At 37.4% G+C, this 576,716-nt stretch overlaps 2 protein-coding genes and 2 pseudogenes across 10 annotated transcripts; 3 read left to right on the top strand and 1 right to left on the bottom strand.

Moving 5' to 3' along the window:
* The first annotated feature begins 3,513 nt into the window (after positions 1 to 3,513).
* Positions 3,514 to 343,430, top strand: LOC101711466 (cAMP and cAMP-inhibited cGMP 3',5'-cyclic phosphodiesterase 10A). Of its 6 annotated transcripts, none has more exons than XM_013076717.3 (23): positions 7,512 to 7,649; positions 94,593 to 94,720; positions 145,436 to 145,564; positions 202,839 to 202,867; positions 227,942 to 228,062; positions 229,281 to 229,330; positions 244,890 to 245,030; positions 246,896 to 247,051; positions 248,372 to 248,422; positions 249,487 to 249,545; positions 251,580 to 251,631; positions 258,751 to 258,893; positions 261,416 to 261,508; positions 263,788 to 263,974; positions 277,684 to 277,826; positions 279,582 to 279,665; positions 281,245 to 281,395; positions 291,980 to 292,135; positions 310,522 to 310,694; positions 329,435 to 329,546; positions 332,377 to 332,457; positions 334,806 to 334,894; positions 337,520 to 343,430. In XM_013076717.3, exons 2-23 carry the CDS (start codon positions 94,684 to 94,686, stop codon positions 337,650 to 337,652), a joined length of 2,370 nt encoding a protein of 789 aa, XP_012932171.1. In that variant the 5' UTR covers positions 7,512 to 7,649; positions 94,593 to 94,683; the 3' UTR covers positions 337,653 to 343,430. The 6 variants fall into 6 exon arrangements, with proteins under 6 accessions (XP_087049714.1, XP_087049713.1, XP_004856991.2 ...); XM_087193589.1 differs by lacking the exon at positions 7,512 to 7,649 and adding an exon at positions 85,945 to 87,105; XM_087193588.1 differs by lacking the exons at positions 7,512 to 7,649; positions 94,593 to 94,720 and adding an exon at positions 3,514 to 4,318.
* Positions 163,406 to 163,888, bottom strand: LOC106010419 (large ribosomal subunit protein eL21 pseudogene; annotated as a pseudogene).
* A 7,406-nt stretch (positions 343,431 to 350,836) lies between the features above and the next one.
* On the top strand, positions 350,837 to 373,414 carry CUNH6orf118 (chromosome unknown C6orf118 homolog). Of its 2 annotated transcripts, XM_021237998.2 has the most exons (10): positions 350,837 to 350,961; positions 356,760 to 357,466; positions 358,973 to 359,095; positions 359,882 to 359,941; positions 361,303 to 361,427; positions 363,645 to 363,703; positions 365,487 to 365,668; positions 367,350 to 367,403; positions 367,901 to 367,962; positions 373,010 to 373,414. In XM_021237998.2, the coding sequence occupies exons 1-10, from the start codon at positions 350,937 to 350,939 to the stop codon at positions 373,092 to 373,094; spliced, it is 1,482 nt and encodes a 493-aa protein (XP_021093657.1). In that variant the 5' UTR covers positions 350,837 to 350,936; the 3' UTR covers positions 373,095 to 373,414. The 2 variants fall into 2 exon arrangements, with proteins under 2 accessions (XP_021093657.1, XP_021093658.1); XM_021237999.2 differs by lacking the exon at positions 367,350 to 367,403.
* Positions 373,415 to 486,833: 113,419 nt separating this feature from the next.
* Positions 486,834 to 504,444, top strand: LOC147823346 (GPN-loop GTPase 3 pseudogene; annotated as a pseudogene). Of its 2 annotated transcripts, XR_015444059.1 has the most exons (3): positions 486,834 to 487,718; positions 489,288 to 489,435; positions 489,924 to 504,444. The product of XR_015444059.1 is annotated as a GPN-loop GTPase 3 pseudogene, transcript variant X1 (transcript). The 2 variants fall into 2 exon arrangements; XR_015444060.1 differs by having other exon boundaries at positions 489,288 to 504,444.
* Positions 504,445 to 576,716: the final 72,272 nt, after the last annotated feature.

The raw sequence follows: 576,716 nt of genomic DNA on the forward strand, positions 1-576,716 counted from the left end.
TAAAATCAACACTATGGCATGGAAGCAACACCAACTAACACTTGACCTTGGTGCACTCTTCTGTGATGATAAACTTGGCACAGGAATGTCCTTCAACAGAGGTTCTCAGAGCAACTTGGATGAACGTCTTCCAATTAGCAGAAAGTAAAATTAGCTGTTAGGGGTATTTCCAGTCAGGAGAAAACACATTTGACTCTCTAGTATAGTTTTGCAAATAAGAGTTGTGTTACATAAATACTTTTTGGTACCAATAGTAATGATGACAGGTTATCTGTAGAAAGCAAGAGTCCTCATTCAGGATTATTTTAACATATAGGTGTAAAGCAGGGTAATGGGCCAGGAACCCATGACGCGTAGGTGGAGATTTCTGGAAATTTCTAATAAAAATCTCCATCAGAATTGGAATGCTGGAAGGAGAAGGAAAAAAGTATATTTCCAGGTGGCCTATCAGTCATAATGATGGAACTGAAGATGAGAAGTCAGAGAGGAACAGCTATCTGAATGCTGGAGGTGACCCTGGTTCTCATATTGTTCCCTTTGGCTGTACCCTGTTGGATGAAATCAAATCCTTGTCACATTCTTACTGAAATTTGTCCTCCATTGTTGGGAGAAAAGGGCCAGGAAACCCATCTCTGCAGGAGGGCAGAGAAAGCCCCTGATGCTGACCTTGCCTCCTGTAGTGACCACTGATGGTAGGAGTACAAAATAGGAACACAGAGTCATTAAACTCCAATTTTGGAATCAAAGAAGATGAATGTGACCAGAACATTACAAAAGATGTCACTTGCTCTCAAATTCCCCTTTCTTCAACTACTGATGTTGCAAATTTCTTTTGATTCTCAGAACAAATGCTGGAAAAGCAACACTGCACATCCTTCGGCTTCTATGCTATTTTCCCCAAGAGTCCATTTCAAAAGATTTAATATACAAAGCTCTTTTACACCTCACAATAGGCTGCCTTTGCAGATGCCAATGGATGCTCTGTGAGTTGATAGTCCAGGCTATGGCCTTCAATTGTGTAAAATCCAAATCCCTGAAAACATAACCTGGACACTGTTCTAATACAGCATGATGTGCGTCAGTGCTTTAAGCTCCCTGTTTCCTTTTGGGACTTTAATAAGAGAAGCTCAGGGACAGAAAAGCTTTGCGTTCTTCTCTTGAAAACCTGTCATCTTTATAAGTCAAGGTCTGATGTCAGAACCATCCACCCATGTGAATGAACTCTCCCTCTGCCTCATACCCTTGAATGCCCATCTCACTGTGGCCTGGATGGAAACAAAACTTAGAGGGTCCACTTGTGCCCCAGGCCATTACCTTGCTTTGTGTTTGAGACAAACTGAAAGGAATCAATGCTTTGGATCAAATCAATCATTGTGCTCTTTATTTTTGAGATAGAGCTCAAAAAAGCAACACTATTTGTTTTTCTGTAGCTGCCTCCCTTTACATACATCTCAAGGCCCATTGTAGAAATTTGGCTATTAAAATTAGTAAGGTTGGCAAAAAATATTCCCAAGCAGCAGATGAAGGCCTACTTATTTCAAATAACATTGACAACAATACACCATTTGAACATCACATGATAACTTGCAGGTGTTGCAGTGTCAGAATAGAGAGACCCAGGGGTGATTTGGGTATCCTGGCTGCCCCTGTCTGCTCAGTGACACAGAAGGTATTCACAGGGATCAGGACAGACATCTCGGATATCTTTAGTGATTTCAGCCCTTGAAACCCACCACACAGCCAATCCTCCTTACCTGCCTGCCCTTCCACCATCCTTTCCTACCCAGATGCTTAAGCTCTCTCAAAGAAATATTTTCTTTCTTTTAGGGTTATCATTACTACTATTTTTATGAGATATAATTCTTTCATATTGCCTTTCTTTGATTCCTGAAACACTGTTTCAAATGAAATTTATATATCTTACTTATAAACACTTGGTGAAAGTGCTGATTATTTAAACAGAACTAATGATCGCACTCAAATTTATATCTGGTTTTAAAAATTGAAAATGTCAGCATTCTATAAAGGCCAATGGGTTTCTAAAGTGATCTGGAAGTTTTTAATGGTGAATCTTTGGAATTTAGTTTTGTGTTGTAATTCAGCAGTGTTATATAGGAGCATCAGTACTCAAGATGGTTATCACCAGAACTTAGTAGTGATTACCATATAAGCTTAGCGACCCTGACCAACATTGGTATCCTTACTGACAGCCATTATACAGAGATCATTCTCAAGAGGGAATTAAGTGTTTTGCTTTTCACCTTTGGAAATTTCTATTTGGATCTAATTTTAATCAAGAAACACATATGGCCCCTTTCTCAGATGGAATGGACTCTTGAAATTTATTGGAAACATTCAAGTTTCAGCCATCTGCATGTTATAAGAAATATTCTAATTGAAAAATAGACACTATTTTGATGTTTATTAAAAAGAATAATATAACTTAAACTGGTTATTACTTGTTTTATAAAGTGATAAACTTTTAATTTGTTTTATAGTTACTTCATTTGAATTAAAAAAGACATTTAATTCAAATCAAAGATCTAGGAATATGAGTAGTAGTTACAGGAGTTGTTTTATTATCCTTAGTCTGTTGTCAAGGCTTTCTTATTGAAAGTATTAGTATTTCTTTATTGAAGATATTAATATTTTTTTACTAGAATTATAATAGCCTTATTTTTTTTAGCCTCGATTATGACAATACTGTAAAACATACCCTTCTCTTTACTCTAGATGGGTTAGCATCAACAGTAATAGAAATTTGTCACTAGTTAGCATGCATGTGACAGGTAGGAAAACAATTACTGAGTTCCTATCACTTGCCGGTCTTCATTAAATATTATGAATGGTAAGACACTGGATGTCAAGCTGTTTAAAACAAAAGTGTCAACACAAATCACATGTGCATTAGCTGTCTTGGGAAGGAGTGCAGGGTAACATGCTACTTTGAGCAGATAAAATACATAAGTTCCAGGAGGCTTAGATAACAAAGACATAATGGATTGAGGATGAGTGACATTGAAGGAGGCTTCCTGATAAGAAAAACTTTGAACTAGTAGTGAAAGATTTGATGGGTTTTGAGAGGTCATGAATAACTGCCTGGTGGCTGAAGTCCATTTCAACATACTTGATGGTGAATAAATTATCTTTTAGAATGCAGTTTGTGGATATAGCACCTGCATGACATACATGTTGATAATTTACTAGGTATTAAATTGAGAAGTCTGACTTAAGAACAATAGCCACTTGCTTTGAATTGTTTTGCTATGTATTTTAAATAAATTACAAAAATTAATATCAAGTTAAAGAGAGAGTATCTTTTAATGGACTTCATCTGTTTAAGTAGGTAAGTTTAACATATAATTGAGCTTTGTTTTTTCTAATATTAATGAAGGTTATTAACATTTTAAAAGAGAAAGTAGGTTTTTCAAGAATCGGTGATGTGAAATTTATAGTTGTAAAGAGTAATATTTAAGTTATAAAATAAAATCAGTAAAAAAAAAGAACTTTTATCTTTACCAAACAGTTCATAAAATGTTAACCATATTAGCAATGAATGTATCTCTTAGGTTATTAAAAGAGTATGTAGTTAAATTCTTATGAAGAAATGTTACAAGGTTTGAGGATAATTATCTGTTAAAAATTTATTAGGCTCTACTTTGACCCTTCTTTTTAAGAGTATATAATCCAAATTAGGTAATAAGCAGGCAGGTATTATTTCCAGTAAAAATAAAATTTTAGGCATAAAATACTAAAAGTAGTACAGAAATAATATTTCAAAAATTATTATGGAAGACTGGGAAGCTTCAGCCTACTCAGAGTTACATAGGTCTACTCAGGTAAGGCTTTGTTACTTGTATAAAACTCTCTGGATCAGTTTTGGGGGCAAAGATTGTACACGAATGCCTTGTGTTCTTTTAAAATGTTGATGTAGGAATAATGTCATCGTAATTTTGACATCTTTGCTGGTGTTAAGTCTTTCAGTTTTTATTCCCTATAATTTAGGGTGACATTTCCTCATCTTGGAATGAGGGAAATCCTTCACTTTACTGAGAATATTGCAGTCAAGCGGATTTCTCCCATTTTGTGCTCCTGATAACCACAGTTCTGGTATCTGATGTCATTCTGATGGTTAACTGTATTGCCAACTTTATATGCACCGTTTACTCAGTTGTACGGCAGTATGTTTATTCATAAAAGATTTGGAGTAATTAATATTGACAGATTTCTTTTTCTGATACACCATTAGAGAAACTCAAAGGGATGGAAAAGAATTCGAAAGAAACACATTCTACAGGTGCGGGAACGTCTGAGTACCGTGAGTGAAAAGTCTTTCTGTCTGTGTTTGTAATTTAAACCTCAACTACACAATAGATCTGAAGAATGGCAAAGTGCCCGGGAGCCTGTGAGACTTATGTGAACACACGTGTACACAAGTATTCAGTCAAAAGAATGATCAAAATTTAATTGATCATCAGTCAACAACTTCTTTTCCGTTGTCTTGCTTTGTGATTTTTTCATTTCTCCAGGAAATGTGTCCCCTCCAGCAAGCAGTCAGAGAAAAGAAGGATGAAAACTGGAAAGAAATTCTGGGAAGGGGTTGATATGAACTCTATAGAGTTTGTGTTGTCCTGCTTAGCCAATACTCCCACAACAAATATTTGATGTTTTCCTTTCCCTGTACCTGAAAGGTGGCTCGACATTCAAGTGCAAATCTTCTTGTAACTGGAAGATCAATGTGTTGACCCCCAAAACGCAGTTGATAAACGGTAAACGGCAAGAGAACCATTATGAGAGTAAGAGAATAAACGATAAACACCCTGAGGGGAAACTCACCTCCCCTAAATGTGCTAAAGCCCAGTCCTCGCCCACAGCAAACCGCGCTCTCAGAGAAGTAACAAGTGTCGCGCTGCGCGGCCGAAGAAGCTGCTGGCGGGAGACCGTGGCCAGAAACCAGCGGCATTGTCTCTCTGCCTAGTTTTTCATTTGCGGGGCCGAGGATACACAGGCAGCGGCACCCCCCACCCCGCCCCCCGCCCCCGCCCAGCTTCTAAGGTATGAGTCTCTGGAATAATTTTCTTGTTCTGCAAATTCAGGGATTCTGACCTAGTGAAAGCACCGACTGGCGCTTGTTACATGAGACACCCAGTCTTTCCAAGAATCGCTGAGGAATCCGTGGACTTTCGTGAGGAGAAGAGAGGCCCCACCTCCCTGGAGTCCTGGAGTCCCACCTGCTCAGTTTGGTGCAAACGCAAGTCCTCCCTTCTCCACTCTGGGGGTTTTGGATGGGAATCGGGAAAAGCACTAACTAGGGAAGAATCCAGACTGTTTCAAAATAAAAACACGTTGAAACTGGATAGGGAGAAGAAAATGTGGAGAAGGAGAGCGGGCCTGGGGCGCTTGCCTAGAGCCCTACCCGGGTGAGACTTTCATGAACAAAGTGGATTCAGATTTGTTCAGTACAGCCACTGCTCCGCCGCGCGCCGCGCGCTCGGGTGACCGACTGCCTTGCCCTCCGCGAAAGCTGGACTGTGGCGCGAGCGCAGGAAGGGGCCTCAGTTCAAGGAGTCTGAACTTGGGTTACTGCCCCGCGCTGGGAACCTAAGAGCGCAGGGTCGCTGCCGCTGTGCGTGCCTGCGAAAACTCGCCCACAGCACAGCTGTGGGCTCCCGCTCTCCAACTTCTCCAAACTTTTGTTCTGAGCTCCCATTGGGCAGCACAGTTCTCTTCGGTAGCAACTGTCTGGGTTCCTAGCCATGGAAGGGGCCCAAGAGGGCTCCTAGAAAGCCACCAGTGAGGAGGCTGCTAGAGTATTTTAGGGTGATGTTCTCATTGTTTTTCGTGTTGGAGCCATAGTTTACTCTTTCCATTCTCTGTCCCCATTGGGACAAACTGGACGTGTGTACATGAAGTTTGTGTTAACGTGACCATTGGAAAGGAAGTCCCGAGGATGAACAGTCTTTCAAACCTTGGGTTTACTAGACATTCTGTGCTTGCTTTAAACTCCTACCAAATGTTCCAGTTTGAACTCTCCTCCTGGGAGCTCTGACGGAGAACTGTTCGGTTGGGCTGCTGGCTCACCAGCGGGAGGATTCCCTGGCCCAGGCGATCAACAGGCCAACGTGGCTCGCCCAACAGCACATAGGTGGAGCCGCTGCAGGGCTTCGAGTTTAGAATACATAACAGTGGACCCCTATGTGAAGAGTCCTGGAGACCCGCAGCCGCATCTCTCCCGGGTCGCGGGTCCAGGGTGCACACACACACGTGCCCAGAGGGCCGCCGGGGTGTGGGGCCTCGAGCGGTGGGGCCCAGACCCCGCTGGCTCGCTGTGCGGGTGCGGGCGGCGGCGGCGTGGGGAGAGCCTGCTCCGCCAGTGGGCGTCTTCTGCTACCACCGCCTCTTCTGCCGGCAGCGGCACTGCGGCGCTTTTCTCCGCTGCTCCCGAGCAGTCGCCTAGGCTCAGGCGTCGGAGCGCGCACACACCACGCCACGCCTGCAGGCAGCCTCTCCGCAGCCCCTCGCCCGGCCAGGGAGGACGCAGATCGCGTGCGCCAGCTGGTAGCCTGGCGACGGCGCCGAGTCTCGCCCCGAACCCCGGATCGTCCTGCACCTAAAGCGGAGCGCAATGTGAAGGGCTGGGCCGGCCGGGAGGGCCGGAGAAGACGGGAGAGCAGGACCATACACGCCCCGGGGCCGACCGGCCGGCGAGGGCAGGTCCTGCGGGGGCGGGGCCCGCCCAGTCCTTCCCGCGGGCCGCCTGCCCCCGGGGCAGCGGGAGAAGAGGGCCATGGCCAGCCCGGAGGAACCTCGCACTCCCCGCCCCCGAGCTCTGCGGCTAGTGGCCGGGGACGCGCCGGGCTCTGGCCCCGGACAACTCTGCGCGGAACCCGGACGCGGCGCGGCCGGCGAGGGGAGCGCGGCGGGCCCAGGCCTGGCCCCTGAGCTGCCTGGCGGCAGCCGGAACGAACACGCCGCGCCCTCGCGCCCGCCCCCCTCCCCGGCAGGCCGCGCCAGCCCCGCGGGGGGCCCGGGCGCCCTCTCAGTGCTCGGCGCAGGCGGCTGGGTGGCGGCCCGCGTTCCTCGCGCGCTCGCCTTCTCCTCCCCTGTCCCCTCCTCCCCATCTTCCCTCTACTTCTGGCCGCCGCCCCCCCTGCCCCCTCCCCCCTTTCTCCCCTCCGCGCCTGCCTTCCACCTCCCCGCGCGTCTCCCAGGAAGGGAGGGCACAGCGGCGACTCGAGGAGGCGGCGGCGATGCTGGCGGCGGCGGTGGAGGAGGACAAGAAGCAGCTTCCTTGAACGGCCCCCCCGGCAGCAGTCCCCGCGGCGGCGGCGGGAGGCGGCGACTCTTCCTCTCGCTCGCGCTCCAGGGCTTGCTGCTCCCCGTGCGCGCCGGGACCCGCCCGCCGCCGCCGCCCCGGCTCCCCTTCTGCCCAGCCGCGCGCGGCGCGGGCTCCCCTAGCTTTCTGAGCGCCGGCAGGGGCTGTCCTGGCCCCGGCCCCGCAGGAAGCGGCCGAACTCCGCGACGGCCCCGAGGCGCCGGCTGCGCCCTCGCTGCTGCCTCGCCGCTGCTTTTCGGCTCCGACATGGAAGATGGATCTTCTAATAGTACGAGCTGCTTCCGAAGGCTGACCGAGTGTTTCCTGAGCCCCAGTAAGTGGCTTGGCCCCGCGCTGCCGTGGGGGACGGCGGTCAGGGGTCTCGGACCACCGGGAGGGAAGGGAGTTATGGAGGTGGGCGGCGGTCAAGGTGTGTGGGTCGGGGCGGTCAGCGCCCGGCCAGCTTCCCTGGAAGGGCAGGAAGCTGGTGGCACCCCGGTGGCGCGCGGGAGCGTCCGTTAGCGCTGGAACGCCGGGCTTTCCCAGGTTCTGCGCGCGCGGTGGAAGCCTGAATGGGGGCTGTAGGAGCAGGGTGTGTAAATGGGACCTGCACCTCGTCCCGGGCCCTCGGGCTGTTTCTGGCCACGAGGGCCAGGGACGTATTTATACTTGCAACTTTGTCCCCACTTAGGACAGATTCCTGGTTTTCTGCAGCCTTTGACCCCTTGGCTAGAGTAAACATGTTTCCTTCCCTCCTGGTGACCCTCCTGCTAGGTCTCTGTGACCGGGGCGAGGGTAGGCCGGACCCCAGACCAGGAGCTTCCAAATGTGGAGGCTGTCGGCGCCCCTTTCCCACAGTGACCATGTTGTAGAGCTTGGAGTCGGGGTAGAAATATATGCGCCACGGTGGAGAGGACGTGCCCCCACTCAGCGTCCATCTGATGCCCATGACACTGAGGGTTAGCATATTCGAGTCGGTAAAGAAAGAGAAAGGACAATGGGATGTTAGCGTGGAAGAAGAAGGTGCGGCGGGTTCCTACTCGCGGGACGATCGTTGCTTGACTACCCTGCCTTGCCACCCTCGGGTGCCGGGCTTAGAGCGCGCGGGGTAGGGGCGGCAGGAGGCAAGCCACGGGGGAAGGGGGACCAGATCAGGCAAAAAAGTCAGAGCTTCTCTAGAACAAGGAGGTGAGCTGGCTGTGTAGCACGAAGAGGCGCCGGATGCACACAGGAGGGAGTCGCTGCTGCCGTGGATGGCGGGCGAGCTGAGGGAGCGCGGGAGGACAGGGCGGCAGGGGGCGAGGCGAGGCCGGGTGGATCGCGTCATGGTCCGGGAGGCTGCGCCTGTGGGGCACCGGACGACTCGGGCGTCAGCCCTGGCGGGCGCGGCTGCCCTAGGCCCTAAGCGTGGCTTTTGTGCCGCCGTCTGCCGCGTGCGCACCCAAGCCTTTGTTTGCTCCTCGCTCTCGAACCGCGTTTCCAGGGCGCTTTTCTCCCAGCGAAATCTCCTTCAGGTTGCTGTTTAGGCTTCCCACTTCCAATGGCAGTTCACTTCTCAGCCCCTGCTGCTCCAGGACACACGGGGTTGAACCCCTCCTCGTGGCCAGAGCTTTTCAGGGCACTTGGAGTGCCCATTGCCCATTCACCTTTGGGGTGCAGCCACCAGGTATGCCGATGTGTTCCTACAGGAAGGTCTCTTATCTTTTACAATACTGCTTCCCTGGTATGGCTCACAGTGGCCAAGTGGCCCAGTATCCTCTTTTACAGCCCTGTGTGGGCTTTAGCTGCCTGTGGTTCTCTGCTTGGTACCTACCCTTTTGACTTGATTGGCCTTGAGGGCATGGGCCCTTTTGCTCCAGCTTCTCTTGGCCCTATGCCTTCTACCAGGTATTGCCTCTCCACCCTGCCTTGGGTGTCCCTGGAATTCAGGACCCATGGATAATGCATTGAAAAGTGATATGAATCTGGTACCAATGGGGTGAGCTGTGGCCTTGATTACTGCCCTTAGATCTGGCTAGCAGAGACATTTTTTACTGACTCATAGAGACTAGAACTGGAGCCCCACCTAAGGCTTAGGATAGGACTGGAGTTGCTTGGGGTTCCCTTCCTGGTGCATTCCTGAATTCCTTCTTCCCAAAATAAGTGTCTCCTGTCTTCCTTGGCAACTCATGGTGTGTGTGTGTGGGGGGGGGGGGTTATGATGAGAGCTGTACCTTGGGTGATAGATACTTATGGGCAGATGATGGTATAGAGTTGCAGAAGTGCAAGCATATGGAAGCAACACATCCTAGGTAGATGAAGGAGTTTCTGTATGCTGCTCTGACTGCTGCCTGCCTGTTCAGGTGGGGCTGGCATTGTGATGGATGCTTTGGAGAAGGAAGAACAGCTCAGGAGAGAAGCTTAAGTTGTTCCAGGGGCCCTTAGCTGGGTTTTTGCTTTAGGAAGACGGGACACCTGGAGAAGTGGGTCTTGAAAGTATCCACTCTGCACACAGTTTCACCTGGGAGAAGTGGAAGCCTCTGGAAGTGAGGCCAGCCATGGCAAGAGTGGCCCCACTTTGTGCCCCCGACCCCAGAAACAGCCTGGGGTTTGGTTTGGACAGGAGCCAAAGGCTCCCAAGCCTCATTTGGGACTCTACTAAGGTAGTACTTACTAAAGTATTTTAAACATCATCTACTAGTAGACCCTCCTCACACAAGGAGGGGAAGAGAAGATTGATCCTAAGCGGGAGACTGTTCTCTGCTCTGACCTCTGGGTCTTCTTTGGAATCTTTCTGTCTGTTGGTACATACAAAGCCACCTTCCTCTCAACTACTACAATACCTGAAGCTTGGCTGACTTTTCTGATATTTTCATTAAAAATAACCCTTTTTGAAAACAAATTCTAGATTCTATAAAAATATAAAATTTCCCAAATGTATACAGATGTGTCTGAGTATTGAGTGTTTATTCCCTTTTTGTCTTTTAGTTTGATTTCTTTATCTGACAAACAAGTCCTCATATAAAGGCTGCTGTGTCCAATTATAGTTTGTACAAATGCCTATTTCATTTTTGTTATGAAAAATAAAATCATATATTGAAGGTACAGTACCCTAATTCCGTGCCTGTTTATTTTAACTTTGCATTTTGGTGCACACTAATCCACAGTTTCACTCCATCAAGCACTAAATACTTATCAAAAGCTACTGTCATATGCCAAGTCCTGTCCTGGCCAGGCCCCAGAGTCTCAAGCCAAATAGAAGAACCTATCCTGAGTTTGCCAACTGGTAGGGAAGAAGGAACTGCTCCGAAGTGGATATGATTGTAAATGTTCAGTGTTACAAGTTGCCAATGGTCGACATGCCTGATGTACTCACTCTGTCTTTATCAGGCAATTCCTGGCTTTATTTCTTGTCATCTGCTGACCTGTGGACTCTTTGTTGTTCACCCAGCTTCACAGTTCATTCCTGTGGGTGTTGCTGCTCAAAACTGTGGGCCCAGGATTTAGCTCAGTAGCACCGAACCTGCCTTGTAAATACAAGGTACCGAGTTTGATCCTCAGTACCAAAAAAATAAATAAATAAAAATAAAATTGGAGAGATCAGGTGTGCCAGAGCAATCCAGTGAATCCATTTTGCAATGTGAAGTGTATGTACAATGTTGAGCCAAGAAGTTGTGCTGGCCAAGGCCAGTATGGACTGCACTTAGCCTTTTGGATCAGATAACACAGGCTGTCTGCACCGGGTAGTCAGTGTCATTGCCCCAGTGTGTCCTGGCTGGAGGGATGCAGCTGAGGGGAGTTCATGAGGCACACATCTGGAAGAAGAATTTTGAGGATGAGTTCAGAAAACAACCCTAAGGGTGGTTAGAAGCCATAAGTTCCCCCAGATCTCTGTCATGTTTATGTTTTACCAGTAAGCTGTGCTAAATGACACACAGACATCTAGAAAAAGCAGAACAGGTTGGTCAAGAAGGTTACAAAGACAGGAAAATAAGATAGCAAAGATTTGTAAATATGGAGTGCAGATTTCTTCAGACACAATTTACTGTGTATTGCTCAAATATTCAAAACAGAAAATGCATGTTTGCAGGCATTGAGGATGTTAAGTATGTTCACACCCATCACCAGCCACCCTTACTCTGTCTCCTGAGATGTGAGAACTGTGTGGCCAACACTGGAACAGGCTGAGGTAAATATAATTCCTCTTAAGAGCAAATATGCTTAACTCTTACAAGCTACACTAGACTTCACATTTCATATATCTTTTATGGGCTCCATGAAGCTGAGTATGTCGAGGAAAACAAGACCCCCACCACGATACTAGAAATGGATGTAGGTCGGTGGACAGCCAGCTGATAGCTGGTAGGTGAGGACCTACACAGTGTAAGGCCGAGATGGTAACTGTTTCCCCACTGGATATGATGTGCCAACATAGATGCTCTAGCAGATGACCAGCAAAGTAAGACTGAATTCCTGCCACGCTGGGTGTGGGCAGTGTCATCAACTATCCATGGAGGGGTGAGCTGTCTTTTGGCTGGCTAATCAGTCCAAAGAGCAGAGCTATTTAAACTGGGTGGGATTATTTAGGTTTTTAATATTCAATTCTATGAAATTCTACTTTTATTTTGAGAAAAAAAACCTATATGGACAGAGATAGTTCCTAAGAGTTTAAATCAAAAGGAGTCGCATCATTAAAAGATTGTGTCTTCTGCCATCTTCACCTGAGACTGGCCTTAAGTAATTTTTGCACCTAACCAACCCCTTTCCTGTCCCACTAGGGAAGTAATGCATTGCAGTGGATAGTTTGCAGTAGAAGCAAATATTTTGTTTCCTGTAAAGCAGGCTAAACGTGATGTGGCAAATATTTCATCAGTTAATGCATTGTGAATTCTTGTTTGTTTAAAAATGGCCCATGCAGTCTGAGGGGAGAAAAAAAATAATTTTCACGTAAAAGGAATTTTTTCTCTTAGAAGGAAAACTGAGTTGTCATTCAGAACATTTTAATTTCCTTTTAAAACATAAATGAAGCTCCTGCAGTTGATCTTTTCTCTATGTCTGTCTAAAGGAAAACTCCCAGGGACTGAACAACTCAGGATCTTGGAAAAACGATAGCAGGTGCATGCCATTCCTCTTTACCTATAGCACCTGCCACTTCTGGACTTGTCCTGCTCTATTGACATACCTGTTTTCTCATCTTCCCTCTGTAGAGTTCAGGGCAGTGGGAGCCCGAGACTCAAGCTTCTTTGATTATATCTCTGAAAATATGACAGTGCCTGAGATATATGTAGAAGGTATTTATATACAAAGATACTTATGTACGAGAAGAAATGTGAAGATGAAAAGTGACTCAAACAAAATGAAATGTTGTACTTCTCTGGGGCACCTAGAAATTTATGAGCATATGTGGGAAGCTTGCTCTGTGTTCTAGGGGCCCAGGATTCAAAGGTATGTGAGACAAAACCAGTTCTCCCAAGAGGCATGCTGCTTTAGGAGACAGACAAGGGTTCACTCACCTGCTCACCAATAGGGCTGGCGAGGTGGCTTCCGGGCCAGTGAGGACAGACACCCTGTGTGCAGGGACTTCAGCAGGGAGGCCTGGCTAAAGGTTGAGGGTGGGAAGGGGAGGGTTCTCTGGAGACCTTGCAGGCCTGGTAAAGCTACCTCAGGAGCTGCAGGTTGAAGTATGACCGGGGTCCCAGTGGCGAAGGGCTGGGCTTAGCCAAGGACCCTTTACAAAGAACAGTGCTCTGAGGACTGAGCAGGCAAGAAGGCCACCTTCCTGGTACGGCTGGTATTCTTTGTGGCTGATTTCTGGCAGAGTCATCAACAGGAGCCCAGCTCAGACAGGGACCATACTTGGTAAGTCAGGGAGAAGAAGTTAGAAGCAATAGTGGACAGTGATAGTAACATGGCTGTGTGATTGACTGTACACGTGGGAGATGCTGGACTCCTTAGTTTCTGGATTGAAACCACTGGGCAATGGCCAGAGAACAAGGTATCAGAATTGAGCACCTAGAGTGTGTCCTGCACAGTCCTAGGTAGGAGGGATCTCAGCTTATGTGGTAGCTGCTATTTAATAATGTAGACAATGAAACAAACAAGAAAAAAAAATCAAAAGAGCTGGGCAGTGAATAAAAACTGAGAGCGGACTCAGTTTGTCTATGAAGGTGACTCTGGGCAGGAACAGTTAAACAGGGGTCTGAGTGGCACAGAACAGACTGCTCCAGGCAGAGGTTACTCTGGGCTGGAGGCCGAATGAAGGCCTTGTTGCTGGAGCTCAGAGCCAAGCAGAATGCTGGAATGTAACGGAGCCACAGAGGCAGATGGGCCAGAGCAGGGCTTTGTAAGTCAGAGGGAAAACTGTATTTTACTCCCCATACTGAGGGGAGCTCTTGGAAGGTTCAGAGCCTGTTGTGGGCTGTGTTCTTCTCTCCGAAACTCATCCTGTCCTGGAAGTAGGGAGACCACAGAGGCCACTACAGTTGTCAAGACAGGAGATGCAGGTGACTCAGGTTAGGGTGGTTAGGATAACAGTGAAATGTGGGGGCACGGGAGGTGTTCAGAGACAGCAGGTGGTTTGGACATGTGGAGCAAAGGCGGAGAGGACTCAGTGTGCATGCCTGGGTGTCTGCAGGAAAGAATGCTACCTGGTGGCGCTGTTTCCAGGGAGAGGCCTGCAGAAGAGCATGGGCGGCACTAGGATCAGATTTTGGGGCTGGCAGTGAAAAGGCTGGGTTGCCTGCCTACTGCACAGTGCTGGTATAGAAGATGTGAAAAAGTCAGTTAGACATACAAAATTTAGAAACAGAAGACTGACCAGACTGGAGAGTAGAAACTGTAATACCGGCATTTAAAGTCATAGGATTGGATAACCATAGGGAGGCTATGTAGATGCTTCATGTGAACTTTGAACACCCCAGTCGACACACACGTAGAGTTGATGGTTGAACAATATCTTGATGCAATGTAAGGGCTCCACTAAAGCTTGAGGAATGAAAGGACAGCCCTCCAGAATGCTGTGGCATGAATCGGATTACAAATAGATTTGTGACTCCTTAGCACCAAGGTAATAGTGGAGAATGGAAATTGGAAATGAACGGTGGAAGTGAGAAGAGGGCAAGGACAGACGTGATAGAGAAAGGAAGAAGAACTGGGGAATGCCCTGAACAGGAGTGGTCTGAGCAGGAGGAGGTGATATGGAACAGAATTTGCCATGGATCTCAAAAGAGGAACCTCAAGACAGAAGAGGCCAGGTGCCCCAGAGGTCAAGTAAGTTTCAGCAGCCAGTGTGTCTCTAGTGGCCGTGGTCCATAGAAAACCCTTTGAGTTGTTGGGGGGGAATTCATGGTAGGTGAACTTGTCCTGGGCAGTTTTAATCTTTGGTAAAGGAAAGATGGGAGAGAACCTCATAACTGCTGGTGGATGGTGGTGGTTTCTTCACCATAGAGGCCAGCCTTGAGAATGATTATTTGCTGAAGAAGAGGAACTGGAACAAGGGGCCAGGATTCAGGAAATGTGAAGTAGGATGATGATGTGGTGGTGGTGGGGCTCCTGCAGAAAGTGACTGGGAGGCGAGCACCTGGCAGATGAAAGATGGACATCTTCGTTATGGAGGTCATCTTTTTTGTATGAGGGAAGTGGTAGGTGCCAGGAGCACAGGGTTGGTAGATGATGTGATGCACAAATGTGTATTGAGTTTCTGTTATGCACTAGTTACTGCTCAATTGTGGCAATAAATATGTCAGGACCAACCTGTTCCTTGCTTGCAGAGTTGCCATCTGATGTATCCAGATAAGACACAAAGCAGTGAGGGCAAATCTTAATGAATGACTGTTGGAAGAAGGGTCACAAGTGGGATACAGCATGCCTTAGTGGCATTCCGTTGCCTAGAGGGTTCTGTTGAGCTCCTTAGCATGTTCCTGTAGAGCTTGTGCGTTTGCCTTCTGCCTCCTACTCTCTCTGTACATCATGTTGCTTGTAGTTGGTAAACTTCTGTCTGTCCTGGGTCACCCTATCTTCTCTGATGGAACGCTCCCTCCGGTCAGCTGCTTGTCCTGGACTCCCTTCCTCCCCATGTTTTGTTATTTTCCTCTCATCTGCATTTCCACATAACCTGGTGCTCGAGATCGTTCGCGTTTGTGTCCATGTTGCAGTGGCCAGTGTGTTCCTTGTAGGGCACGTTTTATTCATTTTCTTCACCTCAGTGCCTAGATATTGCCAACCACATGATGCCTAATGAGTGAAATAAGTAAGTGAAGGTGTCAAAGTGGGAGAAAATGAGCAAAATGATCTTTATATATTTTAATTTTCCCAAAGGGAAAGAGAAAATGAAATAAAGTGGTTGCAGAGTTTTGCTGGTATAACTTGAAGCTTCATTTGATTGATTGTTTTTTTTTTTTTTCCCATGTAATTCGAATACACTCTTTGGCACCCATGCCCAGGCTTTTGCGTCACAGTGCACACAATAATTCACATGCAGTGAGGTCAACGGGAGCTGCAGCCCAAGTCCAGAGGAAGGAGAGAGATGCCTAGTAGACATTTGTGAAACCTCAGCTTTCTTTCCTGAGGCTGTGATAAAAAGCTTTTAACTTTGACAAACACATTTTCTGCATAGCAAAGGCAAAGTGTTGCATATAAAGTGCTGAAACAATGCCACATGTTTGGATATGATGAATTATTTATAAAAATAGAAGCGTATTTGGACTTTTAAAAGTTGGCAAGTTCTGTGTAAGGAGCAGTTTTGCATGAAGAACAGTTCCCTTTGATGAAAAAGTAAAAAAGGAAGAGAAGGTGATTTGCAGGCCAGGAGAGTGGAGGTCAGTGATGTGAGATCCAATCTGGGCTATTTGTACATAATGTATTCTATGTGTTTCTGCACTATAGTTTTAGCTCCTTCTAAGATAAAGTGTAAAATGGTTTCTGAAAGGACTGGACTACAGTTTTCCCTGGATTTGGTAATTGTGCATGTTCTCAGTTGTACTCAGCGTTACATACATTTTGGGTTTTCCTTTTGTTCCAGGATCAGAAGTTCACTTCGGAAAACATTCACGTGCAGTCTAATCAGTCTTCATATCTTTTAGGATAATACTCTTTGTGTCTCATGATTAAATGTATCATCAAATTTTTAAGGCAGTTGTAAGACTTCAATAATTAGGACACCATGATGCTGACATGTAGGAGGGTAGACAAACCAGCCCAGCAGAATGAAAAGGTTTAAAGACCTAGACACTTGCAGGAATCTAGTGTATTGTGAGTGTCATCGAATATGTAGAAGAAAAGATAGTTGAATAGATGCTTTGGAGAAAAGTACATATTCATCCAGAAAAAATGAAATCATTCCAAATGGAGCATATATTTAAATATAAAAAAGGAAACTATAAAAAGAAAAATCAAACAAGGAAATTTCTCTTTAGCCTTGGTGTGGAGAGAACTGTTTAAAGTCTGACTCAAAGTCTAGATGTAACTGAAGAAAGGATTAACATTAAGAAATAAAACAAAACTAAACTCCTTTGCATGGCCCCCAATACTGTAAAGGAAGTCCTGAGTGTTTCTGTACAGTTCCCTGCAAACAAGCCCCTGCTTTTCTGCCTCTCTCACCTTCTGTGGTGTTCTGAGAATCAGCAGCACCAAACTGCTGATGTGGGCACTAGCGATGACATTTGGGGCTCACTAGGTATATTTTTACCTGTCAGTTTTGCAGTAATTAATAAGCTTTATAACACAGTTAGCAATTTTATGAGGAAGCAGGTACTCATACATTTCTGGTAAGAGTATCAATTGATACAATCTTTGAAGGAGATAATTTGGCAATATTGATTAATATTAAAAATGCATGTGCTCATTAAACCAGTAATTCTACATCTGGGATTTTATCATTCAGTTATAATCACACGTGGGCAAAATGACTTAATAGGAGATCATATATAGTACGGTATTGTTTGAAATAGAACATTGGAAACCACATAAAGATCTACCAGCATGGGCCTGGTTAAATAACACTCGAGGCAGTAAAAATGAATGCACTTACAATAAAAAAATGTATAAACACTTGCACTCACACATGTATATATTTGCACACACATTTTCTGTTAGAAAGGACAATACAAATATATCATTGTGTCTGTAATTGTTCAAAGAAAGTGGAAAGAAGCACAAGAAATTATTAATGACACTGGGCAGTGTGAGGCGCCAAAAGGAGGAGCGGGAATAAGAGTTGAAGGAAGATGTCTCAAAGTATACTGTTTTATCTTTTTAAAAAATGTTTGAATATATGTTACTACCTATTCAGAAATTACATTTAAAAATAAGTGAGAACTTGTTGAAATACCATTTAATTGGCCATGAGTTGCCTATTTTGTTGTTGACAGGATCTTTCTGATGTATTTTTATTGTCTTCTGAGATCCTTGTTTCATTTTTCAGCTCCTAAAGTTTGTTCAGTTGGTTTTTGCCTTCCTCTAGCTTCCCATTTATGTCTCCTACACAAGATCCCCAAATGTCAAGCCATGAATATTAAAAATATTGCATGCATCAATATCCCTCACCACTTTTCTATCAACTCCTTTTCTACATCATGCACAGATTTGAAAATGGAAAAAAATTACTTCTATTTTAATGTAATTTCTGACTCTGGTAGAGTCAATTATTCATATGTAAGATACGAACTATTGTTTAAACTGTTGGTGAGCTGCCCAGCCATCTTCATCTGGTAGAAATCATTACATTTGGCAGGAAACTGAATGTCTTCATTGTGAGGATGTGAGCTTTACATTCTAGTACTTCTCAAGTGAGTGAAAGTGCACCCTTGGATGGTATTGGTACTTAGATATACTAAGTGGGTGTCCTGACTGTTTATTATACAAACAGTCCTAATGTAACAGTGACTTGATTACTAGTTTAGGGCAGGGACAGTGGGGACTTACACTCTCACTGCCCCTCAGCAGGCATTGCAGAGATGGGGTGGAGATGTTCTGTGGGGAGGTGCTGGCATCCAAGTGGATGGCCTGACAGCTCTCTGTCCAAGCCAGGATGAATGGTTTCCCTCTGGCAGCACCTGAATTATTCAGACCCTCATATTTGATTCTGTTTTTGGGTTAAAGTTGATGCAGTTTCGATGAGTTTCTAAGTGGGCTCCTTTCCTTTCCCCTTATGCTTCCCCTTCGTTTGGGTATCAGCCCTACTTATTTATTTTCCTGTATCCTGCTTACAATGTTGACATTCTTCTTTGTCTTATCACTTAATATTATTTCCTTCTAGTCCACCCATTGGTTTTATTTTAGCTGCTGCTTCCTTCCTAGTTACTGGATTTTGTGAGAACGCCTCCTAACCTTAGAGTCAGCCTGATATAACTTGTGGAGGCTTTTTCTGAAGACCTTGCATTGATTTTTTTTGAGGGTTCTGTGGCAGAACCTTGTCAGCTTGTGTACTGTTGGGCTTCTTTCTCTAGGGCACTCTGCTTTCAGCTCACTGTGCTTCTGAAGCCTTGATTCTGGCTGCTCTTTTTTCCCTTGGTGTACAGTATGGGCAGGCGGTGGGGAGAAGGTGGCATCATGGTCCTTTCACCCGGCAGAGTGCTGTGAATCCTTCAGAGGCTCAGCAGGCCACTTTATGTTAGAGATTATTCTTTATGAATAACATTAGTGCCCTAGTTTAATTCATCTCTCATAAGACCTAGCTGTATCTGAGAGTTTTGGCACCTTCTGTGTTTTGTAACTGTTCTGTTCTGTTTTGTCAAATGGGCCATCATTAGGAAAACTGTCAGTTTTTTAAACTAAGTTTTGAATTTTTGTTTTGTTTTGTGTTGGTGCATTTTGAAATGTATCTTGGCCAAGTTTTTGAGATTCAGAGTTGTTATGACCTCTTGCATTAGGGCTACAGTCTGGTCGGAGATGCCATTGATAGTGGACAGAGTAAGATCGTCACTCCCAGGTTTGAAGCTGAATTCATTTCACCCTGAATGCATGTATTAATTACATAGTAGACAGCTTTAGAGAGGGATGTGCGTGTAGAAAGAGACACAATTGATTTTCATTCATTTATTTCCTTCCTGTTGATGCACTGTTGGTCCTTGTCAGTTTACCTTGTGCTTTGTGATTGGCAACTTCTCAGTAAGAGAAGTAGACAGTTGTGTGTTGAGAAATTGCCTGGGTGTGTTCATTGAGTGAGTGTTGAGAGGACAGTGCTGCCTAAGGACTAATTAGAGCAGGGTGTGGAGCCAGCCCAACATGCCCTGGAGTGCTGGCTTTGTCCCAGCCAGCCTGCTGTGAGCAGCAGTGTTCATGGCAGTGCCTTGAGCAGAGGAAGTGGAAAGACACGCTGGCCCTTGTCACTTCTGTGGATTCTGAGCCACACCGGAGTCTCCTGTGAAATGGCGGCATGGTGGGCAGAGGAAGACAAGGCTGCTGGAGCATCCACTTGGCTGGGAAAGGTGTTTCTTTGTAGTTACAGGAAGTAAGGCTTCTGGACACACTGATAGCAGGAAAGGCTGGAGTCGCCCAGCAGTTCCACTTTCTTGGCAAGAAATTAAAGGAAAATGTGTTGAAAATAAAAGGGAAGAATTCTTAGAAGAGAGAAAACAACAACAAAAAAAGTGTTACTAGAATTCTTCCATTTAAGGGAAACTATTTGGAAAGGTCTCCATAGTCATTTTCCCTATTTATGAGCCCCCACACCACCAGAAGGGGTGATCTCTGACCTCCCTGGTCCCTGAACATTGGCTGGCCCCTGACTCAAGGGGAATGTCCCTGTGGTGGCGGCGGTGGTGGTGAGGGCCCAGCTGCACCTTGAGTGGGAAGAAGGTGGCCTGGGGCTCTGGAAGCCCAGGGCATCCAGAGGGTGAGCCTAAGGGGGACACTTATCACTTCCCTCACCTCTGGCTCTCTAGACTAGTGATGGTGAACCTTTTAGAGCTTTAAATAACAGCATAGAGCTGGCTGCACCATGGTTGCTGTAGGTTTGCCACCACTGCTCTAAACCATTAGCCCATGGACACCATCACTTACATTTGATTTGTTGTAAGCTTCCCCTTGTAACTGGTTATTTATTTAATTTAGAACGTTTTTTGATTTTTGGTGTATCTTCTTAATCAACTACACGAGCAGTCTTAGTCCTGTTCATGCATATTAAATTTTTGTCTTGCAATTGAATTCATTCCTACTTGTAGAAAAATAAAGATGTCCCTACAAGCACTTTTCTCCTTCAGGGTAAATTTTGACAAAGCTACATTTTAAGTACCTCTAAAAACATTCTATGTCTAGTTTATGTAATCTGAAACAGAGCTATCAATAAGTTATATTAACTTAAAACTCTACAAATGGAGGAATTGCGCTTTTTATTTGTTACAGTATTTTGAAATTCTTTAAATCTCAGCTCTGCTTAATTTCTTTTTTCTTTTTTTTTGGTACCAGGGATCACACTTGGGACCTTGCGCTTGCGAGGCAGGTGACAGAACCACTGAGCTAAATCCCCGGCCCTTTTCTTAATTTCTTAGAACTATAGTTTCCTGTTCTGTAAAATCGGTGTTCATTAAACAATGTTAGATTCTCTTCAGTGCTTTTTCTTCAGAAGAAAATTGCAGACTTGCTTTAAGTCATAATACTTTGGAGTTTTCTTAATTATAAAAATGTTTCTTTTGTAAAATTTAATAATGTTTAACAATTTAATAATATTTAATAATTTAATACTTGTAATATTTAAATATTAAGTATGAGAGGCTCAGCTAAGTCTTTTAATATAAAAAGAAAAGAAAATGCAGAGCAGTTTTCAGAGTTGCTTAAAATGTTTTTTCTGTTTTTTTTTTTTTAAAAGAAACCATGACTTCATAAAAGGGTCTGTAAATGAATGTCCTTGTGTTCCTGGGGTGGGGACAGGCTGCAGGGAGGCCTTTGCCCTCCTGTCCCTAAGGCTGTGTGGAATTGTCCCCTGCTCCATGCCAGTCTGGCCCATTTTCCTGAGAAGACTCGAGCAAGGTCCTATTTTGGGATGTGACCTGCTGCTGAGCTAGTGGGGCGATTCTGCCTCTTTATACTTGTTTCCTGCCTTACATAAGGATGCTGTTCTCATGGGAGAAAAGATGTGACACTGTCTGCAGCCGTGTTTAGTAGTTGTTTTGGTGACATTAACAGCTGGCTGAAGTAAGTATGCTTTTAAGGAGATCTCAGTCATTTGCCAGCATAGATTTCGCCAGATTTAAGTGTGGCTGTATTTCTGTCAGGCCAGACTCTGACTCCAGTGATTTTCTGAATTACTTAGTTTTCATCAAACAAAGATTTCTCTGGACTGCAGTTTCCTGCTTTGGGTTTCTTGTAATCAGAGCCTGAGAGAGGGCGAGGTCATTTGATTATAGAGGTGATTCCAGCAGACAGAAGTGGGGGAGTGAAACAAGGGTCACGGGCATGAGGGAAAGAAAGCTAGCAGGAAGAGTTACTGAGATGGCCCACGTGGTGTATGAGAGCCTGGTTTCATCAGAGTCCATCCCAGGGATAGGAGCAGTGGCAGCTAGCTCTGCACTCCCAGGTGCTGCTTGCTGGAGTGGGCACACATGGCCCAGCTGGGGATGCTAGACTGAGAGCAGTGAGGGTGGAATGCACCTGAAGCAGGGTGCTGACCTCTTAGGTAAGTCTGACTCAGTCAGGATAGGCCACCACCACTGTGACAGACACCAGAAGTGTCTGAGAGCATGTGGCACCATGCACCGGAGCATCTGCAGCTAACAGAGCCCTCACAGTGGACAACATTTACTTTCTTCATCCCAGTGCTATAATGTGAAGCATATGATTTTTAAAGAGCATTCATTGATCTTTAAATTTTTCTTGAGGCCTGTATAAATCCAAACAATTGTACTTGTTTTGTACCTAATGTGTTTTAAGGTAAAATTATGATTATCCAGAGGCAGAGCATTTCACTATCAAAGATAGATTAATTTATATTCTCATATACTATTTAGTAAGGCAGAAATATGAATACACATATTTTAAAAGGGATTTTAGTAAAAGAATTTGGAAAAAGAAAAAGTTTTCTGATTAACCCTCAGTTAGTGAGAATGTTCAGTAAACTAGAACATTCTGTGCAGAGAACACTCATATTATCAAGAATTTTCACTATTTTGGGGCTTCTAGACTGCAGCTTTTTTTAGTATCTCTTCCAGATAATGTATGAAAACTGTACAGGGAGTGCTACTTTCATTGTGAATTTGGCACAGAGGGGGTTTAGTTTAATAAAACATTACCTTTATTATTGCACTTACCTGGGTCAGAAACTTGTATAAAGTAAATGATTAAATTATTAAAATGGTGACCACACACCATTAATGATACAGACCACTTTAAATACTAAAAGTAGTACATCTATAAAAATGCCTATGTGAAATCTCTGTCTCAGAGTGGGGCAGACTTTTTCTGTTTGAGGCCAGAAAGCAGGTCTTTCAGACTCGGAGAGGCCTCTGGTCTCTGTGGCAGCCACTCCGCTCTGCCATTGTAGCCTTAAAGCACAGATAGGGCACAGGCATCTGAGTTTTTTGTTGTGTTCCAACCAAATTATATTACAAAAACAGTAGTGGGCTCTAGTGTGTGGACTCCTCCCTGCATTAGAAGAATACATTATTTTTGATGAACATAGATTTCTCCCTTCAGTTTCTCCCCTTGGAACTGCATTCCAGTGGAAAGAGGTCCCATTACTATATGGTATTCATGGTCTGGGATGTGGACTGGGGCAACCAGCATGTTTTCCTGGCCCTTTTCTCTGATGGTGCCTTGTTTGGGGCACAACCCTCTGCTCCCAAATTAACTTTTAGATTTTTACCTAGAATTTGTATCACTGATTTTCATGTTTTGTAATATCTTATAGTCCTAAATTGCTCTACAAAGACAGAAATCAAGAGGCATATTATATAAATATGTAACCATTCCTAAGAACTGTGAGAGGTATGATCAACCTATATGATGAACATTGAAATTAAAAATTTATTACAGTAAAAGACACATTGCAATTAATTCACCTCAAAATAGTTCCCTTCACTTCTAACACACTTATCTCAGCATTCTTGCCACTTTCTGAAGCAGTTCTGGAATCCTCTTCCTGAGTGTCTTATGAAGTGTGATTAAAAAAAAATGGTGCTGCTGCCCATTGCCATCCTTCTGAAAGACAGGCTTATAAAAACATTAAAACATTACAGTGTGTCCTCATCTTCCTCATTCACTAGATCTGGCACCATGTGACTTCTGACTCTTCCCCAGAGTCAAAATGACCATGAAAGGTAAATGTTTTGAATTGATTTGGAACAGTGGGGCAGCCATGACAGTGCAGCTTATGATACTCATGAAAGAACTGCTTTAAAAAGTGTCAAGAATGATGGGATAAGTGTGTTTGATGTGAGAGCAAGTATTTTGAGGGGGATTGATGGCACTGAGTCTTTCTGTAATAAGTTTATTAACATATTTAAACATTCACTGTATTTTTTTACTAGCACTGAGTATGAGGTATGTGGATTTCTTTTGGCAAAGTACTTTATTGTAAATATTTTACATATGGTGGAACTGATTTGGAGAGAGGACAGCACTATATCTTTTTTTTGTGGAAAACCACATTAGTACACATACAAGTTGCTCACATAGTATGCAGAATGACCAGTTGAGATCTCTGTTACGTACATCCATGCTCTTTTTTTCTTAATTTATTGCTAAGAATCCTAGTGAAGATTTGGGTAGTGCGGCATTGCTTATTTAAATATATTGGGAAAATTTCAGCAGGCCTATGTAATAAAGGTACAATATACATGCTGCACAATAATGTATTGTCATAATTATAATACATTATTGTGCAGTGATGAATGCAGTAATGAGAGAAAGATGTAATGAGTACCTTACAGGGGAGAAGGCCAAGGGGAAACCCTGGGCCCCCTCCATGTATGAGGTCCAGGGATAAAGTCGCAGGTAGAATTCACTTAGGGCAGCTGAAGGAAGACTCCAAGTCCTATGGATTTTTGAAATGGGAATCCTTTAACAGTTGTCTTCAAACTGACGTGTCCACTGTCAAGAGGGCACACGGACAAAACAATTTTTGTGTCTCCACCCTTCATTGAGACTTTTTAAAAACCAAACTTGTTTGAGGATATCTGCCTAGAACAGGCTTGCCAGTTCTGCATTCTTTTTTCAATTTTATTTTTAATTGACCGATAAGAATTGTGCACAATTATGGTATATGTGTGATTTTTAATATATGCATACATTGTGGGATGATTAAATCAAGCTAAGTAACATATGCATCACCTCACCTACTCCTCAGTTTTTGTAGTGAGAATATTGAAAAATACTCATTTAGCAATTTTGAAATATAAAATATATTTTTTATTAATTATGGCTGCTATGCTATACAGTAGATCTCTAAATGTTTTCCTCCTGCCTAACTGAAGCTTTGTAGCCACTGATCAATATTTTCCCTGTCCCTATCCCCCTAATCTCCAGCCCCTTTCTACTCTGCTTATGTGATTTTAACTTTTTAAGATTTCACGTGTAATTGAGATCATGTGGTATTTATCTTTCTGTGCCTGGCTTATTTTACTTATCTACTTTCCCTTTCACAAATTGACCTTGTCCCATTTCCAAAAGAAGAAAAACATACCTTTTTTTCTATCCAGAATTGTACTATGATTCATTGCCCCAGAGTGTAAAAATCTCTGGGGTCCTGAACAATGGTACATTCTTAGAAGAATCTGAACCTGAGAGAGGGGTTAGGGAGAACAAAACAAGGAGAACTTCAATGATCCTCCTGAGCTTTATTTCACCAGGTCAGCAAACTTGTGGCAAGGCTCATGTTTGTACCCATCCATCCATCCACCTATCCACTCACCTATACCATCGTGAACTCAGTCACCCAGTCCATCCATCTGTCCATGCATCCATCCACCCACCCATTTGTTTTAGAATTATCATTCAGAAGTGAGAAGTTGTCACGGGGACAAAATTTAGAATTTATATTTAAATTATAAAATAACCCTTTGAGACAGAAATTAGATCTGATTCAGCTATTTGGTTAATGCTGATGATTGGCTTTCCACAAAGATTATGTGTAGATGGACTTCATAAACTGAATGAGCTATTCCTTACCTCCAAAGTTTTGATAAGAATACATCTAAGGCCTATTTGTTGTAAAAATATATGGGAACATACATCATTTGCAACTATTTAAATCTATGATAAAATTTTTATATGTCAACTTAAAAATGTGTGATAGGGTACAAATTCTTTTGAAAGTATGCTGCAAAAGAATGAATGCAAAGGGTGCTTTCGATCTGAATTAACAAATTAGATGTAAGTGAATTATCTGGGCTGGATGCCATTTCTCCCACCCAAGAGTATTTTCAAGCCATAAGTTGGTGTAGTAAAGCCAGCCAGTATAAAGATTACAGAAAGAGACTTACTGACGATTTGGCTGACAGGTCTCTTTATTAAGACCAGAAGGGGCTGCGGGAATTGTCTTCCTACTCTTAATCAGCCAGTGCCACTGAAGATCATTTGGGAGGGTGAGATTCTCAGTGCTTTGAGGCTACTACCCCTCAAGTATCTCTGTAATTATATTTTGTTTTAATGTCCACATTATATAGCTGTCTTCCCTAGTAGAATTTAGTTCAATTCAGTGAGTGTGTTTTGAGTTCTTCATGTGTGTTGACATAGCAGTGGACAAGTAAGTGTCCAAGAACTTAGTGAGCCTATGGTTTAGTGGTCAAGGCAGACCTAAACAAAATACTGCATTCAGAGGTGGGAAGAAGTCTCCCCAAGGAAGTGACAAAGGAGGAAGAAGGGACTGAGCTGGGCAGTGTGAACATGGGGTTAGCGGAGGGGAGGTGTTTCTGTCAGAGGGAGCCACACCAGCAGAGATGTGGATGGGGAATTCTTGGCCAAGTGTATAGGCTTGAGTCCAGGTGTAGCAGGTTAGAAGAGCAACGTTATGGTGTGCTGCTTCCGCAGAGTCCAAGCAAAAAGTTACATTCCCCACAAATGAACAGATTACACACACTCTCATATGTCCCCCTGGACCTCAGAGGAAATGGAATCCATGTGAGGGCATGCCACAGCGAGTCTGCTTGGTGTCCTAGGGAATGGAATCTGCCCAGTGCTACTGTCAGAGGTGGCACAGGGTGACAGACACACGTACATATAGATTTTCAGTTTTGAAAATTGTTTTCTATTTGTTATCTTATTTGGTTTTCCCAACAGCCTAACCAGGATGATTCCTAAGCAGAATGAATCTCAGAGCCTGAGACCTTACCTCCTAGCACTGTGAGCAGCACCCTGTGTGTTCCCTCCTGGCTGCAACTCAGGTCTTGCTTGACAGGGTGTGTCATTGCTGAGTGGCCAGCCTCTCCCATGATGGACGATAGCCACCCTGTGGTGCCACTGAGGCTGGCATTTCTGAGGGAGGACATTATTTTTCAGAGTACTGAAGAGTAACTTTTAAATCACCTGTGTTTAATGATTTATAGTATTTTAGATATAAATCTTTTACAAATGTGTGATAACTTTTCTTATTTTCTTAGACGTAATATTGTGAATTTAATTTTTAACTTTATAACAATAATTATTTTTTCATAATAAAGAATTGCCTTTTAAAGGACTGTGGGTTTACACTTCTAATTGCTGCTGTAATTAAGAACCTCAGCTGATGAGGCATTTCTCTCATCTTTCTTCTAACTTTTAAAGTTTTTGTAGGTGTTAGTCGCCCTTGTTGTGTCCATGCCTCTGGAAAAGCATGGCCTCTTCCCTGCTCTGGTCATCAGTGGGTCTGTTGTCTCTGTTCCCATAAGGCACATGGCTGGGCAAGTTGTCAGCCAGCCTTGAACGTGGGAAGAACTAAGGGGCTTGCCACAGATGTCACCACTTCCTGACAGCTCTTCTGCCTGCAGAGACAGTAGTTATTGGAGCAGTGATATCAGATGTGTAGTATATTTTTGTGTGTGAGTATTGTGAATGTTTCCCTGTCCTGCTTGATGAAGACAAAGTAACAGTCAATACAAAGTTATTGTACTCATTGGATGAATTGTGTTAATCTCTGCTGGTTATGTAAATCATATTAATAAGTAATTTTTATAAACAAACTTTTAGACTATCTAAGCCATCTGTGTTTTAAATCCAAATTTTACAGCAATCAACACTTAATTTTACTTACTTGATATTCAGATAGGAATATGGTGCAGTTTCAGCCCTGTTGAACAGGAAAATCAGAAGAAAGGAAGTGGAGGAGCACCACAATTACTAGTAGTAATGTTGTTCAGGTTATTATCTAAGTGCTCTGTTTAATATTTACTCAGTTTTCATATTCTTTACATTTTTCTTAACTATTTTCTTCCCAGTTGAAGTTACATGAGTAAGCCTGTTTAAATTTGTCAGTCTTCTTGATAAAATAGCATGAAATTTTTACTTTAAATGTTTATGCATTGAGAATAGTAATATGCACTTGTTTAATATGTCTCTTTGGTGCGTAAATGTTGTATTGTGGTTGGGGATTTGAAGGTGGTGTAAAAACCTTAATATCTCATATAATAACACAAATAAAAAGGCATGTAATTTTTAGAGGATTTAAAAAAAATTGTTAAATAAAAGCCATTAGAATCTTTATGATTTTAAAGGCTTTTTGCATTTATAAAACATTTTTAGCATCTAGAAATTTCATATTAATTAAGTCTTCATTTTTTTGTATCCTAACAGAAAAGAGTAACATGCATGCAAATTAAAGGACTTTGATCCATTCGATGATACAGAGATTGCTTTTTATGTTGTTCTTCATTTTTTTTTAACCTTTATTAACTGCACTTGAGAAGTACATTAGCTATGGCTTCCTTTTAAAAACAAAACTTAATCTCTGAGTTTTCAGGTACACTAACGTAATGGATGAGAAATCACACAAAAGCAAACTGATAAACTAGACTGTGTACACAGCCAATAAACATCAATGTGCTCAGCAAAGAACTTGAGGTCTGGAGTCAAATGATTGCAGATTGAATATTGAATATAAGCTTCTCTTTCTGCTAGTCCTGGATTCTTGAGGAAATCATGTAATTTCCAAATGCTTTCCTTAATCTATAAATTGGTAGCAATCTTATTATCATACAGGTCCCTCCCTCCTTCCTTCCCTTTCTCTTTGGTCAGGATAAAGATAATGAATATGAAAGTGCTTTATAAACTATAAAATTCAGCACTGATATGATTGAATTGTTACAGTGTTATCGAAGCCAGGGGACAGAGAATATAAAAGTTAATAATCATTATTATATAATGTTTGCATGGCACTTGTGTGTTCTAGGTACTAGAGACTTTGGTCCTGCCTTAGTATAGTAGCTAATTTGCCATTGTTGTTTGAATATTCTATTTTAGATTGTTAGGTAAGCAACTAAATGCATACCTTATTATGCAATGTGGGTGTCCCTTGGGTAACTTAACCTTGGGATGACGAACTCAACTTTTACCAATTTTGACTAGTATATATTTTAATTATGAAGTTTAAGATTTCATAGTATATATTTAAAAAATTTTACATTTCTCTGTGTAATAATTTTAACCATAGCAAATATAAAGATTAAAATGTTCTATTACAAAAACCAATGTGAATTAAATCTCCTGAGCCTAGGGACAAGGATGATGAGTGCCATGCATCCTTTTAGAACTCAACACAATGGAAATGCTTGGTATAAGAAAATTAAATTGTTTTTCTTTTAAAGCTACATTTTCTTTGATATAAAATGACTGGCACCTTCCTCCTCCTTTTTCGCTTTGTTAAAATCTATTGGTGCTTAGTTTTGATTTGCATTTAGTTTGGAGCCCCACTGTGCTTCAAGTAATCAGAGTTATAAAGTGATAGTAAGAGAGGGAGGATATGTTGCATAGTACAATCATTTCCAAGCAGGAAGGGTTAAAATACTTTCTTTTTCTGGACAAAAAATAATAGGCTTTCTACCGAGACATTTCACAAAAGGCATACTCTTAGTATCTGATTAGATTCCATTTTGAGTTGGCCCCTTTCACCTAGCATAAAGAAGAAGTTCTGATCCATTTTTAAAAGAGATGTTACTAATAGCAAGCAAAGGACTAGATGGAGGAAATGAGGAGATGGAGAATGGAATAAAAACCTATGGGAAAATAGAATTGTGGAGAGTAATTGCTAAAAAGCATTTTCTAATTTCAAGAGATACAGACAAGGTAATTTTTAGAAATTATTCTTTGGCTGTGGGGAAATTCAAGTCAGATTTTGCCTTCTGGTCTGGCATCCTGCCTTTATTGTAAATACCATTGTGCAGAGAATTCTGTGATAGCTCTGAAAAGGCTTTATTCCCAATCTGGGAAGGCTCCATGCCTGTTCAGTGAGGCTTGGGCTCTGATGTGCCTCTCTTCATTCTTCATTTCCTGCCCTTTGAGAAAGGGATTTTAGTGCTAACGCAAAGCCCTGTACTGCCAGTAAGAACTATGCTTCTCTGTAAGAGAGATTATATTTGTCTTTGTGATCCTAATATTCTGCCTGATACTCAGTAGTGTGCTGTCAAGAGTATTACTGAGTACTGGCTGAATGTATAAGCTTTCTTTTTACTCCTGCCACATGTGGGTCATTTTCCAAAGTCTTGCGTATATTGCCACCAGCCACCAGTTGTTGGACACAGAACAGGTTGAATAGTCATTTGGTCAGGAGAATCTTTGTATGTTATTAGAGTGTTGATCTGAACATAAATACACACTGTAGTAACCCAGGCTGGGCCTGGGTAGTATGGTCACTTTTGGGAGTGGGCACAGTGTTGAACGACAGCCCCTGAAGGCTGCATCCTGTGTGGGAGATCACTGGAGTGGTCCTGTTATCAAGTAGTTCCTTTTAAAAATGGCTTGCCAATTAGACATATTCCAGGTCCTTTTCACCTTGAACCCAAGGATTGAACAAGACAAGCCAAACTTGGTAACAAGGTTGATTTGAAGAGTGAGGGGTGAAGGAGAAAGTGGCTCTGCAGAGAAAACTTGGGCAGAACAAGACTGGATAAGAGAAAAAGCAAAAACAAAAGTACACCCTGGGTCTGGGAGACTCAGGGTAGGCTACTGTGAAGAGTCACAACAGTGATTTCACCCTGGCATCCCCTCTCTTTTGTGCCATCCACATCTCCTGGGAACCCAAGAGAAGTTCTTGCATAGTGGTCCTGAGGGGAGGTGCTATGCAGATTATGGGATCTTGCCCTGTCGCTCCTCCCAGCCAATATAAGCCATGCCCTATCTCCCATTTTAGTCCCAGTGCTTCTTAGCTTCCTACTAAGCACACTGGTGAAATGTGCTGGCCCAGGTCACAGGAGCCAGCTTCTATCCTGGCCGTGTCCCTCACTATCTATGACAAATTAGGTGTCTCATGTTTTGCCCTCTGTTACCTCACCTATGCCATAGGATAAGAATAATAGTACCTGTTTACAGGGGTGTTGGAAGGATTAAATTAAATCACAGGTGCCAAGGACAGTAATCTTTTTTCATTCATAATTCCCTGGTATGGTCTGGTCCTAGCAGTTCTTATCCCTTTATGTGCCAGCAATGTCAGTTTGAGGAGTTAGGTGACTTGCCTGTTGGAGGGAAAGGGGATTGGGACTGGGGCAGTGTTTGTGAAGCAGGAAATTCATCCAGTAGGGTAAATAATGCCTGATTAAATCAACACACTGCAGGCATCTGAGGGAGGTTCATTTCTATATCTGCAGTTAGGTTTTCACAGATGTGTTCATGCTGGTGTACAAGCAGCTATTCAGTCTTTGCAGAATAATTGCTCCTGTGGCAAATGTCCTTTTTTGGGAGTCAGTGCTATATCTACTGTGGGAAGCAGAGGGGACAGACAGCTGCTGTTCTGGGGACTCCCAGGGCCCTGTAGGAGAGTCTGGAATGCAAGGTTTCCTGCCAGGCTAGTTTTGCCTGCATTCTTCCTTTTGCAAATTTTCCAAAAAGCTGTATATCGCAACCAGATTAGAGGGCTCCTTTTAAAATGATTCGTATTTAATCCTCAAAATTTTGTATCCATGGAAAGACTATGAATTTCATAAACATAACTTGGCAAGTTATATTTCTATATTGTTACCCTTGATTTTGCTCCTCAGAAGAATGGTTAGAACTTTGAGAAGTGTGTGTATGAGAAAATTTCTTTTTCAAGCAGCCAGTGAACTAGCTCGTGTGTTTGCTAAGGGGGACAAACATATGAAAACTATTTTCCAGGGTTTATCCAAAAGCAAGTACAAAAAAATGTGGGATTAGTTTGGTAATATGCATCATATGCTGTAGGTAAACAAGAGATGCTTATTTACCACATGAATGTAAATTTATGTATTTGGAGTCATAGAGAAGTAAAAACAAGAGCTAAGAAATTTCCTAGAGGCCATGGGAATGGAACATGTTACATTAAAATGCTTACATAGTGATAATATTTATCTTGTGATATTTGTGTTTATTTGGAATGTCACTCTGAAACATTGTACACAGGCAGCTCACCTAGTTGAATCATAAGTAATATTTTTCTATTAAGGGAATGAAGTCTTCTGTTTCCATTAAATTAAATTATGATAGTCCTATGAATATTCCATAATTCTGATGATTATTTTTTGTTTACAATTTTTCTCTAAGTGACTATTTAATATACTTTCTTATAAGCACTGAATTATATTTCTTACCAAAAACAAACACAAAGCTGTGATCATTATGGTCTTTAAAATTTTTGATGCATACAGACATTCATTTATTTGGATGTAAGTGAATAAATTTTATAAAGTGTGAAGGTAAAACATGTTTAGATTTGCCATGAATATTCAGAATATGCTAGAAGTACCTATAAAAATACTCTAAAGCATCCACTCATTTTCTTGGATGGCATAATTCCAAATGTGCTGTGTTATTTTCTTTGGATTGATGTTTCCTAAATTAATTGCTTACAAATGTGGACCTCAGAATTTTTCTTAGTTTGCTCACCTGGTAACTGATTTAACAGGCTGTTTTTAATGTCCGTTTGGTAAGAAGCAGTGTATTACTGAAACCTCCCCTCTTTCTCACAACAGAATACACACACACACACACACACACACACACACACACACACACGACTCTCCCTTGACTTGCACCATGAGGACACATCGAATCTCTGACATTATATCTATGCCAAGATTAAATTGGTGCTGACATTCACTCTAATAAGATGAGAAATATCTACCCCAACCCCACAAATGAAATAAGAAGTAATACCCTTTGGGAGTATTAATCTTTTCTGAAATCTTTTATAAATCCAACCTCTAAGCTAGGTAGAAACCCTTACATTATTTTATTTTGGGATCTTACTTGCCTGTTCATCTCTAACTTAGAGTAAGCCCAAACATTTTTGCAAGGAAAATACTGCTCCTGACCCGGAGAAACTGTAGGCTGCCACTCAGCAATGGGAAGTGGCCTCTGCTAAATGTGCAAATTGACCACTTGGCTTTGGTAAAGGAGGATCCTTCCTAGTCCCAGCTCAAGTATCCATCATGTCAGATAGGTCTGTATTTCTCTGATAGCCTGGAAGAACTCCAGTCCAGCCACTTTTCAGAAGCTGTGAGAGACCAGTGGGCCCACCTGGACCCTGGATCACTGAACCTGTCAGTGTGAAGAATGAGTTTGTTTTGGGGAAATTATAATGAGGTTGTATCTACAGGCTAGTTAGGAAAGATCTGCAGTTAAAGACATGCTAATTTTTAAAATAACAGTAGTTTTCTGTTGTCTACAACTTATGGACATTGAGATTTGTAAATGACCAGTTTGTACCAGTTTACCTTGAGTGTCAAGAAGTGTTATGGCTCATATCTAGATGTTCCCCAAAAGCCTCATGTGCGCCCATAGGTGGGGCTTTGGGGAGGTAACTGAATCATGGGTGTGTGGTACTGGATTAGTCCACTGATGGGTTTATAGTGGGGTGTGATGTTGAGAGGTGAAGCCTGGTGGGAAGAGGTGGGTCACTCACTGTGTGTGGGGGTGGCCTAGGGATTATTTACACACACACACATATATAAAATCTCATATATATATATTTATATATATATCTCCCTCCTCCTCCCTTGATGTGTGTTCTGCTTCTTGCCTGCCTTACCATGAACTCATGCCTGCCTTACCATGAACTCATGCCTGTCTGCCATGCTGTCTTGCCTTGGAAACAGCTGATTATGGAGTGAAACCTCTACAAACTGTGAGCCAAAATAAACCTCTCCTCCTTTAAATTGTGGGTGTCTGGTATTGTGTTTCAATGATGAGAAAGTAGCTAAAATGAGAAACTAACACTCAAATTTATGACTTATCCATAGTGTGTGTCACTTTTTGTGGTGCATGTTTTATCTCTATTCCCATCTATTTCTCTGTCTTTTGTTTGCTTGTTTCTTTTTTCATTTCTGTGTTATGTATGTTACCTTTTGTCTCAGCTCACTTTATGAGTATTTGTAAACTTTATTAAATATTCTCTGGATTAAGGCAAGGTGAAAAATCTTCATTTATTTATTTTCTGCTACAATTCTTAGATAGTAGAGTGTATTATCCTTCATGGTCACAAAGCAAATAAGATGATTCTCTAGACTGAGGTTCAGTTTATGTCTTCCTCCTAGAAAGCCCAGGCTTACTTTGACAGCTATTCTAGGTTCTGTGTCAGGAGAGCCATGGTCCTCCACATAGACAAGTGAAGTTCAGTGGGCAGGCTGTAGATACAAACCTAGGGACATCCAGATTTACAAATTGGGCCCAATGCAGTGACTCATAAAGAACATAACCTGAAAAATTCACTAGAAACATAAATTCCTGTCCCCACATGGACCCACTATGACTGGAACTCTGAAGGTGGCCTGGCAGCCTGTGAGTCACCACTAGGTGATTCCACTGTACCCCTAATTTTGATATCCACCCAGCAGATTATAAAATACAAGAGTTTTATCAATAAGATTTTCTTCTATGGCAGAATATTTGAGTCTGTTTACATTTTTACTGTTTATAAGAATTCAGGTTGTATACATCACTTTAGGAAAATAATATGGCAAAAGAGGAATTTTAAAAAATGAAAGTAATCTACACTATTCCTATTTTCTGCTACTCATCCAAACGACCTTTCCCTGTTTCATTTGGAGATGTACATGCTGGGTTTTACAGTGATTGGTTTCATTTTTTCCTTAGCTATTTCTTGTTCTCTCCCTTCTAAGGGGAGTTTGTTTTGTTTTTTAGTTTTTCTAGCATGTAATTTCTGTACCTGTGAAAAAAAGTTTACCTGGCAGGTGTCTTTACTGGAGCTCCTACCGGTGCACATGACCTTTTGCTCAGATAACACTTGGTCGGTACTCTGTGCTGTGTCTCTTTCCCTCCAGCATCTCTCCCAGTGTCACTGCTAATTCTCTTTTGCATAGAGCACACCCAGCTCTTAAGCCCTCACGTGGCCTGTGCTAGCATGCAGTGTGGTACCTCCAATATGGAGAGGCCACAGGGCCCTCACATTTATTTAATGGAATGTGCCAGCCTTTGGCCCTTAATACTGACTCTTCAATGTCTTCTTGATGTTTTGAGCCCCGAGAATGTAAAGTCTGTATAATGGCTTTGTGTTTACAACTTGCAGAAGCACAAACTAAAGGCATTTGGTTTATTCTGCAGTGTTAAATCTGACCTAGATCAAAAGCTCTATTTTCTGCCTAGTGACTTTCTTCCCGGAATTGAGTGTTGTATGTTCCTACAGATGCTAAGAAGTCATCCCTTTCACATATGATTCTCACAGGTACACAGGTGATGTTGGTGGTTTGATCTTCTGCTCTCAGTGGGAAAGATGCCTTGTGCATTATGTGGTCCTGTCCTGGCAAATCTGGTGACAACTGGTTGTAGGCACTAAAAGGCAACTATGTCTCACAGAGACCTGATGATAGTAGTGTCTGTAGCTACTGGTCCTTAAAGCTGATGGTCTCCTTTTATTTTGAATTTATGTTCCCAAAGGGACACCCATTCCCATACTTGTGATGAAAGTCATCTGCCTCAACCATTCTGTTGTGATCTGGTTTCTCCTCACTTCATCCCCGAGTTAATTTGGGCAGAAATTCTCTGACCAAGATTTGGTAACATTAAAGTTAGAGTTCATTGTTCTTCATTTGAAATCAAAGATGACCCTGAAACACAGTGATTGTGATAAGCCTTCTTCTCATAACCTCTAATAAGACTCAGCACTCAGTTCTCTTTTCTTTAGGAGTCCTTTTCCCAAAACAAGGCATTTCATAATGATTCCTGAAAATGTAGAAGTATGCAATGTAAGGATATTTCTAATTGCAGAGAGAAGGTCCCACTGATCTCTGTGTTCAGGGACATTCTGTATAGCTATTATATGGCATATACCATGAGCTTTTCACACCTGAGCTTTGTTATGAGCTTTCACTTAGATTTTTTTTTTGTTAAATTCTTTTATTGGTACATTTTAGGTATACAACACAATTACACTTCTCATTGGGAATTGTACCTTTCCATAATGCATCTTGGTTCTTATTTTTTCCCCATTCCTAGCCCTCCCTTCACCCACTCCACCCTTCTCTATTTACAAAGACTTTATTTCCATTTTTCATCATTTTTCCTTTCCCATTCCTTTACCCTGCCCCTCACATTACCCCTAACCCTTTGGAACTTTTCTTCCTATTTTCCATTATTGATTATTCATTCTAATCATTGGTACATTTTAGATGTACAGTATAATGACATTCATCATTGGAAATTTGCACCTTTACATAGTCTCTCTTGGTTCTTATTTTTCACCCTTGCCCAGCCCTCCCTTCAACCCCTCCATTCCTCTCTATTTACAAAGATTTTGTTCCTATTTTTCCATTTTCTCATATTAATCCCATTCCCTTCTATCCTTTCCCCTAGCCCTCCCACTTCCTTCCCCTTTGCCCCTTTTCTTCCTATTTCACATTACCTATTATACATTTCGTCCTTATTTACACTTTCAGTTTCTCACACCAGAGAAACTATTTGGTATTTACACATGTGTGTCCTATTTATTTCACTTAAGAGTATCGCCTGAATGTGCATCTATTTAGCTATAAATGTCTCTAATCTCTCACTTTTTATGGCTGGGTAGTACTCCATTTTATTAAAAAACCCCGCATTTTCTTTATCCAGTCTCCAGTTGATGGGCATTTGGGCTGTTTCCAAGTTTAAGCTCTCACAAACTGTGCTGCTATGAACATGGGCACACATATATTACTGTAGTATGATTCTTTTAATTCTTTGGGGAAGATCCACAGCAGTGGAATAGCGGGGTCAAATGGGACTTGCAGTCCTAGTTCTTTGAGGTATCTCCATACTGATTTCCACAGTGCTTGCACCAGTCTACACTCCCACCAGCAGTGGAGCAGGGTTCCTCTTTCCCCACAGCCCCACCAGCATTTGTTATTGGTTGATTTCATGATAGCAGCCATTCTTTCTGGAGTGAGTTGGAATCTCAGTGTTCTTTTCATTTGCGTCTCTTGAGCGACTAGTGATGTTGAATATTTTTTCATGTATTTATTTGCTATTTGTACTTCTTTGTCTGAGAAATGTCTGTTCATTTCAGATGCCCATTTTCGGATTGGGTCTTTAAATTTGGGAGGTCTGATCTTTTTAAGTTCTTTATAGATTTGAGATAGTAGACCTTTGTCTGAGGAAGAGCACTATATTAATCCTTCCTCCCCAGGAGCAGGGGATGTCTGTCCATTTCCTGATATCATCTTCAATCTCTCTTTTCAGAGTGCCATAGTTTTCAGAGAAGAGGTCTTTGATTTCTTTTGTTAGGTTGATTCCTAGGTATTTCAGTTTTTTGGATGCTATTGTGAAGGGAATTATTTGCCCTATTTCTCTCTCAGTGAGTCTGTCATTGGTGTAGAGGAAAGCTATTGATTTTTGTGTGTTGACCTTGTAACCAGCTACTTGACTGAATTTGGTTAGTAAGTCTAGAAGACTTTGGGTGGAGTTCTTGGGGTCTTTTGTATAGAGTATCATGTCATCTGCAAATAATGACAATTTGACTTCTTCATTTCCTATCTTTATTCCTTTTATTTCGTTCTCTTGTCTAACTGCCGGGGCTAATGTTTCCAGAACTATATTGAACAAGAATGGTGATAGTGGACATCCTTGTCTTGTTCCTTATTTTAGTGTGAAAGTTTTCAGTTTTTTACCATTAATATGATATTGGCTGTTGGTGTTTCATAGATGGCTTTTATCAGTTTGAGGTAGAGACCATCTATTCCAATTTTTTGTAGGGTTTTTATCATAAATGCATGTTGGATTTTGTCAAATGCTTTTTCTGCGTCTATGGAGATAATCATATGGTTTTTGTCCTTGGCTCTATTGATATAATGTATTACTTTGATTAATTTGCCTATGTTGAACCATCCCTGCATCCCTGGGATGAATCCCACTTGATCTGGATGCATGATCTTCTTGATGATCTTCTGTATTCTATTTGCCAGTATCTTATTAAGGATTTTTGCATCTATATTCATTAATGAGATTGGCCTATAGTTCTCCTTTTCGATTGGGCCTTTCTCTGCTTTGGGGATCAAGGTGATGCTTGCTTCCAGGAATGAATTTGGGAGTATTGCTTCCCTTTGCATTTCATTGAAGAGTTTAAACAGTAGTGGCAGTACTTCCTCTCTAAATGTCTTGTAGAATTCAGCAGTGAAGCCATCAGGGCCTGGGCTTTTCTTAGTCGACAGGTTTTTAATTACATTTTCAATTTCATTGGTTGATATTGGGTTGTTTAGAATTTTTAGGTCTTCTTCGTTCAACTTTGGTAATTCATATGTATCTAGGAATCTGTCCATTTCTTCTGTGTTGTCCATCTTATTGGCATATAGGTTCTGGAAGTAGGTATTGATGATCCTCTGGATTTCTGCTGAGTCTGTTGTAATTTCACCTTTTTCATTCCTAATTGCATGGATTTGGGCCTTTTCTTTCCTTTTTCTGATAAGGTTGGCTAAGGGTTTGTCAATTTTGTTGATTCTTTCGAAGAACCAACTCTTGGCTTCATTGATTTTTTTGTATTGTTCTGTTAGTCTCCATTGCATTGATTTCTCCTCTGATCTTTATAATTTCCTCCCTTGTATGAGCTTTGGAGTTGTCCTCCTCTTCTTTTTCTAGAAGCTTGAAGTTCAGCATCAGGTTGTTTAACTGGGCTTGTTCTGTTTTCCTAATATGCATATTCAGTGCTATGAATTTCCCTCGTAAGACTGCTTTCATTGTGTCCCATAGATTGCGATATGTTGTACTGTCATTGTCATTTAATTGAAGGAACTGTCTGATTTCTTCTTTAATTTCCTCTGTGACCCATTGGTTATTCTGAAGTGTGTTGTTCAATTTCCACGTGTTTACGAAATGTTTTGAGTTTCTTTTGGTATGGATCTCCAATTTCATTGCACTATGGTCTGATAATATACAGGGGATAACTTCAATTCCTTTTCACTTACTTAAACATGTTCTATGTGTGAGTATGTGGCCTATTTTGGAGAATGACCCATGTGCAGCCGAGAAGAATGTGTATTCTGATTTTTTTGGGTGGAAGACTCTGTAAACACCTGTTAAGTTCATTTGTTCAAGAGTTCAATTGAGTTCTAGTATTTCATTACTTATTTTTAGTCTAGTTGATCTATCTATTTGTGACAGTGGGGTGTTGAGGTCCACCACTACAATTGTATTAGTGCATATATGACTTTTCATGTCTGTTAGTATGTGTTTTATATAGTTGGGTGCACTAGTGTTTGATGCATAGATATTTTTGATTGTCATCTCTTCCTCTTGGATTGTTCCCTTTACCAGGATGTAGTGTCCTTCTTCATCTCTCTTAATCAGTGTTGGTTTGAAATCTCCTTGATCTTCCAAGAGGATAGCTACTCCTGCTTTTTTTTCGGGTTGCCGTCTCATGGAGTATTGTTTTCCAACCTTTAATTTTCAGTCTATGAGTTTCCTTTTGAATGAAGTGTGTTTCTTGTATGCAGCATATTGTTGGATTTTGCTTCTTGACCCATTCTGCCAGTCTATTTCTTTTGCTTGGTGAATTGAGACCATTAACGTTGATGGCTATAACCGAAACGTATTGACCTGTCATTGCCATGACCTTTTCTTTTTGTTTAGTTCTCCCCCTTTACATTCAATTTCTTGTTGTGCCAGGTGGGTTCATTGTGCTTTGCTTCCTGGGGTTGTGATCCTCAATGTCTGTTCCTATGATATTGTGTAATAATTTTTGGAGTGCTGGTTTGGTATTCACGAAGTTCGTAAGGTGCTCTTTGTCATGAAAGTATCTTATTTTTCCATCCATTTTGAAAGAGAGTTTTGCAGGGTACATCAATCTGGGTTGGAGGCTGTTTTGTTTTAGGGTCTGGAATATGTCACTCCAAGCTCTTCTTGCCTTGATGGTTTGTGTTGAGAAGTCTGCTGTGATTCTGATGGGCTTTCCTTTATATGTGATTTGTTTCTTTTCTCTAACTGCTTGTAGAACTTTGTTCTTCTGTTGAGTTTCTGAAATCTTAACAATTATATGCCTATGTGTAGATTTTTTTTGATCAAGGCTATTTGGAGTCCTATATGCCTCACTTATCTGTATGTCAAGCTCTTTTCCCCTGCTTGGGAAGTTTTCTGCCATTATTTCTGTGAAGAGTGTTTTTATGTCATCTGCACTCTCTCCTGTTTCTTCATTGATTCCAGGCAGTCTTATGTTACTCTTCTTTGCCTCTTCTAGCAGCTGCTGGATTGATTTCTCATATTCCCTTAGAATTTTGAAGCAATTTTTCTTTTCCTGGTCATTAATTGCAATTTTATCTTCTATATCTGAAATTCTGTCCTCACATTGGCTCATTCTGTTGTGTAGACTTTCAATGGAGTTTTTCATGTCCTGGAAATCTATTTGCATCTGTTTTATGGGTTCCATTTGTTTCCTATGTTGGGATTCCATCATGTTCCTGAGCTCCTCTCTAGATTTATTAATCATGTCTTGCAGTAGGGGCACAATTTCTCCTGTTATCTGAGAAATTATTTCTGATTTCATTTTTTCCAGATCCCCTTTTGTTGCCAGTTCAGTGGGTCCAGGTGTTTGAGTATCAGAGTGTTCCATCTCATTTCCCTTTGGGGTTGCTGTACGTGATATGGGAGTCTGGTTTTGAGACTTATTTACATGTTTTCTCATTTTGACTGGGGTTCAGGGGTGTGCTATTGGACCCTGGGGGTATCACCTCCTCTGAGCTGGAAGAGATGGGACAGGGGCTGGGAGCAGCAGTAGGGATTGTGACCCGGAAGCCCCTTTGTCCTGGCTGGGAACGGTGGAGGAGAAAGCGGCCCAAAAGCCCTTTCCTCTGGGCTGAGGGCAGCAGGAGTGATAGTGGCCGGGAAGCCCCTTCCTCTGAACCAGGAGCAGTGGGATGGTGGCTCAGAAGCCCCTACTTCTGGGCTGGGAGTGGTGGGAAGGATGTCAGCCCAGAAGCCCTTTCCTCTGGGCCCGGAGCAACAGGATGGATGGTGGCCCCCAAGCCCTTTCCTCTGGGCTGGGAGGGGAGGGAGGAATGGTGGCCAGCATGCCCCTTCCTCTGGACCAGGAGCAGTGGAACGGCAGCTCTACCTCTGGGCCTCTACCTCTGAGCTGGGAGTGGCAGGAAGGATGGCGGCCCCTCACTTAGATTTCATATCTGATGAATAAAGACCAAAGTAACATCTGGGGCTCTTGGCTGATGAGGGATGGTATTTATCCTCACTCTTCTATAATATTGCCTTTCATATACTTTAAAAAAAATTCTGTTATGTCACTGCTACCTTGAGTATCAGGTACTGTCTTTTGTGGACCTTGTTTAAATACCATTTCTATGAGTCTCAGGGTATTTCTGCTAAATTGCAGTTTTGTATAAGATACAATATCTGACAGATGTTTGTAAGATACTGTATAGTTTCTATGTAGTTGTTTTCTGTACTCTTTATTTTTGGTAATTACTAGTAGTTGTAATGCGTTTGTATGATATTGTTCATAGTTCTGTACCAATACATTTAATCATGCAATAAAAAGTGTGACTCCATAATAGAGTGCTTTGCAACATATGAAAGGTTCTGAATTCCATCCCTAGCAGCACAAAAGAGCAACATTCCCAAATAGAAAACACATACATAATTCACACATAAGAATAATGACATATTGCAATTAATAAATCTTTAGTGATGTGGATAATGCAGCATTTCAGTTTTGGAAGTAAATAATGGATTGCTATTCACATTTTGTTGAAATTGTCCCACTTAGGAAATACTAAGGTGATCAATATTTCTGTGGCCTCACCTCAACTCCCAGGTAGATGTTAAGGATGATGTGTATAGTTATTTGGAAATAACAACTTTAGTCATATTTCTGAAAAATTAAGTTTATCCTGCAAATTATATATGTAATAATTCTCATTGAAATCAGTTAAAATCATTTCATTTGCAATTTCCATCAATCCTGTTGTTCAGAGATTGTGGATAGAATCATAGAATAAATTGATAATCTCAGCAGCGCATGAAATTGAGATTAGTCTATTGCCTCAGAATTGTTACTAACAGAGATCAACATGAGATGCCAAATAGCTGAGTTGAAATTAGACCTTCATTGTATCAAAAGAAAAGAGTTAGATGTCCTTATACACACTGCACAGGAAAACAGTAATTCTAGTTATTTTGATTCCTGACATACAGTTGAGATTCAATGCACTGGCTGATTTGCAGTGGAGTTAGATAGAGCTAACAAGCAGGGGAGAAGTCCTCCCAGTGAACTCTGGAGGAGCTGTCCTTTCAGTTCCCCTCACCAAGATTTCCTTTATGTCTCCTCTTTTCTGCTCAGGAGGTTCTGAGTAAGGTGAAAAGCCCTCGCCTCTGATCTTTTTCTCAGCAGCCTTCAGGGTACCTTTGAGGTTGCCACATCTTTCCTCTCTTGTGTCCAGTATGCACACCTCTGAAACTCAAAGTGCAAACTCCTCTGCCCAGGCTCTGTATCCTACCCTTGCTGGTCATGGTGGTCAGAATCAGATTGCTCTAAATGTATGATGCAAGTAAGTCTGAGACAAATCTCACCTCTAGTCCAAAGACAAGTTTGTATGATTCCTTTCAAATCCCTATACAGGTTAGGACTCGGATATAGTTTGGACTGGGGACATTTTTGAATTTTGGAATATTCGCATATATATGATAAGAGGTCTTTAAACACGTGTTTCATAGGAGAACACATTGCACATATAGCTTGCAGAGAAATTCACCCATTTACTGCATCTGTTACATGAGGTCGGGTATGGAAACTTCCACTCTGGTGTCATATCGGCCCTCAGAAGTTTAGGGTTTTAGAGCATTTTGGATTTCCAGATTAATGATACTTCGCCTGTGATTTAAATTATATGAAATCACTAAAACCTATTCCAGATAGGAACAATTTTATTTTTTACTTTTTTGTTAATTGTGGTTTGAATGGAACCCTTGACCTCACACATGCTAAGCAAGCACTCTACCACCAAACTGCACTCTGGGTCCATAACATCAGTACATCCAGATCAATGTTGAAATAGCTATGTTGGGTTCTTTGGTTTTATACTAAAGTTGGAAAGCTTTCTTGGAGTTTGAAGTGTTGTTTCAAATGATGAATGTTTCTTAATTGTGGATGAATTTTTTTTTTTTTATTGACAGTGGTGATTAATTGATTCCAAAATGAAGCTGTGCGGTAAAAATGATTTAATATACCAATTTATTCATGTCAGTTTTTAATTGAAAGCAATTGCTACTCCTGAGCAGATTAAAGTTCTCTAGTATGCTTTAATTAAAAAAACAAAAACCTTGTAACTCAAACTAGGCTAATTAAAAGTGGTTTTAAATATTCCTTCATGCTTTACTTGGAGAGTTTATCAGTGAATTTATATCTAATTCAGGAAACAAAAAGTTTCTGGCACTAAGGCAACTTGTTTTCTAGTTGTTTAAGTGCAGTAGAATGATGATTAAAAATTCTAGCTTGGGAGAAACTGTTCTATGGGAGCTTGGAGACATGCTCTTAGTACACAGTTTTCTAGAATTCTTTCTAATTCTCTTTTTACATTGGCATTAAAATGAACATAAAAGACATGTTATGTTTGTAATTTAGTTTTCTCTGAATTTTAGCTGATTTGGTCCTGTGACTTTGAGTGCCCTGTTACTAAACTTATTTTATTCCCTCACACTGCACAGCTTAACTTTTCCAACTCTTAGGAACTCTTCAAAAGTTCTTTTTCAACTCTTAGTCATCATATCCTCCCACACCATCTACCCACTTGCACATCAAAAATACTGCCATAGTGTAAAGTCATTTCTCTCTCCATTAAAACCCCCCCCATAAAATTGTGATGTTAAGGATTCTGACAGCTGTGACAAAAGTCTGGGCTTTTAAAATTCATAGATCTGCTGTCCTTTGTTAATTTAAGGGTCTTTTTGATATCTCAAGTGTTTTACTTAGCACTTTGAATATTCAGAATTTTTGCAATTGTTTTTACTGTGAGCAAAATGCAATAGCATCTTATCTGTAATTCTGGAAGTATAGATGAGTTTAGGGGATTAGTGAATTTCATTTGAAGTACCAAACTTTAAAAACACTTTGGATGGCAATTTTTGTTCTGTTTAAAAGTTATGTGTGCTATTCTGATTTCCAATTTGGAGCAAAGTAATATTAATATCACTTTACCTGTTCTTGGTAAAAATAATGGGTGCTAGGGCATGCTTACTGGTTAGGCACTGTGCCTTTTGCCTGGATTATTTTAAGCCTCAGCACATCTCTGCAAGGCAATAATGACTATTATCTCCATTGAATATTTAAGGAAAATATGTGTCAGCGAGAATCCTTGGGTTGGCCTGTGAGCACACCCTCTCAAAACCAGGAAAGCTGAACTTCCAGTGGCATGCCCTGCTATCTCTTAATTTTTAATGGTTTCAAATAATGATGATTCCATTATAATCTCTTAAATTTTGATGGTTTATGATTATTACAATTTATAGCCATTTGCATTTGTCACGCTGACATACCTTGGTATTGGTTTATACTCCTGGTAAGGAAGGTTTCAGAATTAAATGTACAAAGCAAGAATAAATCTCTTTCAAATACTAGTCTGGGAAGTAGCTTGTTAGTAAATGGCCTTAGCAATATGGATTGAGTGTGGTGGCTGGTGTGAAAGCTTCTCAGACTTCATTGGGATCACTTGTTCAGAGGTTGGTTCTGCCAGACACACTTTGCTGTCACAGAATTCTAGAGATGAGATCCACTAGACATCAGATAGAGACATGCCACTTATTACTGCCTGTATCAGTAGGTCTCTATCTGTAACACTAATACGAAGATCACTACAGTTTGTGAACTGAGACCTCCCAGGTGTAGGTGAACTGTTATGGTCTGTCAGCAGGGGTGAGTGGGTGCAGCAGGATGCCCACAAGTGTTGGCTCCTGTGTCCTGGTTCTTGGCACAGTGATGTGGGATTCCATCTTCGGTAGTGGGTTCTGTGAGAGTGTGCAGTGTTTGGACCTTTCAGCCCAGAGAGCATCATCTTTATTCAGTTTCCATTTGCTTTGTGGGAACTAATCATATGACACAATTATTGAACAGTATGCTTGAAGGAAATTATATGGAAAAATGTCACAAATAGTATATGCATTTTTAAAAGTATCACACTATTATTATTATTACCTTCAACAAATAGTTAAAATTGCATGAGTGTAGGGCCGGCGATTTAGCTCAGTGGTTCTGGCGCCTGCCTCCCAAGCGCAAGGACCCGAGTTCGATCCCTGGTACCAAAAAAAAAAAATGGCATGAGTTTGTTTAAACATACAATAAACAATAAAACATTCTTCTTGCATTCTCTCTAGAGCCTCCCTTAAAGCTTCCTGTGTGCATATAAGGCAACTGCATAGTTTTTTGAACCAGTTGGAAGTTACCTTGGAAGCTCCATTCCTGCCTGTCCAAGAGGACAGAGGTAGAGAAGTGACAGAGGCCATTTGCATGTCATTCTCTACTGCTTCCAAGTTGTTCCTTTTCAGGGCAGTCTGGGTTACTATCAGCAGTGCTGTTACCTTCTGAGGGCCCAGATCTCTAGACTAACTGAAGCCTGTGTCCTAATAAGACTGCTTGTCTAGAAGGACCCTGCAGGGCCAGCGAGCACATCTCACTCCTTAATCCGGGCATTTCTGGAATGACCCCTGTGTGTTAACTGTTCCCACCGGGCCTTAGTAATAACAATGACCAGCACCAAAGAGGGAAGCCATAACATGCCTTATAGTTTCTCTCTTAACCCTTCATGATAAAAATTCTTGTTTTCTAAAAGATTAATGATTTCAACCATAGTATTTTAGATAAACTATGAAAGAATAGAGAAGTGATTTCTGTCAGAAATATTCATCCTCTTTTGAAAAGTTGTATATTCCAAATATTTTTTTCTTTTTTAGGTTACTGGAAGTCTGTTATTTGAATCATTATTTCTTATTACTTAAAAATGTTAACTCAGAACCTTTTCTGTGTAACAATATTTAGCAAGACCTATTTAAAAATTTAATTTTATAGTTAAGATTAATACAGTAAGTCTTCAATTTACAAATATTTGAGTTGTGAACTTTCATAGATGTGGGCGGACCTCACATTAGGAACATTCATAGATGTGAACAAACTAGAACAAAGCTCATGTGTCTGCCGGACATTGTCACAGTTGTGCTGCTGTGTGCTTACTATGTGAAAGTGTACAGTAGAGCAGTGCTCAGTCTGAGCCTAGCATGTCTGGAAGCCAGCGGAAATGCAGTGGTGATGTGGAGGGGACTGCTAGGAAGCACAAAGTAATGTACATTGCAGATTTAGGTCAAAGGTGTGTAAGACACACTTTGTTGAATTTAAGAATTAATCTAACAAACATTCTCCCAGAACGGAACTCGGTAAATAGGGGACTTACTGTAATCTGCATATCTTCTACAATGGAAGTGTAATATTGTAAGCTAAGAGGATAGTTGCATTCAAAGCACAAAAATTTTAACATTTGTCTTAGTTACTTCTCTCATTGCTGGGATGAAATACCTGACAGTCACAAGTGAAAGGACGAAGAATTTATTTTAGCTCACAGTTTGTAGAGGTTTCAGTCCATAGTTGGCTGGCTCCAGAGCAGGGAGGCATGGCATAGAGGAAATGCAGAGGAGAAATAGTCCATGGCAGACCAGGCAGGAGGAAGGAAGCAGCAAGCAGCATCAGTGAACCTCCATGTCCCTTTTTAGGCCTGTAGCTTTATTGGTTGGTATCACTCACATTTAGGGTGGGCCTTCCCATTGTCCACACCCAGAACTGTGCTAAACCAATCAGTGGACTAATTTGGTTATCACACGCCCTTAATCCATACTCACACACCTTCACACACCCTAGATCTAGCCACTCCCAAAAGCCCTACCTGGGAGTACAAGGCTTTGGGGGACATTTTAGATATAACATTTTATGTATTTATTCTAACAAAGAAAGCATCTGCAACAAATGGTTTCATAAAAATCAGTCCAACATTCATTTTAGGCTTTTATGTAGTTTCCTGGCAGTACTACGTTGATCTAAGAACCTTTCAGCTCTGTAATGGGCGGTACTAAGAATAGGTTTTCAGTTAGTAGTACTAGGCAAAGTGGCTTCTCCCTCCTGGGGTCATTGCCCATCTACATCTGGCTCCTTTACTGGCTTCTCTTCATCTCACACTCCAAATGTCTGAAGGCCACAGGGCCCAGCCCTCTGCCCTTTCTTTGCCTGCTCACTCAGTCCTGTAGCTTTTATCTATCAGCTAGTTGATAGCTTGCAGATTTAACTGCAAGGTTTACCATTCTGGCAACTCAGGGATCACATATCAAACTGTTATTCAGTATTTTCTTTGAAAGCCAAGTGTCTAAAACTTGCTCAAAACCAAACTCTTAAGCATCTACCTTCAGATTGCTTCTGTCTTTGCCCCTGAAGAAGACTATCCTGTTTTCTCTGTTACTCAGGACTAGATCTTCAAGGTCATGCTGACTTTTCTCTTAGTCTTACACTCCACCTAGCAGCAAGTCTTAGTTCTCCCGTTTCTACCACATGTGTTGCCCTCACCCTGTTTCTTCACACTGGCCTCCCTTAGTTTGCCCTTGATCCTTGGCAGTCTGTTCCCCCCCTGCCCCAGCAGCAGAAGGGAGGCATGTGTACACTCACAGTCCCATGGCACTGCCCAGGACTTCTCTTCCTTGCTTTGGCGCTCAGCTCCCTCTCCAGTTGACTCTGTCTCCTTTGGCTGAGTACACAGTTCTCTGTGCTCTTTGCATAGACAGACAAGTCTTCCTCCCAGAGACCTGGTATTCACTCCTTCCTTTGTTTAGGGCTGTGCTGGGGCATTTCCCTGTGGAGAATATAGTCCTAGACTGACCCTGGGAGGAGTGGCACCCTCCTCTTGGGTTTCACTATATCTCTTAAGAGTGCTTTGTTTTTCTTCATACAACTTTTGATCATGAGACAGATATTTATTACTTTATTCTTTTTGCCTTACAGTTTGTAATTTTCTCCAGGTCAGGAACTTGGTTGGTTTTGTTCACTATTGTGCCTCTAGTAGTGCTTGCAATAATGCCCAGTCTCAATAAATGTTGTGAATGAATGAATGGTCTATTGCATCCAAAGACTCACTTATACAGGGTTGGGATTTGAAACTCTTAAACGTATAATCAGTCTCAACTCTTCAGAGGCTAGAATTCTGAACTGAATTTAGTTTATATTACAAATTTTTGGGAAGGCTTAGGAAAAAGGAAGAGAAATTGAGAAATTTTGTAAGAAACATGCATGCCAGATCAGAGCTAGTGAAGTTTTTTTTTAAAAAAGCTTTCTTTCTTGGAATTAGTTTTAAGCTCCTAAAGGTTTTTGTAATATTTGATAATTGAATGTTTGAGTCAACTTTGAAAATGAAGTAGAGAATTTACTCAGACAGAAGTGTTTGAATCATAGACAGATCCAGAAACAAGAAGTGTCTTAGGAAGTCTGGAGTCCAGCAGTTGGATGGGGAGGTTGAGGACGGGTGCAGGAGAGTCTCATGGACCTTAGGCATCAGTCTGCTACCAGGAGCCCTGGGCCAGAGGAGGAACAGCTCTTGAGAGAAATGGTGCAAGCAGAGAGTGAATAGGGCTCAAAGACTGTTTTCTTGTACAATCAGGAAGAAGGGAAGTTGAGGGGGAATCAAGATTGCAGCAGACTGGGTGATGGAGCAGAACTTGTGAGGAGGCCGTGGTCCGGGGAGCAATGCTTTCCCTCCTCAAGACCCGCCATAGGATTTGAGTGTAAGGAAGGCAGCAGGCCATCTCGGTGTCTGCCAGGCAGCCCGAGAAGCAAGGAGGCAGCTTGGGGCCACCAGGTTGGAGTTACTGGAATAGATAGGTGTTCTGGAGGATTTAAAGAATAAAAATGTACAGAGAAAAACCTGGGGAAGTACCCACTACTGGAGTTGGAAAGAGTGGCCAAGGGATTTTCTAGGATCACAATTGGAACCCATCTCAGAAATCTGGAAACATCTTCTTCTGTGACTTCATTTTTTCTTTAAGTAAGCTTAAATATATTAATGATTTTATACTACTTTCAGAAGTTCATGTTTTAAATATGCTTTTGTGATAACATTACTGGCATTTTCTTTTGGAGAGTGTTCCAGCTTCACTGATTTTTTTTCCTCCTTCTCTCTTTTTCTCTCTCAGGAATTCCTGTGTCATAGGTTAAAAGGCAGTGAATAAGATAGAGTCCCTTGGCATTTAATCTGATAATAAATAATACTTTCTGTACAAGGTTTCTTCCTGTCATGAACTTTTTAATACAAATGGTTCTATTCTGTGTGTGTGTGTGTGTGTGTGTGTGTGTGTGTTGACTGCAAGACTTTTGTAGGCGGAGAGGAAGTATATTACCAGGGTTTTCAGGGTAGTAGGGGAGAGAGAGAAGGGGGCGGGCTCAGAATTTTCAGGAGCAGGCTCATGTGATTGTGGAGGCTGGCAAGTATGGAATTTGTAAGGCAGGGTGGCAGGGTGGAAATTCAGGTAGGAGTTGGTGTTGCAGCCTGGAGTGGGAATTTTGAAGAGCAGCAGGCTGGATACTCCAACAGGGTTTTTTTCTGTGTTGCAGTCTTGAGAAAAATTCTTTCCTTTGGAAGAGACCTCTGTGTGTACGCCTTAGACCTTCAGCTGAATGGATGAGGCTGTCCCATATTATGGAGGGTAATTGGCTTTACTCAAAGTCAAATGATTCAAATGTCCATCACATTTAAAAATTTTCTTCACAGCAACATTTAGACTGGTCCTCAGTTAAACAAGTGGGCATTGTAGTCTGTTCAAGTTGACACATAAAATTAACCATCCCAAGAAGGAAGGAAACTGTTCAGGATACCAATCTATCAACTGCAAATAATGGCTGTGATCCGAAATGAGGGAAGAAATTGCTCTCTACCGGGAATTTGGTCTTCTGTGTCAGTCTTGTATTTTTCTTTTACTGACAATTTTGATCATATGCAACCTGTCAAAGATCCAATTTTGAAAGAAAAAAAAAAGTTTCCAATTCTAGGAAGACAGAGTTTGAGTTTCTAAATTTCATGTCTTGAACATAAAGGCAACAACAGGGTAAGAAGCTGAGTGACTTTCCAAGCTTAGGTTTGTTGGGTGAAGCTTTATTGAATACCAGTTCCATTTCTTTTGTTCTTTTACAAAAGACTATATTTGAGCATATCTTTTTAAAATGTAGTTTGCTAAAAAAAATTGCAAAAGAAAAAAATAAGGAAAAGTAAATACGTAGTTTGCTTCCTGGACATAAAATCAGTTTAACCCTTCATGGTATGATCTTCATCGGCAACAGATAAATTTGACAAGGATCTTTTAAAATTTTTTCTCAAATACTCATGTTAATAATGTACATAGTGGAGGAATTGTGGCTGAGACCCAAAGTGTGAGCAGTTGTATCCTGAGAGGACATCATTGTATAATCCAAAAATTGAGCCCTGAAGATTTTGTGCCTGTCTACTGTCCCTGCCACCAAGGTGAAGCGACACCCTGGCTTCGGCTGCTTCTGCTTCTGGTCATCTCACATCACACCTGGTCTCCTCTCTCATTCTTTGGCCTTTGATTGCTCTACACAGCACTTAACCATTTTCTGTGCTGTTCCATCATTTCCTGATTGTGGATTCTTACATATGTTTTGTGGTATCAGTAAGGCTGACAGGAAATTGCTTATCTTTGGTGTTTCTTGAGGTAATCTTTTCAATATGTACAGGAAGTATCTTCCTTTCCATCACTACTATTTATCTTCTCTCTGTGCACTCACAGTCTCCTGGTGCAAGGTGTTGAGGGGAGAGGAGACACAAAAGACGACAGAAAACTGCTTTGTCTGATATCATAAGCCTATGAACATGGAGACTGGTCTTGGACATGAAAAATATATCATGGCCCAGAATATCAAGTGGCATGTCAATTTTTTTTTATTAGACACAGGATAGGAAATGATAGGATGATGGGAGTGAAGGGATATGAACAAAAATAAATGTATTCTCAGCTTCTTTGAAACAGATTTTTCATTTTAGAAATTTAGTTTACTAAAGGTTCAGTCCTTGAAAGGGGTAGCTAAGAGCCAGTTGTTGTAAGTTAAGATTAGTTGCTTATTAAATGTATCACCTGATCTAATGTTTACAACTGCCCTGTAACCTAGGGATATATGCTAAAACATTCCCCTAGAGGAACCTACAAGTTATATTTTTGTTACAATAACACAAGTTTAAAAAATTACAAAATACTATGAAATCATATTGGACCAGGTGATATTATTATGCATCAATTTTTACCAATGTATATGTAAACAACATATATGTGCACATTTTTGAGGAATCATTTTTGTTTTCTGAGAGGCAAGGTCACTGTATTCTCTAAATTTTTTACTGGGCTCTAACCATTAACATACATAATTTGCTTTTGGGAAAAGCAGTTTCAATTTCTGTGCGTCTATTTCACTGTTGACAGTTTACTTCACTATTGAGAACTGTTCAAATAAATATGGGTCCTTAAAGTACAGGTCAGTTGGGTTGTCCTGCTCTTAAAACTATTTGCATTTGTAAACTTTCTGGCTGCTCAGTGGCAGTGTTTAGTCACATGTATACCCATGAGGCTGACCAACTGGGACTTTCCATCTTCATACCGTAAATCCCCTGTCCTGGGAAGCCCCTCAGTGGTGGGCAGCCCTGGACTGGTGTTCACCCTAGGAGTGCTCCTTCCAACAACCACACCACCACTGATGAGGTCCCCATGGTGGCGACAGTACCAAAAGGTGATGAGCTGTAAAAGGCTTACTTTAACTTCTTTATGTTGAATTTAAGGCTGTAGTACTGTGGAAGGTACTGCTAATTCCTAGAGTTGTCCTCTTCCTGATTTTCAGGCATTGCTTCCCTGGGTTTGTTGCCTTTGCAGATGTTACTTGCATAATGGGGTCAGGTGATGGGAAGTGACTCTCCCTTCTCTGGAAATGGCTTTATCCTCTTAGGCTTGCTGCACTTATCCTTGTCTCCTGGCATTTCTGATTATAAATGTTCAAGATAACCACACTTGAGAAAGCAGTAGACACTTGAGAAAAGCCCTATTATTTTCTTTTGTCATTGTAAGTAGCTCTAGTGTTAAGATATATTTCCTTGAAGTTATGCCCATAGCATTGATTGTGGGCATCTAATACAGAAATTGTGTTGACTCCTTCTGCATACATTTCATAGAAGTCTGCTCATGTACTTAAAAATGTTTACTTTCAAAACAAGGTTGAAAAAATTACCTGTTCCCAAATTTTTGTGTAGATTTTTAAATGTTCTATGAAAATTCTGATGGTGCACATATCATGTATGCCTTTCTCTTTGTGGCTTAGAAATGAATTCTATTTTTCTTTTATCTCGGTAGGGAATTATAAGTCATTTAAGTTGCTAGACTCGGGAGAAACTGATTGTTCTAAGTTGTCTATTAACAAAATAATTCATTTATGCCAGAGGGAAGTGAGTCTTTGAAATTCAGTGGCTGAATAATAATTTGCTAGTAGGATATTAATTTGGCCTCCAAGCTAAGTACACATAGCCACAATACTGGCTCCCTTATATTTGTATATGTATGACATATATATGTATAAACTTATATATTGTTAAATCTAGTTAACATAGAAAAACCTGAGAAAAAATTTAAAATCTCACACCAGAGAAACTATTTGGAATTTACACGTGTGCCCTATTTATTTCACTTAAGAGTATTGCCTCAGTGTGCAGTAGTTTCTCTAGTGTGAGAAACTGAAAGTGTAAATAAGGATCAAAATGTATAATAGATAATGTGAAATAGGAAGAAAAGATGCCAAGGGGAAGGGCAAGTGGTAGGGGTAGGGGAAAGAAAAGAAGGGAATGGAATTAATATGAGAAAATGGAAACAAAGTCTTTGTAAATAGAGAGTCATGGAGGGGTTGAAGGGAGGGCAGGGGAAGGGGGAAAAATAAGAACCAAGAGAGACTGTGTAAAGGTGCAAATCTCCAAAGCTGAATGTCATTATATCGTATACCTAAAATGTACCAATAAAATTAATTTAAAAAATCTATCCTTTAGGCTGTGCGCCTTGTGAAAATATTTTTCTGATGAAGTGACAGCTATTGGGGGAGAAATGGCCTTTTCTAAAAGGTGTTTCACTGTTGTCTGCTAAGGAAGCACAGCTTGATGCAGTCCCGGGGTGACTGTGGGAGGCGGCTCCCAGGGCCATGTATTGCTTCTTGCTAACTGGGAAATTAGACTGAAACAACTTACCAGGAAGCCAGCATTTCCAAACTCCAACTCAGGCATAAAACTGAAAGGAGAAAATTCACATGTGTTTGAGTAAAAACCAGGGTTTAAAATGATCTAATGTGAATCACTGAAAATGGATTTTGACTTATTTCTCTCCATTTTAGTCTTCAGGGTATGGATTCCCACATTGCCCTGCAATGCTGCAAACCCAACAAGGGAATGAAGTTAGATCACAGGGACCAGAATATGAAAGTGACCACCAACAGGGACATGGTGTAAGCTCCCAGGGATGCTGTATGAAGCACTGAGGAAACTGAGTAAATGTGAAAAGGCACTTGAATGTTAGTGAAATAAACAGAGTAATAACTAAATAAAATTAGCATTACTCTAAACTGACCAAGTAAGTTTTATTGTTATGCATGAAATACTTTCCTAAAAGAATTTTAAAATAAAACTTTTTTCAAATGTTTTGATATCTATCATTAAACAAAAAAACCCCCTTCAGACTCACAAGTGTTTTATCCTTTAAAAAAATACTCTTCCTAACGCCAGATACATTGGCTCACTCTTCTAATCCCAGCATTCTGGGAGGCTGAGGCAGGAGGGTTACAAATTGGAGCCCAGCCTGGGCAAGTTAGTGTTTAGGGAAACTGTCTCAAAATAAAAAAAGAGGGCTGGGGATGTAGCTCAGTGAGAAAGCTCTGGACACCATCCCCAGCAGGACAAAACAAACAAAACTCCAAAACAACAAAGTCATGTTACTTATTTATTTCACCATAAACTGATCGCCTTTGCCTTTTGCTTCTATTTATGTACATGGAAAAATGCCCAGACGTACTTTCATCACTTTGGTATAAGAACTTACTGAGTTTGTTGAAAGAATCTGAGTAAAACATGTTTTTAGAGAACTGACAGATTTAAAATGATAGTTTTCACATAACCGTGACTTAATTACTCCCCTTATCAAATTTGGCTTATTTTAACTAAAAGTAATGAATGGAATTAAACCTTGTGTATGTATTTTTATAAATTATGTTGGATGAATTTAACACTTTGCTTAGATTGTTAGTTTATCACATTCTTTGGAATGAGGAATTCCTATGTTTAGAATTCCTTACTTTTGTTTGGTTAAGAGAGTTACCGAACCTTTCTAGGAATTTCAAGTAATTTAATCAGTAATTCAAATACTGAGGGCCTGTTATGTGTTAAGAACTCCACTAGATAATGGAAATACAACAGGGAGCAAAATTTAAATGGCCCTTGTTTCCAGAAAGAATACAGAAAGAACATTTAATCCAGGCTTGGTGTTTGGAGGAAAAACGTTCCTGGAAGTAGTGATACAGGACAAGTTTTCCAGTCAGAGCTGATGGGGGAGGGCGGGCGGCAGGAGGAGAGAGCAGCATCAAGCCATCCTCAGAGCCAGGCTCTGCTCATTCACAGAGACAAGCAAGGGCAATAGGTTTGGAGTGAAAGAAGGGAGATGAACTGTGGCAGATTTTTGGAGGATTTACATGTCATGCCAGTATTTCTGACTTTATCATCCAGTGATTAGGAATCCATAAGGTTTTTAAGGTTGGGGGATAACATTAAATTAGCATTTTTGTAAGGTTTTAGCCTTTGTGACAGGACAGTAGTTTTGGAGCAAAACTCAAGACAGAGAATACAAAGTAGAATGGTAAAATAATCTAGCAATGTCTAGGAGCTAGATAAAAGAAAAGGGTACAAAAAGGGTACAAATCTATGGCAACTCTGAGGTGTGTAGGGGCATAATTAATACAGCTTGTGGTTGCTGGTGGCAGAAATGGGAGCACAGCCTGGGTCCCATGCAAAGCTCCTCCTTCCGGTGTGCTAGGCAGGAGCAGGACATGACATTCACAGGACGAAGAAGGTAGCAGTAGGGAGCAGTGAGGTGTTGGGTTCAGTTTGGGCTCAATTGTAGGGAAGTACCTACTTCACAGAGACAACTAGTTGGGATTAATATGTAGTGTAACAATATGAAGATATAGGGACAAATAAGGGCTGGAGAATGGTTGTTTTTTTTAAAATGAATTTTATTGGTACATTTTAGGTATACAGTATAATGACATTCCTTATTGGAAATTTGCACCTCTACATAATCTCTCTTAGTTCTTATTTTTTCCCCCTTCCGCTGCCCTCCCTTCAACCCCTCCATGACTTCCTATTTACAAAGACTTGTTTCCATTTTTTCATTTTCTCATATTAATTTCATTTCCTTCTTTCCTTTCCCCTACCCCTCCCACTTCCCCTTCCCCTTTGCCCCTTTTCTTCCTATTTCACATTCTCTGTTATACCTTTTAGTCCTTATTTACACTTTCAGTTTCTCACGCCAGAGAAACTATTTGGTATTTACACATGTGTCTTATTTATTTCACTTAAGAATATCACCTCGATGTGCATCTATTTATCTATGAATGTCTCTAATTTCTCACTTTTTATGGCTGGGTAGTACTCCGTATTATAAAAAAACCACATTTTCTTTATCCAGTCTCCAGTTGATGGGCAAATGGGCTGCTTCCAAGTTTTAGCTATTACAAATTGTGCTGCTATGAACATGGGTACACATATATCACTGTGGAATGATTCTTCTAATTCTTTGGGGCAACATACCCAGCAGAGGAATAGCTGGGTCAAATGGGACTTCCAGTCCTAGTTCTTTGAGGTATCTCCATACTGATTTCCACAGTGCTTGCACCAGTCTACACTCCCACCAGCAGTGGAGCAGGGTTCCTCTTTCCCCACAGCCCCTCCAGCATTTGTTATTAGTGGATTTCATGATAGCAGCCATTCTTTCTGGGGTGAGGTGGAATCTCAGTGTTGTTTTCATTTGCATCTCTCGAGTGACCAGTGATGTTGAATATTTTTTCATGTATTTATTTGCTATTTCTACTTCTTTGTCTGAGAAATGTCTGTTCATTTCAGATGCCCATTTTTGGATTGGGTCTTTAAATTTGAGAGGTCTGATCTTTTTAAGTTCTTTATAGATTCTAGATAGTAGACCTTTGTCTGAGGAAGAGCAGGTGAAGATTTTTTCCCACATTGTGGGTTGTCTCTTCACACTGCTGGTGGTTTCTCTTGCTGTGCAGAAGCCTTTTAATAAGAAGAGATCCCACTTGTTGATTGTTTGTGCTAGTTCATGGGCAACTGAGGTTTTGTTCATAAAATCTTTTCCTACACCGATGTCTTCAAGGGTCCTACCTAACCTTTGTTCCAACTGGTTCAGAGTTTCTATTTTAATATTTAGATCTTTAATCCATTTTGATTTTAGTTTAGCGCATGGTGAGACATACAGGTCTAGTTTTAATCTTTGGCAAGTTGAAGCCCAATTTTTCCAGCACCATTTATTAAAGAGGCTATCTTTCCTCCAGTGAGGGTGTTTGGCTCCTTTGTCGAAGATGAGATGGCTGAGTGTGTCTGGCGTTGTTTCTGCATCTTCTAATCTGTTCCACTGGTCCTCAAGTCTGTTTCTTTGCCAGTGCCATGCTATTTTTATCACAGTAGCTTTGTAGTATAGTTGCAGGTTGGGGATTGTGATACCCCCTGCCATGTCTCTGTTACCTAGAATTGCTTTTGCTATTCTGGGTCTCTTCTTGCTCCAAATGAATTTTTGGATTGTTTTTTCAAGGTCTATGAAGTATGCTGCTGGGATCTCAATTGGAATTGCATTAAATCTATATAGCAGTTTTGGAAGTATGGCCATTTTCACTCTATTAATCCTTCCTACCCAGGAGCAGGGGATGTCTGTCCATTTTCTGATATAATCTGCAATCTCTCTTTTCAGAGTGCCATAGTTTTCAGAGAAGAGGTCTTTCATTTCTTTCGTTAGGCTGATTCCTAGGTATTTCAGGTTTTTGGATGCTATTGTGAAAGGAATTATTTGCCCTATTTCTCTCTCAGTGAGTCTGTCATTGGTGTAGAGGAAAGCTATTGATTTTTGTGTGTTGACCTTGTAACCAGCTACTTGACTGAATTTGGTTAGTAAGTCTAGAAGACTTTTGGTGGAGTTCTTGGGGTCTTCTATATAGAGTATCATGTCATCTGCAAATAATGACAATTTGACTTCTTCATTTCCTATCTTTATTCCTTTTATTTCTTTCTCTTGTCTAATTGCCGTGGCTAATGTTTCCAGGACTATATTGAACAAGAATGGTGATAGTGGACATCCTTGTCTTGTTCTTGATTTTCGTGTGAAGGATTTCAGTTTTTGACCATTTAGTATGATACTGGCTGTTGGTTTTTCATAGATGGCTTCTATCAGTTTGAGGTAGAGACCATCTATTCCAATTTTTTGTAGGGTTTTTATCATGAATACATGTTGGATTTTGTCAAATGCTTTTTCTGCATCTATGGAGGTAATCATATGGTTTTTGTCCTTGGCTCTACTGATATAGTGTATTACATTAATTGATTTGTGTATATTGAACCATCCCTGCATCCATGGGATGAATCCCACTTGATCAGGGTGTATGATCTTCTTGATGATCTTCTGCATTCTGTTTGCCAGTATCTTATTAAGGATTTTTGCATCTATGTTCATTAGTGAGATTGGCCTATAGTTCTCTTTTTCAGTTGGGTCTTTCTCTGCTTTGGGGATCAAGGTGATGCTTGCTTCCAGGAATGAATTTGGGAGTAATGCTTCCCTTTCAATTTCACTGAAGAGTTTAAACAGTAGTGGCAGCAGTTCCTCTCTAAATGTCTTCTAGAATTCAACAGTGAAGCCATCAGGGCCTGGGCTTTTCTTAGTTGATAAGTTTTGAATTACATTTTCAATTTCATTGGTTGATATTGGGATGTTCAGAGTTTTTAGGTCTTCTTCATTCAACTTTGGTAATTCATATGTATCTAGGAATCTGTCCATTTCTTCTGTGTTGTCCATCTTATTGGTGTATAGGTTCTGGAAGTAGGTATTGATGATCCTCTGGATTTCTGCTGGGTCTGTTGTCATTTCACCCTTTTCATTCCTAATTGCATGGATTTGAGCCTTTTCTTTCCTTTTTCTGACAAGGTTGGCTAAAGGTTTGTCAATTTTGTTGATTCTTTTGAACAACCAACTCTTGGCTTCATTGATTTTTTTGTATTGTTCTGTTAGTCTCCATTGCATTGATTTCTCCTCTGATCTTTATAATTTCCTCCCTTGTATGAGCTTTGGGGTTGTCCTGCTCTTCTTTTTCTAGAAGCTTGAGGTTCAGCATCAGGTTGCTTAATTGGGCTTGGTGAATTTTCTTAATATGTGTATTCACTGCTATGAATTTCCCTCATAAGACTGCTTTCATTGTGTCCCATAGATTGTGATATGTTGTATTGTCATTGTCATTTAATTGAAGGAACTGTCTGATTTCTTCTTTAATTTCCTCTGTGACCCATTGGTTATTCAGAAGTATGTTGTTCAATTTCCATGTGTTTATGAAATTTTTTGAGTTTCTTTTGCTATGGATCTCCAATTTCATCGCACTATGATCTGATAATATACAGGGGATAACTTCAATTCCTTTGCACTTACTTAAACATGTTCTATGTGTGAGTATGTGGTCTGTTTTAGAGAATGACCCATGTGCAGCTGAGAAGAATGTGTATTCTGATTTTTTGGGGTGGAGGACTCTGTAAACATCTGTTAAGTTCATTTATTCAAGAGTTCGATTGAGTTCTAGTATTTCATTACTTATTTTTAGTCTAGTTGATCTATCTATTTGTGACAGTGGGGTGTTGAGGTCCCCCACTACAATTGTATTAGTGCATATATGACTTTTCCTGTCCGTTAGTATTTGTTTTATATAGTTGGGTGCACTCGTGTTTGGTGCATAGATATTTATGATTGTCATCTCTTCCTCTTGGATTCTTCCCTTTACAAGGATGTAGTGTCCTTGTTTGTCTCTCTTAATCTGTGTTGGTTTGAAATCTACTTGATCTGCCAAGAGGATAGCTACTCCTGCTTTTTATCGGGTTCCTGTCACATGCAGTATTGTTTTCCACCCTTTAACTTTCAGTCTATGAGTTTGCTTTTGAATTAAGTGTGTTTCTTGTATGCAGCATATTGTTGGATTTTGCTTCTTGACCCATTCTGCCAGTCCATTTCTTTTGCTTGGTGAATTGAGACCATTGATGTTGATGGTTATAACTGAAATGTATTGACTTGTCATTGCCATGACTTTTTCTTTTTGTTGGGTTCTTCCCCTTTATATTTAATTGCTTGTCATTCCAGATGGGTTCATTCTGCTTTGCTTCCTGGGGTTGTGATCCTCAATGTCTGTTTCTGGGATATTGTGTAAAATTCTTTGGATTGCTGGTTTGGTATTCACGAAGTTCCTAAGGTGCTCTTTGTCATGAAAGTATCTTATTTCTCCATCCATTTTGAAAGAGAGTTTTGCAGGGTACATCAATCTGGGTTGGAGGCTGTTTTGTTTTAGGGTCTGGAATATGTCACTCCAAGCTCTTCTTGCCTTGATGGTTTGTGTTGAGAAGTCTGCTGTGATTCTGATGGGCTTTCCTTTGTATGTGATTTGTTTCTTTTCTCTAACTGCTTGGAGAACTTTGTTCTTCTGTTGTGTTTCTGGAATCTTAACAATTATATCCCTATGTGTAGAGTCTTTTTGATCAAGGCTACTTGGAGTCCTATATGCCTCACTTATCTGTATGTCAAGCTCTTTTCCCCTGCTTGGGAAGTTTTCTGCCATTATTTCTGTGAAGATATTTTTTATGTCATCTGCACTCTCTCCTGTTTCTTCATTGAGCCCAATCAGTCTTATGTTATTCTTTTTTGCATCATCTAGCAGCTGCTGGATTGATTTCTCATATTCCCTTAGAATTTTGAAGCAATTTTTCTTTTCCTGGTCACTAATTGCAATCTTATCTTCTATATCTGAAATTCTGTCCTCACATTGGCTCATTCTGCTGTGTAGACTTTCAATGGAGTTTTTCATGTCCTGGAAATCTATTTGCATCTGTTTTTTGGATTCCATTTGTTTCCTATGTTGGGATTCCATCATGTTCCTGAGCTCCTCTCTAGATTTATTAATCATGTCTTGTACTAGGGGCACAATTTCTCCTGTTATCTAAGAAATTATTTCTGATTTCATTTTTTCCAGATCCCCTTTTGTTGCCAGTTCAGTGGGTCCAGGTGGTTGAGTATCAGAGTGTTCCATCTCATTTCCCTTTGGGGTTGCTGTAGGTGATCTGGAAGTTTGGTTTTGAGACTTATTTATGTGTTTTCTCGTTTTGACTGGGGCAGGGGGTTGTTAGCGCCTGCACAGATTACCTCCTCTGAGCTGGGACAGGGGCCGGGAGCAGTGGTAGGGATGGTGACCCAAAAGCCCTTTCCTGTGGGCTGGGAGCAGCCGGAGGGATTGTGGCCAGGAAGCCCCTTCCTCTGGACCAGGAGCAGTGGGATGGTGGCTCAGAAGCCCCTCCCTCTGGGCCGGGAGCGGTGGCAGGGATGGTGGCCTGGAAGCCCCTACCTCTGGGCTGGGAACAGTGAGACTCAGTACCTTGATCTGGTGGTTTGGTGTCCTCTGTGTCTTTGTTGTGTGGAATCATGTGGCTGTCTGTCTGCAACGGGGTAATTCGGTGTCTTCCGTGTGACTCAGGACTTCGGTAGGGCATGCACAGTGGCCTGATTCGGCATGTTCTGTGCAACTCAGGACCTCGGTAGGGCATGGGCAGACCTGCCTATCTGCATCAAGGTGATTCAGTGTCTTCTGTGTGATTCAGGACCTCGGTAGGGCGTGCACAGATCTGCCTGTCTGCAGCAGGCTGATTCGGCATGTTCTGTGCTACTCAGGACCTCAGTAGGGCATGAGCAGACGTGCCTGTCTGCAGTGGGGTGATTAGGCATCTTCTGCGTGACTCAGGACCTTGGTAGGGCATGCACAGACCTGCCTGTCTTCAGTGGGCTTTTGTAGGGTTTTAATCATAAATGCATGTTGGATTTTGTCAAATGCTCTTTCTGCATCTATTGAGATGATGATACGGTTTTTGTCCTTGGCTCTATTGATATAGTGCATTACATTGATTGAGTTGCGTATGTTGAACCATCCCTGCATCCCTGGGATAAATTCCACTTGGTCAGGGTGTATGATTTTGTTGATGATCTTCTGCATTCTATTTGACAGTATTTTATTAAGGATTTTTGCATCTATGTTCATGAGTGAGACTGGCCTATAGTTCTCTTTTTTGGTTGGGTCTTTCTGTGCTTTGGGGATCAAGGTGATGCTTGCTTCCAGGAATGAATTTGGGAGTATTACTTCCAATTTCATTGAAGAGTTTAAAAAGTAGTGGCAGCAGTTCCTCTCTAAATGTCTTGTAGAATTCAGCAGTGAAGCCATCAGGATCTGGGCTTTTCTTAGTTGGTAAAATTTTAAGTACATTTTTAATTTCATTGATATTTGGTTGTTTAGAATTTTTAGGTCTTCTTTGTTCAACTTTGGTAATTCATACATAGCTAGGAATCTATCCATTTCTTCTGTGTTTTCCACCTTATTGGCATATAGGTTCTGGAAGTAGGTATTGATGATTCTCTGGGTTTCTGCTGGGTCTGTTGTCATTTCACCCTTTTCATTCCTAATTGCATGGATTTGGGCCTTTTTTTTCCTTTTTCTGATAAGGTTGGCTAAGGGTTTGTCAATTTTGTTGATTCTTTTGAACAACCAACTCTTAGCTCCATTGATTTTTTGTATCATTCTCTTAGTCTCCATTGCATTGATTTCTGCTCTGATCTTTATAATTTCCTCTCTTGTATGAGCTTTGCGGTTGTCCTGGTCTTCTTTTTCTAGAAGCTGGAGTTTCAGCATCAGGTTGCTTAATTGGGCTTGGTGAATTTTCTTAATATGTGTATTCACTGCTATGAATTTCCCTCATAAGACTGCTTTCATTGTGTCCCATAGATTGCGATATGTTGTATTGTCATTGTCATTTAATTGACAGAACTATCTGATTTCTTCTTTAATTTCCTCTGTGACCCATTGGTTATGTAGAAGTGTGTTGTTCAATTTCCACTTGTTAATGAAATTGTTTCAGTTTCTTTTGCTGTTGATCTCCAATTTCCTTGCAGTATGGTCTGATAATAAACAGGGGATAAATTCAGTTCCTTTTCACTTACTTAAACATGTTCTGTGAGTGAGTATGTGGTTTGTTTTGGAGAATGACCCATGTGCAGCTGAAAAGAATGTGTATTCTGATTGTGTGGGGTGGAACACTGTAAACATCTGTTAAGTTCATTTGTTCAAGAGTTTGACTTCTAGTATTTCATTGCTTATTTTTCATCTAGTTGATCTATTTGTGACAGTGGGGTTTTGAGTCCCCCATTACTATTGTATTAGTGCATATCTGACTTTTCATGTCCTTTAGTATTTGTTTTATATAGTTGGGCACACTGGAGTTTGGTGTATATATATTTTTGATTGTCATTTCTCCCTCTTGGATTGTTCCCTTTACAAGGATGTGGTGTTCTTCATTGTCTATCTTAATCAGTGTTGGTTTGCAATCCACTTTATCTTCAAAGAAGATAGCTACTCCTGCTTTTTTACGGGTTCCTGTTGCCTGGAGTATTGTTTTCCACCCTTTAATTTTCAGTCTATGAGTTTCTTTTTGAGTTAAGTGTGTTTCTTGTATGTGGCATATTGTTGGATCTTGCTTCTTGTCCCATTCTGCCAGTCTGTTTATTTTGATTGGTGAGTTGAGACTATTAACATTGATGGTTATAACTAATACATATTGAATTATCATTGTCATGACTTTTTCTTTTTGTTGGATTCTCCCCTTTTGCATTTAATTTCTTGTCTTGCCCGATGGATTCATTCTACTGGGCTTCCTGGCGTGATCCTCATTGTCTTTTCCTAGCATAGTGTCTAAAATTTTTTGGAGTGCTGGTTTGGTATTTGTGAAGTTCTTAAGGTGCTCTTTGTCCTGAAAGTATCTTATTTCTCCATCAATTTTGAAAGATAGTTTTGCAGGGTACATCAATCTGAGTTAGAGGCTGTTTTCCTTTAGGGCTTGAAATATGTCACTCCAAGCTCTTCATGCCTTGAGGATTTGCATTGAGAAGTTTGCTGTGATTCTGATAGGCTTTCCTTTGTATGTGATTTGTTTCTTTTCTCTAACTGCTTGTAGAATTTTGTCCTTCTGTTAGGTTTCTGGAATCTGAACTATTATATTCCTATGTGTAGATATTTTTTTGATCAAGGCTATTTGGAGTCCTATATGCCTCACTTTTCTGCATATCAAGTTCTTTTCCTCTGCTTGTGAAGTTTTCTGACATCACGTCTGTGAAGAGTTTTTTTTATGTCATCTGCACTGTCTCCTGTTTCTTCATTGACTCTGATCAGTCTTATGTTATTCTTCTTCTTTGCATTGTCTAGCAGCTGCTTGATTGATTTCTCATGGTCCCTTACTATTTTGAAAAAGTTTTACTTTTCCTGGTCACTATTTGCAATCTTATCTTCTATATCTGAAATTCTGTCCTCACATTGGCTCATTCTGCTGTGTAGACTTTCCGTGGAGTTTTTAATCTCCTGGAAATCTGTTTGCATCTGTTTTATGGATTCCATTTGTTTCCTATGTTAGAATTCCATCATGTTCCTCAGCTCCTCTATTTTTTTATCTGTCTTCTCTCTAGATTTATTAATCATGTCTTGCACTATGGGAAGAATTTCTGCTCTTACCTGAGAAATTATTTCTGATTTCATTTTTTCCAGATCCTCTTTTCTTGCCAGTTCAGGGAGTCCAAGTGGTTGTGTATCAGATTGTTCCACCTAGTTTCCCTTTGGGGTTGCTTTAGCCAATCTTGGAATCTGTTTTTGAGATGTGTTTAAGTGTCTTTCTCATTTCAACGGGGTGGGCGGAGTGTGCTGCTGGCACCTGCGAGGCTCACCTCCTGATGCGGGGGGGGGGGGGGCTCTGCTCCTCGCCACTGGAGGGGGCAGTGGTACAGCCTGGAGAATGGTTGTTAATTAAAATATTATTGTTTTTAAGTTTAATTGCTATTCAGGAGAGGAATTCAGTGGTCCATGTTAACCATCACTTAGATAATATCCCACTTAGATCTTAGTATCATTTCTGCATTACAGTATTTTGGCTTCCTCATTGTCTATCCACAGATGGGCAATATCTTGACTCTAATCAAGGACCTATTCAATCCTTTGAGTACTGCATTATGGACTGGGAGTCATTAAAAAATTCAAATATGCACAGAGAATGTATAGTTTTACTGTCTAAAAGGCAGCTTCTGCTGAGAAACTAACCCTGCTCTGTTTCATTCCATAACACAGGACAGACACAAATTCAGAGATTTGCTTTTCAGTTTCAGATATGCTTGTGTGAAAGAGAATTGATAAATACAAAGCTATCTTCTAAATGAAAACATCTTTTAAGTTTGAATTTAAAATATTTTATGTCTTAATTTAGGATGTATTTTAATCTTTAAATACAGTTTCTGATCACAAATATAATGAATAGCTTTGCTAGTCTTTCTCATGTATTTATGTATAACATGTATGAATTTATGCTTAGTTAAAATGGTGATTTTTTAGGTTTTGGTGTCTCAGATGCCCATGTATTAACTAGATTATTCAGAAAATTAAAATAGTGAGGTGAGGAAAGATATTTTGTAGGCAATTTCAATATTGTTTCCTATAGTGTACCTCAATTTGCATTCATCTTGATATGCACCACAAAGTGTATGTTTATTTTAAACATCAATTTCTAATACAAACTATCTGCAAAGCGATGTTAATAGTAGTGTCTCTGTTTGCTTACATGGGCTGTGCTGGGGAGGGGACCCTCTCAAAGGGGAGGTAATCCTTGAGAGTTAGTGTGATAACAACGGCCTCTGGTTAGAAAACTACTTTGTATCCTCCACAATTTAAATCCCATGTGGTCTGTTTATTTTTTTATGATGGGTAATACATGGTGGGTTCTCCTGTAGATATTTGTTACTAATGATTACTGTTCAGCATGCCGTGTTTTTTTAAAACCGCTAACTGAAGTTTGACTTGTCTTTTGCATATAGATTAATGTATGTGGTCTAGAACTAGGGAAAAGAGCGGGTAGGGACTTGCCAGCAAAGCAGGTGAAGACAGTATCTGATTCCGGCAACCAAGTGAAGCAGAGAAAGTGTTGACTTTGAATGAAAGAGATCAAATGACCTGAACAGTATCTGATCTCTGTTGTACTTATGATTGTATGCGACAAACATGACATGTTTCATCCAAGCATTGTGGTAGACTTTCTTATAGAAAATTGTATTAATATCTGTAGAGAATTCTCTTTGTATTGCTTTCAAGGAAATTCAAACATGTAATTACACCAGTGATGCTCAGAGAAGTTAGTTGTAGAGAGAATGCTATGGACGGTAATAATTATTGCTTATTCTCTGCAAAGACAGCTTTCCCATGACCCTTCTGGTGACATACCTGGCCCTCTGCCACATTAGAAGTCATGTGAGCCTGACCCCTCACAGTATCCAGGTCCAGGGATGTGCCCATCTTGAGGCTCAGTGGTGCCTCAAGGATGGCAAGAAGACATTGGAGAAGCAGTCTCTCCTTTCTCTATGACTGTGAAGCAGAGTGGGTCTGCTTTCAGTGTGGAAATAAGCCTGGTATCAGTCAGAACAGGCTAGGTTATCGTGTATTAACAAGTACTGTGGGCCTCTTACTGGCTAAGTAGCAATAACACTTTTTTTCACACATAGCAATTTGCCATGGGTCCAGGTAATAGCTTCATGGGTCAATAAATTTCTTTCTTAGTTGCTGAAAGTAGTATGAATTGGGCTTTTGTGTCTTAAAGCTGAAAGGGTCCTTTGCAAAACAAATGTACTGTATTGGGATTTTCTTCAGTGAAAAGGAACACTATTTTAGGAGAGACAGGAAGGGACAAGGGTTAGGGATAGCACTGGGAATTACTCTAACACTGATTTAGGACCTCTTAAATTAAAACTTACAGTAGTCTATTGGTCTTACTTTTTCTTTTATTAGAGAGGAAAGCTGAAGTAAACTATTTGTAGAACACTTGCTAAAGGTCACATAGGAATTTAAGGACAATAATTTCAACCAGAAAAAGGTCTTTTGGCTCCTGATGTTTCTGATTGCTTTCTGATTTCTCATACAAACAGAGGTAGAAATTATTATGCAGAAAAGTCTTGAGGGCCACTTCTTATAAAGCATCCAGAGGACAGGAGAAGTGTATATGAAGTTAGCCAACACAGTGGGTGCATTACCGCCAAGCTGAGAATCCTATTAAAAGTCTCCGTTTTAATTAGGGTAGCAAGAGGAATACTGAATTAAAAGATTGGTTTATAGACTAACAAGCCAACTCTTGAGAACAGAGGTGTATGGCCTCATCTCCCAATGCATCAAAGTGATGTTGGGAGCAGTTCCCCTTATGGACTGTCAGCTCAGCTGAAAACCGGAAACTGGTGGGGTGGTGTGAATTGAAATTCATGGAGACTTCAGGGCGCCCTTGTGCATCAGATTTGGTGCTTGGATTTTAGCAGGTAAATGTGTGATACAGATTTGTCTGAATTTGAAGCTGTTAAAAATATGCTGCATTGAACTGAGCTACAAAATAAGCTGATGAAAAATGTTATCTAACTCATTTGGAGATATAGTTCAGATACATGAACTCTTTTCATACTGCTCTGGGCCACCTTCAGACTTTTCATTTTTTTGTCTTAATGGGTTACTGAATAATCACTGTTAAAGCTTTGTTACTCCAGTTTAACGAAGGAATCGATGTATAATAGAAACTTGGTGTGATGAAATAAAAAGGGGACAACTGCTGTTGTGGAGACGAACATGTGTATTAACTCCTTCAAGTATTAGGGTCAGTGAATTTCTAAAAATTAAATAACTTCTTTCTCTTCCTTGGTTGGAAAAAATACTTTGAAATTTTTTTTTTGTTTTTCCCAAGTTTTAAAGCATACACACATAGATAAAGCATGAGTGTTATTATGACAAGAAAGCAAAAGAATAAATATATTTCCTATCAGAATAAAAAGAACCCTAAGTTGATGGCAGAACAATCTTGTTGTTACTTAGTGTTAATTCACTTAGACTTATGGATTTGGCTTCAAAGCCTGTGGTCCTAATCCTTACACTTGCTCTGACTTCTTTGCCCACATTAGCCAACAAAAATCCATTCATATCGGCAGTTGTACCCAGTTATGTATGAATTCTAAGGATTAAAATATGAGTTGGGTATAATTCTTATAAAATAAGGCTCCTATACAGAGAGAAATAGAGAAGCAAGTTCAAGGACATATTGATAACATTAATACAGCACAGAGAGTGCCGGGAAGACTTAGCATCCAAACCTATTTCTTCCATTGTATGGTCTTAAATGTCTCTTACCACACCTTCTGACCTTTCCAACTTCCTTTTCTCATTCCTAAAACAGAGGAAATTTCAATTTTTAAGCTACAAGATGGATGGCTGGTTCATCAAAATAGCATTAGCAATGAATGAGACAAGTATTTAAAGCCCTAGGCACTCCACAGCTTACAGGAAATGGTCATTTCTGTTTCGAGTGGTGTTTCAGGAGACAGTCTCCAAAAACATGCAGAAGGGGACAGGGAACTTGATCCAGGGAAAAGGAGCAGAACAGTTGTATGGAGGAGGTGATACTTGACTTGTGTTTTTAAAGTGGAGAGATTTTACTGTGATGGGGGTGGAAAGGGAAGTACATTTCAGGATAAGGGAAATGACGTTTGAACAGTTATGAAGTATTTGGGGAACTACAAGAAATTTATTTCAAGAATGTGGAGCACAGTGGGAGAAGGCAGCGAGCAGCCTTAGCTGACACTGCACAGGCCACACAGAACCTTTACAAGGGCTGCCTCTGGGTCAAGGCTTCCACAAAATGGGTTTGAAAGCATGGGAGAACTGTTGAGGATGGGGAAGACAGAGGGAAGGAAAGGAAGCCAGCTGGGAGACTGCTGCCGAGAGAAACCCTGTGGACTGAGGTCAATGCCCAGAGAATCGAGAGTAGAGAACAGATGTAAGTGAGGCTAGGGAATTAAGCTGAGGAGAGATATTCCCCTATGCAAATTCAGGCAAGAGGGAAAGAGGGGAGCTCAGGAAAGCTCCACAGTTTCTGATTTGGTAACTGAAGAGATGTTTGACATTAAGCTTGAAAGTGCAGAAAGGGTTTTGTTTTTCAACTATCAAGTTTTCTATGTGAGGATTATTTAAAAACTCAATCTGAAACATGTTCAAAGAAAAAGGAGAAATTTCCACTTAATTCCACTTAAATTTCCATTTAAAATATACATATGCATAATTTTAAACAGACATTATGACTTTTATAACTTTTATCATGAATAATAGCCTGAGAAACTTTCCACTTAATTACATGGAAGTAGGTCTACTTTAGTCATTAGTATAAAAGAACCTGTCTCCTATCCCATTAGGATGTTTCTGCTTATTTCTTTATATTTACCTTTACAAGTAATGGTATCATGGACACTTCTGTGTATCTATCTTTGCATGCTGCAGACAGTATGGAAACAGTATTTTTTTTAAAGAATAATAAGTTCAGTTTTATGTATGTAGCTTCTAAGATGAGTAGGTCAACTAGCTAGGTGAACCAATGGGTCTGATGTTTAAGAGAAGGTTGAACTGGAATTAAGTATTTGTAAGGTATCAAAATATGAATGGTACCAGAAAGTATGGGAAGTGATTCACTGAAAATATTTATTGAAGGCCTATTGTTTGGTAGGTAATGAATTATCCTTAGGACATAATGATCCCTCACCTCTCACAGCTTTCCTGTAGAAAGAGGAAGAAGACAAAGGGATAGTCACAGATTTATTGTGAAACATCATAGTAAAGGTTACAAAAGAGAAGAAATGGGGCTGGAAGGAACCTAACATTTAGAATTGATGGTACAGGAATGCCTCCCCATTTCTTTGCTAAACCTAAATGTTTTCTTTATGTACATGTCTTGATTGCTACATTTGCTGTTTATACTAGAAGAAAACATGTTTTGTAAGAACTGGCTTAAACAAGAAGTATTCCTAGTTTAGATGGTAATTTGTGTGGTTTTATTACCTGCTTCAGCTACTTGGGGGTCAGTAGGCCACTGTTTGGTTATATCACCTTTTATTTATGCATTCCTTAGTGGATAAACATTTATATTATTTGCTACTTCAGAAACAACATAGATAACATTGAACCTTCCTTCTCTGTACATTCCCGGTCTTGTTTTGCATCCGGGTGTCAGCACAGTGACTGCAGTGATGTCACTGTACTCAGGAGACAGAACTTGGACTCTCCCAAGCCCTCATATGAACAGTGCGGGAGGGGTGCAGAGTGCATTAGGAAAGAACAACACATCTTAAGGACTCAACTGCTATCTGGAAGACTTTGCTCTGGCTCTCAGAAGCCTTTCACTGTGGCAATTTCCTGTGTTTTCCCTAGAATGTCTCCAGCTACAATGTGGGGTGTTAGAAGTGTCATTTTTGCTACTAAATGTTACTTCTGTCTTTTTATGTTTTAACTGCTTCTTGCTTAATATATGGCAAACAGTTGCCTCGACCTTTACATCACTAAAGTATGGTGCTTACACATGAGAAAGTACCGGTGAGTTTTTAAGGAGCTGCTATGAGCTGTGGCCCCACACATCTTCTGCCAGGTCCCTCAACATGGCTACATAGCAGAATCCTGGGAAGAGCTTCACTGTTCCTGACATAGACTTGCTCATGGTCATTCACTGGATGAATTCACGTTTCATAAAGATGTCCATGGATTGGACTGGGGATTTAGCTCAGTGGTTCCACCACCTGCCTTGCAAGCACAGGGTCCTGAATGTGATCTCCGGTATCAAAAAAAAAAAATCCCCATGGGTTGTCAGAGTTGACTCAAGATATTCTCTGAAAAGAAGGCCTATTGCTGGTAACTATCCTCATATAGTATATCTTAATGTGATTTTTATTATTTTTGATATGAAATTAACTTCCTGTATCTCTTCTGAATTTACTCCAATTTTGTTTTCATGTTGGAGGGCAAATAACTTCTGCTGAAGCAGTCTGTCTGCCTTTTAAGTAAGCCTTGCTCCTATACAAAGTATGATTCAGGAGCACTGGATTTTTAAGTCTTGAACTTTTATCGTATGGGTTTCCTCTGTACGAAAAAGAACACAAGAGGATCCAGTTTTGAAAATTTCACAAAAATGAGGTAATGTGAACTCATTGTTAGAGTCATTCCTAGGATCCTGGGAGGAGCCTGTCTGAGTATGGAGCCCACTACTTAGCTTTATAAATCTGTCTGTTCTCAACCAGACATGGTGGCACACACTTGTAATCAGCACTAGGAGGCTGAGGCAGGAGGATCACCATGACTTCCAGGCCAACCTTGGCTACATAGTGAGTTCAAGTGAGACCTTGTCTCAAAAAACAAACATCTGCCTATTCTCTTTGCCTCAGATACTGTACCCCCAGTTTCCACAGTGACTGAAATTGCACATTTGGAAGAGCACTGTAGTGGTATATTTATTTCTCTAGAACGCTTTGATTAAAATTGAGATATCCCCTGAGAGAGACCAAAACACTTTAGCCACAGAGGCAAATAGGTTTCTTCTCCAGGGTCAACTCCCATGGGTGGTAGCTGCACGCTGGCGTGCTCTGTTGAGAAAGGGGTGTGAGAAAGATTGGTGGTGAGTGGGGTGGCTGGGGTGGGAGTAGGAGTAGGGAGGTAGTGAGGCAGTGTGAGCTCAAGGGGACTTGTTTACGCTCTCTGCTCTTTGTTACCGTTATCTGATATCTTCACATGAATTAATCATTATGATACTAATTTCTTCTGTCACTGTCAAAGCCTGTGGGTGATACTGTGTTGAGGGAGTGAAAAGAGGAATGAACACCAAATGTAGAAGAAAGGGACTGAATGTTTAGATCTCAAAACAAATTTATCACCTTCTTTACTTTGTATATCCCAAACTTAGTGTCTGTTCTTGAAAATACTGATTATGGAAGAAATGGCTTTTCCCCTTTACTTTCTGTCATCTAGCATATGCCAGTAATTACTGAAACAAGGGTAGAAGCAGACTAAATGTTGTAGTGGTACATTGGCCTCTTTAGTTGTGGAATTCTTTATATTTAGAGACTTTGAGATGAGGAAATATGATTATAAATATCAGTAAGTCAGACAAGCATAAAGGATTTTGCTAATTATTTAATGCACTTAAGAGAAAATAAAAGCATCAGAAAACAGGAGGCAACCTGCCTACTTTGTAAATTTTTAGAAGAACTAAAAAGTTGCCTGTTAGCAAGTTTTTAATGTAAGAATGTCAGAAGGCTGCAGCATCTGAGACTAGGAGATCTTGAAAATAATTACCCTTGTGAAATGAATTTTAAGGACAGGGCAAATAGATCTTAAAGTACTGGAGTCTACCGGTCCTTGAAATGATGCATAAACCATTAGCACTGTATACAGCTAATATTGCTTTTAGCAGCCGATATGTTTAAGAATTAAATTCTTATTTGTGAGGCAGGAGTGAGGGTAAATCAAGAATATCAAATTTTGGATGTACTTGATGCAATCATGTCAGAATATTTAAAGGTAGTTTAGTAGTCTTGCAAATCCCACTATGGGCAATACTAAGTGTCCTTGATTAAACATCTTCAGGGCCATTAGAGAGTACACACTGTGCTCATGAAAAAGTCTGAAGAAATATGCAGATATAAGCCAGCCAGGGGGAAGATCAGTAGGACGTAATGAGAAATGAAAGCCAGAGGATGCTCACAGAACACTGTGGGGTATGTGGGGTGAGCAAGAGGAAAGGGGGGGCTCTAATGTCCAAAAATGAACTCTGGGACAAATGTGTACTCACTGTAAATTGAAAGGCACATTAGAATATTCAATATGTCCATATGTGAATAGGTACACACATTCACACACACAAACACACAAAATTTGGTTTCTTGAATAGAAGTAAAGGCCCTCAAGACAACCCACTTTCTCATCGGATTAAGTTTTATGCTGGTCTTCAAACCTCACTTTACAGAGAACTCATTCACTACCATTTTCACAGACAATCACTCTTTAGAACTGCACATTGGCTTGCCACCTTCTCTTTACGGAGTGGTTAGCATCTTGGAAAGGCTGCAGGCTATCTTGGCAATGTATCTCCAGCATGGAGCACTGAAAACCCAATGAGTCCTCTGTGGAATCCCTGGAGGAGTAAAGATGATTGATTATAAGGTGTCAGATTCTCATTTGGTCAGGGAAGTGTTGATCTGACAGACATGAAGGCCTCCAGATGGGGAGGGGTGGGTGAAGTGTGGTGAGGTGAAGATTCCAGGGCCCAGTGTGATGTCAGTGGTTAGCTTTCAGCAGTTGGAATCTGTTGGAGGGCAGTTGGTCAAGCCTTCAGCAATTGGAATCTGTTGAAGAGCAGTTGGTCAGGCCCTGGCCTGACAGAGTTGGGCCATGGAAGACCTTGTTGATATGCTGCTTTTAACTCTATGTAGAAAGAATGTAATCTGAGGATCTGTGCAAGTCTGTGTTTCTGGGACAGTCTGCGTAACTGAGGCCAAATCCAAGAGTGAGGCTGCTGACCAGGCCAGAAGGCTGCCCACAAGCAGTGCTGGTGGCTAGTGAAGCATTCTGGTTTCTCCCCACACCCCTGACAGTTGATGGTAGGCTGTGGGATGGCAGGATTATATGGTAAGAGGATGCTCGCTCAAACGATATCAATAACGAGTGTTTGGTAAGCCTGTAGTGTGTACTGGGTGTTCTGCTGAGCTGACTTAAAGATGCTAAGATTCCCTTAGGAGTTGTTTTAGTTTCCTCCCTCATACAAGCTTTGGGTTTGTCTTGCTCTTCTTTTTCTGGCAGCTTAAGTTTCAGCATTAGGTTGTTTATTTGAGCTCGCTCTGTTTTCCTAGTATGGGCATTCACTGCTATGAATTTTCCTCATAGAACTGCTTTCATTGTGTCCCACAGATTCCTGTATGTTGTATTGGCAATATCATTTGATTGTAGAAGCTGTCTAATTTCCTCTGTGACCCATTGGTTGTTCAGTAGAGTGTTATTCAATTTCCATGTATTTGTGGAGTTCTTGCGGTTTCTTATGCTATTGATCTTCAGTTCAATTGCTCTATGGTCTGATAATATGCAGGGGATGACTTCAGTTCCTTTGCATTTACTTAAACATGTTCTATGAGCTAGCATTTTGTCTCTTTTGATGAATGACCCATGTGCAGCTGAAAAGAATGCATATTCTGATTTTGTGGGTTGGAACACGCTGTAAACATCTATTAAGTCCATTTGTTCAATAGCTTGGTTCAAGTCTAGAATTTTGTTGTTGATATTTTTGTCTAGATGATCTGTCTATTTGTGATAGTGGGATACTGAGGCCCCCCACTACAATTGTATTAGTGCTTATTTGGTTTTTCATGTCCATTAATATTTGTTTTGTATAGTTAGGGGCATTCATATTTGGTGCATATATATTTATTACTGTCATCTCTTCCCCTTGGACTGTTCCCTTCCCAAGGATGTAGTGACCATGTTTGTCTCTCTTAATTAGTTTTGGTTTGAAATCTACTTTGTCTGCAAATAAGATTGCTATCCCTGCTTTTTTTGGGGTTCCTGTGGCATGGAGAACTGTTTTCTATCCTTTCACTTTCCATCTGTGTATTTCTTTTTGAGTTAGGTGTGTTTCTTGTATACAGCATATTGTTGGATTTTGCTTCTTAATCCATTCTGTCTATTTCTTTTGAGTGGTGAATTGAGGACACTGGCATTGATGGTTATAACTGATATGTATTGACTTATCATTGTCATGTTATTTTCCCGTTCTTGGCTCTTTTATTTTTTATTTTCCCCCCTCTCCCTTTAATTTCTTGCCTTGTCTGATAGATTTGCTCTGTTGGGCCTCATGGAGTTGTAACCTTCATCAACTTTTTCTAGGATAATTTTTAGAATTGTTTGGAGTGCTGGTTTGGTATTCATGAAGTTTCTCAGGAGTTCTTTGTCATGGAAGTATCTTATTTTCTCAGCAATTTTGGAAGATAGTTTTGCAGGATACATCAGTCTACATTGGAGGTTGTTTTCTTTTAGGGCTTGAAATACCTCACCCCAGGCTCTCCTTGACTTGAGGGTTTGTGCTGAAAAGTCTGCTGTGATTTTGATGGGCTTTCCTTTGTGTGTGATTTGTTTCTTTTCTCTGTTTGTGATATTTTGTTCCTCTGTTGGGTTTCCTGGATCTTCATTATTATATGTCTAGGTGTAGATTTTTTTTTTGATCATGGCTAGTTGGAGTCCTATATGCCTCACTTATCTGTATGTCAAATTCTTTTGCTCTGTTTGGGAAGTTTTCTGTCATTAATTCTGTGAAGAGATTTTTCATGTTATTTGTACTTTCTCCTGTTTTTTCATGGACCCCTATCAGTCTTATATTATTATTCTTTGCATCATCTAGGAGCTGGTGGATTGATTTCTCATGGTCCCTGACTATTTTTAAGAGATTTCTCTTTTCATGGTCACTGATTGCCATCCTGTTTTCTATATCTGATATTCTGTCTTCACATTGGATCATGCTGTTGCAAATACTTTCAATAGAGTTTTTAATCTCCTGGATATCTGTTTGAATCTGTTTCATGGATTCCATTTCTTTCCTATGCTGGGCATTCATGGCTTCCATCACGGTCCTGAGCTCATCTGTTTTTAAATCTGTTTCTGGCCTAGCATCTCTAATCATGTCTTTCATTCTGCTCACCATCTCTGTAGTTATCTGGGAAATTGTTCCTGTTTTGAATTTTTGTAGAGCCTCATTCATCTCTTTTGTTACTTCCTGTGCTATCAGTTCAGAGTGTCCAGGTAGTTGATTATCAGACTTTTCCACCTCCTTGCCCCCAGAATTCGCCTTTGGTGAGCTGGAAGTCTGGGTTTGCTCCTTGCTTAGTTGTCTTCTCATTTCTAATTTTGTTGTTGGTATTGTTTTTGGTTTAATTCCTGGGTTGATACTTCAATATGGCTTATTATAAGTATCTTTGTTGCTTGTATTTAGAACCCTTATGGAATGATTGCTTCTCAGAGGTGTCTTCCAGATATAGGTGGTCTTTAGGTTTTGAGTCTCTAATGACTCTTAGACAATCTTGTTTTCAGTATATCAGGAAGGACAATTGAGTAGATCAGTCACAACACCTCAGCCCTAGTGATACAATTAGCAGCAACAGTAGCATCAAGCTTAGCTTAGACAATGGAAATTTGTGGTAGTTATTAATCTATCACCTTTAACCGTGTGAATTAAATAAAAATCGAGGACCAGCTCAAAATATGTTTATAGTGAATAAATTCTTCAATATAGCAACTTTACCCTTCAGGATGGGGACTTAGAAGAAGTTGGGGAGGGAGGGACAGATAGGTAGAAGGCTAGGGAGAGGTTAGAAATGAGGCCAAAGTAAACTCTAGAAAACTGTTGAAGACAAGAGGAAAAGACAGAATGAAAGAACAAAGACAAGAACAGAACAACCTAACATCAATAAGAAAGCTAGAAATTGTATTCACTTTCCTTTAAAACTAATGACAATCCAGAGAAGGAAAAAGAGAGAAGAAAAGAAAAAGAAAGAAAAAAGAAATCCAAATTAGGACAGGAACAAGAACAAAAATGGAGAGAGATGAAGAACTAGGTGGGAGAGAGAGAGAGAGTGGGAGAGAGCAAGAGAGAGAGAGAGAAAGAAAGAAAAGAAGAAAGAAAAAGAAAAATTTGAAAAAGAGAAGAAAAAATTTAAAAGTACAAAAAAAATTGAAAATAAAAAATAAAAATGAAGGACCTCCTTCAGGGTATGTCTCTGCTGTCACAATAGACAATGTGGGCAGCAGTGTGCAGATCTAAGTCAATGAGTCTCAGCAAGCCAGCAGCAAGCTGAGATTCAGAGTGATTTCTGGCTCCAATGCCCAAGTTGTGCTCCCTGACCTCCTGCAGGGTTAAACTCTGCAAGGTTCTACTGCAGGTTCCAGCTGCCCTTCCCCTGAAGATAGTCCACGTTCCGATGGGAGGTGGTGATCCCTTCAACTTACCAGCTATGGAGGTCTGGTATGGCCTTATTGCAGAGATTTTCTTCACTTTTCCAGTGGGCTTCAACTTTCATCAAGGAGCTTGAGTGAGGCCCTCTCTCTGTTGTTCACTTCTGTTCTGTCTTCTGGAGCTCAGAACAATCGCCTTTATGACCCCCTGTGCCTCTGCAGTGTGGATCCAGGTACCGGCAAAGCCCAGAGGCCAGAAAGAGGGGAGGGGGCAGGGTGTTGGGGTGGTGCTGCAGGCGCCCACGTGACTCAGCTCCTGGGAGGGGCTGTGCTAATGGCAGCAGGGGCAGCTCGGGTCCTGGGGGCTCTAAGACGTTGTTTTAGGATATCAGGATGTAACTGAGATGCACCTGATATTTTCCTAGTTAAGATATGTTAAGTGATGGAAGCATGTCTTCAAGGGTTCCCCTGACATTTCATTTTTCCAAGAGGTCAGAAGACAGAATGGTGAGAAAACAAAAAGAAAAACTCATTCTAAAGAAACCATTGAAAGAGGGAATAATGAGGAAGAAAATGGGAAAACTGTAGAGGCACTCTGCATCTGTGGAACTGAGAAAGGTCCTTCCCTACTGCAGTGGCTGCAAATAAAGATTTGTTTGGTTTATGAAAGTGAGGGCTTACGTTTTGCCTCTGCTTTTTATTTGTTGTGTTTTTCTTTTTCAGCAGAGCATTTATTACTTATTTGCCAGAAATACTAGCAGTCACATTAGTGAAAGAGTTGGCATCAAGTTCATTATTATGTTTGTGTCCTTTAAAATTCATCAATAGTTGTTGTCCCATAATACAACAGTTCTAAGATTATCAGAGTAAAATACTTTAGAATATGTTAGAATTAATAACATAGTTAATATTAAGGGTAATCTGCAAGTATTTATAGTAGGATTGTTTGCCACCTCTTTTGAATGGTTGGAGATGCACATTTGAGAAAGACTGAAAGTAGGAAGGAGAGTTTTCCATAACTAGACATGTCCTCCAAATACAAAAGCAGATAAAGTGATGCAAGAGTAGTAATAGGTTCTGATCCCATCATTTATATGTTAGGTCTGCAGCTACACTTCTAGTGGATAGCAAAATATAGATACTCTCACGCCTAGTCCACAGTTTAATATTTTCCTAATTTATAAGAAAACTGATAGGAAAAATGGAATTTTTCTTTGAAAATTGATGGTGATTCTACTCACTTTATAGAAAATAGAATATAAGGAACCATTTATTGAGCAATTTTCATGTTCTAACAGTATATTAAGACTTTTACCTGCATTACCTTTGTCTTCATGAGAGTCCTTTAAAGATTGGTGCTACTATTACCAATTTTACATGTCTTAATATTAGGATAAACCCACTGCTCAAGGTCATAAGAATAGGGACCATATTCTTTGTACCCTCAGTATAAATGAAGTTTTCATGCTATGGAATAACTTCAGTTCTACTGTTTTAATTTTGGAATTTTGAAACATAGTTCTGCTGATCATATTTTTCCTGTTTCAAAATAAATTTTGACAAATTGCCAATGCATTACACATAATTCTTAAAAGTTACATTTTTAAAGATCTTTTTGATACTGTTAGTATTTTGATACTTTTTCTCCCAAATATCTGGAAATAAGGAGAACAGACAGTAAATGTGAGTAGTAAGGTTTGCTTTCAAACTTTGAAACAATAAATTCTACTATTCCCAGATGCAATTAAATAATTGCTTAAATCTGTCATGGTATTTTAAGATCTAACCAGCAATCTCCAAACAAATTCAGAATTTTTTCCTTAACCAAAAATAAGTAGGGTAAGAAATTGTTTTTAAACTAGACCTGTGAGTGGTTTTTTGTCTGACTCATGACATAGAGTGGGCCAGGAGACCAGAGACCAAAGTGTTAGTTCTGGTGGGGTTCTTGCTGCCCTAAGTATTTGTCTCATAAGGAAACATCTACTTCACTCCCATATACGGGTCAAACACAGCCAATCTCAGTTTCCTGTTCTCTTCCTTTATAATAGCTTCACAGTCTTTTTTCCTATTAGCTTGTATTTAAATTCCATTATTTATAGATAGAACATAAGCCCTATGAGGGATGCAGCCAAAATTGTAGGTAATCCTAATTGTCATTCAGACTTTGTCTTGTTTACTTGGTTAGATATTACTAAGATTTTGTTCATAGCTATTAAGCTATCTGGAAAAGAGCTAACTGAAATATGGTGTAGGTATTGTGTTTCTAAAGCAAATTTGTTTCTGTCCTATAAAACATATATCTAAGTGTTTATGTGCTACAGTTGGGCTTATTTGAGGAGTTCTTTCTATTAATTGACCACATTTAATGTTATCCACATGTCAACACTAATCAAATTAACCTAAAGGGAGGAAACATATTGTGGCTAAGACCTGAATTCCACACAAGAAAATGCCTGGGTGTAAATACAACCAAAGACTTGTTGGCTTACTTTTCTGCAGAAAAGTTTTTTTGAGACTTGAGCTAACTTTGTGAATAATTCAGCATTAAAACCTTGTTTGACTTTTAGTACTCTATATTAGAAGAAAGTGGCTTAAATGATTTTCCTAATCTATTCTCTGTATGTGTGAGTTTGTCATATATTGATTTATTCAACTGATATTAAGTGCCTGCTATATGCCAAGCATATTTTTTTCTTAGGAATTTAGAATATAACAGTGAGCAGATTTGTTTTTAACATCATTCTCCTCCTGGATACTTAAGTGGGTAGAGGGGTAAAACAAATAAACAAATTGGTGAAATATATAGTATGCCAGGTTTATGCTAAGAGCTATGGAGAAGAGAGCAGCAGAGGGGGCAATGTGGAGTGTGGTCATAACTGATTAATAAAGCTGAACCAAGAAGGTGAAATCTGAACAAAGATTTAGGTCAGATGAGACATGCAGGTAGCTGGTGACAACAGTGGCAAAGAGAGAAAACAAATAGCAAGTACAAAAACTTGATTGCAAGTGTGGCTGGGATATTTAGAGGTATTACGTGGAGGCAATGTAGGTAGGAGAGAAGAGCAAAGATTGCTTAGTGCAAGGCCGAATGACAGATTTTGTTTCTACTCTAAGGATTCCCTGAAGGGTTTTAAGCAGAGAAGTGACCTGATCACTTACTAAGACCACTTTGGTTGCTGTGTTGAGAACAGACTATAGGATAAAGTGGTAGAGATAGGGTTACCAGTTAGGAGGCAGTGACTAACTCAGGCATGGGATAATGGTGTTTTGGGTTGAGTAGAAGTAGTGAACTGGAGGAGAAATGGTGGGATTGTACAGCAAACAAGATTTTCTGATAGACTGGACATGAAAGGAAAGATATCAGTGATGGTATTAAGGTTTTAGTTTAAATAGCTGGAAGAATGTAGATCAGTTATAGGAGGAAAAATCTGGTGTTTTACTTTGAACATTGCCATTGTCTGAATATTTATGCCCTTTCCCCAAATCTGTATGTTGAAACATAATCATGAAGGTCACGGATACCAGAATGTGGGTCTTTGGGAGGTGATTAGGTTGTGAGGCCTCTACCCTTATGGATGGGATAAATACTCCAGTACAAGGCCCGAGACAGATGCCTTCTTTCTGCCATGTGAGGACATGTAAAAGGCACTATCTATGAGGAACAGGCCCTCACTAGACACTGACTCTGCTAATGCCTTTATCTTGGATTTTTCAGTCTGCAGATCTGTGATCAATACCTTTCCTTTGTTTGTAAATTTTTTTTGTTTATAAATCTAAGGTATTTTGTTATAGCAGCCTGAATGGACTAAGACAGACATGTTAATTAGAGATATTGAATAGGTTTTTGGCTCTATTATAATAAATGTCTGGCTGTTAAAAGTTGATTGGGGGCCAGAGATTTAGCTCAATGGCACCAGGCCTGCCTTTCAAGCGCAAGGCCCTGAGTTCGATCCCTGGTACCAAAAAAAAAAAGTTGATTGAAATGAACATTGGTTTTCATGAGAGGTTGATATAGTGGGACATGGACAAACATTTCATGGGTATATCATACAGTTAATTTTATGTAATTTAAATTGACTAGAGCAATAACATCTTAACAGTCTTTCACTTTTGGTTGTTTTATCTTTATTAATTGTGCAGAGGTCTATCTGTATGATAATGACATCATTTTCTTGAATATAAAATAGAGACTTCTAGCCATCTTTTCTGTAATAGTGCTATTGCACAGCTTTGGTGAGGAGGCTAGAAAATGAAAGACTGAGGCCATGGTAGGTAAGCTGTAGGGCTGGCCCCTAAAGGAGCTGGCTAGGGATTAAAGGAATAATCTACAAGTGAATAGACCTAGACTTTAGACCCAGAGATCATTAGGGTTGCCAGGCTCCTGTAATCAAAAGAATCTGAGTTTTAGAATTAGACGGACTTGTTTCAAATTCCAGCTTTGCCACTCAGTAGATAACTTGTTTTTGAGAAAATTTATCTTCTCTGAATTTTGGTTGCTTCACCTGTTAGCTGGGCATAAAACTTCATGAACTGGATGTGGTTTAGCATACCATGCTCATATCCTGCCTCCCTTTAAGTACATTCCTGTTTTGAATGATGCAGGAGAGTATATGGTTCTCTGTGGCTTAGCACAGGTTTTCCCACTGCATCACATAATGCCATTTGTATTTTGGATGATGCTAAATTTGTTCACTAGGTTCAGATGGTGTCTGACAGATGTCACCACTCTAAATGGTGTCTTTTCTCATTTGTAACGAGTAATCAATGGAATGATACTTTGAGATCATGTGAAATCCTGTCTCTCAACACCCTGTCATTCAGTGATTTTAGCATTCACTGATGATCTTTGCCTGAATTATTTTTTAGGGCTTACAAAATGATGATTACATATTGTTTATTGATAACTTCTTTTTAAAGTTTGTGTTAGTGACCCATATTTGTGCCACTTTTGCTTATTTTAGAATATTGATTCATATATCAACTTTCTCAGTTAGAACATTTAAAACTTTACCATATGTATGTAAGGATTTAAATTAAACCTGATTGTTGTATAGGGAATGATTTTTGTATGGTAGTACAGCTTTTGCCTGTTGGTATTTTTAGATAGATATTTGATCTCTTGAGCATATACTTTCAAATAAAGATCACTGATGGATGAATTTTTTGTTTCTTTTGTTAAACAGGATAAAGTCCATTGAAAGCAATGTGAGGTGGATTTGCTTCTTTATTTCAGGATTAAATACAGTATATTCAGTAACTGCTTTAATTTTCTAAAGACTTCTTGGAAGAGTTGTTTAAGCTCTTCATTTCATATGTTCAAATTGCGAGGTGAGCTTGACATTGCCTTGGCCAAGACTGCAGAGCAGGGCAGGACCAGATGAGTAGTGCTTGTGGCAGTTCAAGTCTCTGGTGACCTACTACATACAGCTGTGGCTCTTGTTATTGGGAAACCTGGGCTTTGGATGGGAGACAGCAGCTGGGACTGAGAGATTTACTATAGTAGCAGAGCAGCACAGAGCTAAATAAAACAATAAACAAATACTTTCTATATTGACATCAACTGCAATCACACTGATTTTCTTTCAAGTACAAAATTTAAGCTTCATTCCAGGTTCTGCCTTCAAAGAATAAAAACAAAGACACATTATAAATAGTTGTCAAGGAAAATGTTTGAAATCCATTCAGCTATTTGTTTGGGCTGTGGAAGAAAAGCCCCCTTCATACTGTTCACTAGGAGGGTTGGATCACCATTCCCTTTTAAAACCGTGCTCCTGTGATCTTTTAATTTCCCCCCATTCATACCCCTCTGCTTCTCCTTTTCCCATTAAAATGCTTATCTTGCTTTGCTGCTTTTATGATCTGAATGATTAGTATGATGAGAAGTATCTGGGCAAAGTGATTTTCTAGTTTATTTTTATTTGAACAAATTATCAAGGGGAAATAACTGTACCAGTCTATGGTGTCATGGCGATTGTTTAATTGCATTAAGAGATTAATGAAAAATGTGATTTAATATTATCCTAATAGCATGTGGAGTTCCTGTGTGCTGAGGGAACACAGAAACAGATACATATATATGTGTGTGTGTGTGTGTTATATTTATATATATAGTTGGCAGTATATTAACTTGTGTAAAATATGTTTTAACTTGTATTAAATATATTTAGTTTTGTGGCCATGTCTTGTTTGAAAGGAACTGCTTTCTTAATGATTACATTGGATAATAAGTATTTTAAAACATTTAAAGAGCAATATTTTATAAATATTTAACTTTTTTGAATACGTCTTAGGAATTAGGGACATGCTGGAGCTTTTATGCACATCATCTCCCCATTCAAAAAAATTGTGTTATGTAGGTTGGGAAATCATTCATAGAAAGGTTTTTGTTAACAAATAGCAGAGTTGAAATTCGAGTTTACACATTTATAATCCTAGAACCCATGTTTTCTCTACTACAGTAGTTCATAGATTTGTGGGCTTCATTAACTAATGATATTGTATTTCTAAAATAGGAGAATTACATAGGTATTCCCCCTTTTATTTTGCTGAGCAATGAATATTAGGAATTACTATCATTTCATTTTGAAAAGATGGCTTAGTACCCTGAATATAGTGAAATGCTATTTTAGCGTAAAAGGAGCTCTTTAAATAGAATAAACCTTGTTTTATAAAGACCTCATTACAATGAGACACACACTGCTCCCACTGCAGGGAGCTCCTGCTCTGCTTGCTCTGCCCTGTACTACTTTATCTTCCCGTCAGCCTGGGAAGGGCTTTGTTGAGGTGGGTGGTAAAATGAAGAGCACCACAGATGTAAACTTTAGAACCCAGAAATCAGTTTTATTTTATAACCATAAGACACTGCATTCTTAATTTGGTATGTCTGTCTCAAAATATTATCCCCGCCTATAGGAAAGATGATATATGGGAGATTTTGCTTATTTCAATGTATAGTTTTATAGTATGAGGAATTGTTGAATTTCTCTCTGAACTGTTGAAGTGAATATTAAAGAATATTTTAAAATTTCCATGTTTCATGTATTTTTCATGGAATAGTTGTTGGGAACATGAACATATGGAATTATATTTCTCTTAAAGATGGGGATTGAGAAAAACAGATTTTATTAGATAAGCCAGACTCATTCTATTTATGAAAAGATCATATATATATAATATATACATATATTTTTTTCCCCAGACCCCTTTTTTTAACTGATCAGAAAAAGAAACTTTCATGTAGCTTAAATGTAGTTTAACTTTGGAATATAACTGAAAGACCTGACATGATGACAGGAGACCCAGCAAAATTGTAAAGCTAACTTTATTTCCTTCAGTCCCCAATAGTTAATACCTCCAAAATAATGTTTCTCTAATATTAACCTGTCAGAGTAATTCCTTCACATCAGTTATAAGAATACCAATTTGACCGCCTGCTGTGCAAGCACAAGGACCCGAGTTTGATCCCCGGTACCAAAAAAAAAAAAAAAGAATAGCAATTTGAAAGGTCTAAACATATAGTTAAAATATTATGTTTGATAGAGCACCATCACTTAATTTATAAATTACCTTAAGGACAGAAGATACATTTCTGGGTGATGATAAAAAACAAACTATAAAGGTTCATGCAGTTAAAATAAAATAGACTCAACTAATTTATAGGAGTGCCAACAAAAATAAAATCTAAAGATTTTGTAATGAACTCTGGTTTTGGTGCCACATCTCTGATCCTGTGTGGCACTGATAGTCATTATGTTTCCAGAAGTCATGTTGTTCCAGCAATGTTTTCTGTCTGCAGAGACCTTTCTGAGGTGTTTCAGACCTTTCTGATTGAACCCCTGTAGTTCGTAGCTTCAGTTTTAATAGACCACAAATAAATTGTTCTTATCTAATTTTTTGCTTTTAAAAGTTCTTTCCCAAAGTCATTATACCTTCATTCCATCCCACCAATTAGGTAACTTGGAAAATAAATGGCTTACTTCAATTTAGAGAAGCCTCCAAAATACTTGTTGATGGATTTAAAGTCAGTCTGCCAATGTCATACATGATGATCCAACAAGAAGTACTTTCTGGAGGAAAGGTATAGAATTCTATTAAGGTATATGCTATGAGACTGATTAAATCTTGATCAAGCAGTTTAGTAATTCCTTGATGGTATATAAATTGTGAAGTAATTTGTGTGTATTTGAGTCTTTTCTAACTCTGAAGTGCACTCTGAGATAAGTCCCCTTCTCCCCCACCCTGCTCGGTATGGTCTTTTCCCTTTTAGGCACTCATCGGGAGTTCATTAGAGCTAAGCCTGAACCAGTATGGGTGGGGGTGGGATCTAAGTGTTAAGTTTCTTCCAATTTTTACTTGATGAAATGTGCAGTAATTAAATTTTCTGTCAGTCTTGCTAGTGTTAATAAAACAAAACCACAAAGAAGAATTTCTTGTATGTACTCAGGTAGTGCTAAAAGTTTATAGCAAAAAGTAACTGAGACCTGAAAAACCATGGAAATTATTCATTTTGTTTTCCTTAAATTCTACTAAGGATGAAAAATAAAATTCCTAAATTTGAGAGCTGGGTTTTGGTATATAGTTTTCTCCTTGAATCATTCTAATTTCTTTCTCCCATAAATCTTCAGAGAGTTTGTGTATCTCCTTCTTCCCACACCTCTTGTATGCACTGACTTCTTGTACCCACTCATTTCCCAGATGCCTGACTACTCTGAGCCATGTACAGGTGCTGTGGTGAGAACAAAACAAAACTCCATACCCTCCAGATGATTAGATTTGTAGATTTGATCAGATTCTGTAGGTTTCTTTTCCTCTCTCCTTTCCCATCCTTGGGCCTACTGTTTTAGGATTGATCTACCTCTGTGATACCTTTTTTAATTTCTAGTTTTTTAGTACATGTTTTCAGTACATAATGATGACTTTCCTTGTCAGGATTTGATACATGACTATGACACATCTGAATTCTGCCTTCATCCCCTTCCCTTCTCTCCCTCCCTCCATCACTTGGTTCTCTTTCCTTTTGCAAAAGAGATACTCCCTATTTCCTATTATCTTTTATTTTGCTCTTTATTTATATTTTGGGTTTCTCATATAAGAGAACCATGTAATATTTAAGCTTTTGTGTCTGATTTATTTCACTTAACACAATGGTCTCAAGGTGAATCCATTTCCTACCAATATGTCCATCAGCCGATGAATGGATGAGGAAAATGTGGAATATATACACAATGAAATACTTCTCTGCTCAAAGGATAAACCTGTGATACCCTTTTTGTGTTCTAATTCCCTTTAATGGGAAAACACAAGGTGCTAGGTACTGATTTTAAAGGTGTTGCTGTATGAAATTTTGCTTGTATGCTAATTTTTCAGATAAACACCATATAGATTTTTTAAAGATCAAGTCCTTGTATTAGCTGTTACTGTAAAAAAATTAATTAGCTGACATAGTCAACTTAAAAAGAGGGGATCTTGATTATGGCTCACAGTTTTACAAACTTCATTGCATGGTGGATTGGCCATGTTGCTTTTGGACTTGTAATGAGATAGTGCAGTATGAAGGGAGTGTGTGGTGGAGAAGGCCCAATTAGCTCATGACCAGAAATTGAAAGAGAAGAAGAGACTGGGGTCCGACAACCCCCTTTGAAGGCACACCCCCTCCCATAGCTTAAAACTTTTCACCAAGTAAGGTTCTATCACTTCCCAAAGGCACTAAGCTGAGGACGAAGCCTTTAACATATGGACCTTTGGGGGACACTCCAGATCCAAACCATAGCAGTCCCTGAGATTGATTATCTTGAGTGATTAGCTCAGCATGTATTCTTCAAGTTAACATAAAACATACATAAGAAAGACTGCTGTAGAGCAACGTTAGCTACCACATTGCAGACATTGGCTTTCTGTCAGGATTTTAAATCCAGGAAGTGAATTGGTATTTCAGCTTTTGAAGCCAGCCAACATTCTTATGAAAAGTCAGTTAAAGCATTAAGAATAACATCCTGATAGCTTTCAGAATTTATCAGCAGTTAGATTCCTTATGTATGCTATAACATTACAGTATGACAACTGACACTACTCAAGTTTACATGTAAAACTGACCATCACAGCTCACTCTTTGTCAACTTGGCACCCATACACATCTTAAACTTTATTTACTCTCCAAATAGACAACAAAGCCATACTTCTACATACATGATGCAGCTTCCCGCATTCAACCCAAAATATGCTAATTCGTTCTCCAGAGGAGAATGCAATAGTTCTTGATGTTTCTTTTCCTTAGTATCCTGTAACCTAAATACTGTGATGTGTGACTACTATTAATACATCTTCTGTATGAACAGTAGGGGATAGGAAAAGAAAAGAAAAGAAAGGTATTCTCTTAGAAGTTTATACACACAATTGTAACAAAATAGGAAGTATTCATAACAATTTAGAGCCTTCATTTCTGTAACTGGCCACCTTCTCATAAATGGTATTTATAACTATTTTCTTGTACTACTCATTCCATTTGCTCTTTTCCCTCAGGCAGCACAGCTGGTCATAGTCCTTTGCCTTGGTTTGAGTGACCCAAATCTTCATTTCTGCAGGGCCCACCCATTGACAGGCCTTCCTGAGTTAGTGTCTCCCACTGACTTTAATCACAGAGTATGAGAGTCCAAAGGGATACCGAAAGAGGGATCTCCTGCACTCCAGACACCTCTTCCTTTGTGTAGCTGGCAAGTGAGCAGGTGTCTAGGTGATAGATTAGGGCAAGGACCAAAACAAAAATAACAAACTTTTATTCACTTCCTGGGACCATGCAAGCAAGGGATGCACAGTATTGCTGGCTCCTCATTGTTCCATTTTCCTGTGTAGAACAGGCCTGTGTGAGACTCCTGTGGATCTGGATTGGCTCAGATGGGGGACTTCCTTCACTAATGAGGAATTCCAAGCAAAAGCCTCCTGGGTCTTTCCGGGCCTTTTGGCTACAAGAAGGACAAGGAGTGAAAAAGTATGGAGTCAAAGTGAAGAAAGTACCTCAGCTGATGAGAAGGCCACTGAATGGAAGCAGTTGGACCAGGAATGAAGATAGGTGAATAAACATGGTTGGCCCAGAGGGTGAGGAAGCCAAAATTGCAGTGCACCCGAGTCTGGTATGTGGGTGGCAGCATGTTCCCATGATACTGGCCAAGCAAAGCTTTGTAATGGGCTGTGATTGCAGCTGAAAGATCACACAAAGGATCTGGGCTTGGAGCTGGACTTCTTACCAGTAACCACCTGGCTTCCTCTTGGCAATCAGGATTAGTCATTCCAGCCATACATATCTCCTGTATTTGTGCATTGGTTCAGAGGCAAAAGGAGTTCAGAGTATCTGAGTGGTGGTCCTAACTTCCAGTTCAGTAGAGTCATTGTGTCTTCTGGTGGAAAAAAAATCTTTCCTTTCCAACTGGGATCTCTGGAGTGGGAACAGCACAGCATAAGGTTGTGGGAGCAGAAAGTAAATGTTTGGTAGTGGAGTCACTAGGAAATAGTAATGAGTGATGCCATTATCTCCACCCTTCATTCTTGAATCCATGAGTCTTGGATAGGGAAGAAACGGCACAAATACTGGATGCCATTTTAGGCCATTTATAACCTCCCTGAGGAAACTGCCCCAACCCTGCAAAGTTTCCCACTTCAATGCTACCAAGTCTTCAAATCCTATTTTCCTGTTCTATCAAGATGATGCTTCACGATGAGGGGGATATGATTTGGTGAGTGAATTTTTAGGATCATGGTTCTACTGTCTCATCTCATTTATAGTGAATTGAGTTCTTTGATCAGGAGGAATGCTGTGTAAAATACAGTTGACAATGATCACATCTAGGCCCACTTGGATAATACAGGATAAGTTCCTTTGCTTAAGAGCTTTTAACTTTAATCTCATCTTTTACCAGATAAGGTGACATTCCCAGGTTCCTAGGATTAGATGTGATATCTTTTGGGAGTCCCATTTTTTTTTTGCCTACTATATTATCTGACTTATTTATAAATTATTGAGAAGCAGTAAGATTAAGAGAGAGTAGAGAATAAATGTTAAAGAATATAGAATCTGAAGGCACACTCATTTGATTGGAACATAGCTCTGGTACTCATTTGCTGTGTAAATTTTGACAAGTTATCTAACTTCTTAATCTTACTTCCCCCCTCTTCTGTAAAATAGGGATAACAATTTATCATAGGGTTAGTTTGAAAACTAAATGATTTAGTAAAAGTAAAGTGATTAGAATTGTTCCTGATACCCAGTAAGCACTCCGAACTTATATAAGTAGTTGGCTCAGAAATGCTTTGCATAAATCAAGCAGCTTTGGAGAGTGAGTTTTTGGTGGACGTATTTGTTGAATTTATTTTGTGTTTATTAAAGTCCACTGAGTCATTTGCCACATGAAGAAACACTGGTAAGACACACATGAAAACTTTGTTGTATGTTTGGGCAAGGAAGAAATCTGGTGAGTGAGACTTCTTAATATACATTTTATATTGTTTTAATTTTCAAATGTATGAAAATTGGAGGATAGTTTAACAGACAATTAAAGAGATAAAGTTCATAGAGAGGATCATCCATATTCAAGCTAATAAAATTTCCTGAAGAATAAATTTTAGTTGTTTTGGTCACTATATATATATATATATATATATATATATATAGTGATTTTTTTGTCCTTTGAATTGAGTCCAGTTTTATAGTCAGTGTTCTTTCTCAGCAATATTTCATTTAAATTTCATTGCTCTTTTAAATTGTGCTTTTACTCTACCTTAAAAAATGTACTTAATTGACATATAGGCCTTTAATTAACTTATTAAACTGACATAGAAATGTTTGTAATGATTTAAACTATAAGCTTCTGCCTATACTGTAGTTAGTTTTTCAGTCTTTATATTTTGTAACCCCAATTAGCTATAAATTAACACTTTTGGTGCAGTTCACTCACTGACTTTTTGTTGTACAGTACTGTATTTCTGGATCCCTTAACCTCTGTGGTGATTATTCAGACAGCTCACCGACAGAAATCTGTTTTTATGATAAATATCTGCTTTAAAATATTAGTAATTTACTTCTGATTAGATTTTTATAATTTTGAAAATATTTTCACAATTTAAGTTTCACAAAAACCGTAGGAAGTATGGGTCGTTTAGGCATAGTTAATATTATCTCTCTTCATTTGTTCTTATTGTTTACTTGCATGAATAAAATGGCAGGGACCATATTTCTGTCACCTTTGTATTTCTAGTATCTAGCATATTGCTGGTTTACAGAAATAGAGAATATGTACATAAGTTACAGTTGAATGAATAGATAAGAAAAATCACTATATCACATGTAATGATTTCCTAAGCTTATATGGCAGGTAACTGAAATAACCATAGTCAGAACCCATGACCTTAGCTTTTTAGTCCAATGTTTTTCTTAAATATGAGATCTGTTTAGGGTCATTTAAATTCTTTCTATTGAACAGAGTAAATTAATTCCCAATCCAAGTAGGATTTAGTGCTTTTGTTCATCAGAATAATCAAACCAAGATTCACAAATCTAAACGCCTGAGAAGTACATGATGAAGATTTGTTGTTTATTTAGTTTGTAAGTTTTAAGCAATACATTTATTCCTATCTGTCTTTGTTTGAGATGCTATAACAAATACTACAGACTGATTGATTTAAATAACACACTTCTCACAGTTCTGGAAGCTGAGAAATCCACAATTATGGTACATGCTAATTCATTCTCTGCTTAGGGACCTCTAGCTGGTTTTCAGGTAGCTGCTTTCTTACCTCACATAGTTGAGAAAGAAATTCTCTCTCAGAACTCTTACAAGGGTACTAATCCCATCATGACTTGATTACCTCACCCAAGATTTCACATTCTAAATACCATCACACTGAAATTAGGACTTCAGTATATTAATTATTCAAGCCCACGGACTTTCGGTCCACAGTACTGTCCCTCCAAGTGTGGTGATGGTCCCTATATCATAGTGATGTTTCAATTAGTATTAAATGGTGCAGTTGTTCTTTTCAATTGGAAAGATTTAAATTACCTGAATATTTTTATTTTTATGAGTTCTAGTGTGAAAGGTTAGAACTGAAGCAGTTGATAGGTTTTCTTAACTCAAATTTTTCTCCCTGTCATCATGATGGATCCATTCCTGAATGAAAAGGAATTAAGCATTTACTTTTGCACTTATTTGGGTAACTTGATGGGCTAGTTACATAATTTAACATGTTCAAAATTGAGCTGACAGTTGTCTTTGTCATTAGGAATTATATCATACACATAGCTATGTAAACTTGAAAGCTGGGACTCATCTTTATTCTCATTCACTGCTACCTTACCTCATTCAGTCACCTACTGAGCCCTGCTGGCTATGTCTTAGCTGTTTCTCAGATGCATCTCTACCATCCTATATGGAGATTTTCTCTTAACAGTTGTTTTCAGTAAAGTCAGATGTTTCAAAAACTCACAATATACTTGGTCTTGGAATATAAGGCATTTTATAATCTGACCCCTTGGCTAGTTGACAAGCACTAACTTCATTTCTCCTTTTTATTTTAAGCTCCAGCAATATCAAACTATTTGTAATTCCATGCATTTCCCATGCCTTTTTGTATTTGTGTCTTCTCATATTGTGATTCTGCCTGGAAATTCCAAAATAACTTACTTGCTTGCACAATTTCTTCTCATTAAGACTCATGAAGCTCAGGCACCATTTCCAGAAACCATACCTCTTTATACCACTTTCTTGGCTTCCAGTATTGAGTTCATTCACTCAACCACTCATTGATTTAAATATTAATTAGGGCATTGAAGGTGCAAGTCAGTGGTAGAGTGTGGGCCTAGCATGCACAAGGGCCTAGGTTTAGTTCCCAGCACGCACACACACACACACACACACACACACACACGAAAAAAACTAGCCATTATGGATTTGTGCTACAGCAGTGAACAAAACAAAAGATTGTTATTCTTGTGGTTCATACATTCTAGTAAGAGAGACAGAAAGAAAGCAAGAAAGCAAGCAAGCAAGAAAACACTTAGAGAAGACCATACGAAAAAATGGTCAAGTACAACACAGTGAGATGGCTCAAGAGTTGAGTCAGTGGAAGGTGGTAGACAGCAATATTAAAAACTGAGTTACCCTCATTGGAGTGACATTTTAAATGATGAATTGAAGAGGTGAAGAATTTGTCCATGTAAGTACCTGAAAAAAGAGCATTCATTATTCCAGGCAGAAGCAACCAACTGGGCAACGGTCAGATGACAAGGTGCTATACTGAGACCAGAATGTGCATAAATTCAGGTTAACTAATTAGAAGGCTATTTAAATATCTGGATGAAAAATGATGATAGCTTGAATAACAGTGTTGATTGCTGAAAGGGTGAAATGTCAGATTCTGGATTGTTTTTGAAGTTCAAAGTAACAGTTGCTTGATGGTCTGGATGTGATGTATGAGACAAAGAGAGAAGTTAAGGATGAATCTGAGGTCTTAATCCCATGCATCTAACTTCCCACCCAGTCTTGTTAGTCTGCTACTTAATTATCATTCTTTTATTTGTCGTATCTCAACTGCATTGATGCAGGTGCTTAATGGACATTACTGGCTTCCAGCAATTCTTTATATAGGAGTAAAGATGATTCTGAAAGCTTAACCTGTGTTATGCTGTTTGAATTTAAATTCTCATTGTGTTCCACTTGCTGGCAGATAAAAGTCTAAAGTCTTTAGCCTGGCATGCAGTATCCCTAAACTGCCCTCTGCTTACTGAGAGAGCTTTATCTTCCACATGTCCTTTATCTCCTCTAATTTCTGAACTTCATAAAAGCTTGATCTTTCATGCTTTCTCAGGAGAGTATGTACTGTTTTTTTCTGTTTGGGATGCCCTTCCCATCATGTCTGCTAATGCATTACAGTGCATTTGTGTGGGTATTTGTCTGTGAGAGGCTTCTCTGGCCTGAATATCTCACCTGTTTGGTGCTTTTCTTCCTTTTCTTGTAGACCTGGTACACAATTATTATACCTCTCCATTATTTCATAGCTGTTTCTTGTCTGTCTGTGACACTTCTCCAAGCTCAAAGGCAGGAGCTAGTACTATTTTACTATTATATGGCCCAGTACATACATGGATGACTTAGAGGCAGTTGGACCATTATCAGAAATGGGTGGAAATCATTGGAGATAATGACATTATATTATGCACATAAGAATAAAAGTAGAAGAAAAAATAGTTTGGTTGCAAAAAATAACACATTTGCATGTAAAAAGTTGAAGCAAATGTATTTTTTTGTGAAATTACTAAGGGCAATAAGAGAGGGAAGAGTGAAAAAGTGGAGGAGATGAAGGTTGCTTTGGGCCAGATCATGGAGGTCCTTTTACATCCCAGAAGTTTTTCGCTTTGTTCTGAAATAGTGAATAGTTTATTAAATGCTTTAAAAATCTGAAACAGATTATTCTCCTTTTGGTTAAGAAGCACTTTTCTCCTTCTGTTTCATTGAGTTGTAGCATTTACAAAAGGGAATCTATAAAAGTCAAAAGTACCTCTGGATTCTTGCAGAGAGAGGGGAGAAGTAAGGAAAGAGTCTCCCTTTAAAAATTTATTTAAACAATTTTAACAGTCGGTGGTGGGGGAGAAGAGCTTCTGTTGAACTTCAGTTCAGTTATGCTGAACTAAAAGGGAAGCTGGTTTCCCTTAGCCAGGAGCTGTTGAGAACTTACAAGCCCACAGTGTCAGCTGTGATTGAAAAACATGGTGAATATTTCTTTTTAAAAAAAGATTGCAGTAAAAGACACATTGCCGTGAGCCCATCTCAAAATACTCTCCCTCACTTCAAATATACTTAATACCATGATTCCTTTCACTTCCTGAAGCAGGTGTGGAAGTTCTCTTTTGTGTCTTTTGTTGTGACTGCCTCATTGTTCTGAATTAAATCAAAACATTTATGTTTCATAATCATTTTGACTTTGGGGAAGAGCCAGAAGTCACATAGAGTCAGATCCTGTGAATAAGGTGGATGTGGACACACTGTAATTATCTTACGAGTCTGCCCTGTGGGATGGCCCAAGGGAGCAGCATCTCTATTTTTTGTTGTTTTCTGTTTGTTTTTGAGACACGGTCTCCTGTAAGTCCAGGCTAGTCTCGAACTCACTATGTAGCCCAGGCTAGCCTCAAACTCTCAGCATTCAGCCTACCTCAGCCTCCTCAGTGCTGGGATTACAGGCGTGTACCACCATCCCTGGTATCACAATACATTTTTAATCACATTTCATAAAGACACCCATGAGAGAGGATTCCAGGAGTGCTTCAGAAAGTGACAAGAATGATGAGAAAATGTGTTCGAATTGTAGAGTAGTATTCAGAGGGAGATTAATAGCATTATGTTTTTTACTGTAATAATTTAAAAAAAGTAAACATGCATCAAACATTTTAATCATACTTTGTAAGTTTGTTGGAATTAAATGGGCAGGGCCTTACTGCTAACATTGAGCTGCAGATCCTGGCTTACCTGAAGGGAATCAGCACATTGGCAAAAGCAGGTTCTGTACAATCCAGGTTTTGTAGGCTGCATGTCTTCAGCCAGGTGAGGAGAGGCCAGAAAAGATGTAGCAAGGCTGACCAGGAGCAAGGAGCTATTGCAGGTTGGGAGAGTTTTTCAGATGTTCTTATTCTGTAGGCTTTTGACCTAAGCCCCACATTCAAGGTATCCTTCCTATCCTCCTCAGTGGCAGTGTAGTACCAGCTTCCTCATATGCTGGGGCCCCTGAAGACTTTCCTGAATCACTTCACCATAGAACATGGGTGGAGCACCCTACTCCTCCTGAAGGCATCCCTGATCCTGAAGTTTTAAAGGATAATTGAGGGAGAAGGGTGTGCACTGGTACAAAAGGGCTATATACCTTTTGGCTGCCAGTAGGAGAGACTCAGCTTCAGATTCCTTAAACAGTAAGAAACATTTTATGTCATCAAATAAGCCTTGATCTAGGGATGATTAATTCAGAAATCAGGATTGATTAATTCAGTGACTCACATCCTGGAGGAGTGCTAGTTTATCCTTCCCACTTTGCTAATTTGCTTTGATCTGCTGGTGGCAATACAGGTACTCTGTCTATAGGCTTGATATTTGCATTGGAGAAGAGTGGCTTTTCCGGTTAGGTGTAAACAAATGTCTTGCAGGAGAATGGGAAGTATCACCATGATTGATTTAGCTAATCAGGATTTATTTTAAACTACAGGAAATAGTGACCTTTTCTGAGGGGGAAAATGATGGCTAGCACTGTTCTGGGCAAAGGTAATAACAGTGAACATAAGAAAGGCTAAGTATGCAGAAATACTGTAGAGGTAATATGGACAAAAAGTCAGCAGTTATTTGGATTTAGGAATGGAAAGGGAAAGGGTTGGTTGGAGGATAGTTGGGATAGGTAGCATAGGTAACTAGGAGGAAGATTTCACTGGGGACACAGGAGAGAGTAAAGATTCAAGAAGGTTAAAGTGTAGTGATGCTGAGAGTTATCTGATAGTTACTTGGTTTTTTTGTTTTTGTTTTTGTTTAGAAGCTAATGGTATAGATGTAGAAGTCATCCACAGAGATGTTACAATTGAAGAGATGGGGGTAGAGAAGACTTTGAAGGAAAAGAATGTAGAATGAGGATAGAAGAGAGAAAATCTCAACATTTAACAGGTGAGTAGAGGACACTAAGCCAGCAAAAGAGATTTAGAAGGGATACTCAGATATATAGGGAGCAAACTAGTACTTTATAGTTCTAAGTTTTAATCTGCCAGTTTATTAAAATTGTCAGTTTACTAAAACATCTTTTAGTTAGGCATTGATTTTTTTTTTTGACACCAGTCCCCAGGCAACTCCCCTATATGATCATTGGGAGAGTTATAGTAGACAGGATAGTTTTAACAGCTTTTGTGATTTCTGTGAAGTTCTGTTTGGTTTTCATTTTATTTTTCATAGTGCTGTTGGTCTGCTTAAGATTGTATTTGCTTTAGACAAATTGATTGTTGCCTAATTGACCTGCTTTTCACTATGTCATGTAGGAGAAATTTCAAGAAAGTAAGGGATTGGTTAGCAATATCTGATACTGCTGAGACCTGAAGAAGACAATTGAGACAGTCACTCATAAACCTGAGATAATGATATTTAAGAATTTGGGGGGCCGGGGATTTAGCTCAGTGGTTTCGCCGCCTGCTGCACAAGCGCAAGGACCCCAGTTTGATCCCCGGTACCTAAATAAATAAATAAATAAATAAATAAATAAATAAGAATTTGGGGACATTTGAGTTATAAAAAAAACCAAGTGGTTTCAGTGCAGTGGTGGAGGCTTTAATCATAGTAATGATTACAGAATGAATTACAGTTAAGGGCATTAAACACTGAACTGTTCCTTTGTCTTTGGTGGTAAAGAAAGAAAAATGGAAGATGTGATTGATTCGTGGGTTTGAAAGAAATCATGTTGTGGGGATGGATAATTCTGGATTGGTAGAAAAGTGACCATATTAGAAATCTATGTTAATAGGTGGGAAAGAGAGTTGTAAAGATATGAGGTATGGGTGAGGTAGGGGAATAACTAAGTGAGCAAGGCAGAGAAGGAATGGAACCAAGAGGGAGAGACAGCTGACTTAGAAGAGAAGAGAGAAAGGGGGTAGAGGTTCAGAGAAATGTTAGGGGGAAATGAACAATGTTCCCAGGAAAAAAAGGTCAAGTCATGTGTCAAGGGTAATGATGTGTCTGCATGGTCAGGACTCATGGAACAGTCTTGAGTCAGCTGCTGTGGGCCAAGATGGAAAGTCATGTAAGGGGAATAAAGGAATTGCAGGACTGCATTTCTCTCTAATGAGTTAGAACTGCTAGTGATAAGAATTAATTGGTTGGATTTTACCTTGTGTTGGATTTGAAAAAGGAGAGCGAGGCGGAACTCCCTAAAGTGCCACCATAACACTACACAAACGTTTTTAAATGTAATAGGAAGGTAAAGTTAATTCAAAAGACAGAGAGACAAGATGGAGAAAGATTGAAATGTACAGTTAAAGGCAAAGACCAGGGTCAGTAATAATGAAAACTGACATGTAAGGGCTGGGTGGGTTGTCATGGGGGGGGGGGGTTGTCATAGGTGGGTGAGAGCAATTTTTCTATGTACTCATGGTTTGTGAGAGCTGGCCTCCAGCTTATATAGAAGATTAGCTAGATGCAAATTAATTGTTTATTCTAACTTAACAGGTAAACTTGAAAGAATAATATACATTAGGTTTAATGTAACATCAGAATAATATCAGAAATGTGTAGTTTTATTAGGTGTGTAAGGAGGATAATGTAGTTTGCGAAGTATAGTACTTTGAGATAGTTGTAAATTATGGTATAAATGGTGTCATTTTAATAGAGTTATTTAAGGTACTGTACAGCTTGAGTCAAGATTTGTAAATAAAAATCGTGTTTTTGTTATTTAAAATACAAATGTTGAAAATGTTAATTTTCTTTTGGTACCAGGGATTGAACTCAGGTCCTTGCACTTGTGCAGCAGGTGGCAAAACCACTGAGCTAAATCCCCGCCCCGAAAATGTTAATTTTCATTTAACAAGTGTGAGATTTCTGTAAATATTTAAAATTTGTTTTAAAATATTTAAAAAAGTGAGGATAGGTTTATAAAAATGACTTTAGGGGTGAAGTAGTTTTATGACTGTTTTCCTCTTGAAGAACTTTTCTTTGATGTCCTCAGTCTTGGTTTGGGAAGTGTGACTGAGCCCTGTCTTACCTAATGTGACTCTGTCCCTTTCTTTGTGTTTAGGAGCATGAATATTGCCCAGGGTTTGGAAGCAGTTTTAATCCTATTCCTAACCCTCAAACACCTTTTTTAGTGGAGCTAATATGCTTTACATGTACTTTTCTAACAAATTGGTTTTGCTTTAACTCTTCTAAATGGAAATAATGGAATCACTGTTTTGGAAGTTTAACCACAGCATTATTTTTTTTTATATTATATATATTTTTAAATTCTTTTATTGGTACATTTTAGGTATACAATACATTTACATTTCTCATTGGGAACTTGTACCTTTACATGATGCATCTTGGTTCTTATTTTTTCCCCATTCCTAGCCCTTCACCCCCTCCACCCTTCCCTATTTACACAGCATTATTTATAAGAGAAATTATTAAGAGAAGTGGTTGTTATCTATAGCCCAATCACCTATTAAAAACAAACAAATAAATAAAACCCCTCTTTCTCGTAAGAGTGCGTTTGAGGGCAAAGACTTTCATTCTAACTAATATAATACGTTGGGTAGTTTGTTTTAATAAGTTGCTCAAACCTGCTTACTTCATACTTTAACCTACACCCTCTTAATCACACACACCTTCCTTCCATTAGGTTTCATGCAGTCCTAGTTGAAGTGCCAGACACTATCAACTGATAAGATAAGAAGCACATGGTTCATTGCCATAAACCAGGGGTCCCTACTGGGCCTACTGACGCACACAGTCCTCCCCTGATGTCAAAGGGCTGATAAGTAGCACGTTGGCTTTTTTCCTACATTTTGTGCCAAAGCAGGGGAAAAGACTCTTTGTCTGAAAAAACAGCTCCATTGAGATTACCGCCCCCCCCATAAAAAACTATTGCTTTTCTTGACTGTAGGCCAGATTCCTGTTGAAATGGTTTAGTATTATTTGTGAATTACTTGGCAGAAATAATGTTTGTTAGCAAAAATGTGTTTAATTCATTATACACAATATTTCATGATTTGTTTGTTTTTACTTATAAGGCTTCACATTTGTTATATTTTGGTGAGAATATAAAATTGGCAGATTTGATGAAAGGGGTACTTTAGCAGGTCTCATACAAAGAAACTTGTACTCTATGCATTTACCCCTATCTTAATAAATCTGTTAGGAGAGGGAAAATCTGTTTACATACTAGGATTTTCAGTAGCACTTAACATCTGATAAGCTGTGTACTTCAACATACTTACTGGCATTTATACTGAAAGTCAGAGAAGTATTAGATTCCTGAGACTGAACTGTTCTAAAACTGGTGGTAATCTGCTGGTACATAAGCCAAACATATTCACTCTACTGGTTAATAAAAAACCCCAAAAAACAAAATCAATACATTAGAACATGCTCTGTAGTCAAGTTGTCAATATAGTGATGAGGTCTAAGGAGTGTATAGTCTTGTAAAATGTCTGCTTAACTATTTTAATGGCTCATTATGAAATCCTAAAAATATAGATTACCAAAAACCTGTAATTTTGTGGCTGCCTTGTTAAAAAGGGGAGCACAAAGTGCATATATCAAAGTTAAAGATCTGAAAATTTAAACAACTGCCACATATGTAAAGATTATTAGTAATTATAATGTCAGCCCAGGTTAGTGAAACTTAGCAGGGTTTTTATTATCATCTAAAGTTTAAATTTCAAACTACATATTCATTGAATAAAATTAATAGTGAGAATTGTAGATTATAGTAGCAAACACATATGCACACAATTAGAACTAGCAAGAATGGTGAATGTGTAGTTTGTGAATGAAAAAGCTGAGAGTGTTTAATATTTTTATTTTTGTTATCAAGGAAGCAAAAATAAAGGTCTTTTGGGAACTTCAAAATGCCACTGAATCCTTAAAGTGCCATCTTTGAGTTAAGGTATTTTATGAGGCTGCTTTTATAACAACATAGTATTGTATCTTTTGTTGATGAAGTAAAAAAAAAATTTATTCTTACATGCTAGTAATAACTGGCTCTTGTTGGAAACTATTTGAAGCAATCTGCATTTATATGTTACTTATTGAATTCTTAAAATAATCCTATGAAGTAGAGATATTATCATCCTCATTTTCCAGATAAGTAAATTAGTCACAGACATGTTAAGTAACTTGTTCTGGTAATTCAGTAGGTGGTAGAGAACCCTGGTGGTCTTTCCTTAATAATTAAAATTTTATACTGTAAGTTGCATGATGCTCGAGTGACAAGAAAAATAGTGCTGCTTTTCTTCAGCCATTGTTAATCTACTCTCAGTAAGTGATTAATTATTAGAGAAAGGTATTGGAGTTTTAGAGATAATGAGTGACGTACATGAAACTTTCAAGAAAGCAGACGCACTGTGTTTATATTGAATCTTCCCCGGATGTATAACTAAATGAACATAATTCTTCTGTGCTTTGCTGCTGCTTCTGTGCAGTAAATTCATTTTAGAAGTGTGCCAAATGTAGATGCTTTTATTCCTACGCATAGCATTTCTTGGGCTCTAAGGAGAATTCGGTTCACTAATTGTTAAGAAAGAATTAACCGCTTTTTAGGGTGGAGAGGTGAGATGTTTGACAGCAGTGCAGCAAGTTGGCTGTGAGATAAATGACCTGAAGTGGCTCAGCTGTATTGGGAGCAGATGGAGAGGAACTTGGAGGTATTTACAGCACAGCTTAAAACAGCATAGCATGATTGTTTTATGGAAAAACAGCATAGGCCAATCAACTGGTACCTAAACACGTATGAATGGGAAGAAATAAAATGTAATGCTTCCAAATCATATCACATTCTGTTGAAGTGGCTGAAGTCATGAAGTAGAGAGCAGTCTTTCCAAGAACAAGATGTAAAGAGAACTTACGCTCTTATATTAGCCTTTCTGATCTTAATTTCATTCAGCTAGCATTATCTGTAGAAATAATATTGAGTCTCTTAATCATAAGAATGTTTTTGTCATATGAGTATCTATGATTTAAGGGTATATAATTTGTTACTCCAGACAAGCAACAGGACTTGAGTTCCTAGGTTTTCCAACAGAATTTTATGGCAGGTACTCTTCCAGTGTTTTCATATTTATCAGTAAAGAGCTAGTAAAAAACAATGAAAGTAACTTTTGCTGGGTAGATGTCTTAGTTACTTTTCTCCTTGCTGAGACAAAATACCTGACACCCTAAGTTAAAGGAAGAAAGGTTTATTTAGCTCACAGTTTGTAGAGTTTCCTAAACATAAGCCACAAGAGTAGGCAAGGCAGAAGACAGCAGACTTATTTCCCATAGCCTCAAGTTGCTTGTCTGCTAACAAACAGCTGTAGTTATGATAAACACTATTTTCTGCCTGGTGGATTCAGTATAACGTGAGTGTATCTTAGCTGTGATCAAAATAATCAAAGCACTGGAAGTAATGAAGTACCTCAGTATGATTATGGTTTCATTCAGTTCTGAGACATCAGTTGAAAGTGTAGTGGATCTTCATCTGTAGATTTTGTTTTTGCAAATTTGTCCACTCACTTAACTTTGTTTGTAAACTTAGAATCAATATTTGGCATTATTTTACTGTCATTTATGGAAACATACATGTGCAGAGAAATAGTGTGAACTGTTTCTCTGCTGGGATGCCTGTCTGCCATGGAGCCAGCCAAGTATGGACTGAAACCTCTACAAACTATGAGCTAAACCTCTCCCCCTGTAACTTAGGGTGTTGAGTATTTTGTCTCAGCAATAAGAAAACTAAGACACCTAATAACTGGTTGACAAAAATATTGTCTCTAGAGGTTTGCAGTGTCCTAACCCTGTGTTTCTGCTGTAGGCAGTGGTTTTGTATTTTCTAATTCAGTGTTTGTGTGGATTTTAGAGAATATCACTACTGCTGAAAAGAATTGACTGGAATTACCAGAGCTTGGGGATAAGAAGATGAATACGATGTGGTTTCTGCCTTTAAAGACTATGCTAATGGTAGAGAGAGATCTTCAGTCAGTGTATAAGAAACTGATGCACTGAAAGTCTTGTATAGCATACGTCTTTGAGCAGGCTTTGAAGACTCTTTTGGGTTGAAATGCAGACTTAATAATTTTATTAAAGAAAATTGGAATTATTTTCTTCTCTTAAATGAGAAGGTGATTTTTGAAAACATCATCTTAAAAGAAATATGCTGTTTTCTGGATGGTAACAGTAACATGATGTAAATTGTAAAATTCAAGTTGGTGCTTTCTAAATATATGTGGTAAAACATTACATGCGTTGCATTAATTCATACTCAGGAATTGTCCTATTAATCATGATTGTTTTTCCTGTGGTTGAACTAAATTCGAGCTTTAAGAACACTGTAGTCTTAGAAGGTTTGGATATCAGATCAGATTGACAGTCCTTATTTTTACTTGTTAATTTCTTTAGATAATATTTTCTGTTATAAAAAATTCATCCTATCATGTAAACAATGTTAGAAATAAGGATAGGATTTTCAGAAAGGAAAGTATCAGCTAAATTGCATTTCTTCAAAGTTCATATGTTGAAGTCCTAACACTCAGAACTTCTGCAGGGGATTACATGGAGATTAAGACCTTTAAAGTGTTGATGCTAAAATGAAGTCCATGGTGAGTTTTTAATCCAGTATGACTGTGTAGTAATAACAGCCCTAGAAAACCAATATTCTCCTGTCTGAAAATTAGGTTGACTTCAAATTGCATTTCAGTTTTTATCCTAACTTTTCTTGGCTATCCATTGTTCGAAACGAATCATTTGTGTAGGGCTCAAGTTGGAAAGTCCCGTCTGCTTAATTTTTTCCTCCCAAGAAAACAAAACTTTTGGCACTTTCATTTTTTTCCTTTTCTCAAGCAACAACAACAAAAAAATGAATGTGGGTTTATGCAACTGGATGCAGTTTTGCTTTTCCTTCCTTTTCCAATGTTCATTGATGGTGCCTCCACACGTGAAGATCCCTATATGGAGAAAGGAAACCAGAATGCGAGTATGGAGTTACATTTCCTGTGAAGCATTCTTCCTTGGTTAAAATAATTTTAGGGGCAAGATTTAAGAAGAGGAAATTAGTCTTTACAGGATAAGAAAAACATTTCGTGTAATGTCAAGAGACTTTCATGAAGCAAGCAGTTTGATTGCAGTGAATATTGTCTCTTTCACCACCGTGAAAAGAACTTCACAAGGAAGTAATGAGTCAGGACAAATGAGGGAATGGTGGAATTAAAGAAATAATAGGGAATTTTGCAAGCCAAAAATCAGTTTTGGATTTCAGGATGTTACAGACAGGATGAAGTGAAAGCTGATAGAAATATATATTTGTGGGATAAGAGTGTTGGCCGAACAGTCTAACTTGTCTTAGAAATAGAGTGGTAGCTGTAGTTTAGAATGTACCAGGTTACATCCAAGTAACAAACAGAAGATTCGGCTAAAGGCCCCACCCCATAGGCCAATGGTGGGCTTAGACCTGTGTGGTCTTGAGAGAGGCAAATGTGGAAATATGGTTTAGCTGGAAAAAGAATTATTTTAGGCTTCAAACAACAGATAGACACAGATCTGGGTTAAACATATGTGGTTTTAATGTGTTTCTCAAAAAGCATAAATTTGGAACTTAATATGCAATTTGAGCATTAGGAAGTGGGGCCTAATTGGAGATATTTAAGTCACGAGGGATCCACTGTCTTGTACTGATTAGTGCCAATTATAGAAGGACTTAAGGCTGGCAGTACGAGGTCTTGCTATCATCTTGATCTTCCACCATGGGCAGACACAGCAAAAGGCCCTTGTCAGATGTGTGTTTCCTCAGTTATGGACTTCCCAGCCTCCAGGACTTGGAACCATTATGTTTTGTTCATTGTAAATTATTAAGGCATTGGTGTCCTGTTATAGCAGCACAAAATGGACTAACACAACTTTTGTGAATGTGCATGGAATCAGTGAGCGAATGTTATCTACCCTTTTACATTATTGCTTTTGAGTTTTCTTTTCTATTAAATTCTTTTATTGGTACATTGTAGGTATACAACACAATTACATTTCTTATTGGGAGTTGTACCTTTACATAATGCATCTTGGTTCTTATTTTTTCCCCATTCCTAATCCTCCCTTCACGCCCTCCACCTTTCCCTATTTACAAAGACTTTATTTCCATTTTTTCCATTTCTCATCATTTTTCCTTTCCCTTCTTTCCTTTCCCCTGCCCCTCCCACTACCCCTACCCCTTTGGACTTTTTCTTCCTATTTTACATTTTCGATTATTCATTCTAATCATTGGTACATTTTAGGTATACAATATAATGACATTCATCATTGGAAATTTGCACCTTTACATAATCTCTCTTGGTTCTTATTTTTCACCCTTGCCCAGCCCTCCCTTCAACCCCTCCAGTCCTGCCTATTTACAACGATTTTGTTCCTATTTTTCCATTTTCTCATATTAATTCCATTCCCTTCTAGCCTTTCCCCTAGCCCTCCCACTTCCTTCCCCTTTGCCACTTTTCTTCCTATTTCACATTACCTATTATACATTTAGTCCTTATTTACACTTTCAGTTTCTCACACCAGAGAAACTATTCGGTATTTATTCATGTGTGTCCTATTTATTGCACTTAAGAGTATCTCCTCAATGTGCATCCATTTAGCTATAAATGTCTCTAATTTCTCATTTTTTATGCCTGAGTACTACTCCATTTTATAAAAAAACCCCACATTTTCTTCATCAAGTTTCCAGTTGATGGGCATTTGTGCTGTTTCCAAGTTTTAGCTATCACAAACTGTGCTGCTATGAACATGGGCGCACATAAATCAGTGTGGTATGATTCTTTTAATTCTTTGGGGAAGATCCCCAGCAGTGGAATAGCGGGGTCAAATGGGACTTCCAGTCCTAGTTCTTTGAGGTATCTCCATACTGATTTCCACAGTGCTTGCACCAGTCTACACTCCCACCAGCAGTGGACCAGGGTTCCTCTTTCCCCACAGCCCAGCCAGCATTTGTTGTTGCTTGATTTCATGATAGCAGCCATTCTTTCTGGAGTGAAGTGGAATCTCAGTGTTGTTTTCATTTGCATCTCTTGAATGGCCAGTGATGTTGAACATTTTTTCATGTATTTATTTGCTATTTCTACTTCTTTGTCTGAGAAATGTCTGTTCATTTCAGATGCCCATTTTCAGATTGGGTCTTTAAATTGGGAGGTCTGATCTTTTTAAGTTCTTTATAGATTCGAGATAGTAGACCTTTGTCTGAGGAAGAGCAGGTGAAGATTTTTTCCCACATTGTGGGTTGTCTCTTCACACTGCTGGTGGTTTCTCTTGCTGTGCAGAAGCCTTTTAATAAGAAGAGATCCCACTTGTTGATTGTTTGTGCTAGTTCATGGGCAACTGAGGTTTTGTTCATAAAATCTTTTCCTACACTGATGTCTTCGAGGGTTCTATCTAACTCCTGTTCCAACTGGTTCAGAGTTTCTATTTTAATATTTAGATCTTTAATCCATTTTGATTTTAGTTTAGTGCATGGTGAGAGATACAGGTCTAGTTTTAATCTTTGGCAAATTGAAGCCCAATTTTTCCAGCACCATTTATTAAAGAGGCTATCTTTCCTCCAGTGAGGGTGTTGGCTCCATTATCGAAGATGAGATGGCTGAGTGTGTCTGGTGTGGTTTCTGCATCTTCTAATCTGTTCCACTGGTCCTCAAGTCTGTTTCTTTGCCAGTGCCATGCTGTTTTTATCACAGTAGCTTTGTAGTAGAGTTGCAGGTTGGGGATTGTGATACTCCCTGACATGCCTGTGTTACCTGGAATTGCTTTTACTATTCTGGGTCTCTTCTTGTCTCAAATGAATTTTTGGATTGTTTTGTCAAGGTCCATGACATATGCTGCTGGGATCTCAATTGGAATTGCATTAAATCTATATAGCAGTTTTGGAAGTATGGCCATTTTCACTCTATTAATCCTTCCTACCCAGGAGCAGGAGATGTCTGTCCATTTTCTGATATCATCTTCAATCTCTCTTTTCAGAGTGCCATAGTTTTCAGAGAAGAGGTCTTTCATTTCTTTCGTTAGGTTGATTCCTAGGTATTTCAGTTTTTTGGATGCTATTGTGAAAGGAATTATTTGCCCTATTTCTCTCTCAATGAGTCTGTCATTGGTGTAGAGGAAAGCTATTGATTTTTGTGTGTTGACCTTGTAACCAGCTACTTGACTGAATTTGGTTATTAAGTCTAGAAGACTTTGGGTGGAGTTCTTGGGGTCTTCTATATAGAGTATCATGTCATCTGCAAATAATGACAATTTGACTTCTTCATTTCCTATCTTTATTCCTTTTATTTCTTTCTCTTGTCTAATTGCCATGGCTAATGTTTCCAGAAGTATATTGAACAAGAGTGGTGATAGTGGACATCCTTGTCTTTTTCCTGATTTGAGTGTGAAGGATTTCAGTTTTTGACCATTTAGTATGATATTGGCTGTTGGTTTTTCATAGATGGCTTCTATCAGTTTGAGGTAGAGACCATCTATTCCAATTTTTTGTAGGGTTTTTATCATAAATGCATGTTGGATTTTGTCAAATGCTTTTTCTGCATCTATGGAGATAATCATATGGTTTTTGTCCTTGGCTCTATTGATATAGTGTATTACATTGATTGATTTGTGTATATTGAACCATCCCTGCATCCCTGGGATGAATCCCACTTGATCAGGGTGTATGATCTTCTTGATGATCTTCTGCATTCTGTTTGCCATTATCTTATTAAGGATTTTTGCATCTATGTTCATTAGTGAGATTGGCCTATAGTTCTCTTTTTCAGTTGGGTCTTTCTCTGCTTTGGGGATCAAGGTGATGCTTGCTTCCAGGAATGAATTTGAGAGTATTGCTTCCCTTTCAATTTCATTGAGGAGTTTAACCAGTAGTGGCAGCAGTTCCTCTCTAAATGTCTTGTAGAATTCAGCAGTGAAGCCATCAGGGCCTGGGCTTTTCTGAGTTGATAAGTTTTGAATTACATTTTCAATTTCATTGGTTGATATTGGGTTGTTCAGAATTTTTAGGTCTTCTTCATTCAACTTTGGTAATTCATATGTATCTAGGAATCTGTCCATTTCTTCTGTGTTGTCCATCTTATTGGCATATAGGTTCTGGAAGTAGGTATTGATGATCCTCTGGATTTCTGCTGGGTCTTTGGTAGTTTCACCCTTTTCATTCCTAATTGCATGGATTTGGGCCTTTTCTTTCCTTTTTCTGACAAGGTTGGCTAAGAGTTTGTCAATTTTGTTGATTCTTTTGAACAACCAACTCTTGGCTTCCTTGATTTTTTTGTATTGTTCTCTTAGTCTCCATTGCATTGATTTCTCCTCTGATCTTTATAATTTCCTCCCTTGTATGAGCTTTGGGGTTGTCCTGCTCTTCTTTTTCTAGAAGCTTGAGGTTCCGCATCAGGTTGCTTAATTGGGCTTGGTGAATTTTCTTAATATGTTTATTCACTGCTATGAATTTCCCTCATAAGACTGCTTTCATTGTGTCCCATAGATTGTGTTATGTTGTATTGTCATTGTCATTTAATTGAAGGAACTGTCTGATTTCTTCTTTAATTTCCTCTGTGACCCATTGGTTATTCAGAAGTGTGTTGTTCAATTTCCATGTGTTTATGAAATTTTTTGAGTTTCTTTTGCTATGGCTGCCCAGTTTCATTGCACTATGATCTGATAGTATACAGGGGACAACTTCAATTCCTTTGCACTTACTTAAACATGTTCTATGTGTGAGTATGTGGTCTGTTTTAGAGAATGACCCATGTGCAGCTGAGAAGAATGTGTATTCTGATTTTTTGGGGTGGAAGACTCTGTAAACATCTGTTAAGTTCATGTGTTCAAGAATTTGATTGAGTTCTAGTATTTCATTACTTATTTTTAGTCTAGTTGATCTATCTATTTGTGACAGTGGGGTGTTGAGGTCCCCCACTACAATTGTATTAGTGCATATATGACTTTTCATGTCCGTTAGTATTTGTTTTATATAGTTGGGTGCACTAGTGTTTGGTGCATAGATATTTATGATTGTCATCTCCTCCTCTTGGATTCTTCCCTTTACAAGGGTGTAGTGTCCTTCTTCATCTCTCTTAATCAGTGTTGATTTGAAATCTACTTGATCTGTAAAGAGGTTAGCTACTCCTGCTTTTTTTCAGGTTCCTGTCGCATGGAGTACTGTTTTCCATCCTTTAACTTTCAGCCTATGAGTTTCCTTTTGAATGAAGTGTGTTTCTTGTCTGCAGCATATTGTTGGATTTTGCTTCTTGACCCATTCTGCCAGTCTATTTCTTTTGATTGCTGAATTGAGACCATTAACATTGATGGTTATAACTGAAAGGTATTGACTTGTCATTGCCATGACTTTTTCTTTTTGTTGGGTTCTTCCCCTTTATATTTAATTGCTTGTCATGCCAGATGGGATCATTCTGCTTTGCTTCTTGGGGTTGTGATCCTCAATGTGTGTTCCTAGGGTATTGTGTAAAATTCTTTGGAGTGCTGGTTTGGTATTCACGAAGTTCCTAACATGTTCCTTGTCGTGAAAGTATTTTATTTCTCCATCAATTTTGAAAGATAGTTTTGCAGGGTACATCAATCTGGGTTGGGGGCTGTTTTCTTTTAGGGCTTGGAATATGTCACTCCAAGCTCTTCTTGCCTTGATGGTTTGTGTTGAGAAGTCTGCTGTGATTCTGATGGGCTTTCCTTTGTATGTGATTTGTTTCTTTTCTCTGACTGCTTGTAGAACTTTGTTCTTCTGTTGTGTTTCTGGAATCTTAACAATTATATGCCTGTGTGTAGGGTTTTTTTTGATCAAGGCTATTTGGAGTCCTATATGCCTCACTTATCTGTATGTCAAGCTCTTTTCCCCTGCTTGGGAAGTTTTCTGCCATTATTTCTGTGAAGAGATTTTTTATGTCATCTGCACTCTCTCCTGTTTCTTCATTGACTCCAATCAGTCTTATGTTATTCTTCTTTGCATCATCTAGCAGCTGCTGGATTGATTTCTCATGTTCCCTTATAATTTTGAAGCAATTTTTCTTTTCCTGGTCACTAATTGCAATCTTATCTTCTATATCTGAAATTCTGTCTTCACATTGGCTCATTCTGCTGTGTAGACTTTCAGTGGAGTTTTTCATGTCCTGGAAATCTATTTGCATTTGTTTTATGGATTCCATTTGTTTCCTATGTTGGGATTCCATCATGTTCCTGAGCTCCCCTCTAGATTTATTAATCATGTCTTGCACTAGGGGCACAATTTCTGCTATTATCTGAGAAATTATTTCTGATTTCATTTTTTCCAGATCCCCTTTTGTTGCCAGTTCAGTGGGTCCAGGTAGTTGAGTATCAGAGTGTTCCATCTCATTTCCCTTTGGGATTGCTGTAGGTGATGTGGAAGTCTGGTTTTGAGGCTTATTTATGTGTTTTCTCATTTCGACTGGGGCAGGGGGCTGTTAGTGCCTGCACGGATTACCTCCTCTCAGCTAGGTGAGGTTGGACATTGGCTGGGAGGAGCAGTAGGGATGGTGGCCCAAAAGCCCTTTCCTGTGGGCTGGGAGCAGCAGGAGGGATGGTGGCCAGGAAGCCCTTTCCTCTGGACCAGGAGCAGTGGGATGGTGGCTCAGAAGCCCCTACCTCTGGGCTGGGAGCGGTGGGAGGGATGGTGGCCCGGAAGCCCCTTCCTCTGGGCCAGGAGCAGCGGAACAGAAGGTGGCCCAAAAGCCCTTTCCTGTGGGCTGGGAGCAGCAGGAGGGATGATGACTGGGAAGCCCCTTTCTCTGAACCAGAAGCTGTGGGACGGTGGCTCATAAGCCCCTACCTCTGGGCAGGGAGCAGCAGGACTCAGTACCTTGGTCTGATGGTCTGGTTTCCTCTGTGTCTTTGTAGTGTGGAACCAGGTGGCTGCCTGTCTGCAGCGGGGTGATTCGGCATCTTCAGCATGACTCGGGACCTTGGTAGGGCGTGCACAGTCCTGCCTGTCTGCAGCAGGCTGATTTGGCATGTTCCGCATGACTCGGGACCTCGGTAGGGCGTGGGCAGACCTGCCTGTCTGCTGGGGAGTGATTCAGTGTCTTCTGCTTTTGAGTTTTCATCATGTAAAATGCAGTCCTAAATCAGTGAATGCTCATTTTATTTCCAGAGCTATCCTGCCTCTCAGAACATTCTCCTGATGGCCCTGCTGGTCACTCTGTTCAGCATTAATACTTTAAGGAAACGTGGTCCAAAATATATCTTAAGACAAAGAAAAATCTACTTTAGTATGGAAAGATCACCCACAAATGAGTGGCTCAGCTCCTTTTGAAAAAAATTTCTCTGCTCTGTGATATAAAGGTGTGATTCCAGCTTCTCAGTCTAACTGTAGACTTACAAGTAGTGCCAGCTACAGTTGGAGATGAGGCTTTGATAAGTAAGAAACTACAAGTTTGCCTTGCTATATGGATATGCTTAAAGGGTTCTTTCTAATAATACACTTATATTAGGCATAAGCCATTTGAAGAACAAACATATTTAAAAGAGGTCTGCAAATTGATTTTGTGTTTAGAATAAGCTTAGCATTGAATTCTTTTGTAAAGCATAAAAACCTTTTTTAAAAGAACAAAATTGCTCATCCTTTTAGGCAATTCACATTTTTTTACAGCCTAAATATACTTTGCCTTGGCTTTCTAATGATCATTCAATTTGTTAGCTATTCTTTCAGTGAAGGCAGAAATCTGAAAAAAGTAGGTGAGGTAAAGGGAGTGAAGGTAATGTTTACATAGTGCTAGATGGTTTACTTTGTTGTATTTATGTTTTAATGATCATATTTTCTCTCTAACAGAAGATAAAGCTGAGGCCTAGGGAGATTAACTGATTTATCCAAAGTTACCAAACATGAGAGTCAGTTTTTACTCTGGCTCTGCCTGATTCAAAATCTGTTCTACTTAGTGTCTTCTTTCTCTTTTTGAAAACCATTCCTGGGACCTATAGACTGTAGGACAGACACAGTTATTCTGGAGGCAAAGGTAAGAGTATAGTGTGTTGACCCCCGCCCCCTATATATATCTATGAACCAGACCAGGAAGCCATGAATGTTCCATTATTTGGGAAAAGGTATTTACAGATGTGATAAAATTCAGAGTTTTCAGAGGAGATCATCCCAGATTACATCTGTGGGCTGTAAATCCAGTGACAGTTGTCTTGAAAGAGAGGCAGTGGATTATACAGTTAGAAGAGCAGGCAGCACGTGATCATAGAGGAATGTTTACAAGGATGTGACTACAAGTCAAGAAATGCCAAGAAACAAACTCTAGTGTCTTGTCAAACTGTGAGAGAATGAATTCTGATATTTTAAGCCACTTGCGTTGTGGTAACTTGTTGTGGCAGCCACGGAATAGTAGAGTAATTGCTTATTCTGAATCCCTGGTATGATGTGCCTACAAATCTATCTCGACTGTGCTGTCTTTCAGTGACTCAAAACTGAGGGTTTCCATTATGAAAGTGGATTAGATGCCACCTGCCTCACAAGCACAAGGTCCCAAGTTCGATCCCTGGTACCAAAAAAAAAAAAAAAAAAGAAAGTGGATTAGAATAACAGACCATACCTATCTTTAGGATTTTGTTATAATCACATGAGATAGATAATTTTCTAGGTGAGCTATAAAGCTTTAAATAAATATTATACTAGTATAACTTGCTTTGTATAAGTTGAGAATATTATTTCTCTTACATGTTTTGTTAATGTTTTAGTCCATTTGGGGTGCTGTAACAAAATACCTTAGACTAAGCGGCTTATAAACAATAGACATTTACCTTTCCCAGTTCTTGAGGGTAGAAAATCCAAGACCAAGGTATTGACAGATTGTGTGTCTGGTGAGGACTGCTTGGTTCTGTGATTATGTACCTATGTAATGGAAGTGTAACCACGGGGGTACAACACATCTTTAAAAACTAGGATTGTTTTAAAACTTCTGTGTGTTGATAGCATAAACCACCATTCCCTCTTCTCCTCAGCATAGATACATGGACAGAAAACTGGTGCTCTGACAGAAAACTAGCACATTTGTCTGAAAGAGACATGCAGATTCTGATCCCAGGTCGTGGAGGTCTGCTTTCCACATGAGAGGGAAGAAGCTGAAAATGGCCTTAGAGAATGAAACAGCTCGAAAATTTCCTTGTCTATTGTCTCATTGTATTCCTCCCCTGTGCTTCTTGCAGTAAAAGCTCTTGCACATGTGAATAAAGTGAAGCAAAAATTTGAGGCAAAGACCTCTTTATCTCCAGAAACAGTCTTTTACTCCAAGGCACACGCATAATCACATAAACCTTGTGAGTGATAGAAAGGCATCTTTTGGTCAGGGATTTAGCTCAGTGGTTCAGGAGCCTGCCTCGCAAGTGCAAGGTCCTGAGTTTGATCCCTGGTACCCCCCAAAAAACATTAAAAAATTAGGCTGGGGATTTAGCTCAGTGGTTTCACCACCTGCTGCGCAAGGACCAGAGTTTGATCCCCAGTACCAAAAAAAAAAAAAAAAAGAAAGAAAGGTGTCTTTTTACTTCTCTTTCCCCAGAAAATGTCCATGTTTCTGTGAACATAGGAACCATATAGTATTTGTTGAATAATCTAATAAACACAATTGTATTCTAACAGGGCTTCTTTTTTTTTGTTTGTTTTCAGAGGAAATGACACCTGCTAAATAGCTCTTTTCAAAAACCATTGAACAACTGTTTTGAGCTGGGCACTCTGTTTAGGGCAAGTGTTAGAAAGACAATAAATTAGAGACTCTTGTCTTGCAAAAACTTAAAATTTTGAGGCCAAAACAGATAAATAGATCACTAACAATAAGGTCAAATGAAAGATGGAAACCTAATATAATAAAACTTGGGATTCAGAAAGTCTTGGGTTTGATGCTAGTTTCAGCACTCTTTAGCTGTGTGGCCTTGGATTGTCTGTCTTAGAATCCCTGTCTTTTGGTGTGGAAAGACTGGTGAATGAATGGCATCTCCTAAACACTCAATGTGAAAACTGGTTACTGTGTTGAGGATGTAGGGAGACTGCAAATGGTTTCATAGTAGCAGTGATAAGCAGATAGTTCCACTGAGTTGAACAGGGATGGAAAGGCGCGATTGGCAGTGGAATCAATGTGCTTAAAGGCATAGGGACTGGCTGAATAGTTTTGAATCTATGGCTAATTTTTTAAACAATTAGATAAACCTAGTTTTAATGCCATATCTACCACTTACTAGTTGTAAACAATTTGACCTTACATTGAATCTTAGCTTCCTTGACTGAAGAATGAGGACAATACCCTTCTTGTGGCTCTTTCTACTGCTTCTTGCCCTAATGGTGAGCACTTCTCTGACTTCTTACATTTTTACCAGTGGAGTCATGCAGTATTTACTGATTTGTCTCTGGCTTCTTTTGGTTGACATGTTTATATACTTCAATCACACTCTTGGATGCAGTTGTACTAGTTTGTTCTCATTGCGGAATGGTCTTCCATGTGTGAATACACTAACTTATTGAGTCCGCTATCGATGAGTGTTTGGTACTGTCCAGGGTTTGTCTATGTTATGTTGTACTTCTTTGCATATTCTAGCTCTGTCTATGGCTTTTGATGGACAAAAGCATTTCTAAAGGTGCTTCATAGAGTATCCACATGGTCACCTTCAATAGATGATCCCATAGTTTTCCAGTATGATTTTACTATCTTAGTCTACTAGCAGCAGTGTCTGAGGGTAAGGACGAGGATTTTGACTGCTAAATTTGCCATATTTATGTTGCTAAAGCTGGGTTTGATTATATCACCCCTCTGCCTTAGAAACACCATCACCAGCTGTCTTGTTCCCTTTGGAACCAAGCAATTCATGGCTCATCAGGCCCTATGCTATCTGACCCTGGCTTTTCTCTGCACCTTTATTTCTCCATTCTCTGTGGTGTTGTATCACTCAGCCAAACTGAGCTACTGCCAGTTTTCCTGCCGATGGTTTCTAGCACTCATTTCCAGACTTTTTCACGAACTGAGGTACCACTCTGTGTGTGTGTGTGTATTTCTAACCTAGTATCATAATAAGTAGTTTATAAAGATTTATAGAATTTCTAAGAGTTTCTTATCTGTAAAAAAATATATAAATTACCCCAACTTGTTGTACTATTTCAAATATTAAGTGAGATCACTAAATGAATAGTCCATCCAGTCACAGGATAACCATATGTCCTCTCTAAACAGGATAACCATATGTCCTCTCTAAATGCTTATTGGCCAAGAGCCTTTATTAAACTGAAATGTGGAAAGGCCACTATTTACCTCCTGGTTTAGACTCATGGATTACAATTTCTCTGTGAAACTTTCTGTGGCTATTCACCACAAACTGACTGGGTTTTAACTCTTTAACATTTAGTAATTCTTTGATCCTGAATAAATTTCTCAGACTGCATGTGATGGTTGATTGATTGTGTCAACTTGAGTAAGAGAAGCTCAACTACATTGGCTCAGCAGTCCCACACCCAAGGGAATTGCTAGGGTGTAGAAGACCTACCCTAGGGCATCTTGTTGCCTGGATGGTATAAAGGGAAAATGAAGAGGGATGGATCTGCATCTGTTTCTTTGGAGGAGCTCCATTCTTCACCTTCACCTTGGACATTATCTCCTAGCTTCCAGAGCAGATCCTTCAGCCTTCCAGTATATTGTCTTCAGCTTTCCATTGCTGACCTATTGGCCTCCTGATACAGACTCACAGGGGACACTGCAGTGAGCTCCAGACCTTCGACTAAACCCTTCGGTCTCCAGTGTGCAGATGGATCCTCTGCACTCTTCCACATCTGACTCTGCAGGTGGTCATTGTAAGCCAACCTTGTAAATTCTTATATGTTTGTATTATATCTGTTTCCCTAGTATACACTTACTGATACACTGCACCTCAGTATTCTATCTACAGGAGATGGAAGAGAAGGAGGAAGTCAGAGGAATGAGGATGAGGAGAAAGAGGAGGGAAGAAAGGAGCATTATGGGAAGGAGGAGGATTAAATGTTGTGAATATGAATGTATATAACAACACAGACTAGAACCTGGCACTTTTTAAAAACTATATAAATGTTAACTATTATAATTTATGTTAACACTGAAATGCTTTTGCGCAAAATTTAACAGTCAATGTTTTCTGTTTTATATTCCAGAATTTTAAAAAATATTTATAAGATGATCATATGAGAACAGAAGCCATATTTTAAGTATACTGATTGGTTTTCTGCTATTCTGTTACAGTAGATGAACCTTTCTTTGAAAGAGTGCTGCTGTATTTTGAAGTTACACTACTCTTACCTTTCTTTTTCCTACCCTCTTGTTCAGATCACCCCAGTTATGTTTGTAAAACATGTATAGCACATCAAGACAATCCAGGGTAAAGAAGATTGGGGAAGTAGTTTGATAACAGTAGTGTACGTGAACTTTCAATTCATTGATCAGTTAAATTGTCATTTTTCTTAAGAGCAAAATAAAAGATAGATGATAAGAAGCAGGGAGATAGACATTGTGGGGATGAGAAGGGGTCTGGGGATGGAGGAAGATGGAGAAGAGAGGGGAAAGGAAAGGAAATAAGATAAAAAGATCAAGATTATCTATCTATCTATCTATCTATAGTTTTGGTCAGTGTCTGACTACATATATGACAGTAGGCTCATTAAACTATAATGGAGATAGGAAGAAAAGGGGCAAAGGGGAAGGAAGTGGGAGGGCTAGGGGAAAGGATAGAAGGGAATGGGATTAATATGAGAAAATGGAAAAATAGGAACAAAATCTTTGTAAATAGGGAGGAATGGAGGGGTTGAAGGGAGGGCTGGGCAAGGGTGAAAAATAAGAACCAAGAGAGACTATGTAAAGGTGCAAATTTCCAGTGATGAATGTCATTATATTGTATACCTAAAATGTACCAATGATTAGAATGAATAATCGAAAATGTAAAATAGGAAGAAAAAGTCCAGAGGGGTAGGGGTAGTGGGAGGGGCAGGGGAAAGGAAAGAAGGGAAAGGAAAAAATGATGAGAAATGGAAAAAATGGAAATAAAGTCTTTGTAAATAGGGAAGGGTGGAGGGGCTGAAGGGAGGGCCAGGAATGGGGAAAAAATAAGAACCAAGATGCATTATGTAAAGGTACAATTCCTAATGAGAAATGTAATTGTGTTGTATACCTACAATGTACCAATAAAAGAATTTAATAAAAAAAATTACAATGGAGAAGAAAAATTCCTGTCAGCTAGTCACATTGTAGCTGCTGATTATGCACTTTTGTGTCTATACCAGTGCCGACACTCATAAAAAAAAGTACCTATAGTTGTGTATAACATATAATTCTTCATAATAAACAACCATGTTACTGGCTTTTGTATTTATTATACTATTAACTGTTATTTTACAGTGTACCCATTTTACTTATTAAAAAATGTTTGCTGGCAGCAGCCTCACACATCTTGTGTTTACCTCCCCCGTGGTTGCATCAAGAGGTGGTCACATCTAGTAGTTGACATAGACCGTCTAGGTTTGTGTAGGTACACTCTGTCATGTTCCTACTATGATGAAATTGCCTTAGAATGCATTTTTAGAAAGCAGCCTGCTGTTAAGCAACTTAGGCTGTAAATAATGTCAGTGTTTATTTAGCACTTCTACTTTGCAACTTTATTATAGTCATTATTTTATGACAAAATCAAAATCTTTTTAAATTTTAAGATTTAAATATTATTCTTTCTAAAATATTTCCTGGAAAACGAGTTTATTTTTATAGTGGAAATGATTAGGAAGATAGATTTTATTTATAGTTATTCATTTTATAGGCAACTTTCCTACCACATTCTATAAATTAAGATGCATTCTTCTAAATTGATTTTATTATTTCTGTCTAGTTGTAGTGTCCTTTTGTTTGTTTGTTTCACGGTGGTACTGGGGATTGAACCCAGGACCTTTGTACTACCCTTCATCCCCAGCCCTCTTTATTTTTATTTTGAGACAGAGTCTTGTTAAGTTGCCATGTTGCCCAGGCTGGGTTCAAAGTTGGAATCCTTCTGCCTCAGCCTCCTAGAGTACTAGGACTTTAGATGTGAGTTACTATGCCTGGCTTCTTGTTGGTCTTTACATTTGTTTGTATTTGGATTCATTGAAGTTTTTGTCGTAGGGTGGCAATTCTTCAGTTGTGTCACTAGCATTCTGATTCATCCTAAGCTGATCCATTTATGCAAAACTCCATTTGATTAGTTTGCATGTGGATATTCAGCTTTCCATGCTCCCAAATGTAGTTTATTTATTTATTTTTATTGGTACATGTTTGTAGTACATAATGATTACATTCATTGTGGGGCGTTGGTGCATGACCTTAATTCTTTTTGAAATCCCTTTCCCTCCCCTTATTCCCCCTTCCTACATGTCTATCTTTTATTTTGCACTTTATTTATATTTTGGGTTTCTCATGTAAGAGAAACTATATGTTATTTCAGCTTGGGTGTCTGATTTATTTCATTAACATTATGGTCTTAGGGTACATCCACTTTCCTACAACTAACTCCAGTTTAAACTTTATGGCACTGTAGTAATCCACTGTGTATAAATACCACATTTTCTTTATCCATTCATCTGTTGATGGACATGTAGGCCACCTCCAAGATTTAACTATTGTGAATTGTGCTGCTATAAACATGGGTATGCACATATCACTGTGATATGCTGTCTTTAATTCTTTCAGGAAGATACCTAAAAGGGGTATAGCTTGGTCAAATGGAATTTCTAGTTTTACTCTTTTGAGGAATCTCCATATTGATTTCTATTGTGGCTGTACCAGTTTACACTAGTAGTGAAGATAGACATTCTTTCTGAAGTGAGATGGAATCTCAGTGTTAATTTGCATTTCTCGAATGACCAATGATGTGGAACATTTTTTTCATATATTTATTGGCTATTTTTACTTCTTCATTCAAGAAGTGTCTGTTCATTTAAGATCCCTATCTTTTGATTGGATCTTTTAATTTGGGGGGCCTAATTTTTGGAGTTTATGTATTCTAAATATTAGTCCTTTGTCTGAGAAGTAGCTAGCAAATTTTTTTCCCATTCTGTAGATTGTCTCTTCATTAATGATTTTTTCCTTTGCTGTGAAGAAGCTTTTTAGTTTGAAATAATCTCGTTTGTTGATTTGTGGTATTATTTCTTGTGCAACTGGGGTTCAGTTTAGAAAGTCCTTACCTATGGCTATGTCTTCAAGCATTTTACCTATTTTATCTTCCATCAGATTGTGTTTCTGTTGTAGTATTTAGATCTCTGATCCATTTTGATTTTAGTTCAGTGGATAGTGGAAGATATGGGTCTAGGTTCTCTTCTTGGCATGTGGATAAAGTGCTTTTACTGTGTCATATATTAGGTAACTGATTAAAATGATAAGAAATGGCCAGACCATTTTCCACAGTGCCTATAACGTTTTTGCATTCACTCTAGCAAGGGCTGTGTCTTAGTCACTTTCCTTGTTACTGAGACAAAATACCAGACATGTACAATTTAAATGAGGAGACATATATTTTGGTAGAGGTTTCAGTCTATAGTCTCCTATCTCCAGGGCAGGATAGCATGGCAGACTGGCATAGTAGAGAAGGGTTGCTCACAACGTGGTGGCAGTAAGCAGAGAGAGGATGAAGGGAGGGGCGGGGCTAATCCACTGATGATAATCTTGCCCACAGGATCCATTCACCTCCCAAAAGCCCCACCTGTGAGGAAATGAGGCTTTGGGGGACATCTACATATAAACCATAACTGTCTGCAAGTTCCAATAGTTTCACATCTTTGCCAGCATTTGTAATGTTAGTGACAGTCATAGTGGCATATATTTGTTTTAATTTATATTTTCTTATGAGATAATGATATTGAAAACATTTTCATGTGCTTATTTGCCATCTTTATATCCTCTTTGGTGAAGTGTCTCTTCCAGTGTTGCTTTTTTTTTTTTTTTTTTAATTGAGATGTTTGTTTTCTGTTGACTTTTGAAAGTTCTTTACCTATTCTGGATAAAAGTCTTTTGTTGTATATGTGATTTGCTACTGGGTTCACCTAGTCTATCTTGTCATTTCTGTGTACACTAAGAAAAATGTCTATCCTCTGTTCATGTGTGAAGGATTCTGTGTATGTCTCTTGGGCCTACTGTACTTGGTACATGGTATTTTTCATATCTTCTGTTTTTTTATTGAACTTTTGTCTAGTCATTTTAAAATACATTATTGAAAGTGAAATGTTGACGTCTCTAACTAGAGTTGTAGAATTGTGTATTTCTCCAGTCAGTTATGTCAGTGCTTTCTTCATGTATTTTAGAGCTCTCTTAAGTTTGTAGATGTTTAAAATTGATACATATTCATGATGGATGAACATATATATAATCTTTGCCTAACAATATTAAACTTACAGTAATTTCAAACTTTTTCTGATATCATTTCTGGCATCCTAGCTTTCTTTTTCCTGCATTTTAACTTCTATTTAATATTACAAATATATTTTCATTTTAATACAGAAGTTTATGTATGATAACTGCAATATGTGGTTTTAATTGGTGATTCATCACCTATGTCCTGTTAAAAGCAAACTATTTAAGGAATACAATTTTTAATAAAAATAAATTAGGCAAGTATCTCAAGTAATTTGTGTCATTGTTATTTTAACATTTAGCTCCAAAATTCTTTACAGACAAAACAAAAAAGGAAAACCACTATGTTTTCTAATTCTCATTGTCTAACTTTTAAAATAATAGACCTTATTTTTTTAGAATAGTTTTAGGAAAGTACAGGGACTTCCCACATGTGCCTTGTTTTATATTCTTAGTCTCTCCCATTATCAATTATCTACCACAAGAATGATACATTGATTACAATTGATGAACTTGACATTGATATATTGATGTCCTTTAAATGTGTCTTCAGAAAGTTCATATATGGGAATTTTGGTCTCCAGTGTGGTGGTACTGAGAGGTAGTGGAACCTTTAAGAGGTGAAGTCTAGTGGAAGCAATTATGTCATCAGGAGCATGGCCCTTGAAAGGGATTAATGAAGTTCTTGCTGGACCCTGATTACTTCTTGCAAGAGTAAGTTATTATAAAAAGCCCAAGCCTGGCCCCTAAATCTCTCTTACTTTCTGTCTTGCCATGTTACTGTTCTTTTCCTTTTTCCTCATCTTCCCCCATGGTGCCGTCTTTCACGTTGTGATGTAAGCAAAAGGCCATAGCTAGAAAGCCTTTGCCAGAGGCCATGCTGTTAGAGCCACCTTGTTTGGTATTTCATTCTCCAAAACTGTGAGCTAAGTAAGCCTGTTTCTTTTATAGAGTATCATTTTCAGGCATTCAGTTATAGCAACAGAAAATACTAAGCAATTGCCACTTATAGTCATCATAGTTTACAATAGAATTCACTCTTGGTGTTGTACATTCTGTCAGTTGGAGAAAAGCATAGTATCTTCAATCTACTATTATAGTACCATATAGAACATTTTCACTGCTATAAAATTTTTGTGTGCTCTGCATGTTTATTTTTTCCATCCTGCAACCTAAAATGGTCTTTTTGCTCTTTCCATAGTTTCACCTTTTCCGAAATATCATATCATACAGTATGTGGCCTTTTAGATTGATTTTACTTACTAACATGCAGTTCTGTTTCCTCCATGTCTTTTCATAGCTTGATAGCTTTTTTTTGTTTGATGAATAGTATTCAGTTTTCTGGATGTGTCAACTATAGAAGATATCTCGGTTGCTTCCAAGTTTTGTAAATTATGATTAAATCTTCTGCAGATAGTTTTGTGAAATTTTTTTGTGGTTGTGTTTTCAGCTCTTCTGGATGAATGCCAAAGAGTGTGATTGCTGGATTGTATTGTAAAAGTATGTTTAGTTTTGTAAAAACAAAACAAAACAAAAACAAAAACAAAAAACCCCTGCTGATTCATCTTCTAATGTACCATTTCAAATGCTCAGCAGCAGGTATCGAGGGTTCCTGTGGCTCCACATTCTTGTCAGCATTTGGTGTTATTAGTGTTCTGAATTTTAGACATTGTAACAGCTGTGCAGTGGTATTTTATTGATGCTTTAATTTGCGTTTCCCTGATGACATGTGATGGAACATCTTTTCGTTTGCTCATTTGTCATCTTGTGTGTTTTAGTGTAATGTCTGTCAAGGTCCTGGCCTTTTTTATAATCATGTTGTTCATTCTTTTATTGTTGTTCTTTAAGATTTTTTTGCATATTTTGGGTAACAATCATTTATCTGATATATGCATGCACATATTTTCTTTCAGTTTGTGTCTTTTTGTTCTCTTGGCAGTGCATTTCACAGGGAAGAAAGTATTAATTTTAATCAAGTCCAGCTTATTAATTCTTCATTTAATGAATTATGCCTTGGCCTTGGAAATAAAATGCCAACAACAAACTCAAGGTCCTCTGGAATTTCTCTTGTGATATCTTTTAGGAATTTTATAGTTTTTGTTTTGCTTTTAGGTTTATGGTCTGTTTTATACTAAGTTCTGTGAATTGTGTAAATTATGTGTTCAGCTTCATCTTTCTTCCTTTTCATATGGTTGTCAAACTGTTCCAGTACCATATTTACAAAAGACTATCTGAGCTCTATTGTATTGCCTTTATTCCTTAGTTAAAGATCAGTTGACTATATTTATGTTGGTCTATTGATTTTGTATTCTGTTCCATTATATTTGTTCCTTTCCCAATAACAAGGATGTTGATTATGGTAGCTTTATAATATGTTTTGAAGTTGTGTTGTAGTCTTCCATTTAAATTCTTATCCATGAGTATTGTGTTTGCATTCCAGATGCTTTTACTCTCTATATAACCTTCAAGATCAGTGTGTTAATGTTCGTAAAATAATGTGCTGGGTTTTGATTTGAATTACACTGGAGATACAGATCAAAATGTAAATAACGATATCTTGACACAATATTGAGTTTTCCTATCCATGAGCATGGTATATCCATCTACTTATTTAGTTCTTTGAATTCTTTCATCAGAGTTTTGTAATATAAATCTTATACTTTTTAATATTTATATTTAAGTATTTAATTTCTTTGATTGCTGGTGTAAAGTGTATTTAATTTCAAATTCTATGTGTTTATTTCTGCTATGTAGAAAAAGACTGACTAGTGTTAACCTTGTGTCCTACAAACCTGCTATAATTGCTTTTTAGTTCCAGGAATTTTTTTTGTTGTTGTTGGCTGCTGTAGCTTTTCTATACAGACAGTCATGTCAACTTTGAACAGGTGGTTTTGTTTATTCTTTCTTTCCCATATTGCAACTCTGCAGTGCCTTCTCTAATTTATTCTGTAAACTATTTTGTAAAGTGCTTTTCTAAAGAGCAGTCCTTTGTGGTTCATGAAGTTTCTGTTACTTCAAAATTATTTAGCTAATGCATTAATAAAAATTTCATTGCATGTCTAGAGCCAAAAAGGAAAGGAAAAAAAAGGAAGTAGGGAGGGAGGGAAAGAAGAAAGAAAGAAGAAAAGAAGGAAAGCAGGAAGGAAGAATTAAAGAAAATGAGGTAAAAAAATTCTCCTGGTCTTTACATATGGCTCTGAGCTGGGGCAGTCCATAGAGCTTAGTGCTGGCTCTTTTTTTGTTGTTTTTTAAAAAATTCTACTTTAGCCTTCATTTCTTATTTTCACTGAGCCTGAACATCAGTTAGAGAAAGTGAGATTTAGGGTTTTTCTGGACCTTTCTTGAGCATGTACTCCTCCCTGGGTGTGTACGTGGCTTTTTAAATTCCACAGTTCTCTCAGAGCTCTGACTTCTTGAAAGAATCTCTCTTTCCAGCTTTGCTTCCCAGAGTTTCAGTGTCTTGTGTTAGCTTCACCTGCAATCTTTTGCTGTTGGGAACAGTGGGTTATTCCTATATCTTGTGTGTTTTAAAGAATGCTTTTCTGTTAGCCATTTATTTGCCTAATGTCAGTCCTTCAGGTAGCTCCTAGGCAGGTAAAAAAAGACAGCCATAATTCTTTAAGAGTAAGATCAGCTACCTCCCAAATTTAAAGACCCAATCTGAAAATGGGCATCTGAAATGAACAGACATTTCTCAGACAAAGAAGTAGAAATAGCAAATAAATACATGAAAAAATGTTCAACATCACTGGTCATTTGAGAGATGCAAATGAAAACAACGCTGAGATTCCACTTCACTCCAGAAAGAATGGCTGCTATCATGAAATCAAGCAATAACAAATGCTGGCTGGGCTGTGGGGAAAGAGGAACCCTACTCCACTGCTGGTGGGAGTGTAGACTGGTGCAAGACTGTGGAAATCAGTATGGAGATACCTCAAAGAACTAGGACTGAAAGTCCCACTTGACCCCACTATTCCACTGCTGGGGATCTTCCCCAGAGAATTAAAAGAATCATACCACAGTGATATATGTGCACTCATGTTCATAGCAGCACAGTTTGTGAGAGCTAAAACTTGGAAATAGCCCAAATGCCCATCAACTGGAGACTGGATCAAGAAAATGTGGGTTTTTTTTTTTTTATAAAATGGAGTACTACTCAGCCATAAAAAATCAGAAATTAGAGACATTTATAGCTAAGTGGATGCACAGTGAGGCGATACTCTTAAGTGAAATAAATAGGACACACATGTGTAAATACCAAATAGTTTCTCTGGTGTGAGAAACTGAAAGTGTAAATAAGGACTAAATGTATAATAGGTAATGTGAAATAGGAAGAAAAGGGGCAAAGGGGAAGGAAGTGAGAGGGCTAGGGGAAAGGATAGAAGGGAGTGGGATTAATATGAGAAAATGGAAAAATAGGAACAAAATCTTTGTAAATAGAGAGGAATGGAGGGGTTGAAGGGAGGGCTGGGCAAGAGTGAAAAATAAGAACCAAGAGAGATTATGTAAAGGTGCAAATTTCCAATGATGAATGTCATTATATTGTATACCTAAAATGTACCAATGATTAGAATGAATAATCAAAAATGTAAAATAGAAAGAAAAGGTCCAAAGTGGTAGGGGTAGTGGGAGGGGCAGGGGAAAGGAAAGAAGGGAAAAGAAAAATGCTGAGAAATGGAAAAAATGGAAATAAAGTCTTTGTAAATAGGGAAGGGTGGAGGGGGGCGAAGGGAGGGCTAGGAATGGGGAAAAAATAAGAACCAAGATGCATTATGTAAAGGTACAATTCCCAATGAGAAATGTAATTGTGTTGCATACCTACAATGTATCAATAAAAGAATTTAATAAAGTGCAAAAAAAAAAAAAAAAGAGTAAGATCAGCTCTGCTCCCTCTAAAATCAAGACCTAAGTCTCATATTGGAAATAGGGCTGTCAACTTCAAGATTGCTGCTCAGCCAGAGACTTGGAATGGTCAATGGGAAATAAAAACCTACAGAACTATTTTACGGTATGCAAGCTACCCTTTTTCTTCATTCAGTGTTTGGCTGGTTGCTATAAACATTTGATTGTTTTCCAGAGTTACAAGAAGTTGAATGGGATAGTTTTTGCTGGGCTTTTGGTGTTTCTGTGGAAGGATATGCCCTTTGAATTCCTTGCTTTGCCAGTTTTTCTCCTTTTTTTTTGTCAGCCTAAGTGTTTTTGAAATTTGGCCTGAATTAACTTCTGCTTATTATCTTCGGTTTGAATGTATTGGAATGAGAATCACTATAATTTCCTCCCTAAGCATTTCTTATGTTATCCAAGAGCTGAAAACATTTCATTATTCAAAATAACTTAAGACCTGTTCAAAATATTTCCTTTGTGCAATCTTTTGAACTAAAGAATTTCTACCAACCTAGCAGTATATTACAGTTTCAGGGATGGTACCAAAATAACACTATGGAATCTAGCATGATATTTGAAAGCCATTAATAGGGTTAAGAAAGGCCAAGTGGGATTTTTTTTGAGGGGGAGGGGGGTGAAAAAGCAGAGACTCAGAATTTTTTTAGATAAATAATGTTGGAACATCTGGATTTCTACTACTCTATCACACCTACTTTAGACTCTTTACTTTCTTTTGGTTTCTTCATTTATAAAATTAGGTATTAAGTGATTTCTGTGACTCTAGTTCTAGGACCTTGGCACTATATTAGTTCTTAGTACATACATTCATATGTGTTTTTGAATAGTAAATTATATTCATGTAGTATTCTCAGAATCTCTATACAAGTTGGTTTTTAAAACTTGGAATTTGGATTGATTCAATAAAATGATTCTTGTCATTAGGCCCTATCTGTAAACTTGTAAGACTTTAGTGCATATTTTTGCATGTTTGTTCTTGAATATTTTATTTGCTTTATTTCTTTAAAGAAATTCCTAACTTTTCACTATAGTATCACTATATAAATTCTCTTCTTTGACCCAGTAGTGTTAATACAATACGAATTTTTGAGACAATTTGGGAAAATTGTTATAATAAACCTAGTCTAGATATTGCTAACTATTCCCTTGTTCCACTTCTTTTTCTTTTTGCTCCTAAGTGTTGGTGATTGAACCCAGTGTCTTCTTCCTTGATCTGTTTCTTTCACCAAGAATATTGGGGAGTAATAATCTTGAAGAAGGCTTGCTATTTATCTATTGCAATTTCTATTTTATAAATGGGGAATAAAATGTTTACATTAAGTAAGATATTAGGTGCTAAACAAGTTTCTAGTCATTTAACAGTTGTTGGTAGGGGTATACCAGAAAAGGAAACAGACACTACATGAAACTTAATCTTGAATACATTAACTAATGAGAAATAGTGAGCTAACCAATTAAAAGCATACAGTATACTCAAAAGTGAATGATAGAGCTCTTTTGTTAAGGCAAGGACTCAGTTACTTTGGAGGACCAGATAAGGAGATAATTACACATCTGCAGTAGTTATAACTAGCTCATGGGCCTGGAATATACCAGGGCAGGTGACCATAAGTAATATTTTTAATTACGAATTCTGAATTGGATTGTTGCACAATTAAAAAAAATCTCTGAGTGATCTCTGTTTTTATCAAGAAGATGTTTCAACAGCACTGCATTTTATCTCATCAGGATTGGCAGAAGGGATTCTCTGGTTCTAGTTTTTATGCTTGCATTTGTGCGGGCTTAAGGATGAGAAATAGGCTGAGCCTCCAGTCCTTTGTATAATGAGGTGTAAACATTGCTGTCATGTTTCTGGACTCTATCAATAACTGCTTTGAGAAATAGTCTTGGTTTTCTCAGGAAACCTGTCCTTTACAATTTGCTATTTAACAATCTTGACTCTAAATATCTTATGAGATGTGAATTGGATTTGAGGATTTTTTTTTCAAGGATTTTTAGAGAGAGACATGTAAGCCAAAGATTTCATAGCCAAGAGATTTTTAATAATTTAGTTTGATTCTTTTACTGAAATCACAAAGAATGGTTCCTTCTACTATGAATGTTCAGGGGAGAGAGTGAGAGAGGGTGACTACTAGGGAGAGGTGAGTTTGTATGTTTATGCACCTGTGTCTTCATTTGTATCATTATTATAGCTACCATTTTTTAGTCACATACTACTTTGCACATATTATTTGTAATTTAATAAAAGCCATGAGTTAAATATGTAATTATCATTTCATAGATTAGAAAATAGGTTAGAAAGTCTATACAACTTGCCAGGTACTCTGGCCTGTTAGTGACAATACCAAGATTTGAAATTATTTTATTTCAAAACATATGTTGTGTGTGTGTGTATAATTGGTATACTCTACTGGCACAATCACACAATCGCTTAGTTTTTTGGAATAAGAAAGAATACACCTGGTAAACTAACTTTCATTCTTTGAATATTTCTCTCTGACTGAAATGTCTTATATGTTCTGTTCTTCACATTTAAACTGATATTGAATGATTGGCAGCATTGTATTCCTGTAATGATGGATTTGACTGATTTTCTGCATGGTAGTATGCATTTGTAAGATGACTTGCTAGTTTGAGAATATCTCTTGGTCCTTGGGTTAGATTGAAAACAAACTGACCCAATTGGGGAAAAGACTTTGGTCTTCCTCAGTCTACGGACTTGAGGAATGAGGACTATATAACAATGATATAATGTATTCAGGGTGTTGAGGAACACTAATCTTACTACTTTATAAAATCTTTTAGGACTGGAGATGTAGCTTAATGTATAGCACTTGCCTAGCATATGAGTTCAATCCTCAGCAGCAGCGCCACCACCAAAAAAATCAGAATAGATGTTGACATTCTGATAATTCCTTGTATTTATCTTTTGCCTTTAGTATCCACCCAGAACACAATCTTGTGTTACCTGGGATGCTTGTGTCCCAGTTTGAGGAAATAGCAAACTTTTTAGTTACGAGATGTTAAGCAAAGCAAATTTATCTGTGAAAGTTGGCTCAGTCTCTTAAGTGTAATTGCTGTTTTTTATTATTATTGAAGGAAAATGAAATACAATTCATTTGTAAGTTCTTTTAATTACAATGTGAATATTTATGTATTCAAATATTTGCGCAGCTCTGTGCACGACACACTGTTTTAAGTTTTGTACAAAAGTGAGTTTACTCAAATATCTGCTCTCATGAATCTTATTGTATTCCAGGAGATGAAGAAAAAATAGGTAATCACATAAACAATTTGTAGTTTCCTGTAGTGTAAGTGCTGTATTATACCACCCCTCAACTGGTTCTGTGCAGGGGCAGCCTCTCTAAGGAAAGCATATTTGAGCTGAAACTTGAGAAATGGAAGTGAAGAGACCTTGCTAAATTTAAGGGACAAGCATTCCAGGACAAGAAAACAAAGTGCAAAGGCACTTACCTGGAAATTACCCAGGCAAGAATGTGTTTGGGGTATAGTGAGGGTGGGTTAAAGTTGAAGCAGGAAGGTAGACAGGGGAAATAAGTGAGCATATCAATTTAAAGGTCATATATATACACCAGACTGAGTAAATGCACAATAAAAAGCACCTTCTTTTGTGCTTCTTGGGCTCTTCAGACTTAGAAGGCAACGTTTGATCATAGGTTAAGGTTATACCTAGAACATTACTAGACAATAAGGGTTTGCATGTATATATATATATATATATATATATATATATATATATATATATGGTTGACTGCTATAGAGAACCTGTTTAATAAGGCTTTTTTCCTCTTGTGAGAGTTCTGCATATAGCAAGTACTAAAAATTTAATAAATTATATTATTTTATTTGGGACTAAGAATACCATTTTCCTAAAGAAACCATTGGTTTGAGTTCTCAGCTAACACACACAAGGTCTGTGGCATTATAGCATAATGACTAAGAACTCAACTCTGGAGTCAGGTTCACCCACTTATTAGCTGTGTGGTTTAACTTCTTCCACCTCAGTTTTCTTGCTGTAGAGTAAGGATGAGCAGAAGTGTCTGTGTTTAGAATGATTGCATAACATATAGAGCATATAGAGCACTATGCCTGACACACTGGGGGCCTTCAGTGGTAGCTTGTAACTATGACTCAGTGTACAGTGTGGCTGACACAAATAATTTATTTGGGGACTATGAGTTGTCCTGCTTACTCTTTTCTTTCTTCTGTTGTGCTTCTTTTTCTCTTTGCATTTTGTTTCTTCCTCCTTCATGTCTTTTCAAACTTGATTGCTGATTAAATAAGCTTTGATCAGAGTTAATCAGCTTGGGATTCTGACAATTTATACTTACCCTGTAATTTGTTTTACCTTTTGGGTTTTTTGTGCACTGCACTGTACTTTCTGAATGAGAATGTCCTTTCTCTTGTCTACCCTCACAGTCTTTGCTGTGGCTGGGCGATGGCTCACTCCTTCCTCATTTGATGGTGAGACGACCAGTCAGGTTGTGTGTGGTCAGATTCTGTTCCTTTTGAGTCCTTGCTTCAGTAAGGTGTAGGATTTTCCTGGAGGGCAGCAAGTCAGCCATGTGCTGCTTGATGAGATGCAAGTAGTGGTAGCTGTAGGGTTTGTATTTAGTTTTTTAAACTTTTGTTGATGTGGAATATTGATGCTTTCTTGTGCTTCTTGGTTTTCATATTACTGGAGGTTAGAAATACATTACTTAAATTTATTTGTCTACAATGCCATAGGAAATTAATGTCTAGACCATTTTACTAAATACACATCTATCTTATGAATTAAGCTTTCTTTGCATTTGATTGCTGGGGTATTTGTGCTTTATAATATTTGTAAAATTTGCATTACGTGAGTAGTGACACTTTTTAATCTATTAAAAGTAAGTCCTGGATTTCTGAAATACATCTTAAAGTGCATTTAAAATTGACTGCTTTTCACTTCATATACTGTACAGATATGGAGAGGGGAGGGACAACATTGTACCATTACTGTACCATGAAAGAAAATAGGTCTTTCAAATAACTTTCACTTACTACAGGTATTTATAATGTTAAAGCAAGAAGGAGGAGGAGGAGGAGGAAAAGACGAAAGTCTTTCCTGAAGGTGTCATTTACTGTTTCAAGCTTGATTACTACATTGAACAGAAAATGGTGTCTTTGGTTAAAAAAGTTAATTCAAAGTCACAGCTCAGCCGAGCAGCTAAATATGGCACATAAACTTTTGGACACTACTGAAATGAAAGGATTAGGTTTTAGGCTAGTTGATGGGCTCATAAATCTACTTGAGAATCTCGTGAAATCTTGTTGACACCTCTTGAGAAAAATGTACCTTTGTGAAAGAATACAAAATTCCCTAATTTAACTTATGGCCAGAGTTCCTGGGACCTCTTGAATACAGGCTCCACAACACTAGGTTGAGAAACTTCTAATGGAGAGAAATCTGGGAGCACTTGTCAATCTAGAACCACTTCCTTGTGCTCCTTTTGTTCTTTATTATAAAATTATACATAATACTTTGTTTATGTGAAGAAGAAAAAATTCATAGGAAAGTCTAATTCCAAACTGCAGTTTCAGTTAGGATGTTTTGTATTTCTGTTTCAAATAAATAATCATTAATTCATTACCAGAGCATTAAAGAAAATAGTTGAGAACAAATAAATCCAGATTACACTTCTCATGCCATTCATGTTCACTGTGATAATAAAGTGCTTGGAGGTGTGCATGTTGGCAAAGATATGTCATCCCAAATACTTGGGAGGCTGAGGCTGGGGGATTGCAAATTCAAGGCCAGTTTGGGGAATTTAGTGAGACTATCTCAAAAAAAAAATAAAACAGAAGAAGGGGGTTGGAAGGGGAAGGAGGAGGAAGAAGAATGGGAAGGAAGAGAAAAAAGAGGGAGAAGGAGGAAAATGAAATAAAACCTGAGACCAATGCACTTGTGTGAGGATTGCTTAGACCTTAGAAACCTTCTTTAGAGAACATCTACAGTAGCTTGCTAGGGATGCCAGAACAAAGGACCACACAGATATGGCAACTGAAGGAACAGAAATGGATTATCTCTTGCTTCTGGGGGCCAGATATCCAAGATCAAGGTGTTGACAGGGTTGGTTTCTTTTGAGGGCTGAAGGAAATTCTATTGCATGGCCTCTCCTTAGCTTTTGATGCTTTGCTGGCAGAGAAGAATCATTTCGGTATTGCCTTTTATTGTCACGTGACCTCTCCCTGTATTTATCTCTTCACATGGAGTTCTGGTAAAGACATGGCACTTGTAGAGTATGGACCCTCCAGCTCCAGTATAATCTCATCTCAGGTGTTTGCATCCACAACCACTCTGTTTCTAAACAAGATCACCCTAAGGTATTGGGGGTCAGAACTTCAATATTTGAATTTTGGGGAAACACAATTTAATCCACAATGCCCTGTAAGTGATTTTTAATTGCCATAATTTCATAGGCCTTTTGTTTAAGATGGTTACTGGAAACCCTAAAATACAAAGGCAGTTAGGTCAACATTGTATCAACATCTTGCTGCATTTCTTGTATATTTTTGTAAGGGTAACCAACTGACTCTTAGAATCTGACTGTTTTCTCTTTCCTTTTTTTCTTCTTTCTTAATTATTTGTGTGTCTTTCTATTTATTTTCATTTTTCAAAAACCTCCTTTTTTTTTTTTTTTTTTTGAAACAAGGTCTCACTATGAAGTTCAGGCTCGCCTTCAACTCACTATGTAACCCAGGCTGGCCTCAAACTTGCTGAGATCCTCCTGCCTCAGCCTTTCAAGTGTTGGGATTTATAGACATGTGCCACCACACCCAGCAAAACCTCCATCTGTGAAAGATCTATATAGGATTCTTTTATCAAACAGTTATTGAAACTTCAGGACAATTTATGTTTTCATGGGTAAGCATTGCTGTGAATGGCTTTTCTGTACATTGTAGGATGTTTGACAGCATCCATGCTTCTATCTGAGAGGCCAGTAGCATCTCTCCCTTCTAACAACCCAAACCTATAACATGACTCCAGACATTGCCAAATGTCCCCTGGGGGCATAGTCAGCACAGCTGAGAACTGCTGATTTAAACTTTATTATGTATCAGGCCAACTACTGGAATATCTAAGGATTTGACTCTGACAATTCTCTTGTACATAAATAATTTATCATCTAATAGACAAAAGAATCATGTCATTCTTAAACAGACATGGTGGCACATGCATGTATTCCTTGCACTCTTGGAGGTTGAAGTAGCATAATCAAAGTTCTAGCCCAGCCTGGGCAATTAGCGATTTAACAAGACCTGTCTCAAAGTAAAGAATTAAAAAAAAATGGCTAGGAACGCAGCCATGGGCCAACGTGAAGGCCCTGGGTTCAATCCACAATACAAAAACTAAACCAAACCGAATTGAGCCAAACCAAATGTTTGCTTGCAAGTAAAGAGTTTTAATTCTTCCTTTCCAATTGATATGTATTTTTTCTTAGGTATTTTTCTTGCATTTGTTGTAGCTAGAACATTCAGTCCAACATTGAGCAGACATACTGAAAGCAGACAGCTTTGCCTTGTATCTACCTAGTCTTATGAGGAAAGTGGTCAGTTCTCTTACCATCAAGTATGATATTTGCTATAGATATTTCATAAAATTACTTTTATATGGTTTGGGAAGTTCCTTTTTATTTTTGCATTGCTGAGCATTTTCATGATGAAAGGATATTGTATTTTGCCCCGTAACTTTTCTGTAGCTATTTATATGATCATAAGGTTTTTGTCATTTATTATTTTAACATGTTATATTGTATTTATTTTAGGATGTTAAACGAACCTTGCATTCCTAGGATAAGCCCCTCTTGCTTGTGTTGCGTACTCCTTTTGATATGGTGCTGCATTTTTTTTATTAATATCTGGCTAGGACTTTTAGTCTATGTTCATGGGAGACATTATTCATTAATATCAGAAAAGCTGGTCATGACATGAATTAAGGATATGTTCCCTCTATTTTTGGAAAGATATTATGAGAAATTAGTTTTATTTTCTTCTTAAATAATGATAATAATTGACTAATGAAAGCACATGCTCTTTTTAAAAAGTACTGATTCTCAGTATTATTTCTGACTGTGTAACCTTTCATCTTCCCTGAAAGTATCATCTATGTACCTGCTATATATGCTAATGAGCCTCTGACATTAATCTTTTAATCACTTATTATCACTCAATTAGTTATTTTAATATTTTATCTTTTTAAAGTCAAATCTGTGTTAGCTGCTCATGTTTTGGCATCCATTGCTGGTCTAGAATGTCATTTCCTCATGTACTGTCGTAGTATTGAATAATGTTCTTCATCTCTCTTCAGGGCAGCCTGGGATGGATGCTTGTCGTGTTCTTGGGAATGTTAGAAGAGCTATGATGACCTCCTAGGGCTTTCCTGATTTTGTGGTGTATTTGCTCAGAATCATCCTCATCCTATCTCCAGAGCTCTGGTGGTTGTTATCACTCCATGTTTTGGTGCTAATGTGTGATTGGGAAAGTAGAGTTTATGTTTCCATTAAACAAAATTTTTTTGTTAACTTTGGCGTCTATTCACAGACTTTGTTAAGCTGATTAAGGGTTACATAGTTATGTTCCTTATTATTTAAATGGGATAATAATAAAAGTAATCCAACTTCCAAAGGTTTATCTGTTTTCTGTTGTCCAAAGGACCACAAATTTAGTGACTTGACACCACATTTTGTCTCTCAGTTCAGCAGATCAACAGTCTGGCCCTTTGTGATTGGTTTTGAGACTGAAATCAAGGTGCTGGACATACTGAGATCTTATCTGGAGGCTCTGGTGAAAGCTGTCCTTCTAAATGGATTCTTGTCATTGGTAGAACTCAGGTTGAAAGTTTACTTTCTGGCTGCCAGCTGAGTTCTCTTCCAACTTCCAGAGGTTGACTGCATTTCTTGGCTCATAGCTGTGCATCTTCAAGCCAGTAATGGGTCTTCAAATGCTTTTTATTCTTTGAATTTCAGGCTTCTGCCATCAGCAGTAGAAAACTCTGTTCTTTAAGTTCTTATATGATTAGATCAGGTTCAGTTGGATTATCTTTTTGAGATATATTTGAAGTATAATGTGTCCTATCATGGAAGTAGAATGCATACACATCACAGTCCAGGGGATTATGCAGGGTGTGGACACCAGGGGAAGGTCATGGGAGGAATCTTGGAATTTTTTCTCCACAAAAAGATGTTCTGTGTTACCATGTCTATGTTATTCAATCATGATATTTATGAAGAAGTGGTAGATTTTAAAGGCTTATGGTATAATTCAGTTGAAAAGGCATACTTAAAACCTTTCTAGTGGGACAGTATGTAATATAATTTTCTTTCATGATTAAAAAATAATATAGGACAAAGATGGAAATTGACATTTTTCTCAGTCATATGGGTTGCTATGTAGTATTCCTAGGAAATCCATCCATTTGTAAATCTTCAATTATCATAAACCTGGGTGACTTCTACATATATCCCTTTACACTCAAAATTTTTTTTATTAGTATCTGTTAGCTATATATATATATATATATATATATATATATATATAAAATACTTTTATTTGGGGGAATTGGTCCCTCTGAATTTTTGAAATAATTATTCAAGAATTACTTAGCATATACTCAGAGTTTTGCTTTTTTTTTTTTTGGTAATACTGGGGCTTGAACCTAAGACTTTTGGACTTAGCTACTTCTTAAACCCTATTTTTTCTTTTTATTTTGAGACAGAGTCCCACTAAGTTGCTAAATTTCCCAGGCTAAGCACAAACTTGTGATCCGCCTGGCTCAGCCTCCCAGAGCACTGGATTTATAGGCATGTGCCACCATCCCTGGCTAGATCCTTACATGTGTTATGACTCCATGGGACAATTACTATTATTTGGCCCATCTTTTGTTTATGAAAACAGTGACGCTTAGAGAGTTAAATGGTTTTCTTAAGAAAAATAGCCTGTATTTGAGTATGCATCAGGTGACTCAGAGCCCTGAATCTCCATTAGGTTACTGTCAATTTGGAAGTGCATTTTAGCTGTAAACATGGAACACTGAATACTTTACCTGGCATAACCTGTACTTGAACATCTGTCTCCATTTCAGACTTCTCTGAGGATGTATGTGGTTGTTTGAGTAACAGAAAGGGTAAATTATTGTGGGTTTATGCTTATTAATAACTTTACTGAAAAATCATTGTTTTCAACTTTATCTTACAAGTTTGAGGAGCTTGAATTTACAGATTTCTTTGTCTAAAAAAAGCCAACTTTCATTGATGTCCTCAGCCAAGGGAAAGAGAGAGAAAAATTTTACTTTGGTTTAGAAGTATGGGATTTATCTTCTGATAAATGAAAATTATGAACATTAGAAACAATGTCTATGCTGCAGCCACGACACCCCTCAGGATGCTAATTTACCCAGAATAGATAATCGATTGTGTAGGCCAGATCACTGGCAGTATATTGAACCAAGATTCATTAAATGACCCATTGTAGGTTATAGGCAAATCCTCTTTGATGGAAATGTACTTGAGTAGAAGGAAATTATTTAGGTGATCTATATGAGGCAAGTATAATTATTATAAGGCATTTGTCTTAGCTTTGCTCCCAGATTTTCCTCCTTGGTTGAAAAGAATAGTATCAATGTTGGTTAAGTTTAACAAAACCCAAAGGATCATCTTATCTATTCATTTGTATTATACCATTAGAGCCATTTTAATGATAATGAAACCATTTGTATCTGTCATGTGAAAATCTCTGTTCCCTCTATGTAAAAAGACTTTGCCTTTTTAAAATAAAAAAAAAAAAAGGAAATTAGAGCCCTTGTTTGATGAATGCTTACAAAAAGTGCTCTATAAAGTCTTACAGTTATAAACTTTTATATAATAAAGTATGACATACAACACATGGGGACATATTTGCAGGTATGTTACAGTTATAGATAGATTGAGGGATATCAAAATTAGGAAAGTATATTCAAAATGTAAAAATACTCATGTCCTATTAGACAATAGATATGTAAGCTCTCTGGGGAAAATAACAGGAAAGTAGAGTTGGAACTAAGACAAAGAAAAGAATCTCATCAGGCACATGTAGTGATAGGATTTAAGTTGGAGCAGCAAACTTCTGAGAAGATTCCTTACTCAGGCTCTGGTTAAAACATGGGATTGCGGATGCATACATCTGTGACCTTGTAGAACTGGGTACATTTTTCCAGCCAGCAAATCCATACCATCCCATTCTCAGGCTTCTGTGAAATCACACAAGACAAAGAATTATTGTACTCGTTGATTAATTCACTTAGTGATGATGATCCCCAAGTTGCGAGCGTCTAGAATTATCCCTTGGTGGTCTGCTAGGATGTTTGTGCTCATGGCTAAGATTTATTACAGCAAAAGAATACAACAGCATGATCAGCAGAAGAAGGTATACTGGGAGAAGTCCAGGTAAGCCCTGGTACAGTCTTCCAAGAGTCCTTTCCTATTAGAGTCACAAAGGATGTGACTCAGCTTATGCAGGAATGACTTGTGATGACAGATATAAAGTGTGTCTGCCAGGGAAGCACGTTAAAGACTGAGTACCCAAGCTTTATATAGGGGACTGGTCCTGTGGACACCCTCTGGCTGGCAAGTTCCAAAACTTCAGATAGTTTTGGAAAAGCAGGTGTTGATGGGCCACATTGTTTTCAGTGTGGCCTGGACTTGATACACTTGCAGAGCATGCCTCCCATATGCCAGCCAAGGACCACTTTGCAAGCAGCTTTTGTGAGAACACTCAGGCCTGATAGGTTAATTCTTTTCTACAGAGCCAGGTACTGTGCTATATGTGCTATGGTCAATAATAGATCAGTTACTGACTTTGTGAAATGTATAGTCTCATTGGAGAAGGTGAAGAGTAATAACTGCTTACAAAATAAATAGGAGTTTTCAGCCTGTGATGAGTGCCTTGAAAGATAAAAGCAGGGAATAATGCAAGCATAGTTCAACAGGGCAGTCAGTATAGAGTTTGCAATTAGTGAAAGGTTCTCTGCTTAAGTTGGTTTTAAATTGGTACACAGCTCACTTAGGCAGAGGAGGAGTGGAGAAGACTCAGCAAGGACTGTGAGTAGGGAAAAGAGTTGGCATATTAGAGGGAAATATGAAAGAAGCAAGGGAGGAAGTAGGTCATTTCTGCTGACCCCTCCTTACCATTCTTAAATTGGATTCATTTCCAGGCCTAGCCTTGTCACTCCAGGGGACAGACATTTTGTTGCAAAGATTTCTTTCCACCTTTTTATTAAGGTCTTAGATTTAACAATTAGATTTTTAATTTTATAATTTGAGGTAAAATGTGTAAAGTATAATTTCAAGTTAGAGGCAACACTGATGAATAACAATCCTATAAATTGTAATAATCTGAGACAGGGGAAAGTATGGGAACACAAGACATTTTGCCTTTGTGAGCTCTTGGGGTTCTATCTTTGTTTTTACCCTAAATGTTACCCTGTCTCTAATAGAAAAGTATTGTAATCCAATTACTTAACATCTCTGTGCTTCCTTTTCTTATTTCATTTTTGGGATTATAGTTCATCTTTTCTCAAATACTTACTGAGAATTTACTGAGTACCACATACCAAGGCTTTACTGAGCTACACGTGCGGTGTGTATAGTATAGATTGCATACAGTATATAGAAAGCATCCCAATAAGGGCAACTGTTGTTAAACATTATTATTTGTTAAAAACAAACTCTACTAATTCTTTGTCTTTTTGTTGTGGAAGGAGAGTTTAAATTTGGAGTATAGATGTCAGGAAAGTAAATACTAAACTCAGTAAAGAGAAATGTACAAAATTGGAATTTTTAGAGTATGAAAGCTGGTTTAACTGATTTTAAACATCCCTCTGCTAATTTTTATTTACTTTTGGACAAATAAAAGATAGATTGCAAAGACACATATATGTTTCTAGAAGAATTATATAATATTGAAAAACACACAGACATAAGTTAGCAAGGACATTGCTGTAGTGACTAATCACCCTTGCTTAGTATCACACAAGATACTTTTGATTGACAGATATTGTGTTAAGACACTAAAATAATTCATTTATCCCGCAATACATTCTAAGAAAATTTACTTTTTTCTGGTATATATTTTGGAATTGTTTTGTGAAACTGTTAAGAAAAAGTAAATTTGAATATGCACTCATTGGTTCTTGAAAAAATGAGGATACCTCAGACTGTGAAGAATCTCTCAATTCACTGTATTTTCCTCTTATTGAAAACAAGCTGCTGGAAAACTTGTGTCTGCAGAGGGAACCTGTTACAGCTGCAGAAAATTTGTTTCCTGAAGCATCTGTCTGAAGTTTAGCTGTTAACTGGTTTCGTATATTGTTAATTTTACTTTTGCTCCCTGGATTCTTACATGGAAAAAACAACCCCAAAATATCTTAACCTGATTTTTAAAAATACTACTCATTACTGCATATTAATTATACACATTAATGGGTTTTATTGTGATATCTCCTTACATGTATATAACATAATTTGATCCATCCACTCTCCTGTTACACCCCTTTACCTTCATTTCCCTAACCTCTTCCCTTTCCCTAATAGTTCCCTTCTGCCTTCATGTTGTCTCTCCCCAGCTGCATATTCCTCAAATGAGTGAAAATATTCAACTCATGTATTTCTAAGACTGGCTTAGTTCATTTAACATGATAATCTCTAGTTCCATTTTCCTGCAAATGACATGATTTTGGTTTTTTTTATGATTTAATAATGCTCGGTGTACATATAGATATACTACATTCTCTGTCCATTTATCCACTAACAGGCATCTAGGATGTTATTTGGCTACTGTGAATAATGCTATGATAAATGCAGGTTTGCAGGTATTTTTGAAATTTGCTGACTTTGATTTCTTGGGGTATATACTCAGGAATGGTACAGCTGGGTCATATAGTATTCTATTTTTAGTTTTTTGAGAAACTGCCATACTGTTTTTCATTGAGACTACATGAATTTACATTTCTTCTAATAGTTGCAATGGTTCCCTTTTCCCTACATCCTACCCAGCATTTGTTTTGTTGTTGTTGTTGTTGTTGTTTACTTCATAACAGCCATTCTGACTAGAGTAAGTTGGAATCTGAATGTGGCTTTGATTTGCATTTCCGTAATGGCTAGAGATGTTGATCATTTCTTCATATATTTACTGACTGTTTATTCTTCTTTTAAGAAGTGTCTATTCAGCTCATTTGCCCATTTATTGATTGGGCTACTTCTTTTAGTGTTAGTTTTTGGAGTTCTTTATCTATTCAGGATATTTATCCTCTGAAGAATAGATGACAGACTCCTCCCCCCAGGTTGTCTCTTCATTGTGTTCTTTGTTTCCTTTGTTATGCATAAGCTTTTAAATTTGAGGTCATCTAATTTGTTCATTCTCCCTATTACTTCCTGAGCTAGTAGAGTCCTATTCAGGAAATCATTGCTTATAACAATATATTGAATCATTTCCCCTATATTTTCTATTAGTAATTTCAAAGTTTCAGGTCTTATATTAAGGTCTTTGATCCATTTTGATTTTCTTTTTTTTTCCTTCTTTTTTTGGAGTGATACTAGGATTCTAGGATTGAAGCCAGGTCCTTCACATCGAGCTGCACTCCCACATCCCCAGTCCTTTTTTTTTTAAATTTTGAGACGGGGTCTCACTAAATCAATAAGTTGTCCAAGTTGGGCTTGAAATTACGACCCTCCTGCCTCAGAGCATCCTAGAGTTTTAGGATTACAGGGCTGGGCTACCCTGCCTGGCTTGAGTTGATTTTTATGCAAGGTAAAATATATGATATCCAGTTTCAGCGAGGAGTCTAGTTTTACCAACACCATTTGTTGAAGCAGCTGTCTTTCCTTCAATATACGTTTTTGGTTCTTTTGTCAAGAACCAGATGGTTGTAGATGTGTGGGTTTATTCCTGGATCATCTCATCTATATCACTGGTTTACACGTCCATTTTTATGTCAACACCATGCTGCTTTGTTACAGTTGTTCTATAGTGTATTTTGAATCAGGTTTTGTGTATTGTCCTGCCTCCGGCATTATTCAGTTTTGCTCAGGATTGCTGTGGCTGTTCAGGGTCTTTTGTGCTTTTATATGAATGTTAAGAATCTTATTTTATATAGCACTGTGAAAAATTGTCATTAGTATTTTGATGGGGATTACATTTACTCTAGATCACTTTGCATAGTATGGCCATTTTAACAATAGGCATAAACATTGGAGGTCTTTCCATTTCTTTTTATCTTCTTTAATTTCAGTGTCTTGTTTTGTAACTTTCATTGTAGACATATTTAATTTCATTGGTTTGATTTATTTTTAAGTTTTTGTTTTGTTATACTATTGGGAATGGGTTTTCCTGGTTTCTTTCTCAGGGCTTTCAATATTGGTATATAGGAAAGCTACCCATTTTTGTAGCTGTCCTACCCATATTTGTACCCATATTGAATTTATACCATACCAGTTTTCTGAATTTGTTTATGAGATTGGGTGGATTTTTTGGTGGCCTCTTTGGTATAAAATCCCTGTCATTTGTAAACCGGTATAATTTGACGTCCACTTTTCCTGTTTCTATTCCTTTTACGTTTTTCTCTTGTGTAATTGCTCTGGTAAAGTTTCCAATACTATATTGAGTAAGAGTTGTGAGAGTAGTCAGTATTCCCATGTCCCTGAGTTTTGAGGAAATGCTTTCAGTTTACTCCCCACATAGTATGGTATTGACTGTAGGTTTGTCATACATACCCTTAATTGTGTTGAAGTACTTCTATACCAAATATAGTCAGGGTTTTTTTATTCTGAAGGGATGTTGAATTTTAGCAAAGGCTTTTTTTCATCTTTTGAGATGATTGTGTTATCTTTACCCTTCATTCTGTTTATGTGGTGTATTATTACATTTATTGATTTGCATATATTGACAAAGTAAGAAAAACATAACCTCAAGAGCATAAGAAAAATAAATTTCACTAGAAGAGTAGATAAACAAATTAGAAGGCAAGAGTAAAACACGCTTATTTCAGTAAACCATCAAAGCTCTAAGATGAATAATGGATAAAGAAAACAGTATTCAAAAAGACTAAAAGAACAACAAAATGATATGAACTAGTATACATTTTTCAGTAATAATTTTGACTGTCAATAGTCTGAATTCCCCAATTATACACTAGACAGACTATGTGACTGGATTAAAAAATAAGACCCAACTGGTTTCTGCTTTCTGGCTTACTTCTACAGAGACATATACAGACTGAAAGTGGAAAGATGGAGAATGGTATTACAATCAGATAGACTGTGAAAGCAAGCAGAAGTAGCTATACTCATATCCAGCCAAATAGGCATAAATAAAAAAAAAACTGATCATAAGTAAAGTCAGTACATAATGATAAAGTGAACAATCCATGGAGAAGATAAAATAATTGTAATTGTATTCATGCTGAATTTTGCAGTGCCCAATTTATAAAACAAATATAAAAGATAAAAAGAGAGTTAGTCTCCAATACAGTAGTACTGGTGAAATCAGTATCCCAAACTCATCAACAGATAAATCATACAGTCAACCATGGAACCTCAGATCATATAGATCAAGTAGACGTTTTGGACTCCTGCAGAATACAATTCTTTTCATCAGCACATGAAACTTTATTTAAAATATGACACATTTTAAGCCACAAAGCATATCTTTTTTTATTTTTTCATAAAGCATATCTTAACAAATATGTAAAAATTCAAGTGATTTCTTGTATATTATCAGCCTATAATACAGTGAAACCAGAAATCAGCAACAGGAATTATTGCAGAAACTACAAACTTGTGGAGACTGAGCAATACACTTTTCAAAGAACAGTGGGCATTGCAAAAAGCAAGGGGGAAATTTTAAAATTTCTGAAACCAAGTGAAAATGGAAACACAACCTACCAGAACTTATATGACATGGAGAAAGCTGTTTTAAGAGGAAAGTGTATAGCCCATGAGTGCCTACATTTGGAAAACAGATCTGAAATAACCTACTGATGCCCTTAAAACTTTAAGAAATAAGAAAATTAGTAAAATATCAAGTAACTGCAACATGTCCGCCTTACTTGGGTCCTACTTCAAACTGCCTTTTAAAAATATTTGAGAATTAGAAAGAATCTAAGTTGACCCCTGGATACTTTATGGTGTTAGGATAATTTCTCTATAGATGCAATAATAGCAGTGTATTGAGAGATATATGTTAAAATGTATGAAGATACTAAATTTATATCTGATATTTCTTCAAAATTATAAGAGAAGGGAATGAACAGTGTACAGATGGAAAATACTGGCTATGAATTGATAATTATTGAAGCTAGATGTTTTTCTCTATGCTTTTATAAGTTTTAAATTTAAATACATAAATATGTATACATATAAACCCCATATGAAAAAGAAATATGAATTTGTACCTTGCAGACAGCATAAGCCAAAACTGTAGCATGATAATGTGCTAAATTGTTAGAAGATTATATCGCTTTTATCAAGACAGAAGAAAGTAGCCTCAGTCAATGGTTTTTTATTACACATATGAAAATGTATTGTCATTGATGTTAGTATTTGTTATTGCAAAGGAATTACCATACTTGGAAGCAAAAATAGTGGTAATCTTTTTCACTCTGTGGTTTAGTAATAAAATATTGAAGTAGGAGATATTGATGTGGCTTTTACTTGCCTGTCAATCTGTTTCTTTAAATTATGGGCATTAAAATAAAGCTATTCCTTATCTATCCCTTGGGTTGCTGGCTGAATTGCTAGTTCTGAAAGTGATTACTTTTACTATCATCAACCTTTTATTATTCTTCTTTTATTATTCTTTTATTCTTCTTCTTCATTTTTACACTCATTGTTAAGTTATATGAGCTCCTGTGCTTTCCAGCCTTTAGTTTGCTTAGGGTGTAAGTCCTTCATGCCATTTTCAGTCAGCACTTATCAATTGTGTGTGAAAATGAATAAAATTTATCCAGTTTTTCCTAACTTAGTCTGATCCATCTACCAATACCCTTGTGCTTTCTTTCTCTCACTTACAATTTTAAACCAGCCCCTCCTTGTTAGCATCCCTTCCAGATGCTGAAAATAAAAATGAGTTTAATTAGTCTAATCTGTTTGCTCTGGAAAAATTTTGCATAGATGAAATTATTTATTAGTAAAAGTGAAATATTTTAGGGTGGAGGGGGTTAAGGGAGCACAGAGAATGGAAAAAAAATAAGAACCAAGATACATCATGTAGAGGCGCAAGCACCCAATGATAAATGTAAACATACTGTATACCTAAAATGTACCAATAAAAGAATTTAAGCAAAAAAAAAAAGTAAAATATTTTTAAATATATGGGTTAAAATATGCCTGTTACTTCAGGATAGTTATCTATTAGTCTATCCATATGATACATTATATGGATTATTGGTGACAAGTTTTTAATTACTGGCTGATCTAAGTTCATGTATTTTCTTCATTTCTCCAAGGATCCCTGTTCCTTTTATTTGAGAACAGTACCGGTTAGGCATTCCTAATCTAAAAATCCGAAATCTGAAAATTTCTGAGATCTGACTTGACACTTTAAGTGGAAAATTTCCTACTTGACTTTGTGTAATGGGTTGTATTGAAAATGCAGATACACTAAAATATTGTAAAAAAAAATTGTTTTCAGGCTCTGAATGAGTTATATATGAAACATGGATTTCTTTTTTAGACACGAGTGTCATTCCCAACATGTCTCACTATGTATATGCAAATATTGCAAAATCTGAACCACTTCTGGTTCCAAACATTTTGAATAAGAGATACTCTATCTGAAATAGAAACCATAAACTGCATACTGTATTTGCTCCTTGGTATTTGGATATTCTTTTTTCTGTGTCCTCTCAACTAACAGCAACATAAAATATGTATATTAACTTGAGTATCTATACATATCTACTTATATTCCTATATGTAAACACCTGAGTCTATATTAAACTTAAACATGAGTTCATATTGAGAACTCTAATTCTAATCCATTAATACATGGATCACAACTTCTCTGTTAGCTTATCAGTAACCCCACTCTATCATTGAGAAATCTTGTTACCAACATTTACCATCTGTTTATTTAATTGTCCATTTCCAGTATGTTTTTGTAATAGTGTCAGAATTATAACTCTACTCCTATAGTTTGACAACTTTATCAAATAGAGTACAAAGCTTATATACAGCTTCAGTTCATTTGGTTTTATAGATTTTACTCATTTCCAAAATAATATAGGTAAGCAACTTATCCTTCCTCCCCTTCAGTAAGATTTTTTTCCAAATTTGTAATAGGTTTATTTTATTTATTTTATTTTATTTTATTTTATTTTATTTTTTGAGAACAGGACTTTCAACTCTGACCTTCAAAAGTTTTTTACAAAATTTGAATGTACTACAGTTTACTTTTATGCAGTAAACTTCTGTGGGTTTGGTCAAATGCAGTGTCATTTATTCACCATTACAGTATGATACAAAATAGTTTTGTTACCCCCCCCCCCCATATCTGTTGTGCTTCGCATTCCAACTTTCTCCCTTCTCCTTGGACCCTGGAAAGTACTGAGCTTTCTACTCTTCATTCTTTTGCCCTTTATAGAATGTTGTATAGTTAACATTATATAATAAGTGACCTTTTCAGTCGGCTATTTTTTCTTAATACTACTATGCATCTAAGACACATCCATGTCAGAGCTGGGCATGTGAGTCACTGGTAGAGTGCTTACCTAATATGCGTGAGGCCATGGGTTCTATCTCCAACTGCAAACAAAGCAAAACAAGACAGAAGAACCCAAGCTCATCCATGTCTTTTCGTGGATCATTAGCTCATTTATTTTTATTACTAAATAATATTTAGTATATAGCTATATTACAATTTGTCTATGTAGTGACTTATAGATGGATAGTTTGGATGAGTCTAGATTAGGAGTGAGTATGAATAAAGCTACCCATAAACATTTATCACATGGACATGATGACTCTTCATGTGAATTGGGTAAATACCAAGTGTCACAAAGTATTGTGATTGTTGGGTCACACAGAAAGAATATATTCAATTTTGTAATAAACAACTAAATTGTCTTCCAAAGCAACTGCACTATTTTGCACTTTTTTTTTTTTTTGGTACCAGGGATAGAACTCAGGTCTTTACACTTGTGAGGCAGGCGGCGGAACCACTGAGCTAAATCCCCAGCCCCTCATTTTGCATTTTTACCAGCAACAAATGAGAGTTGTTTTTGCTCTACATTCATTCCAACAATTAATACTGTCTGTTTTTTGGACTTTAGCCATTGTGGTAAGATACTCAGGTCTAACTTCAATTCACTAATGACAAGTATCTTTTCATGTTTATTTTCCATATCTATATTTTCTTTGGTGAGGTGGGTGCTCAAATCTTTGGCCCAGTTTTTGTTTGTTTTCTTATTGTTGAGTTTTAAGTGTTCACTGTATATGGTGAATGAAAGTCCTTTGTATATGTACTGTAATTCGGCTAATAAAACTTGTTTGATAGTCTTGAGGTGAAATGGGCTGACAGGAGGGATGAGTCAGTTATGACTTTATATTTGGAAACCTGAGTTTCTGGGTAATCTCAGAGAAACATAACAGTGAAAGGAAAATTGAGAGTTAAAATCTTTGGGAGGATGACTCCTTTATTTTTGAGTCCCATATCTCATCTTGAGGTGATGTAAGATTTTGCAAGGCCTGGAGATAAAATACACTAAGATTCCAGTTTCAAATGTTGGTGTCCTTGTCAAGGATTGTTGACCAGAAAGCAGAAATCAGGAACAATTAGAAAGTTGGATAAGAACTGTAAGGCAGTGTTTTAATGAGTCAAGTGTGGAATGTGTTCCACTATGTAGAACATAATCACAGAGAATGTGAAATTTATGTTGTCTTAAAGATCAGGCATGCTATTGGCTTACTTCAACATCCTGTGCTTTTTGTACCTGGGCTTTCTCAGGCTAGCTCATTCTTACTTTAATGAGTCTCTTGTCTTTACATTTTGTGGAATTTGTCAGATTGAAGCTTACACCACCAGGGTACTTCTGCCCTGGGTAAATATATATGGGTGCTTTTTTTCTTACCTCATACATAATGTGTATGTTGAAATTGATTAAATACTACTAATTTCATTGAAATAAATCTTCTCATACTGTTCTGAATTTGTCTTCTCATACTGTTCTGTTGTAGAATCCTAACAGATGTGATTTTAGTTTGCAGCAGAATTAATTAGCACATATGAATTCAGTGCTTTGTCTGTTTGGGAAAACATACGGCCTACTGTCTAGAGCCATAAAGTTTTGCTTCCTTTCTTTTTATATGTCTCTAAGTACAATTTCCCATTGCCTTTACCACCTACCCATCCCTACAGATGGTAATTTATTGAAATCATTTACAGAGAAGATGCAGTAGTAAAAAAAATTATCATCACTGAGAAAATTATTTATAGTCCATTTGTGTTAAGTATTTTAAATTTGAAAATATGTAGTTTTATGTTCAATGTGAAATTACTTTGAAAATCTTATGTATATTTAACAGTTACTAGACTGAACGTTATTTAAGTTAAATTGATTATATAAATAGAATAACAATGAACAAATGCCAAGATTATTCTGATCTGAACATTACTTATACTGCTGGGCTTAGTACCTCTGAGAAAAAGGAGTTATTTGTGTTTTGAGGCAGTAAAATATAAGAATTAATTTATTTATTCATTAAACACTTTTTGGTATCTATTGTGGTCCACCGTTATGTTCTGCTTGCTTCTATTGATAGTTTCACTTGCTTTTGTAATGAATCTATGATAACAACTTACCATAAAATAAGTATTTTTAAAGCTTAATGCACAAAATAGAGCACAACATTGGTTCACATATAGCCCCCAAATTTACTGTTAGAAAACAGCTGTGTAGCATGCTGTGAAATATTTACCAGTTAAAATTGCTAAAGTTTTGACTCTAGATACTTTTTATTATTGTGGTAAATGTATATACTATAAAATACTGTTTTTAACTATTTCAAGTATACAGTTCAGTGCCACTAATTATATTCACAATATCTTTTTTTTTCTTGTTTTTGTACCAGAGATCGAACTCAAGACCTTGCATTTGTGAGGCAGGTAGTGGCACCACTGAGCTAAATCCCCAGCCCTATATTCATAATATCTTGCAACCATCCAAACCTTTGCCTTAATACCAGGCAGAAACTGTATACCCATTAAGCAAAACCTTCTCATTCTAGCTCCCTCCAGCAGGGTAGAGATTACTGGACCTTCGTACAATGTGTTGTTATATTGTTTATTTCATTTACATCAACATGTCATATAGGTAAATTTATTGTTTTCAATTCTTTTACAGGTTTGACAGATGAAAAGGTGAAGGCATACCTATCTCTTCATCCCCAGGTGTTAGATGAGTTTGTATCTGAAAGTGTTAGTGCAGAGACTGTAGAGAAATGGCTGAAGAGGAAAAACAACAAACTTGAAGGTAAGATCTCATTCAGATTGATTGTGGATTAATTTTAAACCAACTTTTTCTAGCTCATAACAAAAAAACAACATTTAATGCATTCTAGAAAACAAGTATAAGATAGAATATACTTACATTTTAATTGTTTTATTCTTTTCAGAAGATTAGAAGTGGAAAAATAAATTTTAAAAATGATCTTTGACTTTAGAAAAAAAATTTGGCAAGTAATTCTTGAGAATTCTACCATACAGAAAAAAGCAGAAATCATTATTATTTTTAAATTTTATTTAATGATTATTGTATTTGTCATCTTGAAGTCACTACAATGAAATACTTGGGGCAATTAACTTATAAATAGAAAAGGTTTATTAAAGGTCCATAGTGCCTCCTCAATACCACATCATGGGGACCAAGCCGTTTAACACATGAAAGTTTGCAACACTGCTCATACTCAAATCATACCAACTATTAATAATTATTAGAAAAATATGTATTTTTCAAAGATACATTTATATTATTACAAACCAATTTTATGTTGCGTAGCGAAAGAATGCTTGACTTGGCATTTGACTTTTCATTCATGGTCATAAACTTTAGCAGTACATTTCCCATCATGACACTTTCAAGTAATAATACACGGATATCTTTTTTATCTAAACTCTAGAGAAATGAGAAAAAGAGTGAGGAGGAATGTTTTAAATGCCAGATTCCTGGGATTTCAAGCACATTATACTTTTAATAATATGCAAACTGGCTTTCCACAGGAAGGTTCTTTTTGCACGTTGTACTCTTTAGTTTCTAAAATGCTTTTATTTTTACAATTGATTTTTTGCTTTTGCAATTCTAGGTTCAAACCCAGAGCCTCACACATCCTAAACAAATGCTATAACACTGTCCTATGTGCCTAGCCCTTATAATGCATTCATTTTCGATATCAAACCAGTTATATTTATGAAAAGATGTAGGATAAAAAGGTTTGTGAGGGCAAATAAATTTTCTCTCAAATTGCATAATATTATTATATTTGATTTGAATATTGTAGTATAAGTTCTATTTAGGTTTTAATAGACATATTTGACCAAAATTATCTTCTCATTTTTATGAATATTTTTATAGTGGCAATAATTTCACATGTGATTTTGATTATGTGAGAATTATATGAGAAACTTTCATATTAAAAACACAACAAATAATATTTTAGGAAAAATTTCATTAGTGTAACAAAGATGCTGTAAAGCTCAGACATGATTGCTTGTTTTAAAATCTTGTGGTTCTAGAAGAACAGATAATTTTTTTCACTCAGGAAGTTTTTGTAATTTTCTTACCTAATATTTCTAGGGGAAAGAGGTAAATCTTTTAAAAACAACTTTCACACTGAAATGTATGAATAGTTTTTAAAGTAAGTGGAATAGTTTAAAAGTATATGAATATGTGGATATGTATATGCATGTACAAGTAGATTAAGGAGGGAGAGAAATAGAAATAAATCAGAGGCAGGCATTTTCTTCTCAAAATGATCACAACATGTGATATCAAGAACAAAACTTGACACTGCATATTTCCATTACTGTAAACTTACATTTGATAACAGTTTGAATTAATAGTTTCAAAAGTGTGGTTGAACTTTCCCGAAGGCAAATATTAAATAATGATATAAATTTCAACTTGCTATATAATGAGGGAAAATAATATAGTACAAGAAAGAATATATGCTAGCTGTGGGATATGAAATTTAGTCCAGGTCTTAGAAAATGAAAATTTTTACCTACTGTTTTTGTGTTGCCATGAAAGCTAGCTATTAAGTTTTCATAAATATTTAGATGTCATTCTCTAACTCCTAAATCTCTATTTTCTATTATAATCAAATAATACTTAAACTATCTAATACATATAATGAAGAGTTACATGAATATTAAGAATAGCAACATGTACCTGAAACCTTGTTTTATTTCGTTTTCTCAGTTGTTCTTACTTCCTCCCCTACTAAGACAAAACCAAACCAAATCAGTTTGTCCTTAGAAAAGAGATGTTTTTGACCTGATCCTATGGAGGGCTGGAGACTATTTGAGACTGAATGAAAAGAAGCTGTTGAGATGCAGCTAGGAGTCAGCATCACTTTGTAGTGATGAGGACAGACATAAAAGTGACCACATAGCAGAATGCATTAGTAGCAAACAGGGGCATATGCAGTTTCTAGTAGAAGTGTATATAAGGGAATCTTCAATGGTTAGGTCCCTAATCCTTTGGTTTGGTCTCTGCTACCTCCTCTTCTAGAGAATTTATCCCGAGAGTGTTTCTTGTTGTATTCTACTTCATGTTCAGCAAAGTTCTGCAGCCTAACTCTTAAGGGCCATATAAAAATAAGACTTTTATTCCTTTCTTCTCTGTTTTTCTTTCTTATTATTTAAAAAAAATTCCCTGTTTCCCTCATCTGTTCCTTATTCTCTTTTTCTCCCATCACTGAAAGCTATTTGAGGAAAAAAACAAACAAACAAAAAACAACTTTGTTGAGAGGATTCTCAGGTGTGTTTCTGTTTCCATGAGTGGATACAGGGACAGAAACTGTGGCAGAGAGAAGTTGCTGAATAGTTTACTGAAGATGAGAAAAACATGTCCAGATTACTTCATTTTGTGTCATGTAGAAAAAGAAAATGAAGCAAAGAACACTGTGCTGGAAGTCAGTTTGCACAGTACTATATGCTTTATATTACATTTTATATTAAATTTTTTGGTCACTATGGATGTCAGTCTTCTGTGAAAATGATCAATACTGGAATAGAAAATTATGTAAAGATAAATTCTCCTTAAAGAAAGATCATATAGGGGCTGGGGATTTAGCTCAGTGGTTCTGGTGCCTGCCGTGCAAGCGCAAGGTCCCAAGTTCGATCTCCAGTACCAAAAAAAAAAAAAAAAAAGAAAGATCATATATAGAAATTTGAACTTACTGGTAAATGAAAAGTGTAATTATTTAAAATTTACAAAACTATATTTGCTTTAAAAATGGTCAGCCTTCATACTGTTTGGAGTTGGTTTTCAGTATTCATTCAGTATTTTATGGAGTACTTCCTTACTGTTTATGTCTTATAGAACCACTTAAAATTCAGAGAGCACACGACATATTTCATTTAAACTACAGAGATATTTGTAATGCATCAATATTGTGTGTTCACAGAGAAGTTGTAATTTCCAAGACCTTTGTCATGTATTGATCGTTTACGTTTGTTTATATTAGCAAATGTTAGATATAGTTATGTTCACTTGCAGATGTTGAAACTGTGCCAAAGGACTTGAAAGCAGTGCTAAGTGTCAAGTATGTGTCCGTTCTTGATGGAATTATGATAGAATTTTCAGACAGTAACTGTAATCCCAACTTGATTGCATCAGCTATTTGCATTATGATTATTTTTGCATACCTCCCCTAACAAATACACTTGACAAACACTGGGCAACTTTGTAAACATTTTTGCTGAATGAATGAATGAGCTAGGTAGGGCTATATTCTAAACCTACAAGGGAACTAGCATTATAATTGTCTTTAAACTTAGTAGTCATGCTTTGCTGACACCAGAGCATAAACACTTTATGTTTATCTAATCTCTTCCATACTCATTTCAGATCTTCTTGAGCTGGGTGTGGTTGATCACACCTGAAATCCCAGCACTCTGGGAGGCCCAGGTGGGAGAATTTTTAATGTGAGACAAGCCTGGGAAATTCAGCAGCTTAGTGAGAACCTGTCTCAAACATAAAAAATAAAAAAAGAGCTGGGAATGTAGGTTAGAGGAAAGGCCCTTAGGTTCAGTGCCCAGTACTAGAAAGAACAACAACAACAACAACAACAACAACATCCACACATACCCAAACAAACAAAATCTCCTTGAAAGAAAGAATTATACAATACAAATATTCTTTTTCTGAAACACCTGGGACCCAGAGTGTTTTTAGATTTCAGAATTTTTTGTATTTTGCAATATTTGCATAGACTTTACCAGTTGAACATGCCTAATCCAAAAATCTAAAATAAAAAAGTTTCAGATTTTGGAGCATTTTGAGCTTTGCATTTTTGGATTAGGCATGCTCAACCTGTATATATTTTTAAATCTATCAGTGTACCTTGTGTTTACATTCATCCAGCAAACTGTGTAAAGCCTTGTTTGGATACTAGGGTTATTCAATTTTTAAGGTATTCATAGACTAACAAATATAAGAGTTGTAATTTACTACTTTCTTCTAGGTGGTCTGATTTTGGGGCTAAGCATAGGTCACATTTGTAGTTTCTGAGACAGGGCAGTCTGATTAAAACAAGGAGGAAACTGCTATGAGTCACTGTCTATTTTGTTTTGACAGAGAGGAGGGGTTTTGGGGAAAGTTAGACTGCTACATGTTCTTAAAGGTTTGTATTTCAGTGGTCTTTTCTACTCTTACTGTTTTGGAGCTAAATTTTATTGCTTTCATATTATTTTAATCCAAATGCGTAAAATTTTATCTACAGTTGAGAGGGAAATTGCCTTTTATAATTGACCTCTGAACCTAAATTCCAAACAGCCAGTTTTTAAGCCATGTTTGGAAATTGGAGACTGCAGTTGTTTCTTTTATTATATATTGAACTCCCTCAAGAAAGGGTAAATCTTTCCTCTGAAAGCATGAATGTGGCTTGTACAACCTTAGAACAGAATATGCCTGCTAAGGATAGTTTTTAACAGATTTCATCATACACCTATATATCTATGGGGAAAACAAACTTGGGAAAGTTATGTTTCATATTTCATTTCACTAAACATAATAATATTATGTTAATTTTTATGCAAACTTAGTTGACAGACACCCAGCAGCAAGATTCAGACTGCTAAACTAGTATCTACTCAGCTATATTTATATATAGTATAGATATAGAATTATTAAATTATTAAATAAACATTAGGTCCAATTCTTTGCATTCTAAAAGGGAACATAATTTCACATACCTAATGTAATTTCTGTATTTCATTTATGAGCGGAAAGAATCATAAATTTCCTTGACTACTAGTAATGATTCCTTTTGGATTTAAATGTAAAAACTATTATTATTATTTTAAAAATATTATTTATTGGTACATTTTAGGTATACAATATAATGACATTCATCATTGGAAATTTGCACATTTACATAATCTCACTTGGTTCTTATTTTTCACCCTTGCCCAGCCCTCCCTTCAACCCCTCCATTCCTATTTACAAAGACTTTGTTTCCATTTTTCCATTTTTTCATATTAATTCCATTCCCTTCTTTCCTTTCCCCTACCCCTCCCACTTCCCCTTCCCCTTTGCCCCTTTTCTTCCTATTTCACATTATCTATTATACATTTAGTCCTTATTTACACTTTCAGTTACTCACACAAGAGAAATTATTCAGTATTTACACATGTCCTGTTCATTTCACTTAAGAGTAACACCTCAATGTGCATCCATTTAGCTATAAATGTCTTTAATTTCTCAATTTTTTATGGCTGAGTAGTACTCCCTTTTATTAAAAAAAAACCCTACATTTTCTTTATCCAGTCTTCAGTTGATGGGAATTTGGGCTGCTTCCAAGTTTCAGCTATTACAAATTGTGCAGCTATGAACATGGGTAGACATATATAACTATGATATAATTCTTTTAATCCTTTTGGGAAGATACCCAGCAGGGGAATAGCTGGGTTAAATGGAACTTCCAGTCCTAGTTCTTTGCGGTGTCTCCATACCGATTTCCATAATGGTTGCACCAGGCTACACTCCCACCAGCAGTGGAGCAATGTTCCTCTTTCCCCACAGGCCCGCCAGCATTTGTTATTAGTTGATTTCTTGATAGCAATCATTCTTTCTGGAGTGAGGTGGAATCTCAGCTTTGTTTTCATTTGCATCTTTGGAATGACCATGATGTTGAGCATTGTTTCATATGTTTATTTGCTATTTCTACTTCTTTACCTGAGAAATGTCTGTTCATTTCAGATACTCATTTTCAGATTGGGTCATTAAACTTGGGAGGTCTGATCTTTTTAAGTTCTTTATAGATTCAAGATAGTAGACCTTTGTCTGAGGAACAGCAGGTGAAGATTTTTTCACACATTGTGGTTTGTCTCTTCACACTGTTGGTGGTTTCTCTTGCTGTGCAGAATTTTTGTAATAAGAAGAGATCCCACTTGTTGATTGTTTGTGTTAGTTCATGGGCAAATGAGGTTTTGTTCATAAAATCTTTTCCTACACTGATGTCTTCAAGAGTTCTACCTAACCTCTGTTCCAGCTGGTTCAGCGTTTCTAGTCTAATACTTAGAACTTTAATCCATTTTGATTTTACTTTAGTGCATGGTGAGAGATATAGGTCTAGTTTTAATCTTTGGCAAGTTGAAGCCCAATTTTTCCAGAACCATTTATTAAAGAGGCTATCTTTCTTCCAGTAAGGGTATTTGGGTCCTTTGTTGAAGATGAGGTGGCTGAGTGTGACTGGAGTTGTTTCTGTATCTTCCAATCTGTTCCATTGGTTCTCAGGTCTGTTTCTTTGCCAGTACCATGCTGTTTTTATCACAGTAGCTTTGCAGTATAGTTTCAAGTTGGAGATTGTGATACCCCTTGCCATGTCTCTGTTATCTAGAATTGCTTTTTCTATTCTGGGGCTCTTCTTGTTCAAAATGAATTTTTGGATTGCTTTCTCAAGGTCTATGAAGTAGGCTGCTGGGATTTCAATTGGGATTGCAGTGAATCTATATAGCAGTATTGGAAGTATGGCCATTTTTACCATATTGATCATTCCTACCCAGGAGCAGGGGATTTCTTTGCATTTTCTGACACTGTCTTCAGTCTCTCTTTTCAGAGTGCTATAGTTTTCAGAGAAGAGGTCTTTGATTTCTTTCATTAGGTTGATTTCTAGATATTTCAGTTTTTTGGATGCTGTTGTGAAAGGAATTGTTTGCCCTATTTCTCTCTCAATGAGTCTGTTGTTTGTGTAGAGGAAAGCTATTGATTTTTGTGTTGATCTTGGATCCAGTTACTCTATTGAATTTGGTTAAGTCTAGAAGACTTTTGGTGGCATTCTTGGGGTCTTCTATATAGAGTATCATGTCATCTGCAAATAATGACAATTTGACTTCATTTCCTATCTTTATTCCTTTTATTTCTTTCTCTTTTCTAATTGCCATGGCTAATATTTCCAAAACTAAATTGAACAGAAGTGGTGATAATGGACATCCTCGTCCTATTCCTGATTTTAGTGTGAAGGATTTCAGTTTTTGACCAATTAGTATGATAGTGTCTGTTGGTTTTTCATAGATGACTTTTATCAGGTTGAGGTAGAGACCATCTATTCCAATTTTTTGTAGGGTTTTTATCATAAATGTGTGTTGGATTTTGTCAAATGCTTTTTCTGCATCTATGGAGATAATCATATGATTTTTGTCCTTGGCTCTATTGATATAGTTAGTGTATTACATTGATTGATTTGCGTATATTGAACCATCCCTGCATCCCTGGGATGAATTCCACTTGATCAGGGTGTATGATCTTCTTGATGATCTTTTGCATTCTATTTGCCAGTATCTTATTAAGGAATTTTGCATCTGTGTTCATTAGTGAGATTGACCTGTGGTTTTCCTTTTCGGTTGGGCCTTTCTCTGCTTTGGGGATCAAAGTGATGCTTGTTTCCAGGAATGAACTCAGGAGTATTGCTTCCCTTTCAATTTCATTGAAGAGTTTAAACAGTAGTGGCAGCAGTTCCTCTCTAAATGTCTTGTAGAATTCAGTAGTGAAACCATCAGGACCTGGGCTTTTCTTAGTTGATAAGTTTTTAATTAGATTTTCAATTTCATTGATTGATATTGGGTTGTTTAGAATTTTTTGGTCTTCTTCATTCAACTTTGGCAATTCATACTTGTCTAGGAATCTGTCCATTTCTTCGGTGTTTTCCATCTTATTGCTGCATAGGTTGGAAGTAGGTATTGATGATCCTCTGATTTTCTGCGGGGTTTGTTGTAATTTCACCCTTTTCATTCCTAATTGCATGGATTTGGGCCTTTTCTTTCCTTTTTCTGATAAGGTTAGCTAAAGATTTGTCAATATTGTTGATTCTTTCGAAGAACCAACTTTTGGCTTCATTGATTTTTTTGCATCGTTCTCTTAGTCTCCATTGAATTGATTTCTCCTCTGATCTTCATAATTTCCTCCCTTGTATGAGCTTTGGGTTTGTCCTGCTCTTCTTTTTCTAGAAGCTTGAGGCTCAACATCAGTTTGTTTAATTGGGCTCGCTCTGTTTTCCTAATATGTGTATACACTGCTTTGAATTTCCCTCGTAAGAGTGCTTTCATTGTTTCTCCTAGATTCTGATATGTTGTATTGTCTCTGTCATTTAATTGAAGGAACTGTCTGATTTCTTCTTTAATTTCCTATGTAACCCATTGGTTTTTCAGAAGTGTGTGGTTCAATTTCCATGTGTTTATGAAATTGTTGTGGTTTCTTTTGCTATTGATCTCCAATTTCCTCGCACTATGGTCTGATAATATACAGGGAATAACTTCAGTTCCTTTGCACTTACTTAAACATGTTCTATGAGTGGGTATGTGGTCTATTTTGGAGAACTAACCATGTGCAGCTAAAAAGAATGTGTATTCTGATTTTGTGGAGTAGAACATTCTGTAAACATCTGTTAAGTTCATTTGTTCAAGAGCTTGATGGAGTTCTAGTATTTTGTTGCTGTTTTTTGTCTAGTTGATCTATTGATTTGTGACAGTGGGGTGTTGAGGTCCCCCACTACTACTATATTAGTGCATATATGACTCTTCATGTCTGTTAGTATTTGTTTTATATAGTTGGGCACACTGGTGTTTGGTGCATAGATATATATGATTGCCATGTTTTCCTCTTAGATTGTTCCCTTTTCAAGTATGTAATGTTGTTCTTTGTCTCTCTTAATCAGTGTGGGTTTGAAATTCAATTGTTCTGCGTAGTGGATAGCTACTCCTGCTTTTGTTTGGGTTCCTGTCACCTGGAGTATTGTTTTCAGCCCTTTAACTTTCAGTCTATGAGTTTCATTTTGAATCAAGTATGTTTCTTGTATGCAGCACATTGTTGGATCTTGCTTCTTGACCCATTCTGCCAATCTATTTCTTTTGATTGGTGAATTGAGACCATTAACATCGATGGTTACAACTCATATGTATTTACTTATCATTGTCATGACTTTTTGTTTTTGTTGGGTTCTCCCCCTTTACATTTAGTTTCTTGTCACACCCAATAGATTCATTCTGCTGTGCTTCCTGGGGTTGTGATCCTCATTATCTGTACTTAGAATATTATCTAAAATGTTTTGGAGTGCTGGTTTGGTATTCATGAAGTTTCTAGGTTGCTCTTTGTCATGAAAGTTTTTTATTTCTCCATCAATCTTGAATGATAGTTTTGCATGGTACATCAATGTGGGTTGGAGGCTGTTTTCCTTTAGGGCTTGCAATATGTCGCTCCATGCTCTTCTTGCCTTGATGGTTTGTGTTGAGAAGTCTGCTGTGATTCTGATGGGCTTTCCTTTGTATGTGATTTGTTTCTTTTCTCTAACTGCTTGTAGAACTTTGTTCTTCTGTTAGGTTTCTGGAATCTTAACAATTATATGTCTATGTGTAGATTTTTTTTTGATCAAGGCTGTTTGGAATCCTATATGCCTCACTTATCTGTATGTCAAATTCTTTTCCCCTGCTTGGAAGTTTTTTGCCATCACTTGTGTGAACAATTTTTTTATGTCATCTGCACTCTCTCCTGTTTCTTTTTTGACTCCAGTCAGACTTTTGTTATTCCTCTTTGCATTGTCTAGCTGCTGCTGGATTTTTTTCTCTTGGTCCTTTACAATTTTGAAGCAATTTTTTTTCTTGGTCACAAATTGCAATCTTATCTTCTATAACTGAAATTCTGTCCTCACATTGGCTCATTCTGCTGCATAGACTTTCAATGGAGTTTTTAACCTGGAAATCTGTTTGTATCTGTTTTATGGATTCCATTTGTTTCCTATGTTGGGATTCCATCATGTTCCTCAGGTCTTCTACTTTTTCTTTTTTTTTTTTTTCGGTTTCTCTAACACCATTTATTGAAAAACTGTTATTTCTCCTATCGAATTATCATTTATCTTTATCTTTTCATATTTCCTTTTTATCTTCATTTCTTATCCTTTGAATTATCTTTACTCTTTTTTCAAAGGTAAATTGAACTTGAAAAGAAATTATTTACTTCCTGACTCTAAATTTCTTTTTCTTTTTCTTTTTTTATTTTTTTGTATTAAATTCTTTTATTGGTACATTGTAGGTATACAACACAATCACATTTCTCATTGGGAATTGTACATTTATATAACGCATCTTGGTTCTTATTTTTTCCCCATTCCTAGCCCTCCCTTCACGCCCTCCACCCTTCCCTATTTACAAAGACTTTATTTCCATTTTTTCCATTTCTCATCATTTTTTCCTTTCCCTTCTTTCCTTTCCCCTGTGCCTCCCACTACCCCTACCCCTTTGGACCTTTTATTCCTATTTTACATTATCGATTATTCATTCTAATAATTGGTACATTTTAGGTATACAATATAATGACATTCATCATTGGAAATTTGCACCTTTACATAGGGAAGGCTGGGCAAGGGTGAAAAAACAAGAACCAAGAGAGACTATGTAAAGGTCTTCTACTTTTTATCTGTGTCCTCACAGATAAAATTGTACTATGGCTCCAATCTCTGCTGTTATCTGAGAAATTATTTCTGATTTCATTTTTTCCAGATCCTATTTTGTTGCCAGTTCAGTAAGTCCAGGTGCTTGAGTATCAGAGTATTCCATCTCATTTCCCTTTGGGGTTGCTTTAGGTGATCTGCAAGTCTGGTTTTGAGGCTTGTTTACATGTCTCCTCATTTTGAAGGGGGTGAGGGAGTGCTATTGGCAACTGGGTGGCTCACCTCCTCTGGGCTGGCAGTGGTGGAACGGCGGCCATGAACCCCCTTTCTCCTGTCTGGGAGTGGTGGAAAGGCAACCTGGAAGCCCCTAACTATGGGCTGGGAGTGGTTGAACTGTGGCCCAGAAGCCCCTTCCTCCTAGCTGGGAGCAGTGGAACGGCCCGTAAAAATTATTATTTGACAATATTGTTGGCATTAGAAAAAGTTAATGAAGTAGTAAAAGTCAGCATGACCATATTTGTTATCTATTGATACTAGAATAATATTTAAAATAAATAGATTAAGAAAAAACCCAAAGATATATTGTAATAATGATTTCCTAAAGCGAAGGTATTTGGAACTTTAGAAGTTGATTAAATTCAAATCCTTTATAAATTATAAGTAGAATGTTATATTTTGTGACCACCAATTTTATTTCTGTCTCTAAAATTTTTAACAGCAGATGATATCTCTGTCATTTTGACTATAAACTTCATAAAATTTATAATAGTTCTGTCAGCTACCTTAAATTGTTTTCAACAAGTACACAACTATTTCCTTTTTCACCCAAAAAATGTAGCTATTACATATTTCTCTTTTCTGTAATTCTGGAAATGGTATTTAATTTTCATTCAAATGAAACTTATTAGGTGTTTCATACTTAGAATAAGTGGGAAACCATGCTTCTAAACCTACAGTTTGATAACTTGCAATTCAGATTAAACTGCATTTGTACTGTTTAATATATACCAGGTGCTTTTTCTATGCTAGTGTATATAATGTAGTGTTTTATTAAATTAATGAAGCATGAATTGCTTTGCCAAAACATGCAGTTTTGGAAGGTTTTAATAAGTAGAACACTAGTCAATGATGTATCAATTATTAGTACATATCATATATAAGAAAAATAAAACACATCCTAAATTAATTTATATAGAATTTAATTTTAGATACTTTTCTCTTATTTCCTTGCAATTAAATTGTCTCAAGTTTTGAAATGACATTTTCACATAGAACTTTCATATGTTTATTATTATTATTATCATTACTATTATTTTGGTAGTGGAGAATAGAAAATATGTTGAATGTCTTGGTCTGAATTATAAATAAACATGAATCTACCACCTGGTAACTAGAAGGGAGATAAAATTGATATTAATTTATCTGCAACGATTTACTTGATATATTTCAGTGTTCTGTTAATTTTATTTTTATTATCATAAATGTGTATCTTTAATGTATTCTTTTTAAAAGTATTTGGCCAGGTTAATGAAATGACTTGCTCTGTAGTAATCCAACCAAATTTATTGATATTTTGATAATTTTAAAGATTATGTCAGATCATCACAAATGTTGTTAGAGTTTATGAAACTAATTTCAAATATGCTTATACCTTTGTTAGATGATAGATTGATTTCTGAAGCAGTTTTTATAGTATCTATGACATTTCTCTTAGTGGTAGCTATTATTTATGCATTTTATGTCACACGTAACTAAGTAAAATCTTTTTCATAAGGAATTCTAACTAATGAAAATATGAGTTTTGGAAATACTTATCACTCATATTTATCAAAATTTGTATTTTCTAACTGTACATGTTACAGGAAAACAATGTTTTTTCCAAGTAATTGTATTTATTTAATATTCTTTTTAGTATTTAAAATTTTGTTTCACATAAGGTGGATTTTAAGAAATAATGAAAATCCTGTGTAATATAAGTGACATAACAATTTATCAGATTTTATTTTAAATCTTCCTCTTAAAATCTTCCTAAAGATTTAACAGTGATCTAAATTATTTGACCTACTGTTGAATAATCATTTCTAGAAACATTAATTTAAGTGTCCATTTATACCTTGAATGTGACCAAGTATAACTCATTTGTTTTTCTGGATAGTCATTCATCAGTATGCCAGTTAACGAGCAGTAACATGTAGTGGCTACTATGCATGTATAATTGGAGAACAAGGAATGTCATGTAAACTTACTTCTCTTGGGCAGGTCACTTTCTTATAGGGGAAGTAAGGGAATCACACAATCAAAGAATAAGATTATTTCAGTACTTGTTGACTGTAGATATTTGAAAAATTCTAATGTAATGCCTATCAAATAGACACATTTTCAATAAAATTAAACTTAAATTAAAATTATTTGCTTTTAGCCAGTCAAGCTGGACTTGCACATTAAAAACATGCTGTTTATCTGCCATGTCCAGGGGTCTTTGCATGTCTCAGGAGAAATGTCTCTTGTGCTGCTGCCTTCGAGGGCCTTCTAGTCTTGTGATGGAAGGAAGATACTGAACTATTAAAGAACATTAACTGAAAGCATGTAATAAAGTCAGTCGGTGTGGTAAAGACAAGACTTGTGAGAAGCGAAGTCATTAAGAGCTTTGAAAATTGCAAAGGTATTTGTTGGAGTTCTTGATCCAGGGGATGTATTCTGTAAGTGTGGTTCTCAACTAGCAACATGAGCATCTCTGAGGAACTAGTTAGATATACCATTGTTGAAATCTTACCTCAGACTTGCTGAATCAGAAACTCCCTTGATGGGGCATCCCAATTTATGTTTAGAAATCTGATGCTAGTTAATTTTTCTGTGAGAACCATGGGCCTGGGCATTGGAGGATCTGGAAGAATAAAGGTGGTGCTGCCATGGCCTGGGAACCAGTGGACAAAGGTAGGGAAGCAGGATTTCCAAAACTGACTTTGGGGAAAGCCCCAAGAGGGAGGACTTGGCAGGGACAATTCTAGGTAGGAGCAGTTTGACAGAAACCAGTAGGCTGTGTTACAGCATGTTGGCTAACATGACAGTTCAGCTCAAACAAGAGTTGGGATGAGAAGAATGTGCTTGGTCATTCTTTTTTTATTCCGGTTCCTTTTTTAGTGGTGGTTTTATGGGATTGTGCTGTGAGGTAGTTTTGTTAGTTTCCACATCTTGAAAATATTTTTATTTGAAGACTGGGAGAGTAGTGTTAACATTTTTGTCTTCATACTCACATATTAGCTTTTTACTCATATTCTGATTATACTAGGAAAAGTGGAAACCTAATCAATAAGTATCCAAAATAGGTTTTTTTAATTGATAGCTTTAATGATGTGTCATGATGCAGAACAGTATAAACAACCCTTTTTCACCCAAAAAGAATAGTCAGCACATAAAGGCATAGACAAAGAGCCAATAAAATACTGTATGTTATTGTGATTGTTTTGGATTTATAGAATTTTCAGATTGTTTACGTTCTTCCTATATGTTATCATTTTAATAGAAGAAATAGAAGAAACAGAAAGTATGTGGAGTTTTTCATATAATGGACGGTTTTGCCCCATTTTCTGTGTTTGTGCAAAAGACAATGAACATTTGGTCTGTCTCTACTGATCCTCAATTATTGGCTATCCTTTCCCTCCTCACCACCCCAGTAAGAAGGTTTGATTGGTCATTCTGATTTTTACATAGGAACCTGGGACTTTGAAAAGCACACAACTCAGTTTTTGTCCTAGGTCCTCATTTTAAGTTTTATAAATTAATTCATTTTACGAAAATATCTACTGTGTGCTCTGCATTTGTTAAGTATTAGATATGAATTCAGCTGTAACACAGCTTATGACCTAGAGGGGATAAAAAGTAGTAAACAGACACTTAAACCATAATTATTTTTTTCTTCTTTTAATTTTTAAAATTAGTTCAATTTTTGATTGACACAATACTTGTACATATTTTTGAACTACAGTGTGATGTTTTGATTAATGTAATGGCATAATGATCAAATCAAGGTAATTAAAATATCACCTTAAACTTTTATCATTTCTTTATTGTAAGTATATTAAGAATCATGTCTTCTAGTTGTTCATGTTTCAGTATAAATAAAGACTAAATGTATAATAGGTAATGTGAAATAGGAAGAAAAGGGGCAAAGGGGAAGGAAGTGGGAGGGCTAGGGGAAAGGATAGAAGGGAATGGGATTAATATGAGAAAATGGAAAAACAGGTACAAAATCTTTGTAAATAGGGAGGAATGGAGGGGTTGAAGGGAGGGCTGGGCAAGGGTGAAAAATAAGAACCAAGAGAGACTATGTAAAGGTGCAAATTTCCAATGATGAATGTCATTATATTGTATACCTAAAATGTACCAATGATTAGAATAAATAATCAATAATGTAAAATAGGAAGAAAAAGTCCAAAGGGGTAGGGGTAGTGGGAAGGGCAGGGGAAAGGATAGAAGGGAAAGAAAAAATGATGAGAAATGGAAAAAATGGAAATAAAGTCTTTGTAAATAGGGAAGGGTGGAGGGGGGTGAAGGGAGGGCTAGGAGTGGGGAAAAATAAGAATCAAGATGCATTATGTAAAGGTACAATTCCCAATGAGAAATGTAATTGTGTTGTGTACCTACAATGTACCAATAAAAGAATTTAATAAAAAAATTGCTCATGTTTCAGATATAGAATGTACTGTCATTATAATTATATTTACCTAACTGTGCCATAGAACACGAGAACTTACCCTCTCAACTGCACCATTGTCCTCATTGACCTACCTTTTCCCTTCTTCTCTCCTCCTACTCTCCCCAGTCTTTGGTAACCCCCTTTCTACTCTGAACTTCAGTGAGATCAGCATTTTAGATTTTACTTATAGGTGAGGTTATGCTATGTTTGTCTTTCTGTGCCTAACCTATATCTCTTAACATAATGTCCCCTTAGCCATCCATATTATCAAAAACCACAGAATTTCATTATTTTTATGGCTAAATAGTATTTCATCATGTATATATCCCAAATTTTCTTTATTCATTTGTCCACTGAGGAACATTTAGCTCAGTCCATATGTTGACCATTGTGAATAGTGTAATAAACATGGGAATACAGATGTCTCTTTGACATGCTCATTTAATTTCCTTTGGATATATACCCACTAGTGAGATGGCAGGATTATATGGATTCTACTTTTAGTTTTTACAAAAACTTCCCTATTGTTTTCTGTAATGGTTGTATTAATTTACAGTCTTACCAATAGCATGTAATTGTTCCCTTTTCTTGGCATCTGGACCAGCATTTCATTTTAGTTTATTTGCTTTTGGTCTTTTTGATAATAGCCATTCTAATTGGCATGAGGTGGTAGACCATAATTTTATTTGAATTAGTTACAAGAAATGCTATGAATAAAGGGCAGCATGAGCAAAAAGATATGATCTTGTATGGGAGTTGAAAAAAGATTGCCTAAGACAGTAGAACTGTATCTGAGGCCTCAGGATGACCCTGAGCTTGCTAAGGAGAAAGGAGAGAGTAAAGAAGAAATGTGAAGACTCCAAAGTAGGAAAAAGCTTTGTTGGAGCACTGTGGAGGAGGCTGGAGTAGTGGGCAGGCATATCAATAACACATGGCCTTTTAGGGCATGTTTAATGATTTTAGATTCTAGAGTACAAAGTGAAGTCTTTGAAAGAGTTGAAGGAGATGTGATAATGCAAGTTTTGAATGAATTTTCATTTTGTAATATCTTATTTGGTATGGGAAAACCAATGACATTTCAATCTCCTGATTTATTACTATCTCCCCAGAACTTATCAACACACTTATTTGATAATTTGTTTTGTCAGTAGGAACTGATGTATCTTAATTCAGTGGTTCAACTTGAAACTTCATTTTTAGACAGGGTCTTGCTATGTAATTCAGGCTGGCCTTGAGCTCATTATGTAGCCCAGGCTGGCCTCAACCTCATGGCAATCCTTCTGCCTCAGCCTCTCAAGTGCTGGGACTACCTATGTGAGCCACCATGCCAGCTTTTGAAACGTTTGTATATGTATATTATTATTGTGAAACTTCAAAATGTAACATTGTGTTTGAAACTTTTACAAGACCTGAATAGCTTGAGTATTTGCAAGTAGAGCAATGAATGTTCCTTTTGGTTTTTTTTTTTTTTTTTTATTAGAACCTTGTATTTACCCAAAGCATTTACTACTTGGGAATACAAAAAGATTGTCAAGATGAGCCCAGTATTGGACAGAGCACTAAACACAGATACAAAAACATGGTAAATATAACCTAAGAAGGTAGCAACTGGGTACGTTACACATAGAATATAAACAAAACAGACTTGAGGCATGCTATAGTGAGGATTCTGTTTGAATGACAAAGGCTAAGGCTGTTTATAATTCTCTTATTAGTCCCCTTAAAAAGGGTCTAGGGAACCTAGCCTACGCCTCATTCCAAACCCACTGCTTTTCCCTCTTCTGACCAGGTGAGGATAGTGCATGTACTGTACCTCTGATGGAGAGCAACAAGGCATCATCTCTGAAGCGGGGGACTAGAACTTCACCAGACACCAAATTTGCTAGCACTTTGTTCTAGGATTTCCTAGCCTCCAGAACTGCAAACATTTAAGCTTCGATTGTTGGAGAGATTAAATAAAAGGGGGTGGGTTGTAGTATTGTGTTGCGAACATGCACCAACTTCCCATGAGGACTGTAATCATTATGTATTACAAATACATGTTCTAATAATAAATTAAACAAAATCTCTAGTGTTTACATATTTTCCAAGGGTTTTAAGAAATGGTCAAAGCAATTCAGAGCTAGAACATACGTAAGGGTGCTTTAAACAATTTATTTAACTGAAATGCCATATACTGACTTCCATTTATTTTGATACACCTTGTCCCCAAGGTGATTTAGAGGATGTTCAAGCCAATATAAATATTTCATAAATATTTGGCCATTTGAGTATACATCTGCACAATACCTCACATCTTTCAGCAAGAAAAACACTGAAGAGTAAAGACCTGACACAATTAACTGGGTATAATGAGAACCTGCTCCAAATATTTGTTTCTCTGAGGTAAAGGCACCACACACCTGTTCAACTAAGAAAACCATCCTTACAACACAGGATGAGCTTTTATTTTGAAGTAGGGATTAGGGCATTCAGCCGATAATTAGGTGCTGCGTGGCAGAGCTACATCCCCAGCTTATGCCATGAATCCATAGGGAACAGGTTCCAACAACTCAGGCTCCTTCCCATTGGTTCTCACAAAGTGTGCTTCTCTGGGTGGGGCAGGCTGGTGCTTCAATTGAACCTAGGTACCTTTCTCTTTGACTTCCTTCTTTTTCTGATCGTTTTTCTTGACATGTTTTAGGACAGTATCTCGACTCTTTGAGTGCTTAATATGTTCAATATATACAGTAATCCTCTTGGCAAGTATCTTGCCCTTAACTTGCTTGTTTACAACAATGCCAACAGCATGCTGGGAAACATTGTAGACTCTTTCAGTTTTGCCATGGTAACATTTGTGTGGCATTACTTTTTGAACAGTACCCATTCCCTTGATGTCTACAATATCATCCTTTTTGTAGATTCGCGTGTATGTGGCCAAAGGAACAACCCCATGTTTTCTAAAAGGCCTAGAGAACATATACCGGGTTCCCCTCCTCTTTCCTTTTGTGTTCGTCATTTTGGCAAATTACTGGAAGATGGCGGTTCCGGCCAAAAGGCAAATGTTCCTTTTTGTTTGAGCATAATTTAAGTCCTAAAGATAAATCACTGAATATATTTGGTGAAAAGTACACATTGGGTGACTCAGATTCAGAGAGAGAGAGAGCGACCATCTCTCTAATCCATGTAAATCATGAAATCTGATCAAGAAGGATCAGAGGAGCACAAAACATTGAGCAGAGATATAGCAGAATAGTGACAGTTCTTAAACTTCCAAGGCAGTCAAACATGAAATAATAAAAGTGATTAAGGGAATGTATCCTGAGTTTGTTTTGTTTTGTTTGAGACAAGATCTTGCTTTGTGGTGCAGGCTAACCTCCACTCATACGTCCCACATTCTTCATTTGAAACTTGTGTATGTCGTATGTCATGGGTAGGAAGTGCATATTTTGCAGTTGGTTGTATGTTGATTCCTTACAAAGCTTTTAACATTGTGCACATGCTCACAGCGTAATCTACTTGCTCACAAACTGAGTGCTCCTGATATCTAAGTATTAGACTCATTGTTTTAAAAGAATTACCTGAAGGTCACATGAAATATATATTATTTATTATTGCATTATAAAAATGGGTGTGCCTTGAATAAAAGGACAATAACCTTACATAGGAAGAAATACCAGCAGTTTAGAGTTGATAACTCAGGGACTGAAAGTTGTAGTTATCTGTGATTCTCTCTTGGTCCCAAGATGGTTGTATCAGTGTAAGGAGATCACATGCTGACAATAATAAATAAGAAAAGTAAAAAACAACATGTTAGGTACTCTCACCTACCTAATTTGCAGGCCTGGGTAAGGTGTAACTGAGGTCCTTTCAAAAGTAGTTCTCTAAAAGCTGTCCCCCCTCCTGATGTCCAAGGGCATGTTTAAAAATGAAAATCCCCAAGCTTTTGTACATTAATTTTATCATTAAAAAACTTCTATTGATTACCATGGAACTTTGCAGATAAAGCTCAGAGCCTTTAGTTTACTAACTAAGACTTTAAAACCCAAATGCTCTGTGACCATACACACATACACATACACAGCTTTCATTCAATCCACACAAACTTCTAATACAAGGTATTAGTTCATGCTGTCAACAACAACAAATGTCATAATGTTCTGCAACATATTTTGTACAGGCTTTCTAATCAGACACCTTTAAGTTTGAGATTTTCCCCCTTAATATTTATCTGACTAACTTGATTTCATTGCTTATCCTTTTTGAGTCTCTTTCCTCATGTCTAAAATGGGAATAAAACCTCATTCACAGGACTCATGTAAAGATTAGCACTTGCCAAATGTTAATCACAAGATGACTACTGGATATATTTTTAAAACTGATTATTAAAAACAGTTTACTCTACTGCCAGGGATTTAGCTCAGTGGTTCTGGTGCCTGCCTTGCAAGCACAAGGTCCCGAGTTCAATCCCCAGTACAAAAACAAAAACAGTTGTCTCTACATTTTTCTTGTGTACATTTCTATGAATTTTTGCACATGTAAAGATTCACATAACTACCATCAAACTCAGGAGCAGAATCCATTTTCCTGAAATCCCCTTACAGTTGCATACGCCAACTGTCTATTTAACCCCCAGTAGTAAACCAGCCTGTTCTCAATCACTGCAGTGTTGTCTTTCCAGAATTTCAGTCAATGGAATCATGCAGTATTTAACCTTCCTGAGACTGTTTTGTGTCTTCTAGCATCTTACTTTTGAGGTTAATCTGGGTTGTGGCATTTTTAGTTTGTTTCTTTTTTTTTTTCTGAGTTGTCTTCTGCCATATGGATATTTATATGGTTTATTTGATCTACTAAAGCATATTTGGATTATTTCTAATTTGGGGAAATTAAGAGTAATATTAGTTAATGCTATTTTAAATTATTTCCTGCAATGAGAGACTTGTTCATGGGAAGTTGTGTTGACTGCTGGGTCATAATTGCTTTTACTAATATCTTATTAATATTTTTATATGTTAACTGATCTTTTATCTGTGATGAGATTGGAGAGATACACTAAATGGCATCTCTGACAGAAATCTGAGAGCCCTCTGAGTCCATTTAAGATTTATTGTAAGATGTGTTTATACTCATGAGAAATATCCTCTATTTTATACTTGTCCTACTAACTTTCATTTCATAATGTATTTTTTTTACCAATTTTCAGGTTCTAAGGAATCTTTTGGGGCCATTCATTTATTAAGACTTTAATATCTTAGGCAGTATTTGCATAATGTGATATAGAAATATTCCTTTAACAAAGATTGAATGAGTAAATAAAGAATTCAAAAGCACTGCAGTGTCTCAAGTGAGATTAGTTCTGATTCATGGTAAAATAATGATGTAAGATTGTAATTTTATGCAGACAGTGATAAAAATATAGTTCTATAGATTAGCAGGAATCTGTAGTTTTTAGAGTAATTACATTTTAGTTATTACAGAGACTGCTTTTGGGTGCATTGTCTAAAGGTAGGCGTTATTTTATGCTTTCGAGAATCTTGTTACTGTGAGTAAGGACATAGTAAAGAGAATGATTACATTTGTAAAATGGAGCGTAACATTTATGTTTATTTGTTAAAGTTTTCCCCTAATGAATAATTTGGATAAATGGTAGAGGTGAACAGGTGACCTTTTTTGAAGCCCTGAAAACTCCGATGATGACCTCACTCTTTCACCTGCTAGAAGAAACTACTTTTGGATCCATGACAGCTAAATATAATTTGTCCTTGCATTCCTAACATACGAGGTGGTATGCCACTGTTAAGTGCTTTTATGTTGTCAGCAGAAATATTTCTGTCTACTAAAGCTTTTTGAATACTGTTAATTGAAGATTCTTTGATCTGGATCTGCAAAAGTAGGAGTGAATGATCCTTTTTAGGTGTATGTATGTTTGGGAATACTGCAGCTTAAATGTAAGGAGATGACTTGGAGACGAAGCATACACACAAGTCTTTTAAAGTTTCATTTGATGGAGAGGTGGGAGGGAGTGGTACCTGGAGAGAGAGGTTCTTGTTTTAACATGGGAGAAGTTAAGAGACTCACCGTATGCTGATGGGAGGTGTTTCAGTAGACACAAATTATTGGTGCAAGAGAAAGGAGAGACTTCCAGAATCGGTAGACTTTGACCAAGAGAGAAAAAGAATGTGAAGAAGCTGGCCTTGGACAGGAGAGAACTCATTGGTATATACATTAATACAGTGGTGCTAGGCAGGTGTGGTGGTGGGAGAGAGCAGGCATGTTCCCAGATTGTTTTAAACTTGCAGTTTATATGGTGAGACCATGGAACAGGTATTGGAAATTAGAGGAAAGAGCAGAGATTGGAAACATACCTTATAGTGTGTCAGGGTTGCTGCCCCCTAAAGAGCCAAGGTATTGTACCTTCCATTGGTACCCAGGCAGCCTGACTGGTAGTTGGCTGTGCTCTGCCGAGGGGAAGGCACAGAATTTAAGTTGACCAGGTCTGGAGGAGATCCAAGTAACCAGGAGTGTAGGTGAGAGAAGGGTTACACTCACCAGTGGAGGTTAAGCTGGATGAGTAGAGTGGGAGTGACAGAGGGACAAAAGGGACAGAAGGTGACTGTATCAGTGGAGGATAGACAGGGCCATTATTCAGCTGAGTAACAGTTGTGCCATACTGTAGCAAAATGCTGAAATCTCTTTGAACCCTCAAGCCTATACTACACTCCTTGAGTGCCCCTGCCTCAGCCCCTCCTGGTCCAGGCAGGATTCCTGGACACCCAGCCAGGGCCAGGTTGGTGTGGAAGAGCTTTGTCAGGGAATTCCCAAGGGATCAACCCCTGCTGAAGGAAAAGAAAAAGGGAAGGGAAAGTGGCATTGTTTGGTAGAGGAAGAGGTAACCAGGGAGTGAGTTTTCCTCAGAGCTCAGCCTGCTGCCTATGGGGTTCTCAGAGTGGACAACCTTCAGCATTGCCAGCCCTGGTTTCAGGATGCAGGTCCTCATGCTGCCACTGCAGACAGGGCCTAATGGGCAGTGGAAGTGGGCTGTTCCTGGGTACGTTAAAGCAGTCCTGGGAGGGGACTGATTTTGCCATGCAGCATTCTCAGCCACTAGGGAAACAGGTCCATCTTTCCTGAGGTATCTGGGCCGTGTCTCACAGCATCCATACAGAAAGGGTGGAAAAAAAGTCATTGAAAGGGTTTCACAATCCACATGTCAGCCAGTCTTTAAGAAACTATAAGTTGCTAAATTTTATTATAATGTTACAGAAGAATATATATGCCTTATACGGATATAAGGATAATATTATAGGAAAGGCTTATAAGATACAGTATTCCCCTATTTCCCAACTGCATGTTTTTTAGTCCAGACATTTTAAAAGTATTACAAAAGATTAAATTGAAAATGACTAGGGAATCTACTTTTTAAAGTCAAATTTTTAAAATATTTGAAAAAATATAAAACAATGCTTCTCAGTAGTTTGTTTTGGAAAATAGCATTATAAATAAAAAACTGTATGCTCATATAGTAGGCTTATAATTTTTAATAAATTGATAAATACACATTTTAAATGTCCCAGTTTTAATTTCTATTTTAGTGAATATCAATACTATATTTATGAAACACATGAATTAGTGCTCTTTGAGTCCTTGTTAATTTTTAAGGCTATCAAGGATTATGGGACAAAAAGTTAGAAAACTACTACAGTGTAAGAGTCTTCTAGATCTCCCATGAATAGGTTTTAATGAAAGACTTGAGAAATTATGGTCTAGTCAGAGAATTAGGAATATTCTCTCTATATAAGGTACTTTACTTAGTAGAGTTGTCCATAATGTATGTATTAATTTAATTTCTTCAATTCCATAATATACTAGCATTTTATTATCTTCTGACACTGTTGGGCATATAAACCATGATGTATTTGTTATACTAAAGCCAGGACATTTCTGTTAATTGAAGTCAATTTCAGTAAATTGATGATATTTATTTACTCACACTCTTTTAACATTCCCATCTTAATTGACATATTTGGAATATAAATCTAAAAGAATATGTGAAATAGGTGAAGAGACAGATAATGTTTGGGCAATTACTATTAATAAGCATGTAAGCTTTAGTATTTTTATTTTTAGAAAAGATGAAAACAATCACTGTATAATCAGTATACAATTAGTATCAATCATGTTAAGTATTGACCTACTACTGCCTTTTTATGAAAACAGTCTATAAAATAGTGCCTCTAAAAGTCTTGGTCATATAATTGACCCACTAATCATGGAATCTTTTAGAAAACTAGATTTGTAACAAAACTGCATTTTGCTGCCTAGTCTGATTCCATTCTAATAAATGTCTACAATGAACTAATTAAAAATACAAAAATAGTAATTGCTTTTCCTGTGAGTGAGGTCTTGCTTACAAATAAAGTTTTCATACTGGGACTCAAGAGCTACATCAACATTTCCCCTAACCTCTTCAAGGTAAATCTATAAAATAAATTACCTTTGATTTTTAAAACATGTTTATTTGCAAGTATTAATTGTTCATTTTAATGGGAGTTCAGTGTGATCTTTCTACAGGTTCATACAACATGACTGATCAAATTAAGTCCCCCTTTATTTTAAATAATTTTAAACTGTTTCAAAGGTGTAGCTGTAAGTTTATAAAAATAACAAAGTACTCATTGAAGTTTTTCCATACTGTCTTGAGAACTCAGAATTTTACAAATCAACAAAATTGATGACAAATATAAATAGAAGAAATTATTGGTATAACTAATAAATTTTAGGAATTTTATTAATCAGTTGATATCAAAGTTGTTAGTTTGAAGTCAGAGATGTTGATTTTATATTATAAAAATTAACAAATGCTACAAATTAGTGTTTAATTTCATTTTCATTCTTGGGGAGCTGATTGCCAAGCATTTTACTAACATAACATTCAAATACTCGTGTTATTGGTAATTACAAGCTAGCAATTGTGAGGTCACCAAACAGGAGTTAAAAAGAGATAAAAAGGGCCGGGGATTTAACTCAGTGGTGCCACCACCTGCTTTGCAAGCACAAGGTCCTGAGTTCGATCCCCAGTACCAAAAAAAAAAAAAAAAGAGATAAAAAGAGGTAGACAGCACCATGATACTGTGTAACATTTGCACCATGCAGATACAATAGACATAATCTCAAGAGCTTAGATAATTGGTAAAAGATTATATAATTATTAGAGAATGGTAAGTTTTCAGGATTTGCTACCTTTTAAATATAACCTATGTAGTTTTAAGCTTATGTAATTTAATTTTTAATAATGGTTACACTTAACAACCTGGTCAGGAAATTCCTGAAAACTTAATAATTAGCTCTTGAAAGCTTGTTCAAGTTGGTTCCAACACATCATTACAACATTTATACCACAGAGATTGACAAAATGCTACAGGTCAGAGCATAGTTTCCCCAGAGAGACACTTGTAAAACATTTATCAGCCTGCAATTTCAACTCCACAGTGATTCAGAGCACCTACCAAAATCAACAAAGTACTCAGTGATCTGGATCAGAGCCTCCAAAGTAACAAGCAAATTACTCCACCTTGCACCTTTGACTTACAATGTTAGCGAACCTATGGTGTATGTATTGTTTTTCTTTTAAGAGAAAAGATGTTAGTGTATGAGTTATTTTTTCTAAACTAAAACCACAGTATTCAGGTTTAATTGCAGTGTCGGCACTTTGCAATAAATCAGTGGATTTTGGGTTGCAGTTGGGGCACTCATCTCTAAAAGGGTTGCCACCACTGTAAAGCGAGACCACACCTGGTAGCGTGTTTGGGTGTTGGAACAAGTATATCCACTCCTGAGAACATGCTCTATCCTTTTCGCTAGATAACCCGAAAACTGCTCTTTGATTGGGGTCTAGAACAGAGAAAGTATCTGCCACAGATTCAACTTGCAATGCCAGTGGCTTTAAATCTTGGACAAAAGACACTGCCACACAGAGGAATCGGGAGGAATTTATTTGTACCCTCTTAGGCAATTATGTTATAAATGGGGGGATAAATCCCCCTGTGGACTCCTTAAGAATCGTTCCAAGATAGCTGTGAAATTATACTGTGAAAAGCATGTGATATTAAAGCGCTTAAATACCGATTCTAGAGAGAGAAGTAAAGCATGCCTAGAGATCCCACCATGTCACAGAAAATCACCAGCTTTAGTAGAACCAGGAAAAGCAGGACTAGAACATGGACCTGTGGCCAAGTGCCTTTACTCAGGGTCACGGTTGTGGTAGCTGACCTTGAAAACACTGTAGAAACTTTAGAATACAAAAAAATTCATGAGCTGTCAGAGCATTATATAGCTTCTGAAAAATAAATGTTCACTGTGAGAGAATGTGAAAAAGCCAGGTAATATCTTAGAGGTATTATGAAAATAGTCTTGATCTGTGTCCCCTCTCAAAGGATGTCTGGGAATCTACAGGTCAGTGACCCACACAGTGCTGCTACATAATAAAAATGATGGGTTTACATGAAAGGTTGCACTTGCAGCTGAGGCTTAGAGAAGAAAATAGCAAATTTTCTCCATCAAAAGCATTTATAAAACAGACTGAAATAGATAAAAACAGCCATTTTAGTGCTCTGGAAACCATGCAAAGGCATATAACAATCCAAAAAAACAAAACAAAACAAAAAAACCAACTCTATAGGCACTTGTGGTGCCATACACTGGAACTAGTTTCATTATCCTCTGTCACTGAATGGTGCTGAGATTCTGACAGATTCTCTTCTGCAGCTGAAGAGCCTCACTCACCTTGGAGTGATGAGCAATTCCTCCACCCTTCACCAATGGCATTCTAGAGGGTAGTGGCTGGGGAGCTAGCCATAAGTCCTGCTTTTCTAACCTGAAGTTTCAGTCAAGACTGGGGTAAAGCATTCCTGGCTGAGGATGTACAGGTGTGCACTGGATACTAGAGAAGGCCTTGTGTCTTTGCCGCTCCCACTGGTTGACCCTTGGGAAGGATCCCCACTAGAGCGGAAACCCAAGCAGACCTAAAAATAATCTGAACTTTGGATGTGCTCCATTACTGATGGATGGACACATTAACAGAGATGGAGGATAAGCAACTTTGTGCCCCAAATTAGACGACTTAAAGAAAAGAGACAGATTCCTTGAAAGATGCAAATCACCAAAACTCAACAATGAATAGAAAATCTGAACAGGTGAGTTAGTTATTTCTCTTGTTGCTGAGATAACAATATCTGACACCTACAACTCTAAGGAGGAAAGTTTTATTTTGGCTAACAGTTTGTAGCTCAGACCATATTTTGATAGCTCCAAGGCAGGGTAGCATGGCAAAAGGGAATAGTGGAGGAGAAAGAGCTTGGTAGCAGAGATGGGAGGGCGGAGACAGGGGATAAGGAGGGGGACGAGGAGGAGGGAGACAGAGAAGAGAGAGAGAAGAGAGGGAGGAGAGAGACCAAGAAAAGAATGGAGAAGAGACAGACCCAGAGATAGACCCATCTTTTCCAACTAGACCCCCACCTCCTAACAGTAAGTCAGCTAAACTCCTCCATGATTCAGTCACCTTCCAAAACTTCCACCTATTATCACATGATAGGAGGGGCATCTAGGTATAAACCATAAGAGCAGGCTTTTAGTAATTGAATATATTTGCACAATGACAAGCGTGATCTCAGATCACCATACTGGTGAATTCTGTCAAAATTTTTTAAAAGATTAATATGAATCCATCACAAACTCAGAAAATAAAGGACAGAATTTAGAACTCATTCTATGAGTCTTGTATTATTCTCATATCAAAAAAATAATATGTCACAAGAAAAGAAAATGATAGGTCACCACACCTCATGAATAGAGATGCAGTAATCTTTAAAAAGTAAGCAAACCAGATCTAGTAACATATTTTAAAAAGATGAGGCAGGATGAGTTTCTTTTCCAAAATGCTGGAGACTAGAAGTGTTTCAGATTGTGGATTTTTTAAATGTTGGAATATTTTCATAATGAGCATGCCTAATTTCAAAACTCAAATTTTGAAATTCTTCAAAATCTGCAACTAATGCTCAAAAAATTTTGTACTATTTAAGAGTTCAGATGTTCAGATCAAGGATGCTCAGACTCTATTGGTGCTATACTACTAGTACTACCAAGTAGAATTTGATACTCAAATACAAAATTTGTTTTATATCAGAAGTCAATTAATATAATAAAAGTACACAGAAGAAAGAATACTCCACATGATCATCTCACCCCTACAGAAAAGCATCTGATAGAACCCATACTCATTCATAATCAAAAACTCACAGCAGTATAAAAGAGAAATTGTTAACTTGGGCAAAAAAAGTACTCTAATTTGAATGTGAGAATTAAGACTATCTTATTTTTCATAAATGACATGTTTCTGTTTGAGGAAAACTCCAAATACCACACACACACACACACACACACACACACACACACACACACCCCTCTGTTAAAATCAATGAATGAATTAGCAAACTCAGAATTCATGATCAATTTACAAAACTCAGGTGTATTCCTATATGCAAAAAATGAAGTATGTGAAATAATAAAATGATTTTCAGTCACCGTAACATCAACAACATTTTTAGGAACAAATTTAGATGAGGAAGTACAAAATGTGTACACCAAAAGCTACAAAGCATTACTGAGAGAAATTAAAGAAAATCTAAATGAATAGAGACAGATTTCATGTTTGTGAATGGCGTGATTAAATATTGTCATGATGGCAATTTTCTCAGTGATCCGTATATACAGTGCATTCCTCAAAAGTCCAGCAGATCTTTTTGTAGCCATTGAGTAGCTGATTGCAAAATTTATAAGGAAATGCAAAGAACCTAGGAGAGTGATGGTAATATTTGAAAAAGGACTTGAATTACATGATTCAAAACTATGCTGGCATTTCATTTTAGACCATTTGCTTGTGCCACCAAGTTAGGTATGTAGGTCAGTTTAACAAAATTGAAAATCTAGAAATAAATTCTCACTGTCAGCTTATCAACAAAGATCCCAAAGTGGTTCATTTGAGGAAAGGAGAGAATTGATAAGGAACAATTGGATGCCTCCATGTAGATAAACAGAAACAAAAATGAACAGAAAAAATAATAAGACTATACCCTTTCCTCACATCATCAGCTAAGATCAATTCAATATACGTTAGGTACCTAACTATAAGACCTGAATTCTAAAATTTCTGGGGAAAACATGAAACATCATGATCTTGTGTGGGGCAGATTTCTTAGATATGCCACCTGTCTTAGCCACTTTCCTATCACTGAAAAACGTAATTTACTTAGCTCACAATTTCCACTGGGGTCAGTCCAAATCAGCCTGCTCTAAGGCAGAAACAGCATGGTGAAAGGAAGACTGTTCAACCCACAGAAGCCAGGAAGTAGAGAGAAAAAGCAAGAGCCACAGTTAGGAATATGCCCTTCCAGATCACATCTCCAGTGACCCACGTCCAACCAGGCCCCACCTCCTAATAGCAGTTCAGGTACTATGTACATCAATGGACAAACCACTGACAAATATAATGACCCTATAATCCTGCCACTTTCCAAACACATGAGACTTTGGGGGACAAAACTCTAACACTACCTAGAGCCTGTTCCGTAATTTTTTTTTTAAATGTTAAACTGAACTTTACTATGGACATATATCCAGAATTTATAAGGGAGTCTAAAAATAAAAAAGAAGATACATAGCCCAGTTTTTAAAAAGGCAACATTTTAATATTGTTCTCTTGACAATAAAGGATGTTTTAACCTTGTCAGTTATTAGGAAATGCAATGAGATACCAGAGCTCTACACTTTTAAGTATGATAAAACTGTCAAGTGTAATGAGGATGTGGTTGAATTGTAATGCTTACGTGTGTTTTAGTTTTGTGAAAGCAAAATGATACAGATACTTTGGAAAACAATTTACCAGTTTCTTAAAATATATATTCACTAGGTGACTTGTCATTTCCATTCCTGAGAATCTACCCCAAAGGAAGAGAAACATGTCCAAATCAAGAAATGTATATGAATTTTCATAGCAGCATTCTTCAGTACGGGTAGCTCCAAATTGGAAACAATTCAAATATAAATGAGCTAGTATGTACCCATGTCATAAAAGTGATGTATCCATGTAATAGGAAGCCACTTAGGTACTTCATTAGGTGATACTATACAACATGGATAAACCTCAGTAACATTCTAAGTGAAAGAAACCAAATACCTTTGACTACATATTGTGTGATTCCATTTATATGAAATGTCCAGTAAAACATCTGAAAAGGGGGAAGTTCCTTAGTATGGCTGAACTATGGTGAAAACAGGGATCATGAGTTAATGGGCAGAAGGGAACTTCCCTAGCTGATAATGGAAGTGTTCTAAAATCTGAATAGTGTGATAGTTTCATAACTGCAAACTCACTAACACTGAATTTTACACTTGACGGGGGAGGGGGGCGTCAGTTCTCTGTATGTCAGTTAGATCTCAGGAAACATGTTGATGAGAAAACACAGAAGCCCTAACTATATACCCCAATGGTGGGTAGAAACACACTCACCATACCAGAGGCTTTCCAGGATGTAGAGGACCTTGACCTCTCAGTCATTGCTTAAGGAAATGTGAGGTTATTATAACCACTTTGGAAAAACAATTGGACAGTTTCTGAAAAGTTAAACAGGCCCCTACCATGTGACCTAGCCATTTCTTCCTCACGTATTTAAGGAAGATAAATGAAAGCCTATATAAGTGCAAAATCTTATACAGGAATCAAACTGGAAACTTGTACTAGTCATAAGACTCTTAGTTCATGAGTCACGTGGAAAAGAGACACCACAGGCATTGGTAGTGTCTGTCTTTTACAAGTGGAGAATCGATCAACACATAGTACTATGTCAATATAGTGGAGTACTAGTCATCAATTAAAAGAATAAAAGATTGGGAGGAGAGAAGAATGGCAGAACAGTGAGTGCCAGTGGCACACCTTTTCCAAGACAAAGTGCCCAGAGTCTAGAAATCAACAGCTCAGACAAAAGAAAAATGGTATAGAGGACACACAAGGACCATGAGGGAACTGCTAGAGGAGGAGAAGAAAATAGGATCCATTGCTACAAGAGAAATAGATTACTGCTGTATATCACACAGTTCAGTATATCAGCTGTGTACACACACACACACACACACACACACACACACACACACACACTCGAGGGGAAGGCAGCAAAAACAACTTTCTTGCTCACGGAGAAACAGACCAGACCTGGATCGAGAGAATCTTGTACAGTCAGTGACAGTGGTGACAATGTGAGAAAATATTCCCTGGGGACAGGGACAGTACTTGGTGAGTGAGGTGGAATGGTTCCCATTATTGGCAGCTGGTGGGCAGCGCCATTTTGTTTAGAGAGGCAGGGCTTGCACTCTGACAGGAGAAGAGAAGAATAGTTCCAGGGTTGAGATTCCACCTCATCCCAGAAAGAATGGCTGTTATCAAGAAATCAACAAATAACAAATGCTGGCGGGGTTGTGGGGAGAAAGGAACCCTTCTCCATTGTTGGTGGAGGTGCAACCACTGTGAAAGTCAGTATGGAGATACCTCAAAGAATTAGGACTAGAGATCCCATTTGACCCAGCTATTCCCCTGGTGGGTATCTTCCCCAAAGAATTAAAAGAATCATACCACAGTGATATATGTGCATCCATGTTCATAGCGGCACAGTTTGTAATAGCTAAAGCTTGGAAGCAGCCCAAGTGCCCATCAACTGGAGACTGGATAAAGACAATGTGGGGTTTTTTTATAAAAAGGAGTACTACTCAGCCATAAAGAATGAAAAACTAGAGTCATTTATAGCTAAACGGGTGCATATTGAGGCCATACTTTTAACTGAAATAAATAGGACACACATGTGTAAATACTGAATAGTTTCTCTAGTGTGAGAAACTGATAGTGTAAACAAGAGTTAAAATGATTAAAATGAATAATTGATAATTTGAAATAGGAAAAAAGGCCCAAAGACGAAAGAGTGAAGGGAGGGGAAGGTGAAAGGAAAAACTATGAGAAAAGAAAAAAAATGGAAATGAAATCTATGTAAATAGGGAAGGGTGGAGGGGGGGAAGGATTCACAGGTAATGGGGGAAAAAATAAGAACTAAGATATATCATGTACAGGTACAAACACCCAATGATAAATGTAAACGAATTGTATACTTAAAATGTACCAATAAAATTAAACAAACAAACAAAAAAGAATAGTTCCAGGGTTACATGGCTGCCTTGAGAGAAAGGAAGGGCCATCTAGTCATGGTAGACAGCTGGCAGTTGGCCAGCAGAGTGAGAGAATTTATGTTGAGAAGTATGCACCAGGACCAGCCAAACTCCACTCCCAGGACCACCCAGGACCTCTAAGACTGGCCCTGACTACAAAGGACTGGAGGTATCCTCTCTGCTCTACAACCAGAGGTAAGCGACAGGTAAGCGACCTTGGTTGGTGGCCAGAAGGGGACACATACTCCCTGCACTGAAACCATGGACACAAGCAAATGACCCTAGCCAGTGTCAGGACAGAGGACCCCCACCCCCACCCCAGCCAGAGTGTGAGAGTAATTAAAGTTGGGGAACAGAGCAGCCCATTCAATGTCTGGGAGGGGCCAACTGTGCACAGATTTGGGAATAGTCTTGGGCTGGCCCCAGCAGAGGGTGCCACAGCAGCTAAGAGAGCTATGCTGAGATATCACAGTGGGAAGACTTGGGCAAGAGACATCTGAAAGGCTGCTGACAGGGGAAGGGCTCAGTTCTCACCCCCGGAAGCCAGAAGCACCCCTGTGTCCAGCATTACTGCAGACCTGGCAGGGCTGCACAGTGCATTTAAGGGCGGTGTCTAAGACAACATAGAAGTGTGGACACTAGATAAATTTTAGCATTTTTATTATCTTTCTTTTTCATTTCTTGATTCATTTTTCTTTTTCAGTCTGGTTGGCTTTAGTTTATTTTTTAGAGGTGTTTTTGTTGTTGTTGTTCAAGTTTTATACATTTATTCTTGTTCTGTTTTATTCGTCTTTCTGTTTCTTCAACTATCTCTCTGATTTTATGACATTTTCATGTGAGTGAACAGTGTCTCTTCTCTTTGTGGTTTGTTTCAATATTACTTTTCCTCCTCCTCCATGCTTTCTCTCCTGCTCTCTTCTCCCAAAGCTTGGGTGTTCATCCTTTGCCATCCAGTCTTGCTTCTTTTATATTTCTCTTCAGTTGCCTCTGTTTTGTTCCCTATTCCTCTTAAATTTCTCTCCCATAAGATAAAATCACTCTTCTAAAGGAAAACTTATTGCATTCAAGTTCCTGGTTTATATCAGATTTTGTTATATAATGGTAGAGCTTTCTCATATGATTAAAAGTACCACACTAATAGAGACTACATTTTGTCAATTGCTAGGCTGTGTTAGATGCTAATGATACTGGTAATTGTACTACTTTAGCCAGGATATCATACCTGTTGTAATCTGTTGTTCTTCCTTGTATGACAACACTGTGATTGTCTGGGGTCACAACTGTCACCATAATCCACTACTGAAGAACTGCATGCTGAGCTAAATAGATAGCAATTTCTCATCCTCAGTAGATTGGGAAGGTAGGATCTTGGGATAGACACAAAGACCAAGAACCATCTACACTTAGAAGATATCTCTGAATTATAAGATTTTCCTAGAGAAACTTCAATATTAGTAATTTAACTATCTATCATAAGAAATCTACTAGCAACAACTCAGAAATCAAAATAAAAATTTAAAAAATGACAAGACATAGAAGCAAAATGCAACCCCAGACATCCAGTCCACCCAGGACGAGTCCAGGGGACAATGAGATTGGAAGCCACCTACCTAAACTATTTGAAATGAAAGTAGCAGAAATAAATAAACAGAAGAGGCTATAGAGAAAATAATCTTTTAGATAAAGAAAGAAAAAGACAATCAAAATGAAGGACATGCTTAATGAATCTAGAGTAGCCACAGATAAAAAAAATAGAGGACTTAGGAAAATGATGGAAAATGTGGACACCCAACACAGGAAAGAAATGAAACCTATGAAATATTCAAACACATCCAGGAGATTAAAAACTCCATTGAAAGTATACACAATCATTTAAACCAGGGTGAGGATAAAATTTCAGATATAGAAGACATGATTGCAGTTACCCACCATGAAAAGAAAGATAACTTAAAAATATCAAGAAGCCATGAAAAATCAATCCATCAATTGAAAAATGATGCAAAGAAAAACAATATAAGATTGATTGGAATCATTGAAAGAGCAGGAGACAGTGCAAATGCCACAAAAAACTTGCTCACATATATAATGGCAAAAAACTTCCCAAACATGAAAAAAAGAATTTGACATCCAAATAAGTGAAACAGTAAAAAACACCAAGTACCCATGATCAAAATAAATTAACACCAAGACATATAATAATCAAGATCCCAGAAATCCATCATAAGAACATAATATTAAAAGCTGTTAGAGAAAAGAAACAAATCACCTATAAAGGAAAGCCCCTCAGAATCACAGCAGACTTCTGAACACAAACCATTAAGGCAAGGAGAGCTTGGAGTGAAGTATTTCAAGCCCTAAAAGAAAACAGCCTCTAAACCAGATTGATGTACCCCATAAGACTCTCAAAATCAATGGAGAAATGATGCGTTAATCGCAAAGAACAGCTGAAGAAATTCATGACCAACAAACCAGCTCTAAAAATTTTCTGAAGGATATTTTAAAAAAATAATGAAAACCACAATTCCAAGAACACCAATAGAAAGAAGCCACCAGGCAGGGCAAGCAATTAAACAGAAGAGAAAGACAAGGAACCAACAGCGGGAAAATAATATGACAGGGGTAAGCCAATACATATCAGTTACTACCATCAATGTAAGTGGCCTCAATTCACCAATCAAGAGAAACAACAGATCAAGAGAAACCAATCAAGAGAAATAATGGCACAATGGATCAAAAAACAAGATCCAACAATATGCTGCATACAAGATACACATTTAGCTCAAAAAGAAATTCATAGACTGAAAGTCAAAGGATGGAAAACAATATTCCATGTGACAGGAACCCAGAAAAAAGCAGGGGTAGCTATTCTATTTGCAGACAGTGTGAACTTCAAGCCACAACTGATCAAAAGAGACAAAGGAGGTCACTACATGAGGGAAAAAATAAAAGAAGAGATAACAATTATAAATATATATCCAACTATATAAAACAAATATTAATTAATATTTAATAATATAATAATTAATAAATATAATAAATTAATTGACATGAGAAATCCATTAAGCACATAGCCTAACACAAATGTATGGATGACCTTAATACCCAACAGTGACAAATAGATCATCTAGACAGAAAAACCAATAAAGAAATAATAAAACTGAAACAAACTTGTGAACAAATGCATTTAGTAGATGTCTACAGACTGTTCCACCCCAAAACATCACCAAATGACCAAGTAGGGTTCATCCCAGGGATACAGGGATGGTTCAACATACACAAATCAATAAATGTAATATACCATATCAACATAGCCAAAGACAAAAATCACATGATCATCTCAATAGGTGCAGAAAGAGCATCTGACAAAGTCCAACACCTATTCATAATAAAAATCCTACAGAAGATTGGAATGGATGATCTTTACCTCAGTCTGATAAAAGCCATCTTTGACAAACCAACAACCAACATAATAGTAAATGGTCAAAAACAGAAGGCGCTCACTTTAAAATCAGGAACAAAATGAGGGTGTCCACTATCACCACTCCTAGTCAACATAGTTCTAGAAACATTAAACAAAAAAATTAGACAAGAGAAAGAAATTGAAAAAAATAAAGATAGGAAAAGAAGAAGTTAAATTATCATTATTTGCAAACGACATGATTCTGTACATAGAAGACCCCAAAAACTCCACCAAAAAACTTCTAGATTTAATAAACATTCAGTGATATAGGTGGATTCAAAGTCCACACTGAAAAAGCAATACCATTCCTGTACACGAATCATGAACCTACTGAGAAAGAAATTAGGGAAATAACACCTTTCACAATAGCATCGAAAAAAATGAAATACTTAGCAATCAATCTAACAAAGGAAGTAAAGGACTTTTACATTGAAAGTTGTAGTACTCTGAATAAGGGTATCAAGAGGATTTCAGAAAATGGAACAATATCCCTTGCTTTTGGGTAAGAAGAACCAACATAGTGAAAATGACCATAATCCCAAAATTGTTATACAAATTTAATGCAATCCCAATCAAAATACCATTAACATACCTCACAGAATGAGGGAAAACATTCCTAAAATTCATTTGGAACCAGAAGAAACCTAGAATAGCAAAAATAATTCTGGTAAAGAAATGCAAGGGACATGGGGTAGGGGGGAGCATCACAATCCCTGACTTGACATTATACTACAGAGCTATGGTGATTAAAAACAGCATGGTGTTGGAAAAAAAAAAACAAAACAAAACAGATCCAAGAATCATTGGAACAGACTAGAAGATGCAGAAACACCAAACACACTCAGCCACCTTATCTTTGACAAGGGGGCCAAACGACATTCACTACAAGAAAGCCTCTTTAATAAATGGTGCTAAAAAAACTGGCTTTCTACATGCCAAAGACTAAAATTAGACACGTTTCTCACCATGTACTAAACTAAAATCAAAATGGATCAAAGATCTAAATATTAAAACAGAAACACCAAATCTGCTGAAGGAAAGAATAAGTAGAACTCTTGAGGCAAAGGGTAGGCAAAGACTTTATAAACAGAACCTAGACTGCAGGGGAAATAATACAAAGAATTAACAACTGGGACCTCATCCTATTAAAAATCCTTTGTAGGGCTGGGGATTTAGCTCAGTGGCACCATGCCTGATGCACAAGCTCAAGGTCCTGAGTTCGATCTCTGGTACCAGAAAAAAAAAATCTTTTGCACCACAAAGGAAATTGCCAACAGAGTGAAGAGACAACCCATAGAGGGAAAAAATCTTAGCCAGTAGTCCCCCAGACAAAGGACTTTTTACTAGAACATAAGAAGAATTGAAAAAAATCAGAATCCCTACATTTAAAGACAAATTCCAAAAGTGGGTATCTGAAATCAGTAGACACTTCTCAGATGAAGTACAAATGGCAAATAAATATATAAAAAAATATTCAACACCACTGGTCTTCTGAGAGATGCAAATTAATGCTGAGATTCCTTCTAACCCAAGAAAGAATAACTAATATAAAGAAATCGAGCCCGCTGCAGACAGGCAGGTCTGTGCACACACTACCCAGGTCCTGAGTCCCACCGAAGTTGCTGAATCACCCCGCTGCAGACAGGCAGGTCTGCCCACACCCTGCCGAGGTCCCCAGTCACGCGGAACACACACCGAATCAGCCTGCTGCAGACAGGCAGGTCTGTGCACGCACTACCGAGGTCCTGAGTCATGTGGAAGACACCAAATCACCCCATTGCAGACAGGCAGCCACCTGATTCCACATTATGAAGGCGCAGAGGACACCACACCACCAGAGCGAGGTACTGGGTCCCACTGTTCCCGGCCAAGAGGTAGGGACTTCTGAGCTGTCATCCCACTGCTCCTGGTCCAGAGGAAGGGGCTTCCTGGTCACCATCCTTCCTGCTGCTCCCAGTCCAGAGGAAAGGGCTTTTGGGCCACCTTCTGTCCCACCGCTCCCGGCCCAGAGGGAGGGGCTTCTGAGACACCATCCCACTGCTCCTGGTCCAAAGGAAGGGGTTTATCGGCCACCATCCTTCTGGCTGCTCCCAGCCCACAGGAAAGGGCTTTTGGGTCACCATCCTTACTGCTGCTCCCGGCCCCTGTCCCACCTCACCCACATCAGAGGAGGTAATCCATGCAGGCGCTAACAGCCCCCCACCCCAGTTGAAATGAGAAAACGTAAATAAGTCTCAAAACCAGACTTCCAGATCACCTACAGCAACCCCAAAGGGAAATGAGATGGAACATTCTGATAATCAACCACCTGGACCCACTGAACTGGCAACAAAAGGGGATCTGGAAAAAATGAAATCAGAAATAATTTCTCAGATAACAAGAGAAATTGTGCCCTTACTGCAAGACATGATTAATAAATCTAGAGAGGAGCTGAGGAACATGATGGAATCTCAACATAAGAAACAAATGGAATCCATAAAACAGATGCAAATAGATTTCCAGGACATGAAAAACTCCATTGAAAGTCTACACAGCAGAATGAGCCAATGTGAGGACTGAATTTCAGATAGAGAAGATAAGATAGCAATTAGTGACCAGGAAAAGAAAAATTGCTTCAAAATTATAAGGGAACATGAGAAATCAATCCAGCAGCTGCTAGATGATGCAAAGAAGAATAACATAAGACTGATAGGGCTCAATGAAGAAATAGGAGAGAGTGCAGATGACATAAAAAATCTCTTCACAGAAATAATGGCAGAAAACTTCTCAAGCAGGGGAAAAGAGCTTGACATACAGATGAGTGAGGCATATAGGACTCCAAATAGCCTTGATCAAAAAAAATCTACACATAGGCATATAATTGTTAAGATTCCAGAAACTCAACAGAAGAACAAAGTTCTACAAGCAGTTAGAGAAAAGAAACAAATCACATACAAAGGAAAGCCCATCAGAATCACAGCAGACTTCTCAACACAAACCATCAGGGCAAGAAGAGCTTGGAGTGAAATATTCCAAGCCCTAAAAGAAAACAACCTCCAACCCAGATTGATGTACCCTGCAAAACTCTCTTTCAAAATGGATGGAGAAATAAGATACTTTCATGACAAAGAGCACCTTAGGAACTTTGTGAATACCAAACCAGCACTCCAAAGAATTTTACACAATATCCTAGGAACAGACATTGAGGATCACAACCCCAGGAAGCAAAGCAGAATGAACCCATCTGGCATGACAAGAAATTAAATGTAAAAGGGGAGAACCCAACAAAAAGAAAAAGTCATGGCAGTGACAAGTCAGTACGTTTCAGTTATAACCATCAATGTTAATGGTCTCAATTCAGCAATCAAAAGAAATAGACTGGCAGAATGGGTCAAGAAGCAAAATCCAACAATATGCTGCATACAAGAAACACACTTCATTCAAAAGGAAACTCATAGACTGAAAGTTAAAGGGTGGAAAACAATGCTGCATGTGACAGGAACCCCCAAAAAAGCAGGAGTAGCTATCCTCTTGGCACATCAAGTAGATTTCAAACCAGCACTGATTAAGAGAGACAAAGAAGGACACTACATCCTTGTAAAGGGAAGAATCCAAGAGGAAGAGATGACAGTCATAAATATCTATGCATCAAAAACTAGTGCACCCAACTATATAAAACAAATACTAATGGATATGAAAAGTCATATATGCACTAATACAATTGTAGTGGGGGACCTCAACACCCCACTGTCACAAATAGATAGATCAACTAGACTAAAAATAAGTAATGAAATACTAGAACTCAATCAAACTCTTGAACAAATGAACTTAACAGATATTTAGAGAGTCTTCCACCACACAAAATCAGAATACACATTCTTCTCAGCTGCACATGGGTCATTCTCAAAAATAGACCACATACTCACACATAGAACATGTTTAAGTAAGTGCAAAGGAATTGAAGTTATCCCCTGTATATTATCAGACCATAGTGTGATGAAATTGGAGATCCATAGCAAAAGAAACTTGAAAAATTTCATAAACAAGTGGAAATCGAACAACACACCTCTGAATAACCAATGGGTCACAGAGGAAATTAAAGAAGAAATCAGACAGTTCCTTCAATTAAATGACAATGGCAATACAACATATCGGAATCTATGGGACACAATGAAAGCAGTCTTATGAGGGAAATTCAGAGCAGTGAATACACATGTTAGGAAAACAGAATGAGCCCAATTAAACAACCTGATGCTGCACCTCAAGCTTCTAGAAAAAGAAGAGCAGGACAACCCCAAAGCTCATACAAGGGAGGAAATTATAAAGATCAGAGGAGAAATCAATGCAATGGAGACTAAGAGAATGATACAAAAAAATCAATGAAGCCAAGAGTTGGTTCTTTGAAAGAATCAACAAAATTGACAAACCATTACCCAACCTTGTCAGAAAAAGGAAAGAAAAGGCCCAAATCCATGCAATTAGGAATGAAAAGGGTGAAATGACAACAGACCCAGCAGAAATCCAGAGGATCATCAATACCTACTTCCAGAACCTATACGCCAATAAGATGGACAACACAGAAGAAATGGACAGATTCCTAGATACATATGAATTACCAAAGTTGAACGAAGAAGACCTAAAAATTCTGAACAACCCAATATCAACCAATGAAATTGAAAATATAATTCAAAACTTATCAACTAAGAAAAGCCCAGGCCCTGATGGCTTCACTGCTGAATTCTACAAGACATTTAGAGAGGAACTGCTGCCACTACTGTTTAAACTCTTCAATGAAATTGAAAGGGAAGCAATACTCCCCAATTTATTCCTGGAAGCAAGCATCACCTTGATCCCCAAAGCAGAGAAAGACCCAACTGAAAAAGAGAACTATAGGCCAATCTCACTAATGAACATAGATGCAAAAATCCTTAATAAGATAATGGCAAACAGAATGCAAAAGATCATCAAGAAGATCATACACCCTGATCAAGTGGGATTCATCCCAGGGATGCAGGGATGGTTCAATATACACAAATCAATCAATGTGATACACTATATCAATAGAGCCAAGGACAAAAACCATATGATTATCTCCATAGACACAGAAAAAGCATTTGACAAAACCCAACATGCATTTATGATCAAAACCCTACAAAAAATTGGAATAGATGGTCTCTACCTCAAACTGATAGAAGCCATCTATGAAAAACCAACAGCCAATATCATACTAAATGGTCAAAAACTGAAATCCTTTACACTCAAATCAGGCACAAGACAAGGATGTCCACTATCACCACTTTTGTTCAATATAGTTTTGGAAACATTTGCCACTGTAATTAGACAAGACAAAGAAATAACAGGAATAAAGATAGGAAATGAAGAAGTCAAATTGTCATTATTTGCAGATGACATGATACTCTATATAGAAGACCCCAAGAACTCCACCAAAAGTCTTCTAGACTTAATAACCAAATTCAGTCAAGTAGCTGGTTACAAGGTCAACACACAAAAATCAATAGCTTTCTTCTACACCAATGACAGACTCACTGAGACAGAAATTGGGCAGACAATTTCTTTCACAATAGCATCCAAAAAACTGAAATACCTAGGAATCATCCTAACAAAAGAAATCAAAGACCTCTTCTCTGAAAACTATGGCACTCTGAAAAGAGAGATTGAAGATGGTATCAGAAAATGGACAGACATCCCCTGCTCCTGGGTAGGAAGGATTAATATAGTGAAAATGGCCATACTTCCAAAACTGCTATATAGATTTAATGCAATTCCAATTGAGATCCCACCAGCATACTTCATGGACCTTGGGAAAACAATCCAAAAATTCATTTGAGACAAGAAGAGACCCAGAATAGTAAAAGCAATTCTAGATAACAGAGACATGGCAGGGGGTATCACAATCCCCAACCTGCAACTCTACTACAAAGCTACTGTGATAAAAACAGCATGGTACTGGCAAAGAAACAGACCTGAGGACCAGTGGAACAGATTAGAAGATGCAGAAACAACGCCAGACACACTCAGCCATCTCATCTTCGATAAAGGAGCCAAACACCCTCACTGGAGGAAAGATAGCCTCTTTAATAAATGGTGCTGGAAAAATTGGGCTTCAACTTGCCAAAGATTAAAACTAGACCTCTATCTCTCACCATGCACTAAAGTAAAATCAAAATGGATTAAAGATCTAAATATTAAAATAGAAACTCTGAACCAGTTGGAACAGAGGGTAGGTAGAACCCTTGAAGACATCGGTGTAGGAAAAGATTTTATGAACAAAACCTCAGTTGCCCGTGAACTAGCACAAACAATCAACAAGTGGGATCTCTTCTTATTAAAAGGCTTCTGCACAGCAAGAGAAACCACCAGCAGTGTGAAGAGACAACCCACAATGTGGGAAAAAATCTTCACCTGCTCTTCCTCAGACAAAGGTCCACTATCTGAATCTATAAAGAACTTAAAAAGAGCAGACCTCCCAAATTTAAAGACCCAATCCAAATATGGGCATCTGAAATGAACAGACATTTCTCAGACAAAGAAGTAGAAATAGCAAATAAATACATGAAAAAATGTTCAACATCACTGGCCATTTGAGAGATGCAAATGAAAACAACACTGAGATTCCACTTCACTCCAGAAAGAATGGCTGCTATCATGAAATCAACCAATAACAAATGCTACAGGGGCTGTGGGGAAAGAGGAACCCTGGTCCACTGCTGGTGGGAGTGTAGACTGGTGCAACCACTGTGGAAATCAGTACGGAGATACCTCAAAGAACTAGGACTGGAAGTCCCATTTGACCCCGTTATTCCACTGCTGGAGATCTTCCCCAAAGAATTAAAACAATCATACCACAGTGATATATGTGCACCCATGTTCATAGCAGCACAGTTTGTGAGAGCTAAAACTTGGAAACAGCCCAAGTGCCCATCAACTGGAGACTCGATCATGAAAATGTGGGGTTTTTTAATAAATGGAGTAGTACTCAGCCATAAAAAATGAGAAATGAGAGACATTTATAGCTAAGTGGATGCACATTGAGGCAATACTCTTAAGTGAAATAAATGGGACAAACATAAATAAATACCGAATAGTTTCTCTGGTGTGAGAAACTGAAAGTTTAAATAAGGACTAAATGTATAATAGGTAGTGTGAAATAGGAAGAAAAGTGGCAAAGGGGAAGGAAGTGGGAGGGCTAGGGGAAGGGATCGGAGGGAATGGGATTAATATGAGAAAATGGAAAAATAGGAACAAAATCTTTGTAAATAGGGAGGACTGGAGGAGTTGAAGGGAGGGCTGGGCAAGGTTGAAAAATAAGAACCAAGAGAGACTATGTAAAGGTGCAAATTTCCAATGATGAATGTCATTATATTGCATACCTAAAATGTACCAATGATTAGAATGAATAATCGATAATGAAAAATAGGAAGAAAAGGTCCAAAGGGGTAGGGCTAGTGGGAGGCACAGGGGAAAGGAAAGAAGGGAAAGGAAAAAATGATGAGAAATGGAAAAAATGGAAATAAAGTCTTTGTAAATAAGGAAGGGTGGAGGGCGTGAAGGGAGGGCTAGGAATAGGGAAACAATAAGAACCAAGATGCATTATATAAAGGTACAATTCCCAATGAGAAATGTAATTGTGTTGTATACCTACAATGTACCAATAAAAGAATTTAAATCAAAAAAAAAAAAGAAAAGAAATCAACAACAAATGCTGTTGGGGCTGTGGGGAGAAAGGATCCCTTCTCCACTGTTGGTGGAGGGTGCAGACTGGTGCAACCACTGTGGAGATCAGTATGGAGATATCTCAAAAATCTAGGATTAGAAGTCCCATTTTACCTAGCTATTTCCTTTCTGGCTATCTTTCTGAAAGAATTGAAAACATCATACCACAGCAATATATATGCACCCAGGTTTATAGCAACATGGTTTGTAATAGCTAAATCTTGGAAACAACCCAAATGCCATCAACTGATGAATGGATAAAGAAGATGTGGTTTTTAATACAATGCAGTGCTACTCAGCCATAAAGAAGGATAAACTTGAGACATTTATAGCTAAATGGCTGCACCTTGAGTCTTTACTCTTTGTGAAATAAATCAGACATGTAACTATTGCACTGTCTCTCTGGTGTGAGAAAACTGAAAGGGTAAATAAAGACCAAAATGTGTAATAGATAAAATGAAATAGAAATTGTTCAAAATGAAAGAGAAGGGAGAGTGGGGACATAAGGAAGGGAAAAAATGAGAAAAGAAGGATAAAATGGAAACAAAGCTTTGCAAATGAGAAGGGGTTGAACTGAGGGGAGAGGATTGGAAGAAAAAGAGGAATCAAGATATACCATATATAGATACAAATTCCCTATGATGAATGTAATTTTTATGTATATTTATATTGTACCAATAAAATTAATTTTTAAAAAAGAATAAATTATTACTACTACAGGCAAAAAAGGAGAAAAATCTCAAAATGATTACCCTGTGTAAAAGAGGCCAGGCAGAGAAAGAGCGCTTTTTGGTGTTGTGTTTGTACAAAACTTTAGGCAATATGTATTATTTATAGTGGCAAAAGACAGATCAGTGGTTGCTTGGGAGTGGGAGTCAAAAGGGACTACAGAGGTTTCTGGAAACTTTTTGGTATGATTTATCTGTTATTTTAATTGTGATACGGGCACATGTATGTACTGATATATCAAAACATATCAAGTAGGTCACAATTTATCCTATATCAATTTTGCTTTAATAAAACTTTCTTGAAATAAGTAATTACATCTTAAAATACTAGCTTTCAGTTTGAGATAAATCTCTTTTGGGCTTTACATAGATGAATTCTTTGTAATTAGTCAAGTGCTTTGTTTTTATATGCATACCCTTTATTTGAAGTTAAGGTCTAAAGAAACTATTCATTTGAGATGATATTTGTGCAAAGAATTTGTTGATAAGACAACTTGAAAATCTGTGTAAGATTTTCAAAGCCTTTTTTAAAAGGACCAAAAAACTAAAAATATTTGAATTACCCTAAGAGCCCTCCAAATAATAGAGCTGATTATTAGAATTTGCTAATTTATAGTTAAGTGCTTAATTGGAAAGTAAAATGGAAAAGGCAAAGCAAAAAAGAGCACTGAAAACCAGTCAGATAGAATTTTGCATTTTTTTTTGAACCATGCAATACAAACCTGGCAGGAGATGGTCTGAAGCCCGGGTCTGTGCAGTTTGCCGAAGACACTTGTTAAACCTGGGCTCAGCATGTTTGGACACTGATGCCTGTGGTATCTGTCTCCCTGTGTTTCACAATAATGAGTCTCCTGATTCCTGAACTTAGGGAAAAATTAGCATTAATTTACATCTACTCTTCTGCCTCATTTCTCTTTGAATATTTAAATAAAACAGCCTATACAAACCCCTTGTCCTTTTTTTTTTTTTGTACTGAGGATTGAACACGGGTCCTTAAGCTTGCGCAGCAGGCGGCGAAACCACTGAGCTAAATCCCCGGCCCTTTTTTCTTCTCATATCTTTAGTGTATGTTTTGTCTTTTCTCTGAGGTGTTGCTCAGGGACTCTTTGTTCAGGTGACATTTTTACTTCACACCACCAGGTTGTCTTTATATGTAGACATACGTTTCCCCTCTCTGAACCACTGGACTTTCTAAAATGCGTAGTTGTATAGTTCTGTATTTTGAAATGTTCACTTGAAATGTTTACTAATCTGTAATTAGTTACTATTTTATTAGCTTTTTATGAAAATTTGTTTTTTCCTTTTGATGCTGGAGATTGAATTCCAGGACCTTCTGCATTGTAGACAAACGCTCTACCCCTGAGCCACACACCCAGCTTGAAAATATTTTTAATAAATTAGAAGAATACATAATGACACATAATAGATTAATTCTTTGACCTATATCAGAGATTTAAGTTTTCTGCTCAAAGTAGTTTCAGTTCTGTTATACAAGCAAATTGATTTTATTCTAACTTTTGGTGCTGTGGTGAATATAGTTTTTGATTTAAAGTAATTCAGTTTATCGAGGGAAGGTGTATCATTTGATTTTTTTTCAGAATGAGACCTTAGTGTTCACTCAATGAATATTCATACTCATCATACTAAAAATTACTCTGATTATAGTCATTGATAAAATTATTTGCTGTAGCTTGCAATTAGCTATTGAATATTCAGTCATTCATTCAGCGAATATTTACTGAGCTGTATTTGACACAGTTTCAGGCACTGAAAATAAAAAGCTTGACAAATGAGAAATATTTTTCTCTCCTGAACTTTTATTGTGGAAGGGGGGAGTAGACAGTAAGAAAATAAATTAACACATCATATATTATGTTTGAGGTCATAATAATTATGGAGACTGTAAAAGCCAGTGTAAGTGACACAGAGAAGTGTGTGAAGATGCTATAATTTTTATAGAATATCATGGCATAGAATTTACTTTGTTGACTTTGAGTATCATGAAATTACTTAGGTAGGTATACTTTATGTGATAGGAAATCTTTATGAACTTTATTTAGAACTTAAATAGGAACACATCCATGTATATGCAATAAGAAGAGGTAGCATGATAAAGTTTCAAACTCGAGATATTTGGGGAGTTAAAGATTGTGTGCAAAAATTAACAAAATTTTTTGAATTTTATATTCAATTAAGTCACTCACATGGATCTAGTTCTTAGTAAAAAGCAAAATGTCATAGCAATTGACAAGTTGATTGGGGGGGCAAAATTGCAATTTTTGAGGGACTGCTCTGTTTAACAATTTTATATTCATTAATCTCATTGAATTGTAACATCATCCTAAGTCATTTTACTTTATAAATATGAGGAAGGAGAGTTTGGAAAGATCAAGAAATCTACTTACACTTGGTAAATGAAGCTAAGATTTGAAAAGTGAGCTGTTATGACTCCAAACCTATCTCCTTCATTTCTAAAGTACTCTGCTTTGATAGCAGTGAAGGAATGGACACACAATCTAAGAAAAGATAGATCAATGGCCTTTTGCTCCTGAGACAGTCTCCTGAAGGAACTGGAAATTGAGGCCAGTCTTGATGAATTGACCTTTGTTAAGAAGGTTACCATTTCTGGCAGCAGGCATATGGAGGCTCAGGCTCAGTTCAGGTTGATGCCTCCAGCCCAGGATTTTTCCTTCAATGGGTGCTTTGTTTTGTGCTGTGTTTTGTTTGTTTTGTTTTGTTTAACTCCCTGCTTCCAGAAGGCCTAGGAAATGAGCCTCTTACATACTGCAGCCTGCTCCACCTCCTTCATTGCCTTACCATGCTTTACCCACTCCAGAGTGCTTCCAATTGGCTGTATAATTTAGTTCCTTATCATGTTTAATGATCATCTCCTACTTTTAGAATAAAGTTTGTGAGGACAATATTTTTTGTCTTTTTTCCAAACCTCTGAGGTATTAAAAACAACCCAAATTTTGCCTGGCACCTAATTGCTCGGGAAATGTGATTTGAAGGTGGGAAGGCTCTGAGTTAAGAGTGAGGAAAACAAATTGGGTCTCTTCCGAGGCCAGGCTTATTGGAGTTGGAATAAATCATGTTGTAGGCTCCTTTTGGATAATTAGTGCAGAACCAGTTGGCTAGGGCTTGAATCCTAAGCAAAATAATTTATTTGATAGAAATGAGAAATGTTCAATTTTAAATAACTGTGTGTTAATGTAATGGTGTAAATGTAGTGTCTTAGGAACATTTTTTTTAAGTTCTCATGAGTGTTTTTAGTTTTACCTGGTAAAATTGGCTTGATCAGCAGGCTTCAAGTTTGGGTGATTAATTTGGTTACAAATGTCCCCCATAACTCCCGATCCTGTTTGCCTCTGTCTGTCTGTATCTCTTATCTCTCTGTCCCTATACGTTCCTTCCTTCCTACCCCTCTGTCTTCTGTGTTGGGTGACTATTGATTTCATTTTAAATTGCTGTCTTTATGACGACAGGATCACTGCCAACAGCAAGGGCCAACAGCTTCCTTCTTTGTGATTCCCTAAAAGCCATGAGATTTAAATCTTTCTCTTTAGTCTAATTGGGCCAACTAAGATATTTAATCAGCATTTGGCAAATATAGTAGTTCCCCCTTAGCTGAGGAATAACTTTCCATAGTTTCAGTTACCCAAAGTGTGAAAATGTTAAATTGAAATTCATAAGTAACGATTCATAAGTTCAAAATTTCATACCATTCTGTGTAGCATGAAGCCTGCTGCCATCTTGCTGCATTCCAACCAGGACGTGCCCATCCTTTACACCAACATAAGCATACTGTACATGCTACCTACTCTTAGTAATGTATTAGCCTTTGGGATGATCAGATAAATTCTTATGGTACCAAGGTGCTTATGTTCAAGTAAGCTTTATTTTCCTTAATAATGGCCCTAAATCAAAAGAGTAGATTTTGGCATTTTGTATATGCCAAAGAGAAGCTGTCCTTGTCTTAAAAAGGAAAGAAAAAACATCATGTGCCAAAGATTGTTAATACATATGGAAAGAATGAATCTGTCTGTAACATTGTGAGGAGAAAAAAAATCCATGCCAGTTTTTCTCTCACACCTCAAACTGCAAAAGTTATGGCCATGATATGTGGCAAGTGTTTAGTTAAGATGGAAAAGACAAGTCACGCAGAACACAGGCCGAATCAGCCCGCTGCAGAAAAGACAGGGCCTGAGTCACACAGAACACATTGAATCAGCACGCTGCAGACAGGCAGGTCTGTGCACTCCCTACCGAGGTCCTGAGTGGCGCAGAAGACACCGAATCACCCCACTGCAGAAAGGCAGCCACCTGATTCCACACTAGAAAGACACAGAGGACACCAGACCACCAGACCAAGGTACTGAGTCCCACTCTTCCCGGACCAGAGGTAGGGGCTTCTGAGCCGTTGTCCCACTGCTCCTGGTCCAGAGGAAGGGGCTTCCCAGTCACCATCCCTGCCGCTGCTCCCAGCCCAGAGGAAAGGGCTTTTGGGCCACCTTCTGTTCCGCTGCTCCTGGCCCAGAGGAAGGGGATTCCAGGCCATCGTCCCTCCCACCTTCCCCAGCCCAGAGGGAGGGGCTTCTGAGCCACCAGTCTACTGCTCCTGGTCCAGAGGAAGGGGTTTCCTGGTCATCATCCCTCCGGCTGCTCCCAGCCCACAGCAAAGGGCTTTTGGGTCACCATCCCTAGCGCTGCCCCCAGCCTCTGTCCCACCTCACCCACCTGAGGAGGTAATCCGTGCAGGCGCTAACAGCCCCCCGCCCCAGTCGAAATGAGAAAACATGTAAATAAGTCTCAAAACCAGACTTCCAGATCACATACAGCAGCCCCAAAGGGAAATGAGATGGAACACTCTGATACTCAACCACCTGGACCCACAGAACTGGCAACAAAAGGGGATCTGGAAAAAATGAAATCAGAAATAATTTCTCAGATAACAGGATAACAGGAGAAATGTCTTGCCCCTAGTGCAAGACATGATTACTCTAGAGAGGAGCTCAGGAACATGATGGAATGCCAACATAAGAAACAAATGGAATCCATAAAACAGATGCAAATAGATTTTCAGGACATGAAAAACTCCATTGAAAGTCTACACAGCAGAATGAGCCAATGTGAGGACAGAATTTCAGATATAGGAGATAAGATTGTAATTAGTGACCAGAAAAAGAAAAATTGCTTCAAAATTATAAGGGAGCATGAGAAATCAATCCAGGAGCTGCTAGATGATGCAAAAAAGAATAACATAAGACTGATTGGGCTCAATGAAGAAATAGGAGAGAGTGCAGATGACATAAAAAACCTCTTCACAGAAATAATGATAGAAAACTTCCCAAACAGGGGAAAAGAGCTTGACATACAGATGAGTGATGCATATAGGACTCCAAATAGCCTTGATCAAAAAAAATCTACACATAGGCATATAATTGTTAAGATTCCAGAAACACAACAGAAGAACAAAGTTCTCCAAGCAGTCAGAGAAAAGAAACAAATCACATACAAAGAAAAGCCCATCAGAATCACAGCAGACTTCTCAACACAAACCATCAAGGCAAGAAGAGCTTGGAGTGACATATTCCAAGCCCTAAAAGAAAACAACCTCCAACCCAGACTGATGTACCCTGCAAAACTCTCTTTCAAAATGGATGGAGAAATAAGATACTTTCATGACAAAGAGCACCTTAGGAACTTTGTGAATACCAAACCAGCACTCCAAAGAATTTTACACAATATCCTAGGAACAGACATTGAGGATCACAACCCCAGGAAGCAAAGCAGAATGAACCCATTTGGCATGACAAGAAATTAAATGTAAATGGGGGGAACCCAACAAAAAGAAAAAGTCATGGCAATGACAAGTCAATACATTTCAGTTATAACCATCAATGTTAATGGTCTCAATTCAGCAATCAAAAGAAATAGACTGGCAGAATGGGTCAAGAAGCAAAATCCAACAATATGCTGCATACAAGAAACACACTTCATTCAAAAGGAAACTCATAGACTGAAAGTTAAAGGGTGGAAAACAATACTGCATGCGACAGGAACCCAAAAAAAAAGCAGGAGTAGCTATCCTCTTGGCACATCAAGTAGATTTCAAACCAGCACTGATTAAGAGAGACGAAGAAGGACACTACATCCTTGTAAAGGGAAGAATCCAAGAGGAAGAGATGACAATCATAAATATCTATGCACCAAACACGAGTGCACCCAACTATATAAAACAAATACTAACGGACAGGAAAAGTCATATATGCACTAATACAATTGTAGTGGGGGACCTCAACACCCCACTGTCACAAATAGATAGATCAACTAGACTAAAAATAAGTAATGAAATACTAGAACTCAATCGAACTCTTGAATAAATGAACTTAACAGATGTTTACAGAGTCCTCCACCCCAAAAAATCAGAATACACATTCTTCTCAGCTGCACATGGGTCATTCTCTAAAACAGACCACATACTCACACATAGAACATGTTTAAGTAAGTGCAAAGGAATTGAAGTTATCCCCTGTATATTATCAGATCATAGTGCGATGAAATTGGAGATCCATAGCAAAAGAAACTCAAAAAATTTCATAAACACATGGAAATTGAACAACATACTTCTGAATAACCAATGGGTCACAGAGGAAATTAAAGAAGAAATCAGACAGTTCCTTCAATTAAATGACAATGACATTACAACATATCACAATCTATGGGACACAATGAAAGCAGTCTTATGAGGGAAATTCAGAGCAGTGAATACACATATTAAGAAAATTCACCAAGCCCAATTAAGCAACCTGATGCTGAACCTCAAGCTTCTAGAAAAAGAAGAGCAGGACAACCCCAAAGCTCATACAAGGGAAGAAATTATAAAGATCAGAGGAGAAATCAATGCAATGGAGACTAACAGAACAATACAAAAAAATCAATGAAGCCAAGAGTTGGTTGTTCAAAAGAATCAACAAAATTGACAAACCTTTAGCCAACCTTGTCAGAAAAAGGAAAGAAAAGGCCCAAATCCATGCAATTAGAAATGAAAAGGGTGAAATGACAACAGGCCCAGCAGAAATCCAGATGATTATCAATACCTACTTCCAGAACCTATACGCCAATAAGATAGACAACACAGAAGAAATAGACAGATTCCTAGATACATATGAATTACCAAAGTTGAACGAAGAAGACCTAAAAATTCTGAACAACCCAATATCAATCAATGAAATTGAAAATATAATTCAAAACTTATCAACTAAGAAAAGCCCAGGCCCTGATGGCTTCACTGCTGAATTCTACAAGACATTTAGAGAGGAACTGCTGCCACTACTGTTTAAACTCTTCAATGAAATTGAAAGGGAAACAATACTCCTCAATTCATTCCTGGAAGCAAGCATCACCTTGATCCCCAAAGCAGAGAAAGACCCAACTGAAAAAAAGAACTATAGGCCAATCTCACTAATGAACATAGATGCAAAAATCCTTAATAAGATACTGGCAAATAGAAGGCAGAAGATCATCAAGAATTTCATACACCCTGATCAAGTGGGATTCATCCCAGGGATGCAGGGATGGTTCAATATATGAAAATCAATTAATGTAATACACTATATCAATAGAGCCAGGGACAAAAACCATATGATTATCTCCATAGATGCAGAAAAAGCATTTGACAAAATCCAACATGCATTTATGATAAAAACCCTACAAAAAATTGGAATAGATGGTCTCTACCTCAAACTGATAGAAGCCATCTATGAAAAACCAACAGCCAATATCATACTAAATGGTCAAAAACTGAAATCCTTCACACTCAAATCAGGCACAAGACAAGGATGTCCACTATCACCACTCTTGTTCAATACAGTTCTGGAAACATTAGCCAGAGCAATTAGACAAGAGAAAGAAATAAAAGGAATAAAGATAGGTAATGAAGAAGTCAAATTGTCATTATTTGCAGATGACATGATACTCTATATAGAAGACCCCAAGAACTCCACCCAAAGTCTTCTAGACTTAATAACCAAATTCAGTCAAGTAGCTGGTTACAAGGTCAACACACAAAAATCAATAGCTTTCTTCTACACCAATGACAGACTCACTGAGACAGAAATTGGGCAGACAATTTCTTTCACAATAGCATCCAAAAAACTGAAATACCTAGGAATCATCCTAACGAAAGAAATGAAAGGCCTCTTCTCTGAAAACTATGGCACTCTGAAAAGAGAGATTGAAGATGGTATCAGAAAATGGACAGACATCCCCTGCTCCTGGGTAGGAAGGATTAATATAGTGAAAATGGCCATACTTCCAAAACTGCTATATAGATTTAATGCAATTCCAATTGAGATCCCACCAGCATACTTCATAGACCTCAAGAAAACAATCCAAAAATAATTTGGAGCAGGAATAGACCCAGAATAGCAAAAGCAATTCTAGGTAACAGAGACATGGCAGGGGGTATCACAATCCCCAACCTGCAACTCTACTACAAAGCTACTGTGATAAAAACAGCATGGTACTGGCAAAGAAACAGACTTGAGGACCAGTGGAACAGATTAGAAGATGCAGAAACCACACCAGACACACTCAGCCATCTCATCTTCGATAAAGGAGCCAAACACCCTCACTGGAGGAAAGATAGCCTCTTTAATAAATGGTGCTGGAAAAATTGGGCTTCAACTTGCCAAAGATTAAAACTAGACCTCTATCTCTCACCAGGCATTAAACTAAAATCAAAATGGATTAAAGATCTAAATATTAAAATAGAAACTCTGAAGCAGTTGGAACAGAGGTTAGATAGAACCCTCGAAGACATCAGTGTAGGAAAAGATTTTATGAACAAAACCTCAGTTGCCCATGAACTAGCACAAACAATCAACAAGTGGGATCTCTTCTTATTAAAAGGCTTCTGCACAGCAAGAGAAACCACCAGCAGTGTGAAGAGACAACCCACAATGTGGGAAAAAATCTTCACCTATTCTTACTCAGACAAAGGTCTGCTATCTCGAATCTATAAAGAACTTAAAAAGATCACACCTCCCAAATTTAAAGACCCAATCCGAAAATGGGCATCTGAAATGAACAGACATTTCTCAGACAAAGAAGTAGAAATAGCAAATAAATACATGAAAACATGTTCAACATCACTGGTCATTCGAGAGATGCAAATGAAAACAATTCTGAGATTCCACTTTACTCCAGAAAGAATGGCTGCTATCATGAAATCAACCGATAACAAATGCTGGCGGGGCTGTGGGGAAAGAGGAACCCTGCTCCACTGCTGGTGGGAGTGTAGACTGGTGCAACCACTGTGGAAATCAGTATGGAGATACCTCAAAGAACTAGGACTGGAAGTCCCATTTGACCCCGCTATTCCACTGCTGGAGATCTTTCCCAAAGAATTAAAAGAATCATACCACAATGATATATGTGCACCCATGTTCATAGCAGCACAGTTTGTGAGAGCTAAAACTTGGAAACAGCACAAATGCCCATCAACTGGAGACTGGATCAAGAAAATGTGGGGTTTTTTTAATAAAATGAAGTAGTACTCAGCCATAAAAAATGAGAAATGAGAGACATTTATAGCTAAGTGGATGCACATTGAGGCAATACTCTTAAGTGCAATAAATAGGACACACATGAATAAATACCGAATAGTTTCTCTGGTGTGAGAAACTGAAAGTGTAAATAAGGACTAAATGTATAATAGGTAATGTGAAATAGGAAGAAAAGGGACAAAGGGGAAGGAAGTGGGAGGGCTAGGGGAAAGGAAAGAAGGGAATGGGATTTATATGAGAAAATGGAAAAATAGGAACAAAATCTTTGTAAATAGGGAGGAATGGAGGGGTTGAAGGGAGGGCTGGGCAAGGGTGAAAAATAAGAACCAAGAGAGACTATGTAAAGGTGCAAATTTCCAATGATGAGTGTCATTATATTGTATACCTAAAATGTACCAATGATTAGAATGAATAATCAATAATATAAAATAGGAAGAAAAGGTCCAAAGGGGTAGGGGTAGTGGGAGGGGCGGGGGAAAGGAAAAAAGGAAAAGGAAAAAATGATGAGAAATGGAAAAAATGGAAATAAAGTCTTTGTAAATAGGGAAGGGTGGAGGGCATGAAGGGAGGGCTAGGAATGGGGAAAAAATAAGAACCAAGATGCATTATATAAAGGTACAATTCCCAATGAGAAATGTAATTGTGTTGTATACCTACAATGTACCAATAAAAGAATTTAATACAAAAAAAGAAAAGATGGAAAAGACATTAAATTATAGGATTCAGTACTATCTGTGGCATCTGGCATCTATTGGTTGTCTTGGACTTATCCCCTGTGGATGAGGGGACTATTGTGTTAGATCTTTAATAAGTGTTTGTGCACTAATTGTTAAGATTGCACTATTGTTAGAAGACAGTTGCTGATTTTCCATCCAAGTCTATAAGCCCAATGGCCATGCAAGTTTGCCAGAAATGGCTGGAGAAGTCTGATGGAGTCACAGCAACTCTTAAGAAATGGGAGTTTGTACAAAGATGGTTGGTTTATAATTTTTCAAGGGAAATACTTATTGACTATGCTGAGAAGCAGGTGTATTCCATTTAGGAATATTAGAATACCTGTCAAGTCTTAAAGCCAGAGTGAGGTGGAGAATCTTGAAGAAGAGTGCAGTGTGTTTAAGGATGATAACGTCCTTGGCTTCCATCAATGTGAGACTATGTGAACTTCTCTCATTTTAAGGAAGGAGCACAAAAAACAGAAATGATTCGTTCAAAATTTAGTAAAAATCAACCCTATGTTTAAACCTCAGGGAAATGAACAGTGAAGAACTAGAAATTGTTCAAAGCACTAGAATTTTTCTATTAGGTCAGATGAAAATCATGAGTTACAATTCAGAATGGAAAATGCAGGTTTTCGATCTTAATTTATCAGAAAGGCATTATGTGTTCACCTCCTGCCCTTCTTGTGGATGTCTTCTTAGCTAATCAGATTAGTCCTTATTTTATATACAACATTAACATGATTTTTTTGTAGAATTTAAAGTGCAGGCTTTTTAATATTAGATTTCAACTTTCTTAAGTACAATTTTTTAAAAAGAGCAAGTTTTGAATCCTTTTGTATTCCCTATGGTAATGTATTGAAGTTACTTTGCTTTTTACTTTTTCTATTCATGTATTTTTTTTCTTTTGGCGGTTTTTACTTCTGTTTACAGTTTTTGTTGATCAAATAGTAAGAAAATCTAGTAATTCTTTATTAATTTTAAACTGTATGAGTTTTAGCTCAATCTCCGCACCCCATTCTCAAAACTAAACATAGAATAGAGATGATAACAAATGGCCAAAGAACTTTGACCAAATTGGTGGCTAAACGAACACAGCGATATCGACGAATGTAATTTGAATTCCTTCAAGCTCTTGTTATAAATGTGGATTCACTACTGAAATACCATTTTGTATCAAAGAATATAAAAATTCAAATGCTTTTTTTTATCAGAAAAGTACAAATCTTCAGACATTTACAAAGATTTTCATAATATTAAAACTGAGTACTTACTAAGAAAAGTGCACCACTTTTGAAAGGTATATAATACTTCTATGAGATCCCTTAGGGATTCTTTCACCCCAGGAACTATTCCTTCTTTTAAAAGTTATATAAATGATGTTTGGAATGTTTCCTCCTTTTAAGAAAAAGAAATCAGATTGTTTTTAATAAGTATGGAGGAGCCTTTTCTGAAATGACTGTATTTGTTTCCTTGTTTATTTGCCTCACTAGAACACAAGCTCCTGGAGAACAGGGATGCTGCTTAAAAATTAGTATTCTCTGTGGTGAACCTTTTTGTTGCTAATTGGATGGTCAAGAATGATGGACATTCTAATACCATGGCAGTTTCCTTCATTTCCATGACCCCCAATGCTTTTGTTTCAAAAGTCAGCTTCCCTGGTGGGTGATGTGAAATCTCATTCTATGGTTTAGTCACCAGTGCATGGTGGAAGCCACAGGCCCAGCAGCTTGCTGAGTCATACCTTGTCACTAGAATTCTGCATGATATCCAAGAAATCCTGAATTGCATGTGTGGGAGGTGGTGAGATTTCTTTTTTGTTATTTTGAAAACACTCATTTTGGAAAACACTCTTTTCACTTCAGAACAAGTTGGGCACCATGCCCAAGGTGATAACGCCAGTGCCTGCAGGTCTGTACCTTTCAACCAGCGCTCCTGTTCTGAGCCGCTGTGTAGACTACCTCTCGTGTGTACTCCTACAATGCTACTCTGCTGTAGAAATTAAGGGTTCTCTCTCTAACATGCTTCAAACTTTCTTAAGCAAGATAATTCAATTCAATGAAAATTTCAAATATAAGCAATAGAAAATAGAATTCTTATTGCAAATTTCACTATGTTCACTAATTACCTTGGTTAGCTAATACTACAATCCCTAGATATAATAGACTTGACATTCATTAACTAAAAGTTGTGATCACTTAGTTTGAAGAAGAAAAAATATATATATTTTTAAAATCTGCCTATAATTTGAAAACTCCAGAAATCAGCTACCAGTAAAATTTTTCTTTCAGATGCTTTGTATTGCCCATAGATCCAAAGTTTAGTGATTCAACAAGATCTTGTCACAAAATTTAAAATAAGATGAGCCTGGAAATGTAACTAAGTGTGAAGGTCCAGGTTTGATCCTCAGCAGCCCTGCCCCTGCCCAAAGCTGGTTTTATAAATATATACAAGTGAGGTATCTCATGCACATTCAGGTTTTCTAAGTACAAAGGACAATCACAGCCTTGTCCGAGTTTGTGAGACAGAGATACAGAGCATATTTTTGCCTGTGTCAAGGTAAATCAGGCTGTGCTTTGTGGTGACACGGGATGTGTTCAGTTTCTGTCATAAGCGTATTCTGATGTTGGCAGTCGGACAAGGTTTGATTACTAAAAAAGACAAGACCCAAAATGACAGTGCTTGCCAACCTACAGGACAGTGACACAATATGGCAGCAACATTACATTAAGAACCATCTCCCGGCAAAGGATTGGGAGAGCCAGGCTGAGCTGCAGCAACACTTCCCTGCTAGGGCTACACAAAGGCACTTTTTCTGGGTTGAGAACCAGTGACTGATGCATAGGATGTTCAGAACCAGCAGACCTAAATGGATTCTTTGCCAGTCATTTCTTCCACTTTGTTGTTCATGCAGGCATCATCTTGCCTAGTAGGAAGGCTTTGGGGGATCTCACCTAGAGCCCCAGGTACAAGCTATTAGTCTCCCTTTACCAGGAAACAGTACCTAATCATTGGGCTCATGGATAGAGAGAACCATTGGTAGGCACGCCTTTGCCTGGCTAGGGCACTGTGCAGAGCATTCCATACTTTAGCAGAGCTGCTCAGCAATTCCAGGTCTTCTGGAATTAATCTTCATAATACAAGAATCAGTGGTCTTTTGGGATATTCATGTGGGCATAGCATATCAAATACTGTAAGTGCTGTAACTCTGTTTAGGTATGTAGTTCAATAAGCCACAGTGTGGTCAAATTTGCAAATATTTCTGTTTTAGAATCTTAAAAAATGAACTTGAAAGAGGGTTGTTTTGGTAATACTACATTTCCCCTCTAAAACTGCTGTATACTTCTCTCAATTTGTTATGTTTAACCTTTACTGTTTTCTTAAAATCAAATTTGAAGATTTCCTGAGGCAACACTGTAAAAGTGCCTTGAGTCTGTTGAGAGTGAATGACATAGTCTGTATTTCAGAACCTGCCCAGAGTTTCTAATTGTCTTTTTTCCCCTTCCTTCTCCGTTTCCAGATGACTCGGCTCCTAAGGAAGTCAGCAGGGTAAGTAACGTGACTATAATTTCTACTACTGCCACAGTATAGGAAATAAGAAATTCCTTTGTACATTTTCTCACTACTGTAACATGTTAAATTATTAGAAAAACAATGACAAAACATAAGTGTCTGCTTCAAAGAGTTACTGATTCATATGGAATAAAGTCAGTAGAGAGACATTTTGCCAATTGGAGACTGCAAGACTGAGCATAACTAACAGATGCAATTCTCTTGGCCTGCACATATTTATGGGGTTTTCTGCACCAGTGGCCAACATTTCCAAATGGGAGACTGTGTACAAAGATTGAGTTTCTGTCCTCCACTGAAAAACTGGAATGTAAAGGAGCACCAGCACAGCGCTCCAACACAGCAACGTGGGCTCTGACCGAGCAGAGGAAGCCACAGGTTGTCACAGCCCTCTACTCGGCCAGCTTTACTTACTACTTTACTTGTCTGGTTCCTGGCTTTCAATTCATGCACTTTGCTTTCAGGAGAACAAAAGACAGCTCATGTGGTAGAGGTGTAGCATTGCTCAGCAGTTTCAGAAATGTTAAATGTACTGTTTTCCTGACCTAGAGGATGATTAATGTTAATTTAAAGAGACTAGCAAACTTAAAAGATTGGTGGGATGAGTACTGAAAGCATTATCATACTGTTAAATACAGAATTACCTGTGTAAGTAATTTCATAAGAGAAAATTATCTTGTTCCCTCTGTACAGACCTTAAGTGTGGATTAAATATTGAAAATACTCAGTTTGAATTGTACCTGATACAACCAGATGCAAAAAAATTTGCTATTTTTTAACCTGGAGAACTGTTAATAGAATCACATATGCAGATATATTCTTTTATTTTTGATCATATGTTGAAGAAAATCTCTAAAGATGATGAGGGAGGGCCAAGGGTGCAGAGCAGGTGGCTAGGCAGAATTCCCTCTGTCCATAGCAAGCTAACAGACTCTGGAGGTTTCTGGGAGACTCAGAGTTTTCTCAGATGCCTTCAGTATTTATTTTGCATTTATAGGTCTCATAGAGGGAGAGTTGCCAACTCTGTGTGCCCCAAGATGTGCTAAGAGAGGTAGGGGTCAGCCTAGAAGTTTAGTATCTGCTAGAAACAGCAAAATATTAGGAAGTAATCCTCAGAGGCAAAAGGGAATTCTCACAAATTAACTTGGACAGAGCCATAATATTGGCAAATATTATGGCAGTATATTGGTAAATCTACTGTCTTGATTTTCTGAAGCTTCACTGTGTATTTTATAGATCAGTGTCCAATAGGAAAGTGAACTGCAATTTATTCATCAATAATCCTTTTTTAAAAAAGAAACTCAGATTTTTTGTGTATAAAGAATGACTAACTTTGATTTAAACTTCAAAACCTTGAAGAGATTTTAGACTTTGTTGTTATTTTTAAGGGAGTTAGGAGAAGGAATGCCCAATATAGGTGGTTTCAACCCACCCAAATGTTTTCCTCCCGTCTTACTGTAATGACAAGAATAATTAGAATTGTATGCTGATACCTTGGTTATGTTAGTATATTGACTCTCTTCATCTATTTAATGGAAAACTCTTCCTTAGTCTCCATTGTCCCATAATATAAAGACTCACTGAAGTACCAGGACCGATTTTGCTATTGTATCCTACTCTGTCAAATATAAATCATGTTGTATTTGATGAGAATAACTTTGTAGGCAAGGAATAGACTTTTTCTCTAACACATTTCTATATATTCAGTTATGCAGTATTGCTGCAAGGCATCTTGAATTCAGAAATGCTGTTGTACAGACATTTCTTACCCTATTAGTGCCCTGTTTCCAGGTGGAGACAGAGGACACACCATGTGTTCATACAGTGCCAAGGTAACAGCATGAAACATCTTTAAGGCTCTTAGGAGCAGTGATGAAACTATTCGTAGTGGCTTTTAAACTATTATTTTATAAGATTCTCTTATGCCAAAGTTAAAGAAACCTGCATTTCTAAGAAACAATAAATGTATGAGCTCAGATACTAGAATGATGTCAGATGTCAGGATCTTTAAATTTTTTTTCCTGAATCTTGATCAGTGCTTATTTGACTAATACTTATATTTTGCAATTGAAATAGTACACTGTTTTTTCAAATTTAGATTTAGAAATACCTTGGGCCACCTTGTCATAGATGGTAACTAGCCACAGCTTTTGTATGAATACATCTACTGTTAAAAAGTATCCTTTAGTAGGTAGATTATTTCACTCCTGGATGTGTTTGATCATTGTGAAGTTCTTTATCTCCTAGATTCCACTAATGACCTCCCCTTAATTACCATCCAGTCATGTTAGTTTTGACTTTGTAGTACCTCACAAAGGGCTGTAGATCTATTCCACATGTGACTCATGAGTACAGAGATTTTGTTCTTTATGTGTCAGTAAAACATCTTTTTAAACATTCCCTTGTATGTTTCCTTAGGATCTGGGATGACAGTCCCTCAACAAACTATATATTATATATATATATATATATATATTTGTACCAGGAATCGAACTCAGGTCCTTGTGCTTGCGAGGCAGGTAGTGGAACCACTGAGCTAAATCCCTGGCCTTATTAATATATTTTTAAAATGTGGCAGCTATGGCATAATGCTACAGAGCAATTGTGGCCTGACCCTAATAAGATGAGGTGGGACAGATACCATCTTTGTGTAGAAACTATCCTACAGATAAAATTCTGAGAGATAATTAGCTTTTTTAAAAAGACATAGAGCATTTTTGGTTATTCAGCTTTTAGGAACCTACCAATTTTTTTTTTCACAAAGTCAAGACCAATCTGTAATTTTATATCTCTTCTCTCTCTGTTTCCTGGTTTGCTCTTTCTTCTTCTCTCTCTCTCCATCTACCCTTTTGTCTACCATTCAGCTGGCAAACATTAACATTCATATGCCAAGCATTGTTCTGGGCGGCTGAGAATTTGGTGTTGAGAAAAATAGTATTCTGATTTTCGGTAGAAGGAAATGGTGGGGTTAGTTCAATACACATAGATAGATAGATAGATAGATAGATAGATAGATAGATAGATAGATAGATCGGTGATAAATACCAGGATTAATACATATGATAGTGAATCCGAATAAGAAAATAGTGAGTAGTGATGGTCCATTAGGGATAGCCTCTTATTGTATATATGTAGTGGTCAAGAGAGGTTAATTGGATAAATTGACATTTGGGTAGGATCTAAAGAGAATCGGCCAGCAGGAGGAGGCAGTACCTGTTAAGGCCCATGATCCTGGTCAGGTGGCTAGAGCAGGGTGAATAATGGGAAGAGTAATAGGAGATGAGGTTAGAATAAAACAGGAGTGTTAAAGACCTTATAGTCTGCTCAACATCCTTTAGATTTAATTCTGGGAACACTTAGAAGCCTTTGAGTAAATCAAGTGGAATGCTGGATGTGACTTACATTGGAACTAGTCCCTCTCTAGATGCTGAACTGAGAGTACACAGAAAGAGGTAAGGATGGAAACAGGGAGCCAGACCCCTGGAGTATAGGCAGGAAGGAGGGCATTTTGGATTGGGATTGTGATGATGGAGTGTAAGCTGAGGTTGGTCTATTAGGAAGGAGGATCCTATGGGATCCTCAAGGGCTGTACGTGTTGTGTGAAAAGATAGGAGAACTTCAACTCCCCACAGTTTTGGTCTCATCCTGTTGGCTAAGACCAAGGATGAATGGTATTGAGTGAAGTTAAAAAATCAGTAAGTTGATTTTGAACATGTCAAAACTAAGATTTGATAAGGAATTGGAAATATTTTGAAAGTAAATATATGTGTATAGTAATTCTGAGAGAAGTTCATAGATAGGTCTGGATGGATATTTGGAAGTCTGTAGCATATGGATAATATTTAAAGATGTGAGACTAAATGTTATTAAAGGAATTTGTCTCCAGAGCAAAGATCTGAGCTGTAAACTCTAGACACTGCAGTTGTTGGATGATGGGTAGATGTAGAAAAGATAGGAAAAGAAGTGATGATAGGAAAGCAGTGAAGTAGGAGAAAACTAAAAGCTTCTTTTTCAACATATTTTGTTTTAAAATTTTAAAGGCATAATACCAATTTTGTCTGAAAAGCACACTGTTGTGGGAGTATAATACTGGCATTTATTCTTTAGAATATTTCTATTGATAAGTTTCTAATTTTAATTGTATGAGTTTTATTATGTTAAACAATGAGTACTTAACAGGAAAAATATAAAAAGTAAAGTACTGAAATTTCTAATTATTGAATGTTTACAAAAAGCATCAAAATTTTCAACATCAACTTTTTTTGTGTACAGAGTTTAAAAAGTAACAAATAAATACCTATATGAGCTGTAATTAAAATAGCAATAGAACTCTACAACAAAAATAATCTTTACTCCAATTATCACATGTAAGGCAGTCTTCACACATGACAACAGCACATTCCATACACGTGTATTGCTTACACTGACAGAGCATGTATTTTGCTTTCCTGGCTTTTTGTAGGACATACTTGACATCTCGTTGGTCTTTCTGTTATTAAGAGGTGCTTATTATATTATACAGTGTGCGGTTAACAGGAACATAAAGTACTAAATTCTTAACATGTATTATGTGTTTAGGAATAAACATCAGTATTTTTACACCAGCTGTGTACTTGCTTACAAAACCTAAAATATAATATCAGAAACAAATTCCTATATGAATTATAGTGAAAATACCAATGGAACTCTACAACAAAAAATAATCTTTACTTCAATTGTCACACGCAAGGCAGTCTTCACACATGACAGCTGCCTGTTCCATGCACATATCTCACTTACACTGACAGCACATGTGCTTAGCTTTCCTTTCTTGTGTGGCAGACCATTCCTGTCACCTCTCTTGTCTTTCTGTTTTGTCAGGAGCTTCCTACTATATTGTACAATGTGTACTTAGCAGGAAAATAAGATATTAATAAAATAAAATATCAAATATGTAATGAGTGGGCCGGGGATTTAGCTCAGTGGTTCTGATGCCTGCCTTGCAAGCGCAAGGTCCCAAGTTCGATCCCTGGTACCAAAGGAAAAAAAAAAAGTAATGAGTACTTATAATAGACATTAACCTTTCACATCAGCTGTTTACTTGCTCACAAAACTTAAAAGACAACATCAGAAATAAAAACCTATGTGAACTACAGTGTAAATACAGACAGAGGTCTACAACAGAAATAATCTTTGCTTTAACTGTCACACCCAAGGCAGTCTTCACACATGACAACTGCATGTTCCATGAATAGTATCACTGACACTGACAGCATGTATGTTTTGTTTTCCTGTCCTTTTTTTGTAGGGCACAGTTGATATCTTTTTGGTTTTCCTGTTGTCATAGTAGATTTTTGTGATGTTGCTTTTGCTTGTTCACCTGTCAACTCACCAGTATGTTCCACAATTTTTTTGCATATTTCTCTAGCCAGAAACATTTTGTTCTTCCTCTCCTGAAAATGATCTCTCATGAGTTCCAGGCCTCTTAAGAAAATTTTTCTGTGAAAGCTTTCACTTGTTATTTTCTTTGTGAATTATCAAACTATTTATGCCACAGATGTTTAGGATCAAGTAAAATACAACCATTGCCAGTGCTTTGTGTTTCAAGTGACACCATAGTTGCTGCATAACTCATCAACAACATTTACAACCATCTTTGGTTTTGTTGTAAACAGTTACCATCTCTGGCTTCAGTTTTGTCAAGGTTTTATACAGTTAGAAACAAAAGAGCTCAGTCACTCCCTTCCCTTCCCTTCTTTCAACTAAATGCCACACCACCCTAATATACTACCTTAAGCTACAGTGACCAGGCAGTGCTACAAAATGTTCATCAATAGTTATGTATTCAGATGGTGTGTAAATTGCTTGACCTTTTGAAACAAAACTCTCAAATAATGAGCAGATAGCCAGATTAGCAGTTTTTTTTCCTTTCTTGGTGGATGATTTTGTTAACAAACCTTAGGCAATTTTGAAGGAAACCAAATCTGCTCAGTGTCGATGTTTCTCTTAAAAACCTCAAGCCCATACCCATAAATCTTTTACATTCCTGTGATTGTCATGAGAAGGCCCAGCTAAGTATACCAGACCTATGAATGCTTTCAGTTCAGCTAGTAGAGACATAACCAGGTACTGTTATACTAACATATCAATTTACAGTAGAAATTATGTATGGAATGGGTTTTTGTAACCCAATGTCATGCCCTTCTATAGTACTGATTGTACATTTATTTCAACACCATTTTAAGTTGTTTGGACCCATCCCATCCTATTGAGATGAGTCTCAATTTTACTGTTTTTGTGTAACATATTATCTTTTTCTCTATGTTTGGAAGGCACACATTGTAGTAATTTTTGCAAGTTGTTTTCTTCTGCCCCTTTCCAAAAATTTACCGCAAAGGATAATGCTAAGCATAGAAATATTACCTACGTGAATAATGTGAGACTATCAAATACTTTGTTGAAATCAGTATATTTGACTAGTGAGATGTATTTTCCTAATCAGACATTGATATACTTCAATCAACAAATATTAATTTAGCCCCTACTTTTCTAGGCTCATAGAAAATGTCAAGGAAGAAACTAGACAGACATCCCTGCCCTCAAGATATTTGTTTAATGTAGGGATTCACTAAGGTCAATCATCACAATAAATGAATAACATGTGTGTCTTGATCAGTACGAAGCAGTGGTGTGGCCAGAGGCAATAAGGAAGCATTGAAGGGATGCTGGGCTAAGTGTGTGTGAATGTGGCCAGGGAGGCTCACCAGGTAGACATCTGAGGAAAGGCTTGGGAAGAGAAGGGGAATCCTTGTGGAGAATCAAGGAAATGCATTCCAGGCTATATTATCCGATTTTCACTGCTGCAATACAATACCTGACACCCACAACTTACTGGTGGATGGTACATAAGTGTAGAGGCCCGGAGTCGGGAGCGTGCCTGATGTGTTCATGCCATAGTGAGCAGGCCGTTGTGGCTAGGTCTGACCGAGGGAAGGAGTGAGATTGGGCTACAGAATCTGGGCAGAGGGAGAGTGGATGGGGCTTGGTTAGTCACATCTTTATTTGTAGTTTGTTTTCATCTAATCAACACTCTTCATCCTTTCATTATTACTATTGTTGTGGTTGTTAGCGTTTCCAATTTATGAGTAAAAACATTCCTGAGGAAACATGGAGAAGAAGCATCAAGAAAAGAAGACTGGCTGGACAGAGTTGCTAGAATATGCCACATTGTAGCCAGGACAGGAATTTTTGGCAACAGTCTTTGCCCCTCAAAATGTTGTAGATCTGTCTCATTATACTCTTGTATCTGCAAAACTGTGAAGGAGAAATCTGATCCCATTTTGATTTTTATTCCTTAGTAAATGTTGCATTTTTCATTTCTGAATTTTTATAAAAGTATCATTTGCTCTTGCTCATTCTTTCCACTAGGTTACATGTAAATGTTTTATCTTTTATTACAGTAGCCTGGTATGTGGCAAGCTTTCTCAATTATGTTCAAAGCCTTTTTTTGGTTTAAGATATTATTATCTTTGTTTTTTGTTGTGTCTGGTCTTCCTTTCTGTTTTGTTCTTTTTCAGGTCACTAAATACCTGTTTCCAGTCTTTAAATGTTTGTCCCAGATGCATTCTACAGTCTCTCATATTTATTCTCTACATTCTGGATTTGAACTTCAGCAGTTCCATTCTGTACTGCTTCTCATTCTGCTTGAATTCATAATGGCTTTTTAATTAAAATTACATCTGTATTTTGGGTGCTTTCTTTTCAGTCTCTTGTGATTTCATTGATAATTGCTTATTGTTGATTCTTCTTGAATTACGTTGACAGTACAAAGCACAGACTTTCCTAAAGTTCATTTTGGCATATTTCCTTCCTCACGTGACATCCAAAATTAGCTTTTATCCTGTGCATGCTGTTATAATACTCCTTTTTTTGGATACTTTTTTGTATTCTTTTTTAATAGTTATATGTGGGGGGAGTCATTTATTGATTTCACTTTTTAATGTTTGTTTACCTTTGAATGACTGGTCTGCTGTGGGAGTTAGATTTTTCTCAGCAGTGTTGACTGCTCACGTCAGTGCCTGCTGCATCTGCTGTCAGATGTTGTATGGAAAGGCTGGATAATGAGGGTCATTGTCACCACTTGAGTTTGGAGTGACTGAGAGTTGCCCGAGGGAACTGGTCTTGTGGACGTTCCCACAGACAGAGTGAAACACATTGCTGGACTAGAATTTAGATTTCATTATCTTGTCTTCACTTTAACTTGGCTTGGTAAACAGTACAAATGTATCCATTCCATTTAGTATCTTTATGTACCAAGTTAAGGGAATGCTCAATTTTGTTAGTGAATCTTAAAGATTCTAAGGGTTTCTGCTCAGTGGGTCCCTGTTGCAGACATAGCACGAACTCATATCTAGCTCATGCCATATTAAATTGAGACCCTACGTACATTGTTTTCCCCAAAACATTCCTTGTTTAGTTTATGAAACAGTGTTATTTTTAAAGGAAGGGGGACTTTAAGGAAATTTTTAGTGATCCTTTTCATTTGACAAAATTGTCTTGACATTTTTAGAGTGTGGCAGACATAGTTGTTTAGTTTCATTGCCAATTCAGTTTTCTCCTTTTTTTTTCTTTTCTTTGGTTATGTAGCAAAGTAAAGGGGGAGAAGGCCATAGGATGACACTTTTAAAATAATTGTTTATCCTGGAACAGCCACTTTTTTATATTAATAAAACATCTGTTTTGCATTTGAGCAATTTCTGATTGATTGATTGATTGATTTGAGACACAGTCTCGCTATGTAGTTCATGCTGGCCTTGAGCTCACTATGTAGCCCTAGCTGGCATTGAACTTGTGGAGATTCTCCTGCCTTCATCCTCCTAAGTGTTGGAATTATAGGTGTGCACCACCATGCCTGGCTTGAATTGTCTATGTAATACCTGCCCAAGAGCATACATCCACAGATCAATTCTTCATTGTGTGGTGATCAGTTCTGTTATAGAAAGCAGTGTTAACAGGAGGGAGAAGAGAGAAGTTGGGTGTAAAAGAAAGAAAAACATTGTTCCTTTGAGGGGAATTTGTCTATTGTAGTGAGCTCCCGGGCACAGCAATGAGTTTGCAGCAGGGCGTAAGGAGTGAGAAGGCAGCCGATAGATGAAGTAGCAGTGAATGAGGGTCCATATGTAGCTGGGACACAGGTGGGCTTCAGCCTCTCTGATATGAGATGGACAGAGATAGAAGCACTAGAAGTGGCCTGGAAACGTATGCAAACCTGCCTGTTCTCTTTCGCTGTCTCCATCTCGATGTCAGAAAGTTTTATTTTGTTAAAGTCATACTGCTTTATAATAATGTCAATCAAGAATTTAGGGCATAAATGGATGCCTGAGTACTCATAAATGTTAGGTTGGAGTTAGGATCTCATTTAGCCTAACAAAAAGTTGAGTACAATAGTTTTCTTTTTCCTTCAAAATGTATTTACTACAAGTATGAGCCAGAAAATCAACGTTCACTTTTACACAGAAAGAAAAAACAGTTTCCATGAAGTTAACTTTACTCCTTTGAGGAATATTTTGTGATTTCACTCATGTAATTTTCTCCTTACTATTCAAATTCCTTGAATTTAGTTGTATTATATATATTTTTTCTTTGTAGATATTTAACCCTTCTGCTTAACGATTCTGATGAAGGGGTGGATGGGGGAGCTTCCTTGATAGGTTTCTTGGTCTATTCTTATAGTACAGCCTGAGACCTTTCTGGCTGCAAGGTCTGGGGAGGGATGCTGTGTGGCTGCAGCTCTTTCAAATGCATCATCACTCCAAACACGAGCAACTGTGTCAGATGTCAGACTTCCCCTACACAGGAATATTGACATCAACAGCTACCCATACAACTTCAAATTTAAGCAACATTCAATTAGTCATGATCATAATGATGTATCATGACTAATCAGTCATTGAATATGTAAAATTGAGAATTTCTAGACTTTCTGTACGAATCTGTTTGAGAAACAACATAATATCACTACCTTAAATAAATGAATGACTTCAAAATTAAGAGTACTGTAGCTTTGTGGACGTCATTAAGTCACAGACCAGATAATTATTATGGAGGCATGAGATTTTTCTGTGAATAGAAGTATTTGAAATCAGATTGCAGTAATCTTAAAACATTCCCCATACATGATTCTGAGTGCCACCACTTCTGTGGTGATTTTTGGTATGATTACTTTTTTCTTTGTGTCATTTATGCACTTTGCTGACAAGGATACAGCCTGCTTGTGCTTGGCGGGAAATAGGGCCTTGATGAGATTTCTTTACATAGAAAGTGTTCTAGAGTTTTTTCTCTTTAGTTAGGCATCAATCCTAACCTTCTCACCATCATTCTTAAATTATAGCTCCCTTTACTTTTATGAGAAGAATAAGGCCTCTGCTACGAACCCCTTTTGTTTTGTTTGTCTGTATATCACCATGTGTGTTCACCTCTTATTTCTGTATTTGAGGTTGAGTATCAGTTTAACTTACCTTACAAAGGCTACTTAAAACACCTGTGCTTTGATCCATCCACTTTGTTTAGAATACTTTCATTCAGTTAAATCATTTATACTTTACTTTTTAAAAAAGATCAGAACTGTGTCTCTATGTATTAAAAAGTCAGTGATATCAGTTGGAAATATTTCTTTTCTTCTTCACATGTGTGTAATTAAGTAGTTATATTGCAATGTGTATACTTTGATTTTTTAACTTTATACTATAATATTTTTATCATCTTATGAAGTCTAATATTATCTTTAATGATTAAAATACCTTATTGAGCTTTTACGTAAGAATTTTCTTTTTTGTTCATTCTATTGTTCTATCTTTCAATTGCTTGTAAGTTTTTATAGACTGGTTATCTCTATGTATGTAGAAGTTTTATTCTTGAGAAATATTTAAGGAAAAAGAGAGTCTGATGCTACTAGGTCAGAGGACATAATTAATTTATGTCCTTTAATACACATTGCTGCACAGGTTTCCAGGATTCATTTTAACCCAATTAAAATATCAGTTATACATGTTCTTATATGTAAATGACATGACATTACTCTAATGTTTGTATTTAATGCAAATAAGCATATTTCCATATGTTAGCTATGTTTCCTTTTGTGTGAAAACATTTTTATGTCTTCTATTGTGATACATTTAAAAGAGCTTCCCAGGTATATATAAATTACATTTAGATTTGATTCTTTGTTATTCTTTGTATGGATAACTTTTTGAACAATATTTTTTTTCAAAAAATACAAAAGATATTTTGATTTTTTAAAATTGTAAATTTAAATTTGTTTTAACTTAACATGTTAAAAACAAAAATTATATGTATTTTTAGGGCTCCATTAGATGATTTGATTTGTGTATACATTGTGTAGTGTTTAAATCAAGTTAAACATATCTCCTCAAACGTTTATCATTTATATGATGAAAATATTCACACTTCCTTCTTCTAGCTTTAGGTTTTTTTTTTTTTTTTTTTTTTGGTACCGGGGATCAAACTCAGGTCCTTGTGCTTGAGAGGCAGGTAGTGGAACCACAGAGCTAAATCCCTGGCCCTGCTTTAGCTTTTTAATTGCACAGTACATTATGTATAGTTATACTACTGAGTAGTAGCACACTAGAACTTCCTACTCCTATCTAGGTATAACTAAGTACTCACTGATCAAACTTCCCTCCCTCCTTGCTTCCTCTAGCCTCTGGTAATCATCATTTTACTCTCAATTTCTATGAGATTAACTCTTTTATGTTCCACATATGAATGAGACCGTGCAGTACTTGTCTTTCTGTGTCTGACTCATTTCACTTAACATAATGATCTCTAATTCCATCGTCACAGATGATGAGATTTTATTCTTCTTATGGCTGAATAGTATTCCATTATGTATGTGTACTACATTTTCTTTATTCGTTGTTCAGCTGATGGACACCTAGGTTAATTCCATCTCTTGGCTACTATGAATAAAATTGTAATGAATAGGGAGTATAGATGTCTCCAAGACCTACTAATTTTATTTTCTTTTGATTTAACTAGCAGTGGGATTGCTGGTTAACACACTGTCTTATTTTTAAATTTTTGAAGAGCCTTCATCCTGATTTCCATAATGACAGGATGAATTTACATTCCTACCAGCAGTATACAAGGCATCTCTTTTCTCTTTTGTCTTTTTGATCTCTAATTGTGGTTTTGATTTTCATTTTTCTGGTGATTAGTGACATCGAACCTTTTTTTTATGTACCTGTTGGCCATTTGCTTATTGGTTATTTTTTAATAGGTACTTTTTGGTACTGAGTTTTTTTTAGTTCTTCATAGCTTTTTTGGATATTAACACCTTGTCAGAGGTATAGTTTGCAAATATTTTCTACAATTCTGAAGGCTATCTATGCTAATTTTTTTAAAAGAAACTTTTAAAAACCAAAGGGGTAGATTAATAAAATATGAGAGGAAATTAATGGACCAAAACTTAAAATACAGAGTTGAATAATAATTCAAAAGATATTTACTTAAGTAAATTAATAAAATAGGCTATCTTTAGTAACCTATTGAAGTAAGAAAATGCAAGCATTAGGATTGAAGAGGTTATAAATGTAGACAAAAAGGAGGTCATTCATATTTTAATAGGAAACAGTATGTACTAATATATTGAAAAATTTGGAAGTGGCCAATATTGAGGAAATTACAGATTATCAAAATTGAGTGAAGAGGAGTTAGGAAACCTGAATGCACTGTTACTCAATTTAAAAGATGAAAATTTAATAAAAGATAAGTAAAATAATAAATAAAATAAATAAATAAAAAATGATAGGGAGCTCAGAAGCTTTTGCTGCTGAATAATTTCATCAAACATTAAAAGAGGAAAAAATCCATACATTGCATACTTTCAGAAGCAAAGATCATTTCTGACACTAAAAGTATTATACAAAACAGAAAAAGAATTACACGCATTAAATGTGATTAATCACTCTTATTAATACAAGCATAATTACAGAAATCCTAAGCACCTGAATTCAACCGTGCCTTAAAACAATGCTTTTTCATTGCCAAGGGTGATTGGCAAGTGTGGTGGTTGATTGTCAAATTGAGTGGGAATGCCCAGCTGAATTGAGTCAGCATAGTTCTGGGCATGGAAGACCCACTTTAAGGAGGGTTGTTGTCCTAACAGGATAAAAGGAGAACAAGAGGGAAGGCTTTCAGCTTCCCTTGGATCTTCCTTGGAGGAGCTTTGTTGTGACTGCTTTTCTTTGGAGGAGCTTTGGGTCTTTTTGTTTGAATGAGCATTAGCTGTTTTCTTCTGGGGAGCTTCAATTCTCATCTTCATCTTGGGCATCATCTCCTGGCTTCAAGTGCAGATCCTTCAGCCTTTTGGCACAGACACTTCCTGCACCAGCCCTTGGGCCTTTCTGTTGCAAATCCTTCTGTCTCCCATTGCGAATTCTTCGACCTCCTAATTCAGACTTGCACAGGACATTGCTGTGGGCTCCAAGCCTTCGACTGGATCTTTCAGGTCTCCCATGCACAGATAGATGTTTTGCATTCTTTTTTTTTTTTTTTTTGGTGACAGGGATCAAACTCAGGACCTTGCGCTTGCCAGGGAGGCACGGTGCCACTGAGCTAAATCCCTGGCCTGATTTGCACCCTTCTACATCTGACTTTAGTAAGCATTGACTAATACAGCAAGTGAAGGCTCCTACAGTAAGTCTAATAAGACTCAGAGGTGTGGACCAGGTGAGAAATGCTTGGATTCAGTAGCTATTTAGATTCACTTTCTACTTTGAAGAATTAATCTGATTAATCCAGATGTGTGATTTAAAAAAAATACAGAGGAGAAAGTAATGCTTGAGGGTTTTGTCTGAAACAGTGGAATGATGAGCATGTGTACGAGAGCATGTGTATGTGTGGGGGGTCACTATCAGGTGTTCAGTTTGGGAAGTGCTAAGTTGGTGATGCCTAATGAAGTTTTTCCTTTCTTCCTTGTCTGTCTTTCTTTCTTTCTTTCTTTCTTTCTTTCTTTCTTTCTTTCTTTCTTTCTTTCTTTCTTTCTTTCTTCCTTTTTCTTTCTTCCTTCCTTCCTTCCTTTCTTTCTTCTTCTTTCTTTCTTTCTTTCTTTCTTTCTTTCTTTCTTTCTTTCTTTCTTCCTTTTTCTTTCTTCCTTCCTTCCTTCCTTTCTTTCTTCTTCTTTCTTTCTTCCTTCCTTCCTTTCTTTCTTTCTTCTTTCTTTCTCCTCTCTCTCTTTTTTTCTTTCTTTCTCTCTCTCTCTCTCTCTTTCTTTCTTTCTGACAGTGTTACTGTGTAGGCAAGGCTGGGCTTGAACTTGCTCTGAGCCTCTTGTCTCAGCTTCCCAGCTGCTGGGATTACAGGTGTGCACCATCATGCCTGGCTGCCTAATAAATTTCTAAGTGAGCCACTAACTTTTCCTTAGCATTTAAAGACCTTTTACTACTTCCCATTTATTTTCTTACTAAAGAATTTTAAAATAGATTCTTTTAAGTGGTCAATAGAAGCATAGGTTGTAACCTACTAAATAAAACACAGAAAGAAATAGAAAGCATTTCAATATATATGCTAATTTGTTTTATTTATACCGCTAGGTCCTCTCAGTTCACTGAAAAGTTTTGTGTTATTATCTGTTTCTTTTTTATAAGAGTCTTTTTTGTCTATGACTTATACTCTAGCATTTTGGTCATTGTTTTAAGATTATGATACACAGTGTATTGACTAATGTTATTCTTTAATTTGTTATGAAATTTTGCTTTATTTTTTCATAGAAGCAAGAAGAGTTTTTTAAAATGTTTTTTATTAATATCTACTTATATTACATTGAAATAAAGTTTAAAAAAAAGAAATTAAAAAAATGTTGTAAAAGTCAGTACTTTAGAACATTTGGATATTTACTTTCCATATGTTTCCAAGTGAAACCCAAACCAAAATAAGTTAACTCACTATTCTCTAAGGGAAGGATACCAGTTAGTGTTTTTCAGGGCAAAGATTTTTTAATGAATATTGAATTTCACAGGTATATACATATGAGTTAATGTGGCTGATATTTTAGCAATCTTCAGTCAGTTTCAAAGGCAGAGCATTAAAATGTTGTTCAATATTTAGTAAGTGAAGGTGACCATACAGATGCCTGGACTAGGGAGACACATGTTAGAATTACCTGGAGTAATTTTTCATGTTACATCTGTCCTCCTTCTGGCTGAAAACCATGAGGCTGACATGATAGAATCAAGGGCAGAAATGAAGACATGTAGATCTCAGGATGGAAAGCCTGTCTCTAAACCTCCATTTTATATGTGTGTGTGTGTGTATGCATATATAAAATTTCCAATTACATGTACATATATTCTCCAATAATAAATCAAGTTGTGAATACTCCAGGGTAATACTTATAAACGAGTACCTGGAGGGCAAGCAGGTATCCTGTCATGTTGATTAGCAGATCTGTAAGACTTACAAGCCAAAGGAACAGGTAATAGATGTAATGTTCCAGTCAGATAAAATGAAACTCTGATATTTTGAATTTTGAAAATCAAGGAGCCCAACAGATATTTCTTCCTCAAGTTGAAGGATGTTTTACCTCAATGCAGAAGACCCCACTGGATGCCTGCAACTGAAGCCCATGTTCTCCAACTTGAAATATCTTTTGGTGCTTGAACTTGTGTTTTGTGGAAACCTGAAAGAAAAATTCTCACCATCATTTATGGATTGTTGATTTCAGCCTAAATTTTGTTTGCGAGGCTTTGATGCTAGTCATTGACTACCTCACAGGAACCTCAGAAGCCTTGTGGGGTTATCAGTTCTAAGGACACCAGCTTCCTGAGTGCATTAGGTGGAAAAGACTTCCCAGCAAAACTGAGTGAAGCACTCTGCTATATGGAAACAGTTTGTACTACTTAAATGCTAGAAGATGTTTCTCAAAGACAATGATGCTTATTTGTATAGTACTTAAGACAAAGCCAGTAATCTTAACAATAGATTAAAAACATGGGCCATTTGTCTGTAAAACTTTGTTCCTGTTTCCATGGTAACATATTGATGATGTGGTTTAGAAGATATATCTTATTAATCCCAGTACTAGTAGGCAGGAATCATTTAATCTGAAAAACAGTATCAAATAATTATGATAAAAAGTTTTAAAAATGAAATTAAACATGTTCCTCTTTCACAAGATTTTGAATTACGACCTCTTTTATCACATCATTCTTGGCAGCCAAAAACCTATACCAGAGTTTAGATTTTGAAAATTATAACAGAAGAACTGTATTAAGATCAAGCAGATAGCTAGTCCTAGTCCACTGGATCAAAGGCTATTAAAGATTATTATTTGGGACACATTTTTTTCACTTCGTGAAAAAGGATGTAACAATCTAACACTGTGGCTGTGAGTAAAATCTAATTGCTCCTAGATTTCATTTTATTAATTTAAAATGGCAACAAAGGCAGCTTTATTTTTGTCAGAGATGTTACCATGAGGGAATCTTTTCTTGTTCATCTAATTCCCCCAACAAAGATTTAAACTCTTGTCGGACTAGTACCCTCAATAGTGCTTGATACATTGCTGAGGAAATCTTTGTTATAAATGACTTATCAATGACATTCAGAAATGCATCTTTTGGGTAAAGTATTTAGACTTCATCTTTTGTTTCCTTCACTTTCTCATTATTCATTTGCCCCTGAAAACTTAATCTGTTTTTACTAGTAGTTTAAACTTGGCAAAAATGTTTGCTCTATCCATCAGGGATTTTAAATTACTTAATTTTGTGGGTCCCATTTTGTTAAATGAAATTACTATTCAAAAATCCCTTTTCATCTTGTTGACTTTTTGTATTAAATCAGTTAATATCATAAAAGTCCTATTGAAAACTATTATGTTCTTTAGGAATCTGAATTTTTTTCATTTCTCTTTCCTTGCATTGAGGTGATGTTGTGTTTTCAAAAGTGCCCCACTTGCTTAGAATCTTTGCCTGTTTGTTTTCACCACTTTTCATGTGAATTTTTTGTCTAGGGTCATTCCTGAGCATACGCTGTGACTGTTCTTGTCCACATGTGCTGCCTATTGCTCCTCTACTGTCACATTAGTTATTTCCTCCTCCAGCTTTCTTCATCTTTCCTAGCACTCTTTAAGGTACTTCTCTGGACCTCTGCACTGAGCTTCTCAGAGACATGCCTCTTTTGACAACGTGTAGCATTTCTTCCTGCTCAGTTACATTGCAAGATATGTGAGGGCAGCTGCTTTTCATTTTCCTACCATAATGCTAGGACAGGCTCAGGATGAATATCTACTAATCTTATGTTCTCTGTTTAGGATTTTAAAACTTTTTAAAACAGCATTTTTCAAGGGCCTGATCATTGTACTGCTCCCATACTCTACTGCTTAACCCTCTGAGGTTCACAGATTTCCTTAATTGTTCAGTGTGGTTGCTCATTCTTAAGAGTAGTTAGGATTTTTCAGCCTGTGATGTTTATTGACATAAGTGACTTTCATTTATAACTTAATTTCCTTTAAAATGCCGAAATCATTCTGATAACTTTTTCCTTAAAAATAGAAAGTCTGGAAAAAAAGGTTTCATTTAAACTTTCATTTAAATGTAAACATAATATTTTCATTGTGATCCAGAAATTTCACTATTATATTTGCCTAAGATAAATGAAAACCTATGTTCACAAAAAGATTTCTATAAGTATGTTGGTAGCTTTACTCATAATACCCCTAGACTGGAAATACAAACATGCCGATTGTCCCAACAGTAGCAGGACAGATAAAGTGTGTAGCATATTCATGCAACAGAAGGCTGTGAGCAACGGACAGGAACATACTCCAGAAACACAGAATCTCACTGATTTCCTGTTACCTTATTAGGCAGGTTCAAAAGAATACATTTTGATTCTGTTTACACACAATTACAAAAACAGACAAAACTAATATATGGTGAGGGTTGGGGATGTAGCTCAGTGGTTCTGCCACCTGCCTCCCAAGCAGAAGGGCCCGAGTTCGATCCCCCGGTACCAAAAAAAACTAATATATGGTGAAAAAGTCAAGTAGAATGGCTACTTTGGGATAGAGATTTAGGAAGGACCCCAGAGGGACTTTAGAAGGGATGATTTGTTCTGTGACTTGACAGGATGTATAAGGATTTATCCATTTGTCAAAATATGGTAAGTTGTACATTTCAGGTTTTTACAGTTCAGTTGTGTACATTTCATCTAAATGAAAAATGCTAACATCTGTGTAAAATGTTTGTTACTTGCAGTGGTATAGCTTAGCAATTCTGAAACTCTGTGTTTTTATAAGACTTGAGAAAATACGTAAGTATGTTAAGGATATTGACAGCCAGATTTCTCAACTATTGAGTGAGGTAATTGCAAATATGGAAACGAGGAAATTTGAATGTACTGTGATTTTTTAAAATGTTTTTAATCTTTGTGTATATTTATATAAATAGATATATAAGCATATAATTACATATACATGTTTATACACATCTGTATATGCATTTGTATTGGTATATACATTTATATGAGGTCCCCTCATACATATAGTATGTATATAAATCAGAATCCTAAAAATAAAGGAAGCATTATGCACATATATGTGCAGCTTTTGGATTTTATCTATCATTTACTAAACGGAACTGGGACTTCTTTGAGAATTACAAATCTGGTCATGTATGAGATGAGAAACTGAAGAAGTGTTGGAGGAATTGTGAGTGCATTTCAAAAGGATACAGAAGCTATCATGAAGAAGTTTCTCTGGCTCACATCTGGGACAATTTGAATTATAAAATTAAATAACAATATTAATAGATTATTTCCTGTTGAAGAAAATAAGAATCTATGGGTCCACTTTCATATGAATGAATCACCAGGTGCCACTCTCAGTAGAGTGCCAAATAATAAATATAGAACGATGATGAGATTCTAACTTCATCAATTCATCATTGCATTACTGCCAAAAATGCGGAGCCTCAATCTAATCTTGAGAAAACATCAGAAGAATCCAAATTGGCCTGCAGTCTTCAAAAATATCAAGTTGAAGATACACAAAGGTTGAGAAACTGTTCCACACTGACAATACTAAAGAGAATTAACAGTATATATGATCTGAGGTTTGAGCTTAGCAATTCTGAAACTGTGTTTTTATGAGACTTGAGAAAATATGTAAGTATGTTGAGGAACCTGGGCCAGGGAGTGGGGGCCCAGCTATAAATGACATTATTGGGATAGTGAGTCAAATGTACATGGGAATTTTTAATTGGTTATTATTGTGGAAGCAGTGTTAAATTTTCTGATCATGATAACTATATTGACTATGTAAGAGAAATTTGTTTTAGAAAATACACTTGAAGTGTTCAAGAATAAAGGAACACAACAACATGCTCTTAAATGTTTAGAAAAATTAGTCATACTGTTTTTTGGTGTGTGTCTGTATGTAGATAGATAGATTGATAGAATTACTGAAAATGATAAATAAGGCAAAATGTAAGCCATTGGAGCAAATCTGTGCATCTTAATGATTTCAACTACTATAATGAAAAACCATAGACTGGTGGCTTATAAACAGGAGAAATTTATTTCTTATAGTTCTGATGCTAGAAAGTCCAAGATCAAGGGGCTGGATATTCAGCCTCTGAAGGTCTGCTTCCTTGTGAGCTGACTTCCTGTTCAGTTCTAACATAGTTCAAGAGGTGACATAACTCTCTGGAGTCTTTTGTAGAGAGGCACTAATCCCATTGATGAAGGCTCCATTTTCATGACCTAATCCCCTTTCAAATATCCTACTTCCTAATACCATCACATTGGCAGTTAGGATTTCAACAGGAATTTTGAAGGGAGGGGACAGATAGGACAAGACATTCAGCCATGGGTAAGGTGTATACAGGCATTTCTTATACTGTTCTTACAGTTTTCTGTAAGAGTAAAACCCTGTCAAAATAAAAGTTATGCAAGATCAATTGAAGAAATAAAAAGCCTAAAGAATGATGAGAGTATGATAGTATTCAACTATTAAAATTTAGATTAGAAAAAAATAGAAAAAATTTATACTACAAACTGAAACTTCTTTTTCATCCCCTTAAATATTTATTGAATTTAATATTTATGTGATTAAGTTTTCCTAGTGTATTGCTACTCTTCAGGATTTGTTAGGGCAATTTCATAGAATTATGAGCTCTTGGGGCTGATGGATCATAAGCTTCCATTTGATTCTTGAATTGCTTCTAAACTCTTCTGGATAAATGATCTTTTATATTTAAATATCTAATTCACTTTATCAAGTCTAGGAACACTTATTCTGCTATTCCACCCACTGGTTTCTTTTTGACCCAATTATTAATACCATTATCATTGTATCTCACAAAGTAATATCCCATGTCCTACCCCAAACCAAGAGAGTGGCTATTCCTCTGGTTCCCAAACTGTATCCAAATTCACAGGGATAACTAGGATATATTTAAAATTTCATGGGAAACAGTGATATCTATTGAACAAAACTTGACATCGTTCACAGTTGTAGTATTATCTTGGTATGGTTCAGTTTTTATGTTAGATTCCTATAATTCTTTCATTTGGGTCATATTTTTATTAAGCCATGTTTTTAGTGATTAATAAAAACCATGAAATCCATAGGGAATAGAAAATGAAGGTGTTGGTGTATAATGGGATTCTATGATTGGGGAAACTGTTCATCATCCAACTTGCTTTGCTTGGAATTCTAACTTACCCTGAATAGTGAATGTGATAATGATACCCAGTGTAAGCTTTTATATAGATTCCCTAGAAGAAAGGCAGTGACAGAACTTTGTGAAGTTAAAAACATTAGACAAACACAAGTCTTTAACATCTTGGTTAGTGTGTTACTATAATTTTTTACTCGTCAAGCCATAGAATTGAAAGTTTATTTAGTTGAATTGATTTCCTTAGTAAGCTTTCCTTATCATGCAGTTTGCCTAGGAGCATCTCGGCAGTATGGGATTTGGCATTCATCTTCATTCATTTCCTTGCCTGTTCTTGTATGACAGTGCTGATGAGTAGCAGAATGACCATAAGGCTAATATCAAATAGTAATTATGCTTATTACTTCACATCTGCATGTAATTTAAGTTTTACAATATATTATTATTTGAAAGATTCACTATGTAGATAGATTTTTAATATTTCAGTGTTCATATTTTATCAAATAGAGTAGCAATCTTAGTAAAATATTTCACTGTTTTAAGAATCATGCAGCTGTAGTAAGTACACAAAGGAAACAGGATGTATGAACATTCTATGAAGTTAAAGATTAGAATTTGAAGCTTAATATAAACAAGAAGAAACTAAAAGCTAGGTCATAGATTATCCTAGAAAGTGTCAAAAAAATGTTTTAAAGACAGTGTGATTCATCTTTGTCATACAAATGAGAAAACTTGAAGCCCAGAGACATGGAACAAGAAATCTCACGATAAACTGTCCTCATCCCAGAATGTTTTCTTGTTCTCACTTGTCTGTGACAACCTATTTCCTGTCTGAAACAGAGAGAAAACAGCTGGCTATTGATCTCAACACTGCACACAAACCATTAGTGAAGGGCTTAGGCTCAGCATGTTATTGTCACATATTGAGGAAAGGGCCAGGCTGTTTGTCATTTGTATAAGGATCCTACTACTGAATGACCAAGAAGCCACCTCAGAACCAGCTAGAACTCCCCTCCCCAAGAAGAACAATGAGCCATTCAGAGAATGTATTTGTTCACGTATAACAGATGTCTAGGAATAGAATTTTAGGCATACAGGCTTTTGTGTGGCTGGATCTAGGGGTTCAAGGTTGCTATTATGACTTAGTATCTTTCTCTTGGCTCAGCCTTCCTTTTGGTTGGCTTCATTCTCAGATAAGCTCTTTCCCAGGACTTTACAGGGAAACACAGAACTACTGGTTCTGATGAGCAGTAGGGAAGAAAGGTTATGTTAGAGTAGACTATTTTATCTGGAGTTCTTCAAAACTTAAACTGGCTCCAATAACATTTTGTTTATAAATGATAATGGAAGCAGCATATGCTTTTGTGACCCATAAACTGCTGTATATCTCAGAGGCATCAGTATTTCAAGTGGTCATAACTTTTGTACAAATTCTGTGCAAATCCACAATTACCTATAGAAGTGCAAGATGTGGAAAAAGCCTCAAGCTTGAAAATAATGGGAAAGTTATGGCTAACTCCTAACAAGATAAAATTTTAGCAATAAGAAATCACAAAAGTAGTCCAGGGCCAGTGGTTTACTGGGTTTGAGTACACTGCAAAGCAGATAGAATCTACATGGCTAAGGGAGGAGAAGTCAGAGCTCTCAAATGTTGGGTGGAGCACAGGCATGAAACACAACAGTGTGAGAGCAGAGCACACACTCAAGAGAACATGGTCTGAGCGCCAAAGCCCTCTGTTCGGGAAGTGATGTAAAGAATGGCCACAGTAAGGAAGGGCTGAAAGGTAGCAGTCAGCAAGTTTGGAAGTTCCTGATAAAACATAATAATTATCTGGTCATTTTGTGTTTTGCCGCTTTTAGTCATGTTCATTAATTTATTTCTCTTCTCTCTACTTGGAAATTGCTTCTTTCAGATTTCTCCAAGTCTTACTTGCTTACCACCTTCCTAGATGGGTATTCTTCTGTGTGGGAATTCTGCTGGTGCTGAGTGTATCTATTCCAGATTTGCCTTCCAAGGCTGTACTTGAAAATCACTGGGGCTCAATCCTATTGATCCCCTCAATCTCTTTAAAAACCCCACTGCCTGGTACACCATAATGGTGATCAAGTCTTAAGAATTAGTGTCAGCATACACTGAGTGTCCAGTGCTCCTTCAGTCTGGTAAATAACCCTTCCCACATACACAGTTACCCAGACAAATGGTCCTTGGTTTCACTGAGGAAGATCTGCATTATAAATTTCTGGCTGTGTATCAAGCAGGCATGGCCTCCTATTTCTTGATTCAAAAGGAAAGTTCTGGGTTTATGAATGTACTCAAATCTAGGAACTCATTGAGGTGCTCTGATTTTCTGTTTTATTCAAGTTAATTTTTTGTTCACTTAAGCCAGAACTTTTCTGCTTAGATAGATGAAGAAACCAAAACCACACTAGGCTGCCCTGTTCAGTTCCAGGAATACAGTTTTCTGGCCAAGTTGCCAATGCTAAAAGATTTCTGCTGGTCAGTTCATTCTGATTACAACTTTGGTTGTGTCCATTATTCTAACAACACTCACATTTCTTTAGATAGTAAGTGCTTCCGCTTGGTCCCTGCCACACAGAGATTTCATCTTCTTGATGGGTTCAGGGAACACAACTGATGGCAGCAGATCTTGCATGAACTTCGGGCCTAAAACACAAAGCCAGGACCTTCAGGAGGAGTTTCCATAGGACATACACAAAGGATGGGCACACAGGTCTTACATAGTCAGTTACTTCTAGCATTCCAGTCTTTCAGAGTCTTTGAATTTATACCATGGAACCTCATTTTAGTGTAGACCACTTGTGGAGGTTAGGGTAAAGTGTCAACCTAACTGACTTTGAGACCTTCCTGGGGACTGAGGGAGCACACTTTTGAGTAGGTCATGTTGGCATACTCTGGATACTATATATGGTCCTTGTCCCCTTCCTTTCTGGCACTGTTTCCCTTGTGCTGCTTCCTGTTTGCCATGAACTAAGCATATTTGTTCTGCCATACCCCTCTGCCATGTTTCTGCCTTAGACTCAACTGCCCATAGACTGAATCTCCAGAAACGATGAGCCAAATTAAAATTTTTCTACTTTAAGTCATGAGTGTCAGGTATTGTGTCTGTGATAGAAAGGCTGATACACCAATAGATTTCAGCTCACTGAACTCAGCATCTCTGCCCTTTATCCACTGAAAAATTTGCTTCATTTATGCTTTTGTACTCTTGCAACTAGAATGTAAGCTCTTTTAGGACAGAGATTTGGTTTTGTTGACTCTGTAATGTCTCAGATGTCTGGCATAGTGCCTGCTATAGATTATCAGGATGGTCATTGTGTGATTTTTGAAGACTGTCTGGCTCACTTACTGTATCTGTTCATTCCTTGAATATACTGAGCATGGTGCTAGTAATGGCAAGTAGTAGAGCCATAGAAGGTAAAAGTAAATGAGTTGTCCATAAACAGAGAAGTGGCCAGGATTGACACCTTGAAGACAGAGGGGTAGAGGGGTGAGAGGTGAAACTTTTCAGCTAGATAGTGACCACACTGTGTAGTGTGGTAGACATCATGAGAGAAGCTTGTCTGGTATTGGCAATTGTGAGAAATCCTTGGAGCAATTTAAGCCAGGAGTGACAGCACTTTATTTTATTTCTAAAATTGTTTGGAGAATAGGTTGAGCAAATCAAGCATAGAAGCAAGGAGATTAATTAAAAGGCATATTTTTGGTTCAATGTTAGCTTATCATTGGGCAGGGTGGCACTGGTAGCTCCGTTCATCTGCTATTGTCCTTGGTTCTATGGTAAAGTCTGGTGTTGTAGCCTTACTGTGAGGGTGCAGCTGCCATGGCGACTGCAGCTGCAATACAAACCTCTCACTCCTGTTCCAAAGCCACACAGATGGAGCCCAGTGAATGGGAAGCTGAGTTTCATGAGGGCAGTATGCCTGGGGAGGGCTTTTCTGGCATGCTGTGATGTTTCACTCAGCAAACTTTTGTACTGGTTTTATTAATCAAGTTGCTTTTATATGTAAAAATTTCAGAATTAGAGTTATACTTTGATATGTTAATACAAATAATATAAATGCAATTTATAGATAATTCTAAGTCAGAGCAATTTTAAATTTTCAATTTGTTTTATATAATAGGTTATAATATTTATATCATATAATATGAAATCATAATGCAATTTATAGATAATTCTAAGTCAGAGCAATTTAAAATTTTCAGTCTGTTTTACATAATAGGTTATAATATTTATATCATGTAATATAAAATCATAATGAACTGTAAATGAAGTTATAAATATAATAGCATGTTTTACAAATTATGAAATTATAATTATATTTTATTTGACTTTATTTTTGCTATTTTTATTCAAAGTACCAAGATACAAATATGCAAGGAGTTGTATATGAGCTAAACAGCTACATAGAACAACGATTGGATACAGGAGGAGACAACCATTTGCTCCTCTATGAGTTGAGTAGCATCATTAAAGTAGGTAAGAAACATTTTATATCCTTTTAGGAAAACTGGACCAAAGATTCTTTTCCCACATTACCAAATTTGTCAAAAAAATTGATGTACTATTAAATCATGGATAAAAGTCATTCATTTACTTCTATTCCTAGACCAGGTTTGAAATGTAAATCCTTTATTATGAAAGTACCAGAATGGGTCAAACCTAAAAGTCCCAAAATACTAAACTCAAATAAATATTTCCCTAATGTATAAATAGAACGTACTATGCCTTTAAGACTACTTTTATTTGGGCAGTATAGTTTTATTGAATTAATTCACATCTTGATAAATAAAATCATTATTTTTTAAGGAAAAGGTAAGCATTTTGAATTTATTGGCTAGATGACAATTTTAATACATAAGAAATGACATACTGTGAAAAGAATGAGGAATATATATCTGAAAAGTAATTTTTAGAAAGATGCACTATTTTTAGAACAGATATTTTTTAAGATATTCACTATGAAAATTCAGTGGATATAGTGATGGTGATAACATTTATCATGTACTTAATCATATGCCAGGTACTTTTCCATGGATATTATATGCATTAATTTATTTTCATTATAATCTCATGAAATACTTTCTATTATTATTACCTTTTACTGATGAGAAGCTGCAGAACAGAGAAGCTAAATCTTACCCAAAAACTCCTAGGGGAAAAAGAGTTAAGTAAAATTTAAGCAATCTCTCTAAAACTTATCCTATTCATTGCTGTGGTATTGCCTTATGTGACCCTGAAAGAATTTTAGGGAATTATGTTTACTTCCATGGATATGTAGAAGTTCAGATCATCACTTTTGGTTGATTTGTATTTCAGTGATTCAATATTATGAATACCAGTTCTGATATTCTTAACACTTTAAAATTTAAAGACAATTTGTGAATTCTAAATATATTCTGCAATAGTTCTACATATTCAAAATTTGACAAATATATTATTACATAGTATGTTGCCTGTGATACGCATTTGAGAATGTCACATCATAAAATTTTCAATCACTAATGAAAAATGTATGAAGTTATTCTAATAATGTTGTTGAATAAAGCCATGTCTTATTTTGCTCTGTTTACTGTATAACCAACCACTGGCTACTTTAACAAATTCATTCTAAAGACTCTTTGACACTCACCTTTGAGAATTGGTTCATGTTATGTTCTTTCATTGAAATTAGTTTCTTTTTTATTACTTTGGCAGCCACGAAAGCTGATGGATTTGCACTGTACTTCCTTGGAGAGTGCAATAATGTAAGTATCTATATTTAGATTTTGGTGCTCTAGATAAAAAACACTATAAGCTCTTTAAAAAGCTATTATATTACAAATAAAAGATATATGTACTATAGTTATTAGCACTCTAAACTTATTTGTATTTTGTTTTTATGTGTAATTAATACCAGTCAAGAATAGCATGGCAACTTTTAGACATAAAATCTTAGTGCATATTTATTTATTTACTTATTTGTTTATTTATGTTTTGGTTCATAGTGTCCTGCATCATGAATGGCATTTCTGGAATTTGTGTCTTTTACAAAAATTATTTCAATACTCTGGCCTGGGATACCATAGAGGAGAGCTTGTGCCCATTGCATGCATGATCTGTGTTAGAATAAAATAAGAATAAGTGTTTAGCACTATCTGTGCTATAAGGCTCTGAAGGTCAGCTCTATACAAGTACTAGGACAGAGTTACTGTGTCTGGATCCCTGTGCCATTGCATCTGTGTCTTTGGTCATTGAAGCCCATGCAGAGTCTCAGCTGTTGTTGTTTTGCATTTCTGGGGGACTTTAACAGGGACATAGTCTACTTCCAAATGCAACATTCATGGGGATTTTCAAGAGTATTTCAACATGTTCAGTCACTGATATTTGATTTTTGTAATGACATTAAAAACATGTACATAATATTGTAGCAAGATCTTAGTTAATACTTTTATTTCTAGCTTAAAATTCATTTATAAATTTATTTGACAGACATCTGTATTTCTTATATGTTGAGCAATGCTACCTGAGAATTGAGATGTTTTTGCAATATGACACCTATATTCTTGAGTAAGCAAATTATGAGCTATTGACATTATATAGCATGTCAATAGAAACAGAGAAAAAAGAGTGTTATTTTGAATTCTATTTAATAATACAATGATACAAAGTATAAAAGTAGTTCCAGAAAAATATTGGCTGATTTAATTAACTCATAACGGATCCTCTTTATTTCCGCAGCCACTCTTTTCCTTAGTATTATGTTAGCTTACTTACATTTGTTACCCCCACAAAATTAGAGGCTGCTTTAGGGCCATGACCTTTGGTCACTCATGTTTGTATTTCCCTGGCTCTACTCCGAGATGCTTCATTGAAGTAGCCAGACAGGAAAGTTTAGTAAAGTACTTTGAATTTTACTACCACTTCCACTTCCAAAGACTTTTAGCTATATTTTAGACACCGATAGTATTTTTAAATGGCTAAGCCACTAAAATAACCAAATATTACATTTTTCCTGTTGATTTAAAGAAATTCTATTTTTCCTTCTTCAATTATATAAGGAGGGCTGGAGCGGTTGAAGGAAGGGGCAGGGGAATGGGAAAAAAATAAGAACCAAGGTGTATCATGTACAGGTACAAATTCCCAATGATGAATGTGATTATAATATATATCTAAAATGTACCAATAAACTCAATAAATAAAAAAATTTCTAAAGTATTAGGGGTTTTATTTTTTTACTTCATATTAAATTTATTTTAACTAATACATAAAATTATAGGTGCTAATGAAGTACCATGTGATGTTTCAATACGTGTATACATTGAGTAATATTTAAACATATCTACTTAAATACTTATTACTTCTTTATAGTGAAAATATTTTAAATCCTTCTAGCTTTTGAGATATACAATATTTAGTTGTCATCTTTAGCCATTCTACTGGGCAGTTTCAACCAGAATTACTTACTGTTATCTAACTATAACTTCATATCCATATATCAGCCTTTTCTCATCCGTCCTTCACCTGTTACTTCCCCCAGCAATGGTAACTACCATTCTACTCTCAACTTCTGAGTTCAACTTTTTAGATTCCACATGTCAGTGAGATCTTCCTCCTACACAACTGTGCAATTTTCCATTATTTTTATGACTGACTGATGTGTATGTAGCTCAGTGTTATCATGCCTTCTGTGACCACCTCCATCCAGGCAGCCTGCAGAGCTGGATCTTCAGTCCAGGGTGGACCTGGGTCTAGGTGGAGCTCAGCAGATGTTCTCTGTGTTGAAACTTGGGTCTTCGAGTCAGCAGTCATAGTAGCTGTTCACGTGAACAGAAGAGACAAGCTTCAACAAGGACACTGCCAGGGCACTCTGGCCTCTTATGTTTTGGGCCAAAGAAGGCAGGAGGGTTGCTCTGCAGAGACTCACAGGACCAGCGCAGCTGAAGAGTGGAACATTCCCCAAAACAGTGACTTGGACAAGCTGGATTTAGATTCCAAAACCCATGTTCTTATTGGCAGACTTCTTTACAAATTGACTCCAGTGGAGTAGCTTATTCACATCTGATTTTGAGAAAGCTTTACTGTCTGAAATTTCAAAACTGTAGTTCTGTGTATGCCAAATCTTTCACTTTTACTTATTTTTCACTTTTGTATTTTAAAGGTGGGTATCATATCCTTTCAGATGCAAATAGGGAGCTCCTTACTCCAAACTCTTGGGGCTGCTGAAGGGTGTCTGATGACTCTTTTGAGGTTACTAGTTCCTTCCTCATCCCCTCTTTCCCCATCATAGGGTCTGAATCTAACTGGCTCAACATATTGTCCTTGGAAACAGCAGGCTGCTTGGCAGTATTGTAGTTTCCTCTGACATTTCTAATTCAGATCCCACTGTATTTCTCATGGATCTTAGCTCAGTCTGGAGTTATGCTTTTCAATGATTTATCTGGCTGTATTGCTGGAATATAAACTTCATGAAGACAGAGACTTACCTGCAAGGGTAATTTGGGGGGCATAATACTGTGCTTTTCTCTCTTCATCTTTCTTCTTATGCATTCCACAGAGGTAGAAGGCTCTTCTTTTTTCCTTTATCCAAGATTTCTGTCAAGATTTCTTTCTAGGAAAGAAACACTGTCTTAAGTCTCACATACACACAGGTGTTTCTTAGATGTCTTTAAATAATTGCCACTTGTTTTCTTTTCACTTATTTTTGCATCTTGGTCTTTCCTTGAGGGCCATCCCTCTTCCACCTGAAGTGCATCTTATAGAATTTTCCTCAGGGAGAATGTGCTGATGAGAAACTTTCTCCATTTGTTTTTGTCTGAATATGTCTTTATTTCACCCACGTTTTTCAAAGATATTTCTCTGAAAATGGACTACAGTAAAGTTGCTATTTGTTTCAATGAGTTTTAGTCCTTCATCATAGTGTCTTTTATTTCCTAGATATATTTTCAAAGTTGTCTTCTATTTCTTGAAATTTTATTTCATGAAATGTGTATAACTCTTATATACTGTTTCTGAATAAATTTTTTTTTTAAATTTTTGTTTCATCCACCTCTCACAAATGGTAACTTATTTGCTCATGGGTTTCATGCTTTTTCATTTATTCTTTGTTTTACTGTGAATCATATTTTTCTGTGGGCCTTTAAAATATAATCTCCAGGCTTGTTTTGAAGTTCAATTCCTGCTCCTTTCCTAGGGAGAGACATTCATTTGTTTCTGCTGGTCATCTGAGGTGCTACCAATTCAGAACTATTTTAAGCTGAAGTATCTGGTTGAGATTTTTTTTTCTCAGATTACAAAGTATGGGTTTAAGTCTTGGGCACAATTATAATTTCACAGAGGAGATTTTTATTTTCCCTCTAGTTCCAATTTCAAGATAATATTGCTTTCTTGCATCTTTTTGCAGAGGCAAGTATATTCATCCTTCAGCCTGTGATAAGGAAATAGCCTGCAAGTTGAACTCTCGTCTCCCATTCACCTTGTGAGTTTCTTCTGGGTAGAATCAGTATATCTAGGCTTTGGTTGGTGCTCTCAACAAAGAGCCAGCTTTGAGATTTCCTTACCTTACAGGGTTCTTTTAAGATTTTTCTAGATTCCTTGCATTCTCAGCCCAGAGATGCATTACAAAAGATTTGCAAGGTATTCTTTATCCAGCCTCTAAATAGCCTTTTAAAAAAATTCAAGAATGCCGAATTATCTAATCTGCTGTATTGCTTGGAATAGAAGTCGATACACTTCTAAAATGCAGCAAACCATATTAAATAAAATGGAACATTTCTGCACAATTGAGCTGATACATGTATACCTTCTTTTGTACATAAAAGGTAGCACATAATAGATAATTATAAATATTTTAAAAAATTATTTCCAGAGTGAAATCATCACAAGAAAGTCTTTCTTAAATTCAAATTTCCAAAGCAAAACTATATGCTTTAATAACTAAATTATAATGGTGCAATCCAAAAAGAGATGTAAAGTCTTTAGTGTATCTAAACAAATGCCAAGGATTAAGAACAAGATAGACGGGATTATAAAGTTTTTGCACTTACAAAAGTTTTAATTTCTTATTAATAAGTTAGTAGAAATAAATAGGTCAGAAGTTTCACTAATAGAATTTAAAAGTACACATTTATATTATCAGAGAGAAAAAATTTAAAGAAAACACAGAAATTGTCAGAGGTGGAGGTACATGCCTGTAATTCCAACCAGTCAGGAACTTGAGGCAGGAGGATGGCATGTTTGAGGCTAGCCTGGGCAACTTAGCAGACCCTTTTTCAAAACAAAACTTTTTAAAAGGTCAGGGAGTATAGCTTACTGGTAGAGTACTTGCCTAGCATGTGCCATGCCCTAGGTTCCATTCTGAGCACTACAAAAGAAAACATAGAAAATTTAAGCAGAAGATAGTAAATAAGCCAAATTTTTTAAAGTGCTAAAAATAAAACATAAAATATGACCAAGATTCATGCAGTTACAATAAAATTATAAGTGAGGTAGACTGAGCTACTAAAATAATAAATAAAAATAAACCTCTTACTTAGATCAGGTTAAAATGAAACAAAACTAAACTGTCTTCTATTCCAGCAAAATGCAGAAAAAGAAAAGCAGATGCTTCAGATCAGAAACAAAGTTTAGCTCAAAAAATAAATGCATTAAATTGGAGAAGAAAGTTTTCATTGATGAAGAGTTTAGTCTACAGTGGAGGTAGAGCTATAGTGAAGTTTATGCACTAGATACTTTGTCGTTGAAATTTATAAAGTATAACAAAGCTACCAATGAAAATGAACAGAGTGCAAGAGTATTTTTAGTTATTGACAGATAACAAAAAATTTAGAGGAGGTTAGTAATATCATTACTTAAGTTTATCCAAGTGATACATGTCAAACTCATTATATTAAAGTTTACTGACTTGGATTTCCCTTTCTTTCTCAGTTTGACCCCTAACTTTGCTGCATTCAATCCCGTTCAAGAATTCTTAGAATTCCTATATTAGCAAAAAAAAGAAAAGGAAATTAAATCTTGGAAATTAAACATAATATGCCAAGTAATTTCTTGTATAAAGAAAATGTCAAACATACTTAATTGAATATTTGGACAGTAATGTTCATAAAAATAAATTGTAGTATCACTAAGTCTCTGAACAAAGTTGTCCACAGTGGAAAATATACATTCCTAAGCTGATAAATATTTACTGTGTATGTAAGAAATATTAATAAATAATAACAAAAATAAGTTCATTAATGCGACCCATTTTTATGGTACACTACCATAAGGCAAGCACTGTTCCAGGCACCAGGGATGTACTGTGGGGGATTTACAAACTCTACCTGTGTGTTCTCATACAGTTTGCAGTACTTTACATGCACAGTTAAGTTATTCCTTGCTGTCCCTCACTGAAATGACCTCTAGAAATGTTCTGACTGCCCAATGGCCCACCTCACCTGGGTTGGTCACCAAAGGCAGGGGGTCACACAAAGTACATGTCAAGCAGTTAATTCATTTTTTAAAGTACAACGCTGTTTTTCTGGGTTTAAAATTTTTTTTATGATGCTTTTCAGGTTTTTAAAAATGTGATTTAATTTAATTTTCCTGATTTTGTACCATCAATTAAAAGCAAAAGGAAACAACAACAACAACAAAACTCTACTCTCTTAGTATTTATGAACTTAAACTCTGGAGGTAGAGGAAAGAAAATTGGTATAAACTGAGATCTAAAGACAGTACCAATAAACTATTTGCTAAACTAACCAAGAAAGAAAAAACATAAGTATATATGTTTAGTCATTAAAACAGAAGTGAAACAATAGATATAGTGAAAATGACAAATTATGAGGGGGTATTTGTACAGATCAATATGAAATTTAGATAAAATGGACAGTTTTCAAGGACTATAAATTGCCCCGTCTAGTGCAAATGATAGAAAACTTAATAGTCTAGCACTCAAGGAACAAGTTGAAAATAGTGTTGATATATAACCTCCCCCAAAACCAGCAGGACATTTATTAAACAGACTGGTTTTGAGTACCAGCTGTGGTGAGACACCGTGCCAGACCCAAGGGAGGGATGAAGCGGACTGATGTGCCCCTGGGCTGCTTGTTGCTTACTGCTGGAGCAGCACCTAGGAAGGAACCTACCTGTGCTAACCACACTGTCCCAGAAGTGGCAGGGTGGGGCTCTCCAAGAAGCAGTTTAGCTTTGAAAAAACTTTTGGTTCTGGAGTCGGATCTGTGAATTCTGATTCACCATTTAGTAATTGTGTAACTTTGACAAGATTCTTAAATTTCTAAGCTTCAATTTACCTGCCATTGGTTAAATGTTATAAATGGTTTTCTTTCAAAAAACCATTTTAAAGACCTGTTGAGTACCAAAAAATGTTGAGTGTACAGAGATAAATAAAAAAGTGAGTATTTCTTTCATCAAAGAATGTACAACCAAAAGGAGAGAAAGAAATCAACAGTTACAGCACATGGCCTCTTATGCTAACCAGTGCTTGGGATCATGAATTTGGTGGCACTGAATCATATATAAGGTATTGGATGATGAGCTAATATTTGAGTGCATATTTTAACACCTCCCGTCTTATAGATGATAAATGAAGGATTTCTTTAGGCAGAAGAAATGATTTTGAAACCTCTGGAGCTATTACAGGAAACAATATATTTTGTATCCTGACCTATGCAGTGTCTGACATATGCAAGGTACAGTTGAGATGTTTTATAACAAAAGTATTTTTTCTATAATTAAAGTTTTGCTTAGTTCAATTTTTTTGTGATTTTAATCCTTCTCATTTATTTATACCTAGTCACATATTGTAGCCGATGTATAACATGTTATCCTTATAATTTTTCACGTGTTGTCCATACGTGTAGTTTATAAAAGCTGTAAATTTTATGGAGTCTAATTATGCTTTAAAATTTCAATTCCAAAGTAAGATCACAAATAGCTTTTCATACATTGATTTTTTTATAATAACTTTTCCAAGACATACAGATTTGGTTAAATAGTTGTTTGTTTTTATTTTATTTGAAGACATGAGCAACTAGATGGTTATGAAACCCCTAGATTCATAGAATATTAGCTAAAAGAGACACTTCAAAATTATCTAGTCTTTTCATTTTAGTAATGAGGTAACCAATGTGTCTAATATGGTTAAATGTCTGTTCAGCTTTATGTGGCTAGTGAAAAACCAAAGCCTTTCTTTGAGTTTGATTCCATAGGCTCCCATTCCACTTTTTTTTTTCTGGTCCTGGGGATTGAATTTAAGATCTTGCACTTGCCAGGCAGGCGTAGCTCCACTGAACCACATCCCTGGCCCTTCTGAATCCACTTTTATGCTTTCCTCAAAGATCAGCTGTGCTTTTCCTGCCTTGATAAATTACCTCTTTTAAAGACGTGGAATACCCCACCCCATATTCAGTGATGTTTGTTACCCCCAAACTGGGAAGAATATATTTTAATCAGTTCTGTTGTTTGAGGTGTACAAATTGGAGCAAATAAGAAGAGCGGAATCCAAGTTTTATCTTTAGTACATATACATTAATGTTCCCTGATAATATTTCATTCTTTGTATTTGGAGCTGGTAGTTTGTGTTAATTGTGTGATTTTTTCCAATTGCATAACGGACTCTAGCAGATTTATTTCAAGTTTTAGACCAGTGTGGGTTGCTAGTTGCTCACACTCATCTACAGTGATCTAAATTTGTTTGCTATCCAGTGCCATCTAGTGTCTTGTAAAAAAAATAAAAGCCTATTTTTTTTTTCTTCTAGCAAGTACTTCTAAAATTTAATTGGTTGTGAGTGGAAGTCTTACCATTAAAATGAAGTTTTAAAAATAAAATGATCTTTGAACTGTATATGAGAAAAAGATAAAGCATGTTTTTAGCAAGTGAAATAGTTTTATCTATTATTTGTAACTGGTAGATCTGATTTTTCCATTTCATATTTTTATAAAGTATGTGTCTATTTTCCTGTTCATTTTCCACAAAATTCATTTATATCTCCAAAACTCTTATAATTTGAATGATATTTTGCCTTTTCAGTGAACCCCACCCATTGCATGTCACCTCTACCACCAGTCTTGTAGTTTAAATTACATTTAAAATGTATGTAAAAATTTGCTGTTAACATAAATTTGATTAGTTTATAATGAGTTTCTTTGAAAAAAGTTGGATAATTCTCTTCGTAGCCTTTCTTGGCATTTGGATTGATTTCCAGTCTTTGGGCCATCTCCTGTGTGCTACTTTGGGGGTGAAGGGAGTAGTGGTCACCCCAAGAGCTCTGCAGCACTCAGGAATAGCAGCACCCCTCTGTCATGCTGAAACTTGAGGGCAGCTGATTTCTTCTCTGGAAAGGACAGGTGGTTGAGGTTTAGGACTTCAGATCTTTTCCTTGTTGTTAGGTGTAGTATTTATCTCTAGCCTCTAAAAAATGTTTTGCTAATAAATGTTACATAAATTTACACAGAATTAGAGTGGAAATTAGTTTTTAACACTTGATTTATCAATGGTTCTTATAGATAATACATGTACAGGAGCACTGACACTTTACAAAATACTGTCTGGTGTTGTTTTCATTTATCCTTCTATGAAAATAATGAATATAATATTTTCTGTTATCTTATTGACCTAAATACCCTAGTCAAATCCTTAGTACAATAATTATATTGCTTGCTTCTGAAAAATTAAGTTTCTCTTTCCTTTACATTAATGCATTAATGGAGACTGTCCATCAATGAAAAATGCAAACTGTGTATCTTACAAAATAAATTATAATTATTTTGAAGTATTAAGATCTAAGGCAAGACTGCCTTGCTGCCTGCCTCACAAGCCCAAGGTCCTGAGTTCGATCCCTGGTACCAAAAAAAAAAACAATATAGAAATGCCTGAGATAAATCATTATTGAATTATGGCGACAAATATAACTTGAAGATATAACTAAATTTGGCCTTAAAAGGCTGATGAGTACGTCATCCAACAAAGATGAGCATTGTGTATCTTCAGACAAACAGAGCCAATAACTATGACCCCCCCACACAAAAAAAAAAAAAGAAGAAAAGGAAAGAGAGAGAATGAAAACCTACCATTGGAAACTTGCTCCAGAGTTTACTTTCCATTATCATTCATAGGATATTCTTTGTACAGAATTATCTAAACCAATCATTCATAGGATATTCTTTGTACAGAATTATCTAAACCAATCAGTTCATTTTAAGTTCATTTCCTCGAGTTCTGTCTTTGATAGAGTAAAGGAACAATTGCTCAGCATCCTCTTCATGACTTTCACATAGTCTGAGAAAATAATTGTCATTCTGGTTTTTCTTTAAGCTAAATATACCATTACCTTTAATGTTTTTTTTTTTTTTTTGCAGTCATCTCTTCTTCCTGTTCTTGAATCATTTTCTACGCTTCTCTCAGTTGTAAGAAAGGGTGATGCCTGACTTACATTCAGCCAGTGATGAATACCAGATCTAATGAGAGTCTTCTATGCTATATGTATATTGGTGCATAATAGAAGTACAGCAACTTTAAAAGCAGTGTCAAAAATAAAATAAAATATGGCACCGATTTCTGGCCTTCTAAAAAAATAACATGAAGCTATCATTTATCATCCTATAGGTATTTTTATTTGTAAATGTATACCTAGGACTTAAACATACTATGTTAGGTTTAATCCCTTCTAAAACAACCACTTAGGTATATTTTCACATGCATTGCACTTAATAATAAATACTACTTAAGCATAAACATGTGAGGACACACTTGGAACAAATATGCTTTGAATTTAGTTTCTAGTCCCTTATAATGGTGATTTATTTAAAGATGCCAGGGTTAACTATATAAAACAAATACTAATGGACATGAAAAACCCTATAAGCACTAATACAATAGTAGTGTAGGACCTCAATACCCCATTGTCACAAATAGATAGATCAACTAGACAAAAAACAGCACCGAAATACTAGAACTCAATTTTTTCCATTTCTCATCATTTTTCCTTTCCTTTCTTTCCTTTCCCTGCCCCTCCCACTACCCCTACCCCTTTGGACCTTTTCTTCCTATTTTGCATTATCGATTATTCATTCTAATCATTGGTACATTTTAGGTATATAATATAATGACATTCATCATTGGAAATTTGCAACTTTACATAATCTCTCTTTGTTCTTATTTATTGGAAATAAAGTATAAATAGGGAAGGGTGGAGGGGATGAAGGGAGGGCTAGGAATGGGGAAAAAATAAGAACCAAGATGCATCATGTAAAGGTACAAGTTCCCAATGAGAAATGTAAATATGTTGTATGCCTAAAATGTACAAATAAAAGAATTTAAGAAAATTTTTTAAAAAAGAAAAGAAAAGGAGATCATAATATGTTAACACTATTGAGTATTGAATGACATGCCCTTCTATTACAGACATTAAGTCTGTCTACCTTACTCAGGTTGTAGGTAACAGAAAGTAGTAATATAGTATTAGGTAAACAGTACAATGATAATTCTAAGAATTTTTCTTCTTTCTCATTAAGTTTTCAATAATTTGCAAAGAATTTAAAAAATACTAGAACTCAATCAAACTATTGAAGATATGAACCTAACAGATGTTTACAGAATGTTTCACCCCACAAAATCAGAATACACATTCTTTTCGGCTGCACATGGCTCATACTCCAAAATAGACCACATATTCACTCATAGAACATATTTAGGTAAGTGGAAAGGAATTGAAGTTATGCCCTGTATATTATCACACCATAGTGAGATGATATTGGAGATCAACAGCAAAAGAAACTGCAAAAACTTCATAAACACATGGAAATTGAACAACACACTTCTGAATAACCAATGGGTCACAGAGGAAATTAAAGAAGAACTCAGACAGTTCCTTCAAATAAATGACAATGACAATGACAATGACAATACAACATATGGGAATCTATGGGACACAATGAAAGTGGTCTTATGAGGGAAATTCATAACAATGAATAATCACATTAGGAAAACAGAGCTTGCCCAATTAAACAACCTGATGCTGAACCTCAAGCTTCTAAAACAAGAAGACCAGGACAAACCCATAGCTCATACAAGGGAGGAAATTATGAAGATCAGAGGAGAAATCAATGCAATGGAGACTAAGAGAATGATACAAAAAAATCAATGAAGCCAAGAGTTGGTTGTTCAAAAGAATCAACAAAATTGACAAACCCTTAGCCAACCTTATCAGAAAAAGGAAAGAAAAGGCCCAAATCCATGCAATTAGAAATGAAAAGGGTGAAATGACAACAGACCCAGCAGAAATCCAGAGGATCATCAATACCTACTTCCAGAACCTATATGCCAATAAGATGGAAAACACAGAAGAAATGGACAGATTCCTAGACACGTATGAATTACCAAAGTTAAACGAAGAAGACCTAAAAATTCTAAACAATCCAATATCAACCAATGAAATTGAAAATGTAATTTAAAAATTACCAACTAAGAAAAGCCCAGGTCCTGATGGTTTCACCACTGAATTCTATAAGACATTTAGAGAGGAACTACTGCCACTACTGTTTAAACTCTTCAGTGAAATTGAAAGGGAAGCAATACTCCCAAAATCATTCCTGGAAGCAAACATCTCCTTGATCCTCAAAGAAGAGAAAGATCCAACCAAAAGAGAGAACTATAGGCCAATCTCACTAATGAACATAGATGTCAAAATCCTTAATAAGATACTGGCAAACAGAATGCAGAAGATCATCAAGAAGATCATACACCCTGACCAAGTGGGATTCATCCCAGGGATGCAGGGATGGTTCAACATAGGCAAATCAATCAATGTAATATACTATATCAGTAAAGCCAGGGACAAAAACCATATGATCCTCTCAATTAATGCAGAAAAAGCATTTGACAAAATCCAACATGCATTTATGATAAAAACTCTACAAAAATTTGGAATAGATGGTCTCTACCTCAATCTAATAAAAGCCATCTATGAAAAACCAATAGCCAATATCATCCTAAATGGTCAAAAACTGAAATCCTTCACAGTAACATCAGGAATAAAACAAGGATGTCCACTATCACCACTCTTGTTCAATATAGTTTTGGAAACATTAGCCACGGCAATTAGACAAGAGAAAGAAATGAAAGGAATAAAGATAGGAAATGAAGAAGTCAAATTGTCATTATTTGCAAATGACATGATACTCTACATAGAAGACCCCAAGAACTCCACCAAAAGTCTTCTAGACTTAATAACCAAATTCAGTAAAGTAGCTGGATACAAGGTCAACACACAAAAATCTATAGCTTTCCTCTACACGAACAACAGACTCATTGAGAGAGAAATAGGGCAAACAATTCCTTTCACAATAGCATCCAAAAAACTGAAATACCTAGGAATCAACCTAACAAAAGAAATCAAAGACCTCTTCTCTGAAAACTATAGCACTTTGAAAAAAGATATTGAAAAGGATACCAGAAAATGGAAAGACCTCCCTTGCTCCTGGCTAGGAAGGATCAACATAGTGAAAATGGCTATACTTTCAAAATTGCTATATAGATTCAATGCAATCCCAATTGAAATCCCAGCAGCATACTTCATAGACCTCGAGAAAACAATCCAAAAATTCATTTGGAACAAGAAGAGACCTGCAATAGCAAAAGCAATTCTAGGTAACAGAGACATGACAGGGGGTATTACAACCCCCAACTTTAAACTCTACTACAAAGCTACTGTGATAAAAACAGCATGGTACTGGCAAAGAAACAGAACTGAAGACCAGTGGAACATTTTAGAAGTTGCAGAAACAGTTCCAGACACACTCAGCCACCTCATCTTTGACAAAGGAGCCAAATACCCTCCCTGGAGGAAAGATAGTCTCTTTAATAAATGATGCTGAAGAAATTGGGTTTCAACTTGCCAAAGACTAAAACTAGACCTGTATCTCTCACCATGCACTCAACTAAAATCGAAATAAATTAAAGATCTAAATATAAAAACAGAAACGCTGAACCAACTGGAACAGAGGTTAGGTAGAACTCTTGAAGACATTGGGGTAGGAAAAGACTTTATGAACAAAACCTCAGTTGCCCGTGAACTAGCTCAATGAACAAGTGGGATCTCTTTTTACTAAAAAGCTTCTGCACAGCAAGAGAAACCACCAGCAGTGTGAAGAGACAATCCACAATGTGGGAAAAAATTTTTACCAGCGGTCCTTCAGACAAAGGTCCACTATCTCAAATCTATAAAGAACTTAAAAAAATCAGACCTCCCAAATTTAAAGACCCAATCCAAAAATGGACATCTGAAATGAAAAGTCATTTCTCACACAAAGAAGTAGACATGGCAAATAAACATATGAAAAAATGTTCAACATCACTGGTCATTCGAGAGATGCAAATGAATACAACGCTGAGATTCCACTTCACTCCAGAAAGAATGGCTGCTGTCATGAAATCAACCAATAGCAAATGCTGGCAGGGCTGTGGGGAAAGAGGAATAAGGCTCCACTGCTGGTGGAAGTGTAGACTGGTGCAAGCACTGTGGAAACCAGTATGGAGATACCTCAAAGAACTAGGACTGGAAGTCCCATTTGACCCCACTATTCCACTGCTGGGTATATTCCCCAAAGAATTAAAAGAATCATACCACAGTGATATATGTGGACCCATGTTCATAGCAGCCCAGTTTGTGACAGCTAAAACTTGGAAACAGCCCAAATGCCCATCAACTGGAGACTGGATAAAGAAAATGTGGGTTTTTTAATAAAATGGAGTATTACTCAGCCATATAGAATGAGAAACTAGAGACATTTATAGCTAAATGGATGCACATTGAGGTCATACTCTTAAGTGAAATAAACAGGACACACATGTATAAATACCAAATAGTTTCTCTAGTGTGAGAAACTGAAAATGTAAATAAGGAGTAAAAGGTATAATAGATAACGTGAAATAGGAAGAAAAGGGGCAAAGGGGAGGGGGACGTGGGGGGCGTATGGGAAAGGAAAGAAGGGAATGGAATTAATATGAGAAAATGAAAAAGTGGAAACAAAGTCTTTGTAAATAGGGAGGGATGGAGGGGTTGAAAGGAGGGCAGGGGAAAGGAGAAAAATAAGAACCAAGAGAGATTATGTAAAAGATGCATATTTCCAATGATGAATGTCATTATATTGTATACCTAAAATGTACCAATAAAAGGATATACAAAAAAAAATAAATAAAGATGCCAGGGTTAGGCCAATGCTCTCTTTTACTCCTAGCTCCTCCTCATTGACCTTGGCATGCAGCTTAAATTGATAGGGATCATTTGCCTGTGATTGTAAAGTATTTGAAGAAGGAGTTCTCTGATGTTACAAAGCTTGAAAATCATTTATCTGACATATATGCTCTTTACTTCCTGTGTCATCCTAGAACCATGCTAGTAAATGGCAAGTATTAATAGGAATATATTTACGTTAAGAGAGTTGTCTGAGATTTATTACTTCAAGGTCATTAACTTTTAAGTTATAGCAATCTCATTTAACATAAAACTAAAGTGAAACATAGGGAAAATTTACGTGATGCTTAATGTTTTTAAAATGGGCGAACTATCCTAATACAACTATGTCAAAACACCGATGAAAACTTAGATGATTTGTTTTGAACGGCAATTCTTAACTTAGTTGAGAATAATTTTTAAATGATTGGATTTTATCAAAATAACTGATTCTGATATTTTTGAAAACAAGTTTATTTAAAAATACTGCTCTCCCATTCAGTCATTTGAGAAAGAAAGATCATAAGATTATCGTGATTTTACACAGAGAAGAGCACATTTTTCAAGAATATCCTGAATGTGCAATTTTATGGCATATCTGTTTAAGCACTGTGAATGATTGAGTCTTTTAAAAAAATGATCTTTAAAGGAAATATTTTTCATTAAAGTAAAAAGCATAACTAAAGAATTGACTCATAGTTCCCTGCCTATGCTGCCTTCAGATATATTTGTCAAGTTTGAGGGGACTCTGAGCCCTGCCTTAGTTAATGGTGTGACAATCTTAAGGATACAGTTTTTTCTCATTTTACTATTTCTAGGTATCAAACAGGAGTCTATTTCAGGAGTTTTTCTGTGCCTGTTCACTCAAGTCCTTGAATATTTGAAACCTGTATTTTGCATAAATTAAAAATATAAGCGATAGTTTAACTTAGTTTAACAGATACTTCAGTTTATTCACCTTTCCTCATCTATGTGTCCTCATTTATTTGACTCACAGAGTTTTCGTGGGTATTAAGTAATATCCAGGTGCCTTTTGGTATTGTATACAGGATAGTTTATAAAACATGTTCTTTTTTTTCCTTTTCTTTCCTAGAGTCTGTGCATGTTCACACCACCTGGAATAAAGGAAAGAAAACCCAGGCTCATCCCTGCAGGGCCCATAACCCAGGGCACTACTATCTCTGCTTATGTGGCCAAGTCCAGGAAAACATTGCTCGTAGAAGACATCCTTGGGGTAAAGGGTTTTGATTCTGTGACAGTTCTAGCCCAAAGTATTTAATTAAGAGAGAAAATGTATCATTTTGGCATTAAAGTTTAAGCATTTTCATAAAAATGAAAGTATTAAATTAAATTACAGATCTACAAATGAATTTGTATTTAAATTAATTTTTATACTTAGAAAATTGTATCTTGTGTACTCACTAAAGAAATGGATTTGAAGAGTTCTCATTTCAACACATGCTAGTATTATTAAACATAAAAATACATGTTTTCTACTGGGCATGGTGGCACATGCCTATAATCCAAGCACTCAAGAGGCAGGAGGATGGCCATGAATTCAAGGCCAGCCAGGTCTACATAGTGAGTTCAAGGCCAACCAGAACTACATAGTGAGCCCCAGTACATCTTGACAGTATGTACATGAATGAGTTAGTCTGTGGTGTCATACTGTGGCCTCTAGTTATTTCTCATGAGTCCCAGGACTGTCCCCTTCTGGCTGCCATTGGCTGTGTTTGATCTGGCTGCCATTGGCTGTGTTTGCCCAGAGGTCTGAGGTCAGCTAACCATTAGTTAGTTCTGGCTGCTCTGAGATGGCCTCAGCTCTCCATGTGTCTCTCACTCCACTGCAGTAAGACCAGCCAGGCATGTTCTTTTGATGGTAGGAGGACTCAGCGAAGTAAAAATGTGGGTTTTCAAGTCTGAGCTCACATCTACTTTACTGCCCTCCCATTAGCCAGAGAAGATCACCCAAGCAGGCCCAGACTCAGTGTTGGGAGGGAGTAAATAGGATTTGGCTACAGACAAACATAACAAAGTAGACCTCTTCATGCAGTTAGTCAGCTACAATATATACATGGCAGACATTTTAATAAAATGCCACTAAAGGAACATAGGCTTTGAATGTGACAACTACAAACAAGTACATAGATATAAAGAATTTGCTCTGAAAAAGCAGTAAATTGGAGTCTTGAAACTTGAATTTTAATTTTGGTTTTGCCAGTAATTATCTCTGTCACTTTGAACAAACCAGGTAGTTGCTTGAGAGAGAGAGAGAGAGAATGAGAGTGATAAGGGAAAGTAAGATTAATAGTAAGTGCTGTATATGTGTCTCATTTGAAAATGCCCTGTATGTATGTTTTCAAAAACATTTCTACATTACAAGTATAAATTCATTCTATTTTTGGCTCATAGAAAGTTCTAATTCATGCCTATTATTAGCTTTGTATAGATAATAGAAATTGCATAAGAGAATTAGTGTTTATGATATTAATTCCTTTTATTTCTCTATACATCCTTTGAATGATTTTCCTAAGCTAGGAACTTGTCAGAGAACTAATTTCTATTCTTAAGATAAATAATTGCTAATGATTAGATATTTGAATACTTAGTATGGGCTTTTGAGTTTCAATTAAATTGACTATTGTCAACATAGACCCTCATGTTATTCTCATTTTAAAAGTAGAAGAGATGTATATAGATAATTTCATCATGTAATGTTTGCATGAGGAGTGATTTGCACTATCACATACCTATGAAGCCTTAGGTTAGTTCTGGCATAGAAGGGGATGAATGCGTGTCAACTTTTATTATTACTGTTATTATTGCATTGAATTAACATACCCCATTTACTCATAAAATGTGTACCATATAAGGATAAAGAAACATTAATGCACTATTGGGGTATAGGTTCCATATTGCTAAAAATAGACATTTTAAACAAAATATATTTTAATTGTCATCATTTGGTATTCCTTTGAAAAGGACTGCTTATTCTTAATTCTGTGTCTCATTCCAATTTCTGATAAAACTAAGGGCCATAGCATTATGATTTGGGGTTATTTTTCTGAATTTATATCTTTTTCCCTTTGTGCTTTTCAGGATGAACGTTTTCCAAGAGGTACTGGACTAGAATCAGGGACTCGTATCCAGTCTGTTCTCTGCTTGCCAATTATCACTGCGATTGGTGATTTGATTGGCATCCTGGAGCTGTACCGGCACTGGGGCAAGGAAGCCTTCTGCCTCAGTCATCAGGAGGTGAGGCCTAGGACATTGCTGCCTAGGACTGGTGCCACCACTAGCTCACCTCTGGTGACTGTTAGTCTTACTTGCATGTGTGAATGAATATTTAAAACTACAATTTACCTCATAGTGTCTTGATTCTAATAATAATGTTTTTTTAAAAACTTTCATTCTGCAGCTGTTTATAGGGAAACTTGATTAAATTAAAAATGTAGTCTTTTCTCTGTAACATAATATTTTACCAATAAAAATAAATCATACTGTGAGTCAAATAAACCAGCAAGAGGACTTTGAAAAAGATTTTACCTAATGGTTGTCTTTGTGTCTCCTTAAAAAGTCCTCTTCCTATGGTGTGTTCTGAAAAAAGGTTTTAATGTCAGTCATATCAGGAAGACATTCCCTATGCACTGAATTAGAGTTGGCTCATTAATGCTAACCCCAGATCCTAAAATGCTATCTCTCTCACATCCAGTTCGAACCAAGTCACTGCAGTTGCCTCACCTTGTCCCCTGCTTGAATGAATGCATCTTTGACCCCACCTTTCCCACCCTGCCTCCACCGCACTGGGCCCCAGGGCATGGACAGTGGCTGCCTTGGCTTCAGCCTGCACTGAATGCTCTGTCTATTTGAGGGCTCCAGTGTCCCCTTTCCTCTGTCCTGCTTATTTTCCCCTGTGGCACCTGTTGCTCCTTAGTACACTACACATGATGCTTCCTTCTGTCGCTGTCTGGGTCTCTCCCAGCAGGACAGGAAGTGCTATTGCATTTTTATTGTTTACTGCTCTGCCTCCAGCACATAGAACATTGCCTGGCATCCAGCAAGTATTTGTTAAATAAATAAATAAATAAACAGAACAGATAGTAATTTGAAAACTTGTCAGCTACTATGTACACATGACTTTTACTTCTTAGAAATATATAATTTTTCAAGTTCCCAATGATGAATGTAACAGTATTGTATGCCTAAAATGTACCAATAAATTTAATGAGAAACACTCATCTAAAAAATATATATATATAATTTTAAAGTGGTCATTGGAGAACTTTTAAATAGTATTTTTGTTAAACTAAATAATATCCACTTTTATATTAAAGTCATTGGATAACATCTCTCTTAATCAATTTATCTTACATTTTATCCAATATTAAGATGCACAAGAGAACATTAAACTTAAATAATTATAAGGGGAAACAACTATAAAAGAGAAACTGTGTTAATGTATGGTACTTTCTGTTCTGCAGAATATTCAAAAGCTCAGTGACCTCAGAGAATTCTTCATCATGTAACTAATAAAATTTTGTTACATATAATATTTTTATTGTTTGTTTGTTTTAGGTTGCAACAGCAAATCTTGCCTGGGCTTCAGTAGCAATACATCAGGTGCAGGTGGGTCTGTGGGCTGGTTTTATAGGGCCTTACTTAGAAAGACAATTACTTTGAGCACTGGGGACTGGAATATGAGTTAATAAATAACCTCATGCTTTACATTTTGATATTAAACTATTTCACTGTTTCTAAAACTTTGTATTTATTCAATCTCCTATACTTCCTTACTCCTTGTCTTAAGTATCTTCCATTTACATTCTGTCTCTCCATATATATATTATATCTTATAAATCATTTATACAATAAATGATAATGTGTCCCATTATAGTTTTTGCCTTCCATTGAAAAACTAGGAGCAATCTCCTACTGGGAATTTTGTTGATATTTTTATGATTCTGTTCCCTAATTTAAATTATCCTATAGACTCAATAGTCTATGAAGCATCAAGCCTAACTTTAAGACACATAGTTACTATGAAGATATGGTGTAAATTAAGAATCACAGACTACCTAAAGTTTGCCCTGTAACTAACTAAACTTTAAAGTTCAGAAACACAGTAGCAAGGTAGCACTTTGCATTTTTGTGTGCTCTCTTTTGCTCTCTGTTCCTCCCTGCCTTTTTCTCTCCCTCCCCCTCTCCCTCCAGTTGTTTTCTTCTCCAAGTCCATTTCATGTTGAGAAACTGTATGATAGAAAAACAGAATTCTAGGATAGTATGTAGAATGAACAGCAGAATACTTCTTAGATAATCAAGTATAGGTGGAATATATGCCTACCTACAATGTTTCAAAGCAGTTGTAAAAAGCAATAGAGAGTAGTCTACTTAGATCTGAACTCTGGTTCTACAACCTAATAATTCTGGGTCCTGAATGAGGTTCTCAACTTCTTTATGCTCAGTGATAAAGTGTAAGTCTCAAATATAAAGAGTTATGTGGTAATTAAATGAGATAATAACTATACAATGTTCAGAACAATGTTTAGTACATCTAATATTCAACTATTTATAGTTATCGGTATTATTATGTTACAAGCCAAATGATTGTTATTAATAATAGTATTTCTGAAAATCTCATTTTAAATAAGTGGAAGTATCTTATAACTGATAGCCATTGTTTTATATGGCAGGTATGCAGGGGTCTTGCCAAGCAGACTGAATTGAATGACTTTCTACTAGATGTATCAAAGTAAGTGCTCATTTCAAGAGATGCCTTATAGATCAATGGTTATACATGCAGGCCCTAACAGTAATAGATTACCAGCCACTGGAGCCAGTAACTGTATTATATAAGTAATCTTGGAAGAATGATTAATCATATTTTAGATTATAAAATTATATCCTCATCCATCTTTATAAGTAAAGAATTATAGATAGATATATATATAATGATCTTAATTTTCAATTTGATATATTTTCTAACTAGACTTTCTTAAAACATATGAATACACTAAGTACCTATGTTTTTAGGAGACTATTGACAGCAATAGGAGTGGAAGTGTCCCACTAAAATTTTTTTCCAAATGTCCTATCAAACATTTTCTAGAAATGGCAATTTAACAGTGTTATTAATATTATTGTTTTAACTTTTCTGTGTCTAGTATCTCAAATACCTTTTTGAAAAAGTATTGCATTTCTTTGAAGTTTGATCTAGAACTGATCATTGCCTTGGTAGTGAAAGTAATTATAGATACCTATTTAATTCCAGGTTCATGTTGGTTTTGCTTATTTCAGAAGAGATCTTCTACATATCTGATCTATCTAATTCATTGAAATCTAAAAAATGCCCCAGGATATGGCAACTTCAGGGACATGTCCTCCTACAAGTTTACTAAAGGAATAATGCTCATATTCTTCCCAAGCCTCCAAAAAGTATAATGTGCATTGCAGCTTGCATAGTGCTGTGGTGGCACTTAATAATCTTACCCATCAAAAGTATTGGAATACTTACGAATAATTAGTCTGAGTTCATATTATATCTATTTTCTGAAATCTAAAATTAGAGAAATCTGGAACTGAAGAAGTTCTCTTTTGGTCACTTTTGCCAACCGTCTCCTTTAAAACACATTTAAACACAGTATCTCTGGGATACGTGATTAAATTACTTCAAAACCCAAGGAAAGGAAAGTTATACACCTTCTCTGACTGATGTATTTACATATTTTGCAAGTGTTCAGAAGTCAACCAAATACCTTCTGTGATATTTTATTCCCTCCTACTGTTTCCTCCAGTAGAAAATTCGTTTACTTCACAATCTTCTTTATTTAATGTATACCTTAGTGTACGGTTTGGTAAATTGTGTCCTAAGTCTCAGTGGCTTCAAGCTAAATAATTTGTCTCTTAAACAAAAGTCACCATTCATTGCTGTAAGTTATCTTAGTTGTGAGAGCATTGCTAAATTTACATGAACCTAAACTTAAAACGTTATGTAGCCAGTAGTGTTTATATTGAGTATTTTTTATGTTTTTGTTTTATATATCTCAAAAACATTTACTTGCTGTTCATAATGATGGAAATATATTTTATGTATTCATTAGATCCTTATTATTACTTGGAATTTGATTTTTCTTCTCAAATGAATTACATTGCTTCCTCTTTTTTTCTTTTTTTGTATTATTGAGGATCAAACCCAGACATTTCCACTGAGCTACATCTGAGGCCATTTTTTCTTTCTTATCTCGAGATCAGTCTTTCTAAGCTGCCAAGTTTCCCAGAAGGTGCTTGGAATTTGCGATCTTCCTGCCTCAGCTTCCCAGAGTGCTGCGATTAAAGGCCCGAGCCACCATACCCAGCTGCATTGCTTTCTCAATACAACTAAATTAACTTTCTCCAATTTTCAGTGATCCTTTACATTTTAACTATATTTGAGATTTAGCAAATTTAAACATTTTCATTTCAGATCCAAGTTATTCATGGAAATATTAAATATGGTGGACCCAGTTTTAGTCCTGCTTAGTTGTAGTTAAATACTACAACCTTTCTCTCAGCCTAGTTACTTAGCATAATTACTAAATGTGTCATTTGGAATCAGAGTCATTAGATTAAGGCAATAATAAAGTTTATTTCTTTAAGGTAATATTGTTTCCACAAAAGGAAAAGAATCAAAGGACACATATCTTCATGTTTATTTAAATATAGACAAATCTAGAAAGTGTGTTAAAAGTTTAATATGTACTGTGATCTCAATAAGAATACTTACAAGATTTATATTCCTTTTTTACAGAACGTATTTTGATAACATAGTCGCAATAGATTCCCTACTTGAACACATAATGGTAGGTCACCTTTTGTTTTTAAAGTGATTTTATTTAACCCTTTTAATCCATGATCCTAATATGTGTGTGACGTTTTGTGCATATTAGGCACAGGCTCTTTTAAGTACATATTATAAAAATGTGGTGCTTAAGAATCCATTTTGATATACTTGTCACTTCTGTTGAAATTTATAGAGGTAGTTTGGATAACCTTTTTTTTTTTTTTTTTTTTTTTTTTTTCTACTGGGGATCAAACTCGGGACCTTGCGCTTGCACGGCAGGCACCAGAACTACTGAGCTAAATCCCTGGCCCTGTTTGGATAACATTTTACAAAACATCATAGTTTTTTTTCTTTATTTAATAGAGAGCTGAGCTTTGAGAAGACTTTTAGTTCTTTTTTTGTTCTTTTTACATATAGGTACCTCTTACATATAGGTAATATTAGGGATTCCCGATTGATTCTTCTAGATCTTACAGCTGATTCTACTTAGTTTTCATCTCAATCATTCCCCTCTGCAAGCAGGCACTTTGAGCTGAAAGGCAAGAACTAGAGATATAGCCATATTTCCCATGTTCCTACTTAAGTGCCCTAGTTACTTCATTAAGGAAATGGCTTCCAGTTCTCAAAGTGGTATGTATGTGTGCTCCACAGGTGGTACCTTGCATGCCCTGCTGTGTACTTTGATAAAAGCTCCTTTTCCTTCCCGTTTTTATGGTCTGTTTTCAAATTACATTAATCTTCTGCAATTAGCAGTTTCTTCATGGAGAGGTTTTCTGATGTACACTGATCTAGTTTTCTTTGACATTATAAAAAAAAACATGTCAACTATTACATGCGCAGTGTCTCAGAGACAGCAATTTATTGGGGTAATCGCACTTTAACATTAGGGGTTACTAATTTCAGAGCATTCCTTTTGTGATCAGTTATCTTAATGGTTTTACTTGAAAAAAAAGAATAACTGTATATTTAAGGAACTTTTCTCTTATGGCAAAAATGTTAAGGAACTTGTAAAGCAAGGTATAGTATTAAAAATAAAGATATAAATATACAATGTACACTGATGTATCATTTATACTAGGGGCATAAGAAGCACTTACTGGTTAGTCCTTTATTATTATTGTTTTTTTTTTAGTTCTTTTATTGATACATTTTAGGTATACAGTTTGCTTACATTTATCATTGGGTGTTTGTACCTGTACATTGTATATCTTGGTTCTTTTTTTTTTTTTCCCGATTACCTGTGCACCCTTCACCCCCTCTGCCCTTCCCTATTTACATAGATTTCATTTCCTTTTTTTTTTTCTTTTCTCATAGTTTTTCCTTTCCCTCTTTTCCTTTCCCCTTCCCTTCCCTTCACTCCTTTGTCTTTGGACCTTTTTTCCTATTTCAAATTATCAATTATTCATTTTAATCATTTTAACCCTTGTTTACACTATCAGTTTCTCACACTAGTGAAACTATTCGGTATTTACACGTGTGTCCTATTTATTTCACTGAAGAGTATGGCCTCGAAATGCACCCATTTAGCTATAAATGACTCTAGTTTTTCATTCTTTATGGCTGAGTAGTACTCCATTTTATAAGAGATGCAGATGAAAACAACACTAAGATTCCACTTCACCCCAGAAAGAATGGCTGCTATCAAGAAATCAACCAATAACAAATGCTGGCGGGGTTGTGGGGAGAAAGGAACCCTTCTCCATTGCTGGTGGGAGTGCAGACTGGTGCAACCACTGTGGAAGTCAGTATGGAGATACCTCAAAGAACTAGGACTAGAGGTCCCATTTGCCCCAGCTATTCCCCTGCTGGGTATCTTCCCCAAAGAATTAAAAGAATCATACCACAGTGATATATGCTCACCCATGTTCATAGCGGCACAGTTTGTAATAGCTAAAGCTTGGAAGCAGCCCAAGTGCCCATCAACTGGAAACTGGATAAAGAAAATGTGGTTTTTTTATTACTATTGTTTCAAAAATAGCTTTTTTAAACTATAATTTATATATCATATGATCTACTATTCAATGTATTCAATATATTATATTATGTTGAACCATTTTTACATATCTGGCATGGAACCTATTTATTTGTAATATATTCTTAACTCTTGGATTAGTTGTAGTATTTATTTTCAAGTTTTGCATCTGTTTTAACTAAGATTGCTCAGTAGTTTTCTTTTGTTCTTCCATAGGTGGTATTGATACGGAATTATGTTATACTTATAAAATGAATTGAGAAATATTCCATTCTTCTCTATGGGCTGAAATGGTTTAAATAATATATGAATTACTTATTATTTTAAAGTTTGATATAAATTAGCTGTAAATCTGTTTGGATCTTATTAGAGTACAGAACTCTGTTACTCCTTCCAGTTTTATTTAGGGTGTTTGTCTCTTCAGTTTTTCATTCACCCATTTCTGCTGCAATGTTTCTTGGCTTCTCTGATCAGTTCCTTCACTAGGTAATAAATAGCTGGAGTCGTGAAATAGTGAGCAAGAATCTTGACAGTCTCTGTTCTTGTACTTTCTATTTTTTTGGTAACGGGGATCTAACTTGGGACCTTGTGCTTGCCAGGCAGGGGGCGGAACCCCTGAGCTAAATCCCCAGCCTGACAGTCTCTGTTCTTGCTGAGCTTATAGGGAGACTGATGTGAATCAAGTTTCAGGTGAATTTAAAATTGCTGTCATACTTAGGGCTCAGGTGTGAAGGAGCAGAATGGTGTGCTGAGAAAGCTCATGATAAGGAGGTCTGACTTCCTAGAGAAGCTGCGGCAGGCTTTTCTGATGCTGTCAGCAACATCTTAGGATGTGTGGAGATGACAAAGGAAGGTGGACCCAGTTTGTTGCTGTGTAGAAAGGCCTCACCAGAAAGGCTATGGCATCAGCCTCAGTGAGACTGTTCACTCTAAGGCTGGAAGCTAGGGCGTATGCGATCAGACTTGTGTTTTGAAAAAAAATCTGGGTTAGACTAGGAGTCAAAGGGGAATGAGGTTAGAATTTTTGAGTGGGCTTTTCATAATGTAGATAAGATTTCTTTTTTCTAGAAGAGCAAATCTGGGTTATCTCTAAATTCCTAGGCAATCATTTCCTCTACCTCAGTGTTTCTCAGTGGGGTGATACTCAATTTTGGAGAAACAGTTTGTCCTAAACAAGATGGTCCTGTGCATGGTAGTGATGGCATCCTTCGTGCCAGAGGACTGAATGCCATGAGCACCTTCCCTTTACCCGCATCACCAGACTGTGGCCATTCACTTGTCTTCAGATGCTCTGTGGCCAGGTGGTTCTACTGCTAATTGGGAATTAGCAAATTAGACTTTCAGGTTAATTTTTATATATTTGTAGGTACTTTAGTATTCTTTTCCTTATCTAAAAATGTCAAGTAGTTAAATCAGCTTGAGAAAATAAAAGGTGTAATTTGTAGGTTTACTTCAGTGAAAAGCCCTTAAATACTCAGACTTTTAGATTGCTGGACATGAGGACTCAGCTATATATACAGCAGTTTCCTCTCTGCAGTGTCCCTTCTGAGGCCGACTCTGCTTGTGCAGTGACAGGGATGCCCTATCAGCCTTATGCTTATGTTTACAATGAAGTTCTCCAGCAAGAAACTAACCATCAGGGTCTATTCTTTGCTATTCTATATTCTTTGTCTATTATTTGCTACCCTTTCATATTTTTGAGTATATGAAAGTTCATAACAGAAGCATCTATTTTAAAAATTATCCTTTTTACATTTTATCTATAATTTCTTAGGTATTACTTAGTAACAAGTTTTATAGTTTCAGTATAATGTTGGTGATGCTTTTGTTCATAGGTCTTTCTTGGATCCCAAGTCTCCCTTGCTTCCTCAAATTAATCTTTGTATGTGTTTCTACTTGAGCACATCTCCCTTTCCATCATAGTCCAAAGTAATTTTCTGAGTATTGTGCACTTCTGAAATATCCTATTTTGCCTTATGTATTCATGCAAGTTTGATGTGGTAAAGAACACTACCAAAATACATCTAGGTATTTTTTGAAGTCCTTTTTCAGCATCTGAGGTTAATTTTAAACTGAAAATTTATCACCTAAAGAGTGTAAAAAGTACATTCATCTTAAAACCAAAGACCTTCTTACTGCCTGTAATTTTTTTGTCTATATGTTTTATAAATTTAATAACATTATCATCAAATAGTAAAGCTTTTTTTTCTTTTGGGTACTGGGGATCGAACTCGGGTCCTTGCACTTGCGCAGCAGGCAGCAAAACCACTAACCTAAGTCCCCGGGCCAAATAATAAAACTTTTGTATGTTCAGATATGTATACTTCACATGGCTTTTTCTTGCCTAACTGCATATTAATAATTATCATATCTATATCTTATTCATTAAGGTTATTTTCTTAGCTTTAATGGAATGGTTCTGATATTTTACTCATATTTTATTTAGTATTATATAGATAATTATTTTGAAAAAATATTAAGCTTTTTTCTTTTCTTTTTTTTTTTGGTACCAGGGATCGAACTCGGGTCCTTGCGCTTGCTCAGCAGGCGGCGAAACCACTGAGCTAAAGCCCTGACAAAAATATTGAGCTTTATACATATATTCATTTTTTCCACAATGCTGGTGATTGAAACCAGGGTCTCGTGCATAATAGCTATATCCCCAGATCTTCTTTTCCATTTTATTAAAGACTTCGTCATGACTGAATGCTGAATTGAATCATATGCCTTTGACAACCAGAGATCATTTCAGAAATCTGTCTTGTTGCTAGAATGAATTATAATAGACTTTATGATACTGGACAGTTCTGAGCAAAATATATTTTTAAGTATTTTAATGTTTCTTCACATGATAAATTTGATGTTACCATTTTCATTTACAATTTTACTTGTTTCCAAGAAAAATGGTCTATGACTTTCTTTTTTATAGCTTGTCAGTTTTCAGTATTACTGACAGGATCATAAAAGTACTGGAAAAGTTTTGTTCATTTCTAAATTCAGAATTGTTTGAATTTTTGGAAATTTAAGATTTTTAGGTCTTCATCTTCTTTTTTTTTTTCTTTTGTACCAGGGATAGAACTCAGGACCTTGCGCTTGCGAGGCAGGCTCCAGAACCACTGAACTAAATCCCAGGCCCGAATTTAAAATTTTTAAAGAATTCATATTTGAAACTATGGTCCTGGTGTCTTTTATGTGGATATTTTTTCAATAATTTTTGAATTAATTTTATGATTATAGTTCAGTTTATATTTTCAGCCTCTTCTAAACTTGACATTTTTTCTTCAGAATTTTTCATCTCATGCAGATTTTCAAAATTATTAGTGCATGTGTGCCAAAATACTTACTAAGCAATAACCAGATCCTAGGCAATAGGCATATAAATTTCACTGACCATAATTTAATCTTTAATAGTACAGATTAATTGTTGTTACTGAATAATTCAAGGTCTTATGAGTTTGTAAAATATATAGGTGATGCTACTGTGTTTGTCAACAATCCATTCTCTTTCCTCTCCCCATTTTTGCACCAGTTTTTCTTCCTCAAATATTAATTGAGTTTTAGGTTGTACAGATGCCATGTGTGGGAGGCCAGGAGTTGGCACACACTTATTTTTTAAATAAAGGGCATGTAGAAAAGGTGTATATTTTATGAGTTGCCTCCCTTTCAGATATAGCAGCCATAAACAAGACAAGAACGAAAAGTGTCTGGGTCCCCATAGAACTTTGTTTACAAACACTAGCTTGCCTCCTGGACTGTAGTTAGTGTCCCATAGTCTGAGCTTTGTTCCAGGAATCTGAAATACTGTGGAGAAAAGAAGCAGTTGCTGCTGTCACAGTGCTGACTGGCCAATGGAGGCAAGAAGGAAACTGAAGTTCCGATGCTTGTGGGTTTTGTACCATCTGTCTCTCCATTATAGGCACAGCCAGCGTTTGTAGAATGAATAAGTTCATACAAATCGATAACAGCAATTAACACAGCCATGTATTCTGGGGATGGGAAGGGTATATAAAGTACTCTTGATTTATTTCTATTAAGTCTATATTTAGTTTTACATGAGATTTTATATTTTCTCCTTACCACAAGGAGGCTTAGTTTTCTCTTACAGAGATTTTGTGATGGCTTTCTTACTTTGAGATTTAAGTCTATTCCCCTAAGGAATAATTCTATGGTTAATGATCTGGAGGGTTGAAGTTGCCAAAATTCTCAATATATGTAAATACAAATGTTACATATGTAATACATATTACATATATGTAAATTTATTGTGTAACTATGGCCCTAGCCCACTAGTGACAATAAGATATATTGGGCATTAAAGAAATGTTTATTGAAGGAAATTGATGAACAAATGAATGATGAAACTAACACATTTTCCATTTAGAAATGGAAACACATATTTGTTATTGAAAGGATGGGTAGTGGAAACTGAATATGAGTTCAAATACTAGATTCACTGTTGTAAGAGGGAGATCAAATTAGATTACTTCTCAGTACATCAATGTTTCTAATATGTAAAGTGGGGATAAAAATTTTCCCTATCTCAATATTGTTATTGTGAGAATTGAGTAAATTAATGTACAGAGGTACATTAAATGTACCTGGTACAAGTTATATATTTAATAATTTTTACAAGTTACTAGACACCATAGCAAATGCAGTTCAGCTAGTGTAAATATCAAACTCTATGTCTCCTTAGAGATTATTATTTCATAGTTTTTACAAATGTTATTCACAGACATTGACCAGTTGAATGAATGCTGTCTTTGGCATTTACTGAGGCTCAGACCAAGGCACTAAGAGAATCCTGAGAGGTTCTGGAAGAGAGTTTCAGATGGTTTAGGGCTCAGAGGAAATTAGTCCAGTAGCTGTTTATCAACCATTGTGAAAGTGTTTTAGTGTTTCAGCATCCAGCTGAAGTTGTGGTACATATGAGCTGTTTATTTGTCCTTGTTGCTCTCTGTTAATATTAGCATATAACAGTAACTTACACATATATACATACATATGCAAAATTTTATACCTATATATTTATTTATTTAAAATGCTAATTTCATTCCTAATCAAGGTATGGAATAGCTGAAATTAATATTTACTTTATGATAAATTTCACTTGTAAGTTCTTTAAATTCTTCATTGGCTTACTCTTGTTTTGTCATTTATCTTTAGATATATGCAAAAAACCTGGTGAATGCCGATCGTTGTGCACTTTTCCAGGTAGACCATAAGAACAAGGAGTTGTATTCAGACCTTTTCGATATTGGAGAGGAAAAAGAAGGAAAACCCGTCTTCAAGAAGACCAAAGAGATAAGGTACAGCTAGAGTGGAACGTCCTAGGCTCTGGTCACAGATGTGCAGGTGTTCTGTTACCCACTTTTCTGTGCCTATTCACAGGTATGCTGACAATACTTGTCATACTGTGATATCATTCCCACCAGGACCCGCCTCCTGAAGGTAGTACTTCTGGGAATGACATTGCAGTGCCAGCGAAACCACACCTAGGAAGCATTAGCGTCACTCCTGGAAATGCCGTCTTCCGGAGGCGGTCCTTTTGGAAATCATGTTGGAAAAACTTACTAGTGCTCCCAGGTAGGTAAAGATATACTCCACCTGGAGTCTGCAGGCTTCTCCATGTTTAGGAGCAAGGACTAGCATAACCACTTTGGCCCACACCTCTTCCCAGCCCATGGGGCTGTTCACCAAGGCCCAGACAGTAGAGAACACTGATCTGGTGTGTTTGATGATGTAAACACATTTATTAACTGGCCATTTGGTTTTATCAGTGTACACTTTTGTTGCATTTTGAAACTAAAGCCTTCTTTGTCCTGTGAGTGGGAGCACTTGTCACTTAAATGAATAAACTGGAGTTCATTTGTTGGTGGAGGTGTGGTGGCCTGGAAACCTGCAGGGAGCACTGTCGCACACTTCTCAGAATCAAGCATAACATTCTGGGGCTCAAAGCTCCTTTACACACTGGCGGAAGTTCCTGTTCACACTGGTGTTCCTTTTCTTCATGTGTCTCCTGTGACTATTCTACATAATACTATAAAGTTCTCAAGTGAAACACTCTTCCTTATTGAGGATTGCTGTTTATTTGGGCAATCTGTCATATAAGGAAATTATCCTTAAAGAGCAAATTGTCGCCCACTCAAGGTGTTCCCGCTTCTGCTGAGTATCTCTGCTTCTCTCTCTCTAGGATGATAGAGCCTATCATCCATAGTTACCTAAGACTGATTTACAAGCTTTATGTAGCTGTTTTAAAATTTGTTTCATTGGGCCGGGGATTTAGCAAAGTGGTTCCAGAGCCTGCCTCGCAAGCTTAAGGTCCGGAGTTTGATCCCCGGCATCAAAAAAAAAATTTGTGTCATTTTTTTGTGTGTGTTTTAGAGCTCAGTATTGTCAGTCTGGATGCATTCACTTAAAGTCCTTTCTCTTGCTTAAGTTTTGAGCGTTACCTGGCACCTCTGGTATTGATCTCATTATGAAAATAATAAAGCCTATATTTACAAGTATAGGAAAAATAGAGGAATGTGCTTACAATAACCTTAAGATGACTGGTTGATGCTAGACACTTACATAGGGAAGCCTTCTTCATTATGTGCTTCCTCTCACCACAGAGGGGAAACCACAGAGAATATGGGGAGGGAACAGTGCAGACAGCTCTCAGACCAGTACCAGCAGCACACATCACCAAATGGATCTTGATTCTTGGTTCGTGCCAGTCTAATGTGTTGTGTTCATGCTGTTCAAAGCACAAGAAAACCAAGAAGACAAACTTAATGCTTGGTTCACCTTTTGATGTTTTAATTCTACTTTATGTCAATTCTGTTTTGAGTTTTCTTGATAGTCCTTAGGGTGAAGCTTTATTTCATTAATGATTTTTTCCTATAATGTCAAAAATGTATTATGAAAATTACTTTTGAACTATTGAAAATATAGATATTGGGAATTTTAGATATCTTTCTTAATTAAATTTTGAAATGAGTGCATATGTGATGATAATTGATAAGATAATGAGTGAAATATGTATAAATGTAAGAATATATCTATAAAAAGAAAATATTGATATTAGGTATCAAAAATATAATTATATTCAGTTAATGCTTGTTATCTTGATTGTTTTAAAATTTAACAAGTTAGAGAAGCAAAATACTTCTGTAATACTTATACATAGCACTTGGGTTGGAAACAAGATAAAATTCAAGCCCCATACATCTCAAGGTTCAGACACAATCTATGAGTTTGGTTATATGTGTAGAGGAAATCACACTGGTATAGACACGCATTGTAGTTTTTATTGATCCAATACTATTTTGACAATATTGGCAAGTTAGTGAATTCCTATAGGCCTCAGTTCACATCTCATTGGAAAACCACTAAGAAAATATATCTTTTTTGGGGGGGCGTGTGCTGGGGATTAAACTCAGTACCTTGTGCTTCCGAGGCAAGCATTGGCACCATTGAGCTAAATCCCCAGCCCCAAGAACATATATCTTGAAGCAAATTGTAAACTACAAGGTACTTTGCAAATACAAGGGAGTGTTATCAGTCAGTGATAGAGATCACTAATTTTTCATTCTTAATTTGTGATCCAATTATATTCCAGTGTATTATGAATTATGTCTTAAAACAAGGTTCTCTAATTATCACTGTCTGCTTTTTCTGCTTTATTTTAATATATTTTATAAGACGATTTTGGATATATGAATGTAAAATTAATAAGTACATTTAAACCATGACTTTTTATTCAATATTTGATAGTAATGAAATGTTTCAGAATTATGTTACAGCATCAATATTTCAATTGGCATGTCTCTGTCTTTTATATATGCAGATTTTCCATTGAGAAAGGAATCGCTGGTCAAGTGGCAAGAACAGGGGAAGTCCTGAACATCCCAGATGCCTATGCGGATCCACGCTTTAACAGGTGAGGGGGTGCGTGTCTTCTCCAGTGTCTCTGGGCTTGTCCCACTCAGGTGAGCCTCCTCTGTCAGCCCCAATTCCTCAACTCTCAACTCAGTTATTTCCTCCTCATTTTTTTTTCTGTGAACCACCTGTATTATCAGCAGTCAGTATATTTAGATATATAAAATGAGGTATTCTAAGCTATGAATACATAATGATGTCCAGCTATAGGGGTTTACAATGTTATAAAAATAGCTAATAGGAGTTTTGACTGGTAGCCCTAGGGTGCTTTTTCTCCACTCTGGTGTAGCCATTTTGTTGCACTGTATTCTCTATTAAATCACATGCTAGAAGGCTGCCACACAGTAGTGATAAAGCTATGTACTTTTCAGATTGACCAGTTTGATTTTGAATTATGATTCTGACGTTTGTTAGTACAGAGTGGACTGGGTGAGCTACATAGTCTGAGACTAGGTTTCTACATATTTATACTGGGTAGGATAATAGCTACCTTATAGTATTTTTAAGATTACATTTAATATTCATAAAAGATCTGGAAATGACATAAATTAGGAACTCAATAAACCACAGCTTTAATTGGGTATTATTAAAGTTGAAAATTAAGATGGCTTGTAAAAATTTTTTGTTTCCTTTTGACTTTCTTTGGAGAACTAGAAGCTAGTTTTAATAAATCTCAAGAAATTGAAATTCTCAGAATGGATGCTATGATTGTTGTTGGGTAGTATTTCAGATACTTTGACAAGCATTTGGTTTACTTTAAGAGATAAAGAATAGAAGAAACTGGAAGTTTTTTCATAAAATGAACTGATTGATATCATATATAACAAATTCACATATATGCATATATAGCTATATCATAGCAATATATTTCATCTATAAATTGAAAGTATACTAAAAATCTTATTTTTTCATAAAACTTGTCATTTCACTGCTTCAGTATTGAAAATTTTCACATATCCTTATATAAAATCTTTGTATAAAAGTTTATGAGTCAGACCATTAAGAAAATGAAAAGACAACCAACAACCTGGAAGAAAATATCTATAAAACATACCTAACAAAATATCTGTATCTAGAATATATTAAAAATACCTTTCTAACATAATAATAAGATATCCCAATTTAATAAAAAGACCAGAAGATTTTAACAGACACTTCACCAAAGAAGATGTATGTATGATTATTAACACATTCCCAACAGGGCCACAATTTCCTGTCTCACTACCAGTCAGCTTGAACCATTGGTAGTTCATGCAAGACTGCCCTGCATGACTATACCACTTGTACCACCAGTGGTACAAGCCACCTGATGGGAAAAGAGTTGTGCCTTTTCTGTAAAACTTAAACATACACTTATTGAACAGTCCATTAGTTTTCTCTGTTTCTAGGTGGTATTGCAGAAACTAATGACATCAAAACATATGCCCATACAAGACTTGTGGGCAGATCTTCAAAGGGCATAATTCATAATTGCCAGCAACTGGCTATTCATAGATAATACTTTCCAGTAACTGGTGAATAGATGAACAGCATTAACAAGGACCAAAGGACTAACAGATGCTATAGCCTGGATGGGTCTCAAGCACAGCACAGGAAATGAGAGAGATAGACACTGAGCTCTGTCCATGACTGCCATACAGTTGGTTATGTAGCTGTTTCTGTGGACCTCAGTCATGTTTACAAAAGTATTTCCTCAGTTTGGAGTCAGCAAAACATTTCTTTTAAGGACAAGGTATAACTATTTTGGGCTCTACAGGTCTTTTTCACAAGTCACCATGGACAATTCCTAAATGAATGGTGTGGCTGTGTTTATAGGACAGAAGTGGGTTGATTTGGCTAGTGGAATGTAGTTTGCTACCCGTGCTCTAATTTTTTAGTGTGATAACACCCATTTGAGTTGGTTTCACAAATTATGTCTCTCATAAATATCGCCAAGTTCAAAGGAAGTTATCATTTTAGAAAATTTATATTTTTTCTTTGAATTCACCTTGTCTGCTTACTGATGCTGGATACTGAAAACACAACTATAAATCAGAAGCCATGTATAAAGACTGCTCTAGAAAACTTTTGATAACCAAATAACAAATGAGTTAGAATATTTTTAAAGGATTCTAATGAGATACTTTTAATGTTAGTTTATACTTGAATTTAGAACCTAACAATGCCGTTGTAGGTATTTATAGTACAAGCACATACATTGAGATTTATGATAGAATGTGTCATTTATTTTCTCCTGCTTTTTCCTCCTGCTGATTGCCTTGTTTCTTCATGTTCCCCCAGAGAAGTGGATTTGTACACGGGCTACACCACCCGGAATATCCTGTGCATGCCCATTGTGAGCCGAGGTAGTGTGATTGGGGTAGTGCAGATGGTGAACAAAATCAGTGGCAGTGCCTTCTCCAAGACGGATGAGAACAATTTCAAGATGTTCGCTGTCTTCTGTGCCCTGGCCTTACACTGTGCTAACGTAAGTACCAGCTGGTAAATACCATTTTACTGCTTGGTATTAATTCATAACCTTTTTTACAAACTAGGAACAGTGATTGCTGGTGATACATGTGCTAAGAAATGGCTTAACGTGCCTTGAAAGAAAAAAAATCTTCTGATATTTTGAATTTGTTTTTTATACCTTTTATCTTGAAATAATATTACACTGAAAACAATGCTACAAAAATAGTATAAAGAATTCCCTAAGACTTTCATCCATGTTCCCTAAATGTTAATATATTTACCACTTTTACTTTGGTGTACTTTCTTTCTTACCAATTACCTTTCTCTAGTCTACCTGTTCTATAAAATAATATATAATGTTTCAGCTTATAGTTTCTAAAATCAGAGACATTATTTTTCTGTTGCATACTGAAAACATCAAGAAATATGTATTTGTGCTATATTAGTATACTTGGGCTTTTATAATAAATACCAGACTGCATGGCTTTGAATAACTGATAATCTCTGTTTCCCAGATTTCAAGGCTAGAGTTTCAAGGTTAAGGTGTGGTCAGGGTTGGTTTCTCCTGAGGCCTGTCTCCTGGGATTGTGCAGGGCCTCCTCCTCCATGTGGCCTCACCTGGTTTTTCCTGTGCATGTATGCATATCTGTGTCCTAAAGTCCTCTCTCATGAGACACAGGTTACATTGCAGCTTATTTTACCATACTTATCTCTTTAATGGCCCTATCTCTAAATTTGTCCACATTTTAGGTACTGGGAATTGGGCTTCTTCAGCATGTTGATTTGCGGGGGGCATACTCAGACTGCCAAAGCACTGTACTGTTTGTTGATCAGCAGACCTTTTGACACACTTCTGCTTTAGAACCATTCTTTAATTTTTCTGTTTTCTGTGACCTGGGTGTTTTTGAAGCATAGAGGTCTAATAACTTGTAGAATGTTTCTTAAGTTGAATTTGTCTGCTGTTTCCTCATGATTATAGGAGGTTATAATTCTGACACAAATGTCTTTGTGCATCCTGTTGGCAGGCCCATGTCTATCAACAGGGACATTCACTTTCCTTATTTGGTGAAGATAGTATCTGAAGGTTTCTCCCCTGAAACTTTTTCATTTTTTTCCCACTAGCTCTTTTTTGAAGAGAATTTGCACACAAACCTCTTATCATCCCACACCCTACATATTGACAGCTCTAGTCTAACACTACAGAAGTACTTCTAGTCATCTCTCATATCAATCTTTGGAACTTTGTTTTGTAACAGAAATTTGACTCCTACATTTGGCCATCAATTTTATCCTAACTTACTTCTTTTATTTTTAAGGAAGCTGGAAGAATTGTTTGTATTTTCAGATAAAAAGGAGTAGAGAAAAAGGTTTATTATATACAATTTCTCTGAACTCAACCTGAGATAAGATACCGAAAAGTACTGTTAGTTTTATCATCAAAATTATTTTTAATGATCTGTCAGTTGAAACTTTATCTAGGTCCACCTTCAATAGTTTATGAAATCTTCTGACACCATTATTAGATGTCATTAACACGGGTATTTTATATTACACTTTGTTTCAAGGGATATTTATATTAACATTTTGGAACCAAGGCTATCTTTGAAATAAGATGTGGGGAAAAAAGCATTTTTAGGTAAGAGAGATGAATTTGGAAGTTGAGTATCTTAAAAATCTATCCAGTTGTCCGTATGTCCCTCGAAACTTTGATTCCAAAAAATATGTGTTAGTGTAAACACAGCTGTTATTTGAGGAACTAGATCAAGGGGGTCAAAAACTTCTCTAACCTAATTGTATCATAAAACCTAGATTCAATCATGACTAAAACCAAACCAGAAAAATAATGCATTTGAAAAATCATAAACGGGCATTCTGATTTCATATTGATTCTTTAGGTAAACTATTTAAGGTAAAGTCTTAGTAAAATGACAGGAATTGGTTTATACTGGAAGTGATGGTCAGTTTCCCAAGCAATGCTTTACATCACCACAAAGTGCTGCTCTCCAGCAGTAGCATGTCCTGTGTCTTGGCAGTCCTGTCAGGTTGTCACTGTCACTGAGCTCAAGGACATGCTTTTAAGGTGCATGTTGGAAGTATATGCAGTGCAGCTTCAAGCTCTCTGTGGAATACATTATCAATCTGTTACTGGAATATTTTTGCTCTTTATTGAAGCTCATAAAAATTGTTGGTGGATGCCTGTAATTCTAGCCCTCTGGTGCATGCCTATAATCCCAGCACTCTGAGAGACTAAGGCAGGACAATTATGTTTGAGCAAAGCCTTGGCAACTTAACAACTTAGCAAGACCCTGCCTCAAAATAAAAAAATAATAAAGAGATCTAGGGATGTAGCTCAATGTGAAGTCCTGGTTTCATTTCTCAGTACCACCAACAAAACCCCAAAAACAAATTGTATTATTTCTGAAGGTATTTTTCAACTCAGAAAAGAGTATGAAACTTCTGAATCTGCAAGCTCAGGTGACTAACCTTCTCTGCTTCAAGTCCCTGGCTTTCCACTTTGATGAGAACTGGGTTTCGGGTAATTGTAAAATTTTGTTCCAATTCAGAACAAGGAACAATTTATCTTCTTTAAAATGATGCCCTCTATTTTTGCTTTGTTGAAGCAATCACCCTTCTAAATCATAAATAAAAGAAAACATCCCTGAAGTTATGTTAATATCAATAGGTAGCAGCTGATTCTCTTACAGTGGCTTCTCAGAGCCTTAATTTTTTGAAGACTTTAGTGTCATAACCACTATAGAAAGGGTCAAGATCTGAATTCATATCATCATTCTGGCACTTGTTTTTTTAAGCAAGTCTGCTGTAATACCTTGAGCACTTTTCTAACTAGGAAAAGCCTCTTCTGGGATGCTTTGTCCCTAAGAGATGAAGAACCCACAGGCTTCCTTCCTTCCATGAAGTTTGTTTCTTCCCTGAGAACACACATAAATAAATATTTATGATGGTCATTTTATTTAGGATTTTTTTTGCCTTATTGTACAAACTATAACCTCAGAGAAAATATATAGAAATGATTAAAAGGCTTTGTGCACTCACTGTGAAGTGCTCTTTAGTTTTTGGCTATGATTAAGTTAGAGTGAGGGTGTTGATTCTAGGAAACTCAAAATAATTCTGCTTTTGAGCAGCTTATGTCCTTAATAAGAGCATGGAAACCCACATTCAAATTGCTTCTAATACTGAACATGATAATACAATGGCTTCTTTTATTATTGTTAGGCTCAGTGGTCTGGTTCATGAGGCCTAAGAGGCAGGACACATGGCAGGACATAAATATTCATTATCTCTTTAGTTTACTTTATTTCATCTGTAGATGCATTGAACTACTGTGTGTTTATTGAATTAAAGGGCCGTGTGCCTGATTGGCAACATCACCATTCAATTTATGGAATTAGCTAATAGTTGGAAGTACTATCAATGGAAAAGAGTCATTTGACTGAGGCTTTTAAAACTAAGAGAGCCAATTTCCTTAAATACTTTATGATTTTAAAGAAACATTTGACATGATGCAAGAAGCTAACAGGACTGTAATACTTGTCTTTGTCCTGAAGAAAGGAACTCTTCAGAACAGATTTGCTGTGTACATTTCACACGAGACTATATTTAATATGGAAAATTCACTATTCAAATGAAACCAGTTGGCTAGAGAGAAACTTAGTAAGTTGTTCAACCTTTATTCTTGAATTCAAAAAACACATATGTTTTCTATATCAGATTGTAGATGTAAAGATCACTATAATAAGATTTGATGTAATGCTTTACTGTGTGATAAGCCTTGTTCTGGATATTTACATATAAAAGTTTAGTCTCACAACAAATCTGTGAGTGAAATTATTATCTCCAGTTTACAAAAGAAAAATCAGGCACACAAAGTTTAAACAATTTGCCCAAGGTTACATAGAAAGTATGTGATAGAGCCAAGGTTAAGTATGAACTCCCCAGAGCTCCCCAGCCTTTCATTTGACATTGTTCTTTCCTAAGGCTGCTTATAAGAAGACAAATATTAAGATGTGTTTTGAAGCTCTGTGTGCAGACTAGGGTGTAATTAGGGTTCTCCATAGATCCAGAACCAATAGGTTGTATAAAGTGATGGATGCAGAAGAATAGATAACTAGGGGAATTAATTCGCATGATTATGGCAGCTGAAGAATCAACCAGTTGGCTATCAGTTGGAGAACATGCGAAGCCAGTAGTGTGATTCAGGCCAGTCCAAAGGCCTCCCAACAAGGGAAGTTGATGGTATAACTCTCAGTATGAGGCCAGCAACTTGAGAACTAGAGAAGCTGTTGCTGTAAGTAATGGAGTCCAAAGGTCATCAAACCTACAGTTTTGATACTACCTGCAGAAGGGTATCCTAGCTTCAGAAGAGAGAATGATTTCACCTTCTCTCAGCCTTTTTGTCTGTTTGGCCCTCAAACAGTGGCTTGATGACTGTCATCACTGATTAAGAGTGGGTCTCCTCTGACCAGTTTCCAGTGCTAGTTTCCTCCAGACACACCCTTACAAACATACTTAGAAATGACACTGTACTAGCTGTGTGATATCCCTTAAGTCAAATTGACACTACTAATCATCATAGAAATAGGGGTGGTGTCCAGGAAAAATCTTCATATGCATACAAAGTACCATGAAGACAGAGCAAACACAAAGTTATTAAAAGACTTTGGAACAGAGGAAGTTTACCGCTCAAATATATGTTGAAGAATAATGTAAATAAAATGTATAATTGTGAATAATGAGCTGACTATTGAGAAGGGTACTCAAGAACAATGTTGAAAATCCCTAAGAAAAGTTTTCAGGGAAATATCTGAAGTCTATCTTATTTGGTAATGAATTGAGTGACAAAGCTATGTTCTCAAATTCAGCTGTCTCTTTGTTAGTAGTAACATAACACACATACACACATACACACACACCCCGTATTGTTTTTAATTTGAATGCCTAGATTTTAGTGCATAACAGTTCTTAGATTACATCTTTTGGATAGCATGAAAGGAAAAGTTTAATCCTTCTCTAAGTCTGCAAATATATAAATAACCAATTTCAACTGAATTCAAATTGTTTTCAGTGCTCAGTTACATATTTTATAACTAATATGATCATTCATTCATTCCACAAATAGGATTAGACCACTCATTCATGTTAAATACTGTGGTAGGTAGAGAATAAAAATTAATAGATCTTAAAATCTGTGTGATTTCCTGCCTTCTTTGTACAGACATACAGGGCATTCTTTAGTTTTTAAAAGCACACGCTCTGCAGTAAATGTAGCTTTTCCTTCAAATAATACACTTTCTCTCTGCACTTCCAAATTGTCCCCTGACCATTCGTGTGTGTGTGTGTGTCCATCCTTAATGCATGCTGAGTATAATTGAAAACTCAAAATCAAGCAGATGCACATTTCAGTATCTACTCCATTGCTTTACTTTTTGCTCTTAACCTAGTTAATTTATGTTCCTACCCCTTAGTTCCCTCAACAGATGAAAGGAATAAGACCAATTCCACAGGATTGTCTTTGGGACCGCAATAGATAATGTAAATAAATTCTGAGTTCTGTACCTGGTCCATAGTCCACATTCACATGTCCTCTCTTTGCCTTTCACTCTCTTCAGGGTTTTTATATCATTACAGTCAATGTCATAAAATCTCAATTCAGTGTTACACATATAGCTGGGGCGAGGGTTGTTTGTTTTCACAGGCTAAACTGTTTTAGCAGGCTTTTCATTAAAACTGGGTTTTGGGCTGGGGATTTAGCTCAGTGGTTTCGCCGCCTGCTGTGCAAGCACAAGGACCCGAGTTCAATCCCTGGTACAAAAAAACCCCCAAAAAACAAAAAACTTGGTTTTGCGTCTTTTATGTATATCAAAAAGGAACTTTAAGTCAGCAGAGTGACTGTTGATGTTTACTGTAAGATAAAATTACAAGTTTATAAATCAGTAATTTTTACTTAAGATGTCTAAATTTTTCTTGTAAGGAAGTGCATTTGAGAAAAGTCACTTTTCTTATGCTTTAGCTTTCCTCTGAACCTAACTGTCTTTTTTAGTAAGGCCATAATAATACACACAAGAAACTTTTATTTTTTTCCCAGTTTCATATCAATTGAAAGATTGAGAGAAAACTACTGTCATCTTTGCACTGTTGCAGATCTCAGTATAGAAAAAACTCTGGTGCTGTATTTAGTAGTTTTCTTGGGACTGTCTTAAGGAAAATTTAAAAATTCTTCAATATTAGGGCAAAATTTTAGCTCTACTGAGAAAGAAAAGGGAAATAAATCATTTCTGTGCATTTTTTCTACTGTAGTTTCCATATACTAGAATAATTGTGCAGTTATAGAAAGTCACATTTTAAGTGCCGCATTTTTGCATTAGTATATTTTAATCTGTCAATAAGGGCTTTTCATTAACCCACTTCTTGGGGGTGCTAGTCCATTGATTCTTCCTTATGTTAGGCTCTTCCTTATTGGATTTATTTTTCCGCTTAACAAATGATTGCAGTGAATGTTTAGATTTTTTTTAAATTCTTACAATAAAAGACACATTGCCATTAATCCCCCTCAAAATACTCTGCCTACCTTCAACACACATATCCCATCATTTCTGCCACTTTCTGAAGCAGTTCTGGAAATCCTGTTTCATGGATGTCTTTCATTGCTCTGTCATGGCTATGTCAATGTTCTGAATTGATTTGAAACATTCACTCTTCATAATCCTATTGACTATGAGTAAGAGCCAGATGTTGCCATATCTAGTGAATACAGTAGTTGAGGACACTCCATAACATTTTTATGATCCTGACTTTTGGCTGGATGGCCCTGGCCAGCAACATTCACTGAACTTTTGTGTCATACAGACATTCAGGAAAGAGGGCTTCCAGAATTGCTTCAGAAAGTGGCAAGAATGATGGAAGAAGTGTGTTTTAAATGAGGAGGTTTGTACTTTGAGGAGAATTAATGGTAATGTGTCTTTTACCTTAAAAAATATTTTTATAAAGTTTAAACATGCACTATATTTTTATCACACCTCACATGGTATGGGCTGGGTTTCTGAATCCTCCATGGTTTGAAACTAGTTTCTACCCCTAAGTCTGACAGAGGCAAGGCTCCCCCCTAAACTCCCCTCCTCATGCCACCACAGCATGAGATCTTGTTTGGGGGCTGGGGGGCTGCAGTCCCAAAGCTTTGAGATACACCTTGTGCTGAGTCTGTTAATTCTTTGGTCCTCTGCAGCACAAGATTGCGATACTTTCCACATATAGAATGTATGTTTGGTTTTAGAACTTAGTGAACCTTTTTGATTCCATTAATGGCATCATTTAATGATACTAATAAGCAACATATTGAAAATTGTGTGTTTTAACAAATATTTTGTCAATTTGACTTGAAATATAAATTAAATAAACAGGGAAAGGGTCAAAATTTATACTAGCAGCTCAGCTATCATTCTGTACCACATATTACCAAAGATAAACTACTTATATAGTGAAGACTACCTACACACAGTGGGCATTGATTTGCATGTTTCCCAGTTTCCGTGATGTATATGCTCCCACTATGGACAGTGTCAAACTCCCACATGATGCACTGATGCAGAGTTGAGGAAAGATGAGCATGATTGCTCCTTGCAAGACAGTCCAATGTTCCATTGCTGCTCAGGAAGAGTTGACTTCTTAGTTGGCACCAGAGTAAGACATAGAGTTGCCTGTGGGAAGTGGAGCCCTGTACTGAGACTCAGAATGTAAGATGAGGAAGCAGTAACAGCTAACTGACTGCAAGCTTGACAGACACTGGGCGGTGTTTGTTCTGAATTCTTGTGCTGTCTCAGTGACCCTTCATGTTCTTCCACACCTTAGCTACTGCGGCATCTGAAGTTTACAGATGGGGCATCTAAGCACAAGTAATTAGGCAATTAGTCTACATGTACACAGTTGATAAATGGTGGAAAACAGATTCAACCCAGGTAGGTGATTCCAGCGTCTACATACTGAAGACATTAGAACATTCAGATGTCCCCTGAACATCCCATTTGTAATATTATAAGGATTATTGTATAAATAGCCCCCTAAATATTCTGAACAATCACGAAATAGTCTTGTCTGCCAAGACATAGGGTTTCCATTTTATAAAATGTTAAAGGCTATATTTTTATATTATAGTAGAAATATATTATACTTGTATGTCCAGGCTGTCTTTACTGTTGTATCTATTCAATGCATACAGTTTGTCATACTCTAGTACCTAAGACTGCCAGGCCATCCAAATAAATTCCAATTTTAGATCAACACCAGTTGGTTCCTCTAAAACCCTCTTCTAGTTAGTGGGCCTAAGAGTAATTTCACAGTTGTCATAGGCAAATAACTTATGCAAAAAGAACTTAAAAGACAACATAGTTTTCTACCTTTATTAGTAACTTGTAATAGGATAAATAAAATGAAATCATTTACTGATAATCATAGATATTATTTTCAATTATTCATGTTGAAAGTCTTTTAGCAAATAAGAAATGTATAAATTTTTGTCAAAACAAGTAATTTTCTTCATGAAACTAAACTAGTTAACTTTTTTGTAATTAGTATTAACTTACACTAATTACAAAATAAAATGAATAAAAATTAAAATGTATATACTTTAAAACATTACATATTTATAAATGCAAATCATAAATAAAAATAAAATGCATTCTAATCGCAGGTCTTAAACTTATAAAATGACAATAAGAGGAATAACTACCTCACAGGATTTTTGAGAATTACATGAAATTATCCATGCAGAGCACTTAGTGCACTGCTTGCCACATAAGTGCTTAGCAGTATTGATTGTTGTAAAAATGTTATTTTTTATCATTACTTTTACTAGCAGCTTTGCCATCAAATTACACTGAATTACAGGCAGTATTCAGTTATGGTAAATAGTGAATAAATGCTCTTGATTGTTCACCTTCCTAACAAAATCTACAGCATCTTAAAAAGCGAGTAATATTTCACTTAAGTACAGAAGAAAAATTTGAAAACTTACATCTTGATATGTTTTTTAAGCAAATGATATTAAAGAAACTTCATTTTCTTGATTGTTAGCAAATGGATGGAGCTAGAAATCTTATGCATTAGGCAGGCCTTTCTTGTCCAGGATTCAGAGTTTCCCATGAAAAGGTGATGTTGTGCATCTGAGCAAAGGTGGCAGATGTGTCCAGCCAGTGTTTGTAAATCTCATCCAAGCACATTTTCCTCAACTTTTCTAGGGGAGAGCTTATTTTATAGTTGGCCAAAAGAATTCACAGTTATAAAGATGGATTTGAGAAGTGAGTGCATTTCCATTTATGCTACCCATGTATTTGCAATTTGTGGAAAGTACTTGGAACATAAATTGAATTTGTAGATTACTTATACATGCTTCTCTCATAAAGGGACAAATACTTAAAATCTGTTTCCCATTCCTATTGACAAATAGCAGTTTATATTTTGTTATTTAGAAGATATAGTCAAAGAAATAAACATTTTTTGAACTCTTAAAAGTCTAGTGACATTAACACTAAGTTAGAAAATAATTGTTTTTCTGAAGAAAGCTTGCTATGAAGAAAGAACTTTGAAAGTAGGTATTTGCAGATATTTAAGTATTTTCATTGTCATATGTCTTTTTTGCTGAAATTTGTGTGTCATGTACACAGATTATCATAACTGTCCCTATAAAAACACTGAGACCAGAAAAGTTTTGAGTAGTTTTACTGAGGTTTATTGATACACAATAAATTGCACATATTTAAAGCATACAACTTGATGTACATTCACACCCATGAAATCATTACCATATTCAATATAATGAATTTATCCATCACCTCCAGATGTTTCTGTAACACTTTGGAATTCCTCCCTCTTACCTTCTCCATCTTCAAGTAACCGTTGATCTGTGTCTATCACTTTAAATTACTTTGTATTTCTAGAATTCTTTTCTATAAATGGAATCATACAATCTATATTATTTTCTTCTGGCTTTTTTCACTAAGATTAACTGCTTTGACATTTATCAATGATGCTACATGTTTAAACATTTAATTCCTTTTTATTACTGTGTAGTATTCTGTTGTATGGATGAACTATAAATTATTTTTTCACTTATGGAGTAATATTTGTGTGATTTACTGTTTTGGGCTATTATGAAAAGCTGAAATAAATAGATTTGTACAAATCTCTGTGAATGTGTGAGCAGGCGCGCGCATGCCTGTGTGTGTTTGCAGACTTTCTTTTCCCTTGGGTAAAGGCTTATATGCACAGTGGAGGGCCATATTGGAGGAATAGGATCAACTGTTTAAGAAACTGCCAAAGCATTCTCCTAAGAGATTGAGATCTTTTACATAACCCAAATCATTGTATGCATACCAGTTCCTATACATCTGCTATCTGTATGTCAGCTTTGGTGAAGTCTCTTCTTGCATGTTTTGCCCTTTTTGTGATTGTTTTCATATTATTGAATTTTGATAATCTTTTATACAATTATAGATGCAATCATTTATCAAATAGGTTATTTGCAAATATTTGCTCCCAGTCTTTGACCTGTATTTACATTCTCTTCATAGTTTCTTTCCAAGAGCAAAAGTTTTTTAATTCTGTACAAGTCTAATAGATAAAATTTTAAAAATTATTATCATGTTGCCATCATGGTACTGAAGAAATATTTGCCTAACCAAAGCCCTCAAAGGCTTTCTCTAGTATTTTCTTCTAAAACTTTTATAGTTCTAGGTTTTATACTTAAGACTGTATTCACTTAGATTAAATACTTGTATATGGTGCAATGTAAGCATCAAAATTCATTTGTTTGTATTTTAATATTCAGTTGCTCCACCATTACTTGTGTAATAGACTATCTTTTCTCAGCTGTGCTGGTCTTGTGCTTTTGCTGCAAGTCAACTGAGTATACATGTGTGAGTCCATTTATATAACCTGTATTCTGTTCCATTGACCTGTCTATGCCCTTAATGCCACTGCCACCTGTTTTAATTATTCCAGCCTTATAATAAGCCCTCCACTCAGGTAGGATAATTCCTCAACTTTCATTCGGGTTTTTCAGACGTTTTGCTGTTCTAGGTCCTTTGTATTGCCATATAAATTAGAATCACCTTTCCATTTCCTGTAGAAAAGCATACTAGCATTTTGGCTGGCTGGTATGTCAATAGGTCAGTTCCATGGGTGGTGCTGAAATCTCCAAATGTGATTGTACATTAGTCTGTTTATCTGTTTTGCCTGCCATTTGTCTGTCATTACTTACGTCACAGGTTTATTGCATGCATGACATTTAGAATTGCTATGTCCTTTCAATGACTTCTTTATCATTTGAAACAAACTTCTTGATCTCTGATAATATCTTTGCTATAAAATCCCTTCTGCCTATATTAATAAACCTACTCTTTCTTTTGACTAGCATTAAATGATATATTTTTTCCATCTTTTTACTTTTACTGTAATTGTGTTTTTGTATTTAAAGTAAGATTCTTGTAAGCAGCAAATAGTTGGGTCATCCTTTTTGATTTAATCTAATGATCTTTGCCCTTTAATCTGCTTTCGGGGTTTTTTTGTTGTTGTTTGCTTGGGTTTTTTGTTTGTTTGTTTGATTGATTGTTTGTTTTTTGAGACAGGGTCTCTCTTTGTAGTTCAGGCTGGTCTTAAAGTCACTGTTAGCTCAGCCAGCCTCGAACTTACGGCAATCCTCCTGCCCCAGCCTCCGAAGTGCTGGGATATCACGCATGTGCCTTATATGCCTGGCTGCCCTTTAATCTTGATGTTTAGACCATTCACTTTTCAAGTATAGGTGCAAATCTGTGAGCTATTGGTTTTCTATTTGTTCATTATTTTCCTTTCTTACCTGTAAAATTGAATCTTTCAGGACTTGTTTTACGAAACAGGTTTAACTGAGTAAAAACTCTTCCCTATGAATAATTTTCTTAGAGTTATGTTCGTTTTGAATCTGTTTAAATAATATATAATAACGCATTTGATTATTTTGTAGGATCAATTGATTGACAAGAGGGAAAATGGAAATATAACTGAACTTCAACCAACATGTTAGTTATGGTTAGGATATAAAAATATAAGTGTGATGCTTGCGGGCAACTAATCCTACCTTTATTCAATTTGGATCCTCTTTGGGTTATATGTTTCTCAAATAATAAAACTGAAAATCTAAGTATTGAAATAAATTGTTAGGCCAGACCTTAAATCACTATCCCACAAACTATTAAAGAAATAATTTGACAATCAATAACACATTTAATTACAATGCTTTCATTAAAAAAAGTTGTTTAATGAGAACAAAACAGGCCTTGTTCAGTGAATAAAATATTTTAAAGTACATACATTTTAATGTTTTTAATTTTAATTTTTGTTTACATTTTATAATACAAATAATATATTAGCACAGTACACATGCATATAATTATTAAGGAATGTACAGTCATTGAGAGTGTCTCTTCAAAAGTCTTTTAATGATGAAGGGTTTTATATTCAAACATTTTAGAGACCATGCTGGACTAGAGAAATTTGTGATCACCAAGAAGCTAAATATTTTTATAGGGTGACATAAAGAAAATATCCTAATTATTGATCCATATAGCTCCATTTATATTATTATATAGGCTATGTGTATAGTATTATCTCCTGACAGCTATACTACACTAGATGTTAGGGAAAATACAAACTGTTAAGAAACCTACTCAGACTTGCCATAATATCACACATTTTCACCAGTAGTTTGCTGTTGAGGACTCATTTGCTTTTTCCTTTAAGTCACCCCTCCTAATTAATTTCACCTACTTATAAATTCACATGTACATATACAGATCCTTTCCATTTGCTTTACTTCTAGTCTGTTCCCTCATCTATTAATTATAATTATTTGTAAAATTACATTTGCATAAATATGCAAGAACTTAATTTGATAAGACAGTGAAATGTGCGTATCCATTTTACATTATTGTAGTCACATATTCATATCTCAACTTTATGGGTACAATCTGTGACTGGTATATACAAATTTGTGTTATACATTTGCAGTCATTGCTATAACACCAATGAAATCCCAAACTGATTCATTTTAACAAAATGAATTTTAAAAATTTTATTTAAAAAATAAACAAGTAAATCGTCAAAGGGAAAAGAAATGAAATCTCCCCAAGGCAGTTGAGCTTTATATAAAGCATCATGTAATTATTATTATTTTTTAACAGATTTAGAAGCATCTTAGGTCTTATATTCTTTAAAATCATTAATATTTATTTTCTGCTAATAAAATGAACATGCTTTATTTTCAGTATTTTTCTTACTAAAAATTTAACAATACAATGCAAAACATTGTAAAGAGGACAAGTAGTAATTTTACTACCTAGAGATGATGTCTGGTAAAAAGCTATTTTTAGGGCCGGGGATTTAGCTCAGTGGTTTCGCCGCCTGCTGCGCAAGCGCAAAGACCTGAGCTCGATCCCCGGTACCAAAAAAAAAAAAAAGTTTTTTTTACAGAATTGAGTAAGACTTCTTAAACAACAATTTAAAAAAAATCTTTTGCATCTTCAAGGTCTCAAGTGTCCATAGCTTCAGTGTCTGTGGAAATATGAACAGTGATAAGTCTACCTTAGTTTCAGTGATAGCTCTGATTCCATTATGGTAAATACTGAATTTTAATGACAAATTATTTTAAGCATTATTTCAATTAATTTTTTATTTACTTTCCAGATGTATCATAGAATTCGGCACTCAGAGTACATTTATCGGGTAACTATGGAAAAGCTGTCCTATCATAGCATTTGCACCGCGGAAGAGTGGCAAGGACTCATGCATTTCACACTCCCTGTACGACTCTGCAAAGAAATCGAACTGTGAGTCCTTTGCTTTGTCAGTTTCTTGAATTTTTTTAGTATTTAAAAAAAAACCTTATAGTCAAAGTTGAATTTATATTTAAGTTGCAAGGAACCTCAGCCAGCTTAAACCTAGACAAAGCAAATTAGTAGCCACATTATTGACTGGCTTCTGATAAAAGCCCAGCTAAGTGTGGCCTCTTACCACAGTGAGCAAAGTTTTCTTTATACCTTAGTTCTAGAGAATGACTAATAATTGTGTCATGACAATCATTTAATAAGTGTGTCCCACATGCAGTCTCTGTTCCACATGTTCCAGGCCCTTGAATCTTCGTGACAAATGGAGAGGGATATGATTACTATCCCTTACATATAGATAATAACACTGAGAAATAGAGAAAGATAATAATGTGTTTATGGGTCGGTAGATCACACATTTAGCAGATGACAGGGTTTGGGTGGGAACCCCTAGTGGGTGTGACTTCAGAGTTGGCTTCCAGAGCTGCTCCTAAACTATGCTTTCCTGCTCCACCAAAGAAGCTGTGGGATATTGTTATTGAAGCAACACGTTTCTCACTTTAACATAGTCCACTTCAAGAAGCATTTACTGAACGTTTTGGCACTGGGAAAATAAGGCTTGTGTGTTTTTCTTTTGGTGAATATTTACTGAGCCAGGCATGATGTTAAACCTGAGGGGAGGCCTTTTTCTCCATACGGTACAATCAGTGGTAAAGCCAAATAAATCTCAATGGCTTTTGTCAGTTTCTTCAGCAACAGAATTTTAATTTCACTGAATTAAGTCAAAAAAGGTTATAGAGCTTAAAATCACAAGTATTATGATTATCACTACTATCTATATGCCTCACCATTTTGTTTATAATTATCCATATTATATGCATAGTTTTGTAGGTTGTCATTTTCTTCTGATTAAAAAATGAAATTTGAACTTTATTTTGAAATGAGTTAATTTAACTTCAATGTTAACATTTTTATTACCTTGTGTAATATTTAATATTCAAGATGCCATTTAATATCAGATAATTAAATATATCTGTATAAATTTAAATTTCCAAATTAAATTCAAGAATTTAGTAATATTTCGGCTTTTACACTTTGTTTTCTATACCTGCTAATATTTAAGTCACTAGTGCTAGGATCTGTGATAATTTGTGTACTTATGGTGAGTGCAAATTAACACTAGTTATCTACATAGGAAATCTTCAGAAATGACTCATCCAATATATACCTTACAATTCAAAATATAGTACTTTATCATATTGTTTATTCCAAACAAATTTTTGTAGCTATATTACTAAATGAATAATAAGTATTAATATAATAATTTTAGGTATATGTATTTATGAGATTAGGTATATATATTTCAATTTAAATGGAAGATAAAACAATTTCAACTTTAAAAAATAACCTTTGATTGGCTCTTCCCCTTATCTGTGAGTTGTGGAATATTTAAGATAAAGTTCAGATAGAATTTTTGTGCTTATTTACTATTCTAATAACTGCAGCATCTTTTTTTTAACAGATTGTGTAATACCAAATTAAATAATGACTTACTAAGTTCTTGAGGAAATATGTACAATCTCCTGAAAACTTTTCTGTACCAGATAGATGTAACTAAAGATGGGAGAGAGCCCAGTGTCATCTTAGCCTCTTTATAGACAAAAAGTTAAATAATTTTCTTTACTTACTATGTTTTTCCTAATTGCATTTTATAATAAATTAATTGCAGTTTAATAATAAACTGACTTTTCATTTCAGATTCCACTTTGACATTGGTCCTTTTGAAAATATGTGGCCTGGAATTTTTGTCTATATGGTTCATCAGTCCTGTGGGACATCCTGGTAAGAATAACCTAAAAAATTTCTTTATAAATTATCGAGTGGTATGACCTCTTCCTCCTGCTATTTATACACCACACCACTTTTTAAAAAATTATCTTAAAATGGCATGTACGCATTTTTTTCTGAATATTCAAATAAAAATGGGCTGAGATTATTGAACAGATCTGAGGCCTTTTCCACTTTCCCTTAGACTGCTGAGTCCCCTGGCAGCTGATTGTAACCTCGGAGTCTGTCATGGAAACAGATACAAGCTGTGTGACTGAAGGAGGCAGAACTTAATATACTGAACAGAATTACATGCTTGAAAAAGTGTGGCTAGCACACAGCACATAAATTTAGCATCGAGTTTCTACTTATATATCTATTAGGTAAAAAAAAAAAAAAGGTCTTCTAATTACAGCATGATGCTTTGTCAATAATTATAGCATCATTCAGTGCAAATATTTGTTCACTCACCTTGGCCTGTCCCTAGAGGGAGGTGTTTGTGACTTAAAATCTGATCTTTTGCAGCTTAAATGCACAAACTTAAAATAAAAGGAATGATCCCCCTCACTGATTTAGAAATTAAGTTCCTACAGAATCACTTAGTTTCTCTTGAACTACCTTGTCACTTTGTCACATCTTTCAATATCTGTTTCTTTTCTTACTTCTACCTGTGCTTTTTGATAAATCAGCTTTTGGAGAGGGTGCACACAGGATAACTAACTCCACTTCTGTGTTAGATATAAGTTGAGAGTGTGACCAGCCAGAATTCTTAAAATGCTGTACTTTTTACTTCAAGGACATTGGAAACTTTTCAATGGACAAAAACACAGGCTGTGTATTTTAAAAATGTTTTGTGAACTCTCCATCTTCTTAGTATTCCACAGAGTAATATACTGATGCTCTTTTGTTTTAAACTGCTTAAATATATTTTGAGAGAAGGTAGAACTTCAAATAAGAATATATACATGATATACTATTCTCCACATGCGTAAAATAAAAAATGACAGTATTTATAAAAATATATATATATTTTTTTCATATATTGTATCAGTATTTGGATAAGGCCATTTCCAACTTAATAATGTGAGAATACCTTAAAATACCTTAAATTCACTTTGAAAGGATAGTTAGAAATTTAGAAAAGTATCATTCGTATATAGGAAAATAATTATCATATTAATAATTACATATATATATAATCTGAATATGCTTTTTGGAAAAATTAGTTCTAAATACCCCTGAGCAGGATGATATTGAATTGTGTCTTTTGAGCACTGTGGGGCATAGGAAGAAATGCTTACAAATATGAGGAAATGATGGGTGACAGCTTGCTGATTCTGGTATGTATCTCTGGTGAAATAGTTAATATGTCAGAATAGAAACTATTAAAGACTCTCCATTTTATTAGTTCTTTCTGGCTGGAGAAGGAGGAGGGAAGTGGCAAATGAGTGTGCAGGGCTTCTGAGTTCCATCTGGGGATCTTGGTACCTGGGGGTGATGAGGGAGCAGGTGGATGTGTACCTCAGCTTGAAGGCCCTCCTGGGTGGAGTCACGCTGTGCTGGCCTTGGCCATAATGGTTTCTTCTCCACACAGCTTTGACCTTGAAAAGTTGTGCCGTTTCATTATGTCTGTGAAGAAGAACTACCGGCGAGTGCCATACCACAACTGGAAGCATGCGGTCACAGTGGCACACTGTATGTACGCCATCCTGCAGAACAATGATGGCCTCTTCACTGACCTCGAGGTGGGTGTACAAGCCTTGCTCCCTGTGTCGTGCAGCCTCTGTGGATAGAATACTCTGCCTCTTGACCACATGTACAACATGGACTTGTGACATGGTATTCCAGGACTAATTTGGGTTTATTAAATTAGTAGAAACACATTTTTTTTAAGTACTCAAGCATTTAGCATTGTCAGGTTAATCATATTTGTCTCCTCAAACATTTATCATTTCTTTTTTTATTCATTAAGTTTATTAGTACATTTTAGGCATACAATATGATAATATTCATCATTGGGAATTTGTACCTTTATGTAACATATCTTGGTTCTTATTTCTTCCCCATTCCCCTGCCCTCCCTCCAACCCCTCCACCCCTCCCTATTTACAAAGACTTTAGCATAGTCTGTATTTTAAGAAATGGAAATACAGAAATTTCAACTTCATCAAAATATCCCTCAAGGAAACACTAATTTTTGTAGTCTTTATTCCCAATTAAAGTGTAAATGTTTTGAGAGGATATAAATAATGAATTTTTCTTGTTGCTCATGTGCCCTGTATAATAAAGACATATCTGCTGATTTTAGAACCCAGACTATTAAATACAATTAAGACAAAAATGCTTTTTGGTGTCCTCTAGCATAAGGAAACAGGTTTGTGGCCTTATATGCCAGAGTTGGTTATACCCAAAGCTTTGAAAATCTCAGAATTACAAGATTTGGAGACTTCCTCAACCATTCAGCTACCATAGCCAAATCTCCTTACTTGAAAGCTCAGCCAGATACTGAGTGACAGGGAACCCCTGGGCCCCAAAGGGTATTGACCCCGTGTCTAGATAACCCAAGCCTCAAGGATGCCCCTGTGACCACATTGGTGCTATGATGCCTACTAGCACCATCCATACCCATCTCCCCCTTCAGTGAACTGAGATTGTACTTTAGGCCGTATTTGGCTGTGCAGAGGAACGGGCTATCTCTTCTGAGAGAAATCAATTATACTTCTTTCTAGGTCACATTCAAACTACAGCCCAGTACTCGTGAGAGTCATCCTGTCCTTTTTATACTCTTTGAGACCAAGTATACAGTATAAGCAGAAATCTTGCAAGGTGCTTTCCAGAAGGAAAAAGAAAAAGACTCAAAAATACTACTGATCTTGGTTGGTTTTAAAATAATGTTTAGGATAGGTGCAGGGGCACATGCCTGTAATTCCTGCTACTTAGGAAACTGAGGCAGAAAGATTAGAAGTTTGAGGCCAGCCTGGACAATTTGCCAAAACTTTGTTTTAAAATAAAATAAAAAGGGATTGGGGGAGGGATATAGCTCAGTGATAGAGTGCTTGCCTAGCATGGATTCAATGTACAATACTGTAAAAAATCACCTTTATTTCTAGCTGAAGCAAAATTTAGCCTAATAGATATTATCTTATCAGTTCCCCAAAAGATCTAGATGAAGTGTGTTCTTTTTTTCATATAAGTTTGTCTAAACAATTTTCTATTCTATTAAATCCCTTTAATGGATCTTCCAGCATTCTCTCTGTTTAATTCTTTTTAAGAAGCAATTTGATTGTCTCTTTACCAGAGGATAGCTAGTAAGCTTATGAACTTTATAAGTTATACTTAAAAATATAATAAAGTTGAAATTTTATTCAAAAAAATGAAAATTTTAAAAATAAATGAAAAGAATTTGTTGATAACATACCAACTTTCTAAATCATTTCTCGAACTACATTTTCCCCTAAACTCAAGTCTTTTTGGCTAAAAACAATCACAAAATATCAAATGTAAATATTTAACATGTATTTTATGGAAAGTATTTAAGTTCAAATAGAACTACTAGGAATTATTGTTTGATCTTGTTAAAGGAGGATCTTTTAAAATTATTATTTTAAAATTATTTTCAGACACATGAGTCTGGCATACCTTTTAACAAAATCATTAAAATTATGTCAATAAAAATAGGAAAACTTGGAAGGATGAAGTTTTAACCTTCAAAGTTTTAATCTATTGTGCTAGATTTTAAAACCTTGAAATTACTTGCCAGGTGTATCATCTTGGTACAACAGCATAAAATATGGAAATAACTCAAAACCAAAGTGATCCTAAGACTTGTAACTGGTTCAGTTATGTTAATAATAACCAGCAGGTATGCTTGGTGTCATGGTACCACAGCAGATAAGGTGTGGTAGTAGCTGGTGAGACTTCCCTTCCAGGTGGGTTACAGGAAAAATAAGTTCTGCCTCATAAAGATACAGAGAGAACAGGGCACGTGGAAAAAAGTACACGGGGACAACTTCTGCTGACTCCCTTCACAGCATCCCCAGGCTCTGTGTTGCACATTTGCCATCAACCCATCTCCACACCCCTGGTCAGGATGGACACTTCCACTTCATCATATTCATGACCTCCCTCTTCTTTGAGAATACACCCCTGTCTCCACTGTCACACTTCCCTCTGTCCATCCTGTATCATTCCCATCTGAACATGAGCATGCTGATAGTACTCCATTGGGCCATTCTCTCAATCTGCTACTTCATACAGAAATACAGGGCAAAAAGTAAGCCAAATAAGCAAAATAATCCAAATAAGGCAAATTCAGTAACTCCCAACCTGCTCGATATCCAAAAACCCTGAGTTTGTGTTCTCTAAAATCAAAGAATGAATTCTAAGAACAGCTGATGTTAAGAATAGGAAGAATTTATTGAGAGAAAGATAGCCTCTGTCTAAAAGAGACAGAAGAAGAACTGCAAAGTGGGTTGCCCACCCACCTCAATTCTCAAAAGTGTTTTATTGAGCAAAGCCACTAGGTGAGGTGGGTTCAAGGTGGGACAAAACTGTAGTCAACTAGTGAGATTACAAGTATAGTTGCTTAGGTAATATTGATCCAATGGGAAATCATGAGGTGGGACAAAACTATGATCAACTAATAAGATTATAACAAGTATAGCTATTTAGGTAGTTTTGATTAAATGAGGATCAAATGGGGAAGCTAGTCACACAAGCATGGACCTAACAAGAATTTCCCTGGAGGGAATGGGGTAAGGAGGTTTTGGTCCCCACCCAGGGTGATTGACACCTATTTAGAATATCAATCACTGCTCTTCATCCGTAGGGGAAGTATATGGCTGTAGTAGTTCTCTTTTGAATCCTGACCTTTTAGTAAATGTGTCTCAATGCTGAGGATCCAGCCCTGCCTGCTTTTATAATATTTTCTAACTAGCTTAGCTGTCTAAAATACTACCCCCTCTGAAGAAGTATACCTAACTCTTGTTAGGGGAGAAGGGGTGTAGTTTCTATCTAACTCCTTTGAGCTGAGAAGGGTTAATGTAGGGAGATTGTAGTCAGGGCTTCTGTCTGGAGAGCTAATCTAATTGGCCTCAGAAGTCACGTTAGCAGTTATGAACTTCCTCCATAAGGTTGACCTGGTGGATCTCAGTAAAAGGTGTCTAGCACATTTGTCATTGGTTCCGTCTCTATGATTGCTTGGAGTTTGGCAGCCTTTAAGCAAGAATAAACTAATTTTTCAAGAAGTTAGACCGTGTGCAATCAAAGCATGAACACTGGAATGAAAAGGCAGGTTGGGGAAAGAGCCACATTTAGAAACTGTTCTGAAATAGTGATTGTAACCCACTGGCTCTTAGACCCCTTTGTTGATGGAGTTTATAAGTCTGATATTTTGTTATAAGTCTCTGTAGTTTTAGCTGTAAGACGTTAGAGGTTTAATGACCCATAACAGTGGTCAGCTGCTGGTGTAGTGGGAAACTGCCAAAAGGGGTCAGCAATTGGAGCCCCTTTTTATATCTAGCTTTATTACTATGGTCTTGATTAAATATCTTTAGTTATACTTTTCTACTGGGTGTTTAAGTACTCACAAGTTAAAGTGAGACCCATGTTGATCAAAATTAATCTCTTGCTATCTACCAAGGTCAGTTAAGTCTTCACAGGCATTACTTTGGAGAGCTCTTATAATAAGAATCAGAAGGAAAAAAACCTTTTACACTTGTGAAAGGAAAGACAGTTTTTAAGATGGACCCTGGGGTGAAGGTTTTTCTGATAGGAATATCTAGCTATATAGGGTCCTCATTGTTGCCTTTGATAACCATAGTTGTTGGATAGTTACTGCTGATAGCCAAAAGTGCTGTTTTGATAGCCACATGTAATTGTTGCCTCTAGAGGGGCAGACTGTTAAAAGGTAATTTTAACTATTTTTAGAGGTGGGTGTGTAAGCCAGCTCTGGGTATAGAAAGAGACTAGGTGGCACCCATTAGAGAGCTATGTAATTGAAACAGGTTTTTAATCTGTCCTGTTGCAGATGTCTAAACTGCAGATGACAGTTTTTCTTATTTTGTCTGTAACCTTTGTACCATACTTAGCTATAGGTCCTTTTTTCTTTTTTTTGCCTTGGTTAACATATCTCTGATAGTAGTAGAGGGCCTGGCAAGATGTCCTAGAGAGAAATCGTGATAAGAGAGCCAGTCCCTGGGCTGGGATTTAGCTCAGTGGTTTCGCCGCCTGCTGCGCAAGCGCAAGGACCCCAGTTGGATCCCTGGTACCAAAAAAAGAGGGAGAGAGCCAGTCCTCTGGGGACTGAGGCTGTGTCTAATCTTTAATATCTGTTTTTGTTTAAAACTTCCGTTAAACTCATAAAGTTCCTTAAGAATGTCTCGTTCTATCAACAAACTGATCTGTGTTATAAAAATCAGCCTATCCTTTGTTATTAAAAACCAGTCAGTGTCCCAGGAGCAGTGGGACGACGCTCAGAAGCCCCTACCTCTGGGCCGGGAACAGTGTCATTTTTGAAGGGTGAGGGAAGTAAGAAGAGTTAATCTCTAGTTTTGCTTAAGGGTTGAAAGGCAGGTAAACTTGGACTAAACTTTTATCTATATTTTTTAAGAGTTTCAGAATTAAATCTAGACTGGTTTTTGTTTGTTGTTTTTTTTTAATATGGCCCAGAGATAAGTGAAAGTCAGCTCTACTCTCCCAGGGAGGGGAAACTTACCATTCTGAAATCTTAGTCCTGAAATTTATCAGCCAGAGAGGAGGGAATTGCATTGAACCAAACACTGTTGAAAACTGTATCATTTTTCAGGGGCAGGGCATCAGACATCTGAGAAAGAATAGAAGAGTGACTCTTAAGTATGGCACGGGAACTAAATCCAAACTATTTCAGGTCCAGAAAGACAATTAAGATATAAAAGTTTTCCTGGAGGAGATTTGTAATCTTTAGCAAAACATGTCTCTCTAGAAACAAGAGTTATGGTTGACTCTAACTGCGTTGCCAAGCAGAAAATTAAACCAAGAATCAAAGAACCTCAATGGCTGATTTTTAGCTTCTTGAAGGACAGTGAGAGAGCAAATGAAAGTGTTAATCAGGTTCCCAAGTTAAAATACGGGTATCTGTCTTTTAGGCTTCTTTATAATCTGATAGAAGGGTTGTGCAATCTCTATATCTTGCTATCCGAAAGTGATAAAGCCTGTCATTCCTAGGAACCTCCTTGGCTGCTTTAGAGTCTAGGGATGTGGGAGTGAAAGAATTGGTTTAATTCTTTCTTCCTCCAGTCTTTGGGTTCCCTTGATATGGTAAGGCTAAAATTTTTACGTCAAGGCTGTAAAGTTATTCCTTAGATCTAGAAACCTTATAGCCCCTGTCTGCTAGAAAATTTAGCAGAGCACAGGTGCCTTGGATAGAGATCTCTTCTGAGGGGGTACATGACAGGGAGTATCATCTATACATTATAAGACTGTGACTTGGGAAAAACTGTAGTATTTCCTTGTATTGAATCAGGAGCTAGGGATGTCCTCATTTTTTTCTTGATAGTTGACAATTCAAAATAACTAAAGGGCTTAGTTCTCATCATTCTTATACATTTAAGAATACATGACTGAAAGTGTCTTCTAATCTCTCATCTGGTTGGCAGGCCAGTGGGGGTCCTGTATAGGGACTGCTTGTACTACAGTAGGCATCGCCTATTCCTCTGGCTGCCTGTCTTTTGACTTTTTAAATTAAAATAATATTTATCTCTAAATGTAGCAGCTTATAATACTGCTTATCTCTCACTAGAAATTAATGTTTTATATAAAAGTAACATATCTTTCTAATCTAGTTCATAGGTCTAAATCCTCTAAAGACCTCAATGTACTTTTTAGAGTTGTTTGAAAACTTTCCTAGGTCTCATTTGATCTGTCTTAGGTCACTGAGAGGAAAGAAGACATAAATCTAAGTAATCCCATATTTACCATTTACTTTCTGTGAGGGATATCTTTGAGGGGATGTTTTTGAGGGGATGTCTAAGGGATGTCTTTGAGGGGCCTGAACAAATTAGCTAAGGATGGATATAGCCCCATAGAGGTTTTAATTATGGCTGGCCTAGAAACTCCACCCTCAGCACCCAAAGGGAGGAGAGGGGAAGCCTCAGACTCAGGGAGCAAGGCTTTGGTTAAAGTTGCCTTGGAAACCTTGTCCTCAGGTTGTAAAGGGCAAGGAGTAGCCTCAGACTCAATGGTAGTGAATGCCTTAGGGCCTGGTGTCTGGTTTTCCTGTGGCTTACATTTACTCTTTGAACACAGGCAAGGATTACTTCTCAATCCAAAGAAAGTGAACATGGGCAATTTTGACCACTTTCCCTTTTCTTTACAGTATGATTCTAGTTGTGAAACAGAATCATAATCAACACTTCCCTGTGTATTCTGTTTTGGCTCAGGGTAGCCAGACCATGTGACTTTGACTTTGAGATCCCAAAAGAAACTAGAGAAATAAATCAGCATCCCTTTATGTTTCTACTTGATTCCTGTATTCTCAAAGTGTCGCCACGGTGACTCCCTCCAGAGCAGGTGGCTGCCATCTGGAGGAAACAGGAAGATAGGTTGGGCCCTGACCTTTCACCTGCTCAGTAGCCCTATCCTACCCAGGAAACTCCTGTTTCTAGCCCATAGATATTCCGAAACCACATGTTACAATTGATTTTAATTGTAACTGATCATGTTTTAAAGAAGGAAGCATTGCTAGCAAAGCCAATAATCAAGAGATCTAAACCACTGCTTTCTAATTTTTGAGGAGAGAGAGAGATTGAGGCAGATAGATTAAAGGGCAGCACTTTTCATCCTGCAAAGGAAATCCCCTCTGGGAGCAAACAAATGGCTTAGAGGAATTTTTGCTAACGAAGAGGCCTCTGAGGCACCTGTGTTATTTACCTAGGCAACCTTCCTTAGCAAGACAAGGCTACTCTTCATTCAAGGTTCAATGTAGACTTTCTGTGTCTCTGAAGCTTCACAGGTTAAACATATACTCATTTCCTAGCAACCACAATTCACATGTGAGTGAAGGCACATTTACCAGCTAGTTTCCTACAAGCACATGAAGGAAGAGAAAGACTGACTAAAAACCCTTTTTATTCTAGTTAGTGTATAAAAAACACAAGGGTAAGTCACTAGCCCATGAAAGACAAACAGTTCTTATAAGCTACCTCAGCCTGACTTCTTGGAGGGAGAGGCAGTCTGACTACAAGGTGGTTCATTCTGAAGTTAACTCGCAATGAGGAGTTTCTAACTTAGTAGCAGAGAGAAAAAGTTCAAATAAAAATCCAAGCTGCCTAAACCCCGCCCCCCCAAAATCACTAATAGCATTTTACAAGTTTACAGTAAAGGTTTTAAACTCCAAAGCTTATTTGCAAAAGTATTTTCCTCCCCTACACACATAAATGGTGAAGACCAGGCTTAGGAGGGGGGAGAGAGAAAAGGTTGGGGTAGTTTTAGGGATCTTTTTCTTCTTTCTAATTTTACATGCTTCTATATGGAAAGTGCAAAATGGCAGGGAAAGGTCAGAAATGAGACCAAGAAAAGGAAGTCTTTTCCTCTCATACTCATGGTGAGTTACTGAGACAACTTGCTTGTGACTTGTCAATCTCAGCCTGTAAAGGTGAGAATGGAGAATCTCAAAAGCTGATTGCCTCCTCACCAGTGAAAGATAAGACCAGAAAGAAAACTGAGGCAGAATGGGCCCAACATTTTCTCTAGAGTATAGAGGAGGACTGAACAGGTCTCAGTGAAACCTGTCCCCCAAGTCTTAAGAATAGCCACCATCCAATTGTCTCTTAATTGGTGGGTGGGGTCCCATGATCTATTAATAGGCATGTATATTTCTTAAATATAAACTAGATTAAAGACCCGTTCTACAGCATTTTTACATTTACTTGTAGCTACCATTAAATTCCAGTATTTGGTGCTCTAACATTACCCTTTTCCCTAGTCCTGTTGTCTAACAAAAAAAGAAACGCAACTTCAGCAACTAAGTCCAAATGCAACATATACAAAATGGGAATAAAATGTAATTTTAACAAAGGACAATGCATCATAAGAGAATAGCAATTCACAAAAATTTAAGATATACAACCTAAAATTTAAGACAATTTTGAAACAAAAGTCAGAATTTATAAAACAAAAGACATAATCTGTGAGACAAAAGACCAGAGTCTGAAAAAAACAAAATCTATGAAACAAAAGAATGTATAAAACAAGAAACAGAATCTATGGGGGAAAAAAAAGTTAGAATCTATGAAGCAAAAAACCAGAAAGAATCTATAAAACAAAAGCGAACTCTTTCTTCCATCCAGTTATCTCAGTGGAAGACCTTCAAATGATATAGGGGACTGAGTAATCCAAATAAGCAAAATAATCCAAATAATGGAAATATAATAACTTCCAATCTGCGAGATACTCAAAACACCGAGTTGATGTTCTTTAAAATTGAAGAATGAATTCTGGGAATGACAGAGGTTGAGAACAGGAAGAATTTGGGCATAAAGGGAGAAAGGGAATGGGATAAAATAAAATTTATTTTAAAAAAGAATAGGAAGAGTTTATTGAGAGAAAGATAGCTTCTAAGAGAGACAGAAGGGGGACCAGAAAGTGGATTGCCCACCCACCCCGCTTCTCAAAAGTGTTATATTGAGCAAATCCACGAGGTGAGGCAGGTTCGAGGTGGGACAAAGCTATAGTCAACTAGTAAGATTACAAGTATAGTCTCTTAGGTAATATTGATTCAATGGGAATCATGAGGTGGGACAAAACTATGATCAACCAATAGGATTATAACAAGTGTAACGCTTAGGTAATATTGATTAAATGAGAATCAAATGGGGAAGCTAGTCACACACGCATGGACCTAACAAGGATTTCCCTGGAAGGAATGGGATGAGGTTTTTGTCCCCACCCAAGATGTTTGACACCTATTTAGAATATCAATCACTGCTATTCATCCCTAGGAGAAGTATGTGGGTGTAGTAGTTCTTCTCTTTTGAATCCTGATCCTTTAGCAAATGTGTTTCAATTGTTTTCTATGCTGAGGGCTGGCCTTGCCTAACTGCTTTATAATATTTTCTAACTATCTTAGCTACAATACAGCTACCTCTCTGTTTCTTAGTTCTTCTTTTCAGCACAGTTTACCAAAGGGTTGCTTGCTACACTGTCTCTCTCCAAATTTCTTCTTTCTTTGCTTTCTGAAAGCAATTCTGATCAGACTTCTGATCTCAATCAATATCCCAGAGGATTCAGGCTGGTGCTTAAGGTTTCCTCGCTATTCAGTATGTTCACTTACTTCCCAGGATACCTGGAACTCTTGACTTTTCTGGGATCACATGGGCTGCTCCTGCCTTACCTTGTTTTTGGATTCTTTTTGCTGATTCTTTCTCTTTCCTCAGAAATGCTTAAGGGCTCACCCTTTTAGTTCTTCTCTCCTCAAACTGCAATATTGGTAGCTCTCAAATCCTCTGGCCCTAAGTGCCACTGTTTCATTTCTTCAGTTTAGGCTGACTCCAGAACTCTAGACATAGTCAGTTCTCAACTGAAAATCTCCATTGATCATTAGTCAGACATCTCCTCTCAGTCCACCTGGACTCCTCACACTTGCCTACCGCAGCTTTCCTGTGTCAGTGAATGGTAGTCCTTGCACATTACGGCCAGATAACTTGGAATATGCTTGACCCCAAGCTTCTTGTTTCTTTTCATAGACAGTCAAAAAATTTGTTGACTCTGCCTAAAAAAGATGTTAATCACATTTTAGAAGCTTTCATTGTTATAAACATCCTCTTGTGAATTTTCATTATATTTTTGCCTTGATTATTGCAAAAGCCTTCTCTTACTGTCACTCTTCCTGATCTTACTGTCCTAGAATCTGTAGTCACATCTGACCTTCCTGAGACTTCTGTTCTGACCTTATATAATTCTCAGCCTACCTCCTCAATCCCCTTTAACTTTCTCCTCATTTTCTATGCCATTTTTACATGCTATATGATTATTTTTTTAGTCTTTGTTTATAATGGCAATAGCATGGATTGACTTTCACCTCACCTAGATTTTTGAACGAAGAATTGAACCTAATCCTTACCTGTGCAGATTTGCTTTATTTGTAATTCTTTGGAGCATTTGATACTTCCTGTATCTGTTAATAGAGTTGACCAGGAAAACTCAAGAATGATTCGACAGTCAAGTTTATATGCAGAGAAATCTAAACTTTCAAAGATTCTTAAGGGTGTTGGATATAGAACTGGCAGAATTACTGTGATATGCAAGTTTCCTCATATTTACTTTGATTTGAAAATATCTACATTTCTCTTTAAGCGCAAAGGACTGCTAATCGCCTGCCTGTGTCATGACCTGGACCACAGGGGCTTTAGTAACACCTATCTGCAGAAATTCGACCACCCCTTGGCAGCACTGTACTCCACCTCCACAATGGAGCAGCACCACTTCTCCCAGACGGTGTCCATCCTGCAGGTGAGCTGCTTGTCCTTGGGTGAATCATATATTTTTGGTTCCTAGGCAATAGCAACCCTTTGTAAAAAAAGCACATTTTTGTATCTTCCTTTGAAAACAGTAGCTGCATTTCATTGTATATCTTATATTTGTCGTCATAATTAAATAGTTATGGGGATTGAGATAAAGAAGCCTTTATAAAAACATTGAATACTTACATTTTGCAATCTCATTTGTTTTTTATATTAGTATTATATGATACTCGAAGGCAAAGTTTATTTCCCTTAACTTTAATTATATTGTTGTCATGTTCAGAATGTACTAAACTGTAAATCTTAAAACATAATGAAAGGTTTTAAGTGCATTGAAGTCCTTTTATCTTGTTTTGTTTTATATTCTATTGCTTCTAAGATATTCATGGTGATTGATCTAGTTGATGGCAGATCTCAGCTCAATATAAAGATGTAAATGCTCCCTCATCCATAAAACTTTTTTCTCAGACTCACCAAACAAGGTGGTTATTATGTCATAATCCTTGAATCCTATCACTGAGAACTTCTAATTTTTTCTTACTCTCAGCACCTCGAAGTAGGAAGAGAAATCTTTGTAGGTCTTTGGATGATATGTCTAAGGGAAGACCCTTAAGCCTTCAGTGTTGCACAGGGAAATTCTTGCAGTGTCTGGCTGTGGGCAGGCTGCAGAGTAGAAAGTCTTTCACCATATGGCACAGTTCTGTCTTGTCCAGGCCAGGCCTCCCTGTGAACACTGAGTAACCAGGGCTTGTTTTCCTCCTCTCCGCTTTCCCAAGGCTTCTGCAGTACCTTCTCATTTGACCCAACTGTGCAAGTAATTGGTAGCACTGCATGCTCAAACCTTCTTAAAACCCAGCAAAACTTACCTGCCAAGGTTTCAAGAAGATAAATGTCAAATTACTGATGTGAAGGTGCTGTTTTGTCTGCTGGGTAACAGTGAAAGATAATTTAAATATGGAGTTATTTTAGTCATTTTCAAGCCATAAACACTGGGTAGCTGAACACTGCACTTGCTCATGGGCTAGTTCCATCTCTTAAAGCAGTATACACTTATAATCTCCCATCCTTTCTTTTCTAAACAATGTATGTTTGGATGGGTGCATACGTGCATCCACAGATACAAGCATGCATGGAATAAAAGCAGGATCAAAGATGTTTGTGTATAAATATATCTGAAGCATCCTTTGTGAAGTAGATGAACATTATAGAACTTCATGAAAGTTTGCATGTACTTTGATCTCACTCCTGAATTGAAGTGATTTATTTGTACAACTAGAAAGATAAATGCTAGGAATAACATCTAGCTGCCTAAAATTAGGACTCAATTTAGTTAATGTCCCATATCCTACATGAATTCATATATTGGACTCTGACAACATTTCTAGCAGTATGATCTGTGAATAAATTTTAAGAGCTAAATATTTTTTTCCTAGCCTTCCCTTCATGCCCTCTACCCTTCCCTATTTACAAAGACTTTATTTCTCTTTTTTCCATTTCTCATCATTTTTCCTTTCCCTTCTTTCCTTTCCCCTGCCCCTCCCACTACCCCTACCCCTTTGGACCTTTTCTTCCTATTTTACATTTTCGATTATTCATTCTAATCTGGTACATTTTAGGTATACAATATAATGACATTCATCATTGGAAATTTGCACCTTTACATAGTCTCTCTTGGTTCTTATTTTTCACCCTTGCCCAGCCCTCCCTTCAACCCCTCCATTCCTCCCTATTTACAAAGACTTTGTTCCTATTTTTCCATTTTCTCATATTAATCCCATTCCCTTCTACCCTTTCCCCTACCCCTCCCACTTCCTTCCCCTTTGCCCCTTTTCTTCCTATTTCACACTACCTATTAAACATTTAGTCCTTATTTAAACTTTCAGTTTCTCACACCAGAGAAACTATTCAGAATTTATTCATGTGTGTCCTATTTATTTCACTTGAGAATATTGCCTCACTGTGCATCCACTTAGCTATAAATGTCTCTCATTTCTCATTTTTTATGGCTGAGCAGTACTCCATATTATAAAAAACCACATTTTCTATATCCAGTCTCCAGTTGATGGGCATTTGGGCTATTTCCAAGTTTTAGCTATTACAAACTGTGCTGCTATGAACATGGGTGCACATATATCACTGTGGTATGATTCTTTTAATTCTTTGGGGAAGATACCCAGCGGGGGAACAGCTCGGTCAAATGGGACTTACAATCCTACTTCTTTGAGGTATCTCCATACTGATTTCCACAGTGGTTGCACCAGTCTACACTCCCACCAGCAGTGGAGCAGGGTTCCTCTTTCCCCACAGCCCCTGTAGCATTTGTTATTGGTTGATTTCATGATAGCAGCCATTCTTTCCAGAGTGAAGTGGAATCTCAGTGTTGTTTTCATTTGCATCTCTCGAATGGCCAGTGATGTTGAACATTTTTTCATGTATTTATTTGCTATTTCTACTTCTTTGTCTGAGAAATATCTGTTCATTTCAGATGCCCATTTTTGGAATTGGCCTTTAAATTTGAGAGGTCTGCTCTTTTTAAGTTCTTTATAGATTCAGATAGTGGACCTTTGTCTGAGTAAGAGCAGGTGAAGATTTTTTCCCACATTGTGGGTTGTCTCTTCACACTGCTGGTGGTTTCTCTTGCTGTGCAGAAGCCTTTTAATAAGAAGAAATCCCACTTGTTGATTGTTTGTGCTAGTTCACGGGCAACTGAGGTTTTGTTCATAAAATCTTTTCCTACACTGATGTCTTCAAGGGTTCTACCTACCCTCTGTTCCAACTGATTCAGAGTTTCTATTTTAATATTTAGATCTTTAATCCATTTTGATTTTACTTTAGTGCATGCTGAGAGATACAGGTCTAGTTTTAATCTTTGGCAAGTTGAAACCCAATTTTTCCAGCACCATTTATTAAAGAGGCTATCTTTCCTCCAGTGAGGGTGTTTGGCTCCTTTATCGAAGATGAGATGGCTGAGTGTGTCTGGCGTTGTTTCTGCATCTTCTAATCTGTTCCACTGGTCCTCAGGTCTGTTTCTTTGCCAGTACCATGCTGTTTTTATCACAGTACCTTTGTAGTAGAGTTGCAGGTTGGGGATTGTGATACCCCCTGCCATGTCTCTGTTATCTAGAATTGCTTTTACTATTCTGGGTCTCTTCTTGTCTCAAATGAATTTTTGGATTGTTTTCCCAAGGTCCTTGAAGTATGCTGCTGGGATCTCAATTGGAATTGCATTAAATCTATATAGCAGTTTTGGAAGTATGGCCATTTTCACTCTATTAATCCTTCCTACCCAGGAGCAGGGGATATCTGTCCATTTTCTGATATCATCTTCAATCTCTCTTTTCAGAGTGCCATAGTTTTCAGAGAAGAGGTCTTTGATTTCTTTCATTAGGATGATTCCTAGGTATTTCAGGTTTTTGGATGCTATTGTGAAAGGAATTATTTGCCCTATTTCTCTCTTAGTGAGTCTGTCATTGGTGTAGAGGAAAGCTAATGATTTTTGTGTGTTGACCTTGTAACCAGCTACTTGACTGAATTTGGCTACTAAGTCTAGAAGACTTTTGGTGGAGTTCTTGGGGTCTTCTATATAGAGTATCATGTCATCTGCAAATAATGACAATTTGACTTCTTCTTTACCTATCTTTATTCCTTTTATTTCTTTCTCTTGTCTAATTGCCGTGGCTAATGTTTCCAGGACTATATTGAACAAGAATGGTGATAGTGGACATCCTTGTCTTGTTCCTGATTTTAGTGTGAAGGATTTCAGTTTTTGACCATTTAATATGATATTGGCTATTGATTTTTCAGAGATGCCTTCTATCAGTTTGAGGTAGAGACCATCCATTCCAATTTTTTGTAGGATTTTTATCATAAATGCATGTTGGATTTTTTCAAATGCTTTTTCTGTGTCTATGGAGATAATCATATGGTTTTTGTCCTTGGGTCTATTGATATAGTGTATTACATTGATTGATTTGCATATATTGAACCATCCCTGCATCCCTGGGATGAATCCCACTTGATCAGGGTGTATGATCTTCTTGATGATCTTCTGCATTCTGTTTGCCAGTATCTTATTAAGGATTTTTGCATCTATGTTTATTAGTGAGATTGGCCTATAGTTCTCTTTTTCAGTTGAGTCTTTCTGTGCTTTGGGGATCAAGGTGATGCTTGCTTCCAGGAATGAATTTGGGAGTATTGCTTCCCTTTCAATTTCATTGAAGAGTTTAAACAGTAGTGGCAGCAGTTCCTCTCTAAATGTCTTGTAGAATTCAGCAGTGAAGCCATCAGGGCCCGGGATTTTCTTAGTTCATAAGTTTTTAATTACATTTTCAATTTCATTGGTTGATATTGGGATGTTCAGAGTTTTTAGGTCTTCTTCATTCAACTTTGGTAATTCATATGTATCTAGGAATCTGTCCATTTCTTCTGTGTTGTCCATCTTATTGGTGTATAGGTTCTGGAAGTAGGTATTGATGATCCTCTGGATTTCTGCTGGGTCTGTTGTCATTTCACCCTTTCTTTCCTATTTGCATGGATTTGGGCCTTTTCTTTCCTTTTTCTGACAAGGTTGGCTAAGGGTTTGTCAATTTTGTTGATTCTTTTGAAGAACCAACTCTTGGCTTCATTGATTTTTTTGTATTGTTCTCTTAGTCTCCATTGAATTGATTTCTCCTCTGATCTTTATAATTTCCTCCCTTGTGTGACCTTTGGGGTTGTCCTGCTCTTCTTTTTCTAGAAGCTTGAAGTTCAGCATCAGGTTGTTTAATTGGGCTCATTCTATTTTCCTAATATGTGTATTCACTGCTATTAATTTCCCTCATAAGACTGCTTTCATTGTGTCCCATAGATTCCCATATGTTGTATTGTCATTGTCATTTAAAGGAAGGAACTGTCTGATTTCTTCTTTTATTTCCTATGTGACCCATTGGTTATTCAGAAGTGTGTTGTTCAATTTCCACATGTTTATGTAATTTTTGGAGTTTCTTTTGCTATGATCTCCAATTTCATCACACTATGGTCTGATAATATACAGGGGATAACTTCAATTCCTTTGCACTTACTTAAACATGTTCTATGTGTTAGTATGTGGTCTATTTTGGAGAATGACCCATGTGCAGTTGAGAAGAATGTGTATTCTGATTTTGTGTGGTGGAAGACTCTGTAAACATCTGTGAAGTTCATTTGTTCAAGAGTTCAATTGAGTTCTAGTATTTCATTACTTATTTTTAGTCTAGTTAATCTATCTATTTGTGACAGTGGGGTGTTGAGGTCCTCCACTACAATTGTATTAGTGTATATATGACTTTTCATGTCTGTTAGTATTTGTTTTATATAGTTGGGCGCACTAGTGTTTGGTGCATAGATATTTATGATTGTCATCTCTTCCTCTTGGATTCTTCCCTTTAAAAGGATGTAGTGTCCTTCATCTCTCTTAATCAGTGTTGGTTTGAAATCTACTTGATCTGCAAAGAGGATAGCTTCTTCTGCTGTTTTTCAGGTTCCTGTTGTATGGAGTATTGTTTTCTTCCCTTTAACTTTCAGTCTATGAGTTTCCTTTTGAATTAAGTGTGTTTCTTGTATGCAGCATATTGTTGGATTTTGCTTCTTGACCCATTCTGCCAGTCTATTTCTTTTGATTGCTGAATTGAGACCATTAACATTGATGGTTATAACTGAAATGTATTGACTTGTCACTGCCATGACTTTTTATTTTTGTTGGGTTGTCCCACTTTACATTTAATTTCTTGTCATGCCAGATGGGTTCATTCTGTTTTGCTTCCTGGGGTTGTGATCCTCAAGGTCTGTTCCTAGGATATTGTGTAAAATTCTTTGGAGTGCTGGTTTGGTATTCATGAAGTTTCTAATGTGCTCTTTGTCATGAAAGTATCTTATTTCTCTATCCATTTTGAAAGAGAGTTTTGCAGGGTACATCAGTCTGGGTTGGAGGCTGTTTTCTTTTAGAGCTTGGAATAGGTCACTCCAAGCTCTTCTTGCCTTGATGGTTTGTGTTGAGAAGTCTGCTGTGATTCTGATGGGCTTTCCTTTGTATGTGATTTGTTTCTTTTCTCTGACTGCTTGGAGAACTTTGTTCTTCTGTTGTGTTTCTGGAATCTTAACAATTATATGCCTATGTGCAGATTTTTTTTGATCAAGGCTATTTAGAGTCCTATATGCCTCACTTATCTGTATGTCAAGCTCTTTTCCCCTGCTTGGGAAGTTTTCTGCCATTATTTCTGTGAAGAGGTTTTTTATGTCATCTCCACTCTCTCCTGTTTCTTCATTGAGCCCAATCAGTCTTATGTTATTCTTCTTTGCATCATCTTGCAGCTGCTGGATTGATTTCTCATGTTCCCTTATAATTTTGAAGCAATTTTTCTTTTCCTGGTCACTCATTGCAATCTTATCTTCTATATCTGAAATTCTATCCTCACATTGGCTCATTCTGCTGTGTAGACTTTCAATGGAGTTTTTCATGTCCTGGAAATCTATTTGCATATGTTTTTTGGATTCCATTTGTTTCTTATGTTGGGATTCCATCATGTTCCTGAGCTCCTCTCTAGATTTATTAATCATGTCTTGCACTAGGGGCACAATTTCTCCTGTTATCTGAGAAATTATTTCTGATTTCATTTTTTCCAGATCCCCTTTTGTTGCCAGTTCAGTGGGTCCAGGTGGTTGAGTATCAGAGTCTTCCATCTCATTTCCCTTTGGGGTTGCTGTAGGTTATCTGGAAGTCTGGTTTTGAGACTTATTTAGGTGTTTTCTCATTTCGACTGGGGTGGGGGCTGTTGGCTCCTGCATGAATTACCTCCTCTGAGCTGGGAGAGGTGGGACAGGGGCCAAGAGCAACGGTAGGGATGGTGACCCAAAAGCCCTTTCTTGTGGGCTGGGAGCAGTGGGAAGGATGGTGACTGGGGATCCCCTTCCTCTGGACCAGGAGCAGTGAGAAGGTGGCTCAGAATCCCCTACCTCTGGGCTGGGAGCACCAGGACTCAGTACCTTGGTCTGGTGGTCTGGGCTCCTCTGCGTCTTTGTAGTGTGGAACCAGGTGGCTGCCTGTCTGCAGTGGGGTGATTCGGCATCTTTGGCGTGACTCAGGACCTCAGTAGGGCGTGGGCAGACCTGCCTGTCTGCAGTGGACTGATTAGGTGTGTTCTGTGAGACTCAGGACCTCGGTAGTGCATGCACAGACCTGCCTGTCTGCAGTGGGCTGATTCGGCGTCTTCCGCACGACCGAGATAAAATTAATAATAACATTAATACTGAAAAAGTGGGGAAAGGGAATCTAGAGATGGAGGGAAGGAGACAGGTGAAGAGAAAGGGAAACAAACGATTCAAGATGTGTTACACACAAGAGTATAACATGAAGATTAATGTAAACTTCATGTATTGTATTCATGCTCATATCTGAAGGATTCTCAGAGTGCATTCACAGACTTTAGCCCAATACTCAGCAAGACTTTTGTGTCCAGCCATTTGAACTCTGCATTCAGTATGGTCAACATTGTGCTTATTACTTTCTCTGGATAATTTTCCCATTTATATCTCCTATGATGGTAGCTTGTCACTCAAGCCTCAAGGCTGGTGACCTTAAACTCATTGTTTACCCCTCCTTTAGCTCCCTCCCTCCAACCCAGTACCAAGACCTGACAATTTTATATTTTGCCTAAAGACACCTCCAGACTTGACCAATTAATGAGATACTCTATACTCTTGAATATCAGTAAAATATTACAACTTTCAGTCATGAAAATGAGACAGAGCAATATATAGTTACATAATATGAAGAACTCTGATAACCTCCATTTAGCCACAGCAGACTTTTTCTATTGCTATCTTGGTCTCTGCAGATATTCTGTGCCTCCATTGTTCTATGAATGATTGTAGGTCTGCAAGTATCCACCTTCACAGCCAGGTAAAAGATATGCAGTTGGCTAGGCATGGTGGTTCACACTCGTAATGACAGCTGTATTTGGGTGACTGAGACAGGAGGACCGCAAGTTTGAGACCATCCTTGACAATTTAGAGAGACCATGTCTCAAAATAAAATTTTAAAATAGGCTGGCGATGTAACTCAATGGTAGAACATTTGCTTGCCATGTACAAGGCCCCAGGTTGAATTTCCAGTACTGGCAGAAAAAGATATAAAAGATATGCAATTCAATACCATATATAATGGTGAGAAATAGTTCCCAAACAGGCATTATCACAGCTGTATGTGTCTGGGTGGCTTTGAATCACAGCTTTGCCAACTTTCATTATGGATACCACTGTCACCTACTGATAGGTTGTGCAAGCAAAACAATGCCGCTGACGGAATCAGCAGCACAACATGCAGGGTAGGGATGTGTGATAAAATATACCTTCAATGCCCAATACACGTGGTTAGTTAGTGGAGCAGAACAGAGGGAATATAGACGTGGTCTCAGCTTTACTTGGTCGCACTGGAAAGGATGCAGTGGACAGATTTTTTTTGTTAAGGAAGCATGGAAAGTTGAATCCTGACTAACTTATAGGAAAATATAAGAGCAGCTGCAAAAAAAATGAACTTGCATTCTTTCTTATCTTTTGCTGAGCTTCCTGCTATCTCTTTGAGCTGCATGTCCAGAACATTATCCTGGAGACTAAGGCCCACCACTGTGGATAGTCTGGGCGGACATTCAGGAGAGAGCAGCATGCACTCTCATTTTATGGCATCTCCACATAGCTGGGAGGCAGCATTGTGCCCCTTTTCTGTGGCTTCTGAGTACCTCAAGCTTTCATACATTTTAGTATTTTTTTAAACTTTGCTTTGAAATTTTTTGTTTATGAGCTTAGTTTTCTACCTCCTGGGCAATATTTGTTGGTATAGACAGTCCTCTTTATTCATCTCCATAAATGGAGCCTCACCTCTGGATTGGTAATTATGGGCAGAGATGGGAATGGAAGGTAGAATGCAGTTCAAAAGAATTCAGAGTGGGCAGAACAATGTGGCAACATTTGGAGACTAGAAACTACAAGTCATGTTTAAGAGCAAGTGAGTGGATCGGTTTCCTTATGGCAGCTGGCTGACATGGCTAGGTGGTGGAAAGCACATGGGTTGCCTTTAAGGAAGGAGATTATTTTGTGTGGGCAGTGACATACAGAAAAGTAGAGAACCTTCTTACCTAAAACATCAGTTTTTTTAGTAATTGTGATAGAACAGTTATTACTGAAATATTAAATCATCTTAGTCTACATCCTAATGAGATATTAAGGATCATCTTGAATATCGAAGTTTCATTTTTGTGTCTTTTTTTTTTCATGAATATCCAGTAATTAAGTACTCACTAAAGTCAAGTTTTAGAAGATGAAGAAATTAGAAATGATTATACTCATTATTAGAACAAGTGTCTTATTCCTTTATTCTTAAATTATCTAATGCTTTTGAAACATTATCTGATTTCAGAAAGTTATCTATATCCTCAACATTTTAGGATTCCAAGACTTTTTCATTACTTTTTATAGCAATATTATTTCTCTGATTTGGCTAAAGAGTTCTTCCTCTTCCTCTGAAGTAGGTAAAATTTATTATTGTCTCTTGCAATTATAGCAAAATTATGTTTCTATTCAACATTACAGTTACTAATAACCTAAAATGAATGACACAGAAGCTGGCTTAGATCCTTGCTGTTCTGAAGATGTTTTCTAAACAAAAATCATTGAACATCAAAATCAGTTTGGGATATATCTCTTTTGTTCACTTGTTTTTCCTTCCCTCTTTCCCTTAACTTTTACTGCAGAAGTTATGTGTGTAGTTTTTATTATCATCATCATCATTTTTTCAGGTATTGGGTACTTAACTATGAATCAGAAACTTATTTTGTGCATTTTACTATTTTTGGTTTCTCATAGTATCCCTATGAGATATTATTTTTTATTCATTTCCATTCTTCATATGTGAATTACATTCATCAAAAAAGATAAGTAACTTGTCCATTTGTCACACATCAAGTAAGTGACCAAACAGATTAAAAACTAGAATTGTTTGACTCCAAAATTTTGCTTTTATTTTACAGTATTTTGGTGCTTCCTAGTGGTTTGATGCACTAGATGATTAAATATCACTAAAAGTATTATACATCTGTTAAAAGCATTGTTATTATGATTGCTTGATCCAACATTTGTATCATTGACTTCACTCTTGTCCCAAAGATTTGTATAATGCAGCCTGTACCTGTGGCTTCCTAGATTTTCAACCCCGTTAGGGCAGGATGTCAGGGACCAAGGGCTGGACTTGTTGGAATGCAGGAAGAAAAATCTGCACATCAGATCACTTCCATCAGAATCTCTTTGACAGAGTTGAGCAGCATAGAGTTCAGGGGATTTTTTTTTTAACTTAATAATAATAGTTTGTATTTTCTGAAAGAAAAAGATTCATTAGTTTTTCTTCCTGCCTTGGTTCTGACCTACTTTCAGTCCACACCCTTACCACAATGATAGTTTTGAAGTCAATACCTCATCATAACACCATCTAACCTAAAATTATCAATAGCTTATTATCCTCAAGATAATATCTTACCAAAATATTTTATGGTAAAACTTTAAATGTAATTCTCATCTTTTTCTTATTCAATTTGCTTCATTCATGTGGAAATTTTTGTGGACCCTTAGTACGAACTCAATTAGTTCGTGAGGGCTGGTTGTAACTTAAATTGGTTGTAAGGCAAGACTATTTTCCCCATAAGAAATAATGGAAATACCCATAATCCATTCTGAACCTCCCAAAGCATCCCTTAACTTACCTCTTCATAATAATAAAGGGTTGTATAATTTGCATAATTTACCAGAAACACCAATAATCTTCCTAGTCTATTCACCAAAAAGTTATAAAATGTGCATAGTTTATCAGAAACAATTTCATACTGTGCTCACCATTCAAGCTGACATCTTCAGCTTGCAGGAAGGGAGGATTAAATGGAAAGTAGTTCTTGTTTGGAAGGAGAGTCCCCTTCCATAAGAACATCAGGAATCTGGTTCTCTGCTGTCCTTTCTGTCTTTGGGAGAGTCTGTAGCCCACTAGGAGCTGCTTCTGGCTCACTAGGTCTCAGCTTTTTCAGAACTAAAAACTGGTCTAAGGTCTGTCTCTCCTTTCTTTTTCAAAAAAAATAATTTTATTGGGCATTTAAGGTATACATATAATGACATTCATCATGGAAAATTTGCACCTTTACATAATCTCTCTTGGTTCTTATTATTTCTCCATTCCCCTGCCCTCCCTTCAAACCCTCCACTCCTCCCTATCTACAAAGATTTTGTTTCCATTTTTTCCTTTTCTCTTATTAATTCCATTCCCTTCTTTCTTTTCCCCTACCCCTCCCACTTCACCTTCCCCTTTGGACCTTTTCTTCCTATTTCACATTATCTATTATACCTTTTAGTCCTTATTTACACTTTCAGATTCTCATACTAGAGAAACTATTCGGTATTTACACGTGTATCCTATTTATTTCACTTAAGAGTATTGCCTCAGTGTGCATCCATTTAGCTATAAATGCCTCTAGTTTCTCATTCCTTATGGCTGAGTAATACTCCATTTTTTAAAAAAAAACAAAAAAAACACATTTTCTTTATCCAGTTTCCAGTTGATAGGCAGTTGGGTTGCTTCCAAGTTCTAGCTATCACAAATTGTGCTGCTATAAACATGGGTGCACATATATCACTGTGCTATGATCCTTTCAATTCTTTGGGGAAGATACCCAGCGGGGGAACAGCTCGGTCAAATGGGACTTACAATCCTACTTCTTTGAGGTATCTCCATACTGATTTCCACAGTGGTTGCACCATTCTACACTCCCACCAGCAGTGGAGCAGGCTTCCTCTTTCCCCACAGCCCCGCCAGCATTTCTTATTGGTTGATTTCATGATAGCAGCCATTCTTTCTGGGGTGAGGTGGAATCTCAGTGTTGTTTTCATTTGCATCTCTCAAATGACCGGTGATGTTGAACATTTTTTCATATGTTTATTTGCTATTTCTTCTTCTTTCTCTGAGAAATATCTGTTCATTTCAGATGCCCATTTTTGGATTGGGTCTTTAAATTTGGGAGGTCTGATCTTTTTAAGTTCTTTATAGATTCGAGATAGTAGACCTTTGTCTGAGGAAGAGCAGGTGAAGATTTTTTCCCACATTGTGGATTGTCTCTTCACACTGCTGGTGGTTTCTGTTGCTGTGCAGAAGCTTTTTAATAAGAAGAGATCCCATTTGTTGATTGTTTGTGCTAGTTCACGGGCAACTGAGGTTTTGTTCATAAAATCTTTTCCTACACTGATGTCTTCAAGGGTTCTACCTACCCTCTGTTCCAACTGGTTCAGAGTTTCTATTTTAATATTTAGATCTTTAATCCATTTTGATTTTAGTTTAGTGCATGCTGAGAGATACAGGTCTAGTTTTAATCTTTGGCAAGTTGAAGCCCAATTTTTCCAGCACCATTTATTAAAGAGGCTATCTTTCCTCCAGTGAGGTTGTTTGGCTCCTTTGTCAAAGATGAGATGGCTGAGTGTGTCTGGCATTGTTTCTGCATCTTCTAATCTGTTCCACTGGTCCTCAGGTCTGTTTCTTTGCCAGTACCATGCTGTTTTTATCACAGTAGCTTTGTAGTAGAGTTGCAGGTTGGGAATTGTGATAGCCCCTGCCATGTCTCTGTTACCTAGAATTGCTTTTGCTATTCTGGGTCTCTTCTTGTTCCAAATGAATTTTTGGATTGTTTTCTCCAGGTCTGTGGTGAAGTATGCTGCTGTAATTTCAATTGGGATTGCATTGAATTTATATAGCAGTTTTGGAAGTATGGCCATTTTCACTATGTAGATTCTTTCTACCCAAGAGCAAGGGAAGCCTTTCCATTTTCTGATATCCTCTTCAATCTCTTTTTTAAGAATGTTATAGTTTTCAGAGTAGAGTTCTTGGATTTCTTTTGTTAGGTTGATTACTAGGTATTTCAATTTTGGGATGCTATTGTGAAAGGAATTCATTGCCCATTTCTCAGTGAGTCTGTTTTTGTGTACAGAAAAGTTATTGATTTTTGTGTGTTGACCTTGTATCCAGCTACTTGACTGAATTTGGTTATTAAGTCTAGAAGACTTTTGGTGGAGTTATTAGAGTCTTCTATATAGAGTCATCTGCAAATAATGACAATTTGACTTCTTCATTTCCTAACTTTATTCCTTTTATTTCTTTCTCTTGTCTAATTGCCGTGGCTAATGTTTCCAAAACTATATTGAACAGGAGTGATGGTGGACGTCCTTGTCTTGTTCCTGACTTTAGTGTGAAGGATTTCAGTTTTTGGCCTTTTAGTATGATATTGGTTGTTGGTTTTTCATAGATGGCTTTTATCAGATTGGGATATAGATTTTTTTGTAGGGTTTTAATCATAAATGCATGTTGGATTTTGTCAAATGCTTTTTGTGCATCTATTAAGATGATCATATGGTTTTTGTCCTTGGCTCTAGTGATACAGTGTATTACATTGATTGATTTGCGTATGTTGAACCATCCCTGCATCCTTGGGATGAATCCCAGTTGGTCAGGGTGTATGATCTTCTTGATAATCTTCTGCAGTCTATTTGCCAGTATCTTATTCAGGATTTTTTGCATCTATGTTCATTAGTGAGATTGGCCTATAGTTCTCTTTTTTGGTTGGGTCTTTCTCTGCTTTGGGGATCAAGGTGATGCTTGCTTCCAGGAATGAATTCGGGAGTATTATTTCCCTTTCAATTTCATTGAAAAGTTTAAACAGTAGTGGCAATAGTTCTTCCCTAAACATCTTGTAGAATTTGGCAGTGAAGCCATCAGGACCCGGGCTTTTCTTAGTTGGAAAGTTTTAAATTATTTTTTCTATTCCATTGATTGACATTGGATTGTTTAGAATTTTTAGGTCTTCTTTGTTCAACTTCGATAATTCATATGCATCTAGGAATCTGTCCATTTCTTCTGTGTTTTCCATCTTGCTGGTGTATAGGTTCCTGAAGTAGGCATTGATGATCCTCTGGATTTCTGCTGGGTCCTTTGTAATGTCATCCTTTTCATCCCTAATTGCATGGATTTGGGCCTTTTCTTTCCTTTTTCTGATAAGTCTGGCTAAAGGATTATCCGTTTTATTTATTCTTTCGAAGAACCAACTCTTGGCTTCATTGATTTTTTTGTATCGTTCTCTTAGTCTCCATTGAATTGATTTCTGCTCTGATCTTTGTAATTTCCACCTTTGCATAAGCTTTGGGTTTGTCCTGCTCTTCTTTTTGTAGAAGCTTAAGGTTCAGCATCAGGTTGTTTAACTAGGCTTGCTCTGTTTTCCTAATATAGGTATTCACTGCTATGATCTTCCCTACTAAGACTGCTTTTGTTGTGTCTCATAGATTCTGATATGTTGTACTGACATTGTCATTTAATTGTAGGAACTGTCTGATATCTTCTCTAATTTCTTTTGTGACCCATTGTTTATTCACAAGTGTGTTGTTTAATTTCCATGAGTTTATGAAATTTTTGCGGTTTCTTTTGTTATTGATCTCCAGTTTCATCACCCTATGGTGTGATAATATACAGGGGATAACTTCAATTCCTTAAGCATGTTCTATGAGTGAGTATGTGGTCTATTTAAGAGAACAACGCATGTGAAGCTGTAAGGAATGTGTATTCTGATTTTGTAGGGTGGAACACTCTGTAAACATGTTAAGTTCATTTGTTCTAGAGTTGGATTGACTTCTAGTATTTCGTTATTTTTTATCTAGTTGATCTATCTTTTTGAGACAGTGAGGTATTGAGGTCCCCCACTACTATTGTATTAGTGCTTATGTGATTTTTCACGTCCATTAGTATTTGTTTTATATAGTTGGGTGCACTAGTGTTTGCTGCATATATGTTTATGATTGTCATCTCTTCCTCTTGGATTGTTACCTTTACAGGTATGTAGTGTCCTTCTATGTCTCTCTTAATCAGTGTTGGTTTGAACTCCACTTGATCTGCAAAGAGGATAGCTACTCCTGCTCTTTTTTTGGATTCCTGTCACATGGAGTATTGTCTTCCACCCTTTGACTTTCGGTCTATTTGTTTCTTTTTGAATTAAGTGTGTTTCTTGTATGCAGCATATTATTGGATCTTGCTTCTTGACCCATTCTGCCAGTCTGTTTCTTTTGATTGGTGAATTGAGACCATTAACATTGATGGTTATAACTGAAACGTATTGACTTATCCTTTTCATGACTTTTTCTTTTTATTGGATCCTCCCCCTTTGCATTTAATTTCTTGTCATGCCTGATGGATTCATTCTGGTGGGCTTCCTGGGGTTGTGATCCTCATTGTCTTTTCCTAGGATATTGTCTAAAATTTTTTGGTGTACTGGTTTGGTATTCATGAAGTTCTTAAGGTGCTCTTTGTCATGAAAGTATCTCATTTCTCCATCAATTTTGAAAGATAGTTTTGCAGGGTACATCAATCTGGGTTGGAGACTATTTTCATTTAGGGCTTGAAATACGTCACTCCACACTCTTCTTGCCTTGTGCATTTGTGTGGAGAAGTCTGCTGTGATTCTGATGGGCTTTCTTTTGTATGTGATTTGTTTCTTTTCTATAACTGCTTATAGAACTTTGTTCTTGTGTTTGGTTTCTGGAATCTTTACTTTTATATACCTATGTATAGATTTTTTTTTGGTCACAGCTAGTTGGATTCCTATATGCCTCATTTATGTGTATGTCAAGTTCTTTTCCCCTATTTGGGAAGTTTTGTGCCATCACTTTTATCAACGGTTTTTTTATGTCATTTTCACCCTCCTGTTTCTTCTTTGACTCCAGTGAGTCTGATGTTAATGTTCTTTGCATTGTCTAGTAGCTGCTGGATTGATTCCTCATGATCTGTTACTGTTTTTAAGAAATTTTTCTTTTCCTGGTCACTAATTGCAATCCTGTCTTCTATATCTGAAATTCTGTCCTTGCATTGGCTCATTCTGCTGCATAAACTTTGAACGGAGTTTTTAATCTGGAAATCTGTTTTATGGATTCCATTTGTTTCCTATGTTGGGATTCCATCATGCTCCTCAGCTCCTCTATTTTTTTTATCTGTGTCCACTCTAGATTTATTAATCATGTCTTGTACTATGGGCACAATCTCTTCTGTTATCTGAGATATTATTTCTGATTTCATTTTTCCCAGATCCTCTTGTTGCCAGTTCAGAGAGTCCAGGTGGTTGTGTATCAGATTGTTCCATCTCGTTTCCCTTTGGGGTTGCTTTAGGTGATCTGGAGGTCTGATTTTCAGACTTTTTTATGTGTCTTCTCATTTCAGCGGATGCAGCCTGCTGTGTCTTTGTTGAGGAGACTTTTTTGTCACCCAGTGGTCTTGAATTCTCAGCAAGCCACTGAGCAACGTTTTCTCTGCTGCTCACCAGAACACCAATTCCTGGGTTCAGAGTGCTGGCCTTCTGAATCCCTGAGCTGACCTGTTGTCTGGGCGGGCTTCTGGCTGGGGTCTGTGCACACTTGAGATGGTATCTAGGTGTGCCCCTTGCAGGGGCCCCTATGTAGCTGTTGTCTGGGAGGGCCTTTGGTTAGGGGCTGTGCACCCCAGTTCCTGTTGTTTGCACAGGCTTTGGCTAGGGTCGCCACTTATCAATGGTATGGGGATGGGGCAAGACTCTGGGTATTGTTTGTGTGCCTGTACAGCTCTTCTCCAGGCGGGTCCCTGGCTGTGGCTGATGGTATGTCGGGCCTCTGGTGGAAGCCTGTGTGCCCATGCAGCTCCTTTCTGGGTGGACCCCCAGCCTGGGCAGGCATTCAGGAGCCTCCGGGTTTGGGATGGACCCTGATTGGGATCTGCCTACAGCTGTGCAGGTCTGGGTCACAAAGCCACTCCATGGGATCTGCATGCACTCACTGATGGAATGGCAGGCCTCTGTGTTTCTGTCTTTTCTTTAACACTATTCTGTAGTATGACATAACATTCTCATTAAGCAAGTGAGTTCAATGGTTGGCTTTTTCTCTGTCTGAGTGAGTCTTCTCTACAAATGTTTGTAGCTCTGTCCATTTTTCAGGATTTCCTTAATTTCCGAAGAATTTTGCTGCACTCATTGTTGATTCTCCCCCTCCTCTTCAGAAAGCTCTTCAGCTCCCATTCTCTGTTGCTCAGCCAGAAGTTGCTGATGTTCCTCTGTAGACAATTCCTCTGAGTGTTCCTCCACCAGTTCCATGACATCACCACTGTCTACCTGCAAGCCTATTGAGTCTGCCATAGTGACAGTGTCATCGAGCACAGGGACATTTGAAGGGTCAGGCTCCTCTACTCAACCTTGAAAGTCTCCCTCCTGTATAATTTTAGGCCACACTTTCTTCCAGGCAGATCTCAGTGTCCTTAGACAGACATTGGCCAGGATTTCTCAGTTAACTCCATACAGGAAATACTGGCATTCAGGTCATAACTCAAGACTTTGGTCATAAGTTAAAAGTAAAACTCTGGTCATAACCCAAGTTGTTCCTATGTGAGGCCAGTCATAACTCCAAGGTCTACTATAGTTCTCACTAGCAAGTATGGTTTCTGTGGTCTCAGCTGCTTCTGGATAGGCTATCCCTCTGCTTCCTCCATGTCCTTCACCATTAGTGACTTCACCCAGAAAAGGCCTCCCATATCTTCCAGGCCTGGGTTTAATTCAATAGTAGTCTATGCCACTTTATATTTTTTGAGTGCTCATATCCTTATGTATTCCCTTGAACTGAGAACTCCTTAAAAATGAGCTTACATTGCTTAGGCCCTTGAATATAGTAGATACTAAACTGTTAATGTCCTTCTATAAAGTGGAGCACTATAGACTAAAAATCTGCTAAAAATGGCTTTGTGTATATAAATATGCTGTTGTCTATAAAAAACATTTTTAATGTGTCTGAATGAATAAGTTAAGGTTGTAAGATATTTTTCTCTATGAAACAGAAAAGTAGATTATTATTTGTGATACAATCTGAAGTTGCCAAGTTGTCAAGTTGTCCTTCTAATCCCACTTCCAATATAATATACAAAACAGTAAAGTTTTTAATTGTGTTAAAAGACAAAGCCTATAGCTTACATATTTTATTTTTTTCAGCCATGTAGCTACAACAAATATTTAAAGAACTAGTTGTATTTAAGTTACTGGGATTTTGTAGTAGCAAATGATATTCCCTTTGTTAAAATAGTTTAAGTGGGAGGTTCATTGTTGGTGTAGTTTAAAGACAAACTGAATTATTATTTCCACTACAATCATTTAAGCTATTTTGTTATCTCCCAAAATTAGTCATTAATGGGCCAAGTGGCACTACTGACCATATTGCATCAAATAACTGAAAATGGCATGAGACCCTAGCTTGAAGCTTGCTACTGGTGGCTTTCTCTGTATTTTTCCATAGCTGGAAGGACACAACATCTTCTCGGCCCTGAGCTCCAGTGAGTATGAGCAGGTGCTGGAGATCATCCGCAAAGCCATCATCGCCACAGATCTTGCTTTGTACTTTGGAAACAGGAAACAGTTGGAAGAGATGTACCAGACCGGATCTCTAAACCTTCATAATCAGGCACATAGGTAAAAATAGCTTTACAAACTTTAGAAGTCCAGTAACTTGTTATATGGAATAAATTGATATTTTAAAAAGAAATATAATTTGGCATGAATTTGTATTTGACAGAAGAAATATAAAAATAATGCTTTTCTATTCTATGTGCATTTTTTTATATTTATTTTGATCATTTTATTTTTTAGCAAAATTTCTGACAGTACACTAGGCAGATAATTAAAATCCTAATCAGAATGTAAAGTAGTCACACATGAACTGGTACCTTTAAAATAAAAGGTTCTCCCTTAATTTTTTACAATCTGGGATTTGGCCATCAGCCTCAGACCCCAAAGTACATGAAAGTGGATTCACTTTTCAGAATCCAAATCCTGTTCTCCAGGCTAATGTGATTGATATATAAAACTGAAATTCCATTTTGTTGATCTACAGAAATATATTGCTTCACAAGGATCAGAATATTGGTCTTTGTGTGGTCAGAATCACTTAGAAAGCCAAGCAGCAACCAAAAGTTTGTCCAAGAACATTGAGTTAGAACAAGGAGTATCAAGTTAATTAAATGTTCTAATAGCATCAGGCTAAATTGGTTTGATGCCTTTTTTTCCAACGAAGAGTATCCTGCCTAGTGGATTCAGAGCTATGCCAAGTGTATTCATAATGACCCTACTCTCCCATCTTTGGATTATTTAAGTCCACTGCCAACTTGCCCCTCCCCTTGACAGTTCTTAGATGGTTAGCACCAGCATTCTCTGCTGCGACTCTCCTGTACCTTTTCCATGACTGACCAGTGCATAGTAAATGATTCTATCCTTATCTTTAGGTTTCTGAACATTCATTTACTGTTCTGTGCCAGTCTCTTCTTGTTCAGGTGCTTTGACTATCTCCTCTGTGATCCATTAAATACTAAACCTCTATGGTAGAGTCTGTTCTCAAGTTCTTATAAGAAATTTACTCAGGCATGCAAACACAAAACATTACTTTTACAAGTGGATACTGATATCTAATGAAGTTCACCTCATTGAGAATAAATATAGTTTGTATAATGATAACGACTTCTTTGATTACATAGAAGTTATTTGTGATTCAGTTTACCTTCAAATATGGACATATCCAGATTTGTGGAGCTTGACTCTCACACAAGATTGGGGAAATCTTTAAGAAAATCAGTACAAGACATTTGATTTTCACATACAGAAGGGCCCCTCCTAGGACTGCCAAAGGGGTCAGGGGTCAGTGAAGTTCTGTACAGGACCCTTAGGGTGTTCTAACTCCTCTGCCTGAAATCCAGCAGAGCAGTATGTCTACCATATTCTTATCTCCAACAGGTTGTGCTAAAATCTATACAAACAGGTGTTTGCTCACAGTTCTCTTTATTTAATGGCAATTGTAAGGTCAGAGAAAGCCTTCATGAAGCATGCTTTGGCTTCCCAAAACCCAGGTGCTTCCTTTTTTATTGCTGAATATATTATTTCTAGCTAACTTATTATAGTAATTATGATTAGAGAATAGAAAATTTAAACATCTAATTACAAATAATATTATTTAAGGTAGTTAATACAAATGTATTTGAGTGCTAATTGTGTGCTAATTATATAGTATATTACATACTATTAAGTAATTTTTTATACCTCATAATTTTAAAATTAATGCTTGTTTTAACAATTCAGTGTAGAGATGTATACAGGAAAAACTATAATATTTACTTTTTCTATATTCTAAAAATACCTGCTTATTTATTGAAATATCATATCATGAATTTTCTATATTTTTAAAAGATGTACGGATACACAGTATGTACAGTTAATACAAACCCATATTCTTTTTCCCTCTCTTCTGATTTTTAAAACATAAATGTGATTATACCAGATATATTCCTTTTTAGCGAGTTGAATAACCTTATGTAATGTGAAGTGGTACTACATAAAGGTTTACTAAACTTTTTTCATTGATGATCAGCGTTTCTAGAATTTTGCTTTATAAGTAGTGCTTCAATAAGTCTTGCCTAAAGTCTTTACTAGTGATATCTCAAAAAATATATAGCACATATTGCTAAAAATTGATGCACATATTAAATATTTTAAAAATATTTTAGAAATTCACACCTCTCCTAAGGATGAAAAATATTTCTCATTAATTTTCTGAATACTTACTCCATTGAACATATTTTCATGTTGCTTACTATTTATCATTCCCACTTCTGTGTTTATAATATTTGCTTATATTTTTCGAATAATTTATTTTTTTCTGATAATTTATTTTTAATAAATCATTTTACATTCTCTATTTTTGTTAAGGATATTAAATTTTTCTGTTATGCATTACAGATATCTTCTTAAGGTTACTTTCAAAAGTATTACACAGATTTTCTTTTCTCTTTCATTGCTACACCAAATCCTGAGCCTTCAGACACACTAGGCAAATGCTCTGCCTCTGAGCTACACCCACAGTACAGTACCAGTTTTTCTCTTCTGTAGAAAGACACTTTTTTGATAAAATTATATGGGTTGTATTTTATCACTTGTAAATTTAATTTTCCCATCTATAACTGGAAATAGATTCCAGTATACATAGGTATGAATTTTTGTATAGTTACATTTTTCTGCATCTGGTAAACTTTGGTATATCATTTCATACATATCAAAAAATTCGTGCATTTCATGTTTTATTTCTTCTTTCATTATTCATTATTCTATTCATATCTTCAGACTAGTGTAATAAAGCACTGCTAAATGAGTGGTTTAGAACAATAGAAATTTGTTCTCTCATTGTTCTGGAGACCAGAGTTCTAATATCAAGTTAACAAAGAGGCTCACCCCTGGGAGGCTCCATCATCACAGACTTATCCTCTCACTGTTATCTCTGTGTTCACATGGATTTCTTCTTTCTTTGTCTCTCTTTAACTTTCTTATGAGGACACTGGTCATTGGATTAAGGAACTTCCCTTTTCCAATATATCTTTATCTTAACTGTTACCTCTGCAACAACCCTATGTCTACATAAAGTCACAACCTGAGAAATTGAAAGTTAGGATTGCAGACACAATTCAAATCATAACAATTATATGAGTGTATTTTTAAGATTTCAAGTTTCTTTCTAGTATGATTCCATTGTTCACACTTTTGGCATTATTTCTGTCCTTTTAACTTTATTGAGGACTATTTTATTGCCTGGCATAAGGTCTGTCTTGTCGAATGCTTATGTGTCCTCAAAGAGAATATATATTCTTCTGTTGTTGGGAAGAGTGTTCTCTGTATAGCTTTTGGGACTCTTTTAGGATTACTCAAATTTTATGTTTCCTGCTCCTGTAGTTTTCTGCCTCCCTATTTTATTCACCATTGAAAGTAGATTATTGAAGCCCAAATATATTGTTGAATTCTTTGTTTCTCCCCTCATTTCTGCCAGTTTTGATGCATGATATTAGGTTCATATATGTTGTAAACTGTTTTAATGTTTCTGGCAAATTGACCCTTTTATTCTTATAATATATCCATCCTTCTCTCTAGTAATATATTTTGTTTTAAAATCAATTTTGCGTGAATCAACATATCTACTACAATGTTTTGTAGTTGATATTTGCATGATATCCTTACCTATCCTTTTATTTATAACTTATTTACATCTTTGAATCTAAAATGTTTCTTTATCCGACAGCATATACCTGGGTACTGTCTCTTCATCCAATCTGACAATCTCTGCCTTTTGATTAGGTCATATGTCCTAGTGTCTTTGCATATGTGTTAAGTTTTATTGAAATCTAAACATTTTAGATAATAACAGCAATTCTAGGTACCTTTTTTCATCATCCATGTTATTATTATTTGTCTATTTATTTAATGACTGGATGGATTGTCTTGATGAAGTCTTTGTACCTCGCCTCCCCCTCCAAGGGTTCAGCCTCTGCCCTGACTCCAGTGGGGTGACTGGTTTTGGCATTTCTTTCTCTTTTTTTTTAATATTTCTGTTCCTGACCACACCTTACACTCAAGCTCAAATAATCATCCCCTGGTTGCTTTATTTTTTACAAAATGTCCCAGGGCAAAATTTGCTTTAATGACTGATCCAATCAAACCAAGGCTCCCTTCAAGGTTGAAACAACTCCTGAGGTTGTTGTTTGAGATTTGTTCTGACCACGGGAAGCTCTTCCTGGCTGTCTCTTTCCCACTTTCCTCAGCAAACTTTCCTGCAGTTTATTCTGTTATCTCCAGGAATATGTCGCTGTTCTCCCAGTTGCCTCTCCCACAATCCTGCTGTTCATAGAACACCCTTAGGGAACTGTCATTGGCTGGTAAGTGATAAAGGACTACCCACCTTGAGAGAGAGAAAAGTATGAACTGTCTTGCCCATTTTTCCACTGGGGGCAATTTCTTGACTGTGGCACAGGGAAGTGGAGCCAAAGAAGAGCATTGTACAAGCACTGAGTACAATTTTGGGACAGGAACATTATGCACATGTGCAAGGACTCTGTGGAGGCTCCTCCTGGGCCATTGGCTGGGTCATTACTGGTTGCTCACACCCAGGTGACACTCCAGGAGGGCTAGCAGGGCAGCTGTTGCAGGCTGAGAGTAGTACAGAGATGGTGAGGTTGCAGTGTTTGGAAACAGACGTCCAGCCCACCAAGGGTGAAGGAACAGCTAGAACACAGTGAGGCCAAGTCATGGAGTCATGGCCCAGCATGAGTTGGGATGACACCTGATCTTCTTGACCAAAGCCTAAATGTCATCCTCCATGGTTCCAAGGAGAGCCAGCCATGAAGGAACTTCTGGGCACAGCAAAATTCAGAAGTAAGACAGCACTGTCTAGATTCCCTACAGTGAACTGCCAAAAACAGAAGTCAGCAAACCAGGACCTCCCACCAAATCTGATGTGTGACCCTGATTTCCTACACAGCCCATGAACAGAGAATGAGTTTTACATTTTTGAAGAGATAGTAAAAAGAAAAGAACAAAAAATGAGAATATGCTACAGATATTATATGTGGACAACAAAGACCAAAATATTTACTCTCTGGCCTTTTACAGATATAAAACAGAAAATTACTAAGCTTGTAAAGAAGCAAGATAATGGGACCATAATAAATTTTAAAAAGCCAGAAAAACACATCCCAGAATGACCCAGATTTGGAATTAATAGTCAAATTTTTGGAATTAATAGTCCCTTGACTATTGTAGTCCCTTTAAAGCAGCTACTGTAAATATGTTCAAGATCTTAAACAGAAATTTGTTTTAACATATTAACAAATGCAGAATTTCAGTACAGAAATAAAATTATGAAACAGAGGCAAATAGAAATGTGAGATAGTAAAGTATGAAAGAGAAACAACATCTACCAAAGGGATAAAAGCTATACTTGTGATGTGTGTTTCTCATTTTAAAAAACGAAGAGCAAAAGACATGGACATATTCAAAGTACTATCGACTCCAAATTCTGAAATATTAGAAATATTCTTTGAAAATAAGGCTGAAATAAAGATATTTTCATGATAAATCTGGGAAAATTTGTTGTCAGAAGACTTGAACTACATGAAATTCTAAGAAAAAAATCCAGGTTAATGAATTAACAATAAAAACTTCAGTCTAGAGGAAGGTATGAGAATTATCAAAAGCAGTAAATATGTGAGTACTGAGAACAGACTAACAGATTAGTTTTTCTTTTCCTCTAACATCCATAAAAGATAAATGAATGGTTAAAGCACTAATAATACCATGCTAAGGTAGGGTTTATATCTGATGTCATTTTAAATTAAATGTGAAAGCAGTAGCACAAAGGATAAGGATGTACAGAATTAGAGTGTTGCGAGTTACTAACGTTGTTAAGAATAAAGAGTAAAGTGCTAAGTGGAATGATACTAATTTTATGTAGCTGTGATAAGTCTGCATATTGTTTTCTCTAGGCAATTCATGAAAAAAAGAGAGGAAAATATTGAATAGTAAAAGTGCCTTTGATTAACCCATATGGAGTATTAAGAAAGGAGAAATAAGAATGGATGTAACAAATAGAAACAGGAAGATGACAGACTTGAACCCCATAAAAACCAAAAACCAAATTAAATTTAAATGGACTAAATACATGAATTACCTAGAAATGATTATATCAGGTAAAATAGCAAGGCTAAATTCTGTATTGTCTATAAGATGTATCTTCTAAATAGAAAGATAAATTAAAAGAAGGGATGGAAGATTGTATTTTATACAAATAGCATTTTTTTAAATAAAGAAGAAAACTAGTGTGACTATATTAAAATTAGAGGGGATGTAAAGAGGGCCAGTTTGCCATCCTAATATGACATAACAAACCAAAACATACATGCACCTAACTGCAGAGCTGTAGAGACACATGAACAAAAGCTGGAAGAATGAAAAGCAAAAAGACAAATCAAAGATCTCAGGGAGTTTCACATCCCTCTTCAAAAGACATACAAAGAATTATCTATGAGTTAGCACGGCTAGGGAATGAACAGCACCATCAACTTGACCTAATCTAAATTTATAAAACACAACTACAGAATATACATTCTTTCCAACTAAGTATGGATCATGTACAAGATAAACTACTGGGACATTAAATCTCATAAAATTTCGAAGACTGAATTTTTGTCATGATGCAAGTAAATGAAATATCTAGAAGTTAAATGACATACTGCTAAATAGTAAACTATAGGTAAAAGGGGAAATCAAAGAATATCTCAAACTTATAATGAAAATAAACCATATCAAAATTTGTAGGATACGGCTAAAATAGTACCAAGGGGAAAATTAATAACTTTAAATGCCTATATTAATCAATTATTAAGGTAACACTTTAAGCAACTATAAAAAAGAAAGTAAATTAAAGCCAAATTTGAAGAAAGTAAATAATTAAGATAGTTGTAAAAAAATAAAACATTAGGCCCGGGGATTTAGCTCAGTGGTTCCGTCACCTGCCTCATAAGCCAAGGACCCGAGTTCGATCCCCACTACCAAAAAAAAAAATCAAGGAAGCAAACAATAGAGAACATTTAAATGTCAATAGTGGGTTCTTTGCAAAAACATAATACAATGGATAAGCTCTAGTAAGACTAATAATGAAAGGAAACAGAAAATACCAATCATTAATATTGAGAGGAAAAGAAAGGATATCACCACAAATTGCAGATATGGAGGAAATAAATTATTACAAATGAAAATCATGTTGACAAGTTTGAAACAGATGAATGGCTAAATTCCTTGAAAAATGCAACTTAACATGAACCCAAAAAAAAAAAAAAGGCAGAAAATCTGAATATTCTCTTAAAGAATGTAATCTTTTTCTTTTTTTGTACCAGAGATTGAACTCAGGACCTTGCACTTGTGAGGCAGACGGTGGCACCGCAGAGCCAAATTCCTGGCCCAAAGAATGTAATCTTAAAACAAATTTTAAAAGCCTCATCCAGGGCCATACCTTGTTATTTCACTTGGAAATTCTATCAAGTAATCTCATACAAAATCTTTCCAAAAATGAGAATAGGAATTATTTCCCATCCTGACACCAAAATCAGACAAAGAAATTTCAAAAATAATAAGTTCAAAAATAGTAAATGAAGTCAATATTGCTCATGTACATAAAAGAAAAAATCTTAAAGTGTAGCAAAGTCATATATGGAAGGACAATATATCATAGCAGGTGAATTTTGCAGGATTACTCTACTTGCTAATGAATATAATTCACCATGATAAAGGAATGAAGAAGAAATACCATATGATCCTTTCAACAAATTTGGGAGAAGTCTTTGACAAAAGTTAACCTGCATCTATGGAGAAGGGATCTCAGCAAACTAGGAATAGATGAGTGCTTCCTAAATTTGATCAAAAAAAAAAAAAAAGGAAAGAAATCACCTTTGAAGATGTGGTAGACACTACGATGATAAATTATATAGTAAACACTTACCTTCTAAGCCAACCAAATCAAGGCTGGTCTCTCTGACCAGTTCTGTAATACTTGGATATACCATATTTATGGATTATAAAATTTAGTATTGCTAAAATATCAGTTACCCACAAATGTGTCTCAAAAAATAAATACTAGCAGTCTTATTTCTTTATTTAGGTATTCACTAGCTGACATCAAATTTATATAGATATAAAATACCTAGAGTGGTCAAAGCAAAAATCACATTTGCGGGACTTAATGACCTCTTTCAAAGCTTACTATATAAAGTAATAGTAATTAAGAGAATACTGGTGTTAGGACAGACAAATACCCTGGTGAAACAAGCTTACAGAGAACTTACAGTATGTAGCCTGCTGATTTCCATCCCAGGTTCAAGAAAATTTAATGTGGAGATAGATATTTTCTTCGGAAAGTGATTCTTGAATTACTGGAGTTTCAGTTGGAAGATAGACTTAAATGTAAGAGCTAGAATTATAAAATCTCTAGCACTAAACACAGGGAAAGTCTTCATGTGCACATGGAAAGGTCATACCTTCAAATAATTAGATTTCATCTTATTAAAACTTAGGATTTTTAAAAGATATCTTCAAGGAAATAGAGAAGCCACAGAGAATAAAGAAATGCTGTTGATATTTAGTAAGGATCTTATACAACTCTTATAACCCAATAATAAGACAAAGTAAAAATTACATAAAAATTTTTATGTACCATAAATGCAAATGAACATGAAATTTGTTCAATGTTTCTAATCATAAGGAACATTTAAATTAAAATTACACTGATATCTCACTGTGTACCTACTGGAATGACCAAAATTAAGACCAACAATATCAAGTGCTGACATAACCTGAAGCAACTGGAATGTACATATATTGCTGGTAGAAGTTAAGAACATGTACCACCACTGCAGGAAGAACCTCTGGGTTTTCTCTTTTTTTTTTTTTTTTCTTTTTTTTTGGTACCGGGGATCAAACTCAGGTCCTTGTGCTTGCAGGGCAGGTGGCAGCACCACTGAGCTAAATTCCCGGCCCAACATCTGGGTTTTCTTATAAAGCTAAGTATGTTCCTACACTGGCCAAGCCAGCCATCCCTTGGTATTTACTTAGGAGAACTAATATTGATGCTATTATTTGAACACAAGTGTTTGTAGCAGCAGCATTCATGATATATCCAATGGAAAACAAATCAAATGTCACAATAAGTGGATGCTAGGCAATTTCCAGTGTTTATGCAAGGAACACTGTGCTAATCAGCAATAACAATTATGAACTGCTGATTCATGTGAGAATATGGCTGAATTGCACAAATATTAAATTGACAAAAATAGTACATACTCTAATAACATTTTTATAAAGTTCTAGAATAGGCAAAATTAATAGTATTTGTGATAGAACTCAAATTGGCAGTTGGGCTCAATGAACGACATTGACAGAAAAAAGGGCGAGAGGAGAGGTCTCTGGGTACTGGAAGTGTTTGTGTTGTCATTGGGGTGGTGACATATTACTCAGCTTTCCAGTCTCTGGGATAGAATACTGAACACGCAAAATTAAAGGAAGAGAGGTTCACAGTTTCAGCAGGTTCAGCCCATGGTCAGCTGGGTCCAAGGAAGAAATGGCATAGTGGTAGAAAACTACTCACCTCACAGCAACCAGAAAGCAAAGAGAAAGAAGAGAGAAGCTGGGGACAAGAATACAGGTCACACCCCCAGTGACAGAAGACTACCTCTTCTGACCAAACTTCCCAACATGAGACTTTTGGGAAACATTTTAGTTCTAATCCATAACAGCTGGTTTCTGACTGTACTTGTCTTCACACTCACTGGTCTATGTACTTCAGGATTATGTATTTCATTCTTTACAAATTATATCAATTAAAAAATATGATACAACATATGATCTAGAAATTTGATGTGATAAAATATGAAACATTTTTATTCCTTGTATTTTGTTCTTAAACAAGGAAAATTATATGAATTGCATTGTTACAAGAAGTCTTTAAATAAAATCTCTAAGAGATTAAACTAGTATGGTTCTTAATTTACCAAGTAAAATACATCTTACTGTTAGGTGATTAAGAATTAATAAGAACTGTACATTGTAATAACTAAACTTTTAACTCACTTCAGAATTATTAATGAGTACAAAAATTTACACAGGTGACTGTGACGGCGTTAAGCACCTTCCTTAGATTTCTTTATGAGAAGAAATTGTGTGTATGTGGAATTGCCCAGCACCGCCATCCTATGTGGTTACAGGATATGGTTCACATAGTTTGGTCACTGGAAAGCTTCTCTGGGCTCTGGGCTGCCCCAAAGAATATTGAAACTCTTCCTTTATGTCCCAAGACTGTTTATGGGAGCTCTTTGTGATATTTGAGCTAACCCAGACATCTCTTTCCTGTAACTAGTTTTTATCCTGCTCCATCTCTCCTTTTCAAAGAGAGGGTTTGCTACATCTGCGTGTTCCACAGTGGGCATCATTTGTGTCTCGAGTCACTTTTTTTCTTTTGGTTCTGGGGATCGAACTCGGGACCTTGTGCTTGTGAGGCAGGCGCCGGAACCACTGAGCTAAATCCCTGGCCTCAAGTCACTTTTTTATGAGAGAGACATTTGTACTCAGGCATTTACCACAGTGTCAGAATAACTCAGTGAGGACTGCACAGATTAGCAGGTATGTTCCCCAGAGTGTACCAACTTTTATTTTACCCTTGTTTTCTTGCCTCTTTGATTCTTGTTGAGAAGAATAATGATTGAGTCCTTTCTAACCCACACATTGTCCTTAAGTGTTGTTCTGAGTGGGTGGTTTTTCTCTACTTATATAAGCTGATGAGCTTTCTGCATACTTTTTAACTTTTATTTTTATTCATTTTGTCTGTTGTGGATTAAGGTATGGTTTTAAGCTGAAAACATAAATTAGAGGGAAAACAATATATATTTACATTATTTTCCCTCTAATTTTTTATTGTGGTAAAATGTACATGGTATAAAATTTACCATTTTAAGTATGTAATTCAATGATGCTAAATACACTCATAATATTATGCTACCATCACCACTCTCTTTTGTCACCAAAGCTTTTTGCATTTGTAAAACTGATACTCGATGCCCATTAAACACTAACTCCCTGTACTCTCCTGCTCCAGCCCTTGCAAACCACAATTCTACTTTGCCCACCTATGATTTTTATTATTCTAATTTATTTATAGAAGAGAAATCAGTTTTTTTGTGATTGATTTATTTCTTAGTATAATGTCCTCAAGATTCACCCATGTATATCTTTTTCAGGGTGAATAATATTCCTTTTCATGTATGCACCATGTTTTGCTTATCCATCCATCAGTGGACAATTGGGTTGCCACTGTGAACATATGTGTACACATACCTCTTCAAGACTATGTCTTCAATTCTTTTGGGTAGATAGCCAGAAGTAGAATTACTAGTAGTTTTATTTTTTACTTTCTGAGGACCCCACATCATATTGTAGCAGTTCTACAAATCTACATTCCCACCGATAGTGCACTAAGTTTCCAATTTCTTCATATCCCTACTCCCACTTGATATTTTCTGGTTTTGTTCCATGTTGTGTATATGTTTTTTGTATGGTATTAGGTAAGTGTCCAATCTCATTCTTTGTCTGTGGATATCCATTTTACAAACAACATTTGTTGAAAAGATTTTCCTTATTAGTTTTGGCACCTTTGTTGAAAATCTTTTGATTGTATACATGTGGGGATTTTTCTGGGCTCTCTCTTCCACCATAGCCACTCTATACTATATGTCTGTCTTGATTCCATACCACACTGCCTTAATTAGTGTTTTTTTGTTTTTTTGCTAAGTTTTGAAATCAGGAAGTAAGAATCCTCCAGCTTTGTCTTCTACAAGATTGTTTTTGCTTCTCAGGGTCTCCTTGAGATTCTATATGAATTTTAAGGTGGGTTTTTCTAGTTCTATAGAAACTAAATTTGACAATATTTTACACACACTGGTCTACACACATAGTCTGCTCTGTGGCACCTGGTCCATTCCAGATATGGACAGTATTATCTCAGCCCAACTCTGAGTCAAAGCACGATATTCTCTTTTTTCACAACTATGTAGTACAGTGTGATAGGTAATCTTTTGTAGGAAAAGATATAAAGTATTCTAGGTAAAGCCAGATGGTCTTATACACTTGTAGCTCTTTTATCAGTTTGGAATTCATTTGTTCTATGAAAAAGAAATCCTAATGACCAGTGGCTTAAAAAGGTTTTACTTGTATTCTCAATCACACTGTAGGTAGTTGCTTGCTGAAGTTCAGCAGCTTGAAGATCCCATTAGAATGCCAGGCTCTATTTCTCTACCCTGTCATCCTTGGCATTGTCAACATAAATAACAGAGAATAATTCTCCACGTTATTTGGGAGTAGCATCACAATGGAGGCATGAATGTCATAGCAAAATATGCACATATTGAAGGAGTCTGAGGTAAGAGAAAGTTTTTTAAATCAAAATGAAGAGGACAGGGCCTGGGGATTTAGCTCAGTGGTTCTGCTGCCTCCCTCCCAAGCTCAAGGTCCCGAGTTCGATCCCTGGTATCACACACACACACACAAAAGTGAAGAGGACAGTACATTTTTATTATACAGTAATCCTTGGCCACAGGGTGAAAATCAAGGATGTTCAAGGATCAGCAAAGTGGAACCACTCTGAAGTTGGACAGCTGTTGGGCAGGTGTCCTTACAGAAGTGTTCACTGTGTAAGTTCACAGCAATCTTTGTGCAAGGTTATGGTTCTGGCAGTCTTTTATGAATGGTTTCTTTTAGCAGGCAGGCATGCATGAGATACCTTCCCTTATAACCTCTCTGCTTTGTTATTTTTGAGTATAACATGATAAAAGTGACTTCATTTTGTTTCAGACAGCTTTCACAGCAAATTAATCACACAAATCTCGAGTTAGTTAGCCAGTGCGTAGGTCCTCTTTTTTCCTGTGGCTCATTCAGCCTTTATGCCATCATTCTGAAGCTGAATGCCACCTATTTTCTTATGTTTTTGAACTTTGTTCACAGTCTTCATTTTCTGATCTCTGCTCTTTGTCTTTTGTGCTCATCAATGGTCCTTGTCACCTGTCTCTGATATTTACTATTATGTCAGTATTATTATGTCACTTGTTAGTATTGACGTTATGGTCAAAACTTGGCTTAATGGTAGTAGATGTGGTGGTTTAAATGTCTCTTCTAAAACTCATGTTGAGGTTTAATTCCCTTGTAACAATATTAAGAGAGGAGATCTTCAAGATGAGATTTGGCCATGAGGATGCTTCCCTCAGAGTGCAGTAAGGCTGTTAGTGAGACAATGGGCTGGTTGTCTCCAGAGTGAGCTCCTGACAAAAGAATAAGTTTTTTCTGTCTCATTTGAGATTGTTTGCCCTTGTACTGTGTCATGGCACAATAGGAAAAGAGGATTTACTAGTGACATAAAGACAGGAAGAGAAATATAGAGCATCAAACAGAAAAGATAGAAATCATCTGTAAACCAGTGTACTTGATTTCTTACTGAAATCACCCTTATTGCACTTTCCCTGGCTACAGCTGAAAGTAAATGTCATGTTTGGAAACCAGCTCTGGACTCAAGCCAAGGGTAGGCAAAATGTCACTTTAACTGTTTTTTAGTGAACCTAGAGGTGATGGTCTCCTATTGACTAAGTATGACTAGATATGGTCTTGCCTGAGGACCACTCTAATAAATAAGGATCACAGTGTGGTGTAAGTACAACATCAAGTTAAAGCATCCTTTCACACATTAAAATGATAAGTATATAAGTTGTTGGCAGGTTTTATCATTTTTATATCCTTCCATTTATTGTTGGAGCAACCTCTCTTGCATATTAAACTGATTTCATAATTTTAGAATTGAAAATTATCATTGAAATAATTTTTGTGATTTATTATAGCTCTAAAATCATTGGGAATATACAAATTTAAATGTTTATTCTCTTACTCCCAGGAAATATTTGTGCCCCTTCAAAGGAAATTCCATTGCTCCACTTCTTTCAGTCTCTCTTTAATTTAGATTAAGTGCACAACAAGGAAAGTGTATAATATTAAACCCTTGAGCAATTCTGTTAAAGGGGATTTATTCTTAATTCAGAAATAGAACATGCAGAGTTCTGTATTTTTATGGAACTGCTGCTGTGTCCTCTGAAGAAGAACAAGTGTGCCTATGTGTGATTTCCCAGACCGTGACACAGTTACCCTAACATTCTCTGGTTGTCCCAGCAGCTGATAGTCCTTACCTGCTACAGCAAATGCAGGGGGTGGCCTCAGTCTGTGAGGTGTGTTAGGTCCACACTGAAGAGCTTCCACTGTGGGGAAACTAAATTCTAAAGTGAATGTTTTGATTTGAAGTTACTCACGGAATCCTTTGTTCCTCTCTGAGTGACTTCAGCTCAGACTAACACAGGGTCTGTCCAGGTAGATTGTAATAATGGGAGGCCCTTTTGGGGGCACATTTGCTCCATTCATTTTCTCTTCAGTTAGGATTTCTTTTTCTCTCTTAATGATACTTTTAAAAGAAGCAACACATTCAGCGTTCTGTGGAATTAACTGAAATTTAAAATATATTTTAATGAGATAATCACTGTATCATATTTATGCTTATATTAAAGAATTACCATTAATGTCATTGGAAATACTTTCTAAAAACTCTTCTATGATTTTAGTTCTATGGCTATTCACATGTTTTCAGAGACATTGCTCCTTCCTTAGCGTAATTAGATAAGATTTAAGTTATTCAATCCAGTGATTTAAAATTCCTTAAAGGTAAGTTTAAAAGCAAGATGAAAAATGTTAAACTGATAACTGAAGGGGAAAAGGATTTACCTAAACTCTTTGCAAATACTATGTATTACCTTTAAAAAATAAAAGAATCAAAATGAGGCTCAATGGCAGCTATGTCCCCTCTGCATCGCAGGTGCTTGCTTTTTCCTTAGCCCCTGGATCCTCACTTTTCCCAGCCACTCCAGCATTTGTAAGACTCCCTCACAGTGGAAAACTGGTCTTTGGTACATATCAATACACTTTTGATTATGGTAAATTATTCAAAAGAAATTACAAGGAGCCAATATAAAATTAGAGAATTTGTTAATTAAATATTGATTATGATATAAAATATCCAAGTGACATTCTAAGATGAACAGGATTTGCTTTTTTGGTTTTTCTTTTTTCCTCTTTTTTTTGGCAGTTTTGTGCTGAGCTATCCAGACAGTTTAAATTGAGTCCACAAAGACTAATGGCATAAATTTTCTTATTTCAAATTTGGGATTAAAAACTACTTTTCTATTTCAATGCCATATTGACACATGGATAAACAGGTACAGCTTGATATTTAAGCGGGCCAAGTTACACATGTCAGTGTGCATGTGAACAGCAGCTTACTGGTGCTCGTCTCTGAGGTGACCCCGTGCTGTGCAGCACTCAGCTCCTGGGCAGCACAGAAGTTCAGAGAGGGAGGGGAGAATGGCCGACGTGTTTCTTCCTGGCCTTGTTCCTGTTGGCACATGGTGTAATGGTGCTGTCTAGGGTAGCATTCTACAAGCATGGGCCTTGCTGGTTCTCACAGCTGCTCTCCCCTTGACTCTTCAGAAGCACAGACTTCCCTCTATTGCTGATTCGCATGCCCCTGCTCACACCTTTGTGGACAGCCCCTTTCTTGGGCCCTCTGACTCTTTTTGATGTGACATCTGTCTTCTGTCAGGACCCTAGCTGCCACACTTTGTGTTAAAGGAAGTAAAAGCATGATGCATGGGCTTTTTTCCCCTCCATTTTGTCAAGTTCTGTGACCCTCTGTGGTGAGAAGAGAATTCAAATGGCACAGAGAAGGTAAAAGTGTTCACCCACGAGAGACACCACTTCTGCCAAGTCAGAAGTCCTGCACACCTGTAAGAGAGCCTTCATTCCTGCTTCTCCACCCAGGCTAAAACAGTAGGCTGGGTGAAGAACAAAGGGAGTGAAGCCTTGGAGAGAGCCTTGCCTTGTCATGTTGGAGTCTATGGTTGCAAACACATTTTAACTTGGCTCTGTCTCTAATGTCACAATCCTCCCACTAATGTTTCCACAAGTGTTGCTTTTATCAAGCTGCCACCATCTCCCATCTGAACTCTGCAGAGTTCTCAGAATCTGCCCTGACTCCCTCCAGTTGTCCAAGTCATCCTCCACCCAGTAGCCCTAAGCCATCCTCTCTAAAACGTGCCGTGTTTCTCCTCTGGGAAAAGGAGTCTTTACTGTCTTACTGTCAAGATTGGAATAAAAGTTAAACTCCCAGCTCACCTCCATTCCATTTCTTTGCCTTCCTTGTCTCAACTTGTCCCTGGATCTCAGCCAGAACGGCTTTCTTCTCATCCTGGGCAGGCCACGCTTGTTCCCACAGTTGGCCATCTCACACTCCTGTGTGCTAGCACACTTTCATAGGTCTTGCTGTGGTTACCTCTGTTTTTTTCTCTTTTGTACTTTTTACACAATACTGCTGCTGCACAATTTTTTTTAAACCTGCCTATTGTTTGCCTTTCCCTGCCAGAATGTTCACTGCTGTACCCATGCATGGTACATCCAGGCATTCAAACCCTTTTGGAGTAAATGAATGTATCAAACCCTCTAAAATTGCTGTACTATAAAATGTTTGTATCATAGCTCTAGCTCTAGCTATGGGCTCTAGCTTCATCATGTTTAGTGACTGGGTTGTATGAGGTTATACCAAGAGTATATTTAGTAAACTCCACTCTTTTTACAAGTGGCTGTTAAGATGCATTTAAGAATTTAGTGTCTATACCAGCTATGTTTGTATGCCATTCATATACAAAAATAAAATGTTAACTTAATAATAGCATTCTGAACAACCATTTGTAATTGAAAATTACAAATTATTTGTAATTGAAAATTTTAAAATAAGTAATAATATTTACAAAAATCATTTCATGCTAGTTTCCTAATCCATTCAGTAAACTAGCTAATGCTACACTGTTTTGTGAAGTAATTTTGACAGCAGAATCTCAATACTATAGTAACTATTTCATAATCTTTTCAATCCCCATAGTAGCAACCTTACATGTGAGATGATTTCCAGTGGGAAAGTCGCTTCCATATGTTTTATAATGCCCAATTCTATTAATATTTCTTTTGTTTTACAGATGTATGAAATAAATTTCTTTTGAGATTATAGCCAACTATTTTAGCAAAGAAAAATAAATGTCTGTGTGTTAATATAAATTAAATAAGATTGAATTTTTGAGATTGAATTGAATGAGATTGAATAATTATTTATAAATAGAATAATCATTTTTACATTCTATTTCTGTTTAAATGAATATACCTATTGAGAAAATAGTTAATATTCTTATTCCTTTAGAAAACTAACTCCAAAAAATTCTTTCAAGCCATCAACTACTTCATTAGGAAAGCAGTATAGTTCATTGATCACTTTAAGTGATTTAGATCTTCATGTTTCAGCTATTTGAGGTTACAGGAAGGGTATATGTCAAGTCTAATCAATGTTTTTTAAGTCATCTAATCTAACCAGTAAGAGATATGATGCAATCTTAAAATGTTTCCTTATGGCAAATGAGGTTGTAAAAGAAATTAGTTCAATGGGCTAAAGGAAATGGGCTGATGGAAAGTAGATGAACTTTGTAACTGATTGGTATCAAAGATGCAGTTAATAGGAAGAAACAATCTGCCAGATATTCAGAAACCTTATCAGTACTGAGCAAAACTAGATCAGAATTCTCTGCCAAGTTGGCAAGTAGATGCTCCTTCTATGCTATCTGTCTTGGTCAGGACAGGCTCAACTGGGGTGGGACATTGGCCACCCAAGGAGAATATCCACTGACCCACTGGAGGTGAGGTGTGTTCATAGCAGTGTATCCCTCAGGCTCATTAGAATTTAGATGTGAATTGGAAATTATAACATCATTTCACTCTTTACAATATCATATCTTTGATAAAAATTTGTTTTTAAATTATGTATTTTGCTCTATGAAAGTCAAAGTTAGTATACTGAAATTCCTAATAACTACTTCTTAGTTTTCCCACTAAGTGTAGTCTTCATTTAGGCCAGTGTAAGTACATCTCACTCTTCTGGATCTGGTAGATCTATAGTGGATATGTCTGAATCTTTAAAGCATTTACTATTTTTCTTCAAGAGAAAAAATTGAATCATATTTAGAAGAAATAGATATGGAACACATAGTTGTGAGTGCCAGGCAGCTGAACAGGAAGCTCATTTTGTTTGAAAGTTAGAGTTTGAAGAGAAATACTTGGAAAGCAGTGTTGGGAGGGTACATCCCCTCACACTCATTGTCAGTGGAGACAGGGAAAGCCTCTAGCACACTTTCCTGACCTAGTCCCCACCCACTACTCCCTCGCAAAAGTCATATCATTTCTATACACATCAGATTTTCTTTATATAGAATGAGAGCATTATGACAGATTTTCTCTTAATGATTTTTCCCATTTAAAATTTCCCAAATTCCATAAGAATAGAAACCTGGTCCATAACAATGTAAGTGTGCCAGGAGACTTAGAAGATAGTAGTATATAGCCTATATTATATTTCAGTGGTAATATTGAGGCAACAAGAACATTTAATACACTCCATGGAATTAGCAATGGAAGTGACTGATGTTCTTACAAATAAAGTGGGATTGTTCTTTGATTCCATTTTATTGTTCTGCCTTTTACTTGGATCTGCTGCTTATTGCTGTCTTTCTCCCTTCATGAAATAATGCATACACAAGCCTCACCCCTGCAATGAGAAGTCCCTCCAGGCCTTAGTAAAAACATGCAGTTGCAGTGCTGACCAGTCTTACCTTATGTTCCAGAGACCGTGTAATTGGCTTGATGATGACAGCCTGTGACCTTTGTTCTGTGACAAAACTGTGGCCAGTTACAAAGTTGACGGCAAATGATATATATGCAGAATTCTGGGCAGAGGTATGTCCTTGATTATTATATTAGGATAGATAATATCAAGGAATGGCAAATATTTCAGGAGAAATTAAATATATGGATAATTTACTTAGTACCTAAATTGCTGATGTTGCTAGTTATAATATTTTGGAAAATATGATCAATCGCATATGCTGAAAGATTTAGAAATTATGTAGGCACAAAGTGAGAACATTGATTCTGTCATGTCTTACTTGAATATGTGTGTAAATTCTCTGATCTCTGTCTAGGAACTTATTCACTGAGCTGAACCTCAGTGTAACAATTTTCCTCACTTGACAACTTGTTGTCTACTCACTCAAAAAACATTACTGGATGTCTACTCTGAATGGGCTATATCTGCCTGCACTTAGAAGCTAAGAGAATAATCACTGTGTACCACAGACATATGAAAATTTGTAAATATGCTCAGTGGTCAACTCACCTGCAAATTACAATTTCTATAGAATGTGTGGAATATTAATTTATGACACTCCTGAAGCAAACATAGATATGACTTTCACTAACATCTTTTTTGGCTGAATAAATTATCGGTAATGTACATGTCATTCCTCAATTTGTTTGCCGAATTGTCTGTGAGAAAGTAGAATATAATCATAAACACCTAGGTCTGTACATATTAAAAGATTACTTTATGAAAAATTTGTAAATCCTTTGGGTACCTTTTTTGGTGTGAAAAATTAAATTTGAAAGGCAAAGAGTTTTGCAGTAGCTGATTCAACCTCATATTTTACCTATACCAAAGAATGAATGTTAAACACAAAAACCAACAAATCACTCATCTTTAAGTTCAAAAGAAATTATTTTTGTTAAATTTTTTCATAATGGAAAAACCAAAGAATTTTTCTTCTATGAGGACACAGACCTTGAGCTGTTTATGCTTATGCTGCCATTTCTGTAGAATTCCTTATACCTTGTATATGCAAGCAGTTACATGATTTGTCTTCTTTATTTTATTGTGTGTGTATCAGAACCTAGTTACTTTCAGACTCAATTAAGACATTCTTTCTGATGTACTTGTATGAACTGTAATAATTGACTTTATTATCACAATCAACTTAATTTGCGTATTCACCCTAGAGTACCATCTATAAATATCACATAGGAAAACTAAAGTTAGCCATTGTTTTTCACTTAATTTTACTACAAGTAGAGATATTTCATACTTTACCAACTATATTTGTATTCTAGACTATAACTCAATATGTGACAGAAATGTAATATAGATTTTTTTCTCTTTATACTCCTCATTGATGATTCAGTCCACAAATGCAGATTAAGCATTTAGCATGATCACAGGCATGGTCTTCCATGACCCCATAGTCCCTGGGAGGAGATGGCAGTATAGTACCTGCCACTGACCTAAATATCCACACAGTCCAGTCTCTCTTCTGCAGTTGCCTCCTTCCAAACTGTCACCATGTCATGTTTCCATGATTGCAGCTCCCACCTGGATTCCTGGCCTAAGTCTTTCAGAGTCTGTCACAGTCACAGTGGTGAAGAGTATGGTCTGAATGTTTGAGATTAAAATGCTGCTTTGGCAATAATTACATAACCTGAGACAGTTTTCTAACCTATCCGTGCTTTTAGTGAGCATACTGCCACAGAGGGACAATGATAAGTCTGATTACTGCTTCAGATCCTCTGCCACTCCTGTGACAAAGGCCAAAATCAGGAGCACGATGTACTGAACCCCATGTGGCCACCACTGCCCGCCCTCCAGCTCTCTGTGTTTCCGGGTAGCCCTTATTACATCTGTGGTCCACAGTATGGTTTTCCATTGCTGCATTTATCCTTATTTTCAATACATAGTCAAGCATTGTTTGTTTAAAGTCTGCTTCCTTCTTGGGCTTGAAAAGTCACTGAGAGCAAGGGAACCAGCAGGCTTCATTCAGTCAGACAGCAGGTTAAAGACCACTGGCTGCAGCATTACAGTGATCACATTACAGCAGAAGCTGTGCCTCCCCGCCTGGGCACTCAGATGACAAATGTTGCATCCCTACAGGAAAACTCATAATGAGGTCAGAGTAATTTATTTCTAGACTGTATTCTAGCAAATCTAGGAAGTTTTTAGTCTATATTTGTGGTTTCTGAAAATAAGAATCATTAAAATTACTAAAATAATAAATGTGAGGGAAGAGTGGGAAGTTAGGAAAAAAGCGAGAAAATATTAAGGAAGAATATTTTTTAAAGCTTTGACAAATAAATAGAAAGTAAAATAATTTCTAAAATCTAGAAAATGGGATAGTATATCATCTCTTAGTACTTCCTGAGGAATAAATGAAGTAATATTTATAACCATATAGCACAAAGCCTTTGACCTATGAAATCTTTCCCACATATTACCTATAATTATGGGCTTCATGCCCAGTGGTCAGGTATGCTGTATCCTTACCAATGGTTTCAGCAGACTGTCTTTCACTCTTTGTGTGTCAGAGCCCCTCTCTGAAGCCCAGCTTCTCCAGCTCCACTCTCATGAGAATCATTTGAAAAAGAAGTGACAGAGGCCTTGACGACATCCCACACTTCTTGTTCCTTCTCATTCTCCTTACCACTTTAGCTAACGGCTGCACAGTGGAGCCGGAAGAGAGAGCAGATCTCTGGAAATACAGTGCATAATTCAATAGAGTACAGTACATCAGGACAAAATATAACACACTGACACGTTGTTCTACATTATGTTGGCATGTTTCTTAGGACAGTAACCAGAAACATTATTTGTTTTGAAGAAAATTAATGAATAAAGGGAACAAATCATTGATAGCAAATTTTATGGCTATCAAGAAAGAATAATTCCCTCTACCATTTATTTTAGGGTGATGAAATGAAGAAATTGGGAATACAGCCCATACCTATGATGGACAGAGACAAGAAAGATGAAGTCCCACAAGGCCAGGTATGGATTGTTAGAGTTCATTTGTTAAGTCAGACAGTTTAAAGTGGTTCTAACACCATCTGTGAAGAGAAAGCATGCTCCATGCTGCAGTAAGTTTTGAGTAAGGGACAGTCAATGCAGGCCTGCTGATTAAGGAAAAAACTTTAGTGAGTTATCCAGCAGAAGCTGAGAGCTGGAAGAAGAATAGCCCTTTACCCTTGAGTCTTCATCCACTCCAATGAGCCTTCACATGGCTCAGGCACCCTTAAGACTCACTTGCACTGATGGAGAAGTAGACTCCAAAAGTTTGTGCTTTAACCTAGGGCCAACTCTGATCTTGCTCCAAACGTTGAAGTAAAAATGGAAGCTGCAGGGTATGTCTGTGCCATGGACTGGCTGGATGGTGAGAAATGCTTGAGACCTCCACTAGCCCTGAGTTTGATGGTAGAAGACCAAGGTTAGGAAATCCTAGCTGGATTTCACAAGCTCACAGTGCTGTCCACAGATGGCATTGCAGTGAACAGGCTTTCTTTTCTAACATAAAATCCAGGAGAGTGCCTTTGCCAAGCACCTACTTGTGTCCTTATTGAGGAGAGCTCTTTGTCACTCTTTGACAGTGCAGCTAGCATCACTGCCATGCATGACACATGTATATATTTGCAATTTGGTTTCTTTTAACATTGTTTAGGGAATTCTTTTATATATACAGACAGTTATTAGTCTTTCCTATCTGGTGTCTGCTCTTCTGTCAGATTTTAATAGTCCTTTTATATCCTGAGAATATATAAGAATTTTCATATATCTTTAGTTACTTCTTATTTCTAATATGTATTTTAATCACTTACATTTGATTGTTAATTCATTTGGAAGTTATGTTGTTATATGGTATAAGAAAGGCATCTAACAATTTTTTTCATTTTTAAGTCATTAAACTGTCTCCCCAAAAGAATGTGTAGGAGCTGAAAATTTCTCATGGGTTCTTTCTAGAGTTTTTAATTTTAATGCTAATTTTAAAAAAATAATGTGCTTTGTATGAATATGTTTTAGTTTATAGTATAGGAAAGTTTTAAATGAAATATCTCTGTGAGAGCTAATTGTGGTGGTGTATGCATGTAATCCCAGCACTCAGGATGCTGAGGCAGAGGATCATCACAAGTTCAAGGCCAGCTTGGGCTACATAGTGATTTCAAGGCCAGGCTGAACCACACAGTGAGATTCTGTTTCAAATTTTTTTAAAAACTCTCTGTAATTAGATAATATTTTACCAACTATATTACTTCTAAATTATTGCTATGAAATTATTCTTTGTCATGGTAATGAAATTCCCTACTTTCCAATAATTAATCTTTTTCTTGGAATTGTCTAACTGTGACAGCTGCCAAAAATTGGAGTAAGGAAATCTCTGCATGAGCCACAAATTTAAAAATTGAAATGCATAGGCATTAGTCCAATAAGATGACTATGGAAATAACTTTGTATCAGAAGAAAACAAAGAGGAACCACATATATTTGGTTCTTTTATATCCTTTGATGTAGTTCCTTGAAGTTCATTTTTATAAAGAAATTGGTAGCTGTGGTTGGGGCTCACCTTAGAGCCAATTGTTGTCCAGTTATACTGTTCTTGGGCAGTATCTTGACCAGTTATATAAGTATGGCTCGCTACTTGGGGCAGTTACTGAGCGTTAGACAATCTGTGTTCTCTGGCTAATAGTCTCAGAATCTTCCACATCTTACCTTCCCTAGACCAGTCTAAGGTAGCATCATTTATTCGCAAGTGAATCACTATGCCTGAAAAGTATTCTTTGATATATTTTTATAGTACAACAGAATTTAAAACAATGAACTCTAATATATAGGCAAAATAGGAACTTGAGAAAGGTATGATGAAATTAGTGACACTTGTAGGTTAAAAGAAAATAAGGAATGGGGGAGTAGCTGGACACCATACAAGATACCAAAGCCAAGAGTAACACCCAGAAAATATTGTGGTAATTTGTAATGTTAGGATGGAAGAGGGTCACACATGGAGGAGAAGAGCATGTTTGGCTTTAAAATGTCTTCACCTGACCAGTAATACTAAGAGGACTTGAAGTAAACTTAAGTGATCTATGAATAGAATCTTCATTTGTTTAGATTTCAACAGGTGTAACTTTGGTGATATGTCTTAAATTTTTGTGTTTTATTTCTAAGATGTATTTTAATGCATTTTAAACTAAATCAATAATATTATTCATTGAACCCAAATATCACATACAGCAAAACTAAAGTATTTAGGGTTATAGTTAGACTTCAGAAGAAGAAAATTCAAGTGCAAAGAGAATTACTAATGAGCAATTTGTTTCTTGTCCATGATTTTTTCACTGAGGCAGATTGGATTCTACAATGCTGTGGCCATTCCCTGCTATAGTACACTGACCCAGATCCTGCCTCCCACAGAGCCTCTCCTCAAAGCCTGCAGGTATGTACTGTGATTCAGGCTGTAATGGTATTTTTAAAACCTAAGGCTCTGTACAAGAGTTTTTACTCCGTCATCTTGTGAATGTGTCTTAACTACAGTTTACAATAAATATCACAATTGGTTGGGCTGTTTGCCTAGGTATCAAGTTGTTGCGTCTCGGATGGCCCTGGCTCACTGCCTCCCCAGGGGTACCTCCTCCTCTTCGGCTGAGCCTCATCAGAAATGAGTCTCAGACACAGCTGATGCCCGAGCAGTGTATCTGGCAGGCAAGATGGGTGACAGAGCAGCCAGTGCTGGGGACCAGGGAAAGCCAGCAGTGAGCTGAGTGACGAGGAAAGGCTCTGCACAGTCAAAGACCCTGCCTCGCACACCTGTCTTCAGCCTGTGCTAGGATCAGTTTCTTTCCTGGAGGGAGACAGGCTCTTTAAAGGTGTTCCATTAAAGGTGCTGACTGGCCTCAACTCTTGCAAACCCTACCCAGGCTGTATCCTACAGCCCATGGCACACGGTACAACCCCGGGAGATGCTCGAGCAGCCCTCCTGCTTCTCACCGATCCCATAGCCATAATGGGCCTCATTCAGTGTACTGTACAAATGTGTGTACAGGGTCCTGATTCATAAAGTCATCTATTCACCAAGAAGAAACGTGAAGGTATTTTCAGTCATACAGAGGGCCCCTATGCAATACTATTTTTATTTAAAAAGACAAGACAGCAGTCAGCAGTGCTTATTACGAAATGCAGGGGCTCAGATTAAATTACAGTTTACAAGGAAACCTGAATGGAGATATCTTTCTTCTTTAAGTATTATTTTTTCCTTCCCAAAACAAATTTAAGCCATCTATTATCTATTCTAGGATTTAGGTGCCTCCTTTTCCCCCTATCTTTTCTGAGAGCTAAACTCAGTTAAGACAATTGAAATTTTTGAAAGATTTTTATTTTTATTTTAAAAATAGTTCCCTCTGAGAAAAGGGAAGAGCAGTAACATTCCCCTCATGAATTGGTGTTCAGGGGCTGTTTACAACTACTCAGCCATAGCTACCCTTGGGAGTCCCAGTGGATACACCGTGGGAGGACAGAGCATAGACGTTTAGCCAGATAGTTTTAAACAAAACCAAAACTTAAATAGTGTACTCCCACTGTCCTCTGTTGAAGCTTACTTTATACACTATTTTTTTTCATAAGGATGACAGACAAAATGAACAAGCGAAAGCTCTTTTTAAAATGATCTCTTTTATCTCTTTTTTTTTTTTTCCTATTTAAGAGATGGTTTCTGTTTACTTTCTAGTGCTGAGAAGGTTAATGGAGTCAATGGTTAGTTTGTTAGAATCTTATCATCAGGGCTACACCACACAGGACAGTGGGGAGCATGAGCTGGGGCTGTCTCTGTTGAGATCTGGCATAAGAGTGAGTACACATGACAGAGAAATTGGAATGTCAGTCAAAATCCAGGCTTACAGTTTAAAAATCTCCTAAGTAGTCGTCTAAATCCCTTTATTTCCAGAACACTGTTTTATGCTAAATATTCAAAAATCAGCAAGAATGAATGGTTGCTGGGTCATTATGCACTGGAGCAAGCACTTCGCTGGAAAGCTTTGTGAATGTGGCACTTATCTATTTTTTTACAACTTCGATCCATTCCTGATTTAATATACTTGGCTGACCCACATAATCACTGAAAGCACATTTTGATCTTACAAACACTTAAAGCATTCAGCATGTATCATTGGTGTCCTAGGAAACATACGAAATTTAGTTTATGTCTTTTTCCAATACAGTGTATCAGAAAATCTCTAGGATCTGATCAATAACACCTGATTTTATGGTACAAAAGTCAAAAGTGTTATGCTTGTCAGGTTATATTTTGGGAGTTTCTTTTGCCCAAAGGTATCTTAGCATGTTTGCTATTAAAATAAATTTAGAGGAAGAATTCATTTTGTCTGATTTTGACTTTGCATAAAAGAAAGAAAAGTTGAGGTACAACGTATTGCCGTGACCTCTGCCAGGTTAGCCACAGAGAGTAAGAGACAGTCCTACAGTTACTGGCTAGCATGCTTGTGACTTTTGCCCCAAGGACAGAGAGAGGAAAAGATTAAAAGGGCTGCAGGAGAAATTAGGCTGCACTTCAGAAGGGAGGTCACCAGAACCCAAAACAGGGTTTTCCTCTAATAAGAAAATTTCAAGTTTGTGGCCAGGTGTAATTCAAGATGACTTCTTCTATGTAACAGCGTATTCACAATACAGTTGCTCAGGTGTGAGGAGAGAAGGGTGTATAGGCCTCCCCGGAGCTGTGCTGCCTCTCTCGTCACAGAGCAGGAACGGGAAGCCTTGCAGCTCCTTTGCTTGCCAGAGGGTCTCCCACTCTGCCCTCTCTTGCTTCCCGGCAGGAAGCCCTGGAACTCACCCCAGTCAAGCTCATCTTGGTAACTGATTCAGAAAGGACACTCAGGCCCCAGCATGGCTATTGTCTTTGCAGACCGGAGCTGGCAGTGTACAAGGAAGCATCACATTGGTGCCACTAGAAACCAGTGTGCTCAGTCATGCTGTAGGACCACTGGCTGAACTTTTGAGATAGGGTCCAGAACTCTCTTTAAACTTTCCATGTGACTGTTTCTCTTGTCCCCAGGGATAATCTGAGTCAGTGGGAGAAGGTGATTCGAGGGGAGGAGACTGGACTGTGGATCTCAGCCCCAGCCCCAGCCTCACCCCCAGCCCCAGTGGCAGAGGGGACTTCTGAGAAGCATCCTGTGAAGGATTGATGGTCACACACCGGGCGTTCCACCCAGCGGTTCTCATCGTGCTTCTTTGGCGCTTTTTCCTTTTATTTTTGACTGGGAAAACCTACACCTGGTGGCTGCAGTGCAAACTCTTGGAGAAGGGAACATCAGTATCTCTGGGGAGCAGCCAGTTTCCTGCCAAGCTCATGGCACATGCCACAGACAGTGAGCAGCCAGGCCTGCCCTGTGTTGAACATCAGCAGGCCAGCGACTCCACCGGACTCTCAAGCCCCTTTGTAATAGGCTGACCTTGTGGAGACCTTACTGGGAAGGGAAAGAGATCACTCTGAAGGGTACTCCCCCTTGTGTCTTTCCACAAGGGTGTAAATGGTACTACTCTGGTATTGTACTTTGGCTTTAACACCAATGTTGCTTTGTTATTGTTGGTTATAAGTAGGGTTCTTTTACACATTACTGTTGTGAATGTTCGTGTGTGATCTTCATATGGTTAACTTGAGTTGTAGCCCACAGCCTCAGGACAGTGTCACGAAGGGAACAGTGTAAGAAGTGATAGGAAAAAGTCAAGTTCTTGTTCCACAGCCTCATGATTTCAGATGGACCACAATGCATTCTCTAAGGTGTGTTATAGCAGAGGGTGCAGGTGAATCCCTTGCACACTAAAGGAAGTGTACTCTTGTCCTGTGAAAAGATCCGGGTACACATCCCCATAAATCTTTTTTTTTTGTATATCCTTTTATTGGTACATTTTAGGTGTACATCCCTATAAATCTTACCACTTCCACTCTCGGTTCAAAAGATGTCAAGGAATTTTCCAAACAGTTTTTCTTCGTAGTAGTTGTGGTAAATTTACTGAACTCTTTGCATAAAGAACAAAATAAAAGCAAGGCATACTATTTTTTTAAACAAGTCTTGTGAATATAAAATGTTAACTTTTAATAATGATTCTATTTTTACTTTGTGTCATGGCAACATTTTTGACTCATTCAAAATAAAAGGTTTATTTTAAAAATTATTTCATTAAATTATCATACATTTCTCTTAAAATCATATTACCCTCTCAAGTGTTAGTCTTCTGTAATTTACTCTAGGCAGCTGCATTGGTCCCATTTGTCCCTCTGTCACTGCCCCATCATGCCTGGTGGTCACTCTGCAGCCAGCAGGAGGAGGCAGCAGTGCCACCACAATGTCCCTTGTGTTTGTCCCCTTCTGCTCTTCTCGCAGGTCAAACATCCATAGAGGAGCCTATGGTTTGGATAGCTTCTTGTGAATGACTTTTGACAGATTAATGCTACTGTGCAATGTCAGGACGGTCTCTGGCCCTCTTCTACAGGTGACAAGACAGTCACCTCTGGTACATGTCAGCACTTTGAGGGCTGTTGTCACAGTGATCCAGTGATACCTGAATCTGCACTTCAGTTCTCACCTGAATGGATCAGAGTCACAGGCCAATGCACAACAAATAACTTGTTCCTATTCTCGTAGCCAGAATATTAATTTAAAAAATAAAATTCTAAAACAATGTTTCTTCAAACTTGATACTGTCCACATTGCTGTCCACATGAGCTTGGTTTTTTCCAGATGAAATCAGGTTGCTACAGCATGTTTTATTTATGGTGTAGCAGAGGTGGCTATATGCAAACAGTGTTCCTATTTTAGATTAGCACTATATGTTCAGTTTCCATATGGGCTTCTTAGGTTACCATCTTCCCTACATGGAACTCCATTGTATGTAATATGAAAACAAACATAATGATGAGTGAAGGCCTATACACACATGTATGTATGTAATGTATGTAGACACACACATCAATGTATATATGATCCACACTCATGTATGTAGGCATACACCTGTATGTATATTTATATGATACACACACATACACATACGAACAAAGAGAGATAGGGAGAAAGAAGCAAACCCGTGAAAAATAAAAATCACCCCTCTGCTCCCAAGCAGTGGTTTTTATGTTGGGAAATGTCTGGGGCTTGATACTAAGTGACTGGAATGTGTCATTTTCACATTTGTACATTCATAAGACTGACACCAGTAAGTTGCATGTTTTCCCCCTACAAACTTATGAAACTGGATCCCATCGCATACAGCTTTAATCACACAAGTTAATTTAGTCATCTGATATAAGTTGGAAGCTGAATTTCAGAAGAGGGTATCATTTAGCATTGCTTAACTAAAAGGATTTTAAAGGAATGCAAGGATTTTAAGAATCCAAAGGATTTTAAAGGAATTGTGCCTCTTGTTGCGGAATAGAATCATGGGGGTGGAAATCGCGCGGCTTCTTTGCATCTTGAGGTGGCTGTTCTAATAAGAATATTACAGAAATTTCCCTTACTTTGATATAGCCAAGTGTATTGTGAAAGATGACCCAAGGGAATGCACACATATCTGTTGGGTGGTTAACTTCTTGAGAGATACTGTTATGATCGAAGCACAGTTTGAACAATGGACTCTATGCTACTACAAACCATTGACATAGTTTTTACCATACGTAGGACTTAATTAGGAAGCAAATATTTACCTAACATAGAAGAGCCCAGGATGTGGTGATACCTAGTTAATACTAACTTGTTTGGGAAAACATTTATTCAACAGTGTTTTTACATTTTGACAAAATATATTTCTCAGACCAACTTTTGAGTTCTGGTTCTCATCTTTCCCCCAGATCTTTTCACAAATGGTAATGTGATACCAGAAACCAGGCAGATGATTTTTTGTTACCAAAAGTTTCTAATGAATTTCTCATTGATATGGTACTTCATAGTTGGCCAAGTTTCTATTGTTCAATATAAATTTGGTAAACAGTTATGAGTATATATAGAATGTTCAATTTGCAGAAATTTATATTGACTTATTATAGACAAAATTTCCAGACCTCATGAATATACTTTTTAACTAAAAATGTTGTTGGAAATATAAATGCATCCCAACCATGACATGAAATGTCTTTAAAAAATGCAGGCACCCTATTAATTAGTAGTTAACTCTGTGAATTAGTTAACTAGGAAAACTCAAAAGGGAATACAATGGGTGTGGAAACTAGCTATCAAAAATAGCTCTTTTACTATTACCCATTTTTAGTTATGTCCAAGAAGCATGTGAGAAACCAGTGTCGGAATGAGACCCAGTGGGAAGCCTGGAGGTCACTGTGCCCGTTCCTGGCCTCCCTTGTGGAGACGGACATGCACAGGGGTCATGGCTGTGGCTCCTGGTGCTTGTTCCTATAGCAACAAAAGCAGACTAATTTAAAAATAGATTTGTTCTGTGTAGGTTTCCCCTCTTTCGCATGTTTAAAAGTTTTTAATTTATACAATCTCAGTGAATGTTGCTTTAGTGGTGTGTTCATATACACTAGATATGTTTGTACAGAATACACGGAAATGTGTAAATCTGTAGATATCTGGGTTTCTAAATAGCTTTTATTTGTGGTATTATATTTCTGGTCTTTTAACTCAAAATTAAGGTTTGAGCTTTAATAGGACTAAATTATCCACCATGCCTTGGCCTGTGCCTTTATTTTAAATACTGAAATTTTACTTCTTCACTCATATATTTATTATTTTGCTTTTCTTGCTTAAGCATAATGGAAAACATTTAAAGAGACACATCCCTGGTTAACTTTACCAAGTTGAATGACTAGAACCTTTCTCTCTTCATTAGATTCTTCTCCTTTATTTTGACTTCATTGACTTCATTGAAACATACTCTGGTGACTATAACAAAGGAGCTGTTCAGATTCTGTTTTTTAAAGACTCCCAAGAACCGTGACACTAATTATGATGTGATTTTGTTGGGTGTCAGGTACATAAGCATGATTCAGATTGTGAAAATCACTTCTCTCTTTATATATTTCAAACGTGTTTGATTTCTGAACTTAGCTGATTTGATTTAGCCGTAACTCTATAGAGACTATATTCATTTAGTCATTTTAGTGGATTCCTTCTATTGCAAGTACTAGTCTGGCTTAAAAATCACTGTAAGATTTCGGTTTGCTATGGATGCTCTCAGTTACTCTGTCCCCATGCTTGCCAGTGCATGGTTGTTATAGTTTAACCTGTGTGCAAGTATCCTGATAACACATTTTGCTGACTTCTTAAAGCACTTCTACTAAGTTTAAATTAGTGACACCCAGTGCAGTATGTACCCTTTTTGTTGTTTCTGTCTTCTTTACAAAACTGTGTAATTTGGTTATCTAAAGCATTAGGTGTATTTTAAGGGATGATAAAAATACCAAAAACGAAAAATGTTCAACAGTGTTCTTGTTCCAAATTAAGAAGATGAAGCAAAAAGAAAAACATCAGTGTTTCCCAAGAAAAGCACATTTAAAATCCAAAGAAGCACTGTGATAGTCACTTCATTTTTCTCCTCTCAACCCACAGTGAAAAGCAGTGTTTTATAAGTTGTATAGTCTGCCTGCCCTTTGCTGTAACCATAATGAGAACCACAACCAAAGCACAAGATCTGGGCTTGGCTGTGTTGGGGCAAAGAATAACATCACCTAAAGACCAAAGTGGAAATTTGCAGCTGGCTCCAGAGTTTCCCACATAGGGAAGATCGTTTATCATTTCAATACTCAGCTAATAATTTTGAGGTACTGTGTATTTGCCAACATTTATATGGAAAGTTTTATTCCTAATGTAAATTGTTTTAAAAGTACATTATTTAATGATTTCGCCCACCTAAAATGTCATCATAGGCACTGCAATCTTTGTTTTTTCTTTAGTTACCCCAAAACCTAGGCCTATGCTATATCTTTTTTTTTTGGTACCAGAGATCGAACTCGGTACCTTGCACTTGTGAGGCGGAACCACTGAGCTAAATCCCCGGATTTATGCTATATCTTGTATAGACAATATAAATGACACGTGGGACTATTATTTTCTGTATGATCTATTGTATGGTGTATATGCTACATGTTCATTTAGTGTGCAAGTTGAAAGTATGATAGATTTATAAATAGAAGGTGTTTCTATACAATGCCCCTGTCCATTTGAAATTATATGCTTGCCCAAAACACTGTGAAACAGTTACCAAATTTGTATAAATGCAGCATCTTGATTCTTTTTAAGAAGAGGTGACTTTGTCTACATGAACATATGAGCAAAAGAGATTCTATATCCGTTCCTAGCCAAGTCATCTAAGGTTTACTTGGGATAATCTCCTTGCTGACCAAAACCTGCTGGGATGTCACACAGGTTTTGTGCTACCAAAAACACAGTACTCATAATAAACTGATTTGCAGTCAATGGGTCTGTATCCAAAGCCTTAACAGGCTCTCTTTCGGAAGGGGAAAGAACTTCAAGTTCATAATATCCAACTTTATTATAGTTGATGAGTTAGTAAATTAAAAAATGATTTTATATGTATGACATAAAAATCTTTGTAAAATGCGCAAGTGCAATAACTTAAAGAGGTCTTAACTTTGCATTTATAAATTATAAATATTGTACATGTGTGTAATTTTTTCATGTATTCATTTGCAGTCTTTGTATTTAAAAAATCCTTTATTGTTATGTTTGTATAATAGAACAGTAATCATTTATTAAAACTTAGGCAAGATGTAAATAAATTCATAATTCAAACAGCCAGTACATATGCATATATGAGTGTTATATCGCAAAATCTGTTTTACTAACATGCTTAGAGCAGCAAGAAATCTTTTGTCGATATGTAATTATACATATAAAGTATATATATATGTATGATACATGAAATATATTTAGAAATGTTCATAATTTTAATGGATATCTTTGGTGTGAATAATTGAATACAGAGTTTTTAAAATATCTTTCGTGTTTATTATTTGCTCTCGTTTGTGGGGAAGATAAGAAACATTTCATGAAAGTTCCTTTAGAAACACTCTAGACTTCCAAGCCAACACCGAATTAATGTGCTTTACTTCCACCACTTCCTAGCAGCAGAGAAAGACAATTTAAAATGATTTACTAGCTTCATTGTATAATTTTTAAATTTCCAAAGACTATTTGGGCAAATAGTGGCAAAACTAAGGACACTGAGTCCTGGCCGGAACTCTCCGCAACTCTCATTCCCAGCTGTGGGAACCTTTTCCAGGCCCTCCCCAACACAGTGTCAGGTGTATATCTCTAAAGAAAGAAAAGGCCATGCAGGCAACAGAGAACATTTATGTTTGCATGTAAGTATAGTAAAAGACATTCTTAGGCTAAAATTTCACATAGTCTCACGAAGTGACAAGTATTCCACAAGCATACTTGTGTTTTTGTTTTAAAGCCCTGCTTAAGGAAATGGTGTTTTATTTTGGCTCTGCTTGCCACCGGGGGGGAGACAAGTGATATTTAAGAACAAAAGTTGAAAGTTTAATTGTAACCACAAATCTTTCTTCACCTTAAACATATTAAAGCAGAATTTGGGAGTAAAAGTTTAATGGACTAAAGATACTGCATTGTTAAATGAGTGTCCACAGCGTTATGAGTTACTAGGCAATGTAGACAACCATCAAAATGGGGTTCTTCCTCAATACTAGACTCACTAATACAGAGTGCCTTCCAAATGCACCCCACTGTACATATCATTGATGGAATTTTTGTTAATATTCATCTCCTATGCAACTGAATAGCATGTTGCATGTTGATTCCATTAAAAATAGATTCCATGAGCTAATACCTCCATACAATTATTTGGCAATGCAAGTTATCAATGGGCATTCTACAAAGCTGATCTGAATTTGAATCCTTGTCTTAATTACACATGCATTGATTTTCATCAATTTGATTGTAGCACATTTTGAGGAGAGAACATTCCTCCATCATATCTATTTCCTAACATGGAAGGAATCCCCAAAGCAACAACTTCAGGCAAATATATTCGGCTTAGTGTGTGGAAGGAGGGCTGCAGGGAGGAAAGTTGGGGCGGAAGGGAGGACATGATGCTTGTCCGGGTTTGGGTTTGATTTCAACTCACTGAGGCTTTGATTGTTGCCATTGGTTCCTAGAACCTGTTCCACTCTGCACTCATTACTTGCATGATCTTAATTGAAGATGGAAGGAAGATAACATACTCAAAGGCAGGACAGTCTAATGTTTGGAAGACAATTTCTTAAAATTTTCCAAAAAACACAACTGGCACTCTTCTCACCAGAGGAAACCAAACTTGAAGAGATAGAAACCCAAAAAATCATGTTCCTCTATTCTGCCTTCCTCCTCTTCCCCGCTCTTGCTCCACCATCAAAAATGGAAAAGAAACTTCCCACAACAGAAGCGGACTTTCCCTTGGGAGAACAGCAAATAAATCACTTAATAAAAGATACTTTTAACATAACAAACTACTAATCCACACACACACTTACACATATTGTGTATTAAGAAAAAATGTACTTCACTTTTCATTAACTAAAGAAAGCCATATTTCAGAACTCCCTGTTTTTTGAGTCTTTTGCTTAACTGGATTTCAACTCTAAAAGTCAAAAATGTTAGGACTGGGACTCGGAGGCCTCTGCATACCTCCGATGGCCAATGCAAGGTCCCTTACTTGCCATTTCCAACAGGTGGGCATCCAGCACCACACTGCATCCTGAGAATACACAACCAGGATGAAACCAGACCACTGCCTGACAGCACTTCCTGCCCAAAAGTTCTCCCCGGAGCAGACCTGAAAACTGTTGCTCTGACTTCTTGTGGTAGTTCTGTAGCAGCCACAAAGCTAACAAGTTTGTGGCATTTGTGACATCCCCCCCCCCAGAAATTTTCCAGGCCTTCTGATCCTTACTACAAAATAAAGTTTTTATTCACCAGCTGGCACTTTGGGGGCACCTCCTGCCTGTGGCATGCCACTTCTCGGGCTAGGTCCCATGGGGTTCACAACTGTTCTGTGAGCATCCCATGTCTACCTGGGAGTGTCCTCCCTGCTACAGAAACTCCACCCTCCCTTTCACTCCTGGAGACATCCTCTGTTAGGCAGGGAAAGACAGACTGGGCTCAAACTTGATATCCTCTTGCCTCAGCCTCCCAGCTGCTGGGATTACAGGTGTGTACCATCAAGGCCAGCTTCTTGAGCTTTTCTTTTTTTTTTTTTAAGAATGGTTGTTAGAAAGCCAAATCTTACTTTCCCAAAGATGTGGGTCTGATTTGAAAATTTTAGAGACTTTGCAGCCAAATAATGGCCCACTTTTGTGTTCACAATATACTCTCCCAATATTGTCCTGTGTTTGCCTTCAGCCAATCTTGCACCATTGGGAAATTGAAAGGGTGAGATTCCAGGGCCTCTGGCTTCTAAGAAGGTCATGCTGCCTTAAGGTATTACCACCAGGTGACCCCAAGTGGGGCCACCATGGCTGCTGGCTCAGATTTATTTGCACTTTTCTAAGAATCACATCAACATCAGGCTGGCTGGAACTGGCAGATGAACTAGACTTGTTCACTGCCCTTTGAGATTGTTTTCCTTGTAATGATGGATTGCTCCCTGTCCTCTCCCCAGCTTGGCTGGACCCAGGTACACAAGGGGAGATAGTAACGGTGCATTGCCCACCATGCAGGCACCAACATATCACACAGCCCTCATACAGCACCTGCCTCCAGCTGCTTTTCCTCTGGCCTCACAGCTGGGTTTGGGAAAAGGTCAACTGCGCCTTGCCCTCCAGCCAGGACCTCTCCGGGACACCCCAAACAGGCCCCAGAAGTTCTTCATCCGGATCACCTACAATGCACAGGAATCAAGGTGGACCTTAAGGAGGGATTAAGGTGAGCAGAGTCCTTGGGACAGGCTAGGGGTGGGAGAATAACGGGCTGTGTGAACAGGAGAGAAGTGCTTCTGGGAAGTGGGGGATGCCGGGCGAGGCTCTCTCCTGGGCCTCTAGGAGGAAGAGGTCAGCCCCTGAGGCACCTTTCTAATTTTTGACCCTCAGAACCGTAAAATAATGTATTTGGATTGTTTTAAGCTACTAAGTCTGTGGTTGTTTCCAACAGAAAGCACAGGAAAGGAATACAGATCTTATCACCCCACCTAAAATAGTAAGCATGTATTGTTACTACACCTTATCCTTTTTATTTCCCAGTTTAACTATACACTTTCCCTCTCTCTGAACACAGAATTGGCAATGTTATGTAGGCAAAGATGAGAAAGTGGAGTAAAGATGAGAAAGTGTATGAATGACAGTATTTGGAGGTGAGGTGGGGACCCAGTCATTGTCACTATTGCTATGGCCGTGTAAAGTGCTGTACCCCATAGGCTGATGAGCACTATCAACATGACAGGCACAGCACTGTGACTCACCAACTCTTCCCAGGCACGTGGCCCTGTGGTCACCTACAGATGTTCACACCAGAAAGTGGCCGAAAGCAAGCAGCAGGATTTTCCCATAAAAGAATGGAGCCCACATTATTGTCCATCAGCACTCCGCTGATTAAAGAAACTGCAATTCAGCAGTAAAGTGAAATTCTATTCAGCCATTTGAAAAGTCACGCATCAGTTTTTGTCTTGGTATGGAATGATTTCTAAGATGTGTTTTTAAGAGGGAAGGAAAATAAGGAAGGCAAAATAGTAGGTAGATTATGCTATCATTGGACAGGAGAAAGGACAGGGATGTTGTGCATGTGCCAACTGTCTGTGGGTTATATAAGAGAAACCAGTCCTCTGGCTGGTCCCTGAAGTGCCCAGAGGTTGCAGGACAGTTTGCTTTCCACCAGCTCCTTGCTCACTGGCAACATTTTGAAGGAAAGGAACGAAGTTTTAAGTACAGATGTAATTGAAGGTTTGGTTCACTTTGTAAGGGAGGAAGAGGGGACTCAACAGGAACATGGGGGAAGGGACACTAGGGAGTCCTTCAAAAGGGGCATTTTTATGTGTGTTATTTCTTCAATGATCTTTTCAAAATTTGGGGTCTTATAAACACTTTAACATCAAATATGACTTTGAAATAAAGTTATATTGCAGAAAATCACCTGTGGTGGTTAAGTTTAATCACCAACTTTACTGGATTAGGAGACTGCTGGACAGGTGACTAGATCATGAGGTACTACATTCCTCAGTGGATAATTCACCAGTGTTCACACTGAGTGTGCAGTGAGGAGGTGGGGCCTAGTTCATGCTGGGTTGGTGGGATATTTGTGGCTTTTGGAGGGTGTATGTCTTGCTGGCTCTCTTTTCCTCTGCTTCCTGGTTGCCAGGAAGTTAGCAGCTTTGTTCCACCAAGCTCTCTCACCATGAAGTTCCTGCCTTGGAGTCAGCCCACCATGGACTCAAACCATGAGCAAATTAACTCCTCTTTTAAGTTGTGGGGGTTGGGTATTGTGTTTCAGTAAGGAGAAAGCTGACTGATTGAACACCATTAGGGCAAAATAAAGATCACATAGGAACTGGTGGAAATAGTGCACCTGCACCAAGATGGGCCGAAGAGAGGCCCTGTCTTACAGAGACTGGCAGGGCAGCAACCTAGGCACTCGCTCTCCCTGGGGAGAGGCCTAATGCTTTCCACATGGTCTGCTCAGACCAGAATCTTTTGTAAAAATGCCTTAGAGATGTGGAGTCAAACCCAAGCTTTGTTTTTATGTGTTCTTAAGGGAGAAAAGCAGGAGCTCATCTGTTTTCTGATGGAAGTGTTCCCACAGAAAAGCAAAGGTACCTGATGTAGGGGAGCTAGCCAGAAAGAACAATGGAGTGGCCCTGGGAAGGCAGGCGGGAGGAAACCAGGGCACTTTTGGAGCTGGATGCCTGCAGAGACTTTCCTTCCACTGTGTGGGAAGGAAGAAGGGGAGCTTGGGTGAACTGTGGGCAGCTATCTTGAGGGTTTAGGGCTGGAAGAGGAATTCTTGCCTCTCCACCACCACTGCTCACCCTGCGACAGCAGTGAGCTTGCTGCAATGGAGACTGAGTATCTTCTCCCTGGTTAGACATTTTCCAAAACTCCTGATGTCTTCAGATCAAACTAGAAATGCCCCTGCCCATCCTGGCTCCTGAATCCTACTGCCAGGCCATAGGATTTGAATTTTTATTCTATGCAAAATCCCCTAATCGCCCCATTGGGTTTGCCTAGGGTTTAGGAAGCACAAACAAGTTACAAAGTAGCTTCAGAGGCAAGGTGAGGCTTGATACTGTCTGGTTTCATCCTCAAAATAAACATCCTCTCATAAACACAAGCAGCTACTGGAAGTGTTTCTTTGCGCACAAAAAATCCAAGAAGCGCAGAAGCAGGAATAGGCCCTGTTCATACCTGAGAAACTTGCTACCCACCGGAGTTGCTGTCAAATGCCCAGGGCAGCCTGCTGCCGCTCAGGGTCCCTGCGCTCTGGGATCACGTGCAAGGCACCTCCAGAAGTCCTCAGCCTGCTCCGGCTCCTGCACAGCTGGCGCCAATGGCCAGGCCTTCTACGCCCCAGTCTCTCCGCCAGCACCGCAGCGCAGGAGCGCACCGCACCGCTCGGGGTTTGAAGCTCCTGCCACCGACCACAGTTCTTCCCGCGTGAGCGTGGACAGCGCGGGGCGAGGTAAGCGTCCAGTAGCAGAGCCTTAGGTCCCCGCTTTTGTTGTGTCCGAACCTCCTAGAGGGGAAGCATAAAGCACGAAGCAGAAGGAGCCCCAAGCAGGTCTGCTAAGGCACCCGCAGTGCGGTGACACCCCCAGGAAGTAGAGCTCCGGAAGGACCCAGCACGGCTTTGGTGGATCAGTTCGTGGCACCGACAGCATAACCATCGCACGTGCTCTGCCTCACTCTGATGAAATATTAAGCAGCAGGAGAGCTGCGGGAGGGGTTTTTAAGGCCTGGCGTTGATGTGAACACTGATCTTTAGAGTGAAGGCGTGAAATCATTCCTTAGCTCTAGTGTTGTGTGGCTGCAAGGGAAGGAGAACCAGGGAGAAGCATAGCCCCTGGAAACAAATAATTTTCTTTCTGATCTAAACCAACGTTTTGCAACTCCACATAAATTCAGCAAAATCCACTTTTTTTGTGTGTCAAGGTCCAGGTGGAAGGCAGCACTAGCTGACCAGGGAGGGAGCAAACAGCTCCTCTGGGTACAGTCCCCCTGCCAGACCTTGGGTCTTCCTACCTGTGGAAAGAAACTGGTCTGCCTTATGATGGATTTATTTATTTATTTTGCACTGGGTATTAAACCCAGTGCCTTCACACTGAGCTGCATCCCTATCCTCTTTTAAATTATCTTTTATTTTGAGCCAGGGTCTCCCTAAATTGCCCAGGCTGGGCTTGAGCTTGCCATCCTTCAGCCTCAGCCTCCCAGAGTGCTGGGATTACAGGCATGCGATCCGGTTTTTTGTTTTTTGTTTTTTGACACCCCCCCCCCCATTACCTGAAGGCAGGAGGCACAGGGCAGGGCCTCCCCGCCAACACTCAGATTCGCCTATGTGGGCGTCTCCAAGTCAGCATTATGGCCCGAAAGCCCGCCTGCCCCCTTGGGCACAGGAGAGAGAAACCCAGGAAGCCCCGGGACCTTTCCGGGTTAAACGCACACACCCCGACCCGTGAGCCTCGGCGCAGGCTAGGAGCCTGACAGATTCCAGAACGCTCGCATTTAAAGTATTTGACCTGCATCAGCGGACACAAACACGCGGAAACACCTAGAACAGCTGCGCGCCACCGGGTCACTTTGGGTTGCCGGACTCCATTCCCACACCTGGCAAGTGGGGGTGGGGGTGGGGTGGGGTCGCGCGGCCCTCTCCAGACCCTTGGAAGGGAGCGCTTTTTCAGTTACCTCCAAGAGCAGTCAGTCAGCTTCTCCACATTCCAGTTCTTTCCAGCTGCAAAAAATCAAATAGAATCAAACTTTCAAGTTTTTGTTTTCTCCTCCCACTCCACATGGGCTACCCCGGGACAAAGCACAGTGTGGTCAAACATCGACGTTTATGTTCCTTCATTGTGTGCTCGCTGATCACATTATTTAACTGTGTCTCATGGATTTCTATTCCCTAGGAAATACATGAGCAATAATATTACAACTTGATAATTTAGGGGATGATTCGGACTCTGAGCTAAACTCCCAGTTCAGTTGGAAGTGGTTCTGCCCCATAAGATCTTCACATCCTTACAGATGAACAAGATCAGTGACATTTTGCTCCCCAGGTTTTGGGAAGGAATTGGAGAGCCTGAATATTTTTTTCAATTTTTATAATGTCGATATTTTTCAGATGATAGAAAATATTACAAGTTAAAAAAGTAAAACGCTCTGCTCCCAGAGGCAGTTTGAAGGCGTGGTGGGGGAGGGTGGGGTTCTGGTTGCCAGGCAGCAGAGGAGCTGTGGGGGCTCGGAATGTTTACTATTCCCATGGTGACCGCTCAGCCTCAGCCCGCCGCTGAGAGGAAGAGAGACCATGGCTGAGGACCTAGAGCCTGAATGTAAGTGCACAACAAGCGTCTGTGTTTGACCTTTGGCGTTTGGTGCCTGGGAATAGGGTGTCTGGGAACTGGCTAGGAAAGGCGGAAACTTTCTAGGGGCTGCAGATTGCTAGAGTTTAGGATTGGATCCCTGGTGTGCGGCTCCTCAGACCTGAAGACAGGGCAGAGCAAAGGGGGAGATGTAGTGTGGGGAGTAAGGGGTGCAGGGTGTGTGCAGCGTGTGGGGTTGCTAGGTGTGTAGTGTGGTTTGCGTGTGAGGTGTGTACTGTGTGGTGAGCATGAATGTCTGAGTGTATGGTGTGTGAAGGAGTGTGGGCATGCGTGTGAGCCCTGGGAGGAGGGAAGATCTCTGGCCAGTTGAGAGAGTTCCTCCTACAAATGCAGGGGAGTCCTGGAGTCCCCCATGGCTGCTGTGGGTCCTCACGCTGCAACCCTGCAGACCTCACAATCTACCCACAACACGGGGCATCCAGTCTCTGAGTTTCAGGCCCCCTCTGTCTTCAGCTCCTCTGAATGCAACATAAAAGAGAAGGGGTACCCCCCTGCCCTGCTCCTGCATGAGAATTCCGTCTTCCCTGCTGAGGAACAACACAACATAGATCACTGGTACAGAGGACTGGGTGCACCAAGCACAGTCTGCTCTACACAGTGTTTGAAAGCAATGCCATTTTATGTCCTTGAGCTGCACTTGGCCCTGCACAGTTGCCCGAGTCAGTGGGCAAGTTGGGAGCAGGGAAGTAACCCTCTGGAGGGTCACTACAGCTGCCACCTGAAACTGGCTGTGCACCTGTGGGTGGGGTGGCCCCACACCTGCCTCTGGGTACTGGAAGGACACATCACCTGGCATTTTGCATGCATCTCCCAGCCTCTGAGGCATCTTTCTCTTTAAGGAGCAGGTGAAGAACTCAAGCATGCATCCTCCTCTGAGGCCTCCAGGTAGCAGTGGAAGGTGTCTCTCCTTGACATTCTCTGGGGTCCCTGGGTGGGGGTGTCAAGATGTACCCCAGTGGCCTCTATGGACACATGCTCTCTCTGGTTTTCAACTCCAAATGGCTGTTTCCCTGTCCCTTTTTCCCTCAGGAACCACCAAATCTACCCTCTACATCCTATTTCCTTTCTTCTGCTGTAGTGACACATTCCTGAAAAATGCAAGATTGAAATAGCACCCAATATGAGCTCATTTCTTTGGGCCACAGGCCTGTATGAGCCATTTAGGGTCTCTCTGGCTGGCCAGAGATGTTGGTAGGAATGTGCACCTTTCTGGAGTGCTGCAGAAGAATCCCTCCAGGTCCTCTTCTTTGTTGGCATTTCCAGTTCCTCCTGGCAGGGGACCACAGGTGTTGTCTTGCTACTTTTGATCATAGTCTTTTCTCAAGTCCTTGCACTGGGTTCCCTGCCCAGAGTCGGCCACAGTATCCTCCTCTCTTGTTGGATTCTCGGAGGTCCCTTCCAGCCCTCTGTCCTTTGGGATTTGGCTAGAAAAGCCTCTTTCCTTTTAGGGGCTTTTGCAGTTGAATTGGGTCCATCCAGATGATCTGGGACTATCTTTTTAAAGGCCATCCCCTAAAATTCTTCTGCAAAGTCCCCTTGTCACACACCTGGAGGCAGGAGGTAGACACCTGCAAGATGCTGTTTTTCTGCTCTCCCATATCTTGCACCTGAGAAAGACCATTAAGAGAGACTCATCTGTCTATTATTCCTCCAGCTCCCCTGCCCCCCACCGTCACCACTCCCTTATGGCATGGTGTCCTCGTGCTGAGGCATCCACATCTCAAATCTGCCACACAATTTAAGATTCCTGGGGTAAGACTTTTATTTTGTCCCTTGAGGCACATAGCTCAGCATATGCCATACATATTTTTTTTATTACTTAGAATTTTGAACTTTTCCATATTTATTCATTAAACAGAGCAGTGATTGTGGACTTTTGATGAAGGTTCTAATACCAATATCACAAAGTTCATTCCCTTGAGAATTTGTAAAAATGGTTGCAGGTGAGTGTGCAGAAGACAGAATGTGTCCAGCCACAGTTCCAGTGCTGTCACTGAGGTCCAGGAAGAGTCAACCAGCCCCACAGGAGTTATGTGAGAGTTTTGGAGGGGACAGGAGAGTGATTATCCGTGGGTCCCTGGGTCTCCTCTAGATCATCTGCCTTACTGGGCAATGAGCCTATGGATCTCAGATCTGCTGGCCCTGCTGTGAATTCTTTCCACTGACACTTCCCAGGGTATTGTTGGCTTTAGGGAGGGAGGATAAGGATGTTTCTGAAAAAGACCAATGAGATTCTCATGGATTGCAGAGTTCGAAGGGACGAGACAACCTGGGCAGAGTGCAATAATGTTTTTGTTTTCGTTTTTTGGTACTGGGGATCGAACTTGGGTCCTTGTGCTTGCGAGGCAGGCGGCAGAACCACTGAGCTAACTCTCCAGCCCTAGAATTGTAATAATGTTGATGTGAAGACTTACTCTTTATTTTTAAAAATTAATTAATTAATTAATTAATTTATTTATTTATTTATTTACACATGTTTGCCGTCCATAATGTCCTTATGTGGAGTTCATACATGTACATAACACATCTTAATTTTTTTTTATCCCCTTTCCCTCCCCTCCTTCCCACTTCCTTTTCTTGAACTTGATCAACTTTCTATCCTGAAGAAGAAATGGATTTCTTTTTAAAAAATAAGCAACACTCCATGTTTAAAAATGTTAAATTCTAAAAATGTTAAAAATATTTAATTAATCTAAACCTCATTCAAAAACTAATTACTACGTCTTTCTAATCAATATATATTCAAAACATTTGGCTTTTCTTAAAACAAATTTATTTTTAGATCATTTGTAAGAGAAAGAATTTTCCAATGAATTGTTTAAACTTTGGTTTTGTAGGTGAACTAGAGATGAGAGGACATACAAAAATCAATATTTTCAATAATTATAACAGTCACTGTATGGCAAGAGGTAATAAAGAGGTAATAAATATTATAGGACTCAGCAGACAGAACTGGAATCTGGAATCTTTAAGTCTAGACAAGCAAGCCTCTCTATAATCAATCTCAAAGACATGCTAAGTACGGGGGGGGGGGGCTATGTTGGTTAATTTCAAAGGCCTCAAATTCCCTTGGAAATAAACCAAAATGAAGCATGACGTGGCAACGTATAAGTGACCTCCTTCTATTATTTTTAGAGTTGGTATGATCTGTTTTTCCTGCTTTCTGTGTTAGTGCCTTTGATGAATTGCAGTGATTGTCTTGAAAAGTGGTTCTACTAATATTTTATCTGATCATAGTGGTTTCTTTTCAAGAGGCCCCCTGCTGGAAGCATTTGCTTCCATATGGAGCTGTGGTGACCCATACAAGAGGCAATATTGACCCACATTCACACTGGACAGTGCAGTGAGGCTGGGCTGTGGACTTGGCCATATTCATGAGGTGTGCAGAATTCTGAGGTAGTCAGAGTTTCTGGGCCCCTGGTGCACACAACTGTCATCACCCCAGGTCAGCATGAGGAAGAGACAGAGCCTCTGTATTTACTTTGTATTTTAAGGCACCACTGGTCTCAAGACAGAGCAGCAACCTGTGGGCCATGGAGACAGGGTGTGCTTCTAAAGAGGGAGTGAGAAGTGGAAGGCAGGAAGAGTTTCCTGGCCCGGAGATGGAGATGCACACGCAGATGCAGATGGAGAATTGTGAGTCAGGGAACAAGGACAGCCACCAGGGGCTGAGAGCAACCCCACAGATGGCGATCTAAGGGGACCTCAGTCCTATAGCTAGAAGGAGCTGGATTCTGATAATAACAAGAATGAGTCTGGAACTGATTTTGCCTCCAGTCTCTTGAGAACTCAGCTAGCTGTCACCTTGATTTCAACCATGTGAGGTCCCAAGTAGAGAACCTAGCATGTAGAGACCTCATGCTGATGCTACCAAAGCTGCTATCTGTGGTCACTTGTCACACAGCAGGGAAGCCACCACTGCACCTCACTTTCTCTGGGCCTTGTTTCTTCTCTCAAGTGGAAAGAGAGACCATGATGCATCCTGACTTTGCAGGCGAGGGTTTCCACACAGATTTGGCATGGAAATGGATTTGCCTGTGGCTTGGTTTCCCAAGATCTCCTGCTTCCTTTTGCTCAAGTGGTCATGGAGTAAGGGAAAGAGTTCAGCAGGTAGGGGAGGGCTGCATTCAGAGGCCACTTCTGCCCTTTGCTGGCTGGACACATTTGGTCTCACAATTTTTTTCAGTGTCTCTTCTCATGTTGGGGAAGAGGATGATTGCCAAGGCGCTTGTCATGGGGACTCACAGCTGGGTGTAGGTATATCCCACCCTGTGCAGGCTCTGCTGGTCCCCTGAGGGCTCAGTAGGCCGGGCTTACCACCTGGCAGATAGGGTCATATGGGGTTTGGAGACACAGGAGGTCTCAGCCTCCCCGAATAGATGAAATCTTTCTTTTTTTTTTTTTGTTAAATTCTTTTATTGGTACATTGTAGGTGTACAACACAATTACATTTCTCATTGGGAATTGTACCTTTACATAATGCACCTTGGTTCTTATTTTTTCCCCATTCCTGGCCCTCCCTTCACCCCCTCCGCCCTTCCCTATTTACAAAGACTTTATTTCCATTTTTCCATTTCTCAGCATTTTTCCTTTCCCTTCTTTCCTTTCCTTTGCCCTTCTTTCTTTTCCCTTGCCCTTCCCACTACCCCTACCCCTTTGGACCTTTTCTTCCTATTTTGCATTATCGATTATTCATTCTAATCATTGGTACATTTTAGGTATACAATATAATGACATTCATCATTGGAAATTTGCACCTTTACATGATCTCTCTTCGTTCTTATTTTTCACCCTTGCCCAGCCCTCCCTTCAATCCCTCCATTCCTCCCTATTTACAAAGATTTTGTTCCTATTTTTCCATCCTATGAAATCTTTCTTGTTTAGTCCTCTCAGGCTCTCTGAGGAGGCTGTGCCACCGGCTCTGGGGACATCATGCTGCATAGTAGCCCAGGAAGAAGCCCTCCTCCTCCCTTGTGTTAGATGACAGATCATATAAGGACAAATTCAGGCTGACTCAGAATCTTTCAGAAGTGTTTAGAGCTGCAGTGCTGTAGTAAGAATGGGCACAAATGATGGAATGTCCACTCCAGGCCAAGAGTCTCCTTGCCCGAAGTGATTTCTTGGGTGTTAAGGAGCTGTTTTGCACTAGCAATTATCTTGATTCTGCAGAGGAAGACACTAAGGCTCAGAGAGATGATATAATAGCTCTGCACTCATATAGTTAGGAATAAGCAGGGAAATTAAGATTCCTGTCAATTTTATACCCTGGGCCTTGTTCTGAAATGCAGCCCTGTCAGTGGGGAATTCAGTGAGCAGGGCCCTGTGTGGGAGGGGTCAGTGTCCTGTCACCATACCCATAGTTGATTCCTTGTGAGGACAGGGCAGGAAATGAAAGGCACATCAGTCATAGGGGATCCTGACACTTTTTAGTGCAAAAGGAAAAAAAATGACTCCCTTTATTTACTCCCTAGAATATCATGTTTAGTGCATTTAAGAAGGCATCTTTATGCACCATCATTAAGAATTATAATTAATGTTTTAGACTTTTCTTCTAGAGCTTTGCTAACATTGTAATAGGTACTCTGTGAAATTAAAATACTTCTTTCTTCCTTAATAGCCTTAGAGCCACAGCCTTTCTGGAGACCGCACTTTTGGGTATGGGATATGCCAGCTCAGCCAATAAGCATGGCTGGTTTATGGTGGGACTAAGTACGTTATCTCACAGTTGTGTTATCTTTTGCAAACAGCCTTCCTGAGGCGGAAACACTGTGAGCTGCGCAGTGTCAAAACTCTCTGCAACCTAAGGGGGCTTCTGAACAGACTCCAGAAGGACCACAGAGAGGACATCTGTGTCTACATCTCAGGGCACCTGAACCCCAACAAGCTGTATAGGCCACAGGAGACCATCCTGCATCACTGGCACAATGCCCGCAGGCCAAGGTGGGAGACCGTCTCCCCATCAAGAACAGGAAAGGCAGGGGGTGGGAAGACTGCTGAGATGAAGGACGCTTTGTCTTATTTTACCATCAACACAGCACTGGTTCCCAGTGATACCCAGAACATGAAGCTCTTCAGGTATTTAAACCCTGGAGCACAAACCTCACAAACTTTGCATGCACCTGAAAATTTCATCCCAAAGCAGATTCTCCAGGAAGAAGAAAAGGAAGAAGAGGTCCTTGAGCGCCTCTTAGAGCGACGCCGGAGAGAGGAACTCAGGTTGCCTGAGATGAAGGTGCTGAGGTTCAGAGAAGCACAGTCCAGCCGTGAGTGCACCCTGTCTCCCCCAAGCAGAGATGAGTACCAGTATGTCAGTTCCTACCTAGCTGGTGTGACAAAGGCTGACAGGTATAAGAAGTTCTTGAGTTTCCAAAAAGAAGTTGTGGCAAAGCAAGATCTGAAGAGTGGCTTCACTGGGAGCAAGGTGGCAATCAGCCATGAAAAGAAGCTGGAACAGGTAAGAAGGGCCATTTGCAGTTCTGTCCACACAGGGCTCCAGTTCAAGGGCCCCGGTGGGCTGAAAATTGTCCTCGAGTACTTTGTTTATATGTGCAGGTAGAATGGAATGAAACTGTCAAGTGCTGAGATTACACTGAATAATCAGTAGGTGATAAGAGGGCGCAGTAGAAGGTGCCATTTGAACACTGGTAAGTTGGAGGGAAGTTCATCTTCAGAAGTGATAGACACTCTGTGTGGCAATAGCATAGACAGTGTGGGATCTGAGCAAAGGTATGCCCACCTTACTGTGGAAGAACACTATAGAGGTGAGACAGTGAGCAGGATGCCAGCACGTCACCCACAGAGTCCACAGTGCCTGCCCAGAGCTGGCATGGAACATGGGAAAGAGCACATGGTTGGGAGAGAAGAAAATAGGATCTGTAAGGTGTGACTGACAAGTGCAGCAAAGCAGGGAGACAAACTTTGTAAAAATGGGAAGGGGACCTGGATAGGGGAGATAGGTAGGAGGAAAGGGAAGGGGAAGTACAAAGTACCAAGATGTGATATGTGTGTGTACCAATTCCCCAGGATGAATATAGTCATTGTGCACTGAAAGCATGTACAAATAAAAAATTTTTAAAATTATTATAGTAAAAGACACATTTCCATTAATCCCCCTTGGAATATTCCCACTCACTTCAAACACACTTATCCCACCATTCTTGCCACTTTCTGAAGCAATTCTGGAAGCCCTCTTCAGTTGCACTGCTGTGGCTACCTTGATGTCTGTCTTGAATTGGTTCAAAACCTTTACCTTTCATGGTCCCATTGCCTTTGGTAAAGAGCCAGAAGTTGTACAGTTCCAGATCTGGTGAGTAAAGTGGATGAGGACACACCATGATGTTTTTGTGAGCCTGCCTTTCTGTTGGATGGCACTAGAGAGCAGGATTCACCGTATTTTTTTTTAAATCACAACTCATAAAGATACAAAAGAGAACTTCCAGAACTGCTTCAGAAAGTTGCAAGAACAATGGGATAAGTGGGTTCGACATGAATTGGGACTATTGTGAGGGGGTTAAAGATAATATGTCTTCTAATATAATACATTCTCAAAATTTAAACATTTACAGTATATTTTGATTACACGTTGTAACTATGAAATAATTAGGCCAGAGGCTTTGCTCATGGAAACAAAGAAGGGGCTATGGGAACACTGGAGGAAGTGGGAGGGGAGGGGAGGGGACAGTAGAGGAGAGGAAGAGGGAGGAGGAGAAGAGAATCTTGGGCCCTTGGGTACAGGAAACAGAGGAAGGTCAGATAAGGATAAAAAAGACAAAAATCAACCAAGCACTCATGATCAGGCTCTCAGTGGCTGGTGGGAAAACTTCAGGATCACCTTGGTTTCCCACCTGCTTAATGGAGACCAGGCACCCTGGGTGATGGCTGCTGTGTCTTTCGGTTCCTCAGCCTGAGGAAGTTCTGAACATGAAGACCATAGACAATGGGCTCATTCTCTTTTCCCCAGGAACTCCAGAAAATATGCACATGCAACTCTCAAGAGTTCAACAGGCTGCAGGTTTTTGGAGATGTCTTTGAGGACATTTGCAACAGCTCTCTAATATTTGGTGACCTCTTGAAAGACATTAAGGTAAGCAAAACATACATGTCCTGCATAACAATGGAGAGCTATTTGCGATTTTTTTGCCTGCATACTCTGGGGAATGATCTCATGCCTCATGGTCCCCATTGCATGGAGCAGAACATCAAAAGCCCTGTATGACCTTGGCCACAGCCACATACAGCATTCAGGGCCGTGTGGAATAAGCCCCTGGTTACCTCACTGCCTAAGCTCATGTTTGTCCACTGAAGCTTCCTAATTATATACATGGTACATGTGTAGCTTATAAACTTTTATAATCATAGGTATGCAGTTTTACATGAATCTTTATGTAATTATAGGTTTCTTTCTTGATGAAAGCAACCATCACGTCGAATCTGATTTGAAATTATGTTGGTTAACCAGGGTGCTGTTCTCTAACTTCTCTAGTAACAAGGGATGGTTACCAATGGCAGGTAGTGGCCTGTTGTCCAGAGATGCCCTTGTCACTGGAAAGCTCCCCTTTGGCAGGCAGCAACACCCACATCCACAGAACTTCTGGCCGGCAGGGGACCATTTGTTGTATGTGGGCAAGGTAGTTTATGATAGCGTGTTGAAGTGATTAGAACTTAATATCTAAACATGCTTCAAAGAATATTCAGTTTCATAAATGTTAGTGTGTGTGGTTTAATACACCACAGGAACATTTTATATACTTTTTGAAAATTGAAACTGACATCCTTAATCCCTGTATTATTTAGACAGACAAGAACTTTGCAAAGTGGCATTATCTTCTAACACATTTCTAATGGATTCTTTGTGTGTGTGTGTGTATAGAACGAGTATGAACTCTATATGGCAGTACTTCTGGACTCCCAGCCTACAGAGCAGATTAAGGTAACAATCAATCCTGAAGTATATGTCATCTGTTTGTACATGGGTCTGCATTTCCTGACCAGTAGAAAATGTTCTGAAGGACTGATGAAGTCTCCTCCCTCCCTTCCCTCCCCTCCTCTCCTTTCCCTGTCCCTCCCCCACCCCTCCCCCTCCCCTCTACTCCTCCCATCCTCCCCCTCTCCTTCTCCTCTCTAATTTGGGATTATAGATGGTGCTATGGCACTGAGAACCAAAAGGCATCGCTCAGGTGTTATCTTGAGAGGAAAACACAAGGAATGCACTGTGAGGAACCTGATCTCCTCATTTAACTAGTGACTTCTGCAGGGTTAGGTTAAACATACACTTGTTCTAGTGAGGGGATACACTACAGGAGTAATCTATCACTTTCAAAGACTCAGAATCCAACACTGGTTGGCTTTGATAGTTTGAATTCAGTGAAGTTGAAAAACTCTTGTCTTGTAAATTTGGAAACACGAGTCCACCCCACCCGCTACCAGGGATTGAACTCATGACCTTGGGCTTGCGAGGCAAGCGAGGTGCCACTGAGCTAAATGCCTGTCCCATAGTTCCTTATTTTGTTGAAAAAAACACTGCAGCATGAACAGAGGTCAGTTCTAACTTACTTTCTAGTTCAAAATCAGAGGTGGACATGATTTTCTTTGTTTTGAGCCTCGCTATGGTACTATATGTGAAAATGAACTTTTCTCTTTGCAAGACAAAGCAAACAAAGCAAAGCTTTGAGTTAGAGGTTTATTTTCCTGTTCCTTACTTTTGAGGTAGAATATAAAAGGACCTTTTATGTCCAGATCTCAGTCAGACATTGGAATACAGGAAGCCACAGGTTGCCAGGATTCTGGAACTTTCTGTTGCTAAAAAGCCTCTGCCAACCTCCCAATGAGGCAGAGGCCTTTGCACTCCACATTTGAGTACAGTACTGTTTTATTCTCATGTACACCAATCAGCTTATGATTGTTTTTTCACTAATTTAGGAGAAATAATTGTGGAGCTGATAATAGTGTACCTGAGTCACTTTATTCAGCATGCCTGCCCAACACACACACACACACACACACACACACACACACACACAATGAAACCATGAAATGCTTACCCTTTACAAATTTCATAGGAAAATAAAATTTTAAAATACTAAAAGAGACACTTTCCCTAGAATTTCACTTGACCAGTCATACATCCTGCAGTATCTCTCCTTCCCTCCCTCCAGTCCTCTCAATGTGCCTATTTTAGCTGGAATTTTTATTTTTAATCCGGGGCACCTTGAGTACCCAGCACCAATAAAAAGAAATGGTCCTGTGCCTTTCCTCGGTGTGCCTTACCCTTGCTTTGCCTTGCCCTCCTAGATGCTCCAGGCAGAAGTCCAAGGGCTGGAGAAGGGCCCTGTGAGGCCTGAGGATGTTGATCAGGCCAAGAGGGAGCTGAGGAGGCTTGTGCGGGCCACCAAGGCAGCCCTGGAGAACAATGACATGTGAGGCCTTAGTAACCTGACTTCACCTAGGTTTGGCTGATACTTGTTTCAAAGACCTTAAAACTGTGTGATGATCATGTATCTACATCTTTCTGCATGGTTACAGGCTACAGTTACCGATGTCTTCCTGTCACCTGGCCTCTTCCACAGTCATCGAGGACATGACAAGGATATTGTACCAAATATAGTGGCGTTATGAGGGAACTTTAGGGGAATCTAAAAGAATCCCATTTTTTTGTGTGCTGGCTCTGGTATTGATAGATGAGAGAGCCACAAAGTCAAGACACCTCATAGGAATACCCTTATTTGTTTCTCTACTTAAAAAAATTCTATGACCTCTCTGTGTGGTCTTCCAGGTTCAAATGACAGTTGGACAAGCATACGTTTTACAGGGATTTTAAAAAAGAAAAGATTAAGCAAGTTTGAAACAACGAAAATGTCCTCAAGAAAACAAAACAAGAAACAAAACCAAATATAGAACATGCCTTCAGTGTGACTAGCAGAAAGACAGCTGTTGTCTTTTGCTCTACCATGGTCTCAAGGTCCCTCTCACAGCATAACTGTAAGCTCTTGTCTTCCCCAAGAAGCCCAGAGGAGGGGGCTGTTCACAGAGTCCATTTAACCAGATAACTTCTTCATCCTGGCCTGCAGGCCCACTGCCCACATGTCTGACCTGAGACCGGGATCCCTGTCACAAGAAACTTGTCTACACTGGTAGATGCCCTTCGGCCCTTGTCTGACCTGTGTGCAATTTATCCACAGGAAGATGGATTCTCTCTCTGACCTGGAGGAGTTAGGTATAAGTGTGTAGTCAGGTGAGACTCAGAGCAGGCAGCTCAGCCAAATTCAGGAAATAACAGAAGTTTGCTGCTTACAGATCTGAGCAGAAGTGGACAGCTCACTTTGTGGGGCCCATGAGAAGACAGGAACTGTCTGAAACATTTGTGCTTATGGGGGGCGTGGATTGGCCCCCACAGGCACCTGTTCATGTTGCTACACTGACAGACAGGCAGTAGCATACGAGGTCTGATCAAAAAATATAGTGGATGTTTAATTTAAAAAATTTATTACAATAAATGACACATGGTAATAAATCCCCTTCAGAATAATCCTCCCTGCTTTGAACATACTTATCCCATCATTCTTGTCACTGTGAGAAGAGTGTGTATAAACAATTTGTTTACAGCAATTTATGTGAAATTAAAATATTACAGTGTGTCCTTTATATGGATTCTGTGATAAAATGAGCAAATACGTGTGAACATCTTAAATTGTTATGTCCCTTACAGACAAGTGTCATGAAATCAAACTGTAGTGTTCAGATTTTTAACCAAATCACAGCATTTCTCTCCTTTATGTTGCACCTATTAGACTACTTTTTTTCTCCTTAAACCTATTAAGAATAAGATAGTTTATTCAGTTTACTTTGCCCCAAGAAGAAAGTGCAAAGAAGTTACAGAAGTTTTCTTTCTTCTTTTCAAATATGTCTTGTATTTGTTTCAGCTCAAATATAGTGGAATTTATAAATTTTATCTGTGGGATGCAATTATAATGCACAGGAAAAATGCAGTGTGTATTCTAATCTCAGTAAGGGATTTCCCTTCATTTCTTTTTTGCCTCTGCATATAAAATGCGCTCTCACTCTCTCTCTCTTTCTCCTTAGCAATTCAAGCCACAAAATAATATCAGACAGTATAAAAACAATTTCTTTTCAGAGAACCAATTTTTAATGACAAGAATGTATCCTTTTGCTCCTTTAACTTGAATGGCTGGGGCTTTCACTTTATAGACATTTTTAGTTTCCTCGTTTTTTTTTCTCTCTAAAGTATTCTTTTTTATTATTCATTAAGTTTATTGGTACATTTTAGATATACAATACAATGACATTCATCATTGGAAATTTGTACCTTTACATGATATATCTTGGTTCTTATTTTTTTCCCCACTCCCCTGCCCTCCCTTCAACCCCTCCACCCCTCCCTATTCACAAAGACTTTGTTTCCATTTTTTCCTTTTCTCATATTTTTTCCTTTCCCTTCTTTCCTTTCCCCTACCCCTCCCACTTCCCCTTCCCCTTTAGACCTTTAGTTTCCTTTTTATATTACAAAGTAAGATCAGACTTGTTCCTCAATAAAATGATGTTAGTATAAAAGAGACAAAAGAAAAAAGATACAAATATGATACTAGTGTTTCACTACTTTTATTATCAATTTGTAGACTGAGAAATGAATTAGAGATGGAGTACATGTTGCTGCAGTCTGCTAAGGAAAAATCAGGCAAGTGCCTTTTTAGATCTGTCTTACTTCCTTTGCAGCATGGTATCTTGAGGTCTTGCTCCACTCTCTGCTCCTTCTCCACCCCTTGCACTTGTCTTACTCCTTTTCATCCTCCAAACTCAAGTTACGCCCATTTCTCTAGTGAAGTCTCCCTTGAGCTCCTCCCATGTGATTAGATGTTTCTGTCTCCATTGCAACTCCTACTTCCTCACCATCATTTTCTCATGATTTACTAGTAAATTTTTCCACCTAGCCAAGTGTCTGTAAAGCTAGGTGTTCAACAAATACTCAGTGATGATCTGAATGAATTAAAGAAGGAATACACCATTGTTTTTTTTTTTTTTGGTTACAGGGCTCAAACTCAGGACCTTACACTTGTGAGGCAGGTGGCAGCACCACTGAGCTAAATCCCTGGCCCTACACCGTTTTAAAAATTAATTTTACTGGTACATTTTAAGTATACAATACAGTTACATTCATCATTGGAAATTTGTAGCTTTACATAATCTCTCTTGGTTCTTATTTTTTCCTCATTCCCCTGCCCTCCCTTCAACCACTCCATCCCTCCTTATTTACAAAGACTTTGTTTCCATTTTTTCACTTTCACATATTAATTCCATTCCCTTCTTTCCTTTCTCCACCCCTCCCACTTCCCCTTCCCCTTTGGAGATTTTCTTCCTATTTTACATGATCTATTATACCTTTTAGTCCTTATTCACCCTTTCAGTTTCTCACACTAGAGAAACTATTCGGTATTTACACGTGTGTCCTATTTATTTCACTTGAGAGTATGGCCTCAATGTGCATCCATTTAGCTATAAATGTTTCCAGTTTCTCATTCTTTATGGCTGGGTAGTACTCCATTTTATTTTAAAACCACATTTTCTTTATCCAGTCTCCAGTTGATGGGCATTTGTGCTGTTTCCAAGTTTTAGCTATTACAAACTGTGCCACTATAAACATGGGTGCACATATATCACTATATATGCTTCTTTTAACTCTTATGGGAAGATACCCAGTAGGGAAAAAGCAGGGTCAAATGAGACCTCTAGCCCTAGTTCTTTGAGGCATCTCCATCCTGATTTCCACAATGGTTGCACCAGTCTATACTCCCACCAGCAGTGGAGCAGTGTTCCTTTTCCCCCACAGCCCCACCAGCATTTGTTATTGGTTAATTTCATGATAGCAGCCATTCTTTCTGGGGTAAGGTGGAATCTCAGTGTTGTTGTCATCTGCATCTCTCAAATGACCAGTGATGTTGAACATTTTTTCATATGTTTATTTGCTATTTCTACTTCTTTGTCTGAGAAATGTCTGTTCATTTCAGATGCCCATTTTTGGATTGGGTCTTTAAATTTGGGAGGTCTGATTTTTTTAAGTTCTTTATAGATTCGAGATAGACCTTCGTCTGAGGAACAGCTAGTGAAAATTTTTTTCTCACATTGTGGGTTGTCTCTTCACACGGTTGGTAGTTTCTCTTGCTGTGCAGAAGCTTATTTTTTTTGGTACCGGGGATGGAATTTGGGTCCTTGCACTTGCGAGGCATGCAGCCGAACAACTGAGCTAAATCCCTGGCCCCAGAAGCTTTTTAATAAGTAATTTTAATAAGAAGGAATACACCATTTTTGAATCAGATTATTTTAATCGGTGTGCTTGGGGTTCGAGTTATATTGTAGCTTATAATTATATCTAACCCACATAATATTGTCTATATTACACAATGATGTTCAGAAGAGCTGAGGTATTAAATACAGTAATATTTTATGTTTAAAAATACTTGTAGAATCATCTCAGAAAACTATAATTGATGAAGAACATCTTACTCTTACTGAGAAGGTTGAAAAAAAGAGATGTGAAATACTCAATAAATTGGATGAAATTCAAGCTCTTGAAAAACAAATTAAGACTACTTTGGTGCATACCAACATTTCAGATATCGTTGAGAGTAAAATTAAAAGCATAGAGGTATGCCATTTATCTATTTAAACATTTACATTGTTCTCTTGCTTGCAAACCTTGACAAATACATGAAGCAACTAGATTGTATTGGTGCATATTTTTCATTCAAAATGTTTGTAGTAGAAATATTAGAATAGTAAATATCTAGTTAAAAACAAAAGTTCAGATGACAAGAAAACCTGTAGATCTCTGGCAATAGTTGAATCCTGCAAATCTGTGCAGACTCTGATTAAGTGTAGCTTCTAGTTATATCATGTGTGATAGTGACTGTCTTCTTTATTTTCCCATGGTCATATAGTAACATATATTTTCCTAGCACTACTTTTAAAAATAAAAACAGAATAGTGAGAATTATATAGCATATATAAAGAGATGATGATCGAAATAGCCTAGGTTTTTAAAAAATTAAACAATATCTTGCCTCACTTATAACTGCCAATCGTTTTCAACATGTTAGATATCTGGAAAAATAAATCTTTATACTACTTTCCTATCACTACTTACAATACTCTCGGAATTTCTCATTCACATTATTAGCTACATTTTCCAAGTTACAATAATAATACTCTTAGTATTTTGATTGTGCTTACAATGAATTTATTAATTCATTTGAAAGAAAGTGATAGCCTTACAATATTAACATTACTATCAGGGATCATTTTATTACTTTTTTCTGGTATTTAAATTTTTAAGTTTTGGCAAATAATACTTAACATAAAACTTATTATTTTAACTATTTTAATTGTGTAGTGAAGGGATTAAATATATTCACTCAGTTGAGCAATGATTATCACAATCCATTCTTATATCTCTTTTGATCTTGCAGAACCAAATACCTGCACATGTTAAACATGATCATTTATCTTTAGTATGTTATTTCTATGTCTTGGCCTTAAATAATTGCTATATTTATTTGCACATATTTGTAAGGTCTGTTATTATTATAAAAGAAAAATTTCAAAAATTTTACCTTACCTTTGGTAAGCAATTATTGTTGGTATATATGTTACTTAGTGATACAGGAATACACTGGAGATATTGTGGATTTGGTTTCAGACCACCACAGTAAAGGTAATATTGCATTAAAGTGAGTCCCAGGAGTTTTTTTCATTTTCCAGTGTACATAAAAGTTATGTCTATACTGTGTTTTAGTATATTAAATGTGTGACAGCATTGTCTCAAAACTGTACCTTAGTTAAAAATGATCTATTGCTAAAAATGCTAATGATCATTTGAGCTGTTGAAAAAAATAGTGTTAATAAATTTGCTTGACCCAGGATTATCATAAACCAATTTGTAAAAAAAAAAAAATGTTATCTATGAAATGTGATAAAGCCAACTGTAATAAAATGAAGCATGCCTGCAATCATTCATTCATACAGTATTGTTTCCAGCCATTAAAAAGTGAGATTCTATTCCACTCTAGAATTTCTTTAATTTTTAAAAAATCTTTTGAAGCGACAAACTTTACCTCTTTACCTCTTCAATTTTTGACCCAGAGACAAATTTATCTTTCTCGTTATTTATCCTTCATTTCATTCTTTGTTTATTCATCTTTTAAATGATGTCATATTGAATACTCTTAAAGACATAATATTCACATTATACTTTCATTCCATAAATAGTGAACAGTAGTTAACAAATATTCTTAACAATCATCTTGCTTTTAAAACCATACCCCCTTCAGAATGAAGTTATAAAACTGGAAACAAAAAATAGTATTCTACAGAAGAAAATACAAGTAAGTTTTATTTTCTATGTGATTCAGAGTTTATCTTTAGAAACATTTCCTGTAGTGCTTGCTTATACTGTGTCATAACCCAATTAAGAATGCATGCATTATTTTTCTAAATAATAAATTTCTGTAATGGTTGGAATATCTGGGTATGCAGATATTCACTTAAAACTAGGCATTTGCAAGCTCATGTAGTAGTAAAAATAACTCTTGAGTTTTAATGGTGGAATATGCCAACCATAAATATTTTTGTGACTCATCCATGCATTACCATTTGATGTATTGAGTTTATTGATGACAAAGAATCTAATGAACTGGCTGTCATAGCAACTTTGTAGGTACCTCCTCCAAAATATATTATAGTTTGCTTCTAGTATATGTGCAAATTAGAAATGATAATCTATCTAGAAAGGCTCCAGATAAGATAATCCAGAAATGATAATCTATCTACAATCAAACTTATTGCTACTATAAATGATCAAAGAAGTTTTCATTTTTTGTAGGTCATTGGAAACAATGTGAAGCAGATCGTGAAAAAGAGTGAAATCAGTAAGGAAGAGCAGCAGTAAGTCTTTATATCATGACAAAATGATATGCTACATCTTTGAACCATTATGATTTTAGTTTAGTGCATGGTGAGAGGTATGGTTCTAAGGTCAATCTCCACTTGTGGAAAGCCAATTTTCCCAGAACTATTTATTAAAGAAGGTATCTTTCTTCTAGTGAAAGTGTTTGGCCCTTTTGTCAAAGATAAGGTGGCAGAGGAGTTTTTTCTGTATCTTCTGTTCTGTTCCATTGATCCATAAGTCTGTTTTTTGCCAGTACCATGCTGGGGTTTTTTTTGTTTTTTGTTTATTTTTATCACAGTAGCTTTGAGTATAACTTCAACTCTGGTATTGTGATGCCTCCTTCCTAAATATTAAAGCAGACACATTTAATCTGCTGGAGTATAAAATAGGTAAAACTCTAGAAGATGTAAGTGTAGGCAAAGACTTTATGAACACAATCCTGATTGCACAGGAGACATTTCAAAGAATCAACAGCTGGGATCTCATCATATTGAAAGCTTTTGTGCAACAAAAGAAACCACCAACAGAGTGAAGAGACAGAATGGGAAAAAATTTTACTGGCTATTCTTCAAACAAGGGACTAATACCTAGAATATATAAGAACTCAAAAAAAAAATCAGATGGCCCAAATTTAGAGACCCAAAGATGGGCATCTGAAGTGAATATGCACTTCTCAGATGAAGAAGTACAAACAGCAAATAAATATATGAAAAAATATTCAACATCACTGATCATTCAAGAAATCCAAATTAAAACAACACCGAGATTCCATCTCATTCCAGAAAGAATGGCTATCATCAGGAAATCAACCAATAACAAATGGTGATGAGGCTGTGGGGAGAAAGAAACCCTTCTCCACATTGGTGGGAGTGTAAATTGGTGCAACCAATATGGAAATCAGTATGGAGATTCTTTTTTGTTATTGTTGTTCTTTTATTGGTATATTTTAGGTACACAGTTCATTTACATTTATCATTGGGTGTTTGTACCTGTACATTATATATCTTGGTTCTTATTTTTTTCCCCATTACCTGTGCGCCCTTCCCCCCCACCCTTCCCTATTTACATAGATTTCATTTCCTTTTTTTTTTTTCTTTTCTCATAGTTTTTCCTTTCCCTCCTTTCCTTTCCCTTTCCCCTCCCTTCACTCCTTTGTCTTTGGACCTTTTTTCCTATTTCAAATTATCAATTATTCATTTTAATCATTTTAACCCTTGTTTACACTATCAGTTTCTCACACTAGAGAAACTATTCAGTATTTACACATGTGTGTCCTATTTATTTCACTTAAGAGTATGGCCTCGATGTGCATCCATTTAGCTATAAATGACTCTAGTGTTTCATTCTTTATGGCTGAGTAGTACTCCATTTTATTAAAAAACCACATTTTCTTTATCCAGTTAGTATGGAGATTCTTAAAAAAACTGACACTAGAAGTTACAGTTGACCCAACTATTGGTATCTTTCCAAAAGTGTTAAAAAAGCATCATGCCACAGCGATATATGCACACCCATGTTTATAGCAGAATAATTTGTAATAGTTAAACCTTGAAAACAGCCCAGATCCCCATCATTGGATAAACGGATAAAGAAAATGTGATTTTTATACACAATGGAGTACTACTCTGTCATAAAGAAGAATAAAATTGAGACTTTTTAGGTAAATGGATGCATTTTGAGACCACATTTTTAAATATTGCAGTTTCTCTTGTGAGAAACCAAAAGTTTTCCACAAATAAGGACCAAAATGGATGATAGATATTGGGAAGTAGGAAGAAAATATTCTAATGGAAAGGGGAGAACAAAGGAGGTGGGAGGGAGAATAGAAGAAAGGGGAAAGAAAAAAAAGAGAATAAAAAAAATAAAAACCAAAAATATTTCCATGTACATGTCTGCTTAATACTTCCCCCACTTTCACCCCAGGACACAGCACAATGCCTTACCTACAGTCAAAATCTGATATATAGGGCTAGGGATTTAGCTCAGTGGTGCTGCCACATGCCTCGCAAGCACAAGGTCCTGCGTTCGATCCCCAGTACCAAAAAAAAAAAAATCTGAATAAACATCAAATAAAGTATCTGTTCACCTATCTACTTATTTCTAGTGATATAAATCCAGTTATAGTCCTTTCTGTAGTTTTTCCCCCCCTTTATCGTGGCTTCTTATTTCCATAACCTAGTGCCATACTTCTTTTCTATTTTTGGTACCGGGGATTGAACTCTGGTCCTTGCACTTGCGCAGCAGGCAACAAAACTACTGAGCTAAATCCCTGGCTGGTGCATACATACATTCTTATGTATATATGAGTTCGTTTTGTTTTTGCTTCAGTGAAATTGTAAGCGCTCATAATTTTAGAATGTTATCAGTAGGAAAAAAGTACTTACTAAATACCTTTAAAAATAAACAGTTAAGAAAAATAATATAATTGGTTTATATTAATTTTCTTTCTCAAGTAAAGGGTCCATAAACAATTCAACCTGAGATACACACATACATGTTTTTCCAAAAAAGACAATATTTCTAGGAAACATAAAAAGTGACCACACAATCACAGAATTTTTGCAAATAATATGTTTAAAAAAGAAAGTCCAAATTCCCAGTGTTCTGTTTATTACAAATTAAAATGCAAGAAGATCCTTTGAGCCCTCTGTTAGAACTGCCTGGTTCACTTCCTAAACCAAGTAAAATATTTGATATGGATTCATTTTTTTAAATACAAGAGTACAGTATTTCAAAATTATTTTTTCTAGTGGTCATACCTAATTATGCCTGTTTAATAAAAATAAGTGCTTCTATATAGAAATGCACAGAATTCCAAAATAGGAATAGATTCCTAATTTATGGAAAATCACAGCAGTAATCTGATTATGTAACAATGAACAGAAGAAAGAAAAACCAGGATGTTTTCCAAGAATTCTCATTTGAACAAGAAACTTTCCTAGCAAACTCTAATAATCATTTTTGTGTAACATGTGTTTCAGTGAAAGGGCACCTGTTTTATAATTACTTTGACCAAAATTCTTAAGTAGATGATGATGAGACAGGAAGAGCTCAGGGTTGCTAATGTAGAGGCTAAGATGTTGATATAACCAATAATAAAAAAGAAACTGGAAAAAAAAAGAAACCGGAAATGGGTGCTAACATAAGAGAAAGAATGTGTTCTATTTTTGGCAGCACTTGGTTTCAAATTTGGTGAAACACTTCTAGGATGTGGAGAGGTACTAAACTAGAGAAGACTGACAAATTAGGTTCCTAGAGGTAAGCTATGTTTATGGTAGCACCTTAAAGTCTAAAAATTGATCTGCTACCTGAGTAAAATGTAGAAGGACCAACAGTGATCGTTGGAAATACCTAGAGTTCTCAAGCTAAAGGATGAGGAACCTATACAAGATAAGAAAGAACACAAAGAAAGAAAATTTTGAGGTGTGCATCTCACAGAGTGAATGGAAACAGGGTTACCAAGCACTTCAAATACTTGGGACAAAGGTGAGGCTTGATCATTTGGACAATGAGAAAAGTTACATAACAGGACACAAGAGTCCAAGTGAAAACTTTAAAAACAATGAAAGATGTTTAATACTGCAACTTTTTGAAAGTTAGTAAGTGACATCTGCTGATGATTGTCCAAAGTCCATAAAATAATTCCCTATGACACTGTCATGAACATACTTCTTAATTTTCAAACATCTTGAATTTATCTCAAACCTTGTGCTTCATGCTATAAATAACTATTATTTGTTGAAGTAAGCTTTCTGCATATAATTCATTCGTGCTATTTTGTAATTAACCTAAAATATTCCAGGTATAATAAGTGGCTCAAAAAAAATATGTAACAATATTATGCTTTTCTCAAAACCATTCACTCAAATCTAGATTTGACACAACAGACCTTTGAAATACTCATACTTTTGAGCACTAACTTTAAATATATATGGTATATGTCTTCTTGTGTTTAAAATTAGTTAGCCTAAGATTTAAACATCAAAATGCACACATTATTTAGCAATGTAGCAATAAATTCACTGGAAAAAGCTAAAAAGTTGGGGTGAATTCTCATATGAAGGGATCAGGGAAATGGGGGTTATATGGCTGTGGTGGGTTTCTTTTCTCAAATGACATGATATCTAGTGATGTTAAATCTTTGGAAAACCCTTTAAATATATTACTTTAAAGTCTTAAGACAGTAAATTTTTCATCCATATTATCTGTTGCATAATTTTATACTTTATACAGTTATTTTCCTTGAAGTTGGTGCTATAGTTCAAATCTCAGGATCTGGCATGATTGGGAGCAGTAGAAAACCGTGATGGTTTAAAGATAGAAAGGCTTATTTGTATCAATAGGGAAAAGAGTTTTAGATGATGGTGGCCTGCTCTCAGAGGTATCCCTAATTCTCCTGTGGTGATTTTCCTCCTGGGGTTTTAGTATGGCTGTCTTCAAGTGTGAGGTCCATGATCCAAGGAGCAAGAGAGCAACAGAGAAAGATAAATTTTAGCAGGCCTGGGAGGCTTATTTGCTTCCTTTAGGAAGGGCAGCCTTTGCCAGGGACTCCCACCTATACCTCACTGGCAGGACCAGATTCCAGAGCTACTCTTTAGCTGTGAGGGAGGTCAGAAGACAGAACATTTCACTTTCTCATTTAAATGGCAGAGAAACGCAAGGGAGAAAAGTACTAGAATTGGTGCTAAATGACCCATCCAGGGAGCCCAGATTCTCGGGTTCTTTAATCCTGCCACCTAGGGAAATAGTACAGTTGCATGTACACAGCTTGGAGGCCCCTTCTATATCCTCAATAATGGAAATGACCTGCTTCTGCTGCCATACAACACAGTCAGGAAAAAGAGGCCGGCATGCATCCAAATACCAGAAAAGCTTTGCTCTATTCAAAGCCCAAATTCTACTGACATATGCATTAAACAAAAGTAGATCATTGCGATGTTTCACCAGTTCAGGGGTAAATGTGCCTTAAAATGGATGTTTATATTTCTTTTTCTTTAATGTATTTTTCTTCATACATTTTGTTTGTGTCTTATATATTTTAAGGAATCTTTGGGAATTTATTACAAAATTTCCACAAGGAACAAAAAATGACTCTCAAAGGACTGAAGAAATGACCTATGAAAACTGACAACTGGCCTTGTACATAGCGTGGATGTCTACAGATGTATAAATTAACCAAGATCTATTACATTTTGTGAACTTCAACCCTATTAATGTGTAATGCAACCTACTCCAATAATTGAGAAAATACATGTACAAATATGATTTGTTTCACATTTATGTATATGTTCATAACTATATTAGTTTTGTTTTTATTTAGTAACTTTCAACTGAAAGTACTTCTGCATATTTAATAAGAATAACAAATTAGCTCTATTATAATACAGATTGATTTTACATACTTACAAACAGGTTTCTATATATGCATTTAATAAAATTTAGGAATGGACTAACTAGTATCATTTAATTACGTAGTCATTACTGACTGGAAATGGTCACTGCACTACAAATGCTACATTTGTGTTGTGTTTGCACTGAACTTATCTCAGCTGACTGGGCTCCTCATGACAACCTTGTAACTTGTGTAGGTTTCTTTATCTCCACTTTGCCTTTAGTGTAAGTAGGTAGAATAAGTGCAGGTTTGATTCCTTAGGACATCAATCCATAGGGGGACTTTGAAGATCCAGTGTAAATGATGAAATACAAATATGAGACATTCAGTCTTGACTTGGAATATTAGAATAGTAGAGTTGAGAGAGGTGGGGGAGGGGAGGAAGAGAGAGAGGAGAAGGACAGGGGAGGGAGATAGTGGAGACAGAGGAGAAGGAAAGGAGAGAAGGAGAAGAAAGGGAGGGAGGGAAAGCAGGCAGGAAGGAGAGGATTATTGCCAGGGACTTGTGTTATACTCAGGTCTCTTTAAGAGCTATTAGCTCCTCCTGAGACATGATTCATTCTGCTTTTAGTGGTAATATGGTAGCAGCTACTTAAAGCTTTTGCCATATACAGAAATAACCTGGGCTTTAATTTTTTTTTTGGGTTCTCTATGACTTAGCCATTTCCTATTGATTTGCATATCTATTTGCATTCAGTAGAATCCTGTTAGAATGACTTCATGTTTCTGGTCACACAGGGAAGAGAATTAAGAGTGTGACATGGTGAGGTGCTTAAGGCCTCTATTATGGTTTAGATCTAAAGTATTCCCCCACCAAAGACTCATATATTCAGAAGTGGAGATTTTGGAAGATGAGATTATGGTTGCCTCTATACTCATTTGTGGATTAGTCTTGATGGGCTCATAGTTGAACATGTTGTCAGGAGGTGGGCCCTGGTTGGAAAAGGTCCATCACTCTTGTTATGACCTGGAAGAGTGCATTCTTATGCTTCTTTCTTTTCTCTCTCCTTCTTGGCTGCCATGGGTTTAGCAGCTTTCCTGAGCCAGGCCCTTCTGCCATGACATTTCTCTCTTGGAGTCAGTCACAAGCCAATAAGGCTCTCCTTCTTTAGTTGCAGTTGTTAAGTATTTTGTCCCAGTGGAAGAAAAGTAACTAATACAGAAAATTGGTTTTAGAAAAGCGCAATCACTGCTGTGACTGTACCTGACCATTGCCTTTGGAAGTGTTTTATGAGTGGAATTTCAAAGTTTAAAATACTAGAACGGTGTAAGCAGAGCTTGATGAATGATTTTGGATGGAGCTCAGAGGACTAGAATGCTGGCAGGAAGGTGGGAGCAAAGGCCAGGAGCATGAGGTTCCAGACAGGAATGAGGACTCTACTGAAAATTGGACTGGAGACATTCAAGTTACATTTTGGCAGATAACATTTTGCTCATGTTTTAAGGCTTTGTGTGACATTGAATTTAAAAGTGAAGAATAATTAATTTAGTGGAGGAGATTTCAAGGCATTCCATTGTTCAAGCTGTGGTGGTGTTGGCTGCTTAAACCATATTAACAGTGAGAGCCAGGAGCAAAAGAAGAGCTGAAAGATGTGAATCATTTGCAGCCTGGCCAGAAGGACAACCCTTGTGAAGTTGGGGTCAAGGAGAGTGTATTACTGTAAAGATTAGTGCTATGTACTTTGCATCTGGACATTAGGAAAGACAGCTTGAGGGCATCTCACAAATTGGCAAAACTCTACTTACCACAGTCTCAAAGAGTATAAAGAGTACACTCTTCTGAAAGATTTTGTTCTGAGAAGAGAGCCCCAGGGCACCCTGCTCACTCAAATCTGCCTAGGGAACTGTTCAGACATTGAGGCACTAGAGGCTGCTGCAGCCATGGTCCTCTAGGGCTCACCCACTGTTTCCACTGGTAGCAGATCTTAGTGTCATCCATGTTTGCTCGTTTTATAGGCAACCAGAATGTCAAAATTGTAGGATCTGGGAGGCTTCCACCCAGATTTTGGAAGATAGCATGAGAGGCCAGGCAAAAAATGTATTTCAGGGACACAGTTCCTGCCAGCAGTGCCTGCAGGGTGATGCATAAAGATGTGAGTGAAGCCAAAGCTGTAGTGGAGACCCCAGGACATTGGAGATGGAAAGTTGAAGTTGGCCATGGAAAGTTGCAGTCAGGCATCAGAGTCATCCCAAGAGAGTGGCCATGTGGGCTGCCCAAGCCCTTTGGAGATTGCTTTTCACCACCATATGCCTTGTGTGCTGGGCATGGAGCAACAAGATTTAATGTTTTCCCTGCTGGGTTTTGGTCTTACTTTACTTTGTTTTTCCCTTTCAGAATGGAAATGTTTATCCCGTGGCAGTCTATGTTGGAAATATTTAACCTTGTTTTTGATTTTTATAGGGCCTCATAGCTAAGAGCATTAAGTTTGTACTTGGACTTTTGAGCAATACTGGAACTCTTAAGACTCTGGCAACTCTTGGAGATAGACTGAATGCATTTTGTATAATGAGATGGACTTGGCCTTTTGAGGACCAACAGCAGAATGTTATGGTTTAAATCTAAAATGTCTCTCCAGGCCAGGTGTGGTTGCACAATTCCGGTACTTGAGAAGGTGAAGCAGGAGGGTGATGCAGTATCACTACAAGGTCAAGAGCAGCCTGAACTATATATAGTGTGACCCTATCTCAAAAACCAAATAAAACAAAGAAAAAGTATCTGCAAATGTATTATTTGTCCAGAGGTGGGGCTTCTGGAAGATTATTGGACCATGGGGACACTATCAATGGATTAATCATTTATGAGTTTATGGCTGAATGTGCTTTTAGGGGGTGGGCTCAGCTGGGGGCAATATATCCCTGGGTGTGACCTAGAAGGATTTATGTTTGTCCCTGACTTTGTCTTTTCTATTTCCTGGCTGCCATGAGGTGAGGAGCTTTGCTTCATCATTCCTTTTCATGTCCTTTCTGTTGAGCCAGTTGATTGTCAGTGGAACCCTCTGAAATCATGAGCCAAAATAAGCCTCTCCTCCTTTAAATTGTGAATGTCAGGTATTTTGTCCCAGCAATGGAAATACGACTAATATACCCCCATAAGTGACATAACTAGGAGTGGAACCCAGGTTTGGCTGGCTTAATTCCTAAACTCTTAATAATTCACCCTACGGTGACTTTTATATGCACTGTCGTAAAGATAAGGGGAAATGAATTTATAAATTGTCAGAGAGTGGCAGAAAGACCAATAGAATTAAAAACACACAGAGCAAGTACTATTTTCTTGCCAAGCAAGGGAGAGTCATCCACTCAACCAGTTCAGGAAGTCTCCAATTTGAAAGTAAAGAGCTGAATACAGAGGCAAAGGGAATGTGGTATTCCACATTAAGGGAACTTTAGGCATCATGTTCTCAATGGACATGGTGAGGATGAGAAGATTTAAAGGTCCTTTTAAAAAAATTGGCCATTACTCTTGTTTATTCTGAAACCTATTTTTTAAAAAAAGAAATAAGAAGTGTGTTGCAATATAGCTTTTTCTAGATCAAAGTCTTGTAGCAGATTGTGTGATACTTGCTTCCTTCAGACTGGTAAATTCTTCCTTTTAAGGCAAATAAAGAATCCTCCCATCCATCCTTATATTCATTTATTATATCATTATATGTATACATTTATTATATCAGAATTAAAGCATATTTGAGATAGTTGGCCCATTATAGGGAGTAAAGAAATTTATAACACATGGTACCAATCCTCAGGACATTCACTGATTTTTGTATGACAAGAATAACAACAACAGAGAAAGTACACATGCTAGATGTGGGTAGGTGAATTTCCCCTTGACTGTAAACTGATAAGAACATTTTGGAAAATAATGTGGCATCAAGTGGTGTGTCTCACTGAATGTCTGTATGTCCCCGTATGTCCCTGCCACCCTTGTTGAATTTGAATAGGATCATGTAAGTTCTTTGGGGAAAAAAACCAATGTGCTCTTCTAGAGCAAGTGGCTCATTTGTTAAAGGAAATGAAATGGAATAGAGTCAGAAATTTGGACCTCTCAGTGTCAGAGATATCGACTGCTTTGAATCTCCAAATTTAAGAGATGAGATTTAATAAAATCTATACTCTGATGAAATGTCTGAAAGTAAAGGGCAGATTCTAGGGGTGGCATTTCTACTTAAGTCCCATAGCTACAGGGAAGATGTCCTTGAATCAAGAGTGTGTGATGCAGCCCAGAGGTGAGAAAGCAAATAAAAAGACCTGGAAGTATCACTGAGCAAATTGGACACATGATACCATCTGGAAGAAAATAAAATGGACGCCTATTAAGACTTGAGGGAATTTTATGGAAAATGGATTCAGGAACCTCAGATAAGAGAGCCCATTACTGTTTAAAACATAGAACAGCCCCCTATGCCCTGACTGTCCATGTAGAGGGAAAGAAAAGAAGCTGAGAAACTTGTGCATTTCCCAAGGGGGCATCTTTCCCAAACCACTGTGTGTATGTCCCAGGGGAGAACAAAGAGGGCCAGCCAGGGAAAAGGACAAGGAACAGAGCTCCATTCAGGATGCAGAAGCAGGAGGGGTCTTGATAGTATCTTCCCTGGAGGATTTTAGAGATGCTACAGACCAGGTGCTCCTGAGTATGCTTCCTCTTACCCTGCAATCTGCCTGGTTCTCAGTGGGTGGGGAAAGGCCACTTAGTATCCCTCAGGGATCCTGGATAATGATCTGATGTCCTGACTGGATCAGAGTCCGTCTCCCCTAGAAATGATGGGAATGTTTTCTATGAAGAAAAAAGGGAGCAGAATGATATCATTGACCAGAAGTGTAGACCATGAAGACCTTTCCTTGTGCAAATGGTGGAAATCTTATTATGCAAGTGGTGAGGCTTAAAGGACTTTGGGCCTCAGGAGAATCTGGGTTCTCAGCACTGTGAACATACAGTATGAGTAAAGTGCAATCTTGATTATTCCAGGCCTGGGGCTGTTAAGGGTAATTGGTTACTGCAGCACAGCTCAGTTTCACCTGACCTACTGTAGATGTTTATTAGCTACTTACCCTATGCTAGACACTATTCTGTGTGCTTTACCTGTTTTCATTCATCATATTCTCACATGACTTCACAGAGTAGGTTACAGTTATTTGCTTATAAATAAGGAAACTTATTATTTAAAATGTTTCAAAATTTAAATCAACTAACTTCCTAAAGAAATGAATGAAATAACCTATTCGGAGGCTCTGTCATAAATGTTAGGAAAGTCAAAGTGGATTTGGAGAATTCATTAATAAAGTCCATCCGGGAGGAGGATTAGAAAAGCTGAACAAACTGAGTTTTGGAAGATGAGTCTCAGAAAATGAATAGCTATGATGGGAATGGTGTCACCAGATAGAGGAAGCAGTGTGAGGAAGCAAGCAATTTGTCATTGGCTCAGGTAGTGGTGATGGTGGTGATAGCAGGGGTGTTGATAGTGATGGCGGTGAGAGGTGGTGGTGGTGGTGGGAATGTGTTGGTGATGGGGGAGGCAATGTGATGATGAAGGAGGTGATGGATGTGGTGATTGTATGTGCGTCTGTGTGTGGAGCTGTGTGTGTCTTCAGGTACTGGTAGCACGAGCAGATGCCAGGATGGAATCATAACACAGTAGCCCATCACAAGGCTTTGCACAGCACAGAGATCCATGTGATATTGAGGAAGATCACTCTAGCAGTATGGTAAACAAAGGGTTGGAAGAGGCAAAGCTAGAGACAGGGACACTGATAGGAGATGACTGTTGTGGTTCAGGCTGAAGAACGAGGATTTGAAACATGGGCCAGCAGTGGGAGGTATGGAGGAGCAATCGGATGTAAGAGTTCAGAGTCATTTTGAAGGGGACAGAATGAGGGTAGGCAGGGCAGCAGGAGATTGCAAGGCCTCCCAGGTTTTGACCCTAGATGGCTAGTTAGGTGGAGCTGCTACTTAAGTGAGGACACAGGGAGAGGAAAGATGTGGAAGTGATGGTTAGTTCAGTTCCAAATAAACAGAATTTCAGAGTCCCTGGGAATCCTGTGCAGATGCAGATACCTGGTGAGGGTGTGTACAGGAACCAGGACTGGGGAAATGTGGACATTTGAGAGTCCCTGGCAGAGGGTGGAAGTTGAAACCATGAGGATGAGTAAACAACCTGTGGAGGGAATGATGGTAAACATGTTGGGAGACTGAGGACAGGCCCCTGGGCACAAGCATGCCCATGGCACCTCTTTTTAACACACGCTTGCTAGAGTTATCATTTCTAACTTATTCATTCCCTCAACAAGTACCTGTTGAGGACCTACTATGGCTGGGCGTTAGTCTAAGAAATAAAAAGAGACCAGCAAATTCCAAATACACGGTAATCCAGAGTCCTAGGGACTGCATAGGAAACCAGTAAGTTGGTAAATATATCATATGGTGGTGAATGCTGCTGGTAGAAATAAAGTAAAGGACAGAGGAGAGGGCTTATGGGGGATGATGAGGACATTGTTCTCCATCCTGCGGGGGCAGTTCTCCTCCTGACATGGTATCAGAACAGGACCTGAAGGAGGAGAGGGAAGTCATGCAGATGGAAGGGCTCCAGGCAGAGAGCAGTTGCTAAGGCTCTGGGATCTGAGGTGGTGCCTGAAGCCTAGGAGGGATGTATTGACTGAGCAAGAGGAGTGAGCAAGGGGAGGATACCTAGGAGATGGTGGGTAGTTTCTGTTTAGGGCAAGCATAGCCTGGAGGGATTTGAGCACAGGAGCGAACACCAGCCTGTCTCCAGGGCTGGAATGGGTCAGCTTGTTTGGGTCATAGTGCCCAGCTCAGGGATTACATCAAATGCTAGTTTACTCTAGGTGTTGGTGTGGTGGCATCATGTAGATGCAGTTCACAACCACACTTGGTTCATTTTAATTAAGATTACTTTCCCTCTTATTGGGAGCCTCATCCAGTCATCTGAAGGCCATCATGACAACAGCAGGCCATCTGCCTCAGCATCCACTCCTGCCTGAGCTGCTAGCCAGGTGGCCCACTCTACAGATTTCAGATTTGCCAGAATCCATGTGTGAGACAGTTCCTTAAAATTTTCCCTTCCTTCCTTCCTTCCTTCCTTCCTTCCTTCCTTCCTTCCTTCCTTCCTTCCTTCCTTCCTTCCTTCCTTCTTTCCTTCTTTCCTTCTTTCCTTCTTTCCTCCCTCCTTCCCTCCCTTTTAAAAATTCCCTTTCCATCTCCTAATGGTGCTTTCCTCTGGAAGCCCTGTCTGACACAGGACAGAATCCTTCATTTCATCTGGGGACCCAAGGTGACAGGGTCTCCCAGGAATCCAGGTGAAAGATGATGGTGCCATGAGTCAGGCGGGCCCTTGGGAATGACGAGAAGTGGCCAGAGGGGCTGATAATATTGGGCGGAGGGGGCCGGGAGTTGAAGGTGGAAACAGCAGGATTTACTAATGGTTAGGACATGAGGCAAGAGGTAGCGCAAGGAACCAAGGGTACCCTGGGGCATTTCATTTGAGGAACTGAACTGGAGCCCACTATGGGGGATAGTGGGAGAAGTGAGGTGGAAGGAAGTCATGAGTTTTTAGTTAATGTGTAAGGATTCTTATTCACCCTTTTAAAATTATATTTTATTTTACAATTTTAATTTTTTACTCATTACAAGATTGATCATGTAAAAATATTTAGTCAAACTCATTTAAAGCCAAGCACAGTTGTAAATGGAAATATAACAGGAAGACAATCCATAGCTAACTTAAAAATAACCTGCCGTTGAGGTCAACTCTTCCATTTTAGTGGAAATCCCTTTGAAGTTCGTATTTTTAAATAACATTTGTATCTATGTTTTATGTATCAGTAGGACTCTGATCATAGTGTCTGATGTACTCACAATCTCATAAAAGGATAGGATTGATGAAGTTCCAGATTAACTTCTCTTAAACTGCTAAACCTGTTTCAATGTCACAGAAATACAAACACTATTTTAAATTTATTTAGATTTTTTTCCTAAAATCAAGAATCTTAAAATATGTCAGCTATTTCCTTTCCCCTTCTGTGTGTTTTCACTCTCTGGCTATCCTTTTATGCCAGGTCTTCCCATTTTATGGTCTTCCTGTTGTAACTCTTGGCAGCTGGCACAAGTACTTTGGATGGCATTCAGCAGCTATAAAGAACTGATATCTTTTTGGAAGAAGACAATTGGCTTCAAATTTCTTAAGTAATTTTGAACTTATTTATCTAGCAATAATGCATAAGGTATATACTACTACTGTTACATTATTTTTTAACAGCTAGAAAGATAAAGTTATAATATCAATAATTTTATTTATTTATTTTAAAACTTTTTCTTATTAGTACATATTTATCATACATACTGATCACATTCATCATAGGGAATTTGTACCTGTGCATACTATATCTTAATTCTTTTTTTTTCTATTCCCCTCCCTTCCCTTCAACCCTTCTTTCTCTCCCCATTTATGAAAGCTTTGTTTCCATTTTTTTCCTTCCATTTTCATTTTTTTCTTCATTGTCTTTTCCTAGAATACCCTTCAGAATTTTGGAGTGCTGGTTTGGTGGTCATGAATTTCTTCAGATGCTCTTTATCATGGAAGTATCTTATTTCTGCATCAATTTGAAAGATAATTTTATGGGGTACATCAGTCTGGGTTGGAGGTGGTTTTCTTTTAGGGCTTGAAATACTTCACTCCAAGCTCTCCTTGGCCTACAGGTTTGTGTTGAGAAGTCTTCTGTGATTCTGATGGATTTTCCTTTTTAGATAATTTGTTTCTTTTCTCTAACAGCTTTTAATATTCTGTTCTTATGTTGAACTTCTAGAATCTTTATTACATGCTTAGGGGTAGTTGTTTTCTGACTATGACTATTTGGAGTTCTAGATGCCTCACTTATCACTATATCAAGTTATTTTTTCATACTTGGAAAGTTTTCTGCTATTACTTCTGTGAACAGGGTTTTTATGCCCTTTGTGCTATCTTCTGATTCTTTATTAATTCCAGTTAATCTTATGTTAGTCTTCTTTGCATTGTCTAGCAGCTGTTGGATTGAGTTTTTGCGATCTCTTGCTATTCTTAAGAGGTCTTTCATTTGATGATCACCAACCCTGTCTTCTAGATCTGATATTTTACCTTCATATTGGTTAACTCCTCTGTGAGTACATTCAGTAGGCTTTTAATCTCCTGGATTTCTACTTGAGTTTGTTTTATGGAATCCAGTTCTTTTCTATAATGGGCATTCATGGTTTCTATGTCTTTCCTAATCTCCTCTATTTTTTTTTTTTTAAATCTGGGTCTACTCTAGATTCACTAATCATATCCTTCATTTTAGTCATCATTTCTTTAATTATCTCTGTTTTGTTTTTGTCAAGAGACTTATTGATCTGTTTTCTTACTTCCACTGCCACCATTTCATAAAATACAGCTGGGAGATTTTTTTACTTCTTCTACCTCACTACCCCATTGATTGGACTTGGTTGAGTAGAGGATTATGGGTTGCATCTTGTTTATGTGTTTTTCTTTATTTTGCTTATTTGTTTTCTACGTTGAGGTTTGTAAATTGCTTATGGTAGGTAGCTTTATTACTAGTATTGAGGCCTCTTTAGGAAATTACTACTTTTTAGAGATATCTTCTAGCTGTATATGGCTTTTGGCTTTTGAGTCTGTCCTAAGATCCTGCTTCTTGATTTATTAAGGATGAAAGGTTGCTGCCTGTTTGGTCTAGCACCCAGTTTTTCGGTACTGGGCTATAGTATCGTTTATGGCCTCCAGACACTCTAGGTATCGGCATACAGGGAAGACCAATTGATTACAACAACTATGTCACCTTAGCTAAAGTAGTACCATCAGTAATAACAATAACATCAACCACAGACAAGAAAATGACAAACTGTGATAACTAATAATTTGCCATCTTTAATCATAGGTACAAGATTTACATTATATAACAAAATATAAGACAAATCAGAAAATTATATACAATAAGTATCCACATAACAGAGTCATTTTATCCTAGGAGGAGAAAATTTACAAGGGATAAGAAGAAAATACAGTATTACACATGGGAACTCTGGCTCAGCCATCGATAGCTGAAGACCCAAGGGTCCACAGTGTCTAACAGGTGAATCCAAGTCCTGTCCTGCTACTGAAATCATATCCCATATATCACCCCTGAATGTCTCTGACAAAGGATGATGCCATAGGCCAGTAATTAAAAATAAGAGATCTTCTGACCTTCACCCCTTAGGGGTCATCTGCAGCCCCCACCCCATGCATTCACTTCTACCCTCCTGCTGACCAGCACAGCTTTGCAGAAAGTACATGACTAGAAAGGCCATCTGTGAGTAGCTATTCCTACTCTTCAAATGCAATGTCACCCTCTCATACATTTATCAAATGACAGACACAATGACAGCACTGAGCTGTGCTTGCTGTTCTGATGGGCCTGAGAAGGGGCTATGGTCATCCTTGCTCCACAGAGCAGAACAGTGAGTCACAGAGTGGAAAATATGCCTTGGTTCATAAGACGTTAAAGGGAAGGCCATGCGCTCTGCCCCTGGCTCCTGCTTCAAAGTACATCATATCACATGTGGTCTTTGGAGGCAACTGTTACTTTACATAGCCTCTATGAAAATGTGTTTGTGTGACTATTAGGACTCTTTTGTATGTTTATGTCTGGGGATTAAACTCCACACTGAGCTACATTCCTGGCCCTTTTTGATGCTTAATTTTGAGACAGAGTCTCCCCAAATTATCCAGAAGGGACTCACACTTGCAACTTTTTTGCCTTAGCCTCCCTCAGTGCTGGAATTACAGGCATGTGCCATCACACTCTGCTCTCCACTTGAAATTCTGAAAAATACTTAACAAGGTAAAAATGTAGAAAGAATGTTCATAATTCTGTATATTCAGAAGCTATTAATATTCATTTGTGGCATTTAAAAAAATTTTACTGGTCATTTTAATACATTCTTTTACAAAATATTATCTGGCCTTAAATTATTGTTTAATGTTTTCCCATGTCACCTCTTCTCAGTAATTAACAATTGTTTAGCACCATGTATTGATCATTTATGGGATAAGCCTCTCATATGAATGAAAAATATGACATTAATAATATTATGCATATATGTATATATTTTTAGATAAGAATAATGTATATACATTTATGCTTGTGTATATAATGGTAGGACAATGTATTTGAACAGATCAGATGACTTTAAACTTACCTTCTAATTCTACACCCTTGTGGCTTTTAAATCAAAGCCCTCATTTTACTGATTAAGGACAGAAAATCAATTTGATTAAAAGATTTGTTCAAGTTTCCACAGAAAGTCAAGGGGATAATTAGATTGAGGTTATCTAATGCGTCCTTTAGCTCACTGTCAATCGCTAGGAAGGAGAGGTAACATGCGCGGCACTTCCCTTACCTTCCCCGCAAAACACTCATTTTCTTTTGCAGACTCTACTGGGACTTGAGCTTATATAGATACAGAGAAGCCTTGGCCTGAAATTCAAAGGTCCTCACTGCTGTTGTGTGTGGAAAACAGCACAGTACAGAAGATATGGGCAGTTGCAGGAGTTGAGAAACATTCAAGTATAAAGCATTAATAGTGGCAAATAAAAGTGTATTAGCAATCAACATATTGTTAGCTGATGCATAAAATTGCATAGAATCTGAAAAGATTATTATATTCAGTAATCTTTTATCATAGTGGATAATGACACCAAGTCAAATATACCCAAATATTATGAACTTCTTTAAAAATTGTGAATATTCTCTCTCTCTATGTATTTATCATCTACCTCATTCATAATAGAAATAAAACATTGGCCAAATCAGAATGAGTTAAATAAAAATAACTAGCCAAATTATATTCTCTCTTTTTGTGAAATCATTTTGTAAACTTTATTAATTTGAATTTAAAGTTAATGAGTTTATTTAAGCTTATTTTCAGGTATGACTTTAGAATCCCAAATAAAGACTATTTTAACTTAGATTTGGTGCCATAGTATAATTTGCTTTTGGACCCATTCATATACGTAAAAATAAATTCTAAAGAATAACATTTTTTTGCAAGAGTAAATTGTACAATTTTTCATGGTCTCCACTCTTTATCATAGAGGCTTGGTCTAAAATTGTTACTTTATCATGAGAGTTTGCTCAGTTTTGGTCCTTAGTTCAGCCTTTTAATTATTATATTTAAATGAATATTATGCTTTACTTTTAAATGTATATAAATTCCTTGGATATAGTTCATGAAAATGTGTGTTTCTCAGAGGTTTGGTAATGGGTATTACTGTAGGAACTCTTTAACTTAGTCTGTGGACATGACTTGTATGCCATGTTTTCTCCGTTCATGTTTAATAGGAGAAAATTGCAAGGTCAGTTTCCAGACCCTGCTATGATGTGTGTTTTAGGTTTGTTCTCTTATATTTGCCAAGAACAGCGGCAGTCCAGTTGCTCACTTTTCCCCCATGTTCTAATGATACAGCTCAATGCAAAAGAGCTCTGCCCTCTGAGAGAGGAAGAAACCACTGTTGGTTTCTGCTCAGAAAGTCTCACCATCTAATTTGCATGCCGCCTAACAACTTCCTATTGCTGAGGAGCAGCACTGCTGGAGCTCAGAGTCTGCTCTTATTTGCAAGAAACTCAAAGGTGCATTAATGAGATATCTGCACCATTGCACTTGGTGTGAACTCCAGATCTCTAGAGATACTGCTCAGGGGTCTCTTCCTTTCCCTGGTGTCTTTGATCACACCTTCTGTCCTTCATCTTACATCCTTCCTTTGCTCCTAGCCTAACTTAGGAGCATGTTCATGTTTTCCACTTCACAATAAACATGTAACAAGGAAAAACACAAACTCCCTTAGCTTACTTTTTTTTATGGTGTTGGCTGCCTACCCAGCATCCATAACTCACATCTGCCTTCCTAAAGGAACCATGTTGTTAGGCTACTCTGTGTGTTTTTTTTTTTAATTTCAAACATCACATCATAGCCTCCTAACACTGTAGACCTGATCTTCCCTCTGTCTTGAAGAGTGGATTACAAATTAATCTAAGTCAGTGGTTCTTAATTCCACTGGCACATTAGATTCATCAGCGAGGAAGATGGATTTTCTAAAAAAAAAAATATGAATGTTTGGGCCTCACGTCAGACCAATTGAGAAAATGGTGGACCCTGGTGTTATTACAAGTTTTTCTTGTAATAACACATATACTCAATAGTCACATATACTCCCCAGAGCCTCTCAGTAGTCTAAGGGTGAGAATAAGAATTAACGTGGCCAAATTAGACCAAAAAGGAAGAATGTCATTGCACAGTTGGCAGTGAGTCTTAGTTCCCTTAATGACAGAGGTGGCAGCCCTGGCTGGTCCTACATCTATCTGGGACAGATAAGTATGACCATCGTGTTTTCCTGGAGCCTACCCAGGATTCTTGTCTTCTCAGAATTACCAAAAGCCATGTCGAATCAGGTGTCCATTGCTTGGAGCAGAGCTATCTATTTTCCTTTTTCCCTTTCTTTCTCAGCAGCAAATGTACCCTACAAAATTTCATCCTGTCCTTTTCCTTCAGCTTCCTCACTCCATTTAAATGTGCTGCCACTGGCCCTCTTCACACTGCCCTGGCCTGGTGCTATTTTCTCTAAATTAAAGAAACCTTTCCGTTGGGTCTCCCTGTTCCTATCTGACTATATATGTCACAAGCACCTCTGCCCTGGTAGTATACACTGTGCTATGACCTCTATGTCTTTGCTTTTACAAAGAAGAGCAACTTTATCCAGCCTGGACCACCTTTCTCTTCCTTGTACTATGCTTCATCTTTAAGAATCAGCTCAGATATTCTTTCCTCTGGGATTCATCCTTTACCTCCCCATAGTGGGAATGAAGCCCCTTCTGTGCACATATCATTATAGATATGGCACTTTTTGGATTATGTACCACTATCCTCTGGAAGAAAGGAGTCTCTCTGAGGAAGGGGCCAACAGTCATATCTGAGTCTTCAATAGCTTCATAGCACTTGATGCGTCTTCATGACTGTCCAAGATTGGATTGTATCCCTCAAAGACCTGGAACCCTCATTGCCTGTATCTCACAGGGTGACCTTCTTTGGAAATAGAACCTTGGTAGATTATCAAGTTGAGGTCATCAACATAGGTCCTATTTCAATGTGACTAGTGTCCTTATAAGAAGGACACTTGGATATAGACACTCACAGGGAGAACACCACGTTGAAGATTAGAGTTATCCATCCATGAGCAGAAAACCCACCAGAAGCTGGAAGTGAGAAAAGAGAGAGAAAGGCCTGAAACATGTCTTTACATGCACCTTGTGGGGAGTAGGGGTGTGGCATGACCCTGTTGACACCTGGGTTCAGACTCAGGCCTCCAGAGCTTCAAATGATAGATTTCTGCTTTCTAAGCCCTTCAGTCTGTGGTACCTTGTTACAGCAATCATTGAAAACTAACATGAAGAGGAACATGTGCACATGTGGTGGGTGACAGAGCTAAGGCTTCAGGGAAGCCATTCCTCAATATCAGAATGGACTCCAAGCATACAAAGAATGGGAAGGACACTTAGAACAGGGTACTTGATTAGCTAGGTTTTCCTAAGAAGCAGAACAAATATAGGCAGTTTTTATTCTCTCCCCCTCCCCCTTCCTCCTTCTCTCCCTCTCTGAGTTTAATTATTACTAGGTATTGTCTCCTGTGATTATGGAAGCAGGAAAGTTCTATAATTGTTATCTGCAAATTGGACACCCAGGGAAGCTGGCTGTGCAATCAGAAGGCCCGAGAGTCAGGAGCTGATGGTGTAGATTTTACCCTGTGTCTCAAACGCCTGGGAACTAGGAACATCAAAGGCAGAAAAATGGATGCAGATAAACAGACAGCAAACTTCACCTTTCTCTCCCTTTTTGTTCTGTCCAGCCCTCAGTAGGTTGGATGGTGCCTAACACTGGGGAGGGCCACCTGTTTTCCTCAGTTCACCAACACAAATGCTCATCTCTACTGCAAACAGTCTCAAGGACATAGGGAGAAATAATGTTCAGTCAACCATCTGGGCATCCCATAGCCCACTTAAATTGACCCACAAAATTAAACATCACAGGTGTGCTCTGGGATCCAAATCCAGACTTACCTTGTGCAAAAAGGGTATAAATGTTGGATGGGACTTTTTTTTAATTCAATTCTTTTATTGGTACATTGTAGGTATACAACACAATTACATTTCTCATTGGGAATTGTACCTTTACATAATGCATCTTGGTTCTTATTTTTTCCCCATTCCTAGCCCTACCTTCAACCCCTCCACCTTTCCCTATTTACAAAGACTTTATTTCCACTTTTTCCATTTCTCATCATTTTTCCTTTCCCTTCTTTCCTTTCCCCTGCCCCTCCCACTACCCCTACCCCTTTGGACCTTTTCTTCCTATTTTGCATTATCGATTACTCATTCTAATCATTGGTACATTTTAGGTATACAATATAATGACATTCATCATTGGAAATTTGCACCTTTACATAGTCTCTCTTGGTTCTTATTTTTCACCCTTGCCCAGCCCTCCCTTCAACCCCTCCAGTCCTCCCCATTTACAAAGATTTTGTTCCTATTTTTCCATTTTCTCATATTAATCCCATTTCCTTCTATCCTTTCCCCTAGCCCTCCCACTTCCTTCCCCTTTGCCCCTTTTCTCCCTATTTCACATTACCTATTATACATTTAGTCCTTATTTACACTTTCAGTTTCTCACACCAGAGAAACTATTTGGTATTTATACAGGTGTGTTCTATTTATTTCACTTAAGAGTATTACCTCAATGTGCATCCACTTAGCTATAAATGTCTCTAATTTCTCATTTTTTATGGCTGAGTAGTACTCCATTATATAAAAAACCCACATTTTCTTTATCCAGTCTCCAGTTGATGGGCATTTGTGCTGTTTCCAAGTTTTAGCTATTACAAACTGTGCTGCTATGAACATGGGTGCACCTATATCACTGTGGTATGATCCTTTTAATTCTTTAGGGAAGATACCCAGCAGGGGAATAGCTGGGTCAAATGGGACTTCCAGTCCTAGTTCTTTGAGGTATCTCCATACTGATTTCCACAGTGCTTGCACCAGTCTACACTCCCACCAGCAGCGGAGCAGGGTTCCTCTTTCCCCACAGCTCTGCCAGCATTTGTTATTGGTTGATTTCATGATAGCAGCCATTCTTTCTGGAGTGAAGTGGAATCTCAGTGTTGTTTTCATGTGCATCTCTCGAATGGCCAGTGATGTTGAACATTTTTTCATGTATTTATTTGCTATTTCTACTTCTTTGTGTGAGAAATGTCTGTTCATTTCAGATGCCCATTTTTGGATTAGGTCTTTAAATTTGGGAGGTCTGATCTTTTTAAGTTCTTTGTAGATTCGAGACAGTAGACCTTTGTCTGAGGAAGAGAAAGTGAAGATATTTTCCCACATTGTGGGTTGTCTCTTCACACTGTTGGTGGTTTCTCTTGCTGTACAGAAGCCTTTTCATAAGAAGAGATCCCACTTGTTAATTGTTTATGCTAGTTCACGGGCAACTGAGGTTTTGTTTATAAAATCTTTTCTTACACTGATGTCTTCAAGGGTTCTACCTAACCTCTGTTCCAACTGGATCAGAGTTTCTATTTTAATATTTAGATCTTTAATTCATTTTTATTTTACTTTAGTGCACAGTGAGAGGTATAGGTCTAGTTTTAATCTTTGGCAAATTAAAGCCCAATTTTTCCAGCATCATTTATTAAAGAGGCTATCTTTCCTTCAGTGAGGGTGTTTGGCTCCTTTATTGAATATGAGATGGCTGAGTGTGTCTGGCGTTGTTTCTGCATCTTCTAATCTGTTCCACTGGTCCTCAAGTCTGTTTCTTTGCCAGTACCATGCTGTTTTTATCACAGTAGGTTTGTAGTATAATTGTGGGTTGGGGATTGTGATACCCCCTGCCGTGTCTCTGTTACCTAGAATTGCTTTTGCTATTCTGGGTCTCTTCTTGCTCCAAATGAATTTTTGGATTGTTTTCTCAAGGTCCATGAAGTATGCTGGTGGGATCTCAATTGGAATTGCATTAAATCTATATAGCAGTTTTGGAAGTATGGCCATTTTCACTATATTAATCCTTCCTACCCAGGAGCAGGGGATGTCTGTCCATTTTCTGATGTCATCTTCAATCTCTTTTTTAAGAATGTTATAGTTTTCAGAGTAGAGTTCTTGGATTTCTTTCATTAGGTTGATTCCTAGGTATTTCAGTTTTTTGGATGCTATTGTGAAAGGAATTATCTGCCCTATTTCTCTCTCAGTGAGTCTATCATTGGTGTAGAGGAAAGCTAATGATTTTTCTGTGTTGACCTTGTAACCAGCTACTTGACTGAATTTGGTTATTAAGTCTAGAAGACTTTTGGTGGAGTTCCTGGGGTCTTCTATATAGAGTATCATGTCATCTGCAAATAATGACAATTTGACTTCTTCATTTCCTATCTTTATTCCTTTTATTTCTTTCTCTTGTCTAATTGCCATGGCTAATGTTTCCAGAACTATATTGAACAAGAGTGGTGATAGTGGACATCCTTGTCTTGTTCCTGATTTTAGTGTGAAGGGTTTCAGTTTCTGACCATTGAGTATAATATTGGCTGTTGGTTTTTCATAGATGGCTTCTATCAGTTTGAGGTAGAGACCATCTATTCCAATTTTTTGTAGGGTTTTTATCATAAATGCATGTGGGATTTTGTCAAATGCTTTTTCTGCATCTATGGAGATAATCATATGGTTTTTGTCCTTGGCTCTATTGATATAGTGTATTACATTGATTGATTTGTGTATATTGAACCTTCCCTGCATCCCTGGGATGAATCCCACTTGATCAGAGTGTATGATCTTCTTGATGATTTTCTGCATTCTGTTTGCCAGTATCTTATTAAGGATTTTTGCATCTATGTTCATCAGCGAGATTAAACTATAGTTCTCTTTTTCAGTTGGGTCTTTCTCTGCTTTGGGGATCAAGGTGATGCTTGCTTCCAGGAATGAATTTGGGAGTATTGCTTCCCTTTCAATTTCATTGAAGAGTTTAAACAGTAGTGGCAGCAGTTCCTCTCTAAATGTCTTGTAGAATTCAGCAGTGAGGCCATCAGAGACCGGGCTTTTCTTAGTTGATAAGTTTTTAATTACATTTTCAATTTCATTGGTTGATATTGGGTTGTTCAGAATTTTTAGGTCTTCTTCGTTCGACTTTGGTAATTCATATGTATCTAGGAATCTGTCCATTTCTTCTGTGTTGTCGATCTTATTGGCGTATAGGTTCTGGAAGTAGGTATTGATGATCCTCTGGATTTCTGCTGGGCCTGTTGTCATTTCACCCTTTTCATTCCTAATTGCATGGATTTGGGCCTTTTCTTTCCTTTTTCTGACAAGGTTGGCTAAAGGTTTGTCAATTTTGTTGATTCTTTCAAAGAACCAACTCTTGGTTTCACTGATTTTTTGTATCGTTCTCTTAGTCTCCATTGCATTGATTTCTCCTCTGATCTTTATAATTTCCTCCCTTGCATGAGCTTTGGGGTTGCCCTGCTCTTCTTTTTCTAGAAGCTTGAGGTTCAGCATCATGTTGTTTAATTGGGCTCGTTCTGTTTTCCTAATATGTGTATTCACTGCTATGAATTTCCCTTGTAAGACTGCTTTCATTGTGTCCCATAGATTCTGATATGTTGTATTGTCATTGTCATTTAATTGAAGGAACTGTCTGATTTCTTCTTTAATTTCCTCTGTGACCCATTGGTTATTCAGAAGTGTGTTGTTCAATTTCCACTTGCTTATGAAATTTTTTGAGTTTCTTTTGCTATGGATCTCCAATTTCATCGCACTGTGGTCTGATAATATACAGGGGATAACTTCAATTCCTTTGCACTTACTTAAACATGTTCTATGTGTGATTATGTGGCCTATTTTGGAGAATGACCCATGTGCAGCTGAGAAGAATGTGTATTCTGATTTTGTGTGGTGGAAGACTCTGTAAACATCTGTTAAGTTCATTTGTTCAAGAGTTCGATTGAGTTCTAGTATTTCATTACTTATTTTTAGTCTAGTTGATCTATCTATTTGTGACAGTGGGATGTTGAGGTCCCCCACTACAATTGTATTAGTGCATATATGACTTTTCATGTCTGTTAGTATGTGTTTTATATAGTTGGGTGCACTAGTGTTTGGTGCATAGATATTTATGATTGTCATCTCTTCCTCTTGGATTGCTTCCTTTACAAGGATGTAGTGTCCTTCTTCATCTCTCTTAAGAAGATATCCAAGAGGATAGGTACTCCTGCTTTTTTTTTGGGTTCCTGTCATATGGAGTATTGTTTTCCACCCTTTAACTTTCAGTCTATGAGTTTCCTTTTGAATTAAGTGTGTTTCTTGTATGCAGCATATTGTTGGATTTTGCTTCTTGACCCATTCTGCCAGTCTATTTCTTTTGATTGCTGAATTGAGACCATTAACATTGATGGTTATAACTGAAAGGTATTGACTTGTCATTGCCATGACTTTTTCTTTTTGTTGGGTTCTCCCCCTTTACCTTTAATTTCTTGTCATGCCAGATGGGTTCATTCTGCTTTGCTTCCTGAGGTTGCGATCCTCAAGGTCTGTTCCTAGGATATTGTGTAAAATTCTTTGGAGTGCTGGTTTGGTATTTACGAAGTTCCTAAGGTGTTCTTTGTCATGAAAGTATGTTATTTGTCCATCAATTTTGAAAGAGAGTTTTGCAGGGTACATCAATCTGGGTTGGAGGCTGTTTTCTTTTAGGGCTTGGAATATGTCACTCCAAGCTCTTCTTGCCTTGATGGTTTGTGTTGAGAAGTCTGCTGTGATTCTGATGGGCTTTCCTTTGTATGTGATTTGTTTCTTTTCTCTGACTGCTTGGAGAACTTTGTTCTTCTGTTGTGTTTCTGGAATCTTAACAATTATATGCCTATGTGTAGATTTTTTTTTGATCAAGGCTATTTGGAGTCCTATTTGCCTCACTTATCTGTATGTCAAGCTCTTTTCCCCTGCTTGGGAAGTTTTCTGCCATTATTTCTGTGAAGAGATTTTTTATGTCATCTCCACTCTCTCTTGTTACTTCATTGAGCCCAATCAGTCTTTTGTTATTCTTCTTTGCATCATCTCGCAGCTGCTGGATTGATTTCTCATGTTCCCTTATAATTTTGAAGCAATTTTTCTTTTCCTGGTCACTAATTGCAATCTTATCTTCTATATCTGAAATTCTGTCCTCACATTAGCTCATTCTGCTGTGTAGACTTTCAATGGAGTTTTTCATGTCCTGGAAATCTATTTGCATCCGTTTTATGGATTCCATTTGTTTCCTATGTTGGGATTCCATCATGTTCCTGAGCTCCTCTCTAGATTTATTAATCATGTCTTGCACTAGGGGCACAATTTCTCCTGTTATCTGAGAAATTATTTATGATTTCATTTTTTCCAGATCCCCTTTTGTTGCCAGTTCAGTGGGTCCAGGTGGTTGATTATCAGAGTGTTCCATCTCATTTCCCTTTGGAGTTGCTGTAGGTGATCTGGAAGTCTTTTTTTGAGACTTATTTATGTGTTTTCTCATTTTGACTGTGGTGGGGGGCTGTTTGCGCCTGCATGGATTACCTCCCCTGAGCTGGGAGAGGTGGGACAGGGGCCGGGAGCAGTGGTCGGGATGGCGGCCCAAAAGCCCTTTCCTCTGGGCTGGGAGCAGCGGGAGGGATGGTGGCCGGGAAGCCTGGATTGGGCTTTTTATACATGACTTTCCATCCCTCATTTTTAGTTAAGCAGACCACCTTTGCGTGTTTTATTCAGATTTCTTATTGTCAACTCTTTTAACAATTTATCTTGGACCTTTTGAAAATGCAAATGCACGTATAAGTAATAGCATATTTAAGATCTATTTCAAGTTAATTACTTGCCTCATTGTATTTCCCATTACAAATGCTCTAGGTCCATTTAAAGTAATTCAAGTTTTCCCTCTTTTCTATCTACTGCTTTGTTATGCATTTTTTCTATATATTTTTAATACCTATTGAACTTGGAGATTTGGGTGGAAATAATACAACCATGGTAAAATTCTCTGTAGGTAGCAAATTGAAACTGACTGCTATTGATTTTTCCAGTCTCCAGAATTTAACACACATGTAAAATTGGTTTATGCTCTTGTAAAATGGATGAGCATTTATTGCTAATTATTTCATAAATGTAACTATGATCTCACTCTTCTTCACTTTTGTCAATGGCATCTTTGACTGCACTGTTTCTTGTTGATAGGTAAGTTTTGGGGCTTGACTTTTCACTACCCCCTAGTCTAATTCAAGCTTTCTGGAGTGTCCTTGACATGTGCAGAACCATGAATTTTGGCCCTCAGGTAACTCTTCCTGGCACATTATCCAGAATATTGCAAGAAGAACCTCAGGGGCCGGGGATTTAGCTCAGTGGTTCTGTCGCCTGCCTTGCAAAAGCAAAGACCTGAGTTCAATCCCCGATACCAAAAAAAAAAAAAAAAAAGAAGAAGAACCTCAGGTACCTTAAATATTGATGGGAGCTTCCTCCCTTGAAGCAGAAGCTAATACATATGGCCTTCCACCTCTGTTGTGTGCCTGGCTGGGCTGCAAGCACTGGGAGGCATCATGATGGAATGAGGAGCTTTGCTCCTGTTGGAGACCTTTCTGTCTCCAGGTTTCTTGATTTCAAAACAAGGGTGACAGTAATAACTCACACTAATGGACTGAAGATCGAGTCTGAGTATATACAGTATTTGCTTTGGAGATAGCAGTAATTGCAGTGACCTTCTTTTACTTTTCTTTTCTGGTACTGGATTGAATCCAGAGCCTTCACACTGATAGATACCTCCTGCCCTTTTTTATTTATTTCTTTTGAGACAAGGTCTCACTAAGTCATTAAGTTGCTCATCCTGGGCTCAAACTTGTGATCCAGCTGCCACAACCTCCCAGAGTGCTGGGATTACAGGCATGTGCCACCATTCTAGGCTGCAACAACCTTCTTTTGAGGGATCCCACACACTCTCTGGGAGTGGGTGGCAGGTTCCCAGGTTCCAGGATGGACACTGTACCCTAGGATTACCCAACAGAAACAGATGGTAGTCTTGCTACTGACAACTTGGATGTCTTGAAAGACTGTGTGAGGCATCCCTGCATGGTCCTGTGAACAGTGCAGAAGTGGGGTGACCATTCCTAATTCCTGTCTTTCACTTGATGGGAGTTGCTCTGGGGTTGTATCATCCCCTCATTCACACCCACTGAAGCCAGCTGGCCACTGTGACTGGGAGGATCTGAGGCCGAGAGACCTGGAACTGGATGAAGTGTGTATCACATGTCCAGCACAATACAGTGGCATCCAGGGTCATGGAAAAATGTGGGTATAGATTTATCTGCTACAGCAGTGAAGAGAGGAATCCCATCAGAAGCAGGAAAGGAACCAGAGGATGTGCCCCCTGAGTTCTCTGCAAGGCTGAGCTGATTTCCCTGACTCAGCTGAGCCCATGCATGTGGGCCATCTTGTCCACTCAAGTCTTGGCCAGTGTCGTATTCATAGAACCAACCTCTATTTCACTTAGGCCTATGGCAAGTGATTTCTGTTCCTAACACCTGTCAGACAACCTCAGGACTCCATGCACTCCACTGTCTGTTCATAGATTTGACAGTGTACTGGTCAGTGTGGGGGAAGAAATAACTCCAAAGATAGAATTGTGTAAAGTCCCTATTCTGTGTAGAGTGGGTTAAATTGAAAGCAAGCATTGCTAAAAAAAAAAAGGCTAAGGAAATTTTAATATATAAAAACATGTTTTAACATATGTTTGGAATCTAGTGTCACAGACAAGCTCCCTAGAGAAGCAGCTCATCTAGAGAAAGGCATGCTGCCTACCCATAGGGACACAATGCCACTGTGACAGGGACATATGGCTGTCATGGGGCTGCCTGCAGCTGGGTCCTGCAGGACCTCTGTGGCTGCTTGCTTTGGGCTGTGGCTCTGTGCTCATGTGCCACCCTGGCAGAAGAAGCTGGGCAACATTCCTTTCCTGTCTACATTCAGGTTGTCCTTCTGGTTCCCACTATGTCCTCCCTGAAACCATAGAAAGGAATATTCCAGTTTTGCTATTTTTTTCTCCTGCTAGAATATTCTCAGAAATTCTTAAATTTCACCAGAAAAGACAGTTTTCCTTTTAGAGATAGGATTACCTTACTAAAGGAACATTCTACCAAACATCTAACCTAAAGCATGTTTGTTGCAGTTTCAGTACATTTTTATTTTTGATCATTTCTATGGGCATAGACACCTGAGACAGGTGCTATTCTGACTTTGGAGCCATCCCTGTTTCTGTACATTTCACTGGAAGTATGAATCCTGGAATTGAAAGCAAAATGAATGTATCCTTGATGAAGGATACAGTACCCCAAATGACAAGTTGTGGGCCTGGGCAGACTTTCCTTGGTGTAGGTGAGGTGCTGCTCAGGCCACCGGTGTTTGTTACAGCTGCACATCACTTTTCACTGCCTCCATGCCACCCAACCTATTATAAGAGGGCTTTTATCTTACAGGCTAATTGCACATCCCTATGTCTCTCTACTATTTGCAACCTGCATAAAATACATTACTTAAACTTTTGCTGGACATATTTTGCTATATTTATAAGGAAGCTCATGTACCATGGACACACAGATTTCTCACCTCTGCAGAATGGAAGAATGAACATCTGTTCCAGCAAAATATCTTAAAGACAGGACCACAAGCATCTCCATCTTCTCATTGTCTAAGGCCTTTGGTCATCTGCTCTGATAAGTATCCATCGAGATGATGAGGACAGGTATTAAAGGTTGTGCTCCCTGATTAAAAAAATCACTGCATCTTTATGTACAGAGTCAATTCAGAATGTCTCTACAAGTCGCCATCCAACATCACAGAACCACCTGGTCTGCATTGTCACTGTATTCGCCTGAAGTATGCTGGTTCCCATTCCCTGCCTCTCCTCTTGGGTCCCAGTCAAAAAACAGGGCAACTCCTTGGATTAAGACAGCCCCTGTGACCCTCTGTATGAAGACTAGATTTTTGTGTAAGTGCAAATATTTGGTTGTGGATGGATATTAAGTATAAAAATTAAAACAATCAAAGTATAAATTATAAGTAATTAATAAAGTTAAGAATCACTAGTAGCCATTGAAGGTAAAATAGTTACATTTTGACGGGTTTCTCAATATGCCTTATTTAATTTATTCTGTTGGTTGTGTTTCTCCAGCAAATTTCCTACAGTACTTCCCTGCTCATTCTTCCCATTTTCATTTTGCCACATGGATCCTCAAACTCCTTCTTCTCTATTGCTTTACTCTCTTTCCACAGAGTATTTATCACCTTCCAAAATACTGCATAATTTACTTAGTTATTCTGTAGTCTCTTTCTGCTAAAATGTAAGTTTCTTGAGGGTATGGGAGTTTTTTGTTTTGTTTTATATCTCAAATGCCTTGGAGAGTACTTAGCATGTGGTAATGTGTTTATCTGATGAATTATTCATTTGTTATCAATGTGTGCTTGGTATTGATTTACAATAGCATTTTTTGTTTAAATTAGTCTTATAAATTTGGTCAGTGCCATTTAAAAATATTCTATTACTTATTAACAATTAGTGCATTAACAATTGGGATTAAGATGATACCAAAATACAGACAGATCAAATATGATTTTCTGAAAAAGATAGCATCATTTTCTCTCTACCATAACTTAGTTATAAATTCTTCATGGAAAACATCATAACTGAATAAATATATTGAAATATAGGAACTATCTTCTACTAATCTAAGTACAAGTTTTGACTGATTATAAAAACGGTTTAATATTTTCTAATTAAAAATGATTGTAAAAGTTCTTATACAACTCCAGTGTGGAAACAAAAATGAAGACATGCGGAACATGATTAGTTATTATGAAAATAGAAATGGGGGAGGGAAAAGCATGAAATGAAAAACTACATGATCACTATAAGGCATGAATAATTTCAATTAAACTCTCAATCTATGCCCTGATGCCACCAGTTTAGAGGCACTATACTGGTTCTGATGGACATCACAAAGCAAGGTAACATAGTCATTCCTTGTTGGCTTAATTCTTTTGAGATGGGGTGACATTTAGATATTATTTGAAAGGCCCAAAGGAAAAATAAAGCATAATTTTAATTCTCAATGTTCAATGTGTTAGTAAACTTATGCATATTTAGGAGACAATCTAGGAGAAACAATGACAATTACAAATAATTGAAATGAAAGTAATTTTTGAACATGACGTTTCCATCACATTCTACTCTAAATAGTTTCTAACAATAAGTTGTCTGTGATTCTTAATGTTGATCCTCTGTATGTCATTTGTCTTCTCTGGTAACCATCAAAGTTTTATTTTTGAGTTTCAACAGTTTGAAGAAGATATAACATTTGTATGTGAGTTTTATAATTTTCAATTAATGCTGAACATCATTTGCAGACTGGTAGAGATTGAAATGAGTGATATTTATACTTCTCTGTAGGCTCACTTCTTCAAAAATGCCCTTAGTGCAGGATGTAGAGGTAGTTTGGGTAATGCTGAGCTGTACTTGGTTTTTGTTGTTTTGGTCCCACTCATTGGCCTCTAGTTTCACACCCTTTTAGCAAACTTGGTGTATGTGGTGCTAGATGTTGGATTTATGGGTGTTCTTAGTGTTCCTCCTCCGATAGATTTTAGGTAAAGCTGGGCTGGAGGTGGTATATAATGAAGTTTCCCAGGGCTGCTGTACGAAGTTGTAAATTTTTAGTTGTTTAAAATAACAGACATGTATTCCTTCACAGTTCTGGAAACCAGGAGTTTGAAATCTAGCTATCATCAAGGCCACATCTCTGCCAGGGAATCTCACCTCTTTTACAAAATCTTGTAGCTGTGGCATTCCTTGATTTGTGTGGCATCATTCAGTCTCTGTGTCCATCTTCTCATGGTCTCTTCTGTATCTCTGTTTGTCCGTACCCCCATAAGACATGCATTACTCTGTGTGTCTGTGCCTAGATTTTACTATCTCATAAGGACTTTAGTGTCATAATGTTAATGGGTAGCTTGTTTCTAAAAAGTGGGTCACCAACTAAACCTTACTGGGTTCTGGATAGCTGGCTTCTCCTTCTAGAGCAGGATTCCAGGTTCTTCTTGCCTCAAACAAAGAATTGAACGAAGCAAGCAAAAAGCAGTGGCAAAAGTTTATTCAAGAAAGCAAAAATGAAGAGTGGGAAAGAAACTGGCATTGCAGAATGAGTATAGGCCAAGTAAATAGAAAAAGAGGTAAGAGCAAAGATAAAAGTACATGCTGTATCTGGGAAACACAGCATGGGCTATCATGGGAAGGTATAATAGCACCGGCTCCTCATGACTGCCTTTATTATATATTGCCCAAATCTAGAGGAACCCCTTGAGAACTTCTACATCTGGGTCCTGAGAGGCAGTGCTGAGATCCCACACCTCAGGCTAATGTCAGGCGTAGGCCATCCTATTGAACACCTGCTTGAGTTCTCGAGAGAAGTCCACATGCTGGGCTTTGGGAACTCTGTGCATGTGTCTGGAATCTTGTAATAGGTCACACCTACTTCCCTAGCCAGCTTTTGCCACTCTTTAATCTTCTATCTCAGTAAGTCTTGGGTGACAGCCCACAGTAATAAAATAACCTCTTTGAAATTCCTATATCCAAATGAGGTCTCATTTACGGGTACTAGGGGTTGGAATTCAAACTCAGTCATATCACTTAACCATGGAAATATGTGCTGAGAAAGGTAGCCTTAGGTTATATCGTCTTTGTGTGAACATCCTAGTGTACCTGCCCCACTTCAGATGGTCTAGGCCAGTCACTCAGTGTGGGATGTGCTAGACCTGAGATGTGTGATACTGCCAGGGGTGTTACATGGCAGACTGTTTTACAGGAGACACTTTAATTGTGACTAGAAGGAGTATATTCTAAAATAGTGATAGAAGGCATCCTTAGTAAATCCATAAACCAGTAACATAGTAATTTGTTACCCTTATCAAGTATTGTATGTTGTTCACAATTGAGTGTGGTATACTTTTATATGACAGGGAGTGCAGTGGGTTTACTTACACCACAATCAACACACACATGCACACACTCATATACACACACACAGGATCAATGCCTTATGCTACAAAATTACTACAGCTACCATGTAGGCAATACAAATTTTTCAACTCCTTTATAATACTATGAGACCACTGTTGTCTATTTGGTCTGTTGTTGATCAAAATGTCATTGTATAGTGCAAGACTATCTATCTTTCCAGGAGATACATTCAATCCACCACAGAGCTGTGCTAGGTTTTCATTGCTGGGACAGAGTACCTAAGAAAGTCAATTTAAAGGAGAGAAGGTTTAATTTTTGGCTCACAGTTTCAGAGGTTTCTGTCCATGGTGAGCAAGAGCCATTACTTTTAGGCCTGTGCTGAGGCAAAAACATCATGGGTGTGGTAGAGGAAAACTTCTTGCTTCATAGGAGCTGAGAAGCAGAGCAACAGCCAGAGAGGTGGAGAGGAAGGGGCCTGGGACAAAATATAGTTCTCAGGGTCATGGCTCCATGATCTACTTCCTTGAATTGATCTCTGCATCCTGTTTTATTACCTCTCAGCAATGCCATGGAATTAGGACCCTAATGATACAAAAGCTTTCTAAAAGCACATCAAAAAGCAAGCTTCAAAATGATAAGCCTTTTTAGAGTCATAATGGATCCCAACTGTAACACAAGGCGTCCCTGTGCCTTTGTCCATTAACAGAGGTGGATTGTATCACTTCATTCTCATGCTTGCCAGCCAGGCAATGGGGGAAAGGGAAGGGGTCATCCTTCTGTTGCCCCAATTCAGCCTCGGTCTTTTCCCCAGGTATAATGCATCACCATATGAACACTGGTGCTATAATTTATATTTAGATGTCTTTCAAAGCCTCATGCTCTCATATTTTGTCCCAATGCAGAAAAAAATGACTAAGACAATTGTTTATGGCTTGGATGTCTCCTACTAGTGACATATGCTTTAGTTTCAAAGGAAAGAAGAGTCTAGGAGCTACCCTGTGCCCTCAGCAGTAGTGAAGAAAGCATCTCCTTAGGCTGCACCCGATGAGGGCTTCCTCTGCCCCCACCCTGCCTACAGGTTCCTGTAGAAACATAAGAAGAGGCAGTGAGGGGTGGGTGTTACATCCTCTTGTGTCTGGCTTCCAAAGGCTCTGTACTACTTGCTTTCCCGCAATACCCCTTTTGGAGTTTTTACAGTGTCTTCTCAAATTCTTTCTGTCTGCTGGTGTCCCTGGGATTGTTTACTCCTAAGATCAGCTACAGGTGAGCCAGTGCTCTGTCCCTGTAACAGTGGAGTTTATACCTTTCCTTAGATTTTAGGCTACATACTTGCTGTATAAGCTTAGATCTCTGGTAAGTTAAGAAAACAGTCACATTTTTGATGTGATGCATCTTTTTCTTGTGGCCAGGATGGGAGGAATCTTCTTTGTATCTTAGGCAGAAGTGGGGCTCCTTCCTTCAACCATGTTTTGAACAGAAAATCAGGAGCTGCTGATATTGTTTGTCAATAGAATAAATTCATTAGAAAACAAAAACCAGGGCTGGGGATTTAGCTCAGTGGTTTCGCCACCTGCTGCACAAGCACAAGGACCCGAGCCCGATCCCTGGTACCAAAAAAAACCCCCAAAAACCAAAAACCATCCTGAACCATTGGAAAATCTAGACAGATCTTTTGAATCATCTTAAAGTGTAAACATTTTCTAGCTTTGCTTTGGAATTCTATTCACTTGCAGATTTCTAACATGTTAAAAGTTAGTTGTAGTCATAGGGCATATCTTCTATGCCTGTTGAGCATAGAACCTGTTGAGCTTCTTCCCTAGTTTGTGTCACAGCCACTAACAACTGAAGGGTAACACCACTCATGGACGCAAACAGGCCAGGGGTGGCTGTCCTCTGCTCATGTGAATAACAGCTGCTGGAACTGTAGCTATAGCTGGCACTTCGCTGTCCTTAGGGCTCACTTTTCTCTGATATTTGATCATATATGGTCCCTACCCTGCTCCACCCCCTGTTACAGATCCTCAATTTCCAGTCTGATGTTTTTATTCTCCTATCTAGTCATTTAAAATAGCTACAAATATTTCTAATCTTGCATTCCATTTACACTTACATTTCTCACTCAAGACTTTCTATGGAGACACTTTACTTGAAGGCATAAAGAAATCTTTATAGTGAAAGGGTGAAATATTCATTCAGATCTCACTTTTCATTCCATACTGGATGAGTTACATTTGCGGCTGCCTACAGGAGTGACACAAATGGATAGAATGGATAATGGAAGTAACTTCACAGGATGAAATAGGGTAAAAAATGTAAAAAATTGAGTACCTATAAGTGTTATTGAAATGTTTGCAAACTACATGAAGTATTTTATAGATATTTTCCCTTAAGCAGTTGCTTGCTTTTGAAAAGCAATGTTCTTTTATTCAAATTGGCTTCAGTCCCATATGAAAATGAAATATAGCATGTAGACATGATTTATTGCTTTTAATTTCATCAGGTTAGGAATTTAGAGAATTTAGCAGAAATATTAAATTTCAATCATCAAGTCATTTTAATATTCATGGATATTTTACATCATTTGTTTTGTAATAATGGCAAAATACTTTTGTTTAAAGCTTGAAGTTTAAATCTGCCTTTATGGAATTGTTCAATTATTAAGCCCCCTCTATACAATGCCACTACATGAATAAGGTTTAGTCCTTATCATTAAGCTGGTTACATTTCAATGTGAATGACAAAGGTCCGAACTCAATTTTTCACACTTTTCATTCCTTTCAGTGGATAAAATGAAGAGTTCTCATGTCGCTCTCCTTGTTAACATCCATAACATTAACTTTTTATATTTTTATATTTAACCGGTTCAAATGGAAATTCTAGTGTTCTCTAGGGTTTTTTCTCTAACCAGCTGACTCTTATTCATTCAGATTGATTGAGTTGAATGAGGGGTCAGGCATCTGAACTTCCAGGTAATGTTAGACTCCAACTGATTTAAACATCATTCTTGACCTCATCTCTATTTTCTATTGATCTATTGAATAGCAAAAAACAAATGGTTTCAAAGATAGTTTGATAAATTAACTACTGTATTGATTTCAGTTCTCTAGAGGTACAGAATCAATAGAATAAAGGGTTTTATTAAACTGGCTTACAGGATCAGAGGCTGGACTGCCCATCTGCCCACTTGAGAGTCTGAGGACCCAGTAACTGCTCAGTGCAAGAAGCTGGAAAGTGCAGAACAAGAGGGATCAAAAATGCAGCACAGTCCAAGGTTGAGGACAGTCATTGGTATGACTGAGAAGCAGAAAAAGCTAGAGTTTGATGTTTGTAGGTGACAGCAACAGCCAAAGGTCCATCTGCTCAAGCAGAATAGAGCTTGTAAATCCAGGCCAACTTCCTCTTTCTTCCCCTGCTCATTCTGTCCCCGCTGGATGGTTCCACTCACACTCACACATCAGATGGTGTCATCCACAATCAAGACCACTGTTCTCCTCTCAGTTTGCTGATCTACATGACAGTAATCTCTGGATACACTCCCTCAGACACCTGGAAGCATGCTTTAGTAACCTGGTAGGCATCTCTCAATTAATCCAGTCAAGTTGACAATCAGGTACATTATACGTTGCATGTGTCTCCTGTGTTTTGTAAATTTTTAAAACTTCATATTTTTCTGATGCTTCCGCATCCACATCCACTGGCTGTGAACACTGGCCCCGGGTGACTAGGTGCGCCAGTGCACTGGGGCTGGCTTGCCTTTGTCAAAACTTCTTCTTGCCCTCGGTGACAGTGAACTGGAAACAAATACTCCAGTGAAGTCCCCTCATGCCTTTAGACTGTGTCCTTTACCCTGACCCACACACAAATACCCCATCATTCTTGCCACTTTCTGAAGCAGCACTGCAAGTCCTCTTTCTGTGGGCATCTTGAGTTGTGCTATGATGGCTGCCTTGATACTCTGAATCTATTCAAAATTTTACCTTTTATGGTCATTTTGGATTTGGTGAAGGTGTGCATAATGCCAGATCCAGTGAATAAGGTGGATGAGGACACCCTGTAATGTTTTTATTTGACAGAAACTGCCATAAATATTTTGAATTGGTTCAGGACATTAAGGCAGCCATAACAGCCTAACTAAAGATACTCAGAAAAGAAGAATTCTGGAATAGCTTCAGAGAGTGGAAAGAACAATGGAATAAATATGTTCTAGATTGGGAGGGTGTTAATGGCAATGCGTCCTTTATTATAAAAAATTTTTAAAAATATAAACATTCACCATATCTTTTAATTATACCTCATATAAACAACTCCAACTCCAACAGCAACAACAAAATAATAATAACAATAATATTTACCACATTTGGTAAAGGGAAAAAGATATGAACAGATGCTTTGTAAGAGATGATATTATGCAAATATATACATATCATTTGGGCAATACACATATGGAAAGATGCTCATCATTAGTAACCAGAGGAATCCAGGTAGAAATGGCAGTGAGACTCTACAGTACACCTACGTGTTCAGCTATCGGGCTGCAGACGGGCATCACCAAGTGTCACCAGAGGTGCCACAGGCATAGCCGCACATTGCTGGTGGGGACATAAAATTATATAACCACTTTGGGAAATAGCTAGCAGCTCTATATAAAGTTGTCATGTCTTATATTGTGATCCTATGACTTTATTGCTAGATATTAAACAAAAAAATGAAAAGAATGTTCCTACAAAGATTTGTTTATGAATATTTAGAATAATTTATTTCTGATTGCTCCATACTTCCACAACCCAAATAGTCTCAGAAAATGAATAAACACATTCTAATCTATTTAATAAAATATGACACATCGAAAAGGGGAAGGGGGTTTCAATTATTGATATATACAGCCATGTGGGTAAACTGCAAAGTCATGGTGAGTGCAAGAAGTTTGAAAGCAAAAAGAATATATTGTGTGATTCACTGTGGGAAGTTCTAGAGAAGGCACATATAAAACAAGATATCAGAAAAAAAAAGAAGAACCCCCCCCAAACCCAAACAACAACAACAACAACAACAACAACAACAACAGCAGCAACAAAACAAGACATCAGTAGTGAGGGCTGGTGCAAGGGTCAAAAGGCATGAGGGAAATTTGGGAGATGATGGCATTTTTCATAGTGGTGGTAACACTTTTGTTTACACTTGGCATCTGTTGATGTCAAGTGTAAACAAAATATGGGACTCGGTCAAAATATGGGACTCAGTAAAACTGATTAACAAATATGTCTTGTGGATATTTGAGTGCCAATAAATGTTCAGTAAGCCCCATGAGGGTGGTTGACATTGGACTAAGTTGAAAGCCTCTGCTGCAACCTTCTTATATCGTCTCCCATTCCTTTTGAAATACAGACAATATTATCCCAAACAATAAAGTTCAAGATGTGTGTATCCATTCTAAATAGGGAAATTTTTCCATAGAGTAGCCACAAGGTGTCAGGGCAGCCCACTTTATCATTTTAAAATGCTCCATTGTGGATTTGGAAGTATGTATGCTTAGTATATTATGATTCTAACAATGATCACTTGGAGTCTCAGATGGCAAACTTCTCCATGTCGTGCATGCTGACCAAAAGGCTGGCAGGTCAATAGGGACTTGCGGCCAGGCCTCGACCATGGAAGATCTGTGCTCAGAATGCTTCTGCAGTCCGCCAAATGCCCATCAGACTTTTTGGAAGGCAGTGATTGAAGTCAGGCTGACAGCAGCACAAACAGGCAGCTCTTAGTAGACATTGTTTGTTTATAAAGTGAGCAGTTTTGAGATGAATGTAATCATGATTTTCCCCAGTACACACTGAGCATCTTTACATACAGGTCTCTGGCAGCTGGTCAGGAGGATGCGCTTCAATTGAACTCTGTCTTGGAGTGCTCTGATCATCAGCTTGCTGTTCCCAAATCTCTTTCCTTCACAGATGCTACCACTATGGAAAGGAAGGGAGGGCAGGAGAAGTGCCTGCAGGAGGACAGACGTGGGACCTCATTCCTCCTGGGGCCTCTGGCCAGGGTAGTGCTCACCAAACAGCTCTGCAGACTGCCTCCCTGCCCCTCAGCAGAAATCATATCATGCAGCAGGTCATTCATCTCCAGACCCTGTGTGAGAGGCAAGGAAATGTTTAAGGAGAAAATGACTGCACACAACAAAGAACAAGAAAAACATAAGGCCAGGAGCCACAATTTTTAACTCCAGCTCCTGGGGCAAAAAAAGTATTTATTGAATAGTTCCCAGCTTTAGGAAATGACCACAAGATAAATTACAACTCAATTAAGGAGTTATTCTTTATGTCACTGTGAGTCAAAAAAAGATTAAAAAGAAAAACATACAGAAAATAGACCTCTAGGAACAGTGCCACAGTGATTTGTAAAAGGACTGGCTCAGTGAGACTTGCATTATCAACCTTGAAGCAGTGTCATATTTAAAAAATTTTTAAGCAACAAATAAGTGAATCATTTAAAAAATGAAAAATAAAAATAATTGCATTTGTATTTTAAAGACAAAGTGTTAGTGATGCTAATGTAGTGGGGTGGCCTCCCAAAGAATAAATTCTTACTTTTTTTATTATTGAGAGAATGCAAGACCTTTCTTTGGTGCACAGCTTTAGGTGAAATCACCTATGAATACGGATAGATTTTTCTTGGAAAGGAAGGTTAAGGCAAGTAGGTTCAATTATCTGTGGAAAGATGTGCAGCCACACTTTTTTTTTTTTTTTGAGTATGTAAAGGAAAAGTTCTATTTCTGGAGAAAGGTCACTAGAGAGAATGGAGCAGACTGACTTGGCTAAGTGAGGTGCTGGTTCTGCTCCTTTCTCCTGGGCCTGGCTTAGCCCTGAGGAATTCTCTGAGTGCATTCAGAGAGACAGTCAGGAGCCAGGAGCTGGGAGATGTGGTTCAGCTGTGGGAGTAGGAGCTAAAGTGTTGTCTGTATGGACAAGACTTTGCTCCTCAGGAGCTGGTATGTTTGGGAAGGGTCGCCCCCGATGAACCAGACACAACCTTCATGGCAAGGAGATGGCACTGCAGCACCCCTCTCCCTGGCTAAGTCTTGGTAGAATGATCACAGCCTCCTCTCTCCACCAACCCAAGGGGACTGACTCAATTCTAGAGATGCTGGGGCAACAGAGGGAGGGAGCTGAAGCCAGAGCTTCTCAATTCTGCAGTTAAAAGGATGGAGTCTTAAGCAATGAAATGAAAAGTGCAGAGAGACATCACTGCATAGTGCTCCGAGGTAGTAGAGGGGGTTGTGCCAATGACAGAAAGATCCAGGATTTCTGGTTATATCCCATACAGAAGAAATTTACCATGAGCGGATGTGAGTCATCAAGAAAAGCCTAAATGTGTTTACAGTTGATGGAAAATCAAAAGATGTACAATAGAAACAGCTCCTCCAAAGAGGCCCTGATCTAGTCCTGAAGCCCTCTGACTTGTACAATTTCTTTTTTATTCCTGCAGGAAAGAATTGGTATAATACTCCTTGTACAGTGCTTTAGGTGCATGTTTATCTGTCTGTCTGTTGCAACTGGGAGATGTACCTCACATAAGAAGACACAACTACCATTACACACAAGGTCCCAGGTCTCCATGAGAAGGAGAGGCAAGATATTGAGAGAGGGGAGTTCAGAGGCAAGGGGAGCAGCACTCCATTCAGGTTGCAGAAGCTTCATAGCCTCCTTTCAGATTGGAGCGGTAATAGCTCAGGTGAGAAGCAGTTCTGTAGAGGAACCAAATCCCAGAGTCGCTAATGGCTTCATCCTGAGCTCTTACCAGCTCTTACTGATTTGGACTGGCTATCTGGAGAACCAACCCAGAAGGCTTTTGAAGGTGACTCTGTTTTCAATAGCAAGGAAATCAGATTGTTGTGCTTGGTTAGAAATGTCTCCTGTAGTGCAGGTGTGGGAGGGTGGATGGCATGGGCGGTCTTCATTTGCTTCTGCAGGTGTAGATGTGAATATATTTAGCTTGGAACTGTACCAGGTATAAAGTATGTAAGAAATCATATTAGGCACACTAGTAAGGTGTTTAAAAAAAGCATGCACAAGTGTTGCTGGTAACCATGTAAATTAGCACACCCTTTCTGGAGAGCAATTTGCAATACATATTCAAATGAGCACAACTTGGATTCTGGAAGTTTACTTCTAGGAATTTCTCTTACAAAAAGATTAGGATGGTTTCACTTTTGTAGCAAGGATGACATTAAAATATTACCAAAAAAAGAGGTGTAGATATGAATCCTGCTTTTAAATACCGTAAAATATTGGGAAGCAATTAAAAATCACACTTTAGAAAAACATGTAATAATTCATTGGAAAAAGAAGACTAAGCTCTGAGTGATGGCTTACAGGTGAATTTTTTTCTTGTTTTTTTTCTTTTTTCCAAATTTGCTGCAATTGAAAAAAGAAGCTGGCAAAAATCTAAACCAGACATAGATATAACTTTGATCTGTAGTTAATAAGATCAAGAAATCAATATTTAAGGTCTCTGTAGTTCTGATTTGAATCCAAAAGTAGACTTTGATCAAATTAGAATCAAAGATGAATTTGTTCCAACTATTAAAAAAATAAGTGGCCATAGACAGTAATGGATTTATCTTCTTAATGATGCCCATAGAATATTATTAGCATTTTAAAGGAATTTTTATTACTCTTATCAAAATATAAATTGTATCTCTTAATAATTAACCTTGTTGGCTAAAATATTTTATTTCCTCAAGTAGACCAAGTAGTTATTTACAAAGCAATTTAGTGTTTTGATAATGCATACTAATATCACCTGAAGCTCTTATTCTAATATTTTCGGGTTTCACTTACATCTAATTAATATTTAGCTGTGATGTATTTTTTTCTTCAGTTGTGGGGAACTGTTTTGCTCTACTGTGCCTTTGGTGACTTCAAGAGAAGAAAGGGGTTCAGATGCCCTTAAAAGATTTGGCTCTGTGCCCACACATCTCAGTAAGTGAGAAGTGGCTTTAGTGGACCTGTGTGGCACATGCTACTGGGTAGGATGGGGGGCAGGCTGGCTCCTGACTGAAGGACTGCAAAGACGGAGATTCACTTTGAAGCATCTAATTTTTAAATATACTCAGACACTTATGTTTCTCCTCTCTAGACTCATTTCCACCTCATTAACCTTTCTTTAATTTCCTACACCTATTTGCCTTTCATCTTTTGATGATTCTCCTTTTACTCAATCTCTATTTTTTCACTGCCTTAATGCTTTTCTCTAAAGACTTCATTTCATTTTGGTGTGAACAATTCATTTTTATAGTTTGCTAGAAAATTTTGCATTATGATAATGAAAGTATTTAGCCATAGTGGATAAACATCCTGAGTTCTCAAACACAATCACATTTTGAAGTTGTGTATTCAGACAAGAGAAATGACAGCTGATGGATGGATAAGCAGTTAGAAGCCACATTGCAGAAATGGAAATATTTATTTCTCATTAGATTATTGATGTAACTGAGATGCCTTACAAATAGAAATATTTGTTTGACCTTATGTATAACTAGGAAATGCATTTATGTTTATAATATAGTATACTGGTAAAAAAAACCCTTCAAATGTGCAAAGTCTCATTTACTAGATTTACATATCTCTATAATATTTTTCAAAAGAAAACATTATCTATTCTTTCAAATGCACACACATATGCTTTGTTTACATATATTCAAATATTTACCTCAAGGCATTTGCTTATTTATTTATTTTAAAATTAGCCTTTGGAAATTCTGAAATTAATTAGAAACATAAGAATGAAGCATTTAAACATAAAAGTGGCAACTATGGCGATATTTAGAATAAATATTGGTAGAAAAATATTTTTAAATGCTACATTGAAACTTGAGTTTCTCAGTGATTATACGTAAGAAAATACATTTTAAAATTGGATGTCACATTGGAGTGCTGAAGTCTTCCATCACTGGTTGAAAATAATGTTTTTAAAGTAGGACTGCTCAGCTCCAATATACAGATGTCCCCTAAGAAGCCTCCAGAAGTGACATTTCTATCCCTCTCTTCCTTCACCATCTCTTTCCCTTTCTCCAGGGTCCAGTGCTGCCTTCATCTTTATGTCCTTGAGTCCTCTGCTAATTCGTTCCTCCCTGCCTGGGCTATGGCCAGCCCTGGGACCAGGGGTTGGAAGCTGCTGCTGGTGGTGGTGGTCTCATGTGAGCCGTGTTGGGTCAGGAAGGAGCCCTTGTAAGAACTTACAGTTCCTGAAAGAGCAGGTCCTCCCCATTGGCCCACAAGAAGCCCCCAATGGAACGTCAAGCATCGGCAGAGTAGGGGCCAAGAGATGCTTTGTGCCAGGAGTGGTGGCACAGACTTGTGATCCTAGCACTCTAGAAGGCTGAGGCAAGAAGCCTGGGCAACTTAGCAACTTATTGAGACATTGTCTCACAAGAAAAAAGAAGAGCAGCCTGAAGATGATGCTGAGTGTGAAGTCCCAGGGTTCAACCCCTAGGACCATAAGGTAGGTAGGGAAAGAAAAAAAAGAAAGGGGGGGGTGTCTCTTTAGGAGCCTTCCAATAGTGTGGGGTAATAAAAATCTGAGGAGAAGAAACCCATTTATTTATTTTTTTCTCTAGCAAATAAAAACAACAAACTTGTTGATTTTTGTTCTCTGATTTTCCTCAGCATCTGTATTGCAGGATAGGCTTCCCCTGCCTCCTGCTGCCTGTGCCTGCTGTGCTTTCTGGCTCGAGGTGCTGGATCCCCTTCTGTGCAGTGCCACAGGAGGAGACAAAGATCTGGGATGGGGCTGTGGGTGCAGTGGGGCCCTGGGCTCGCCTGTGAGGGCCATACGTATCTGGGGAGGCCTGGGGAAGCTCTCATAGCTCAGGGCTGGTCATGTGGTTGGTGCACATATATCTTTGGCATGAATTCTTCTGGTGTTGGAAGGGCATCTTTCACAGTCCTTATGTTACAGCTTGGCCTTTAAGTGCCCTCCACTTTGTTAGAGGCTGGGTCACCAGCTTGTGGCACTATTGGTAGGTGGTGGGATGGTTAGGAGGTGGTCCCCAGTGGGAGGGAAGTGTGCCTTTTGGGGTGTGCCCTTGAAGGTGAAGTTATAGGTCTGGTCCTTTCCTTCCTTCTTTTTCTTGCTCCCTGCTATCTTGAAGTGAGCAGCTTTGCTCCCTGCCATGTGCTCCCTACCATGATGTTCTGTCTGCAGAACAACTGGGCAAAGCAAATATGGACTGGAAGCTCTGAAATCATGAACAAAAATAAACAATTTTTAAGTTCATTTTCTAAGGTATTTTGTTAGCATGATGGAAAGATGACTAACTCCCCTTGGGATTAGATTCTGAAACAATGCAATTCTTACTGCAGGCATAGATGTACTTTTACCCTCTCCCCGCAAAAAACCCCCACTCCTCATCTCTGTGGGGCGATGCTGTTCCAGGCATTCATTTTGCAGTAGTATGTGTTAAGCTCTCCTCTAAAGCGTCAAATATCATTCTAACTTTTGCTGGAGGCAGGACATGCACCAAGGGGCCCTTATTGGGAGTTGGTATTGCATATAGCAAATTTCTGATTTCTTGCCATCTGAGAAGAGCTTGGTGTTTGTTGTCCCGAAGCCTCAGAGTTGGTGAGTAATTAGTCTTGCCAGGCCAGTCTTCTTAAAGCTTTGATCTTTCCAGTTGCAATGTGAATTTTACATCTTTTTTCTAGCACAAGTTTTTATCACAAAGGGCTCAGTTTTGGCCTTTGATAAATTCTCTTTTGCAGAAGGGAAGTAAAAGGGGGGGAAAGCACTTGGGACCTTATAAAATACAGATTTTACCCTAACTTTCCTTGTGTGATTGTTTTGAAGTTTGAAGTGTAATGCACACACGTGCATATACACTCACTCACACATTCATGCCTCCAAGAATGAAAAGAATTTGAATTAAATCAGGCACAAGGCAAAGGGATGACACTCAGAAGAGAGATGTTCTGACAAGCCTTTTCTTTATTCTCTTCAGCTAATTGTGTCAGTTGACACGCTGACATCAGGAGTAGTGAGATTTTGACAGGCTAATTTGAGCTTGTGGTTCCAATGAAATGTACATAAGGCACTTGTTATATTTAGTGACAATCAGTGTCATTTTCTGCTTAAAAACAATCCATTTATTCAGATGCTGGGAATGCAGTGGTCCTTTGAGGTAAATGAAAGCCTGTTTGGGATCAGGCTATGGTTGAGGAAATCTGGAGGCTGAGAGGAGATAGGGGAGTTCCTGACCATCAGGTTGGGTGAGTGCGGCTATGGGGTAGCGCCTGAGAAAACTGGGTAATATTGAAAATCTTGTGTTTGACAGCAGACATGTCTGGCGCCCTGTGCCATGATTAACTCTCAGTAGCAAGATCTTACAGAGTTTGAGTAGCAGAGAATCAAATGGTGACTTTATTTGGCTATCAATCCAGCTTGTTGTAGTTTTAAAGTAGAAAGATAAAAGCTAAATCTTTAAGGATTTAGAGGACATACTAAGCTTTGGAAAAGAAAAAATAAATTAAAAGGGAATATGATGACATATCTTGCCAGTAGATGGCACTATCAATCCATGGTGGAACACTGTTTCCTGGCTCTACTGGAGAGATTAGAGCCTGACACAATTTCCTCTTGGCATAGAAGGTGAAGTCAAGAGTTGAAATAAAGACCATGGTGAGTCTTTAAAAACGACGCATGTCGGCAGCAACTAAGGCTGACCCTTTGAAAACAGCCCTCAGGAGCGAGGACGCCGGAGCAGGTATGAATCAGTGTCTGGTTGAAATAGTGTCTGATGTCACTGGCAAAAATGGGCATGCACATCTTATGTGCGTATCCCAGTCATAAAATGGTCACATTCATTGGATGACCGGGAGTTTCATTTAATTATAAAAGAGAACTGCATTAGAAAAAAAATTATACAACTTCTAAAAAAGATTTGGAAGATATTCTGAATAATATATTTTCTCAAGCTTGGTCTATCCCTCCCCTTTCTCTCCAAAGAAATCTTAGTGCTTGGAACAGCAAGGACTGTTCAGGTCAAGGTAGTAATTACACTGCCAGATGGGAGACTATTTCTGCCAACCACGATTCTAATTTAGTCCTTTCCTTTATCCAGTACCAAACTGACTCTACTTAATAGAGCCACATACCGCCAAAACCACTGCCTGTGTAGCATTCTGATTTGCACCTATCTTGTAACATTTCAGATAAACCACAGCTTCAGATTGAATGAAGATGAAATAGCAATATTATAAAATGACTAAGCTCCAAAGAAACTACAAAGAATTTAAACAAAGTGGAAGCTAGGCTGAAATGGTCCTGTGACTCTAAGTAGCCTTATAGGAAGGTGGGAGAGGATGTCCCAATTGGCAAGTTGTAGTCTTAAACTGCTATTTCCTTAACGTCAAGCCTGAACTATCCCAGCAGAATCTTCCCTCAAAAATCTTTACGAAGTCAATTTATTTCACCCTTACTGAGTGGGATCATCCGCTAAAGCTTTCCCAAATCTTCCCCTACCCCGAGTCATTGTAGTTTTGGGATGCAGCCAAGTCACAGGTTTTTCTGAAGCAGTGGTCCAGGGGTGAGGCATTGGCTTCTCTCAAGAGATGTGCCCTACATCTGTTTGTTAGAAAATAGTGAAATTGTGACAGACATGAAAGAAGTAGGGCTGGAATGGCTGGAGAGAGGAGAGAACTCCAAAGACTCTGAGTGCTGGTAAAGATACATGACCCAGCACCATGGACATAATTTTGGGATTCTCTGCTATGTTTGGTTTATTTTCTCTCTTATCAGAGTGATCACCTACTTCTAAGTCAGAGTCCTATTTAAATTATCAGGCCACGTTTCCAAAGGGATTTTAAGACTGGTAGATTTTGTAAACTCTAGCATCTAAAATTTCCAGTTTCTCTCATGAACTCCCAAACGAGTATTGCTTTCTGTCCAGATCTGTGAGTTCACTCATCTTGCTGAACACCACCATCACCTGTGAGCACCTACCAGCTCTTTCCTGGTTTTCTCCCACAGGAAGAGACTGGATTTGCAGTTAGAGGTTCTAACTTACATCTGGGGTCTATCATTTGCTAGTTCTGGGCTCTTTTCCGAATCCAAACCTGGGCAGCCCATGTTAATATCACCTGTTGGAGAATCCTCCATATAAAGCCTTTCCTGTCCCCATGTTTCAACACAGTCCTGAAGGAAAGGGGTTTTCATTAGACTTTGTTCTCCTTCTGTGTGCTGCTTGAAATTTAGCCTACCATGATTCCTGAGCAACCCCTTCCTGTTCAGCCCCTCTTCAGCGATGGATGCCTCAATCTATTGACCTTAGGCACATTCAGGCGCCTTCTGGCAAGCAGTGGATAGACATCTACACAAGGGCACTCAAGTCTTCCTGGATCCACTAGAACTCTTTTTCCTCTCCTCAGCCACCTTCACTTCCAATGTCTTCAGAGTATAAAGGATGCTCATTTCAAAGCCTGAGCCTCCCAGAGGTCTCCGACTTTTAGCTTGCCTTTTGTCTCTCTTTTATCTTAATTTCTCCCTCACCACTTGCTCCTTCTGTTGTGTACAAATGAAGTCAGATATTTAACTTAGGAAAAAAAGGGTTTATCTTATGGTGGAAAGTTGTCAACCTTCACTTCTATGCCAGAATTACAATTTCTCTGGAAATCTTCTCAAGAAGTCACCATCTCTCCTCTGAATTCTAGAAGCAGCCACACAACTGGTTGCTTGACATCCATTCATGTCCCTTCCATTTTATTTCCCACATATCACCATGAATGATCTTTTAAAATATGTATTTGTTATATCACTTTCTGGCCCAAAATACTATAATCTGCTCCAATTATACTCACAACACACACATCAAGCCCCTATGTTGCTGTTCAGGTCCCATTCCTGTGTGGGGGCATTGCCAGTACTGCATTTCACTCAGTGCCCTTACATTCTTGTCTGTCCATCTGTAGCCACACTGGTCCATGGTGAGTATAGGGGTGTGTTTATCTATTTGCTCTCCAAAGATGTCCCAACCAGCTCTGCTGGTGATGCCTTTACTACCATAAAATCTCATAGAAATTTTTTTGTTCTAGCACCAACTTGCTCCATTTGTTCTTTTCCACTAAAATGCAAACTCCAGGAGGGTTGATATGTTAATCACTTTCCCATCATTGGGTCACAATACCCAACACCCACATCCTAAAGGAGGAAGGATTTATTTGGCTCACAATTTCCAGTGGGTGCAGTCCATGGTTGGCTAGCTGTAAGGCAGAAAGCATGGTAGAAAAGCCTAGTGGAGTAAAGCTGCTCACTCAGTGGCAACCAGGAAGCAGAGAGATAAGGGAAGAGTGGGGACAAGGACACACTCATGCCCCCAGTGACCCACCTCCAACCAGGTCCCATCTCCTAACAGCATATTCAGCTACAAACTCATCATTTGGTCAATCTGCTGATGAGTGTGGGGACCCCATGATCCAATCACCTTTCATATGGCCCCATCCTGAATATGTGACTTTTGGGGAAATTTTATTTCTGTGTTGTTCATGCTTCTTGTACATGTCTTGTTCTATGTACTCTTTGTACACAGTCAACAAAGTATCTAGTAATGTATATTAAACAATTTCAACAAAACAGCTACAGAACTAATGTATTAATAACGGAAGGAATGAATTGATGAGCCCTCTGACCAGTTGTGTGCTGGGTGCCAAGGACTGCTGAGACATGCTTCTGCTATTCTCTGCATATTCTGTACCTGTTTCTCCCTTGCTACCCTCCATCCAGCATTCAATCAGGCACACGCCCCTCCCATCCGTTCTCCTCACCCTGTCCTATCCATTTCAGACTAAAGTCATCTTTCTCTTTTCTCTGAGTCATAGCATATTAATTTTTACTATTAATAAAAAGGTAACTTCTCATGAAAATATAGTTTATTTTCTCAACAGGTTTTGCCTTGAGGACAAAGCTATGTTTAATATCTTTTCAATTTCCTGGAACTCCTCAGTGATGTGATGATTGACTGATGGATTTAGAAAAGATAACTCTGAAAAGAACTAACATGATGCTTCAGCTTTCATCAAGATGAACTGAGTCACACAGTACTAAGGATCTAGCCCTCCTTAATCTGTGTACACTTTTCTCTGAGAGTTTTTTTGTACTATGAAGGAAAAAAGAGAATACAGGCATTTTAAAGTATAAATAATATGAAACATCATTCAGTAGGTGTGAGAGACATGGACTAACTTGGTCACTAAGATAATCCCAACTCAAAGGCTACATCTTTCAAGGGGAAATTTTTTCTCTTTTCTCTTTGATCTCACAAATGGTGGTGGCAGCTAATTATCCATGATAATCAGTGGTGGAAAGTCAGGTAAGTTACCAGACCGTACACAAAAGTCTACATATGGTGGCTTTTTGGCTTGTTTGTGCAAATATAATAATGGTGTGCTACAAAATGAGATTGTTCATGATATTGTAGTTATGCAACGATGTGATCACTGTGAGGATGTGCTTAGTCAGTTCAATGACATCCACAGTTACAGAAAACAATTCTGAAATGGGTCCAAACAGCTTTGTGGTTTGTCCTTTCTTCAACTAGGCGGAGTGACACAAACCACTTGTTACCTTTTGAGTGTTCTGAAGGCTGTCCAATTCCTTTTAATCATGATCCACTTGCACAGGGCTCAAAGATCAGTGCCATGTATTGAGAATTGAAGCATCACATGGAACAGAGATATCTGGGATGAGTTAGAAATTGACATTTAAGGTTAGAAACCACAATTTCAAAAATGCAACATGATTACTTATCACTCACATATGAACAAATAATAAACTGAATCTCAGGAGACTGTTGAGTTAAACTCAGCTAATGAGAGTAGAGTTCAAGCAAATGTAAGGCAGCTAAGACAAAGAAGGGAGGGTGTAAGAGAAGTTTCTCAGCCTTTCACCATGCTTTGATAGGAAAAAAGAACACAGGAGACTGGACTAGTTTATTTCTTTGTTCTTCTCCAAACTGTTTATGTATTTGAAGAAATCTATTTTTAAAAATTTTGCAAATAGTGTCCAGGGATTTAGCTCAGTGGTTCCACCACCTGCCTCACAAGCACAAGCACAAGGTCCTGAGTTCGGTCCCCGATACCAAAAAAAATTTTTTTTTTTTTGCAAATAGTTTACTGAGCACCCATGGTATTATAAGAACAGTTCTTCTTGTCTGATATTTTTCAGTGAGCAAAATAAACAGAGAATCTGCCCTCTAAGAGTTTGTATTTGAATGGAGGCATGGTAGATATATGACAGAGAGTGATAAATACATGATATATTTAGATGGTAGCATGCCAGAAGGAAGATGAGTGCTGTAAGAACAAAAATACATAGACAGTAGGTTAGTATATAGGATGTGGGAAATGAGGGAGAGGAATGAAAGAATGAAAGGCTCGCTGAAATGTTCATGTGGAGCTGTTATGTTTTTCTCGTGACTGTTCCTTTTCAAAGTATCATCTGTTTTTGTATAAACATGGGCTAACATAACATTACCATGATTGTCTATCCGCATCTTACCATGGAATAAAAGTCTATCACTTAAATCCATCTAATGAAACTCACCAGAAAATACACAAAAGTGTGGATTAGGCCATCTTCAGGTGACTCATTAATGTATATATGCTGTTGATTTTCTGAGTTTTCTTTACTACTAGAAATATCACTAAAGTTAACCTGTACTTAAAGTTCTCAGTGAATCTGGATGGCTGAGAAGTATATCTTTGCCTCTCACCTTCTTTTTGTGACCTAGAGGAACACTGAGTTTTAATTAAGCTTACTGTAGACTGAGTTTAATCACTTGGAGGACTGTTTCCATATAGATTCTCAAGAAAAATGAGTCTGGGATTGATCAGTGAAGCTTGTAGAGAGCTAAGAACTCTCCTGGGAATGAAGAAAGCAAGAGACCAGAGTTCAAGACAGGTGGATGGAAGGCAATTCTGATCAACCCTGAGATGGGGAGGAATGGCCTGGGGGGGATATGCTCAGACATGATCATATGACTGTAAAAGTATGAGGCAGGGCATATCCTAAAGGGAAGGCCTTGCCTGATTTATTCTGAAGGGCAACCTTTCAGATGCCTGTATGTTTTGGATAGCCCATGTTATTGTTATCACCTGGCACATTTACCTGAAGAGAGACATTTGCTTCTATGGGATGTGCCATGTCTGACATACAGGTAGATACCAACTTACAGGCTTGTGGGATTATAGTCAAATATTAATATCCAATTATCTTAATATTTGGGAAGTAAGTTAGAATGGAGGTTAGATGAATCCTAGGCATTGTCTTTGATCTGACACTGTCCTGTCCTTGGATCCTACATGGTATCTTAAACACTTTGGGTTGGGTGATATGTAAACAGAGAGATTTATTTTAGTTTTGGAGGCTGGAATCTAAGATTCAGTGCCTGGCTGAATCATTTCCTAGAGAGTCTTGGTTCATATCTATGCATTCTGGTTTCATAGAACTTTCTTGCTCTGTCTTCCTATAGTGGGTGGGGTGAGCAATATCCCTGAGATCTCTTTTTCAGGTCACTAACTAACCCCATCAAGAGAGATCTATTCTTTGATATGAGTATTTCTTGAAGGCCCTCTTAGCTCCTAGTCCTGTCACCTTATACGAATTTTGGGTGGACACAGAAATTAGACAATTGCACCTGGAGAGTTGCTCAGCCAGCAGTATTAATGGCTGCAGAGTAGAGAAAGGCAGAGCTCCTGGGCTTGTCCTATTCCATTTTGCTCTTTTGCTCCCATAACACTTGTTTTAGTTAACTTCTTGTATCACCTTGCCTGGGCCTCAAGGTACCAAGATATTTTGGTCAAATCTTATCCTGGTGGAGTCTGTCAGGCTGTTGTTGGATGATACTGACTTTTCTCAGGGTGGGGCAGTACTGAGGATTGAACTCAAGTCCTTTCCACTGAGATAGATCCTCAGCCTTTGTTATTATTTTGAGACAGGGTCTCATTAAATCACTAAATTTCCTGTTCAAAAGAGACCTGTTCTGTGGGTTCTTCATTCCTGTACAGTCAGAGTTGCCCGCTGTGCCTGAGCCCTCTGCTAGGGCATCCTCTACTCACATCCTTTTGTGTGGCTTTGGAGTCACTTGTGACCATATGAGGGCTGGACCCTCCTGTTCTTCTCTGTGTACCACTCACCATCTCCTGAATCACCACTTTATTCCTTGATACTGAATTATCCCTATCAGAATAGAAATACATTCCCATGAAAAACTCACAAGTACTCTTCCAATGAAAACTCACTGAAAATTTCCTGTTCTTGGTCACAGCAAGACATTGTTACAGCACAGTATAAGCTTTGTATCTCCAGTTCTTCAAGGCTTCTTCCCTTTGCCACCTGATCTAACAGTCTCATTTCTCAGCCCTCCATGGACCTGGCTTTTTTTAAGGTTACCAGTGACCTCCCTGCATAAACCCAGGTTCACTTTTCTTTCTGCTGTGCTTGTGACTGTTCAGTGTGTCTGAAATGGTTGACAAATTCTTCTGTCTATAGCTGTGGTTCTCATCTGGAATAATTTTGTCCCTTAGGGGTGACTAGGAAATATCATTTTTTGTTATCACAAATGAGGTTAGGTAGTATTTACATTCAGGGCGAGCTTGAGCTTCCACAACAAAGAATGATGTGGCTCAATATGTCAGTGTTGCTACTGTTAACTTCTTTTTATGCCTGCCCGATGATTACCCTGGATACTCAGTTTCATTTCCTGGCTTGTCTTCTAGACAGCGTCTTAATATTTGATTTTCATAAAGCTTGGTCCTAGTAAGCTGGTTACTCTAGCTCTAAACGTCTGGTGACTTCCTATCTACTTGCTTACTTGACATCGCCATTGGAATGAATAATAAACATGACAAACTTAATATATATGAAATGGAATTTGAATTGCTTTTCCAAACCTGCTACATCTCCACTACTCCACTTCTTAGTGAATAGCACTACATTTCCTAGGTACATAGATCTCTGGTCAGTGTATTTGACTCCTCTCTCTCCTCTCTCCCACAGTGAATGCTTCAGCAAGTCCTGTGAGCTCTATTTATAAAATATTTTCAGATCTGATTGAATTTTCTCAAGTTCCATAGCTGCTCATCCACAATGTCATCAGATATCGCCTCGATTACTGCAGTTACTTCCAAGTGATTACTCTTCTTCTGCTCTTGTCCGTTACAGTATATTCTGCATGCAGCATCTGTAATATTTCAAAAACATAAACCCCAGTAACTTCCTCTACACTTAACAATGTCTCTATCTCCTGGTCAGGCCTCCAGCCACTGAATGATCTGGGTACTACCCATCCGTCTCACCACATTCACTATGTCTGCAACTATGACATAGATGACAAGAGCTGCCCCAATACCGCCTTCCTAGACTTATTATTCTGCAATGTGACTTTGAAGTTTCTCCCATAAAGAGATGGTGTCTGTTTATTGTTCCTTGAACTGGGTTGGCCTTGTGCCCAGGCTTGACTGCAAGAATGCACCAGAGGTACCATGGATTGGTTCTGAGTCCTGGCAGCAGGAAGCCTTTTGTGCTTCTTCTGGCACTTGGGTCCCTGCCCAGGAATGATGTTTGCAGCTGGGGGCTGAGAAACCATGTAGAGTGGAGATGGGCCAACATGATTGAGGGTGTCCAAAATGGCCCCATAGACCCAGCAGCTGATCCTTGGCACATCTGTGAGGCCAGATGAAACTAAAATTGTGTGCCTTATGCTGTCTCATAGTTGTGAAGCAAATTAATAAGATTTTCCTATATTTAAATTTTTCCATGATTTGATGCAGAACAATTGCAGCATTCTCGTCTTTCTATAACAGATGAAACTTCCTCTGGCTCTTTATTCCCCCTCTTTTCTGTGCTTAGAACACTGTTAGCTATTTTCAGTGCAAACTGCTGCTGAGCCTTTGGGATTAGAAACCATTTAAAAATGTTTGCATAGATTATCTCATTTTATCCTGACCACGTTACTGTTTACGGGGTGCCTCCTCTCACCTTCTGCTCCTTAGGCTATGACTCACATAGACTCCTGTTGCTCTCACCTCTCTCTGGCAGGATGCTTGTTGTCTGGGATGGGTGCTTCCATGACAGTCCATTGGGCCGCTTCCCAGTGTCCACTCTGGTCTGTCCAGGGTGCTTGCCTGGCTGCTCTCTGAGGAGCTATCTTTTCATTCACCAATCAACAATGAAAAGCTCCATTTACCTTCTTTTAGACTTTTTCTTGATAAAGATCGGGAACTCAATCTCTGTGTTTTGAAATTTATGTGATAAATGCTTCTTTTTACTTGGATTGAATTTGGAGAAAGCCACCCTGCACTGGGCAGAAGACACATAGTACTCTTACAACATCCTCCATGATGATTTTCCCAATTGTTTTCCTTCCTTATTGCTGTCTCCTGAACAGGGCTTTTACAGGCTGGTCTGTGATCTGCTTGCACTGGCTTCACAGTGGCTTCTTTGTCTCCTTAGAACCATACTATCCTCAGCAGAAATTCAGAGTGTAAGCCTAATTTTGCATATTTAATATTTTAGTTCCATAAAAGGTAGCTTGATCTGATCACTGAGCAACTAAAGTTAGAAAAGTAGGAGAGGAAGCCTGAGCCCTTCAGGCTTAGCCAGAGGGCTATGCTGGGTGCCACCATGGCCTCAGAATGTAAGGAGGGGAGGGAAGCCAGGCAGGTTCGGAATGAGGTTGCAAGAAGGCCTCCAGAACAAAAATGGTTAGTCTAATTTTCACACAAGATCTATGGGGTTGTTGTTCTTCTTTTACAGCTGAAGTAACGGAAATTTACACTACTAGTCATATTCTTTTTACTGTCTTCTAGAAACAAAGAGGGCAAATATTTTGATTAGTAACATTGATAAAAATATTATCACCCAGTAAACATGTATTTTATTTTCTGTCTTCCATTTGATAAATAATTTTAATTACCCTGCTTTGTTCATTATGCACACTCTAATGAGTAGAATGATAATTAACTTTAACACCCCATATGTTATTCGCTTTAACTTTCATGTTTCATTTCACACTCAATTCTCATCTACCAGGTGATAGATACTTTGCTTCAGTATTGATGGGAATTGGCCACCCCACCTAATACCATCCTGACAGATTTAAATGTTTTGCCAGTCTGAGCCATTAAAAATAATAATTCATAAAAACATCTAAATGTGCTTCTTGTTTTTCCTAGTCTTTCCCTTAATCCTTCTGAAATGACCTCCCTTTCATCTACTACACCATCTTTTATACACAACTATTTCCACCGTGTTTATCAGTGGAATTCTCTGAACAAATGTTCATTCAGAATGAGGCCAAAACACTGTGTGTAAGATTCTCAGGGAAACCAATCAAGCCTTTTTTATCTGAATGTACACAGAGAATGTAAGAACAGTTGTCAAGTGCTTTTTAGTCTGTATAGCGATAAGAGATTTTTCTCTCACCTTCCAATTTATCATTGCCCATTGGAATGTTTATCCAGCATCAGGAGAACAACCCCAAGCATTCATTTTCTGCCTTAATAGCCTGACAGGGACAGGTGCTCAAATGGCTCTTGTTTCCTAAGATAGCTCCGTTGTCATTATTTTTACTGTCTGTTGACCAGATATTACTTGATGTAACAAACTTGACTGCATTCTTAAAATGTATGACATGATGTGATTGGTGTTTAGGTTTTAGATGGTTTGGCCAGAATAGTGTTAGGTTCTCACTCACTCAATCAGTTTTTGCCTTTTCTGGTGGCAGAAATGTGAATATATTAGAGTCACACAATCAGCCTTTCATATCAGAACTAATGGGATGCAGAGTTTAAACCAAAAATAATCACAGCAACGCTGCAAGCACTCACATCAGAGAAGCAGCTGGGCTGACATGCTGCCTCCCCTCACTCCCAAAACCTGTCGACATGGAAGATGTCAAAGGGTCACAGTTGCTTACAGCTGTGACTCCCTGAGATCCTTCATTAGGATAACCAGTTTCGCGGTGATGCCATCTGCCTTCATTTATCTCTGCAGAATGTCCATTTTAGAGAAATGAAATGTCTATCTGAGTTAAGACTTTAGGATAGTTGAAGCTAAGCTGTGATCTCTATTAATTAATTTTTCTCATGCTATTGTCTAATCTACTCTAATATAATAAACATTGAATGCACTCAAATGCAGGAAAGACACAAACACACATTGCTTTAGAAATATGAGACAGAAATTCTTATGGGGACAATTATTAATATTTCCTATGGCATGTGATTTGAAAAATCTGAAGCCAGCATGCAGTGGTGGCTGCTCCTTGCAAGCAGGCTGCAGTTCTGGCAGCCAGCCATGCCGGGAGGTGGGCAGCTAAGGGGGCCTATGCTCACAGCTGTCTGGGAGGGGTCTTTCTCACAGTGCAGTTCCCAAGAGCAAATTCTAAAATTGAATAGCAGCAAGGATCTTAGGTCCACAAAATATAATGACTTGAACCGAAAACTGACCTAGTGACAAGAACAAATGCAGCCCATGTTACAAATGGATTCCAGGAGGCCGCTAAAAAAATTCGCTTTCATATGTGCTTACTCAGGCAGCTGTTAAGTTCACCAGCGCCAATGCCCTCTTTACCCTCAGCTGTAATTTATTACAGATAATAATTCTGACTCATTTTATTTGTATCTGCTGCTTAAGTCACATATTAAAAAGCTTCTTACAGCCACCGCCGATATGAAGCAAATGCAAAACATTAGAAAAGAATTCCACCATTGCATAGGTCAAAGAATGTTTAAAAAAGACTAAATCAGGCAATCCTTCTAGGTGTATTTTTTTCCTACTTTTTTTTTTTCTAGTCTTTTTCCTTTTGCCACTGGATAAGCTCCAGAGGGAGCAGAATGAATGTGACTTAAAATAGCATGAGATTGCAACAATGTTTCAAACTACTGTTGCCAGTTGTTTCTGTGGCCAAAAGTATTGCTGCTATTTAGTGTATTAACATTCTGTATGTATACATATCTGCTAGAGCTTATGAGCCATCCTTCTTAAAAACATCTGGGCACAAACCAAAAACTACTCATCACAGAAATTTCCAGAAGGGTGAGGCAGAGGATTAGTAAATTGTGGAAAGAGGGATGGAGTCAAGAAGGTCTTATTGCTTCTTGAAAGAGGCCAGAGTTGAGAAGACCAATCACAGTGAGAGAGCTTACAGTGCTGGGTATGAAGGGGTGGAAAATGCTGGTTACCGAAACTCAGAAATGCTAGTTACCTCTTTCTCAGTTTTTGTTGCAGTTAATACTAGGTATAGACGGCTTATTCTAAAAAAGAGAACAAACAAAAACAAAAACAAAACACCCAAACCATTGACGTATTTTTGGGAAAGTGTTTAAATTAAGAAATGCTTGTCTCTTTATTCTGCATTTTCTAGTGTTGTGTAGATATACAATCATGAACATTCTAGAAAACCTTTAAAGCATATTAAGTGATTGAAATCTATATATATTTTTCCAAAATTGTTTTTAATATTTATCTCATTGCTAGCTAGATTACCTTCAGGAATTGCAATATGATGCTTTACACAATTAAAAATAAAGCTCATTAGAGAACAGTAAATATAAATATCTACTCTGTTTTTGACTTAAAATCATCTATTTATTTCAGAAAAATTCAAACTTTAATTCAGAGTATCTCATTAAAAATGTTTGATTTTCCTCAACAGGTATAAGACTTTTGACCACTTGGATTTTTATGTTTTTGTGGTTCTCATGATGAAATACTTAGATAATGATTAGGTAGTTTTTCTTTAAGTCAGATGCATTCTTTAGTAACCTACTATAGGTTAGACTCTATCAGAATATAAAGGAAATGGATGATAATAGATTCGTACTTTGAGCAGACTACCAATAAATGTTAATTGTGGATGACAGTATTATTTTCCCAATTCATGCTGAGCCAGTAGAACTAGCAGTGTAAAATTTGTCATTGCTTAATTCTCCCATCTAAAGTTGTTACTTTATATCAAGTATGTTAAGATTAGAGGAATCTTTCCATTTATTCACACATTCATTTGATTAACATTTAAAACTTTTGTGTCAAGGATATTTACTTGTTGAAGGTATAAACTGGAATAGTGACAGGGCCCTGCTTTCAAAGTGTCACCTCTCACCTGGATTTCAAAGGAATAGGAAGGCTGAATTTCAAAGAAAAGGGGAGCAGGGTTAATAAAGTGTTAATTTTCAAGGGAAAATATTAAAAGAGGGAAAAGATTGAGGGAACCTTACAGAGGGTTGATTAAAAAAGAAATGTTCCCATTTTTATTCCTAGTTCTCAGATCTTCTCTTTGTTATATAATATTTGGGCACAGAAAGTTTTTAGATTAAGAGAAATGTTTAGGGCCTTTTTTTCCTTGTTCGAGAAGTTGTTTCCTCTCTTGTGTGGACATTATCTCTTTCTTCTTACTAACTTCACAATAAAATATTTGTTATGTACATGTTCATGCCTGTGTGGCAATCAGAAGGTATACTAGGATCTGCCTCAGAGGAATGGAGCTCAGACATAGCTTATGGTGCACAAATGCCAAAAATACAGAAAAGAGCTGGCAGTAAATATTGAACAGAATTTTCTAAGTTTACTCATTCATCTTCATATAAGTATACACATGTACCTGTATGCCTGCCATTATCTTTCCATGTCTCTGTCTCTATGTTCTTCCTAGCTCTAGCCAAAGCAATTGGGCAAGAAAAAGAAATAATTGGCATCCAAATAGGAAAGAAACAATTATATCTATTTTTAAATAATATAATCTTACATATAGCAAACTCTAACAATTCTACCAAAACACATTATAAATAAAAAGAAAACTCAGTAAAATTGCAAAATACATAATCTACATACAAAAATAAGTAGCATTTCTATAACTAATAACAGACTAAAAAAGAAACAAACAAAATATAATTTACAATAGCATCATTACGTAGCATTCATATAGAACCACAAGAACACCCTGAGCACTGAGGAGCAGAAGCTCCCCATCATAGAGGAGCTGAGCCTTTCGGGCCGCTGTACCACTGCCCCCAGTTCAGAGGAGCAGAGCCCTCAAGAAGATACAGAATGACTGGGTAGGTCTATAACAAGAAAAGAGATTTAATTAGTGATGAACATTTTTCCACAAAGTGAAAAATACATGCTACAATCTGAATAAACTTACAGAATATATGCAGTGACAAATGACATACAGGAAAGGAGGTTTATTATCCAAAACTACTTAGTCCTTAATCCACAAGGGACATGTTCCAAGACTGTCCCTGGGTGCTGAGACCTCCAGATGATAGCAAACTCTACATATGCTATCTTTTTTACCTATACAAACATAACACTAAGAAAGTCTAGTTTATAAATTACAACAGTAAATTCACTAAAATAACCAACAATAAAATAGGAAAATTATAACAATATGTTGTAAGAAATATTACATGAATGTGGCCTCAAAATCTTAATGTATTTTTCCTTTTTACTTAAAAGAAGCCATCTATGACCTACCTTTGGTATATTTGAATTGTGCCATGTCTGTACCTTGGAGATAGTGGGTTATTTAACACAAGTACTAGGATACCACAACAGTCAGACTCACGACTGAGACAGCTACTAAACTAAGTGGAAAATACTGCAGAATCCAATTAATTTTGAAAATAAAACTTAAAACTCAGATACCACTAGCAATGGGTCACAAACGTGGTCCACAGACCAGCTGCATCAGGAGTGTCAGGAGAAATTTTGAAGAAATATTTTCTCCTATATTCTATTTTAGGAGTGTCTTATTTAAAAAGGTGAGGAGAAGAACATACCATTTTTGAAAAGTCTGAGACTGTGTTGTTAAATAGCTATGTTTACTTATGCTTATTTATATCATTTAGAGATGAGTAGATCATGAAGATTCTGGGACGTGAATCAAGGGTGTTTATTTACTTAGTGTGCATGGCAAGGGTATGGCCCAGTCAATGAAAAGAGAATTTTGTGGGAAGACATTTGGAAGAGAAGAATTGGTTCAGCTGAGAACATGTTATCTTTGAGGTGCTTGTTAACACGCAAGTATAAGTCCCTTCTAAGTATCTGATATTCCAAAAGCTCTCTGAGCTGGGGAAATATATTTGGGTCTCATGCATGTTGGAAATGGAGAGAGAACTGTGATTATTTTGTGCAGTGATTGTCTCAGTATGGAGAGGAAAGTTCAGTGCTTTGCTTTGCTTTTGAAAAAAAATTAGGAGTCTTTACATGAAATGCATCTGTAGTGTGACAGAGCCCTTAGAAAATGGCTTTTTGATGTATCATCTGTCTGGGAAGAGCTGCTTTATGAAGTAAATCCAGTCTTTGCTTATTTTGTACCTCACCCTGTGACTAAAAGCATTTCAAGGGAAGATAATTAAGTGAGGATATTAAGTGGTATAATGATGACAAAAACAAAAAGGAAAAATGAGGACAAAGGGAAAATGGAGGAGAAAAAAATAGAAGAGGTGGAAGATGGGAGTAAATTGCAGGTAAGAATAAAACTAAAAATATGTTTGTTCAAGCCAAGATATCCTTCCTGAGTGTCTCAAGACATTCTGCCACCTTATATAATGAAGATCTCTCTCTCTCTCTCTCTCTCTTTCTCTCTCTCTCTCTCTCTCTCTCTCTCTCTCTGCACACAGTGAGTGCTTTGTATCCATAATGCTACACTCATGGATTCAACCAGTCAGGGATCAAAAACACAGATATAAAGAATTCACCTTGTTACTGCTGTGTAGTAGGCAATAAGGCCCATGATGCTTGCATCTGTCCTTAACATGTCTGGACTTATTCCTTGTCATTTCTCAAACAATGTAATCTAACAACTCTAACAACTTTACATTATATTTATATTCCATTAAGTATTATAAGTAATCAAGAAATGACTTAAACAATAGAGATGGATGTTTGTAACTTCTATAGTACACTATTTTATATAAAGGACATAAATAACATTTTTTGATTTGGACATCTGCAGAGAGTCCCAGAACTTATTCTTCATGGATCCAAAGGGGTGAAAGAATATATATATTGCAACATATAACAATGCACATGTTCATATATATGTACTCTAATTGAAATTAATAAAATTAAATAAATCACAAAATATAATTGATTATTTAGAGTTGAAAGTAATCTAGGGCTAATATGAGGCAAAAAATAACCCTAGAAATTCTAATTAAGACTTGTATTCTATGTAATATAAAGAACAAAATCCGAAACAATATTTTTACAATAATAACTGAGTTTTGCTATAAGGGAACATGTCTTCCCTACTCTTCAAGTTTCCCTCCATATGGAGGGTGCTTTATTACTCCTGGTCTCTTCCATCCACTCATTTTGTTTGTGATTTGGTAGAAGGATTGGCATGATGGAGCAGGGGCTGTGTCTCCCTTTCCTTCTTTGGGGGAGATGTCTACTAGGACACAGGCTTTCCTTTGATCCTCCAATATATTGGCTCTTTTACATGAAGCTTTTGTGGCACCAAAAAAGTAAGAAAGATTAATGGTGCATTATTTTCTGGGAGTGGTTGGCCTCATCTTCTCATCTGTGAATCAACATTAGTACAAGTGGACCATTCTTATTGTAAAAATTCATCAGCATAGAGGGAGATGGAGGCAGGAGGACTGCAAGTTTGAGTCCCACCTGGACAACTTAGTGAGACCTTGTCCTAAAATAAAAAGGGCTGAGGATACAGCTCAGAGGTAGAGTGTCCCTGAGTTCCATATCCAACACACACATACACACACATACACACACACACACACAGAGACACACACACACACCTACCTCCAAAATCTGAAATGTTACAAAATTTGAAACTTTGTGACTGTTGACATTATACTGTTAGTTGAAAATTTCACACCAGACCTTATGTGATGCATTACAGTCAAAATGCACTGGTGGGGCTGGGGTCATATCTCAGTGGTAGAGTTTGTCTGGCATGTGAAAGGCCCTGTGTTCAATACACAGCAAGGAAAAAATGGCAGGTGCACTAAAACTACTGTATAAAATTACCTTTGAGCTACATCTGTAAGCTGTATGTGAAACAGCATAAATTAATTCATGCTTAGACTTCACCCTACCCCCATGATATTCCATTGTACCTATTCAAATCCACAAAAATCTTCAATGTGAAACACTTCTGGTCCAAGCATTTCAGATAAGGAATATTTAACTTGTAATTCAGTTGCCTGAAGATTCTATTATATTAGTTTATCAATCAAATCATAATATGTTGGATACTCACTTACTTGCTTATTTGCTGACTTCTCAAGTGACCCAAACCTTGAACTGGGAAAAGAGTCTACTTAAAAAGTGCAATAATTTTCACAGAGTTGTTTATTTTTAAAATAGGCAATGTAAGCTGATGTCATACAAAGAAAATGGAAGTCAGTATAAATAATCTATAGTGAAGAATTTTGACACTGATATCAAGTGGTATTTTTCTGGATTTTCTAGATCTATGAATGTATTTTATAATAACTAGGAATGAATGGCTGGTGCACGTGGCCTTGAGTTCATTCTGTTTGATAGAAAATAGTAAGAAAGACCCCAACATTTGGAATCAAGAGAGCATGACTATAGCTTTACCTCTAACTTGATTAGTGATTTTGGCAAATCAAATTCCATCTTGGGAGCTCACTCCTCCTCTTCTTCTCTAAGGCTCTGCTTCCCAAACCTATACATCATCATGTTTACTCTGGAGTTTGTTCTGTGCTTTGCTCTAAACGTGAAGTCTGATGTGCCACTATTGATTTGATCTTGATCCAGACTCATAAAATGGGTCTTTCCCACTCAGAATCATAATTTTCTTAGCTTTCCAGCTAAAGGGTGATATATTTTACATCTTCCTTTGTATATGACCACCCACAACATGGACAACATCATCTGAAAACCTACATTTTTAGGCAGAGGTTTACTTAATTGCAGGGCAATAGTGCACCTATAGGAATTGGAATACAGCAGAGCATGGCATCATGCTCTTAACATCACCCTTAATTTAAGCACTCCAGACAAACACAACCAAGAGACCTGTCCATTTTTTTTTTGGTGCTGGAGTGACATGCAGTCTGTGGTTTTAGTGGAGGACTGGCAGATCCAGGTGGGTGAAAACATGGCCCCTGTTGGCTCGCTTCAGATTGTTCATTACTCCTCTGTATGTGGTGCTTCAGAAGGGAAAAAACGCTGCCCATATCAAGAAGCCTGAGGAACTCTTACAATGTATTCTGTCAGCTGGCTGCGCCTAGACATGAAGAAGAAATCTTTTAGACAAAGTGTCTTGCCACTCTGCAGTTTGCAAATTTGCATAAGTGGGATTTTTGATATGATGCCTTGGAGCAGCCTCACAAATGCTTTGTCAATGTACTGTGCTGATCTGAGAAGTGACTGCTGTGATATTAATAATGTCATGGTAGATCAAGCTTGTTTCTGAGCCAATGAGGCAGATTTTGTGGAAAAGCCAGGAAAAAGAAGAGAGAAGTAAAAATTAAGAAGAAAGGGAATTTACTGATTGTTTTTCTTTCCACAAAAGGAAAAAAGCTAGATAATCAATCCATTTATTGTTAGTAGTCAGACTACAAAACACTGTTAGAACCAAACACATTTTAAATTGAAGATGAACTGGACAGTTTATATAGATGATTACCCTCCTGGCAATAGTGAGGAGGACACTATTCAGATATGCAAAGCCAGTTTTCTAGTAGAACAAAGCTAATTGATAATAGATACAAAAATACAGGATCATTTACATCATGGAAAAGAGCAGTTAGATTTATTTTTCTGTCAATTTCCAACTCTCTTTGTGAAATACTATTTTTTTCATTCCTTATCTGTCATATTATAAGTATATATCTGGTGGTTTCCTAATTTGTACATTAAATGAATTACCCTCTTGAATATTACTTCCTCATGAGCTTTTCAAAAGTGATACTCATGCTAATGACTCAATAGGTTTCTGAAGTGGAAGAAAGATTAGTGACAGGGGTTTCACAAAGTGCAGTTGACATGGGACCACAAGAACTTAACAACAAGGCAAGTTCTAAAATATGAAGGCGTTCCATGGTTTAATTCAAAATGCATGTCTGAAACAATCCTGGGATTATCCAATTTTAAAGAGCATTAGAATAAAAGACTATGAGATTCAGGCTGGGACTAAATCTGGGCACTTGCTGTGTATAGCAAACACCACAGCAGCCACAGAATCTGCATCTCATAAGTTTACTTTATTTGCTCTAAAAATGTTTACATGTGCTGAGGTTCTAACATATTTTAGATCCTTCTAATTAATAGTAGAGTATCTGGAGACTAAATTAGTGGTTACTATAGAAAACATAGAGCCCTGGAAATACATTCCTTTTTGTTGTTTCTCTTGATGTGTTTAAATATGTTGAAAGAGACTAGAGTGAGCAGATCATGTTACTATCTTCTAGCTCATATGTCATGTATTTTTCACTTACGAAAGAAGAAAGAATGCTGGGTTCACAACAGAATCTGAGCAAAGCTTCTTTTTGGAATAGTCAATGCCAATAATGCCTTATCATGCCCATGGTGTTGGAATGTATGCCAGTAAACTTGGGGCTCTTTTCCATGGCCTTCAGAGTTTGTAGAGAAGAGTGTGGGACTCACAATGCCTGCATAGACTAGACCCAGTCTCTCTGGGTGACGCTCACATCACTGAGTCCTTGAGCAAATATGGTGAAGCCAAGTATGTGGAGGGTTCCATGCAGCTGTTGACAGAAATAATGTTAGAAGAGTTGAGAATATTTACAAGTAAGCCAAGGGAAAAGTGTCTCCCAATCTTGCTCCTCAGCAATTAAATTTTGATATGTGCAGCTGAGTCTCAATCTACCCACTTCCTTCCCAAAGCACCTTTGCACCAGTTCCAATAATTCAGGCTCTGGCTGGATCCTTTCATAGAGCAGGCTTCTACCGTTTGCTATGCCAATCCAGGGCAATTGCAACTAATGAGATGGAGGCCCATTGTAGGATAAGATTCGTGATTATGTAAGATTATGTTCCATCCTCAGGCTGTAAGAGGCTTACACAGCAGCAGAGATCTGTGCAAATGTTATTAGCTTCAGCTAATTAGACCCCTCTAAACCTGAGAAATCTGGATTCCAGAAACAGAAATGAGAACACTTGGACCTGTTTACTGAAGTACAAAGCAGCTTACATTTGCCTGTGACTGGTGCTTGTTTATATCCTTAAGTAGTAGAGGTTTTAGCTGAGGATATTTGATCTAGCCAAATAGAGCAACTGTCTACAAAAAACTGGGGTGCACTCACTAGAGTTATTAGGATCATAGCTGTTTGACTGTAATGGTTCAGAGAAGGTCAATCATGCCCAGACTATTTCAAAGATGTCAGGAGGCCCTCTTCCTTATAACAAAGAGCACATTTATTGCACATGGTATATTTTGTTTTCTGGATTAAGAATGAGAGAGATAACTCTTTATGGATGTCAGGCATGCTTGAATGTCACTGTCCCTGACTCAAGGGTGATGCTTAATTGATGCCAGGGAAAACCTCCCATCTAGCCCAGTAAAATATTTTATTATTTCATGTACTATTTGGACATGTTAATGGGGTTCAGTGTGATATTTCAACAAGTGCATATAGCAGATACTGATAAAATAAGGGTAGTTAGCACCTCCCTCTTCTTACCATTCTTTATGTTTGGAAATTTCAAACTCCTCTATTCTAGATTTTCATAGAATATATAATTGCTTATTGAGGACCATAGTCATCCCAATGTGCTACAGAGCACCAGAACGTTTCCCTTCTACTTCAATGTGTCTTGGAACCTTTTATCCAATCCCCTCTATCTAGTCTTCTGACTCTACTCTTCCAATTCTCTAGTGATTACTACTTTACTCTCCTACACTTTGAAGTCAGTGCTTTTAGCTTCCACATATGAGAAAGAGAATGCACTTTCTTGCTATGTATGACTTATTTCACTTCATGTAATGTCTTTCAGTTCCAACCATTTAGCTGCAACTGACAGGTTTTCCTCCTTCTATATAGCTAAATAATATTTCACTGTACATGAGGTGTTATCAACTATAGTGAGTGATTAAATTTAAAAAAAATTATTACAGTAAAAGACACACTGTAGGGATGGATAATTTTAAAAGGAAATTAAATATTCACTCTATATTTTGGTCACTCCTTGTATCACCACACCACATTTTCTTCATGTATTCATTTGCTGATGGGCACCTAAATTGATTCTGTATTTGAGCTATAGTGAATAGGGCTGCAGTTAATAGGGGAATGCAGGTATGCTGATTTCATTTCCTCTGGATATATACTCAGAGATGGGATAGCTGGATCATATGGCAGATCTATTTTCACTGTTCTAAGGAAACACCATCCTGTTCTCCATAATGGCTGTATTAATTTATATGGGAACCAACAGGGTATATGAGTTCCATGTCCTTTACATACTCATCAGCATTCATGATTTTATTGTATATTTTGATAATAGTCATTCTACCTGGGGTGAGATGGATCTCTTTTAGTTTTGAGTTGCATATCCTAAATTGCTAATGATTTTGAGCATTTTTTTCATATGTTTGTTGACCATTTGTATTTTTGCTTTGACAAGTGTCTGCTTAGAACATTCCCCACTTGAAAACTTGTATTGCTTACTTTTTTTAAGCTTTTGAATTTCTTATATATTCTTCAATTTTTTTTTCAGTACTGGGTATCAAACTCAAGACCTTGTGCATGCAAGCCAGGCATGATGTCACTGAGCTAAATCCCTGGCACTTTTTTCAATTTTTTTTCTTATATATTCTTGATGTCAGGTAATAGTTGACAAATATTTCCTCCCATTCTGTAGGTTGTCTAGTTTTGTTTGTTTCTTTAGCTGTACAGAAGCTTTTTAGTTTTCTCTTTCCAACAAGTTAATTATGTTTGTGTTTTGTAACTTTATTAATTCGTTGCCATTTATTATTCATAATTCCATTTCATTATGTGTTACTGATCTGTTCAGATGTTTCTGTGTACTGATGGTTCAGTTTTGGTGGTTTATATGTGTTCAGAAATGTTTCCATTCCTTCTAAGATTTCCAATTTGTTAGCAGAGAATTGTTCTCAAGAATTTTTAATGATTCTATGCATTTGTGTGGCACTGTTTGTAATGTCTCCTTCTTCATCTCTGCTTTTATTTGGATATTCTCTTTTTTTGCTTGACTATTTTATCTAAAAATTTGTTGTTTCTATTTTAAACACCTCTTTGTTTCATTACTATTTTGAATTGCTTTCTATTTTTAAAAATTCTTTTCTTTTTTTTTGTTAAATTCTTTTATTGGTACATTTTAGGTATACAACACAATTACATTTCTCATTGGGAATTGTACCTTTACATAATGCATCTTGGTTCTTATTTTTTCCCCATTCCTAGCCCTCCCTTCACGCCCTTCACCCTTCCCTATTTACAAAGACTTTATTTCCACTTTTTCCATTTCTCATCATTTTTCCTTTCCCTTCTTTCCTTTCCCCTGCCCCTCCCACTACCCCTACCCCTTTGGACTTTTTCTTCCTATTTTGCATTATGGATTATTCATTCTAATCATTGGTACATTTTAGGTATACAATATAATGACATTCATCATTGGAAATTTGTACCTTTACATAATCTCTCTTGTTTCTTATTTTTCACCCTTGCCCAGCCCTCCCTTCAACCCTTCCATTCCTCCCTATTTACAAAGATTTTGTTCCTATTTTTCCATTTTCTCATATTAATCCCATTCCCTTCTATCCTTTCCTCTAGCCCTCCCACTTCCTTCCCCTTTGCCCCTTTTCTTCCTATTTCACATTACCTATTATACATTTTAGTCCTTATTTACACTTTCAGTTTCTCACACCAGAGAAACTATTCAGTATTTATATATGTGTGTCCTATTTATTTCACTTAAGAGTATCGCCTCAATGTGCATGCACTTAGCTATAAATGTCTCTAATTTCTCATTTTTTATGGCTGAGTAGTGCTCCATTTTATAGAAAAACCACATTTTCTTTATCCAGCCTCCAGTTGATGGGCATTTGTGCTGTTTCCAAGTTTTAGCTATCACAAACTGTGCTGCTATGAACATGGGCACACATATATCACTGTGGTAAGATTCATACCACAAAAATTCTTGATTTTATTTATTTCTACTCTGATCTTTGTTATTTATTTCCTTCTACTAATTTAGGATTTGGTTTTTCTTGCTTTTCTAGGTCCTTGAGAGGCATCATTATGTTGTTTATTAGAAATCTTTCTTTTTTTCTGATGTAGCCCCTTATTGCTATAAAATTCCTTCTTAGGACAGCTTTTGCTGTATCCCATAAATTTTTGTATGTATTGTTTCCATTTTCGTTTAAAGAATAAAAACTTTTTACTTTTTGTTTCTTCAGAAACCTATTGCTCAATCAAAAGGGTGTTGTCTATCTTTTTTATTTATTTACTTATTTATGTATTTATACCAGGGATCTAACTCAGTACCTTGAGCTTGCCAGGCAGGCACGGCACCACTGAACTACATCCCTGGTCTGTATTTCCATGTATTTATTTGTCTAAAATTTCCTCTGTTGTTCATTTCTAGTTATATTCCATTGTGGTTAAGAAAGATACAAGAAAAAACTCTAATTTATTTTGATTAATTAAGATTTGTTATGTGGGAAAGTGTTGCATGTGTTAATGAAAAAAATATGTATTCTGAAGCTTGGAAGGAATGTTCTCTAAATGTTTGTTAGGTTCGCTCAATTTGTAGTATAGTTTAACCCATTATTCTTTGCTGATTTTTTGTCTGAATGGCATGTCTATTGATGAAAGTGATATGTTGAAGACTCCCACTATTATTCTATGGAGACTATCTCTTCTTTTAAGTCTCGTAGTGCTTATTTTATTTATAAAATTGGGCACTCTAGCGTTAAATGCATATACACTTACAATTTTTACATCTTGTTGAATCTATCCCTTCCTTGATCAGAAGTGCATTTCTTTCAGGTCCTCTTTCCTCCATTGCCCTGCTGCTCCTGCCCAAACACTGTAGTCCTGTGTGTTTCTGGACCCTATAGACTTGCAGAAGCCCCCACCCTGCTTTATGTAGGTCCATATACAAAATTCCTTTGACACCCAGTGGTAGTAACTGAAGTTAGTGTGTGCTAATGTGTGCTGGCAAGGCTGACTGCACTTCCCTGTGGAACAGCTCCTGTGCATGTGAGAGTTACAGTGTCCTCTCTCTGCTGAATGCCTTATAAGTTCCTGGTTTTCTCTTTGAATTCTCTGCCTGATTGAACTTAGAGAAGGTTGTGTAGAAGACTCAGTTATTGATTGGGATTATAGACTAAAAACTCGGCCTTTGCTGTGAAGTGCTATGATACGAACAATGTAACTACATTAAAGACTTTTCTCCAGGAATTTTGCTCCTGCCTCAGCTACCATAATTGAAGCAGAAGGGCACCTAATGGGGACACAGCACACTACACAACCCAACACCCCCCCCCACACACAGTAGATGCAGAGCTGTTGATGTCAACTACTTTATGCTAACTATGTCATGTATTACAGTATTATTAAATATTCTGCTTGAGAGTCTGGAGCAGTGGGAAAGGCAAAAGACTCCAGCTCTGGGGACACACTCCCCAAGACTGAATCTTACACGTCCTTACTATGTGCCCTGAGAGAGTTACTCTCTGTGTGTCAGTTTCCCCATCTGAAAAACAGGTATCTATCAAAGTCATCATCTGTCCATACATCATAGATAGGAGAAATGAAAAATCTACACAGATATTCATGGCATGTAAAAAGCATTGAAAAAGTGTTAGTTCTTAAAATATTCTAGGGTACTTTGAAAACTGCCTGTCTTTACAACTGCCAATTTTTCCCCTCTCCGTTTTCTTACTTGCATATATGCCTTGTTCCGTTGTTTTTATCTCTTATTCTTGCATATGTGTTCAACCTCGTTTGTACTGAAGGGAACAAAAGAAAGGTGGAAATGTTTGTAAATTGTCAATTCTTACTTAATAAATATGTCTGCATGTTTAGAAAAATCCAGCTAAAATCTTTTGTTTTTTTCTTTTTAGGACTGTGCAGATCTTTTTTTTTCAAAGTTCAAAATGTAGAAGTGTATGAGAATAAAGTTATTTTTGTACATTAATAATGGGTCTTGGCTATATAAATATTGCATTGAACACTCAGCATAGGATAATTGCCAGGATGCACAGAATCCAGAGAATGCACTCATATATGTACAGATAAAGAACACACCAAGTTGGAGAATATGCAGGTAATTATAACTGTGAAGTGGTTCAAAAATTTCCAGGGGCAGTGACTTCCCACTCCCAGCTCTACTCTCTTATTTTCAGAGATGCGCCTTGCATCATGACACAATGGCAAGGAACCTGGGCAGAAGCACTGTGCAGCATCTTTATATCCTGGTGGTTCTGAAACTAGCTGTAATGTGTGTGTGACCACTTAAAGTTGGTGCAAGTTATTTATCTATGTACCTTTAAATAAGGTAAACAAGCTAATACCATGTGTCTTCAGGGAAATGTTAAACTTTGAACAATAGCACGTTGTGAGCAATTAGTCATCCATCTCAAACTTATTTTTGGCCAAGGGTCAGCACCAAATTCTCAGCATCCCCAAAGGTATGCAGAGGGATGTTGTGGGCCTGTTGTAAGACTGCCCTGTTCTTCCACAATTCTGAAAACATATCATGAAGCTATAGTATTTAAAACAATATGGGTTGGTGAGGATCTAGACAGGTATGAAAATGAAATTTATATTAAAAGAAGTGCTTCCAATAAGTGAGAAAAGCATAAATTATTCAGTAAGTTATATTCCATATGTTGTAAAAATTTGTTGTCTTTCCTAAGTATTAATTTTATGTTATACAAATGGGTTTTCATCATTTTACTTTTTGTAGTCAAAGGCTCTTCTGGTGGTAACATTGCAGTAAGATACCAACAGTACTCAAGTGTAAGGAAAAACATAACTGCAATGCTCTGTCAAAATATAGTATTTGACATGTTTGAGGTCATAACTAGTGGATAAATAGGAAAAATAGTGAAAAAAGTACCACAATTTAGTTAACACTTTAGTTTAAACTTTTCTGGGCATCTATGAAATTTACAAAATGATCTCTCTTTCTTGATTGTCAGATTTTTTTATTTTTTATTTTTATTTTTTGAAATGTAGTTCTGGGAGGTCAGGAAGTCCAAGATCAAGGTGCCAGTGATAGTGTGTGGTGAGGGCCTGTTCTATTCTGTGTTCTCATAGGACTGAAGGGGAGTTCTTCAAGCCCTTTGTTAGTGAGTCCTGATCCCAGTTATGAGGACTAAGCCCTCATGACCTCCTCACCTCCTAAAGTACTCACCTATTAATTCTAGCACAGTGGAGATTACGTTTTAACATAGATTTCAGATCATAGCAAATGGTGTCTTAGATTCTTTTGTCTGGAGATATTTTATTTTTAATGTGAACATTATTTTGAAAAGGAGTCTGCAGCAGGCATCTAGGTCCTTGTCCAATCCTTACAAAACCATTATTTCTCACAGCTTCTTTTTTAAAAAAATATGGCCATGTTTTTATGGGCATGCTCAAAAATTCCCTCTAAAAATACAAAGTTAAATTTATCATTTTCAGAAACATAGCATTTATTAATTATCATTTGTACTTTTTGGAGCAATGGGCTCATTGTGTCTCCTGCTTGCTTCTGGAATGCTCCTTGGAGACTGAGAATAGATAAGTCGGTCACTGGAAATTTGTCTATTCTGTCATCATTGTAGACCAATATTGGCATTCTGTGTCACAGTCTGCTGGCTTGGCCTCCAGAAGGCCAGGTTAGTTTAAATCAGTTCACCAGAGGTTTATTAAATGTTCTTCATCTTCTGGAATAAAAAGAACATTTCATAGTGGAGGTTAGAAACAAGATCCCACTACAAAATGAATTAGTTCTGGTGCATATGAAGGTTAAATGAAATGGCTTGTGGAGACATTACTTGGTCAGAAAAATCTAAAATTCTACACATCTTTGTTCACAGTATTACAGTTATATTAATATTGCATATTATACTTTTTCTGAGTTCTAATTTTATAATAATGACTAATCCTTAGCCAAATATACTTGTATATTTAAATAGTCAAGACATATTTATATCAGAAAAAAACTGTTGACTGTGAATAACAGCCAGTGGAAACTGGAAAGATTTTGTCAGCACAAATGTACTTTTTCTACCCTTTATGAATTAGAAAGCTTAGTCAGTGATTGCTTTAAATTATAGGCTCCTAATCTCACCACTTAGCAGTCACATAATTACTGAGTCCTTATCTGCTGCCCACTAATTTCCATTTGTAATGTGCCTGCTTTGGAATGAGAGGAGAAATGCACAAGATTCTAAAATAAGAAGAGGAATAATGAAAAAAACGTAAAGCATTCTGGCAAATGAATAATGCTACTCTTGTCTTGTGACTACTTCCTCTCCTTGTGGGTCACCTTCTAGGTGGAAGACGACCAGTGTCTGTAATTTCTGCAGAATGATGAGATTATTTCCAATAAAGTAGGAGTTTGACAGCAACACTGAGCTTGATATAATAAAATAAGAAGTAAAGATATGATATCTAAAATGTGAATGGAGATAGTCTGATTTCCATCTTTCCTTGAAACTCAACACACACACACTGATTGCTAGTGCAGATGAACACTTCTTAATTTTGTTGTATTCATTTGGGGACCAACACACATTTCTAGGCATTTTTACATGAATTTCATAAAGCAAATAAGGATGACTGAATGATTGTTCCCATTTGATATTTAAAATATATAAAAGAACATGAAACTTTAACACACCAGGGTGTGAACACACCAGAGCCAGTGTGATCAAAGGCAGACTAGAAAGTGGGATGACCTGGGCTTGACTTAGTCCTTTATGCCACTAATTTTGTTTCATTTTCCTCACTGGTGAAAGCAGCACTAGATGTATCAAAGCTCCCAGATTTTTACAGTGCTCTTTTCTGCATATACCAGGCTTACTAGTGAGTAGGGATTTTAAAAGTTTGGTGTACTAGAGGAGAAGTACTTTGGAGTAAAGCATTTTTATAGACACCATATTAGGCACTTTTATTATTTATTCCATTAAAATAACCTCCTCCTTTTAACAATGGGGGAAACTAAGGTAAATATTTTAGTTTGTTAAGGACATATAAGCACCAAGTGACAGGTTTGAGATAGAGCATGTAAGATCTGCTGTCCCCAGATACAAAGCTATCTCCACATCTAACTTTGCATGACATTCTTATCTGGATTATAATCAGTATTAACTGATGTTATTCCAATGAGTTGTTGTGCAGACAACTATAGGAGATAATTATGTGGCACAATTTGAAGAGATGTGAATGGAATGTCTGCCACTGATGCCTGAAATTCTCTCATGTAAAGAGCAATTATTTTGGAAATTAGTGACTATTTAATGTGCTGGCATCCTTAGCGCCTCATAATAAATAAGTTTAACTGATAACAGAAATGTAAGGATCTCAAGTTCCCAGCCATATTATTGAAGTGGCACAGTTCCAGTGTAGAAAAATAGAAATGGAGATTTTGTTATTTTCAAGAAGAAAAATGGGCATTTTGAATAGAAATTGAAGTCCCAACATGTATCATATGAGAATTTGAGAAACAGAGGTGATAAAGTGAAAGGGAAGGATAATATATATATATATATATATATATATATATATATATATATATATATTTGGTACTGGAGATTGAACTCAGGTCCTTGCGCTTGCGTAGCAGGCGGTGAAACCACTGAGCTAAATCCCTGGCCCAAGGGAAGGATAATATTTAAAGATGTGATGATGATTAAAAATTTTCTTGAGTTAAATGAAGATCTGAATCTTCAGTATGAAAAAGCACAGTATGTCTCAATCATAATAAATAAAAACAAATGTAGTCAGAGGCACATTATCAGAAAGCAGATTAGGTATCAAAGAGAAAAGACTGAACTTCTTCACAAGAATGCCCAGGGAAATGTGGGTGCTGTGGGAAAAGGTAATGTCGTGAGATGATGGGAGGTGTGAGCTATGATGTTGGGGACAGCGTCAGTGCCAGCAGCACAGAATGCCAGAACACTTGGAAGAGCATCCAGAAAGCCACACCCAGGCTCCACATCCCAAATTCTAGAAGGAAGAGAATACACACCTTCCTGTTAACTAAAAGGAAAGAAGTAAGCACCAAATTCCAGAACAGTCTCCAGCAGTAGTGCAAGCCATGGATGAGGACCACAGGAGGAGGACTCAAGAAAAAAAAAAAGAAAGAAAGAAAAGAAAAGAAAAGAAAAGAAAAGAAAAGAAAAAAGAATGGAGAGGAGTAGGAAGCTAAATTGAAATGCAAACCGAGTCATTTGCAGAAAGAGGAAGCCCTGCACTGACCACACTGATTGATGTCAGCTGAGACTGGCCACAGCACAGTAATCTGAAAGAGAACAGGCCTAGGCACTGCACCTTCCAGCAAACTGCTTCTCTGAGGAATCAAATGATGTACAGGGAGAGGTGGCTCTCAGGGATGTTTCAGTGCAGAGGGAGTGGGAAGAGGTCTGAACCTTAAATTGGCAGCTCACAGAAATGCACCTTGCTCTTATACTATTAAATGCATCACCACTGAATAAACTGAGTGTACTGAACTGGTGGAAGAGAGAGGTTTAAACAGGTAATTCTGTCCACAGATGCCTAAGAATTGAAAAAAGATCAAAGTAACTTTAAAGCTTTGCAAGAAATAAAAAAAGAGAATGCTACTTTGCTACTTATATTTCAACTGATGAAAAACTGTCCATTCTCAAAACAATCAAGAAGTGCAAGAAAACTAATAGGGTTTTCTGAACAGAATTGAATATGCTCAAAAAGCTTTTGGAGTTACATACATGCATATGAATGTATACACATAAGCTCTCTATGTGTGTGTATTATATATGTTTGAAATGTGTATTATATATGATATATATATATATCTGCATTTCTCAGAATATATGCCTGCCCCTGCCATTAAGAGATACATGACTGACTATATTTAACAAAGTTAGTAGAAATTGAGGAAAATATGGAAACAAATGATAAAACCCATCTCAGAAGTAAAGATAAATTATTAGGTGCCCCAGGGTGAATCACTTAAAATGAAACTTTAGTTAAGAACATTGAAAAAAAACAAAAACAATAAAGAAGATACAAAAAATATCATTTAAAATAGTAATCTAGGTAAATGTTCGGGAAAAATAAGAAAAAAATCTCTTAAATTTATATAATGAAAAGAGACACTTATTTTTCCAGAAAAATTGAACTGCAATGATTAAATCTGAAATGTGCTCTAGTCAAAGCATACATTAGAACTTTTAGAAAAATAATTACATATTACTTATGTAGTTAAATGAATTAGGCAAGCTTCCACTAGGCTGTACTCAACTATCTAGACTTTATTAAAATAGTGCCAAATATGCAAGAACTGAGGTCACACAGGGCTCAGAGGCCCTGCCTCAGACATCTAGAGGAGACTCTGTGCCTCTGGGGAAGAAATAATGGGAAACTTTAGCAAAGTTTAGCAAAGATGGTGATGATTTAATGCTTTTAATTGTTGTACCAGATTAAAACAAGAATAGTACATGTTTAAAAACAGGAGAAATATAAAAAATAGCAAGTAAAATAAGAAGCAAAGGGGAAAGTAGAATAAAATCATTGACTAATATGCCAAGAGGTAAAGAATATTATGTAAATCGCACAGACCAGGTAATGAAAGGTTACAGAAGAGCAAATATGAGGACTATAGAATCATAAAATGTAAAACTACGTATTGACAGATAAAACAAAAATATGAGCTTTTCAAAAATAAGAAGACAATTTAAAAATAGTAAAAGAGAAGACTCATCATATAAAGAAAACATAAATATGACAATGCATACAGTTACAGTAACCTAAAATTACATGACACTTTTGAAAGCAGTATATCAGTGATCTCAAAAAAGATGTGTGGGGTTAGCTAACCTATGAAAAGAAAACTATTTTCACAATGGTTCCCAAACTAAACCAAAATCCTTCTTGTAAATACAGATGTACCTCAAGCACATTGATTAAAAACCCTACAAATAAAGCAATGAACAAAACTATACCAGGCAAAAAGAAACAATGAAAAAAGTTGTTTTGCAATCTTGATGTAAGTCTAAGTAATTGGTTAAAAAGCATTAAGTGAGGAGACTATAAATCAAAACTCATAATGATACTTTAATAGTTATGAATATCTATGTATCAAAAAGCAGCTACCTTCATAAAGTAGAGTAGTAAGACATGCAAAGAGAAATGAACACACTAACAATAAAAAACATTCTAACATGCCATTTTTGGCCAAAGATACAGCAAGTGCACAAAAAATAAGAGTATGAAGAATTTAAACAATATCTGGGATAAAGTAGATAGAATTTTTGTGTTGGATATATATATATATATATATATATATGCTTGTGTATATAGATTTCTTTAAATTTCACGTCATATTACAGTCTGAAAATAGGTAATCTATTTTCCTTCTAAGGCACATATGTCTTTTACAAAACTGATATGTTGATCATGTATTATATTACCAAGAAATCATTGATAAATCTTATACAGTACAAATAGTAAATCTTATACAGTAAATATATTACAAATAAAACTCTCTGATTAAAATATAAAATCACTAGAAATTAAAAAAGTAATAGTAAAAAATTTCCAAAATTTCTTCCATGGAAATTTCAAATATACTTTTAAAGAGCTCTTGGATTAAAAAAGAAATCTGAATTAAATTTTCTGGAAAAATTAATAAGAACTAACATCGAATCAATGGGATAAATTTAAAGCAGTAGCTAGGAGCAAAATTCATAGCCGATAAGGCTTTATTAATGAAACCAAGAGTGAAAATAAATGAATTTTTATTTTAAGACATTGTTCAAAGAATGACAAGGTAAACAAGATGAAACAATAAGAAAATAATACTAAAAGTTTAATAATGTATAGAACATAAAAATATTAGATCAAATTAATAGTTCAAAATCTTGGTTCTTAGAAGATATTTTAAAAATTTACTTATCAATTTTATGAACAAAAGTGGGAGAAAATATAAATATTCAAAATATCTATTGATAAAGGAAATTTGAAACAATATGACATCATTTTTATATTTTTGTGAAATAATTTCTGAGGAAAATGAAATTTAACTAAGTTGATCCCACTAGAAATAAAAAAGCTGACCTCAATTCCTATAGTAAAAATATTAAATTACCAACATATTATCTCAAAAACAGTATGAGGTTCAAATGCCACCAGCAAGGATTTCTGTGCAAGTATTGAAAGACTGGATAATCCTAAAGGTGTAAAATCAACAATAAACAAGCAAACAAGCAAAATCATGTTTCAGAACTTAGGAAATTAGTAAAATATTCTAAATTCATTCCAGTTACTCAGGAGGCTGAGGCAGGAGGAGCACAAACTCTAGGGCAGCCAAGACAAGTTATTGAGACACTATTTCAAATTAAAAATTATAAAGGGCTGGAAAGAGGTACAACACTCCTGGATTTGATTGCCAATACTGAAAAATAAAACAAAACAAAAACAAAAACACTTTAAATTTATTTTATGACTCAAGGTGAACATTGACACGAGTAGATATAATAAAATGAAAATATAGATCAATGTTGCTTGTGAACATGGATGCAAAGATATAATTATAATATTAGTAAGGAGAATAGAAAAATATATTAAGAAAAAAATACCCCATGACTAAGTGGAGTTTATACCATGATTGCAAATCTGGCTTAATATTAGAAAATCTATTAATATAAAATTTCAAATTAATACATATAAAATGATAAATATGATTACTTCCGAATATGCTTTCAAGGGCTTTGGCAAATTTCAGCAACACATCCTATTAAAAATTTTTAAGAAAAGAGGTATGAATGGACATTTTCTTAACATCATGATATACAAATATCTCAATTTTAAAGCCAGACTCTTGACAGGGAAATGAGATCTATTCCTTTCGTGCTCAGGGACAAGCCAAGGACACCCACAGTCTTTGGTGCCATTAAGCCCATTATGGAAACCAACATAATTAAGCAAAAGAGTGCAGTAAGAGACAGAAGAATTAGAATAGAAGAAAAACCATAACAAATAGCTGATATGATAGTATATCTGGAAAGCCCTAGGGAAGCAATAAAACTAACTCAATATAATAATTCATCAGGCTAGCAAAATATAAACTTTGCACACAAAAATCAGTAACTTTCATATGCAGAAAAAATAGAATATAATGAAAGAGAAAACCTCATTTATAACAGTAACAAAAAAGATAATATACTTAGGAATAAATTTAATGCTATAAATGAATTAATTTCATTAATTAAAAGATAAAAAGAAGAAAAATATCATCTATATTTTTAATAAGAAAAAAAGAAAATTTCCCAGAGCAAAGACATATCTCTAGAAATGTTCAGTGCAGAGAAATAGTGTTTTCTACATGGCTCACTATCTGCTCAATGTCACTTTCATAGGGTCACTTTTATAAGTAAAAGAGGAAATGCTACATGTTGGCCAAGAAACCAGTATATTTTCATTCATTAATGAGGAATCTTTTGGACTCATTGGTAAGAATTAGCTCTCCTGCCTTAAAGACTATCTATGTGGATTTCATATGCAAAAGGATCTTCAACCCATCAATCACATTTTAGAAGCACAGCGTTAAAGGATGTCTTACATGTTTCTTGAGGACTTCTACAGACAGCAAAGCCCTTGTTTGTCCAGGAAGCAACACAGATGCTCCCGATAGGAAAGTGCTGCTTGTTATGTCTCTGCAGCCCATCTCCAGGCCCTGCTAAGGCTGGCAGGGCCCATGAAGTCCAGTGACTTAGGGCTGCCACACCTAGGAACGTGGCCCCTGCCACCATCTTTACAGAAGACACTACTGTCTCTTGCAATTGCATGAAGCCAAAGGTACAGGAAGACTCTTCTGCTCAATTCTGTGTCATGCTACCATTCTGGGTTGTTGATGTGCCAGTCATGCAGGCATCATGTATTCTTTTATGCACCTGTTGTGGCCTAGACCCTCTTCTGGGGTTGGAGTGCATCAGTAAGGGAATGGACAAAGATCTATGCACATTGCACCTCCTACTGGAGTGGAACTAGAATAGCTAGAGTATGAAGTGGCCTGGAGTAACAGGCCTGGGTGGGAAGTCCGAGTGGGAGGGGATGGGCATTAGGAAAGCCATGGATGGCTTCCTGCTGGGTTAACCCCTTTGCCTCTGGCAGTGGTGGAGGAACTATGGTATGTGCGCCGTAGTGGTAGTGAGCATTTGCATCACTGAAAGCTCTAAAAGGTTTGCCATCACTGGCCTAGGCCCTCTGTGGCATCAGGTCACCTGGAGCCGAGTTACACATGGCAAGAGGAGCCCATAAACCCTGTGTAGATGAGGCAACCACAGTTCTTTTACCCATAACTGTGAACAGATAGTTACCATGAGCTGCTCATTTTTGGCAGAAAGCACTTTTTCAAGTCCCTAGAGCTTTTCTTCATGATTTTTAAGGAATTGAAAATGCCTTTTATGGCTTGAACAAATAAAAGCTGTGTGTTTAATATTTCAGAGCATAACATATTTATGTAGATGACAGATATGAGACTCCAATTCACAGTCCAAACCTAGTCTTATGGTTTCTGAGTCTTGTGAAAATATATAATTTTTTCTGAAAAAATTGTAATAAGGAAGATGGAAAAACCATCTCTGACTATGCCCTTGGCAAGTGTCTGAATACTTTCATGCTGTGTCTCCCAAGATGTCCTTAGATGAAAGGAAAACACAATTCACTACAAGAATACAGAGAATATGGCAGTGGCCCTGGATTCAGAGTTTCCCATGGTCTCTGTTACCCATGGACAATGCAGTACAAAACCTTAAATGGAAAATTTCAGATATTTCATAAAGTTTAAATTGCATGTCATTCTGAGTATGTGTTAGCTTTCTCTTGCCATAACAAAGGGCTGAGACAATCAGCTTATAAAAAGAAAAGGTTTATTTGGGGTTACAGTTTTGGAACTTTCAGTCCCTGGTGAGTTGGTTTTGTTGCTTTTGGGCCTGTGGTAAGGCAGCACATCATGGCAAGGTATACCTGGTAGAGGAAGTATCTCATCTTTTCTTTTCCCTGAACACAGGGAACTGAACCCATGGCCTTCAAATACAGCTATAGTCCCAGCAACTTTCTCTCCCCTGTTAATTTTTATTTTGAGATAGGATCTTGCCAAGTGGCTAAGTTGTCCAGGCTGGGTTTGAACTTGCAATCCTTCTGTCTCAGCCTCACCAAACCTGACTATGCTGCTCATCTTTTGGTGACTGGGAAGCAAATGGAGAGGAGGAGTCTGGCTTTCTATAGCCCTCTTCAAGAGCATGGTCTCAATTAGCTAAAATTTGACAGTAGGCCCCACCTGTTCAAATTTCTACTGCCTCCCAAAGAAACAAGCCAAGGTCAAGCCTTTAACACAGGACACTTGGGGAATGTTCTAGGTGCAGACTGTAGCAGAGCCTCATGATCAAACTTGTGCCTTTTCTCACTGTTTCACCTGGGATAAGAATCACCACTTTGCCAGGTCCTTCATGCTATCTGCGCTCCCCACGGCTGGTCACTTAGTAGCTGTCTCAGTCGTGAGTCTGACTGTTGTGATATCCTAGTACTTGTGTTAAATAACCCACTATCTCCAAGGCACAGACATGGCACAATTCAAATATACCGAAGGTAGGTCATAAATTGCTTCTTTTAAGTAAAAAGGAAAAATACATTAAGATTTTGAGGCCACATTCATGTAACATTTCTTACAACATATTGTTATAATTTTGCTATTTTATTGTTGGTTATTTTAGTGAATTTACTGTTGTAATTTATAAACTAGGTTTTCTTAGTGATATGTTTGTATAGGTAAAAAAAGATAGCATATGCAGAATTTACTATCATCTGCTGGTCCTGGCACCCAAGGACAGTCTTGGAACATGTCCCTTGTGGATTAAGGGCTAAGTAGTTTCAGATAATAAACTGCCTTTCCTGTATGCCATTTGTCACTGCATATATTCTGTAAGTTTATTCAGATTGTAGCATGTATTTTTCACTTTGTGAAAAAGTGTTCATTACTAATTAAATCTCTTTCCTTGTTATAGACCTACCCAGACTTTCTGTATCTTCTTGAGTCCCTTTTGGTAGTTTGTACCTTAATTGGAATTTGATCATTTTATCTAGGTTAACAAATTTATTGGTATAAAATTTCCTTGTATTTCCTTATAATCCTTTTTATTTCTGTAAGATTTATAGTGATACACCCTCTTTCTTTCCTGAGCTTAATTTGAATATTCTCTTTCATTTTTTTTCTTGGTCAAAGTTTGTCAATTTTGTTGGTCTCTTCTAATAAAAAATCTTGCTTTTATTAATTTTCTTTTACTCTTTTCTATTCTTGTTTTATCATTTTTGTATCACTCTGTATGATTTTCCCCTACCTGCTTGCTTTGGGTTCATTTTGCTGTTTCTCAAAGTGTAAATTGAATAACTGATTTGAGGGCTTTCCTCATTTTTATTATAAACATTCATAGCTATAAAAGTCTTTCCAAGCACTATTTTAGCTTTATGCCATATTTTTTTGTATACATACCTTCATTTTCATTCATCCAAATGTATTTACTTTTTCTTATTTCTTCTGTAACCCACTGGTTATTTAGGAGTGTGTTACTTAGTTTCCACTTACTTGCAAATATTTCCCTCTCTCATTGATTTTTAATTTAACTCCACTGTGGTTAGATAACATAATTGCACAATTTCAATCCTTGTAAATTTATTGGTATTTGTTTTATGGTCTCATAAGATCTGTTCTGGAGACTGTTTCATGTGTAGTAATTGCATTATAGTAATATGCATCATTGTAATTATTTATGCATTATTGTAATTACTAGTTATTTTCTATATAGTTTATATGTCTTCTGTGGATTTCTTTTTCTCCATTAATGTCTTTTTCATATTAATTAAACATATTGTATTATACCACTTTAATTACCTATTGCTTTTATTATATTTCTTTAAATGTTTCCTTGGGAAATACAATTAACATCTTAATTTCCAATTTAGTGTGTATATAAGTTAATTTGATTTCAGTTGTACATTAAAAATTTGCTCCAACAAAGTATCATTCTTTTCCCTTTTACACCTTTGTAAAATATAGGCCTATCAGCACAATGATATTATTACTCTATTGCAGTTGTCTGGTAAACAGGTAAAAAAGACTTAAAAGTAAACGTGCAAAAAGTACATTTACACTGTCTTTGACATTTATGTTCGTAGTTAACTTTACAATAGTTATCTATATTTCTTTATATTAATTGGAGTTACTGTCTAGTATAATTTCATTTTAGCTTAATCGACTCTTTAGCATTTATTTTAAGGATGTATACCAACAATGAATTCTTAGTTTTGTTTATGTGGGCATGTCTTACTTTTTTCTTCACTTTTGAAGGTGTCTGGCTATAGAAATTTTGGTTGGTATTCTTTTCCTTTCTCCTCTTTGAATATGCTATTCTTTTGCCCTCTGGTTTCCATGAAAAATGAAGTGTTATTTTATTTTATATTTTTTGGTACTGGGGATCGAACTCGGGACCTTGCGCTTACAAGGCAGGTGCTGGAACCACTGAGCTAAATCTCCGGCCCCGAACTATTAATATTTTAGAGATATCTTCTGCATAAAAAGTTTCTTCTTTCTTGCTGTTGATTCTCTATTTGTATTTGACAGTTTGATTATGACATGTACTAGTCTGCTGCCAGCCTCCCAAGTGCAAGGTCCCAAGTTCGATCCCCAGTACCAAAAAAAAAAAAACAAACCAGGACAAATGACATGTACTAGTCTATTATCTTAAAATTTTTTCTTTTGAGAGTTTACTAAGCTTTGTGATATTTTCCATCAAATTTGAAAAGTTTTCAGAATATTTAACTATTCTCTCCACCCTCATTAAGTTTATTGGTACATTTTAGGTATAAAATACATTTACATACATCATTGGAATCTTGTACCATTACATGAGTCTCTTGGTTCTTATTTTTTTTCCCCTTCCCCTGCCCTCCCTTCACCCCCTCCACCCTTCCCTATTTGCAAAGATTTTGTTTCCATTTATTTCCTTTTCTCATATTTTTTCTTTTCCCTTCTTTCCTTTCCCCTACCCCTCCCACTTCCCCTGCTCCTTTAGACCTTTACTTCCTATTATACAATATCAATTACACATTTTTAAAATTAAAATATCAAGACCTAGGAGACATTAACACAGATTTTACAGAATTTAAAAGGATATAGAAATCATATTTCAAAAATCTGTTTTGAAATAAATTTGACAACTTCTAAGAAGTACCTTGGAAGACAAATTAATGAAACTAACTTTGGAGGAAATATAAAATTTGAATAGCACCTATTAAAGAAAGTATATTCCTAGCTTGAAAACCTACCTATATGACAACAACAGGCTCATAAACATTTTGACTGATAAATTATATCAAACATTTAAAGCAAGAAAAAAAAACAACACTTTTCCCCTCATTTTAGGAAATCAACATTGTGCTAATCCTAAAGCTGGCTAAAGATAATAGAAGAAAAAAGTATGAACATAGAAATTTGCTTTACAAAACAAACTATAAGAAGTCAGATCTGGCAGTATGTAGAAAGTGGTTTTGTTGTAGGGATGGCAGTGTTGGTTCAGCATTGGAAGATCCACCCCCACAAGTTATCATTTTAACAGGGAAAGGAGAAAGCCTTATGATCCTGTCACTAGTTGGAGAAAAAGTATTGGACCAAATTCTACAGCTGTTCATGGTAAAAGCTATCAGGAGACTAGAAGTAGAACAGAAACTTCTCAACAGATTAAAGACATGTACTCCATACTTCCAGCAAAAACGTCTTATATAAATGGAGAAGATACAATGCTTTCTCCTTAAGGTGGGGAACAAGGGCAGATATGCCTACTCTTCATCTATCCATTAAACTTTGAAACCTAGGCCCAAACCAAATAGTCTGGCAATAAAATGACACAATTAGGATAGGATTGTCAAGGTAGAAGCTAAATCTTTATATGTAGATGAAATGATCATCTACAGAGAAAATACTAAGAAATCTCTAGGAGCCCCTAGAACTTGTATTTGAATTTAGCAGGATTAGAAAACACAAGTATATATAAAAATTCAGGTCTATGTATATTTGCTATAAATGAAGAATTGGATATTGAAATTTAAAAGTTATGTAGGAGTGCAAAGGACCTAGAAAAGTTAAAAAAAAAAAAGAACAGTGTTGGAAGATGTTTAGTACCTAATTTTAAGACTTCTTCTAAAGCTACAGTAATCAAGGCAGTGTTGATGTAAGGAAAGACATATAGCTCATTGGAATGAAACAGAGAATCTAGAAATAGAACCACACATATATGGTCCACTGAGTTTTGAAAGATTATTTAACATTACCATTTTATAGAATATAAATTCAATTCAAGAGCTGAGGAAAAGATAATATTTTCAACAAATGACACTAGAACACCTGGTATCCATATATAAAAAATTAACCTCAACCTTTTATTTCCATACATAAAAATAACTTGAAAGGATCTATGAACCTAAATATGAAAGCCTAAAAGTATAAAACTTTAAGAAGAAATTATAAGGGAAAATGTTTATGAATTCAGGGTAGGTGAGAACTACCTAGGATACAAAAGACATGATGTATAAAAGAAAAAATTTGATAAATGAGATTTCATCAAAATTTAGACCTTTAAATGACATCATTAAAATGAAAAGTAGTCCTTAAACAGACCATATTTACAATGCATATAACCTATGACCAGAATATATAAAGAACTCTTACAGCTCATTAACAGACAACCCAGTTAAAAAGTAGACACAAGAAGATGATAAATAGCAGTATAGCACATGGAAAGGTGTGCAACTCTAGAGTTAGAAAAATACTAATCAGTACAGTAACAAGATTGAATTATACACTCACTAGGGAGATGAAGTTAAAAGTTTTAAAAGCCTTGTCATGACTTTTTCTTTTTGTTGGATTCTCCTCCTTTGCGTTTAGTTTGTCACACCCAATGGATTCATTCTTCTGGATTTCCTGGGGTTGTGATCCTCATTGTCTTTTCCTAGGGTATTGTCTAAAATTTTTTGGAGCGCCAGTTTGGTATTCATGAAGCTCCTGAGGTGCTCTTTATTATGAAAGTATCTTATTTCTCCATCCATTTTGAAAGATAGTTTTGCAGGGTACATCAATCTGGGTTGGAGGCTGTTTTCCTTTAGGGCTTGCAATATGTCACTTCAAGCTCTTCTTGCCTTGAGAAGTCTTTGGTGATTCTGATGGGCTTTCCTTTTTATGTGATTTGTTTCTTTTCTCTCACTGCTTGTAGAATTTTGTTCTTCTGTTGGGTTTCTGGAATCCTAACTATTATACGCCTATGTGCAGATTTTTTTTGATCAAGGCTATTCAGAGTCCTATATGCCTCACTTATCTGTATGTCAAGTTCTTTTCCCCTCCTTGGGAAGTTTTCTGCCATCACTTCTGTGAACAGTTTTTTTTTATGTCATTTGCACTCTCTCCTGTTTCCTCGTTGACTCCAAACAGTCTTATGTTATTCTTCTTTGCATCATCTAGCAGCTGCTGGATTGATTTCTCATGTTCCCTTACAATTTTAAAGCAATTTTTCTTTTCCTGGTCACTAATTGCAATCTTTTCTTCTATATGTGAAATTCTGTCCTCACATTGGTTCATTCTGCTGCATAGACTTTCGATGGAGTTTTTAATCTCCTGGAAATCTGTTTGCATCTGTTTTATGGATTCCATTTGTTTCCTATGTTGGGATTCCATCATGTTCCTCAGATCCTCTATTTTTTATCTGTGTCCTCTCTAGATTTATTAATCACGTCTTACACTGTGGGCCCAATCTTTGCTGTTATGTGAGAAATTATTTCTGATATCGTTTTTTCCAGATCTTCTTTTGTTGCCAGTTCAGAGAGTCCAGGTGGTTGAGTATCAGATTGTTCCATCTCCTTTCCCTTTGGGGTTGCTGTAGGTAATCTGGAAGTCTGTTTATGAGGCTTGTTTATGTGTCTTCTCATTTCCATAGTGGGGGTGTGGGCGGGTGCTACTGGTGCCTGTGCAGCTCACCTTCTCTGCCCTAGGAGCATGGAATGGTGCTGGGAAAGCCTCCTCCTGGGTGCTGGGATTGGCTCACCTTCTCTGCCCTAGGAGCATGGAATGGCTGCCTTATTTAACTATTCTGTCTGCCCTTTTCTCTACCTCTTCTCTTTTTGACTTTCATTATGTATACATTGTTATACTTGATGATTTTCATAAGCTGCTGCAATGAACATATCTTTGTTCATTTTTCTTTTTAAATAAAATTCTACATCTAAGACTGAACATCAATTGACTTTTCTTTACTAACAAGTTTATTGATATTTTTCTTCTACCAACTCTAATTTTCTAACCCTTATTGAATTCATCAGTAAAGTTTTCATGTTCTCCCATTCCAAAATTTGTATTTTATACTTACTTATAATTTATATCTTTTTTGATATTCTCAATTTTGTGGAAATATTGTTCTCCTATTAATTCCTTTAACTTTTTAATATGTTTGTAATACTTGTTTTAGAAAGTCCAAAATGTGGGCTGCCCCAGGGACAGCTTCTATTAACTGTTTTTTCCCTATACATGGGACTTAACCATACTGCTTCTTACACACCTTGGAATCTTTTTGATGAAAATGGGAATTATAAACAATATATGACCACTGTGGAAATATTTCTTATTTACTTCAGTGTTTATTGGTGCTATTTCTTTTTGTTGCTTTTATAGTAATTATTAAATTCTGTATTCCTTGTCATATGCATTCAGTGAAATCTCTGCTTTGATTATCTTACTTCTCAACTGATGATTGCTCTAAAATTTCCTAAATACCTCAGAGCATCAAGGCCCCAGTGTTTTCTGAAAGCCTCTGTGTTTGTGTGGTAGGCCTATCTTCATGCTTCTGCATTTCTAGCTCTGTCTTAGTCTTTACAACCTGCCACACATGGCCTGAAGCCTCACCACAGGTGAGAATGCACACAGCCCTCCTGTGCATGTGGGATTCCAGGTTTCCAGAGTATGGTGGGAGGGCCGGGGATTTAGCTAAGTGGTTCTGCCTCCTGCCTGGCAAGTGCAAGGACATGATTTGATTCCCAGTACCAAAAAAAAAAAAAAAAATAGAATCCAACTCCCAGAGTATGGTGGAACTTTTCAAAGCCTCCTGTGGATAAAATAATTTCTCAAACTTTTATTTTAAAGTGTGTGTGTGTGTGTGTGTTTTACTATGAATCAGCCTGGGGATGTGGCTCAGTAGTAGAATGCATGGATAACATGCATGACACTGAGATCAATCCCTAGCACCATACATAAATGGTTTTGAAGTTTTTTGTGACCTTTTTTTTCTCAAATGTTTTCCCTTATTCAGGCAGCTATGATGCTGATGAATTGTTGCTGAATGTTTCCTAGAGGAAAGGGTTCCTAGCATGTGAGTTTTGAGTGAGGTACAATAAAGAACAGTCCTGAAATTGGGTTTTTTAAGGTTCTTCTAGATCTGGCAAAAAGTGACAATTCCCAGAGGACACAGCTTCTGGGAAACCTAATACTCTTCCTCCCCACCCAGTGACAGCTAGACTGTGGATCTTCAGATTTCTATAGCTAAAGTGGGGTGAGGAGTTCGGAAATAGGATAAGTGAAAAACACTAAAATGTCACGTTTTTGTTATTTTCTTATTTTGTTTTATTTTAGTATATGTGCTGCCGAAGTTTTGTATTGTATTGTATTGTATTTATTTTATTTTATTTTATTTTGAGACAAGGTCTCAAGCTGGCCTTGAGTTCACTATGTAGCCCAGGCTGTCTTTGAACTCATGGCGATATTCCTGCTTAAATCTCTCAAGTGCTGGGATTACAGGCATGAGACACCATGCCCAGCAAAATCTCACTGTTTTGACTGAAGTTCTATTGTTTTCCTTGAATGAAAAACCCACATGGGTTGTTGCATGTTTTTGTTTAATTTCTAGAGTTCTAAAAAAGTTGATTTGCTATTTTTTTTCAGTGTTCTAATTGGTTTCAGGGAGAAACATGGTTTCAGAGGTTCTTACTTCACAAGGCGGGTGTTGCTCCCCATTTCCTGTTTTTCTAATCTGAAATGTGGAAGATACTGTATGTACATCTGGGGACAGAGTAAAACCTTATGCTGCTCTACCTCTAGAAGGAATAACTTCCCTGATTTTTAAAATCATTGATTTTTGAAAGTTTCTTATAACTGAATGCAAGTACAACATAGTGCACATAAAGAATATTTTTTAAAATGTCATCTTTGAGAAACATTAATTAATAATGGCTATCATATGTGATTATTTATAGTCTCATGGGGGCATGTTTCCTTTATGGCAATTTCCAATAATAATGAAACTCATTAGAGGTAAGGCTATGGAAATTAATCTTGCGGAATTTAACAGGTAGGGCTTACCTGGGAATAGGTAGTGTCACAAGTAGAGCTTAAGGAATTGCAGAGGCTGTAGGACACAAAGGAGGATGCTGAGAACATGCAGGTTTCTTAGTGGGAGTTGTACTGAGAAAGTCATGTAGAAGTCAGATGTCAGAGGTTCTACAGTGGACTGCTAAGGAGTTAGGCCCATATGCAAAAGAGGGCTGGAGTCTGTCTTTTACCAGAAGTTAAGAAAAATTTCCCTTAAAGCTGCTTTCAGTTTTGCTTTAAAAGAATGAGAGCTACACAATATAGTTTTTCCAGCCTGCAAGTTCTCAGCTGGCCTGAAGAGATAGGACCAGTGCAATTTCCATTTCATTATCTCTTCTCCAGACACATTAGAGCATGACCAGCAATAAAAATGGAAAACACACCCTGTGGCTTGATAAATACACCTTGAGAAATGTCAGTCTTCCAGGAATTGCTTCATGTGAGTGATGGAAAGACTCAGGAGAAAAGCCACACCCTTCCCATGACTCCACAAATTGAAATGAACGGGAAGTAAAACACATAACAGACCTAATTTTAAAATTTCCCAATTGCGTACTATTGTTTCATAGAATTTCTCTCAATAGTAACTATGTGTGTCTCTTTAAAGTAGACTGTTGTAACTGTGCTATGTTACAGCAATTGTTTAACAATTTTTAGTAAAGACTCTAATATACTTATGTGAAAAATATGGGTATGGCTAGTGTTTGTATCATGAGAAATTCAGAAAAGCAAAACTATTAAAAGATGAGAATGTCACTGCAATTAAATTTACATATCCTATACATGACAATTACTAATAGATCCAAATACTAGTGGCTACCTTACTGGGTAATGCAATTTTAGATAAACTCAGTATGCAGATCAAATCACAGTAGCTGTTTTAATTTTCCTTCTTTATTAGTGTATGTCTGTAGTACAGAATAGTGATATTCAGTTTGGAACTGGTGCATGCATAACACATATCTTGATCACTTTTGACCCCTTTACTTCTCTCTCCCTTGCCTCTCCTCCTACCCTGATCTTCTCCCCACTCCATCTCCAAAGGTTGTCTTCTTTTTACTATGCCAAGAAAAACGTTACTTAAGTTATGTCTGAATATATTCTTCTTTTTTGAGTTCCTAGTAAAGACTGTCTGAAAAACCATGGGAGTAAATTGTTTTCAAATCATGGAGTTGACTTTGTGCATGAGTGTGTGTGTTTTGTGCTTTTTTATTGAAAAAATATGAGGTACATTACATATAAAGAAATTTATATATTTCAATTATATTCCACAAGTTTCAAGAGTATTTATGGTCATATAACCACCATGATGACAGAGAACATTTCCATCCATCCAGAATTTGTATGCTTTTGCAGCCACTCACATCCATCAGCCCGTGCCTGAAGCAAGTATTAATATCTTTTCTGTCATTATGACTTTGTTAATCTTTTCTATCTGACCATATATCACTGTAATGTTTTGAGATTTATCCATGTTGTTGTCTTTTGTACTAGTTTGTCCTTTTAATTATACTTTTCTATACTATGGATTTGCCACATTTTGTTTGTTCTTTCACTTGTTAGAGATCTGAGTTATTTACATTGATTTGCTACTGTGAGTAAAGATTTTATGTGAAAATGATTTTAAAATGTATTTTCCACAGGTTGGAGAGGATTGCTAGGTTGTGTGGTAAATGTATGTTTAATATTAAAAAAACTGGAAAATAGCCTTTTGAAGTGTTTGTATATTTCTTTTTTTTTTTTGGTACCAGGGATCGAACTCTGGTCCTTGTGCTTGCATAGCAGGCAGCGAAACCACTGAGCTAAATCCCCAGCCCTTTGTTTGTATATTTCTACAAACAATGGATGGGACCTCTTTTTTTATATGTTTGCCAACATATACTACAGTTCATCTTTTGTTTTTAACCATTCTATTGTATGTGGAGTATATCAGTATGGTTTAGTTTAACTAAAGCTACTGATATAAATACTCTTTTGTTACCCATATTAGACTCTAGTATATTTTCTTTTCTAAATTTCTATCTGAATCTTTTGTTCATGTTTTCAGTTGGGTTGTTTGTCTTCTTATCATTGGGTTTTAAAAGTTCCTCTTATGTGCTAGATCAAAATTTTTATTTGATATGTATTAAAACATATTTGCTTTGGCCAGGGATTTAGCTCAGTGGTTCTGTCGCCTGCCCCACAAGTGCAAGGTCCTGAGTTTGACCCGCGGTAAAAAAAAAAAAAATCCTTCCAGTACAGGGATTTTTTTTTCATTTTTAAAGAACAAAACTTTTATGTTGAAGAAGTCCAATTTTTAATAATTTTTGTTTTACAGCTTGTATTTTGTGTACTCTTCTAGAAATTTATTCTTGATGTTGTCATAATTGTTATTTGTTAGTATCTCAAAAATTTCCAGATTTAGACATTGCTTTTTAGTTCTGTGATCCATTTTGATTTAGTTTCTTGTAGACTTTACCTCCTCCCTCTCTCCCTTTCTTCCTTTCTCCTTTTGTTCCTTCCCTCTATCTGCTTTCTTTCTCCTTCATTCCTTTTCATATATGTATCCAGATGTTCAGAGGCACTTGTTGAAGGAAACCTTTAACCGATTGAGTTACCTTGGCAATGTTGTCAAATTTTATTGATTTTATAGGTGTGGCTCTATTTTTGGACCAAATTTGGACTCTATTCTGTGCTGTTAACCTCCATGCCAAGCAGAGTATCTTTTCAAAACCTCCTGTTAAAATCAGCTCTAGTGGATGACATAGCATGCAACTAAGAACACTACAGGCATTCACCCTCCATATAACTCAATTGTAAAACTTATGCTCAGGAAAAAAAATTGCTTTGATGTTTAAAAATCCATAATGTGTGCATATAGGACAGCACTATACTTTTTCTCAATTTTCCTGAACCTAAGATTGCTCTAGAAAATAAAGGTTTTTAAAAATGTCCACATGAAAGTAAAAAACTAGGTATATTGGAGATGATCAGTGATGAAGCCATTTTTAGGAGGCAATTTTTTTCAGTATCCACTTATGTGCGATAAGTGTGACTTATTTGCTTGCAAGCTAGTCTTTGATTATCCTTCACTATGTTATGTACTTCTTTGCTGGTTATTCTGTGATTTTATTCAGTTCTCCCACAAATGAGAGATGAGGTAGTCCTTATGAATGATAGGAAATATGATATTTGCCCTTTGAAATGGAGTTCAAAATCATTAAGCTGGTTCAAACCCACATGAACTCTCAGAAAATAACCTTTAGAATTGTTCACATCTTTAATCTCATTACTTATCTTAGAAAAAATATAGTAACTTTTGGGAGAGATGATGTTCTAGGCCAAAATTAACTAGCTAAGAACAGGCAGGAAATTACAAAGAGTTTTGCAAAGGACCTTCCATGTTTTCAGTGATTATGCCCTCCAAATCTCTTGTTGAAATATAATGGCCTATGTAACAGTGTTGAGATGTAGGGCTTTTAAGAGGAGATTGGTCCAGAGGACAGCACTCAAATGCATGAGTTGAAAGCCTTAATTAAAGGGCTTTTAGTAAATGTTCTCTGTTTTGGCTCTTCTGTTCTTCCACCAGGTAAGGAACATTTCTCCCCTTTGGAGGGTAGAGTAGAGGAAGGTGTCAGAGAGACCCTGTCTTGGGAGTGACTCTGGAGCCTCACCAGACACCAATATGCTGATGCCTTGAGACTTGGAATTTCAAGCCTCTAGCAATATAAGAAGTACATTTCTGACTATTATACCAGCCAGTCTGTGGTATTCTGTTTTAAAAGTGTAAACAGGAGTAAGATAGGACATGTAATCCACAGAGCTTTTAATGCCTGCTTTGCTGCCAGAAAACACCTATAAAGCACCTATCCCTTGGTTTCTCTAACCTTTGGATTATTTCATATGCTCCATCTCAGAAATCACTTAAATCTCTCATTCTCTACACTCACTCTAATGTATCACTCTAATGTATTGCACCTAGTAATTTTGGTCAAAGTGCTAGGTAGAATCTACTATTTGGAATTGATTTTACCTGTTGACAATCTTTGATTTAGGGATTGTGAGCATCCATTTGACTATTATACACATCCTATTAATGTTTTAATGGTTAAGAATGAGGAGGGCTTCCAGAATGGCCTTGGTAATGGACAAGAAAACTTATGTGTGGATAACAGCACAGTGTCTTTTATCTTGTGTTCATTTTGTTAGCATATCAGTGTTGTCTTTGTGATTAGATTAAAGCTATAAAAGGGGCAAGCTCTGTTTCTTTCGACCAATTCCTCTTGTTTTTGTACTTGTTCAGCAATTTTGAGAAGTTGGTTATTACTAAATAAATGAAAGTTGATTGAGCAGTGATGACAGAGAATTGAAGAGTGTCATAGACTTTTGTATTAAGTGGAGGGCTCCTATTTAGAGGAGAAAGTAATGTATTCAATGGGCTCATGAACAATAGAGCAGGAGTGAAGTCTGTCACCTTGCAGTAGCATGAGGCGAGTCATATTCAGTGGGTTCCTGGAGGGAGCATTACACAGCACTGAGAGGTGGAGGCAGTTTTGTTGTAATACAAATGCATTGGAGCTTGGCACTCAGAGGTCAGTAGTGGAAATACAATGAGTTGGAAGCTAGAGGAAACAAGATTATAAGCTTCAACCCTTGAAGAGATCATATGCTCATGGGCATCCTTCCTTGGAAGCAGCTTAGCTTAGTGTTACGGACACATACTTTATGTCTCATCTCATTTGTTGCAAGACCAGCAAGTGACTTGCTCCTCTTACCCTTGAGTACAGTGGACAGTGCTTCATTTTCCATCTCAAAACACAGGTAAGAATTGCAGCAGTTCTGACCTCATGTAGATGTAAGGGTGGTTGGTGCCAAGTGCTTAGCCTACTGCCTGCTGGGATATCATGTTGACTGCACTTTAGCTAAGCTATGCTTCTGACGGGGTGTCTAAACTACTCACTGCACTCCAGTCTCCTCTTTTGGTTTCTAAACAGACTTGATCTGATTACTCCCTGTTCTAAAAACTTCACTTTTATCTTTTACAGAACAACATTCTCCTATCTAAATTTTCTTCACTGTCTTTTCCAATCTGGTTCATCGTTTTACATTGCTTATTAAAGCTCTCATTCACAGACCCTGGCTTCTAAGCACTTCCAGCTTGTGAAACATTGGAGGACACAATTTAAAGAGATGAGATCAAACACAAAACAAGCCTGTGGTACTGTAACTATTGTCATGCTTTAAGCATTACATATGATTTATTCTCTGTCTTTTTATATATAGTATTCTCTTATCTGAGCTCAAAGGACTAGCTCACATGTGAAATCCTTCAGGAAACTTTCCTTAAATCTCTTACCACCATGAATTAACATGCATAGAAAGCCTATGATGCTATTTTCTTTACATTTATGCTGTTGCTATTTTTATGTATTTCTACTATAGTAATATTGTATTTGTAATATTGAAATATGTAAAAATCTCCTTGATGGAGGGAACCTAATTTTCTATGAATTTTCCTCAAAGCTGCTAATACAGCAAGGAGAGAGGTATGTTCTTACCAAATCTTTGATTAATAAGCTTAAGGTATAATAAAGAAAGCATCAGGATGTGAGCACACATAGAGTGAAGAAAGCAGGAGAAATAAAAGTTATGTTAATTTTTCTCTCATTGTACTCAATCGCCAACCTCATATAGATGGTTTAAAAAGGTTCATTTCCTAATGAAAAGTGTTTATTTTAGCATTAGATCTTGTCTTGGTTCCTCTTTACTAGCATCTGTTAGGAGAAATAATGTTTTGTATGTTTTTTACACACTGCATTTCTTATTAAGTGTGGAATTTAACTGCACTTGAAGGTGCTAATGCCTCTCATTAGGAAACAAAACTTGAAGGAAATTTATCTTTAAGTAAACGCCCCAACTATGAAAGGAATCATATAAAACAAGAATTATTAATGGATATTTTCTACCTCTATTAATGGCTGCTTTCTGTAATGCAAAGTTAGTTGCTAGCATATATTTTTTGTATACTTGAAGTATCTTTGTCATAACTGTAAGTACACACACATGCACAAATCATGCATACACACAGAGCCAATTCACCCTTGTGTATCAAAATTATGTCATTCAGTTTAGTATCATTAAAGATATTGAAGGATGATTTTAAGCTTTAACTAGAGTCAGTTTTATGATGCTGCTGGACTCTAACCCAAGACTGGATTGTGGTAGGTCTTTCATCTTGAATTAAGAAACTTAAGAATTACTTTTGGCCCATACATACATTGAGATTTGTAATATAGTTCAAAGAAGTAAGGAAAGGGACTGTTAGATATATATCTAAGAAATAACAAATTCAGTATAGATAATGTATACAAAATAATCAATTATGTATTTTTCTCACAAAAGGGGCAAATTAAAACTAATCAAACTTTATATTTTTATTAAAGCTAAAGATTATTACAGCAAATCAGCCCTATATCTTAAAATAGCATATTGCGAAGTTCACAGTATTAAGTTGGTAGTGGCATGGATTGGTTGGGTCTATAAAAATATTGGGAGGCTGTGTTAGGAAGATAATTAGAAGAAATTAGAAGTATTTCACTCAATAAATAAATTTCTATAAGTATTGATGCAAATATTTGGGGTGCCATTAGGGCACAAGTTAATAAAGAATGTGGTTTTGACTGGAGAGTGTATTTCAAAGAGTGGAATTGAAGCACAGTCAGATACGTATTTGGATGTTATCCACAGGCTCACATCTTTATTATTTTTATTTCAATAATATTTACAAATTATATTTATTTTGGAGAATATAATAATTATTTGTATGTTATTACTTCCACGACTGATTTAATATACCGTTATATTTTGTTTTGTTATATTTTAAATAGGTAGACATAGTTTTCTTATGTATTGGCATTTTAAGGTGTCATTGCACAAAGTCAGGTGTAACTCTTCCAGTAACCAATTTATGTGATCAGGACCACGGACAGCACCCCAATTGTGGTTGTGCCTTTTATATTTCGATTTAGCACTGAGATTTTAATGATTTATGTTTATCTTTCTCCTAATAAGGTTGTCTCCTAATTTTGTATTTTTTAATAAATAAGTTTGAGATACATAATGTATACATTCATGGTGAGGAATTAGTATATTTACATATCACACCTCAATAATTTTTACTTCTCCTCCCTTCTCTCCTAGTGATTTGAACACCAATTTTTTTTTTTTACAAATTTTAAAGAGAAATATGAGAAATAATACATGATTAATTAGGTAGGAGTTAAGAATTATTTTACAGCATGCCATCTGTACATAGTAATACTACTGCCTGTGTTTTCCATCACTTTACTTCAGTTTTTTTTTCCCATTAAGTTTATTGGTACATTTTTAGTATAAAATAGTTACATTCATCATTGGGATCTTGTACCATTACATGAGTCTCTTGGTTCTTACTTTTTACCCCTTCCCTTGCCCTCTCTTCATGCCCTCCACACTTCCCTATTTGCAAAAACTATTTCCATTTATTTCCTTTTCTCATATTTTTTCTTTTCCCTTTTTTCCTTTCCCCTATCCCTCCCACTTCCTCTGCTCCTTTAGACCTTTTATTCCTGTTAAACAATATCAATTATACATTTTTAAAATTACAATATCAAGATCTAGGAGACATTACCACTGATTTTACCAAATTTAAAAGGATATAGAAAGCATATTACAAAAATCTTTTTTGAAATAAATTTGACAATTTCTAAGAAGTACCTTGGAAGACAAATTGATGAAACTAACCCTGGAGGAAATATAAAATTTGAATAGTACCTATTAAAGAAAGTATATTCCTAGATTGAAAACCTACCTATGTGACAACAGCAGGCTCATATACATTTTAACTGATAAATTATATCAAACAAAGCAGAAAAAAGAAAGAACACTTCTCCCCTCATTTTAGTAAATCAACATTGTGCTAATCCTAAAACTGGATAAAGATAATAATAAGAAAAAGATAATTCTTCTAAAGATAATTAGAAGAAAAAAGTATGAACATAGATAGAAATTTGTTTAACAAAACAAACTATTGGAAGTCAGATCTGGCAGTATGTAGAAAGTGGTTTTGTTATAGGGATAGCAGTGTTGGTTCAGCATTGGAAGATCCACTCCCACAAGTTATCATTTTAACAGAGGAAAGGAGAAAGCCATATGATCCTGTCACTAGCTGGAGAAAAAGTATTGGACTAAATTCTACAGCTGTTCATGGTAAAAGCTATCAGGAGAATAGAAGTGGAACAGAAACTTCTCAACAGATTAAAGACATGTACTCCATACTTCCAGCAAAAACGCCTTATATGAATGGAGAAGATACAATGCTTTCTCCTTAAGGTGGGGAACAAGGGCAGATATGCCTACTCTTCATCTATCCATTAAACTTTGAAACCTAGGCCCAAACCAAATAGTCTGGCAATAAAATGACACAATTAGGATAGGATTGTCAAGGTAGAAGCTAAATCTTTATATGTAGATGAAATGATCATCTACAGAGAAAATACTAAGAAATCTCTAGGAGCCCCTAGAACTTGTATTTGAATTTATCAGGATTAGAAAACACAAGGTATATATAAAAATTCAGGTCTGTGTATACTTACTATAAATGAAGAATTGGATATTGAAATTTAAAAGTTATATAGGAGTACAAAGGACCTAGAAAAGTTAAAAAAACAGTGTTGGAAGATGTTTAGTACCTAATTTTAAGACTTCTTCTAAAGCTACAGTAATCAAGGCAGTGTTGATGTAAGGAAAGACATATAGCTCATTGGAATAAAACAGAGAATCTAGAAATAGAACCACATGTATATGGTCCACTGAGTTTTGAAAGACTATTTAACATTAACATTTTATAGAATATAAACTTAATTCAAGAGCTGAGGAAAAGATAATGTTTTTGGCAAATGGCACTAGAACACCTGGTATCTGTATATAAAAAATTAACCTCAACCTTTTATTTCCATACATGAAAATAACTTGAAGGGATCTATGAACCTAAATATGAAAGCCTAAAAGTATAAAACTTTAAGAAGAAATTATAAGGGAAAATGTTTATGAATTCAGGGTAGGCAAGAACTACCTAGGATACAAAAGACATGATGTATAAAAGAAAAAATTTGATAAATGAGATTCCGTCAAAATTTAGACCTTTAAATGACATCATTAAAATGAAAAGTAGTCCTTAAACAGACCATATTTACAATGCATATAACCTATGACCAGAATATGTAAAGAATTCTTAGAGCTCATTAACAGATAACCCAGTTAAAAAGTAGACATAAGAAGATGATAAATAGCCAGTATTGCACCAAGAAATGTGTGCAACTTTAGAATCAGAAAAATGCTAATCAGCACAATAACAAGATTGAATTATACACTCACTAGGGAGATGAAGTTCAAAGTTTTAAAAGCCTTGTCATGACTTTTTCTTTTTGTTGGATTCTCCTCCTTTGCGTTTAATTGGTCACACCCAATGGATTCAGTCTTCTGGGTTTCCTGGGGTTGTGATCCTCATTATCTTTTCCTAGGGTATTGTCTAAAAGTTTTTGGAGTGCCAGTTTGGTATTCATGAAGTTCCTGAGGTGCTCTTTATCATCAAAGTATCTTATTTCTCCATCAATTTTGAAAGATAGTTTTGCAGGGTGCATCAATCTGGATTGGAGGCTGTTTTCCTTTAGGGCTTGAAATACATCACTCCAAGCTCTTCTTGCCTTGAGGGTTTGCATTGAGAAGTCTTTGGTGATTCTGATGGGCTTTCCTTTGTATGTGATTTGTTTCTTTTCTCTAACTGCTTGTAGAACTTTGTTCTTCTGTTGGGTTTCTGGAATCCTAACTATTATATGCCTATGTGTAAATTTTTTTTGATCAAGGCTATTTGGAGTCCTATATGCCTCACTTATCTGTATGTCAAGTTCTTTTCCCCTCCTTGGGAAGTTTTCTGCCATCACTTCTATGGAAAGTTTTTTTTATGTCATCTACACTCTCTCCTGTTTCTTCATTGACTCCAATCAGTCTTATGTTATTCTTCTTTACATCGTCTAGCAGCTGCTGGATTGATTTCTTGTGTTCCCTTACAATTTTAAAGCAATGTTTCTTTTCCTCCTCACTAATTGAAATCTTTTCTTCTACATCTGAAATTCTATCCTCACAATGGTTCATTCTGCTGTGCAGACTTTTAATGGAGTTTTTAATCTCCTGGAAATCTGTTTTATGGATTCCATTTGTTTCCTATGTTGGGATTCCATCATGTTCCTCAGGTTCTCTATTTTTTTTATCTGTGTCCTCTCTAGATTTACTAATCATGTCTTGCACCATGAGCACAATCTTTGCCATTATCTGAGTAAGTATTTCTGATTTCATTTTTTCCACATCCTCTTTTGTTGCCAGTTCAGGGAGTCCAGGTAGTTGAGTATCAGCTTGTTCCATCTCTTTTCCCTTTGGGGTTACTGTAGGTGGTCCAGAAGTCTGTTTTTGAGGCTTGTTTACATGTCTTCCCATTTTTACGGGGGGTGGGGGGTGTGCTTCTGGTGCCTACGTGGCTCACCTTCTCTGCCCTAGGAGCTTGGGATGGCGGCGGGGGAGCTTCCTTCTGGGTGCTGGACTTTACTTCAGTTTTTAAATCTGTATCACTTGAAACTTTGAAAATTTAATGCTTGAAAATGATTTTCTTTTGATATATAGAGGTTTAAGTATTTTATGAAGAATTAATGAAGGATTTTGGGGGGTTTCAGTTATCTAGGAATTGAAAGTAATTAAAGATGGTATTAAACCTCTTGATTCTGAAAAGTTTTCTTTTGGAAAAAATGAAATCATGAAATTAAAAGTCCTCAAACTTGATCTTTGTAATTCTTTTTTAACATATATTTTAAATAAAACTAATTGTAGTCTGATTTCATGAATTTTACACTTCCATCCCAATTGAGAGTACTTTTACAACTAACTGGAGAGGTTAAATACCATTTCCTAATGAAAACAATCAGGGCTCTGAGGGTAGTATGAGCTTTAGACACTTCATTGTGCTCAAGAATGAGCATCAATTTAAATAGCATTCAGGAAGTTTACTGAAATATGTGTTTTGCTCTAATCTCTACACTATCATATTTTATGTTTTGCCATGTTTTAAATAGATATACATACCTATTTAAATAGAGCTGAGGCTAACAAAACTATGCCACTTAGCAACATTTACACACAAACAGAGTCCTCATAATTCCTATTTTTCCTCATTTTTCAAATGCAAGAGAAAGAGCAAGGGATGTTTATTCCTGAGCACCACAAGTGAAACCCTTGGCCATCACAAGGGAACTGCTATGTGGTGTCACTCCTCACCTCCTATCACTCACAGAGGCTTCATTGCCTTCAGGTCTCTCAGTGATCCAGTTCTACAGTCCCGTGTGTGTCTCAGGACCTCTCCTGGCACTGGCTGCCTTAGATCATACTTCTCCATAAAAGATTAAATGCATGTGATTTGTTGAGAGAATATACTTCAGGAAAAAGCTGTGGCTGAAAAATCAGAGATGGCAGGGGAAAGAGCAGCCATCTGGTCTCAGGGATGGTCAAACCTTGGCCTGATCCACAGAGCTCAGGAGTGTAACTCACACCAAATAATTCCTCCACTCATTACCCTTGCATCAAATGGGCCAGTTTATTGTATGTGCTTTGTTTTGGGTGTACTTTAAGTGAATCCCAAATGCCCATGGAAAAGACTTAGTTTCCAGGATGGTGCTATTGGGAGGTGGTGGTACCTTGGAGACAGGGCTTTATGGGAAGTCCTCGGTCATGGGAGTTGTGTCCATGAAAGAGATTATGGGACCCAACCCACCCTCTCACTCCCTCTCTCAGCTTCCTGGCTTGAAATCTGGTCATTTGTCTGACACTCCTGCCAGGACACGATTCCCTCACCAGGCTGCCAAGTCTTGAATTTGAACTCCCAGAACTGTGAGCCAAAATAAACTTCTTTGTACTTCCTAAGAAGCCTGTGTCAGGTATTTTATTAAAGTGATGAAAGGGAGTACCTCATGTTAGTCAACCAGGTGTGTGGCAGGGTGGGAGGAAATCTGCAGGTGAGACAGCTTCTCTAGCTCCTTCTGGCTAGCCATCCAGAGAATGGGAAAGGTGTGTGCACTTAGTCACTATCACTCAGGGAAACCTGTAAAGGTAACTTGGGCAGGCCACTAGAGGTGTTTCTACAGTTAGTTGAAAATATGAGTGTTGGGAATCATATTCAACCCAGAATATAAGAGTATTAATTTGCTAGAACTGTTGTAACAAAACACCACAAAGTAGGTGGCTTGCAAAAAGAAATGTATTTTCTCATTGTTCTGGAAGCTAAAAGTCCAAAATCAAAGTGAGGATGTGGTTCATTCTCCTTGACTTGAAAATGGTGTTTTCTTGCTGCAATCTCATCTAGCACATTCTTGTGGCTCTTTCTGTCCTTAGAAGGACACCAGTCATACTGTGTTGGGGCCCCGCTTTTATGATCTCAGTTAAATTGAATTCACTGTTAAAGGCCTATCTCCAAATACAGATAGGTTCTCAGGGTCTGGGCATCAAAGCTTCAACATATGAATATTGTGGGAACACAATTCAGTCAAGGACAGCAGGAAAGTCAACAGGGCAAACACCCCCGTTTCTTCACATAATTCAAATAGGTAAAATGATGTGATATCTAGGATTTGCTTTAAAATAGTCTGGATGTTCTCTCTTTCCAAAACAAAAATAGACCAGCCATGTATCCTTGAAAAAATTAAGGACAAAGTTGTAGACATTTTTGAGACTGGTTGATAGGTTCATTTTTCAATTTTCTATAATTTTGTTAAAAGTGTTCTTTAAAAATGTGTAAGAGTAAATTAGAAATCACATCAGGTTTGTAACTGGAAGGACTTTATGGCTTGAGTGATTAAGGCAGGAGAGTAAGATTTTCTCTTGCTCAGCTAAGCACAGTCCCCAGCCACCTAGCTATGAGGACATTCCTTCTGAGCAGCGCTGGTAATCTTGGGTTCTTCTTTTTTGCATCTTGGGATCCTGTAGCAGGCCTGATAACAGACTTCCACATTCCAATTTCAAATGTTCTTCACACACTGTTTCTGATGCAGCTTCCTTCTTATGGCTCACCATTTCCATCCTTCTCCTTGTTCTTACTATATTTCACTGAGCATCAGGTTGATGATGCATGTGTTTTATCTTCCTCATTAAAATATGAGTTTTTTGAGGGCAAGGAGCTAGTTTCCTCTTTGTATTTATATCAGTTACCCTTTTTATGATATCTTGCACAAAGTAAATGCTCAACAAATGTGTGAATTAGCTAACAATTGGATGATGAAGTGATATACATAATGATATTTGTATAAAAGAAGCTTATCATTCTATGCTAAATGCTATACATTGAAAAATATTTTATGTGCATTGGTTTTTATGTGATTGAATACCAGAATTTCTCTAGAAATATTTCCTGAAAATTTCAAATTCTAAATCTCTTGCATCCTATTTGTCTTTGTAGGTATGAAGAACAATAAGCTTAGATAACAGCTGCCACACATAATTCCACAGGCATAAGGCAAGGGCACATGGGTGGCTACAGAAATTCCTTGTGAATTCTTTGCAAAACTAGGCTATTACAGAGTCCTGCAATTGCTAATATACAAAATGTTAAGAAACAGTGAAATTTATGCATTAAATTACTGCCTTTTGAAGGTTCATGCTTTTTTAGGGGATTCCTCCACTGATTGCTGAGACTGAAACAACATATGCTCTCAAATTCCTGTGTGTTAAATGCCAGGGAGATGTTTGAGAAGTCTCTTGTCTCTCTCTTTGTCTTTGTTCTTTTTCCATTTGTTTCTCTCCCTTTTTGTCTCTTGTCTGTTTCTCTCTACCGCTCTGTCTTGCTGTCTCTTTGCCTTCTCTTTGTCTTACTCTGTGTTTATGGCTCTATTTCTTTCTCTGTCTCAATGATTCTCTGTGTTGCCACAGTTTTATGTTTCTGTTTCTGTCTAAATCTCTCCCTCTTGCTGGGCTTCTCCCCACTCTTTCTCCTTCCCTCTCTTCCTTTGAACCTATTTACAGGAGCAGAAACTGGAGACCCAAAGAGTATATGGAGGAAACAGCACTGGTGCACTGGCCTGGCTTCTAAATCTGAGGGGTTCTCTTCTTCCTAGGCACCTACCTAATGATGATGACCATCAGCCTCTTCCTGCAAGGGCCTGGCATGTGTGGCTTTTTGGAAAGAAGGTCCCAGCAGCCATCTGCTGATGACGACAATGGAAAATCTCATCTCTGGCAGGGAAGAGAGCACTTTTTGTTTGTTGATCACTTCCAAATCCATAAAAAAATGATGAACTTAAATGCCAAAATATATTAATATAGATTATTATTTCTCTTTGGACTTCTTTCCCTGCAGCCTTGGTCTGCTCTTATTTCAGAATCTCTCTGTGGACAGCTCAGACATTGCTGAGCTCAGTGGTAAAATTTAGATTGCAAAATGAAATCCCATATAGAAAGCAGGTGAGCTAGCCTTTGGGTCTTCTGGACTGTGATGCAAACATTTTCTTCTCACAGTTTCTGTATTTACTCTGTTCTGATCTTTACTTTGTTTCTTCAGTTGTAGCCTGAGAAATCTGACATGGCTAAGAGGTGCCATGTTCTAGAGAATTAATTCATAAAATGCCTTGTATTCATAGGCAAGTTATTTGAATTTAGAAATCATTAGTAAATTGAAGAGTCATGAGGATGCTTTCTGAAATTTCAACTGACAGGTGCAGAATTTAAATCAGTGCTGCCTCTTATTATTTCAACTGTTTATCTGTGTCCTTTTCTAAAGGAGACAGGCAAAAACTAACAAGCAACATCAGCCTGGAAAAAGAGCTAAAATATCTGTCATCACACAAATCAAACCCCAATTATTTTTGACTTGCATTTTCTTTGTAGCCTATTTTCTCTTTAGATCCAGTTGTGCTTAAATAGCATCAACAAAAACAAACTAGAGCAAAAGAGGCCTCATTATTCCCCAGCCAAGGGTGCACACTAGCTGTATGGGCCCCACATTCAAGCCTTGATGCAAAATCTGTGGCAGGACATATACTTTTAATTTCCATTAGATAACACAGATGGAGAGGCTACTTCTTGTAGATGGAAAATTCTCATTTAAAATGCAAATAACTGAAGTAATTCCTAAAGACATTCATCAAAACTGCTACTAGATGCACATTTTTCTTCCCTTTTTTCTTTCAACTTTATCAAATGTGAAGGTTGACAGAGATGAAGACATGGCAGAGAATAGAAGCAAAAATATAAAGTGCCTATTTAAATTGGAGAGTTAACTGCCAAAGCTCAGTGTGCTACAGAAGCCATGATGATGATTCTAGTGTCTCTGTCAAAAAATGTTACAAGATATCCTACATTTCAATTTCTTATTGATTCCATTCCTAGAATGAGGTATTAAGACTATTCAAAGAAGCTATGTTTTATTTTTTCCAAATTAGAAAAAATCCTTTTGATTTCTTCCTCTAAAATATAAATAAAACATACATGTGTATGCATGTACACACTCAGCCCACAACTCAAGTGCTAGTTTGACAGTTCTCCAATGGCATTAATGGATTGTACCAGGCAGCACAATTTGGGAACAACTCCACTAGTGAATGATTTGTGGGTATTGTCATGATTCAAGAAAGTAGATACTCTACCAAGAGAATGAGCTTCATTTCTATAAAAGAGGAACAGGTAATTGTTTTATAGAGTCACTGAGAAAGGACAAAAATTCCTATACAGGTTGAGTATCCTTTAACCAAAATGCTTGGAACTAGAACAGTTTCATTGTTCAAACATTTTGGAAGGTATAATTGCATATATGTGATGAGATATATTAGGAACAGGATCTCAAGCTCATGAAAACAAATGTGAAATTTATTGATATTTTATGTATACTTTGTATACATAGCCTAGAGGTAATTTTATACAATATTTTAAATAATTTTGTGTATGGAATCATGATATATGGTATGGAAATTTCCACTCATGAAATATCATGTCAACAATCAGACATTATGAATTTTGGAGCATTTTTGATTTTAGAGTTTTACATTAGGAGTGCTCAACCTTTACTGCATTACCTCTACACAATTTAGTGGATATGCCTTTTCTGGTTTTTTGTTTGTTTTTCTTTTTATCTATTATTCTAGAGACCACAGAGCCCTGGATTTGTAGGGTGACGTGCCATTTTACAAGAGATGGCGATGTAAAATGAGCGGGAGTGGGAATGACTGAGAAGGTCCCAATGCATGTAGAATATATAATTCTTGCCAAGTGTCATTGGAACGGATTTCAAAATGCTTAAAATGAAATTTAGGGCAAAGTTTCCTTTAGAAACTGATATACAAAAACCCTTTAATTCTTTGGAATCTATATGAGGACTGCTCTGTTGTATTAATGACAGAAAAATATCATTTTCATCTAACTCACCATTTTCTGTTGTAGTACTAGTTTATTGCACCTTAGTCTGGGATAAACTGTGTACCACCTCGGTTTAGCCATTTCCTTACCATATTCTTATTTTGTTGTTTTCATTTTCTGAATCTGGCAGAGATAAGAATAAGAGTAGCCACATCCCCTACCATTAAAATGCAAACATCTATTTTTATGCAAATTTCTTATCTAAGAGAAATTTCCTCTTGACAATGCTGTCGCATTATATATGTTGATAATAAATAGAAATTTATGCCTGGCATTATCAAGAAGTAGTCACAAAAAGGTCTATGATCCCAGTGGACTAAAGTAGATAAAACAGGATACTGCAATTAGCAACTAATGTAAGCCCCAGAGAGACATAAAGAATGAGAGGAGGTGTATGCATTTTTCTTCTGGAAAGATTTTAAGAGAACTAAAGCAAAGAAGGATATTAAAGTGGTGAGATAATGGTTTCTTTTATATGTCTCCTGGATAACAGTGACCATTGTTATCTGTGTAAAAAACATTCATTAAATATCTAATGACACACTGAAGGATAATAATACTAATTCAAGATGTAATCCCAGAAATCACTTAAAGAAGTTGTTACCACCATAAATTCATCCTGGAAAGTTAGAATGAGCTCCATCATCATTTGCTAGTAAAAACTATTCCAATTATTTAATGCAGTGCATCCTACTCTTTTCAGGGCTACAAAGTCACTTTTCTTTGTGGAATGTTGCAGCACCTTAATGTCACCAAAATTACAATGCCAAGTATATATTTTAATGTCAAAATAATAAATTTAATTTAATTTTGAGGATCTGTGAAACATTGAAGCATGCTTTTTTTTTTTTTGGTACCAGGGATTGAACTCTGGACCTTGCACTTGCGAGGCAGGTAGTGGAACCACTGAGGTAAATCCTGGGCTCGGAAGCATCCTTTTGAAAAAGTTGTCAGAAGTTTCACCATCAAAATCCAGGCTTGTGGCTAGCTTGTGAGAGGAAATCAGACATTCAGTTAACTTTTAAAAATTCTAATATCATAACTTTATGATAGTTATATAATTTTTATTGCCACCAAACTGACCAAAGAGATAGAGAAAAAGTATAATCATACCCTTGGATAAATAACTGCATGGGAACAAACCCATGTATCTGCTACCCAAGGCTTCAAACTGAACATTATGTATGTATTTTAGAAGGTCCTTCCTGTCCCATTGGCCTCACCGCCACTCCACTCTGGTCCCTATGTACTCCCATAGGGAACCAGCGTGCTGACTCCCACACAATGGGTGCGGACTGCCTGGTTTGAACCTTATACAAAAGGAATCATATGCAAATATTATTTGGATTTTATTCTGTCACTCAATATTTTGTTTCTAGGTTTAAGTCAGGTTGTTGTGTGTAGTGGTACTTTATTCATTGTAATGTCCCATTGTATGACACAATTTATTATCACATACTGCACCTTATGAAAAAATATCAGCTAGACCCAAACTGAGGGAGATTCCACATGTGTTCTTCAAAACTTTTAGTGCACATATATGTGCATTTGTGTTGGGAATTTATTTACTTAATTTCCCTTGATACTCAAATTGTCCTAAATTTTCAAATTGCTTCTTTGATATGTCTTTTTCTGGGGGAGCACTATTTTGCTTTCTGGAATAAAAGATATTTCTGAGATATTTTTTACTTTCCCTGTACCTGACCTGAAATTAGCCCTTTCTCTGAGGAATCAGGGTTCCTTTTGGTAGAAAATGGTAATAAATATGGAGTATCTGTCCACTATCAAGGCTATGCCTCCTTCCAGGACCACAATAAATGGGAACACAGTAATGTATGCATTTGTGCATATGTGTGTACACATCTGTATTTGCTTCTATATATATAGATATGTGTGTGCATTTTCCTAGCTTATTTAATAGACCCTTTATCAAATTAATTTACTGCTTTCTATTCTAAGTTTTTTGAGGGATTTTATCATGAACAGATATATTATAACATGTTTTCTGAAAATATTGATGTATTTATTCTACTGATTTGGAGAATTACATTGATTCAATTTTAAAACGGCTTTGGTTTTCATTTCAATATATGCTGGTGAATTGTCTTTTTATTTGCTGTGTGATACAGTTTGCTAATGCAGTGTGTAGTTTAGGATGTTTACAAATGATGTTAGTCTTACTTGCTTTCTTGTAATTTCCTAAGGCTTTGTTATTATGATTCTGATACCCTTTGCTATTCTCTATAAAATTTGTGTAAGATTGTCATTATTTATCCCTTAAAGTTTTGAGGAATTTTTTGGGAAAGTATTCTAGAAACAGGAATCTTATTTGGGGAAAGTGGAAATTATGAGTTTTATTTATTTTAATCATAATAGTGTATTCACATTTTCTATTTTTATTTGGATAGGTCCTAAAAAGCTTTGCTTTTTCAATTTTTTAATTTTTATTTTTATTTTATTTATTTATTTTGTTTTGGTACCGGGGATCGAACTGGGGTCCTTGCGCTTGCGCAGCAGGCGGCAAAACCACTGAGCTAAATCCCCGGCCCTGCTTTTTAAAGTATTAAATAATTTGGTTTAAAATTTCAAGTTTATTTGTTACTACAAAAATAATAGCAAACTGCTGGCAACATCTCAGCTGTCTAAGGCTGTGATTTCAGTAGAGGCTTACAAAAGCCTCAGTGGAATTTTAAAAAGGAAACTTAGATAATAATAAAAGATTGGAAATTCTGATACATTCATTGTGATGCAAAAGCTGCATAAGGGAAAATACTGTGTGGGAGATCAGGAAAGACCCTGCTCTGGAGGTACCTGTTAGTCACCTCTAGCTGAACTTCAGGCTGTGCGCAACAAAAAGAAGTATCCTAATACTGTTGTCTTGTAAACTACCCTCACTGCAAAGGCCTGCATTCCCATACACAGCCAATGGGGAGAAGTGGGGGTGGGGGAACACACAGCCACAGCCTGATGGGGTATTTTCCAAGTTATCTCTTGGAGGCCACTAAATTATACTGACTATTGTATGATCCACTGGACTCCAGTCTTAAAAGTAAAAACAAGAATTTTTAGAGAAAGGTTAAGAATGAATTCACATGTCATATATATCAATATGTAGACTACAGATTAAGTATAGGAAAGTAGCTAAACATGTAGTTTGTAATAACAATAAATAAAACCAGCAACAGACCATACCTTGGATGTGTGTGGTATTAGTGCAGGCCCTCAATACTGCAGTTATAATATATTATTTAAAATGTTCAAGTTCTAACAAAAGTTTGAGAGATATGAAGGAGCAAAGATATGCAGCATTAATGGTAACAAGAGTAATGAATAGAAAAAATGTTCTTGATGGGGTTCAGATTAGTAGATAAAAAATAGCCAAAGAATTAAAGTCCCACAAAAGACTATGTATGTATGTATGTATGTATATATGCATGTATGTGTGATTCTATTTATCTATGCCAAATAGAAAAAGAAACAACTGAAATGAAAATTTTACTACATGAGCTGATGATAGATTTGAGGTGGAAGAATAATCAAAGTATTTAGGCCTATAAAGGAAAAAAAGAACAAAAGAAAAATAAATATAGCTTCAGAGACCTATGGGACACTATCAAACCACTGACATATGACATATGCATAATGGGAATTTCAGAAACACAAAAAAAGGCACAGAAAGAATATTTGAAGACATGATGTTCAAAACTTCTAAAATGTGATAAAAAATATTAACTTATGCATTCAGATTCTAAGTAGAACAAAGCAAGTACAATAGATTCTAAGTATTACAAACTCAAAGAGATCTAGACCTAGACATATCAAAGTGAAAGATAATGAAAAAGATCTTAAAGGTAACAAAAGTGGCTTATTACAAACACAAGGCTCTCAGTCAGGTCTGATAAGAAACCTTGGAAAGCAGAAGGCAGAGGCATGACACAGTCAAAGTGCTGAAAGAGAAAGATAGTTAACAAAAATTCTATATCCAGCAAAACAACTCTCCATAAATAAATAAGAAATTCAGATTCTCAGATAAACAAAACTGAGACAATTTGTTGTTAGCAATGTTGCCTTGCAAGAAGGGCTGATGGGAGTCTTTTGGGTTAAAGTGACAGGATATTAGACAGCAACTCAAATCCACATGGACAAATATGTGCTCATGATAAAAACATCCAACAAACAAGGAAGAGAGAGAACTTCCTTAACCAGATAAAGGACATCATGGGAAAGAACACAGTTAATACTATATTCAAAGAAGGAATACTGAATATTTTCACAGTCAGGAAAGAACAACTATGTTTACACTTACTTTTTCTGTCCAACATTGCAAAAGATTTTAGCTGGTACAATTTAGTATGACAAAGAATATAAACTCTTACAACCACTATAAAAGTCAGTATGGACAGTCCTCAAAAGGCTAAAAATAAAAATTCCATTTGGCTTAGCTATGTCAGTTCTGGATACCTTCCTGAAAGAGTTGCAGTCATCATATTACAGTGATACATGTATACCCATATTTCTTGCAGCACAATTCACAATTACTAGATTATAGAAGCAGTTTATATGCCCATCAACAGTTGAAGAGATAAAGAAAATGTGGTATATACATACAATGGATTAATATTCAGCCATAAAAGTGATAAATTTGAATTATTTGTAGGAAAATGGGTGGATCTTGATACCATAATGCTAAGTGAAATAAATCAGGTGCAGAAGGTTAAATATCATATGCTTTCTGTTTATAGCCACACAGCTTGTAATAGCTAAAGCTTGGAAACAGCCCAAGTGCCCATCAACTGGAAACTGGATAAAGAAGATGTGGTTATTTTATAAAATGGAGTACTACTCACCCACAAAGAATGAGAAACTTGAGACATTTATAGCTAAATGGATGCATATTGAGGCCATACTCTTAAGTGAAATAAATAGGACACACATGTGTAAATACCAAATAGTTTCTCTAGAGTGAGAAACTGAAAGTGTAAACAAGGATTAAAATGATTAAAACGAATAACTGATAATTTGAAATAGGAAGAAAGGTCCAAAGGGGTAGGGAAAGTGCGAAAGGAAAGAAGGGAAAGGAAAAATTATGAGAAAAGGAAGAAATGGAAACAAAGTCTATATAAATAGGGAAGGGTGGAGGGGGTGAAGGGTGCACAGGGAATGGAGAAAAAATAAGAACCAAGATACATCATGTACAGGTACAAGCACCCAGTGATAAATGTAAACGAATTGTATACCTAAAATGTACCAATAGAAGAATTTAAGCCAAAAAAAAAATCACATGGTTTCTCTTGCAGAAGAAACCCAAAATATAAATAATTTAAAGAGCAAAAAAAAGAAACTAGTGAGAAACTAGGAAACAGGGAAGTAGACGTTGTGGAGATGGGAAGGAGGCCTAGGGAAGAGTGGAGAGGTGAGAGCTGGGGGAAAGAAGAGGGAGCAAAAATGATCACAACTTGATAGTATATGTGCTGATTCCAAAGATGAATGTCATTATTATGTATCATAAACCTACACTAATGGTAAAAAATTTTAAATGCAAAAAGAAAAATAAAAAAGAAATATTGAAATTGGAAAGACAGATTTACAATTCTATTTACTAATTATATGACCTCATGGTTAGAAAAATCATACTGATTTCATGTTAAAATATTACAACTAATAAATGAGTTCAGCAATGTGGCAAACCAATTAAAATAGTCAAATCATTTGAATAATTTCCTAAGGAAGATATACAGATGGCCAATAAACAAATGAAAATAAAATGTTCAGCATCTTAGGGAAATGCAAATTTGGATCATAATGGGATGCCACTTCCCATATCCCAAGATGGCTATAATTAGCAAAGATAGACAGTACTGCTGGCTAGGAGGGGAATAAGTGAAGCCTTCATAAATTGCAGGTGGGGATATAAAATGGTGGAGCACATGGCACAACTGTTTAGTAATTTTAAAAAACTTAAATGGAACTACTATATATGATCCAAAAGTTCTGCCCCTATGTCTGAAAGAAGCCAGTCACAAAAGACCACATCTTGTATTACTCTACCTATGTAAAATGACCATAAAAGTCAAATACACAGAGAAAGAAAGTTGCTGAGTGGTTGCCAGGGATTGGAGAGAGAGGAACTAAGAGTGGCTGCTGCTGAGGACAGAACTTTTGGTTTGGGAGATGAGAGAGTGGTAAAGGCTGTCAGCCCTGTGAGGGCACTGAAGGACCTCTGAACTGTGTGTTAAAATGGGCAAGTTTTATGGTATGTGATCTCCAGAAAGCTGTAGAAAATAATTAGAGTCTCTGGAATACTTCCTTCTATGTTTCATCTTCACAACACATAGAACATGCTATGATTTGAATGTGTCTCCCAAAGGTCATGTTTTAGAAACTTAATTCTCAGTGCAACAATGTGGAGTGATAGGATTTTAAAGAAGCAATTGCTTATGAGACTCTGCCCTCAGGAATGGACTAATGCTGCTATCAAGGGAGGGTATTCAGCTACTGCAGGAGTGGGCTCCTGATCAGAGAATGAGTTCAGCCTCTCTCTTTTTCTCTCTCTCAGCAGGTGATATTTCTTCCATGTTATAACGTGGCAAGAAAGCTGAGGCTTTCCAGATGCTAACCTTGATCTTGGATTTCCCAAATGGTAAAAATAAATCTATAGTTTTTTATATGCCCAGTCCGCAGTATTCTGCTAGAGTAGCACAAAATGGATCAAGACAGAGTGTAAGTAATCAAATTCTGCTGAGGATTGTTTTTAAGCTTGTTCAGAAAGTATCCAGTTTTTTCATTAGTATACATTTGCATACATAACAATTACATTTGTTTTGGGGAACTGGTACACAGACATATCTCATTTTGACCATGGTTTTACCCCTTTCTCCCCCATACCCTTCTTTTCCCCCCTTCCACAATCCTCTTTTTGTCTCCATGAAGATTTGCCCTTATATTTAAGAGGTGGCCCTTCAGGTCAGCCTTGGTCTGGACTCTGACTTTTAGTGGCTTCCTGCTGGCCTTCCAGTCTGCTGTGTAGAGCTGGCAAATGTTCTCTGCAGAAATGCTAGTGTTAGAGTGGAAATCTCCACATCCTAATTCCTCCCTCCAGGGTCCCAACCTCTCAGTTCTTGCCTTCATTGATTAGTTTCCAAAGACTTTTAAAAAGTATTTCTACCATGTTCACATTGCATGTTTTGTTCTTCCTGCAAAAGGGTTAGTTATAGGTTGATCCTCTGTGGTAGATCCTGGAAATCCCCTCTGATGGATGGTTTATTAGTATAGTTTCCAGAACCTGTTAGCATACACCCTTCACTTTGGTGTAGTAGGCTCCTCAGAAAACACTGGCCCTCCACCACTCCCATGTGAGCTACAAGGAAGCTGCAGAGCACAGCACCCCACCAGGCCAGCCAATCAGAACCCTCCCTGAATTGGAAGCCTTATTGCCAGAGGAAAAATTTTTCCTCTTTGTGTGAAATTGTTTGAAAGGGAGTCCATGAGCTTCCAGAGGGCTCTGACCCAGCCTCTGAGTAAGGGGAGCTTTGAAAAGGAAAAGGTGAAGCAGCTACACTGAGGGTGGAAGCCTTGAATGAAAGCCCCTGAGTCAGAAATCTCTAGTTCATGATCTTGATTAAGAACTAAAAATTAAATGAATTTGATGAAATCAATACATTTATATTATTATGTAAGCTCATGTAATTTTTGTTGTTATTCTTATTTTAACAAATGAAGAGACTTTTGTTTGTGGACCACATGTTGATTGCTGTGCCCTGTTTTTATTTTGATTTAGAGAGTTTGTATGTGTTCTGCTTTCTCACCATAGTTTGGGAATCACTGAAATACATGATAGGGGGAAAGAGTATTATTTATCAAGAGGAACACATACATGGATTTATGTGCAAGAAAGTTAATTCTGATCACAGTTCAGTGAATGAAACAAGGAAGGAAGAATCAAAAGCAGAGAAAGGAATTAGGAGGCTCAAGATGAATCAGACAAATAATTCACCAGTCATAAAAGACAGAGAGAATGAAAGAAGACTGGCTAAAGAAGTATCAAGTGCAAGGTCCTGAGTTCGATCTCTGGTACCAAAAAACAAACAAAAAAGAAATATCTTGGAAGGAGAACTCAAAAAGAATTGAAAAGGAATATGAAATAAAAATGCAGAATTTCAGAAAAGAAGATGGGGAGAAGAGGACAAAGGACAAAATCTTTTGTGTGCACTTTATTGTGGATTAGTCACTGAGAATATTGGTAAAAAACACATTTTACTCCTTTGCTATGTGTTCTAAACATGGATGCGAGACATGAGAAAACTCAGAATTCACTTATTCTTTGCTTTTTTCCCATTTGACTTGCTTTATCTCAGTGTGGGTTTGAGATATTGGGGATATTATAACTGCACACTTCCCTGAAACCATCATAATGGGACCCTGCTGGTGACACCCAGCTTATTACCAGGTGGCACATTCTTGGAAAAGAGAATTCTATACTGTTCTGTCCTTTAGAAAGAGGTAATGTATCTTATACTTCTGCATGTCTCAGAGTGAACAGATTACATTTTTCTAATTACAGTTTAGATGGTAAGAGAAAAACAGCATATATCAATAAATAAATAAACTTATTTCTTGATTAGTTTCCTTATAGAACAAGGATAAACAGTGATAAATCTTTGGCTGAAAAATAAGCCACCTTCTTCTCTGTAACCATATCACCTCTTTTGATTTTTATTTTGTGGTTTCTCTGTCATTCTATCTAAGCCCTTGAAATTGTATCCTCATGTTTTATTACAATGCAGAGAAATATTTTCAGGATGCATACAGCTGTGCTCTTGAACTTGTGACATTTAAAGGGCAATAGAATGCTAATGTGACTAATAAAACAGAAAAATGGTTTATAACAGTCTGCGTGAGGATCTTAGTTTCTCTTCAGCTTATCTATTAAACTGACTAAATTTGACAACTTAGTTTATAAAGATTGAAATAGAGAATCACTGTGGACTCAAATTGAAATAACAGTAAAACAGAGATTTTTTGCCTTTCAATAAGCAGACTGTCCTATTTTCCTTTTTTTTTTTTGTAAAAAGTATCTATCAGGGAAGAGGTGAAGAAGTGTGTTTTTGAGAATGTGGTGGTCTGTAATGATTTTTGAATTACTTGGGATGGCAAAAAGTTGCAATACAAAAATAATCCTTCTTTGGCAATTGATTTTTGTACTTTCATTTGAACACACAATTGATTTTGGGGTTGGAGTATTACAATGTGCTGTTAAACATGGATACTGATAACTGTAATACATGAACTTACAAGGTATCAATTGCCATTTTTGCCTTCAGAGCTTGTGTTTGGCAAACTATAGCAAGGCCTCAGTGACTAATGTATGCAGAACTGAAAATCAGGATATCTGGTCCATCTAATGTCATTGAAATAGGAAATGTGGGTAAAATATTTGAAATGTGGGTGCTCCAGAAGTTCTAAGACATATAGTGACCTAAGCTAAAGCCTATTTTGAGAACCATTCATATCTCAGTAAGCATTTGGTGACTGTGTAACGGACATCAAACACTAGGACAAGGAGGTGGGGAAGAAGCCATGGCAGGGATTTTGTTTCTGACCTTAGGCACTTGTAGCCACCTTTTCAAGGAAAAATGAGAATGAGTCACTTATACTGACTTTGATCTTTTCTCCCTGTTGGTTGGTTCTTCCATCTGAGGAGGGGAGTTTCATATGGTCATCATGCTATAGAAGAAGTTTATAACTAAGCCCGTGACCCTCCAGTTGGCACAACTGGGCAGAAAGGCTCAAACATGGATGAAATGACTCCCCTGTTTGGGGCCACCTGCTTTTGGCTTTCTCTATCTGAGTTCCCTCCGCTCTCCTACCTTTTGCCTTTAGAGTTTCCCTGTGCCTGTGGGATCCACCAGTGCAGCTATGCCAGGTAGTGTGTGGCTGCTGAGACTCACTAGAATGGAGATGAGGCCCCAGTATCCCTCTGCTGAACACTCCATGCGAGATCATGGAGGTTTGGCTGTACCATCGACTGTCTGGACAGCTCTCTTATGGCCACAGTGGTTCCTTCTGAGTTTTGAAAGTGGTTACCTCTCTTTAAGCCCAGAGTGATAAACGTTTTCACCATCAGAAGCCACGGGAAGCTGCCCTACCCCTTGTTGATTACTTTAAAACTCCATGAAGTTTTGTAAGTTATCCCTTTATCAAGATCTTCAATTATGCCATTTAATTGGAATTTTTTGTGTCCTCCCAGGACCATGACTGACACTTAAAGCAAAGAGACAACAGGTACCCAGGCCACAACCAAGAAGGCTGAAGGCTTCTTGTGACCTGCCAATGAAGGGGCCTGCCAATGAATGGGCCTGTGTGGCCTCCAAGGGATGAAGAGGCTTGTTGTAGAGTTGGACACTGGCTCTAGTTGGCTTTCTTTTTTCATTAAGAAAGGATGACATAAAATTGGTAATCCAATGAGTTTAAAAGGAAAGATTATGTTACTGGCATCTTTGCTACTAGAGAGAGCCTTTGATTTTGGAACTCTAGGAGGATTGTTGAAGATTCACTGATTAATAAATGAAGAGCTAAAACATTTCACCATATGGTGGCTGGAAAAATACAAAGCTTCACTATTCAGTGTGCAATTTGAAATGACAGGAGTGATGTAATAGATCTAATGAACATACCCAGACAATTTTCCTATTACCAGGGCAATTAGAAGTAAGTCTTCCCATAAAAAGAGGTTTAAAGTGCTTCTCATATCATTACAAAGTATGGAAGAGTGTCACTGGCAGAGAAAAGTCGATGGTTTGGCAAACAGTGTGGCCTGGCTTAGCAAACTGGTGTCACAGCGAATACTGCTATTGAAGCAACAGCTAGAACACTACAGATCATGATGGGCAGGGAGGCAGATCTTGAGGTATAAATGGCTTTCAAGGGCACCTCTTTGATGAAGTGAGCAAAGGGAGGTCCATAAGTGGGAGCATTAAGTCATGAGAACCCTTAAGTAAACACTTGTCAGCAAAGGGTAGGTATAGTCGAAGGAGGAAAGAATAATTCTTATCTCCATTCTCTTAGAAGAACAGGTTCATGATCAGCCAAGAGGGGTGTAGGAATTCCTTACATAGGATACTGTTTTATATCCACAAAATCCTACAGCTCAGATATCTAATTTCATTTTCAAACTTCCCAGTAAGTCATTTTATCACCTGTAGAGTATCAAGAACTTATCCAGATCTTTTTACCTGAAAGCTCTCATGCACACATGCAGGTCCTTTCACACACACCCGTTGGTCACTCAGAAAGGGGGTATCTGTGAATTGCATGAGTTAGCTACAGTTGCATTCCTTCCTATGACCTTGTCTTGCATAGATCTCTAGTGGACAGGAAGTGCATCTGTGGGGATCCATTCTCTCTTTCTGGAATTTGGAATTGTGATCCTGGGACAGTCTTATCATCTGTGAATGTGGCTGTGTCGCCAGATGGCCTATGGAGCCTCACAAGGTGGTAGCCTGGAATGTAGTGTTTCTTCTTCCTTCTCCTTCATTGCAGGATGCTGAGGGACATGCATTGACTAAGGGTGGAGCAGAGAGATCAGAGACTCCTCGCAAACTAGGGGTACAGGTTTTTATAGTACATATTAAATACAATGGAAATAAACTTCAGGCTGTAGGATGGGCAAAAGGGCTTTGAATGAAACATTTTGGAGAAAAAGGTGTACTTAAGAGTCATTTCATATTCTTTAGATTTCACAGAGCAAGGGAGGCAGAAGGCTGTCTCCAACTAATGTTTGAGAATAAGGGATCAGATATTCACTTAGGACTCAGTTTGGCAAAAATTAATAGGAGAAAGTACTGGATTAAGTAAAGCTGAAATTTATTCTCTCTCCTGTGAAATGTCTGGGAGTAACTGGACAGGGCTGGCTTGGCAGATTCTTGGGTCAGGGCTCAACTTTCTGTTGTGTGACTGGGATGGTTTGTGTCAACTTGGCAAGACTGTGGTCCCCAGAAACTTGGTCAAAGATCAATCTAGATGTTGCTGTGAAAGTATATCCTAGATGTGATTAACATTTCAATCAATTGGTCTTAAGTGAAGCAGATTATTCTCTGTAGGGAAGGCTTCATCTATTCAGCAGAAGGCCACGAGAGCCTCACAGCCTTTGATGTTTCTTAAAGTGAAAGGAATTCTTCCTGTAAAGTATAACAGAAACTCTACCTGAATCTCTAGCCTTTGGACTCAAGATTGGCATGTCAACTATGCTTACCCTCATTTCCAGAGTCCTCTGTGGATTTTGGATTAGACAACATCCACAATTCTGTGAGCTAACACCTTTCGATCTCTTTTTCTCTCCTGTATACAAACATATTCCATCTGTCTGAAGGCCTTGCTGATCACTGGAAAGGGAAGCAGGGAACGACAAGGTGATGGTGTTGTGGTGCTTCTAGGAGTGATGGGGCACAGGCATAGCCCTGACTTTTCCTGCCACCCCAGGGTAGCAGGAGCAATAACTCCAGTATCCATCCCTGTGTGTTCCAAGGGAGTTCTCAGTTTTCGAGGTGAGAAGATGCCTCCGAGCTTGCAAACTAGAGGTCATGGAGAAAGGCATAAAGACAGAGATGCTGCTGCAGCCTTGAAGAGGGTTGCCCTGTTGTCACTTACCTGTCTCAAGTTTTGTCCAACCTTGGGGCCAGATGACTTGCAATTTTAACGGGAACAATTTTAGGTAATAACAAGGCAGAGGCTGTTCTGCCAGACTCCCCCATCCAGTCCTACACAGTGCTATCAGGAGGACTGCCTGCAAGAGGAGGGAGGTCCCTTAAGAAGGTCGTCGTTAAATGAGGATTGACTAAAATCCTGAAAAGGCACACAGCAAAAGAGAGTACGCTTGAAAACCAAAAGTAGTTCTTACATGTATCGAATGTTTTCAGTATTCAATAGTAATAGAATTTCAGGTACATAAAAGAAATGGTGGAAATTATATATTATTTTCTTTTTCAATTGAGGTGGAATTGGCACCAAACTAATCACTTTAAAGTGAATAATGGAGTGACATTTACTACATTTACAAACTTATGTATCCAGTGTCTCTATCTTATTCAAAAATATTCACCATCCCAAAGTAAATCTTACCTCCCTCAAGCAGCTTGGCCCTGTTCTCTCCTCCCTCAGCCTTGGCAACTACCACTCTGCTTTCTGCCTCTATGGATTCACTGACTATCTGTATGCTTTACCTAAAAGGGATCTGCCAGTGGATGCATATGTGTGAACTTTTGTGTCAGTTCTTTCACTTAGCATGTTTCTAGGTTCATCCACATTGTACAATGTATTAGGACTTCATTCCTTTTTATGATTGAATAATGTTCCATTGTATTTCTGTAACACAATTTATTTATCCATTCATTCATTAGTGGGCATTTGCACTATCATCTCTTTTTGGCTGTTAGGGATGGTGCTTCTGCATGAACATGGCTAATGGCTAATGATCTGTTTTCAATTGGGGGGGTGGTGTCCAGGAGCAGAATTGCTGGATCATAGGATAATCTTGTGTTTAACATTTTAAGGAAACAGCAAATTGTTTACCACATTTTGAACCATTTTACATTTCATGTAGCAACGTTTTAAGGCTTCACTTTCTCTGTATCCTTAACACTTGTTAGCTTACTTTTTTCTTAAATATAAATGTAAAGCTTTTTATTATACCCATTATTATCATTATTTTTTTTTTTTAGTACCGGGGATCGAACTTGGGTCCTTCCACTTGCAAGGCAGGTGGCGTATACCCATTATTATAAAATGTAAAGCTTTTTATTATACCCAATGAGTGTAAAGTATTACCTCATTGTGATTTTGACTTGTAGTTCCCTAATTTCTAGCGATATTGAATGTATTTTAATGTGCTTTTTGGACATTCGTGTATCTTTGATGTTCTTCAAGTTCTTTGCCTTTTTTTGTTGCTGGTAGTGACAGTGCTAGGGATTGAATCCAAGGCATTAGCACTGAGCTACATTCTCATGCCCCCTTTTGTATGTTTTATTTTGAGAGAGGGTCTCACTAAGTTTCTCAGGGCTTAGCTGGAACTTGCCATCCTCCTGTTTCCACTTTCCAGAGTGCTGAGATTACAGGTCTGTGCCGCCATGCTTGGCTCTGGTCATTTTTTAAAAAAGGGTTGTTTTCCTTGGTTAATTGTAAAAGTTCTTTATATATACTGAATGTCAAACCTTTACTAGATAATTTATAGCATACATTTCGCTGATTGTATAGGTTGTTTTTTGTTTCCTTAAAAATGTTCTTTGATATACAAAGTTTTAAATTTTGGTAAAGTTCAACTTTTCCATTTTTCTTTGGCTGCTTGTGCTTTTGGTATCATATCAGACAACCCATTGTCAAATGCATAGTCATAATGATTTACCATGATGTTTTCTTCTAAAAGTTGTATAGTTTGGGGTTATTATATTTAGGTCATTGGTATATATTAAGCTTTGTATAAGGTGTGAGGTAGGAGTCCAATTCCATTTTTTATATGTGGAAATTCAATTATCCCAGCACAATTTGCTTGAAAGATTATCATTTCTCCATTAAATTGCCTGTGGCTACCTTGATGAAATCAGTTAGTAGGAAAATTATATATTTTACAGCATTCAAGCTGTGACTGAATTTATTTTTTCTACTAAAGTCAAGAGGTTTGAGTAAACACTATTCTAAATGTGAATCAAAGAGAAAGCAATCTCCAGTAAGAGAGGATTGAAAAAACAGCATAGAAGAAAGAAGCATAAGAGATGTCACCTCCCAGTTACTGATCTTCCCTTAGGTACAACTCTGTCCTATACTGAGTTTCCTTTTCACATTTTTGTCTTACTACAATTCTACATACTTTGCAACTCATAGAATTTTCTTTTTCACAGATTTAGTGACTGTAATCCTCAAGGAAATCAATGTTTTTAAGGTACCCAAGAATAATGACAAGATAATAACTATGCTTGGATTACTTCACTCAACCCTACCTGGAGGGTATTTATATCCAATCACATGGACAGTACATCCTTGACTCTCCTTGTGACCATTAATTATGATATGTCAACTTGAATGGATTAAGAGTCTCCTATCAGATTGTAAAGCATACAGTTTTGGGTGTGTCTGTGGACGACTGACTTGGAGGCCAGCAAACTGAGGTATGAAGTTCCACCCTGGACATGGGTGGCACCAACCAAAGGCTTGTAGGCTGGATAGAGTAAATAGGGAGAGAAGCAAAAGCCCTAGTCTTTTTCATCACCTTTGGACATTGGTCTCCAGTTTCTTCAGCCTTCCAATGCAGACTTGCACCAGTGATTCTACAGTGATCTTCCAGGCTTTTGGCCTTGAACTGTTGCTGCATATTTGATTCCTCTTGTTCTGCAGCTTACATCTCTTTGGGCTGAGCATATTAGATCCTTATCTCTGGGGTTCAGATGGCCAGTGCGGACCATTTTGCTTGTGATCCCACAGATGGCTATTGTGGAGTCTCCTGCCTCTGATCCTTCAAGCCTGCCTAATAAATCCCCTTGCCTAATTATAACCATATTTTCCATTGATCCCGTTCCTCTAGAAAAGCCTAACTAACACACTCCTTAAAGTACTGAGCCTGAAAGGTCTTGAGGACCCCAAGGGCACAGGGAAGCTTTCAGGTAGAGGTTCTAGATGCTTATTGCCAGTGAATGTACCAGAGTCGGAGCAGGTGTTTGTCACGTGTGTTATAGTGTACACTTGCAGAAACCCTTGATGCCCAGTGTCCTCATTCATCTGCTGATTTTGTCCAGAGTTTTAACATCCCAGCTTCATTCTTTTTTAAATGTAGATCTTATTTTGATTGAAGAGTAGTTATAAAATAGTGGGACAGATTTCGTATGTCTTATATCAAAGACGTATGTTTTACTTTACTTGCATTAAATAGCCCTTAATATGTTTTCTGCAAGAGTCTGTCCTTTCCTTTCAACTTTCTTAAATGGCCCAGTCTGTCAAAATTTTTGTAAAACTTTTTCTTTCTATAATACTTTATTTAGATTTACCTATTGTTTATGTTTTGTACCATTTGCTTTAGTTCTTTCTCCATAATTTAATTTATAAATGTATAATATCTAAATCATGCATATATAGTGTTTAGAGTATTCTCAGGAATGTTTTAGAACATTCTAAACACTATAAACTAGAGGAATCAAACACGAGAACATTCTAAACACTATATATGTGTGATTTATAATTACACATTTATGTAGTGTTTATAGAACACTATAAACATAATATATGCATGATGTACATATTACACAATTATAATAAAATTGTGGAGAACATACATATTTATTGCATTTTCCTGACCCAGTACAGAATATGTGGCAGATATAATGTACCTTTACCCTTAAGTATATCAGAATGTGTCTCCTAAGATAAAGGGCATTCTTTGAAATAATCACAGTACAATTATCAAATTTAGGGTATTTAACTTTGATTCAATACTATTATATCATTCATGGGCCAGATTCAAATTTTTTCAACTGCCTCCATAATGTCTTCAAGTTTTATTTCCTAAGGAAATTTTCAATTTGAACCAGGTATTGTTAGAAGGTCTAATCTTTAAAATATGCATAGTCTTTGTTATTATTTAGATATAAAGTGTTCTACAGAATTCTCATGTTCAGAAGTGGAGCTTGGCCAGAAGGAATGTGTCATTGGGGACATGAATTTAAAGGGCATATTCTTTTCTGCAGTTGGTTTCTCCCTTCTCCCTCTGCTTCCTGGCTGCTGTTGATGAACAGTTTTCCTCCTTTGTGCCCATCCATCATGATAACTTTGCCTTGGAGCCAGCTAAAGATGGACGGAAACTTTGAGCAAATTAAACTTCTCCTCCTTTATGTTGTGAGTATTGAATATTGTGTCTCAGAGACAAGAAAGGTGACTAACACATTCCTGTTCTTTGCTCCTCTAATTGTGCAAATTCCCCGGAGCCATTTCCATTGATTTTTCATGACATATGACCTCTGCTTGTTTGCTGCTAAGTGCTCAAGGGAATGTCTCTCCTGCCTCCATTTAACTATATATAACTAATTGCATGTCCCAAAAGAAACCATCAGAGTTGTTATGGCTTGCACCTGGATGTCTCCCAAAAGCCTCTCATGGTCCCAGGTGGGGCTAGATTAGAGTATGTGATGCTGGGATTAAGGGTGTGATGCTAGGATTAAGGGTGCCTTTTCCTGGGGAGGAGTGTTACTGCCCTAATGGTGGGCAGCCTGGATAGAATATGAGGAACAGAAAGAGGGCTGCTGTGGTCACTCGGTGCTTACTGGTTCTTTGCTACTTCACTGCTTTGCTGCCTTCTGACCACTATGAACTTTTTCTCCTCTGAGATGCCCCTCTGCCATGCCACCCTGCCTTGGAGCCAGACAACTATGAACTGAAACCTCTGTAAACTGTGAGGTATGATAAACCTTTCCTCCTTTAACTTTAGATTCCAAGTATTTTGTCTCAGCAAAGAGAAAACATAACTAAGAAGAGTACAGATACATTTGAGTCACCGTGTCTAGTCAAAGAATGGATGCATGATCTAATGTGTGGCTTTCTGCACCCCAATCTCATCAACACTATACATCTGTCTAATTCAGACACTTGGGTAGAGTCTTCCTCTTATTTCTCCCCCAAACAAGGAATCTTTTCCTTGTATTCAGGACTGTTTGCAGTATTTTTCACTCCTATATCTATGGTCTCAGCCATAGTCCTAACTAATATGCTAATTTCCATTTCCTCTGACAAGTTCATAGCCATCCTATTGGTCTCCCTCATTCCAGGTCACTTTCACTCCACTGCTGGAATGTTCTTCATCACATAAAAATATGGTTCTAACCTAGGTAGTGCAGATCGATAATCCCAACACTGAAAGGGCGAGGCAGGAAGACCGAAAATTCAAGCCCACCTTGGGCAACTTGGGGACTTAGTGGGACCCTGTCTCAAAAATAAAAATTAAAAAGTCTCAGCATCAAAAACAGTTTCTATTATTCTTTTTATCAGTATTTTTGTAAAGACACTTTCTCAAGAGAAAACTCTAAGCATTTATCATGGAGACCATATTTACTGATCATTTGCTACTGTTTGCCCCATGGAGTTTTATTCAGGTATCACAAATATCACACATTTCACAGTTCAGGTTGCCTCAAGACTGGCCAGTTGTTTATAGGGTAAATTAGACTGAGAGGTCAAGAGTGATAGAGGTTTGATTCCCAGAGTAGCCATCTAAATGGACTATAGAAGTGCACTCCAGGCAGGCTGAAGGGAGTGTGGCTGAGGGCACTGGGGACCTGGAGAGCCAACATGCCCGGAGCACCTACTGTGCCACCATGGTCCAGCACTGTGAAGCCCTCAACCAGTCTGTCCAGGTGGTCAACCTAGATCCGGCAGCAGAACACTTCAACTACCCTGTGATGGCTGATATCCGGGAACTGATTGAGGTAGATGATGTGATGAAGGATGACTCTCTGCGGTTTGGTCCCAATGGAGGACTGGTGTTTTGCATGGAGTATTTTGGCAATAATTTGGACTGGCTAGAGAACTGTCTTGGCCATGTGGAAGATGACTACATTCTTTTCAACTGTCCAGGTCAGATCGAATTGTACACTCACCTGCCTGTGATGAAACAGCTGGTCCAGCACCTGGAACAGTGGGAGTTTCAAGTCTGTGGCATGTTCCTTGTTGATTCTCAGTTCATGGTAGAGTCCTTTAAGTTTATTTCTGGCATCCTGGCAGCTCTGAGTGCCATGGTCTCTTTAGAAATCTCACAAGTTAACATCATGACGAAAATGGATCTGCCGAGTAAGAAAGCTAAAAAGGAAATTGAGAAGTTTCTAGATGCAGATATGTATTCTTTGTTAGAATATTCAACCAGTAACCTAAGGAGCAAAAAATTCAAAAAATTGACTAAAGCTGTATGTGGACTGATTGATGACTACAGCATGGTTAGGTTTTTACCTTACGATCAGTCAGATGAAGAAAGCATGAACATCGTATTACAGCGTATTGATTTTGCCATTCAGTATGGGGAAGACTTGGAATTTAAAGAACCAAAGGAGCATGAAGATGAGTCTTCCTCTATGTTTGATGAATATTTCCAAGAAAACCAGAATGAATGAAACATTTACTAAATGTCATCATATATATGTATGAAGATCTTGTCGCCAAATCGGCAGAATATTCTCTCCAAAAGAGGCAGTAGTGGAAAGCTGCTTATTTTAATGAAAAAAAGGAATACTTGGCTCTTTGCCAGGAGCATCCCTGGATCAAGTTCTAAGTTATTCTGAAACTGTTTCTGTTTAAGGGGAATCTTTTAAACCTGGAAGAGGAGCTCAGTGGAAGAACACCGTGAAGCACATGCAGAGCCCGGGCTTTGATTCCCAGTACCACAAGGGGGAGTGGGGCTGGAATCTTTAGTAGGATTCTAATCGCATCAATTTAATTATTTTTTTCTTTTTAGGTTTTATGTAGTTCAGTCTGGCCTTGAAGTCACTATGTAATCCACCAGGCTAGAATTCATGGTAGTCTTCCTGCCTCAGCCTCCTAAGTACTGGGATTACAGGTGTGTGTCACCACACTTGATTTATCAGTTTAGATTTTAAAAATCAAAGTTCAAATGAGGACAACAGATGTAGCTCAGTGGTAGAGGATGCTTGGCTTGTGGTGTAAGGCCCTGAGTTTATTCTGCCACCAAAAGAAAAAAAATTAAAGTGAGTGCAAATAGGTTTGTATATAATATAGGTTAGTGCCTGTTCCATATATCTAAGGCTAGTGGAACTTTACTTTTATGGCTGGATTTTTTTTTTGAGAGGCACAGATTATGGTAACAAAATTAGATATTTATCTATCTCCAAAGGAAAAAAATTTGGAAAGGTATAGATAAGATCATTGCCTATCTGTATCTTTTTATTTTTCTACATTGAAAATTTATTATTTGTATAATTAAAAAATTAAAATAACTATTTTAAGATATATGTGTATATAGGAAAGAAACAGAAAGGTAGCACTAAACTATCATTACACTCTTGTTTCCCAGGCAGAATTTGAAATTCACAGCCCAAGCAAAGATTTGAATGCGTAAATTTTCCTAAGTGTCAAAATGTAGGCCACATTGTTCTTAAAATACAGTCTAGAGCCAGGGATTTAGCTCAGTGATTCTGCCGCCTACCCCACAAGCAAAACGGCCCGAGTTCGATCTCCAGTACCAAAAAAAAAAAAAAAAAGAAAGAAAAAAAAGAAATGCACTCCAAAACAAACAAAAAAAAGAAATGCACTCCAAAACAAAGCATATGAATTGAAAAATCAGACAATTGATGGGTAAAAGTTCAGCCAAAAAGGCAATGTGGTGTTCTGACACAAGGAAGAAGGAGGTCCCCGCAGCAGGCAGGATGAGGCCATGGGGAGTCCCAGCCCAGGGACATATAAGAGTAGAGGTGGGCCAACAGTGGGTGTTGGGGAGTCTATCCTCAGCCACTAGAGCTCAGTCTTATGTAGGCACTAGAGACAGGTAGGTACCAGCAAAGCAAAGGAGGCCCGTGGCTGGTGCATGTTCAAAGCAAGATGGAATCCTAGTCTTAGAAGGCCAAGGGCACTGGGAAATTGTTTTAAATGAGGATTAAATCATAAGAAAAAAAAAGAAAGAAACATGTAACACATTAGGTAGCAGGATCAGAGAGGATGGAGAAGTGAACATGATTCTATACAAATGTTACATTCTTGAGCTATTTAAATTTCTGTGATTCATAATGGAGTAGAACTGGTTGAGGCTCATCTTGTGATGGGGGCTAATATCTAGGATCAAATGCAGTAGAGATTAGGTGTACCTGAAGCCACTGGTGTAAATCAAATATTTCAGATTGTTCTAGAAAGCAGCCACTCTTTTATCAATAAAGTCATTCTGTTTCCTTTTCCAGCCTTAAGCTCACCTGTGGTCCAATAGTTATTAAAAGACTTGTTTATGACTGTATTTTATTAAACACCTTTTAATGGCAGACTGAATTAGTATCTTGCTGATTTGCAAATGACGGTTTTAAAAGTCTTTGAAGAGGCTTTTAACTGAACTTATAAAAGCATATTAATATGAAAATACATTGTTCCATCCAAGTCTTACAGATATTTGTTGTTAAAATGGAGACGTCTTGAAGTAGTACATGTCACAGAACTTCAGCTTTGATGATTTCTTTAAACATTTGTTTTAAAGAACTGGAAAAGAAAGAAATGTGTTTTAGAAAATTAGAAAATAATGAAGACTTTGTAAAAATAGCTCCTGTTGAAATTCAGGTAAGAGCAAACTTGGATAGTTCAAACAAAATAAAATTAGTGGTTCCAGATGGTGTTAGATGCAGTGCTTTAGCTTAGTTAACTAAGGAAAATATTCAACCACTAAATGGTATTTTTAGAGTTTAAAAATAGAGACCTGGGAAGGTATCAAAAGTTCAGAAAATAGGAGTAGGAAACATCTTTTTAAAAAAGAAAGAATAACCATGGTAATTATCCTAAATGTATAATTCTTATTAATTTTATAGGACATAGTAAGGTAAAATACCTCAGAAATCTGGAGTCTACTAGTGCTATTAAAAATGAGATACATGGGTCGGGGATTTAGCTCAGTGATTTCACTGACTGCCTTGCAAGCGCAAGGTTCCGAGTTTGATCCCCCGTACCAAAAAGAAAAAAAAATGAGATACATGAAATAACAATTCTAGTAGAAGTTTTCTCTTCTCACCTTTTAAAATCAAGTTTCACTCTTTTCCCCACAACTGATTCCACACCCTCTGTCCCTTGCTTTTCTTTTTCTATTCTTTTGACACTTTTATTATTCAGCTTCTTTCTTTTTTATTTCTGTTTTCTTTTCCGTAAACATAACTATCCATTGCTCTACATGAGCAGTAGATGTGTTAGTCAGTTTTGTGTTCTGTGACAAAATATGGTTTACTTTTGCTCATAGTTTTGGAGGTTTCATTACATGGTGTGGTCTGATCTCTTGGCTCTATTGTTTTAGAGCCTGTGGTGAGGCAGAACATCACGGTGAGTAGTGTGGTAGAACAAAACTGGTTACCACATGGTTGCACCAGGAAGGAGAGAGAGAGAGGGAGAGGTAAGAAAGGAGAGGGAAGAGAAGGGAAGGGAGAAGGGAGAGAGAGAGAGAGAAAGAGAGAGAAAGAGAGAGAGAGGAAGAGAGAGGGAGAGAGCAGGGTTCCAATACCTTGTCAAGGTCACAATCAGTGACCTAACTTTCTTCCACTAGGTCCTGACTCTTAAAGTTTACTACTTTCTAAGGACACCACAGGCTAGTATTCAAGTCTTTAGCATATGGCCCTTGAGGGACAGTCAAGATCTAAACCCTAACACCAAGTGTAAATGAGACAAGGTATGAAATACTTTCATCACAGAGCCTGGTCCACATTTCTCAATGAAGTATTGATTTTTTTCCCTTCCACAATCATTTCTTCACTTCCTTTCTGGCCTCATGTTCCACTGCTCCACTGCTCTGTCATGGTCACTCTGAATACTCACTATCCTCCAAAGATGAATCCCAGTTTCCTAATTCTATGACATCAATGCATCAAAGACGTTTTGAATATCTGGATAGTGAAGACATCAGGGTGAGAATTTTAATGAACATGAGGTGTGTGGGTCACTGCCTCCTTATAAGTACTTAGGATATCTGCTTTTGCATCCTAGCCACTCCCATCCCAAATCTGGAAGCCCATTGCTTATTTGACTTTGCCCTTCAATGGGAGTTTGCTTCCTTGAAAACTCATTGGGGCCTTCATAGGGCCCCCCTTCAAAGTGTAATTCCTGAGTGGTATTTTCCATATATGGCCCAAAGAGCACCATTTATTTGAAAGTTTGATATTTTTTTCGTCTTCACAAAACAATGTTAAGTGCCCAAATGCATTTTGGGAGATTGCTGATATATATGAAGTTAATTAAATTTCTTTACACAGGACTTCTTGGCAACTTTAATACCTAATTTGCATATGATATCCTCAAATGGGAGCTCTAGTGTGGTGACTTTACATTTGTATTTTATTTTATTTGTTTATTTATTTTTTTTCCCAGTACTGGGGATCAAACTCAGGTCCTTGCGCTTGCACAGCAGGTGGCGAAACCACTGAGCTAAATCCCCAGCCCCACATTTGTATTTTAATTGAGACCTGAATTTGTAGGTGGACAAATGGGACTCATGCATGGTCCTCAGGACATGTCCTGGAAAGCTACCAGGAAGGTCACAGGCTATCATTCATTTTCTGTGCTCTGCAGCATTGCTAGTATTCTGTTTATATGTGTCATTTCTTCAACTAAATTGACAATATCCTTATTTGTAAATATTATAGTTTAGGCCACTTTGTACTTCACCAAACAATGACCCACACTACCCTGCCTGCTACACACAAGTCAAATTTCAAATCAAACCACTTGTTCAGGGCTTATCATATATAAGGTCTAGAGGAAAAACATGGTAAGCTGAATTTCAGAAACTAACCAGTTTGAATGGTTGTTTATTTAGTGAGGTCCAGAGGCAGGACAGATACAGCTACCTATATCTCTGCACCAGGCTTTCCATGGTTGCAAAGGATTCCCAGAGTGTTCCCCTTTAAGGGATCAAGCAGTTACCTGGATACACACAACATGAATAACTACAATGGCAATGTTTTCTAAGCAGTGGATTATGAAGGGAAGCGGTTATATAAACAAATACAAAAACAAGCCAAAACCCAGAAACAAACAAACAAAAAACCTTACTTAAATTTACAAAACTTACAGGTTGATTAGATCACATGATATGAGTATTCCTAAGTTTCAGAGACAAACAAACCAAAGCCAACTACATACTGCATGACTTGGGGCAAATTTCCTAAGTTTATTTGGGCCTTCAGGTATCACTTAGAAGCCACTACCTCATATGTAAATAAAAACATTTATTTTGCCCCTATTATCATGAGAATGTGACCACATTTGACTAGAATTACCTCTTTCATTTCCACCTTTTTAACAGTCACCCAGGTAAAGACTGACTTTATTTTGCAGAATGAACAAGTTTTCTGTTTTAGAAAGAATCCAGAAAAGCTGCTGTGATTGTGTGACATCAGTTTGGGCAGGGGGTTACTGCACTGTGTGGATGGGGGTTGTGCTCATTGTGTATGTTTGGTAAATGATGGAAAAAAATACAGTAACAACTAAATTCAGATCTATGGGGGAGATGATAAAACATGGGCTATTAGAAAGCTGTAGAGAGAAAAACATGTGATCAGTGAGGAAGGAGATTGTATGATCATGTAGAAAAGGTGCTGTTCAACAGTGCAGAGCACATTTTGAAAATCTGTGAGATGATGAGTGGGGACCAGATCTCGGTCTTCGAACATGGGTCTTCACCCTGCCCACTCATAGGAGAGGATGATGGTGGCCATAAACAGTCTCCCGACATCAAGGAATATGCATGCATTCTTTACTCTTGGACACTGAGTAGAATAAAAACACAATATGTCTGTCAGTCCCTGAAGAAAGCAGATCTTCAAATGCATATTCTCAAAGTAGCTTGTTATTCTCCTTCCTATCATCTGTCACAATTACAGTTGAATAATTATTTATAAAACTATTTACTCTCTAAAATGCTATTTGCTTATAATTTCCACAAAAACAAAACTGTGCTTCTCTGCTATATGGTCATGTATTGAGCACTAATAATTTATCACATCATTAAAGCTTATTGAATAATTTCTAAATGAATGAGTGTATGCAGTACCTATCAGGTTAAAATACTTCATAAAAAATAACTGTAGGATGATAAAATCTCCATAAAATTTTAGGCATAATTATATGAGAATTGAAAAGCCATCAGAGAACATAAAAAAAATAATTATTTGTTGAAAGGGTAGAGGAGTCAGAATTGTGTGGCAGGAGCCATCTCAGAGGACACATAAAATATTGTGAAACCTCCAAGATGTGAATGGACTGGAGATTGGTGAGTGCACATTGTTTATATACCCAAGTCTTGAGAGACACAAAAGATTTCATCAGGGACTAAGGAGCTACATTTAATCCTGTGAATTGGATATGATAATGCAGAGAAGTATGGAATACCATTGCGCTGGGTACTAAAATAAATGGGAAGTGGTTTGGTGTGGCAGGGGTATGAGAGGTGAGGTCAGAAGGTAGAAGTTTTCAGGCAAAAAGAGGTAGAAAGACCTTAAACAGAAAAAGAGTGGTGTTTCATGAGGATGGGTTAGATTGCCCACAATCATGAAGATGTGCATTGCCGTGACAGAGGGCTTTGCTATAGTGACAGTGGCTCTTTGGGAAGGAAGAAATGTTACACATTTAGCTGCTTAGAAGGATGAGTGTGTTAGCAAGGTGAAGAAAGACAAAACTAGAGGCAGAAAACCCTTTTAGAAAACGCAATTATATTAGCTTCATATATGGCATTGGCAGCAGCAACAGAAGGAACAATTTTGATAGACATTAGAGTAGGCAGAACTTTGCCATATATGGGAAATGGGAGCAGAAGAAGAATGCTCTCAGGTAATGACTCAAGACATCTGGGAACCAGACAAACATGTGGACTTGAAAATGGTACCTGCACAATGTTGTGCCTACAGCTTTGAGGAGAACTTCAATTGCCTTACGCTCCTCAAATCTACTCTCACCCTACTGGGTGGTTTAGGAAAATGACCTTGTATAAATCTGGAGGAGCCAGATCAACAATGAAGTCATTAACTGCTGTGAAACACTTAAATTAATTTTTGAAGGGAAAGATAAAGATATCAGCTGAAGAAATGTTAGGACCTAATAGATACTACTGTCAGTGTAGCTAGAGCATAAGGAAGAATCTAGAGAGGAACTTGCTGTGTGAAATCCTCAGTAACTAGGCAGCATCCAGACATCAGGAATAAGTCACAGCAGTGTGACAAGAGAAAAAGGAAGCAGAACAAAGGAGTGGAGCACAAGAAGAGAGTCCTTTAAAATAGGCCGAGAAGAGCTGAGCAGAAAGGAAGAGAATCAAGGATGTTTGCTTCCTCAAGAAAGAGAAATTATTTTTAACTGTATATCCTTTTATTGGTACATTTCAGGTACACAATACAATGACATTCATCATTGGAAATTTGCACCTTTACATACTCTCTTGGTCCTTAATTATTTCCCCATTCCCCTGCCCTCCCTTCAATCCCTCCAGCCTTCCCTATTTATAAAGACTTTGTTTCCTTTTTTTCATTTTCTCACATTAATTCCATTCCCTTCTTTCCTTTCCCCTACCCCTCCCATTTCCCCTTCCCTTTGCCCCTTTTCTTCCTATTTCACATGATCTATTATACCTTTTAGTCCTTATTTACACTTTCAGTTTCTCACACCACAGAAACTATTTGGTATTTACACCTGTGTGTCCTATTTATTTCACTTTAGAGTATGTCCTCAGTGTGCATCCATTTAGCTATAAATATCTCTAGTTTCTCATTCTTTATGGCTGAGTAATACTCCATTTTATTAAAAAAAAAACGCATTTTCTTTATCCAGTCTCCAGTTGATGGGCATTTGTGCTGTTTCCAAGTTTTAGCTATTACAAACTGTGATGCTATGAACATGGGTGCACCTATATCACTGTGGTATGATTCTTTTAATTCTTTGGGGAAGATATCCAGCAGGGGAATAGCAGGGTCAAATGGGACTTCCAGTCCTAGTTCTTTGAAGTATCTCCATATTGATTTCCACAGTGGTTGCACCAGTCTACACTCCCACCAGCAGTGGAGCAGGGTTCCTCTTTCCCCACAGCCCCACCAGCATTTGTTATTGGTTGATTTCTTGATAGCAGCCATTCTTTTTGGAGTGAGGTGGAATCTCAGCAGTGTTTGCATTTGCATCTCTCAAATGACCAGTGATATTGAACATTTTTTCATATGTTTATTTGCCATTTCTACTTCTTTGTCTGAGAAATGTCTGTTAATTTCAGATGCCCATTTTCGGATTGGGTCTTTAAATTTGGGAGGTCTGATCTTTTTAAGTTCTTTATAGATTTGAGATAGTAGACCTTTGTCTGAGGGAGAGCTGGTGAAAATTTTAAGAAAGATAAATTTAAGTATGGGATGATCCTTTGATAATGCCCCAGAGTAGCCAATCAGGCCAGGGCTCTATAGTCCCTTGATCTGGTAGGGAGGGAACATAGGTGAGGTCACCAAGATTGTGTTCTAGAGGCAGGTCTGTACTAGGGTCCAGACACAATGTGGAGGTGTCATGGGGTCCACTAAAGGGAGGTGACAAGTGTCAGATGTGTTTGAAGAACCTCAAGGAGAAGGAGAGATGCAATAGGGCAATGGTGCTTACAGGAAACTTTGAGAGCACTGCAGTAATCTGGGAAAATGGTGAGGATGTGTGGCTGGGCAGGGCTGTGCCTGGCATTCTGAGAGGGCCACAGTGTGCCCAGGTTCAAGGGAACCTCTGCAGGTCTCCAGAATAGAGAGGCACAGGTGTTGCGAGCTGCCTGGTTTCTGCTCCAACATCGGATGGGCAGAGGACTCATCGGCTTAGGGGAAGGGGAGAGGGTGGGCAACTGGGGAACAAGTCTAGGTTTCAGGTTATCATGACTGAGAAGGAGCTGTCAGGACCAAGGGCCACCTGATGGTGGGCTGCTAAGTGAGGTCCTCAGGACAGAGTGTCCAATGGCCTAGAAGCCAATGAAAGATGATCAAGGAGAATCAGATGCTCATGACCTCCCCATATGATGAAGGTTTTCCAGAAGTTATTTAAAATAATTTAAATTTTTTTGTCTTTATTAAAAGGTTACAATATCATTGCATCCAGTTAAGAACAACTGTTGAACATGTGATAGCATTTGCTTGGTGACAGTATGGGTGGCCTCAGGCTATGTTTAGATGATACAGCCCCACCCCTCTCCAATCACTGCTTTTTAAACACATGTTTCAGACATCAGACATAAGAGGGTTATTTTCGGCTTTTATTTTTCCTTTATGGTATGAGATGACAGGGATGGAGAAACAAGCAGAGAATATACAGTGATGATTCTTGCAGTTCAAATGGCCCTGTGACCCTTCCCAGAGTAATACGCAGCATTTTTCCTCAGCTCACTCCATAGTGTCCATGATGTCAATGGAATCCTCCCTTTAAAAAACTATTTCAAAATGTCCACTTTCTCTCATGCTTTGCCTTCCTGAGAAGATCACAGGGAGGATATTCTGGGGCTGGAGTCATGACAGAGGGAGTGGGCAATGCAGAGGAATGAAATTCTACATTTATTTGAAAACAGCAAAAAGCAAAAAAAAGAACCTATTTAAAAAGCCGTCTCAAAAGAGGTTTTCGTGATCAGCGAAAATGTAATTTAAGCACTCACACTTTCAAATCTGGAGATTCTCATGTTGTAAGGGAAAACTTGATCCAGTGAGATCTTGAAATGCCTTCCACTGTGTAGAGAATATAGTGGCAGTGTGTGTCCTTGACCCCTGGGTAAATGGGGAGGAGGGGGCTACCCCTATCCTGCAGACCTGCACCCAGCTTGCCAGGCTTCTGGGACATTCCCATACTTGTTAAAGCTTGGACCTCAGTAAGTGTGTATGCATTCATAGTTTAATTATTTGAAAATTCTTAAAAGATAACCCAGTTATTTTAAATAACAAAAAAATTCCCATTTCCTAAATGTTAGCTGTAAATGCTAGTGCTAGGTGCTTCTCTTTACACTGTGTAAACATCACTGTACTGGTATCTTCTCTGTGCCAGAGATCCCTGCTTCCGGAAGTACAGCAGCTGGCTTTCATCCATTTAATGAAAGATATATGAGATGTTGTCTGGTAAAGAAAAATATCTGCAGTAGCTGCTTATTATTGTGCCTTTACTTCTCCTAGAATTGGGCACTGATTGCCAATTCTCATGATTATGTGCTGCTTTAATGCTATTACCCACTTGTGTCTTTTCCTTAAAACCTGAATATTGAATCCTTCTCCAGTAAAGAAAATCATCTCCCTTTTCTTTATTAAATCAGTAAGAATTAATACTATTATTATTTTAAAAAAATCCACCAGATTGAAATGTTTCTTCCAATGCTCTCCTCATAGGCTGCAACTATTTAAAAATAAGTTTTATTATCTTTTTTAAAGTAGAGGAGCTTGACTTGTCCAGGAAACAGTTTAGAATGGGTTCAAAGTTGTGATTCTCTCTGTGTTCTCTGGGAAAAAGAAGATTAAAATAAGCTAATGATAAAATAAGGCAGACTCATTGATTTCAATTTGGAAATTATTTTTTAATCTACAAACCAGGGGAGAAAAATAACTGTATAAGAAAAGAATCAAGACAGTGCTGTCTGCATTCACAAGAAGAAGCTATTTCATTCCAGGACTGTTCAGCCTGACCCTCACTGTCCTCTGCAGGCATCTGAGGAAGGTCTATGGGAATCACTGAGTTTGAAAGAATCTAACACTGTCTTCTGTTAACTTAAAGGAATTACTTCCTATAGCCAGGTCAGTAAGTATTCAGATATCAAATATCCAAATATGGTGTCACCTCTCTAGCACTGAATTTTGTGCTTTCATTCAGGAAATTTAATTATTTTAAGATCCTAAAAGTTCACTAGGAGAAACAGCCATGACCGTTTGTCTCTTCCAGGGTTTTCTATGACTCATGGAAGATTTCTGAAGATCTCCTAAAATCTTTCAGTTAACACATACTCTCTTATCTTTTAAAAGTTTATTTTAGGCCTTTATTCATCTTAGGAAAGGGAATAGCATTGGATGGCCCAGTATTTCTGTCACTCAACATGCCAACTGCATCAGGCAGCATATTATGTGGTCCATCCATCCATCCATCCATCCATCATCTGTTTTATTCAACAAACAAACATGGAAAGCTTTTTATGTACAGAATGCTTTTGTTATTTTCTGAGTGCAAAAAATACACTTAATTCTGAGTTTGATGGTTGGGGGGATTAAGCATATAAACAGATAGTTGTAATGCATTTTATTTCTAAGAGTATTTCCATGAGAAATACTCAAATCAGCAACATGTAACATGAGAAGGTCTTGCTGTGCCTATAGTTCCTCCAAAAAATAATTTAAAGAAGTGATATTTTGTTCCTGTCAGGAAAAATTGAGTGTACTTCAAGGATATACCCACTTACCACAATTAAAATTCAGGCAGTGAGGACTCTTGTGTTGCAGAAAACATGAGGATGGCGGTGATACGGGGGTTTTAACTCAGATCTTAGATTGATAAAAAGTGTTACAAATGAAAAAATAAATAAAAAGGCTGTAAAGCAATTTATGGAATTAGAAAGAGATTTAACAGTCTTTGAAATTAAAATCTTATATGAAATTTATTAATAGTGGACTATTTATGGCAATAGGCACTTTCAGACAGTGATTTTAGTTGGAGACACATGGTGTTGGGAGATGAAACTTGCTATCATAAGGGAACAAGAGATTTGAAGGTATGCCTCTAGAAAAGAAATTATATCCCCAAAGTGAAAATCTACAACTTTCAAATATGTTCAATATTAGAAAACACTCTATAAAAGAAAGCAACATATTTTAAGCAGCATATTGTAACTGATGACTGTTAAAAGTGAAATGTATGGGAACACTTTTTTAGGATTAACATATGTTCCTTTTCCAGGAAAAAGCAGCCAATCTTCATGATTCCATAGACAATTCTGCCATTTTGTGTTTTATCAGAGAATTGTATAAAAATATACCATAAAGTGGAAGTTCCACACTAAGCCTCAAGTTTTTAGTTATAAATATTTATGATGGAGCACAACTGACAATGTTTCATAAAACCATAATAATTGCTTATGTAAAATTCAGTTCTGGTGATTTCAATCAAGTATGGGTAAACTTTGTTGGTCTATTTTCACACTATATTCTTCTGTCTACAAATATCAATATTGGGAAGTATTGTAGAAAACATTCACATAGTAAAGTCAACTAAAAGAATTATGCCCTAAATTCAACAATTCAGTTGTCCAATGTGTATATATACAATATGAATAGCATGAGCTTTCCATTTGGTAATGTACCAGGTTGACTCCCAGGAAGAGTGCTATAACCTGTATTAGCTTGTGTTTTCTGATACCAGAAAACTTTAATTAGGTATAAATATATTTGATCAATGAATAATTAACTTCTATTAAAGCTTAAATAGATTGTCTGACCTGGCCATTCCATTCTGAATTTAATGTGGTGTGGGTTGATAATTAGTGTTTAGGGAATTGATGCCAGATGCTTCTGCCTTTTTCAGTCTTTCCACCCATCAGAGTTGAGTCAGCCAAAATGTTTAATTTTAGAGACAATTTCCTAGGGGTCAACAGACCATAATGTATAACTTTACAAGCAAACAACCTACAAGAACTTGATTGTTCTATTTACATTTGGGGGGCTACCAACCTTCTGAAGATGTGGGAATCTTGTACTGAGCCTATCTGAATGCATCTGGTCTATACTTCATGAGATCTCAAGGTTGAGGACACACTTTCACCTTTCACTAAGCAATTATTCACATACTTGTTTGTATATTCATTCCCTTCTATTTCATACTTATAATGGGTTCATAATGTGTTCATTGCTGGGGAAAAAGATATCAACCAAGATCATTGTCAGGTCTTGGAGGAGATTACAATGTGATAAAAAATGCATTTAAATACAAATTTAAAATGCAACATAGTAAATGTTTATAACATACTAAGGAAACATGAGAATGAAGCTCCTAACCATACTGAGATAAATAGTAATTAATATTTGGAGATTTTGTGAATTTTTTTCAGCAATGTGCCATTACCGCCCATTACATAGAAGAGTGGCTGTTAAGTCTGAGAATGCACAAAGATCATAATGCAAACAGATGTGGAGATATTTGTGCTTGAGATGCGCACATGAGTACAGTATATAAAAATATTATTTCATATATTTCATACTTTTTTCTCAATTATCTGAGTTAATTATTTTAAAATAATTGAGTAATTAAAATATATAGGTTGACAGAGTGAAGTAAAAATAAATTTAAAGCGAGAGTGGTGGCACGTGTCTATAAGTCCTCAGGAAACCCGAGGCAAGTTCAAGCCCAGGCTCAGAAATTTAACAGCTTAGCAAGACTGTCTCAAAATAAAAAAAATTTAAACAACAACAACAAAAAGATAGAAGAAAGCCCTGGATTCAATCTCCAGTACCATAAATTAATTAATTAATTGACATAGTTCTTTTTTCTTCTGATATATATATATATCATATATATTATATATATAATATATATAATATATGTGATATGTATTATATATAATATATATCATATATATAATATATGATATATATGATATATATGATATATATGATATATGATATATATGATATATATATTATATGATATATTATATATGATATATATAATATGATATATTATATATATGATATATATAATATATGATATATAATATATATATATGATATATATATATAAAACTTACTACTAATAACATGAAAACTCTATTTTTGAGAGACTAAAGCACTGAATTTTGGGAAGCCTTGAGTTTTACTAGAAGTTTTATAGAAAACTAAGACCTCTAAACAAATATTGATAGGTATATAAATTTGAGTCCTGGAAAATGATTCAATTTTTAGAGTTTATGTTATTCTATCTTGCCATTCATCAAGTTAGTAAAATGCATAAAAGTTATTTTTGCAGATATGTATAAGGTTGTTTCAGTAACTACTGAAAAAGAAAAGAAAAGAAAAGAAAGAAAGCAAAAACTACCTCTTACTAGTGTAGCAGATGTTGTATTAAGAACTTAAAATCCTCATGTCATCGTATTTATCACCCATAATGATCATAGCAGTCAGGTACTCTCATCCTGTTTCAAGATGATAAAACTGAGGCTAGTTGAATAACTTGCTCAAAGTTACATATATAGGGAGTGAAAAGTCAGGGATTCAAGGCAAGATCTGTCTGAGTTAAAGAGAATTATTTTTTCTACTATGAATGAGATGTTCATTTAATTTATTTCCCAAATCAGGACACATGTGAAAAAGATCATTACTAATAATTAATAATTATGGTAGAAAACTCATATGAACAAAGATTTTTCCAATTCCTGGCACCCTGGGACTTCCAGTATGGCCTCCTACAGACCTGTGTTCTACCTGCATTTTACAGACTTTTGTTGGTCACACAGATTATGCAGTATGGAAATATGTATGTCTAACGTCTCTGTTTCCAAATGTACTCTGAGCAACTTGAGACCTCCATATTTAGATGTGCTCAAAGAGAGTAGAAGAGAAACATGATTTCCTAAGGAGTACTTACACTGTGGCTGTGGAGTTGTGACAAATAGGGGGATGGGATGTGGGGGACATCACATGGGGACTTGTATCTGAACCTGGTGGGAAGGTTGGAGTTGTCTATCTCCCGGCCTGCAATTCTGCCTTTGCTGGCTCTCGGTGGAGGAATCATGGGGCAGGGCTCATTGCTGCTGACAGAGGGGTCCATTCCTATCATGTACGGTGGGGTACTCCTGGCTTAACCTCTTTGGGACAAATTTGTTTTTGTGAAGAGTTGTCTTTAATGACAGCTACCACAATTACTTGAAAAGAGTTAAATAATATCTCTTGGATTGTGGGTGTTTAGTTGATCTTGACAACTTAATGAAATTAAAGAAATCTCACTTTTAACCAACTAATGTTTCATCTTCCCACTGAGCTACAGTATATCCCCACCCTTTTTCACATTTTTTATTTTGAGACAGGGTCTTGGTAAGTCTCTAAATTGCCCAGATTGGGCTCACACTGGCCATCCTTCTGCCTCAGCCTCTCAGTGTTGGGATCAGAGTTGTGTGCCAGCACACCACACTGAGCTTCTTTCTGTTTTTTAAGAACTGTCTACGAAAAGGGAAATAAATGGAATTTATAGGTTGCAGAGAGAAGTTTATGAAAGAAGTAAAAGTGCAAAAATACATTGGAAAAATCTCCAGATGAGTGAAGATTCATTTTGAAGGGATGATCTAAATAAACAAGACTTTAATTATCAAATTGAAACAGATTGAACGACCACTTGTGCCAGAATCCTGCTGTTGTCAGAGCTTACTGAACCTGGGCACACCCTTTTGCACAGCCCTCAGGTTTATAGCAGCCATAGCCTAGTCACCAGCACCCCCAGAGAGGAGTTTGGCTGGGAATAGAGGCCCAGAAAACAATCTCTTGAGTCAAGAGCTTCTTTATAGGACACCAAAGCAGGTGTGTTTCCAGCTTACTCTGGCAGATTCCAGGCTCTGGTAGGCCTGTGGGGAGGACTTGAGGTCAGGGAAGACCCCTGCCAGTGGTAGATGGGGTGGAAGGAAGGGCAGCCCCTCAGCACTGTGGAAGGTAAAGCCTCACTTATGAAGAGTTGTGGGGATAGTCACAGAACTCTCTTGAATGCAAAGGAGGGTGCAGGGGCTTGCTCATCAACGCAGGCTTTCTCTAGCTCAGGCAAGTCATAAAATCAGAGGGGAGTCACACAAGAGCACTGAGTATGAGTGTGTGGGACCTTTCAGACTTATAGAGACATTCCAAGTATAGAGAGTATGTGTAAGTTTTCACAGACTCATACTTGTTCAGGAACAGAGAATCTACTCTGGAGAAAATCCTTATGCTGGTAAATGTGGGGAATTCTTTAGCCACACTCTTGGTTTTATTCAATACCAGAGAGTTCACACTAGAGAAAGGACTTATTTTTGAAAATGAATTGAGAAAGTTTTCAGCCACAAACCAGATTTGCTCAGCACCAGAAAAATGCACCTTGGAGAAAGGCCTTATGAGTACAGAGAATGTGGGAAATTCCTTACCCTCTGGCCTCTTTGATCAGCAGAGTTCACACTAGTGTAAAGCTTTATGTCTGCACAAGTTTGAGAAATTCTTTAGCTGCACCTCCATGTGGACTAAACATGGGAGAATCTGCACTGAACTAGGACTTTGTAGGTACAGTAAACAAGGGAATGCTTTAAGCCTGTCAAACATTGGAGAGTTCACTCGGCAGAACAAGTAGTCCAGTTTCCATTCAATAACAAAACAGCTCTGGCTGGGTAACATATGAAGAAGGCTGAGAGGCTGAAAGTTCAAGATCTGTCAACCCCATCAGTTTGGTGTTTGTTGAAAGCATAACAGTGTCATCTAGGTGGACATATGTAAGTAGGAGAGATCACAGAGAAGAAGGGCTCAGAGTCTCTCTTGTATAACAACTGTTTTCCTAGGACAGCTCCCCATTGACCTAACCAGTCTTCCACTAGGCAATGCCTGTTAAAGGTTTTCCCATATCTTATGGTGCCACAATGAGCACTAGCATCTGACCTTTAAGGAACAAACCATATCCAAATCATAGCGCCAAAAAAAGTTCACACTTGATAAAGACCAATGAATAAGTGAATGCAGGATAGTATCGAACCAAAGGTCTATCATGATTAGCACCAGAAACTGCATGACCTAGCTAGACTTTCAAAGGCAGTGCATGTGAGGAAGCCTTTAGACAAAGACTTGCACCCTTTGTGCACCAAAAAGTTCACAATGGGGAAAGACTTTTGGCTTACAGAGAATGTGCTGTTTTTTTTCTTTTTCTTCAACATAACAGGACTCACAACAAAAGGAAACTCTGAAAGTGCATGCAATTACCACAAAGAAACATTTTCTCTGAGTGCTTGGTTTGCCAAGAGGCTTTTGGGAGCTGTATTGCAATTTTTGGACTCTTTATGGCTTTACAAACTTTGTAACTAGTAGTGCTTGGAGTGAAAGTCGTCATAGCACTACCTGATGGCTGTCCTCCAAAGTTTGCTTTAGTGAACCTAGTGTTTTGGGGCCAACCCCTATTCTCTTCCTTCAGGCCATAGATAGGATCATGAGTGCCCTGAGCACATTGGTTGAACTACATCTAAGGCTCAGGTGACATCTATATTTTGTGGAGAAACACTAGGAGAGTCAGTAAGGCATAGGTTGGGCTATAGCAAGCCTGAGAGAGGGTGCCTGCCCTGTGGTGCATCTATAGGTATTCCCATACATATGGCTCTGCAGGATGAAGGCTTTGCAGGAATCCCAAAGATCTCAAGCCCAGTGTGTCTTCTATTTTCAGTGTTATTTGCAGACCAAATAACCCAAAGATTTGTGGATGACTGAAGCTTGTAAGGACTTGTCTCATGGCATTGCAGCACAGGGAAGAAAGAGGAGGGAAGGAAAATGGTCCCACTGCCCCATGGCATGGCATTTGTGATGGAACATTTCTGTGATTCTGGTGGCAGTAACCCTCATTACTTACTAGTTTTTGCTGTATGATTGAGGGATGATACGGTGGAATGAACATATATTTACCAAGTCTTCTGGTTTTAAGAAAAAAGTGGTGAGTCTAGATTTTCATGTACAATAATTTTAATATTTTATTGAGAAATAATTGACATATAATAACTATGTGAGTAGATCTAGGGACCTGATCACTACATATCTAATGCACAGAGTTTTATAAATTTTGAAATACACATTCACAAATGAAACTATCACCACAACCACAATAATGAACAAAACCATTGTCTCAGAAGTCATTTTGAATCCCTTTATAATCACAATTTTCCTAACATGCCCACCATCACATCTCCAGAAAATCATTGATTTGATTTCTTTAATGTTTGTTTACCTTCTCTAGAATCTTAGTGCTAAAATGTTTGGTCAGATTTCTTTCCTACAACATAATTCTTTTGAGATACTCTCTTGCAATATGGGTTAAGTATTCATTCAACTTATTGCTGAATAGTATTCTATAAAATGAAAGTAACAGTTAATTTATTTTCATTAATTGAAATGAGGGTTTCTGGTTTTTACAAGTATATGTACTTTTTATAAGTATATATCATAAGCTATGAATAAATAGGCCTTTATCTGAAAGTATGTTTTCATTTCTCTTGCATTAATGTCTACAAATGAGATGTCTTCCTCAGAAAATACTTTATTATTTAATTTTGTAAACTAATAACTATAAACCAATTTTTAAAATAATACCACTTTATGTTTTCAATGGCAGTGTGAAATGGTTGCAATTATTAAATATCATCACCTAAAATTCCAAGGTAGATGTTTTTAATTTTTGTTATTCTAATAGATGTGCAATTAGCATCTCATTATGGTTCTGTCCAGCATTTCTCCAAAGTCTCATGAGTTTGAGCATTTTTTCACTTGTTTATTTGCAAACTGCATAGATTCTTTGACAAAATACAAATTTATATATTTTGTCTATATATTTTTAAATGATATCGATTAATATTTCTCTTTTCAGTAAGAAAAAATTAAACTAGTAAAAATGTAATTTTAATTATTCATTAAAGATATCAAGTCTCTATTTACTGAATGAGGTGATGGAAGAATATTTCTTCAAATTTTTGTGCTGGTCGCTATGTAAAGGTACAGAGGTAGTATAGTTTTGAATTTCATTGATGTATTCTCCACCACTTTAAGCAATAAATGAAGCTTCAAAAAAATCCCCTACTAGGCATTTAGTGCATATGAATATGCAGAAATGCATGTTCAAGGATGCTTACTCTAGCATTTTTTCTGAAAAATGTACAAACAGATGTCTATGAAATGGGGCATTGGTTAAATACATCATTGAGCTTGCATATCAAAGAAAGCTGTCCAAAGGAGATAATATGGAGGTGGTTTTGCACATGCTGCTGTGGGCCATTTCCAAGCACATTGTAGGAATGGTGTTCTAGGGACACTCACATTTGTGTGGGTACTGATGCCTCTCCAGATGGAGCTGGTGGTAGTGGGGCAGAGTGAGGCTATGTTCATATATTTATACTTCCTCTAATAATTTATAATAGATTTTATGTTAACCAAATATATAAATAAAGCAATCATAGTTTTAAAAATATCATCTAGCACAAGGGTGAGATGCATGAATTTGAAATGAACTGAATGGATTTTTCAGTGATTTATTAGACACATTATGGTATGATTCTTTTGTTATATCAGATAATTTACACCCTGTGGTGATAGTTTTAAAAAAATCACTAACTAGTGTATTTCTATGAAAAGACAACAGAGCTGCATGTCAGGAGCTCTTGACTCACCTTGGCCTAATGAGATGAGGGGTCATTCATGTCTTCGGTCTTGGTTTAATAGTGCTTGGGGTGTGGAGTAGATGAGACTTTAATTATACAGTGGGGCAGAAGAAAAGGTGGTCAGACAGGAAGATGCTTTTCCAAACTAGCCATTATAAGAGGCCTCTCAGGCCCTTTGCACACTTCCTTTTGTTGTTACTGTTCTGTGCTTGTGCGTGTGCGTGTGTGTAGTTTTTTTTTTTTTTAATGTTTTCCTGTGAAGGAAAAAGAGATCATATTAGCTGCACCTGGAAAGGGGCCATCCCTGCTGCTGCTGAGAGTCTCAGGAGACCTCTGAGATTCAGATGCTATAGGTTCTGGTGTAAGTTCCTGGGTTCTCACTCCTGGGTTTCCTCTTTGTGGCTGTTAGGGCATAGTATCAACTTGATTGGTCTTGGGATCTGCCCCAGAGATTAGTGGAGTGCACTTCTAAGTGTGTCTCAGTGGGCCATAAAGGTGTGGTTTTGGGTTCTGTATCTGGGCTCTTGCCCCTTCTTTTCTGGCATTGTTCCCTTACTCTGCTTCCCAGCCAAGAAGAATGGTCATCATTGACTCATCAAGCCCTTCCATCATGGTGTTAGTGCCTTGGGGCCACCTGCTCATGTGAATACCCTGAAAATATGAGCCAAACTTAACTTCTTTAAATTGCAGGTGTTGGGTATTTTACCCAAGAGATAGGAAAGTTACTAATATACTCTCCTTTAGTTTTCAAATAAACACTCCATCTCTTTTCATCAAAACCTAATTTTCCTGTCTACCCACATACTGCTGATTATGTGATCCTTTTGTTGCTTTCATCACAATTGAGATGTGCTTATGTGTGTGTGTATGCATGCACATGTGTGTATTCATGTGAATGTCCAATTGCAAGGTGTCTATTTAGCTGTGTGTTTTAATGGGGTTAGGTCTTTTCTTTATGTAATACTTAACTGATTTCACTTCAAAATAAAAACTAGGAAGTAACATTTCAATGATACAGTCAAGAGGACAGTCTGTGTGCAAGCTGTCAGTGGCACATTATCCTCTTTCATCCTGTGGCATGGCTTGGTGGATTGAACCTGGACTTGACACTAGATCTACCATGCTACTGCCTGATGAGGCACCAGGTCCAGGAGTCAGGGTCCACCCAGAGGTGATAGCCATTCTGGGCTCTCAAATTCAGTCAGCCTGTCTACTCATAGACCTAAGAGTCCCAATTTTACCAAAGGAAGAATAATTGCACTGTGTTCAGAAAATGCTCAAAGGCTTGCCAGAATATTGATCAGGAATTCAAAGGGGGAAAGAAGATCATATTTTCCAAATTTTGTTTTCTTGCAAATTTGCAGCATTTAATCTAGTTTATAATAAATCACACTTACTGGAAGAGCATCAATATAAACCACTTCATCTCCGCTACACCAAGTAGATTTCTTTTTAGATTCTCATTCCTTTAGTTACATACCTTCAGGATGAGGACTTTTTAAGTGGCCAGGAATGGAAACGTTAACATCACCTTCTCAAACTTCATTTCCATTTTCATTTTTTCATATTTATCATTTAAGAACTTTATAAATTTAACATTTGCAAAATAAATTTTACTCATAAATAAGTCCCCAAACTTTCCTCTTGGAACTGTTCTAACTACAGATGTCAATGAGATACAAACTTACTTGTTGAAGAGCTATGACAACCAAGGGTAATACATTAAATATCTACTTACTGCACATGTTCAAGGTTCTTAGGGCAGTCCTCACCGCTTGCTTTGTAAATTATAACACTGAGCCTCAGAGGAGACAGGTGATGTGTAAATTGTTGGGACTTGGGATTTGTACCTTAATGTTTTTCTTTTCTGTATTCCCTAAGTAGATCGCATATTTGTACCTTTCTTTTCTTTTAATTAAAAATTTTTAAAATTATTTTTTGAGTATATGCTTGCAGTAAATTAGGCTTTCAATCATCTTGGGGAGTGGGTGTATGTACATAATACATATTATTTTTCACCCTAACACTTAAACAGTGCTTCAACTGAGAAAGTTAAGAGGTGGTTTTGCTGTAGAGCAATGTGGAGTTATCTGACGACATAAGGACTATCAGCAGCACTACCGAGACTCAACATTCTATTGCTAAGTCACGCCACCAGCACAATTAAGATCATTGTTTCCTACTGAATGGGGAAGTTATGTTCAGGCAGGTTACTTATTATAAAAAGGTCTTGTATTTAAAAAAAGGTCTTGTATTAAGTCAGAGTTCTCTAGAGAAAAAGAATCAATATAATATATAATATACATTATAACAATATATAATTCGTATTAATATAGTAATAATATATTTCTAATATATAATTCTTATATATAATATATATATATTTCTAAGAGGGTGTTAAATAGATTGGCTCTTACCATCAGGGCGTGGAGAGTTGGCTAATCCCACAATGGCCATTCGCAGGCTCAAGAGCCAGCAATAGTAACAAACTGCTCTGAGAAGCCAGAAACCTCAGAATGAGAAAAAGGCCAATGTTGCAGCTCTATTCTGAGGCATAAGGCCTGGAAGCCCCTAGAGAGCCACTGGTGAAAGTCCATGTTTGGAGGCTGAAGAACCTAGAATCTGATACCCCACAGGTTACAGAGTGGAAAATTGCTCCCACTTGAGAAGGTGGTGTGTGTACAGCTGTGAGATTCTCCCTTCTCCAGTCTTTTTCACTCCATCTTGGCACCAGTCCATGGGATGCTGCTGTCCTCATTCCGAGTGAGTCTTCCACACTCAGTTCATTGATTTTATTTCAATCTTCTCTGGAAACACATTCACAGACACACATACACGTCTGCTTGGTTGATTTTTCTGGGCATCTCTCAATTCAGTCTAGTTGACACCCAAAATTATCCATGACAGGCCAATTATTTTAGAGAGGAAAAGATTTAGACCATTTCTACAAAGACTGCAAGAAGTAAGTGAGAAACAGAAATTATAAAATGCATTAGGGCAATGCTCAATTATTAAAAGAAGGAAGATATTACAAGCAACAAAAGAGAAAGCAAGATAAAGAGAATCTGGTGCAGATGATAGAATTTTTTAAAAAGGGAATAGCACAGAGACAATGTAAATGCACATAGATGTGAAAATTAGGGAAGGTCAGAAATAATGCAACATTGTTGATATAATAGTTGCCAAATCCATATTTTAGGTTACTCATATAAATAAAGAGCAAAATAAAAGATAGATGATAGAAAATAGGGAGATAGATATTTTGGAAGTAGAAGGGAAACCAACAGATGGAGGGAGGGATGAAAAAAGACTTAATTATGTACAGGAACCAACTCCTCATGAGGAATATAATCATTAGATACTGCAAACATGTACTAATAAAAAATAAAAATTGAAAAAACCCTGCTAAAATTTGCCAATTTAATGAACAAGGAGAAAACACAAATGCTAGCACAGAGAAGAGAGAAATACCAAGCACCACTGGGGAGAGAGTGAACAACAATCATGTCATCTCTAGAATCATATGTTTCACTGTAAATCTGTATAGTATTAGTGCTCTTGTTTTATTTAAATATGAAGTGAGAGGAACAAAGAAGGATATCATTTTAAAAAGGAATGAGGAAGCACCTAACATAGACTGAGAATTTTACACACTGTTGATGGTAAATCTTGTGTCCTCTGCCATATAGAGTATATGATTTATATGCTTATATATATAGTTATTTTATATTATGGATTTGGGTAATGGCTTGAATGTAAAAGAATTTGAGTAGTTAACATCTTGTAATAAAGTGTTTTAGGAATGAAAATGTCCTATACCAATGAAATTTTTTTCTAGTCAATATGGTTTAAAAATGTGTATTTTTCAATTTCCAGATTTAAGGCAATGTGGAGTGTAGTCTAAGCTCTTTGGAAGTTGTACTACATTATTAATCAGGGATTGCAAATTAAAGTACAATGATACATCACCTCGCAACTGCTGGAATAGCTATTATAAAAAAGATAAGAAGAGTTAGAAAGAATGTTGGAGAATAGGGAACCCTTGTACATAGTTAATGAAAACAAATTAACACAGCTGTTGTAGCAAATAGTATGGTGATTCCTCAAAAAATTAATAACAATCATATAATCCAGCAAGTCCATTACTGGATAGTTAAAGGAAATGAAATGAGTATTGCAAGGAGATATCTGCATTCCTGTGTTCATTGCAGCTTTAATCACAATAGCCAGGATAAGAAAAAATTCTAGATGGCCACAGTTGGATGAATGGATAAAGAAAATGGTATACATGTACACAATGGACAACTATTCCACCCTGAAAATGAAGAGAATCCCATTATCTGTAACAATATGGATGAACCTAGGAGACATTATTTTAGGTAAAATAAGCCAGGCACAAAAAGACAAATACCCACGATTTCACTTACATGTGGAATCTAAAGAAGTCCAACTCAGAAGCAGAGAGTAGAAGGTGGCTTACAAGGTGGTGAGAGTAGGACAAAAATGTGAAGTGCTGGATACAGAGTTTCAGCTCAGCAGGTGGGATGAACTCTGGAGACCGATCGCACATCACTGTGTCTGCAATTAATAATCATGACTTGCATATTTGACAATTAATAAGAGATGAGATAGATATTAAATAGATCTCTTAAAGAGATTAGACAGATCTTGCTACCAAACAGTATATGAGGTGGTAGATGTGTTAATTATCTTAATTTAACAGTCTCATCATATGTATGTCACACAGGTATATATACAATTTATCATGTTCCCTGAAAATATAAACAATTTGTATTTGCCAATAAATCTAGGGTAAAATTGAGGTCTGTTTGACTATGGGATGGGGAGCAGTGAGAGAAAATAAGGCTAGAAGAGAAAAAATTAAACTAGGTACGTTAGATGCAGCAGCGAGCTAAGAGAGAAGAAGGAGGAGATGTTGTCAATGAATATCAAAAAGAAGGCTGAGGGCAGATGAGAGAATATAGGAAGTGAAATAAGATGACTTTCTATGTCCCACAAGGTCAAGAAACAGTTGAAAACATTTATAGGAAAACAATTGATGCAGCTTTAGAACAGTCCAGTGGGAATGACATAAACAAATAGGAAAAGGTTGAGATCGGGGAGACTTATGGAACAAACACTTTACTTGGAGAATGATAAATAAGAGCCAAGGCACAGAGAGTGATGGGGTCAAATAACATTAATGATATTAAGCCCAGGAAATGGAAGGATGGAGACCACATGACTTTGCAGACAGTAAGGTCTGTGGCTTGTTCTTTTGTCCAAATTGGACTCAAAGCTTACAAGAATGATGCATGGTGCTAGAGGGAGTTGGATTGATGAGTTTCACTGAAATCTGTCTGTGGTTAATTTTGATGTGGCTGCCACCAACTGGATGCATGGCTTCTCAACTGTGGTTTCCATATTGCTCTCTGGAACAGGATTATTTAGACTTATTCCTGACCTTTCATCATCTTCAAGACTATGCATTCAGTTTGCTACATGCAATTTGGATAAATTGTTTTATAATTGTTCTGTCATCTCACATTGTGTCTCTCTGAAAATATTTTAAGTTCCAAGAGGTTAGGGACTTTGTCCTCTATTTATTTTGTATTTATAAGCTTTTATTTCCCTCTTGCAAACACATTATTTCTTCCTCTTCTCCCCAAATTATTCACGTGCACACTGTACTTTGATAAAAGAAACTGATCTAATGATCTATCAAGACTTGGTTACTGGCCAAATAAATTGGAAAAATTGAATGCTTTTCTTTGTGCTGAATAGACAGCAGTTTATTTTAAACCATTAAAGATAAATGGAACTTTTGAATTATCAGGTATAAATATAGAACATTTAAAAATAGATAGAATATTTTCAATGCAGTTGAAGGCAGCCTTGTACTGGAAATTAGTACAGAGGAATTTTAATTTTGACTGTGTCCTTGCTATGTGACTTTGGCAATTTATGTAATGTCATTTGAAGTTCATTTTCTCATCTCTAAAATATGATGCTCTGTTAGAAGATCTCTGAAGTTCTTCCAATTTTTGTTAGTCTGTGATAAAATAGCTTGCTTTTAGTTTTTAATTAAATGGTTTTCCAGATTTTTAAATTTATAATTGACAAATACAAATTATATGTATTTATGGTATACAACATGATGTTTTCATTACATATACTTATATTTATACATTAAATATGTGAAGAGCTTGTTTTTAAAAGGAAGTAGTAGAGAATAGATGACAGATCAAGAAGAAGCAATTGTGTGGTAATGATGGAGTACAGGCTAGAAAATGAAAACAGGAAGGGAATAAAACAGTCATCACTTTCAGCTCTGTAATTTGGTCAATTTTTGCAATTTTATGAATTTATTTTCTGTCCCCCACACTTCTCTTCCTTGGTTCTTACACTGAGCAAATTAATAATCCAATCTTTGAAATCAACAACTTTTCTAGGAAGAGGCTATTATTTCCCTCTCCCTTCATCCCACACTGGGATCATTACACAGAGGACAAGTTTGTCATGTCTGTTTGTTCATATGTTTTCTGTTGATTTTTTGAATTTGCTAGATAAGAGCCTGCCCTCAGAAGAAGGGAGACTGGAAAAACTTTGAGAAATGAAAGTAAGAAACATCAACCTATGCCTTACTCTAAGACTCCCACAGTGTACTTTCTTGGAAGCCACAGCTGTGAGTCCTGTAAAACAAATATGCCAATTCAGTGTCCTTTATTTGAACTAGTATATGTGAAGAAGCCCAATCAATCCAGCCAACATCTCTTAGGGCATTCTACTCAACTCTCACTAATGGGCTCTGGAACTATTGTACACTTGTTGGCTGGTAATCCTACTTTGCTTACACTGAAATGATCTTTAGGGATCACCACCCCATCTGTCTATTGGCCTTTCTTCCCATTTCTCTTTTTTTCTATGTACTTTCTTCTTCAATCTCCTGTTGATCGATAGGCTCTCCAAATAACCCTCTATGTCCAAGCAGACCTTCTATCATGTCGAGGCACAGGTCTGGACTTCTTTCAGTGAGGTCTCAATGTGCCTTGGTGGCCTCCACACCCATGACCACTCTCCACAGGCCAGCACTCACCCTCCCTCACCTTTGCCCATACCAAATTCAGAAGCAGAGGCTGGTGGTTGCCTCCAGTTGAATTTCTGCTTTTAGACTATTAATTCTTAAAATGCAAGTTAAATTAAACCAAAATCACTAGCAAAAATGCAGTTTTCCAAGGAATATGCCATAAACTTTCTATTCTTCATCATGGATCTATTTCCTGGGATCTATAACCCTAGATGGTGAAGATGAAGGAGGCAATCTCACAAGCTTCTATTCCACCCAAGATTTCTCTCCAGCCTGATATGTCTAATGCAGTTGAGTTCTAATAAAGTCAAGTTCTAAACTCTGTGTCTCTAGAACTTCCTCACACAGTTTTTTAATTCCATCTCTAGTTCTCTCACACAGCTTCTTTGATAAGTGAAATTTCTCACTTGAATTTTCAAGACTTCCAGTTCTCATCTGCTCATTTAATCTTCAGTTCTGCTAACAATGTTCTGTGCAGCCCTGTTTAGACCCCTAATCCCCTTCCAATGACCTCCATTCCCTTGCTGTGTGACACTACAGTTGCATCTGATCTGATATCTGATCTGCACATTTTACTGGGATTCGACTGTAGCAATTTTGGCTTTTTTCTAGTAAATGCTTCTCTTCTTCTCCAGACAATATATTTAAAACTTTTTTCACTTTTTTCAAATACTTACAAGTTTATGGTTTAGATATAAAATATCTCCCCCAAATTCTCTTGTGTGTGAAAGGTGATTGGATCATGCTGGTGCTGTACTTACCAGTGGATTCATCCATTGATGTATTGTTAGGAGGTGAGGATTGGTTGGGGGTGGGTTGCGACAAGCATGACCTGGAAAGTTGTATTTGTATCTTCAGCTCCTCCCTTGTCTCCCTGTTTCTTGGCTGCCATGAAGTGAACAGCTTTCCTCTGCCCAGACTCTTCCACCACTCTGTTTCTGCCTGGGAGGCAGCAAATCATGGTCTGAAACCGTGAGCTAAAATAAACTGCTTCTCCTTTAAACAGTGGGTGGTGGGCATTTCGTCCCAGTGACAGAAGGGTGACTAAGACATCTCTCTTCTACTTGCCTCACAGTGCTTAATATCAGAAATCCTTTACTTTCTTTCCATCAAATTTACATACTTAATCCAGAGTCCTTAATAAAGTTGTCTTTATGTGTTTGATACGTTTCAATACTGCTTCTTGCTCTTAATTCTGGCTTTTGCATTCTATTCCAACTCTTGAATTTCATGTTTTGTTTTTTTTTTTTCTTTCTGTGCTAGGATCAAACCCAGGGGCTTGTGCAGCTAGGCAAGCCACACACTGAGCTACACTCTCAGCCCTACATGTCACATCTTTCAATCCAGTGTCAACTTTTATTTTTAACCTCCTTGTTAGTATGGCTCTGGCTGCCCTCATAAGTTGGAAACACTCTCCACCCTGTGTTCATGATAACTTTTCTTGGGTTTCAGTCTCTTATCTGTCCTTCTAAATCTTCCTCAGGGCAGTTGTGTTCTCTATCCTGTAAATATTGGCTTTGCTCTGTCTCTTGTTCCTTTTGCTTTACATATATTCCTTGTTGATCTCTTCCATGTCATTACTTTATATTACTATTTATAAGCTGATTTCGGTCGCATAATTACTTCTTGGTCAAATGGAATCTTCAGACCTCTGTGACTCTTGGATTACTGAATTTCCCAGCACATGTAAACCAGTAGCTGCCTCTAACACGTTGCACTCAGGGATCCAGGGAAACATGTCACGTGGCTCTCAAACCCAGCTCCAGATGTCCTTGTTTCTTACTCATGCTCCTCCTTGAACATAGCATCACTTCTCCACACCAACCTGTCTTCATAGCACTCTAGACTGAAAGGTAACTAACTCTGAGGAGAATCCACTGCTAAAACTGATGCACTCTCCCTGAGCTTTAGTCCTCATGCTTCCCATCCAGCTACATGACTGCACTGCAAATCTGCCCTTCCTTCTTTGTGAAACTTCTCACCATTCTCTTCCTCAGCTCAGTTTTGCTCATATTTTCAGATGAGGCCTCATTTTCTTCAGAGGGATTCTGGAATTTTCAAAGCAAGGTTCCTTGGCACTTCATAATTCCAGGGCACTTGCACTTAGTATGGTAACATTTTGCTAACATTATACTCCCTCTGCCTTTTTCTGCGTCTCTTATTTTTTGTAAGTTCCTGAGGACAGGAAGGGGATCATTTTTACTATTTTATGTGCAGTGTCTGGATAAAATTGAAACTTATTAAATAGTTGATTGAATTAACCAAAATTTTCTGCCCTTGTATCATTATCTCAACTCTCAGAAAAAGTTTTGAAAAATATTTTATTAAATATTTTGTGAGAGAAAGAGAAGACACAAAGAAGTAGCTAAAATTTATTATATGTGGGAAAATAATTTATGGCAAAGTAGGGGTTGAGAGTGACAGGAATACACATGCTGATTAGTGTGGCAATTGACAATATTCAATATAGTTTAAATGAGATGATGATAATAGCATTATTTTCTAGAAGGATTGATAATGTGTGTGTAGGATTAGTAGCCAAGCTAAACGAAACCCAAAGAAAATAGAAAAAATAAAGAAAACAAAACAAAACCCAACAACAAATCCCCCACAAAGACATAAAATGATATATTTCTTGGTGGTTTTTGGATACTCAATCAGGGTTAAGAAAGGACTGGGTGGGGTGAAGAGAATGTGAACTAAGCAGATCTCAAGTGGAATCTTGGCCACTTGACCTAAAAGTGATACTGAATTTTATTTTTGTCCAAGTGTCAACATCTGTGAAATGACCTATTCAAAAACTATCGACTTTAAAACTTTGTAGCGAAGATGGATGAGATAACATGTATAAGGCCCACAACATGAAAGATAACCAGTTCTCCAAGGTTACGGTCACTGCCATTACTGCTGTAACATTATATCTTTTCCTTCCTTCCTTCCTTCCTTCCTTCCTTCCTTCCTTCCTTCCTTCCTTCCTCACTCCTTCCCTCCTCCCTCTCTCCCCCTTTCCTTCCTTCTTCCCTCCATCTTCCTTCTTTTCTTCTTCCCTCTTTCTTCCTTCTTTTCTCCTTCTTCCTTCCTTCCCCCCTTTCTCACTTCCTTACTTCAGGAGTTGAACTAAGGGCCTTTGTCCTGACCTACATCACTAACCCTATTTATTTACTTATTTAAATTTGGAGACAAGGTGTCTATTCAGTTTGCCCAGCCTGGCTTCAAACTTGCAATCCTGCCTCATTCTCCCAAGTGCTAGGATAATAGGCATGCACCACAACACCCAGCCACTAAGAGTTTCTTAAAAGACTTGTAAAATCAGAAAAAAGGAGATGAGAGAGTGCAAGAAAGCCATATATGTTTAGCATCTCCTCTATAGTAGCTGTTTCTGAAATGAAGACTAACAGGTTTCCTAACAAGGTAAGCAAAAGACAACTGTTTTAGAGTCAAATACCTCTTGCAAATGCTGGGTCAAATAAAGTTCAATGGTGTCTCCCACAGAGAACTGCTATGAGCTGAGCTGTCCTTTAAAAAAAATGGATATAGGCTACACTGTTTCCTAATGGTCCTATAACCTGAAGTGTTCTAAAGGATCCTGTTTTGTGGCACACAACTGCTGTGGAACACAGTTTAGGAGATGGTGACAGAATGAAGGGTTTGATATTTGGCAGGTGCCTCTGAATAAAGGCACCAACAAAGACAGCAGAATCAACCCTGTCAACAGAGAACTGGAGTACAGATGTGTTCTGAAGCCTCCATGTTTGTATATTTTCCTGTCCATCAATCCACTCCTCAAAGAAAAGTAAAACAAAGAAACTGATCATTTCTTAATGATTATATATTTTATAACTTACAATTTTTAAAATTATCTAATGAATCTATTTAAATGCTGGCTGAAGGTGAATTGTTTTGAACCATATTCAGCAACATAAATATGATAAAAAATACTCCAAAGCTATAAATTCTCCATCCATTTCTATGATTATAGTAACCATTAATTGTGAATAACAACTTGACTGGATTAAGAAATGCTTAACAGATTAATAAAGTACATTTCTAGGTATGTCCATGTGGGTCATGGAGGTGTGAGCTTGGATATTGTATCTGGTTCCTGGCCCCTTCTTTGGGTGTGGATTTCCCTGTGTTCTGCTTCCATGCTGCCATAAATGGAATAGCTTTGCTCCACCATGCCCTTCCACCATGATATTCCTTCTTTCCAGCCAGCTGACCATGGACAGAATCCTCTGAAACTATGAGCCAAATTAAACCTCTGCTCTTTTAAATTTGTAAATGTCAGGCATTTTGTCTAGCAGTGGGATGTATTATATATTATATATTTATGGGCACAGGTTCATGAGTGTGTGTACAAGCACACACCCAACATATGGAGGAGTCTAGCTCAGTCTAGTGTGTTTTGGCTCCATGGAAATCAAATTGCTATAAATATAAGGCTGGTGAGATTGTCTTGCCTGAAGGAGAGTTCAGGGCAAAGCTTGGCAGCATTTCAAGGCTGTCTGCTGCCTTGATTGCCTAATAAGTCTTTGCAATTTAAAGCCAAAGCCTTGTGGCACAAGCTCATGCTTCCCTTGGAACACACCCCCTCTGGGAGAGATTCTCTTCAATTACACACTTTGGCATTGCTGGTGCCCTTTTATGACTTTTATCTCTCCCTCTTTCTGCCAGTTTATTACTCTGTCTTTTCCCTATATTTCTTGAATTTTATGAGTCTCAAGCATAGGTTTTTTCACTCATAATTAGAGCACAATACTTGCTCAGTGCAGGGAAAGATCCATTTTCCTTTCAGATGGATTTAAGAGAATGAAGGGATGAGTGGGAACAAACTTTCAACTTGTTTTGCAACCTGAATGCACTGGGTTAACATTTTCTAGGAGAAAGTTTATAAGGAACAAGCACGGTGCCATCCTGGTCTCAGCCTTTGCTTCCAACTTTAAGTCACAGTGCAGTTCTCACAGATTTCTTGATAGAACTATCCCTCCTGCCAGCTTCTCTTCCCACACTCCACTCATTCTTTGTTTTTATTCCTGAACTTTCTACCACAAAAGAACAGGGATTTCATATTTTGCTTTAGACAGAGGAAAATAAAAATGTGCTTCTTATCTTTCTTTGTCTTTTCTTCTGAGCTTGTCAGGAAATTGTATTGCAGTTCCATTGATTATCATGCTTTTCTTCCCAGAGACTCTGCTTCCTGCACAGTAAGTCTTAAAATGGAAGAGAATCTCAAATATCAGTTATGCTACTTTTAAATATTTTCCCTAATGGATGAAATAAACATATACTGGGCACATGAACTAGGTACTGGATAACATTTGTTAATAGGTGGATTTTAAGTATATTTTAAGATATACATTTCAAGTAAAAGACTATTTCCATCCTAAATAAAAATGTCTCAGGTTAGTTACTTCAGCTCAAATAGTTTTCTGGCATGATTTTATATTTTATGAGCATATCCTATTTATTTAAGTTCTGTGACTTTATTAAATTAGCTTTTATAAATAATGAGCTATCCCCAAACTTAAGGTTAGAACAAGAACACTGATCATTTCTCAGGACAATGCTACACATGGCGGCTACTCTTCTGGGTGGGTGGAAGGTGGGGCCAGCCAGAGGTTGCAGCACACTGTCCCTCAGATCTCCTTACCAGCAGCTGGCTGGGAGGGACCCTTCATGCTTGGCTGACTGACTCACTTCTGCTCTGTGAAGTTTCTCCTTTCCTTCCTGAAGCCAGGCTTTCTATACAATGAATGAAGTAGACAGCAATAAAAAGCAGGATCTGAAGCACAAGTGTTTTTCAAACCTCTGCCTTTGTCAGGTTGGCTCTTGTCCTATTGTCTAAAGTTATGAGGTATGGTATCAATATACAATGAGTGTTTAAATTTTAGAAATTACTAGAGTAAAAGATATATTGCCATTAATATCCCTCAAAATATTCCCCCTTGTTCAAACATGCTTGTCTATTGGTCTTGCCAATTTCTGAAGCAGTTCCGGAAGTTCTCTTTCATGAGTGCCTTTAAGGGTGTGATAAAAAATAAAATGAAAAAAAAAAGGATAAACTACATCTCAAAGAGCTACCTACTGAGTTGCTATGATTTGAATTATACTTCCCCAAAATACATAAATTGAAGTTAAAAAAAAGAAAGAATAAAGTGAATGATGCAGCTGAGTGGCATCCAATGAAAAAGCAGGTGCACAAAAGCATTAGTTTGTCCTCACTCATCTTATTCACAGGATGTGGCATCGTGCGACTTCTGGCTCTTCTAAAAAAGCCAAAATGGCCATGAATGGTTAAAATTTTGAATAAACTCAAGACATTCAGGCAGCCATGACAGTGCAACTAAAGACACTTATGAGACAAAAACAAAACAAAACAAAACAAAATCAAGAACTGCTTCAGAAAGTGGTAAGAATTGTGGGATATGTTTGTTTAAGTGAGGGGAAGAATTTTGAGGGAGGTTAATGGCAATAGATCTTTTACTATAATAAAATTTAAAAAAATTTAGACTTTCACCATATTTTTTCAATGATGCCTTATAGGCACTTGGGCAGGCCCAGACTCTATGAGTGAGCAGCATGCAGCTGCTTGAACACAGGAGTGATGTAGCAGAATTTTCAATCTACCACAGTTACATATGACAAAATACTGGACATCTTTTTGAAGTTATGATTCATGCTTATGCAACTCATATCTATTTTACGGTTGAAGGACCTACTTATATTTTATTTTTGTTATTTTTAAATTTTTAAAATTTATTTATTTTTATTTATATATTAATTGTTACATTTAAGATATACAATACATTTACATTTATCATTGGGTGTTTGTACTTGAACATGATGTATCTTAGTTCTCATTTTTTTCCCCATTACCTATGCACATTTCACTCCCATCACCCTTCCCTATTTACATAGACTTTGTTTCCATTTTTTTTTCATTCTCATAATTTTTCCTTTCCCTTCTTCCGTTTCCCCTTCCCCTCCCACCATCCCTACCCCTTTGGACCTTTTCCTATTTCGAATTATCAATTATTCATTTTAATCATTTTCATCCTTATTAACACTTTCAGTTTCTCACACTAGAGATACTATTCGGTATTTACACATCTGTGTCCTATTTATTTCACTTAAGAGTATTGCCTCAATGTGCATCCACTTAGCTATAAATGTCTCTAATTTCTCATTTTTTATGGCTGAGTAGTACTCCATTTTATAAAAAAAGCCACATTTTCTTTATCCAGTCTCCAGTTGATGGGCATTTGGGCTGTTTCCAAGTTTTAGCTATTACAAACTGTGCTGCTATGAACATGGGCACACATATATCACTGTGGTATGATCCTTTAATTCTTTGGGGAAGATCCCCAGCAGTGGAATAGCAGAGTCAAATGGGATTTCCAGTCCTAGTTCTTTGAGGTATCTCCATACTGATTTACACAGTGGTTGCACCAGTCTACACTCCCACCAGCAGTGGAGCAGGGTTCCTCTTTCCCCACAGCCCCACCAGAATTTGTTATTGGTTGATTTCATGATAGCAGCCATTCTTTCTGGGGTGAGGTGGGATCTCAGCATTGTTTTCATTTGCATCTCTCGAACGACCAGTGATGTTGAACATTTTTTCATGTATTTATTTGATATTTCTACTTCTTTGTCTGAGAAATGTCTGTTCATTTCAGATGCCCATTTTTGGATTGGGTCTTTAAATTTGGGAGGTCTGATCTTTTTAAGTTCTTTATAGATTCGAGATAGTAGACCTTTGTCTGAGGAAGAGCAGGTGAAGATTTTTTCCCACATTGTGGATTGTCTCTTCACACCGCTGGTGGTTTCTGTTGCTGTGCAGAAGCTTTTTAATAAGAAGAGATCCCATTTGTTGATTGTTTGTGCTAGTTCACGGGCAAATGAGGTTTTGTTCATAAAATATTTTCCTACACTGATGTCTTCAAGGGTTCTACCTAACCTCTGTTCCAACTGGTTCAGAGTTTCTATTTTAATATTTAGATCTTCAATCCATTTTGATTTTAGTTTAGTGCATGGTGAGAGATACAGGTCTAGTTTTAATCTTTGGCAAGTTGAAGCCCAATTTTTCCAGCACCATTTATTAAAGAGGCTATCTTTCCTTCAGTGAGGGTGTTTGGCTAATTTATCAAAGATGAGATGGCTGAGTGTGTCTGGCATTGCTTCTGCATCTTCTAATCTGTTCCACTGGTCCTCAGGTCTGTTTCTTTTCCAGTACCATGCTGTTTTTATCACAGTAGCTTTGTAGTATAGTTGCAGGTTGGGAATTGTGATAGCCCCTGCCATGTCTCTGTTACCTAGAACTGCTTTTGCTATTCTGGGTCTCTTTTTGCTCCAAATGAATTTTGGATTGTTTTCTCGAGGTCTATGAAGTATGCTGCTGGGATCTTAATTGGAATTGCATTAAATCTATATAGCAGTTTTGGAAGTATGGCCATTTTCACTATATTAATCTTTCCTACCCAGGAGCAGGGGATGTCTGTCCATTTTCATATATCATCTTCAGTCTCTCTTTTCAGAGTGCCATAGCAGAGAAGAGGTCTTTGATTTCTTTCGTTAGGATGATTCCTAGGTATTTCAGTTTTTTGGATGCTGTTGTGAAAGGAATTATCTGCCCTATTTCTCTCTCAGTGAGTCTGTCATTGGTGTAGAGGAAAGCTATTGACTTTTGTGTGTTGACCTTGTAACCAGCTACTTGACTGAATTTGGTTATTAAGTCTAGAAGACTTTTGGTGGAGTTCTTGGGGTCTTCTATATAGAGTATCATGTCATCTGCAAATAATGACAATTTGACTTCATTTTCTATCTTTATTCCTTTAATTTCTTTCTCTTGTCTAACTGCTGTGGTTACTGTTTCCAGAACTATATTGAACAAGAGTGGTGATAGTGGACATCCTTGTCTTGTCCCTGATTTTAGTGCGAAGGGTTTCAGTTTTTGACTATTTAGTATGATACTGGCTGTTGGTTTTTCATAGATGGCTTTTATCAGTTTGAGGTAGAGACCATCTATTCCAATTTTTTGTAGGGTTTTTATCATAAATGCATGTTGGATTTTGTCAAATGCTTTTTCTGCATCTATGGAGATAATCATATGGTTTTTGTCCTTGGCTCTATTGATATAGTGTATTACATTAATTGATTTTCATATATTGAACCATCCCTGCATCCCTGGGATGAATCCCACTTGATCAGGGTGTATGATCTTCTTGATGATCTTCTGCATTCTGTTTGCCAGTACCTTATTAAGGATTTTTGCATCTATGTTCATTAGTGAGATTGGCCTATAGTTCTCTTTCTCAGTTGGGTCTTTCTCTGCTTTGGGGATCAACGTGATGCTTGCTTCCAGGAATGAATTTGGGAGTATTGCTTCCCTTTCAATTTCATTGAAGAGTTTAAACAGTAGTGGCAGCAGTTCCTCTCTAAATGTCTTGTAGAATTCAGCAGTGAAGCCATCAGGGCCTGGGCTTTTCTTGGGGGTTAAGTTTTTAATTACATTTTCAATTTCATTGGTTGATATTGGGTTGTTCAGAATTTTTAGGTCTTCTTCATTTGGTAATTCATATGTATCTAGAAATCTGTCCATTTCTTCTGTGTTGTCCATCTTATTGGTGTATAGGTTCGGGAAGTAGGTATTGATGATCCTGTGGATTTCTGCTGGGTCTGTTGTAGTTTCACCCTTTTCATTCCTAATTGCATGAATTTGGGACTTTTCTTTCCTTTTTCTGACAAGGTTGGCTAAAGTTTTATCAATTTTGTTGATTCTTTCGAAGAACCAACTCTTGGCTTCATTGATTTTTTGTATCGTTCTCTTAGTCTCCATTGCATTGATTTCTCCTCTGATCTTTATAATTTCTTCCCTTGTATGAGCTTTGGGGTTGTCCTGCTCTTCTTTTTCTAGAAGCTTGAGGTTCAGCATCAGGTTGTTTAATTGGGCTCATTCTGTTTTCCTAATATGCGTATTCACTGCTATGAATTTCCCTCGTAAGACTGCTTTCATTGTGTCCCATAGATTCCGATATGTTGTATTGTCATTGTCATTTAATTGAAGGAACTCTCTGATTTCTTTTTTAATTTCCTCTGTGACCCATTGGTTATTCTGCAGTGTGTTGTTCAATTTCCATGTGTTTATGAAATTTTTTGAGTTTCTTTTGCTATGGATCTCCAATTTCATCGCACTATGGTCTGATAATATGCAGGGGATAACTTCAATTCCTTTGCACTTACTTAAACATGTTCTATGTGTGAGTATGTAGTCTATTTTGTAGAATGACCCATGTGCAGCTGAGAAGAATGTGGATTCTGACTTTGTGGGGTGGAACACTCTGTAAACATCTGTTAAGTTCATTTGTTCAAGAGTTCAATTGAGTTCTAGTATTTCATTACTTATTTTTGTCTAGTTGATCTATCTATTTGTGACAGTGGGGTGTTGAGGTCCCCCACTACAATTGTATTAGTGCATATATGGCTTTTCATGTCCTTGAGTATTTGTTTTATATAGTTGGGTGCACTAGTGTTTGGTGCATAGATATTTATGATTGTCATCTCTTCCTCTTGTATTCTTCCCTTTACAAGGATGTAGTGTCCTTCTTCATCTCTCTTAATTAGTGTTGGTTTGAAATCTACTTGATCTGCCAAGAGGATAGCTATTCCTGCTTTTTTCTGGGTTCCTGTCGCATGCAGTATTGTTTTCCAGCCTGTAACTTTCAGTCTATGAGTTTCCTTTTGAATTAAGTGTGTTTCTTATATGCAGCATATTGTTGGATTTTGCTTCTTGACCCATTCTGCCAGTCTATTTCTTTTGATTGGTGAGTTGAGACCATTAACATTGATGGTTATAACTGAAACGTGTTGACTGGTCATTGCCATGACTTTTTCTTTTTGTTGGGTTCTCCCCCTTTCCATTTAATTTCTTGTCATGCCATATGGGTTCATTCTGCTTTGCTTCCTGGGGTTGTGATGCTCAATGTCTGTTCCTAGGATATTGTGTAAAATTCTTTGGAGTGCTGGTTTGGTATTCACGAGATTCCTAAGGTGCTCTTTGTCATGAAAGTATCTTATTTCTCCATCCATTTTGAAAGATAGTTTTGCAGCCTGCATCAATCTGGGTTGGAGGCTGTTTTCTTTTAGGGCTTAGAATATATTACTCCAAGCTCTTCTTGCCTTGATGGTTTGTGTTGAGAAGTCTGCTGTGATTCTGATGGGATTTCCTTTGTATGTGATTTGTTTCCTTTCTCTGACTGCTTCTAGAACTTTGTTCTTATGTTGTGTTTCTGGAATCTTAACAATTATATGCCTATGTGTAGATTTTTTTTTATCAAGGCTATTTGGAGTCCTATATGCCTCACTTATCTGTATGTCAAGCTCTTTTCCCCTGCTTGGGAAGTTTTCTGCCATTATTTCTGGGAAGAGATGTTTTATGTCATCTCCACTCTCTCCTGTTTCTTCATTGAGCCCAATCAGTCTTATGTTATTCTTTTTTGCATCATCTAGCAGCTGCTGGATTGATTTCTCATGTTCCCTTATAATTTTGAAGCAATTTTTCTTTTTCTGGTCAGTAATTGCAATCTTATCTTCTATATCTGAAATTCTGTCCTCACCTTGGCTCATTCTGCTGTGTAGACTTTCAATGGAGTTTTTCATGTCCTGGAAATCTATTTGCATCTGTTTTATGGATTCCATTTGTTTCTTATGTTGAGATTCCATCATGTTCCTCAGCTCCTCTCTAGATTTTTTAATCATGTCTTGCACTAAGGGCACAATTTCTCCTGTTATCTGAGAAATTATTTCTGATTTCATTTTTTCCAGATCCCCTTTTGTTGCCAGTTCTGTGGGTCCAGGTGTTTGAGTATCAGAGGCTTCCATCTTATTTCCCTTTGGGGTTGCTGTAGGTGATCTGGAAATCTGGTTTTGAGACTTATTTATGTGTTTTCTCATTTCATCTGGGCCAGGGGGCTGTTAGCGCCTGCAAGGATTACCTCCTCTGAGGTGGGTGAGGTGAGACAGGGGCCGGGAGCAGTGGTAGGGATGATGAACTAAAAGCCCTTTTCTGTGGGCTGGGAGCAGCCAGAGGGATGGTGGCCGGGAAACCCCTTCCTCTGGACCAGGAGCAGTGGGATGGTGGCTCAGAAGCCCCTCCCTCTGGGCCTGGAGCAGCGGGACAGAAGGTGTCCCAAAAGCCCTTTCCTCTGGGCTGGGAGCAGCAGGAGGGATGGTGACCAGGAAGCCCCTTCCTCTGGATCAGGAGCAGTGGGTCGACGGCTCAGAAGCCCCTACCTCTGGGCTGGGAACAGTGGGACTCAGTACCTTGGTCTGGTGGTCTGGTGTCCTCTGTGCCTTGGTAATGTGGAATTAGGTGGCTGCCTGTCTGCAGTGGGGTGATTCGGTGTCTTCCGCGTGACTCAGGACCTCGGTAGGGTGTGCACAGACCTGCTTGTCTGCAGCGGGTTGATTCGGCGTCTTCCCCAGCTTTGTTCTCTTATTCATTTAGTCTACAAATAACTACTGATGTTAAATTTTTGAGATGATGTGGGCTGAGTGTTTCGGAGTCAGAGGTAAACAGGAAAGAGAAGTGCTGGAAGGCTCAGGATGTTTTCCCTAAGGTGTGGTGGAGAAATGGAGACCAGAACTATGGTCATGAACAAGTGTGTTCACATGCTGTAACATGCACTAGGAAGAAGGTTCTGTTTGTATCCTTGGATCTGATTTTATTTTGAAGAGCAAAAGTGGTATCATGGAGGCCAAGGGAGGAGGACATTTTCAGGAAAAGTGGATGAAACTAATAAGGATGAAAATGTCTGCTGTATTTACAACTAAGCATTTGTATGACCAATGACTCCTTGCCAAGTTATACATATATGTCACAGGTATGTTACCATTTAGTAGTGATAATATTCTAGAACAGAGTACATAATAGAGAGCAGGAACCAAATTGTTATCTGGTGAGTAAAGCACCAACAGACTTAAATGGAAACTTGGAAAATGCCCAACTCAGGTCACAGGAAGGCAAAGGAGAATTCACAAAGGAAGTAAGGTGTGAGCAGAAATCAAAGGCTAGAGATGTAAAAGAGCTTGGTATTTTACAAGAAAATGAGAAATAGAAAGTATGCATAAGTAAAGTTAATTAGTTATGTCAGTTGCAAATGACAGAATTCTAAAGCCCAAACTAACTTATAAAGAATAAATATTTTGGCTGATATCAGAAATGGCTACATCTCTAGCTTCAAATATGTTACCAAATACCTCTTCAGGTTTGGGTTCTACTTACATTGAACAGGGAAATGATTTCTGACCAGGAGAAACCTGTGCAGTAGCTGAGTAGTAAGTAAAAGGCTCCTCCTAGCTCCGATCCCTCCCACACCTAAAACATGTCTGGATCTCACTCAGACTTGCCTGGACATGTTTTTCTTCATTTTCCTTTGTTCTTAGTAGAGTTTCTGTGACCCCTGCTTCCCACTATATATAAATAAGGTGAATCTAGTATACCTTGCTATCCAATTGTATATGCCGAATGTATCTACCTTACCCAATGAATTAATGTTGTGCTTTGCTACTGTATCCTCACCCCTCTTTCCCAAATCTCTATAAACCCTGTTCACTGCCCAGAAGGGACTGATTGATTTGCGGAGAAGTCCTCCAATCAGTCCACTAGTGAAATAAATCTGCCTCCAATTTCCAGGGGGAGTGCTCCATTCTTCTTAACCTGACTTTGTTATACCAAGTAGAGATACAACACTGTGAGTGATATTTGGTACAGTAACGTGTGTGCAATACTTCTGCATGGCAAGAACATTTTAATAGCTCCAAATTTACATAATTCCTACTCTATACAGTTTAAGAGAGAGATATTCTTCTGTGAGTATTTGTATCAATTTCTAGAAAGCTTGATGATTCTCCCTAACCTTGAATTCCACAGGTAACTCTTGACAATTAGCTTCTGCCAAGACTGAATCTATGATATAAAATCCAGAGAATCATCAGTACAGGCAAATACCAAGCAGGAAGGTGGAGGGAGGGGTCTGCCTGGTAGAAGGAAGGTTGTGGGAAGGGTTGATTTATCATGACCTTGTTTAGAACTATCAGAGCATGGCAGTAATTAAAAGGGTTCCCTATTCATTTTTAAATTCTCTTTGGACAATGCACTCTTTTATTGTACCCTCAACTGGCACACAACCATGTTTGTTTTTTTCTATTTTTTTCCTTAAATTCTTTTATTGGTACATTTTAGGTATACAATACATTTACATTTATCATTGGTCACTTGTAGCTGTACTTGATGTATCTTTGTATTATTTTTCCCCATTTCCTGTCCTCCCTTCACTCCCTCCACCCTTCCCTATTTACAAAGACTTTGTTTCCATTTTTTCCTTTTCTCATAATTTTTCCTTTCCTTTCTTTCATTTTCTTTACCAATCCCACTTCCCCTACCCCTTTGGGCCTTTTCTTCCTATTTCACATTATTAATTATTCATTTTAATCATTATTTACACTTTCAGTTTCTCATACCAGAGAAACTATTTGATATTGATGCATGTGTGTCCTCTTTATTTCACTAAAGAGTATGGCCTCAGTATGCATCCATTTAGCTATAAATGTCTCTAGTTTCTCATTCTTTATGGCTGAGTAGTACTCCATTTTATTAAAAAAACCCCGTATCCTCTTTATCCAGTCTCTAGTTGATGGGCATTTGGGCTGTTTCCAAGCTTTAGGTATTACAAACTGTGCCACTATAAACATGAGTGCACATATATCACTGTGGTATGATTCTTGTAATTCTTTGGGAAGATACCAGCAGAGGGATAGCTGGGTCAAAGGGACCACTAGTTCTAGTTCTTTGAGGTATCTCCATACTGATTTCCACAGTGGTTGCACCAGTCTGCATCCCTATCAACAATGTAGAAGTGTTCCTTTCTCCCCATAACCCAGTTAACATTTGTTATTGGTTGATTTCCTGATAGCAGACATTCTTTCTGGGGCGAGGTGGAATTTCAGTGTTGTTTTCATCTGTATCTCTCCAATGACCAGTGATGTTGAACCTTTTTTCATATGTTTATTGGCTGGTTTTACTTCTTTGTCTGAGTAATGTCTGTGCATTTCAGATGCCCATTTTTGAATTGGGTCTTTAAATTTAGGGGGGTCTGATTTTATAAAGTTCTTTATATATTCTATATAATAGTCTTTTGCCTGAGATACAGCTGATAAAAATTTTTTCCCACATTGTAGGTTGCCTCTTAACTCTGTTGGTGGTTTCTCTTGCAGTGCAGAAGGTTTTTAATAAGATGAGATCCCAGTTGTTGATTCTTTGTGTTAGTTCCCATGTTACTGAGGTTTTGTTCATAAAATCTTTTCCTATTCCAATGTCTTCAAGAGTTCTACCTAACTTATCTTCCAGCAAGTTTAGTGTTTCTGTTTCAATATTCAGATCTTTAAACCACTTTGATCTTAGTTTAGTGGATGGTGAGAGATATGGGTCCAGTTTTAATCTTTGGTAGGTTGAAATATAGATTTTCAAATACCATTTATTAAAGAGACTATCTTTCATCCAGTGAGGATGGTTGGCTCCTTGGTCAAAGATGAGGTGGCTATGTCTGGAGTTGTTTCTGGATCTTCTAATCTATTCTACTGATCCTCAGGTTTGTTTCTTTGCCAGTAACATGCTGTTTTTATCACAGTAGCTTTGTAGTATAGTTTAAAGTTGGGGATTGTGATACCCCCAGCTATGTCTTTGTTGCCTAGAATTGTTTTTGATATTCTAGGCCTCTTATGGTTCCAAATGAATTTTTGGATTGTTTTCTCTAATTCTGTGAAATATATTGTTGGAATTTCAATTGGCATTGCATTAAATCAATATAGCATTTTTGGAAGTTTGGCCATTTTCACTATATTGGTTCTTCCTACCCAGGAGCAAGGGGTGTCTTTCCATTTTCTTATATCCTCTTCAATCTCCTTTTCCAGAGTGCTGTAGTTTTCAGTGTAGAGGTCTTTTGCTTCCTTTGTTAAATTAATTCCTAGATATTTCATTTTTTTGGATGCTATTGTGAAAGGAATTGTTTCCCTAATTTCTCTTTCAGTGAGTCTGTGATTAGTGTACAAAAAGACTATTGCTTTTTGAGGGAATTAGGCTACTCTACTGAATCTGTCAAATAAGTCTAGGAGTCTTTTGGCAGAATTCTTTGGGTCTTCTGTATAGAGTATCACATCATCAGCAAATAACAAGAGTTTAACTTCTTCCTTTCCTGTCTTTACTCTGTTTTATTTCTTTTTCTTGTCTAATTGCTGGTCAATATTTCCAGAGCTATATTGAATAGGAGTGGTGATAGTGGGCATTCTTTTCTCGTTCCTGATTTTAGCATGAAGGTGTTCAGATTTTGACCATTTAGTATGATGTTGGTTGTTTGTTTTTCATAGCCTTAATCAAGTTGAGATTAAAGACCTTCTATTCCAATTTTCTGTAGGGTTTTTATCATGAATGGGTGTTGGATTTTGTCAAATGCTTTTTCTGCATCTATTGAGATGATCATATGGTTTTTGTCCTTGGCTCTGTTAATATAGTGTATTACATTTATTGATTTACATATGTTGAACCATCCTTGCATCCTTGGAATGAATCCCACTTGGTCAGGATGTATGATCTTCTTGATGATCTTCTGCATTCTGTTTGGCAGTATCTTATTAAGGATTTTTACATCTATGTTCATTAGTGAGATTGGTCTACAGTTCTCTTTTTCAGTTGAGTCTTTCTCTGCTTTGGCGATCAAGGTGATGCTTGCTTCCAGGAATGATTTCAGGAGTATTACTTCCCTTTCAATTTCGTTGAAGAGTTTAAACAGTAGTGGCAGTAGTTTCTCTCTAAATGTCTTATAGAATTCAGCAGTAAAGCCATCAGGATCTGGGGTTTTCTTTGATGGTAAATTTTAAATTACATTTTCAATTTCATTCATTGTAATTTGAGTGTTTAGAATATTTATATCTTCTTCATTTAACTGTAGCAATTCATATGTATCTAGAAATCTGCCCATTTCTTCTGTGTTTTCTATTTTATTAGAGTACGGGTTCTTAAAGTATGTATTGATGATCTTCTGGATTTCACCTTTTTCATCCTTAATTGCATGGATTTGAGCCTTTTCTTTCCTTTTTTTTGATAAGATTGGCTAAGGGTTTATTGATTTTATTTATTCTTTCAAAAAACCAACTCTTTGATTTATTGATTTTTTTTGTATCATTCTCTTATTCTCCATTCCATTGATTTCTTCTCTGATCTTTATGAATTTCCTCTCTTGTATGAGCTTTGCGTTTGCCATGCTCTTCTTTTTCTAGGAGCTTGAAGTTCAGCATTAAGTTGTTTATTTGAGCTCTCTCGGTTTTTCTAATATAGCCATTCACTGCTATGAATTTCCCACGTAGAACTGCTTTCATTATGTCCCATAGATTCCTGTATGTTGTACTGGCATTATCATTTACTTGTAGAAACTGGCTAATTTCTTCTTTAATTTCCTCTGTGACCCATTTGTAGTTCAGGTGGGTGTTATGCAGTTTATTTTTTTGTGGGGGTTTTGTGGTTTCTTATGCTGTTGATCTCCAATTTTATTGCACTAAGGTCTGATAATATACAGGGGCTAAATTCAATTCTTTTGGATTTACTTAAACATGTCTTATGAGCTAGCATGTAGTCTATTTTTTTGGGGGGGGGGTTGGTACCAGGGATCGAACGTGGGTCCTTGTACTGCATGTGGTTTATTTTGGAGAATGACTTATGTGCACCCGAAAACAATGTGTATTCTGATTTTGTGGGGTAGATCACTCTGTAGATGTCTATTATGCCCATTTGTTCAAAGTCTTGGTTCAGTTCTAGAATTTCCTTGTTATTTTTTTTCAAGATGATCTGTCTATTTGTGACAGTATGGTATTGAGGTCCCCCACTACAATTGTATTAGTTCTTATTTGGTTTTTCATGTCCATTTATATTTATTTTGTATAGTTGGGGGCATTCATATTTGGTGCATATATATTTATGATTGTCATCTGTTCCTCTTGGATTGTTCCCTTCAGAAGGGTGTAGTGACCATGTTTGTCTCTCTTACTTAGTTTTGGTTTGAAATCTACTTTATCTGCAAATAAGATTGCTACGCCTGCTTTTTTCAAGGTTCCTGTTGCATGAAGAACTGTTTTTCATCCTTTTACTTTCAGTCTGTGAATTTCTTTTTAAGTTAGGTGTGTTTCTTGTATACAGCATATTGTTGGATTTTGCATCTTAATCCATTCTCCCAATCTATTTCTTTAGATTGTTGAATTGAGGTCATTAACATTGATAGTTATAATTGATAGATATGGACTCATCATTGTCATGATGTTTTACTGTTGTTGGCTCTTTTATTTTTTACTTTTTCCCCTTTCCCTTTAGTTTCTTTCCTTGCCTGGTGGCTTCCCTCTGTTGGGCCTCATGAAGTTGTGACCTTCATTGTCTTTTTTAGGATGTTGTTTAGAATTGTTTGGGTGCTGGTTTGGTGTTCAACAAATTTCTCAGGTGTTTGTTGTGGAAGTCTCTAATTTCCCCATCGATTTTGAAAGATAATTTTGCAGGATACAACAGTCTAAGTTGGAAGTTATTTTCTTTTAGGGCTTGAAATAGCTCACTCCAGGGTCTCCTTGACTTGAAGATTTGTGTTTGAGAAGTATGCTGTGATTCTGATGGGCTTTCTTTTGCAGGTGGTTTGTTTCTTTTTTCCAACTGTTTGTAAGATTTTGTTCTTCTGTTGGGTTTCTGAGATCTTGACTATTATATGTGTAAGTGTAGCTTTTTTTTTTTTTTGATTGTGGTTAGTTGGAGTTCCATATGCCTCACTTATCTGTATGTTCAATTCTCTACCTCTGTCTGGAAAGTTTTCTTCTATTACTTCTATTAACAGTTTTTTTTTTTTTATGTCATTTGTACTTTCTCCTGCTTTTTTGTGGAGTCCTCTCAGTCTTATGTTATTTTTCTTTGCATCATCTAGCAGCTGCTGTATTGATTTCTCATGGTCCCTTACTATTTTTAAGAAATCTCTGTTTTCATGGTCATTAACCACAATCCTGTCTTCTGTATCTGATATTCTCTCTTCACGTTCACTCAATCTTCTGTGAATACTTTCAATGGAATTGTTAATCTCCTGGATATCTGTTTGAATCTTTTTCATGGATTCCATTTCTTTCCTATGTTGGGCAGTCATGGTTCCCATTTCTTTCTTATGCTTGGCATTCATGGCTTCCAGGATGTTTCTGAGGTCATCTATTTTTTATCTGTTTCTGTTCTAGAGCCTCTAATCATGTCTTTCACTCTGCTCACCATCTCTGTAGTTATATGGAAAATTATTTCCATTTTGCATTTTTTCTAGAGCCTCATTCATCTGTTTGGTTACTTCCTGTGTTATCAGTTCAAGATGTCCAGGTGGTTGATTATCATGTTTTTCACCTTGTTTCCTCCAGAAATTGCCTTTGGTGAGCTGGATGTCTGTGTTTTTGTCCTGCCAACGTGTCTTCTCATTTTTAATTCTGTTGTTGGTGCTATTTTTTGCTTAACTCCTGGGTTGATACTCCAATATTTCTTATTTTGAGTATCTTTATTACTGGTGTTTAGAGCCCCTAAGGAGTGATTGCTTCTCAGAGATACCTTCTAGGTATAGCTGGCCATTTTAGTCTTTGAGTCTCTATTGACTCTTGGGCAGTCTCATTTTCAGTATAACAGGGAGGACAACTGACTAGATCAATCACAACACCTTATCCCAATTGACACAATCAACATCAAATACAGCTTAGAAAATGAAAATTTGTGGTAGCAGTTAATCTGTCACCTTTAACTGCACAAGCTAGATCAAAATCTAGGGCCAGCCCACAATATGTTTGTCCTAAGTAAACCCTTCAATATGGCAAATTTACCCTTCAGAATAAGGATTTAGCAGGGGTTGAGAGGGAGTGGTAGAGAGATAGAGGGAGAAGGAAAGGCTAGAGGTGAGTCTATAGGACAAGGGAAGATCAAGAAAATTGTGGGGATCCATTGAACACAGAAGGAAAAGACAGAGTGAAAGAACAGAGACAACCTGCCACTACCGGCCCAGAGGTAGGGGCTTCTGAGCCACCCTCCCACTGTTCCTGGTCCAGAGGAAGGGGCTTCGGGGCCACCATCACTCCCGCTGCTCCTGGTCTAGAGGTAGGGGCTTCTGAGCCACTGTCCCACTGCTCCTGGTCCAGAGGAAGGGGCTTCCCAGTCACCAACCCTCCTGCTGCTCCAGGCCCGGAAGAAGGGGCTTCCAGGCTGCCATCTGTCCCACCACTCCTAGGCCAGAGGGAGGGGCTTCTGAGCCGCCATCTCACTGCTCCTGGTCCAGATGAAGGGGCTTCCGGGCCACCATCCATCCCGCTGCTCCCAGACCAGAGGAAAAGGCTTTTGGGCCACCTTCTGTCTGGCTGCTCCTGGCCCAGAGGAAGGGGCTTCTGGGCCACCATCCCTACTGCTGCTCCCAGCCCCTGTCCCATCTCTCCCAGCTTGGAGGAGGTGATCAACACAGGAGCCAACAGCACTCCTCCCACCCACAAGTCTAAATGAGAAAACACATAAATAAAACTCAAAACCAGACTTCTAGATCACATTACAGCAACCCCAAAGGGAAATGAGATGGAACACTCTGATACTCAACCACCTGCACACACTGAACTGGCAAGAAAAGGGGATCTGGAAAAAAAGAAATCAGAAATAATTTCTCAGATAACAGGAGAAATTGTGGTCCTAGTGCAAGACATGATTAATAAATCTAGAGAGGAGCTCAGGAACATGATGGAAGCCCAACATAGGAAACAAATGGAATCCATAAAACAGATCCAAATAGATTTCCAGGAGATGAAAAACTCCATTGAAAGTCTACACAGCAGAATGAACCAATGTGAGGACAGAATTTCAGATACAGAAGATAAGATTGCAATTAATGACCAGGAAAAGAAAAATTGCTTCAAAATTATAAGGGAACATGAGAAATCAATCCAGCAGCTGCTAGATGATGCAAACAAGAATAACATAAGATTGATTGGAGTCAATGAAGAAACAGGAGAGAGTGCAGATGACATAAAACATCTCTTCCCAGAAATAATGGCAGAAAACTTCCCAAGCAGGGGAAAAGAGCTTGACATACAGATAAGTGAGGCATATAGGACTCCAAATAGCCTTGATCAAAAAAAATCTACACATAGGCATATAATTGTTAAGATTCCAGAAACTCAACAGAAGAACAAAGTTCTACACTCAGTTAGAGAAAAGAGACAAATCACATGCAAAGGAAAGCCCATCAGAATCACAGCAGACTTCTCAACACAAACCATCAAGGCAAGAAGAGCTTTGAGTGACATATTCCAAGCCCTGAAAGAAAAGAGTCTCCAACCCAGATTGATGCAGGCTGCAAAACTATCTTTCAAAATGGATGGAGAAATAAGATACTTTCATGACAAAGAGCACCTTAGGAACCTCGTGAATACCAAACCAGCACTCCAAAGAATTTTACACAATATCCTAGGAACAGACATTGAGCATCACAACCCCAGGAAGCAAAGCAGAATGAACCCATATGGCATGACAAGAAATTAAATGGAAAGGGGGAGAACCCAACAAAAAGAAAAAGTCAAGGCAATGACAAGTCAATACATTTCAGTTATAACCATCAATGTTAATGGTCTCAATTCACCAGTCAAAAGAAGGAGACTGGCAGAATGATTCAAGAAGCAAAATCCAACAATATGCTGCATATAAGAAACACACTTAATTCAAAAGGAAACTCATAGACTGAAAGTTAAAGGGTGGAAAACAATACCATGCGACAGGAACCTGAAAAAAAGCAGGAGTAGCTATCCCCTTGGCAGATCAAGTAGATTTCAAAGCAATACTGATTAAGTGAAATGAAGGACACTACATCCTTGTAAAGGGAAGAATCCAAGAGGAAGAGATGACAATCATAAATATCTATGCACCAAACACTAATATACCCAACTTTATAAAACAAATACTAATGGACATGAAAAGTCATATATGCAGTAATATAATTGTAGTGGGGGACCTCAACACCCCACTGTCACAAATAGATAGATCAACTAGACAAAAAATAAGTAATGAAATACTAGAACTCAATCGAACTCTTGAACGAATGAACTTAACAGATGTTTACAGAGTGTTCCACCCCACAAAATCAGAATACACAGTCTTCTCAGCTGCACATGGGTCATTCTCCAAAATAGACCACATATTCACACATAGAACATGTTTAAGTAAGTGCAAAGGAATTGACATTATCCCCTGTATATTATCAGATCATAGTGCGATGAAATTGGAGAGCCATAGCAAAAGAAACTGGAAAAATTTCTTAAACACGTGAAATTTGAACAACACACTGCAGAATAACCAATGGGTCACAGAGGAAATTAAAAAAGAAATCAGACAGTTCCGTCAATTCAATGACAATGACAATACAACATATTGGAATCTATGGGACACAATGAAAGCAGTCTTATGAGGGAAATTCATAGCAGTGAGTACACATATTAGGAAAACAGAATGAGCCCAATCAAAAAACCTGATGCTGCACCTCAAGCTTCTAGAAAAAGAAGAGCAGGACAACCCCAAAGCTCATACAAGGGAGGAAATTATAAAGATCAGAGGAGAAATCAATGCAATGGAGACTAAGAGAATAATACAAAAAAATCAATGAAGCCAAGAGTTGGTTGTTCGAAAGAATGAACAAAATTGACAAACCCTTAGCCAACCTTGTCAGAAAAAGGAAAGAAAAGTCCCAAATCCATGCAATTAGGAATGAAAATGGTGAAATGACCACAGACCCAGTAGAAATCCAGAGGATCATCAATACCTACTTCCAGAACCTATATGCCAATAAGATGGACAACACAGAAGAAAGAGACACATTCCTAGATACACATGAATTAGCAAAGTTGAATGAAGAAGACCTAAAAATTCTAAACAATGCAAAATCAACCAATGAAATTGAAAATGTAATTAAAAACTTATCAACTAAGGAAACCCTGGGCCCTGATGTCTTTACTGCTGAATTCTAGAAGACATTTAGAGAGGAACTATTGCCACTACTGTTTAAACTCTTCAATGAAATTGAAAGGGAAGCAATACTACTAAATTCATTCCTGGTAGCAAGCATCACCTTGATCCCCAAAGCAGAGAAAGAGCCAATCAAAAAGGAGAACTATAGGCCAATCTCACTAATGAACACGGATGCAAAACTCCTTAATAAGATACTGGCAAACAGAATGCAGAAGATCATCAAGAAGATCATACACCCTGATCAAGTGGGATTCATCCCAGGGATGCAGGGATGGTTCAATATACGAAAATCAATTAATGTAATACACTATATCAATAGAGCCAAGGACAAAAACCATATGATTATCTCCATAGATGCAGAAAAAGCATTTGACAAAATCCAGCATGCATTTATGATAAAAACCCTACAAAAAATTGGAATAGATGGTCTCTACCTCAAACTGATAAAAGCCATCTATGAAAAACCAACAGCCAGTATCATACTAAATAGTCAAAAACTGAAATCCTTCACACTAAAATCAGGAACAAGACAAGGATGTCCACTATCACCACTCTTGTTCAATATAGTTCTGGAAACAGTAACCACAGCAGTTAGACAAGAGAAAGAAATTAAAGGAATAAAGATAGAAAATGAAGAAGTCAAATTGTCATTATTTGCAGATGACATGATACTCCATATAGAAGACCCCAAGAACTCCACCAAAAGTCTTCTAGACTTAATAACCAAATTCAGTCAAGTAGCTGGTTACAAGGTCAACACACAAAAATCAATAGCTTTCCTCTACATGAATGACAGACTCACTGAGAGAGAAATAGGGCAAATAATTCCTTTCACAATAGCATCCAAAAAAACTGAAATACCTAGGAATCAACCTAATGAAAGAAATTAAAGACCTCTTCTCTGAAAACTATGGCACTCTGAAAAGAGAGATTGAAGATGATATCAGAAAATGGACAGACATCCCCTGCTCCTGGGTAGGAAGGATTAATAGAGTGAAAATGGCCATACTTCCAAAACTGCTATATAGATTTAATGCAATTCCAATTGAGATCCCAGCAGCATACTTCACAGACCTTGAGAAAACAATCCAAAAATTCATTTGGAACAAGAAGAGACCCAGAATAGCAAAAGCAATTCTAGGTAACAGAGACATGACAGGGGCTATCACAATTCCCAACCTGCAACTATACTACAAAGCTACTGTGATAAAACAGCATGGTACTGGCAAAGAACAGACCTGAGGACCAGTGGAACAGATTAGAAGATGCAGAAACAATGCCAGACACACTCAGCCATATCATCTTTGATAAATTCGCCAAACACCCTCACTGAAGGAAAGATAGCCTCTTTAATAAATGGTGCTGGAAAAATTTGGCTTCAACTTGGCAAAGACTAAAAGTAGACCTATATCTCTCCCCATGCACTAAACTAAAATTGAAATGGATTAAAGATCTAAATATTAAAATAGAAACTCTAAATCAGTTGGAGCAGAGTTTAGGTAGAACTCTTGAAGGCATCGGTGTAGGAAAAGATTTTATGAACAAAACCTCATTTGCCCATGAACTAGCACAAACAATCAACAAGTGGGACCTCTTCTTATTAAAAAGCTTCTGCACAGCAAGAGAAGGCACCAGCAGTGTGAAGAGACAACCCACAATGTGGGAAAAAATCTTCACCTGCTTTTCCTCAGACAAAGGTCTACTATCTCGAATCTATAAGAACTTAAAAAGATTAGACCTCCCACATTTAAAGACCCAGTCTGAAAAGGGGCATCTGAAATCAACAGACACTTCTCAGACAAAGAAGTAGAAATATCAAATAAATACATGAAAAAATGTTCAACATCACTGGTCATTCGAGAGATGCAAATGAAAACAATGCTGAGATTCCACTTCATTCCAGAAAGAATGGCTGCTCTCATGAAATCAACCAATAACAAATGCTGGTGGGACTATGGGGAAAGAGGAACCCTGTTCCACTGCTGGTGGGAGTGTAGACTGGTGTAACTACTGTGGAAATCAGTATGGAGATACTTCAATGAACTAGGACTGAAAGTCCCATTTGACCCTGGTATTCCACTGCTGGGTATCTTTCCCAAAGAAGTAAAAGAATCATACCACAGTGATATATGTGTGCCCATGTTCATAGCAGCACAGTTTGTGATAGCTAAAACTTGGAAACAGCCCAAATGCCCATCAACTGGAGACTTGATGAAGAAAATGTATTTTTTTTTATAAAATAGAGTACTACTCAGCCATAAAAAATGAGAAATTAGTGACATTTATAGCCAAGTGGATGCACATTGAGGCGATACTTTTAAGTGAAATAAATAGGACACACATGTAGAAATACCAAATAGTTTCTCTGGTGTGAGAAACTGAAAGTGTAAATAAGGACGAAATGTATAATAGGTAATGTGAAATAAGAAGAAAAGGGGCAAAGGGGAAGGAAGTGAGAAGGCTAGGGGAAAGGATAGAAGGGAATGGGATTAATATGAGAAAATGGAAAACTAGGAACAAAATCTTTGTAAATAGGGAGGATTGGAGAGGTTGAAGGGAGTGCTGGGCAAGGGTGAAAAATAAGAACCCAGAGAGATTATGTAAAGGTGCAAATTTCCAATGATGAATGTCATTATATTGTATACCTAAAATGTACCAATGATCAGAATGAATAATTGATAATGTAAAATTGGAAAAAATGGTCCACAGAGGTAGGGGTAGTGGGAGGGGCAGGGGAAAGGAAAGAAGGGAAAGGAAAAATGCTGAGAAATGGAAAAAATGGAAATAAAGTCTTTGTAAATAGGGAAGGGTGGAGGGGGTGAAGGGAGGGCTAGGAATGGGGAAAAAATAAGAACCAAGATGCATAATGTAAAGGTACAATTCCCAGTGAGAAATGTAATTGTGTTGTATACCTAAAATGTACCAATAAAAGAATTTAACAACAACAAAAAGAAAGAACAGAGACAAGTACAGAACAAAAGGACAATAATAGAGTAGCTAGAAGTTTTATTCACCTTCCTATAAAAGTGACAGTTGAGAGCACACAGAGAGATAAATAATTCAGAATGGGACAGGAACAGGAACAAAGAGGGTGAGAAATATAGAGCCATAAGGTTTATAGAGAGAGAAACAAAAGAAAAAAGAAAAAAAATACATAAAACAAAACAAACAAACAAACAAACAAAAAGCCTTCCTTAAGATATGCTCTGCTGTCCTGTTAGGCAATGTGGGCAGCAGTGTGTGGGTCTAAGTTGATTAGTCTCAGCAAGCCAGCTGTAGTGTACTGAGATTCAGGTTGATTTCTGGCTGCAAGGTCCAATTTGAGGTCCCTGACCTGCAGGATTCAAATCTGCAAGGTTCTACTGCAGGCTGCAGCTGTTCTCTCCCCTATGCGAGACCAAATTTCTATGAGAGGTGCTGATCCTACCAACTCACCAACCATGATGGTCCAGTGTGCTTTTATTGAAGAGTTTTTCTTCACTTTCCAGGGGGTTTCAATTTTCATTGAGGAACGTCAGAAAAGTCCTCTCTGTTGTTCACTTCTGCTCTATCTTCTGGGGCTCATAACCATGGCTTGTATGTTCCCCCTGGAACCTCTGCTGTGTGGATTCAGATGCCGTGTGGCATCCGGGCTGCGTGATCTGGTGGGGCACTGCATCCATAGAACTGGGTTCTGGCGGGCAGGTTGTCTTTTTTCTTTGGTAATAATTTTAACATTTTCATTCTTTCAAGGGAAAAGGTGTATAATCTCGATTTTCTGGTACTTAAGTGACAGTTATTAGAGGAGATAGTCTCAAGAAAAGATGTAAAAATTAAATTCTCAAATAACTTGTATAGTTAGATTGACTTTATAGATGTGAAATCATGCAGCAGAAAGAAACCCCCTAAGTGGGAGTGAAAAATCACCTGCTTCTGAGGACAGTTCTGTTCCCCCATTTACCAGAATACCTCTCTAATCACCATGGCAATTGAAAGTGTCTTTGCTGGTTTTTGGAAGTTTTACAAGACTGATGAATAATTCTCTGTGGGATAAATCTCTTTAGGTGTTAAATGATATTTCTTAAGACTTAGATCATATGCTGTTGGCCTTCAGTAGCTCTAATGAGGTTTGGACACAAAACCTTTAGCCTGCTGTTGTTCATCCTGGGTACTTTATGATGCTGGTTATTAAACAGAGAGGAAGGAAGTTGTCTTCCTAATGATGCAGAAGTCCCAAGTCCTGATTTAAAATTCTATTCTTTAACTAGGTATGAATCTGAGCAATTCCTAAAACTACTGTATGGTGCTGTGAATAAAAAATTGAATTTAATCATTGCTAAAGTTCAATGCACCACTAATAGTGTATAAATGCTAGAAATTTCATACCAAGGTTGCAAAGATATTTAGAGTCTTAATTTATCAATGAGTTATACTTTTTAATATTTTATAATATTACATTTTTATTAGGATGTATGGGGACATGAATTTAGCACATACTACTCCAGCATTCAAAGCAAAGCCCCACATAAACAATGGGAGAAATCCAGGCAAAAACTATGAAGGGAGGCTAAGCCACCCTTAAAACAATCATCCCACTGCTAATAGGTTGTGTTTAACAGGTTTAAAGAGAGTGAGAGCTAAACAGGGATCATGTAAAATCCCCTGGAAGGCTTGGACTGAGGCCAAAAGTATACTGTGGTAGGGGCCAGGTTTGGTGGGTACAGTCCTCAGAGGGGTTGAATCTGAAGGAGATGGCATTTAATACAGTGACACACTTGAAATCTTGCACCACTGCTTACATCCAGCTGAAATTAGTGGGATGAATTGCAATGTGTCAATATCTGAGTGGCCTACATGTTTTCACTAAAGTCATAAATCTCTTTGATCTGGTTAAGGGCAGTACATGAGTGGTTCTTAGGTTTGTCAGTATTTGATTTAATTTTGTCACTGACTTTACTGCTATAGCCAAGTTGACATAGTTATTTCTGTCAATTGGTTTTCTCTGCCAGTATCTGGATTGCTTGGAAGTCATAAAGCTCATTCAGGAAGAACCAGACACTGTACCAAAGAAGCCATAAACCCCAACACAAAAAACAACACGAAAAATTATGAACATGAAAAGGCAAGGGAAGAAAATTCCTCCCCAAACTCCCATTTTCCCCCAAACCAGTTCAGGGGGCATCAAGGAGGAAAAAAATCATAAGGCATACAGCAGAATCATCTGAAAGTGGAAGTAACAGTTCAACAAGGTGCTTGGCAAATTTAAAGAAGATATAACTCATCAGATAAAGACTCTAATGAAACAAATGATCATCAAGTCCATAGAAGACACTAATAAAAATCTAGTGGTACTAAAGAAAGAGATGAACATGAATGTCCAACACAGAAAACAAATGAGAATCCATTAAAAAGTTCAAAACAGAAATCCAAGAGAAAATATGGGCAAGAGAAGATACCAATGTGAAGACAGTGTCAGATCTAGTGGACAGGGTTGTGGTCAATGATCAATTAATGAGATACATTTTAAAAATAATAAGAGAAGATGAAAAATGAATTCAGAGACAGCTAGAAGACTACTTGGGATTAATGAAAAATCAGAAGACAACACAAAGGACATAAAGCCTTTACAGAAGTAATAGCAGAAACCTTTCCAAACATGGACAAAGAATTTAACATACAAATAAGTGAGGCATCTAGAACTCCAAATAGCCATAATCAGAAAAAAAACCCCTCTTTGCCACATAATAATGAAAATGCTAGAAACACAACACAGAACAGAATCCTTAAATATGGTTAGAGAAAAGCAACAAGTCACCTACAAATGGAAACTCATCAGAATTAACACACTTCTCAAAGGCAAGGAGATCTTGGAATAAAGTGTTTCAAGCTGTAAAAGAAACAATTTCCAACCCAGAATGTTATATTCAGCAAAATTATCTTTCAAAATTGATGGAGAAATAAGGTAGATATCATGGAGATAAAGAGCACCTGAAGAAACCCATGATCACCAAACAAATACTCCAAAAAATTCTCAAGGATAGTCCAGGTGTAATGGCTTGTGTCTAGATGTCCCCCCAAAGCCTCATGTAGTCATATGTGGGGCTTTTTCAGAGGTGGTTAGATCTAGAGTATGTGATGCTGGGATTAAGGGTGTGTGATTGCTAAATAAGTCCACTGATTGGTTTGGCACCCACCCTAAGACCAATAACCTAGATAGAATGTAAAAGGGTCAGAAAGAAGCTGCTATTGTTGCTTGGACTTGCTGCTTGTGACTTCTGCCTTCTGCCTGCCATGAAAAGTTTTTCCTCTGCAATTCCCCTCTGACATACCACCCTGCCTGGGAGCCAGCCAATTATAAACTGAAACCTCTACAAACTGTGAACTAAATAAACTTTTCCTCCCTTAATTTTGAGTGTCGAGTATTTTGTTTCAGCAATGAGAAAAAGTAACTAAGACAGGAGGAGACAATGGCGCTAACATGTAGAAAGGCCCAATAGAATGGATGCATCAGATAGGGATAGCAGTTAAGCACAAAGGAAATAAACTGAAAGAACAACATGAAAACAGCATGACAGAAATAAATCAATGCCTATACTTTATAAAAATCAATATAAATGGACTCAATTTACCAATCAAAAGATACAGTTTAGGAGAATGTATCAAGAAACAATATCCAACAGTATGCTATAACAAGAAAACCATAACACAGAAAGAAATTCATAGACTAAAAATAAAAAATCAATATTCTATGCAAAAGAACATGAAAACAAGCAGACGTAACTTTCCTATTTTTAGAAAAATTGAATGTCAAGCCAAAACTGATCAAGAGTCAAAGAAGGACATTACACATTGGTTAATGGAACTATTCAAGAGGAAGAGATAATAATCATAAATATATGCACCAAATGATGGTGCACTAAAATTCATAAAGCAAACATTAATAGACATAAATGATCAGATGAACATCAATACAATTTTAATCAGGGACCTCAATAATACAATATCACACATAGATCAATTAAATAAAAAGTCAACAGGGCTGGGGATTTAGCTCAGTGGTGCTGCACCTGCCTCACAAGTGCAAGGTCCTGAGTTTGGTCCCCAGTATGGGAAAAAAAAATCAACAAAAAAATCAGAGTTGAACCAAACCTTTGAACAAATACAATATATATATATATATTCCATATATATATATGTATATATTCCATCTAATATCAGAATATACATTCTTTTTGGCAGCATATGATAGCACTTTCTCCAAGACAGACCACAAAATAACTAATAAAGCATGTCTAAATAAACACAAACTAGTTGAAATTTTACCATATATATGTTATCAGATCACAGTGCAATGAAAATAAACATCAATAGCAAAAGAAACCACAGAAACTATGCATAAGTATGGCTATTAATCAACATACTCTTCAATAATCAATAGGTCACAGAGGAAATTAACCCTTCAATGCCTAATGTTCCATTTTCAGGATGCCTATTACAATAGAAGACAATAAATATTTTTTCTCTTCAAATTGCTGTTTCTTGGATTTTTCTATATAACATATATAAATTTCAAGAAAAAAATTACACTCTAGCATAAATGGATTAAGAAAGAAATAAAACATTTCCTAGAATTAAATGATAATGCTAGTACAACATACCAGAAATTATGGGACATAATGAAAGTTGTCCTATGAAGGATGTTTATAGCTGCGAATGCCCCACATCAGAAAAACAGAATGAGTCCAAATAAACAACCTAATGATGCATCTCAAGGTCCAAAAATACAAGAACAATCCAAATCCAGAGCTTGTACAAGGAAGGAAATTATAAAAATCAGTTCAGAAATCATTAAAATAAAAAATATGAAGAATCAATGGATTGAAGAGGTGGTTCTTTGGAAGAATAAACAAAATAGAACAATCCTTGAAAATCTTACCAAAAAAGGAAAGAAAAGACACAAATCAAATCAATTGGAAATGATAAAGGTGAAATTATGGCTGACACCCCCAAAATCCAGAAAATTATTAGCAATTACTTGAAAATCATATATGCCAAAAAGTTGAGGGACTCAGAAGAAATAGAGATTTGTAGATACAAATGAATTAAAAAATGGAACCAAGAAAATTTAAAAATCTTGAACAATCCAAGAATAGGTTATGAAATTGAAGCAATAAAAAAAATATTAACAACTAAGATAATTCCAGACATGAAGGATTCATTGCTGAATTCTAGAATAATTTCAGGGAAAATAAGACATCAGCACATCCCAAACTATTGGTATCAAGAGGAAAAAAGTACTTCCATAATTATTCTTAGAAGCTATATTATCCTGATCCCTGAATGAGAAAAGGATCTAAACAAAAAAGAGTACTACAGTCCAATCTCTGTAATGGACAATGGATACAAAAAATCTTTAACAAGACACTGGAAAACTTAATACAACAAATAGTCACAAAAAATCATGCATCATAACCAAATAGGCTTCATTACAGGGATGCAAGGATACTTCAACATACACAAATCAGAGTGTAATTCATCACATAAATAGAAGCGATGACATCCATTCTTGGTAAAAACCCTGAGGAAAATTTGTATAGAAGGAATTTATCTCAATCTTATAAAAGCTATTTAAACCCAACCTACTGCTGGGCATGATGGTGTATGCCTGTAATCCCAGCACTTGGAAGGCTGAGGCAGGAGAATTGAAATGAGTTTGAGGACAGAATGGGCTACATAGTGAGTTCAAGACAATCCTGAACTACATAGCAAGATTGTGTCTTGCTAAATAAATAAATATCAATTAATCAAACCCAGTGCCAATACCATATTAAATGGGGAAAACTGCAAGCTTTCACCTTAAAATAAACAAGACAAGGATGTCCATCACTCCTGTTTAACATAATCTTTGAAACATTAGCCAGAGAAATCATGAAATAGAAAGAAATAAAAGGGATATATAAAAAAGAATGAAGTAAAAATATTATTTGCAGATGACATGTTCCTTTACTTACAACACTCCTCCAAAAAATCACTCCACCAAAATACTCCTAAAATTAACAACCAAAGCCAGCTATGTTGAAGAATACAAAATAAACACACAAAAATGAATAGCACTTCTATACACTATAATGAACTCACTGGAAAAGATATGAGGAAAACAATACCATTAACTGTAGCCTCAAGAAAAATTAAATACTTAGGAATTAACCTAACCAAGGAAGTGAAAGACCTCAATGATGAAAATTGCATAGTTGTAAAAGGAGTTAGAAGAGCACAATAGTAAATAGAAAGTTGTCTTCTGTTCCTTGATAGGTATGATTAATATAATAAAAATGGCTATACTTCCAAAATTGTTGCATAGATTTAATGTAATACCAATCAAAATATCAATGACATTTCTCATAGATCTAGAGAAAACAATCCTAAAAATCTTATGGTACAAGAAGAGACCCAGAATAGCAAAAGTAATCCTGGGTAGCAAGGTAAATCAAGTGGCATCACAATCCCAATCTGGAAGTTATACAATAAAGCTATGGTTATTAAAACAGCATAGACAAAAACCAGCATGATACCTGCACAAAAATCGGCATGGGAATCAGTGGGACAGAATAGAAGAAGCACAAACAACTCCAGGCACATTAGTATTTGATCTTTGACAAAGGGGCCAAAAACATATACTAGAGGAAAGATAGCTTATATAATAAATGATGCTAGCAATACTGGATATCCACTTGCAGAAGATTGAGTCTAGACCCATATATCTCACCATGTCCTAAACTAAAATCAAAGCTACTGCGATAAAATAGCACTCTACTGGCAAAAACAAACAAACAAAAAAACGGATCCAAGGATCAATGGAACAGATAAGAAAATGCAGAAACAACTTCAAGCACACAGCTTATAGGGCTAAACACATTCACTGGAAGAAAGACTCTTTGATAAATAGTGCTGGAAAAATTGACTTTCCACATTGCTGAAAACTAAAACTAAACTCATGTCTCTCACCATGCATTAAACTCAATTAAAAATGGACCAAAGATCTAAATATTAAAACAGAAATGCTAAATCTGCTGGAAGAGGGACTAATTAGAAGTCTTGAAGATATTGGTGCAGGCAGACTTCATGAACAAAAGGCTGATTGTATAAGAAATATTATAAAGAATCAACAAGTGGGATCTCATTCTATGAAAGAGATTTTTCACAACAAAAGAAATCACCAACAGAATGAAAAGACAACCCACAGAGTGGGAAAAAATTTTTGGCAGCTGTTTCTCAGACAAAGGACTAATATCTAAACTATAAAAAAATCAGACCCCCAAATTTAAATATCCAACCCAAAAATGGGTGTCTGAAAGGAACAGACACTTCTTAGATGAAGAAGTATAAAGAGCAGATAAAAATATGAAAAAATATTCAACATCATTGGTCATTCAAGAGATCCAAATTAAAACAGTGCTGAGATTACGCCTCACTCCAAAAAATAAAAAGTGGCTGTTATCAAGGAATCAGCCAATAACAAATGCTGTTAGGGCTGTGGGGAAAAATGAACCCTTCTCCACTGTTGATGAAGGTGTAGACTGGTGCAACCACTGTTGAAATCAATGTGAAGATTCCACAAAAAACTAAAACTAGAGATTCCATTTGACCCAGCCATTCCCTTTCTGGATAGGTTCCTAAAGAATTAAGTGTCATACCACAGCAATATATCCATACCCATGTTTATAGTGGCACAGTGTGTAATAGCTAAATTTTGGAAACAGCCCAAATGCCAATCAACCCATGAATAGATAAAGGAGATGTGTTTTTTTAAATTTAGTGGCATATTATTCAACCATAAAGAATGATAAACTTGAGATATTTCTAAATACATGAGACTATACTCTTAAGTGAAGTAAATCAGACATAGATGTAAATATCACATTGTTTCTCTGGTGTGAGAAATTGAAAGTGTAAATAAGGACCAAAATGTATAACAGATATTGTGAAATAGGAAGAAAATGTTCAAATGAGAAGGGGAACTAGGGAGAGGGAGGGGGGGAAGGGAGGAAGGGAAAAGAAAAATTGAGAAAAGAAGGAAAAACTGGAAACAAAGCTTTTGTAAATAAGGAGGGGAAGAGGGTTTGAAGGGAGGGTAGGGGAATGGGAAAAAAAGAAGAATCAAGATATATCATGTACAGATTCAAATTCCCTATGATGAATGTTATCATTATGTATATCTAAAATATACCAATAAACTTAATTAATGAAAAAATGGATTGAAAATCCAAATGTTAAAGCAGAAACAATCTTCTGGAAGATAAAACAGATAGAACCCTTCAAGTCATAGGCATAGGCAGGGACTTTCTGAACAGAACCTTGATTGTACAGGTAATACTATCAAGAGTCAACATATGGGATCATATCTAATTCAAAAATCTTCTGCATAGCAAAAGAGACAAGCAACAGAATAAAGAAATAATACGCAGAATGCGAAAAAAATTTACCAGCTATTCCTTGGACAGAAAATAATATATAGACTATATAAAGAACTCAAAAAAGAAAATAACTAATAAATAACCAAAAGAAGCAGCAAGATATATCATGAACAGGTACAAATTTTTCCTATGATGAATGTTACCATTATGTATATATAAAATGTATCAGTAAATGTTTTGCTTCAAAAAAAATGGGGACAGAAAATGACTAAGTACTCAAAAGAAGTACAAATGACCAGTAAATACATGAAAAAATGTTCCACATCATAAGCCACTAGAAAAAACCTAATTAAAACTACATTGAGATATTATTTTACCCCAGAAAGAATGGCAATCATCAAAAAATCTAATAATAAAACCTAATAAAATTCTGGTGAAGATGTGTATAAAATGAACTTTTGTACATTTTTGGTGGGCATGTAAACTAGTACAAGCACTAGGGAAATCAGTGTTGAGAGTCTTCAGAAAACTAAAAATAGAAATTCCATTTGGCCAAGCTATCCTTCTTCTAGGTATCTTCCCAGAAGACTTGAATTGATCACATTGCAGGGACACATGCATACTCATGATTATAGCACCACAATGTATGATAGCTAGATTTTGGAAACTGTGTATATCCATGAACAGATTAATGGATAAGGAAAATATGGTACTATATTTATACACAATGGAAAAATACTTGCCACAAAGAAAGATAAAGTTGCGGTAAATGTAATATAAGAAAAATATAATTCCTTTCCTGTTAAATGTCAAATGTGCCAAGTTCCTGCTCTTTTAACATCAAGGAATGAATTTGTGAACCAAAAGAGGAAGTTAGGAGAGTTTCATTGGAAACAAGGTGAAGAATAGCTCCTAGATTTCCAGGAGGGACCCTGAATGGATGGCCAACAAGGCCCTTTGTCAGAAGTAATTTACACAGCAAAATCACTATGGGGGTATAACATGAGTCAAGCTACAATCAACCTATAGGGTTACAGTGATACCTTGGTTCACAAACACTTTTGTTTGCAAACAATTTGGTTCTCAAACAGAGCACTTGGAAAAAATGTCTTTGTTTGTGAACTCCACATTGGGTGTTGAACATGACTGTGGCCATCTTTCCTGCAAAAATATAGCCATCTTTTCCAGATCATGGAATGAATTAAATTCATGAACTGAGACAACACTGTACAAGTATAATGACTTAGCTAATGTTGATTGAATAGAGAAATGGTCACATAGAAAGGGTATATGGAAAGATCAAAAGAATTCTTGGAAAGAGAGGGGAATACGGGTCAAATATTCTGGTCAACCACCTATGCATCTGATGCCTATCTGGGCCCGCTGGACCAGATGTGATTACCTTGACCAGGTGCTGATTACAGTATAGTCTCAAGTTGTTGTTTATCTCTACAAAGGGGTAGGCATGGGAGGGAGGGGAGGCACGCAGCCTGGCTGCTGCTTTTCTATCCTGAAGGCTGATGCTCTTGAGATTTGCTTCCAGCCATAATTCTGATGTCTCTATTTTTTTGTGCTGACTTCCTTGAGGACTCAATCCTTTTCTGACCATATATTAATTTTTATCTAACTTAGCTGTATATAACAAATGGATGCAACTTGAGAATATAATGTTAAGTGAAATAACTCAGACATATATGGTTAAATATCATATGGTTTGTCTTACATGAGAAACTCAAAACATATACACAAATAAAGAGCAAATTAGAAGATAGTCATAAGAAGTTCAAATAATTCCCCAAATTACATATTTCATTGTTTCAAAACTATTTTAGTATATATGCTATTTTTTCACTTATATTACTAATTTCTCTTAGTGCGCTGAAAAAGTTTTGTGGGTTTTTTTGTTTGTTTGTTTTGTTTTTGGTACTGGGGATCAAACTCAGGACCTTGTGCTTGCAAGGCAGGCATGGTGCCACTGTGCTAAATCCCAGCAAAAGTTTTATGTTATTATTTATTTCTTTTTTAAAATTCATTAATTTTATTGATATATTTTAGGTATACAATATGATGATATTCATCATTGGGAATTTGTACCTTTACAAGATATATCTTGGTTCTTATTTTTTCCCCATTCCCTGGCCCTCTCTTCAACCCCTCCACCCTTCCTATTTACAAAGACTTTGTTTCCATTTTTTCCTTTTCTCAAATTTATTCCTTTCCCTTCTTTCCTTTCCCCTACCCCTCTTATTTACCCTTTGTAAGAGAGAATCTTTTTGTCTAAATCTTATACTCTGAGTAACTACTTTGAATATAATCACACACAGTGTATTAACTATTGTTATTCTTTTATTATCTTATGAAATTTTGTTATTTTATAAAATATAAAAGACATGCTTAATATAAGCGAGAGCTGAAAAGAAAGAGTAGGGCCATTGCTGTGACTGTACCTGACCATGCAGTTTAGAACTCCTCGAAACTGGTTTGTGGGATGAGTTTGAACAGGAGTGGTGTTGCCAGCTAGAGAAGCCCTTGTATTCTCTAAGTTGATGTTGATGGAAAATTCTAGTTGAAGCTCAGAAGATCAAAATACTTATGGAAAATGTACAGAATAAAGGCCAAGCTCAAGGCATTTCAAATGTAAATGAGGATACTTTGGAGTTGGACTAGAGGCCATATGTGTTACATCTTGGCAGAATATATGTCTTCTGCTTGCTTGTATTCCTGGCTTTATGGGAGACTGTGATTAAGAGTGATGGGGTAATTAATCTGGCATCTCGTGGAGGAAATTTCAAAGTTGTTCAATGTTTAGGCTGTGACATTGGTACTTCTACCTGCTTTTAGGCAGGCCTATTGTGAGAATCAGAAGCAAATAGCAGATGTGAAAGTTTTCAGCTTCATCAGAAAGAAAGTGTCTACCTAGTTGAGGCAAAGGACAGTATGGTTACTGAATATATTATTACCAGGAAGAATCCAAGTACTTTCTCTACTTTCAATAGGAAAGATGATGTGAAGGCATCTTAGGAATTAACAAGAACCAATAATTTACAGGTTCAGGTGTGCAAAACTGTAAATCTCTCATTTGAGGAAAGAGTCCTGGGAATACCTGTTCATGCCTAAGAAGGGCTGTGTTGGGAATTGTTCTCTGGGATTTATTTCACTGTGATCAGTCACCCTAGAACTCTGAGACTTTAGCTGCCATGATCCAAGGCTTCATTGCTACTGATTAAGCTGGTAGCAGACCTTGGTGTCATTCACATAATGCTTGTTTCATAAGTATGCAGAATGCAAGAGTTATTTTGTGATGGGAAATTCTACCAAGCTTTCACAGGAAATCCTGGGAGGCTAGGCACTGTGCACTCAACAGGACAGCATGAGAAGCTGAGAGAGTGAAGCCAGTGGTTCAGTGGAGCCCCCAAGAAGTAAAAGATGCCAGGATTATGGAATGTCTCCTGAGAAAAATCGCAGGCAGTAAGTGGAGCCACCCTAAAAGTGAGGCCATGTGGGCTGCAACCAGCAAGGCTTTAGGAGTGGAGCTACCTAAGCTCTTTGGATTTCATATCTCACCACACCCTGGACCCAGTGCTGGACAAAGAGCTATGGTATTTAATGCTTAGCCTGGAGTAGTTTGATCTTGTTTTTTTCTATTCTTCTATTTCTCCCTTTCAGAATGGAATTTTTCTTTGTATCATTGGATGTTGGAAATATTTAACTTTCTTTTTTTTTTTTTTAATTTTAACAGGGTCTCACAGTTCAAGAGTTTGCCTGGAGTCTCAGACTTTTCAGCATTACTGGAACTGTTAAGACACGGTGACTCTTAGAGATGACTAAATGTATCTTGCATAAAGAGATGAACATGAATATTTTGGAGACCAGGAGTGGAATGTTATGGCTTAGATCTAAAATATCCCCTCAAGTTCTCATATGTTTAGATGATGATTGGAATATAGGAGTAATATACTCATCAGTGGACTAATACTAATCCACTGATAAATTCATGGCTAAGTGTTCTCTTAGGACGTGGGGCCTGGTTGGATATGAGCCTCCATGCCCCCTCCCTCTCTCTTTCCTAAAAGGATGCATTCTTTTCCAAGGTCCTTTCTCTCCCTGCTTCCTGGGCGCCATGGGATGGGCATCTATCCCCTGGCATGCCTTTCTACCATGCATTTCTTCCTTGGATCCAGCCAAGTGTAAACGGAATACACTGGAAATTGTAAGCCAAATTACTCTCTCCTTTTTAAATTTGTGGCTGTTGAGTATTGTGTCTTAGTGAGTGGAAAGTGACTAATGCAGTAGATTACACTTACAGGACACTTAACAGTTTAGTATCATTAATTGTTGGTATGCTCAACACACTTTATCACATATAACATAATTTAAACACAATAAATATATGTGAGACTATGTGGAGTAATGATGCCATCATCAAAACGTAGAATCATTAGACTCTATCAGTGACAACTTGGACATTCCTATTTCTCTTTTCCTATTGACATTTTTATATCTATGCCCTACCATCTGAACCAAGAGATAATCAGGAAGAAAACCAAGGACAAGGTTTTATTTTTATTGGTTTGTTTCCTTTTGTTTCTCTATGTCTGCAGTTATAGGAAGTGTTAAATGAACTCTTTCCCAGCCTCTGGCCTTCCACTTAAGAGAACTTATAGGGTACTCTAAACAGCTAGGGAAAACATTCTGAAAGATTTTATGATCAAGACTCTGACTTATTTTTGTTGCTCCTCCCTCTGTGCCATCATCTCTTACTCTTGCACACTGAATGGCTTCCTTCTGGGGAAACAGCTGTTTCCTAGACCAATAATGACTTACCTCTGCCAATGGTTGTTTCTAACTAGTGAACATAGTTTTCCTTCACAACAAATAGCTTATTCTCATTTTTGAAGGATTATGGCTACACTTTCTTTGTATTTTGATAGCTCCATGTGACGAGTGGCTTAAAGAGTCAGTAAGAATGGTTGTTGACTGATGCTCTGGGTGCTGCTGGCCTGGAGGTTATAAAATCATGTAATAAGCACTTGCATAAATTAGTGCCAACCCCACAATGGAAAAGAAAGGAAATGCACAATGCTTGTGAGTAGTGTGTTATTGATTACCTAGGAAAGGTGTAAGGAGGACCAGAGAATTTTTTTTTCCTACAATGATACTATGTCATATTTTTATAGCAGCTTGGAACTTAGGTAGATATTTTAATGTTTATATATGGAACTGTTATTTTTTACCTAGCCAACTTTGTGTGGAGAGGCCCCATTGACAGTAAACTAGATAATTGAAGTTGCCAAGATAATAATCTGTGCAATACAAAATGCAATTTGCCAAATATATGCTGCAGCCACTTCCAATCAGTGCTTTGAATTTAATAATTTTAATATCCTCATCAGAAATTCTCCAAATATTTCTTAGACTATTAAGGCCATGATCACACAATGAACCCAGCACTTTGTTGAATATATTTCATTTGCTGGCTCAGATCTACTTTCTTTCCTAACAGTAGAACAAGAAACTTTCTTACCCATTTATGAGATAGGGAGGAAAAAAATATAATGAAAAACCAGGGGTACAAAAACTTCAATCTACCAAAATAATGAGGACCAGTCAGACACAAAGAAACATCACAAGAACACGTTATTGTCATCATTGTGCTTTTATATTCTTTTGACGGAATGATGTGAGAGCATTGTAGTAAGGCATTCAGCTGACATGTCACTTGACAATAAATGCCATGTTCTTATTTTTAGTGAAGAATTAAGGTGTTTGAGCAACTATCTGAAGTGGAAGGGCTTTTTTCTCTCTTTTGTTTTAAGATTCATATTATAAACACATTTCTGTGAAACATTTGATTTTATCCCCTGCAGATAATTCTTCATTTTTTGCTTCATTCATTTCTCATGTGATAAAAAACAAATTTAGGGTTATTTATGTCTGTGTATTATTAGCTAGCATTTTTCTTGTTTAATGCTTAACTTGGATAATATTGTATTGATTGAATTTATTCTCACAACTTATCTATATTATTGAAAAGGTTGCAAGAGCATTTATTACTTGATTTTTCAACTTGGAAAGTGAAAGGACAAAAGGATCAAGTCACAGATTAAAGAGCACATTGATGAAGCCAAGACAAAATCTCAGGTCCCAAAGATCCCAATTTCTTGCCAAAATAAGTCTTTAAATTTTGTTTCTGTCTGCATTATATCTATGTTTATTGAACTGGTACATTTCATTTTCCCCAGTGTACTTGCTACACTGAAATAAACTAGCCCAGGAATGTTTTACTGCCTTCTAATTATGAATCGATGTACTTTAATCTTCAGTTGTCAATCAGCCTGTTTCCACCATGACTTTAATAATCTTACCATTTTCCTCCATTTCAAAGTCCTTACTGTAGTACTTTTCTTCAGTTTAATGAAAAATCCCATTGTTCTCATGTCCATACTGCTCAAACCCATCTCATTAGGATACAGTTATAACAGGTCCTGGTGGTCTTGGGAGATTCTAATTTCATATGTTTTAATACTTATTTAATTTGTGTGATACTCAGACCCATAAAAATACCTCTTATCCTTTTCTTGTTTCTGTCTCATTATCCTGGTTAACTACAAAGCAAATGTCTAGAAACGGGGAGGCATTCAGATAGTTCTAAGACCTACACAATTGAATAACAGAGGCTCAAAGAGTCTGCTTACTGGATGAAATACTCCTGTTGATCTGAGTGAGATCAGGCTCAGTCTGAAGGGCACCATTGTCTCTATCCATTGCTAGGAACAGCAGGCCACTAGACAGCAGAGTTGGAGAGCTGAGGTCCTGTGGTAGGGCATTATGTTCCTCTTGAGTGCATGACATCAGGTCTCATTATTCTCATTATGGCATTTTGATCCTGTGATTTCATGTTTTAGTCCTTAACAGAGTAATGCACTGTTTAAGCCTTACATACTTACAAAGCCGTTCCAAAGCCCATTCCTATAACTCATACTACAACTGGGCTTCAATTTTTTTTTTATTGTTCTTTTTAAACTTTGGGGAGTAAACTTCCATACAGTGAAATGCACAACTCTTCAATATACAATTATATGAGTTTTGACAAACATATGCCCTTGTAACCAACATCTATACTAAATTATAGAGTATTTTCATTATTCCAGAAAGTTCATTTGTGGCCTTTTCCCACCAATATTTCCAAAAGTAACTAGTGTTTTGATTTTTGCCACCATACATTAATTTTTGCTCTCCAAAAGCTTCATATGAATATAGTCATATGCTGTATAACCATGTTTTGATTAAGGATAGGAGATATAAGCTACGGTGCCCCCTTAGAGTAGATTGCCTCTTGAGGTGGTAACCATCTCACAGTAAGTAAGTGCATGCTGAGATGTCCGTCCAGGGATGAAATTTCCCAATGATATATTTTTCACAATGTATCCGTTCCTTAAGTGATGGAAGACTGTAGAACTCTTCAATATGTACTTCTGAGGGTTCTGATTCTCTTACTTTGTGTGATACTTTGAGATTAATTTGTATTTAAATAGTTTACATCACTTAATAACAGCATTGTTATACTTAGTCTGCTATTAGTGGAAAACTGGATTTTGTCCAGATTTTACTATAATGCATAAAGCTACTATGATTATTCTTTTTAAATTAAGTTTATTGGTACATTTTAGGTATACATTATGATCACATTCATCATTGGGAATTTATACCTGTACATCATATATATTGGTTCTTTTTTCCCCGTTCCCCTTCCCTCCCTTCCACCCCTCCTCCCTTCCCTATTTACAAAAAACTTTGTTTCCATTTTTTCCTTCTTTTTCATATTTTTCTTACCCTTTCTTTCTTTACCTTCTTTCCTTTCCCCTACCGTCCTCCCTCAGAATTTTCTTCTTACTTTACATTATTTATTATATTTTGGTCTTCTTTTAAACTTTTGGTTTCTTACACCAGAGAAACTGTGTGGTATTTATGTATGTGTGTCATATTTACTTCACTTAAGAGTATGCCCTCAATATGCATCCGTTTAGCTGTAAATGTCTATAGTTTATCATTCTTTATGGTTCAGTAGTACTTCATTTTATTAAAGAAAACCCCACATCTTCTGTATCAGTCACCAGTTGATGGGCATTTAGGGTGTTTTCAAGATTTAGTTATTACAAACTATGGGAACACTACTATAAATATGAGTGCACATATATCACTGTAGTATGATACTTTTAATTCTTTTGGGAAGATACCCAGCAGGGGAATAGCTGGGTCAAATGGGACCTCTAATCCTAGTTTTTGAGGAATCTCTATATGAATATCCACAGAGGTTGCACCAGTCCTAATTTCCACCAATAGTGGACAAGGGTTCCTTTTGCCCCACAACCCTGCCAACATTTGATATTGGTTGATTTCTTGATAACAGCTATTCTTTCCGGAGTGTGGTGAAATCTCAGAATTGTTTTCATTTGAATCTCTCCAATGACTGGTGATGTTGAACATTATTTCATATATTTATTTGCAGTTTTTTTTTGTTAAATTCTTTTATTGGTACATTTTAGGTATACAACACAATTACATTTCTCATTGGAAATTGTACCTTTACATAATGCATCTTGGTTCTTATATTTTCCCTATTCCTAGCCCTCCCTTCACCCCCCTCCACCCTTCCCTATTTACAAAGACTTTATTTCCACTTTTTCCATTTCTCAGCATTTTTCCTTTCCCTTCTTTCCTTTCCCCTGCCCCTCCCACTACCCCTAACCCTGTGGACCTTTTCTTCCTATTTTGCATTATCAATTATTCATTCTAATCATTGGTATATTTTAGGTATACAATATAATGACATTCATCATTGGAAATTTGCACCTTTACATAATCTCTCTTGGTTCTTATTTTTCACCCTTGCCCAGCCCTCCCTTCAACCCCTCCAGTCCTCCCTATTTACAAAGATTTTGTTCCTAGTTTTCCATTTTCTCATGTTAATCCCATTCCCTTTTATCCTTTCCTCTAGCCCTCCCACTTCCTTCCCCTTTGCCCCTTTTCTTCCTATTTCACATTACCTATTATACATTTAGTCCTTATTTACACTTCCAGTTTCTCACACCAGAGAAGCTATTCAGTATTTCTACATATGTGTCCTATTTATTTCACTTAAGAGTATCACCTCAATGTGCATCCACCTAGCTATAAATGTCTCTAATTTCTCATGTTTTATGGCTGAGTAATACTCTATTTTATAAAAAACCACATTTTCTTGATCCAGTCTCCAGTTGATGGGCATTTGGGCTGTTTCCAAGTTTTAGCTATCACAAACTGTGCTGCTATGAACATGGGTGTACATATATCACTGTGGTATGATTCTTTTAATTCTTTGGGGAAGATACTCAGAAGTGGAAGAGCAGGGTCAAATGAGACTTCCAGTCCTAGTTCTTTGAGGTATCTCCATACTGATTTCCACAGTGGTTGCACCAGTCTACACTCCCACCAGCAGTGGAGCAGGGTTCCTCTTTCTCCACAGCCCTGCCAGCATTTGTTATTCGTTGATTTCATGATAGCAGCCATTCTTTCTGGAGTGAGGTGGAATCTCAGCATTGTTTTCATTTGCATCTCTCGAATGACCAGTGATGTTGAACATTTTTTCATGTATTTATTTGATATTTCTACTTCTTTATCTGAGAAATGTCTGTTCATTTCAGGTGCTCATTTTTGGATTGGGTCTTTAAATTTGGGAGGTCTGATCTTTTTAAGTTCTCTATAGATTCGAGATAGTAGACCTTTGTCTGAGGAAGAGAAGGTGAAGATATTTTCCCACATTGTGGGTTGTCTCTTCACACTGCTGGTGGTTTCTCTTGCTGTGAAGAAGCTTTTTAATAAGAAGAGATCCCATTTGTTGATTGTGTTATTTCACGGGCAACTGAGGTTTTGTTCATAAAATCTTTTCCTACACCGATGTCTTCAAGAGTTCTACCTAACCTCTGTTCCAACTGGTTTAGAGTTTCTATTTTAATATTTAGATCTTTAATCCATTTCAATTTTAGTTTAGTGCATGGGGAGAGATACAGGTCTAGTTTTAATCTTTGGCAAGTTGAAGCCCAATTTTTCCAGCACCATTTATTAAAGAGGCTATCTTTCCTTCAGTGAGGGTGTTTGGCTAATTTATCAAAGATGAGATGGCTGAGTGTGTCTGGCATTGTTTCTGCATCTTCTAATCTGTTCCATTGGTCCTCAGGTCTGTTTCTTTGCCAGTACCATGCTGTTTTTTTTTAATCACAGTAGCTTTGTAGTATAGTTGCAGGCTGGGGATTTTGATACCCCCTGCCATGTCTCTGTTACCTAGAACTGCTTTTGCTATTCTGGGTCTCTTCTTGCTCCAAATGAATTTTGGATTGTTTTCTCAAGATCTATGAAGTATGCTGCTGGGATCTCAATTGGAATTGCATTAAATCTATATAGCAGTTTTGGAAGTATGGCCATTTTCACTCTATTAATCCTTCCTACCCAGGAGCAGGGGATGTCTGTCCATTTTCTGATATCATCATCAATCTCTCTTTTCAGAGTGCTATAGTTTTCAGAGAAGGGGTCTTTGATTTCTTTCATTAGGATGATTCCTAGGTATTTCAGTTTTTTGGATGCTATTGTGAAAGGAATTATTTGCCCTATTTCTCTCTCTGTGAGTCTGTCATTCGTGTAGAGGAAAGCTACTGATTTTTGTGTGTTGACCTTGTAACCAGCTACTTGACTGAATTTGGTTATTAAGTTTAGAAGACTTTTGGTGGAGTTGTTGGGGTCTTCTATATAGAGTATCATGTGATCTGCAAATAATGACAGTTTGACTTCTTCATTTCCTATCTTTATTCCTTTAATTTCTTTCTCTTGTCTAACTGCTGTGGTTACTGTTTCCAGAACTATATTGAACAAGAGTGGTGATAGTGAACATCCTTGTGTTGTTCCTGATTTGAGTGTGAAGGATTTCAGTTTTTGACCATTTAGTATGCTATTGGCTGTTGGTTTTTCATAGATGGCTTTTATCAGTTTGAGGTAGAGACCATCTATGCCAATTTTTTGTAGGGTTTTTATCATAAATGCATGTTGGATTTTGTTAAATGCTTTTTCTGCATCTATGGAGATAATCATATGGTTTTTGTCCTTGGCTCTATTGATATAGTGTATAACATTGATTGATTTTTTGTATATTGAACCATCCCTGCATACCTGGGATGAACCCCACTTGATCAGGGTGTATGATCTTCTTGATGATCTTCTGCATTCTGTTTGCCAGTATCTTATTAAGGATTTTTGCATCTATGTTCATTAGTGAGATTGGCCTATAGTTCTTTTCGGTTGGCTCTTTCTCTGCTTTGGGGATCAAAGTGATGCTTGCTTCCAGGAATGAATTTGGGAGTATTGCTTCCCTTTCAATTTCATTGACGAATTTAAACAGTAGTGGCAATAGTTCTTTTCTAAATGTCTTATAGAATTCAACAGTAGAGCCACCAGGATCTGGGCTTTTCTTTGTTGGCACATTTTTAATTACATTTTCAGTCTCATTGATTGATACTGGGTTGTTTAGAATTTTTAGGTCTTCTTGGTTCAACTTGGTAATTCATATGTATCTAGTGATCTGTCTGTTTCTTTTGTGTTTTCTAATTGGAGCACAGGTTTGCAAAGTAGGTATTGTTGATCCTCTGGATTTCTCCTGGGTCTGTTGTAATTTCACCCTTTTCAATCCTAGTTTCATGGATTTGGGCATTTTCTTTCTTTTTTTGTTAAGATTGGCCAGGTGTTTGTCCATTTTGTTTATTCTTTCAAAGAACTAAGTCTTTGGTACATGGATTTTTTTTGTGTCATTCTCTTAGTCACCATTGCATTGATTTCTGCTCTGATTTTTACAGTTTTTTCCTTTGTATGAATTTTAGGTTTGTCTTGCTCTTCTTTTTCTAGAAGCTTGAGGTTCAGCTTTAGGTTGTTTATTTGAGCTCACTCTGTTTTCCCCATAGGAGCATTCACTGCTATGAATTTCCCTCACTTGACTGGTTTCACTGTGTCCCATAAATTTTGGTATGTTGTACTGGCATTACTGTTTGATTGTAGAAACTGCCTAATTTCTTCTTTAATTTCCACTGTGACCCATAGGTTTTTCAGGAGTGTGTTATTCAATTTACATATGTTTATGGAGTTTGTGTAGTTTCTTTGCTATTGATCTCCAATTTCATTACACTGTTGTTTAACAATATGAAGGGTATCACATCAGTTCCTTTGAATTTACTTAAGCATGTTCTATGAGCTAGCATGTGGTCTATTTTGGACAATAACCTGTTTGCAGCTGAAAAGAATGTGTTTTCTGACTTTGTGCTATGGAACGCTTTGTAGATATCTATCAAGTCCATTCATTCAAAAGTTTGGTTCAATTCTAGTATTTTATTGTGTTTTTTCCTCCTTAAATTCTTTTATTGGTACATTTTAGATATACAATACATTTACATTTATCATTGGGTACTTGTACCTGTACATGATATATCTTGGTTTTTATTTTTTCCCCATTCCCTGTCCTCCCTTCACTCCCTCCACCCTTCACTATTTACAAAGACTTTGTTTCCATTTTTTCCTTTTATTGTAATTTTTCCTTTCCCTTTGTTCCTCTCCCTTTCCCCTCCCACTTCTCCTATGCCTTTGGACCTTCCCTACTGATTTCAAATTATCAATTGCTCATTTTAATCATTTTAATCCTTATTTACACTTTCAGCTTTTCACACCAGAGAAACTATTTGGTATTTACACATGTATGCCCTATTTAATTCACTTTAGAGTATGGCCTCAAGATGCATCCATTTAGCTATAAATGTCTCTAGTTTCTCATTCTTTATGGCTGAGTAGTACTCCATTTTGTAAAACAACCACATCTTCTTTATCCAGTCTCCAGCTGATGGGCATTTGGGCTGTTTCCAAGCTGTAGGTATTACAAACTGTGCCACTATAAACATGGGTGCACATATATCACTGTGGTATGATTCTTTTAATTCTTTTGAGAAGATACTCAGCAGGGGAATAGCTATGTCAAATGGGACTTCTAATCCTAGTTTTTTGAGGTGTCTCCATATTGATTTCCACAGTGTTGCCCCAGTCTCCACTCCCACCAACAATGAAGAAGTGTTCCTTTCTCCACCCAGCCCCGCCAGCATTTGTTATTGGTTGATTTCCCAATAGCAGCCATTTCTTTCTGGGGTGAGATGGAATCTCAGTATTTTTTTCATCTGCATTTCTCGAATGACCAATAATATTGAACATTTTTTCATATGTTTATTGGATGGTTTTTCTTCTTTGTTTTAGAAATGTCTGTTCATTTCAAATGCCCTTTTTTGAATTGGGTCTTTAAATTTGGGGTGTCTGATTGTTTTGAGTTCTTTATATATTCTATATAGTAGATGTTTGTCTGAGGAACAGCTGGTAAAAATTTTTCCCACATTGTATGTTGTCTCTTAGTTGTGATGGTGGTTTCTCTTACAGTGCAGAAGCTTTTTAATAAGATGAGTTCCCAGTTGTTGATTCTTTGTGCTAGTTCCCATGCTCTGAGGTTTTGTTCATAAAGTCTTTTCCTATGCCAATGTCATCGAGAGTTCTACCTAACTTATTTTCCAGCAAGTTTAGTGTTTCTGTTTTAATATTTAGATCTTTAATCTACTTCAATGTTAGTTTAGTGCATGGACAAAGATAAGTGTCTAGTTTTAATCTTTGGCAGGTTGAAATCCAGTTTTTTCCAATACCATTTATTAAGGAGGATATCTTTTGTCCAGTGAGGATGGTTGGCTCCTTTGTCAAAGAAGAGGTAGCTGAGTATGTCTGGAGTTGTTTCTGCATCTTCTAATCTGTTCCGCTCATCTTCAGGTCTATTTCTTTACCAGTACCATTCAGTTTTTATCCCAGTGGCTTTGTAGTATAGTTTCAAGCTGGGGATTGTGATTCCCCCTGCCATGTCTCTGTTGTCTAGAATTGCTTTTGCTATTCTAGTTATCTTCTGATTCCAAAAGAATTTTTGGATTATTTTCTCTAGTTCTGTGAAATATGCTGGTGGGATTTCATCAGGATTCCATTGAATCTGTATAACAGTTTTGTTAGTGTGGCCATTTCACTATATTGGTTCTTCCTACCCAGGATGAATGGATGTCTTTCCATTTTTCTTATATCCTCTTTGATATCTTTTTCAAGTGTGCTGTAGTTCTCGATGTAGAGGTCTTTTACTTCCTTTGTTAGATTGATTTCTAGATATTTCATTTTTTCAGATGCTATTGTGAAAGAAATTGTTTCTCTAATTTCTCTCTCAGTGAGTCTGTTATTTGTGTACAAGAAGGCTATTGATTTTTGAGTGTTTACCTTGTGTCCAGCTACTCTACTGTATCTGTCAATTAAGTCTAGAAGTCTTTTGGCAGAGATGTTTGGGTCTTCTATGTAGAGTATCATATCATCTGCAAATAATGACAGTTTAATTTCTTCCTTTCTTATCTTTTCTCCTTTTATTTATTTCTCTTGTCTAATTGCTGTGGCTAATGTTTCCAAAACTATATTGAACAGCAGTGGTGATAGTGGACATCCTTGTCTTGTTCCTGATTTTCGCTTGAAAGTTTTCAGTTTTTGACCATTTAGTATGATGTTGGCTGTTGGTTTTAGAAGTATTCCATCATTCCTGGCTTATATCATTTTTTTCCAACCAAAACTGTATCCAGCTTAATTAAAGATACTTTTCATAAACAATCATGGTGTTTCATTCAGGACATGGGCACACAATCATTAACAGTATACAACTTTCAAACTCTCTTCTTGGATGGACTACCAAAAATCAGAAAAAAACTATAAAATCCAATGAAGTCTTCATTTGATGCTCAGAGTAGGGGAAAGTTTTGAGTGAGGGTTGACACTTAACATTTAGCAGGTTGTTTATCAACTTTTCACAAGCTGACTTTGACTTTCAGAAAATAGCAGAATTATCAATGTGAAGATCCACAATCTAGAAAAGGAAATCATTTTTCTTGTGGAAATCATTTTTCATCTCAACATCACTGGCAAGTCCAGAATGCTTGACACACTAGTAACATCAGTTTTTGGGAGTCAGGTCCCAGTAAGTTTCTGGGCTTAAGGGAGTTAAGTCATGGTGATGGCAGGGGAAATGAGGACACAAAATGAACTGGGAGTTTTCCCATATCACAAGGCGTTTGTGCCCCGGTGGCCACAGATGTCAACATCAGGGAATCCTTCCTCCTGGGAGCGAAGAGGAAGTCTCTCAAAACTAGCAGGGAAAGGTGCTATTTCCACATCAATGCAGTTTTGGAGACATTGTACTAGTGACTAGCTCTTCCCCCCCAAAAAACAATGAAGTTTTCTGTGTTTTAATAGCATAGCTTAAAAAAAAGTAAAACAAAACTCTACATTTTTATAAAACTTGATAAAAATAATATTTCAAATTGTACAGTCACCAGAAGTACACAGTTATCAAAAATGCACACACTTCACTTGGTATCTCCAGGACTTTCAGCTTTTTACGGCTGGTCTGTTTTGGCATCTCCATTTTCTGCAGGGTTATTCCCATCCTTGTCAGCATCAGCTTTTCCCTTTTTCCCTTTGGGTACTTTCTCTCCCTTGTTTGCAGAGGCCATTTTAGGCTTGGGCTCTGGCTTTGGAGGAGCTGGTGTAGCAGACAACCTTGCAGATCTTTATTTTGATGAATGTTGATGTCAAGTGTTTTTCACAGATGTGTTGACCATTTTTATATGTAGTTCATGTTAAGTGCTTCAAATGTCTTGCTAGTCTTCATTGAGATTTTATCTTATTGTGTAGTAAGAATTCTATATGTACACATTCTGGATAACATTATTTTGTCACATTGATGTATTTACAAACATTTTATGTCTGTCTGTGGCTTGAATTTTCATCTTCACACTATCTATGAGTAACAGAAATTTTACATTTGAATTCAATTCCAATTTATCTTTTAGTTGTATAGGTTTTTGTTACTGGTGTCATACCTAATAAATCTTTATGTACTCACAGAAATTCCTTACTGTTTTCTTCTATGTATTCTACAGTCTTAGCCTTTAGACTTTTGTCTATCATTCATATTATGTTAACCTTCATCAAAATTCAATTGTCCATACGTGTTTTAAATTGTTAGTTCTTTTTTAATAGTTTATATTGGCAGTTACCAACTTTTTGGCCCTGAGGACCAATTTGGTGAATGACATCTTTTCCATGGACCTGGTCAAGGGTGATAATTGTGGAATGATTGAAGCACCTTACATTTATTGTGCACTTTATTTCTATTATTATCACATTATAAAATATAATGAAATAATTATAGAACTCACCATAATGCAGAATTAGTGGGAGCTCTGAGCTTGTTTTCCTATGACTAGAAGGTTCCATCTGGGGGTGATAGAAGAGAGTGACACCCATAGCGTGTGGTTTATGTCCAGTCCATTCCATGATCTCATTTTGGTTGCTGTCACTGCAGAAAACTCTGATTTACAAAGATGGGATGTTGGAAATGGAAGCAGGATTTTCCCTCTTTCTGTGGTATTCTCAGGATATTCTGCCTTGGCCTTAATCCAGAATATTTATAGAGACTTGAAGTTGTCTCAAACATACTGTTAAGGTCACAGTCATTTGTGATCTCCAGCATTTGATCTTCTTCTAGTAAGAACAATTGCAATTCAACTGGCTTATTAAAAATGTGTTACAGATTTATTTTTTCCATGTTTTGATGTCTTTTCTGCTTTGAAGTAATACCCAGGCTCTTTGAAACCTGAGATAGATGATCATACAACTTTTTCTTTCAAAATTGTTGCTGTTTGAAACATGTCAAAGATCTTAATGTTCATTTGCTGCCCTACAATTCTAGTTTGACTTCAAATGCAGCTAATTTATCTGCCTATTTGAACACAGTTGTCACCCTCTTCTAAAGTGACACATTGAGTTCACAGAACATTCTTTGTCACTAAAATGTGTTGACCACCCTATTTTTCTTAAAATAAATATCTGAAAGTTGGGGACTGTTGATATTTAAAACCTCAAAAACTTTGACTAGTGATCTACCTTTAGAAAGCCATTTCACTTCTGTGTATAAGAGATTACATGTGTGCTCTGTGCCCATCTTCTCACAGAGCTGCATATACAGATCTCAGTTAAAAGCATGTGCTTTAATGCAATTGATGATTTTAATTCCATCATGCAAATCTTTAAGTTTATGTGACATTTTTCAGCAAGCAATCATTTCTCTAAGGATGACAGTGTATAGTATATAGACTCACATTCAGAAGAGACATCTTTGTCCTGAGTAGTGAAATCAGAAAGCTGTCCAGTCATGGTAGCTGTTTTATCCATGCATATACCAACACAAAATGACCAATTCAGTTTTGCTCATAGATAATCATTCAAAAACTGGAATAGATTTGTAGCTGTAGTGTTTACTGACAACAAAAGTACACATAATATCTCCTCTTACATGTCCTCCTGAAAAATTTATTGCACAAAACAAGTATTGTTGCCTTGTTGTCAACATTAGTAGATTAGTAAACCTGGATTCTGTACCTCTCTCTCATCAATCTTCTCCCACTATTGTGCTTCAATATCCTCTGCTATTTCATCAACTCATCTAGTTATGGTGGTAGCCAAAGAGGATCATGTACCAACTTTTGAACAACAGCTTCTCATAAAATGCACGACACATGTCCTTAGCAGCAGTCTGGATCAGTTCCTCAGCAAAGGCTTCTTATCTTTAAGAAATGTTATTAGCTACCAAGAATGATGCTGTCAGTGGAGACATGTTTGATAAAGTGGTGGCCTCCAATAATTGATTCTGTTTATCTTGCTGACATTTTTTTCTTTTGAAAAGCTCCAAAGTATTCTCTTTCGGTGCAGAGTGCATGGTGTCCATGATGTCAAGCAATTTTGAAGGTTTCATGGCTTTGTTGGATAGCTGTTCACCATATATTATACAAAGTAGGATTGAAAAATGTAAACTATCTTTGGCAATCACCCAAAATTTAAAGATGACTCCTTATATTTCTTTTATATTCAGCTTTCTTGCTCAGTAGTCTTAGTCTTTTGGTGTCTCATCATTGGGTCTTTCCCCCTTATCAAAAAATTGCTCTATTAACATTTGATTTTTACTCATTTTCATTAGGGTTAGGTTGTGGGCTTACCAAAACTGTGGTTAAGACAAATATGCAGTGTGGGAAAGAGGTAAAGACAGAAGTAGTAAATAAAACAATGAGAGAACTATACACAGACTAAAATAAGTGTCAGAATTGAGCTATACAAGTAAAGTACATCAAGTCATTTGCCATTATAAAGTCTGCCACCAGATGAAGCTTAATTGTCACTCACTGATAGGTTTTCATTAGTCTGAAATCACTTGATTTACTGTGGTCTCAGTGGAGTCAGACCTCTTGGCTAATGTTAATCTGTATTTGCAACCACTTCCTAGGGCTAGCAACACTGCTTCAGTTCCACCTCAGGTCATCAGGCATTAGATTCTCATTGATCTAACTCTAGATCCCTCAAACAGGCCCTTCATAGTAGGGTTCATGCTCCTATGAGAACCTAATGCAGCTGCTGATCTGATAGGAGGAAGAGATCAAGTGGTTGTTCCAGCTATGGGGAATGGCTGTAAATACAAAAGAAACTTTACTTGCTCACATGCCACTCACATCCTGATCTATGTGGACAGAATGAAAAAACTGTCTCACCAACTTGCAGTGGAGATTAATTGACATGCATAATTATCAGTGTTTGTCCCCACTTCATAATGGTGGAATTTTACAAAATTGACCCACTGAAAAGCAGAAATTCATCTGGTTATGCCATGGTCAGTCACTACCTCTCATCTTAATTGTCTTTTATTACTAATGATACCCTGAAAAGTTCATGTCTACCACTCCCAGCAATTTATATCTTACTCAGTATGATAAATTTTGTTAATTTTCTTCCTTTAGTATATTTTGAAAGGGACAGAGAGTGGAGGAATTAAAAAGAGCAGTGTATCTCCAGTTCATAAATGAGAGGATAAGTTCTGGCCTTTCTGACTGACTTTGTGAGTGGAGTACATTATAAGCCACCCCAAGCTTCAGTTTCTTCCTATGTGAAATAGGAACAATAAAAAGATACAATACTACATGTGTACTATCATCTAACAATATCTATTCCAGACCAAAATTGTGCTTAACTGGTAGCAGTGACATAGAATGATGATTGAAATGATTTTCAGTAAGTCTATGTTATCAGTATTTTTATTCTACTGCAATCTAAATGTTTTGTCTCTTGAAAAATCTCCCAGGTCTTTTTATAGACTGTCTCTATGACCTGTGCAAAGAGAATACTCAAATACATTAGTTACAAATAGTCACTGAACCACATTTAAAATAACCTGTTTTTACGCTTTCAGACATATCAAATCTACTTGGTGCTTGTAACATCTTAATTTGTTCTGGATTGAAAATCCCACCTCAGATTTCACAGTGGAAAAGTAACTTAAGAAGAAAAATCAATACTTATATGCTTACAGTTAAACCAAACCAGATCTCCTATTGAGAGGCAGATCAATTTAGTGCCAAGATCTGTGCCTATCAGCATTGGAGCTTTAATTGATAGTGGCATTAGATGCAAATAACTTTCATCATTTCAAATAAACTTGTAGCATTTTCTTTATTTTTAAAATTAATTTTACTGGTACATTATAGGTATACAATATAATGACATTCATCATTGGAAATTTGTACAGTTACACAATATATCTTGGTTCTTATTTTTTCCCCATTCCCCTGCCCTCCCTTCAAACCTTCCACCCCTATTTACAAAAACTTTGTTTCCATTTTTTTCTTACCTCATATTAATTCCATTTCCTTATTTGCTTTCCCCAACCCCTCCCACTTGCCCTTTGAACCTTTTCTTTCTATTTCACATTATCTATTATACCTTTTGATTCTTATTTACACTTTCAGTTTCTCACACTAGAGAAACTGTTCAGTATTTACACATCTGTCCTATTTATTTCACTTAAGAGTATCACCTCAATGTGCATCCAGTTAGCTACATTTTCTTCACTAATTTGCCAATATACAGGACATGTCTAGAAGAATTGCATGCATTTGTTTAGAAAGACAATGTATTCTATGTGTATCACTTAAAAAGAAATAATTTTTATAAATAATTTCATAAATCCAGAAATGATTTTTTCCATGGGAGCCATTTATATTGACCAGGGCATTTAGAAAACTTTTATTAACTATAAACTGATTTTTATTTGTTTTTATTCTATTGGCTGCCTGTATTTACCAATGCATCTAGTAGCTTTATGGGGATTAGTAAACACTATGCTTAATTAATCCTGCCATTGACTTCAAGAATTGTTAGCTTCATGTCATAAAAATATGCCAGATAATTTCTATGTTTTTAATTCCTAGAGAAATTACCTAAGAATGTATTACATTAAATAAATTAAGTAATATTAAAAATGTTGTTTTGCAAATAAAATTTTTAAAAGGCTTGAATTCTAAGAAAGAATTCTATTGATTATCTAACACATATCTCCCATATCTTAAACTGTAGCTCATATTATTAGCAGATATATTGGCATTCTGGTTTATGGATCAATCTCTCAGAAATTTGGTCATAATGAATTATTTTACCCAAGCTTTATCACCTCTGAATTAACAGATAAAAAGCAGAGTGATAGTCTCATAATACTAAAGATTTTCTTCTAAAATCTTTATCACTGCTGCTGTGCTGAAATTAAGCGGGTGCTTCTGGGCAGTGGAATATTTGCTTGAGTTATGATCAGTAGAGACCCTGTAGAATTTGCTGCTGCCGAGGTTCTCTGCCCTATCCAAGGCCTGTAGGGTTGTTAGCTACCGAGTCCCAGAGAGTTTCTTTTAATGGAGACACTCTTGTACCTGATGGATTCCAGGTGGACTCTCAAATAGTTTTATTTATTTTACTGATAAGAGCCAGATAGTGTACATTTTGCCTTCCAAAGAGAATTCAGATTTAACACACTCAACCAAATATTCTAGAGAAAAAGACAAGATCTGTTATGTTTTTCTTGACTTTTCCCACCAGTGTCTGAGATTTATTCTCCTTAAATTCCTTAAGCTATTCACTGTTTACTAAATATTCATCTTGACTAAGAACAGGATGTGGGGAATGGTGCATTATTTTTAGGATAATGCATTCATTTCTAGTCCAAAGAGCATTATAAAGCAGAAGTACTTTTCCTCATTCTAAAAGAGGAAATTCTGATGCCAATGTGTGTTGGTGGGATGGAAGTACTTTGGATATAATAAGTGAATCTCCTGAGGGTAGGCATGCAGAATTTTATTAAAACCTCATTATTGATTACTGTGCTGAATGATGAGCTTCCCAACTCTGAGAAACTTTGAAGGTATATCCTCATACCATGATATCTACCATGCCCTCCAGGCTTGAGGGAAAGCTAGTTAATGTCTGCTTATTCTGCCAAGGCAGGCTGGCATTCACTCAACATAATTGCTTCTCTGCATAAAAAAATTAACTAGAAAAACTTGAAAATGCATATGTAAATTATAGAGCTGGCCTCTAAATGTTGTGAAATAAGTTTCCAGATTTAAGGTTGATGGGATTACTTCTCACTTGCGTCAATGTTTTTAGGGACACCTAGGTCTAGGAACATGCTTTGGAGACAGAAACTTGCCATAAACATATCACCTTTTGTTTATGCAACAATTGGTTATTGAGTGCCTAGCCTGGCACAGAGGATCTACTTGATCACAAGAATATCTGTTAAATCAATAAGATAAAATCTCTGCAGTGAGTAAGTTTATACCTTAGTGGAGAAGACAGGAAGGAAAAGGAATGATAATGGGAGGAAGGCAAGCAAGTATCTTTCAAAGATAGTTAGACAATGGCAATGGCCAGGAAAGAAATCTCTGACCACAAACATTATAGTAGAGGAATGTGTTACTTACTTTGCTCATTGGTGAGACAAAAGACCCAACACCTGAAGTAAGGGAGGAAAAGTTTATTGTAGTTCACAGTTTGTAGAGGTTTCAGTTCATAGTTGTCTGACTCCAAGGAAGGGTAGCATGGAAGAGGGAAAGACAGAAAAGCAGCAAAGCAGCAAAGCAGCAAGTGATGGACAGCAGCAAACTACTCTATTTCTGTCCCTCATATACTATCCAGGTGACATGCCCCTCAGGGTGGGTAGTACTCATACCCAATGTAAGGCACTCTTAATCCTAGCATTGCATTTGAATCAAGCCTAGCACCACACACTTAATCCCAGCATCACACTTTAGATCCAGCCACCTCTGAAAAGCCCAACCTATGACTGCATGAGGCTTTTGGGGGACATCTAGACACAAACCATAACAAGGAACCTGAAGCATGTAAGTGCTTAATGTCAAATCTGAGCCTTTCAGTCATGCAGGCCCACCACTGTTTGTTTCTTGTGCCTCCTCCAGGCTTGCCTGTCACTCCTTGGATCTCAGATTTCCTTTTATTCTTCATAGAGCACTTTGGAGAAACTTCTAACACTGATGTATGTGTGGAGATTAAATCAGGTGTTAGTCACAATCATTATAAGACAAATCATCATCACCTCCGTCATCATTATTATGGTCTGAATAGCAATTTATTTTTTTCCCAAACCCATATGTTGACATCCTAACCCTCAGAGAGATGACATTAAGAAGTAGAGCCTTTAAGAGGTAACTAGATCATGAGAAATGAGCCCTGATAAATAAGATTAGTGAGATTAGTGCTCTGATAAAAGACTCAAAGGGGTTTCCCATCCATTTCACCATGTGAGAACATGAGTAGCCAGTGGTCTACAACCCAGAATAGGTTCTCACTAGACCTTGGACCTCCAGCTGCTAGAACAGTGACAGATAAATACTGTTTATTAGGTACCTTGGATATATTATTTTATAACAATCTGAGCTAAGACATGTTTTAAGTGGGAGCCAAGCATTATCCTCCATCATCTTCATCATTAATCAAAGAATACTATGCATCTTACATATTAATGTAAACAGAGAAAATCAACTAGGGGCAGATCTTCCTGTTCATTAAAAGTCACTTGAGAGTCTTTGCAGGTAAATTCAGGTGTGTGTGTCTGTGTGTGTGTGTGTGTGTGTGTGTGTGTGTGTGTATGTGTGTACTGGGATGATATTTAGGGACTGTTAATGCAGGGGATGCTAAAACAACTTGGGGAGTATCAGCAGGAGAGAGACTATTAGAATAATAAAAGTAGCTACAACAAATAAGTCCCCACATTTCAGTGCAAATCACAACAAGCATTTGTCTACCCGCATATAATCATAGGTCAATGGTCCCAGCAAGACTGCAGTGACTTAGAATTGAAGGGTCCTCAAAACTTGCAGATCTAGTATCACCTGGGGCCATGCCACTGGCCACGGAAAGGAAAGGAGAATAAAGAACATGCATATCAACTTTTCAAGCCTTGACTTGTTAGTGATCAACATACTTCTGTTTCTTTGGCAATGACGATGGACATGGTCCCCCCTGGATGTGCAAAAGAGGAGCTGGGAAAGATCACTCTTGGCTGGTGCCAACACTTTCCAATAAAGATTCTATACTATGGGAAGAGATATTTACATTTTGGGATTCATATAGTTTTCCTTAACATGAGATATCTGCAGTTATCTTCCCAAGAAGAGTATTCTAACCCATCCCCAAAGGAGACACCTAATGTCTCACTCAGTCAGTACTTACAGCATGAAGGATCTCTGGACCTCTGGCAGATTATCATTCCTGTCAATGAGACTCAACTGTGGCTTCTCAGTATGCAGAAACCTGCAGCCCCATAAGCTAGTAATCTGTGAGAAAGGATCAGGGTATATCTGGCACAATTTCCATGTTAGAAATGAATAAAAAATGGGAACCAAATGCACTCACTGTTTATTTAAGAGTTAATGCTGTGCAGGTGTGGTGGGGAAACTGGCTGGCAGTGGGTTAGAGCCTTTGATTAAACCATAGTTCTGCTTCCTTGGAGAAACTCTTATTCATTGTTCCTCTCCCAAGGAGCTTATATTTTGGGGGGCAGGAATTGGCAATAAACAAATATTATGTAAAAACATATAGTGTACTAGATGCTGATAAGTTCTAAGGAGGTAGAATTGATGGGGAATGAAGGGTTACAATTTCAATAGCACTATCTAACTGTCCAGGCAGCATCTGAATCAAGACCCAGAGGGACTGAGAGCTAGAGAGTCATGGTAATGTCAGGGGTGGAGTATTCTAGGAGAGGAACCAGATTTAAAGAGACGGAGGGACAGTAATAAATGGAGGGACAGTAATAAGAACCCTGGAGTAGAAGGGGTGAGGGAGAGTTGTAGGAAATGAAATCCAAGAAAAAGAAGTGGGCATAATAATGAAAGACCATTTAAAAAATATATGGCCTTTATTTTTTACTCTGATTGAGATGAAAAGGCACTGGGAAGTTTGGAGGAAAGGAGACATGAGTGATCACACTCA

This window comes from Heterocephalus glaber, unplaced genomic scaffold (assembly GCF_053883595.1).
Source record: "Heterocephalus glaber isolate CG9 unplaced genomic scaffold, H.glaber_assembly_v1.0 deba00001593, whole genome shotgun sequence".
Taxonomy (NCBI): domain Eukaryota; kingdom Metazoa; phylum Chordata; class Mammalia; order Rodentia; family Bathyergidae; genus Heterocephalus; species Heterocephalus glaber.

Coding starts and splice junctions, on each gene's coding strand:
- CUNH6orf118 (XM_021237998.2), top strand. CDS start 350,937: ATGGCTGAGGACCTAGAGCCTGAAT. Junction 361,428..363,644: donor GCCCTGGAGAACAATGACAT/GTGAGGCCTTAG, acceptor ATCAATTTGTAG/ACTGAGAAATGAATTAGAGA. Junction 367,404..367,900: donor TTCTACAGAAGAAAATACAA/GTAAGTTTTATT, acceptor CATTTTTTGTAG/GTCATTGGAAACAATGTGAA.
- LOC101711466 (XM_004856934.3), top strand. CDS start 6,788: ATGGCCAGCCCGGAGGAACCTCGCACTCCCCGCCCCCGAGCTCTGCGG. Junction 247,052..248,371: donor TCTGCCTCAGTCATCAGGAG/GTGAGGCCTAGG, acceptor TGTTTGTTTTAG/GTTGCAACAGCAAATCTTGC. Junction 329,547..332,376: donor ATGCAGAATTCTGGGCAGAG/GTATGTCCTTGA, acceptor CATTTATTTTAG/GGTGATGAAATGAAGAAATT.